Raw genomic sequence first — 576,326 nt, forward strand, 5'->3', positions numbered from 1 at the left:
ATCATTTGACAGCACTAATTAATAATAATAAAAATTGCAGACTATTAAGACAAAGTCCAATGCCAAACATCACTAATTAAAATTAAGAAGAAAAAATGTTCTTATGAAATGAAAACATTTTCAAAACCATAATTACTCTGGTTGAAATGATTAGTAGTCTAAGCTCAATGACAAACAGCACTTTACCGAAGTACTGTGGAAATCCTCCTCAAAGCAATTGACCTCATTGACAATGACCAGGAGTCTTACAACACTCGACAGAGCAGCTTAAAGGATGTTTGCCTTCACAAGTACAAAACATCTCAGGGGAATATGGATTTTGTCAAAATGATTGTGCATAATTGTCTCAGAAAGACTGAAATAGCTTGCTTATTCTCGGTTTTTCTACAGATTCCCAGGAGCAGGGCTGAAGTGTGGAGACAGAAATAGCAAACAGAACAAGCCACGTGTAGAATGAATCATCCTCTGCATTTATTATCTGCACACATACATGGCACGAAGAAATGTACCGAGTTAAAGTTTTACAGCCTATTTTTCTGTCATGATGTTTATCCCCGTTTACTCTCTATTAACTGATTTATATTATTAATACTACAGCTTGCCAAAGTGACCTTAGAATGAGCGCTCATGTGAACGATGGATATTTAATGATTTAAATACGTCATCTGGAAAAGCAATTTATTTAGATCTCATTATGTTCATTATATAACACATAGCAAATGTGTATCCTGTACAAACGGCAGTCGAAGATGAAATATATTTTAAATCTATACAATCTGATGTTTGTTGCTGTTCCTACATACTATATGTTGATGCATGCCACTAAGGGACTAGACTGCATGTGTTCAATTAATAAATAAAAAATTAAGATTATGAACTAATTTACCAACAGGTCAAATTCCACTGTATCAGACCACTAATTTTCAATGTAGATAGATGGTCTAACATCCTATATATATATATATATATATATATATATATATATATATATATATATATATATATATATATATATATATATATATATATAGGATGTTAGACCATCTATCTACATTGAAAATTAGTGGTCTGATACAGTGGAATTTGACCTCTTATTTACAGCATATTTTCTGGTTTTGTTGTGTTGCTTACTTGTAATGTATATATATATATATATATATATATATATATATATATATACATTACAAGTAAGCAACACAACAAAACCAGAAAATATGCTGTAAATAAGAGATCTATTCTGCATTGCTGGCAGTTTTATTGATTATCATGGAATAAATCTGAGTACGGACAGTCAACGAGCTCATGCTGTATGCAGACGCATGAAACTATGTAAACTAGCAATGACAGCATTCATTATAAAAGGATGGAAGAGTTCTTGTATTGTTATGTTGCTCACTTTCTGTATATAATTAATTTTAAATCTAAATAACACTGTTTTTCATGCTGCTATGAAGGCCAACGCGAAGTTGGTCATTTAGTCACTGTCTTGATTTATTAATATATAAAACAGGATAAAATCAAAAAACGATCTGCTTTGAAAGCGCAACCTACGTATGGAATATAGCCTGCAGAGTGCGCAAAATATTATTTTTTAATTTCGCAAAACGTCTGCAAACTCGCTTCATCCTTTCAGTCTCCACTGATTCAGTTTTTGGTTTCTTTGCAAGCATTGTTATGATAAGATGTACAAAGAAAATTCATAACGTACTTCATCTCCAGCACCTCCTCCAGGTGTCGCCTCCTCTCGGCCCTCAGTGTGGTCAGATGAGCTTCTTTCTCTGCCAGAGACTGTTGGGTGGATGACATCTTGGCCTTCATGGACTCCAGCTCCAGCTTCACTTTCTCCATTGCTCCCAGTAGCTCTTCCATCTTTTTAAGACATAAACAGAAAATAACTTATTCATTACTGTTTATTCTGTACTTCACAAAGTGACTAAATGTGTTGTAACATTTATCACTTTTCTGGGAATTTTTGCGGGTGAAATCCAGTAATTTAAATAGGAATCCACGTGATTGGGAATGTTGATTGAGTGTAAAAGATTTCTCCAACTCATATTTTGCATCATGTTCAAGGTTGTCACGCGAATTTGCCACGTTGACCAGCAAGCTGCTTGGTCTGAACTCGACTTTTGTGTAACCTGTGATTCATCGCTACACTACAGACTTAAAAATGTAAAGTTTCATAGAAGAATCGTTTTGGGTTTGCCACAGAAACCTTCTTGAACAGTTCTTAAAGGAACCATTTTTTTGTCTTAGTTTGAGGAACATTTTAGGTGTCTAAAGAACCTTTTTCCACCTTTTGTGCAATTGAAAGATTCAATGGATGTTAAAAGTTCTTCATGGAACTATAGATTCCAATAAAGAACCTTTATTTTTCAGAGTGTATTAACAATGGGCGAAATTTTCACTAATGTGACTGCACCTTAACTAACACATTATGATCAGTTATGCAAAAAACATTAAAGGGGTCATGAACTTAGAAATCAAAATTCCCTTGATCTTTTGATATATAAGAGGTAATTGTGCTATAAAAAAATCCCGTAAGTTTCAGAACTCAAAACTTTTTTGTTAGTCTAAAAACAGGTTATATTGAAGGCAGTCTGCCAAAATGACAGGTTGTGGAAATGTGCCACTTTATGACGTAATAGTGTGGCTAAACACCACCTCCGCAGAAGAAGATCAACGCCTGCTTCTACACCACTGCCTGTTTAGCCCCGCCCACCAATTTGCGTATAGTAGGTAAATAACAAGAGTGGCAAATGCAGGTCTACGCAGAAACCAAACAATAAACTTCATTTGATTAACTTTATTTTTAATGAAGTGCCAGACAACTTTAGTAAGAACTCTGTCCTTTGTTCACTTCATTTTACTGCAGATTCGTTTACAAACAAGGCACAATTTGCGCAGGATTTTCAGAAAGATTGAAACTAAAAGACGATGTTGTGCCAACTATATTGGATCCGAGTGTGAGTAACTGTTTTTATTACATGGTCACTATTGCTTTGTCTGTTATTACAGATTGTTTAATATGTACAGAGTATTTATATATTTTTAACCTAATATTAATGAAGGCATTTACTTCCGAGTCTACAATCCGCCATGCCTTTTCAAATAGAGCGATCTAATGAGGGGGGTCAAAACAGGATAGAAAATAGCTTATTATTTCTAAACTATTTTTTGATGTAAAAATCTTGATAACATTATAAGTAGACCTCAAGAGAACAGTACAAAATAAAAAACAGGCAGTTCATGATCCCTTTAAACACTGAGTTTGCTTACTGCAGGTGCCATGATTCTAAAGTTTTGATAAGAAATCAGCTTATCTCTACTGAAAAATTCAGGCATAACTGGCTTCTGATGGTATTAAATGGTTTTATACAAGTAAAATACAAGTTTTTTGGCGGGGTTGCCCTGGTAAAATTCACATTCCTGGGGCTAAATATCACGTTATTGGGCTCGCTTCAACCGTGGTCATGAAAACAACCCGCGGCAACAGTGTTAATGTAGCCCAATTCCACAGGAAAACCACAGACTTGGCAACACTGCCTACCCCTTTTATTTTTCTAGTCTTGATATTTTTGAGTTTTGATTAGCATGCTAGCTCAGTGGTTCTCAACTTTTTTCAACTCAAAGGCCCTCCCATTGTCCACAACAATATTTGAGGACCCTATGGCTAGTTTTCTAGTTTCCTGCTATTAACTGGACTTCTACTTAAACTCCCCCCAAAATAATAAATTTACTTTTATTATTGTGACTTTTCTAGGTCTGGAAATCACACTTTAATCAAATTTGGCTTCATCATATTGCAGGTTTTTCAAGACTGGAAATCCTGGTTCTTTAAAGAAAAAATCTTGATTTTTAATTGTTTTGGTTTATTTTATTGCTTGTTTTATCTTATTTTAAATCAAATGAAGTCATCTTGGAAGTTTGCTGAGGCCCCCTGGTTGAGAACCAGCATGCTGTGCTTTAGCTTTTAGACAGTTTTCACAGTAAACCACTCTCTAAGAAGTTGCGTCTTTAAATTCATCCCCTTAATCGCCACATAAACATAGAGACAGACATCTTTGACAACTGCATCACAACTCACTGTTATTTTGAGCATCTTGTCAAGAGCATTAGGGTGGCATATCATAGTTTTTGGAGATGCATCGAATAGTTTAGGAGTCACAAGTTGATTCTGAAATAGTAAGTCTTGTAGTATTGACCTGTTTCTCCTGGTGGGTTCGTGCGGCCTCCTCCTGCGCCAGCACCATCTCCCTCTCGGCAGTGATTTGAACGCTCTCTCTGAGAGCCTCCTCCAGCTCCTCGATGCGCTCTGCCTTCTGCCGCAGGGACTCCTGAGGTAGACGAGGCTCAGCTCATCATACGCACTCCAGCACAGTTTGACAATGTTTAAATATACAGCGGTCTGTCAAAACAGAGGAGCTTTTGACAAAGCTGTCATAACTATCTCTCTGTACGTCTCACCTGCTGTGGGCCATCGTTGACATTTCTGCCCTTCCCTGGCGGCTCCTTGTGTTTGCCAGAGGACTTCTTACTCTGCTCTTTCATTTGCCTGAAACATAAACATGAAGCACTTGTGAGAGGAACTCTCTGGGGTTTAATAGTAAAATAAAGAGTTTAAGAATTTTGGGGTGGAGGGGACTATTTAATAGCTGGAAAAAGAGCTGGTTTTATTATTGGTTAATAAATATCACTGAGCCTGATCACATAAATAGTAACTTCCAAAGCTGAAACAGCGATTATACAAAGGAACAAAATACATTCCCTTGCTTTTTTTTCACTTAAAACCCCATAAATCGATTGACAAAAGCAGTTTTCCGTGCGACATAGCGAAGGGCTTGTTTTTGTGTTTATTTTATTTGTTAATAGGCAAAACACTTTGACATCCATGAACTTTCAAGACAGTGTCAGGTGGGATTAGGGGTGGGACAATCTTATTCTAGAGAGCTTGTGATTGGACAAAATGGATGCACAATAATATTAGTTAAATAGACTTTTTTAAATTGACCTGATATCAGATAAATTATCAGATATGTAATTTTATTGTATTATATAATTATATACATTTCTAATATTAATTATGTTTTCATGCTCATTTTCCCTATTTTTACATTTAAACAACTTTTGCTGTCATCTAAAACTACTTTAAAGTTAATCTTTAAGAAACACTAATAATTTAGTAACACTGTTAAGTGTAATCTTGATTCCAATCTTAAAATGAATAGCAATTACTCATATTGTACATTATATTGTTGAGATGCCTAAATGTTTGAATTTTAATATTGGTGCATCCCCAGAAAAATTATCTACTTCAGGATGTGTCATTAATATTTTTGACCAGTTTACCTGGACTGTAAATTTTAAATGCACATCATTAAAAAGTTATTTTTGTCTTTTTAACTTTTCGGTCTTTTCAAAATTTAAGTATACACTAGTATAAAGCTACAAAACATTGATTTCATGGGGTCTTTAACAGATTTTTCTCTAGTTCTTGAGGACTCCATTTATGTGTGTGGAAGAACACATGTATTTACTAACCTGGAAGTCACGCTAGGCACACATTTCCAGGTGAAAAAGTGAAAAATAGGGAGACAAAAGCAGAAGTTCAAAGGCCACTCAGCATGAGAAAAAAACACGTGATCAGTGCTTCAACGCAAAATTCAAAGGGGAGGGAAAGAAGCCCATTCAAAAAATCAACCTCGTCAAATGCAGACACTGAAAACGTTTTGATGGCGATGCTTAAACACGGCAGCAAAAAAGGGATAAAGACGTAACACATTTGTACTGCTTCACCAATGCGACATATAATCATGTTTTTTTTTTTAAAAGAGGGGACACCAATCAAGCCGATCAGGGAAACAAACTGACCTTTCCAGCTCACTGATTTTTCTGTCTTTGTCATTCTTCTCGTTCTCCATCTGACGCAGGATGTCCAATAGACGATCAACTTCAGCCTGAGCTTTGGCGGAGTCTTCTCGGTGTCTGGCCACATCAGCTTCAAGTGAAGAAATCCTCTCAGATATCTCTGCGTTGGCCTGTGCATTGGTTGCGGTACTCTGGGCCTAATAGATCACCAAGATATAAATACATACACAAACTCACATTTATACAGCCATTCTTATGCTCCCATTTGTAGTTTATAATAGCTACATCCCAGTTTGCATACTTATACTATGCATTGGGTTCCCACATTTTTTGACCAATGAATTTATACAACCTTTCTTTAGAAATCATGGTAGATTGCTGGTTGGAATTCTATTTGTATATAAGATACCAATCTTTTGAATAAATACACTCCCGCTCACCTTCTTTAGTTGGTTCTCAAGTTTAATGCATTCCTCCCTCCTCTGCTCAAGGGCAATCTCTAGACTTTTCAGTTTGGAGTCTTTCTTCAAGCCAGATGAGGCCAGCGACGACGCATGCTCTTTGAGGTCCAGCAGAGAAGTCTGAAACCAAACTCAGCATTGAGGTCCCGGGTATAGAACCATCAAACACTTGTAGTATACATGTACCTTTAGAAGCTCATCACGGCTTATCTGTTTTGACAGGCACTCAACCAACCTGTCACATAGGATATCTACCTAAACACATGTTTCGAAGTTGACTATCTTATGTGAATGACTCCAAAGTATTTTATCTACATATTAGAGACATTTAGACCTTATTTTCGTAATAAATGTCAATTAATTTTCTTTATCAGTATTTTTTATTGTGTTCCAGTAAAAATCGAAATATCCTTAACTTAGCAGGGTTATTACTGTTAAAAGTTTTCTCAATTGAAATATTGAAATATAGATATTAGATGAACAATTTTAACGAGAATTGTTACCATTTCAGCTAACAGAAATAAGTTTCATTTGAAGCACTAAAATACTAATGGAAATAAACTAAACTAAAACAGAACTAAAATGAAAACTAAAATAAAAATAAATTGAACAAAATAAATAGTAATATTTGTATTAATATTAAAAATAATATATATATATTTTTAAATAAAATAAAATTGACAAAAGCACATAAAAAAACTACTAAAAATTTAACTAAAATCTAAAAAAAGCCAAAATGTTAAATAAATGTAATAAAAACTATAAATAAACTTAACACTCCAACATAAATGAACTTGAACTGCGAAATTGTGATAAGACTATCTTGAAAAAATCTGAATTTTATATATGTTTAATACTAAATATTTTATGATTTACTTGAGAGCAAAATTCCATAAGAACTTGTTTTCAGAGAATATATCTTGAATTGAGTTTATTTATTTCAAACTCATTGGCCAATAATATTTTCTTATTTTAAGCATAAACCTTACTATATTTTGTTAGATTTATGCTAAAAACTATTTGCAAAAATAAACCCAAGATATATTCTCTGTTAAGTTTTGATATAGTTAATTGCTGTAAAGTTTTATTATAGTAAATTGGTCTTGTTCTAATTTTTATATATATATATTTTTTTATATAAATTAATATTATTACCCAACAAAAGACAAAAATACAATGTTTTGTGTAGTGTATTTTGCACAGTTCATAGCTGCACGTTGTTCAACAGCTGAAAATGTTTTCATAATCTTATGTGTTTTTAATGGTGTTTCCACTCGTCTTTCAGGACTGTTTGGTGATCTCTAACCTCTCGGTCTGACAGGTCTCCCTGCAGCATGCTGACTTTCTCCTTTAACTCCCTCAGCTCTTTTTTACTGCTGTCCAGCTCCTCTGCCTTCTCTCGTTCCTCGCGGTCACGTTGCTCCTTCAGGCGCTCAATAATACGTTCCTGTTTACAAGGGGACACATTAACACGGTGCCAAAAAGAAAGCATATACAAGGAGCATGAAATGTTTATAACTAAGCACAGATGTTTCGACTCCAGTCTACGACCATGCTGATGCCATTTGGAAGAGCACCAGTGATTTGTCCTGTAGTCCGGTGGGTGTGTTATAGCGTCCTCTAGAGGTGACCCTCACCTTCTCAGCCAGGGAGTCCTCCAGTGTAGTGAGGGCCGTGTCTGTATTAGACGTGTCTGTCTGTAGGGACTTCACCCTCTCTCTAAGGCTGCTCAACTGCTTCTCTTTATCCCTCAGCTGCTCCTGCAGGTTTTCAATCTGAGACACAGGAGTTGATGTAAGATCGATGTGAATTGACATTTTTATAAACATCCAAACTGTTAATGTAGTGAATCTTCTTCAACATTTTCTAAGACTTTTAAAAATATTTCCTGCATTTGCAGGAAAAGCACAGCTTACCCCAAAGCATATAATAATAATGATTCAAAATACTGCATAATATAGATAAGTAATTAATTGCACTTCTATAGTCAACAAAAATATATATTTTTATACTTTGGCAATTCACCAATATGCCTGGAGTTTTAGACCTGGATCATTTTGACAAAATAAATTTTGGTCATACTGTACTTTATTTTAAGGTCCAATCCTCACTACTAACAAAACATTAACTATGACTAACAAAACATTAACTATTAACACTCGGGCCCTAAAGAAAGCAGGCCGGAAAATGGAGCGCAGCTGGAGAAAAACAAAATTAGAGGTATTTCGTATTGCTTGGCGGGAAAGTACCCTATCCTACAGAAAAGCATTAAAAAATGCTAGATCTGCTTACTTTACGTCTCTTTTAGAAGAAAACAAACACAACCCCAAGTATTTATTTAATACAGTGGCTAAATTAACAAAACATATAACATCAGCAGGTGCAGACATTAAGACCACAGGAACCCGATGAGTCCTTTGCACAATCTGATTCTGCTTTAGCCTAGATTTAAACTGCTGATTTTGTCTGGCCAGAGGAGAATGACACTATTTCGACAAAAATTCCCCTGTCTAAATACTGTAAAGCTGATATAAAGCCACCCAGCTTTATATCAAGCCGATGTAAAGCTGCTTTGACGCAATTTGCATTGTTAAAAGCGCTATACAATAATATTGACTTGACTATGACTTTTGCCTCAATAAACTCCTAATTTGCTGCTTATTAATAGTTAATATGGTCATGCAGAATATGTGCTTTATAAGTACTAATAAACAGCCAATATTTTAATAATAGGCATGCTAATAAGCAACTAGTTAATAGTGAGAATTGGTCCCTATACTTAAGTGTTACCTTATTATTTATTTTTATCATGTATTTATTTTGTTATTATGTTATTTTTGGATGTGCTCATATTAAAATCTACAATGGAAATCATTTGTTTCTGATAAAATATCATTAATCAATTTATAATAAACCCTAATATTATGTTTTTACAGTAACAATAACTGTAGTAACTGTGATATTTTGATAGAAATCTTTGTTAAATCTATGTATTGGCGAACATCCAGAGGTCATTTTACTCTTAATTTTGTTCTTTGTTAATGCTTAAAGTTATATAGGGAACATGTAAATGAATAAGCTGGGTAAGTCAGTTATTTATTTTGCTTTGTTTCATCATTAGCAGTAATAAAGTAGTAGTACCATTAAATACTATTAGTAGTAGTAGTAGTAGTATTGTATGTTATATTATTATTATTATTGTATTTTTATCATTTTTATTTTACCTTATTTTTTCTCTGTTTTATTAGAGTTTTATATTATTATTTTATTTTTATATTTATAAAAAAATTTTGGTCATTGTTCTGTTATCGTTAAATCTGTTTCAGATTTACATCTTTACCATTAGTTTAACAGTATTTATTACTCATACATTATTTTTTAATGTATGATTTAATGCATGACTATATAGTTTTTAAGAATAGTGAATTGGTAACTCATTTCTGACATGTGTATTAAGAGAATATTTTGTTTTGTTTGTAACAGTTTCCTGTAATGAAAAGTACAATTTAAAAAAATAAAAAGTAGCCTATGTATTTGCTGAAATCCAGTCCTCACTTTTTTCTGAAGTACGTTGACTTTACGCTCCTTGACCTCAAGCATGTCCTTCAGATCATGGATTTCTCCGTTGAGTGTGCTCTTTTCTTCAGACATTTCCTGGATTTGCTTACTCTTTTTGTTTAACATGGTCTCCTTCTCCTCCAGACGCAACCTCAGAGCATCCACCTGCAAAAAGAGTTGTATGCCATGCTCAGAGAATCTGCTGGTGTGATGGGTGAAGACCAATCACTGGCCTGATCTACTACCTCTGTCTGCAGAATAGCAGCACGTTGTTCTTTGGCAGTCAGAGACTCTTTAAGCACTTCAATATGCTGTTTACTGTCAGAGAACTGGTTAGTCAGGGTCTCCAGCTTGGTCTGCAAGCCAAGGAGTTGGGTGTCCTTCCTGGAAAGGTCTTGCTTAACTTGGTCCATCTGCATAACAGAATTATTCAAGGTTTGTTATTCATATGCGAGACTAATCTGGATGTGTTCTTCTAAAGCAGGCTGAGCAGTACCTTGTTCTTCATGAACTTGGTGTGGTTGCGGTAGACCTCCATCTGCTTGGCCTCCTCCTGCCGTTCCTCACAGCTAAGCATGCTACTGGAGCGAAGCATCATGACCTGGTCCTCCAGCTCTCTGAGGCCCCGCTCTAGAGAACTGATCTGAGAATCCTGAGAGATGCATCAAAAATATGATGTCATGATATTGTTGGTGTCTATTAACCAATACCAATGTGCTGAGTTTGAACATGCAATTTAATGCTATTTTTCTGTTGTGGCATTTTTGGTTGCCATGTACTTTCATTATATGAAACATGAACATCCTGCCTTAAAGGCACAGTTCATCCAAAAATAAAAATTCTGTTATCATTTACTCCCCTGGTAGCCATTGACTTTAATAGTATAAACAAAAGTACTATGGAACTCAATGGCTACCAGCAAATATTTTGTTACCAAAATTCATCAAAATATCTTCTTTCGTGTTCAACAGAAGAAATTCCTACAGGTTTGGAACAATTTTAGGGTGAGTAAACGATGACAGAATTTTAATTTTTGGGTGAACTAGCACTTTAATATCTTCAAAAGAAGAAAGAAATAATACAAGTCTGCAGTAACATTAAAGTGAGTAAATGATGATAGAATGTTTGTATGCTTAATTGTATTGAACTTGTATTGTGAACTGGAAGTATACTTCAAATCTTAAAAGTATATTTAAAAAAAACTGTACTGGCAGATAATTATCAATGAAACAAAAGACCACTTAAGTGTCACTTTCATGATGACTATTTTCCATAACTTTTATTATGTCATTTTTAAGTTTTAAAGTACATTTTAAATGTTTTAATAAAATTTTATCATGCTTTAAAAAACTAAAGTACTTTATTATGAGTACATAATGTAAAGTACTTGATTATAATCTTAACTATAATGTCATTTGTATTTAATTTTCAACTTTGCCATTGAAAATGTGTAATTACAAATATATTAAAATACACAATATACAAGTTCTAATAGAAACTACTATTTGTCAGTAAATTCGGCAGTACATTTTAACGATATTTCACTTTAACCATATTTGTAATTATGAAATTACAGATAAAGATGTACTTAATTCCTACCTAAGTGGGTAAAAAAAGCACTTTGAAGTTCAGCTAATTGGATTAATATAAATTTAAACGAATAAATTTTCACTTAAATGCAATTAACATGAAATTAACTGTCCGTTTAACAGTCAGTTTGCACTTAAATATCATGTAAAATATCAAACAGTATGAAATACTATTTGTAAATGCTTTTAATCCACTGATAGACAAAGCATTAATGTGGTTGCTGTCATCATATGTAAACAGCCACATTAATTAAAATCGGAGCTAAAGTCCTACCTTCATCTCAATTACAGTCTGAAGAGCTTTGGTTTTCGTAGTCTCTGGCGTCCCCTCGAGGCGGCGATGCAGCTCCTGGAATTAAAGACACATGGTTGGCACTTCCTTCACACCAGTGCCAGAAATAGAGCGCTCCAATATTTCATCATACCTTGAGGGTGAGCAGCGCTGTTTAGTTTTGGCCGAATTCTCTATCACATTGCAGGAGCTGTACTCTATTATAGGTACAAATAGGGTTTCCTGCTATCTAGTTCAATTAAGTATCCTACTTATTTTGCGCTTTGAGGAGAATAGCTGTGGTCATTATGCGATTGAATGTGGTATAATGGAGCATGAAGAGAGAATAGTCTTTCTGCTTTAATTCACTGCAGTTAGTTGATTGTATATGGCATTAAACTTTTTTTTAAATGTCTTATTTCTTTTTTTTAGCAAATGTTCAGTGAAAGGAGGTGCTTAACCTTCAGAAAATGTTGGTTGTCATCCTCAGGAAGTTGTACTAAATATTGAATGAGCTGTTGTATGTGCTATTCATTTTATGTTTGTCATATCAGTAAATGTTATTCTAACTGTATTGTCAAAATATATAAAAAAACTTATTTTCTAAAACAATAAATGAATAGAAAATACTACACTAGAGTGGGTATTGAATAATATATATATATATATATATATGAAAATATTTTATACTTTTTCTGACAATAACTTGGGTAACAGTTGAAAGGTTGAGCTTGATGAATGAAGACAAACACAATTTGTGTATAATCTAAGAAATAGACTATGTTGTCTATATGTTCATCTTAATATTGTAATTTTAAGGAATATGATTTTTTAAATGGGAAAAAAGCTAAATATTAAGATTTTGGTATTGTTTTTATTTATTTACTTGTTTTTATATAATTGAGATATATTTTACTTTTTAAAAATATTACCCTATTTATATTTATATATATTTTACCCTATTTGTATATTATGCTGTATGGAACTCTGTTTTTAGCATATTATATCATTTTCATATTTTTTTTATTTATATTTTGAGCAATCACATACCTCTCTCAAAGCCGCTAGCTCTTTATCACGCTGTTCTAAAAGGTTCTCCAGGTGGTGTGCGTGCATCTCGGCATCTGCGAGGCGACGTGTGCGCTCGTGATCCTCTTCACTGGCTTTAGTGGAGGGTCCCTTGCTGTGCAACATCTCCAGGAGCTTTTTGACTGACTCATCGCGAGCAATTAACGTCTGCCGCTGGGTCTCCAGGCGAACCTCCATCTCCTCCAGGGTACGGCGGAGCAAGAACACCTCTCGAGCCTGCCGCTCCTGCTCCTCACTGGGCTCACAGGCCAGCGGCTCCCCGGGTGGCTGGAGTAGCTGGTTCAAGTCGCGCTGGATACGCAGCTCGGCCTGCAGCGCCTGCACGGATGTCTGTAGGTGCTATGATGGATAGAAGAGAGTAATATGCAATATTTACCATTCTTTCAAAAAACTTTTAAAACAGTAGTTCATTATCCAGTGACAATGCCTGTTGGTAGATTTTGGAACAGATATAAGAGAGAGTTAACAGCCAAGATGTTTCCCATGATTTATCAGCTGTTTTCCTTTTATTTATAATGGCATCTCATGGAAAGCTTCTCTTTATTCATCAGTGAATACAGTTAAATCTACAGCATCATCGTGCATAGAAGCAGTAATACGAGTAAGTATTGAGAAGCGTTATGATGTAAACATCTCATTTGTAACTATGCGTGGTACTCTCGTGAATGCGTGACAGAGACTGACACGGAAGAATAGAAATTCAATATCAGACATCACTATTTCTCTAATGAACTCTCGTTAATTTGTCAAGGAAAGTTGAATTTCAGTGAACAGTTTAAATGTGAATTTATTTCTCACATAAAGCAATCATATGGCTTTAGAAGAAATATTTTCAAGATATACTTGGAATATTGTAATAATTTTGATGCTAAAAACCCTCAGTCTCATATTACTGACCATCTACCAGTCAACCAGTACAGTTCTTCAAACTTTTCCTTTTGCGTTGAGATTTCCAAGAACAAAAGTGAATAAATAATTGCCTCATTTTAATTTTGTGCCTGTAAGAAGTTGCTTATGTACAATCCATCACACACACTTGTCTTCAACACCAGTTGTAAAGTTGGCAAGAAGACTGAAATAAATGTGTGCTAAGGTTCAAACTTTCTTTACTCCAAATTCATCCATTCAGATGTGACTCCTATGCTGCAAACTTGATGGCAGCCAAAAGGCGACGGAACAACAGTAATTATACATTTTCTTAATCATACACACACATACACAACTGTGCCATAATTAATGGTGAGGTCTCATTAAGCCCAACAGGGACAAAACTACTTGCCAAGAATCTCCAAAAAACACATACAGAGTCCGAGCTCTCTGATGATTTGCGTGTTAATTTCAATCTCGAGCGAACGGTGTGAGGAGCGTGATAATGCTGATTATGCTTAGAATGAATAACCAAGCCGTCATTAGCTTAGTGCTGTATGCCCCTACGTCTGGAAATCTGTCATGACAGCCATGTTGCAATGAATCACAGTTTGAAGCTAATCATTCAAATAAAGGGAGTGTTTTAAACGCAGCATAGATGGAGGACTATGCCACTGTCACTGCCATCAAAACTCGTCTCAGTATCTCAACGTACATTTAAAAGAACCACTGAATATCAGAAAACAGACTTTCATCCTTAATTAGCTCATGTATTGCACATTGAACATATTGTGGCTTGCAGGAATTCAGGCAGTCAACTCAGCAGTGAGCCGCACGCAGCAGGACCAGGATGTCCATTTCAGGATTGGCCATTAGCATCACCTCACAGCGGAGGTAGACTTCTCCTTCTCGTCTGAAGATGAGCTGAATCTTTAATCACGCAATTCTCACTCCTATAAATCTATGAAAATGCATTGATGCAGTGAAAATGTGATGATTATATCATCTTTGTCTATAAATAGTTAGCTATACCCAACCTAAGATGGTTTGCAGGTTTTAGCTGGTTTAAGATGGCCTTGATGGTTAGTTCTACCTGACACATGCATTTCAGGATCGGAATTAAATACTATTGTATTGATTACTAAACACCATGCAGTATATACTGTATACTTTTTACTATTAAAACAAATAGTATTATCCATGACGGTAAGCATTATGTCAATAAATGAATGTCAAGTTGTCATCTCCAAATCTTGAATAATCAAAAAGATGATAAATATGTGTGATTTCACATTGTGTGTGTGTGTGTTTGTGTGTGTATATATATATATATATATATATATATAAGCTTTTATTTTTAGATTTTCGGTGTTCATTTTAAATTTAGTTTTTAACTTTAGTCATTTTATTATATGCTTTTGTCATTTTTGTTTATTTTTAGCATTTTTTATTTTTGTACAGTTTTATTTCAGTTTTAGTAATTTTACTACTTCAACACTTTATTTTAGTTTCTTACTAAGGCAACATTTATCATTTTCGTTTATGTTTTTTGTTTCATTTAAACAAAGTTTTCATTCAAGTGTAAATTTCTGATCTAATTTGTATATTTGTTTATACTAATGTGTATATTTTATTTCAGCTTTATTTTAATTACCAATTTTAAATAGTTTTAGTTGTTGTTAACACTAAGAATACTGTGGTTGTGTTGTATTAGCTATATTAGCATCCACACCAAAGCACAGTAATGATATGTTTATTATAAGCATGCACTGCAGTTTTATCATCTGCCGCTTTAAATGCTCAAGCTCTTTACTGTCAGATTCTGATTGGCTGTCAATTGATGTCAATATTTTGATCATTCACCATCTCGAAAAAAAATGTTCTGGAAGTGGTTTCAACGTTATCGTTCCTCTGTCTTGTTATCGTTATAGTGTGGACTTCCATATTCTTATACAATTAAAACAATTATAAAATGTATATTTACTCTCCTTAGTGTGAACAGGCCTTACACTTTAGAAGTACACTTTTATAGATATACAGTGCATTTCAGTACTTATCTAAGATCCTAATTTAAAACTAGATTGCTTTAAGCACACACTTTAATCCTAAATCCCACTGAAACCACAAAACAGCTCTCCGATCAGCAATAAACGTCCACTTATACTTAAAAACAAGCATATCCTGCCAGATGTACCCACCTGTGTCTCGTCTTGCACAGCGCGGTACTGCTCCTTCCACACTACTATTTTGGACGCCTCGTCTTTGCGCAGCGCACGTTCCTTCTTCAGCTCCGGGCTCCAGAAGCTTTTGATGGAGCTCATGGAAGAGCTGAGCTTGCTTTCCTTCACATCGATTTCCTTCCGAAGGAGCTCGTTCTCCCTCAGCACCTCCTTAAGCTGGGCTTGGAGCTCCATGATGGTGTTGTCCCTCGCCTGACGTAGTGAGTGAGGAACAGTTGACGCAGCGTGGATCTCCCCTCCAAAGCCCATAGAGTCGGTGGAAACCACCGGCACCATGGCCATGTCCGGTGTGCTGCCCGTAACCGTTGCCCGGACCCCATAAGGAATGCTGCCTCCAAAGCGTCCCGTTGCTACACCGCTTTTAGGGAGGTCAGAGGAGGTGCCGATTGCGACCTCGTTGTCGCTCATATACATCGGTCCTGACGTGGCGTAGGCAGCATTGAGAGATTGAATGTTCTCCATGGACAACGTCTTGCCTCCAGAGCCGCCCGGGCCTCCGCCACTGCCCCCCATGCTGTTGGTGCGACGGTGACCCATACGGGGTGACCGAGGCAGCCGTGGCGAGCGTCCAGAGTTGCCCTGGTTGTTTCTTCCCCCGCTGTGATTACTGTCCATTTTACTAACAGAGCGTGAACTTCCGTACATATTGGCAGGCTTAGAGTGCAAGCAAGAGAACCCACCGGAAATGTATTGTGAAGGAATGTGCTAATAAACAGGCCAGGTCATCTTCATCTCAAGTATTAGGAATGTGATCTGTCAAGCAAAGGCCGGTCTTCTGTCTCTTTCTGTCAAATGGAGCAACTATGGTGGCCTGTAAAATGAAATAAACCAAAACCCTCAAAACACACAAAATAATACTATACTCACATAAGAAATGACAAGAGAGTCTACACCATTTGGAGGCAAAAATGCTAAAGCCATTTAAATTTTGAGGTATTATTCAATTATTTTCAATTTATTATATCTAATGTTTGATATATTTCCATATGTATTTATCCTGGGCTTATCTAGGGATGGGTTTGGTACCTATACAAAACCCAAAATGACCTGTAAGCTGTCAGATAACTGTATTCTCTGTCTCAGATATGAGTTTTAAAGTTTTTTTTTTTAATTACAAAGACTAAATTCAGCTCTACAAAAGGTGAATGTGAAGACTAGAAATTTGTCCAAATCTACCAGGATGGTAGACTGTAGAGAACTGTATATTCAAATGTAGTGTTTATTGTGTTATGATATCTTGTGCATCATTTTCACCTACATTTGTATTTAATACTAATTTGATTTAGTAGGTATACTTACAGATCAGATATACTTGTTCATATTGAGACTTGCCATGCTTAAAAATGCCCTTAAAATGTACAAAACCAATTCCAGGCAGCAAGTAAAGTCAATATTTGACACAGGTTTCATCAAACAGCAGAGATTAAAAAAAAAGCTATATGTTCAGTCAGGAATGTTAAGCTTTTTTCCTCCACACCACGTCTACTAATACTATTGTTCATAATATTATTATACATATCTCAATAGAAATCTGGCTCGTGCTATAGACAATTACTCTCATACACAAAATAACTCACAAGCTAGATAATGTAATAAAGCTTCTCCCATTTACACACCGAATGACTGAATCGAAGGAAAGGTGGGATTTTATTGAAGGCTTACACTCCAAGGTTATCAAACATCTAATGTCAACGAAAAAGCTAACATTATTATGGGATACTCAGCTGATGATTTATAAAACAGCAGATATTCAGTGTTCATCGCTGTTGTATTTAGGTTAAAGGCTGTTAACAGCGCTGACAAACCAACCAGAAGCCACGTCAATAAGACTTACAAATGCGCAAAATCATAAACTACAATTCTTAGATCAGTACAATTTAGATTACGGATATATTAAACCTAATGTTCAGTAAAATTCAGCCCTGCAGTCGCTCAGCCACAATCCTGAGCATCCTCCCTCAATGTCCTTCCTCTCCACCATTGCATGGCTTAACACATTTGCCTCCTCTTTTGTTAGTAATAGCTGTCCAGCAAATGTGACAGGAAATAAGAGGCGCTATTTGAATATCAATATATGTAAATATTGAATAAACGTCTCATATACTATTTTAGCCTATTATAAACTACTATAGGGTTTTTTCCAAAAAAAAATTTACCTTGTAAGGCTGGTCTGTTTCATCCGATATGTAACGACCGTCTGTCCAATAGATGTCTGATAAAGAGGAAGCGGCCTGTTTTTTCTTTGTATTGCTTTATGATTTTATTATTTGCAGACACACACCAGCATCTTCCCAGAGCTGGAGGACTTCAGTGACGTAACGCCTACGCTGCGCGCGCTCACAACACTCGCCTCTGAAATGCCATGCAACGAAGGTCATTTTATTTAAAAAATTTAAAAAAATAAAATTATAATTTTATCTCACAAAAATTACGTTAAAATGGCGATAATCTTTATGTAGTATACATTTCAGAACTTACATTATTTAAATATTTTATAGGCTAACAAATATTTTCGATTTCTTGTATGTAATTCGTCCAAATTGGACAAAAATATGTATAGTTAATAAAATAAAAAAAAGCCATGATATGCCCTATACCCTTTAATATTATCTTTATTTGCATCTGTGTATAGTCATCCTGCCCCAAACCATGTCCCAGTCAGTTTATAGATAGAGAACAGAGATAAACGCCAGTTGGTGGGGTTTGATCCCTCTTAAAGGGACAGTTCACACAAAATGGATATTCTGTCATCATTAACTCAAGATTTTCTCTCTTCTTTGAAGCTTTGTGTTAGGTGTACTATTGCTTCCATGTGTTTAATTCAACCATGATATGCAAACCTACTTTAATCAAATCACAACTCACTTCCATGCCTAAAATAATGGACAATTTTATTATTTTACTAAACATATAGCCTAATATTTGTATATGTGTTTTATGTTTTGTTTCATATTTCATACATGAGGCTTTTATGGCTCATATAGGCTTAGTATTATGAGAATACTGAGGAGGAAAAAAACTCCACAATTTTATGACAAAATTATGATAGCTTATAATGTAAATCTATTATATTTGTATAATAGACAGACTGCTTACATAAAATGCATAATATCAGTTGCATAAAAATACCAATAATATGTCTTAGTATATTTACATGCTTAGTTTTATGATCAAAGCTCTGTAGTTTTTATTGTGGTGGCAAAACATATAATGCAATACAATACAATGATAACTGAGAAATGTATAATATTTGATACATACATTTTAACATGTTTTTCTAAAAACAATGGATCAAGTAAACCTGAATTGCTTCATGATATACTATTATGTATACAATTGCTTTAAGAATATATGATTATAATCTTATATATATATATATTACTAATAATCTTTCATTTAATAAGATAATAAAATATGATTTTTTTTTCTCTACCTTTTCTGCTACAAGTCTGTATATGTCCTTTATATTGTGTACCTTTGATATATTTGAAGGTTTGTTTTAATATTATACAGATTTGCACCAAAGAAAAAATTAATGAAAGAACTAAACCTGCTCTTTTTAGCAATTAGATTAGTTATGGTAAAATTCCAAAAGACCTCTTAAGAAATTATCATGACGTGTGCACTGAGAGTAGAAACAGTCATTCACTTTCATTTGATGAAAAAGGATGCAATGAAAGTGAATGGTGACTGAGGCTTGCATTCTGCCTGACTTCTCCTTTTGTGTTCCACTGAAGAAACAAAATAATGCAAGTTGAGTAAATAAATGTTCACAGAATTGTCATTTTTGAGTGAACTGTCCCTTTAAAACACGGTATGCATGCGATGGTTCAGCAGGCGGCGCTATTTTCTCACTGTAAAAGACATTACTAGGATAAAGACAAGTAGGGGGAGTGGACAGAGTCCGGGTTATTGTTTATCACGAAACCGGTTTGTTCATGTAGCATGCATTTATACGATGGCGAAAATGTTGGGAATCGATGGCATGCAGATTACGTAGCCTTGAACCCTGAGCGTGCAAATCGTCTACATCTGTTCGGGATCTTTCGCTGTCAACAATAGAGCCACAAAGCGCTCGGTAGCGCGCTGCAAAGCACCCAAAGCCAAGTTTCGTGTCGGCGTAAATGCATATAGTCTCGCAGCTTTACGAATATTGTTTTGCATCCTGTTGATGTAAATACTGCAACGTAAACTTGGACTGCATCGTTTGCACGCGCGACGTCATGCAGTAGATGAGTGTACAAGGAAGATGAATCGAGGTCAGTTGAAAGGGAATAACAAAGAGAACCTGCTCTGCAGTCTCGCGAGCAACCATTAGCGGAAGCGGCACGTTAGTGTTTGACATTCGAACTTTGTAGGATCGCGAGAGACGGTAACTGTTACAGAGGGGAGGCACAGTAACCGACGTTTAGCCATTTTGTCAGACTTTTACTGGATAAAAATTGCTTTAAGCGAGAGACGTTGAGCTTTTCATTTGCTTCGAGCCGGATAAACGTTATTTCAAATACTGAGCACGCGCGTTTGGGGAAATACCGGTTAAACCTGGAGTTGGCTGTTGGTTATTCACCGATAACTGAAGAAGATGAAGACGACGACACTTAACATTATGGTAAGTTTTTGTCTTAAATGTGGTGGCAAAATGGTCAGCAGTGAAACTAAACGAAGTCGTGACTATTATTTATTGATTTATTTATAAGTAGTTAACCTTGGTTCTAGCTCATTTATGGTTAACGCCAGATACAATAAGTGGAAAGATATTCACTTAAAGGGATAGTTCATCTAAAAATGTAATTGTTTACTCATTCATTTACACGTTATGTCGTCGTTGAAATCCCGTATGAATTAATTTCTTTGGGGAATACAAAAGAAAGAATTTCGAAATTTGCTGAATTATGATTATTGTGAATGGGGACGGAGTCTTTCAATCTTAAAAATTACGCAAGTCACCATAAAAGTATTAGCACTATAAAAACTAGTCCACATAACACTTGGGCTAATTTCCAGTTCTTCTAGATTCTTATAAGTTTAAGAAACTGACAATGACTTTTGATGAAAAAAAAAATGCAAGCTTGACATCTCAAATCATTTCTTCTCACTGTATGAGGGAAAAATCAATTCAGTATCTTACATTTTGTGTTTCTCGAAAGAAAGGAAAAATTATATTATTTAAAATGTTTTTGTTCCTTTTTATTATTTGAAACCATAGACTATTTTGTGTTCACACATGACAAGGACAAATCTAATTTACTAATCCCTCAACATATGTTCACTGTCCTGAACAAGTTAAGTTACTTCAAATTAAAAGCATAGATGTAGCGTAAATTACTTTTGTTGTTTGTTTAAATAGAATTATATATAGTTATGGAAATGTGCTATGTGGAATTTTTTTAAATTTGACTTGAGGGTTAAATGTGAAAAATCAGTGAGTTACTTCCTCCTACACTGTCTTTATCTAAAAGTTTCAGTATGACTGGTCTAATTTTAAAATAATAAGTGTCACATCTTGTCGTTTTAGTTAGTTAGAGTAAACTCTTTTTAACCCCATTTGAACGGGTTAATATTTGCCTGGTTGTGAAAAAGCCAATGCCTCTTGTATATGCAGCCATTTAAGTTGAGTGTAAATTTGTTAACTGTGGCTAACCACCTTGGTTAAATTATATTTTGTCTCTCTTTCAGTGAATCAGACGCAACTGTTAAACTTTGTGCTCTTGCACGACCTCGGAGTTGAAAGTGATTATTACATTTATCAGCAGGCTACTGCCCTGCCCCCTCAGGAGACCCCCTATGTGGATTGAATACACCTCGCAGTTTTACACAGGATGGATGAGCTGGATGTGAGGTCTCCTTTTTGTCATCATCATCATCAACAACAACAACGTATTTTGATCTGTGCATGGATCCTGCGTTACATTTATCACCAAGTACTTCCTGTGCTCCTCTCCAACACCTTAGTTTGCAAGAGTATTGACTTTATCTGAACTGCTGTTTTGAGAGGAGAGAGGTTTTGGCAAGGTTTTACTTGGTTTGAAGCAACCTCTTCTCGTTATCACACATTTATACAGCTTTTTTTTCATGCATGGATAGGATATAAGATTTGACCCGACTTCTCGCTCCTCTCAGTGGAGAAATGTCAGAAAATCTCAACGACAATATGGTCAAGTTCCTTTCCCCCCCTTCGAAGAGCATCAACGGCTCCAGCTCAGACACGCTGGTGGGCGAGCGTCTAGGTGTCGAAGTCCGCCGTCGCCACCACACCATGGAGCGAGAAATGCTGAAGGCAGAGCACCGTTTCTTCCGTCGCAGTGTCATCAACGACTCCAATGCTACGGCGCTGGAGCTACCCAGCAAGAATGCAATCCTAACCATCTCAACGGACTCCCACGCTCTTGTTTGTGAACCTCCTGCCTTGGAAACCAAAGATGCTTCAGTGGCCACACAATCTGAAGGGTTGGTTACACCAGAAAAGGAGGGTGACGTTGTCGAGACAGCCGTAGAGTCAACGCCGGTGTTGATTGTGAATACCACACGTCTTCTCTCTGTAGAAGCACCACGTTTGGTTGCAGAGTTGAAATCTGGAGATAATGTTAATGCAAAACGAGAGGATGAGAAAGAGGAGGATGAAGAAAGTAAAGACAAGGCACGAGCTAAGGCAGAATTACGGGATGCGAAGGCGGAGCTGGAAGACAATGAGGAAGTTGAGACAAACGCAGTCGGGACGTCGCCGGATGGCCGCTTCTTGAAGTTCGACATTGAGATTGGACGTGGCTCTTTTAAGACAGTCTACAAGGGTCTGGATACTGAAACCACAGTGGAGGTGGCATGGTGCGAGTTGCAGGTACATTTCTTGTATTTTTGTACCTTAAGTTTTCAGTTACATATTTCAGTCTTTGTCAATGCATTAGAGGCCAAGAACCAAACCAGCCAGTAACACAATATAAACGTTTATATAGACGAAATACTTTCAAGGCACTCACGTGGTAAGATAAAAAGCCTTTAATGTACCGGGCTTAAATCATTACAAAGTAAAAGTAGATCTACGCGTTTCGGCAAAAACAGCCTTCTGTGTCCTGAAGAAAGCCCGGTACATTAAAGGTTTTTTATATTACCATGTGAGTGCCTTGGAAGTATTTTGTCTATATAATTAGATTTTTACCTCCACCACATTCAATGAGCTCCAGTGGCTTTATAAAGACACCCGTGTAGCACTCTCTGCTTCTGTTTCATTATAAACTTTTATTTGAAGCAAAAAAGTATTTAAAAAATTGGACCAATAGAAAAAGGTACAAGAGTATGTAATTGACGAGTTCAATGAGGAATAGAACTACACAAATATTTTGATAGCATAGCAGGACTTGATTGCACCATTTGTGGTGCTTCATTCTGTACAGCATCATGGGTAATTTCATTTTTCACCGTTAAAATGAAAAGTTGAAATAATGAGAACAGAGGTCATTTAACAGACTAGGAACTGACAGTAGTTCTGTCTTTAAAGGTTTATGAGTTTAAATTAAATTTCCCTATGGAGAAGATAAATGGAGTTTTTGCTTCCGAAACCTGAGTGTTACGCTTTATGGGTAGGATGTCACAGCTTTTGACAGCTAGGATAACAAAGTGCAACACTTGACGATGTTGGCACTCTTGACGGTGGTAAATCACTATCTGATCTGTTCATTTGGGACTGAAGTATACGTTCTCATTCTCTGAAACCTACAACCCTGTCTCGAGGCCTTTATAGCACCTTTAAATGACAGTCTGATGAGTAGTCAGTTTGATTTTAACTTCAATGCCTCATCTACACCATGTGCCATCAGCTTATATTGTTCATGTTTCATTTTGCTGTATAATCTCTTTAGAAATAGGAAATACTTTTACTAGTCCTTTTTGTCACACCTCTGAAGCATCTCAATACACACATCTGACACTTAACACATCTGGCATTTGGCCTGTGTTTTTATAGCTGTTGTCATCTTTGGCCGTAGCCCCAGTATTGTAGTATCATCCTTAAATAGAAAATCCTCATTTCCTAATTCGATTATTCTAGACCACCAGGTGTGTATTGGAAGATGTGTGGCATATGTAGTAAATCATAGTGTTTATTTAAGGTGTACTTTGAGACAGTTTAATTGCAGTGGAAGCCTGTTTCCATGTCAGAGTAAAAAAAACTGTATTAAATTGCAATTTTAGACTTTACACGTTTTTACGTCATTTTTTGGAATTGCATTTATATCATGCAATTTTGAATTAACACTACAGTTTTAAAGTTAAGGGTTGGTAAAATTTTAAATGTTTTTTAAAACTGAAAAATCTTTGCTCACAAAGGCTGCTTTTACTTGTTAAAACCAGTAATATTTTGAAATATTATTACAATTTGAAGTAACTGTTTTCTGTTTATTTCTGTTTTCAAAATTTTCATCCGCTGCTACTCCAGTCTTCAGTGTCACACGATCAGAAATCATTCTAATATGCTGATTTGGTGCTCAAGAAACTTTTTATTATTATTATTATTAGTTTATTATAAGTTCAAACGAACAGCATTTATTTGAAATAGAAATCCTGTCTGTCACTTTAGAATTTAGTGCGTCCTTGCTGAATAAAAGTATTAATTTCTTTCAAAACAAATCTTGCTGGCCCCAAACTGTTGAGTAGTAGTGTATATTTCATAGTGTGACACTTTCATATTTTAAACATAATTTTTATTTTCTACGATTTTGTTTTATTTTGGAGACAGAACCAGTCTTCAGCCATTTAAATTTTTTTTCTCTTAATTATTCTATTTTTGATAATTAATGAACTGTGAGAAACATGGGCTTTTAAACATTTTGCACCCGTTCTAATTTTATTGGTTTATGATATGATAAAAGCATAAGTAATCTCTGTGAGGTGTGCTTGCATAGCAACAGCACCTCTGTCGGAAAATCACCAGCTCATAAGTTTTGTGGCTCACTTCTGAGAAGTCTGTTTGCATACAGAGACCTCCTCCTTTTTGTTTTCATCATGTAGAGGGAGTTTTTTTATGTACCAATGTGCCACATAGAGATGTGATTTCAAAAGTGGGTCAAGTTCAACCACCAAAGCAATTGTAATCTCCTGTGTGAAGTATGGTGAGCTGGTTTGCCAAGGCTTGACTCTGCTACTGCTGCTCTCCACCCCCTGCTGCCTCTTCTTTTGCAGAGCAATGACGAGGCAGCACCACGTGAGCTGCAGTTCTGCTCATGGCCCTCACGCATAGCCAGCTCATACACTGAGCTGAAACAAAAGCCTCTGTCGTTCTCTCTAGCTTTCGGCCTCTCTTTATCTTAATTTTTTTACATTTCATGTCTCGCTGTCTCTTTCTGTCTCCTGGCCTTTCTTGTGTGATACAACGGTATGTGTTATAAGCTGCAAGTTCACACTGCTGCAGAAAAGGGAAGGGCCTATGTATCTCCCCCACAAGGCCATCTGTCTCCAGAGTCTTATGTTAAACTCAGGGATATTCCCCTCCCACATTTCTCTCCTTTGCTTTCTCACATGCTAAACACATTTGAACAATATGTAGGTCACCAAAAAAAGAAAATGAAAATGGATCTCAGATGCTTCTCTTTTTTACAGAAGTTCCCTCTCGATGTACCACATTAAATACTCCAGTTATACGGTTTAGCCAGATAACTGAGTCATCATTGCGAGTGCATACCACTGACATTCAAGCAACTGCTTGAGTTTCATTCCAGTTGTCCTGCATTTGCCTTTCGCCCTGCATTTGATCCCTTTAACGGACCCCTGTAAATCCATTTAATCTTCTGCAGTAACCTTAAACTGTTTAAAGATTTATTTTCCCAGTTGACATGATTTGTACTGGGTACAATTGTGTATTTTTTAACTATTTAAAATTTTTTAATTTAAGTTAATTATTTTTTTAAATAAATTTATTTAAAAATGTATTAGATTTTTGCCTGCTGAAAGTTTCATTGTACTGTTAACACTTCCGGGGGCTTTGTGCTCCCATCAGAACTTCATGAGCTTTGCTTATAGTCTTCTTGAGAGATGGAAGTGCTGTAAGTGTTACAATCGCTTAAGTACAGCCATTAATTTACAGTAAATATATCTATAGTACCTTTCAAACGTTTGGGATCAGTAAGGGTTTATTTATTTTGTTTAGCAAGAATGCATAAATTATTTATTTGAAATAGTAAAAGTCTCTACTATTTCAAATAAATTCTGTTCTTTTTAACTTTATATTCATCAAATTAAAATTTCCACAACACAAATTATGCAGTGCAACTGTTTTCAACAGATAATAATAAGAATAAGAAGTTTCTTGAGCAGCAATTCGGCTTTTTCATCATAGGAATGAATTGCGTTTTAAAATATATTAAAATAGAAATTGTAATAATATTTCACAATAGTATTCTATTTTTGATCATATAAAGGCAGCATTGATGAGCATAAAACACTTCTTTCAAAAACATTTAAAAAAATCTTACCAAACTCTTGATCGGTAGTCTATGATTTAGATTTTTTAATTCCTTTAATGTAACATTATAGTCATTTTAAATCGGAAATTAGGCCACACGGATCCTAACAAAAAACATTCACAAAGCATGTGACCTCCATGTGTTCACTGATTAACATTACTGACTGATAGATGAGCGTATGAATGTCCAAACTAACTGTGCTGCCCCTTATAAGCGCCAAGACCTTTGCACTCTATCCCAACCTCCTAAACTTCATTTGTCAATTTTAAATGAATTGTTAAATGTATTTCCAGGTAATTTGTGTTTGAGATCCTCTCACTAATCCTAATTCCTTATCTCCCATCTGAAGTGGTATGTGCCCTCACACGTGAGGCGGATTCATGCCAGGAGGTTTATCCTCATACTGGAGTTCAGTGTGCGGGCCAACCCTCCTCTGGGGAAATACTCCCACGCTTCGCTGGTCTGGTCCCATAGGCCACAGAGTGCACCGCATAGTTGGAATTGTCAAAGAGGAAGGGAGAGAAAGTAGGTCTGTTGTAGGGTGGGGTGCAAAGCAGAGTCCCCCTTCCTCCAACCCACATCATTCAGCACTGAAACTGCTTTCTACAGAACTTCACTTCATTTCGGCATTGTGTTAATAGTGTTAATTGTACACATGTGAGCGGTAATAACAGAAGTTTTAACCCTAACTTAGTGTGAATGCCCATCCCTGCTGGGCTTGGCAAAGGCAAACTCACGGCTAAATGTTTCTCATTCCAGAGATGGCAGCTGACCGCACCAAATGTAGGTCAACTAAGAATTGCCAGTTGAAATGAGTGCATTTTTTAACTGTAGTCAGACACAGACTGCAAAACGGTCACACTGCTGGAATGGGCTTGAGCCAAGCACTTTAAGTTTCTTTGTAGATGATATTAGTGCTGCACCATCTACTTTGATTGCAAATTAGGTTTTTGCAAGCAGCAGTATTTCCCCCTTGATGAAACCACAATTCAGCACACTTTTTTTTTTTTTGTCATCATCAAAGAAGATAGTGTGCACACAGAGGTGTTGACACTATGAAAGCAGTTGAGTATTGAGGGTGTTTTGTAAGAAAGGTGACTATAAATTGAGTTAAAGCACTGCAGTTTTTATGTAGCATCTCCTTTTAAGTAATGAAGAAAAAAATGTACCTTCTCTTATCAGCCACTTTGACACTTATCATTTATAAGTTTAGAAGTTTTCTAAACAGGGCAAATTAAAAAATGGGTGAAATTTCACAAGCAAAATCCAGACATTTCAATAGGAATCTGGGATTTTCACGTAAGAGAGAAAAATTTCCTCATGCAACTTTCATTTACGCAAATTTGCCACTTTGACCAACAGAATGCTGCTTGTTTTGAAAAAGATTTCTGTGTGAGCTGTGGTTCTTTTTTTGCTGATGAAATTGTGACCATACCTTTATGCTTACAAATATATGAAATTCTTTTTCAGGATCGCAAGTTGTCCAAGTCAGAGCGGCAGCGTTTTAAAGAGGAAGCCGGAATGCTGAAGGGTCTTCAGCATCCCAACATAGTACGCTTCTATGACTCCTGGGAGTCATCCTTGAAAGGCAGGAAGTGTATTGTCCTGGTGACTGAACTTATGACATCTGGGACACTCAAGACGTAAGTGCTCTTATTTGTTCCTGTCAGGTTTTTTTTAAGCAGTCTTCGTCATCGAGGCCACCTGCTATGATTGACTTGTTTTCTGTGCCCTTGTAGGTATCTAAAACGGTTTAAGGAGATGAAGATCAAAGTCCTGCGCAGCTGGTGCCGGCAGATTCTGAAGGGGCTGCACTTTCTTCATACCAGGTCACCTCCCATCATCCACCGGGACCTCAAGTGTGACAACATCTTCATCACCGGACCTACCGGATCTGTCAAGATTGGAGACTTGGGCCTGGCTACCCTCAAGAGGGCCTCCTTTGCCAAGAGCGTCATAGGTACGGCTAAGTATTTGCAACTGCATTACCGCCTCTAAATCGAAATCCATTTGAATTGTCTGACTCAGATTTGTGGTTGGGGGGAAAGGCAAATCCTTCATTCCATGTTTCTTTTTCAAGTTTCTTTTCTTCTTCTGCTTCTTTTCAAAGCGTGTTTTAATGACAGTGGTGAGAAAGCAGACCACAGCGTTTCCCTGAGCGCTCGAACCGCAGCAAACCAGGGCTCCCGCTTTACGGGAAGATGTCTCTTGACACCCTCCTTTAGTTCAAACATAGTTTTTGTCTTCTCTTCTGCCACAATTTCAGGTACCCACAGACAGAGTAAGTAGTTGTGGAGCGGTTGTAGGTATTTTGTGACTCGTCTGCAGGGAAACCTGATCTGATCATGGGATAGAGCTAGAGCTAGAGCTGAGCCCTGGGTTGGCAGGTACCGTGAGTGATCTTTTGCTCTGGTTCGGAAATTTGTGGTCTGTTTCTTCAGTCAACCATGATTTAATGATGATGATGCTAATGAATCTGTTCATTTTTTCCTCCCACAAGGAAATGCTTGTTTTCTTTCAGTGTGTCAGTGTCTGGAGCTCAAAGCCTTAAACTCTCTGCTCATCTCCCTCATACTTTTAGCTTTAAGATCTTTGTGTTTTGTTTTGGAAGCGTTAGGCTCTAATTTCAGGTCTCCCCTTATTCTACTTTAAGGATTATTTAGTGTACTGCAGTACAGACAGTAAGTACGCAGAAATGAGCCTGGTAAGTCCACCAGTATTATGTGACACATATCAGTCTGAATCATTATCAATATGGGAAGTTTGTCCGTGTGAGACCTTTGTCAATGGGTAACTTGGTTACTAGTTCTCCTGGTGCACAGAACATCACTTTTCAGTAAGCTATGGAGTGTAACATGTTTGAATTGCTCAACCTTTTCTCTTCACAGGTTAACCCCAAAGGTAGGACTTTTTGAAAGGTTTGTTTTCCATTGCTAGTGTTTTGGTTTGGTCTTGTGATAAAAGCATCGGGCCCTCTGACCACGGACTTGTTTTAAACTTGCTATTTGGGCTAACAACAAATATGTTGATTTCTTAAATTCATTCTGTATTGTTTAAAGTCATGTGGTTAGTCCAGGCCTTCGAGTGAGTGCTGTGCACTAGTTTGGTTTTTCTCATACACAGTCCTGCCCTTGAAGGTCTTACATGGAGAAACTTGGGCTTCTTATCATTGCAGTCTAACTGAGGGCAGTTTCCCTTTCCTCTTTTTTTTTATTTTTTTACTTTCTATCCCCTTTTTGCTCTCCTTCCCTCTACCTCTCTCTTTTCTCGCAGGTTGTGCCCGAGCGGTCTTCAACGACAGCATCATCTTCCTCTCACCTCTTCACTGAGAGGGTGTAATAGGCTACTGAGAGAGTTCTGAACCATTCTTTTAATTTAAGGTACCCCTGAGTTCATGGCGCCTGAGATGTATGAGGAGAAGTATGACGAATCGGTGGATGTGTATGCCTTTGGGATGTGTATGCTGGAGATGGCTACTTCTGAGTATCCGTACTCCGAGTGTCAAAATGCAGCTCAGATCTATCGCAGAGTCACCAGCGTAAGTCCACACTTCACCGGCGGAGGAGAGTGTCCCCGCACACTCATCCTCTCCTTGTTTGCTGCACTATTTTAGTCTTTTTGCCCCCTGTGGGGGTGTTTCCTTTCTGCTTTTTTTCTCTCACAGTGGTAAGTTGTTTTTTTACCTCTACCAGTAAATGCTGAAGCCTCTAAGTCCATTCAGACTTGATTCAAAATGTAGTATTTTTGAGAAAATCTGGCCCCAAGTTAAAGCCATCTCCGTTTTCTACACCAGTGTTTTGATTGTTTCTTGTGCTTTTTACAGGGGGTGAAGCCTGGCAGTTTTGACAAAGTGGCTATTCCTGAAGTGAAGGAGATCATTGAGGGTTGTATACGTCAGAATAAAGATGAGAGGTGGGCTGACATTTACAGAGAATGAGAGTTCAGTTGTCGTATTGTCATAAGGTCTATTTTTCAACTGTTTTTCTGTCTTGTCCACTGGAAATTTGTGGTAAGGTATTTTCAGTGTTTCATTGGTTACATCACAGTTTAATATTGAACAGACTATACTTGCAGCTCATTTTCATTTGTGTCATATGAAATACAGTGTCTGATTTTATTGAGATCTATGTTATTACCACACAATTATTTAAAAATGTCTTTAATCCAGTTTTATCACATGTAAGGTCATAAAATATCTGCAATGTCTTTTTCTTAACCTGGCTTAAGCCAGCAATGCATGTGGTTATGTGCTTACATCAGAATGAGAGGAGAATGAGTTTGAACAAGTTTCCACTGACATTTTGGATGCTTTATTTAACATTTAACATGAAATACTCCCAAGTCAGATAAACAAATGATTGTTTTGATGTCACTACTGAGGAATAAACTGATTTTTCAAAACATTGGTATATTATCGGTTTGTATGTAAACCAGTAAAACAGACTCGCACTGTGTCCTAAGCAATAAAATAAGCAATTTGGGTGTCCACACAATCAATCAAATATCACAGCCAATCAGAAGCGTGCGTGGATGGGCTCTCTCTGGAAGAGCTCTGCACTCACAACAAAATGGATAATTTTATAATCTAATTCATAAATATTAAACCTTTTTAACATTATTAAATGTACATACAGAGTGACTGATACCTAATACCATCTTTGTTATAGAATACAGTGAGTTCAGTTTTAACGTACATCTTTACATTTATTTATTTTCAAGATCTGAGGTAAACCATCTGTTGTTGCTTTCAATATAGCTATAAATGCCACGCAATATGACATTCAAACTCACATTAGACACGTTTAACTTTGAATAAAGCACACAATCATTACCTGAGATTATTACGGTCAAATAGTTTGTATGTTGTTCCAGCTGCGACGTTGCGGAAATAGAAACCGTTTCTAAAATAGACGTTCTGCGTGTTGCCGTCGCAGTTAGTTAGGAAAAAACTCTAACATGGAAAAAATAGCCTTTGCCGTGTCGCTTGTAGTTAGTACACGGTGTCATTGTAAGAGTTAATTTGGGAGTTAAAAAACAGGAGTTGCAATAAGGTTAATTAATGTGATTATTAAACTTCAAGAAGAGTAGTACTAATGTAATGTAAGGCCTACGGTACTACATGAGTAGTACTTCACGTTTCAGAGTAAAAACACGGCACTTTTGTGCATTGCTTGCAGTTTCAGAGTGGGTCGCCATCAAAAAGTACTGCTCATTTATTCTGAACAGTTGACTGTTAATGGATAATGACAGTGTTTACTTTATGGTGTTTATATTATAATGTTCTAGATGATATAAGAGTGCACATTATATTTTCATATTTAATGACCTGCTGGAAGTAGTAAAGCTTCAAAATACAATTTCAAAAAATTTGACCTGGTGTATTTCGTGCTTGTTTATAATTAAATATAGGCAAACAATCGTATATCTGCTTGTTATTGGTATTTTGATTACACAATAAACTGTCTACTCTCGTCATTTCACAATAAGCTGTTTGGCATTTAATTGGAAGTAAACTCTTGTGGCTTCGCTTTGGGTTGCCCCATCACAGGAAGGAAAGACTTATTTATTATATTTAACACATTCAGTACATAGAGTCACAAGATGGGCACAATTCTGTTTATTTCTTGTCTTTAATCAATATATTGATATGTTCTTCTCAATTATTGGTACAGGTCTTTAAATTAAATTAACTTTCTTTTTCTATTTTTTTTTTTTTTTTTTTTTTAGGTATTGCATCAAGGACCTCCTAAGTCATGCATTTTTCCAGGAGGAGACTGGGGTTCGAGTAGAGCTAGCTGAGGAGGATGATGGAGAACTAGTTTCCATAAAGTTGTTGCTGCGCATTGAGGATGTAAAGAAACTGAAAGGGAAATACAAAGAGAATGAAGCCATTGAATTTTCCTTTGACTTGAATAAAGACGTCCCAGATGACGTTGCCCAAGAAATGGTAAAGATACTTGGATTTCTGTTCTGTTACCCAACTACAGATTCAAATCGGTTGATGTTTTGAATCTGTAATTGGTAAATTTTTTGGCCTTACATGTAATTAATACATATATAGTTATTCTGCAGTCTTTCAGTGCTTAAAAAAAACCTGAAAGTCTGCAGAATTCCCCCTTGGCCGCCTTATAATATTGACCTGTCATTGTTTTTGAAGTTAAATTCTGAGTAATCTTCTTCTTCTAGGTCGATTCTGGCTATGTTTGTGAGGGTGACCACAAGACCATTGCAAAGGCCATAAAGGACAGAGTGTCCCTGATCTCCCGTAAGAGAGAGCAGAGAAAACTTGTGAGAGAGGAACAAGAAAAGAGGAAGATGGTGCAGGAGAATGACCTCTCACATCTAGGACCGCATACCGACACCACAGCCAAGCCCCCTGGTCCCGCTCTGGCCTCGGTCATTATAGAGTCTGAAGAACATGAAGCAGACCATCACCAGCAACTGCAGCAGCCTGGGGCCTCTGCTTCCAGTTAGTGTTGCAAAATGAGTCGTTTTGCTCTAATAAAATAAAATAAAAAAAACAAGTGAAATGTATTTGTATGGGAAAACGCTCTGAAAGTCTTATTGTCTCACAGCTGTAGGTTTTGTGGACTCTCAAGGTTCAGCGTCTGTCCCTGAGACTCACCCTGCCCAGCCAGGCACATCTATCAGCACTGTACAGCCTGATCCACAGCACACCATGACCCATCCACAAAGCATGGCGAGTCATTTCCTTTGTGTTTTGTTACCTGTCCTGGTTTTCAGAGCTAGTCCTGGTTTTCAGAGCTAGTCATGTTAATCTGAAGAAAAAAACTTGTTTCTTTGCTTTCTCCACTAAATTGCTTCTCCTCAACAGTCACAGTACCCAGCGCAGGCCCCTATGCAGCAACCAAGCAGTACTTTGACCCCGGGTCCGACTGCCCAGACTGCAACTGCGGCCACACCCCAGGTACATTTCATGTGATCCATAACATGAAGACAAAAACATGTTGCTCTATATATCTGTTGTCTGTTAAACATACACCAGAGTCAAACATAAACAAGAGTATCCATGTACTCTCCTCTTAGGTGATGGGTCAGGCGGCCACTTTGCCCTCTGCTGTTCAACCTACCGTCCCCTTGCAGTACCATCAGCCACCTCAAGATGGCAGCGCTCCTCCTCCGAGCCCTCAAATCTTACAGGTACAGTATGAAAGGTGCCCTCTGGTGGCTGATCTTACATCTTCCATTGGCCTGCATGTTGCTTAATGAATGTTGTGTGTGCTTGCTTTGCACACAACATCCAACTTCTTGTTGGCTCATACATTAATGCTACTGTTCTTTGCTTCTCCATCCTTTTCTTGCATGCTGGCTGCTCTTACATGCTTGTCAGATATGGGCATGTCAACTCAGCCCTCCTGTTTTCTCACCACCTCCAAATGCTGAACAGCTCTATTTTCTATATCAGGCCTGTCAGGTACTAGTCGTGCCTAACACTGTGGTGTGTGAATTAGCAGTTCGTCAATGTGGGTTTTTAGTGCTGATAATAATATCTACAGTGCCAGTGACTGAAAAATGCTTTTACATATGTGTATTTAAAAAGTATATAGTTTTTACACAATATTTTCTGAATGTATTTATAATGCTAAACAAAAAAATTGACAAGTGTTGGTAGATGCTTAGTTTTCAGTGAATTTTGAGTAAATGTTGTGTAAAAACAAATAATTATTACTATTTAAAATAACACTTTTTCTTTTTCTTTTTTTTAAATTCCTGTGTTGTTCCTGTGATGGCGAAGCTGAATTTTCAGCTTCAGATTGCATCCACGTTGCATCAATTTAAAACAATGCCTTTTTTCTGGACAAAGAACTTCTCCTTGTGATTGTGTGCTATGGGTGATTTGGAGTTGAGTGGCATTCTAAAATTCTAAATCAATTCTCTATTACAGGCACCATTGACCGTGTCCCAACCACAGCCAATAGAGCAGTCACAACCTCAAACATCTCTGGTTCCAGCCTCCACAGAAAGGTAAAATATCTTTTTTTTAAATTCATGTTCATTAACATTGACATTCCAGTAGAGAGAAGTTTAACTACTGATGTTGCCCTCAGTGGTCACTCCGATGCTGCTTCAGGTCTGAGCGATGGGAACGAGGGCAGGCATGAGGGGCGCTCTACGAAACGACCCCAGAGCCGCTCTGTACGCAGCCGCTCACGCCACGAAAAGATGGCCAAGGCCAAGCTCAAGCTCAATGTACTGAATGTAAGTTATGCTCAAATCTAATTTGATTTGTTTTTAATCATTTGATTTGTTTTAATCACATAAAATTTTGGTGTATAGTGTACTATAATAAAAGTGTGAGCTTATTGACCTGTTTGTTTTTGTAGATTTCTAAAATTGGGGACAGAGTTGCAGAATGTCAGCTGGAAACCCATAACAGGAAAATGGTCACATTCAAATTTGATTTGGATGGAGATAATCCTGTAGAAATTGCTGAAATTATGGTACACCTTTCTCTTACTTTCACCTTTTTTCAGTGGACTGATTGCCAGAGACCTCTTCATTTGAAATTACAATGACATTTATTACAATTGTTTTTTTGTTTGTTTGTTTTCTGCATTTAGCATTTTATGCATTAACCTTTTTGATTCTCAGTATCCAGGATGTTTAACTTCTTTAAATATTTAATAAAATTTGATTGTAACTTCTGTGTGTGTAACTTCGTTTCAAGATCAAAAGTGATTTTATCTTGGAGAGCGAGCGGGAATCCTTCATAGAGCAGGTTCGAGATGTCATTCAGATGGCAGATCAGAAAGGAAAAGCTCAGAAAAATAGTCAGGTATGTTTGATTTTTCAGACCATAAGAACAAATATGAGAAATGATTTGAAGACTACAAATGAAATTTTCCTATTACTTCAGGTGAGCAGTAATTTGGGCCAGCAAGTACCTGAAATTTCAACATCCAGTGTGCCTGGTAAGTGTACTTTGTGGTGATGTTTTATCCACCACCATCTTGCAACCTGTCTCATTTGACATATTTCGCATTTTACAGGTGTGCCACCTAGCGTAGCAGCACAGGTTGTACATTCAGCAGGCCGGCGCTTCATAGTTAGCCCAGTGCCTGAAGCAAGACTTCGCGAGCCGTTTTTTGGACCTCCTTCTGCAAACACATCATTTGAAGACTCCACACCAGGTATGATTTACACATCCTCAATTAAAAGTGCTTAAACATGTATATCAAGTATTTATGATATTATGCTGTTTAATGTTTCATTTGTATCTGCCACGTAATAGCCGATGAAGCTGATATGACAATAAATTTAAATTCAGCCAACCAACCAACATTAAGAATGATTCCATGTATTCTCACTTCCAGCATCTGATCCCACACCAGCCAGCAGTGTTCAGCAGCAGGACCAAGCTAGCTGTGCACCTGGCTCAACCCAGATATCTGTGGTACCATCCACACCTGGAGGTCTTGCCCCAGATACTTCTCAATACCAGAGCCCTGATCCAGCAGCCACTGCAACTCTGACAGCAGTCACCACTCAAGTAACCACTCCTACACCATCTACCACTCAGCAAACCAGAACAGGGAGGACGTCTCCTTCTCCAGCCCCAACTGAATCACTAGTTCCACGTCGGCTGTCACTTCCCACCCCTTCCCAGATTCCTCAAAATGTTGTGGCTGAAAGCAATGGCTTGGATCAAGCTCAAGCCGGCATCCAGCAGGTGCAAGTCGTCCCTGTCCCGCAACTATCTGCGACAGGAGATGGTGAGAGTGATGTACAGGGGAAGCCGCCTGGAATTGAAGACATCCATGCTTTAGATCAGAAGCTGCGGTCCCTTTTCAAGGACTCTTCCCAGAGCTCCTCCAGCCAACCTGATGGATCTGGAGAGACGTCTACATCCTCTCCACCCAACACTATCAGCACTAACAATACTGGCTTTGTCTCCGGTGTGATGCCTTCCAGTTTGTCTCTCAGTTCCAGTGGGAACTTTGCACCTGGTGCTTTTGCCTCTATTGTGACACCCACAAGCTATGCCCAGACACCATCTGCAGATCCATCCCCACAAAGGCCACAGGTGGGGGAAGTTACCAACTTGCTGATTCAATGTCTATGTTGTTATTTAGATGACATGATGCTTAATTATTTTTGGTCTAAATTAATTTATTAAAATTGAATTTAATATTAAAATATTATTTTTTAAAAACTGAAATAAAATAAATGAAAATTAGAAATGCTGTCTTGGCTAGGGTTGGGAATCGAAAATCGATTCCGGTTAAGGTCAGGAATCGGATACTTGTTGTCAAATTTAAATTTCGATTCCGCCTATCGATTCCTATGCGCTTCTTTTTTTCTTCATCTGTGGGGACTGGACCCAGCGATCTGCCAGGACCTTGCTCCAAAGTTTGGCTACATTTGCGATCAAAAGCCAAAAAAGCTAATTATAATATCTGTGATAGCTAAACGTGTTGCAAGAGAGGTGTCACCACCAGCATGACAAAGCACATTAATTTAATAGATCGTTAAAGATCGCGAACACGATGCAAATACCAGCGTGATTCTATTCCTAAATTACAATGATTCATCTGTTTCATTCATCATCCTTTGTCGTATGCGATCACAATGTTGTGATCACTTGGTTCGTCTGTGCAGAGTACGATCACACCAGTAAGTGTGATTTGAACATTTAAATAAAGAGAGCAGCTGTCATCTGTCATGAATGAAAACACTTCACAGTCTTTTCATCCACACAGTATCATTATTTCTGTTACAAACATTAAAATCACAGAAGTACTGGGATAAAAGTTTATAGTTCAGATATAAACTGTGTGTACGATGTCTATGGTAGCGATTAAAATGGAGTAAATCACCTTTTGAAAGTAATTTTGACACTTCAAATGAAGATTTATCGATTACATAGTTACGCCAATAGGTGGCGAAAAGGGGCTGTTAAAATGTATTTGTCTTTGAATCATACAAGAGACTCGTTCAAGAACGCTGATTCAAACAGTAATGAAACAAGTACATCTTGAGTGAGTCATTGAATCATTCATTCATAAATTACATGTGATTTTGTTTAAAAGAGTACATTTTTTAAATCTTGGCATATGTATTTTTAACTAGATTTTTAATTCCTTTTCTTTACTGTAGACAGTCTTATTTGTCATTGACCTTTAAAAATGGTACATTGTATTTTACACTCATTCATGTTTATACACGCACTCTCTTTTACAGACCTCCATATCTGTAACTCAACCAGATGGACAGACCAGCGCTGAGGAGAAGGAGCCAACAACATCACCAACCGAGAAAGCTTTCAAACTTGGACGATTTCAGGTAGCTTTATATACTAATCAGTGTACACTAGGCCTCAGATTTTATGCCTGAAAGATTTGTACAGCAAGTTCATGTACATCCTCATTCTCCATTTCAGGTTTCTGTGGCCAATGATCAAGACCCAGGCACTGCTCAAGATCCAGCAGTCATAGTCTCATCTTCCTCCATCACCCCATCTTCAACAACAACATCATCGTCATCCTCTTCCTCATCATCACCATCATCTCTCTCTAGCCCTGAAAACACTGTTCATAAATCTCAGACCCCTCCCAGGGTCAGCCCTGAACCCGTCCCATCTACCACTACAGTCGGCCGCTTTCAGGTGACCTCCAGCACCGACATCAAAGTGGGCCGCTTCTTAGTGACTACAGCAGAAGGAATGAGCTCCTCCATAAGCTCTGCTGAGGGACCAGACTCTGCTAAAGAGTCTAAAATGACCCCTTCCAGCGTGTCCATCACCAATCACTACCTCAGCAGTGACAACGACTCGGAACCAGAAGATGAGGGGTTTAAACGAGAGATGAACAAGCTCAGGGAGAGGTACTTGTGTTTTCTGTGAGCTCATTCATGATAACTGTGTATCTTGTGATCAATAATTTAACTTTTTTGTTTTTTCAGACATATGGGTGAGATCCAGGCATTACAGAATAAACAGAAGAAGGAAATCGAGGAACTCTATACACGTCTGGGCAAAACGCCGGCCTCTGTGGTGATCCCTCCCACCGTGGCTATCGCAACAGGCAGAAGGAGACCCACTAAGGGCAAGGGGACCAGGTCAAGAAGCGGTAGCGGTACTGGCTCTTTTCAACAAGGTATCAGAGCTTAGTGATTTACATCCAACTGTAACATAAGCTTGTGAAAAAATGACATGAAAAATGTTGTTTGATTTTGTCTAGGGAACAAACAAGCTGTACAGAATGGAAGTTCAGTCAATCAGTCAGCCACTGGAAAGACTGAATCCATACCAGGCTCAAACATTCATGTGCAAGGTAGGACTTTCACCATTTTATTTAGATAATTTTTTCTTCTCAAAATGCTCACGTCTTTCTAATAGGTGAATATTAATTGTGGCATACAGGTACCACAAGTCCAGTGAGAGAAGAGAATGGACAGAGCCATGACCAGGACCAAGCACCTGCTGCTAATCTGCCACACAAGGGCACATTCACAGCTGACCTCCATCAGCTGGTTGATAACTGGGCCAGGGATGCCAAGAACAAGATGCCACAGGTCAAGAAAGGCTCCAAAAAGAATGCGCAAACCCATGATGTGCATTAACTCTTACTATGCCAGAAAAACTACACTTAATTTTCATTTAATACATTTAAAAAACCTTCCAAGATTGCACAGTTGTTTCCATCACCCTGTTTTAATACGCATTTTGAAGTATTGCATCAGAAACGTCAAATTTCGGAAGAAAGAATTCGCTAAAATTTTTTACACTCGCTTGAGGTGCTTTTTTGTCTTCTGCAAAAAAGGGTTAATGTAAATAATGGGAGATGGAAACGCATTTGTCGGATAAATTTCTCCGTGCGCATCAAAATTACACTTTGCGGAATGGGATGCATAACCTGACTAATCAGCGGACTGATCTTGTTGCACAGCAGCATTCTGTAATGCCCGAGCAGTCTTTCTGTATTATTGCCTCCCAGAACTGTCTTACACGACTGTTCCTGAACAGCAGGCATCCACGGAAACAATGACCGCATTCATTGCGTTTCGTCTGCTCGCTCTGAGGCGCAAGTCTTTTCTTCTCCCACTTTTCTTTGTGATATTTAGTGCCAGTTTATTAGGAAGTGACAATTTTGTCAGATTAAAATACTGCTTATATTTTTGCACACAAGTTAAATTGGCAACTAAAGATGGAATCCTGGCTAATGTGGTTTTAAAAACTTATTTTATCCCAATTTTTTTGTGTGTTGAGCATTTCTATGCTTATTAGAGTATCACACTGTTAGCTTAGTAGCATGCTAATGTCACACTTTATTGAAATCATCTGGAAGTCAAACCTCAGCAGGTTTTGGTACAGACTACAGAGCTTTAGTCTTTGACAAATCTACCAATGTTAAAGCTGGCATGAAATTAAAATTGTCATTTTTGTAAATGCTTATTATAGTTTGTATTGAGAATGGGGAAAAAAAAAAAAAGTGAAAAGTATTAACTCAATCTGGTGACCTGTGCCAGCCTTCTACAATCATTCAGTTTGTTTGAACCCTGCCCCTCCACTATCGACTTTAAGCTCAATTTTTAAGTGCAATGAATTAAACTAAGTCTCTGCCCTATACTATGCACTCAGATGTGTTGTCAGAAAAAAAAAAAGGTCTGTTGCTATTTCTGTTTCATTGCAACTTTAACAGTGGGCTTGCATAGTGATATACATATATAAGTAGCTCAGTGCATTATAGTGTTATTCAGCATGGTTGTAACATTATATATGAATAAATCTTGATTGGTCGATTAGTACTAATCAAAGCCAACTGTCTTCTTCCTCAGATGCCACGTAAATACTCTGCACCAGGTCAGCTTTGTTCCATGGGTGGTCACATGCCAGCCACCGTCAACCCTACAGCCGGGCGGAAGGGTTCACTGTGTGTGCCCAATCAGCAGTTTGGTTACACCTGCCCCACCTACAGCATGCCCCAGTGGGCTCAGACAAGCCCGCTGTCATCCACCGCTCCCCCCGCAGGACTACAACAGGGCTTCCTCGTACCCTCAGGAGCTCACCAGTCTGGAAACAGCTGCGGGTCAGCCAATCTACGCACCACTCAGGCGAGCTGAAACAGCTGGGTTGGTTCAAGGATGGGAAAAGCTGTGCTTCGTGGGGTTGAGATTATCGGACCTAGTCCTTTACATGGACGTGTTTTATACAACAGTTTACATTGGAAAGACTTTCAGGTCCATATAATGTGACTCGGGTTATTCGAATCTGCTATTTACAGACTGATAGATGAATGTGTACATTTGATAAAGAGGCACAGGAAGGGTTAAACTGGTTTTTGTCTTAAACATCAGATATATAGCCTTATAGTACAGATACCGTCCTTATTGTAATAGGCAGTGAAATACAGTGATGGTGTTGCAGTTTACCTACAGTAGAGTTAGTGAATGGATGGAAAAAGAAGACCACACCACCAACACAAGCCTGAATGAGTGTATCCTACATACAAGTCTAGATTGTTGGTAGACGGATAAAGAAGGTAGGAAGGAAGGAATGTTAGGAGTAACGGCATTTTAGAGACAAGTTTTGGGGAACTTCTGTCCTAATTTGCTTAAGTTGGACTTTGAAATGAAAGGAAGAGGATGTGCAATTGAGGGAGGTTTAAGCAGGGTTTTATAGCTCTTCATACTTGCACGTATTTCATAGCATTGTTAATTCGTGACTCTCTTTTTTATATCATTTATGATGAGCTTACAATAATACAGTGTATCTTATATAGACATTCACCACTATCCAAACCTTTGAATGTAAGTGGATAGAAGGCTTAATTTGGATGAGGGTGAGCATCCTGTTTGAAAGCACATTTCGTCATCCAATCACATGTTGCTTTCAATTTGAATTAAGCTAGCCTTAAACCACAGGATTATGTATTCCCCGTCTAACCATCAAAGCCCTTGCTGTAGTAAATGAAATACTTGATCTTTGTGGTGAAAAAGATTTAATATGGTGCATTTGACTGCAGCAACATAGAAGTACAGTATTAAACTACAGCACTTCATTACCAGTTTAAATCACTCCCCCAAACCATTTTTTCTATACCACAAATTGAGTGCCAATTGTTTGCGGAAGTGACATCCTGTCACCTCTAAAATGATCTGCTTGACTTCTCTAGAGAAGGTAAATGTTACTGCAATGCAGAAAACACAGCGTTTAAAGGTTTAACCGACCAGGGAGGGTTTATTTGTTACTTTTGATACTTGAGTTCACAGATTTGAATCCTTTGTAACTGACCAAAACCGCATTTAGACAGTTAAAACCGTTGAAATACCACTAATCACAGTCACACGATCCCGTCACATAACTGAAATTCTGAAAACTGCATGGTTTCACAATCCACAACTCACGTGTTCCCGTAGAAAACAGCATTAAATTTGTGGGGTCAAAAATTGCTGCTGATGTTTTCTTTCAAAAAGGTTTCCATCCAGGGTCCTTTTGGTGATTAACTATGGTTTTGCGTTAAAAACAAATATGTACATATATATATTCAAATGCTTAATAAAACATTTTGGATTTGTCCTCCCACTACATTGTACTTTTTCTTACAAGGTGTTTTTTAGAATTTTACCCACAGCTTTTCACATCCCCTGCCATCAGCTACCAATAAAAATAGTAAAATGTGGTAAAATAGCCCGGGAATACAGTTTCAATCCATTCCAGATTTTTATTCTCCAAACATCAGAAATAAAATTTTAAATAGTCCTATTTCTGTTTTACATTACAAATTAGGATGTTCCGTCCAAAAAGACAAACACAAACATTTATTAGCTTTTTATATTCACAAATTAGTATAAAAAAAATCTTAAAAATATTTTCTAAAAGAAAACTATAAATAGTTAATTTCATTACGTGTCCAGTCTTCGTTTCTTCATCATCTGGCCGTGTCTGTATGGGCTCTGTGGTCCACCTTCAACAGTTACATTTACAACATCGTTACCAGAGGTCCATATTTAAAAAGAAGCAAAAGTTATTTTCTCTTAATGAACAGGCAAAGTCAACAAGCACAGGCTTGTTACGAATTGTGGGCCACAGGCTGCCAGCTCTGAGAGTGTCAAGTCCCTGGCTATTTATATTAATGGGGACATGGGATGTTTACATGAGTGAAGAGGCAAAACCAGAACTGGGCATGTATATACTTGCCTAATTGCAAAGATTTTTTTTTTATATATATATATATATATATATGTATTTATTCTGCAAACATGTCAGACTGTACCTGCTCCTGCTGTAGTTCTCATGTCTGAGGATCTATACTGGCCATATCCTCCCTGGCCTTGAGGAACAGCATGGCCCTGAGGTTGAGCTGGTGGTCTCAGGTGCTGGTCTCTCTGCGGGGTCTTGCTGCGCGTCATCATCTTGTGCTGGCTCGGTGTCGTGGGACGGGGAGGTTCTGTGGAGCGGGTTCCATGATCGTCAAGCATATCGATGCCGTCCAGAGTGAAGTCCCATAATTCCGGATCATCTGAGAAGTGAGAAATGTTTAAATATTTCACCTTACAATCTAATAGCCTTTTCCTGTATTAAAACCTCAATCACCAAAAGTCTTTCCACCAGATTAGTGAGACCTATTGAATGGAGAATTTTTTTTAATTATGTCATTTAGTAATTCTTGTCATTTTAAAGACAAAATGAGAAATTCATAGACACTGGCCATGCTTTATGGAATCGCAATGAAAGAGGACTGGCGTTTAAGCTTAAAAATTTTTTTGAAATGACAGAATTTAAATTTTTTGCTATCCTAACAGCATCTAGATCCCAGTTTGAAAAGTCCTGCTTTAAATCGGCCAGTATTTACCATCACTGTCACTGCTGATCATTTATATGTTCCCAGTGCACATGTACCATGACCACACCTTTCTTTAAAATACTCCTTACCAGCCAGATACTCTTCCTGCTTAGTTGTCACCAGGTTACCGTTTGGTGTACTGTGGTTAACAGGACCTACAGCCTGTCCTAAAACGATAAACCCACCGATGGAGAGCATTTCACACCTGACACTCCTGCAGGCAAAGACTTAAATCTTTTATACTCATGGCTAAAACATGAACCCTTAAATTTTCCATCACACCTTGCTTAGACTGCAGCGGTAGCTGCTCAGCGGAAGCGTTGGACTGTAGCAGCTTCTTAGCCTCCATTTCCTGTCTGAACTTTTGCTGCAGCTGCTGCTGTCTCAGCTTCCTCTGCTGCTTGGAGTCCAGTAGAGGATCGGACGAGGACAGGTCAGCCATGTCAGCTGCTGACCTAAGAAGCAGATTTGTCATAAGTGCAGCTGGCTAGTGTTGTAGTTGAAGTTAGCACCAAATAAACTCACCTTGAGGTGTTGCTGGGCCTATTTTCAGAGTCCTGGTGAGCTGACGTGTTGCCAGAATGTGCTGCCGTGTTTGTCAATGAAGTCCTAGATCCAGCACCGCTCTCATGCCCTCCGCGTACAGGGTGACTTCCTATCCGCTCTGAGGGGATGTTGGCTGGTTCCGCTGGTTTGATAAATTCCCTGCTGTTGGCTCGGGCCAGGCTGTCAAACCTGGCCTTCTCCACGGACGGCTCGCTATCACTGCGTTTGATTTTGTCTGGGTCTAACATAGGAGGTGGCTGAGATAACAGAATGTACACCATATTTCAGGTACAGAAATTAAGAAAATGCATTTAAATAAGTCAGCGTATCAACAAATTTGGCCCAAATGTTGACAGGATTACTTCTTACCGGCTTTGGTATTTTATTGATGGCTATGAGATACTCCTTATTCAGAATACAATTTCCAAGTGCATTTCCAAAACACCTTATAAAATTGAAATAACAATTACATTAAAATTCAATAACAGTTATAAAAATTATAATGTATGGTCAGTCAATCATCGCAAAATTAATCTTGACAGGGTGATCAGTATCCTGATGTGAAGTAGAAAGGTCTTATTTTGCAGTAATTTTAATGGGATTTTGTGGTAATAACTAGCTGACTATATTTTATCCTACTTATATGGCTTCTTACCAAATAAATAAATCATTTTGATTTTAAATTATTATGTAAGAGAAAATATGTTGGATACATACATTTCAAATGTTTTGGGTCTCTTATACAGCAAAGACAGCAATATTTTTATATATTATTGCAAATTAAAATAAAGTTTCTACTTAATACATTTCAAAATATAATTTATTCCTGTGATGGCAAAGCTGAATCTTCAGCAGACATTACTCCAGTCTTTAGTGTCCGAGAAAAGAAAGCATTCCAATATGCTGCTCAAGCAGTGTTGCCAAGTCTGCAGTTTACCTGCGGAATTGGGCTACTTTAACAATTTTGCCACGGGTTGAAGCGACCCCAATAATGTGATATTTAGTCCCTGGAATGTGATTTTTACCGGGAAACCCCCTCGAAACGCCGTTAGGCTAGTTTTGAGTAGCAATTGGGTGGGTTTTGTTGTGAAAACCTAGCAACCCTCTGCTCAAGAAACATTTCATACTAGTATCAGTATTTATTGGAAATAGAAATGTTTTGTAACATTTTAAATGTTTCTACTGTCACTTTTGCTCAAATTAATGCATCCTTGCTAAATAGTAGTTTTATTTATTTTAATCTTACTAAATTTTACTAAAAACAAAAAACACTGACCATAGAATGCCACAACTGACCAATCAGAATCAAGCATACATAGCAGCAGAAATAATTACTTGAGTGCTCTTTTCAGTCCATCTGTGACGGCTTCTTTTCTTGCTTTTTCCAGTGACAGAGCTTTAGATTTGAGGCCTTCACTCACCCCATATCCTACATCCTCATGGTACGAGCCATCCTGTGGAAAAAACGCTGAAGAAATGGTATGCTCCTCACAATGCTGTGTCTGTCTTATCGAGAGCTCTTACCTTTAACTGAACCCTCACAAAGGCACTGACTCCAACATAAAACTTCCCATTGATCAGGTCCACAAAGTCTGTAACACAGATTGACCAGTCTTTTTAAAACTAAGTAACAAACCCTAAACTAATCCTGAAACCTGATGTGAATGCAGCATTAATGGGAATGTTTGAGAATGTGCCTTTTGTTATAAATATGGTGTCCTTACCAACATTTTGTTGAGAGATTGAGTGCGACCATCCATTATAACCAAACATTTCATTGGCCAGACTTATAACTTTGTGACCTTCAATATAGCACACCTGCAAAAAAACAAGACAAAGATCTAATAATATGAAAAAACAGCAAGATAATCAACTTTATATTAAATCAGCTAAAGGCTAAATATTGATAAGTGTACATTAAGTGCATTAATTCTCACTTTTTGCCCTCCTCCAGCCTGTCTGGAGCTGATATATTCAGGTCCGAGTTTCTGCCTCAGAGCATTCTGGACTGCCTGATACTCCTCTGCAGTGAATGCATACTACAACACACAATAAGCACTAAGAAATAACTCTGGAAATATTACTATATTAGTACATTATAAACCGTGTGTATCTGTAGCTATTAACATAATATCAAAATGACCAACACACACGTCCCCAAAACACATACCTGCCCAAAACACGTGCTGGCTGTAAGAGGTTTCCTCGCCTCTTGCCTCCCACTGCAGTTATCCATGTGTGTTTTCTGATCGCTTAGTCTCAAAAGCCGTCAATATTCTCTTTTAAACGATGATGCTTGATGTGTATAATGTCTGTGGAGATCGCTAAACTGTTACAACAGGAAGTCTGACACAACATTACGCGCTAACTTACGCCCATGGTGAGTTACCACCTACCCCGCTCTCTGTTGAGCAGACAAACGGAACAGGTGAGCGTTCAGTCAAGGTTACTATAGCAACGTTCTGATAAAAAAATCGAACGCAGAGCTGCAGAATTCTTAAAGAGCGTTTGTATATTCCCGCGTTAGAACGTTTACGCCGCCCCGCCCAATCACGCGTGCGTACTACGTCATAAAGACTGAGCTATACTGTGTGTGTGTGTAGAGTTAAGAATCTCCCTTTTTGTTCTTAAATATCCGTTTGTCCCAAATAAAAGATTGTTCTCTGCTTTCACCATCTCGACATAAAAATATACATTAACACTGAAAAAATCAACAGCTATGGAGGGCCAAATTACTCAAAATTTAATAATTAAATGTTGAAATACGTAAATAAATCGTTAAATACATAAATGCATAAATATTTATTTATTCATTCAATCATTCATTTTATGCATGTCTCGACCCGACAACCGTAACCCTGAAAGTGAAATGTGGAGGAAATTAATGAATGAATGAATATTTATGTATTTAATTATGTATTTAACGATTTATTTATATATTTTAACATTTATTTAATTATTTAATTTTGAGTAAATCCATAAACAGCAAGATAAAAGGCGGCATTTATTTGAAATCCAGCCTAATGATTAATATCAATTTATAAATGACTTTTACCTTTTAAAGTCGTCATGAAACAAATAAATGTATTTTTGTATAATAATAATCATCATAATAATAATAATAAAAATAATAATTGTTGTTCATTTATATTTTTAAATCACAAATTCTGCGACGAAGTGATTAATAGCATGACTAAAAAGCTCAATTTAATTTAAATCCAATTTATTTTAATTCTGCTCCGCCTCTTTAAGATAAAGCGCTGGTGTGCTAAATTGTATCCCTGTCACGGTCAACTCAACAAGGATTATCTAAATCTAAATTAGGGATCCAAAAAAAGATTGAAGCCCTGTTATTGGATTGAATATGGATTTCAATAGCCTATAGATAGCTTCCTGCTGAGCTTCAACATTGAGCTCATGAAGCGAAACGGAAACATCAGTTTCCTTACTAAATATTAGCATATCAAGCATGAATTTCATTTTTTGTCTCAAGCACATCTTGACCCTTCGCACAATGGCGCGCGTGCACGTGTTGGGGCGTGAACGCGCCACAGTCTGGACTGCAGTCTGGTCAGACAGTCTCAAATAGGAGGGGCGAGTATTGGGGATGCCACAGGAATGAGCCATTAACCCCGCACAGCCCACATCCGCATTTATGGATTAGTTTCTCCTGAAGTGTAAACCATCATATTTATTGTTTCCGTCATCACTGAAGTTACTTAAATATCCCCACTTTGCACGCGGAGCACATGACGGTGAGTGGAAACATTGTTACGATGCACTACTGTTTGTGTGGACTGTTAGAACAGGGAGTTTGATGTTAAACTACGTTTTCCCCCCTGGATGAATGGTGCATTGTTGCGCTGTTTGTAAATAACAAACGAGCCATGATCACCGTAAGGTACATTGAGTACCCAGTGCGTCAATCCCGCCATGAATAACTGAATAACAGCTAGTGATGGAACATGTAACCAATAGAAAATGATGCATTGAAACACGGCCAGCTGGGTTGTTTGATTCGTATCGAGTTTTAATAGAACAGTCACGCGAGAATGGGAAGTGATGCCCTTCTTCCCAAATAGCCTCTCCTCAGGTTTACCCAGACGTCGTCGTTTTACCTGTCTACACTTTGGAAAGGGAAATGGACTCGTGTCCTGGCACGTTCAGCGAACAAAGGGAAACTGGCATGATGCTTCAGGGAAAGTGGAACATAAAGCAAAGTCATATATTTAGGTCGAGGCTGTTGAGATGCGTTTGTGTTTTTTTTCAAAGAGCCCATAAAAAGCTCTCACTGCCGCGTGAGCAAATGATGACAGACTGATGCAAGACAAGTCTTTTGTTGTAGAAGCCTATTTCTTTTGCGAAGCTTCCCAGATGGTCCAGTAGTGGGCGCGGGATGAATTGTGTTGCTGAGGAACACATGGAGAATGAATAACGTAAACAAGCACATCGATCTTTGCTTTAACAGCAGCCGAAATGAATGAAATTTGTGAATCTTCGGCGGAGTAATGGTTTAAAAAAAGAGTTTTTACTGTAGTTCGCTTGTAACACGGCCTCATAATCGAGACTGTTTACCAAATGCTTGCATCAGGGAGTTGTGACATTTAAAGGGATAGTTCACTTAAAATTGAAAATTCTGTTGTCATTACACACCTTCATGTCGTTTCCAACCTGGGGTGTGTTTCCCAAAATCATCATTAGCTACCTATGGTGGTAAGATCCATTGAACTCTATTGGTAACCATAGTTGCTTTTGGGAAACGCACCCCTGTATGAAATAAAATTAGGTTGTTTGAAGTCCATGCTGGTCGTTCTTTTCTTTGCACTTACAATGAATGGAGACCGGATCTTCAAAATGAATTTGAGAACCGGATCAGTTCGATTTGAGAACAAATCATCTAGATGGATTAACCGATTCATGTAACGAAAATAAAGGATAGTTAAAGGGATACTTCACCCGAAAATGACACTTTTGTCATAATTTGCTCACCCTCAAGTTGTTCCAAATTTTGTAATAATTTCTTTCTGTATTTTGTAGAATGATATTTTGAGGAATGTTGTTAAACATTTGATGGTAGCCTTCACTTCCATATGATGGAAAAATACTATAGAAGTCAGTGGCTTCTGTCAGCAGAAGAGAAATTCAAACAACTTCAGCACAACTTGAGGGTGAGTAAATGATGACAGAACTTTCTTTTCTTTTTTTTGTGAACTGTCCCTTTAAAGGGATAGTTATAATTCTGTCATTAATTATTCACCCTTGTATGGTTCCAAACCCATAAGACCCCCATTTTTCTTTGGAACACACATGAAGATATTTTTGATGAAATCTGAGAGCTTTTCTGACCCTTAACCCAAATATCTTAATTTGTGTTCTAAAGATGAACAAAAGTCTTACGGGTTTGGAACAACGAGGGTGAGTAATTAATGCAGAATTTTCAGTTTTGGGTGAACTAATTCCTTAAAGATGCATTCATGAGTTATGCGGGAGTAGCCACCACAACACGCTCTCATTTTGTCTCTTTCTTCGTCCATTTGTGTTATCAGAAGGACCAGAGATGTTCTGAATGAAAGGAGGATCTGGTAGCCTTTCGATAACAATGCTGGAGAACTTGAGCAGAGCCCACATTGATCGACCCGTCCCTAGATCATCCACGTTCAGCTTCTCTGCCCTGTTTGCTCTGCCACACCACCTTCACATGGATGGGAGCAGTCATCCATTCAGGAGGTAAAACTGATGCTGTGAACAGAACTATTAACACACTCACATCCTGCTATACATACTCGTATCCTGTTATTTGTTTGTGGTGTCCTTTGTTTTCCTGTATACCCTAAATAAGCCATATTCCAAAGTTTTCTCACAATATGTGACATTCCTCAATTTACCACCTGCTGAGGTACTCACTTTGTGTATATCAGAATCAGAATTATGCGACAGGACAGGACACAGATTATAAAAAAAAATAATGTACAAATATACAAAATGGACAATGTGCAAATTAGCACAAACAATATACAAAATAGACAGTTTAGTACAGGTATGTTAGGTGCAAATTTGAAATGTAATAAGTGTGTGTTAAATAAAAAATAAAAAGTATGATAGTGTTGTGTGTTTCATGTTTATTGTTAAGAGTTCAAATGTTCATGAGATGGATTGCCTGAGGGAAGAAACTGTTCCTGTGTCTGGTCGTTCTGGTGCACAGAGCTCTGTAGCGTCGACCAGACGGCAACAGTTTAAAGAGGGAGTGTGCTGGGTGTGAGGGGTCCAGAGTGATTTTACCAGCCCTTTTGCTCACTCTGGATGAGTACATTTCTTGGAGACTGGGGAGGGTTGTACCAATGATTCGCTCAGCAGTCCGGACTACCCTCTGTAGTCTTCTGAGGTCAGATTTGGTAGCTGAGCTGAACCAGACAGTTATTGAAGTGCAGAGGATGGATTCAATGATGGCAGAGTAGAACTGTTTCAGCAGCTCCTGTGGCGGGTTGAACTTCCTCAGCTGGCGAAGGAAGTACAACCTCTACTGGGCCTTTTTGACAATAGAGTCAATGTGAATATCCCACTTCAGGTCCTGAGAGATGGTGCTGCCCAGGAATCTGAATGACTCCACTGCAGTCACAGTGCTGTTCATGATGGTGAGTGAGGGGAGTGCAAGGGGGTTTCTCCTGTAGTCCACGATCATCTCCACTCTTTTGAGCATGTTAAGCTCCAGGTTGTTAAGACTGCACCAGACAGCCAGCTCCTTAACCTCCTGTCTGTAAGCAGACTCGTCACCGTCCTGGATGAGGCCGATCAGTGTGGTGGTGTTGCAGGAGGTGCCAATAGTGTTTTTTCAAACCTGCAGTAGAACTCATTCAGATCGTCTCCCAGTTGTTGATTCTCCACAGTGCTGGGGGATGGTGTCTTGTAATTGGTGATGTCTTTCAGCCCTTTCCACACTGAATCTGTGTCACTGGAAGATAACTGGATCCTTAGCTTATTGGAATAATTCCTCTCTGCCACTCTGATCTCTTTTTCCAGTGTGTATTTGGCCTGTTTATACAAGATTGTGTCCCCATTCCTGTAAGCATCTTCTTTGGCCTGTCGGAGCTTTCTGAGTTTTGCAGTGAACCACGGTTTGTCGTTGTTGCAAGTTAGATGAGTCCTGGTAGGAATGCACATAACCTCACAGAAACTGATATATGATGTTACAATCTCTGTGAGCTCATCCAGATCATCAGCAGCTTCAAAAACACTCCAATCAGTAAGGTCAAAACATTATTATTTAGTATCAGTATGATGCCACAGGAGATTACTTGGTTCCAAGTATCAAAATGGGTTAATCAATGGTAATGTAAATTCAATGAGTGCAGACCAGACCAGTGGGAAATGGATCTAAATTTTCCAGACTAAAATCAATAGAGTACAGTCACCAGTGCAGCCTATACATGCATGAAAAATAATAGTTTGTAATATTTATTTTTGATACTTTTATAAAAGTTAAAAATAGAATGAATATTAAATTGTCACTCCCTTATACTGGGAGTGTGACAGAAAGTGTGTTTTTGTGTTGCATAACTATTAAACGAGATTGGTTTATCTTTGTGGGCGTGCGTGTGTGTTTGACAGAGAGAGAAACTAAAGAAAGGATGGAAACGTAATGTTAGGAGGAAGGAAATTGGTTTCTCAACAATAAAACTGTAGTTTCCTCCCCTTCTCGTCTCTAGCTGCATCTTTCCACCTCCTCCCCCTCTCTCACTTGTTGTTACTGTTCTGGACTAACTGAACCATGTTTTATCCCTCTGTTTGAACCATGAGGACTCTGTACCGGTTGAAGTTGGTAAGTTCTCCAAATCTGAGTCAGCTGGGGAAAAATGAAAAGGCTTCACTGGAGGAGAGAGGATCAGGCCCTAATGCCACATGGAACAGGTTAGTGTGGGTTTTGTGCGTAGCGCATGACAATAAGTGTCATAAACTGAGATGTAATTTCACGTCTGTGCGATTTATTGTAGCATTCACAACGCAGTTATAGCTGTATTCCAAAAGAAAGGACTGGCGGACAATGAACTCTATACACTTAATGAAGGCGTGAGGTGAGGAAAAACAGCATGGTATGTTTGTTTATTTTTATAAAAAAAATGGAGGGTAGGTGTGTGAATTATTAATTTCACTATGATGGTAACTGTTAGCAGTGTTTAAAATGTAAACGTTGGCAGCTGTGGAGGCTTCACATTATCAGCACAGAACAATTGTGAGAGGACGCAGAGCTTCAGTCCACTATTATGTAACTGTTATGAGAAAAAATGTGAAGCAATAACATCCCAGCTAAGAAAAACAAACCCACATCATATTTCACCCCAAAATCAAAAGAAAAAAATTATAAATTATTTTTAACATAAATAAAATTAAGTGTATTTTTTGTACCATTAAGATTATATTTTGTATTGTGATATTACATAATTTTTTGTCATAATTAAGCACATTTCCCCCTCATTCTCATTACTGTAATGCATCTGCATTATTTTACTGTTAAGTTTGGTTGTGAGTCTCAATATTTTCAGTGTTTGTCTCTATATGTTTCTTATTAAGATGCACTAATAAAAATCCTTCTGGACACAGTGAATAAAAAAACAATCAGCATAAAGTGAATATAGTAATGATAATAGTACTATTTTTATGTACAAATAATTGTATAATGTATAATTTCTTTTATTAGAGTTTGAGGGGGAAAAAGTGCAAAAATGTACAATTACATGCACTTTCATCCAAAATATATTATAATCAGTTGTATATCATTCAGTCCTTTGTGGTTGGTAAGATTCTTTTTTTATTTATTTTTTATAAAAATTTATACTTTTTTTCCACAAGGGTGCATTAAATTGATAAAAGCTGACAGGATAGACAATTATAATTACTTTTCAAATAATAATTTCATCAAAGAATCCTGAAAAACAATGTATCATGGGCTTCACAACAATGAATACATAAGCATATTAGAATGATTTCTGAAAGATCATGTAAGACTGGAGTAATGATGCTGAATTTTACAATATTGCCGTTTTTACTGTTGTTTTTTAAACATCAAATAAATGCAGTCTTGGTGAGCTTAAGATATTTATCAAAATCTTTATTTAAAAATCTTACCGAACCCAAACTTCTGAATGGTAGTGTATACTGTATTTAAATTGTATGTTACTGTATATATTGTTACAATTATTTATATATATATATAAATAAAATATGAACATGGTTTTGTCATTTAAGTCAAATTTCACCTATATATAGGTATAATGATTTCTCTTCTGAAACGTGTTTAAAATGTTTTAATATTTTATTTTATCAGGCAGCTATTGAAAACTGAGTTGGGCTCATTCTTTACAGAATACCTCCAGGTAAGATATTAAAAAAACAATTCCCCAGAGATGCGTTTGTTCTAATATGTACATTTAAAAAAACAAATACATTTCTTCCCTCTTTTCCTCATTCTCAGAATCAGCTTTTAATTAAAGGCATGGTCATTTTACGGGACAAAATAAGGTTTTATGAAGGTATACCCTCCCATTTTAAAGACAAAACACATTCCTAAAAACTATTTTTAATGTTAATGTCATTACACAGTATGTCACTTGTACACAAACAATACAAACAGTTTTTCTTCTGGCTGAAAATAGGTCAGAAGTTACTGGACTCTTTGGCTGAGACGTGGGACTTTTTCTTCTGTGATGTGCTCACCATGCTTCAAGCCATCTTCCACCCCATCCAGGTACAGTCTAGTCATCCTGTGTGAAATAATTGGTCAGACATCAGTTACAGCAGTTATGTGTGTTCATGGCATCTCAGGGGAAGGAGCCATCAGTGCGTCAGCTGGCCCTGCTGCACTTCCGAAACACCATCACCCTTAACATGAAGCTGGAGGAGGCTCTGTCCAGACCGCGAGCCCGCGTCCCTCCTTCCATCGTCCAGATGCTTTTGGTGTTACAGGTACACATCTTCTTAATCATGTGAAAGATCCAGCCATATTGTCATGAGCTGCACCCAGAGATTATAACATAGTGACTTAAAAAACGGGTCATTTGCGATGATTTCAGCAGTTGTGTCATATTGAGTGAGACATTAATCATAGGCCTTGTGCGTCTCAACTACAATGACTGTAATTAATATTTCAAAAGGGATAAAGTCAAAGTGAAGCTCATAAATATGTAATCTTCGCGTCTTACAGGGAGTTCATGAATCCAAAGGTGTGAGTGAAGAATACCTAAAGTTGGAGTCTCTTATTCAGAAGGTGGTGTCGCCGTACCTGGGCACGCAGGGACTGTGTTCACATGAGTGTGGCGCCTCTCAGTGCTCCTGTGTTATCGGTGAGAGAAGCAATAATCTGGCATTTTGAAAACCCAAAGTTTCAGATATCCAAAGAAGAGAACTTTAGGGTTAGTTCACACAAAATAAAAAGGCAGCTGAATACAGTTATAAACAGTAATATTGTGAAATATTAGTACACTTTAAAAATAACTGGTTTTTATTATAATATAATTTATTTCTGTGATGCAAAGCTGAATTTTCCGGTCTTCAGTGTCACATGATCCTTCAGAAATCATTCTAAAATGCTGATGTATTGCTCAAGAAACATTTATTATTATTATCATTGTTGAAAACAGTTGTGATGCTTTATATTTTTGAGGAACCCATGATCCATTTTTTTCAGGATTCTTTAATGAATAGAAAGTTCAAAATATTTGAAACCAAAATCTTATTTAACATTAAATGTATTTACATTTATGCGAGTTTACAGTAGTTACAAAAGTTAAATTGATAGCTTTTAAAGCATCAAAAAATGTTACTGACCCCAAACTTCTGAAAAGTACTATATATTTTATACATGTGATTTATAATATAATTTTCAGCAAAAAAGCTGGGAAGGACAGCAGTGAAAATGACCAACATTTGTATTTTAATAATGCAAAGAAATAAAACATTATTAAACTGTCCACCACTACTTTTCAGTGGTGGTCCTCATAATTTACACACACAAAATAATTCAGTAAAACATATACATTTATAATGTTTAGCCTGCATCATAGAAATACAGAAACAACTATATTTAAAAAATATTTAAAGATCAAAAATGAGTCTAAAAAAAGAGCTGTTTTTATGTATTAAGACACATTTATACTGTATGAGGAAAGAAAACACCACTATATTAATATTAGAATATTAATTAATATTATAATATGAATATAAAACACTATATTATAATATAAATAATATAGCATGTTATTTCCAAAATTAAATAACTGGCTACATTTAAAATAATATCTGGAAAACATTTATTTTGTGTGTTTTTTTTCTACATGTTGTTAATTTTAGCTGTATAAACCTAAAGAGACTGATTTTAATTATATTCTAATTGTTTTTAAATCTCTTTTCACCATCAATATAATTTAAAATGACAGTTGCAAGGAGAAACTTGATTAAAAATCCACAAATACAATTATATATCTCAAGAAATAACATATTTCACAAGGGAGGAGAGATAAACAGAAATAAATATTGTTTTTTACTCATTTAAAATTTGTTTATTACTGTTAAAAACTAAGGCTGTCAGCAGAATAAAAAAGCAGAATAAATCTATCAATATCAAATGTGTAAAAACAATACATTAAACTTGCATTTATTAAATGGATGAACTGTCCCTTTAAAAATCTTGCAAGGATGTTCTCCACCCATAAACATTTACTGCCTTGATCACTTGTGATTCAGCCACTGGTATCTATAAAGTTTGTCAGAACTGTACTACTACTGCTGTGTTCAATTAAAAAGCAGTATATCATTATTAATTTCTTAAATGTTTCCAGAGAGTCGTTTGCAGTATTGCTGGTCCAAGTCTGCAGACCTGCCCTCCAGTAATCCGGTAGTGCGCTCCAAGAGTTACAACATCCCCATGCTGACCCCCGTAGTCGAGTACGACTCTGAAGTGAGCTCTGTGGGCAGCGTCGGCATCCGCCGTCACTCTGCGTGTGACGTCACTTCCTGCATAGAGCCCCAGGGCTATTCGGCCCTGTCTGTGGGAATAGAGACCAGCTCGACCCCCAGGCTCTCACTCGATCAGGACCTCACCCTGTCCGGTGTGATGCGAGGGGCCACAGGACAGCCCGCTCTGATTTCTCCGCCCGTCTTCATCCACTCCTCTGCAGGGTGTCTGCATGCAGCAGATGCCCCGATGGCTTCATCCGAGGTGGACAAGGCGCTTTCGTCGCCCCCGAGCTGCTCCTCCAGTCCGGAGACTATTGTAATGCAGGGTCTGGACTCACTGGAATCGGATCCTGACGGAATCTTCATCGACTTTTCCCACTGCCGCTCCGATTCTTTCGGAACGAGCAGGAAAACTAGCTGATGGAATCAATTGCTGTGAAGAATCCATTTCAGATGTTTCAGATTATAAACTACCACTATTTTCTGTGAACTTGTGAAGTAGCTATGTATGTTGTGATTTTTAAAGCTGGAATTTCATTCCTGCTTTGCGCAAAAGCCAAGGCTGCTTTGTGGGAAAAATGGGAGCAGACTCAATTTAAAGTGATTGTTTTCATAATGTTCCAAACCTGTGGATGATTTTTTTTATTTTTCTAGTTATTCATAGACAATAGCTGTGGAATGTCTCAATTTTAATTAATACACATTTTACTATATATCATTTATAGAGGCTTATTTCCACAATGGAATAAAAAAAAATTAAAGAGTGCGGCTTTTTAACTCGCAATTTAGAGTTTATATCTCACAATTAAGACTTTTTTCTTTTTCTTAGAACTGCTAGATTGCAAGAAAATTACAAGAAAAAAGTCACAATTATGTTATGTTTTGTTTTTGGCCGAAACAAAAAAAGAATTGAAATCAAGTCAGAATTCAGAAAAAAAAGTCTGACGTCTAAGAAAAAAAAAACCCTTAAAACTCAAAATATTGAGGGGAACAAGTCATTTGCGAGATGTAAACTCGCAACTATGAGTTTATAGTTTGAAACTGTGAGACAAACTCGCAATTGTGAGGGGAAAAAAGTCCATGGCAGAAATAAACTTCCATACTCCTTTTGTTTAAAGTTGTAGTCACATTTACTGTTTGTCGAATTTTCGCTGGCAAAATCCAGTTATTTCAGTAGGAACTCACACAGTTGGGAGTTTCACGTGAGGGAGAAAGAATTCGCAATGCTTTCATGTTTTTCACATGGATTTGTCACGTCGACCATCAGAAAGCTGATTGGTTTATACGTTCTTTGTGTGAGGTGTGCTTCGTACATCAATACCCAGTCAACAATAGGCAACTGGCCTTTTTATTTGCTAAATTATGACTGCACCTTAAATGAGCTTCACGTATTGTAATGTGTTATGAGAGGACAGTATGCCTAAATGTAGAAATCTCTTCCGTTATTGTCACTCTTGATCACATGCACTATGTATTGTCATAGGGCTTTAAACGAACTACATTTAGTGCTTTTTAATCATTGTCAAGATAACCTGCACTCTTAATGGTATGAAAAGAAATTAGTCTCTTAATCTGTGAGAATAACAGTGATAGTACAGTGCAGAACATTGTTCGTCTTGAACACACTGTTTGGTTCTTAAGCTTGTTGCTTTTTTATGTGATGATAATGAGCTGCCTGGAAGTTAACAGGGTTTGCTAATTGAATGTGTTAACAAAAACTCCCTTTTAGTTAGTTGATAAAATACAGAAAGATAGTGTTAGATGAAACTGGACTGCAAAATGTTACTTTTTGATTATAAGAAGGTATTCATTAATTTAATAAGACTATTATCTGATTTCTTTAGAATTTCAGAGTTAATTTAATTGCTAATTACGCATAAGCATAATTGTATAAATGCCTATTCCAGATTATGAAATTGAAATGATGCGTAAAAGCCCCATTGTATAAAAAAATAAGGTACTTTAAAGAGTTTTTTTTTGTTTCTGTTTTCTATGTAAGCTTTTTGATTTAGGTTATAAGATAATGAATTTCTCTGTAGTTTTATAGATTTGAGATTGAGCATGCTTGCATAGATTTTTACACAAGCAACATTTTTTAGAAATGTAAAAAGTTTACAGTGGTACTTTAATACCTTGCACTGTCATTTCTGAAGTCTGTGCTTACTTTCATAATGAATTTGGAAAGTTACTTTAATACCCTAATATCATAAAGTTTACAAACAATGACTTGTAAGAAATATAAATTTACGACCAAAAACATCTGCCTTTTAAAAATAAAACGTGCCAAGACTTTTTTCAATGTAAGTGATTTTTAGTGTTGTTTAATTTACTTGTAAGAGCTAAATACATGATTCTATCTATCTCTCTCTCTCTCTCTCTCTCTCTCTCTATATATATATATATATATATATATATATATATATATATATATATATATAAATAATGGAAGATTTTTAGAAGTATCACGTACGAACGTATTTGCGTCATGACGTAGAGATTCACGTTTTGTGAACCAATTCTTTGAAACTGTTCAAAGGAACCGATTCGCGCAAATGAGTCGCACTTCCCATTACTAAAAGGGGGGGTTGTTGTTGTTTTTAAAACATACCATTTTAATTCACTTGAGCAAATGTAATACTTAAATGTTTTAAAAGAAAAATAATTAGCTTTGATATACATCTCAGACCTTTTTCACAAAACCATACGGCTTTTTTAATACAATAAAACAAGCCCGCTGAAGAGTTACCCTCCCTGTTTTGAATAGACGAAGACAAAGGCTACCGGAAACCGGATAGTTTTCGTCAAATGGCTGATTTGTATTCACGCGAAATCGTTTGTTTTCTCCAACCGTTTACGTTCAGTTTTTCAAAGTCTTTTCTGCGAGTTTTTACATGGATCTATATTTATGTTTCCTAAACATGCGGCGCGATCTGGAAATAGTCGCTACGAAGACCTGGCGGTGCAAATACAGCGAAGTAAATAAGCTGGTTATTCCACGCGAATGAATTCCAGACCGAGTTTTAAATGCAACAGAGCGCGTTGGGTTTTTATTTTTGTTGTTCGTTTACCTCCATTTCTCACGACATTTCTTTTACATGCGGTCCTCGCCGGCAGAAGACCAGACCTGACTAATAACTTCGCTAAGCTAACGAGCCGCTCTTAGAAATGGAGATCCACGTCTCGAGCCTCTTCCCGGAGATCTTAGCGATGATTTTCAACTACCTGGATGTCAAAGGCAAAGGCAGGGTCGCGCAAGTGTGCACGGCGTGGAGAGACGCCTCGTACCACAAATCCGTCTGGAGAGGAGTAGAAGCCAAACTCCACCTGAGAAGAGCAAACCCATCGCTGTTCCCCAGCCTCCAAACCAGAGGCATCAAGACAGTCCAGATCCTCAGCCTGAGGCGCAGCCTTAGCTACGTTATCCAGGGCATGCCCAACATCGAGAGCCTTAACTTGAGCGGATGCTACAACCTAACGGATAACGGCCTGGGACATGCGTTCGTGCAGGACATCCCGTCACTGAGGGTACTCAACCTGAGCCTGTGCAAACAGATCACCGATTCCAGTTTGGGCAGGATCGCGCAGTATCTCAAGAACCTAGAGCTGCTGGATCTCGGCGGGTGTAGTAATATCACAAACACGGGGTTGTTGCTTATCGCCTGGGGCCTTCATAATCTCAAAAGCCTGAATTTGAGAAGCTGCAGACACGTCTCGGACGTAGGCATCGGACACCTGGCCGGCATGACGCGCAGCGCCGCGGAGGGCTGCTTGAGTTTGGAGCACCTCACTTTGCAGGACTGTCAGAAACTGACCGATTTGTCGCTCAAGCACATTTCTAAGGGCCTAAACAAGCTGAAAGTCCTAAATCTGAGTTTTTGCGGTGGCATATCCGACGCTGGCATGATCCACCTGTCACACATGACCCAACTCTGGACTCTGAACTTGCGCTCGTGCGATAACATCAGCGATACAGGAATCATGCATCTCTCCATGGGCGCTTTGAGGCTGTATGGGCTGGATGTGTCGTTTTGCGACAAAGTGGGCGACCAGAGCCTGGCTTACATCGCGCAGGGCTTGTACCAGCTCAAGTCCCTGTCGCTTTGCTCGTGCCACATCAGCGACGACGGGATCAACCGGATGGTCCGGCAGATGCACGAGCTCAAGACGCTAAACATCGGCCAGTGCGTGCGGATCACGGACAAGGGCCTCGAGCTCATAGCGGATCACCTGACGCAGCTGACCGGGATAGACCTGTACGGCTGCACCAAAATAACGAAAAGAGGACTGGAGAGAATCACGCAGCTGCCCTGCCTTAAGGTGTTGAACTTGGGACTTTGGCAAATGACCGAGGTCAAGGGTTTAGGAGACGCGTCTGAGATCCTGCCCTGCTACACCTCGTAACTACCTCAGCGTCGCCAGCGATGTCTTGGTTTTTTTCTAGAGACGTGTATTATTTTCTGAAGACGTCGTGTACTTTTTTAAGCCTGTTCGGAAAAGAGGCTTGATGTAGTTCAAATTGAATCGGCAATAAAACACTGAACAGCCTTGCTAATGGTATAGTCTGACGGTTCCCTTTGAATGCCTTTGTGTTTTTCTGTACTTTGTTTTAGAGCTTCATATTGAGGTAAAATATATTTTATTCTCATTTCCACTGACAAACGCTTTTTGTCACTGCCTTTAAGTATTTATCCTGAAATACCAGCATTATACTGTAAATTGAAGAGGAAAAATGTTTAACACTTTTGAGTAGACCAGGATGGAAAACTTGCTTGTTGGTTTTATGTGATTCCTCTCTGGTAAAATGGAACATATGCAATTTAAACTTTGTTTAAAAAAAAAAGGCCAGTTGTCAAGATGTCTGTTTATTTTCATATGATAAATGATTAAAGCTAAAATTGTTTTTAACTAAGTTGTTTCATTCCTTATATATATATATTTATATTTAAATATTTTGTATTCTCCAGGTCAATACAACACTCTGTCTGAATTACATTTCTTTCCATAATTTTACAGTTTTTATTTTTTCCCACCACACATATGTGAATAAACACTTTAAAAAAAACCTAAATAACTAAACAGTGCATATGTATATATACATAAGATAACATGATAATCAAATGTGCTTTATGTACATTTAATTGGTGTGAAAGTGAAAATTATATTATTTTCATAATCCTATACATTCCAAGCTCACAATCAGAAAAAAAAAACTAAGTAAATAATTTTTTAAACATGCAGAATATTGCACCACTTAGAAATTGCAAATAATTATGTTTTATATATATGTATATAAATCACTGATTCTTGAGACATGGGACAAAACCAGCAATTGTAACTGCTAATAGGTTTAAAAATGAAAATATTTTAAATTGTAAATGTGATGGGGGGGATTAATGATAGAATGTATTTAACACAATTATCCCCTTCAATTTAATTTTAGCATTATTATATCAAATCTATGACACCTACTGTCTTCTCACTACATTTAAACTGTGTGTCCACAGAGAAGGGTTCAATCATTCATATGCTATAAAATGGATAAAAAAAAAGTTTTTTAATAATGAAAAAGAGCTTGTTTTATATATCTCATGTCAAAGCAAGGTTGATTTTTAATGATACATGCTTGTTTCATAAGGTTTCAAAGTTGTGTCCCCATTTTTTTGTCAGACGTTCATTAAAATGTAAAAAAAAAAAAATCAGGGTAGCCTATATCAGGGCTCTGGAAAGTTTCAAAGTTTAGAATATTTTAAATCCTGATGTTAATATTTCCTGTCACAACCATGATATGTCAACACCATCTTCCAATTTCTGAGGAAATTATTTGATAATTGTATTCTCCTGAAGCAGGTTCTATTAGCATAGCATCAACAGAGAAAACAAAAGGGCTACTACATGAGCTCCATTTGTTTTGTGAAAGAAATGCTAAATTTGTCACCACCGTAAGATTTTGATGTCTGATGATGGTGACATTCAACGTGAAGCCATCATATTTTTGTGGTTTCCAAGTCATTTTTGATTATATTAAATATAAAATAGTGTTTAACTTTTCTAATACTGTATAAATACTAAATATGTGACCTGACAGCGTATATTGCTTTTGTGGATTGATAACCATCACTTCTAGCAGAGTTAGGGTTGAGAGAACATAAGGCTAAGGGAACACATAACACTGGATAAAACGGTTCGTTTGTATTCTGATCATGTTTTTGGATCATTTGTTAAGATGTTTAAATGTGAATATTAAGATCCTGGTAAATGTAAATGGATAGAGGTAAACAACTAATTGTTTTATTTGTTCATATTACTGTTTTTAAAAGTTACCGTGTTAGCAGATGCACGGCAGACATACTGTTCTGAGATGAGAGAAAATAGACCATTTGTGTTCCAAATATATATCAAAATACTTAAATGTGAATCTTTTATAAACAATATCATATTCGCTGTTTGTTGTTTTTGTTTTAATACAGTAACTGATTTATTCAGTGTATTAGTTCAAAGGACTATTCAGGTTTCCGTCATCACCATCAGATTTGTCACCTCTGTCAGATGAATATTTTGATAATATTTCATTATGATACTTTATATTTGTTGAGGAATAGTTGGTCACGTGTGAAAGTGCAATCTGTCTGCTAACATGAGAATGTGTTTTGAAATGTCAACAACATCTTGATTGCTGTTAAAGATAAAGTTGAAATTATATTACACAGTCCAAGGTAAAAAGCACATTTTGATTAAAAAAAAAGAGAAACATTGGGAGGTTGCATCAAAGCACAACTCAGTAGATTAGTACACATACAAGGTTTTATTTTTTTAATTTTGCACCCTGTTTTGTCCCACTTCTCAAATATATAAATGTGTAATAATGAAACACCATTATTGGCTTAATTACTTGAATACTAGGAAAATGAAATTAAAGTCACATTGATAGAGATTACATGTGATTTTCTTACCAAATGCATGCGCTGTATAGGTCTCTTTGGTTAAAATATACAATAAAATCAGTAATATTGTGATATAATATTACAATTTAAAGTAACACTTTTTTATTTGAATAAAATAAAAAATTTAATTAATTTTTGTGATGTAAAGCTGAATTTTCAGCATCATTACTCCAGTCTTCAGTGTCACATGATCCTTCAGAAATCATTCAGATATGCAGGTTTGCTGATCAGTAAACATTTCTTATTATTAAAGCTGAAAACAGCTGTGCTTCTTAACATTTTTATGGAACTCTAGAACAGTAGTGTGATTTATACATGTTTTAGCAAGAAGCTTGGAAGGGCATCAATGAAAATTACCAATATTTGTATTTTAAGAATGCAAAGAAATAAAACGCAGCTGCTTTTCAGTAGTCCTCCTCATAATTTGGCTGCTGAAATATCATAAATGTTTCAACAGCCTGGTATTTTCAAACCTAGGAACGGATCCAAACTGCCAGCCTCGGATATCATCAGTGAAACTGTTTATAAGTGCATAGAGCTTTACCCCACAGTCTTAATGTTTTCTGGTGGCATGAATATTCCTGTATTTGCATGTCAGCAGCTGTTTGAAGGTGTTCTTGAAGGTGACATTGCACAGGGCATAGCAGGCTGGGTTCACCGTGCTGTTTATGTAGCAGAGCCAGTAGCCAAAGGTCCACATCGTGTTTGGAATACAGGCCGAGCAAAACGTGTTGATGAGCACCATGACATTGTAGGGCGTCCATGTGGCTGCAAACGCCACCAGAATGGCCATAATGGTCCTTGTGACTTTCTTCTCCCGCGATGATAAGCTCTTGCTCTTCTGATAGCGTGGCATGAGAATCTTTTGTGACACCAGACTCAGCCTTTCCTTCCCGTTGGTCATGTCCTGACCTCCGTTGTTGGGTTTATTGGTGTTTTGCATGTCCTTTTGGGATGTTGTTCTGAAGCAGGTAAATTTGACCCAACTTCCTGTGGCCAGCGGAGCTGATTGGTTCTGACGGCTTCTGATGTCACTGTTAGTGCTTATGGATACGGCCTCTTCATCCCTCTGATTGGAAGAAGCGAGCACACTTCCAGATAAAGAGTCATTCTCACTCTCACGCTCTTCTCCTGCAGGTGGGTACAGTGAGATCTTTGATGATTATGAGATTTAACTGTATTTGATTCTGCAAACTGTGAAAAGAACACAATACTGTATGTGGCCTGCTGCCAAGCTCCCAAAAGGACCATAAAAGTATCGTAAAAGTAGTTGTATGTCTTAGCAGATGTCTTTTCTCATATGGCTTCAGAAGACTATATAGAGCACTTAACACAGGTCCAAAGACACTAAAGTGGCTGTGAAACAACAAAAAGATGTTTGAAAAAATAATTGTTTTTAAATATTTTATCAATGATTTTTAACATATTTAGTGATTTTTATATTTTAACAATAAGATTTTTTAACAATAAAAATACACACACACACACACACATCTATAGACAGACAGACAGACATTTTTTTGTATTTTTTTATATTGCTATATACATTACTCATATTATTTTTAACAATTATTTAATTTAGTTTATTTTCAAACAAGACAACTTTAAAAATAATGCTTTTTGCATTTTAAATCTGTCTTTATACATGATTATATATATACCTGCCTTTATATTTTACAAGGGGAACATGGGATTGTTTATTTTTCATTCAATCATTCGTTTATATATTTATTTATCTAAGTAATTAATTTTTTTTTTCTTTCCTGCATCTGTACTGTATTTTCCATCAGTTTATTATATCTAAATACTTACTGCTGCTTTATTATTTTATTATTTTTACTGTACCTGACTTTTGTTACTAATTGTATCTGCTGTCATTGACTCTTTTCTCCAATGTATATTATAAAAATAATAAAGAAATAATAAAGAAAAAGAAAAAAGAGGGGGGGGGGTCATCATATTTGGGTGTCCTTTTCAAACATTTAATTGAATATTAATTACATATTATTCTAGTATCTATTTTGAATTAGTGTTCATTTTAATTTAGGTTTTAATATTTGTATGTGCTTTCAACTTTTTTTGTTTTTGTTGTTTGTTCTTTTAAAAATATTTCTGCTTAGTTTTAATTCATTTTTATTTAAGTTTTAGGAATTTCAGTACTTCAGTTTATTTTATTTCCGTTGCCAAAGCAACATTTCTAATTTTTGTGTAAGTTGATTCGGTTTTTCCTCTAATATTTATATTTTATTTTATTTCATATTTATTTCAATAATCACAAATGTTGTAATGAAATGTATTCATTTTTTTTTTATTAACTTTAGTTATCAATAACAACACTAATTGAAAAAGTTTGGAAATTTCTAGTATAGACTATTTTTATGCTACACTCTAAAACAAATTGGTGTTATATAGCACTAAAAGTGGTTCTTTGGCTCTTAGGGGAACCACTTGGTTCACATCTTGGTTCTTCAGTGGTTCTTCAGCGGTTCTTCATCGGTTCTTTGGTATAACTTTTCTTTGGTTCTTTTTTTTTACACTTTTGTCTTTTTTGGAGCTTGACAGTCCTTGGTCTTTGCATATACATTGTGTAAATCATTATAGAATTCTTCATTGAAGAAAAAAGGAATACAGGTTTGGAACAATGAGAATATTTGAACTTACTTACCTGTAGTGGCATCTGAAGCACTATGCTTGCGTAAGACCATTTCCTCCCCTGCTAGGATCGACTTCCTCTCCGTATTACTCCCAGTTGTGGGTCCAGCCAGGCCTCCATCATTACTGACTCTAGATACTCTCCGGTTGTCTCTGCTTCGGACGCGGCTGCGGCTGGCTTTGGAGATCTGCCAGTACAGTACAGTCATGGTGACGACCGGCAGGTAGAAGGCAGCAATGGCTGTGCCGAAGGTCACCACGGCATTGGAGAAAAACTGGATGTAGCACTCGCCCTCAGGAACCGTCCGACTGCCTGTAATGAACTGCCAGAACAGGATGGCTGGAGCCCAGAGAATGAACGACAGGATCCAAGCGGCAGCGATCATCATACCTGCCATCTTGTGGGTCCTTTTGACCGGGTAGCTGAGAGGTTTGGTGACGCAGAAATATCGGTCAAAGCTGATGATGAGGAGATTCATAACGGAGGCGTTGCTCACCACGTAGTCCAGAGCCAACCAGAGATCACACACCAAAGCTCCTAAAGGCCAGCGGCCAGTCACAATGTACACAGTGTACAGATTCATGGAGAAAACGCCGATGAACATGTCAGCACATGCTAGACTGAACAGGAAGTAGTTGTTGACCGTCTGGAGGTTCCTGTTGACCTTGATGGAGAGCATGACCAGCACGTTGCCGATAATGGTGATCAAGCTTAAAGTGCTCAGGCCAAGAATGATGAGAACGAGCTCGACAAGTGTGAATGGACTGCCTGGGGAAGAGTCGGTCTTGTTAGCATGGCTGGAGTTTGGAGAAAAAGTAAAGTTGGAAGTCTCCATCCTTCCTCATCACAGGACATGCACAACAGAGCCTAAGGGTTAAAAAAGAATATTGTTACTTACATTTACAGATGTTCTTACTTGGGTCAGTAAGCAACCGCATGGCCAAAAGCACCCTAGAAACTGCATAGCAATGGGATAAAGGCCATTTAGAGAACCATAGCAACAGGATAAAACTATTTAACTAACTCTAGCAACTGCATTAGCAACAGGATAAAACCATTCAGAACACTATAGCAACAGAATATTAAATGCAAAAAAGTTACATCTGGAAACAAATTGTTAGATCTTTTGACATTTTTGTGTCCAGGCCAAGGTTTTTATAGTTTTATTTTATTTCTGTTTATTTTTAGTTTGTCTTTGTCTTTTTCAATATATTTTGTATCAAAAGCTAAAACTACAAATTATTATTTTTTAAAACAAAATATTATAAAAATAAATAAATAAATATATATTTTTAAATTTACATATTTTTTATTATAGTTAGTTTTGAAGTCTTAAAATACTTTATATTTTGGTTTAAATTTTTCCAATATTATTTTTTTTCTAAAATATTTCTGTTTAGCTTTAAAATAATTTTATACTAGTTGGCAAGGCAACATTTCTAGTTTTTATATTTGTACATTTTTCTTCTAAGATTTATATTTTATTTCAGTTTTATTTCAATTAATGAAAAGTTTTTTTAATTCAATAATTTTTTTTTTTTATTAATCTTAGCTAACAATAACAACATTAAATAAACAAGTTTTCAGTTTGTCTTTTCAATTTTCAATATATTTTGTATCAAAAACTAATACTAAAACTTTATTTTGAAGAGTCATAAAATGCATTTGATTTTTGTTCCAGTTTTTTCAATTACATTATTTATATTTTGGTCAGTAAATAATTTTTTTAATCTAATTTTTATTTCATTCATTTCATTTGGTTAACAATGGTTTATATACTTTTGGGGGCGACTATATATTTATTGCATCTTTTAATACATTAAAAATACAATAAATTGTTCAGTGAACATCAATGCTTTCTTTAAAATGCACAAAACGCTGTTAAAAAGCCCACTCCTGTTTTTATTGTTCAGAATATTACAGCCCGTACCGTGTAGAGAGTGAACTAGCGTGCATGTGTGCGGATGGAGTCTGTTTGCCAAACATCGTTCTCAAACAGAGAGTACATCTGTATTGTTTTGTTGGGCTCTGTTCTGCCAGATTTCCATTAAGGCACAGGAGAAGAGCCTCATATTGATGGGAGTGATAATACCACAGGGAAAACATGACTAACTCTGATATTATCACACAGAGTTTAATGTAGCTGGATGAAGGAAAGGACTCTGATGATAGTATGTCTTATTTACTGTAGCCAGGACGGCCTTTGAGGAACAATAAGCTTATTATCTTTAGCAGGACAGCATGTACCGCACTTCATGCTTCAACTTGGATCAGCACCAAAAACTGCATTCTCAACAACCAGATTTCACAGGTTTTGATGAAAACATGTTAGCGTGTTAACAAACAGCCAAAACCAGTTGACTGGTTTTAGCCGGTTTAAGCTAGCGGTTTTAGCTGGTCTCCCAATCTGGATGAGCTGGGGTGTTGCTATGTGTTACTAAGTGTTTTAGAGGGTTGCTATGGTGTTGCTGGGTGTTCTGGGTGGTGTTTAGCATGCTACTATGTGGTTGCTAGGGTGTTGCTATGTGGTTGTAAAGATATTCCGTTTTTTTAGCATGTTACTATAGTGTATGGTTGCTGATGTGTTGATATGTGGTTGCTTAAGTGTTTAAGAGGGTTGCTAGGGTGTTCTGGTTGGTGTTTAGCATGTTACTAGTCTATGTGGTTTCTGGGGTGCTGCTTCTATTTTTTTAGCATGCTTTAGCAATTGTTTTTTTTTTTTGCATTATCTATTACTGCTAATTAAGCAGCTCTTCGTAAAATCACCTTGGGCGGAGCTATATGTGATTTAATATAATGCACACAAATGGTGTATGTTGTTCATATAGGTGAGCTCCTGAACAAATATGTACTCTGTTAATGAGAGTTTGGGTTGATTTTGAGTGACTGAGGTTTTGTTTTTACTACTGTGCTCAAAAGTGAATGGCCCTTGAATGGTTATCCTGTTTGTAAAGAGTAGATATAGTGGGATCTGGTCATCATCACTCTCGGGATAAAAAATAAAGCTGAGGATGTGTGCTGGTGCGTGTTTTATATTCTCTTTGAAGTATAAATGACATTATGAACTAATCTAATATGAATAATGTGAATATGGTGCAACATATTACTGAAGCTCTTGGTATTTGTCTGCTGTTTTAAGTGAGACTAATAATAGCACTAATGTGCTGTCACATTTGCTCACATCTCAGAGACCAGTTCTTGTTGGCAAAAACAATGAGGACAGAGAAAAATATCAAGATGGAAGGTATTAAAATGTTAAAACATAAATATTCATTTTTTATCTTAAGATTGTGCTGATTTCAGTCACCCGTCTTCACCCTCCTAGCTGGTGCCACAAGGTCTTGTTAGAAAGCCAGGGGCAATACAGCACAGCCATGTGGGAAATATCTCAGTGCTGTGACAAAGAACAGCAATCTTAGCACCGGTGATAAAATTTGTATCTTGGATTAGTTTGTGTGTGTATGTTTGTGTGTTTGGCGTCTGAAATTCTTTACAAATTTGTTTTATAGTGTAGGGCAGCACGGGGCTAGTTGTCACACTTGTTACTCTAGTGTCACATGGTAGGTTAGTTTTTGAAAATCACTTTCTGCATAGGCACATACTTCAACCATTATTGCGCAGGCAAAAAAATACAAATATAAAAAATACAGTACAAATACGTACATTTTTGTGACAACATGCCCCAATAGAGAACCTATATAGGGGTAAGTTGTCACAATTGAACTTGTTATAGACTTTTCAGCTAAATTTAAACAGTAAAACAATTATGAAATGCAAAAAAATTAATGAAATATCAACATTTTCACTGTTATTCTCAAAAAAAAATTGTTAAACAATATTATAGAGTTTTACGTAATTTTAAACAATAAAGCATTTATGAAGTGCAAAAAAGTAAAAGGTAACGCAAAAATATTACTTCAGCATACACGTTGTCATAAAACACATGGCAACATGTGACTTCATGTTGCACTCCTTTAACATTGCTTGTGTAAATCATAAAAAAACAACTCAGCAATAGTAAAAACAAATATCTAATACCTTATTTCTGCCGTCAGATGTCCTTCATCGTCCATTCATATCTTCTATGGGTGCATATGATTGTCAGTAGCATCCGTCTTGTGTGAGGATCAGGGTGAGCTGTCTGTCTGTTGTTCTCTGCAGTGACAGTCTGTAAATGAGCTCTATGAGTGTGTAAACGTGAGGGTGGGCTCTAAACATACCTACATGAGAGGCCAGTGAACTTAAGGAGCATGGTAGAGCTTAAACATGAACAGAACAAATGGCCCCATTTGACCCCAACATCTATCTATCTATCTGTCTGTCTGTCTATCTATCTATCTATCTGTCTGTTTATTTATTTATCTAACAACAGTAATAGGCTGGAGGGCATAGCAAATCCCTTCTTCCATAGACCTGCTCTTTTGGTGGTTTTCTACAGAATGATTTGGTTTCGGGCTGCTGTGAGCAGTTACAGCTGCCCGGTGGAAACATTTGCTGTCAGAACGTTCTGTCAAACATCTCATCACAAGTACCAAGAGACAAAACCCAGTCTCAGGTTCTGTTAATACTGTGCATTCCCCAGTGCCACCAGACCATAGGAAGACAACTACTGTCCTACTGACATTGTTGCTGAAATACTGCATGCTGGTTATACCACACTGACAAATGCTGAACTACTGTTTCTTTTTAAATGAAAAAAAATATTTTTGCTTTAAAAATATAATAATAATAATTAATAACCAATAAAGCTGTAAAATTGATCAAAGCTTTTTGTCTCTATTATTATCTCTATATTACCTCTATTAGTATTATACTACCTTGATTACATGTTCATCATATTAGAGAAGTATTCAGGTGATTGTGTGTATGAATAATTATGAATTATTTGTTTCTATGTTTTTTTTTTTCTTCTGTTTGATCTGTAAGCCATGCTGTTGCAGTGATCGGCCGCTTGGTGGTACTGCTGAGCAGGGAAACACTGAATACTCACTGTCTAGTCTGCCATATACAGTAGAATTCATCTCAATTCCTGTAAAATCTCTTTCCAAAGTTAGCTTTTTAAGAAATGAGAACAAAGGTAAATCAGCAAAATTTTTACAAAACGACCATGAAACTTGCATTAAGTGCATAAACGAATCATTAATTTAAATAAAACAGATTGCAAAGCAAACCCACCGCACCTTCAATGCAATCACAATCACAAACACTCACATACGCACACTTATCCCCTCAGGTCCCGTCTCAGCAGCGTCTCTACATTAAAGCAGCACAGCAAGCAATCAGTCTCCAAGCTTAACAAGTCTCACCACGCTGCAGAAACAACAATGATCCCTATTGCCTCTTCTCACCACTTTAGCATAAAGACGCATACGAGATTACTGCACCCTGCCATTTCCAGTGCAAAATATGTTATTAATTCAAATATACCTAGTTTATTATTTTTTAGTTCATTAAAAGACATGAAAATGCAAGCTTCTTTTGTTTTAACAATAAAATATTGAACAATACGGAGTGCTTAAGGGACATGGTGGTGGGAAAAATTCGGGGTGGGAGGAAAAAATATTTTCAAATGTTTTGCGTTCTTTAGCAAACCGTGCCTTGAACTAAGCACTGACGCATTTCTTTATTTGAGCCCAAGTTCAAAATAAAACTCTATGAACCGCTCCATTGTGAACATACAGAGCTGTATGAACCACTGCAAGCTGTAAAATAAACAGGAAGAGTTTGTCCGAACTCAACTGGTTTTGCCAGAGAACGCAAATCATTTGAAAAATATTTTTTCCTCCCACCCCGAATTTTGTTCCACTCACCCCGAATTTTTCCCACCACCATGTCCCATAAGGGCTCCGTAATAAAGGACTCTGTAGGCAACAAAATTATGGTTTGAGGAAAACTTTGAACTAATGCAAACACACCAATCCTAGTGCAAAATATGATGTCACTTTATTTAGGCCTATTTTTTCAAATTATAAAAAAAAACGTTTAAAAGGATTGTAGTAATAATACATTCATGTATTTTCATTATACCATTAATACATTCATATAAAAGTCATCTTACCCAGCTATATTAGTCTTTATGTTTTTAGATGAATAACCCTATAATATACATGTAAAGAATCAGTACAAAAAGCTAAATGATGACTTTTCCAGGGGACATCTTTCAGTTTTTCATGGTTGAGTTTTCCTAGAATTAAAACTAGTCTGTAATTCAATGTGTATTCTACAGTCACAACAATGAATGGCATTATAAATCAGTGTAATGAATGTTCAGTCGCTATGATTAGGCCTACTCTCATTTTAAATGGGTTGAATGCTCCCTTCCTTCCATTGTGGTTCTTTAGGAAAATACAGTAGTCACGGATATGTGGGGAAACTTTGCTCGTTGGTTTGCATGTTCATGACATTTGAAATTTAAATAGTATGTAAAATAATAAGGCTGGCTATATATTTCAAAAGCTTATCTATGAGCTCATCTTTTGATTTTTTTTTTGTATGGTTATGTGCCACCTATAAGAAAATCTAAATCTGAATCTGTTTGAATATGGTTAGACCTGTGACCCGACCGACCAGATGTGGCCTCATTTATCTCACCAAATGGAGCCATTTCCTCTATAAATTATTCATATTCACCCATATGCTGACACTAAAAAAAAAAAAAAGAAGAAAAACTTGTGAAACAATATGGTAGAATTGTTTGAAACACTATTGTGCGGATATTAATTAAAGGGAGATTTCATTGATAAATCCCTGATTTGTTAAATTCAATTGAAATTAGATCTAAAGTGCAGCTAAAACAGTTTGATTGGCATGAAGGAACAAGTCAGAAAAAGAAAGGAAAACATATAAATAATATATAACAAATAAACAATATATAATAATTAACATATAAGTATACAATAAACTATATATATTAATATATGTACTGTCAATAAATTAAAAATGATAAATAATATCTTAGTAATATTAAGTATTTCAAAGCATATTAAACTTATCAGACGTTTAATGAAATAATATATAATTATTAATATATAAATAATGAAAAAATTAAAACAAGTAAATAAAATAAAATATGATGTATTTTATTAAGTATTTTAACAATGTATATTATTTAAATAATTTAAAACATTAAGCTTTTCAGAAATGTCATTAATTATTATATAACTGTTAATGCCTAAATAATTTGAATAGAAACAGATGTATAATTAATAATATATAAATCGTGCAAATAAAATAAAAAATATTTAAATTTCATTAAATAATAAATAACTACTATTATACGTAATGCAAATAAATGTAAATAATCACAAATATACAAAATAAAATATTATGAAAATATTATGTATTCTGAAAGCGTATTAAGCTTTTCATAAATGTCATGAAAATTATTATTTATATCCGAATTTTTTTGGACAGTGAACACTGAAAGTCTGACTTCAGAGCAACCTGGGATCAATATGCGCGCACCCTCGCGTACACGCGTGTGCGCGGGAGCGTGCATTCCAGGCGCGCGGCCGAGGAGGGGGGTTTATGTATGAAAAGAAACAGGAAACTCCAGCTTTCTGTTCGCCAGTTTAACAGCAGTTTAACGTGAGACGGGACGTTAACGACTCAATTTTCACGTTATTTTTAATCAACCATGGCCATCAAGGCACTCGACTGATTACTGACACCCTCTGTTTTTATGTTTTTATATTTTGAGAAACTCCAGTGCTGGGAAAACTCGAGTTTGAAGAGACTGCGCTGAGAGAGAGAGAGAGAGAGAGTTGGGCGTGAGACGTCGGGGTGGCTCCCTCATTTAAACCACTTGTGCATGATATTTCTTTCTTCCTCGCATTTTTTTTTAGCTTCTTCGACTTCTTATATCGTTTGAAACTCCAGAAAGATGGGGTGCACCCTGAGCTCGGGCGACAAGAGCGCACAGGAGAGGAGTAAAATGATTGACAAAAACCTGCGCGATGATGGAGAGAAAGCGTCGCGAGAGGTCAAGCTGCTGCTGCTGGGTGAGTTAGCCGCTCCGCTAGTGAATGAATAAGCCCATTAAAGTTCACTTAACAGCAAATATAAGACCCTTCAGCACTGTATATACTATTTAAATAAGCCAGGAGTGGAAAATAAAGAAGTCAAGTGCATATTTATGGACGCTGGAAACTTTTCTTTCTGTAGTAATTTAGCTGGTGTCTCGGCTAGCATGTGAAGCTAAGCCACTCCGTTATATGACTCGAGTCACTTAACACTTAGTTTAGGTTTCTATAGAGTAGAAACGGAATTCTCGCGTAAATGATTTTATTTGCCTGTTTTCTGTCTTTTATTTTGGCTTTGACCTCTTCAAAGTACTGGTTTGCATATTCCCCGAGTGGCCAGTTAGACGCAAACGGCTCTCTGCTAATCCAGCCAACAAAAGACTAATTTCATCTAATTTAATCCGAACTGCCTGATTTGCTGAGATGATCTGATAGATTACCCTAAACCTCATCCAATTACGATAAATGATCTTGTGCATATGTTGGGTCCTGCTGAGTGCTTGGAGTAAACTGGAGAGGATGATGCTAGATGGGTTTAAAAAGTGGTCCTGGTGATTTTACAAATATCATGAGTCTGGAAAGTCTTAAACTTGAATGTGTGATTCATTTAATTTTTAACTTGTGTGGGTTTTCCAACACAGCATTTAAATAATCTAGAGTAAATATAAATATATATAAATAAATTTAATCAGGAGATATTGTTTTTATTTAATTACTTATTATTTATTTGCATTTAGACCATGGTTATCCCGTTTAGAATTGATTATAAATGAAAAAAAAAAGCTCCTTATAGATTTTGCTTTTGGCTATGATATTGTCATATGTGCAGTTTTACAATTTAATGCAGTTGCAGATTATATAAACAATGTCTGTTCAGTTTTTTTTCTTCTGTTACCATGAAGCAGTCGACTTGTTAATTCATTGTGATTTACATAGAGGCCACTTGTTTCTCAGTTTCCGATTCCTGTTTTGCATATGTTTCTTCTGTACTTTTCCAGTATTTGTGTGCAAGCATTTTTGGTCGACATTGAGTAATGAAGCCGAACAATTTATTCACTTGTAGCGATTGAAACATATGTTTGCTTTTCTTGATTCTCGATGGTGTGTGCAGCTTAAACATAACATTTGTTTTACAGAAATGTCACAAACTCCCTAAAGAGAAGCACTTGGTGCTGTTTACATGCAGTTTTATTCATTTCGGAGAGCTAGGTATGCCAGTTCCCTTGCAAACAATCATGGTCAACTTTTTGCTTTGTCCATTTTCCCGTTGGTCCCTCCTTTACTTTCTGTGTAAATTGTTAGAGGACATAAAACCTGCTCTTACGCCATCAAACTTTAGGGAATTGGTGTCTAATTATCTAGTTAACTGGATTCCCCCTATGTGCTGATTCATTATACGACCTCTGTGTGTTGCCTTTCTTGGGTTTGTTTGCTTTTTGGCATTGCGGATCAACAGCATATGTCGCTACGCCTGCTGTAAAACAGGCTGGAGTTCCTGTTTAGACTATAGAGGGGACAAATGGTGACTGCTAGGGTTGTTACTAAGAATAAATCCACTGCTGTGAAGAGAAAGTACCTTCATAGGTGGTTATTCAAAGAATGTTGTGTCGCAAAAGCCAATGAGCGTCACAAATGCATATCAAAATGTTGTAATTCCGTGAAGATGAGCATGTCTTTACGGTATAGAGTGTGTTGATCGTGCGTCTCAGGCAGTTGTTGTTGGTTGCCCAGGAACCAAAGAGCCAGTTCAAATTACAGCACCATAAACGCAGCCGCAGGAGACCAAACAAAAGGTAAAACCAGTGCTTTGGGAGTCAAGTTCAGGGGGTGGCATCGGAAACTTGGATTGACACATCTTAGAATAAAGCGAGCATCGATATAATTGCCAATGCTTATGATTAAGGATTTGAACCAACCCCTAACCCAAGCAACGCGTTTGGCCCACCATCTTAAACAATTGTCTAGCTTCAGTTTGAAAGGTTTCATTTCAAAAGGATCTATAAAGGTGTAGTAACATTTACCGTTGTTCTGCAAAATTTAGCGGGAAATATTGTGGGCATAATTTTAAAATATAATCTGTACAATTTGAAATTTAGCATAAGGGTGAAACATTTCGTGACGCACTATATTTCACGCAAATTCATCGCATTGACAAACAGATGCATTTATCGCCACACTTTTGACAGAGAACAATACATTTTTTGGCGGAAGTCCATTCTCAAAAGTCCATTCTCAGCTGTTAAAGTTGTAGACATTTGTGAAGTACAGCGCCACACAGTTGATGGTCAAGGTCACTAATTTGCATTAAAAACTCGAACCCAAAGTTAAATCTGTGGGGAGAAATTTGTGTGAGGTGAGGTTTCCAATTCAAATTACTGCATTTTGCCTGCAAAATTCTTTGAAATTTGACATTTTGAATCTTTGAAATTCTTTGTCAACTGGAACTATTGATTATCTTCTATGAACGCTTTGATATTTGTGACCCTGGACCACAAAACCAGTCTAAAGGCCTTTCCACACTGAGTGCGATGCGAAAAAGCGAGGCGAATCGCCTGCGAATGTTGCTTTCACACCGAGCGCGAAACGAATGTTTGCTAATTCACGCCTGCACGCTTGGTGGCGCCGACCAACAATGCACTTTTTCTTCATGTAGCGTATGCATCTCGTGCGGTTTACATCGTCTGCTGCTCAATATACAGCATTAAATTAAGATAAATAACTTTTCTTCATCAGAAACACAAAATATCCATAATGCCTACAAGAATACATCTGAAATAATTAGAGGTACAATTAGCATCAAGCTACCTTGAAAATGTATGTAATTAACGTTTTTGCTCAAAACCCACTTTAAATCATCATCGAGTGCTTGTAATAACTTGTAATAGTGATCTAAAATGGATTTTGATTCTATAATAGGCAGACATGCACTCTTTGCATGTTTATAATGGCTTGTCATGTGTCATAAACATACTTTATTGTTAAAATAAATATCACGAGCTGCGTAAAAACATATACAGAAAACCTATCTTCACAATTATAGGTATATTTGCTTTCATATTTCATGTGTAGAAAAATATTTCTCTCTATTTTTGTATACGGAAGGGCAAGAGATATGATTACATGATTGACAGGTCTAGAGTGAACGAGCTTTGACTCAAACACTCGCGCTCGTGGAAGAAAATGGACGGTGCTCTTCAGATCACATAATTCAGTGGAGAATTAATGTGTTATTCTGTATAAAGAACAGGTGAGAGTAGTCTGTTCTTAAATACCAACAAGAACTCAGCATTCACTCTCTTCTCTCTTGCGGAAAAAAGTCCTCTACTTCTGTGTTTTTATGCTCGTGCTCAATACAGTCTTTTAGCGCCACCGCGTCGACTTTTTGGGTAACAGCAGTTGCTCTGGTCATGTGATGTAATGCTCAAATCTTATTGGATGGCCTGTGTTTTCGCTTTGCGAAACTCAAAAGATTCGTCAGACTGGACGAAAAAAAAACATTCGCATTTTCGGTGCGCGAATGTTCACGGTCTGTGGAAGCATCCACAGGAAGCTGTTGTTTTATTCCAGCGTGTTATCGCGTACGAAATTCGTTTCGCTTTTTCGCGCTCAGTGTGGAAAGGCCTTTGTGTAAATTTTTAGAAATTGAGATTTATCATCATCTGAAAGTTGAATAAATAAACTTTCCATTGATGCATGGTTTGTTATGATAGGACAATATTTGGCCAAGATACAACTATTTGAAAATCTGGAATCTGAGGGTGCAAAAAAATCTAAATATTGAGAAAATCACCTTTAAAGTTGTCCAAATGAAGCTCTTAGCAATGCATATTACTAATCAGAAATGACGTTTTGATATATTTATGGTAAGAAATTTACAAAATATCTTCATGAAACATAATCTTTACTTAATATCCTAATGATTTTTGGCATAAAAGAAAAATTGATAATTTTGATCTATACAATATATTTTTGGCTATTGCTACAAATATACCCCAAGTACTTAAGACTGGTTTTGTGGTCCAGGGTCACATTTCTGGAAGCATTATGGTTTTTGTTGGACGATTAATAGTGTGGATGAACATTAGATCCCACAAGCCTTTCATCAAGTCATGTGGGAGTTTTGTGGGGATCTCTGGGGTAAATGCAGTGCTCTTGTGTTTGGTCTCCTCGCAGTAGGGTTTGAATCTGTGAGAGAGATGCTGATGTGGCCTAATTGCTGTGTTTGTGCTTTGGGACTGAGAGAAAGAGACGTCCTCCCTCGGGGATGTCCTCAACCACAACTGAGATGGTTAATTGAAACGTTTGCTCTGTGAACGGATGAACTAGTCTCACGGAAGGCGGAGAACTGTATGGGAGTACTGAGACTTTCCTGACTGTAGGTAAAGTAAAGACCAGTTAGCCTTTTTCTGAAATGGCAGAATTGTAATTGAAAACATTCAGGGGTTTTCAAACTTTTTTTTTTTTTTTTTTTTCATGCCAGGGACCCCCAATTTTTTGCTTTTAATATATATTAGTTTCTATATAAAAAAAGAAAAAATGTTAGAAATGTTGCAAAAGATTCAAAAAAGTATTAAGCAACACAATGGTTTTAAACTTTAATAATAATAAGAGTTTCTTGAGCATAGAATCAGCATATTAAAATAATTTCTGATGGATCATGTGACACTGAAGACTGGTGTATTGATGCTGAATATTCAGCTTTGCCAACACAGGAAAAATTATATTTTTAAATGTCTTGTAAAAGACAGTTATTTTTACATTTTAATAATGTAATATTACACAATTTACAATATTACTGTTTTTACTTGGGTCAGATGAATGCAGCCTAAGTGAGCACAAAATTTCTCAAGAACATAAAAATAAAAACATACCGTCCCCAAACTTTTGTGTATGATCTATATTGTATTTTTTTTTTAATTTATAATGTCTTAAATATATTAACCCATTTGACAACCTTAAATCATCTTTTTTTTTTCCTTTAATTTTTTGCATTCCCCCTTTGTGACCCTCTGGGGAGTCATTGGACCTCAGTTTGAAATCCCCCATTTGAAGTAACTGTTTCTAAAGATTTTGATTCTTATATTTGCTGTCTGTTGTCTGCAGTCCTGTGCTAACATACTCATCTAAACGTATAGCTAATGTTTATAAAAGCCTGTCTGTAATCCCATTACAGTGAGGTGACGTTTAATTAATCCATTAAGATTAACACCTACACACTTCCTCACATCACTGCTGACTGTTGAAGCCGGTTGCTCTTATTCCTCTTGTTAACATACAGTTAACTATCTATTACAACATAACTATCCACTTAATGAGGCTAAATAGTCTCAGTTTTGTAGATTGTTGGTTCGGGCCATTTCCCATGACATCAGTTTTCTCCCACTTGACTTTATTTTTATATCACTTGTTTGTCATCATATGAGTGGCAAGGATGCAACATGATGATATAATGTCAGGTTTGAAGTTGATAATGTCTTCTCCCCACCCAGTTATTACTTGTGGTGAAATCAAAGGAAACTCCCACTCAATCTGATACCAACAAATACTTTTGCTGAGCTGGCAGAAGCCACGAATGCTTGATCCTTCAGAGTCAAATCCTCATGGAATGTTTGGGTGTGTGTCCATCTGGCTAACACACTCTTTCTTTCTCTTGCAGGGGCTGGTGAATCTGGAAAGAGTACAATTGTTAAACAGATGAAGTAAGTTTCAACCCCTATTATGTCATCCTAGTTTCGTAATGTTTAGAAGTCACGCAGGATGTAAGCGATAGCAGTGTTTATTTAAATTACATGTGAATTATATAATCCTTCGATTATGGACATGGCTTATTAAGGGACTTCCCTCCATTTGTCAAGATTTTATAACTTTTGAGCATTTAAACATCCTCAGAGTCATTAGAATTAAGCAATAGGGCAGATGTAGTGATATCTTCACTTTTTTTTTTTGGGGCTCAGCATGATCTATATTTGCAATATACTTGCCAGGAACTATTAGCTTTATTACTTGAATTAATGCCATTGTCTTTTCTCCCACAGGATCATCCATGAAGCAGGCTACTCAGAGGAAGAGTGCAAACAGTACAGAGCCGTGGTCTACAGCAACACCATCCAGTCCATCATCGCCATCATAAGGGCCATGGGCCGCCTGAAGATTGACTTTGCGGATCCTGGGCGGGCTGTAAGTGCTGTTGTTTTAATGTAAAGTAGGGTCAAATGCAGGTCACTTATTTATATAATGCTAAAGTATCAAAGGAAATCAAGATGCATTCGATTGACTGTTTTGCAGGATGACGCAAGGCAGCTGTTTGCGCTGGCCAGCACTGCCGATGAGGGATACATGACGAGCGAGCTGTCAGGAATCATCCAGCGCCTGTGGAAGGATGATGGCGTTCAGACATGCTTTAGTCGCTCCAGAGAGTACCAGCTCAATGACTCTGCGTCATAGTGAGTGTCTTTTTAGCTTTTTTGGCTTTTTTTTTTCCCTGCACAGTCCGTTTCCCACATAATGACTTTTGCGCTCTCCATATAATCCAGGTTCATTTCCATTGTGGCTGCTGAACACGTCAATGGTTCGTGTACTGCGTGCAGACATTGCGTTTATATTGAGTTATTATTGACATTATTCCATCCATTATGGTCCATGATTCAAATATGCTTTATGCAAACTTTTCAAAAATGCAAATTTGTCCTGTGCTCTCCAAGCATGCTGTGAACCCTTACCTTTTGCATACAACCAAGATGAATAAGACGTATTCACAATAGACAATTTTATGACATAATAAAAATGAGATGTGTCTAGGAAATCAAATTTTACAATGAATATATGCTGCTTTTCAACAGTTTGGGGTCAGTAAGATTATTTAATGTTTTTGAAAGAAGTCTACATGGTAACACTTTACTTAAAGCTTTTATGCATTATAAAGGGTTATTAACAGGGGTGCACATAAGGTTTGGTCCTCGACTTGACTTGACATGGGCCACGGCATGTAGTGTGACCCATAAAATATAACTATAAAAAAATTAATAACAGTGATAATATTATTGCACTTTATTTAGTTTAAAAAAATATATATATATAATAATAATAAACTAAATAATCAAGTGTGATAATACCATTTTATTTAAAAATAAAAAGGGAGTATTATATACAAATACAATTACTTTATAGTAAACTTAAAAATAAAATGCAAAAATTTATATTTATTATTTGAATTAAAATTTTCATAATTTTCAAACGTAAAATCAGCGAGCTTTTATTTTGGCGGGTTGCTGGCAAGTAAGTAGCAAGTATTAGTAAGTTGAGCTTCTGGGTTAATAGCGCTGCTGATGGAAGAGCGTCAGTGAATGAAATGTCACAGTTTTTCTTTGAAAACGGCAGCGGCTAGCCTAGATTATGCTTTCAGTTTGAATAGAAATCTTATACAGTACAGTTCGTCGATCTAAAATTGCATTAACAGCTGTAATCTATGTCGGTACGCAAATGCGCTGTCAGAACTTATTTACACAGCACATATTTAATTTTGGTCGCGCATGCGGACCTGCAGACCACTTATGTGCACCCTGGTTATTAAAGGGTATAATGCCTTAATTCATAATATACTGTGTAATACATTATATCTTGCTTTAAATAATTATAATGCGTAGAGTAATAATGAGTTGATGTATAATAATTAACTGTGGTTAAAATTATTCATGAGATTGTACAGTGCATTATCCAATGTAATTTAGATGCTATTTATACTGTGAAAATAGCATGTTTTCATAGCGATAGATCCTATTTACACTGTTAAAATAGCAGGATTTTCTGGCAATTATCTGCACCTTATTGTTGTAGTACATTATAAAACACATGCAATAACAAAGTATTGAGTGCAAATCATAATTTTAATTCAGATCATTTAATAAATGCCACAATAAAGCCCTCCCTACATCTACCCTAAGCCTATCCGATGCTTTATTTTCGACCTTTCAATTATTTCCTTCATTGTTTTTATGAAAATAAATGCCTTTCTGACATATGAGATTTAAAAAAATGTTTGGCAAAAGGTGGATTTGATCTTGGATCGATCACATCAAAAAGACTCACGCATTACCATCTACACCACTGGAGATCTTGACAGTCGACTTTTGTAGTGTTAACTAGACCAATCACATGCTGCTTTCTATTTTAATATTTTAAAATGTAATTTGTTGCTGTGATGGCAAAGCTGAATTTTCAGCAGTCACTACTCCAGTCTTCAGTGTCACGATCCTTCAGAAATCATTCTAATATGCCGATTTGCTCAAGACATATTTCTATTTATTAATGTTGAACAGTTGTACTGCTTAATTTGTGAAAACTGATACATTTTTTTTCAGGATTCTTGGGTGAATAGAAAGTTCAAAAGAGCAGCATTTAATTGAAATAGAAATCTAATCTAATCTAATTAAAAGGGTTACTCATTAATCACCATGTCGTTCCAAACCCGTAAAAGCTTTGTTCGTCTTCGGAACACAACTTAATTTATTTTATATGAAAACCTGGAGGCTTGTGACTGTCCCATTGACTGCCAAGTAATTCTCACTGTCAAGGCACAGAAAAGTATGTAAAGCATCGTCAGGATAGTCCATCTGCCATCAGTGGTACAATCTGAATTTTTTGATGCGACGAGAATACTTTTTGTATGCAAAGAAAATGCCTTTAAGAAAGTTTTTCAAAATCTGTGTATTTCCCTCTCTAGCTACCTGAATGACCTAGACAGAATATCCAATTCTTCCTATGTCCCAACTCAGCAAGATGTCCTGAGGACCAGGGTGAAGACAACTGGTATTGTTGAGACCCACTTCACTTTCAAGGACCTTCACTTCAAGTGAGTATTGCCATCCACGGTTAAACCATTAAATCCATTTTTTGAGATGCGCAATACCTGAGAGTGTGAGTGTTTGATGTGTGCATGATTCATGTGCCCGCTTTGAGTCATCGGTTTATGCTCTATTTTTATCATAGTCTTTGTTGGATAAGCTTGTCTGATCAAAATCATACATAGATTAAACCAGTATTTACCAGAATTCCTTGTAAATGTCATTGCGTTCAGTGTGACTCTCCCAGTGTGCGTCTAACCACCCACATCTCCTGTACTTTCAGAATGTTTGATGTGGGCGGTCAGAGATCCGAGAGGAAGAAATGGATCCACTGTTTTGAGGGAGTGACCGCTATCATCTTCTGCGTGTCTCTCAGCGACTATGACCTCGTCCTGGCTGAAGATGAGGAAATGGTGAGTGCTCAAACAAGATCTCTTTTAGCGTCAGCATCACATGTATCATGAAACAGAAACTGCCTTTTAAAGTTCCTGCTTTATTTCTCATCTTTTAGAACCGAATGCATGAGAGTATGAAGCTGTTTGACAGCATCTGCAACAACAAGTGGTTCACGGATACTTCCATCATCCTGTTTCTCAACAAGAAGGATTTGTTTGACGACAAGATCAAAAGAAGCCCGCTTACTATTTGTTTCCCAGAGTATACTGGTATGAACAGCTTAAAATTCCTGATTCTTATTTATTTTAAGTGCTGTGAAAATGAATCTGCATTGTTAATCTTTTTAATCTTTTATTTAAAAAAATTACAAAAATCTAACCTTTCATTGGATAATAAGAATTTAAATGGGGGGAAATATCTTTATGAAATAAATGTTTTTCTCTACTACACATTGGCCACAATTAACGGCACCCTTTTTGAAACCTCAATTTGCCAGTTTAACAGCTCTAAATTTTATCCTATAATGCCTGATGAGGTTAGAGAACACCTGACAAGAGATCAGAGACCATTCCTTCATCCAGAATCACTCCAGATCCTTCAGATTCACAGCTCCATGTTGGGTTAGGGTTAGGTGCTTCTCTTCAGTTCACCTCACTCATTTTCTACAGGGTTCAGGTCAGAGGACTGGAATGGTCATAGCAGAAGCTTGGTTTTGTGATCAGTGACTCATTTTTGTGTTGTTTTTGAGGTTTGTGTTTGGATTATTGTCCGGTTGGAAGATCCAAACATGGCCCGTTATAAGATTTCTAACAGAGTCAGTCACTTATTGATTTTTTATCTGTTGGTATTTGATAGAATCCATGATGCCATGTGTCTAAACAAGATGTCCAGGACCTCCAGCAGAAATATAGGCCCACAACATCAAAAATACAGCAGTATATTTCATTGTACACATGGGGTACTTTTTATCCCTGTGTTCACTGTTTTTTGTTTCATCTTACCATAGAAGCCAGTCCCATTTGAAGTTCCAGTCGTGTCTGATAACTGAATATGCTGGAGTTTGTTTTTGGATGAGCTAGGAGAATTTTTCTTGAAACTCTCCCAAATAACATGTGGTGTTTTTTTTTTTTTCTGACCCCGACACAACTATTTTCTGCAATTCTCCAGCTGTGGTCCTTGGAGAGTCTTTAGCAACTCAAATTCTCCTCACCGTGCATTAGGACGATATAGACACACATCCTCTTTCAGGCAGTTTTGTAACATTTTATGTTGATTGGAAATTCTTAATTATTGCCCTGATGGTGGAAATGGGAATTTTCACTGCTCTAGCTCTTTTCTTAAAGTGAAGTGACATTCAGCCAAGTATGGTGACCCATACTCGGAATTCGTGCTCTGCATTTAACCCATCCATAGTGCACACACACAGCAGTGAACACACAGCAGTGAACACACACCCGGAGCAGTGGGCAGCCATTTATGCTGCGGCGCCCGGGGAGCAGTTGGGGGTTCTGTGCCTTGCTCAAGGGCACCTCAGTCGTGGTATTGAGGGTGGAGAGAGCGCTGGACATTCACTCCCCCCACCTACAATCCCTGCCGGCCGGAGACTCGAACCCGCAACCTTTGGATTACAAGTCCGACTCTCTATCCATTAGGCCACGACTTCCCCTTAAAGCCACTTCACTAATTTCTGAAGCTCAGTTATCTTTTGCTGCACATCAGAAATATATTCTTTGGTTTTTCTCATATTGATGGATGATTAGGCTTTTTTGATTAGGTGTTTGGGCTTTATATTTATGTTTCTGTGAAACAGGAATAAGACAATATTAACTTATTAACTTCTCATGTTAATAATCACCTTGGAGTGCTGAGAATTTTGAATATGAATGGGAATATACTTCAGAGATATTTTACTCATTAGAATTTCTAGGGGTGCCAAAAATTGTGTCCAAGGTGTATTTGAGAAAAACATTTGAACATAATGATATTTTTCCCCCATTTTAAATTCTTATTATCCAATGAAAGGTTACATTTTTGTGAATTCTTTTAATAAAAGATCAAAAGGAGTAACAATGCAGATTAATTTTAAGAACTATATAGACAAACCAAACCAATACTAAAAATGACAAGACAAAAATAGTTAAAAGCTTAAAATTTAAAATAAAATTTAATCTCAATGATGCTAAGATAATACAAATGCCTAGATGTATATATCAGTGTTATTTTAATATTGAGATATTATTAATATTTTGAATTAGTTTAATATAGAAAGAGTATAGACAGTAAAATATATTATAGAAAATGTAATGATAGTATTTTTTCCCTATAATATAATTGATATTATATATTAATATATGACTTAATATACTTTGTGTATTTCTCCATATTAATTATGTGAATCTCTCTACAAGGATCCAGCACGTATGAGGACGCGGCCGCTTACATTCAGTGTCAGTTTGAGGACCTGAATAAGAAGAAGGAAGCCAAAGAGATCTACTCCCACTTCACCTGCGCCACCGACACCAAGAACGTGCAGTTCGTCTTTGATGCAGTCACTGACGTCATCATCAAAAATAACCTTAAGGACTGTGGGCTCTTCTAAAACGAGCCAACTCGCTGGTGAGCAGCAGCACAACAGATTCATTTTCAATTCATTCATCGTCATGATTTTGGTAAAACTGTTTATTTATCCACTAAATGTTCCCTTTTACAGTGTGACTGCGAGTGGCCCGATGGGAAATCTTTGGGAGAACCAGAGCAGGAGGAAGGTCAACCATGAATCTGAATGTTGAATGCGTTAGTTAACTTTATATTTATGTTCTCCAAATATTTTAGTTTTTTTTTTTTTTTTTTTAGCGCATTTTAGAAAAAAAAAAAAAAAGAGCATTTTGTGTAAAATATTTGTACAACTGTAATTGTTGCTGGAGTTTTTCACAGATTTTAGACGTTGACTTTACAGGTCCTTTTATAAGGGTGTTTTTAATTCAATGGGATTTTGGGAACATCATTCTGTCGCTTTGTCTTTAAGGTCATGTGCCTTGCAGTTAATGTTGCAGTGCCCCCCCCTCCCACTTCAACTATGTTAAATAAGAGCCAGCTGATATGTATCCACACAATCTGTTCAATAGTAGTCTAGACTATGAAAGCAAGATATTTTTGAGACCAAACACCTGTGGGAGCTGTGAATTCAATGGGGAAAAATCCAAGCATGTCAGAATAGTTCTGAAAACCCGAGCGCAGCTGTCATTACCAGTGTGCGTGTTTTCAGATTTGCCTGTGATTGGAATGATGGAAAAACTGTGGTGAGCCTGAAATTTGCTGATGAATTAGTTTCTCTCCACCTGCAAATCATGAACTGTTTTAATGGAGAACTTGTCAAAAGGTCAACATTTTGAATTTTTTTTTATTATTATTATTGATCAAAGGGAACCATTTTTGAATCCATTAAAAGGGACCAAATAATTTCTCTTCAGAATTCCTGTAAAACTTTCCTTTTTGCACTAGGTTCATATACCCATGTTACATAACACATGATTTGACAACCTGTACAATGTAATGTCATAAAGAAGCCCTCAGTAGAAGTCTTTTCTGATATAAACATGATCAATTAAAATGGTTTTAAAATTCACATCCCTTTAATGTAGGTTCTCATTGGATGGGAACAAATGTTGACTAATATTCACTATTTTGCTAATAAAAATGCTGCTGAAATAACGGCATCCTGAAATAAGATTTTCAAGTGTTTTTTTCCCCACTTTTTGTGCAAATGGTCCATTCCGGAACATGTTCTTTAAATAGCAATCTTCAACCTCATATGCACACAAAAACCACATTTGAGAGTGTTTTTGCTTTAAATAGAGGTTTTTGAAGTGTATAAGATGTTCATAAATCAATATACCCCCACAGGAATATGCTGTAAGAGCTTTTGCTTCACTCAGCGTTGTTAAAAGCATGGAAGCACACTGCACTCTTGTGGCGATTACAGGACAAGGCAGAAACTTGTTTCCCATTGGCAGTTGTGTCATGTATAACATGCAGGCAAATTATTTGAATGAATTTAGGTTAAGCTTTAGGACTGATGGTAAATTGCTGCAAAGATTTATTTATTTACAGATAGAAATCTGTATACAGCAGGGTTATTTTAGTTAACTAAAACCATAAGTTAATTACTTGGAAATGTTTTGGGGGGGAAAAAACAAAAACAACCTCATTTAATCGAATTGCCGAGGCAACATTTCTTAATGTGTAATTTAATTGAACTTGAACTAACATATCTAAACCTGAAAAAAAAAACATAAAAAAATGACACAAACACAGCACAACAAAATATTGAAAAATTAAGCTACAAAAACTTTAAAATTAAAAACATATTAATGAAACTATATATAGTGTGACCACCCCACATATAGTTTGGGTCACAAATGTAATTATTTGTATATATTTCATTTTTATTTGTTTATTTCTATTTGTATGTATATTTAAGTTTTATTTAAATTACTTAAATGTATTATAACGAGTTTACACTGAACAGTTGAGCTGCATTTTCTGAATTCTGGGTGTCAGTTGAGAGAGTTGAGTTACTGTGACGACTGCAGCGCATCCTCAGACAACAAAGAGGACCGTGAAAGCAACCGCTAACTCTTGTCTCTCTCATTTACTACTAAGCTGATTACTGCTTACAGTCTTTCCGACTGCCCGGGACCTGTAACAGATTTTTGGGGGCTCGTCCGGGATCAGCGCTACTCTGAAGACACCTGGTCCAGTGATTTTGAACCGAGGGACAGCAAAGCACATTCCTCAGGAAGGGAGCAACGTGTGTGTGAGAGGCTAAGGGGAGCAGGTGACCAGCATCATCCTGACCAAGAGCATCACCACATAATCAGATCTACCTGAAAGTGCATCATGTCCGATGAAGAAAGAAAGGGACTTATCTGGAACATCAAGAAGACAGTCTACACTTTGAACACAGGTGAACTTTTCCAGTTGGCAAAAGACATTCACCCAGCACCAGATGCGGATGTTACACCATTAAAGGATGGTGACGAAGAGAGCTACATTAATTACATTGTCACTTACATGCATAGTTGTGAATTATCTAGGCTGCCTGACCAAGGGATAACTGTTAATGAATTTAAATGAATGCATTGATGAAATTGTAGAGCAACGTGCTATTAGGACTGAAAAGGTTACTCAGCCATCTATTGCACCTCATAACACAGACACATCAGAGGATGAGTACCAGAGAATGTTATCAAACTATGAGGAGTTAGGTAGAAAACGTTTAGCCAGTAGAACTAAACTTACCACACTACCTACATCCACAGTCATGTCACACACACATCTTCCAAACAATAATAATCCTGTATATTCCAGCATTCCAAGGCAGGAATTTAGTGACCACAGCACATCTCACTCTGACACCATGATCTCCATCAGAGACATTGCAATGTTGCAGCGTCGAGAATTCAAGATCCATGGGGGACAAATAGGAGACAGTGTCTCTGACATAAGATTCAGCAACCTGTGCAAGCAAATTGAAGGCATGAAGGAAGGCTACACTGAAAGCAAAATAATTTGAGGGGTGTTACGCATGATTAAACCTGGAAATTTTAAAGATATGTTAATAACCAAGGATGACATGACTGTTACAGAATTGAAGAGTTTTCTCCAGTCTCATCTAGGTGAAAGCAGCAGTAGTGAACTTTTCCAGGAACTCATGACTGCCAAGAAAACATGACCATGAGACACCACAGCAGTTCCTGTACCGCATGATCAGCCTAAAGCAGAAGATACTGTTCTGTTCTAGACAAGTGAATTCAGACATTAGATATGACGACCACACAGTTCAGAGTGTATTTATTCATACTGTTTCACAAGGCATTGGCCTAAAACACAGTGACATTCGGCAAGAGTTGAGACCTTTCCTCTTATATTCCAGTGTCTCTGATGAAACCCTGCTGAGACAAGTAATAAGAATTACAAGTGATGAAAGTGAGAGGCAACGCCGGCTGGGTCAGTCTACTCGCCATAAGGTGGTACATGCACACAGTGCACAGTTTGATTCTGACAGTGGGGCTAAAGAAATGGTGAGAGTGGATGAGACAACAAAAGATAAGACCATTCAGCAGCTGAGGGAACAAATAGACGCTTTAACTACTGCAGTGGACTCCTTGAAACAGTCTGGAATGCCAAAATTTCCTAACTCATTAATGCACGGGCTTACCTGGGCCCAAAAATGTGATGTGTAACATTAGATTAGATTTCTTGAATAACTTCCATAGCTTCATTAATTGTAATTAATACACTAAAGAATATGCAATGATTACACTTACATTTGATTATTACATTTCTGTATTATTCTTAAATGCCTCTGTAAATTATATGTAAAATGGAAAAAAGTAAAGGACTGTTAATTCCATTTTTTCACAGGCCTATTTTGTATTTGCTCTACTGTTTTTTAATTTGCATCTTTGTTTTTGTTTTTTTAAATAACAAAGGTAAAATAACAAAAAGAGCTTTATTTTGATGATTCATTAACTATGGTAATTAAATAATTGGAGGAAAAGATGCATTGTGATGCATCATGATCATAATCAAATCCTGAGGCAGCTGAAGATTCATATATGACCTGTTCTGGCAAAATGAGTCACAATGAGCAAATGTTTAAAAATAAGATATTTTTATTTTCACATTCTCTATTAAAAGACCTTCAAAATGATATATACTATACTATTAAGGTTCTGCAATATATAAATATAAATTTGTATCGTAAAAAGCGCTATACAAATAAACTTGAATTGAATTGAATTGAATATGATTTGTTGGAATCGAAAAATAACTGCGCTACAGCCGTTTGAAGTCGATGAAGTCAGCAAAGTAAATTCTGAGAAAAACAGTTCAAAGTTTTCTGAAGGTTCCAAAGCAAAATCCCCTACATATATTCCTCCAGTTCTTTTCTTAATGATCATTAATATATTAATAATCACAATAAAGCTATTTTTTATTTTATCTTTGTTATTATAAAATAAAATTTCTAAAAATAAAAGTAGAACCAATATAAGACATGCATTACTTTTATCATTTTATACCTAAATAAAGCAACAAGCATTTAAGTAAGAAAATCAAATAATCAAATCAAATGTAAAAACCACTTTTACAAATAAATTGATTATTAAAACTACAAAAGCAGTTCAATCAAGAGCAGCGAGCTTTCCTTTTATTGTTAGATTAACATTAATGAGACAGACTGGCTATATATTAAGACCTACTGTGCACGGATCTAATATAATGTTGCACATCAGATGTTTTCCCCAACAGTATGTCTGCGTGAATAGCCTACTTAAATACTATAATTCTGTGTAGGCCTACACAGTAGGCTATGTGTATGTTTATCGGGATCGCGCGCTGCCAGAAGCGCCATTATGCGCGCGATTCATAAATAAGTCAGTTGCAGCTCGAGAAGGGAGTAGAGAAAAAGGTAGGCTACTCCTCTCAGAAAATGTACAAATAAAGATAATTTTAGATGTTTAATTACTATTTGGAGCATTGGGATTGCTAGACGAGGGCTTAATTAACAAATTTTTGTGAAAACCTGACCAAAATTTTACCAAAATCAACATTTTTCACTTTTTTTTGTCTGTAGTTCAAAATTAGCCATAAGGGCTCAACAGTGTTTGAAATTTTTACTTGCCCTGCTACCAAAAATAAAATAGTTTTGTTATCATTGTACCAAATGTATAGATACCAGTTAAATTTTACAATTCTCGATTCCAACTGAAGACAAGTGAACAGTCAGTAAGAACAAATGTACAAATTATAAGCAATAGCACAAACAAACAGAAAAAAAAAAAAAAAAAAAAAAAATGTTTTGGAGTTTGTAGATGTTACAGAAACTGAATAACCAAATGTAAAATAATATTGCATAGCCTACTCGTGTATGGTTTTTGTTCTGTTCAAGCGCGGCTCTGTGTGCGCACAGAACATACTGAATGAACCTACCTTTCATGTCTTCTTGCCCTTTAATGCTTTAAACTCTCTTGAATGTTTAAGGCGAGACACTGCAGGTGAATAAGGTAAAAAAAAAAAAAACTAATAGTTATCACCTTACCTAGTTGATTGATTATTGATAATTGCAAACATTTTTTGTATTACAAGCTTTCTAAAATGTTAGGTTTAAATATGCAAATGAGGCATTATTTAATGAAATATGTGCTAATTTGCATACATTTATAGCACAAAAATCTAAACACTGGATGAAGTTGGTTTCAGAATTCTTATTTCATTTTATTGACATATTAGAGTCAAAAGTTTTTACAGAGGGAATTTAATCTCATTTTGTCACTCCATAATTCAGAAAATACTTAGAACAGACAGAAAACAATACATTTTCACAATTTTGGGGGGAATAAAATGTTGTAATCAAGCAAATTATACATAAACAAATCCCTCTGTAAAAACCTTCAGGATATAGACAGGAATAAAGATGTAAAGTTTGGTGTGTGCAAGTGCTACTGAAGTGGAGATATATGGCTCACTATAGGAGAGAAAACTCATTTTGAGAAAACGGCCTTTAAAAATATGTATTGTAATTTAAATCTATTGACACAAATAGATAAAGTGCTATAAAATAAACACTTAACAGTGTCTTTTGGATGTTTTCTTTCCACTCGTCTGAAAAGATACTCTATGAAAAACCAAAAAGCCCGAAAGTCCGCAAGGCTTAAAACTGGCACCAGGGTAAAATATGTCCGACTATGTGCATATGTGTAGTTCATGCAGTGATATTTGTGTATATTTTAAATACACCTTTATGTTTGTATGTTTTGTTAATGGCATTTATTACTTCAAAATTAAAGGCTGATAACTCGCGCTTTGATTATCAAGACTGAGTGAATGTAGTAGTTCTCATTGATGAAGGGCTCCTCAAGAAGTAAAGCCCAGGGGCTCCTTATGGTGTTAATGCGGCCCTGCTCGTGGCACGAGTATAGTGAGTCACAACCTCAAAGGCATCAGCAACCACCTCAACAGCCCACTTTTGACTTTCAGTATTTGACACCATTCCTACCATCTGCCACTGTACAATTCAGATGCTCAGGTGCAGTCTCAGACCCAGTATCCATCACAAAAAAATATAATGACCGTCGGTTACAGGGAATCACTCTGCATCCTGGAGATAGAGTGCTTGTCCAGAATATGATGAGAAAAGGTGGACCAGAAAAACTTAAGTCTTACTGGGAGAAACAAATATACGTCATTAAAGAACAACTAAATGACAGCCCAGTTTATAGAGTCAGTCCAGAAAATTATCCATCAAAAATCCAACAGAAAAGGGGAAGAACAGAATGACGAGAAAGACAAGGTCTAAAACAAAGAGAGACACTTCATTAAACAGTGATAAGACTGACTCTGAAGACGAAAATACATACTACTAGATAAGGATGCCAGAAAATACAGCGAAAAGAACTCAAAATCTACAACCTATGTGGTCAAAGGAGAGAAGGGAACGGGAAGAACTTACACTTCCGAGTCTCAGAGGACCTGTAAGAAGAAAGAGAGAAAGCAAGCAAAAAGAGCAACCAACAGAAACACAAGAAGGTGAAGACTACTTACCTGTAAATGAGGAGCCATTCATACAAGAGAGCATAGATGAGGAATACTTACCTGCAGAAACACAAGCCGATGAAGAATACTTACCTGTAGATGAGGAGGCATTCGTACCAGAGAGCATTCATGAAGACAGAGGCATTCCTGTTGTCCTAACTAACCCACACACAACTACACAAATTCCCCCTCAATAGAACCCAAAAGATCTACAAGACATCGAAGACCAGCACAGAGACTCACCTACTAACATTTGGTCAGCCATCATTACAGACACACACACATCAGTTAATATTTTAGGGTTTAATGGGACACAAGCCATGCCAGCAAGCAGCATACATATCCAACACCAACATACATACCATCATTCTACATACCTGCTCTTTTCATACCATACCAGACACTGACACCAATAAATTACCCAATATTTGTCTATTGAAAGATAAAAAGGAACCAACAAACTAATAGTGTTATTTAAACAATATTTGGAGGCATTAGCTTCTTTGTGGGGGAGAGTGTGACCACCCCACATATAGTTTGGGTCACAAATTAAATTATTTCTATATATTTCATTTTTATTTATGTTTATTTATATGTATATTTGTTTTATTTAAATTACTTAAATGTATTATAACGAGTTTACACTGAACAGTTGAGCTGCATTTTCTGAATTCTGGGTGTCAGTTGAGAGAGTTGAGTTACTGTGACGACGCATCCTCAGACAACATAGAGGACCGTGAAAGCAACCACTAACTCTTGTCTCTCTCATTTACTACTAAGCTGATTACTGCTTACAGTCTTTCTGACTGCCCGGGACCTGTAACAATAGTGTAGACGTTTTCTTTTATAATTTAATAGCATATGTAATTTTCTGTAATAATAAATATTTCTTCAGTTCTTACAGTCAAATACCCTTTCTTTGGAACCTTTTCCACTGTAAAGAACTTTTTGTGGAATAGAAAGTTTCCATGGATATTAAAGGTTCTTCATGTTACCATAGATGCCAATAAAGAACATAATTATCTATCTATACACACACACATACACACGAGTAATTCTCACCTTGTGCCTAATTTATATAATGGATGACTTCCTGTCTGAAAAGCTGGCTTAAATTGTATTAAATTAAATTCTTTGCACTAAATCTGCTTTCACGTTTTGTGACACACCCTCCAATAAAGTGTAATACCACACAGTACCGATCTCCAGCCTTCACCACAACTGATTTACAGCATGAGTTCATCCACATGTCCATGTGGCCCATGCAGATATTTTAGGGTAAGATTGGGATTTAAATGTAAGTGATTTGACTAATCTCTCAGACTCCTGGGGAGATCAAACGGACGGCTAATAAAGTGGGAGGAAAGAGATGGAGAACCTGATCAAAAGAATCCATACTTTACCACACCGGATCAGACAGCATCAGGGCTTTGTAACAGCTCTGTCTGTTTGATCAACCACATAACAGACGAGGAAATGACTGATCATTTAAAAGGCCTGTGTGACATTACAGATGACTGACTATTTTAGCAACTTTAATCCACTCTGTGTACTTAGATGGCAAATGGGTGTAATTAGTTTTTGCATGTTGCATGTGCCAAGTCACAATAGCTTTTAGGATCGATTTATGGGCATTTATATATTGCTGAATAACAAGTTGCCTTGTGTGGTTGTAATATTATTTAATGGATTCCAACTAATGATGTAAATTGAAAATGTACATTTTTATTGTAGCTCTTATATCCTGGCTGTAAAATATGTGCCCATAAAACTGCTATATATAAATCTAGCAATAAATATAGACCTTTTTATGGTTGGAAATAGAACAGCTGTGTAATCCTAATCCAGACAATATTCAACTGAACACATTATCCACTTTAATCTGCATATCATTTGCATGATCTAATTATAATAAATGGTCCTACATCTCATCTGATATAGCATACTTATTTATTCAATAACCATGAATATGCATCATACTAACACAAACTATGCTGAATTTGGGAGCTGAATATATGAGATTCATGGGATTGTGGGTTTAAGATAATTTCATTCCTTAATATAAGCCTCTTTATTACCGTACATACATTTACAGTAAATCCCCTCAGTCCCCCTAATACTGAATGAAACGTGCTTGCAACTTCTTCGCAAAGTTGTACATGCAAAAATAATGACAAAACAAGGTTTTCATTGTCGTTTCTGATTTTATAAAATAGTGTGAAAGACTCATATTCTCTATGAGTTTAAAATAAATTGTCTAAATTTTATTAAATAGTGCTAAATGTGCTTTGGATAGTTATGAATCGATCCTTTATATTATGAGAACTGGATCTTTAATCGGAAGAATGGGATACAAATTGAGAGTTGATTCCTCAATGGTCTGACATGTCCGGGCATGACATAAGATGGACTGTGTGCACTACCTTGGTTACACCTCACAGAAGAGAAGTAGTGGGTATTGATCCAAATAACTTGAATCCTTTAACATAAAAGATTCGTTCAGAGATTCATTCGGTGACTCTTCCTGTCAGTACACCAGTAGGTGGCGATCAGTGACAGTATGTAGGAGTATTACATGCGAGTGAGTCACTCAACAGATTTTGGTAAAAATACTTCATTTTATTTACTTTATTTATAATGATTTCGTTAAAACCGCAAATATCGTAGTGTTTTTATAGAAAATGTGAAGATATTGTCAATCATGCAACCAAACATAATCGTTTAATTAATATATTTTTAATTATAGTCACTAAACACGTTAAAAAAACATAGAAGAATAGACTTAGTTTGATGTTTTAATGGAAAATGTGAAGCTATTTATAACAAATAAAAGTAATTTCTAACATAAAAACACATCAACATGCTATTATTTCTTATGAATCGAGATATATCTGTCTTGAATTAAATCGGAATCGACTCGATCGATTATACAAACTGGGAAATCAAAAATCTTGAGATGAACAACATGATATTTTGTTTAAAAAAGTCACACATAGGATCAAATTATATTTGCACGTTTTCCTTATACATCTATATTTGTCTTGACTCGATCGATTCCATAAACTTGGAAATCAAAAATCTTCCAATCGAACAACATATCTTGTTTTTTTTAAGTCTCACATAGGATCAAATTATAGGCTACTTTGCACGTTTTTCTTATAAATCTATGTAGGCCTATTTGTCTTAAATCAAATCTAGGATTCGAATAAAAAAACTTGCAATGAACAACATTATATTTTGTAAACAAACAAACAAACAAACAAAAAGGGTCAAATTATACTTTGCACGTTTTTCTTATTAATCTATGTATTTGTCTTGAATCAAATGTCGGATTCGACTCGATCGATTCTATAATATCGATTCTATAAACTTGGGAATCGAAAACACCATAAACCTTCCGTTTGAGCCTGCTCTCACTGCGCACCTTCCTTCCCTTTTCCTCCAAGGCTCACTTTTACTTGAAGCCCGTTTTGAGGAATGCACGCTCGTCTTGCACTAGCATTCCTGCCTCCTCCTAGACATCACATCCGGGTCACTCGGCAGTCAGCGTGTAAGCGAGCGTGCTCCTCCATACAGTTGCGTACTGCTGCTGCAGCTCTCAGCGCAACTCCACTGCATGTAACATGGACACTACGAGCAGCGGCCAGCCGCGGAGGATCTGAGCGCGCCTCGGGACTCGCGATACGCCACACCGGGGCAGGGATGAGGTGCCATCCAGCAGCCGCACACTGGTAGGCGAGTCGTCAATTGTCAGCGATGTCAAAGAGTCTGAAGAAAAAGAACCACTGGACGAACAAAGTCCACGAAGCGGTGCTCACCAGGAATAAGGAGGGCGAGCTGGGGTTCGACTTGAAAGGGGGCGCCGAGAACGGCAATTTCCCTTATTTTGGGGAGGTGAAGCAGGGTAAGGTGGCCATCCAGAGCGGCAAGCTGTCCCAGGACGAGCTGCTCTTGGAGGTCAACGATACACCGGTGGCGGGGCTCACCATCAGGGATGTGCTGGCCGTGATCAAGCACTGCAAAGACCCGTTCCGGCTGAAGTGCGTTAAGCAAGGTGAGGATAAACATCAGCGCGTCGCCGTCTCTCTGTGTGAACGAAAGACCGAGAGAGAGAGCGACCCCTCCGCTGTCTGGGGCTGCTGTCTGCACATTATTCCCGCAGAAATCCTGTTTACACACAAAGGTGCATTTTAGATCCCACGCGAGATCGCTGTGGTTGCCGCGAACGTTCCATCGTCGCTCCCGGCAACAGAACTTACAAAATGTGGCGGATTGTCACAGAAACATGTCAATGAAATTTGAGCTTTGTTTGGATTCTAAGGACCGTGGTATCATGCGCGAGGGGGCGGGGGGTGTTCCGCCCCGTGTCGGAGATATTTTGGCCCGCGGGTCCGCCATGGGCGAACTGGGCGAATATTTGAAGGCAATTTCATTGATCTCGTAAATTGCACTGTGACTGTGGCAAGCCGCTTTAACATTGATTCCTTAGCACTAGTGGCTATTGTTACTAATATTTATGATAGTAGCTTATACATTAGCAGTACTTTACTAGTACTTGGTCTAGTAATCCAGTGTTTACTAGAATCATTTCATTTTCAGTAGCAACTATTTATTAGATACTGTTCCAGTAATAGCTCATATTTGTTCAGTTAGTCACTAATATTTACACATTCTAGTACTTTTGCTAGCAGACACAATCACTACAGTGATACTTAACTAGTCCACTGTCACTAATCATCAGCACTAACTAGTAGACATTAAGTTGCTTGTACTTAATTAGTAGCCTGTACATTAGCAGTACTTTACTAATGCTGATTTTTTTAAAATGACTAGTAAATAATCCAATGTTTATTAGTATCACAAGACATTCTAGTACATTTTTTTTGCTACTAGTCGCTATCACTATAGTGGCAATTAACTTGTCCACTGTCACTAATCCTTAGCACTAACTAGTAGACATTAAGTTTCTAGTATTTATATTAGTAGTATACATTCGCAGTATTTTACTAATGCCATTTTTTTTAATGACTAGTAAGTAAGCCAGTGTTTACTAGTATCACAAGACATTCTAGAACTTGTTGTTTTGCTACTAGTCGCTATCACTATAGTGACAATTAACTAGTCCATTTTCACTGGTAACACTTTTCAAATTTTTGTTGAGCTGTGGTTCAGAAATCAAATATTCACTTCTAACTAGTATGTACTCAATTTATTGAAACCTATTCTAGTTTTACTAACTATTCATTATTATCATCATCTTATTAAATCAAGTACTAGTACTAGTATAGCTATATAGTTACTGATGTATTCAAGTTTTCCTAATAATATTCAGGGTTATTATTGTTCATTTAAAAAAAATTGTTAATTGAAACAAAGCTGAAATAGAATAAAATATAAATATTCAATGAAAAACAAAAAATTGAAATGTTACCTAAATGAAATGTGTGTGTATATATATATATATATATATATATGCCTAATTTATTTATTTATTTATTTTACTGGAAATTACTAAAACTAAAACAGAAATAAAAGTAAATTAAAACTAAATAGTAGTATTACAAAAGGACAACATTTTTTTTTACTAAAGCACTTAATAAAATTTAAAAAATTTAAACTAAAATAAAAAAATTAAATCTAATTCAAAATATAAATATAAAATACTACTACTATAAGGCTAAGCAACTGAATAGACATTAGGATGTATTCTGGTTGTTACTAGTAACATTTTACAATCAGATTTTCATTAAACTACAAAGTAGTCATTCTGCCTGGCCATTACATATGACGAGCAAAAAACAACTGTAAATAGTAAGATTAGAAATGTTACTAACAATGGATATAAAGAACAGTGTCTCGTAAATATGTTCTAGTAAAGCTATATACTAAGTAACAGCTAGGATATTGGAAAAGATTAGGGATGTGCATTTCTTATATAATACATTTCTTATTTCGATCATCGATAGGTTTCAAAAACGATTAATCGAGTACTCTGAGGCGTGGGGGTTTTTGCCACGATCATCGTTTTCATGATCAATCATCGCTGTCACGGCCGAGTACTCGATCGCTGTTGCACATCCCTAGATGCTAGTGATTATTGGAATACATATCAGTAGTGTTCAGGAATGAATGTTAAAATGGCTTGCCATAATGTGGCAGCTCTTAAAAACAATGGGTTTCAGTGGTGAACAGGAGATGGGAAGTGCCCATGTGATTGGGAGGAGTGATGTTATCTCTCACACAGATGTTGACTTACAGCGATGGGATTTGAGGACACGCAGCTGTCTTCAGGTCTGCAGTGCTGAGTTTTCAATAATGCTTATAGTACATTTGCAGTGTTTTTCATCCTTGGTTGAAGCAAACTTCAGCCCCCGGGCCAGCGCTTTGGAAAACATCCCCAACTCCCAAGTGAAAGCAAAAATATCTTGATGCAAGCAATGGTTTTGTCTAGGGAGATGCAGATCAGTGGACTGACTGAGTAAATATTGACTGGCTGCTGAAGATCAGGGTTTGGGAAACTTGTCCGGTAGGCGTTTTATAGTGTACTTGTAGTGTAAAATGGTGTAGGAACATGGAGACTAGTGTAATAAATTAATTTTAATGATTGAAAGAGCAGGCCATTTGAATGCATGGATGGACTGCGGTTAGAAAGCACTTTTTCTAACAGTTGTGTAATTTGATTTTGTTACTAATGCAAAAACAGGTATTCTAAGAGATGCTTGACCCCCCCCCCCCCCCCCCCCCCCCCCAAAAAAAATAAAGTTGTCATCGTACAAATTATGGATTGGTGAGTAAATGATGTCGTTCCAAACCTGGAACAAAAAAGATGATATTTTGATGAATTTTTTAACAGTTTTTGTTTTTACAGTGAAAGTCAATAGGGTCCAAAACAACACTAACCCTCACTAACTTTTATTGTATAGGAAAAAACACTTAATATGTCTTTCAAAATATCATCTTTTGTGTTCTACAAAAGAAAGAAACTTGGAACGATTTTGGAATGGTGAGTAAATTATGTTGTTCCGAACCAGGAACAAAAAATAAGATATTTTGCACAAATTAAGTTTTTGTCCATACAGTGAAAGCCAATGGGGTCCAAAACAACATAGAAGCTCACTGACTATCATTGTATAGACAAAAAATACTGATATATTTTTCAAAATGCCTTCTTTTGTGTTCCACGAAAGAAAGAAAACTCCTAAAGGGTTGTAACATCATTGTACAAGTTTTGGATTGGTGAGTAAATGATGTGGTTCCAAACCTTGAACACAAAAGAAGATATTTTAAAGAAATTAACAGTTTTTGCCCATACATTGAACGTCAGTGGGCTCCGAAACAACACTGAACCTCATAGACTTTCATTGTATACACAAAAAAATGCTGATCAATTTTTTTTTAAAATGTCTCAAAATGGTTTGAAATGAATGAATGTTCATTTTTTTTGGAATCCCATGAAGTATAATAATTGACAATAATTTACATGAACAAATACAGTAGGTAATAGTTATTATATGCATGTGATACAGTAGGTAATGGTATTAGATGCATGTAGTCTACATCATAAGCTGTGAGATTTGATTGGCCAATGTTTGTTTTTAGTTTCAGCCCATCTTGCTTTGATGTGATGGAGGAGATGGTGTGTGTTGTATTGGTGTGTGTGTTGGTGCATGTCCAGGACTCACTCTTGTGGCTTGGTGGTAACAGGGACTTTGATGCCCGACTTGTCGCAATGACCCAGTTCTGACAGTTTTATAAATATCAAGCAAAGTAGTCAACTAGGCTGCCTTCATACAATCACATTTATGCGTAGCAGCACGTTTGATTTGGAATAATGCACATCTATTGGCGTCTTATTTTAGCAGTCGTCTTTCATGTTTTCATTTAATCTTCTGAGGCGGATATTTGGTTTAGTGTTCTCGTAATCCTGTGCCGCCACACTACTTTACTCTCAGTGTATTAACCAATCCGATGCTGCGACCTTCGGTTTTCTGAGACACATTTGATGCGTTGACGGTTTTTAAATATCAGCAATAAAATCTCATTATTTTTCAGTTTTGAAGTGCAATAATTGGTTATATAACATGCTCAGTTTGCACAAATCGATTTGCTAGCTGATTAACACGAACATGAGCAGATTTCTGCAGCCTGGGGGGGGGGGGGGGGGGGGGTTAACTTATTTTGCTTTGAAGTGTAATTTATCTGTGTGTGACAGTCATTATTCTGTCATAATGGTCGGCATTTTCCTTGGAGATGTGAGAGATTTGGTATTTCATCATTTTTAATAAGTCATTTTCTTTCATCTGTGTTTTTCATCATCGTCTCTCATCTCTTATGATCTCACTTTCCTTTACAGCTATAAAGAGTACACATATGAGTGGGGTAAGATGTGTCATCCCTTAATCTAGCAAACTGTGCATAATGTTTATTATATATTTACAATGAACCCATCACCTATTTTTACATTTTGAGTTTTCTTTTTATTTGACTTTTTAGGAATTTTCTGTTTTTTTTTTAAAATTCTGCTGTTTAGGTTTAATTTATTTTATTTCAGTTTTTGTTCAGTTTTAGTTTCTAGTAAGTAATCGTATTCCTTAAACTTCAGGGTATTGTAGTTAGAAAGGAGAATTTAAAATTTTCATTTAGAATTTAAAATGCAAAAATGCCCCAAAAAAAGATATATTTTTATAGTGATAATAATGTTGCCTAGAGCACAGTTTAGATAAAAAATAAAGAAAGAAAGAAGTGGCACATCTTACCCCAAACTCCTTTAAACTGCACATTTCATTGATAGAATTCAGTGCATTTTTATCTGCATCCGTTTAACCAGTTAATCTTTAACAACTAAACAATTTCTGTGAAAAGCACAAGGAAAACTTTGCCCACCTGCCTGTAGTTAAGCAACTGAACCCGCGTCTCACAGCCTCACATTTCTAGAGGCATTTGAAATTATTGTTATTTACTTGTTTATCTCTGTGTGCTCAAACAGCAGATGGCAGCTGTGAAGTGATTTTTTTCTAAAAATGGCCTATTGCATAAACTACTACTTGTTTAATTTGTTTTTTGGAGGTGAGAGCTCAGTTCATAATTACATTTTTGGCACTGCATGGCTGTGGAATGAAAATAAAGTTTTTTTTTTTTTATTGACAGTCCTCTCGTTTATGGAATTTATGAATATGTGCATAGTCAAATTCAATAGGTTACAAGACAATTACGAACCAAAGATCACTATTTACTTTCATTGTATGGAAAAGAGGAGCGTGACCATTCTGCTAAACATCTTCTTTTGTGTTCCACAGAAGAAAGAACAGCATGAGGATGAGTAAATGATGAAATAACTTCATTTTGTATGATCTATCCCTTTAATACAGTGAGCTGTTTTGATACATCTACCATTTGTCCTCCTCGTTGTAATAATAACGCTACATATTTATAAGATGCAGACTGTCTCTTGGCTGGTCGCAAATCTGGAAACAATTCCCTAAGAGAGCTGTGAATGCTTTTGCGCGTTATGCAATGTAACTTTCCAGCTATTTTGGCAATTTTGTCCAGACCTAAAGGTTGAAACGCGCCTTTCGGCTCCACATTCGATTAATCATGAAAACTGATTCAGCAGCGCAGAGCATTATATTCTGCAGGCTTCCACTCACTAAGCAAGTGGAGCACAAGTGCCACCTAATTTGTAAAGCAGATCCATCTGACATCCCTCTAGGCTGCTGTTTGGGATTATGATGGTTACCACAGTGACTGATTGCAATGAACCGGACAGAAATGCAAGATTCCCTTCAGACAGAATGATATACTTTAGGCTGATGTTGTGATTGCCATTTTGAAGTGAGTTTACCCTCGGCCAATCAGGGAGCAGAAACCTCTTTGATCCATTATTAAGTCACGACTACAAGCGCACGAGATGTCAAAGACAGCTGCCTTGAATGTTAACATAACAAACGCGGGCGCTGGAGACTGCGCAAGCAAGATTTCTGATTTTGTGAAACAGTTTCTCACTGCTTTTCACACTGGCTGGCTTACTTTGATTATCCGCATGAGAAAAACATATTTAGTAAATAATTAATTATGATGTGGGTTCTTATCCTTTAGATCTGTGCATAAAAACTCTTGGCCATCTGTCATAAAGTGAACGGTACTGCAGTTAATTTGGCCTCTGTGCTCTCTACACTGCAGGGACCCATGCATCTCATGCATCCTTAAATGCACGAGTCTTTCATTCGATATTCTTTCTTCTATTGTGTCCGTTACCTTGAGATGCACACATTATAGTCATGCACATGCAGGTTTGTTGCTCCAGTTTACAGTGCAGCCGAAAACCTTTTTTGCTTTTAATATTGTAACAAAAATGCTGATGCTACTTTGCAGCATACCATATACAGTAATTTGCTGTATAGTTTTAATTTCTTTTAAGTCGTCAAACAAAATTCTGATTTAATGCCAAGTTTTTAGAAAATCTTTGTACTTAGTGTTATTTTACTGTCATTGAGTTACTATTGTAGTGTTTTGTATTTATATATTTTATATTTTTATATTTTTGAGTGAATTATTTTTTGTCATTTGCATTTTTTTATGTTATTTTTTAGATATGTCTACATAGTCTTTATTAATTTTTTATTTAGTTTTAGCTATTTTAGTACATCAAGTTAAACTAAATGAGAAATGTTGCCATAGTGATTACCTAAAATAAAAAGTTTTTTTTTTTTTCAGTTGACTTATTTTTCATGGAATATTTATTTATTTATTAATTTATGTATTCATTCATCTATTCATTCATTCATTCATTTTAGTTTCAGTTTTAGTTATAGTTAACTAATAACCCTGGTATTCATACTGGATTCATGTGGTTTTGAAAAACGAACTATTATAATGTATAGTATAATAATAGTATAATAGTTTAGTTTACACTAGTTTTTAGTTTAATTTAACTCTATAGATGTCATGTGGTGTAACTGTCAGGTAAAAATAGCATATTTTCCTTATACAATCTTAATTATTATTTTCAAAAATGTTTTTTATGATGTTATTTTCAAACACATTTTATATATATATATATATATATATATATATATATATATCAATAAATTTGATAAAATAATGTTTTTTGGGAGTTGCACCACATTTAGTATTTTATCTAAACTAACCTTGCCACAGAAAGAGGTCAAAATGTTGGTTGAATTTTGCTTAATTGTTTTCTTTAACTATTAATAATCATTAAAACGGTTGCATTTACAAAATAAATTCCTTATGAATTTTAATTCAGAAATGATAAACATGCTCATTCATGCTGTGTCAAGTAATTTTATGAGTGAATTTAATTTATTAATTAATATTTTTTTGAATAAATTAATTGATCCAGGCAATGGTAATGTTTATATCAGCAAAAAGGGCTTTGATTCTGATACTTAAATAAAAATGAATAACAAATGAGATCTTCTGTTCTTTTAAGTGAAAAATATTCTTAGTCAGGGGAGTCCACGTAGTATGCAGACTCATGCTGTGTGTTTTATCACAGAATTAGCTTCGGGATCTAAAATACAGTGTCTGCAAAATAAATAAATGTCCACGGTCTACTAAAAATGCTAGACTTTTGAAATCAGCTTTAATTTCAGTACCATGTAGCGCTGTATAAAAGCGTATCACTGTAATTCATTGTGTATGAACTGTTTGCATTCGATGTTTGCTCTGCAGCCCACAGTTTCCGTATTTTTGCTGTGGAGAATATGAAGACGAGCAAAGTGTTTGTTTTGGGATTAGAGATGCATACGCAAATTAAAGAGGTGTCGCCTGCTCGCGTGGAATTACTCAACAGCGGGATACAAAACAAAACCCATGCTTTAAGAGCCTGGAGTCATAGAGGCTGCCAGAGAAAGGTATTTTTGTGCAGTAATCACTATGTGGCTGTAGGCTTTAATGCCTTGTTCAATGCCCCAGAGCGTGTGCTTTGTCACAGAGATCCAGAATTGATCCCCAGAGCGTATTTATTTACTTGAAATTCAAACTGTTGTTGTTTTTGTCTTTGGTTGAGTTGGACGGGATTGAGGTGGAAAATGCATTCAGTCAGGCTCGAGCAAAACAGGTCAGCTGATACTGTAATTACTAAAGGAATATACAATACATGTGTTTGTGATATAATGTTGAACACTACAAAAATGAATTTGAAAGTATTTCTTACAGTATTTTCTTACAGGCTACAGTGACGCGCTTATAATAGAAGTGAATGGGGCCAATCTGTAAACATTAAAATACTCTCTGTTTCAGTAGTACAACCACAAGATGTAAACATTGAGCGTTAACATGATTTAATGTGAAAAAAATCACTTACTGACCTTTTCTGTGTGAAAGTTTATCTAATTTTAGCAAGTCGTTGCTATGACAATGTAAAATGACTGCAAAAACTATGCTTTAAACAGCTTTACAAATAATACACAGAGAAAGTAACATGCTTTTATAAAATTATAAGCTTCATATTTAATTTTTTAAAATCTCCAAGATTGGCCCGTTTCACTTCAATTTTGCCTTTGTCCATGTGTGTTCTATTTTAATGTTGCTTATTATTTGTACAATTCAAATAATACACAATTTTTAGCTAATACATTAGTGTATTTGCTTTTATAGAACTGTACGCTTTACATTTATGCTTTTAAAATCTCTATAAATCGGTCCACTTTCATTGTAAGTGCCCCATTTTTGCCTTTTGTGCAGGTGTATCATGTTGTAGTATTATTGATTATTTTTTCCAATTTGCATACACTTTTTTTCCATAGAAGAATTAACGTAAGTGCTTTTATAGATTTATAAACTTCACATGCTTTTAAAAAACCTCTAAAACATTCACCATTTGTTCCATTGAAAGATAAACAGACAGACACATCACACAATACAGACATTAGTGAAACATGAGGTGAAGTACAACATAAACTGTGCAGCTTTCAGCTGGTGTGGAATAGATGCTTTGGGAGAAGAGAGAATCGTGTCAATGGCATGAAATTAGGCCAGTGGCATTGGCCATAGAGAAGATTATTTAATACTGCAAACACACATATTAAAGATGTTTTTCTAGGAAAAATAACAGTGACCTTCCTCCAGCAGATGGTGGGAGATCGCAGCACCCGTTGGGTGGGACGAGGTCCCAGGTGATTGTGTATAACAAAGATACATATTTGACATGATATCAACGCCTTTAAAATCTGGGCCTGATTTTGTGCATCTAGGACCAGTCATCTGAGCAATGCATGTTGAAGTGGTGAAATATTTCATACCAGACAAATCACACAAAAATTATTTAGAAATTTGCTTAGAAGTTTCATACAAATGGTTAGCGTTTTGTTCAAATCTCTAAACCAAAATTATGAGCAATAACAATCACCACTAATAATGCCATTTGAAAATGACTTGGTTGCCAGTTTTAGTTCCCTGTGCTTTTTTTTAAACCAGTTTCTCATTGTCGTCATTTTAGCAATGGAAACCTTGACGTGACGTGCAAAGATTCAGTTTCTATATTTAGGAGAAAGACCAACCTGAACTCCTCAGGATCCTTTGTGGAGTCAACAGAGAGGAAAAGGCTCATTCATTTTCAAAAAGACTAATTCTGACTGATCAAAGTCTTTGCCATTGATAGGGCATAGACATCATAGACATTTTCTCATCACTTTTACCTGAACACAGTGCAGGATGACATAAATGAAATCTTTATCTTTGTACCTCCTTGTTCAGTTTGTTGTCAGATGTTGGTTTATTCAGGGAGACCTTTTTGTTTAAATAACCAGTTGTGTTCTGGGCTACTAAACCTGAAGGTTGTTTGCTTGCCTTTGTCAAAAGAAAACACCTCAGAGTCTATATGATATTTTAAAGCCTTAATCTGTAGATTAGCTATGCTGTCATTTAACTCTTATTTACAATGAAAATTTTCTGAAAATGTACCCACCCTCAGGCCACCCAAAATGTACATGAGGTTGTTTCTTCATCTGAACTGATTTGGAGAAATGTAGCATTGCATCACTTGCTCACCAATGGATCCTCTGTGGTGAATGGGTGCCGTCAGAATGAGAGTCCAAACAGTTGATAAAAACATCACAATAATCCACATGAGTCCAATTGATTAATTAATGGCAATTAATTGTGAAAAGCTGCATGTTTTTAACAAACAAATTCATCATTATTTATTTTTAGCATATTTCTCTCCTGATTCAGAAAAGACTGGAGAAATGTTTCACTGGAGAAAGCAATATTATGGATAGAGGACTTGTATTTTTTTTATTGATTGTCTTATTGGTGAGTTTGTTTATTTTCACAAACATGCAAACTCATGGACTCAACTGGAGTGGATTATTGTGATGGTTTTTATCAGCTGTTGAACTCATTCTGACGGCACCCATTCACTACAGAGGATCCATTGGTGATCAAGTAATGCAAAATTTCTCCTAATCTGTTCTTATGAACAAACAAACTCCTGGATTGCCTGAGAGTGAGTACATTTTCATTTTTGAGGTAACTATTCCTTTAAAGTTTTTTTTTTTTTTTTTTACTCAGACAAAATAGTGTAGAATTTATTGGCTTGGGTATTATTATTATTTTTTGGTTCCAGCACTTTATACACTTCAAATTTCGCGTATATTACCATGTGTCTTAACAATTTTTCTGCCTTTGGGTTGTTATAGTTAGAGGTGTGAGTGGTTTTGTAATGTGAATCATCATCACAGGACAAACAAAGTGAGTCAGACGGAGATCTTCAGAACCATAATTAGCAGTTTTCTCTTTTCTTCATTTAACAAAGGGAAGAGATTGATAGCTCTGGCTCTGCGTTTTGGATTCGCGCCTAGTTGTTAATGTGAATTGTTTGAGTCAAAAAGACAAAAGGGTGTTGTGCCATATGTGTGAGTTCAAATGCAGATGTCTGGGTCATTTTTCTTCCTTTTGCTTATTGTAGGTTTTTCAAGCTACGTTGTGCTAAAGAGGTACATTGTGCTCCAATGTGCTTTGTGAACTCTTTTTTTTTATTTTATTTTTTTATGGTTCTGTCTCTTAGGATGGATTGAACCATTTTATTTGGCCTCTTTTATTGATATAGATAGTGGAGACAGCCAGATTCAAACCCAAATGAGCACCATGGCTTGATGTACCAGACTATTAGATCACAGCTCCAACAGTCCAGCTTTCTAAAATGAGCTGTAAGAAGTACAGTGATTGGATATCTCTGCCTTTGAAGAAAGAAACAAAGAGCTGAGCGAGAAATGTGTGTTGTTTGTGTCTACTCAAAGAAGATGCAGAATCTGACCTCTCGTAGGAGTCGGTGGTAGCGAATAGGAGATATTGATTGGCCGGCATCACTCGTGGTTTTCCTCTCTGTGTCCAGAGCTTTATCACGGCTCTCTGCTTTAGTCAGTTTGAGCCGAAGGGCTCTAGCACCAAACAACTTTCCACGGGAGGAAAACTTTCAGGCGATCGATACGCTGCTGAGCTGTCCTCAGCGAGGGCAGTGGTGTCAGCTGTGATTATGCTGTCAAAAGAAACTGCTGAAACTCATTGGAATGCTTTATTAACCTCCTCTCTAGTGAGAACAAGTCAATATGGTGACATATTCCCACCTTATCAGAGAGTATTAACCGTATCGTATGGAAGGTGTCATGGCTCAGACCTGTGGAAAACCTCTTTCTGCCTCAGAGTGAAAAATAAAGGTAATTGTGACTTTAAACCCTGTAATTGTGCCTTAATTTCTTGTAATTGTGATTATATCTTACAATGTGACTATCTCCCAACACAATCTCACAAGTCAGCTTTGCTTCTCGTAATTGTAACTTTGTATCTCTAAATGTGACATTATATTTCACTATTAAGCCTTTACATCTCACTGTGTGACTATATTGTGACTTTATATCTCAAAATATATCTTCTATCTCATAATTATTATGACTGATTTTCTTGTAATTATGATTTTATATGTCAAAATGTGATTTTATATTTTACAACATCTCACAATTATAACTTTGTAACTATATCTCAAAATGTAACTTTTTATCTCATAATTATACATATGCCCCATACTGGTGGTGACTGTCTCAAAATGTGACTTAGTTTCCCATAATTGTAAATCTTAGACTTTATATCTCGAAATGTGATTTCATAATGTGTTCTTACAATTGAGTGTCATATCTCACAACGTCATATTATAATTCATAATTATGATGCAGTTTCTCATAATTGTGACTTTATATCTCACAGTTGAGACTTTATAAATACGTGACTCATAACTATCTCATAATTCTGACTTTTTTTTTGTAATTGTGACCTTATATGTCCAAATGTGACAATATGACTATCTTTCATTGCGACTGTAAGACTTTCTTCTGTATCTCATAGCATTGTGTTATTGTGACTTTGAATTTCAAAATGTGACTCATAATGGATCTCATAATGAAGTCTTTTATATCTCACAGTTGAGATTTTAAATCTCATTGTTACTATCTCATATTTTTTTTTTTTTTTTTTTTTTATTGCGGCCTTATGTCTAAATTTGACTATACCTTGCATTGTGACTATAATGCTTTCTTCTTTATATCTCATAATTATTACTTAGTTATTGTGACTTTGAATTTCAAAATTTGACTATATCTCACAATGTAGTCTTTATATCTCATAGTTGAGACTCAATTTTGACATTGTTTTTTTTTGTAATTGCGACCTTTTGTCAAAATCTTGCATTATGACTATAAGATTTTCATCTGTATATCTCATAATTATGACTTAGTTATTGTGACTTTGTATTTCAAAATCTCACAATAGAGTCTTATACCTCAAAATATGGCTTTATATTTCAAAATGTGATATTTCACAATTGATTCTTTGTATCTTAAAAAGTGACCTTGTAGCTCACATATTATAAATGTGACTTAGTTTCTCATAATTTTTAAATTTTACATCACAATTACCTTCCTTTTTTATTTTTCTCTGAGGCAGAAACAAGCATCCATGCAGACTTCTTTAGGTTATAAATCAACCTGATTACACACAATCGCAATGTCCCATCCAGAACTGTACGTCTGGTCTCTGTGCCTCTGTGTTTATGTACGTGTGTGTCTTTGAATTTATTGACTGTTTAATCAACAAGCATCTGTCATCACTTGTGGAGAAGTGGCTGATAGATGACACAAAGAGGTGTCCTCTGGGATTGAGCGAAAGTGAGAGCGTGAGAAAGAGAGAGTGTTTTTAACAGCTGTCCGACTCACTCTCACCCTCACGTCATGCCTTTGCTCACCGTGTCATCTGTCGTGCTGACAAATGAAGCGACCGTGTTCTCTCATGAGTCAAAGGTTTGTCCTCCTCCACAAAATCTCAGCTGTGACCTCCGACTCTCTCCTTGTATTATTGACTGAGTCATGAAGTTGTATTCTCAGCAGATATGCCTCTTTTTTTTTTTCACAGGCTGAGCAACAAGATAAGTGATCTGAGATCAGTTGAAATGCCTCCTGTGCATTCCTCAACCGAATTTCAGCACTTAATAATTTTCTCCGCAGTCATTGCGTGCAGATGTTTCGCATACCAGCTTGGATGCTGTTGTTTTTCGTTCACCCACACGAAATTCATTTGTGAAGGGTTATATCAAGGTCACCGTGCCTCACCATAACTATGGGTTATTGTTACTCCTGTCTACTGTATAGTTTTCATCCTCATATCTAACTATATATCTATCTATCTAGATGGATAGGTAATGATTAAATATATATAATATATATAATTGTATAAAATAAATATATAAAGATTAAAATTATTTTCCTTAAAGCATGTGTTAGTTTTTATACAAAGTTATAACTAACCAGTTTTAGAGAAGTGCAATTGTTAGCACACTAACATAACACTAAGTAACTTTTAAATAGCCTATTAATTTCCAGCTGGACTTGGCAGGTCATTGTGCTCTCTGAATGCGCGCTACTACTTGCCGTAGTCACTCTTGACACTGATGTGTTCACAAGGTCAACAAGTTCACAGGATGCCATCTAGCAGGAAGCATCTGGTGTGAACAAGCTGGCCTTTTTGGTGGTGTGTCCAAAAGCATCTGTATCACGCACACTCACCCGGATCCATTGCAGTACTATTATTTGCAGTCAGGGGGCGATATTAGACTTCACTAACCACCCAGCAATTGAGAATACAGGCTTCATTGTGATAGGCTCTCGGCTGGCAGAACCTTTTTTCCCTCTCTCTGTTGTCTCCTGACTGTCGACGACTCCGTCTCTTCTCGTCCTCCTCCTCCTCCCGCGTTCCTTCTCTCCTCTGGATTAAATTAGCAAACGGAAGACTCCATCACTGCTGCATCCATTGATGTATAAAGGACTAGTTTAAAATAGGATTGAAAGCATAAAGGGGAATAGCTACAAGGATTTTGGAAGGGGTGAGTAGATCCAAGCCAGTGACCGAGGAGCGCATCATCTGGACCGCTGGAATTACAATTGGGATACAGCAGTTTTATGGGAAAGAGGGGGAGGAGAGAGCCATTATAATTATGGATGATGACAAGTGAGATATTTATTTAGGATTCCTGACCAAAGAAGTCTACTCGTGAGATTTTTCCTTTTGTCATTTCCTTGGAATAGTGTGACGGTATTCTGAAGTGTCCTTTCCGCCGCAACAGCTGTGCAAGCTTGATTGTTGCATTTTTTATTTTTTTTTAAACCTGAGCGTTTTCCTTTCAGAATGTCATGCAGAGATTTGACAATAGAAAATTTTGACAATGGTGATTCTTCTAGCTTTAAGAGAAAAGGATTTTGGTGATGTTAGAAAGGAAAACTGGTTTAGACACCTTCCATGAACGGATTTTGGAGTACCATGTTTTTGCCTTTGTTAACCGGTGACAATGAGATGTAATGTATTCTGAACTGGTGAAATGGTGTGCAGGTTTATGCCAGATGCTTTTATTCTCAAAGGATCTTCTCACACACTATGCTGGATTTTTGAATTTCCAAGCAGTGTATCCATGCTCGGCTGTGCCGAATGGTCAAGGTTATGATTGGAGAAGGAAAAATAAGGTAGAGCTGCTTAGCTCTCTTGAGGCAGAGTAGCGTGAGATGATTTGTCATTTTTCTGTCCTTTGTTCACATTAGAGAAAAGGTAGAAAGCACAAGTTCTCAAGATACCTTTTATTTTCAGCATTTGTCTTGGTGTCTCTCAGGGACTTCAAGATATTGTTAGGGAACCTTTGGAAGACTATCTGTCTGATAAATATAAGCCAGACAACACAGTCTGTTAAATGCACCAGTAAAGGGAATCTTTAGGGAATCGCATTGTATTTAAAATACAATTATTCATATTAAATTGAAATGAGCTCCAAATATCACCTGCTTGAATGTGACAACTTACAGCTTTTGAAAAGCTTATTCAGACTCAACAAATTGGACATGCTAATGCTAAGTAACACATGCTGTATAAGGGATTTCATGAAGTGCCTGAGAGGCTTGAAAACAAACATAATTTGTAAGGACCTAAGAGTGAACCTTGTGGAACTCCGCTTATTCAAACATACCATTATGCATTCAAACAACTTTGTCTAGTGTAGATGCATTATAAAAAAATATATATATATTTATACAGTGGTTGCCAAAATTATTAGAACACTAGTATTTTCACCGGCTAAATTGTTTTTTATTTTTCAGTTTATTTTGTATGTTTTGCTGTAATGTGTTAGTAGGAAATATCAGTTTACATTTCCAAACATTTGATTTGCCATTAATTGTAATAATTGAGTGAGATTTTTTGTTTGCACAAGGAGTCTGGCAACAGCCAGTGTTCCACACAGAGATCTGATCTCATCATCATCCAGTCTGTCTGGTATGACATGAAGAAACAGAACAAACTGAGACAGACTAAATCCAGAAGAACTGTGGCAACGTCTCCAAGATGCTTCAAGAAACCTACCTACAAAGCTACCTGAAAAACTAGGCACAAGTGCACCGAGGGCAAAAGCTGCTTTAAACGCAAAGGATGCTCACACCAAACGTTGAGTTAATTTAGTTAATAGAAGTTAATTGATAAAGAAAATCTATTTATGACATAATTTTTTTTGACAGCGTCCTCATTTTACAGCATTTTTACATAAGTGTAAAACTTTTAGCAGTGATGTAGCTTTGCAGGTAGGTTTCTTGCAGTATCTTGGAGACGTTGCCACAGTTCTTCTGGATTTAGTCTGTCTCAGTTTGTTCTGTTTCTTCATGTCATTCCAGACAGACTGGATGATGATCAGATCTCTGTGTGGAGCACTGGCTGTTGTCAGACTCCTTGTGCAAACAAAAATCTCACTTGATTATTACAATTAATGGCAAAATTAATGTTTGGAAATGTAGACTGATATTTCCAACTGACACACTACAGCAAAAGATAGAAATAATTGACTTACAACCATTTTTAGCTGGTGAAGATGGTCTTGTTCTAATAATTTTGGCCACCATAAATTAAGATTTATTTATTTATTTATTTATTGTTATTTATTATATGCTACCTAACCATACTCTACAAGGCTGTACACCCTGTCAGCAATTGACAAGAAAATATAATGAGGGGGAGCTACACACTTTAACTTCATTAAAAAATTGTGTAGGTGTCTCAGGTTATGCATTTACCAGTTAACTTACTTTATTTTATTTTTTTAAATTTACCCTTTTCAGGAGGTGTTGTGGATAAAGATCTCCGACATTATCTCAACCTACGGTTCCAGAAGGGTTCAGTGGACCACGAGCTTCAACAAATAATACGTGACAACCTCTACCTCCGGACTGTGCCGTGTGAGTAACATATACATTCATATAGTTTGGGTTTCTTAGCATTGGTCTTTTTCATATCCATAAGTATGGTGTACAAAATCCTGATGAGGAACTTCAAGAGGAACCTACAAAATGAGGAACTGGTTCCACATTGCCCTTACCAGGAGTGATGTAGTAACACTCACTTCTATGCAACAACTCTGAACATCTGAACAACTGGACATCTTTTTCATCTGACCACAACAATCGACAAGTAGAATGGCATTTTGCACAGTTGCTTCGCTCACTGTGAAATCTAATTGGTCCAGAATTATGCTCCTAATGACTGTACATTAACTATCATCTATGCATTTGTACATTTAGTGTGGACAGACACATTGCTTGTTGCATTGTGCCTAGTTAGGACAAAGGAAGTGTCCATTTTTGTTGTACTATTTTAGTATTTTTGGTAGTATTTTTCTAACAAAACATTCTCCTGGTCTTATTGTGTATATATTAATGGAACTTTTGTTTGTCATTTTGGAAAGAGAGTGAGGACGGGCTCTCCGAACCTGCCAGTAGATCTGTGAGGGAAGGTAGTTACAGCTAAAATGAGCCAACCTGTAATTATGTGGAAGTTGTTATTGTTGTGTGGGGGGTTATGGGAGAAACATGGAGACAAACCCTCCCTGATATGTCTGGGTACCATCTCAGTGTATGATGCAACCAGATAGAAAGAACTGATATGGCTTATTTTGGTTTAAAGCTATATGAATGGGTTTTTACTCCGTCAGATATAATAGGAAAAATAAAAATTTTGCGCAAAGCGTCAGCTTCCAGTTAGAGGTAAATGATAGGAATGTTAGCAGTGTTTCTAAATCATATGCAACAAATTTGACTTGTACCTCAGTTTGTAAAAACAAACATAAATGTGTTGACAGTAATGCACTGAGACCTCTGTGGAGAAAATGTACAGTGCTTACAGTGTTGATAAAAACTACATTTTTGTCAACACAGCAATCATAACTTGTATTTAGCCTAGATTATTTCTCTGAAGTCTCTCAGTAGTCCACACATTTTGACTAGATTGATGCTGTCAGTCCCAAATGCTTGACAGTTTAAAGGAATTGTGACATACAAGGTTGTGGTGCAATTTTGCCGGCTAGCTAGGTAGTGGTCGCTAATGTTAGCTTGCTGTCTAGCTAGCCACCTGCTTGATGTTAGTTATTATGGCTTGTTTTAGCGTTAGAATGTTATGGACAAAACTTTCTATCGATTACAATATTTGTTTTGTTTTCAGATTAATTTAAGATTCATATGAAGGAATTGAATAAGAAACATATTTTGATGAACCTTGACACTGACTTTACAAAAATGAACTATTAATAAGCAGCAAATTAGTAGTTTATTGAGGCAAAAGTCGTAGTTAATGATTTGTTAATAGCGAGAATGGACCTTAAAATAAAGTGTGACCAAATTAACCGTGGTTTCACTACAAATAAAACCAGAAAACCATGGTTACTATAGTTAAACCATGGTAACCACAAATTAACCATGGTTTTCTAACACTAACTATATGTTAACCATTGTACTGTATTTGTAGTGAAACTGTGGTTATATGGTAATCTATATTCCATAAAAACATGGTTGCTACCAATTTACCCATAATAAAACCTTGGAAATTTTCATAAGGGTGGAAAAGTTGACAGTAAATGCTTTGCTATTTTGGTTCACAGTTTGAACCTAATAGTTAAGATATTTAGTTTGTTTTGAGCCATATGGTAGCACTTATTAGCTAACATTGTCAAAACATTTGTTATAGTATTTATTAATATTTGTTGTAAAAATACAACTGCTAACTCATAGCCTAGGTTAAATAATATTAATATACACATCACTTGATTTCAATTATGTGACACACACACACACAACACATTAATGTGTAAAATATATATATAGACTTTAATATTCTGCGTAGACAGATCTATTAAACTAGTCTTTATTCCCTCGAAACAAAAACAACTGGTAAGAGCGATGCTTGGGACAACTCTGCATGTATACTCTCCTGGCCTGTTCACTTGTTCTTCCTTTCCTTTCCTCTCTCTCTCTCGCGCTCCCTCTCTTCCTCAGCCTAGGGTTTCCAAGGCAACCACCATTTCCTCTCCAGGCTTGCCTGCTGATGTTTCCCCCTCCCCCTCCATAGTGGTGCACAAACACATCACAATCACCAACCGGCTGGATGAAATGATGCCTTTCATTTATGCCTGTGCAGCGCAGTCATGAGCGTGTATTTCTGGAGCTATTTCTCCCATACTGAGAGTCATTAGTGTAACTGAACAGCTTGCTATGAGATGTTTCGGAGGCTGGATTGAAAGAGACAAGACAAGACAAAGCGATGTTAAGCTGTTCATTTGTCTCGTGAATGTTAAAGCAGAGGAGGAGAGCTAGAACATGACCTAGGTAACTGAATGTGATCATGCTGCTTTATTAAAAACATGCCAGATAGATTTTAATTATAGTTTAACAGTCCCACGGGGAAGAAGTAAGAGATGGGTGCTGTCGGGACATTATTACACTACATGGTGCTTTCCAATTGGTATAGATTTCTGTTCTCCTCCATTTTGGTGCAGAAAATTGTTCTTCACGGTTAGTTTTCCAGCTCTTTGGAAATCATTTGTTCTAAGTTTTATTTACTGACCTTAATTTTTCAATCTACGCAATGTCTTGCCATTGAACCGGATGTGCCGATGCCTGATTTTGGGATGCAGTGATGCATCAGTTTAGGCTTGTGTAGCTTGAAGCGTTTATGTTCACATTCAGAATCAAATCCTGCTGGTCATTGTCATCACATGAGGTGTAACTACAGACCGTTCGATATGTGATGTGTAACTTCACTCTCGGCTGGAGCGCACTGCAGTGACAGGGCTCATTTCACAAGTGTCTGCTGCACTGTCACTAGTTGCCACACACACACTTGGTAATTTCATAACTGGGTTTATGGAACAGTCTTTACCGTTTTCTATTCATGGAAAGTGTGCTTGTCTGTGTGAAATTATGTCGGCTTTTGTGGTTTTTTTATTTAGATTTTAGATTGTGCTGTTAGAAAATTAGAAAATTCTCTTGGGAAAGTGCAGATAAATCAGACAGTTTTTTAAAGATGCTGAAAACTATTGCTATAGAAAACAAACTTCGTGTGTGTGTACACACACACACACATGTACAGTATGTATACATATATTTTAACATGTATTTTATACATATTTTACAGTACATATACATTGACTTCAACTCACAACTATTTTAAATATACAGTTCTCAAAACTTATACGTATATGATTATATTGTTATATTAATGCATTATTTAAATATTTCCACATTTACTATATGATAATACTATTAATTTATATTATATATTTGTTAAAATATAAATGTATATAAAATAGTTATTATAATTGTATATTTGTTTATATTTGTTTTATTTTAAATGATATATTTGTTATATTAATGCATTATTTAAATATTTCAATTACATTGACATTCTCTGCAAATATTTAGGCGAACCTTTTTTATTTGAGCATGCATTTATTTATGTATATGTATATATTTTTAATGTGTATTAATTAACATCAGTTACATTAATGAATTACTTAAATTTGCACACAATTTATGTGATATATATATATATATATATATATATGTATGTATGTATTTGTGTATTATTAACTATATTTTTTATTTACAATATATGCTTTTTATAGTTTATTTTAAATCATACCACAATTATGAAATAAATATATTTAAATATATATATTTAGTAATAATATTGATATATAATCTTTGGCTCTTGAGCAATAAAAAACATAATTATGAATTGTAGGGCTGCCCCCTAATAGTTGACTAATCGTTAGTTGACCAGAAGAGGCTTGGTCGACCAAAATTTTATTAGTCGCAGAAAGAAAAAAACCTGCCACAGGCGAAGTCACGCAGTTCGTGATGGACGGCTAGACTATGGTAATACAGTACTTAGGCAGGACATCCAAACGCTTGCCTATCATTCGTCGACCTCAAATATGGCTTATCATCTGAAATATGTAAGTATTAGCAACTTCACATGGCCGCTCAATCTAATGTGAACCTAGAGAAATGTGTGCTGTTCAAGTGTCTGTGTGGAGTGTGGAAGCTGAACAGTAGCACTTCACTGCAGGACAGATGGAGGCGCCGGTGCGCTCACTTACTCATAAAATACTCCGTCGTTTTTGGTCATACAGATAAGAGTAATACAACTCTCAAATCTTTAAAGACTCTACGTTTATTTGTGTGCATTCACAATAACAACAAAACGTGCTTTAGTAAAATGAAAGCAAACAGGATGCGCTTTCTGCCGTCTCGGTTTCTGTGAACTTGAGCGTGGAACTCTGTGTATAGCTTTACCTTACAAACATTAAAAATATATCTATAGAGAGTAAAATGTCTACTTTCAAATGAACCAATTCAAATGGAAAACAAATTCTCAGATTATGTTACTCCGTATGTGTCAGGGATGATATAAAGGATCCACAGGCAAAGTCAGTCAGTATGAACAGTCTTTAATGAAAACACAAAATAAGGCAGTCGGTCGTACAATGACACCGAACTGGATGAAACACAAAACACAACTGAGGCTGGTCCGGTTCAGAGGATTCCCGGCTTGGAGAGAGCTCGTGGAGATGGGCTTATTGGAAGCAGCAACAGGACACTGAGAATACTTAGGCGAGCACAGCAACACTAGGCAAGACAAGACGTGGTTAGACCTCTGATGGTACTTTGACATGGAGAGCGAAACGATAGCATACGCATGACACACAATAATCCGACAGAGAACAGCAAGCACAGCCACTGGAAATAGAGTCACTGATTAGATCAGAGTGGGAACAGGTGTCACCGCAAAGCAGCACTTTGTGATGACAAACAGGTGAAGATGAGAGCTAGAGTGGGCATGGGTGTGTGTGTGTGTGTGTGTGTGTGTGTGTGAGAAATCCAGGGTGCGAGAGAGAGACAGAGAAGCAAACCCAGCCCATGACAGTATGATACAGGCGCATCACTGTGGAGATGACGAGTCCATGTCGCTGACTTCATCTCTTAAACCAAAAACAAAGAAAACACTAGTTTATCAAATTATTAAAATGTTAATGCAGTCTCTTTACTGTTTTACCTTGACACATTTATAATCATTACTTCAGCCCGTGCACTGTGGCAAGCTTTATGCGTGTGCTTGAGCGTTTATTAGGCAATGTAGGCAATTAAAGGTTCATTATAATGATTTAAATGTTTTATTAATAAACGTTCGATTAGGCGACTAATGCTTCAAATGAACGACTGCTAGTCGACCAGAAAAATCCTTAGTCGAGGGCAGCCCTAATGAACTGTACTGATATATATAGTTAAATATATATTTTTCTTTCAGTTTCTCTTTGAGGATATTAATTGATTGGACTGCCAAAAGTTAAGAAATTTTTAAGTAACTTAATAACCAAAATAACCACATTTATTTCTAAAACTGGAACAGGAAGACACTTGCATCATGAAGTCACGTGACAGCAGTGTGGCATCTTTTGGTTTCAAATGCTATTTTTATAGAACAGTAGCAGCTACAGTGTAAACTACACGCTGGCTTGTATATAGTTTTCACTCCCTTTTCCCTCTCTAATTTATGCCCTTTTGGATGAATCGAAATATATATCCATTTTAAGTACCAGTAAAATTGAAAACCCTTTTATTTGAGCTCAAGGGACTGCCGGTTTCATTTCTCACAACACCACTTCACTTGTAATTTCACACGACATATGACAATAGGCAACGAGCCCCCTCTCCACGCTCCGATTCTCTCGTTTTTAGCTGTTTCTCTTCCGCATCAGCTGTTATTTCCACCAACCAAACAGTGACAGTGCAAAATCATACTTTGGTCTCACTTGAGGCTGTGGCACTGTCGGATCACGTCCGTCACTTTGATGAGCGGACGACAGATTGCATCACGAAAGGGCCTGTCCTTCCGCAGGGCAGTCCGAGCTCTGTTAGACTTTCATATTCGTTCCTCGTATCTTCTACATCCAGCCAAATGCATTTGTCGCGTCCCGCTGGTAGCACGCACCCACTGCTTAGCAAGACCCTATTAGTATCTGTCAGCCATCAACCACTGATATATAATCATTTTAGACAGTTAGCTGTTTGTGAGGTGCATCGACGGAAGACGAACAGACATTTGTGTGACTGTAACAGAGGACACGAGTTATTTTGATGGTTTTGGAGCTGGTGATAAGATAATCTATTTCCTGTACATGTTTCTAAGGCTCTTTCATCATGGCTTTGTTTTCCAATACAATGAACTCTGTGGATTGTAGGTCAACTGTTGTATCGCAAAGCTTAAAGTTCAGCTTTCGACTTTGACTCTGTTTGCACTGACCTTTTCTTAAACCGCATTCTGTGTAATTCGTGCAAGAATTGCATATGGTTTAAGCACGTTATGATGAAGATTAATACCAAAATAGCCTTTTTAGGACCAATATCATACCGATAATTACATTTTTATATTTTAACATCCAACATTGAGTTTATAGAGCCCATTTTGTGTGTTTGTCTTGTGTGTGTGTGTATGTATGTGTTTTTTTATTTTTCAACATTAAAGATTAGCATTATTATTACTAAAATGTAATTATTCCAATATATTTGTAGCAATAGCCAACAATACATAGTATGGGTCAAAATGATAAAATTTTCTTTTTATGCCAAAATCATTAGGATATTAAGTAAAGATCATGTTCCATCAAGATATTTGGTAAATTTCCTACCATAAATATATCACAACTTTAATTTTTGTTTGGTAATATGCATTTCTAAGAACTTCATTTAAAGGTGACTCTCTCAATATTCTGATTTTTTTGCACCCTCAGATTTTCAAATAGTTGTATCTCAGTCAAATATTGTCCTATCATAACAAACCATTCATCAATGAAAAACTTATTTATTCAGCTTTCAGATGTATAAATGTATAAATCTCAATTTCAAGAAATTGACCCTTATGACTGTTTTTCTTTTGTCCAGGGTCACATACGTAGATTATGTATATTATATATCTATTGTATAAATTTTTTTGACCAATATCGTACTGAATTTTCGTTAAAACTAGTAGTTAAGAGGAAGGGATGATTGCGCTCTGCTGAGGTGTTTATACAGCGATCTGTCACGACACATCAAAGAGCGCCAAAACGGTATTTATTGTTCGAATATCCTGAAAAAATTGACATAATTTGACATTTTTCGGTACGAATAATACATATACTGTTACAACTCTAATATAGTTATTATCATTACACTGCAAAAATTAAAAGTCTGAAAAATTTCTGTAATGTGTGCATATCAACAGTTGTAAGCTACTTCACTTGCTGTTTGATGCTTTTCTTTAGTTAGTTGTAGGGTTGTTGCGGGACTCCTGATAAACAATGTATGAATGTCTCACTTTGAAAAATGGTTTGGCATTATGTATTCAGTTTTTACTTGAATGAATCTTTAAACAAATCATCACAGCTCATATAAAGTGAACGTTTTGATTGTAGTGCCTAGAAAGTGTTGACACTTTCAGAGTGTCTGTTCTTCAGGGGAGAGTTATGTAGCAGTGCAGAGGGTCATTATGCATGCTGTCAGGTGGACAAAATACAGGGCTGTAGATCCCACTGAGAGACACTTGAGACTGAAAATTGACATCTCCAGGACACCAATACAAACCTGTTGTATAATCAGCAATGGGAGGGAAATGGACAATTTCAAGCTGCATTTTGAGCTTATTTTTATGAAAGTCAAATTTTAATTGGTGAACTGGAGATGATATTGTGATCACTGTTACATCTGAAGGCACAGTTTCATGTGCTTGCACACACAGTTCATTGTGCAGACAACTCTAAACACGTATTCGCACCAGACCAGCGACTGAAGCGGTGAGGTGTGCTCTATCCAACCGTAAGCCTCCGATTTTTCCCTGCCTCTTCTAAGCTTCATAATATGAACAAGCAGGACGTCTGACTCATCCATTCCTGAATCATTGCCTCCATTTTTACTGTCTGAATAGTTTAAAATCATCTTTTAACCATCAGCTGGCCTCATTAAGACCGATTCTGCGCTCTCGCATAAGTGGACGTTTCCTGTGAACGTCAAAGGCAGATTTAAAGATGAGTGTGGTGAAAGAATGTCAAACGATCAATATTTTCATCCGAGACTGAAATGGCCCATCTGCTTAGAATTTCACAAAAGCTTTTGTTTGAGGTTGTTCTTCGCTTAATAAACCAAACCACACAAAACAGTAGCATTCTTTAGGCTACACGGTTCCAGATCATTGATTTGATTTCTTGAAAACAGTGTTTTGATGCGATAATTAGCCTGAGATGCAGATTGTTGAGATGTTCACAGAGAAAAGGAAGCATTTGTATGTTTTTTTCTAGTAAAGAAGACTGGAGTCAGTGTGAGTGAACAGGCTAGGCTATAAACAACATATGGCCGGTAGTTAAATCAAATGGCCTGTTCTTCTTTAAAATGTATTAGCATAGATTTAATCAAATAAATGTGTATATATGTGACCCTGGACCACAAAACCAGTCTTAAGTCGCTGGAGTATATTTGTAGTAATAGACAAACATAGATTGTATGGGTCAAAATTATCGATTTTTCTATTATGCCAAAAATCATTAAGATATTAAGTAAAGATCATGTTCCATGAATATATTTTGTAAATTTCCTACTGTAAATATATCAAAACTTCATTTCTGATTAGTAATATGCATTGCTAAGAACTTCATTTGGACAACTTTAAAGTCGATTTTCTCAATATTTAGATTTTTTTGCACCCTCAGATTCCAGATTTTCAAATAGTTGTATCTCGGCCAAATATTGTCCTATCATAACAAACCATGCATCAATGGAAAGAATGTCAATTTTGAAAAATTGACACTTAAGACTGGTTTTGTGCTCCAGGGTCACATATTATGCACATAAAAAAATTATTATATTATTAAATATATATATATATTACTCAGAATATTTATGTGTTTATTGAATTTATTCACAGTAATACACTTTTACATTTCATTTAAAAAAAATTAATTGCATGAATAGACTATGAGAAGAATATGGTCCATTTAAGTAGATTTATCACAAATATATTAAATTGTGAAAATGTAATTTATTTATTAACATGTAGTTAAATGTTTAACTACATAGTAAGAGATATTTCAAACGGTTTAATTCATGTTTTATTTGTTCATTTCGAAAGTTAATCACACTTTTTTTTTTTTTATTCAGGTTTAAAAAAGAACTTAATAACAATAAAATACATTTGTTTAATATTTTACTTATTTGGGATATTAAAAGTTATTTATTCACTATTTTTTAAGTTGCATAAATATTAACTACATATTAGACATATTACATACTATATTAGTTATCAATATTAATTGAATTAAAACCCAACTCGTGAGGAACATCTATAACAGCATCTGAGAGATCTTGTGTTGGTATGTCATATTGGTTATTTTGTTCGTTCCTGGGTTTATTTAATGTGCTCTACTAAAAAATGGATGACAGAGCATCACAAGCCTCTGCGTCTGCTGCTTGTTTCCTCAGATGGGCTTTGATGTGCTCATAGACTCCAGCTGTTTGATTGACAGTCTTGTTCGCACTTATAACTCTGGAAGAGTAATTGTAGCAATCGGAGTAACATTATTGCATGATGTCCTTTGATGTTTTAGGGAGTTGACCAGTCAAATAACTCATTATTCTTCGCTGTATATTGGAAAATGAAGACGGATGACAGTGCACTTAACTATGGAAAAACACTGAACTAGAGAATAAAACACGTTGGAAATGTACCATTAACCTGTTTATTAGCAGTATTTTGTAGTATTGTTTTTTATGAAGCAACTTGCAGTGCCAGTTGTTTGATAAATGACGTTTGACAATCCAGATTTACTGAGTTAGGCAGTTTATGACTATACTTTTGGGTTGGGTTTAATAAGGAATGCTATTTAAAATCACGTAGGATTTAATAAATTGAATAATTCAAACAAAAATTAAACTAAATAAATCAAAACCAGAGATTACTAGACATTGAGAACCGATTTGTTTTTAACCACATTGTAAAATGTGAATTAAGCAGTTGTAAAGTCTATAAATAAAACCTAGAAATTGATCAATTTAATAAATCAAACAAAAATGTAAGATAATAATCTTTGTCACAAATTAATAGACATGTAAAGCTGTTTGATTGTAACATTTTGTTAATGTTAAAAATAAAATAAATCAATAAATAATTTCTAATTTTACCGATAAATAAAGCATGAATTATGTAAATTAGTTTGTCATTTTTCATAAATATTCAGCTTTTTTTCTTGTTATTTAACGACATTTTAAAGCATGAATTTACTGTTTGTTAAATTAATAAATAAAACACAAATAGTTAAATAGTTAGAAATATATATAATATGTAAATATGTCTGTAAATGAAAAAATCTTTTTTAGTAAATAGAGCATAATATATTGAAAAAAGGCAGGCAAAATCTTTTAATATTTTTAAATCTCGCCTTAAAACTAATTTTTTTAGGGTAGAATTTACTTAAATTTTTATATTAATTTGATATGATTCATATTTTTAAGTGTTTTGAATGCACGTTTCCTTTTTTGCTTGTTTTTAATAATTTTTATATGGTGTATTTTGATGTTCATGTAAAGCGCTTTGAGAACTAACATTTTAAAGGGGCTATAGAAAATAAAGATTATTATTATTATTATTATTATTGTTGTTATATAAATGTCTATTAGTTTGTCAATTTTAATAAATTATTTTATTGTTACATAAAACGTTTGGGACACATTTCAAAATAAGTCAGGCAGTTTCAAATATGTCTATAAATTTGCCTATTTATTTACCTTTTATGTTTGAATTATTAAATGGATGACTTATGTCTTTGTTACGTTAAAGTGGCATTTCTAGACTTCCTCATATGCATTCGGTTCTATGCTGAATAATCATTTGAATGTCAATGTAATTTCTTTCATCATGTAAATCAAATTCCATGTTGCCCAGGTTTGTAATAATTCTTAAAGGAAACTCCAGAAAGACATTTTATATTTTACAGCTATTTTGAAAAGAATATAGAAGCCCAGAAATCAGTCATTAAAGAGTCAGTTGAAATGCCTGCTGCTGACTGCTGTAGCTACACTAAACCGGTTTAACGGAAACCCTCCCACTGCTCCTCTGGAGTTTGTTGAGAAAACCCCCCCCAAACAAACCCTGTTTGCCCACTTTGAGATCTCCCCCAGTTTGCAGAGATTCCAGCTTCCGGCGAAAGTCGATTACATAACATCCGTGCTGTTTACTGATGACTCACAGTAGAGGCACTGAGAGCGTTTGGAGCTGTCGTCACCGCTTCACTTCATACTTGCACGGGAAATCAGGGCAATAAAGCGTCCCGTTATGATGATGCGACATCCTAAATATCGAGAAGGAGCGACGTCGGAGTCTAAGCAAGCGATCTTCAAGGCAAAGTCTCAGCTTAGAGCTTGTCAGAGCCGAAGCGGCTTATGGCTGTGCTGGGTGACAGAATGAAAATCTTAAATGGCCTTTCAGTCCAGCAGGGGCTCTGACTCTCTCCCGACGTCACCCTGATGTATGAGTCTCCTCATCCTCCGTGGCAACCAGGCAGTGCACTCAGTTAGTGATGGGACTCTGTGATACAGCCAATAGACACTGGTGCTCGATCTGGTCAGCCGAGGCATAAATCAAAATGAAGGCATTGAGTTTGGGATTATTTATGCCTTTTTGAACGTATATGAGATGGAGACTATACATTCTTGTTTTGCACGAGAGGTGAAGGTTTTTTTTTGTTCTAGTTTGTCAGCTTACACACAATAGGGTGGCGTACGTTGATGCTCACAAATGCAAACCATTGTGATGATCTGAAAAAAATATTTTTTGTTTTCCAATAAAAATGTCTGAAAAAATGTCAGTTCATTTAAATTCCAAATTATTTTCATTTTTATGTGACAATAATTCATCAAATAAATCACAATTAACTATTAATTGTTTGTATTTATAGAGTATGCAAAATTATTTACATTTTACAACCGTAATATTGTGAAATATTATTAAAAAAAAATTGTGAGTTTTCTATTTTAATGTATTTTAAAATGTAATTTTTTTCCTGTGATGCAAAGCTGAATTTTCAGCATCATGTCACATAATCTTTTAGAAATCATTTTAATATGCTGATTTGCTGTGCAAAAACATTTTTTTAAATATTATTATTACTGATGAAAACAGTTGTGCTCTTTAATGTTTACATTTTCTGAGGAAACTATGATGCATTTTATTGATACAAAGTTCAAAAGAATAGCATTGAATTGAATTATATATCTTATATATTTGAATTAAATATTTTGTAAAGTTATCAATGTCTTTACTGCCACTTTTGATCATTAAATGTATCCATAAATATAGTTTGCATATTAGTAAGCTTTTCATTTAATTTTCATTTATATTTTTATTATATAATTATATTATTTATATAATAAAATATAATTGAAATGCAATGGAAATATTATATTGAAAATATATCGTAACTGTAGTATATTACTAGTGCACACACACACACACATATATATATTTATATAATAAATATAACATTTATTATACAATTACAGTACATATGGACCAGCCTTTTTATGTTTTAACACATGATCTTTCTATGTAATTGGTCTTCTTGTGATCTTGTTTGTTTTTCCTCACTATAGACCAAGACAAAAATACTGAATATGAATATATATATATATATATATATATATATATATATATATATATATATATATATATATTAGCCACAGTTAGTAGCTCACTGCCACGCCCCCTCAACGGCACCCCCCGCCCCCCTTGAAGGTCAAGTTCATTTTATTGAATTTTATTTTCTCTATAGCGCCAGATCACAACAGAAGCCATTTAAAGTTACCTTTCCTATAGAATAGGTCTATACCTTGTTCTTTTATTAAACAAACTAAATAGCCTTACGTTATTTGTCTTATTTACACGACGGCAGGTTATTTGTCTCTAACGTTGATCCAGGTTAGCTTTATTTTAGTATCATTGAGATACTATTATAGTTTTTATTTTTACATTTTGCATTTTCATCTCAATTTTAGTTTAAGTTTTAGTAATTTTGTTTTTGACATTTTTAATAGTTTAAATTTTTAATATACGTCTAGTTTTCATTCATTTTTATTTCAGTTTTAGTTATTTTAGTACAAAAAGTTAAACTACAATAAAATGAGAAATGTTTTCTTGACAACTAGCTCAAAATGTTTAGAAAAATTTAAAGATTTAAAAAAACTTTTTTTATTATTATTATTATTTTTTTAAAACATTTTTTTAAATGTATTATTTTATTTCCAGTAACAAATTATTAATTAATTTTATTATGGTTTTAATTTTTAATTTTAGTTAACTATAATAACACTGGTTAGGATCCTGGTTAGGATTGTGGTGTTGATTTCTGCTGAACAATCTTAATATATAGACATTTGATGAGCTTTTAAATTCATTTTAGATAAAACTGAATTGATATCAATTGATATCAACACTTTATGAGTCAGTATCTAAATGAATATGGAAATCAGTGTGGATACCCAGTGCTTCTCTTAGTGCCAAGTTATAATGCTTTTGGTCGCTACTTCATTAGGAGTTTTTTAGTCACTTGTAAGTTTCCTCCTTCAAGTGAAGGTTCACCTTATTTGCCTTGGTTTCTAAAGGCATTTGATGGCATTCAATCCATTACGGTTCACCTACGATGCGATGAATCACAGGTTTAATCACTCAGAAGCAGCATTTGAATGTATAGCCATGATTGAAGGGCCGTTTCCTGCATCGTGTTCAAAAGCGCAGTGCCTCGTGTTTGCTGCTAAATCCCCTGGGTCGTCCCTTATAGGCTCATTCACTCCAGTGCACCTGTATCTCACATATGCCTTCACCTCTACTCACCCTCTCAGAGCTGTTTACCTCCATTCAGACATTAGTGATTCAGCGCACAGAGAGGCACTGGGCTTCAAGGTTGGACTGACCGCAGATTAGAGGGAACACGATCCCCCAATCATGAGTGTCAGAGAGGCTGCAGGCCATTACAGGCAAATTTCAGGCCTTCAGCCCGGCACTCATCAACGCCTCAAGCGCTTCCACAGATGCTACACAAGGGTAGGGCCTCGGTGCGTCAGCCTTCATCCAGCTTGAAGATTTGTGCTGACTGGAAATACATTTCAACCCTAGATTCTTACATTAGTTTACCTGTGTCACCTTCTTTGACTTCTCAAAGAAGAACTTCTCAAACCACTGCTGTTTGGTGGGGCAGTGCTTTTTTATCTTTTGATGTTTGGTCTGTTGTTCATTCAAATTGGCTACTAACAGTTTTTTTTTTTTGCAAGAATGTTATAATTTAGTCCTGTCCCAAACTCAACTCAGTCTTACTGTCAGGCTGCTCTATAGATGCATTTTAGTGGTGCAGTTTAAAATGTTTGTGTATTTACACCGTGAATATTTCAATGTAAAAAAAAATCACACTGCATTTTGTCATTCAAAAATCAGTGATTAGTAATAACTTTTCAAATTCTGTTCCAAAATATTCAGGAATTTTGAGGTTTTTTTGAAGACATTATTATTCAACAGGTAATAGTAGTAAAATAATTGTTAATAATTAAATAACATATTAAAACATATAACACATAATAATTGGTATTAATTACTAATTAATACTAATTAATAATTAGTATTAATAATGAATAAGTATATAATTATAATGTATAATAAAATAATAATAATAATAATTAGCAATAATTAATAAAGTATATTAAATTAATTTAAATGTATATTTTAATAAATTATTAGTGAACCTATATAAATATAATAATATAAACTTAATAATAATAAATGTATATTAATATATAATAAATAGATATATATTATAGTATATTAATAGTAGTTAAAGTATTTATATAAAATTTAAAATAGCATTAAATATTTATATATATATATATATATATGAATGTATGTATATGTGTGTGTGTATGTACAGGTATATGTATGTTATTTGAGGAGATTACAAAGATTAAACAAGTGTTTTTTTAAAACTCTAAAGCATTAAATATAGAGTTATCTGCTTTTGCCAAAAAACGACTGTTGGAGTTATCTGCTTTTGCTATAAAACAAACTTTTAATATGTTTAGAAAAAACATACTTTCAATGAACTTTAATTTTGTAAATTGCCCGTATTTAAGTTATTATTACTTAATCAAAACAACCCAACTGCAGTTTGATTGATATTACTTGGAATGTGCAATAAAAAAAACTTAATTTCTGAAAAAAAATAAAATAAATGGAGTGGCTTTCTGCAAATGAACTCTTCATATGTATGTGTGTGTGTGTATATATATATATATATATATATATATATATATATATATATATATATATATATATAAAAACAAGTAATTGACTATTATAATTATAGAAAGATTATACAAATAATTATACATTTAAATTAATTAAAAACAAATAAGTTTCAATCTATTAGTGTACATTCTTCAAGCAAAAAGCAAAACTTTTTTCCCTGTTTATTTTCTGTTATTGTATTAAAAGCTGTTGCCACCTAGAAACACTCCTTTTCTCTAGAGAATGAACTATGGTGCATTTTTTCTGTTAATGGTGTATATAGATTTGGGAAAGAGTGTTTGTTTTGGGTTTATTCTGCTGCATCACAGATCCGTCTTCTTGGTGAATATGGTTTCTGCACGCTGTTGTTTATGTGAGGCTTGTCTGCATCTGTCTGGAGCATCAGTTGTCAAGGCTTTGTTTAGCAGGTGGGAATGTCACTCGCAATCCAAGTGATCCAAAGAGATGCTGCTGACGACTTTAAAGCAGATGATTTCTGAGGAGATGAATGGAGACAGCGAGAGAGGCTAAGAATGAGCTTCTGTGGCTCATAACTACGAAGTAAAGCCAGAGCAGAGGTGCCTTTTGTATCCTTGCGGTTGATTTGCCTTGACAGGGAACTGAAACAGGACGGCGGAGCCTCTGCAAGTGCGAAACAGTCGCACCTGAAAGATTGTTTCACACGGGAAGGTGAAGCTGATATAAGGAGGTAATCAAGCAGAGAAATGAAAACAGGTAAAGCTGGACGCAATTTTTTTCTCATCATTTCTCATAATCACATCAGCCATAATCGCATGAGATTGAACGGAGAGAGAAACTAAGCCAGTTTCTATTCCCTGTTATAATCAGATTTACCCCATGGATGTATTTAATCAGGTCTCTTCAGGAAGTCATCTGAACAGATGCATTAGCCAAAACAGATCAGCACCCACCTCAGGCTGATTATGTAATTTTTCTTCTGTATATTTTGTCATATAAAATGTTTTTACATTTTAAAGTTAAATTATTCTAATTCACTTTGAGAGTTCAAAATTGAGAGCTCCAACCCATGTTCATAACTAAGACACTTATGACAGTAGTAGTAGCCATATATTGTAAAACATTTGCATTTAAATTTAAATTAAAATTTCATAGGTATATTATTTTTGCTTTACACTACAGTAGGGAAATGACAATACTTCTTTCATAATTTCTACACTTGAAAGAGATATTTTTAATTTGGACCGCAGTAAGGTTACCCTTTTAAACCGCTAGCTGTCAGCAATTCATACTGCACTTTTTAATGTTTTTATTTTGACGGACACAAATTTTGTCACTGCTTTGGAGCACACTGATTATAGATAACCTTAAGATTAACATATTGATACTAACTAGGGATGCACGATATTGGAATTCTGCCGATATTCGATATGCCGATATTTTTCAACTCATTTTGGCCGATATCGATGCCGATACCGATATAATTCCTTTTGTTTGGAAACAACACCAAGTCTCTCCTGTGCAGAAATTATAAGCAAAATATTATTAATTTTGGTTAGTTTTTAACAAGAACTTATTTATTAGAATTAAATAAAAAATAATAAAGGTTTTTTAACAGTACATTGAAGCTTTGAAAATAAATATAAATCAACTATATCAATCGCTGCATTTTTTCCCCCAGAAAGATGCAGTGTTAACCCTAATATTTTATTTTAAGATTTAACATTTGTAGATGGTCTAAAACAAAAGAGTTGTAAAAATTCTTTTAAAAAATCTTTTAGAGCTCATGATTTGTTTAAAAAATAAAACGTTACACATTAATGAATAAATCAGTATATATAAAATTATTTAATTTACAAGTGTCATGTTTGTGATTTTTTTTTTTTTTTTTTTTCATGTAAGCTATAGCTTCTGACCATTAAATCAAAACATACTTATTTTATTACATCAATTACTGCTTTATTTAATCAGAAACACAGTCTAAATGTTATTTGTGTAGGCTATTTTACTTTTAATTTAATTAGAAGTAGGCCAACTGCACCCCTACTATTAAAACTACTTACCGAACGGGCATTAGGGCCTGGGGGAGGCTGTCACTGCTGCCCCTGCTTGTGCTATAACTGTTTACTCTATCCCACTCCGACAGTGAAGGCATTCTGTACATGCCTTCACACATTAAATGCAGCGATCCAAAACAGTCAATCTATTCATCATTCAGACAAAACTTTGCTTCAAGAATGAGCCACATTGCTGACGTGATCTAATCGCTAGCACACCCTGAGCACATGCGAGTTAACCCCTTCCCCTTATCGGCAAGACATATCGGCATAATTTTGCATGTCAGGCCGATGCCGATATTTACATTTAAAGTCATTATCGGCCGATTTCGATATCAGTCCGATAATATCGTGCATCCCAAATACTAACGCCCCAAAAATTTTGATTTTGTGTTTACGGGGACTTTAATCTTGCCATTAAATAAGTAATGTTTGCTTAATCTTTTCTGAATGTTGCTAATTGATAAGATTTGATTTAAATCACAAGATTTAATCTCCAAAAGAAAGAGATCCCACCCCAAATACTTAAGGAGAAAACTGTGCAGTATTTCCATCTGATTATTAAGATATAAATATTCATGACGCATATGAATCTCAGCAAAGCTTCTGTCTAATTTCCTCTGTGTCTTGTTTAGCCCTTTGTCAGCATACAGATGCAGGCATTTGAATTGCCTCCGTCAGCGCATTATGTTTCCCTGGACATGTACTGTAGAAGTGTGTTGTCAGAACACTGAAATCACTCCTCCATAGAGGCCTTTACATCTCTGAGATGATCCAAACAAATCTGTAGTGACACAGATGGATAAGTACATATGGGATGAATTTAGTAATGGTGGTGATTTAGGGCCAGCGCTGAAAAGGCGTGGACACAGTTATTTTAGCGCCTGACCTTATTGAATATGCATTTTTAGGAGTTTCTCTTTCAGACGCAAAATTAATGGGAGGAGAGTATTCAAATGAATCACGCGACGCGCTTTACTAACATTTGCACTCGTCACATTACTTGTATTTGTGCCATTATTTAACGCCCAAAAAAGCATGTCTTAAACTATTTTCGCTTGAAATGGCTGCAATTTGTTTCTAGCAGGAGGCACCGCAGAGATGAGAGAGTACGTAGTAGAAGGGAAAGGATTTTTTTCCCACACTAATTTATTTGGAATGCAAGAAGAACATGAAAATATTGTTTGCCAAGCCATGTTATTTTTAATTTGCTTCAGGAAATAGAAGGTTCTCCGGTTCTTTTAAACCTACTATGGCTTCTTTATTCTTTATTTGGGACTGCTCTAATTTGTGCTGCGCTTGGTATATTGCGTTAGTCGATATGTAAATTAGATGTTGCATCTGTGTTTTGCGCGTTGTTAGTAAAACACCCGCAGGAATTTCATCGGCACTCTTTTGGAACTGCGCTCTCGTACTAATTTGTCCTGTTTAGTAAAACTGGACCTTAATGTTAGAAAAAAATTCTAAATGATGTTTGCTGTCAGAATTTTTGTTACATGAACTAAACAGGTATGTTAGCTGTTAGCATTGAATGCTAAAAACAAAAGAAACTAAGATTCATCTGAAACAACTTGACTGTATCTCTATCTGGCTGGCTGGCTGGCTGGCTGGCTGGCTGGCTGGCTGTCTGTCTGTCTATCTATCTATCTATCTATCTATCTATCTATCTATCTATCTATCTATCTATCTATCTATCTGTCTATCTGTCTGTCTGTCTGTCTGTCTGTCTGTCTGTCTGTCTGTCTGTCTGTCTGTCTGTCTGTCTGTCTGTCTGTCTGTCTGTCTGTCTGTCTGTCTGTCTGTCTAGATGTCTGTCTGTCTGTCTGTCTAGATGTCTGGATGTCTATCTGTCTGTCTGTCTAGATGTCTGGATGTCTGTCTGTCTGGCTGGCTGGCTGGATGTCTATCTATCTGTCTGAAATTTCTCCATTTAAACATTTGTTATGTTCTCTATGTTCTATTGTGAATACAATATTGGCTCATGAAGAAGATCTCAAGAAGATATTTTGTGCATAACCTGTACAAAGCAACAGGCCTTCTTTGAACTGTCAATTATTCTAGCATGTTAATATTAGTGCAATACAAATAATAATTCAAAGTAAACATCTAACAGACACATACTGTAGCACTTTACTAAAAACAACCTTAGTAACCACATAGCAACACCCTGGAAACATTTACAACACCTCAGCACTGATGGCAAAGTTTTACATAGGGAAGCATTTCTACTATATTTAGGCTCATCGCTGGTCAAATGATGTTCAGGTGAATATCCTTGAATATTTAAATGTTCTAGACCACAATGTGCCAGTGCTGCCTGCATATTACATAAGTTGTGTGTGATGCACTCGTTTCTAATTCCCAGTCTCTCTCTCACTTAGTAAAAATATGAGCTTTGTCTTACTTTCATAATTCAGCAGTACCTTCACCTCTCAAAACAGCACATATGGTCTGTCATTTTAGCCCTAAAATGAAAATGGACTTTTCTTGTTCAAAGACTTCACACTAGTCCAGAAATAGACTCCAACCTTTGATTTCCAGATTCAAGGTAATGCATATCTGGCTTCGGAATCTGAAATGAGCTCCTTGACTTCATAGAGGAAAAGTGTTATTTAAGTGTGTCCTGAAAAACCACATAGATATAGGCAAAAGCTTTTATCAGCACTGGCTTGAAAGCTTTCCATATTATATAAGCAAATATGTAGAAGCTAAAAATCTGTTGGGATATCTGCTTTAGTTGGAGACGTGGCCCAGCGGGTACAGCATGTGCTGCTTGTGCGGGTGTTAGTTCAAATCCGCCTCGTGTCAGTTCCTGATCCTGAGTTGAGGTGTATCTTGTCTCCAAGCAGGTGTTTAGTGGGTTTAACTGGTTGGTCAGCTGGTCTGCCATCTTGACCAGCTGAAAATGTGTCCAGAAACTCCTTATAGTGCTCAAAATAAATGCTATAGCTTATTTGCTGTTAAAAAGTGTTTTATTTTGTTGAATGTGTCCATATTCTATTTATGACTGGGGATATTATGGAAATTATAATGAAAATGATGTCTGGGCATGTAGGAAGGTTGTCTCTGACAGTTTGATTCATTGTGATGGAGTCAGTTTAGAAATTGTACGGCAATAACAGCCAGAATGATGTCTGACTGGACTATTGTTGTTCCATATGTGAATGATAATGCTTTATCCACAGACAGTTCAGCTCCTGTATGACTGATTGAATCTCTGCTATTCTGTTATATTCATTGCTAGCAGCTCACTGATAGCTTTCTTAAAGAGACAGTTCACCCAAAAAATGAAAATTCTATCATTAATTACTAAGGCTGGGTAAAAAAATATTGATATCTCAATTTTAATCGATGCTCATTTTTATGATCTCCTCCACATTAATATACCAGCTTCAGCACAAAATAAACATGACTAAACATCCGTAAGTTAAAAGAAAGAGTACAACTTAGGGCTGTGCAATTAATCGAAATTCAGTTTCGATTTCGGCCTCCAAGGATTCTGAAAATACAGTAATCGAGATAAAACGATTATTGCGCCCCGTTCCGCCCCTTTCCAGCGGTGCTCTTTTGTTCCTCCATAAAAGCCCAATTTCACGTGCAAATCAGTAAAATCTTGTAATGGGACTTTTGCAAAATGGGATGTGCTTGATTTATTTCACTTGATTAGATTTATTTATGTTTTTAAAAGCGTGAAAGAGAACTTTCACTTCCTCGGGAAGATTAGGCTATACTGTGTGTGTGCACTCAGAGACAGAACACAACACGGACATTTAAATTTCATCTTTTAGTGCCTAAACGGTCAAAAACACAAAAATGTGTCAAAATTATATAAAAAATCATATCATATATTTTTATAAAAAAATATGTGCGTAACAGTAAACTGGATCCGTGCAGCTCTTAAAGTGACAGCGCGCTATTTTCCTGCTGCGACTGTGTGCTTAATATTAATCAAACAACAAAAGACAAATTAAAAATCACTCACTGCTCTTGACTGAAGGACTTTTGTAGCTTTAATAAGAAACGAAGGAAGTTTAATTCTTACAGTAAAGAAGTTTTATTTTACATTAGGTTATTTAATTTCTCTAGTAGGCTGTTAACTGAACAGCTACTTTAGACTTGCATTAAAAAAAACACAGTTTGAAAATCGTTTTTTATTCTATTATTCTATTGTATTTTTTTGCTTTTTTTATTACTGGCATTGTATTCCTTTGCTTTTTTTATTACTGGCAGTTTAATTATTTTCAATAATTTTTTCAACCTTCTTTGTTGTTGTTTAACTAATATTAGTTACTCTGGTATTCTGCTGTGGTATTGAGAATTGTGGCATTTCACTGGTCTCTAAAATGTAGATGTCATAGCAACCTTATTTACAGAAAATATAAATTTGATATATATCACTATCTTTAAATCAATTGTTCATATAAAGTTTTGGTCATATGGCCCACTAATAATCATTTTAAATAATCGTGATTACAATATTGACCAAAATAATCATGATTATGATTTTTGTCATAATCAAGGAGCCCTAGTACAACTTTACAATCCGTACCCTGTATCATGTAATCATTCAATCAGTGTTTCAGCCTATAATAATAATAATAATAATAATAATATTACAGCTTGTAAACAATTCATGTAACATCACATTTACCTCAGAAAGCGTATTCGGTGACCATAAACTCATTAGTCAGCCAGAAAAATAAACTGTAGAGAGGAGCATTTTGCTAAATATATGCACCATAAAACATTCGTTATAATTCAAGGCCCAGAAAGGTAGTAAGGACATCGATAAAATAGTCCATGTGACATCAGTGGTTCAACTCTTGAATGCATATCGAATACTGACACGGACGAGAAGAAACTGTTGAATAAAGTCGTTATTTTAGTTTTCTTAGCACAAAAAGTATTCTCGTAGCTTCATAAAATTAAGGTTTAACCACTGATGTCACATGGACTATTTTAACGATGTCCTTACTACCTTTCTGGGCCTTGAACGTGTCAGTTGCATTACTGTCTATGTAGGGTCAGAAAGCTCTCGGATTTCATCAAAAATATCTTAATTTGTGTTTCAAATATGAACCAAGGTCTTGGTGTTTGGAACGAAATAAGGGTGAGTAATTAATGACAGAATTTAAATTTTTATATATATATATATATATATATATATATATATATATATATATATATATATATAAATATATAAATATATAAAATTGTGTATATATATACAGAAACATACACACACACATATATATTTGATTCTGAATGTTTCTGATTTTCTCAGTGGCATTTCATATTCATTTTATGTCTCCTTGGTTGCATGCTCACTATTATTATTGATTAAGATCATTAGCCTCATCCGATGACCCATTCGTTACATCTGTGCTCGCTCTGCAAAGTCAAATCAAATCTCGCTATTAATTACCCACCTGATTAATCTTAAATTGCCCTTTGAATTGCCAGAATTAATAAGAATGCTAAATTAAATAAAAGTACCCTATAATTTCGAATGCACTGTCATTTTTCACAGAAACTTGAATTGACATATTGATTTAGTCAGCTTCATATTTTGATGGTTCACATGCTCAAGTATTTTCCCCTCAGCATTCAATAATAAATGTCTGTCTCACCTGATTATTGGCCATGATGGAATGTCATAAAAACAAACAGCGGGGATGGACTCTTTCTCTTGCTGGGAAGTTCACAAGCCAAAAGCTGGATGATTTTTTTTTTCCCAGACTAAAAGTTTTGAGAAATCAGAGACTATTTGGTTGAGAGTTCAAGGGACTGGATTATGATATCGTTGCTAAGTATGCGTCTTGCAAATCCCCAGTGCCTGATTTCTTAAGAAGGTTTGATTATCCTCAGAAGACTCAGCCTCAGTTAATGCATTAATTATGCACCCAATTTACATAAACAGTCAATATGGAACTTGGAAACAACACTTTGTGAGTTTTCAGGTACTTTATTGCTTAGTGTTTTTTTTAAGTGACCGTTTGTCCTTATTTGGTTTTCAGTGCTGCTCCAGAAAATACCAGACCATTTTTATTTATTCCTGTGATGCAAAGCTGAATTGTCAGCATCATTACTCCAGACTTCAGTTTCACATGATCCTTCAGAAATCAATATGATGATTTGGTGCTAAGGAAACTTTTTTTTTTTGTCTGCAGGCACAACGAGACAGCCCAAAGAGGGGGAGGTCCCAGGTGTGGACTACAACTTTGTGAGCGTTGAGCGGTTTATGGAATTAGAGAAAAGTGGGGCTTTGTTAGAAAGTGGAACATACGAAGGTAAGTGAATTCGGTTAAACCATCCACATCTCAATAAATCATTACCTCTCTAAATAAAGCTTATAAAACACCTGTTACATAATTGCGGCCAGGAATATGAATTTCTTTAAATTTGCTCGATGTTACAGCAAGAAGGAGCACGTATCTTTGACATTGAGCAAAGGTATTCAGAACTAGTGCAGTTTGGTCTCTTGAGAGCCGACACTGAGGTGTGTGGACTACTTTCAGACGCAGGTTTCTTTTCTCTTCATGAGGTGAGGAAGATCCTTCCCATAACCATTGACTATAGCCATTGAACTTTACATTATAATTAAGAGCTATCAATTTTAACATTTATTAGGCTTTAAAGATAACTTCTAATTTAAGTGAACTTGAAACACTTTTCACATAAATCCATTATAATAAATGTCATTCAGCAGAAATATACAGAAATTGAATAAAGTTTTCAAACACTAAATTCTAAACTAAATGCAAATGAATCCTTAAAACTATAAAAGTTATTGATTTCCTTTTTTCTTTTGTTCTTTAATGAACAGACATCGCAGCAGCTGGTTATTAGGTTATTTTGGCTGCTGTTTCTTTAAGAGCTGTCGCTGCTGAACGTGACGCGGATCTGATACGCATCGTGTTTTCTCTCAGATCTCTTTACCTTTTCTTACTCACTTCAGGTCGGACCCATTTCAGTCTCTTCTAATGAGCTGATGAGTTGAATCGAGTGTGTTAGGTGAGGGAGACAGTGCTAGGATGCTCCAGGACAGTTTTGAAAACCATTTCAGAGACGTGTTCTTAATGTAACTCATATATAACATATTACATGCATGCACAGTTTTATGGCAGCTTTAATCGCCTTTTTGGTAACTTCGTGACTTAACTGATCACGACATTGAATACTCGTAGTTTCTTTCACGATTTGATATGAAATGATACAGGCTATGCGCGCACCGGCACCTTTGTGCGTGTATTGAAGAGCACGCGCTGCGAGCAGAGTACAGTTTCCGTGCTCCTTTGACTCGCGCTTGATGCTGAAGTGAAGTTGAAGCGCGAGTCTGAAACGTCCCCTGTTTGATGTGCTCGTAAAGACGTTCTGCGATTGAATAAATGCACTTCTTGTCAATAAAAAAAGAGACAGAATTAGCATTTATGAGTGGGGTGGCCAACCCTAGGCCCTGCCCCTGCGTTAACAGCATTAAATAATTTTAACACGTTTAACTGAAAAAATGTATCGTCTGCGTTAACGCTCTAATTTTGACAGCACTAACATATATATTAGTGCTGTCAAAATTAACGCAGGGGCGGAGCCTAGGGTTGCCTTAATTCACTTAAATTGAAAAAAAAAATTTTTTATAAATTTTTTAATTTAAGTTGGTGCCAATTTATAACACTGTTGCACTATGGGTGTCCTGAGTTCGAATCCCAGCTCGTCGATCTCCTGACCCCGTCCCCCCCTCTTTCTCCCATTTCACTTTCTGCCAGTACTTACTTTCCTATCAAAATAAAGGCAAAAAGGCCAAAAATAAATCATAAAAAAATTAATTTATTAAAAAAATATATTTTTTTAAAGGTGGCAAAATTAACCTTTTAGCAGATGCCTTACTGCTCAAGTTGTTTTTTTTTAAAGAAACTAATACTTTTATTCAGTAAGGTTACATTAAATTAATCAAAAGTGACAATAAAGACACTAGTAATGTTAAAAAATATATCTAATTTTAACTAAGTGCTGTTTTTAAAACTTTATATTAATCAACCATTGCTGAAATAAATGTATCAAGGTTTTCACTAAAATATTAAAGGTCCCATGAAATCAAGTTTTTTGGGGTGTTAGTATCAATATGTTAGTCTTAAGCTTATCTATAAGGCAGCGTGCTCCAAAACTGACAAAATGCACATTTAGAAGATATAAGCATTCAAAGCTTGCAGTTCGTCACTTCCGCCAAAACCGATCAACGATTGTTTTGACGTCACATCGTACTTCATCTTCTCATCAAACTTTCTGTCCAATCTAATGCTCTCTAGAACGTGAAGCGCCCGCCCCCTACACTATAAATAGACGCTGAAGCCGTGGCTGCAATAGGTCACTTGTTCACAGAATTAGTATTTTCTGTACGGTGAATGGCACGTAGTGCACTATATAGGGGACAGGGAACGTTTCAGACAGTGTAAATATGCTTTCCATTGAGGAAAAAAAGAAGTCTGGTTTCGCGCTGTGTCACGCTAACCACCAGCACACACACACTCTGCTCTGGTCCAGAGACACCATAGCACGGAGCAGATCACATGCGCGAGTCTGATAAAAATGATAATTATATTTCATAATATTAAACCATAATATTAAACCAGTTTTTGCTGTATTTTCAATCAATTAAATGGTGCCTGGATGAGCAAACAAGTGTTTTTTTGTTTTGTTTTTTTTACATGAAATAAGACGAAAAATTGTGTATGTGAATATTTGTCCAATTAAATGCTCTCTAGAATGAGAATAAACCATCTGTCTCTGACTAATAGCTAGTGTGAAATCACGGTTCACGTCAGCACAGTAAAAACAGCTGTTTTTATTTTAAATAGAAGTCAGCACAGTATATAGGTACTGTATATTGATTTTATAGATTTCATGTGGTTTTGTTGAGATGAAGCTAGTCCACTCCCAGTCTATAATTCTGGGTCACCAGGGTGTAATTTAAATGAATCGATGAACTTCACCTCTTCTGTTTCCGTCCCCACAGACCAGCAAATGAATTCATAAAGCCGGTGCCGTAACCACACAGGAGCTCAGTTTTTAATCATTAAACAGATTTCCCTGAATACACATGATTTCTTTTGAATCTTGAATGAAACGATTGAGTCTCCAGTGAACGAGGGTGCCGTAACGGCAAACATCACACAGAAAAAAAATAGCTCCAGCGAAGTTATTGAAAAGTTACTTCAAGTCAGACTTCACCTTTTTGCGTGCCAAGTAGCTGTGAAAGTAATTTTTCCTAGTTTAAATTCCAAAATGTGTTGTTTCTAGATAACTTCTATGGCACGCCAAAGCCTCCTGCCGAACCCACGCCGATGCTGTTTAATGTGACGGACCAACTCTTGCCCGGTGCCCGACCCAGTGCAGAGGGAAAAAGGAAGAGGAATAAGTCCGTCAGCAACATGGAGAAGGACTGCATTGAGCCACCAGAAGAGGATGAGGAAGAGAGCCCCGTCGTCAATGGCAACGGCATCGCCATCACACCAGGTTACGACCTACCACTGTTACTGAGATTGAGTACTGTTACTGTTGAATACTGTTACTGCTACTGAGATTACTGACTTTAAACTGACCCGACTGAGTCAATTATGAATGTGGGCTTCACGGCCACTTCGACTCATTTCTAATGAAAGATGTTTCAGACCAGAGTCTGATGCTTTATTTAAACTTTTCAGTTGTTACGTAACTTCAAGATGAGGTTTTGAATCATACTGAGCTAAAGAGGCTCTTTTTAGTAAGGCTGGTAAGGCTTTAGTAAGAGTTAATTTTGACAGTAGCTATGTTTCCATCCAAAGATGTGAATTTAGCTTATGCGCAAAACTGGAATATCGCATAAAACACTACTGTCAAATAAGTCTCTCAGTCATAAGGTCATGCTCGACACTGATTCGTTTTGTTTTCTCTCACAGAATCAAGCGAACACGAGGACAAGAGCACCGACGCTTCTGGAGACATGCCTGTCCAGCCGTGCCCACCTGAGACCCCCACCCTCACCGCCACAGATGCCCCTGAGGAGGAAGGAGACGCCCCCAAGTCCCCACAGGACTCCCAGGAGAATGACGAACTGGGCCCTTTGCCAGATAACTGGGAGATGGCCTACACTGAGAAGGGAGAAGTTTACTTCATAGAGTGAGTGAAGTGCACTTCAAAGCACACTTTATAATGAAAGAGGTTTGAGCATATGGAGCGCTACCTGTTGCAGTGTCCTCTTTTACAGATCGTTACGGATAGCTGAATTATTTATGTGTGCCGTATCGAGCTCATTCAGTTCAGTTTACTTCATTTTGCATTATGGAAATTATTTGCTGGACTATTTATTATTACTAGAACATTTGAATTTGTATTGAAATTTTAAAATTTAGTTTTAAATAAAAATATTATTCACTATAAAACTGAATCTGCCAGAGTAGCTGAGGGAAGAGTGTTCTTAAGAGCAAGAGAGAGATGTTTGTCTCCCTCCCATCTGTCCTTCATGAGAAACGAGGGACTTATTAAATGTATTGATTGTCATTGTGTTAACTGGAAAAACCCCCAGCCACTGTGACTGAGGCATTCTGGGATATCTAGTCTAGAATGTTTTAAATTTCAAAGTTAGGCTTGTACCAACATTTGCCTGACATAACAAACATAGAGACTCTTTTGGTTCGTATCATGGTAGCTAAACTCTGTTAATTGTTGCAATATTTTTTCTTTTCAGTCACAATACCAAAACAACGTCATGGCTCGACCCTCGACTAGCGAAGAAAGCCAAGCCCCCAGAGGAGTGTGAGGAAGATGGTGAGTGTGTTAACACGTGTGTGAGTGTGTTGCTCTCTTTTCCGCTTGGAGAAATTTGATGTTGTGACCTCTACTTGTATTTTCCCTCCGGAGATGTACGCGAGAAAGATGTAACATGAAATCTGAGGGGGAGGTTTCCATTTTGTGGGTTTGTTCCTGATGTCAGAACACGATCAGTTTGTGCTCTGGTTTCATGAAACATTCAGAATGACAAACCATTAGATCATGATGTTTGCACACTATGTTTATGAATGACAGGTTTATTCAGCATTGATGCATACTTTTATCTGTTTATTCGTTCATTAGTTATTTTTTTGCTTGTTCAACTATTTGTCCATCCATCCATAAATCCACCAATTTTTTATAGCCATTAATTAATTAATTAATTTGTCTATTAAGCATCTATCCTCCATTCATTTGTTTGCTTGTTAGTTGATTCATCCATCCTTTAAATATCTATCATCAATTCTTTTGTTTGCTTGTTTAATCATTTGTTTAGTCATATAGCCATCCATCCTTCCATCCTCTATGTATTTGTTTTATTGATTCGCACATCCTAAAGTATATATCCTCCATCCGTTTTCTGTTCGATCATAAATGTATTCATATATTCATCTTTAAAGCAGTCACCCATCCTCCATTCCAGTCATTCATTAGTTTATTTGTTCAGACTTTCTCCATTGGTTTGTTCATTCATTCATTTATTCATCCATTAAGCCATCTGTTCTCTATTCATTCATTCATTTGCATATTGATTAATTTGTGTATTTATTCCTTTGTTCATCCATCCATTTTTTAGCTATCTACTATTCGTTCATTCTTTCGCTAATTGATTCATTTGTTAATTTGTTCGTTCATCCATCCATCCATCCATCTGTTCATTTGTTCATTCAGTCACAGATCCTTTGAAAATCTATCCTCATTCATTTCTTTGTTCATTCATTCATTAATTAATTCATTTATTCATTTGATAAGAAAGCTAATTATTAATTTCGTCATTCATCCTCCTTTCCATTCATTCAGTAGTTTTTGTTCATACCTGCATTCATACATCCATCCTTGTACCCTCCATGCATTCATTCATTCATTGTTCATTCATTCATCCATCTATGCTTCCATAAATCCATCCATCCATCCATTCATCTATAAAGCAGTCATTTATCCTCCATTCATTAGTTTATTTGTTTAGACTTTCTCCATTGGTTTGTTAGTTTAATTCATTCATCTATTAATCATCTGTCTTCTATTCAGGCATTTACATATTGATTCATTTGTTCATTTAACCATTTGTTTGTTAATCCATCCATCTTTTAGGCTATCTATTCTCTATTCATTCATTCGTTTGCTCATTTCATTATTTTGTTCATCCATCCATCCATCCATCCATCCATCCATCATCCATCCTCTGTTTGATTTGTTCATTCAGTCACTAATTGTTTGAGGATCATTCATTCATTCATTCATTCATTTGACCAGAAAGCTATTTATTCATTCCTTCCTTCATCCTCCTTTCTGTTGATTCATTATTTTTTTGTTCATACATTCATCCATAAACGATCTAACCTGCATTTTTCTACCTTACAGTGCTGGGAAAAGTGTTTTTTATTTTTTTGCATATTTGTCACACTTAAAAGATTCAGATCATCAAACAAATTTTAATATTACACAAAGATAACCCGAGTAAATACAAAATGCAGTTTTGAAATAATGAAAAGGAAAAATGCTGTCCAAACCTGGCTGGCCCTACGTGAAAAAGTAATTGCCCCCTAAATCTATTATCTGGTTGTGCCACCCTTTGCAGCAACAACTGCAATCAAGCGTTTGCAATAACTGGCAATGAGTCTCACATCGCTGTGGAGGAATTTTGGCCCACTCTTCTTTGCAGAATTGTTTTAATTCAGCCACATTGGAGGGTTTAAGCATGAATGGACAGTTTAAGGTCATGCCACAGCATCTCAATTGGATTTAAGTCGGGACTTTGACTTGGCCACTCCAAAACCTTCATTTTGTTTCCTTCATTCCTTCTGCATATCCCAAGTGTGCTTGAATTCATGGTTCCATCAATTATGGCAAGTCGTCCAGGTCCTGAAGCTGCAAAGACGCCCCAGGCCATCACACTACCACCACCATGTTTGACTGTTGGTATGATGTCCTTTATATGAAATGCTGTGTTGGTTTTACACGCCAGATGTAACGGGGCACACACCTTCCAAAAAGTTCAGCTTTTGTCTCATCATTCCACAGAATATTTGCCCAAAATCTTGGGCATAATCAAGATATTTTTTGGCAAATGTGAGCCAAAAGTGTTCTTTTTGGTCAGAAATGGTTTTTGCCTTGGAACTTTCCCATGGATGACGTTTTTGCCCAGTCTCTTTCTTATTGTTGAATCATGAACACTGACCTTAATTGAGGCAAGTGAGGCCTGCAGATGTTGTTCTGGGTTCTTTTATGACCTCCTGGATGAGTCGTCATTGCACTCTTGGAGTAATTTTGGTAGGCCGGCCACTCCTGGGAAGGTTCACCACTGTGGATAACGGCTCTGACCGTGGTTCGCTGGAGTCCCAAAGCCTTAGAAATGGCTTTATAACCCTTTCCAGACTGATACATGTCAATTATTTTGTTTCTCATCTGTTCTTGAATTTCTTTAGATCGTGGCATGATGTGTTGCTCTTTAAGCATGCTTCACTTTGTCAGACACGTTCTATTTAAGTGATTTCTTGATTCAACAGGTCTGGCAGTAATCAGGCTTGGGTTTGGATAATGAAATTTAACTCAGCTTTCTAAAATAATGTGGTTAATCACAGTTCTTTCATGATTTAACAGGAGGGGGCAATTAATTTTTCACGTAGGGCCAGGTAGGTTTGGACAGCTTTTTTCGCTTAATAAATGAAATCATTATTTAAAACTGCATTTTGTATTTACTTGCATTATCTTTGTGTAATATTCAAATTTGTTTGATGATATGAATCTTTTAACCGGGAAGGGGGCAAAACCCTTTTCACGGCACTGTACATGCATTCATTATTTGTTCATTCATCCATCCATCTATTTATGCTTCCATAAAGCCATCTATCCATTTTTACAGACGTTCATTCTTTTGTTCATTTATTTATTTCTTCATTCACACTTATATTACCTGTGCTCTAAAATCGGCGCACAAGTCAGCATCATATATTCATTAGCTTGCTCAAAACCTGTATTTTTTATGTTTTCTTCTCAGCCAGGCTGTTAAACATGCATGGTGTACCCAAATCTACCATCTTTGAAACCCTCTGTTGAATTAAAATGCAATTTAATGGGGCCAGAGAAATCAATATCTCTTTCCACAGGCCTTTTAATGCCTTTCTGTGACATGACTACTAATATCCCTCTCTGTAGTACAAAATAGATCTATTTTTTGGGCACGTCTGTGCAGCAACGTTAGATCATACACATAATCATGATTGATTTCCATTTATGTTCAATAAAAACCACTGCGAAGAAATCACATTGTGCATTGCAAATTTTATCCACTTCTGTCTTCAAAGTTCAGACATGTACATATGAATTTAATTCAGCTGTCTGTTAGCTTATGATCTTCATGGGGTGGCACAGATTCATCATAAATTCCCATCAAAGGTTAGATAAAAGATGATCTGTCTGTGTCTACCTAATTTTGCCTTCAAAATCAATGTTACTCACAATTCTTGGTGTAATTTAGAGGCGTGCCTGTTTAATTTAGCAACAATGGAATAATTTTTCAGCCCTGCTTGTTGATTTTGAGAGCAAAAATTTTCACATTTCATTTTCTTTTAAAGACGCATCCGGCACATATGCACACGCACGCTCATATTTACACTTGTGCATTCAATGCACTCAAATATACATAAGCCACTCAGTGAATGAAAGGGCCTGAAAAAGAGACTTCTCACATAGTTGCCATGGCAACTGCCGATGGATGACCATTGATTTAAGGAGGAAAGATATTTAAGGTGGTCTGGGTTAGATCATTGTCTTAAAACTATGAACGGTCCAAAAGGTCTTAAATAAATAAAAAACATAGAATTTTCTTTAAAATATGGATGTTTCAGAATTATTTTCTAAATATGCTACATTATTAATCTGTTAAGAATTATATTTATTTAAAAAAAATGGCTATATTGTGGGAATGATGAATAGGTGATATATTTTCAATATTATTATTTATATTGTATTATTAAAAAGCAAATAATTTTCTTAATGAGGTGCGTAAGTAATCTATTAAGCATTATAGAAACTAATCATATTTGTTACATTTGACTGAAAATATTTAACTTATTGGGATGCGGGGTTGCAAATGGTAGGAACGTTGAATAAGTAATATATTCTAACATTTTGATTATGATTTGTTGCTTATAATTTATTTATTAAAACAGCTGCCTTAGAGCATGACACCATATCCTTTTGTCCCTATTTGTTGTATTTATAAATAATTTCCAACATAATTTTTTACATTTCTAATTTGCAATAATGTGCAGGAATTTTAAGTAGGTGTTAATAAAAATAATGAATTTTAATTGGTTTTAAAACGTTGTTTTCCACCTCCCTCTAAGTTACAAATAGACATTACAAAGAGAAGTATTAAATATGTCCTATTATAAATAAGATTAAATATTTAACATTTGGCTCCGATTTCTTCCATACCAAGATATGAACTTTAAAAGAAAACTACAGTAACTCCAGCCAAGGTAATGCCACACTTCTCATTTTTTTTCTATTAAGAAAGTGTCGCCATCTGGTGTGTTACTCGTCTTTCTCTCTGAGTTAAAGCGGTGTATGTGACACACATAAGAGGCTCCTCGTGGATGACAGCCTGGGAAAGGTCTGTTCTTAGTGTAAACCCTAAATATGAGACTGGTTTTTATTGTGAGGAGAAGGGTCAAGCTTTAGCGGATGCGGTGTAGCCGGTTGCTGTTTGTGTGTGTAGGAGGGAATTGATTGCTGTAACCATCCTAGGGAGGTGCGAGAACCTTGTTGGTCGTCACACCTGCTCCTGCCTCCTCTGGCCCGGCGTTCTGTTCAGCACAGCATCCATTCACTCAACTAATGAATATCTGAACACAGCATGGCTTCTTTTGACACAGTATGAGTAAAAAACCTGCTTTGAGGGCATGTCTATAGACCCTCTTTATGTTTGTCAATGCAGAGGCTGTAGCATGACTTGTTTCCTTGTTTGTTTACTATTTTTTAAATGTGTGTTTTAGGAAAAATTTTACATTTAAGAAAAGTAGCATTACATTTTTCATTTTTCAATGGTTGCCAGGGCATTGTTTGGTGGTTGCTAGCTGGTTTCGAGGGTATTCTGAATGGTTGTAAGGTCATTTCAGGTGACTGTTAGCGTGCTTTTTGTGGTTGATGGGCCATTCTGTAGCTGTGTCTCATTTAGAAGGATACGTCCTCTGGAGGTCGAATCCTCTGTAGGTCGCATCCTCAAGATTCAAGATTTTTATTTGTCACATACACAATTATACAGAGTATAACCAGCAGTGAAATGTATGTCAGGTCCGCTCCAAGGACAGTGCAATTATAAAGTATACAAATATTAAGAAAAATAAAAGTAGAAAAAAATGAAATAAAATGAAGATAAAAAATATAAATATAAATGTGCAGGTCAGTATGTTGTTGACTTAGATAATAATAAGAGGAATGTGCAAAAAGTTGTACAGGGTATGTAAATAGCAGCAATATGAGGTAGAAAAAATTATGAATAGCTTATTGATATGGTGATATTTACATGGAGTCATGTGATGTGATGACACAGAGTTAGAGTTTAGGAGCCTGATGGCCTGGGGGAAGAAGCTCCTCCTAAGTCTCTCAGTTTTTGCCATCAGGCTACGGAAGCGCTTATCAGATGGAAGCAAAGTGAATAGAAGGTTACCAGGGTGATTAGAGTCCTTAATGATTTTAACAGCTCTACTTTTGCAGCGTTTGAGGTAGATGTCCTGCAGAGAGTGGAGAGCAGACCCTGAGATGCGCTCTGCTAAGTGCACAACTCTCTGTAGTGGTTTGGAGTCCTGATTGGAGCTGTTTCCATACCACACTGAGATGCACTGAGTCAATACACTTTCTATGGTCCCTGAATAGAAAGTTTTCTGGATTGCTGGTGAGACCCTGAATTTCCTCAGCTGTCGCAGATGGTACAGTCTTTGCCTGGCTTTCTTAACCTGTGTTTGGATGTGTGTAGTCCAAGTCAGGTTCTCTGAGATGTTTACACCGAGGTACTTGAAGCTACTCACCCTCTCCACAGCAGTCCTACTGATCATAAGAGGAGTGTAGGGCTGCTGCTGTCTCTTCCTAAAGTCCACGATCAGCTCTTTAGTTTTGCTCACATTCAGAGAGAGACAGTTGTCCTGGCACCATGATGTGAGTCTCTCTACCTCATCCAAGTATGCGGTCTCATCGTTGTTGGAGATGAGGCCCAGAACCACAGTATCATCAGCGAATTTGATAATAGATGTGGAGCTGTGAGAGGATACGCAGTCATGCGTGTAGAGAGAGTAGAGCAGGGGACTCAGGACACAGCCCTGTGGGGCTCCTATGAGGGTGATGGAGTTTGAGGTGAACTGGCCAACTTTCACCACTTGAGGTCTGCCGGTGAGGATACGTAAGGAATCGTAAGATCCTCCGTAGGGTCCTCTGTAGGATACGTAAGGAAGTGTCCTCAACCTAGAATTAAAAACGAGACGGCCTTCGTAGGACGGGAGGAAAAGGGAACAGGAAGTATCACGTTGATTTGGAAGTATCTCACACTACTTGAATGAAGGAAAATTATTTCTAAATTTGGAAAGTAATTTTTAAAAAAAATGCTTTTACTTGTTTTATTTTGCTCAATGTTTGAGGAGCTGCAGCGTACATACAACGGACATTGAGAAAAAAAGGAGGAGGATATTAAGAACAAAGTTTATCCGTTTTTACTGGAGGTACTTTAAGTTAAGTTGAAAACACCACCGCGCTTGTGTGTACATCTGCCGGCGCCGGCATTTTTCAAATGAATGACGGTTGTTTATGGCGACGCAAAGAATTGTGGGTTATCTGTAGCAGCGAAGGATACACCTGATGCATCCTCCGAATTCCTGTGAAAGAAGGTCGCATTCGTAGTGTCCTACTTGCTTTTCTGAAATGAGACAGCCTCGATGACGTATGCACCCTTCGAATGAGACCTCCGGAGGATGCATCCTTCTAAATGAGACACAGCTAATGAGTTTGCACTTCTAGGATATTGTTTGCTGGTTGCTAGGGAGTGCTGAGTAGTTGCTACGGCATTACAATAAGATTGCTAGGTGCTCTTACTTCTGTGGGGTTGCTAGGGAGTGCTGAGTGGTTGCTAGTGCTTGTTTATACTTCTGTAGGGTTGCTAGGGCATTATTTGGGGCTTGCTTCGGAGTTCCGAGTTAGGGTTAGGGCATTACAATAAGATTGCTAGGTGTTCTTACTTCTGCAGGGTTGCTACGGCATTGTTTGGGGGTTGGTTGGGAGTTCCGACTGAGTGATTGCTAGGGCATTATAAGAAGATTGCTAGGTGTTCTTACTTCTACGGGGTTACTAGGGCATTGTTTGGGGGTTGCTAGGAAGTTCTGAGTGATTGCTAGGGCATTACAATAAGATTGCTAGGTGTTCTTACTTCTGCAGGGTTGCTAGGGCATTGTTTGGGGGTTGCCAGGGGCTTCTGAGTGGTTGCCAGGACATTGGTTTGCTATGTGGTTTTTAGGAGATTCTGAATATTTATAAGGTCATTTTAGGTGATTGCTATTGTGTTCTGTGTGGCTGATAGGACATTCTATGAATTTGGTGGTTGTTAGGATGTTCAGAATGGTTGCTATGATGTTGCTAGATGGTTTCTAGGGTATTCTGAATGTGAGGTCATTTTAGATAATTGTTACGGGTTTCTTTATGGTAGATAGTAGAGATACACCGATCAACCGGCCAGGGATCGGAATTAGCCGGAATTTCCGCATGATCGGCCCGGACCGGTTACTACACTTACAGTGACTGAGAATGTATTTATGACGTGCCAGATGAGGCTCGTGCAGCCTGAGTGAGTGTGTGAGAGTCTCGTGCAGAAATCAAAACAAATGAGCGCAACAACACACAGAAAGTTATAGATGCATACTGCGTTAGTAAAAAAAATTAAACATTTTAGGTATGCAACATTGCATGACCAAAATGTTTCAACAAGAGTGCAATGTAATTTTATACAAAACTAGTTCAATAAAAGAGGTTAAAATTAAGTGACTTACATTTTAGACACAATATTGACTCTTTTTGCAAAATTTCGCTGATGAAAATAGTTCCAATCAAAGCCACAGCAGAACTGTTTTGTGTCTCCGAGCAACACAGCGGTTTCGTTACTGAATGAAGTGTCAATTATTCAGTAACCCATTCATAAAGACAGTAGTCACTTGCCTTGTTTCTGAAAAAATCAGCCAACAAATCTGTTGAAGGACTAAATGACTCACTCATTCAAGCAGTCATTTGCCGCCACCTACTGGTTTGGTTTCATATTTACAACTATTATTGCATTTTTCCCAGCATTTTTTATTTGCATGTTTAAAAAAAAAAATTAAAACATGAATCTTATAAAATTCTTTATGCATTCGAAAGTTTGCAGTGTAAATGTATTTGTGGCAGCTCAGCTTCATTAATAGTCTGTGTAAATACATCTAATGCTACTTAAGATGCAGCATCTGTGTTTCTTGCAGTGGAAAGATGGAGTTTGTTGATAATGATTTCATTTGAATGGTAACAGCTCTTTCTTATAATTCTAACTGAATTAAGAATTTGATGTGAAAGATGGTACATTAAATAAGATTTGTGAAAAAAAACGACAATTTCATGGCAAGCTCACACTGCACGATTTTAGCCTGTTTTTTCACTCGCCGACAGGTTTTGATAAATCGCCGAAAAATACCCGAAATTGGAGGCAAATCGGTGCTCGTTCACGCGAGTGACAATCACACAGTGTGAATTATCAAAGACGCGATCTGAGGGAATGAGTTCTGACTGGAAAATACATCGGCGATGACCTACAGGGTCAGCAAGCCTACAGCGACCTACAGACCAACAGCTTGATGTTTCAATACAGGGCAGCGGGATTTTTTTTTTTTTTTAAACAAAGCGATTAGCCATTTACAAACAACGTGCCTACATTTTTGCATTAGAATATACAGAACAGGTAGGCTACATGAAGATGAAGAAGTGGCTAGGGTTTTTCCTTTAAATAATATTCTTTTATAAAGGACGAAAGATTTATTGCATTTTTCTTTTTCATCACTTTGAGGGCTTTTATAGGCTATAAGAAATAAACTCATTATAAAATGCACAAAACGTTGGTTTCACTTTCAAGTAGGCTACTTAGATTTGTGTATATAAAATTTCCCAGTAGAAGTATGTTTGTTAACAAGTCATCTTTGTTAATTAGTGTGTGTTCAGGAAGGACTTATAGTTTGCAGACCAGACAGAGTTGTTGGCGATTCTTCCTATTGTAAAGTCATGCAGTGTGTAACCTCCTGTCGCCGATCCATCATGCAATGTGAATACAGCAGCGACTGAATGCTACCCCAGATAGTCCTGTTGTGTGAAAACAACGGTGATCCGATGACTTTGAAAATCGTGCAGTGTGAACTCGGCATAAGAAACATAGTGGGAAATGACATCTGTATTGTCATATACAGGAACACCTTTTCAGTTAATATTGTTATTTCTATTTCTATTGTTATGTCACAGAGCACTTTATTTTGAAAGCTGTTTAAGTGAGAGAACATGTAACATTGTCCAGATTGGGGGAATTGTAATGTATAATAATTTATTATGTAAATAATTTTTTTGCATTAAAAAAGTATAGATTTTTGTTTGTATATTCTGTCAATTATAGTTTTTAGAAAGAAAATCTGAATCGGCAAATATCGGTATCAGCAGGTCACACTTGCAAAAAAATCGGAATCGGCCAAGAAAGTTGCAGTCGGTGTATCTTTAGTAGATAGGACATTATATGAATTTGCACTCGCTAGGACATTGTTTGGTGGTTGCTAGTATGTTCTGTCTGGTTGCTAGGTTTCTAGGGTATTCTGATAGGTTTTAAGGTCATTTCAGTTGATTGCTACAGTGTTCTTTGTAGTTGATACTAGGACATTCTATGAGTTGTGATTGTTCTATGAGTTCTGTTCTGTTCCATTCTATGAGTTTGGTGGTTGTTAGAGTGTTTAGAGTGGCAGCTAGGATGTTGCTTGATGGTTTCTAGGGTATTCTGAATACTTGTGAGGTCATTTTAGATAATCGCTACACTGTTCTTTGTGGTTGATAGGACATTCTATGCACTTTCTACATTTATGCATTTAGCAGACGCTTTTATCCAAAGCGACTTACATTGCATTCAAGTTACAATTTTTTACATTTGATCAGCTCTTGAACCCATGATCTTGATCAGCTCTTGAATCGAACCCATGATTTTGACATTGCTAGCGCCATACTCTACTATTTGAGCTACAGGAAAGCTCTTTCAACAACTTCTGGGACGTTGTTTGCTGGTTGCTAGGCAGTTCTGAATAGTTGGTAGGGCATTACAAGAAAATTGCTAGGAGTATGTCTCAATCAGCTCCCGAGCTCGTGAATCAGTAGATCGTGTACACGAATTCGGTCACTGGTAAGTTCCCTGACTCACTGCACGTTGGGACAGTGATCACTCGAATTCCAGTGACATGATTACATACAGCGTCAACGGACAACATTATAGAACGTCACTGCTTGAATTAATAAACAACAGACAGGACTGATCTCTTTTTGATATTATTTCTTATTCTCTTAAAACACATCGTTCTGTTACATATTCTTACAACTTTTCAGCTGAATTTTAATTCTAATTAACTATTTGTTGAAATAGGCCTATACTAAAAAACGGTTTGTCTTTTCAAATCTTCTATCACGTGTCATTATATTTATTGAGTTCGCTCGTGTGGTTTATGTTTCATGCTTCAAAAATGTGACGTTATTTCTGTTAAGGGAGCATAGTGAGCACTGATGGATTCCAGTGCACTGGAACGATTTTGTGATTGAGACAGTCCTTAAAATGGCCGACTCTCTGATCAGTGCCCTGACTACTGAACAAGGGAGCTGATTGAGATGCACCCTAGGTATTCCTACTTTTGAGTAGTTGCTAGGGCATTGTTTGGGAGTTCTGAGGGTTTGTTAGGGCATTGTTTGGTGGTTATCAGGGAGTTCTGAAGGGTTGTTAGAGCATTGTTTTGGCGGTTCCTTGGGCATTGTTTTGTGGTTGCTAGGGTGTTTTGACTGGTTGCTAGGCGGTTTCTAGGGCATTCTGAGTAGTTGTAAGGGCATTTCGGGGATTGCTATATGAGATTGTTAGGATATTGCTAGAAGGTTGCTAGGTGTTGGGGTTAAAAATGATTGCTAGGTTGTTATGAGTGGTTTTTAGGTAGTTCCTCAAGCACTGTTTGGTGGTTTAGCTTTGCATTTGTGTGAGTGTGCATGTTTAGTGCGCACCGTTTATTCACATGCATAGATGAGTTCATCTGTACATATATGTACATGTTTTGAAGAACGCCAGCATATCCCACTGGCGATGTTTTTGATAATTACTGCGCTAGTTTGCGCATGTAGCCCATTTCTTCTTGATGTTTCAATAATGTAAATTTTGGCTGAAACAGCACACACAGGAAAAAGCAACTTGAATGCCACACATGATGACAGCCCTTTGTTGTCATGGTGATCTCGCCAGCCCTTTAATTTGTTTTGTGTCTCTCAGGCGGATTGAATTGCATGAAAGTATGTTGGCTGTAACCTTCAGGCTGCCAGACCTCCTCTCACTTACTGCTGTGTGTCCTAATTAAGCTTTGTTTTACACACTAACTGCCAGCATGAACGGCCGGCTGGATTGTTCGGGATATGGAGTCCAAATTCTGGCATGCGCAGGGAATGTGTTTTTAAAAGACGTCTAGACTGATTTGCACTGTGTATTATCACACACTGCAGACATCCCTGGGGTTATTGATTTACTGGACTGGGCTTAGTATAATGAAAACTGTGAGGAATGTTTTCATGACATGCATGCTTCGTGCCGTGCATTAAATAGCTCATTTTAAGCTTGTTGCTTCTGGTTTCATACATTCAGGTTCACCTTTCAACCGTTGTCGTAATCATTAATGAATATGAAATTATGGTACTACTTCACTTGAAGCCTGATTTAAAAAAATACAATATCAAGGCAAGGAAAATTTATGTAGCACGTTTAATAAACAATTCAAAATTCAAGTTGCTTTACATAAGCATGATAAAAAAAGTTTTAAATAATTTAATAGGCTATCACATGTTTATTTAGACTAAGCAAATAAAGAATATGAATAAAAAAGAATAAAAAAATATAATATATAAATATATAAATATCAAATATAAATATTGTTAAAAGAAATGAAGAAAATAATATATAGTTATATAACTATATTGTTGTTGTGTGTATATCTATCTATCTATCTATCTATCTATCTATCTATCTATCTATCTATTTCTCAATAATCTCATTGTTATTTTAGAATTATTTCTATATTATTATAGTATTACGATTTTTAATTACTATTTTTCGTATTTTAAAGTTTTATTTTTTGCAGTTTTAATTTTAATCTTAGATTACGTTTGAATGATTTGGTTATAGGCTTTTGTTGTTTTTATTAGTTTCATGTTTTTATTTTTATATTTTTTTTATAGTTTTATCATTTAAAATGTTTGTCTAATGTTCATTTAATTTTGTTTCAGTTTTAGTAACAGTAGTATGTTTTAATAATAGTAGTATTTTCACTTAAACTGGTTACCAAAAGCAACATTTCAAAATTTTTTGTGTATATTTAATTTATTTTGTTATATATATTTATATTTTATTTCAATTCCGTTGCTCAAATCTTTTAAAAATCTTTTAAGTATTTGATATTTCATATGTACAGTGCCGTGAAAAGGTTTTTGCCCCCTTCCTGTATTTTATTTATTTATTTTTTTTGCATATTTGTCACACTTAAAAGATTTAAAATCAATTGTAATATTACACAAAGATAATGCAAGTAAATACAAAATGCAGTTTTTAAATGATTTCATTTAAGGGAAAAAAGCTGTCCAAACTTACCTGGCCCAACGTGAAAAATGAATGGCCCCCTCCTGTTAAATCATGAAAGAACTGTGATTAACCACATTATTTTAGAAACCTGAGTTAAATTTTTACTAGCCAAACCTAAGACTGATTACTGTCAGACCTGTTGAATCAAGAAATCACTTAAATACACTGAACAAAATTATAAACGCAACACTTTTGTTTTTGCCCCCATTTTTCATGAGCTGAACTCAAAGATCTAAGACTTTTGCTATGCACACAAAAGGCCTATTTCTCTCAAATATTGTTCACAAATCTGTCTAAATCTGTGTTAGTGAGCACTTCTCCTTTGCCGAGATAATCCATCCACCTCACAGGTGTGGCATATTAAGATGCTGATTAGACAGCATGATTATTGCACAGGTGTGCCTTAGGCTGGCCACAATAAAAGGCCACTCTAAAATGTGCAGTTTTACTGTATTGGGGCGGGTCCGAAAACCAGTCAGTATCTGCCTCACGCAGTGCAACACAGCTTCTTCGCATAGAGTTGATCAGGTTGTTGATTGTGGCCTGTGGAATGTTGGTCCACTCCTCTTCAATGGCTGTGCGAAGCTGCTGGATATTGGCAGGAACTGGAACACGCTGTCGTATACGCCGATCCAGAGCATCCCAAACATGCTCAATTGGTGACATGTCCGGTGAGTATGCTGGCCATGCAAGAACTGGGAAGTTTTCAGCTTCCAGGAATTGTGTACAGATCCTTGCAACATGGGGCCGTGCATTATCATGCTGCAACATGAGGTGATGGTCGTGGATGAATGGCACAACAATGGGCCTCAGGATCTCGTCAATCTCAACACTGCATTTCATAAAAAGAAAATCATACCACACAGTCAAACATGGTGGTGGTAGTGTGATGGTCTGGGGCTGCTTTGCAGCTTCAGGACCTGGATGACTTGCCATAATTGATGGAACCATGAATTCTGCACTCTATCAGAAAATTCTGAAGGAGAATGTCTAGCCGTCAGTTCGTGACCTCAAGCTCAAGCACACTTGGGTTATGCAGCAGGACAATGATCCCAAACACACCAGCAAGTCCACCTCTGAATGGCTCAAGAAAAACAAAATGAAGGTTTTGAAATGGCCAAGTCAAAGTTCGGACTTAAATCCGATTGAGATGCTGTGGCATGACCTTAAACACTTCTTTCATGCTTGAAAACCCTCCAATGTGGCTGAATTTAAACAATTCTGCAAAGAAGAGTGGGCAAAAATTCCTCCACAGCGATGTGAGACTCATTGCCAGTTATCGCAAACGCTTGATTGCAGTTGTTGCTGCAAAGGGTGGCACAACCAGATATTAGATTTAGGGGGCAATTACTTTTTCACGTAGGGCCAGCCAGGTTTGGACAGCTTTTTTCCCTTAATAAATTAAATCATTATTTCAAAACTGCATTTTGTATTTACTCTGGTTATCTTTGTGTAATACTAAAATTAGTTTGATCTGAATCATTCGAGTGTGACAAATATGCAAAAAATGAAAAAAATTAATAAATAAATTACAGGAAGGGGGCAAAAACCTTTTCATACCACTGTATGTATTTAATATTTTAATATTTTTAGCATTTGATATTTTATACATATGTAGTGTATGTATACTTCATCAGTCAAGTATTATATACATGTGTGTATTGTTATTGTTTCTCTAAAACTAATTAAAATTTAAATGTATAAATATAACAAATGTACAGTTGAAGTCAAAACTTTCCATACACCTTTCAGAATCTGCAAAATGTTAATTATTTTACCAAAATAAGAGGGATCATGCAAAATACATGTTATTGTTCATTTAGTACTGACCTGAAAAAGATATTTCACATAAAATATGTTTACATATAGTCCACAAGAGAAAATAATAGTTGAATTTATAAAAATGTCCCCGTTCAAAAGTTTACATACACTTGATTCTTAATACTGTGTTGTTACCTGAACGATCCAAAGCTGTGTTTTTTTGTTTAGTGATAGTTGTTCATGAGTCCCTTGTTTATCCTGAACAGTTAAACTGCCTGCTGTTCTTCAGAAAAATCCTTCAGGTCCCACAAATTCTTTGGTTTTCCAGAATTTTTGTGTATTTGAACCCTTTCCAACAATGACTGTATGATTTTGAGATTCATCTTTCCACACTGAGGACAACTGAGGGACTCATATGCAACTATTACAGAAAGTTCAAACGCTCACTGATGCTCCAGAAGGAAAAGCCATGCATTAAGACCTTTTGAAATTTTTTTGAACAGAATGAAGATGAGTACAATTTTCTTGTTTTGCCTAAATATCATATTTTTTCATTTAGTACTGCCCTTCAGAAGCTACAGAAGATACTTACATGCTTTCCAGAAGACAAATTAAGTTAAATTTACCTTGATCTTCAAATTCCAAAAGTTTTTTACGCCTTTACGGTTCTTAATGCATGGCTTTTCCTTCTGGAGCATCAGTGAGCGTTTGAACTTTCTGTAATAGTTGCAAATGAGTCCCTCAGTTGTCCTCAGTGTGGAAAGATGAATCTCAAAATCATAATCAAAATCAAGGATTTTTCACGAGGATTTTTCAAGAACAGCAGGCAGTTTAACTGTTCAGGACAAACAAGGGACTCATGAACAACTATCACTAAACAAAAAAACACAGCTTTGGATCGTTCAGGTAACAACACAGTATTAAGAATCAAGTGTATGTAAACTTTTGAACGGGGTCATTTTTATAAATTCAACTATTATTTTCTCTTGTGGACTATATGTAAACATATTTTATGTGAAATATCTTATTCAGGTCAGTACTAAATAAACAATAACATGCATTTTGCATGATCCCTCTTATTTTGGTAAAATAATTAACATTTTGCAGATTCTGAAAGGTGTATGTAAAATTTTGACTTCAACTGTATGTATACACACACACACACATTTTAACTTTAATAGTTTTAAAACAAAACTATGCAAGGAAACGGGAAACAGAAAATAGAACCCAGACTACATTAAATGCAACGGGGATAAACAACATTTGCAACGAGGTGCCGACCATCTTTTTTTTTTTTTTTTTTTTTTTCTACAGAACTTCCATATGGCTGGGAGAAAATAGACGACCCTATTTATGGCAGTTACTATGTTGAGTAAGTTCTTCAGAATTCTTCTTTCAAATTTTAGTCGAATCTGACCCCGAATCATCCGTGTCATGCTCTTCAATAAGCGTGCCGAGGGAGGGAGGGTCCCAGCGTGATTTAAATATCTGCTCGTTCTGCCCCGCAGCCACATTAACAGAAGGACACAGTTTGAGAACCCCGTCCTAGAGGCCAAACGAAGGATGCAACAGCAACAACAAATGCAAAGTCAAGGTCTATCGGCGCTGCCATTGCCCACAATATATAGAGGTACTGCTTTTCTCTGTGGCCCATATATGCCATCTTCACCCAATTGGTTTTATTGGTGTTTCTCGGTTTCGGGTTGCTCAGGTGTGCCCTACTTTCACTTCCACTTTAGCTTGACCGAAGCACCAAAGACCATGCAGTAGAGATGGCTGTGCATTGTGCCGTGTATTCTTCTGATAGTTTATGTGTGTTTGTCTTCACAGAAAAGCCTCCATTCACGAGGGACGCCACACAACTCAAAGGGACGTTCCTCACCACGGTGCTACAGAAGAGCAACATGGGATTCGGCTTCACTATCATTGGTGGGGACGAGCCAGACGAGTTCCTACAGGTCAAGAGCGTCATACCTGAAGGACCTGCAGCCCAAGATGGCAAGATGGACACAGGTAAGGTCAAGGAAATCAGGACCTCAGGACATACTTTGTCTTCCTCAGTGTGTTATAATCTTGTGATAACCTTTATGCTTGTATTCTAGCAGAAGGGTGAATTGAGTTAATTTAATTTAAATGAATGTAATTGTTTTGATGTAAAGTTAATTTTCTTATTAAAATTACATTTCATATAATACACTTATCTATTTTTTATATTATAGTAATATTACAAATTATATTATTATGAGGAATATTATTAAATCATTTTACATCAAAAAATGCATATTAAAATATTATGTGCACACACACACACACGCATATATACACACGTGGTCAGAATTGTTGGTACCCTTGGTAAATATGATCAAAGAACGCTGCGAAAATAAATGTGCATTGTTAATCCTTTTGATCCTTTATTTTTTTACAAATTTACTAATTTGTTTACAAATTCCAAATTAATCACCCATCACAATGAGAAAAACCAAAGAATATATTTCTGATGTGCAGCAAAAGATAACTGAGCTTCACAAATTAAAAAGTGGCTTTAAGAAAAGAGCTAGAGAAGTGAAAATTCCCATTTCCACCATCAGGACAATAATTAAGAATTTCCAATCAACAGAAAATGTTATGAATCTGCCTGAAAGAGGACATGTGTCTATATCGTCCTAATGCATGGTGAGAAGGAGAGTTTGAGTGGCCAAAGACTCTTCAAGGATCACAGCTGGAGAATTGCTGAAAAAGGTTGAGTTTCGGGGTCAGAACACCTTAAAAAAAAAAAGATCAAACAGCACCTGCATAACCACATGTTGTTTGGGAGCGTTTCATTAAAAAAAATCAAGAAAAGAAAATGCTTTCACCAAAAAATAATCTCCAGCATATTCAGTGGTCAGACATGACTGGAACTTCAAACGGGACTGGCTTCTATGGTCAGATGTAACTAAAAAATTATCTTTTTAGCAGCAAACACTCAAGATGGGTTTGGTGAACACAGGGATAGTATTTTTAATGTTGTGGGCCTATATTTCTGCTGGAGGTCCTGGACATCTTGTTTAGACACATGGCATCACTGATTCTATCAAATACCAACAGATAAAAAAATCAAAAAGTGACTGACTCTGTTAGAAATCTTATAATGGGCCATGTTTGGATCTTCCAACTGGACAATAATCCAAAAACAAATCTTAAAAACAACACAAAAATGGGTCACTGAGCACAAAAGCAAGCTTCTGCTATGGCCATTTCAGTTCCCTGACCTGCACCCTGTAGAAAATGAGTGAGGAAGAGAATAAGCACCGTCATGGAGCTGTGAATCTGAAGGGTCTGGAGTGATTCTGGATGAAGCAATGGTCTCTGATCTCTTGTCAGGTGTTCTCTAACCTCATCAGGCATTATAGGTGAACTTCTATACTATTTTGGCAAATGGAGGTTTCAAAAAGTATTGAATAAAAGGGTACTGTTAATTGTGTCCAATGTGTACTAGTGAAAAACATTTAGGTAACACTTTATTTTAAGGTGTCCATAATACAGAGTAATTACCTAGTTAAGTACTTAGTAGTAGCCGTTGTACTTACATGCAATAAAATGTACTTACCATGTAACTAAGTTATGTAACAGCCTGTACTTACAGTTTGTAATTATATAGATGTAATAGGCAGCTACTGTTACACATATGTAACAGGTCGAGTCTGTTACACAGCAACTTGTGTAACCAAAAGATTGTTACATGTGTTGCAGACATTATACAACGTAATTACAAATGTAAGTACATAGACATAAGCTACTTAAAATAAAGTGTATCAAGATTGTACTTAAGTTTACTTCAAGTGTATCTATACTGTACACCTTGTCCATACATATTAATTATATATATATTTATCAGTAGTTTACATTCAAGTTACCTTAGTTTAATTTGTCCAAGCGACAAAATAAGAAAAAATATCAAAATAATTTCAGTGACACCTTCCTGTTTTATTACCAGTGATTATCACACCAACCATAGTTACTATTGCTAGGGAAAACAAACAATGCCTGCAGGCCTAATTGTCCAATTTCACCGGACTGTTTGGAATTACAAATTTAAAATGATGCCCCCTTTTAATACACAGACACTAATCGATATATATGCAGTGTTGAGCCGTGACCTCAGATCTCAGGAGAAAACCCTCAGCCTATGGGCTAGGAAACATCATTATCTCTGTAGCCACCGCTTGACAACAGTCCCTAATAGCTTGCACAGAGCTAGCGCAAGGTCACGCTTGTCGCAGTGTGTTTTTCTGTGATGAAAGAGCGTCTTTGAGTGAGTCAACACAGATGGACGCCGAAGGCTTATTTGCTGCTTTTTCATAAGTTCTCTATTCCCTTGTAGAGGAACTCTTAACCTAGTATGGGAAACTTGCGTCCTCGCTGCGACTCTACCTTTCTGGATGGCTTGTTCATTTCCTTGATCATGTGGTAACTTTAGAAGTGTATCACATTTGTGTGGTCTGAAGATGACATCACTTCCCAAGGCCCTCACAGATAATGATGCTGGCAGTGGCTTTATTTGCATATGCCTCCAGCTAGCGTTGCAATTTGGGCTTTGGTGGGATCTTGTGTGTTTTATCCGCTTTTGATGGGGGAATGGGGTACTTTTATGTAAGTCCTACTCTATTTCGCACACACATACACAGTTGGCTTGTTTCAATAGTTTCAACAGGCCTCAGGTTGCCTTTATTACTGAGACACCTCATTATCGTCCAGCTTTGCTGATAGCTCACTCGGTTGGTGTCTGCAACTCTCTGCACTTACACAATAAAACCTTATGTGTGGAGAGGACTTTAATCCGAAATTATATGATTTAGTAAACATTGGGTCAAAGAATATTTTATTAACCCTGATTATGTGTTTTTTAAGGGAAAGGAAAGTGGTGTGTGACCAAGTATGGTGACCCATACTCAGAATTTGTGTTCTGTATCTGAGCTGAGACTCGAACCCACAACCTTTGGGTTACAAGTCCAACTCTCTATCCACTAGGCCACGACTGCCCATGACATAAACATGACATAATAGCTGTGTTCCAACACCTAGTGAGCTGTCTTGCAGTCTACTGTCACATTAACAAAATTTTGGCAAAAATATTGCAGAAAAAAATAAGCTCCATTGGTTATTGTAAATGGTGTAATGATATATTTGAACAACTTACACAGAAGTTGCTTTAAGATAAAGGAGCTGTCAAAAAGTCAAATTTGTGTAAAAAATTTGAACCCATTGCTAAATCTTTTGCTGTTATGCAAAATTCCGGCTTGTGTGGATCCTTATTTAAATGACTGAGTTTTGCCAACGAAAATTCGTCCAAACTTTGAAGGCCTGTTGACACCAAGGTTAATACTTAAATATACCATTTTAAGGGGACAGTTCACACAAAAATTTAAATTCTGTCATTAATTGCTCACCCTCATGTCGTTCCAATATCTTTATCTTTACTACCTTTCTGGGCCTTGAATGTGTCAGTTGCATTGCTGTCTATGCAGGGTCCGAAAGCTCTTGGATTTCATCAAAAATATCTTAATTTGTGTTCTGAAGATGAACGAAGGTCTTACGGGTTTGGAACGACATGAGGGTGAGTAATTAATGACAGAATTTTCAATTAATTTCCATTTTTGGGTGAACTGTCCCTTTAATAATTGTTCTAGTTCTGTGAGAATAGCAAAGTCCACACCATTACTATTGTATAACGATAACATAAATAGAGATGCAAGATATTATTGGACTGATATCGGAAACGGACGATAATGGCTTTAAATGTAAATATCGGCATCACCCCGATATGAAAAAAAAAGTATGCCGATATGCCATGCCGATAAGAGGAATACGTTAACTCACATGTGCTCAGGGAGTGCTAGTGATTAGATCACATCAGCAGTGTGGCTCATACTTGAAGCAAAGTTTTGTCTGAATGATGATTGGATTCACTGTTTTGTATTGTTGCATTTAAATTGAGAATGCACATACAGAATGATGCTTCGGTGTGTGATAGAGTAAACAGTAATAGCAGTGCAGTGACAGCAGTGGCAGCCTCCCCCGGGTCCTAACGCCGCTTCGGTAAGGAGTTTTAATCTGTAGGGGGCACTGTTGGCCTACTTCTAATTAAATTAAAAATAAAATAGCCTACTCAAATAACATTTAGACTGTGTTTCTGATTAAATAGTCCTAAAATAATGAGTACCGGTACGTTTTGATTTAAATGTCAGAAGCTATAGCTTACATGAAAAAAAAAATCACAAACATGACACTTGTAAATTAAATTTTATATATACTGATTTATTCATTAATGTGTAATGCTTTATTTTTTAAACAAATCATAAGTTCTAAAATATTTTCAGAATTTTTACTTTTTTATAATTATTAAAATTATAATAAATCATTTTAATTTTAACTCTTTAGAGCATCTGCAAATGTTAAATCTTAAAACAAAATGTTAGGGTTAACAGTATCTTTCTGGGAAAAAAATGCAGCGATTGATATATAGTTTATTTATATTTATTTTCAAAGCTTCAATGTACTTTCAAAAAACCTTCATTATTGTTTATTTAATTCTCACAAATAAGTTCTTGGTAAAAACTAACCAAAATTAAAAATATTTTGCTTATCATTTCTGCACAGGAGAGACTTGGTGTTGTTTCCAAACAAAAGGAAATATATTGGTATCGGTATCGGCATCGGCCAAAATGAGTTGAAAAATATCTGCAAATCAGATATCGGCAAAAATCCAATTTCGTGCATCCCTAAACATAAATGAACAATCCTTTACGAAATTAACCATGGTTTTACTACACTAACCATAGTTTAACTATGGTATTTGTCATTAAACTGTGGTTATACAAATGGTACGTAATCAGTACGCCACTTTTAGTAAAACCCGTGATTAATTTTCGAAAGGGATACTGTTGGAATCATCAAAACAATATTTTTTCAGCTGATAAATAACAAAAACATTGAGTAGGAGACTCAACTTAAAGATGGATCCAATAGAATTTAACAGTAGCATGTTGCTAAACTAACAGAATGTACCTTAATTAGGAACAAATGCATTTAAACAGGATTTTCATACTTGCGGAAGTAATGACTGAAATGTAGCTTGACCAATAGCATGCAGGCATTGTACATAATGAACCAATCATGGTGTGCAAGAAGGCGGGAGAGCGATAAATATGAAGGTAGATCAGTAGCAAAACTCGAGAGCTTGTTGATCTAAATGTGAGAACTTGTCACATTAACATTCGTTAACAGCTGTGAGTGTAAATTTCAAGTTCTCACATTCAGATCAACAAGCTCTCGAGTTTTGCTACTGATCTACCTTCATAGATAACTGTCAAAATAATGTAAACATGCATACATACAGTGGAGAAAAAAATTATATGATCCCCTGCTGATTTTGTACGCTTGCCCACTGACAAAGAATTGATCAGTCTATAATTTTAATGGTAGGTTTATTTGAACAGAGAGACAGAATAACAAAAAAAAAAAATCCAGAAAAACGCATTTAAAAAAGTTATAAATTGATGTGCATTTTAATGAGTCAAATAAGTATTTGATCCCCTATCAATCAGCAATATTTCTGGCTCCCAGGTGTCTTTTATACAGGTAAGGAGCTGAGATTAGGAGCACTCTCTTAAAGGGATTACTCCTAATCTCAGTTTGTTTCCTGTATAAAATACAATCTGTCCACAGAAGCAATCAATCAACCAGATTCCAAACTCTCCACCATGGCCTAGACCAAAGAGCTGTCAAAGGATGTCAGGGACAAGATTGTAGACCTACACAAGGCTGGAATGGGCTACAAGACCATCGCCAAGCAGCTTGGTGAGAAAGTGACAACAGTTGGTGCGATTATTCGCAAATGGAAGAAGCACAAAATTACTATCAATCTCCCTCGGATTGGGGCTCCATGCAAGATCTCACCTCGTGGAGTTTCAGTGATTATGAAAACGGTGAGGAATCAGCCCAGAACTACACGGGAGGATCTTGTCAATGATCTCAAGGCAGCTGGGACCGTAGTCACCAAGAAAACAATTGGTAACACACTACGCCGTGAAGGACTGAAATCCTGCAGCGCCCGCAAGGTCCCCCTGCTCAAGAAAGCACATGTACAGGCCCGTCTGAAGTTTGCCAATGATTCAGAGGAGAACTGGGTGAAAGTGTTGTGGTCAGATGAGACCAAAATCCAGCTCTTTGGCATCAACTCAACTCGCCGTGTTTGGAGGAGGAGGAATGCTGCCTATGACCCGAAGAACTCCATCCCCAGCGTCAAGCATGGAGGTGGAAACAATATGCTTTGGGGGTGTTTTTCTGCAAAGGGGACAGGACAACTGCACCACATCAAAGGGACGATGGACGGAGACATGTACCGTCAGGGGCAGGACAATGAAGCCACCCAGGGCATTGAAAATGGGTCATGGATGGGTATTCCAGCATGACAATGACCCAAAACATACGGCCAAGGCAACAAAGGAGCAGCTCAAGAAGAAGCACATTAAGGTCCTGGAGTGGCCTAGCCAGACTCCAGACCTTAATCCCATAGAAAATCTGTGGAGGGAGCTGAAGGTTCGAGCTGCCAAACGTCAGCCTCTAAACCTTAATGACTTGGAGAGGATCTGCAAAGAGGAGTGGGACAAAATCCCTCATGAGATGTGTGCAAACCTGGTGGCCAACTACAAGAAACGTATGACCTCTGTGATTGTCAACAAGGGTTTTGCCACCAAGTACTAAGTCAAGTTTTGCGAAGAGTGAAATAATTATTTGACTCATTAAAATGCAAATCAATTTATGACTTTTTTTTTTAAATGCATTTTTCTGGATTTTTTTGTTGTTAATCTGTCTCTCACTGTTAAAATAAACCTACCAATTATAGACTGATCATTTCTTTGTCAGTGGGCAAACGTACAAAATCAGCAGGGGATCAAATCATTTTTTCCCCCACTGTATAATGTATGTGGTCTGCAGAGATTATGTCAATAGCAAAACAAAACTAAAACCAGACATTTTAGGCAATTTAGAAATCCTAGCCAGGACATGTCTGTGAAAAAGAGGACTTGTGGTCATCCTAGCATAAAGTTACAGTAAAATGTAATGAGCCGATATCCTTAATATTTAAGCCAATTTCAGGATATACGCTGTCTGAGCGAGTGGTAGATATGAAAGTGATGACATATTGCACTTGGGAGCATGGCGCTTCATATTTTGTTTAGTTCTCTCATTTTTTTTAAATTATTTCTTCATCAGGTGATGTGATCGTCTACATCAATGACATCTGTGTTTTGGGCACCACCCATGCCGATGTGGTGAAACTTTTCCAGTCCGTCCCCATTGGCCAGAGTGTCACCCTGGTGCTATGTCGAGGTTACCCTCTCCCTTATGATCCTGAAGACCCCTCTGCTAGTTCCTCTATGCCCCCTTTGGGCCTAGTGGATCACTCATTGCTGCTCAATGGAAGGAACAACTATGAAAATTACATGGAGTACATGTCTTTGACTGGACGCTTAGTACCCGAGCACAGCGAGGGCCTTACCCCGCATCCCCATCCTGGAGACACACACCTGGACGGCTCTCAGCCTCCATCCCTGACCACACCAGGACCCCCACCCGATGACAGCGTCTCCATGGCGTCCTCCTCAGGCGCAACCACCGGCGCTCAAGTGGCCCCTGAACTTCTGAGTCTCACTATAACCAAAGGCACAGAGGGTTTCGGGTTCACCATTGCCGACAGTCCCACAGGGCAAAGAGTCAAACAGGTGCACTGATATCCTTCTTGAACAAACGTTTTAATATCGGGGGTCTCAAATCTATCTGTCAATATGTCGTTCTGTCTGTTGTTCTGTCTGTCTGTCTTTCCATCTTTCCACCTATCATTCTATCTATCTGTCTGTCTATCTGTCAGTCTGTCTCTGTCTGTCTGTCTGTCTATCTATCTATCGTCCGTTCTATAGTTCTATCGTTCTATCTATCTGTCTCTTTATCTGTCAGACTGTCTCTGTCTGTCTGTCTGTCTGTCTATCTATCGTCCGTTCTATAGTTCTATCGTTCTATCTATCTGTCTCTCTGTCTATCTGTCAGTCTGTCTCTGTCTGTCTGTCTGTCTCTCTGTCTGTCTGTTTGTCTGTCTAAATATGTTATTTGTTGTTATTTTAGAAAACAAATTATATATGATTTTCTTTGGAAAATTATCAGTTATATATATTTATATATATCAAGCACGATATGTGTGATAATTGTTTCTATACGTTTGGATCAGGTTCTGGAGCCGCAGGGTTGTCCGGGGTTATGTGAAGGAGATTTGATGGTGGAGATTAATCAGAAGGGTCTCCAGGGACTCAACCACACTCAGGTGGTGCAGCTGCTCAAGGACTGTCCAGTGGGAACGGAGGCTACGCTTGTCATTCAGAGAGGAGCAGCAGCAGGTGCGCACATTTCCACCCTTCATTTTTAAAGTTCATCAGAAACGTGCTGAAGGTTGCCTGAAGTCTACGTCAGACCTTGGCAAAGTACAGTGTTCACTGAAAATTTAAATTTCTGCCAGTATCTACTCACCCTGTTTGTCTTTTTTTCTGTTGAACACAAAAGGAGACATTTTGAGGAATGAATACACTGCACTTTTTCAATACAACGATCGCATATAGCAACCAAGGGCTGTCCAAAGCTCCAAAACCTGCATGTTCCAAGGTTTCAGAAGCCATGACAGCTTTGTGTTAGAAACAAACCAAAATTTAAGTCTTTTTTTTTTTTTTTTTAATAAAAGTTACAAAATACTTTCTTTTAAATTAGTACATTTGCCTCAAGTTGGGCATAAACACTGATGATAATTATCTTAAGATCGCAGAATTTAATTTTTGGGTGAAATTTTACTTTAAAGTTTTGGTTGAAATGTTGAAAGTAACTTTGTACGCTTCAGTGCTTCAGTTTTTAGTTTTTTTCTAAGCGCTCTGAACTTGCCTTAAGCTTTGATTCAGCAAGATTTTGAAATAGAGGAGAGAAACATTCCTATTATAGACTCCTAAATGTGCTTTGCCTCACAAACTAACCAGTACATCTCAATTTCTCAGACTCGAGCTGTTTTCTTTCAGAATAACTGAAGCTGATGAGCTGTTTTTGGGCAATTTTAGCAAAGCCTTCGCAAGATTGCACACTGTATCATCTCTTGGCAAGAGCTGGTGACAGTTATTAGCATATTCAGACCGGAGCCAAGCTAATCTACTAATTCCATGCGAGTCCACTTATCGGAGTGCTTACTTTCATTAAAATGTCCATGCAGAGCGTAATGTTTTATCACTCTCCTTAATTAGGATATTCTTAGAATGAAAATGATTGAGGCAATTAATAGAAACTATCTTGAAGAAGACCACAGTCTCTCCATGTGTACAGCAAACCTGATATGTGTTCTTAAGACGCTTGTCTGTTCCTCTAAACCACTATCAATCAAGTAATTACGTCCATGCTTCCTGCCAATTACGCCGTGCGTCTCTTCTCACCTTCTCTGCGTGTTTCATGACTATATCGAAGGCTATGGTCTTAAAGGACCTCTCAGCAACCACTCCAAGGCCTCTTGTAAGGGAGCGAGAGACGGTCTCGTCTGACTCACTGGCTAAGTGTGAGACCATTCAGTTTCCTGCCGGCGTTCTGCCAAGAGCCCGGTCAGCACCGGCCATGTTCACAGCTCTTTTCCCCAGTTCTCTAATTAAAGCACGACTCCCACACTGAGCTGTGGAGATAAACAGGCAGACGAATCAGAACGCAGAGTGGCTCGAGGGGGGCGGGGCGTTTGGCAAACAGGCCAATCAGAGCATGTTGCTTCCCAGCAGGTATCACTGAGGGAATACTCTGAAATAGATGCTGATTGAGGCGATGTAATTTATTCTTGGTGACGTGAAGAGTTTATATTATCATAATTTACATAAATTTACATGAATATATCTATTTAAAGCAGCGGGATGAATGGGCAGATAAATGTCAAGACAAGCATAATTTCACACTAGAACAAGGGAGAATTCTGAATTCAAAGACGGTAAATAGACAGTCTTTCTTTTGTGCTGTCCGCACAAACTTGCAGTGTAAGTAGAGCCAGTTATATATTTAAGATTAATAATTTTGGTTCCATCCAAAAAACAAACAAACTCTGGAACAGGATGCTGTGAAGTGGAATAGTAGACAATCTGACAATGACAATATGTATAAAATTATATTTTTCTTTAATATTTTTATTTATTAGTGTTTAATTAGGACAAGGGATGGATGAAATTGCTAAATAAATCTCAATATTTTGTCATTAAGTATATATCTTGATATGTCATAATCTAATATATAATATTATATCATAATATACAGGTGTTGGTCATAAAATTAGAATATCATGAAAAAGTTGATTTATTTCAGTAATACCATTCAAAGTGTCAAACTTGTATATTAGATTCATTCATTACACACAGACTGATATATTTAAAATGTTTATTTCCTTTAATTTTGATGATTATAACTGACAACTAATGAAAGTCCCAAATTCAGTATCTCAGAAAATTAGAATATTGTGAAAATGTTCAATATTGAAAACCCCTGGTGCCACACTCTAATCAGCTAATTAACTCAAACACCTGCAAAAGCCTTTAAATGGTCTCTCAGTCTAGTTCTGTAGGCTACACAATCATGGGGAAGACTGCTGACTTGACAGTTGTCCAAAAGACGACCATTGACACCTTGCACAAGGAGGGCAAGACAGAAAAGGTCATTGCTAAAGAGGCTGGCTGTTCACAGAGCTCTGTGTCCAAGCACATTAATAGAGGAGAAGGGAAGGACAAGATGTGGTAGAAAAAAGTGTACAAGCAATAGGGATAACCGCACCCTGGAGAGGATTGTGAAACAAAACCCATTCAAAAATGTGGGGGCGATTCACAAAGAGTGGACTGCAGCTGGAGTCAGTGCTTCAAGAAGCACCACGCACAGACATATGCAAGACATGGGTTTCAGCTGTCGCATTCCTTGTGTCAAGCCATTCTTTAACAAGAGACAGCGTCAGAAGCGTCTTGACTGGACTGCTGCTGAGTGGTCCAAAGTTATGTTCTCTGATGAAAGTAAATTTTGCATTTCCTTTGGAAATCAAGGTCCCAGAGTCTGGAGGAAGAGAGGAGAGGCACATAATCCACGTTGCTTGAGGTCCAGTGTAAAGTTTCCACAGTCATTGATGGTTTGGGGTGCCATGTCATCTGCTGGTGTTGGTCCATTGTGTTTTCTGAGGTCCAAGGTCAACGCAGCCGTCTACCAGGAAGTTTTAGAGCACTTCATGCTTCCTGCTGCTGACCAACTTTATGGAGATGCAGATTTCATTTTCCAACAGGACTTGGCACCTGCACACACTGCCAAAGCTACCAGTACCTGGTTTAAGGACCATGGTCTCCCTGTTCTTGATTGGCCAGCAAACTCGCCTGACCTTAACCCCATAGAAAACCTATGGGGTATTGTGAAGAGGAAGATGCAATACACCAGACCCAACAATTCAGAAGAGCTTAAGGCCACTATCAGAGCAACATGGGCTCTCATAACACCTGAGCAGTGCCACAGACTGATCGACTCCATGCCACGCCGCATTGCTGCAGTAATCCAGGCCAAAGGAGCCCCAACTAAATATTGAGTGCTGTACATGCTCATACTTTTCATGTTCATACTTTTCAGTTGGCCAACATTTCTAAAAATTATTTTTTTTGCATTGGTCTTGATTGATATTCAAATTTTCTGAGATACTGAATTTGGGACTTTCATTAGTTGTCAGTTATAATCATCAAAATGAAAGGAAATAAACATTTGAAATATATCAGTCTGTGTGTAATGAATGCATCTAATATACAAGTTTCACTTTTTGAATGGTATTACTGAAATAAATCAACTTTTTCATGATATTCTAATTTTATGACCAGCACCTGTATCTCATAAATATCATATTTTTTATAAAGGTATTACTTGACTACATTTTTTTTTTTTTTTTAATCAGAGCACTGTTGTTATTGGAAACTGAAACTATTAAAATTATTTTTAAGTTAATTGAAATAAAGCTGATATAAAACCAAAAAAATAATTTGTGTTGAAATTACTAAACCTGAAATAAACAAATTAAAACTAAATAAAAACATAAACTAATTACAATGGCAAAATCTCATAACAAAATTACTAAAAGTGAAATATATTAATAAATATTATAAAAGTATATAAATAATACTAAAATACCACTGAATCAAAGGGACCATTATTTTAATTAGCAGTTGTTGCGTATTCAAAAATGCTAAAAGTAAAAAAATCGAATTGAAAATTAGCCAAGGCTTGTTTTCCACACTATTCATCACTAAATGAACAAAATAAAAATATATTTATTTAATCTGCTTTTATTTATTCGCACCATTACTACATAACATACAAAAAAAATAAATAGCAATATATACCTACATGTAATCCTGCCAGCAAAATCATAATGAATATATACTGCAAATATTCAGTATATCTCCTAGACCTACTTAGGACGAGTTATTGGATTGCATTTGCACCCATGTGCATAAATGCAACTTTTGCAATAATTTCACTACATTTATTTCTGTTGGAATCAGAAATGATATCATTTGGCAACAGACTGCCAAGGGAGGTAAATGCAATAAGAAATGTATTTCTTATCTCCAAATTTGCCCAGAGTACTAAAAGAATCATTAAGGAACCAGAATTGTCCTTACGATTCCCATTTCTCTACTTTATTAACACAGCAGTCTGAGCACGAATCCACTGTCCGTCTCCCTCTCTGCACTTCTTTTATGAGGATTATTGACATCTCAGGTAGAACTGGACAGGCAGGTGTGAGGTGATAACTATACTCCTCTGACTCCCTGTACTGTCGGAAATATCATCAGGGCCGTGGCATTTCAGCAGTGCAGACAACTCTCTTACATCCTCTTGGCTCTATTTCATCTGGGTCTCGGAGAACTCAGAGCTGACAGTCACCCCGAATCCCTCATGATTCCATCTGACTCACCTTTCAGACTTCACCAGAGAGACGCACGACATGAATGTAACTCAAGGGCGCATGAGGCCACTGACAGAACGTGGCATTCAACTTTGAAGTTTGACTTTTTTGAAGGTTATTTCAGTGTTTAAGTCTGAATGCGGCAAACAAGAAATAAGAGAACAAATCCTTGAAGCCTTGAACACAAGCTAGATCAAAGTTATCTGCTTTTTCTTGTCCATATGGCTTCTTTTGTGATGCATTGGGGGAGGAGGCCTTGTGGAGTGGCACGACTGTGCACGTTTGCCCGAGGCTTTATGTTTAGCCCTTCGCTGCCAAGTCGTGTCCTGGTCATATAGCGTTTGATGTAATCCTGTTAGTTTAAGTAGGCAGAAAAATGCCTTGCTCCACTACAAATGCTCACATACACACATCCAGACGTTCACATGCGTGCACATTTTCATGCAAACAGAAGCACAAAGACTCGCAATATAGGCTGTGCAATTGAAATATACAGGTACGAGTCTAAGAAATGAAAAGTCATAACTCATTATTCTCATAGCACCTCTGGCCATGGTTTAATCGCATTGCAGATGAATCTTAAACAACCTTCTTCATATCACAGACAGTCACATCACAAATGCACATCATGCATTTTATTATATGGGGAACTCAGAATAAAACAGTATTGTGGTAGTTCTTTGCATATAGTAAAAAGTGAAATGTGTGGTTGTAACTAGAGTTATTTCTACCCAGTCTGACCATTAAAATGGATTTTTGATAGTGTAAATAATGTAGTCAGTAAGATACTTTATTAATAATGTCATAATATTTTTCATTAATTGTTTTTATTTGAAAAAAAAAGTTGATTTAGATGTAATTTGGGTAATTTATACATTATTATTAATATAAACACACTATTCTATATCAGTTTTTCTGACCCCATTGGTACTTTTTAATAAAACAAGAAAAACAACATGTCAGTGGAGTCTGAAAAATAAACGTAATATCTAATGCAAATGTTTATCTCAAGAAAAAGTATACAGTATGTCTATAAGTAATGTATCTTGCTATAATGAGATTTCTCATGTATTTATTAGAATCAGAAAATATCACTAATAAAAATTAATTTTTATTATGACAGAAACACTAAGAATTTTTTTTTGTAGTGCTGTACATAATATATGATATAGCGTGAGTCACATATAAAATGTGCTGTTATAATAAGGGTAAAAATGCTCATTTCCATTTATTTTTCTTGTAAGTGATCATAATTTCTTGTAGGTGGGGGGAGTGAATGTCCAGCGCTCTCTCTCCACCCTCCATACCACGACTGAGGTGCCCTTGAGCAAGGCACCGAACCCCCAACTGCTCCCCGGGCGCCGCAGCATAAATGGCTGCCCACTGCTCCGGGTGTATGTTCACGGTGTGTGTGTGTTCACTGCTGTGTGTGTGCACATTGGATGGGTTAAATGCAGAGCACGAATTCCGAGTATGGGTCACCATACTTGGCTGAATGTCACTTCACTACTTAATCCTAAATTTTCTTCCTAATTTCTGATTATCCTAATACTAATACTTAGACATTTTACCACAGATATGTGTCCGATACGAATGAGGCCAGTAATGCTGAGTGATATACAGTGATATAGATTCAACACATATGCCAAAAGCATTTCTGCATATTTCAGAATCATTCAGAACTGACTGGAAGTCCAAAATCTAGTTTAGTGTCTTGTCTCGTTTACGGTACCAAATACTGTTTGGCAGGCTCAATTTTAGTCTTTTTATTTAAGATGAGTTTGGCATCTGCTCAAAGCTAATGATGTAATTACCTTGCAAATTAATGCAATAAACTTTCCTCAACGCCTACAGGACAACAAAGTGAAGAGAAAAATGGTTGAAAATGATGTGACAATTATGAAAAATTACTCCTTAGATCTAATGATATTAATCATTCTCTCTTTCTTTCCCTGTCAGGCCTCTACACACCCTGGGATCCCACAAAACAGGTAAATGATTTGAAATATTTGCTTTCTCAAACTACAATTTGTTTTTGCATGTTCTTAAACTGATCTTGACACCTTCTGTAAATTCAAAGGGTCTTGAAGTAAGGATTCAATACAGATTCGACCACATGACATTTGGTTCCATTAACAGTTCTCGCAAGTGCTTTCTTCCACCGGTATGGATGGAACGCCATAAATATGCAGACATTTTACAAGGTGGCAATTTTGAATTAATTTGTATTATGTAATTTTGTATGGACACAACATATAAATTAGCCAATTCACCAAACCTAAAATTGGCATGAGAGTGTGTTATCTAAGCAATGTTTTAGTGAATCAAATAGATGCAGTGCAACCAGTGTAGCCCGAACCTTGAAGGAATGACTCTTATGAGCTGATTCATTTTAATGGATCAAATACATACAGCACAACCAGAGTTGTCTGATTTCAGACCATATGACTCTTCTAAGCCAACCGACAAATAAGATTTTTTAAATAATTTTTAATAAATCAAACACATACCGCAGAACCAGAGTTGTCCAATTTCCGAACAAATTACTCTTAGTCGGTTCGTTGTAGTGAATCAAACACTGTGGTCTGATTCCTGAATGAATGATTCTAACATTCTTTTTTAGTAGTTCTGTCGAACGATTAATGGCGATTAATCGCATCCAAAATAAAAGTTTTTATTTACATAATATATCTGTGTGTATTATGTACAGTATATTTATTATGTGTAATTAGATACACACACACACACACACACACACACACACACACACACACACACACACACACACGCACATACAGGTTATACTTTGAAAATATTTACATGTATATATTTATATTCATATAATTTATATTATATATAAATATATTTAATATATAAAAGTAACATATTTTTCTTAAATATATACAAACCGAATTCTGGTAATGTTGGGATGTTTTTTAATTTGAATAAAATGAAAACTAAAAGACTTTCTAATCACATGAGCTAATATTTTATTCACAGTAGAACATAGAGGACATAACAAATGTTTAAACAGAGAAATTTTACACTTTTATCCACTAAATGAGCTCATTTCAAATTTGATGCCTGCTACAGGTCACAAAAAAGTTGGCACTGGGGCAGCAAAGGGTTCAGCTGGGAGAACATCTAGCAACTAATTAAGTTAATTGGCATCAAGTCTGTAACATGATTAGCTATTTAAGGGACATCTTAAAGAGGCAGAGTCTCTAAGAAGTAAAGATGGGAAGACGCTCTCCAATCTGTGAAAGAGTGCGTAAAAAAAAAATTGTGGAATACTTTAAAAACAACGTTCCTCAATGTCAAATTGCAAAGGCTTTGCAAATCTCATAATCTACAGTGCATAACATCATCAAAAATTCAGAGAAACTGGAGAAATCTGTGCGTAAGGGACAAGGCCGAAAATCTTTGTTGGATGCCCGTGGACTTCGGGCTCTCAGACGACACTGCATTACTCATTGGCATGATTCTGTCATTGACATTACTAAATGGGCCCAGAAATACTTCCAGAAACCACTGTCGGTAAACACAATCCGCCGTGCCATCTGCAGATGCCAACTAAAGGTCTATCATGCAAAAAGGAAGCCATATGTGAACATGGCCCAGAAGCAGCGTCGTGTCCTGTGGGCCAAGGCTCATTTAAAATTGACTGTTTCAAAGTGGAGAAGTGTTCTACGGTCAGACGAGTCCAAATTTGACTTTCTTGTTGGAAATCACGGACGCCGTGTCCTCCGGGCTAAAGAGGAGGGTGACCTTCCAGCATGTTATCAGCATTCAGTTCAAAAGCCAGGAGCTCTGATGGTATGGGGGTGCATAAGTGCATACGGAATGGGCAGCTTGTATGTTTTGGAAGGCACTATGAATGCTGAAAGATAAATAAAAGTTTTAGAGCAACATATGCTCCCCTCCAGACGATGTGTATTTCAGCAGGACAATGCAAAACCACACACTGCAGCTATTACAACAGCATGGCTTCGTAGTAGAAGAGTTCGGGTGCTGAATTGGCCTGCCTGCAGTACAGATCTTTCACCTGTAGAGAACATTTAGCGCATCATTGAAAAAAAAAAAAAACCTGATGACCATGAACTCTTCAGCAGCTGGAAACCTATATCTGGCAAGAATGGGACCAAATTCCAACACCAAAACTCCAGAAACCCATAACCTCGATACCCAGACGTCTTCAAACTGTTTTGAAAAGAAGAGGAGAATGCTACAACATGCTAAACATGCCCCCATCCCAACTATTTTGAGACCTGTATCGGGCATCAAATTTGAAATGAGCTCATTTTGTGCATAAAATTGTAAAATTTCTCAGTTTAAACATTTGTCATGTTATCTATGTTTTATTGTGAATAAAATATTGGCTCATGTGATTTGAAATTCTTTTAGGTTTCATTTTATTCAAATTTAAAAAACGTCCCAACATCTCTGGAATTCGGGTTGCACATGCATGTGTGTGTATTTATATATACATAATAAAAATACACAGAGTACACACATATACTATGTAACCAAAACTTTTATTTTGGATTCGAATTATCGCGATTAATCGTTTGACAGCACTATTTTTAGTGACTCAAAAACATGTATTCCCAAACAAATGATTCAAACAAGTCTGTTCTTTTAAGTGAATCTAACAAATATAGCTTTTAACTAGGTGTTCATATGACAAAGTGTAAAGATGCATATTAAGGGTTTTGTTAGTAGTATTTAATGAAAATGATTGAAATGTATGACCACTTTTTTTTTTAAGTTATAAATGTTCTCATACACATATGTACAAGTGTATACTGTTGCCTTTAAAATGATTTTTCCAATATTTGCTATGTAATACAGCGCAAATTGATTGTGATCAGTTGTGATTCAGCTTCAGCGTTTGCTGGAGAAATGATCAAGTCATGTTTTTCATGAAACGTAAGAGGATTTCAGCACCTGCACACCTCCGGCTAGCTGCTGACCTTTAGCAGTGATCTTAGACCAGCGCCTGATGGCCGAAATCCCTCGGCAGCTCAGAGCAATTACAGCATCAATCGCCGATCGCTCATAAAGAAACCGCAGCCACGAGTTCTCAGTCTCAGCACGTGTTCAGCGGCGCGCTGGATAACACTCTCATGAAACCCGACATGGAAATGTCCCGGGTGACAGATGCATTAACGCAGTCGCCATGGGTGGCATGCTTAATCAGTATGCCTCTTGTGCTGCTGCATTAGCAAACAAAAAGCTTTAACTGACAGCAAAGTGTGCCTCTTTAATATGTGTGTTTGTGAAGGTGGAGCACGCTTGAATGTGTTTATCATGAAGAGAAATTATTCCAAGCAAAGATTATGCAGGTGATACTCAATTGATATTCCTCCTCCTCGGTCCCTGAGACCCGCAGACTCAATCATGCTGCCGTGTGATTTATAGCTCTGGCCGACTTAAAAACAAAACTCCTCGTTTCTGAAAATGGATTCATTTTAAGTTTTAAATATTAAAGAGAGGTTTCACACAAAAATTAAAATTCTGTCATTATTTACTCACCCTCATGTCACTCCAAATCTGTCGGATTTGTTTTTTCACTGGCTATTTATTTTACAAAAGAAACCACTTTCACATGATACAAACCCTTTTAGAAGGGTTCAAAATTATGGCAAGTAATGGTTATTATCCATATATCCATAATATTTATCCATAATATTTCAAATAGTGTTATTTCATTATCATTGACATTTTACAGTTTTTATTAAAAGTTTGAATCAGTTTTAATTTTTTTTTACTAATTTTGTCTGTCATTTTTTAGCAGTTTTTGTTTTTTGTAGTGTCTACATTGTTTTTTCTTTTTCTTTCAGTTTATTTTAGTACATTAAGTTCAACTAAATTAAAATGAAAAAGTGTTTTCTTTGCATATAGCTAAATTAAAATATGTATATATTGTATTTTATTTCGAGTAACAATTTTTTTGTGGTTTTAAATGTAGTTTTAGTTTATTAGTGATTAGTTTAGTTTAGCTAGTTTAACTAATAAATAACTTTAAAATATTTCAGCTTATATTTATATTTACTTATATATATATATATATATATATATTTATATATATATATAAAAATTCACAAACTTCTAACCTTTCATTGAAGTAAAACAATTGAAATTGGGGAGGAAATCTCATGATGAAATAAATGTTTTTCTCAGATGAATATTGGCCACAATTATTGGCACCCCTAGAAATTCTTATGAGTAAAATATCTCTGAAGTATATTCCCATTCATATTCCCATTTGTTTTAGCACACCAGGGTGACTAGGAGCATGAAATTGTCCAGCCATGACTTCCTGTTCCACAGGATTATAAATATGAGGAACACAAAGGCCAAATTCCCTTAATCATCCATCACAATGAGTAAAACCTGAGAATATAGTTCTGACGTGCAGAGCAAGATTGTTGAGCTTCACAAAATAGAAAGTGATATAAATATATATACATTGAACAAAATTATAAATGCAACACTTTTGTTTTTGCCCCCATTTTTCATGAGCTGAACTCAAAGATCTATGACTTTTTCTATGTACACAAAAGGCCTATTTCTCTCAAATATTGTTCCCAAATCTGTCTAAATCTGTGTTAGTGAGCACTTCTCCTTTGCCGAGATAATCCATCCACCTCACAGGTGTGGCATATCAACATGCTGATTAGACAGCATGATTATTGTGCCTTAGGCTGGCCACAATAAAAGGCCACTCTAAAATTTGCAGTTTTACTGTATTGGGGGGTCCGAAAACCAGTCAGTATCTGGTGTGACCACCATTTGCCTCACGCAGTGCAACACATCTCCTTCGCATAGAGTTAATCAGGTTGTCCACTCCTCTTCAATGGCTGTGCGAAGTTGCTGGATATTGGCAGGAACTGGAACATGCTGTCGCATACGCCGATCCAGAGCATCCCAAACATGCTCAATGGGTGACATGTCCGGTGAGTATGCTGGCCATGCAAGAACTGGGATGTTTTCAGCTTCCAGGAATTGTGTACAGATCCTTGCAACATGGGGCCGTGCATTATCATGCTGCAACATGAGGTGATGGTCGTGGATGAATGGCACAACAATGGGCCTCAGGATCTTGTCACGGTATCTCTGTGCATTCAAAATGCCATCAATAAAATGCACCTGTGTTCGTTGTCCATAACCCATACCATAAACCCACCGCCACCATGGGCCACTCGATCCACAATGTTGACATCAGCAAACCACTCACCCACACGACGCCATACACGCTGTCTGCCATCTGCCCTGTACAGTGAAAACCGGGATTCATCTGTGAAGAGAACACCTCTCCAAAGTGCCAGACGCCATCGAATGTGAGCATTTGCCCACTCAAGTCGGTTACGACGACGAACTGCAGTCAGGTCGAGACCCCGATGAGGACGACGAGCATGCAGATGAGCTTCCCTAAGACGGTTTCTGACAGAAGAAATTCTTTGGTTATTCAAACCGATTGTTGCAGCAGCTCTCCGGATGGCTGGTCTCAGACGATCTTGGAGGTGAAGATGCTGGACGTGGAGGTCTTGGGCTGGTGTGGTTACACATGGTCTGCGGTTGTGAGGCCGGTTGGAAATACTGCCAAATTCTCTGAAACGCCTTTGGAGACGGCTTATGGTAGAGAAATTAACATTCAATTCACAGGCAACAGCTCTGGTAGACATTCCTGCAGTCAGCATGCCAATTGCACGCTCCCTCAAAACTTGCGGCATCTGTGGCATTGTGCTGTGTGATAAAACTGCACATTTTAGAGTGGCCTTTTATTGTGGCCAGCCTAATGGTGCGTTCGCACCAGACGTCAATGAAGCCTTAAGCGCGAGTGATTTACATGTTAAGTCAATACAAAGACGCGAATAGACATCCTGCGGCGCGATTTGCGCGAATGACGCAGCGCGAATTGAGCGTTTCGGGCGTTTGACGCTCGTGTATATATATGTATATACAGTATATTAGGGGTGGCATGGTACATGTATTTCTACCGAACCATCACGGTACGGGCATCTCGGTTCGGTGCACGAGGCCTTACAACGAATACAGGCAATTTACCCTCAATCCAGAAGGGGGTGCCCGCAGCAATGCAACGCTATTTGATAACCCCCAGACGAAGAACAGCGAATGCCATGAGTTGCGCACTTGAAAACACAGCCCACTAAACAGTGACCATGTGCTGAAATATATATAATGTAATATAATATTTAGTATTACTACTGTACTACTCTGTTCAAAATAAAGAAACCGAGCATAGTAGATTTGTTGTTTTTTTCCTGTTGTACCAAAATTGTATTGAACTGTGACCCCCGAACCAAGGTACGTACCAAACCATGACATCTGTGTACCGTGCCACCCCTAATATATATATATATATATATATATATATATATACATACAGTCATGGCCAAAAATATTGGCACCCTTGCAATTCTGTCAGAAAATGCAACACTTCTCTCAGAAAATTGTTCCAATTGCAAATGTTTTGGTATTCACATGCTTATTGTTTTATTTGTACTACAACAACACAAAAAATAAAACAGAGAAGAAAAGTCAAAATTGATACAATTTCACACAGAACTCAAAAATGTACTAGACAAAATTATTGGCACCTTGTCAAAATTTTAAGAAATAATTGCTTTACAAGCATGTGATGCTCCTGTAATTTGTATTTAGACACACCTGTGGCAAGTAACAGGTGTGGGCAATAAAGTAATCACACTTGCAACCAGTTAAAATGGAGAAAAGTTGACTCAACCTTTGTTTTGTGTGTCACACTGAGCATGGAGAAAAGAAAGAAGTGTAAAGAGTTGTCTGTGGATTTGAGAGAAAAAATAGTGGAAAAACATGGACAATCTCAAGGCTATAAGTCCATCTCCAGAGATCTTAATGTTCCTGTGTCCACTGTGCGTAATATCATCAAGAGGTTTACAGCCCATGGCACTGTAGCTAATCTCCCTGGACGTGGACGGAAGAGCAAAATTAATGAAAAATTACAACAAAGGATTGTTTGAATGGTGGATAAAAAACCCCGATTAACTTCTAAACAAATTCAAGCTGATCTGCAGACACCGGGTACAACAGTGTCAGCTCGCACTATCTGTCGCCATCTGAATGAAAAGGGACGCTATGGTAGGAGACCCAGGAGGACACCACTGCTGACACAAAGGCATAAAAAAGCAAGACTGGAGTTTGCCAAATTTTATGTGACAACTACAATCCTTCTGGGAGAACTACTGTGGACAGATGAGACAAAAGTAGAGCTTTTTGGTAAAGGACATCATGGCACTGTTTACAGAAAAAGAAATGAGGCCTTCAAAGAAAAGAACACAGTCCCTACAGTCAAACATGGTGGAGGTTCAAATATGTTTTGTGGTTGTGGCTTCTGGCACTGTATGAACGGTATCATGAAATCTGATGACTACCAAAGAATTTTGGGGCGCAACGTAGTGGCCAGTCTCAGAAAGCTGCGTCTCTACCAGAGGTCATGGGTCTTCCAGCAGGACAATTACCCCGAAACACACTTCAAAAAGCACTCAGAAATGGTAACAAACAAGGCGCTGGAGAGCTCTGAAATGGCCAGCAATGAGTCCAGATCTGAATCCCATAGAACACCTGTGGAGAGATCTCAAAACAGCAGTTGGGAGAAGGCATCTTTCAAATCTGAATGACCTGGAGCAGTTTGCAAAAGAAGAGTGGTCCAAAATTCCAGTAGAGAGGTGTAAAGGCCAATTCACACCGCACAGACAAACGCCAACAAACTCCAACAAACAAGTTGGCCGTTGGATTTAGAATCTGATGAAAAAAAACTCATGTTCACACTGCACCAACAGACACCGACCAACTCTCACTGACTGGGGAGAAAATGGATGATCCTATATCTATAAGCATGTTCAGTCGGGTGAAAACAAACTCCAACCAACGCCAACAGGGGTAACACACTGATCCAACAAACTCCAACAGACTAGTTTGTTGGAGTTTGTTGGCGTTTGTCTGTGCGGTGTGAATTGGCCTTAAGAAACTCATTCATGCTTACAGGAAGCGATTGATTTCAGTTATTTTTTCCAAAGGGAGTGTTACCAAATATTAAGTTAAGAGTGCCAATAATTTTGTCCAGTGCATTTTTTGGGTTCTGTGTGGAATTGTATCAAATTTGACTGTTTTTCTGTTTTTTTGTGTTGTTCCAATGCAAAAAACAAAAAAACAAAACATGTGAGTACCAAAACATTTGCAACTGCAACAGTTTTCTGAGAGAAGGGTTGCATTTTCTGACAGAATTGCAAGTGTGCCGATATTTCTGGCCAATCAAAAACAAGTATTCTAACAAGCCATTTAGTAAAAGACGATATTTAGCAGAATATCCCAGGCTGTTTTTGTCACTATCCCACAACAAATGAATGCTCCACAGTGTTTTTAGTCCACTTGTGTAATCTTCCTTAGTTTTACATATCTTAATTGCATTGCAGACCCACAAATGGTGTTTGGGAAACTTAATGGACTAGGTTAAGTTTCTCCGAAGCCTTGTAAAGTAATGCAACATTTAATTTAGCACATTTAGGTATTTCTAGAACTGGCCGTGATATCTAATTTCATGTGAGTTCACTTTCATCCCGGTGTGAGATACATCATTTTCAGGAAGCCGTCCAGTGCTGCTGGATTCAGGGCTCTTAACGGAATTGGCAGGTTAAGCGGAGAGAGCTGCAGGTGAAATGAACAGCTCAGAGGAAATAGGATCCATTAACCCCCGGGGCACATGACTGTAGCACAGATACTTTGCTTCACACTTTAGTCCCTCACTTAGGGCTTAATTCATCTCCCCCACTGAACCTCCAGAGAGCGATTGGACTTCTAAACTCTCTCCTCGCAGAAAGAGAACAGGAGTAATGACAGGGGTCACCTTTATGATACGCCAGATGTTCTCCTCTTGAACTTTTAAAGGATCTACATGAGAGATTTGCACTTCGTTTTGGTGCATGTATATATATTATCCACTCAAACCAGTCCATATCTGTGTTGGCCATACAGTGGGACCCTCAAGGAAGCCCCCAGACCAGCTTGTCGGCTGCTTTGCTCCCCCATGGTGCCCCACATCCCGGCCAGACGCTCCATCGCTCCTCTGTTCCGGACACAGAGCCCTTCCACCTGGGCAAGCCGGACCCCTACGACCTCTATGAGAAGTCACGTGCCATTTATGAAAGCAGACGTAAGTCAAAGATTTTGGTCCCTTTCTAGTTATTTATAACTGACTTTATAAAATATTTCAGCTCAGTTGTGTGTGTATGTATATATACATACAGTATATATATTAGTGCTGGGCAATGATTAAAATTTTTCATCCCGATTAATCGCATGATTTTTTTTTTTTTATGAAAATGGCTGTGAAAATACCCCTACAAGATATTTTAAAACCATTATTGTGTTAAAAAAAAATGATATTAGATATTACAAAAAGTAACTTTAGAAAGAAATGTTTTATTTGATTCAACATAATTATTATTATTTAATTTTTTTTAAACATAAACGTTTAGGCTACAGTGGCATAACAATCTATGGAGCATAAAAGAAGATTATTTGAGAAACATCTCAGTATTTTTGTTTATACAGTGAAAGTCATTGGTAACCAAATTAGCTTGGTTACCAACATTCTTTTTCTTCTGCTTACCAACATTCTTCATTATTTTCTTTTATGTTCCATAAAAGAAAGCAAGTGATACAGGTTTGAAACGACATGAGGGTGAGTAACTGATGACAGAATTTCTTTTTGGATGAACTATCACTTTATTATTTTTATTTATTTTATTTTTGAATTGTGAATAGTGAATTGATACTATAAATAAAAAACTGAAATTGCCAGCTGGTGGCGGTAAATGTCTTTATGAGTAAGTCATTGAGTCATTCATTCATTCGATTCGTTCAAACTGCTGATTTATTCAAGAATCAAGTAAATGGCTCTCTTTATGAATGGGCCATTGAATCATTGGTTTACACAAATCATTCAAAACATGCATTCATTCAGAAACGAAACACCGCTTGCTCGGAGATGCACAACAGTTCAGGGGGGTGTTCCAGAAAGCAGGTTATGTGAAATACCTGGGTATGTTAAGGGTAAGTGGATAAACTCAGCTTTCGGTTCCAAAAACGGAGGCAACTTTTAGGATGTGTAAGTAGCCATATTAACTTATTCTCTGAACATAACCTGTTTCGGAGTGACCTACTGACGAGACTCCAGTGGGTGTGACAGATTGCACATAATATTAAATATTATTGTATATTGTATTGCAATATATAATAGTTATCTGTATAAATTAAAAAACTCTATAACAATGTAATGTTCATTACATTATATTATATTATATTTATTATATTTTATTATCATTTCACACATCATGGATCTGCATGTTCTATAATATATTTCTATAATAAAAATACATATCTGATATGACTTATTATATAATTAGCATAAAATGAACAATATACTTATTTTTCTCAAGGATTAAAGATTAAACGAAAAAAGAAAGGAAAAATGATTGCACAACCTAAAATGTCGATATGCACTAAGTATGCAAATGGCCTGTGAGCAGAAGAAGTAGTAGTATACCGTGCTTTTCCTTAGCGTCCGTTTCCATAGTGAATCTTCGATTCCTCACTCTGTTGAGTACTTTGATGTCATACAATAATCAATCAGAGCAGCGCAAACAACCAACACCTGGTTATTTTAGGCAATTTAGAAATCCTGTGCAGAACGTGTCCCCAGGAAGTGGCAAATCTGGTCACCTTAAGGTATATAAAATAAATATATTAAGGTGCCACTTCCCGGGGACAAATGAACATAAATGTATTAAAATAAACAACCAAACAAAACAAAAAAAAAACAATACTGAAGTACTATTATCACTGGGTTCCCACAGTCATGGAAATACTGAAAATAAAGCTGGAATTTTGGGGGGAAAATGGGAAAGGGGAAACTGAAATTAATTAAATTAGAAAAAGAAATTAATTACATTTACATTTAGTCATTTGGCAGACACTTTTATCCAAAGCGACTTACAATTGGGGAATACAAGAAGCGATTCATCTTGAAGAGGCAATCAGACAGAGGAAGTGCTTGTAACACCAAGTCTCAGTCATTGTTCAAATAAGTAAAAGCTAGCAAGGGAAGGAGAGAAAGATAGAGGGAAATATTAATTTTTTTTTTTTGAGTTTAGGATTAAGTCAAGTAGTGTCGAAAGAGATGAGTTTTCAGTTGTTGCTTGAAGATTGCCAGGGATCCGGCGTTCCGGATAGGGGTGGGAAGATTATTCCACCAGCCAGGAATGGTGAACGAGAATGTCCTGGAGAGTGATTTTGAGCCTCTCTGTGATGGTACCACAAGGCGTCGCTCACTAGCAGATCTCAAACTTCTGGAGGGGATGTAGGTTCGTAATAGTGAGTGGAAGTAGGAGGGTGCAGAGCCTGTGGTAGATCTGTATGCAAGCATCAGTGTCTTGAACTTGATGCGAGCTGCCACTGGTAGCCAGTGCAAGGAGATGAAGAGAGGTGTAACATGGGCTCTTTTGGGCTCGTTGAAGACCAGTCGTGCCGCTGCATTCTGAATCATTTGTAGAGGTTTGATTGTGTTTGATGGCAGTCCAGCCAGAAGAGCATTGCAGTAGTCCAGCTTGGAAACGACAAGGGCCTGGACAAGAAGTTGTGCAGCATGCTCTGTCAGAAAGGGACTGATCTTTCTGATGTTGTGTAGTGCAAACCTGCAGGATCGAGCAGTCTTTGCAATGTGCTCTTTGAAGGTCAGCTGGTCATCAAAGATTACACCAAGATTTCTGACCGAAGTTGATGGGGTAATCATTGATGAGCCTAACTGAATCGTGAAGTCATGCTGTAGAGTCGGAATGGCAGGGAAGACAAGAAGCTCCGTCTTTGCCAGGTTGAGCTGTAGGTGATGTTCTTTCATCCATGCCGAGATGTCCGCCAGGCAGCCTGAGATCCGTGCAGCTACCGTTTGGTCATCTGGTTGAAAAGAGAGATGTGTGTCATCGGCGTAGCAGTGATAGGAGAAGCCATGTGCATGTATGATGGGACCCAGTGATGCAGTGTATGGGGAGAAGAGGAGGGGTCTAAGATTTAATTATCTTAAATCCAGTTTCACAAAGTGAGTCTTTAGCGAAAAAGTCTGAATAAAATTATGTTTTACAAAAGTAATCCAATTATCACAAACAACAACTAGACTGGTCATGGAAAAGTCATAGAAATAAATATAGAATGAATTATAAAGGAAATAAATATATTGTAATCCAGTATAAATGATATTTTTTTCAAATTATATTAATCCCAATTAGAAAGCAAAATGTGTATAATTTTCATGAAAATAATGTCACAACCAGAAAAAATAGGCCTCATTTTCTTCAGTCCAATAAAAATATATTTATAATTTATTTTTTAATTTATTTAATTTATTTCCTTTCAGTTTGAGGTGAAATATGAGCCTCTAAAATTATTGACAGGTTTCTTGTGACTCCTCCACATATGAGCCTAAATAAACCATAAAGCCACTTGAAAATACAAATTATTTTTGAATAATTTAATTGTTTGAAGCTCTCGTTTCTCGTTCACACAGAGCCAGTCCCTCCTCGAACACTGACAGACTCTACAGGCAAGTAGAGGAATGTGCTGCTTTCCCTTTCTTTATGTCACAGAGCACATATGCTGTTAGTCACATTTCAATAGCTAATTTATGTAACCCATGTGACTTCAGTGCTCTATATTTAGCCCTCTGTCTACCACTATACTCTTATTCTCCAATATACCAGAAGGTTCAGCACTCCAGTTTGTGAGGTGACCTACATAACGTGTGGCATTCTCTGATCCTTCAGCTTGTGTTCAGGTTTAGGAACGGTTTGAAGAAGTTCTGCTCAAACATGATCAGTTCTTACATTTTATAGGATCTCAAAGGGGATTTTAATGTGTTGCTGTGTGGTTGTTAGGTGGTTAAATATCCCTAACCACCAGGGAAGCAGCATGATTTAATCACTCTTGAGTTTAGTGTGTGTGATCTAAACTGTGAATCTTGTTCCTCAGGTGTGGAGTATCAGGAAGTGGAAGTGCACCTGCTGCGTGAGAAGACCGGCTTCGGCTTTAGGATCCTGGGTGGAGACGAGGCGGTGCAGGCTGTGAGTCCGGAGGCCCGTGACAAGGCTCGTATGGGGCAGGATAAACAGATACTGGTTCATATCTGTACAGCTCCATGAGCAGCAGATGGAAACAGCTGAAAAAAATAATTTCCTGCTTCCTTCAGCTACTTATACAACATTACCATAGCAAAGCCATGTTTTGTTTTGGGCATGTACCATGATAATATGGTATATGAGTGTAGTGGTTATTATAGTTTTGAAAATTTAAGTAGGGATTATTAGAGCTGGGATTTATGATGATGAGTGACACAGACTCCCGTTTAAAAGTTTGTGGTCAGTAAGATTTTTTTATGTTTTAAGTTTCTTATGATTACCAAAGCAACTTTTATTTTATCAAAACACAGTGAAAAGTAATATTGGCCAACATTATTAGAATTTAAAACAACTGTTTGTGTTTTCATACATTTGATAATGTAATTTATTCCTGTGATGCAAAGCTGAATTTTCAGCATCATTACTCCAGTAAATAATTATAATATTATGCTTATAATGTTTTTGTGAAAACTTTTTAAATAGGATAAAAAGTATGTTTTTTATTAATATATAAATAACCATTTTAAAACAATTACTGACCCAATAAGTGCAGGCTGTTTTTGCTCATATGTCAGACTTATTATGTGTCTGATTACATTACATTATTTTTTGAGATACATTTGTGACCATGAAGCTTCAAAATAATTTTTTAAAGTATACACTTTACTGCATGATTATATATATATATATATATATATATAATTTAAGGGGTTCAATTTACAGCAAAATTAATTATATTGTGAGACGTTTCAATAAATTAAAATGACTCATACTGTGATATTTTTATTATAATGCCCAGTCCAATTTTTTATTTTATTTTTTTATTATTGAATTTTAGTTTTATTTCAGTTCAGTGTAGTTTTCATCCCTTTAATTCCATTACAAATTGTTCCATCTGCCTGTAATGAGACATGTTTTACATGTCAATCAAACAGCTGCTTTTTTATTGGATTGCTGTTGTTGTTGTTGTATATTTGTTGATTTAATTTTTTCATGTTTTTATTTGACAATACATTGCTAGTCTTAAATCAGGGTTGAGAAATAATTAAAATATATAAAGAATTTACTCCAGATAAAATAATTTTTGCTTGCATTTTATAACATTGCTTTATTCTTTTGCACTTAATTTTTTATTTGTGTTTTAATTAAGATATTTATTGCTTATTTTCTTCTTTATAATAGTTATGGTTAACAATAACACTAATCTTGTTCCATACCATGGTACTGTATATGTGACCCTGGACCACAAAACCAGTCTTAAGTCGCTGGGGTATATTTGTAGCAATAGCCAAAAATACATTGTATGGGTCAAAATGATTGATTTTTTGATGCCAAAAATCATTAGGATATTAAGTAAAGATCTTGTTCCATGAAGATATTTTGTACATTTCTTACCATAAATATAACAAAACCTAATTTTTGATTAGTAATATGCATTGCTAAGAACTTCATTTGGACAATTTTAAAGATGATTTTCTCAGTATTTAGATTTTTTTGCACCCTCAGATTCCAGATTTTCAAATAGTTGTATCTCAGAAAAATATTGTCCTATCCTAACAAACCATTCATCAATGGAAAGCTTATTTATTCAGCTTTCAGATGATGTATAAATCTAAATTTCGGAAAATTGACACTTAAGACTGGTTTTGTGGACCAGGGTCACATATATCAAGCAGACTATCAAATATTATCTGATACCATAAATATCTGCTTAATTTTACAGATTTTGTGCAGAGTTGTGGCTTTTAAAAGCCTCCAAACTGAATTGTCATGGATTTTCTTAGATTTCAAATGACTGTGTATTTACAATCGTCTTTTAGCTAGTTGTCTTTGGTAATTTAATTTGATTTCTTAAATAAATACTTTCTGTCAGGCTAGATATGTATAATCCCATCAGCTTGTCAAGAATATTGCTGTTTTAACATGTAAACCCGCTGACAATATTATTATGAGACTGTGCATGTCGGTTCACATTAACATGATGACTGATTTTTCCTCACAGATTGTGATCGGAGCAATCATAGAGAACAGCCCTGCGGAGCGCGACGGCAGACTACGTCCGGGAGATGAGCTGGTCTCGGTTGACAGGATGCTCGTGGCAGGGAGACCACACCGCTACGTCATCGACCTGATGCACGCGGCGGCACGAAACGGACAGGTCACCCTGACCGTCAGGAGGAGAGTTCTGCCGCAGCAGGGTGAGCAAAACTCTCCTCAAACAAACCAACTAAAGCAGCAACTTTATCCTCAAAACTAGTCATTTACTGCACTGTCAGGGTTTATAAAACAGCAAATTCCATAACCTAGGTATTTAGGAGGTGTAGCAAGCAATTGTTTTTTAGTTTCTTGAACCCTATAAAGCCTACTGTATCATATTTCATGTGAAAATGATCAATATGATAAAATCTCGTCTGATTGATAGTTTATACTTTTGTAGCAAGCAAAAGTCCTTTTAGTGTAATTGTAAAAATGTCCACCTTCAGATCTTGGCTTGATGTGTTTTCTTGCTGTGAAATCTATACTGATTTTTAAAAAGTAAATGAAGCAATAACTTTCATGTTGCATTAATATTTCAAGATTAACATTTACTCAACTTCAGCAATTCAGGTTTACTTGATTATCATTTTTCCACAATTGTTTTTTGAAAAATCATGTGTCAAATACGATATATCAGACATTTGAGGAATGTTTATTTGCTCATCTCGTATTGCTTTGCATTATATGCAAAACTAAACATTTAAATATCTTACTAAGACATTTTTGGGAGTTATAAAGTGAAAACTGATATTTAGATGCATTTCTTTGTAGTCTATACCTTTAAAAAATGTATTTACATTAAAAACTATCAGAATTTCATCTTACTTTTGGCCATATAAATATCAGCAATATTTTCGATCAATTTGGGCCTCTGAATAAAACTAATACTAATAAAAACTAATGTAGACTTGTCAGATTTAAAAAAGGTTTAAAAAAGGCTCCATAAAACAACAACAAAACCGATTTTTCTGACTATTATTTAATTTGCCTGGAATTGCATTATCAAGAAGTCAAAGCGCAGTAATTGGTGGCAATTATCTCTGGAGTCACACTGCTGTGGTTGTGTGTTCGCATTGACTGAGATTGTGTTTGCTGCCACCTGCAGGCCAGCCATGTGAGGAAAACGGCGCAGCAGCCAATCAAAGCAGTTCTCCCCGGGGTCATGCTGTGTGCCCGGTCAACTTGCCCCCCACCACTGATGTAGTTATCCACCGTAAGGAAAGCGAAGGCTTTGGCTTTGTCATCATCAGCTCCCTCAACCGTCCAGAGACCACAAACACAATAAGTAAGTCCTCCTTTCACACAGCTGTTTATCTGATGCTCTGGTGAACACTAATGCATTCTTTTACACATGGTCACATGTTTATTAAGACAGACTCTTTATTATATTACAGTAAAGTTCAGTTTGTAGTGCAGATGTATTGAAAACATGGGATCAGGCCCATTATGTGTCCAAGAACACAATCCACAAAGTTAAAGCGGAGAACATTTGGGTAAATCTCACAAAACCTGTAAATATAAATAAACAAACAAGCGATCTATCTCAGCCCAAATTTACAAAGAAATGGGTTTTTTTGTGCATATAACCTATTGCAGTACCATTAGAGATTAGTATTAAGAATACTTATTATAGTCAATTATATAATTTATAAATAAATACTTTTCAAATATTATTATAGTATTTATTATTATTATTATATAGTAATGAAGCCTATTTTAGTACCACTGCGATTAATAATTGAGAATATTTTAATAGTACATACATTATACAGTGGGGCAAATAAGTATTTGATACACTGCCGATTTTTCAAGTTTTCCTACTTACAAAGAATGGAGAGATCTGTAATTTTCATCGTAGGTACACCTCAACTGTGAGAGAAAATCACATTATATGATTTTTGAATAATTAATTTCCATTTTATTGCATGAAATTACTATTTGATCACCTACCAACCAGCAATAATTCTGGCTCTCACAGGCCTGTTAGTTTGTCTTTAAGAAGCCCCCCTATCCTCCACTCATTACTTGTATTAATTGCACCTGTTTGAACTCGTTACCTGTATAAAAGACTTGTGGAGTATCAATGATCCTGAGAAAGGTGAGGTATCAGCCTAGAACTACACGGGAGGACCTGGTCAATGACCTGAAGAGAGCTGGGACCACAGCGGTTACCATTGGTAACACACTACACCTTCATGGATTAAAATTAAGGTCCCCCTGCTCAAGCCAGCACATGTCCAGGCCCGTCTGAAGTTTGCCAGAGACCATCTGGATGATCCAGATGAGGCATGGGAGAAGGTTATGTGGTCAGATGAGACCAAAATAGTACTTTTTGGTATAAACTCCACTCGCCGTGTTTGGAGGAAGAAGAAGGATGAGTACAATCCCAAGAACACCATCCCAACCGTGAAGCATGGGGGTGGAAACATCATGCTTTGGGGGTGCTTTTCTGCAAAGGGGACAGGACGACTGCACCGTATTGAGGGGAGGATGGATGGGGCCATGTATCGCGAGATTTTGGGCAACAACCTCCTTCCCTCAGTAAGAGCATTGAAGATGGGTCGTGGCTGGGTCTTCCAGTATGACAATGACCCCAAACACACAGCAAGGGCAACTAAGGAGTGGCTCCGTATGAAGCATTTCAAGGTCCTGGAGTGGCCTAGCCAGTCTCCAGACCTGAGCCCAATAGAAAATCTATGGAGGGAGCTGAAACTCTGTGTTGCCCAGCGACAGCCCCAAAACCTGAAAGATCTGGAGAAGACCTGTATGGAGGAGTGGGCCGAAATCCCTGCTGCGGTGTGTGCAAACCTGGCCAAGAACTACAGGAAACATCTGACCTCTGACCAAATATTAAGTTCTATTTTTCTATTGTATCAAATACTTATTTCATGCAATAAAATGGAAATTAATTACAATTTCAAAAATCATGCAATGTGATTTTCTGGATTTTTTTTTATATTCTGTCTCTCACAGTTGAGGTGTACCTACGATGAAAATTACAGATCTCTCCATTCTTTGTAAGTGGGAAAACTTGAAATATCGACAGTGTATCAAATACTTATTTGCCCCACTGTACATATAAATATATATTCTAATGATAAATGTTTTTGTCTTTATTACAACACAAATGAAGCCTATTTTAATGCCATTAATATTACTATTGAGAATATTTATATTAATTTATATAAATTATAAGTATAAATATAAAATACATTTATAATAAAGTTTTAAAGAGATGTATTATAACAAATGGAGCCTATTAAGATTACTATTGAGAATATTGAGAACATTTATAATAGTAATGTAAATTAATTATAAACATCAAATAAATGTATGATAATGTTAATAAATAATGTTTACCTTATATTCATTTAATATTACTATTTTTATTATTATATTTGTTTTAATTATTGGGGGGGGGTTCATTATGTAAAAATAATGAACAGTACTAAAACAGACTTAATTTTCTTTATAGAAAATATTTTTTCTATTTTTATGGTCTGTTTGTATTGGAGGGACAAATTACATTTCTTATTATATATATTTTTAAAAACTACAATATGACCAAAATATTTTCAATAAAATTCTCACAGTATTTACATTCATATGTTTTGTAGCTGTGCCACATAAGATCGGCCGTATCATCGAGGGCAGTCCGGCTGATCGCTGTGGGAAGCTGAAGGTTGGTGATCGTATTATGGCTGTCAACTGTCAGTCTATCATCAACATGCCTCACGCTGACATTGTCAAGCTGATCAAAGACGCTGGACTCACTGTCACCTTGCACATCATCCCTGAAGAAGGTATGATCAGAATATGTTGCAACAAAGAAAGATTTCTGTCTTCTTCCTTTGTAAACACAACCATTTTTTGCCCTAGATGTAAACGGTGCTCATTCGGCCCCAACATCAGAGAAGCAGAGTCCCATGGTGGCCCAGAAGCACAGCCCTCAGACTCAGTCCAGCCCAGCAGCCCAGCAGAGCCCCACCGTGGCTCATCCCAGCCCACCAGCCCCCCACCCCAGCCCGGCCACCACGCAGCCCAGCCCCCTGCTGATGGAGCCGGGCCCTGGAGCTCCGCACAGCAGCCCACCAGTGACTCAAAGCAGTCTGCCTGTGAGTCAGGCTGACCTGGAGGCCATGCAGTCGGGCTCAGCGGTGACTCAGGCTGCTGCTGTTATGGATCCGGGCATACCGGGAGTTCAGCCCACCTCCATCGGATCAGTGCCAGTCCCACCACAGCTGTACCTCCATGACACCAGGTACTGTTTGTCCGGAAATCTATCTATATATCTATCTATCTATTAGGGCTGCCCTCGACTAAGGATTTTTCTGGTCGACTAGTAGTTGTTCATCTGAAGCATTAGTAGACATTTTATTAATAAAACAATTAAATCATTATAATGAGCATTTAATTGCCTACATTGCCTAATAAATGCTCAAGCACACGCATAAAGCTTGCCACAGCCCACTGGCTGAAGTAATGATTAGGAATGTCAGTGAAAAACAGTAAGGAGACTGTATTAACATTTTAATAATTTGATAAACTAGTGCTTTCTTTGTTTTCAGCATAAGTCAAGAGATGAATTGGCGACACTGACTCGTCATCTCCGCAGTATGTGGACGCGTTTGTATGCATGTTTCATATGGATTACCTAATCTGAGAACATTAGTTTTCCATTTGAATTGGTTCATTTGAAAGTAGAAATTTCACTCTCTATAAATATAATTTTAATGTCTGTAAGGCAAAGATATACACGGAGGTTCGCGCTTGAGTTCACAAACCGAGACGGCAGAAAGCGCATCCTGTTTGCTTTCATCATTTTACAAAAGCGCGTTTTGTTGTTATTGTGAATGCACACAAATAAACGTAGAGTCTTTAAAGATTTGAGAGTTGTATTACTCTTATCTGTATGACCAAAAACGACGGAGTATTTTATGAGTAAGTGAGCGCACCGGCGCCTCCATCTGTCCTGCAGTGAAGTGCTACTGTTCAGCTTCCACACTCCACACAGACACTTGAACAGCACACATTTCTCTAGGTTCACATTAGATTGAGCGGCCATGTAAAGTTGCTAATACTTACAAATTTCAGATGATAAGCCATATTTGTGGTCGATGGATGTCCTTCCTGAGTACTGTATTACCACACAGACTGGTCTGTCCGTTACGGACTGCGTGACTTCGCCTGTGGATTTTTTTTTCTGTGACTAAGCGACTAATAAACTTTTGGTCGATCAAGCCTCTTCTGGTTGACTAACGATTAGTCGACTATTAGGGGGCAGCCCTACTATCTATCTATCTATCTATCTATCTATCTATCTATCTATCTATCTATCTATCTATCTATCTATCTATCGTTCTATCGTTCTATCGTTCTATCGTTCTATCGTTCTATCTATCGTTATATTGTCCATTCTCTATCATTTTGGCATGACATTATTTTTATTACAATTAAGCACTTCATATTGCATTTTATGCATTATAGCATTATTTTTGATCACCATTAAGCACATTTTACCCAAAATAATTACATTATTACTGTATTAAGTCTTTTATTGTAATTTTGAAAATGTTAGCTCTACTGAAAATTGTCATGTATTACAATAAAAATTACTGCAATACATTGATTACAAAAATAAAATAAAATAAGCATACTGTCATGAGGTATATGTCGTTTACAATTCAAATAATAGCTCATTTTGTTTTTCATTATGGTAATGACTTTTTCACTGATACAAAAAAAAGTACTTGTACTATGTGAAATATATATTATACATTTATCAAGTATTTTAAATTAATAAAAAATATTTAATTAATTGAATAATTATTTTAATTATTAAATTAAAATACTATAATAAAGTATAATATATCATTTCAAATTTTTCCTTTTGATGTTTGAGTTGAAATCTGAGTCATGATTGTTTTTGACATTCTTCGTGACCCACCCAAATCCCTTCATTTTGTTTCCTGTGTTGTTCCATGTGTCCACGTCTGTTTAAAGGCTTCTCTCAGGTAGTCTTTGGGCTCAACCAAACTGCTCTCACATCATGCTTCGAGCGTCTGTTGTCTTTCTCTCGCACTAGCCCGAGTAACATCACTTAACACTTCATGATAAATTATTTACCTCCTCGATAATACATGCTTCTCCTCTCAGGCAGGGCAACATTTTTTTCCCAGGGTTGGCTCAAGACTGCTCTGATTTATGCATCGTGAAAGATGGGAACTGAGACTTGATAAATATGGCCCATGAGCAAAGCCCTGGTCACATGGTCAGAGAGGGAAAAAAGGGTCACTGTTAGACATTAAGCAAACAACATGTGTTGTTTTTATCGTGCATTGGACGGAATGGTATTTAAACCAACATTCACAGAGAGTTTAGGTGGTTTAAACTTGAATTTTGTGGGAAATGTGTAGATGATGTTAATCAGCCTGTTGACTTGTGGGACAGGATTGCTTAATTTGGTCTTGTTGGTGTCTATAGGTCGGAGGTTAAAGCCAGGCAGGATGTTAAACCTGATATCTGCCAAGCTGCATATACAGACTACAGACAGCCTCCGGTGGACTACAGACATCCTCCTGTAGCAGACTACAGACAGCCGCCCACCATGGAGTACAGACACCCACCTGCTCTCATAGACTACAGACAGCACTCCATCGCCGATTACAGACCACAGGTCTAACTGTACATTTTATTACGCTAAAATATTACTTGACATCCAGAATATGATACAATTACTGTATTTACAATTACAGCTGGAAAATCAATAAAATCACCATGTTTTTCCTGTGCAGTGAAATCACCTGTTATAACACAATTTGTTTTTGTATATAAAATATAGAGCATTTGTATTTGTCCTGTACACTGAATAAAAAAAATAAAGTAAATAAATAAATAACACATTAAAATGCAGTTTGATCTCATCAACATTGGTGTTAAGTATATAAATTAATATTAATAGTACATTTAAATTGAAGATAAAAGCTAAATAAAAGTCAAATGTGGGGGTTGTCTTGAAAAGCGGCGTGCCACACTTTGATTTTTTTAATTATTTTAATTTAAATGTATTTTTCCAGGACTATGACTATTTCACTGTGGAACTGGAGAAAAGTGTGAAGGGATTTGGCTTTAGTATCCGCGGAGGACGGGAATACAAGATGGACCTGTTTGTGCTGAGACTGGCTGAGGATGGACCTGCGATCCGCAACGGCAGAATGAGGGTGAGAAAAATCTTCAGACTGTTAGATGGAAAAGACTTTTGATAATTGCACTTTTACAAATGAGAGTCTCACTCAAACTGTTAAAATCTATTTAGAAAGTTTCACCCTGTGAAAAAAATAATTTTTTTTATGTGAAAGTTCATTTGACTTGCAGCATATACAGTTCAACCTTTCAAAAGTTTGGGGTCAGTATAAAGTGGGCGATAAATCGGTAAACACAATTAACTGGTAGAAATGTGTCAACTGATAGAGATTTTTGACTATCGTCTCTATAGTGGTTACATGCTCTCATGCTTTGTATCACAGTAATAAATTACATTTTAAAATATTTTATAGTAGAAAACAGTTACTTAGAATTCTAATAATATTTCACAATATTTCTGTATTTTTGATCAAATGCAGCCATGGTGAGCAAACTTTTGAAAAGTTATGTCTTTGTATTTATTACTTAACTCTAATTGGTCAATTATCATAAAATATAAAGCCTTCAAGGTGATACAACATCCTGATGTAAAATATTCCCCTAATTCCTCATGTTTGCAGGTTGGAGATCAGATTATTGAAATTAATGGTGAGAGTACGAGAGACATGAGTCACACTCGTGCCATCGAGCTCATCAAGGCCGGCGGTCGTCGAGTACGTCTGCTGTTGAAAAGGGGCATGGGACAGGTGCCGGAATATGGTGGGTACCGCAACACACAAAGCCAAAATACACCATTTTAATATTTTAAAAGTTGTTCAGTTTAAAAGAAATGTAGGTTTTTGCAGCCATTAGCAACTTTTCAGATGAACATAGAATTGATAATTGTGTTTTAAAACTAAAAACCTGCTGATTTGGGTTGAAGTAATGGAGTGAATGTTCATAAATGGGCTTATTGGAGTGCACCGGGGAACAATAGCTCAAACGGGATACCGGTGGTCTTGACAGTTTGTTTGCGCTGAAAGCTTTCTGTTAAAAGCTTAAAAGCCTTTGATGACTCACTATATCAATTAAGCCTTTCAGTGAACTCTCATTTAGTGACGAAACATCTTGTAGCCTGTAACTAGTGTACTATTAACTCCTCTCCTCTATCAGCTGCTCTGTTTTTTCTAACGCTAATCTGCAATGCTATAGTTCAGTCTTTTACTTCCTGTCCTGTAGGAATGGTACCTACCAACCTTACCATGTGCATGAAAAGCGACACTCTAGCTTCACCCTATTTCTTCATTATGGGACACTCTAAAGACACGGTTCGTGGCATCCTGCATGCCTTTCTTTTATGTCTGTAGATTTTCTCTCTGCTTTTGTTTTGGTTTGCATTTGGTACACTAGCATACGTCGCATGTCTCTGTATCTTTTAAATGTGATTGGTTGCACAGTGTATTTGTGTGTAGTTTTGGTGTCACTGTGCATGTGCTCATGACAGTGTTGGGAAGCCACACTGAGACTGATTGAAGCAGTAACGTGGTTAATACAAAAATCAAGCTACCTGTTACTAACAAACTGTAGCTAACTACATTGAATTTTCTTAATAAATGACTAGAAATGAAATCAATGCAGGATCTCAATCGATACTTCACAAAGCCCCGCCTTAAAATGGTAAATTACCAATCATACTTCAGCAATTGTTGCCATAAGTTTGGGATGTTGTCTAGTGTAATTGTCTGGAGGCTCTGTGTGTTGAGTATTAAATGCAATTTTATGGAAATTATCCAAAAATATGCAAAAAAAATATGGGGGAGGAAATTAGCAAAGGGTCAATTTGGGTGCGAGCATTCAACTTGAACAGATAAATTTACATTAATTACAGTTAATACAACTAGAAGCACTGAAACATTTTATAATATATATATATATAACATTATATAACATTATATAACAATATATATTCAGATTTATTTTAATTCATTGCTCATTCAAAGAGACTTTAAGTAGAAATGTTTATAGATGTACATAAAATTATATGTATAATTGTTTTCACAAATACATTTACAGATTTACAATTCTACTTTTATATTTAGGATCTATAAATACATTGTATAATTCCATATGATTATTTTAATTACTTCATATAATTATTTCCTGTTTGGCCCTCAAAATACATGTTTATTATTTAAATATATTTTATTATATCAAGTATATTTTTACGTAATATCAATTATATATGTAATATAATTTGTATAATACATAATACATATATTATTGTATAATACATATATATATATATATATATATATATATATATATATATATATATATATATATATATATATTTAATGTACATTCATACAATGTAATAAGTACAAAACAGTCAAATAATTTGTGAAATACTGTCTTCTTTACTATCGAAAATGTCACAAAGTGACTAATTTAATTGATAAATAATTAATTTAAATGATACACACGTATAATTATGGATATTCATATAGACAATTATAACTTTGTTTAGGATTTATAAATATATTTTCAGATATAATTACTATATTTATTATTTTACTTAATATAATTATTTCCTTTCATATATATATATATATATATAGATATAGATATAGATATAGATAGATAGGTAGATAGGTAGATAGATAGATATAGATATATAAGTATATATTTATATATATATGTGTGTGTGTGTGTGTGTGTGTGTGTGTGTGTGTGTGTTTGTGTTTATTTATATAAATGTTTATTATAGAAAGTCTATTTTTTCATGATATCAATTTCAGGTATATAAATCTAGTAAGTCAAAAAAACATATTTTGTGAAATACTGTGTTCATTGCTATGTAAAATAGCACAAAGTGACTCATAGTTAATTTACATAAACTGATTCACTAAAATGAATCAGACTTCCTGAAATAACAGATGAGGAAGAGTAGAATAATGTTACCTTTTACCCTAAAATAACTCATTACTGAAAATGCTACAAAAGAGTTCTTTGCTCCCCAACACTGTATGATTGTGTTGTGTCCACTGGCAGTAACCTTGTTGTGCAGTCGGGTGTAACGGGTGATTCACAGGTTCTTTCTGTTTCCTGGTAGACATTGCCACCTCCCGGAGTGCTGTCTCTCCAGCCGCCCCTGCCTTGTCGGAAGTAGTCTCACCCCCCTAACGTGACACTCGCCCTTCGCCGTCACCCGTCATCTCATCCAGCCTCAAACCCTGGACTTTCAGTGGCATTCTGTGACAGTCTGGACCAATCACAGCGCCCCTGGTGGTCAGTTTTGTGGGGCTTCGCCCGCAGAACGAAGGGTGGCAGGTCCACCTGTAAGAGCTGTGTTTTGAACAGCCTAAAAAATGGAGGAGATGGATCATAAAAGTCGAAATTACTAAGAACAGATGGAGACACATCAACCTCAAATAGACTGTCGCATCCAACTTGCTTTTCATATAGTCTCTGATCCAAGTTTGTTTTTAATTTTTCCGGACGATCCAGATGAACGGCAGCCAAAGACGCGCGGCTCACCCTCTCGCTGTTTAATTCTGAACCCAGAGCGGAAACTTCTCACAGCGGAATGAGCCGAACTTTCAACGCCTCGTTCTTCCGTCCGGTGGACCAGCGCGCTCTTGATTTGTTTATCATGTAGAGGTTGTTTATTTTTTGTATAATTTCAAGATGTTCATACCAAACCCCTAGTGATACCGGGGGTCAAGTATCGCAAATATATGTGTAGCATGAAAAGAGATTTCTGAAGAAACACACACTCTTCGTTGAGAACTTCAACGTTTCAGTATTGCGTTTCATTATATGTCTGATGGGAAAAAGTCACCATAGACATTGTGAAACACTGACAGTAAATATAAAGGGAGACCGCCATGATGGAGATACAAGGGTATCACGCCGACCCATTTGGCCTGAATTATAGGAGGTAAATGCGTATCATTCGCCAAATCTGCCGTATGGACGTATCCCTTTAGATCCCAAGTTGATATGTTACATTAGTATGGTTTAGTTGATGAATTCCACACCCAGCCAAACGTTTGGTTACATCGCGAACTGAACCGAAGAAGGACCGCGGATGTTTTTCGAAGCCTCAGTGTGTCATTGGCCCATCTTACACCTCACAAGCTTCATTCCCATGTCTCTGATGGCTCCGTAGTTCAAGTAAGCTAATTAGCGGAGCTAATTAAAAAAATATGTTTTTTCAGGACAGTTTGGTCTGAGACCAGGATGCATGTAGTCTTTCACCGTGTCCTAACCAAGTGCGACATGACAAATTTGCCTGTTAGCTCTGAACGTGAAAACGCTGCATTATGCAACAAAATCACATCCACTCAGTACTTATTTGATGTGTAATACACAGCAACATGTTTTGGACCAATAAGACAATGGTGGGTGGGGCTACATTCAGATAAAATTGGGATTTCAACCATTACTGTAACTATGGGCGGGGCTACAAAAATTGGGATTTTGACCAATACTATAACTATGCTTTATATATTGGTTATGTAAGTTTGTGTTTTAATTGTGATATTTAAAATGCTAATTTCCTCTGTTTTTATATTTATATTACATTTGCAGTCTTCTAAAAATTCAAATTTAATAACACTGTTAAATGTAATCTTTAGCAAGTCTCACAATGAATATTAATTTTTCATACTGTACATTATAATGTTCTGATGCCCAAATTCACTTGTAACATTTAAAATGTTTTTTTTAGTGTTTTATTCATATTTATCTAGAAAAAAATGGTATGGAACTTTAATATTACCATTTATCAATTATCGCCCATAACATGAAAACAATTATTGGCGTATCAGTATCAGTCAGAACTTTACATCATTGTCACTTGGCTTACCATTTCATCATGCCACACTTGGTTAAAACACGGTTAAGGTTCAGCTGGGAGCAAAGACAAGGAAAAATGATGTTTTTAAATGATGGGGGCATGAGCAGGGTCTCTCTAGCATGAATGGGTGGGACCCAGTTGTATGGGGCAGAGTGCCTTACTGGCAGGACAAAGAGCAGTATGAAATATGCATTTTACATAAAAAAATAGAAATATCTTAAGAGCTGAGTTTTTGTTTTCACCTTTGATTCAACGGTGACAAACATTGCCAATTTTTTTCTGATGTTGTGAAAATGTTTCATTAGTAAAAACTGTATAAAGATCAAAACTTTTGATCTGGCACATGTGGACAACAGTAGGATAAATATTATCAAGATCTTGTTTGTTACGGCAAACAATGTTTTATCTGAAACTGTCATTTTGACCTTTTCAGACAGTGTTAATGGGTTTCATACGGTGATAGTGATCAACAGAAACATTTACAGTGATTGAATCTGTGGCAGGAGGGTTTGATGCCATGCAGTGTTTTGCCTCTTTTTGTATTCATTTAATTGTGAAATTGTCTTATGCTGCTCTGCACCTGTCATTCTGATCACAGGCTGATAAATGTGCCAATTCAGCTGTTCTTGAGGTATGTGGAATGTAATTCCAGAGCAGTTTTGTGAACCACAGAATATCCTGAAACTGCGTTGGGAGCTGCATTGAAAAAGTTGCATATCAAAACAAGCTTATCACATTCCTTCTTAACACTGCAAAAAAAAAAAAAAAGTATTATGTCTTGTTTTCCTGTAAAAATTAAACATTCTTAAAACAAGGTAAAAAAATTTGGAAAAGCAATTAAATGGATTTGACAAAACACCAAACATTTCTAAGTATTTTACATTTAAATAAATGTAGTTGCTTTATTAATTACCAAAATGTATTGTTTAAAACTTAGTTAAACTGAAATATTTAAATTAAATATTAAAATTATTTTTTTATAATTATTTATACTTATTATTATAGCTATTAATTTGAAATAAATGTACTTTATTTCAAATAGCTATAATAATACGTATCTTTAATCATATTTCTTTTTCTTGTTTTAAGCATAAACCATAATTATGCTTTAAATAATAAAAAAAGAAATTGCTGATGGTGTAAGAAGAATAAACTCAATTCGACATATATTATCAAGTAAATTTATCTTATTTTAAGGATATTTAGATATTTTTGCTGAAAAACTAGAAATAAGTTTTTTTTTTTTTTGCAGTTGAAACAAGATAGTGTATATTAGTAATGTGTGCCACAATAAAACGCTTCCTGTTCATATCTCCCTGATGGTTTTGTAGCTAGCACATAATATTTGTAGTCTCCATTGATTGCAGTGTGCTAGATTAAACTGCTGTTTACATGGAGAGACAGACAGCGAGAAACGGTGAAGGAAAATGTGGATGCATTTATTGCACCGCTCAAAGCTTTTACTGTTTGAAGCTGTATCCTGCCTGCTGTGAAAATAAGACAAAGAAAAAAAACAAAAACATTTTATATTATTGAGGAAAATATTGAATCTGTTAAAGATGGCACGTGCTGGGGCCCATTCAGATCAATATTACTGTCTAGTGTTAGATGTGTATTTACCTTGTACAGCTGTACTCCTATAAATATGGTTTAATGTATTATTGATAGTTTCAAAGACTAAGTGATCAAATATTTTTATGAAATGCAACAGTACGGATATAATAAATTTTGCTAAAATCTTGTTTACCTGTATGATATTCTGATATACTGTTAAATAAACTCTTGACAAGGTCTAAAGTTCATTTTATAGCTCTCATTATACGTATGTCTGGTTCTCGGAGTATGACCATTTATTCATTGTACTAGATAGATATTTCATGTCACATTGGGGCAAGTTGTCACACAAAAAGTATACAGTTTAATTTTTTAGTCTTTTATTTGAAGCTGAGACTTTAAAATACGTACTGGACTGAAATGTGACAACTAGCCCCGGTCTCCTCTTCGTGTTGTTCTCCAGACCACAAAAGGTGGCGCAGTATATTACATTAAATATGAAAAACATTCAATGAAGAGGCTAAAAAGAATATTCTTTCAAAATCAAACAAACCCTAAACTACATAATAATGTCTGAAAAGCATAGAAACCTTCCTCCCTGGATGGTGAAATCTGAAGTTCAAAGCAGTAAAGACAATGAAGCTGTGAAGAAAACGCGTGGCGAAACTACAGAAAGGATAGCAAAGAAGCGACTCGAAAGGTAACGTAGAGACTGTGTTAAGAGCAAGCATTTATTAATAACGTTAAAGTATTGTTTTTATGAGTAAGTTTATACCCAGCATTGTCGTTCTCAGTGTCGTCACGTATTGGATGAGAGGGAGCTCGTGGAAACGATGATAAAGTAAACGGATTTCCATTATCATAAATCGCTTGTCGTGTTTTTAAACTGTTATTAATGCCACATGATATAGACTTATTGATCTTTCTCATGAATCGTAGGCATGTGCTAAAGATGCAACGCAAGTCCCAGAGGAGGTCAGGATCATTCCGGAGACAGATGAAGACCTGTCAGACTCAGATGTGCAGGACAGGACATGTGTTTCAGACATTGCAGAGACTGAGCCGTATGGAAACTGCATACTTTTTTGATCAGGTTGATGCCTGAACAAAGATGATTTCTGATTTGTTTTGAAAACCAGCTGCTCTAGTAATTGTCATTTGCACACTTGCACTTTCTTGAGTCCTTTGAGTAAGAAGGCATCAACAAAAAACAAATGAGAATGTCCAGTGACATAAGAATAGATTGCATATTTATTCATTTTAATTAAAAAAAGTGATTGGTACTTCAAGATGCATCTAATGTAAGAGTTTACAGTGATTACACACTGTCAAATATGGAGTCAAGATTTTATTTTGCTGCTCGGGAGACAAGAACAGACACATGGCGATGCTTTAAAAACAGATCAGAGGTGTGCAGGTGCATACAAAACTCTTTTTATTTGGACTCTCAAGAGACACACTAAATAATAGGCAACTAAAACATCCTGAACCTGGAGAGCTTCATGTTAAAAATCATAAACAAAATACACCAACAGGATACCTAACTAATTTGTCTTGACTTTAAAATTATTTTTTTCCAATTTAACCATTACTGGGACTTTATTTTAGAACTAGAAAAAGCTTTGGCACAAGAAAATATGCATCAGAGTGATCCATAATCTTGCAAAAGAATTAATATTCAATATGCTTTTAACAAATAATTTCACACTACTTCCCTTATAATTCAGTCATTCAACCAAATACAATCTTGATTGCATTAATGAACCCTCAGATGTCATTCATCAATAATATAAAACATGATCTCTTAAAATGCGCATGGATGCTAAACAATCAGTCCATCCTGAGGTGGAGACCTTGGCACTGGTTGGGCATGTTCACACCAAAAATTCCAACCAGATCCTAATACTGACGTGATAGTTCATGTCTGAAAGGTTCTTGATGCTACTACATCTTTTAAGGTTGTATTAAAGTCATTTTAACTAAAACTAAATTGTCTGATATTCAGATTTAGACCTGCGCTTTTTAAAAGGGAGTATTCATCCAATCAAAGACAATCAAGCTATAATTAAAATACCTGCTTTTAGAAAAATAAAAGATGTCTTTATGAGTACAATAAGCTTTTACGTGAGAATCTTTTTCTATAACGACTGAAAATTTAAAAATAATTTAAATTCACCAAAAGCATTTTTGCACCAAACAAGACCTTCTGGGGATATACAGTCTACTCATTTATGAATTTCTGCCTGTGTAATAGTTATTGTGTCAGTGCTTACGGATCTTTACAGTACCACAAATGACAACCAACCTCAATGTCATGTATTAACAGAATCCTGAAACTTAGTTGTGATTCAGATTGAAATGTGACTGAAATGAGCTTTAAATGTTGTAAGAAGGAGAGCCCAGCTAGTGTTCAGCATTCTCAGTAAGAAGAGGTGTCATGCTGTTCACATGGCCATCAAAAACGCTCATCTAAAGACAAGAAACAACAACGGTATCAGTGCTCAACTCCAAAACAATTAAAAAAGCGACACACAAAAAACAACTACTACTACTTACACTCTTCGGCTTATAAACCCCCAGTTTAAAACGACAGCAGATCACGTCTACGCAGAAGCCAACAAGACTGTGCAACATGCCTGCAGAAAAAAATCACAATCGATCATTTCAAATTAGATTTTTTGTTGTTGTTAGCAAATATTCTCTCTATTTACCAGTTGTTGAGAAAATGCCTCCTATGATGCCACAGAGCCGCACGAGGAACTGCCACAAGGGCATGTGCTGCTCAGTCACCTTCACCATCAGCGAGCTGATGTCATACTTCATAAAGATCCCAGAAACCCCATGACTCCCCGCTGCGTGGTTTATCACTCGCTCCTAAAGCAAAGATGGCATCAGTGATCAACCTTGGGCAGTCAGGCATACACAATGTACTTTACAAAGATAACTTTTTAAAATGTAACTTTGTAAAATGTAGCAAATTGTGTAAGTTTTAAAAATCACTTTCAATTAAACAACAGATGGTTATGAATATATATTTAAAGCTGTATGTACCCGCTCAGTGACTGAATACTGGTGTGTGTCCGCTGACACCTTGTACGTCTGCAGTTTTGTGGGCACAATGGTAATGAAGTACTGGAACATTTGATTATCTAGCAAAAAGGGGGGGTGGGGGGGAAGGAAAACATTTTTTCGCAGGCTTGTCAGAAATTGAATTTTTTTTATGCTGATGTAATAATTTGTAAGAGGGAAAAATTATACTGAATAAGGAAAATGCCAAAATGGTCTAAGACCAATAATTTACAAAAATAATAAAACATTTAAATATTATAATTTTTATGTATTATTTATATATTTTTGTACATTTAAATTTTATTACCAGCATGAATGAAAATGTAAGCTGATAATATAATATTAGAAAAATACTTTCAGACTTAAGTTCTAACTGTATAATTTAATACAGTTTTAATTATAATATTTTTTGGTTATGTATTATTTATATATTCTTATATATATTGTATTAACATTATAAATATATACTTACGGTGATAATTTGCAATTAAAAAAATAATTGATTATTGACGAAAACTGAATTAGAGAAATGCAAAAATGCTCTCAAACTTCTGGATCTTTGTGAATTATTGTGTGTGTGTGTGCATGTGAAAATTTTATTTGAATTAGAAAAATGCACAACACACACACTTATTTCCTTAAATATTGTTTGTAAATGTTTCGATTACTTACGATCTGCGGACACTTTTTCCGTGCCATCCAGTGGATTTAATATGCCAGGTATATCCTCTCCAAAAGACAGATGGTCTATCCGATGGGAGAAGTTGTATGCTGCAACAAAACAGTCCTTATTAGCAAACTGACCTGTTGGATATAAAATTTAAGGCACCATTTGCTTTTTTAGTGGAACAGATGTTAACTTCTGGTCTGGATTCAAAAGCACTAGATACATTTTGCATAGACTGAGCCATTCAGATAATATCTATAGATTCAAAACACATTTTTCTAGAACATTGCTTAATTAGGTCTGAAGAAGCTCTTCAGCTTACTCTCATGGCTGACCAGGGCCGCTAGATGAGCATGGCCTCGAGGGTGTAGGATGGCCCTGAAATGAACATGAAATAAGAAAATTCTGAGAAAATATAAAGACGATCGCAAGTCAAACAGACTTCCCAACTGACACATATTTGAACTCTAAAGTAGGTTTGCAGTACATAATAGCAACTTTTAATGGAGTGGATACAAAAACAAGATGAAAGGAGACATACTTGCCAACAGTGATGTGGAAATTTCCTGCTACTTTGTTGACATAAAGGTATCCGTGTATCCGGCAGGCGTTTAGAGGCTGAGTGGGATCATCTTCCCTACAGAGTGAATGGAAAACAACATACTCCATTAGAAATGACTGTGCTATATTTGAGCGACTCTTGTTGGACACGTGGCGTAATACCTTCCCGTACAGGTGTCATGTGTTCTGACCTTGGTGGGAGAGCAGTGGGGGCACCTTTCATGACGTTCTTAAACAAAACATCCTGGAGTGAATGTTCCTCACGCAGACGGTTCTGAATGAGCAAAAGTGTCCTGAGGGGCACAAAACCGTGATATATATATATATATATAAAATGACATTAAAATTGTGTCTCAATGTCACAGGTGAAATGTAACCGCTATAAACAAAGGAAATGTAATTTACCTGTGCCAGAGCCTCTGCTGAGGAGAAAGTTCAAAAACAACCTGCCAAAGAGTTTTAAAATATGTTATGACACCACTTTAGCAAGATATCAGCAAATAAGTAACATTCAGTTACTCACAGGTTCATACTGCAGGCCATCAGATGCCACCATCGTCTCAGCTAGATCCAACACATCTGCTCCAACAACTGAAAAAATAAATAAATATACAAATTATTTGATGCTTTAAGTCATTCAACGTATTACTATAGTAAGATATACTTACATTGGCACCTCATGGCAACTGTGATATCAATATTAATTCGTAGTTTGCTACAAGATGAAAGAATAAAAACAATGTTAGTACATCAAATCCTGTAATATTAACAAAATACAATGTACTGTTACATTAACATAACAGTAAAGAGTCACCTAGTAAAATCCTTATCCACTTCATACTCATACTTCATCCATGTGTCTTGATACACAAAGAACTCAAAGAAGGCCAAGAGCGCCATGGCCGTGAAGGCCAACACTGACACTGAGGAAGAAATAATTTGTGTTGGTTTTATGGTTTTTTAATTCAGTATCACAGCTGTAATATTTGAGAAGAGACAGAAAGGAAAATGTTAAGTATTATCTATAGATAGGATATGTACGGTCAAACCAAAAATTATTCAGACACCAGATATAATTTTAGATTTTTTTTAATAGTGGGTGCAGCACACTATAGTTAATTTACGTAGGTTAGGATAGCAAAAAGTAAACTGTGACCATATTATACCCAAAACATTTTCATACAGTGACTACCAGTAAAATTGATAAAAAATTTGGGACCAAAATTATTCAGACACTTTGACCTGACCATGTTTGCTTAAGTGTTTTTACTTTAATTGCTAATGTGACCTATTTACTCCAAAGACTGAACAGAATTAAGCGTTGCTTGGTAATTGGTATTATCTAATTGTGTACTTAAATTAAACATCTGACAGCTCTTCAACCTAATTCATCACATACCTTTCTATCAGTTAACTGCCATGATCAAGATGAATTTGCTCTGACACAGTATAACTCTGAGTTCTTGTCATACTTTATTACCATTTTCTAAACTATAGCGAACAAGCTGTAATAATGTGAGAAATGTTGGTGTCTGAATAAATTTAGGTTTGACTGTATATGTGTGTGCGTGTGTAAATATTTTCATAAAATAACACTTAAAATATATATCTGAAAACACTTTTTAGTTGCCAATTAAAAAATAACTGATGTACTAAAATAACTAAAAGAGGTTATTTTTATTAACTATACATATATATAATCTGTCTATCAAATCTCAGCTCATCTCACCTGTTCCTCCACTGGCTGTTGTCTCCACATAGCTCTCAGGAACCTTGGGAAAAGTATCCAACTCCTTCACAAAGTTCAGGGCTTTCTTTTTGTTCAACCTCCTCATCGTCTCAGCAGTTGGCTGTTATCTTCCTCATGAATTTAGGCTGCGATTCATCATTTATGTCAATTGGTATATCAATGTGAGTTGCACAGCATAATATACATTTGTGAGCAGTAGTTCAACTTTCTATGTTATTAGCCCAATGCTAAATATGCGAAAGGTTTAACCACATATAAGTTAGGACGTAGACCAATTTTGATTTTAAACAGCTTTTAAAGAGTATTTCTAACAGTTGGTCTGTGAATGCTCAGGTATCTCAGTTGTCTATGGTTACTGTTAGCCACTGCTAGCCGTGCTCTTGTCTGGCTTGCCATTTTACTTGCTTCGTTTTCTACCTACCTTGAAATGCTATTTTAAACGGCACATTATAGTTCCTGCAATTTTCAAATGTATAATCTCCTTTTACTATGAACGTTTAATGAAATAACGGACAGAGATGTAGAGGACGCGGAAGAGAGGGACGCTGATGTGTATGGTCGCACGCTTCCGGTCTGGTGGATTATGGGATATGTAGTCAAAAATATGGGAGAAAATGAATAGCGACTAGTTTACTACTGCTCATACTATTTCTCTCATTTCTTTACGTTTTAGAAATAGCAAAGGTTTAGAGCACAAAATAATCAAAATCCAAGCAAACAGAGTTTCACACTCACATTGTGCACTGTGAGAAAGCTCATATTTAATGACATACTTTTCTGAATCTAGAAATAATACTGAATAGTGTGGTTTTGAACATGAAAATATCACAACACAAGGTAAACATGTCTGTTTTAAATGTATCTTTAAAAACTTTTTTTGTTTAATCTGCAAAAAGTAATATTCAAAATCAAAATTAAAATAACATTTAACAACAGTAGCATTAAAACCATTTTCGCATAGTAAACCTTAAGCTGTAAGCTTGCATCGCCCCACTTTTAAGTGGCATCTGTATGCAGAAAATACAATATTATACGCATGAATCTAAATGTCAGCTGAATCCGGCCCCTCGTCCCGTAACACTGGCTGTTCGTGGCTGTCAGAGGTTGGTGTGCCGGTGTTTTCTTGAGAGGGGTCTTCAGAGCAGCAGCTAATTGTGGACGATATCACATCAGGGCTTGTGTCACATGACTCTGTGCTCTGTTCGGACGTTGCAGTGGTAGTGATGGTGGTGGCCACGCTGGGAGGAATGGGGTCAAAGTCATCATCGTCATCCTCCAGGTTGGAACATTCATTTATGTCTGTTACAAAGGAAGACACAATATTTTAGAAAATGTATATTATACCCGACCATTCAAAAGTTTCACATGATCATTCTAGTATGCCGTTAAAAATGTCTTATTAATATCAATGTTGAAAACAGTTGTGCTGCTTAATATTTTTGTGGAAACTGATACATTTTTCCAGGAGTCTTTGATGAATAGAAAGTTCAAAAGAACAGCATTTATTTGTTTTATTTTATTATTAATGTCTACTTTTTAATACATCCTAGATGAATAAGTATTAATGAAGTTTTAATTTATAAAAATCTTAGTGACCCCCAAACTGTTGAACTGTAGTGTATATTAGTGGTTTTATATTGGATATTAAATTGTGGATGCTCATTTTTTGTGTCATTTTGATTGTTTGTATCATCATTTAGCAGAAACTAAAAAGGATAATGCTAGATTTTTTTTTTTTAAACTTAAGATTTAACAATATTGTGTTTAGTCTTTCCTAGATGTCACTATATGGTTTTAACATGTACAAAAATGTGATTTTAATTTTTGTGTTTTACTTATTTATTTTGCCAAAACTGTAGTTTAATCACATCCCAGCACAAAATACTGCATTATAACTTACTGCTGAAGGCCTCTGGATATTGTTTCGCAACCTTGCCTTTTAAAGTCCTGTGGAAACACAAATTATATTATGCATAGGCAATAACTAATATTACACTATATATTGTAATATTGGGCTTAATTTTTCATTAATATGAAAAATATTATTTGTTTGCATTTTCAAACTTGCATTACAATCCAGCTCGAGTGTGTTAATTGTATCATTCACTTGCTTGTAATGGAGGGAGAAATGTTCATGTCAGATCTTAAGTCTCCCACTTCATCATAATTAATGTCTTAAGTTGTGAATACAAACCTTATTCGTCTGAAAATACTGTCCAAGTCTTTCTTCATCTCTATTAAAGTACGGGTGTGCATTAGAAAGTGTTCATTCATCTGTTGTAAGCGCACATTGGACAGCCCGTTGAAGTTGATCAGCATCTCATTGGTCTTCTCAAACCGGTCCAACCTTGAATACATGCAGCAATATCAGCTTGAACGCATAATAAACAACATTATGCTGTTTAGGAGGCAGGTCACTATAGGGAAACTCACATGTGTCTCTGAGCTTGAATGATGGCGTTCACGTCTTCAGAGTTCACCATACTGAGCATCCTATTACAGAATATCCCCGATGCTGTGTGCTCCATGATTAAGCTTTTTATAAGACACATGATATTACCCTTAATAATAATTCAAATCAACAATGAACTGTTAGATGCAAGTATAGTCGCTTACGTGGTCAAATATTCACTGACTTGTTTGCGTCTGGCTTGGTTTTATTTCAAGAACGTCTTCATCAGATGCTATATTTGTAAAACGATCAAATAATTTACCGCATCGAGAAGCAGGCAGACATTTTTGTTGTGATGTTGTCATATGATCACATGACAGTGGCGGGAGGCGGGATCACGGAGATTTTGTAAGCGTTGATTGGCTCTCCAGAAAAAGGGGTGTGATTAATTTTAATAATAATACATTTTATTTTATATTTAATATTAAAGAATGAATAATAATGAGTCGAATAATGAATAACGCATGAATAATTTTTCACCATTTTTAAATTTGATTTATTTTGTAATTATTATTTTTTTTGTTACATAAAACAATTAGATATGTCACATGAGGATAAATAGTTAATCTACTGTATATTTGATGCAAATATTGTGTATTTTTATTATTTAATATGAAATAATAATTATAATTTAAAAATATTAATAATTAACATTTTATTTTAAATAATTATTGATAATGACCATTGCGGGTAAAATAATGTGTCACATGAAGAGGTTAAATAGTTTTGAAATGTAATATTAAAAAATATTTTTTCTGGCACCATAATAAAGCACACTGCAATATCTCTTCAAATCAAATCTTGAATAAGAGTCTCTGGCTCGAGGGGCCTGGTTGTGTCGAGTCCTGCTTCACCTTTGTTCAACCAAACACTGTGCTAGTGCTGGTTGTCACCAATCAGACAGCCCTAAAGGCATCTCAGGTTCTGCTGGAGCTTGTGGAAAATGTCACGGTGAATGGGCTTTGCATGATTTGTTTCTACCAGACATGTGCAAGTTCCTCTTCTGCCTTTGACCTTAACAGATAACACTAACTTCTCATAATGTCATGCATAACTGACGAAAAGATGGTTGGTTTCTGATTCAAAGGCCTATCTGAGAATATGAGAACACCCCTGCAATCCCCACCCCAGTGTGTTTATTGTGTTACATTGCTATTTTAGTATTTGATGTTGGCTTTATGTTATAATATTAACACTCATATGTGTCCCTGGACCACAAAACCAGTCATAAGGGTCAATTTTTTTTAAATTGAGATTTATACATCATCTGAAAGCCGAATAAATAAGCTTTCCGTTGATGTATGGTTTGTTAGGATCGGACAATATTTGGCCAAGATATAATTATAAAAAAAATCTAGAATCTGAAGGTGCAAAAAAAAATCGAAATATTGAGAAAATTGCATTTAAAGTTGTCCAAATTAAGTCCTTAGCAATGTATATTACATTTTATATTATATATATTATTAATGTATGTTATATTATAGTTTTTATATATTTACGGTAGGAAATTGACAAAAATATCTTCATGGAACATGATCTTTACTTAATATCCTAATGATAATTGGCATAAAAGAAAAGTTGATATTTTTGACCCATACAATGAATTGTTGGCTATTGCTACAAATACACCCCAGCGACTTAAGACTGGTTTTGTGGTCCAGGGTCACATATATATGCAGATTAAATGTAAACAAAAGCTCCTGGTAGTGAATATTGGATAATTGAATAATACTATTATTTACTTGTACATTATAAATGTTATTATTAAAAACAATATTTTTGATGATTTAATAATAAATTAATATTAAATCTATAAAATATTACAGTTATATAATATTGATTGCGATTAAAAATATTGTAATTATATAAAATAATATACATTATAAAAATATTAATGAAAATATAAAAATATGCATTAATATTAATAATTGCTTAATTGAAGATTTTTAAGTGTACACCACTGCCTGCAACTCAATGTACTTCCGCGGAAATCCAGTAAGTGGCAGTAAACAGATTCAAAACTGACACTCGCTCAGTGAATCATAATAGAAGAAGTCTTTCACGCATTCGAGCTCTTCAGAAGAGTTAATCAAAAATATATTTCAGTATACCAGTTATTTGTATTATTTAACGGGTTTATATTTGACAACAGGTGAGGAACTAATTTTACTAGTTTTATTTGACCGACGACGAAAAAAGTAGGTTATAAAGCCATTGCGTCTTGTACATCGAGCTGGCTAACATTAGCATCTTCCCATCTAACGTTCAATACTCGATTAATCTCGCCATAATTTCCCACATATTAATGTTTTCCCTCACAAATAACTTTTTAAAGTTATGTTTCAATACAAAAGTGCCATAAAGAATACAAAACGTCTTGTTAATCTCATTTCAGCTGGTCAGAATGGCAGCAGACTGGATTGGCTGTCTTGTTTCAATCCACTGTGGACCAACTTTGGGAGTGTATCAAGGAGAAGTATCTTCAGTAGATCAGACCAGCCAGACCATCTCTCTCAGATATCCCTTCCACAATGGAGTCAAGTGCACTGTGCCTGAGGTCACCTTCAGGTAAATAATAAAATGAAGATCCTAAAAGGGTCAGTGTTTATCATTGTAGTATCTGTTTTTGATCCTTAATGAATGATTTTAAGACAGACCATCTCGTCTCATTGGTCATGTTCTATGTTGTTGTTGTATAAAGTCCACTTATGTACTCTAAAGTCAAAATATTATGTTGTTAAACAGTCTTGATACAACAATATAATACCGCATACTCAGAATTTGGATACCAAATACTATTGTTTACTATATTATAACAATCTTCTTTTCTAATACACAGTGCTATGGACATTAAAGATCTCAAAATCCTGGAGATCCGTAATAGCTCGACTGAAATCCCAAAGCAGAATGGTCCAGACATCAACTCCACATTGACTCCGCATGGTGGACGCAAGGATAAGGATGGTGGCGCCTCAGTCAATAGCACTCCTGTGATGGTACCTAATAAAACTGAACCCAAAACGCAGGAAGGAGGGGTGTCTCCGGTGCCACATTACTCAAAAAGTTACGGTGAACGTCATATGGACATGGCTGTCCAAAGTAAAGGCTTTAGACGAAGACACAACTCTTGTGAGTCTCCTGTGTCATTAGATATTGAACCTAATCTTTCAGATTTTAACTTTTGTATATAGATTTTTCTGTATATATTATTATTTAGGTGTATTAGGGCTGATTTTTTAAAAGGTTTGCTGTGCTTGTTTGTTGAGTTGTGCAATTTGGCTCAAATGTGGTTATTAAATATAAATTTGATTACTAATTGATAGTAAAAAATAATAATGCTTATTATTTTCATTATTACTTAATAAGAAAAAAAGTTACTAAATATGTTTTATTAATGTTAAATGTTAAAATAATCCACTGTAAAGATTTTTTTTTTTTTTAAATAAAATCATTTCATTTTACATGGTTTAGTTAAATAAATGCTTTATTAGTGCTTTATTGGTTAACCATCAAAGAAACACGTAAATATTATTAATATTAATTAATTAAAAATATATATTAAATTTAAATATTAATTTGTTTTACAGTGTTTAGTTTATAGTAGTATTGCAATCTTATTTTGTGTAATTTTTCTGTTTCATAATACTCACAATAAAATCATGATTATTATTATATTATATTATATAAACGGCAGGAATGTGGCCCATGAAAAGTGGAAAGAGATTTTAACTAATGCCCTTATTAACTGTTTGTAGGGTCGTCTAGTTGCAGAGGTCCAAATCAGGCCACACCCAAAAAGAATGGGTTGAAGAACGGAGGTCATATGAAGAACAAAGACGATGACTGTTTTGGAGATGGTATGGACTATGTTCCCGATGAAGACTTTGATTTTGAGGGGAACCTGGCGCTGTTCGACAAGGCTGCAGTGTTCTCGCAGATCGATTCGTCAGAACGCCGAGGCAATGGTGTGAGATCTCGAGGAACACCTGGAGAGCAAACGCCATCACGATACCGGCATGACGAGAACATCCTAGAGGCCAAACCCGTCGTCTACAGACAGATCATGGTTCCACAGAATGGAACAAAAGAATATAGCACTGGTAAGAATCTGACCTCATGATCTTTTTAATAATTTCTCTAATTTTGCCTTAATTTATGCTGTTTCTCCCAGACTCAGGGCTGGTGGTACCCAGCATCACTTTCGAGTTGCACAAGCGTATATTAGCTGCGGCAGAAAGTCATGGTCTCTCTCTGGAGCGCAGGCTTGAGATGACGGGCGTATGTGCAAGTCAGATGGCCCTTACGCTACTTGGAGGCCCGAACAGGTTTGTGGGGCTTTAACAGAAATTGCATTATCAAAAATATCTTCAATATCACGTCTGGTTGCCATTGGTCTGGTTCTTCTCGTAGACTTACCCCAAAGAATGTACATCAGCGGCCCACGGTGGCCCTGCTGTGTGGACCACATGTTCAGGGCGCTCAGGGCATCAGCTGTGGTCGTCACTTGGCCAACCATGAAGTGGAGGTCATCCTTTTCCTGCCAAACTTCGTCAAGATGTTGGAGGCCATCACCAGCGAACTTGCACTTTTTGGGAAGACAGGAGGCAAACTGGTTTCTAATGTGAAAGGTGTGACACTATTGCATCTACATTTAATAATCATTCATGATACAATGGTATGCGTTTTTACATTTATTAACAATTACAACAATTAGGGGTGGGCGATTTACCAGTAGACACGATTAACCAGTAGAGATTTTGGACTATCGCCTCTATCACGGTTACACACTCACGTGACGTTGCTGTGATACGTGGTCACAAAAACGTATCGTTTGCACGCATTTTAAGCATTACAGTTTAAAAACAAGTGATTGTAAGCCATTAAAAGCAATCAGCAGTGAACGAGAACTCATTTCGCTATATGCATGCTGTCTGAGAGACTGTCTCTGAGCGCTGTCGAAGAGGAGCGCGCACGTGAATACGATTCTCATAGAGCACTGGAGTATTGAACGGAGTAATTTTTGCCATTTTATAGGCCTTAAATGGTTAAATACGTACACTTGTATGTGCCAAAATGCCTGTCTTTGCAAAAATCCCCGTAAACACAGTAATTTAGGTTTTAAGTGAAAACAAACAGCTTAGAAAGAAAACACATGTGAAACAGTATATTGGATTCGGGCTAAATCACTGTTGTAACTTTAATAAGAAGAAATTAGGGCTGCCCTCGACTAAAGATTTTTCTGGTCGACTAGTAGTCGTTCATTTTAAGCATTAGTCGACTAATCGCACATTTATTAATAAACTATTTAAATCATTATAAATAGCCTACAGTACAGAGGCTGCATTAATATTTTAATAATGTATTGATACATTAAGTTCAAGTTAACAGAGACTGAGATGGCAGAAAGCACATCCTGATTGCTTTCATTATTTTACAAAAGTGCAATGTTTTGTTGTTATTTGTGAGTGCACAGAAAAAAACGAGTCTTTACATATTTGAAAGATGAGGGAGTGTTTTAGGAGTAAGTGAGCTGCTGTCCTGCAGTGAGCGTGCTACTCTTCACACTCCGCACAGACTAGGGCTGTGCAATTAATCGAATGAGATAGTCATGCACATCTCGTCAGTAAAGCCAGTACTGTGGTTTGTAGTAAATCTCCATCACGTAGTATCACGTTCATTATCACAGGCGAATCGTCTACCATTATGAGCACGATATTGTGTAGCTTGTCAGTGAACTACGGCTCTGTGTAGTAAATACTGCTCCATCTGAAAGCATGTGATGGAGATTTACTACTAATCACAGAACCGGCTTTACTGACGAGATGCGCATGACTATCGCATTCGATTAATTGCACAGCCCTAGCACAGACACTTGAACAGCGCATATTTCTGTAGATTAACATTAGATTGAGCGGCCATGTACTACTAATACTTACATATTTCAGATGATAAGTCATATGTGACCCTGGACCACAAAACCATAAGGGTAAATTTTTCAAAATTGAGATTTATACATCATCTGAATAAATAAGCTTTCCATTGATGTATGGTTTGTTAGGATCAGACAATATTTGTCTGAGATACAACTATTTGAAAATCTGGAATCTGAGGGTGCAGAAAAATCTAAATATTGAGAAAATCACCTTTAAAGTTGTCCAAATTAAGTTCTTAGCAATGCATATTACTAATCAGAAATGAAGTTTTGATATATTTACTGTAGGAAATTTACAAAATATCTTCATGGAACATGATCCTTACTTAATATCCTAATGATTTTTGGCATAAAAGAAAAATCAATCGTTTTGACCCATACAATGTATTTTTGGCTATTGCTACAAATATACCCCAGTGACTTAAGACTGGTTTTGTGGTCCAGGGTCACATATTTGAGATCGATGAATGATAGGCGAGCGTTTAGATGTCCTGCCCGATGTACTGTATTACCACATAGACCAGCTGTTAACGATTTGTCCTTCACGGACTGCGTGAATTAGGTTGTGGATTGTTTTATTTCTGCGACTAAGCGACTAAAAATATTTTGGTCGACCAAGCCTCTTCTTGTTGACTAACGGTTAGTTGACTGTTAGGGGGCAGCCCTGGAAGAAATATATATTTAATTTACACAGTGAAGAATATGCAGTGTTTTTGTACATTTGATTACTTTATACTATGTATGTAGCAGTTCTTATTTATTTGTTTTACTGTAGTTTTTTTTTGTCCTATTGCTTGTAATTAGTTTCTTATTCCCATTTAATCACTGACTGTTTACCTGTCTTCAGGGCAAATATTTTTTTATTTTATTTTTTTTATATTGACGCTGGTGACAGGAATTATGAAATTTCTTTGGTATTAAAAATTTTGATATCATAAAGACCTTATTTAAAGCAAAAAGAACTATATTGTGAATGTGATATGTGTCGTGACAAGGTTTTGGTCATGTCTCCCACCCCCAAATAACTGATAATTTCATTAAAATATCAGATTTTTTTTTTTTTATCATTATTGGTTAATATTGTAGATATAGCCTATACACACTGTTGTTCAAAAGTTTGTGTTTGAGAGTTTTTTTGTTTTTGAAAAAAGTCTGCTATACTCACCAAGGCTACAGTAAAAACAGTAATATTGGGACATTTTATTACAGTTCAAACTAAGTAACAGTTTTCTGTTTTGATCTATATCATTATTATTTTTTTCTTCTGTGATGGTACAGCTGAATTTTCAGCTTCATTACTCCAGTCTTCAGTGTCACATTTGATGCTGAAGAAACATTATTATTATCAGCGTTGAAAATAAATATATATATTTTTTGGGAAATTAACTTTTTACGATTCTTGGAATATAAAATTCAACAGAACAGAATTTGTATAAAAAGTTGTTGTTTGTAACAATGTTAAAATTTTTACTGTCACTTTTGATCAATTTAATGCATCTCAGCTGAATATAAATATTTAATTCAAAAGTTAATCTTTAAAAATGTAATCTTTAGTGTAATCTTGCGATGCCCAAATTATCTATAAAATTTATTGATTTTAAATGCTAGTGTTATTTTTTATTATTTAGACAAAATGGTATAACATTTTAAAATTGTTTATTTAACAGTTATCAGCTATAAAATGAAAATCTTATCCCATTATCCAGAATTTGAATATTGCACACCTCTAATCAGCCTGACCACTTGTGATTGGATCACCAGGTGTAATCCAGTTGATCCTCCCCCAAAAGATCTGTTTCCATCAACACAAATTTTGATGACAAAAAAACCTTTAGCATGGTTTCTGTATGTCACATATCTTCCTAACACACCCACCTGAATGCTTAGTTTAGATGGGCTTCGAAAGTCTTGGAAACTTCCAGTCTGAATTGCAAAATGATGTTTAACTTTGCACCCACCCACCCTCCTTACGTAATATAACAGAACACTTCTGAAAGCCAGTGGAGGTGTATGATACATAAATGGCTTCTGTGTTAAAAATTAAACTGCATTAGTCTTATCCACAAAATGTAATTTCACCCTCAGACTTGCCTGAGACGCCAGTTGACCTGGTCATAAACTGTCTGGATTCGCATGAAAATGGATTCTTGAGGGAGCAGCCCTGGTACAAGGCCGCCGCTGACTGGGCCAATCAGAACCGAGCCCCGGTACTGAGCATCGACCCTCCAGTAAGTGGACAGGCACATGCCGTGGAAGCAAAATGGTCACTTTCCCTGGGCCTCCCGCTGCCTCTATCCGAGGGCGCCGGCCGAGTATACCTGTGTGACATCGGCATTCCCCGACAGGTGTTCCAGGAAGTGGGGATCAAATACCACTCCCCCTTCGGATGTAAATTCGTCATCCCGCTGCACTCCAAATAAGCCGTTGACTTTCACGGTCAAGGCTCACTGAACCTGCCTTAAAGATTTTAAGAATGAACGGATCTCAGTTTGAATGTTGCAGCAGAACTGGAACTTCTCAGTCTATATTTTTCTCAAGTTCTTCTATACTTCTGTGATGGTTCCCCTCAAAGGGAAGTGACGGAAACGATACCAGCTCTTGTGACAAACCTGATATGTTAAAAGCAGAACCAATATCGGTGTACTCGCCATCTGATGCATTCTAACAGTCTTACAATAATCTTTCAAACAGCCGTTTTAATACACAAGGCTGATTTTTATTTTTATTTTTTAGGATGAGACCATTTTCATAAACCGTTAAATGTGCAGTTATGCCACAAAAACCGCAACTGGCTAGCACTTAATGTAACTTAATTGGTCTTATGGCATTTTTGAATCTTATTTTGTTGTCTCAAATCAATTTTAGTTAATAATCGCATATGCTGACTTGAATTTTTCCCATAGAAAATGTGCATTAGATGGGGGTTTCGCCCCTTTTTTCCCTCTTTTTGTGCCGGATTGATCAAAGTTAGTGTTAAGGCACTGAGATTATGGCAGTTTATTGCATGCAAAATTTCTTACAAAGCATTATTTGCTTTGTTGACCAAGCCCAGTGTGCTGTAAATATGACCGATTGACTGGGATCTTATCAGTGATAAATTGGTGCACACTTGAATGGTAAGATAAGTGTACTAAAAAAACTATTTTGTGATATTGGTTGCCATTGGACCAATACTGACCATTTTAAGCAGTTGTTGGCCAGTTTTCTTACGCAAAAATTAATTGCTGTGCTTTACCTCATTTCCATTAGTTTCAGTTCTCGGTGTTCAAATATAAGCAGCTTATGAAATCCTGTTTAAATGGGTTTCATATTGAGCATGGCTTGTTTGGTTAGATCAAACAAGGATCTTTTATTAAGAAAGATGCTCCATGTGTTGCAATAAACCTGCTTGCTGAAATCGATTCATGATTTTATTACAGGTTGTATTATTATGCGCACAAACCCATTACAAAGCAAAAAGTCAGTGTGTGTTGCACACTCAGTTCTTTTGGGTTATGAATGAGTTTTTCAAAAGCACTGGTAAGGACAGTTGAAATATTAGTTTGAATCGGCAGATTACCGTATACCTTCAGTTACAATGAGAGGCACTTATGACTGGCAAATCCTCTATAGAAGATCCATATGCAACAATAATGAACTTGATAAATTGTTACAAAACTGATACCAGGAAATAATGTACTGCTTTCATCAAACTAATTTACTTTTTTACTAAATGTTTTTTTCATTTAAGCTTTATTGTGACGTCCTCTGAATGTGACTAGAAAATATTTTGTTCTTTTTATCTCAAATTTAATTTAGAAGATTTTTTTTCTAGTGTTTTATCTGTTTTCTGTTCATAAGCCACATTCTTGATTTAAGCGCTTTTTTTTTTCTTTGCTTTTTTTAAGCTATGTACAATCTAGGGGTGACCTCACTAAAGTTGACCGCCCCAGATTTTTCTTGTCACAAGTGTTTAGAAACCAACAGACTTTACACATCACATTTTCTCAGTCATGGGGAAATTATAAAATGTGAATTTAGATTTTTTTTCTTTTTACTGTTGATGTTTGTGTCTGTAAGGTCATTGGTGAAGCCTCTGAAGAGCCATTTGGCTCCTTAAAATTTGATTTTTGAGCTTAAAAACAAAGATTGAATGAGAGGCAGTTATTAAAAGCATTAATAAGTTGATGCTAATGAGATTGCACTCACAGAATAGCAAAGGTCCATCTTATAGTGCATAAATACAGATAGGAGAACGTCAAATCCAGCACTAAAAGAGCTTAAAAATGGTGCCAAAATCACTTGCTGGTTTTTGCAACTTGTTACTTGAGATTAAAAATATAACTGCTGTATTTTTTTTCCATTTGGTTTGCAAAAAACAAAACGCATTGGTTCTAATTGATAACAGCCTACAGAGCCTAGTCGTAATATTCAGTTGAATATTGTTTGATATTTGAGCACTATATGTGCTTACAAGTATGGTAAAATGCAGTTTGATATAAATCATTCCTCTGTAGGAGTTTGCTTCTAAAATCTGACCAAACTCTTTTTGAGCATCCTAAAAAAAAGTGAAAACGTTTTGTTGTTATCTGGTGACGTTCATTTGTGTGGCTCCCCCACGGTGACGTCATCAAACATGCCTCTGAAGGTTTGAGGGGGTTTTTTGTTCAGTATCAAAAGTTGAAAGCTACTTTTTGGTTTCTTTCCACAGGTTTCCATTCTTATGCCTTTTCTTCACAAAAGCATGAGATAAAGGTTGTTTGCATTGCGTCATTTTATCATTTATTTCTGCACCTGTTGTATAAGGCAAAATACGATTCTATACTGGTTTAGACAGCAACATTGTTACCATTAATTGTGAATTAGTGACCTCTGTTCGGCATAGTTCTGATATCGCTGGAAACCTTACATGCTTAACATCGTCCACTTTGAAGCGTAAGGACGGAATAAATAAAAAGAATGGAAATATAACTTTATGACTGTTGTTGGTTTATTTGCTGTCAATTGAATCTCTTTCCACTTTACAAAATTCCATTTTGTTATTATTTATTATTATTATTTAGTCATTTAGCAGACGCTTTTATCCAAAGTGACTAACAAATGAGAACAGACACAATCAATTGTAGTATTACAACAACTACAAACAGATCCAAAACTAAAAGCTAAAACTTTATAAATACATACACATTTTTAAAATAAATTAAATAAAAATGACAAATGCATACAACAAAATTTCAAAACTTAACATTTAAATGAAAAACAAAAAATAAAGCTAAAAACATATATGTATATGTACAACCACACACACATACATACATACATACATATATATATATATATATATATATATATACACACATTTATAAATTCAATATATATCATTTCATTTCCATTTAGTTTGTTGAAGTATTTAAAACCTAAACTTAATAAAATACCTATACAGACATAATGAATTCAGACATTATTTAACTAAAATTAAAATAGATAACAAATACAAATCACGACAGTATAGTTTATAAGTAATCCTAAGAAATAAAACAACCAAACACACACGCTAAAAACAACAACTTACACATAGTAAGAAATGGCTATAAAAACTGAAACAGAAGTGAAACAAGTAGTAGGAAAGAGGAGAAATATATATATATTTTTTTTTTATTATTTATTTAATGTGTGAATGTTTTTATCGTTGCAATTCCCTTTACAAGCGCGTGCTGTCGCTCCTGTCTCCAAATGCGAAATTACGAATCATACCACGGAAAAGGCTGCTCATAAATATTGATTACGTTGCTTGGTAACCCTCCAGAAGCGTCCATTTACGCAATCTCATTAATATTAACGAGACGTCATTATAACATCAGTCATTGGCCAGCAACCTACCAACGTATTGCGTTCAACAAATCACATCTCGTCACCTTATTAATATTCATAAGCTAAGCCTTCGCCGTAGTAGAAGTAATAAATTCGCGCACCGGTGAGACGCATGCGCACTACGCACTGGGATGTCTGAAGAAGTGCGTTTCCTTTTCAAGGGCCTGTATATGTGTGTGAGAGAGTGTGTGTGTGTGTAAAAGACAGCTGTAGCTCCTGGGTGTGCTGCGCTTCCGTAACGCTTAAAAACTGCTCACTTCAGGCGGCTTACCATTTAGCGACTTCTCCGGTCTGTGAAACGCTGCAACAGTAACGTTAGTGTTTTTAAGCCGAACCGTTTGTTTTCTCACGCGCGTTGTGTTTTTAAAATTGAAGCGCGTTCGGTCGCCGCTGTCTTAACGGTTTTTGGGGCTATATTTGTCCGCACGGACGAGCCGATCATCTTTTGTCTGCTTTGATGTTAGAGGAAAGCTCTCCGGAAGGTCTATTTTGCTGAATGTGTGAATGACCACTTGCACATCTTCTGTTGATACAATCTAGTGGGTTTGACCCACACATGGACTAAGTGGACAAGCCTAAAACATCTCAACTTTAAGATATTTGGACACCAAGGGCTGATCATCTACAGGACACATAGGTACTGTTATGTCATATGTATTATTATGCCAATATTATAGCTTGTTCTTAACCACCCATTTGCTTCTTTCATCCTTCTGCATGTCTAATGGGCGCATTGTGTTTTTGAATCTGAATGCGATGGTCTGCTTCCCAGCTGTCCAAATAAGAGCCACTTGAGGCTCCTGCATGAGACAAAACGTGTCTTTGGAGGTCCATCTTGATTTGTTAATCATCTTGAAGCATGTGTGCAAGATGCATTGAAAAATGCATTGGATGGTGCGTAATGGACTAGTCCCAGTTTGAGATGTACGGTCTCATTGCCAGTCCTGATTGGATCAGCAGTGCTGTTCTCCATCAGCATCATTCTGGGACTGTTATATTGGCATGGATTCGTGAGTGTTTATTAACAACATCTGAATGTGGGACTGGTCTGTAAATAACTGAAATGGGGTTTTTGGGACACCTGGGTAGCATTAAATTGTACACTTATTTACTACTAAACACATACAGCTCAGTCACTTGTAACCAAACCTAGAATGATTACATGATATTTGAAGGAGAAAAAATCCCATATTGAAAGGGCAGTTATTCAAATCACAGTAGAAAGGCCTCAGTGTTTTTTTCTTTCTTTTTCTTAGCCTTCATTAATATTAATGAGATGGATTTAGAAAGGTTGAAATCCAAAGGTCACTTCCTCCTGCTAAAGTGCAGATTTTAGAGGACCAGTTCCCCAAATTGTTACTGTCATGTTTCAAACTTGACTTTTTTATAGTTTTATTTCTTTTTTAAGAATATCCAGACCACTCTTGTTTTTCACATAATGCAAATGAATGTGGACTGTCATGCTTATGACAGTAAAAATGTCATAAAAATAGTTAATTATATCCAGTGCGCAATATTACAATGCTTGCAAGTAAAGCTCTGAAATGGGCCAAAAAAAAAATAATTACTTTTATTCTACAAAAATGGTATGAAGGGGTGTTGGTAATTGAATGTCTATTTACCCAGGTTATTATACACTATATATAATTACTTATTATGCAGATACGTAAATAAACATGAACTCAAATGATATATATATATAATTATTAAAAAAGTGTTTTATTTCAGTTTCATGTGCTAAGGCAATATTTCTAATTTTTATTTAGTTTACTTGTGTATTAAATTTAAAAAAAATTCTAAATCAAATACATTTAACTTGATATACTAAAATAAACTAAAACTTAAAATTAATAAAACCTAGGCTATAGAATCATAAATTATATAGACATATTTAAAAATGACAAAACCACACAAATGTATAAATAAATATTCAAACGAAAATGGAAAATATTAATAAAAACTGTAACAGTATCTCGGTTATACTAAAATAACACCGCTTTTTAATAATGTTGGATTTTTTTAATAGTCATTAGATCTGAAAGCTTCAGAGCATGGGAAGATTTTCAGTAAATAATGACTTATATTTCAGCATGTTTCTACCACAAAAATTCTTAAGAGTTGGAATATAGTGCAAAAGTCATGACTCTTTTATGTTACTTCTATGGTGCTTTTGGGGCTTCCCAGTTCCCAAATAAATTTTTAAAAAATGTCTTTTTTTCCCCCGTCCACTAAAAAAGTGAAGTACAGCTTTGGAACGACGCAAGATTTGAATAAATTATGACAGAATTTGTCATTTTGATTTTGATAAAACTGTTAACTGAACAGCTATTCTAGAATATCTCCTTTGTCATCATTATATGTGTATCTATGTATATTTTATGCCATTTCTGCCTTAATTGATTCATTCTTTGTTGCTTAAAATTGTATCAACTGTCCTTGTCGTCGCACATATGGCTGTTAAAAGCGGAGCCCCTCTTTTGAAGAGCATCAAAACAGCACTTCCTGTTCAGTTCCTTTAATTCACACCTGCAAGAGCTCCTCTGTTGGGCTTCATTGCATTTTGAAGTGTCTGTGAGAATTAATGTCTTTCTGTATTTCTACTTGGCTCTGTCATTTGCAATGGGATTTCCCCTGCTACTAAACTGTTGAGCTTTTCTTTTTTGTGGTGTGACTGCTCATTTTGCCAACAGTAGTCAGTTTTACCAACATATGCTATTTCCTTATTCTCATATACTGCTCAGTTTAATAACAACACTTCCTTACAGGGCCTGACACATGATACTGATACCGCTCATTACTGTCAAATCTCTTTGCAGTGTTATTTTGCCATTCAAAACAAGGGGACAGATACTGTCCAGCTGAAAAATTGCAATAAATGTTGTGTTATGTTATTCTTAAGTCTTCTGGTAGAGGATCAGACTTAAACTGAAGTGGTTCTAGTTGCATGTTTGATTGTAGAGCTCTTGTCTTATTTATGTTGGTCGTCTCTTTGCCTCCCTACTGTCACAGTGGCTTGTCGGTAGATGACAGAGCAGTGTAATTAAGCATCAAAGGGAGCTGGAGGAGCAGCTCTGCCCAGAGGGGAGAGCGTTTGCAGGGTCAGGCTGGTGTGAGACGCCCCCTGCCATGACACTGGCTAGTGTGGAGCTTAAAAAGCCTTGTGGTAACAGAACCGAAGGAAATAACTGGGAGTAATTATGAAGGCTAATGCTCAATTTGACCCTCATTTACTGGGGTTGGTTTAGCCTTGTATTTGCATTTTTTTTTTTTTAAAGGATGTTCAATCGAATCTTGTGTGTCTGTCTGTCTGTCCATCTTCACTTGTCACTTGTACTGTGTGTGTTTATATGCAGTGTATATATACAGTAAAAAGATTAAATAGCCATTAGAGTGTTATAATCTCACTTTTCTTAGTTCACATAATAGTTTAAGAAAATTAAAACAAAATATATTCAACCATATTCTATCATATTTAATATTTAAAAATGAAAATGGTTATTTTGTCAGCCCAACACTGCATTTCCCTGTGGCTTTTGTGGGAACGCTTTGTCTTCACTGTGGAATTTTGTGCATGAATATTAATGACATGCATGAGGAATTTATTGGTGATGAAGTATGAAGGGCCTCCCATAACATCACAATATCACGTGCAACTGAGAACTATTACTAAAATACATGTTGAACAGTTTAATGACATTTGTTATTGCAATTAAGTATTAATAGTGTGTAACATGCTCTAAAATTAAGGTAGATAAGTAGACCTATTTATAACTTAAAGGCCACATGATTCAAAACTAACATATACAGACCTATTAATAATATAATTTTAAATTGAATGTGTTTTGATTTTTGAATCATGGGGCACCTGGACCATAATTTTATTTTATTTATTTATTTTTTATATTAATGTTTTTGAAAGGTCTTTTAGGCTTACCATGACTGCATTTATTTGATCACAAGTACAAAAACACCAAAACAATGGGAAACAGTTATGGGAGCAGAACACCTGAGGTCACAATCTCTCAACCTGTTGGATCTTGCCCCAGTGCACTGATTGTAAAAGTTTCACAAGAAATTCACATACCATAATGCTTCTTTTCACTTTAGTCTTCACCTTCTCATTCACATTCAGCAGCAAAAGGCCAATAATTACCTTTACAAAAAGTACAATAGTGGTTCAGTAACTGTTTCAGATTGTATCACCATGATTATCATATTCATGCAGCTATAATTCTTTTCATGCCAAAAAAAAAATGGTACTTACCATGCGTTTTCTCATTATTTTGGAAATATCAGAAGGATTAGGATTTATTTGTCTATCTAACTAATATCTGTGCTAGACTCGCATACTGTAACTACAATATCATATCCATGTCATAACTACAGACTAAAGCAGTTTGTTCAGCAAAGCCTTTCCGAATAAACTTCAAGAGCAGTAACGCTTGAAAACGAATATATATACGCCTGATATTGAGCATTTCCCTCTGAAATGTTCATAGTTCCACCCTGACACATTAGCACTTCATAACTGATTTAAAAATAGAGAGCATATCTCAGCGGCCCTCCTGAAACACACTGACTGTACTCATTAAATTAACATGCTGAAAGATGCCCCATTTGTGGCAGAAAGGGAGAATTGAAGAGCATCCAAATGTTAGGGTCGTACGCTGACCCATAGTAGTATTTTGTAAGCATCCTAATAGGTCAGATGTTTTGTTAAGAGGATGTGAAGTAGATGGATTTAGGGGATGAAAGGCTGTGAGGCTGGAATCCGCTCTATCTCCGAGCACATCACGTCTCTGTTCTCTCTCATTGAAGCTGGTTTCCTGGTTCCTCGTGTGGCCTGAAGGCAACTGTCATGCCTCCCCTACTGAGTCTCACTGCTGCTCTCACACGTGCTTCACTTTGAACATGACGGCATAAATCACAGTCTGTGACGTTTTGTTCAAGTTCAAGTTCGTTTTATTTGTATAGCGCATTTACAACAGCCACCAGGCTGACCAAAGTGCTTTACAGATTATACCACATACACAGAAAACCACTGCAAATGCACACTCACCTCTACACTTAAGCCTAACGTGAGGGACTACCAACAAAGTCTGGTCACAGGATCATAGGCTTCTGGACGGAGTGTAGAAATGAAGAAGTTCAGAGAGGTAGACAGGGGCTAGGTTGTGCAGGGATTTATGTACAAAGAGGAGAATTTTAAAGTCTTCTCTGACAAACCGGCAACCAGTGTAAGGATTTAAGAACTGGGGTGATGTGTTCATGTTTACGACACTTTAAAAGAAGTCTGGCCGCAGCATTTTGAACAAGCTGAAGATGTGCAATTTGACACTTAGATATACCGCAGTATAAAGAACTGCAGTAATCTAGACGAGATGTAACAAAAGCATGAACAGCCATTTCTAGAGTTTTAGGAGTGAGAAAATATTTAATTTTGGACAGTAAGCGAAGCTGATAAAAACGGGATCCGATAACAGAAGAGATATGTTTATCAAATTTTAAATGCTGGTCAACAAGAACTCCTAGGTTCCGAACCCATGAGGATCTAAAAACGGATAAACTTTCTAACTCAGGGCTTATACACTGAGAGTTCTCATTGGGACCGAAAACAATTACCTCGGTTTTGCCTTCATTTAGTAAGAGGAAATTTTGGGCTAGCCGTGATTTAACCTCCTCTACACATTGCAGAAGAGAAGTAATCGCAGTAGAATTGTTTCTTTTGATTGGTAAATAGATCTGAGTATCATCTGCGTAGAAATGAAAAGACACGCCATGTTTACATAGAATAGAGCCCAGAAGTAGCATGTAGAGAGAAAATAGAGAGGGAGCTAAAATAGAGCCTTGTGGGAGGCCACAGGTCAGAGATGCTGGGGAAGAGGTAAAATTACCCAGCTTCTCTAAAAACTTTCTGTCAGACAGCTATGACTGAAACCATTTCAGGACGTTAGCTTTTAGACCTACCCAAGACTCCAATCTAGATAATGGTGAGGAGTGGTCTACGGTATCAAAAGCGGCCGATAAATCTAGAAGAATAAGAACCAAAGAGTCTCCGGAATCAGTAGAGAGGTAAATATCATTTAACACTCTCAACAGGGCGGAAATATCTCAAGAAGCTTTCACAGAGAGCAGCAGGCAAAGTGTTAACGGAAGGATTAGGAACAGATTGAATGATTGAAAACAAAACCTTAGGTTTAGAGTGATTAGTTTCAATTAAATTAGAAAAATATGCAGCTTTCGCAGGCTTAGCTGAACAGTGTGGCCAAACTCAGTGCTCTCCTCACTGCAACACTCCACCGATGTTTGTCCTTCTGTAGGTTTCTCCTATCTCGACATATGACCATGAAGCTCAAATAGAGTGACCATCAGCTTCTTGGTCACCATTCTAACCAAAGCCCTTCTCCATCAATTGCTCAGTTTGGCCTGGAGGCCAGCTGTAGGAAGAGTCCTTTTTCCAAATGTCTTCCATTATGGATAATGGAGGCTACATGCTTCTGTGACCCTTCAATGAAGCAGAATTTTTTTTCTGAACTCTTCCACAGATGTGTGGTTTGATGCAATCCTTTTTTTTTTAATTTAAAAAAAAAAAAAATTGTTTAATCTCAGGGCTTGGTCTTTGCTCTAATATGCTGTTAGACGTTTTAATAAGACGTGTACCTTTCCAAATCATACCCATTCAATTGAATTTGCCACCGGTTACCTTCACTCAAAGTGTGGTAATATTTACAAGCAATATACTCCTGAGCTAAATTTAAACTGTCCCAAATAAGGGTATGAATACTTATGCAATGGAATCGTTTACGTTTTTTATCTTTAATAAATTTGCAAAGATGTTAAAAAACCTGTTATTTGCTTTGTCATTATGGTGTGTGGTGTAGATCGATGTGGGGGAAAAGTCATTTAAAGCAGTTTAACATAAGGCTTCAACATAAAACGTGAAATAAATGAAGGGGTTTCAATACTTTCGCAAGGTACTGTATATGTGTGTGTATATATATATATATATATATATATATATATATATATAGATAGATAGATAGATAGATAGATAGATAGATATATATATAGATATATATAGAATCAAGATTCTTGAGTGTTGTCCTTAAAACCAAAATCGAATCATTTGACCCAGCCTTGATAGAACTGGGTTGGAGCGTCCAGTTCTGGCATACAAAGACACTTTTATCGAAGTCTTTGAATAAAAGGAAAGGCTTTGGTTCTACATAATACCCTCTGGAAACTTCCGCAGTCCCTGTCATCTTCGAGCCACCAGAGTTGCCTGGATTCAGTGCCAGTGAGCTGACCACTGGCCTCCAGAAGTCTGCTGCAAGTCTGCAGATACTCAAGGAATGAAAAGTCCTCTTGTGTGAGGCGTAGCCCAGCCGATGCAGTCCTTAAACAATGATATCATTTGTAACAAGGGATTTGCCAAGGCACACCCCGAAATTGTTGCTGATCACAGAAAAGCCTCATTGATTTTGATTGGTGAATGCATTCTTCTTTGAATGTCAGCCTCTTGTTTTCTAAATGAGCCGTTTTTGTGGTTGGATGTTGCTTAGATTTGGCAGTATCCTGCTTTTTTGATGTGCCACACATTTTATTTGTCGGTGTGCACCATCTTTAGGTGTTTTCACATGATTGCATCATTTGTTTCCCTCTGTTACGGTTGTTTAGGCTGAGCTTAAACTCAATAACACCATCTGGACGATTTCCACAGCTTAGTGTCAGTGCGACAGTCAAATTATTTAATGCAAGTCGGAAATGTTACTTCACATTTTTTCACAGGGCCTGTTTACAGGGTTAGCATATGATTTCTATTTATGTTTCTAGGTGGTTGCTAGGGTGTTATGGGAAGATTCTTTGATGGGATTTTTTTCCAGTTGTACAGTTTCAGAGGTCTGCATCAAAGTTTATTGCATGAAGTTAGAGGGATTGTTCAAATCTCTACTGCAAGTATATGTGACAGAAGATTTATGTGATGATGAGTAATAATAATGTATGCCTTAGTAAACAACACTTATAAAGTGTCTTAAGCACAGGTAGCTTCAAGTGGCAAACAAGTGGATTATGAGTGTGATATTAATAGCTCATTGCTTTACTTGGCAAGTGCGGTGAAGAGAGGCGGTTACTTAAATTGAAACAAAATGTCTTCCTGACACTTTTTGCAGACCACTTGTGGGATTATTTTATTGCACCATCATTTAACTAATTTTTTTTATCTTAGTTTTTTTTATTATTATTATTCCTTTGTTTGTCTTGTTTTAGTTGTTTTTTTATTTATTTAGTTTGTCTTGTTTTTTAATTTTGTTTAGTTTTTAATTTTGGTTTGTGGTTTATTTTTAGTTTTCATTTTGTTTAGTTTATTTTTGTTTAGTGGTTTTGTTTGTATTTTGTTTTGTCTTGCTTTTTAGTTTTCATTTTGTCTTGTTTTGTGGTTTGTTTTTATTTTTGTTTTGTTTTGTGTTTTTAGTAGGGGGTTTTTTGTGTGTGTTTTCTTAAAGCACAACACTCAATTTTATACAATATTTAACTTGCTCCATGTCTCTCATTAAGGGGTTCTTGGCCTAAAAAACACTGATCTACTATGATACAAACAAAATGGTTTCATTCTGCCCTGAAAAATGAGTGCTTTAATTCCTTGTACCTGTACTCAGGCATTTTGAAAAATAGCAAATTCGGACATATTTGAAATGGCAAGCTACTACAACGACAATTAGTTTCCTGTCTTTAGATGATTCATGCTATTCCTATGTTTGGGGAGTATAAAATTAGGTAGTCCGAGCAGCAGGGGAAGACTGTGTTTTTAAAGGGAAGTTTGTTATATCCTCACTGTAAGGGGTTCTGTGGATTAAGCCGATGTTGGTGCACTTTTTGCCGTCTACTGCTCTAGCCAGCACCCTTCAACCCATAGTGCTCATCACCCACCAATGCCTGCGTGCCAATACAGGAAGACCGTTTTCGTCTCGGCAGCTCAAACAGGAAGTGATTTCATGTTGTGGAGCTTGCTGCAGCTTTCAAGCCAGAGCTACTTTGCATTGAACAGATTGGCAGTCAGCGTTGGTTGACATATTAATGAGGTCAAGGCGCTCAGTGTCATATCATATGTAGTTCACAAGCACACCGCATGCACCGTGCTTCTTGTGAAAATATGGTGGGAGGATTGAACCGGTGTGAATTTCACTGTTACACACAAAGAATGATAGAAAACTCTTGCAAATAGCTGCAAAAGGTATCAAAACCAACGTGCACCACTTTTGAAGTGAACAAAACAGAGCTCATTTACTTTCTTAATGAGCATTCCTGTTTATATTGTGCATGAATTAATGGCACTGACGAAGAGAAATCAAGGCCCTCATCTTATTTTTGTTGAAATGCATCACATTACGAAACAAAATAGGTTGCGAATGCAGTTTCATGTTGACTTTTAAAGCTCTTTTTCTGTTTAAGAATAGATAGGCTAACTTGTTAGATTTCCGCCTACAAATAACTGCTCAGTTGCGGCTACGTTTTCTGTTATGTTGTTCACTTCTAATGTAGAGCAGAAATGTTTCAGGTAAATTTGGTTTCTGCTTCAAGGTGCAGTTTAAATCCCATAAGAAATCGCCCCTATCTGCCTGCTAATTTGTTCCCATGAGAGTGTTACGTGAGGATGGCAGACTTGCAGGTATCATTTGTTTTAAGTTTAAGTTCAAGTTCAGTTCAGAAGTTTCTTCTCCCTACAAAACTTGTCATAGTGGAAAGAGAGCAATAATAACTTCACGTTGCTCAACACCACGAAAGTGAAAAGTTTTTGTTGGTTTTTTTTACTTCTCGTTTCTGCTTTCTGGAGTTCTCAATTCTCAAGCTGTGGTGTGAGTTCATTTTTTCCATAGTAATATATTTTTATTTGTGGAACAGCACAGTTTTATTTAACCTCATGTTAACATGAGGAGACCAAATCTTACAGCCAGATCTTTGAGTAAACAGCACTAGATCTAATCTTGTAGCCACTTGGACCAGAAGAATCAGACGGACATGTAAAAATCTGACTGACTAGCATACTTCTCTGAAATCTGTAGTCTAGCATGAAAAAAAAAAAAAAAAATGTATTTAATTTCACATATTTAAGTATAAATAAGGGCAACAGTCTCCAAAAATGGATTTACAAAAACCCTAAAAATGTGTTTGTGTACATATATATTTATTCTCAAAACAAGAAGTGAACTAATCTGTGATTATGGCCTATATAGAGTTACTAAAAGATGTCAATCGTTGGCCATATATGTTCATCAGTATATTTAGGTTTTGTTAGAGGCTTTTCCAAATGTAAAGTGTTTGTTTTAAGGCTGGCGTGATGCCCTCTGCTAACACTGAATATTTAACAGGCTTTTTGCAAGCCTGCTTGCTGCTCAGCCTTTCTTCCTGTCTAAGGCATCGGAAAATCTACAGCCGCCACTTCCCCTTTGAAAGTGTGTGTGCTTGAACTCTATTTGCTGGTAAACAGTGTTTGCTGACATGCTTGGTTCGTCTAATTTTGAGTCATTGCTTAAGTTCATTTTCTGTATCTGTATTACTTGTAAATACTTTTCAGGATTTAGCATTGAAGCGCATGCTCAGTGTTTTTAATGTTATTTGAGTGTTTGATTTAAATAGTATTGTTATTTTAATTTAAAGTGCATCCAATAATGACTTTTTTTTTTTTTAATTCACAGATCTTTGGCCAGTACTGGCTGCAGCTGTACGCCTCAGGCTCAGCTCTGATGTTACCAGCTGAAACGGGTCGACTGTGAGAGGACGATTTCCCTCAGCTATGTCTACCTTTGAGGTAACACAAACCTTGAAATGTTGCCATTAGGATATAATGTGAATTATGACTATTTCATTTATACATCATCCTGTTTTAGGGCTGTGCGATATGACGATATATATCGGATGGACGAAATAAAAAGTCTATCGTTTCATATTATGCTCTATCTTTTATTTCATGGTGTCGCAAAATACATTGTTTACGTTAATACTTTTTCATCATTTGGATGACTGCGATCTTTACACGCCATCACGGGGCGTGAAGGGGAGACAGAACCAGGTGGAGAACAACCAGAACAAAACGAGGAGCTCGTTCCTTTGTGTGGCATGTGAGAGGAGCGCACTTTTTTGCCGCTTTATTGGCTTTGAATGATTACATAAACACACTTATATGCGTCAATCCCCATCTTTGCAAGTATCCTCATAAACACAGTGATTTAGGTCTTAAGAGAGAGCAAACAGCTGAAAAAGAAAACGCGTATGTAACAGTATATTGGATCCGGGCTTCAGTCTTAAAGGGGAAGCTGTCTAAAAATTCATCCTGTCTGCTGTTCATATTAATCAAACAGTGCAGAAAATCTCTCACTGCTCTTGACTAAATCACTTTTGTAACTTGAAATTAAAAATAATAATGATGTATTTATATATACATGTCTATACTTAATACACATGCTAATTATAGCTAGATAGATAGATAGATAGATATAATTAACAGTGAAGACTAATTAATTTACACAATGTATGTAGCATTTCTTATTTATTGTAGTTTTTTCTACTATTGCTTGCAATTAGTTTCTTATCCTTATTTCATCACTGTGTATTTATCTTCAGTGAGCTTGAGGGGTTTTTTTCGTCTCTTTTTAAGGCTTGTATTAGTTTATTGACATTGGTGGCAAGGATTGTGAAAATTCTATGGTATCAAAGATTTTAATATCATAAAAACCTTTTTTTTTTTTTTATAAATAGGGTAAATGTACCTATTAAGCTCACCAAAATCTACATTGAGACATTTTTAGTGCACAAGATATTGGTTTCAGTAAAAAAAAGTTATGTTAAAATAAAATATTAATCTCTCACACAAAAATATTGTTATTTTAAATGACAAAAGCATTTCAATTAAGATATACATCATTAAATTCAAAAAGTCTGGCTGTGCTTAGTGGGTACATTTGTGTACCCTTTAAGCACACCCCTGTTCCCATTAAGCTCACATCATGTTTTATTAAAGATTCTTGTTTATTTTAAGGAAAATGTTTAAAGAATAATTGTAAAAATATATATTTTTTGAAGGTACAAAGTCAATCACAAAAAAAAAACCGAACAGTAAAATCAAGAAAAAAGGCACTAAAGTCGATCAGTTATATATTCATAGTGAAGTGTCATCTAAGCACATTGCAACATCTAGACTAGTCCACCTTCATCTAAGTAACACGTTCAAAAATCAGATAAAACAAACCAATAAAACGTTTAATTCATGGTGATGAACACAGAAACTAGCCTCATTATGAAACCTCTTTTTAAATGGATGTAAACTTATCTATAATCTCTTATGGCTGGAATACACTACATGATTTTTGCCCTGATTTTCCACAGATTTACAGTCTGGAGAAGTTGATGCTAGTTGCCAAAGATCAGAGCCAGTCTGCAGATTTGAGTCGACAGAATCCATAGAAAATCAATTAACTTAAAGTGACAGCCATCAGTTAATATTTAAATCTGTTTATGAAGTATTTACATAGACGTTCAATGTGGAAGAGCTTAAAGAGAGCACACTGAGCTTAATTGGAGCAGCAAAATTTTTTAATAAATTTCATGTAATATTTATTAAAATAACAGGATTTTGCTAAATAAATAGTCTAGGTCATGTATTAAGTTCATACATATTTTAATATGAACAACTATTATTAACAATATCTATGAAATTATACTTTTTCTTATTGATGTCACTGAAGTTGTGTGATTGTCATAGTAGTGCACCCTTTAAGCTCACCTTAAAATAATATGAAATCTTTCAAAATTACAGCACTGTAAAACGACAGAACAGCAATAAACTCAGTTTATAATATTATGGATGTAAAAGTACAAGCCAGTAATGCCTGTGAGGTAATATATTAGCGTAGCACACGATCTTCTACAGCTAGTCAGCTAACTGTGTTCTGTAGCATCTGCGCTGTGCTGCTAAAACTATCTTTTGGATCTAATGTAATTAGTTCCCACATCCAAGTTCCAGGCTATAATATGTAAAAGTCTGAACATTAATCTCTCAATTTTACAATAAGTAGTGAAACTTACCCAAAATAAAGGCTTAAACATCTAAAAAACACACATTTAAGGGGCTCCTCTTTTGGTGAAAGCTTTTAGACCGCTTTCAAAATGGCCGCCAGACAGTGTGAACACATGGAGACTCAGTGTGCAATGATCTGATTGACTTCAAATTATAGGAGGTGTATAGTTGGTTAAGACATCAAGTAGGATAATAAATATTTTCTTTTTATAACATGAGCTTAATAGGTATGTTTACCCTAATTATATTGTGATATATATCGTTATTGTGATATAAAATTAGTCATATCATGATATAAGATTTTGGCCATATCGCCCACCTCTATCCTGTTTATACATCAACGGCTTTTTTCTTATATGCCCATTCCCCTCTCTAGACGATCTGGCCCCCGGGCACCGAGTGTGTAGCCAGGTACAACTTCTCTGGAACGACCGACCAGGACTTGCCTATGTGCAAAGGAGATGTCCTTACTATAATTGGAGTAACTAAGGTAAATTTCTGAAATGTTAGAATGACATATTTAGATTGTCATCATTTATACATCCTCACCCTCAAAATGATTCTTTTAATTTAAAAAATAAAACTTAATTTGAGAATTTTTGTACTCTAATTAAAAGTCTGTAGTCAGTAAGATTTTTTAAAATGTTTTTGAAAGAGTTCTCTGCTGACCAAGGCTGCAATTATTTGATAAAAAATACAGTAATATTGTAACACATTAATACAATTTAAAATGTGGTTAAATAAATTTTAACATTTTAAAATGTAATTTATTCCTGTGATGCAAAGCTAAATTTCAGCGGTATTACTCCAGTCTTCAGTGTCACATGACCCTACAGAAATCATTTTAATCATGATGATTTGGTGCTGGAGAAACATTATTATTATCAATGTTGGGAACAGTTATGCTTCGTAATATTTTTGTGGAAACTGTGATACTTTTTTTTTAGGATTCCTTGATTAAATAGAAAGAATTTTTGCAAACATTTATAAATGTATTTCCTATAAATTATTGATCAGTTTAATCCATCTTCTCTTTGAATACCGATCCCAGACTGTTCAATATTTGTAAAGATTTTAAAGGAAATGTTTTCCAACTAAGTATATTAGGCAGAGTATTTCCGCTACTTTTACCATACAATAATAGTGAATAGGAACTAGTAGCTGCCATGGTCCCAAAATGCAGCGTGAACATCCTGCTGAATATCTTGTTTTGTGGTTTCTGTAAGAAATTGTCATATAGGTGTGGAATGACATGAGCTTAAAAATAAAGGAAACTATTCATTTAAAATTGTTTGCGGGTGATTCCCTCCAGGATCCAAACTGGTACAAAGCGAAAAACGCAGCAGGACGAGAGGGCACCATACCAGCAAACTACGTTCAGAAGAGAGAGGGTGTGAAATCAGGTGGTAAACTGAGCCTTATGCCGTAAGTACATAGTTCAATTGCATGCATTTTTTATACATATAAAACACAGTTTGTCTTCACCGATCCTCACTTGAACTACGATAAGAGAGTGTTTGTGTACATTTCATACATACAAACATTAGCGAGCTATATTTAGCATGTATCACTGATATCATCACAGATCACCTACTACCGTATATATCTGTAATAATACACAAATGTCTTCCTGCTTTCCGGCCCACCACAATAACCCAAGGACTCCTTTGAATCGGCCAGCTGTTTAAAATAGAAGTAGAAATCAGAGAGTTATACAAATAGCAGGACTCAGACCAGTGGAAAAAGTCCATCTCTCAGCATCTGATATGCAAAGGCCAGAGACATGCATCACGATTAGGGTTCGGTTGTAAGAGAGCATGTGATATTCTTCAATTACTTGCTGCTTTTAGTAGGAACAATGGATATAATAGTGCTGACGTCTCAGTTTTATTTAGCGTGGCAATACAGTGTCAAGTGAATCCTTCAAACTTGATGTATGGGATCTGGATGTCTGCTTTTAGCCATGTGTAATGGAAGGTTTAGTTTTAGATGTGTTTGGCTTTAGCAGATTGTGACGGTAGCAGCCGTCTTGTGCACAACTTTGGTTTATTTTCAATTGTGTGTATGTATATGTGTGGGCAATTGGGAGATACAGATTGGATGTTTGTCATGCCAGGGAAGCCACAGAAGGGCCAGGCAAGGCCAGCGCTCCTTTTGGAAGCCTGTAATTTAGCTTCTTTTTCTCAGTCTTGTGCACAATATTATGTATCTGAATCAGTGTTTCTCACTAAATTGTCCCAATAGCTGGTCCTAAGTACATACTAAACAAAACAATACTATTCTATGTGACACATTTTAGTGTTTTTAAAGTCAAATGCCATGACAAGCAACACTGTTTTGGTGATCGAAAGTGTTCATGAGTTTTTGACTGATTCATGAAAAGAACCAGCTCATAAGAGTCATTATGAACCAGACTCTATTTATTGTTCTAAAATGCTTTTATCCAAAGCATCTTTCTAATGAGGAACATCACAAACAATCAGTCATCATTCGGTTAATTTATACTAAATACTTCTTTTTTTTTTTATACTAAATTTATACTTTTATACTAAAAACAATACTATAGTTGTAATGTATTAGGATTTTCTACAGAAAAATACTGTTTATATAAAAAATATTCAGAGTATCTGTAACTGCTTCATTAAAAAAATCTTAAAGCACTTGACTGATTCAAATTGATAACTTTCATGAGTCTGTTTGACTGATTCATTAAAAATACTGGCTCAGAGTCACTTGTACAGTGACTGAATTTATATTGTATTGGATTGAATTTATACAATTCACAATTCAGGTAAACTACAATTAGAAACAAAACAATACTATTTTCTGACACCTCTTAATGTTCATAACGTAAAAAATACCATTACAACAGCATTTTATTTATTTTTTTAGCATGATTCAAAGTGTTAACTCACAAGTTCACAAGTCTTTTTCCACTTAATTAATTTAAAGAAACCGCTAATAAGAGCCATACAATGACCTATTCATTAAAAGAACAGGATCTCAAGAGTCAATCGTGAGTCAATTGTGATCGGACTACATATTCATTTATATAGCAAACACTCTTATCCAAACATCACAAGCAATTTGTTTTAAATTGCCCCTATTATGCCATTTTTAAGGTTGCTAATATTGTTTTATGAGTGTCCTAAAACAGGTTTACATGCATCCAAGGTCAAAAACCACTTTAGTTTTCTCAAAAAATAGCTTTAAATTTACCTAATTTCTAAATGATTCCTAAACGAATCGTGTGAAACAGTTCAAAGAATCAGTCTCTCTAAACCCCTCCTTTTCGTGAGCCCTTGCTGCTGTGATTGGTCAGATGTGGCAGTCCTTTGTGATTGGTCTACCGCTTGCAGCACGAATGACAGCCCATGGGCGGACATTATGCAAATGTGTTACTACGTGACGTACAGCCGTAACAGAATAAGATTCGAATTCCTGACGACTCGTTTAGGCGATTGTGAGCGGACTCTTTTTTTGATAGACAATAACTTTTATATATTGTGCACTTTTGGCTTCACAACTTTGCAGAAAGTTTATGTTCACATACTGCTACATGACACTGCGTGCAAGGTAATATTCAAAAAGGCATAATAGGAGCACTTTAATAAAAAAAAAAAAGGATCTCTGGCCTTTTCATCTAATAATGAATCAACGTGTCAGACTGATTCAAAACTAAAACTTCAGGGTTCCTGAGTCTTTCTGACTGGTTCATTAGCTCATAGGAGTCATTTGTTAGTAAGTGTGTAATGCTTAAAGGTTTTATGCACTTTACACTTTATAAACTTCAACTGACTGAAAACTATGCTTCATCAGACCACAGCAAACTAATTTTACTCTATGGCTTGTAAATGATGAACAGAGCAAACACATGTCTTTTATCTGTGGTCACTCAGATGGTTCCATGGAAAGATCACACGCGAGCAGGCCGAGAGGCTGCTTTACCCCCCAGAGACAGGCCTCTTCCTGGTGCGTGAGAGCACCAACTACCCCGGCGATTACACCCTGTGTGTCAGCTGCGACGGCAAGGTGGAGCATTACCGCATCATCTACCACAACGGCAAACTGTCCATCGATGAGGAGGAGTACTTTGAAAACCTCATGCAGCTCATGGAGGTGAGGGTTACTGCTTATGACCTGGTTTAAGTTTAAGTTGTTGTTTTCATAGCTAACACCTCTATTTATGGTCTTATAGATGATTGATAAAATACTTCTATAGTCAGCACAAGCACACTCCAAAGTTAGCCCAGCGGGTTGTGAAACCAACAGTCTTATTCCTGTGAGTCCTCTCACCACCTCCGTCAACATTTTCAAATTGATCGCCACACACAGATACAAAAATAGCCCTAACAGGAAGTCAGTCCACATCAGACGCGCTGGCTACAGAGATGGGCCAAGCATTATGATAGACTCCAGGAAACAATTTTTTTACACGCACACCTTGTGCTTTGAGGTCAAAGGTTCAGTCCAGGCTTGCTGGAGGAAGTGACACTGCTAATCAAGAGCTGTGAAATGAAGGTGGTGTTTTATGGAAAGTATGTTCTGTGGGTGTTGTTCGGGAATGAAGGTTTTTTTCTAGTTGAATGTCACACTAACTCACAGAATGCCCCTTACATATTCATTTACTATTGAATTTACATGAAACGGCATACTTCAGAGAAAGCATTTATTTACATTTATTCAATTAGCAGACTCTTTTATCCAAAGTGACTTACAATTGAGGAATACAATAAGCAATTCATTATAAAGAGGCAAATAGACACAGGAAGTGCTTGCAATACAAAGTTTCAGGCATTGTTCAGAGTAAATGCCAGCTAGACAGGGAGAGGTTAAGGAAAGAAAGCAAAGTTTTTTTTGAAGATGAAGTCAAGCAAAATGAAATGGAAATTGTTATTGATTACATGTATTTTTTATATTGTAGAATTTTTATATATGTTTTAAATGTATAATTTGCTAAATATTGTATACTATAATTTTATATGTGACCACAAATCCAGTCTTAAGTAGCACGGGTATATTTGTAGCAATGGCCAAAAATACATTGTAAGGGTCAAAATGATCGATTTTTCTTTTATGCCAAAAATCATTAGTATATTAAATCTGCAGTCCATAAGTTTTGCCTCTTTGTCGCCATCTCTGTTTGAAAACCTGGAATTGCAGCTCTGTGTGGAATTATCTTCCATGCATGGGGTTGTGCTCTGGCACGGCTCCAGCGCGGATGAATCTAAGGTTTTGAGGAGTATGTGTGTCAGTCACCGCACCGTTGTGGATACTTAGGAATCACAGATTCCAAGATACTTCTTGGAATATATGACCTAAATAAGAATTTTCCCCGTATATTGTCATCTGAACAAGTAACAAGTCTGCCTCGTTTGTTCTGACCAACTGAGGAAAAAACCATTACCATAAATCACGCTACCAATGGTAATTAAATCTAACGATCGGTTAGCTCATATCACATCTAACCATGCAAATTATTATTATTGTCTTACTTTATTCTCAAATTATTAATATTAACAACCTCAGCATTGCGTGACTATGCATATAGTGTGTATTAGCATGTAGATTTCAGTTTCTGTACAGTCTAATCTAATTGTCATGCCATTCGAATTTCATATTAAGAAATTCTTTAAACCCAAAAAGCAAATTATGCTCCCTTCGAACTGGTGTTCTTTAAAATAGAAATCTTGTGTCAGAATCTATCTCTAATCAGAAGCACATTTAAAACTGGAATATAATTTAATTTCATTCACATGTGTTTCATAAACACATATTCCTTTCTGGATAACAATCTGACATCAAAATTATAAATTTAATTATTCTAGCTGCTGTGAGAAAAGGCTAAACGATCCGTCACCTGCAGGATCCTCACATGCGATAGCCTACTAGCCGGGACAACTTGACGTAATGATGCAGTGCCATGCTCGAATTTCCCGGGAAAACCTAACCGTACCACTCAAATTAGAAAACATTATTATAAGATAACTGTTGTGAATCGGGCTAAAGTAAGGTGATAGTTTTGAACACTGGATGGTTATGTACTTGCTCAAATATGGATTTCGTATCATTTTTAACCCAAAAAAGTTATGGACTGCAGCTTTAAGTAAAGATCATGTTCCATGAAGATATTTTGTAAATTTCCTACCTTAAATATATCAAAACTTAATTTTTGATTAGTAATATGCATTGCCAAGGACTTCATTTGGACAACTTTAAAAGCGTTTTTCTGAATATTCCGATTTTTTTTACCCTCAGATTCCAGATTTTCAAATAGTTGTATCTCGGCCAAATATTATCCTATCCTAACAATTTCCATACATAAATATATACATTTCATTTTGCTTTTTAAGTCTATTTTGCTTTAAGTATATTTTTATTGAATACAATTCATACAATTAATTTATCATTGTACTTACATGACACTGATTACAACATACTTTAGAGAAAGCAAAATTAATTTGTTTATATATATATATATATATACACACACACACACACACACACATACTGTATAACTAAATACCAATATTACTAATAATAATTATGAGAATAATTATCAGAAGTTAAAGTTAGGTTTTTGCGTAATATAATAATAAAGATAATAACAATAATGTCATTATGTATACTAAAGTAAAAGATAGTAGTAGCTTTTTATTTAATTTTTTCATTGATATGTTTATTATTGAAATGTTGTTGTTATATGCATGTGTTAATTTTATTTAATTTCTTTATTTTCTTAAATATGTGGGTAGATAGTATTTATAGAGTTGTAACTTTTTAGTTTTAGTTACTTTTTCTTATTTGTAAGTCGCTTTGGACAAAAGCGTCTGCTAAATGACAAAAGTAAAGTAAAAGTAAAAGTAAAGTATATACAGAAATTACTTTTACTTTTCTATAGCAATTTATATTTAATTTATTTTATTTTATACGCACTGTTTTAGCAATCTGCTTTAGTATAATAACATAAAAAGCTTTTTTGCAATTCAATTTTACGCCATATCAATGAGGTTTTAATACTTCAGAATACATTTATTAGCTGTCTTTTGTATTTTAGGAGGCGGATCATCATAAGAGGATCATCATATCTGGGGGTCCTTGATATGAGAAAGTTTAAAAACCCCTTTATAACATAATTAGTTATTCAAATATTCTTAGGCAAGCAAGCACCACTTAAATTTTCATGTGCAATCCACTTTGGCAGCCAACATACAAGCTTTTTATTGGCTGCCAGTGTTGCTATGTGATTGCTAAGGTGTTCTGAGTGGTTTTAGCGTGTTGCTGTGCAGATCATAGGGTGTTCTGGGTGGCTGTTACTGGCACAAATCAGAAGAGTCCATCCTTCATATTCTGGGCATTGCACACCTATTCTCAAACAGGCCTCATCATTTGAGGTGACATTCAAGCCTGTAGCCTGATGAGTGCACAGCTAATGAAAAGAGAGGCTTAAAAAGAACCGATTTACATAGATGTAGGATGTAAATGACTCATTTGTATAATTTTACATATCTTTTTTTTATTATTATTATTGTTCCACTGTCCATTGGCCTCATTAGAGACGGTCTGTGTGATTAACCAGTGATCCGCTCTAGGTTCTGCTCTGGTTATTTTCGATTGGGGTCTGGGTGACTTTAGTGGTCAGAGGCACTATGGGTTCCTCAAGTCTCTCCTCACCCTTTCTCTTACGGAATTCCACACATTCTTTAGTGTAATTTTGGCTACAGTCGCCCTCTCTCTCGCTTTCTCCCACCCTTATAGCCTCAGCTGAACAGTTGTGCTCTTTCCAAAGAAGTGGACGAGTCTTAAACAGTCTACAATAAGCCTTTATGTTCATAGTGATTAAACTACCGCAGATAATCTTCTTCCCACAATCCACTCCATAAAATTCATCAGAAAACCAGTGGAGAGATATTCAAAATAAAAGCTGCAAATTGATACTGTCCACTGTTGTCTGTAATGGCTCATGACACGTTAAATGAAACCAATTAAAAAAAATAAAAAATACATTTAGCAAGGATGCATTGAATTTATCAAAAGTGACAGTAAAGACATTTTATAAAGTTACAAAAGATTTCTATTGCAAATAAATACTCTTTTGAACTTTCTATCCATCAAACAATACTGAAAAAAATATCATGGTTTCCACAAATATATTAAGCAGTGCAGTTGTTTTCAATATTGATATGAAATGCTGCTTCAGCTTCAAAAACCCCATATTAGTATGATTTCTAAAGGATCATGTGACAATGACTGGAGTAATGATGCTGAAATGTTCAAATGTACAATATTACAGTTTTTACTGTATTTTTGGTCAAATAGATGACATATTTCATGAGAAGCATTAGAAAGATCTTACCGACCACAAACTTTGGAACATTACATAAAATGTTCAACAATATTGTTATTTATGATGGTTAGTAACTTTAGAAACTATTGTGTGTTACCAGGGAAATGATCAATACGTCCAAGAATTACTGCAGTTTTTGTTGGAGTGTAGACATGCAAATGTGTTGTTATTTTGAGCGCGCGTGTTACAGCGGCGCAGTTCCTGGAACGGTTGATAAGGAAGTGACAAAGAGGAAGCGAGCGCAGGTTCCAGATCATTTCAACAGCCCAATCGATCACGTTTCATTCATGCAACAATATTATGTCGTCGTCTGGCCTCACGGTTATAGCGTCCAGACATATAGAATCGCAAACACGTATTTCAGCACTGAAATGATAAGAATGCAGGCGCTTGTGTGGACTTGTTCATCTGAGGAGAGGAAGCGGAACCAATAAAACATACGTATACAACAGCGACCTCTGCTGGGCATCACAGTTTACTGCGTTGGATGTGCTTATTCTTAAAGGGATAGTTCACCCAAAAATGATTTTATCAAAAATATGTTAATTTGTGTCCGAATATGAACGAAGGTCATACGGGTTTGGAACGACATGAGGGTGACTAATTAATGACAGAATTTTCATTTTTGGGTGAACTAACCCTTTAAAACGTTTTTAAAGCTAACAATACATTGTATTTCATGAGTTATCGTCTATTTAAATGGCACGTTCAAGCCCCAGTTTACTTTTTACAGTCGTAAAGTGTCTTGATTTGCATAATTCAGTCAAATGTTAATTTGTTTGAATTTATTGTATCATGGTATTTACATTAACATTTTACCATGATACCTCCATGGTATATCGTTTGTAAATTAGCTTAATTAGTTTTTTTTTGTGTGTTTTAACAGCACTACACTAATGATGCAGATGGACTTTGTACCAGACTTATCAAACCTAAACTCATGGAGGGGACTGTGGCGGCCCAGGATGAGTTCTCAAGAAGTAAGATACTTACTGACTATACTCGCACATGAATTTGTTGATTTATAGAGAAGTAAAATGCTGCGTGGCTTCAGGGTTTGTTTTATGAAAGATATTTTAATAGAATAATTAATCTTTCTTTTCCACAGGTGGCTGGGCTCTGAATAGAAAAGAACTGAAGCTCATCCAGACTATTGGAAAGGGAGAGTTTGGAGGTGCAGATACTTTTTTTGTTGTTAAGAAATAACACCTATATCATTGAAACTAAATTAATTTGGTTCAGGCCCAGATTTTACATCGTTTAGCTTATAAAAATTAACACAAATATATTCATAGCATCATAAACTGCACAGGCAGCCATTAATTCATCAGAACTTGCAAGTGTTAGAAAAATCTGCTCTTTTTGGTTCTTAGATGTGATGGTCGGAGACTACAGAGACAAGAAAGTAGCGGTGAAGTGTATCAAACATGATGCTACAGCGCAGGCCTTCGTTGCAGAAGCTTCTGTCATGACGTACGCCCTCCCCGATTGACAGAGAATAAAAAATAATAAGGCTTTTATATTTATATATCAATATTCATGTTAATTGTTACAGGCAATTACGGCATAATAACTTGGTACAGATGCTGGGGGTGATCGTGGAAGAGAAGGGCAGCCTCTTCATTGTCACTGAGTATATGGCCAAGGTCAGTGAGTGACCCAAAGCTGTTGACATAGAGAATAACAGGATGTATACATTCAATCTAGTCTTTAAAGCATATAAATCATTATTTGAATGTCTTAATTTCTTTTTTCAGGGTAGCCTAGTGGACTATCTGCGCTCCAGAGGACGTAGTGTTATTGGTGGAGATCATTTGATCAATTTCTCAATGTGCGTTTCTTTTTTATCACATCTTTTATTGTATTTTTTTAACCTTGGCACTCATCCAGCTTTGTCTTGTTAGTAATGTTAGTCAAATGTTTTCTTCATTTATTTTCTTTCTTTATTATGTAGGGATGTCTGCAAGGCGATGGAATATCTTGAGGCCAATAACTTTGTGCACAGGGATCTGGCAGCTCGTAATGTTTTAGTGTCAGATGACAACATAGCAAAAGTCAGCGACTTTGGCCTCACCAAGGAAGCATCATCTACTCAAGATACAGCCAAACTGCCTGTTAAGTGGACTTCACCTGAGGCCTTAAGAGAAAAGGTATGTTTCCTGCTTTTGTTTTAATGTTTAGATACATTTTAAAATAGAGATATTTTTAAAACATCCTCTTATCATGTTTTATTTCTACCTGTCTGTCTGAAAAAGGCGTTTTCCACTAAGTCAGATGTATGGAGCTATGGCATCTTACTGTGGGAGATCTATTCCTTTGGTCGGGTACCTTATCCAAGAATTGTAAGTCACTTCAAAACATGACTATTATTATTTTTTAAATATTTTTTTATTTGTAGTTTTTCATAAACGCAATTATTCATTTGACCTAGTTTAAATTAAAACTACTAAAATAAATAAAATATTATAATCCGTACATTTTAATCCAAATTCTATACACCTCAAAACAGAAACATGACCGATAAAAAGTACATTTTTAATATTATTATTATAGTTTTATAAACAATTAAATTTACATTTAAATAAATACATTAAATTGGATGGTAATATAATGCATGCAAGCCACAAAAAAGAAGGAACATGGCCAATAAAAATACGGTAATAGGAAAGTAGTTTTTAAAATTATTATTATTATTATTATTATTATATAAGAACAATAATCTAATTTAAAGTAAAATAGCATATTAAAATCTATACTTTTTTATAACCTTAACCTTATACCAGAAACTTGACCAATAAGAAATACTTTTGTAATTATTATTTTAAATAATAAAAACAGTAGTAGTAGTAGTAATAATAATCTAATTTAAATTAAAATAACTAAAATAGGATATTAATACTCAAGTCACTTCAAAGCAGAAACATTACCAATAAAAATACATCTGTGATCATTTTGATATAATTTACAATTATTTTTTTTATTTGATATTATTATTATTATTATTACTACTACTATTACAGTTTTACTAGTAATCATCTCATTTAAATTAAAATAATCTAAAAAATATATAATAATTGGGATATTATAATTAATGCATTCTGTAATTTTTTTCTGTTAATTTAATTTAAAATATTTTTTTGTGTTTTGCACGATTCCTGCACAGCGAATTATGTCTGATTCCTACAATTTTAGTATCAAAACAAATTGTACCAGTAGAGGACACTGTTGTCTACCTCAGCATATTTTTGCTAAGTCGCGGTGTCCTTTCCTCTGTTCTTACAGCCTCTGAAGGAAGTTGTCCCGCGTGTGGAGAAGGGTTATAAAATGGACGCCCCAGACGGCTGCCCGGCGGTGGTGTATGACATCATGAAGCAGTGCTGGATTCTGGACCCTGTGGTGCGTCCCAGCTTCAGAGAACTGAGACAGAAACTTCAAGATATCATAGCCAATGAGCTGTACCGATAAAAGACAAAAACTAAAGGAAAAACACACGAGGAAGACCTTCACGGGACCATTCTCATACAGTCTGACCAAAATCTACCCTTAAAGCAGCGAACTTGAAGAAAAACATTAGCAGAATTTTCTTTTGCAAGTGCACTTTTTTTTTTCTACTTTGCATCGCTTTCATGGCTTGATTTTTTTCATTTTGGGGAGGCCGGCCTTCTCTACAACAACTCGCCTCTTTTTGATTTAGAAGATCTTCAGCCTCCTCTGATATGTCCTCATAAGCTCCCTTATTTTGGTTTTTTTGATTGGCATATAGGATTTTCTGCCTAAAAAATAGAGAAAATCAGCTAATATCATCAGACAATAAATATCATGAGACATGCTACATGACGGCACCCATAAGGCTGGTTGTCTGCAAAATCTTGTAACCAAGAACAATAATTGGCACTTAGGGAGACCGTATGCTCATCCCAAACAGTTTTCCGTTCCAGTAGCCAGTAGAGTATCTTTCTTCCATTTCACAGTGCCTTTATGCCAGAAGTCTGTCTCGCCCCAGAGCTTGTTTTATTTTTATTTTTTTAATACGCTGTTTAGAAGCGCTTGAATTTCCTGCTGTCTTGCCCATCTTTTCAAACATGCGTCAGTCTGAGCCTCAAAACCCAGAAAGGATGAATATAAACATTGTGGGCCTTTAAAAAGAGGTGTGGCTTGTGTGGAAGCTGGATTGCTTTAATTAAAAATAAAAAAATATAAAAATAATAAAACTGAGAAATTATACAAAAAGGCTTCAAATACAGATTTGAGAAATATCTGTGATGTATGTTGACTTTTGCGAAGGACTTAATTTTATCTTGGTACTTTTCATATTTTTTTCTTTGCTGCCTTATTTCAGAAAAAATCATTCCACCTGAACAGTTTAATAAAAACAAAAGATAAAGACCAAAAATAAAAAGGCTACCAAAAAGCTTTGAATGTGTTTGTGCGTTTAAATGTAACTCTACGGTCTTTTAACTTAAAGGTCAGTCAAGGAAACTGTAAATGCACCCAGAGAGGAAACACGTCATCTATACCAGCTTCTGCCCATTTAGCAGTGACCCAAACAGTCATGACATGTGACAGATTTTCATCATAAGGTTTGACACACGTATGTGCAATGGTAATAATAATCCCGATGCGCTTGGCATATGTGACATGTTTTGAAAATCGCGTCACATGCTCCTCCATCAGGATGTGATTGTTCTCTGGTCTATTTATAGGATGCTGTATTTCTGCTCGGTGCGTGTTTCTCGTCAGCAACATGATATCAAGAAGAGGAAGATTCATGAGCATGCAGCTAGAACGAAACCTGAACCACTGAACTGCTGCATTCGTGGTTTTCTGTGAAGGTGAATCTACCTTTGGTGAACAAAAGCACTGGAATGAAAGCATACCAACACAGAGAAATTTTTGCATTTCCATTTTTGATATACAAATATTTGAGGTCGCTTCTTATGGTGAGCTGCTACTACTTATAAATTATAATTCTGGAAAGATTTCATTTTTTTATTTGTACAATATTTGAAAACTTCTACTAGAATTTTTTTATTTTTTATTATTACAAGTGATCTCGTATAGGCCTATAGATTTGTCTATTTCTGATTTATTAATTTTATGACATGCAAATTTGTAATTAAAAAATAAAATAAAATTAAATATATAAATCTATTTAATATATAAACATTTTTCTTAAATATATACATGCGTGTGTGTATTTATTTATATATATATATATATATATATACACACACATAGCACACACGTAAACAAACTTTTTTTTTTTGTAACATTTCAAAAAGTGAAACTTTCATATATATTTTACATTCATAACATGTAAAGTAAGACATTTCAAAAGTTTGTTTTAATTTTGATGATTAGAGCTTATAGCTCATGAAAGTCAAAAATCAGTATCTCAAAATATTAGAATATTTACATTTCAATTTCAATAAATGACCATCCCTACAGTATAAATTCCGGGTATCTCTTGTTCTTTGAAACCACAATAATGGGGAACACTGCTGATTTGGCAATGATCCAGAAGACGAACATTGACACCCTCCACAAAGAGGGTAAGTCACAGAAGGTCATTACTAAAGGTGTGGCTGTTTACAGAGTGCTGTATCAAAGCATATTAAATGCAAAGTTGACTGGAAGAATTTGGGTAGGAAAAAGTGCACAAGCAACAGGGATGACCGCAAGCTTGAGAATACTGTCAAGCAAAGCTGATTCAAACACTTGGGAGAGTTTCTCAAGTAGTGGATTGAAGCCGGAGTCAGTGCATCAAGATCAAGAGTCACCACGCTCAGACGTCTTCAGGAAAAGGGCAACCAAGCCACTTCTGAACCAGGAACAACGTCAGAAGCATCTTACCTGGGCTGTGGAGAAAAAGAACTGGACTGTTGCTCAGTGGTCCAAAGTCCTCTTTTCAGATAAATGTAAATTTTGCATTTCATTTGGAAATCAGTGTTTGTAGTCTGGAGGAAGACTGGAGAGGCACAGAACCCCAGCTGCTTGAAGTCCAGTGTGAAGTTTCCACAGTCAGTGATGATTTGAGGTGCCAACATGCCTGACCTGAACCCATATGGAATCTATGGTATATTTTCAAGAGAAAGATGAGAAACAGTTGATCCAACAATACAGACGAGCTGAAGGCTCAATAGTGCCTCAGCAAAGCCACAGGCTGATCGCTTCCATGTCATTCCTCACTGATGCTGGAGTTTGTACTAAAGGAGCCCTGACAAAGTATTGAGTGCATAAATGAACATACTTCAAAGAACTTGAACTTTTCTGTTTTGCAAATCCTTTTTTTGATTGATCTTAGGAAATATTCTAATATTTTGAGATACTGGATTTTGACTTTTATGAGCTGTAAGCTCTAATCATCAAAATTAAAACAAACAAACTTTTGAAATGTCTTTGCATGTAATGAATCTAAAATATATATGAAAGTTTCACTTTTTGAAATGTTACAAATAAAATCAGTTTTTCACGATATTAAATTTTTTTTTAGATGTACCTGTGTATAATCAGCTTGGTTGTACAAGTTATTTTAAATAATATTGCATTAAACCAACTTAAGTTGAATTTCGTAGAACTTATAAAAACACTTATTTTGTTGAGAAGACTAATTGATCATATAATTTTTTACAGTGCATGCAAATATGCATATCTGCATGAGTGCATTTGGTAGATGAATATGCTTTTCAGTTAAGCTCCTGGACTCATTGCTTATTATAATAAGATGATGCTTAATTTGCATAGTTATAATATGATCATTTGTTGGTTTCATTTTTTTATTTTCTATTTATTTGAAAAGAAAAGGGAACTAAACCACCTGTAGCTCCTCCCCTTAAAAACCGAGATCCCTGAGATTCTTATTCAGACTTCAAGCACACAAGCTTCCCCGTTCAACAAGGAAGAATGAGGTAAGTCAGGGAGACGGGACTTCAGCTTTCCCCTCGGGCGTCCTGTGTGCTTCTCGCCAGAGCGCTTGACTGTGGATGTCACCATGCATGTGTCACGATTTGCTCTGTTTTGTGGCCTATTTGGAAGACATTGCCAAGGGACAGTAAGAATAGTTTAATTCAACTGCTTGGTTTAAAGGAAATGACTCTGACCTCACGTTATGAGGGAAAAACCGAAATGCGAACATCCATAGCTTCAAACCATCCAGCAGTCAATAGCAGCAATGATTGGTACGTTTCTTCAGTCTTTATCTCCGTGACACGCAGAGTTCATGTGTTTGCCTGAAGAGAGCAACATTGTGACATGCTAAGTTTGATTTTTTTTAAATACCAAAGTTCCTGTAGGTTCGGAAGCGTCCGCAGTGCTCGTCAGCCCCCATTTACATCTCTCCCGTGACATTTGGGCTCAGGCCCAGATCCGGCCTTCACCCACGCCCAGCCTAAGAGAGCTCAAGTGCCAGTGTGAATCCCAATCAACACTAGAAGTGGAGTCCTTGAGATGCTTTCGTTTCTGGCAGTCTCCTCTCATGTAAAACACATCTCTCTGCTGTTTGCATTTTGGCCAGAAAAGCACCTCATGAAGGGTACATGAGTACAGTGATTCAAAGTCCTGCTGAAAGGGGAAGTGTCTTTGTGTCGGGACAAACCTTCTCAATGTCCTGGCATTTATCTGAGGAATTACTGACCCTCATACAGTGCCCTCCAAAAGTATTGGAACAGTAAAGACAAAATTTATCTGTTGGCTGCGGAGTCAAGACATTTACAAATATGATTAAAAGATGAATATGAGACAAAACTACAGAATGTCACATTTTATTATTGGGTGATTCAACACATAGATGTTTTACCAGCTAAGAAGTTCAGCACTTTTAGAGTTTCATCCCTCTATCTGATGAGAGCATAAGTATTGGAACAGTTGCCTCACAGGTCTTTCTAAGTGATCAGCTGTGTCCTGTTGCATTAATTCTTCAGATATTAAAAGCAGGGAATGTGTCGTATCAGTTATATCCATTACTTCTGCATTCTGAATCTTGCATTCGATGATGACACACAAACCAGGATGAAGATGAGGGAGCTGACTTTGAGAGAAAGGCAAGTGATTTGGATGCTAAAAGAAAAGAGGAAATCAATTAGAGCTCTAGCAAAAACAAAAGTCATGGAGAAGAGTTTGGAAACCACCAGCGACCAACAACGACCTGATCGGCTGAGAAATCAACAGTAGTTGATGACAGACAAATCATAAAAGCTGTGAAAATGAACCCTAAAAGACGTGTCTGTAAAGTCACCAACAACTTCCAGAAAGCTGGGGTGATGCTCTGACAATCTACTGTCCTCAGGAGACTTTGACACAGAATTACAGATGCTACACAGCAAGATGCAAACCTCTGACCAGCACCAAAAATAGAGTTGTCAAAAAAGCACAAAGGTGAGCCAGAAGAGTTTTGGAACTGTGTTTATGGACCGATGAGACAAAGATGAACCTTTCTCTAAGTAATGGGAAAGGAAAAAAAGGGAACTGCAAATGATCCCAAGCATACAGCCTCATCTGTAAAGCATGGTGGAGGTGGTGTCGTGGCATGGGCATGCATGGCTGTCTCTGGAACAGGCCCTCTCAACTTTACTGATGACTTAATGTATGATGACAGTAGCAGAATGAATTTGGAAGGGTACAAAACCATCTTGCCTACCAATATTCAAGAAAATGCCACCAGATTCATTGGGAAGTGCTTCATATTGCATCAAGACAATGACCCAAAACACCCTGCCAGTTCAGTCAAGGAATTTATAAGGGCAAAGAAATGGAAAGTCTTAGATTGCCCACGTCAATCTCCAGATTTAAATCCGATTGAACATGAATATCACCAGCTGGAGAGGAGAGTAAAGGCAGAAACTCCCCAAAACAAACAACAATTGGGATTGGCTGCATTATAGGCTGGGAAAAGCATTTCAAAGGATGAGACCAAGAGTCTGGTGATGTCTATGGGTCACAGACTCACTGCTGTGATTGTGCGCAAGGGATCTGCAACTAAATAATAGCTTTTAATCTTTTATATCTGCCTTATGTTCAACTGTCCCAATACTTATGCTCACATCAATGAGTGGGATGAACTCTAAAAGTGCTGTTCTTTTTATTTGGTAAAACATGTATGTGTCTAAACAGCTAATAATAAAATGTGACATTCTGTAGTTTTGTCTCATATTCATCTTTTAATCATATTTGCAGATGTCTTGACTCCACAGGCAACAGAGCAATTTTGTCTTTACTGTCCCAATACTTATGGAGGGCACTGTATAAAACGTTTGGGAAAGTGCTGTTTGTATAGATGCTAAATGCAATTCATTATAGTCTCTTGTTCTTCACTGGACAAATGAGGACAAATCAGATTGCAGCTGGTCATGTTTAAAACATATATGATAATGCATTCAGTGTGGCGTCTCTGAATAAACTCTCATGTTATCAAAAATTTCCATCTGAAAGCAGTTGGATTCAGCAAGATGAATGTTCACAGCAAATGTAATTGTTAAAATTCCTCCAAATGGTACAAAGCGTTGACTTTGGGAAAGGTCATCATATCATCCAAAGAGGACATATTTATACATGTTTTATTTATGTTTGAAGAAAAGTGATTTGTCAATTTATATAAACAATATATAGATAACAATGAAAAATGAATATTTAAAAAGCTAAAGAAACTTGCTTGGGCCAAATTGATACAGAGCGTGTGTGTGTGTATATATATATATATACATATACGTATATATAACATTTTATTTAGCATGGTTAGAGGTCAAAACGAATATTTGTACTTACAAAATTGTAAAATATATAATTACATATTTATTAATATCATTATTATTTATGTTATCAGAAAAGCACAGTACACGCATATATTATGAAAACAAAAACTTTTATTTTGTATGCGATTAATCACGATTTGTCATTTGACAGCACTAATTATATTATATTATATATTTGTTGTATCATTCTTTATATTTGTATATTATTTATATTAATTGTATTCATACAATATCATATTTTATATTCATATATTATATAAAATGAAAATAAAACAAAAATATAAATGAATTATTATTATGTGTCATGTATTCACCTCCAACATCTTTAAATTATATTATATTTCATTAATTTCAAAGGATACAGGCAAGGAAAATAGACTTTTGTATATGATTTATTAACCCAATATAGCTACAGTTTAGCTAGTATGCTAGCTAACTGATACTAGTATATGCTAGGATCAGTAAGCATACAGTCATGGCCAAAAATATCGGCACCCTTGGTAAATGTGATCAAAGAAGGCTGTGAAAATTAATCTGCATTGTTAATCCTTTTGATCTTTTATTTAAAAAAACCCCACAAAAATCTAACCTTTCATTGGATAATAAGAATTTAAAATGGGGGAAATATCATTATAAAATAAATGTTTTTCTCTAATACACATTGGCCACAATTAACGGCACCCTTTTATTCAATACTTTTTGAAACCTCCATTTGTCAGTTTAACAGCTCTAAATTTTCTCCTATAATGCCTGATGAGGTTAGAGAACACCTGACAAGAGATCAGAGACCATTCCTTCATCCAGAATCACTCCAGATCCTTTAGATTCCCAGCTCTATGACGGTGCTTCTTCTCTTCAGTTCACTTCACTCATTTTCTACAGGGTTCAGGTCAGAGGACTGGAATGGCCATAGCAGAAGCTTGGTTTTGTGCTCATTGACCCATTTTTGTGTTGTTTTTGAGGTTTGTGTTTGGATTATTGTACAGTTGGAAGATCCAAACATGGCCCATTATAAGATTTCTAATAGAATCAGTCACTTATTGATTTTTTATCTGTTGGTATTTGATAGAATCCATGATGCCATGTGTCTGAACAAGATGTCCAGGACCTCCAGCAGAAATATAGGCCCACGAGATTGTTTTTGGATGAGTGAGGAGAATGTTTCTTGAAACCCTCCCAAACAACGTGGTGATGTAGGTGCTGTTTGACAATTTTGTTTTAAGGTTTTCTGACCCCGAGACTCAACTATTTTCTGCAATTCTCCAGCTGTGGTCCTTGGAGAGTCTTTAGCCACTCACTCTCCTTCTCACCGTGCATTAGGACGATATAGACACACGTCCTCTTCCAGGCAGTTTTGTTTCACTGCTCTAGCTCTTTTCTTAAAGCCACTTCACTAATTTGTGAAGCTCAATTATCTTTTGCTTCATATCAGAAATATATTCTTTGGTTTTTCTCATTGTGATGGATGATTAAGGGAATTTGGGCTTTGTTTTCCCTTCTATTTATATTTCTGTGAAACAGGAACCCATGGCTGGATCATTTCATGTTTATAATCACCCTGGAGTGCTCAAAATTGTGAATATGAATGGGAGTATACTTCAGAGATATTTTATAAAAATTTCCAGGGGTGCCAATAATTGTGTCCAACGTGAATTTGAGAAAAACATTTATTTCATAATGATATTTCCCCCCATTTTAAATCCTTATTATCCAATGAAAGGTTTGATTTTTGTGAATTTTTAAAATAAAAGATCAAAAGGATTAACAATGCAGATTAATTTTCACAGCCGCCTTTGATCATATTTACCAAGGGTGCCGTTATTTTGTATTATTATTATTATTATTTTATTTTTTTACAAATTGTCCTACAGATGTAAGACTGCACAGAGTCTTATTAGTATAGAAGTATGAATCACAGAGCCTAACACTGCATGTAATACAATTAATTGACACAAACTGAGGTGTTTCACTTGAGCAGTCTTGTGATTTGCTGGAGACAGGAGAGAAGTGACAGTGGTGGCTCATCATTACTCATACTGACTCATTAACAAGCCCACAGTCTCAAAAATACGCAAACTAAACCAATGAAGGGATTTTCTGTTCACGAATGTCTTCTAATAGTTCAAATCTAAAGACTTGATTGGAAGTAATCAATTTTGGTTTAGTGTCAGTATTTCTAAAAGTCATTTCATTTCTCAAAATACATCTGATATGGAAACATCTTATAACAAAACACATATAGATGATTTAATATATATAGTATTACCATGCTGTATATATGTCATATTTTATATTCATATTCCTTCAAGTGTACTGTTTACATACATCCCTGTGTTTTCTGGCACGACTGTATCTACATGAAATTGAGCCTCATAACAGTATTTCACTGCCCACTGAACCTGAACACTTGAAAACATAACTTAATCTTGGCAACATATGGTAAAAATATAGTGAATTAGAACACTAGGTATTGCACACTAAATATAGGTATTGCACACTATAAAAAGTAGCATAGCATTACTAGGCAGTGTGTGCCACAAATCCAGAACAAAGCTATTGTGCACTAAACAGTGTCCACATCTACAACAAAACACTATAGTGTGACCTAGACCATGTTACAGAATTTTATGAGAGATTAAAAACATCATATGTCTACATTTCTGTATTTATGTGCTACAATTATTATAGGATCTTGTGAAGTGGACTGGAAGCGGTTTATAGAATGTAGCCTACATACAATAATACTAGTCTATGTAGGCTATGTATAATATCTACAGCGTGCACTAAAAAGTATACGTTATATTGTTTTGTTTTTTTTGTTGTTGCTTAAATCAGAAGTCGCGCGTTACTTCATAAAGAGAGAGGGAGACAGAGAGAGAGAGAGAGAGAGAGAGAGAGAGCAAATTCCTCTGCTCCGCGTTGTACAGGTTATGAATATTTGGTGCTTAAACTTGAATTCAGCGGAAGAAAGAAAAACATCGACTTCAGTCTTTTTCTTCACAATAGTTGGACGAGACATTACTGAGCAAGAGTTTCTCAAGTGACTGACATCTTATCCACAAAGCAGGCACTTTAAATCTGTATTCTGCAGGAAAACTATGGCTTTTATGTTAAAACACATGGTAGGAGGGCAGCTGAAGGATCTTACCGGGGGTCTTGCAGAAGAAAAAGCAGAAGGAGAGAAGACAGAAGCTGGAGCGAAGGGAATGACACATGAAGAGTTCGAGCAATATCAACAACAGTTGGCGGAGGAGAAGTAAGATTCATCACATCTATATCATCCACTTTCTGTTTCACTGGCGGTTTGGTCATGACAAAATAATATGATTTGAAAATAATTTGATTTTTTGTTACAATTTTAATAAAATGCATTTTATTTCATTTGTATATATGCATAATTTCCCTCCATTATTACGTTTATAATAACCTATGAATATAAAGTATTTTTTTTTTTTTATTTTGAGACAATGACTTTGTTATATATTTTTTTCAACAACAAATTCCGTGTCACAAACAATAAATAAAGCACATGTTCCTTACATAGACATCCAGACACAGATGCATCTTAAATGAGAACCTGGATGGATGTCACAATAATAATTATTTTTAAACATTTTATATCACATTATAACATCCCTATCCCTCCTATTTGAATTTAACACACAAAATGCACAGTCACTTGTTCAAATGTAATACAAGGAGATGTAGAGAAGGTCAATGTTTATCTCCAGCTTACTGTATTTCTGTGGTTTAATCAATACTAAATGTCACCTTGCTCTCCAGATCCATGTTTCTCTGGTTTGGCATTGAGGACAGTGACTCCTCTGGAGAAATGCATATGCAGCTGTTTTTCTTCCTTTATGTGCAGTTTCATATGGTGTCGTATTACATTGTCCTAGACACACACAAAAAAAAGGTTAAAATGTACACTGAAGAAAATGTTACATTGGATCATGTCATAAAAATATATAATATATATAATATTTATTTATTTTTTTATATTTATACTATTTAAAAATATGATTAGCAAATTTTTTATAATTTTTTTTATTCAAAAATATATTAACAAAAAAAATTTTCAGTTTAACCGACTTTTATTTACCCACAAGGATGGAGCGGGATGCCAGCTTTGCCCAAAAGAAAGCTGAGCGAGCCACAGTCAGGAGCCACTTCAGGGAAAAATATCGCCTTCCAAAAGTAAACAACACTTGATAAAATGCACCCATTTTTATTTCATTATTAACATTATCCATTATAAAAAATGCCTCTAACATTAGCTTGCTCTATTCTTTTTCTATTCTATGTTTTCTTTGTATTATATAATTTATAAAAAACTCTGTTAGGCTTGTCATAGCACTTGCATATCATTGCTCTTTTGTTGATTTTGATTGTCCTCAAGTTGCTTTGGATAAAAGTGTCTGCTAAATTACTAAATGTAAATGTAACTACTATTTTTTATTAACAGAGTGAACTGGATGAAACTCAAATTCAGGCTGCGGCAGATGACGTGGAGTTGCCCACAGAGCTGGCTAAGATGATCGCAGAAGACAACCAGGAGGAGGAGCACAAGCAGTCCGTCCTGGGTCAGCTGACCAACATTCAGAACGTAGATATTGACCAGCTAAAAGAAAAGGCCCAGTCCGCCATCAAAGACCTTAAACAGTCTACTGAGAAGTGTGAAGTCATGTAATACACAGAGCTGGACTGCTGATCAAGGATCTGATGTTTCCTGATATAAAATATAGGGGATAAATCTGATCCATGAACAGCATTCCTATAATAAGATGAATCTCTGATTCATGAAAGACAAGCTCTTACCCAAAGCCAAGCAATCATATATGAATTTAAAGTGTGTTTGTTGATATTGCAAATAATGTTTGCTACACTGTATACATGTTACACTTTATCATAATTGTGGCTAAAGGCAATAATTATCAGTTAATTACTTTCTACTTGTTGTTCTTCAGTGTTTTTAGCCAGAAAATATTTCAAAATACAGTATTCCAGCTAAATGCTAATATGTATATTATGTATTAATACTAATATAATGTATAAAATACCAGATTGTTTAAATTATACATAACAATTTATGTATTTGCTCCTTTTTATGTACTCAGTATATTGATGTATGTATGTGCAGTGTTGATGTTTTTTATGAACACCAAATATAAACTTGTGAACAGTCATTGTTTATTGTCTATTTTTATTTAATGTCCGTCAGTGTTATTAATACACAAAACAAAATAAAAGTGAATTAAAATAAAATATTTAAAAAACTTAAAGTCATTATTATTCTTATTTATCTCAGCTAGTTGCCAATGCAACAGTTGTCATTTTCATTTATTTCATTTACGGTTTACCTGATGTACTAAAAGTGCACTAAAATTAATAATACCACATGACTAAAACACAACAGAATGACTAAAACTAGAATTACACAAATTAAACTGAAAGTTTGCTGATAGTTTAACTTGAATATGAATGGGAACCATTGTTAGAGGTCGATGTTGTCTAAGGTTCATTTCTGTAACGCAACGCTGGTGCATCAGGAAAAACATTCCGTCTCCATGTGTCAAAAGTAGTATATTTCACACGCAGGAGTACTTTCAAAATACACATTTCATAAAGTTAACGAAAACTGAGATGGATGGCGAAGCGGATCTCTTCTATCGTCAGATGCCCAAAGTGGTAGGAAAAACATTTTTAGATCCATTAATAAAACAGACGGTATTCTTTAATGAGCTCAATCCAGTGTATGTAAATAAATTAATTCAAGTAATTACACTAAATGAAATTAAATACGGTGTGTTTTTATCTTTCAGGAGTTACACGCACATCTTAATGGTTCTGTCAGTTTTGAAACGATGGAGACTCTTATAAAGCGCAAGCCGCATCTGAACATCGAGCACAGCATGACCGCTATCCGCCGCGGATCACTGGACGAGTGCGTGTCAAACACATCACACACACACACACACACACACACACACACACACACACACACACACACACACACACACACACACACACACACACACACAACAGCCCATGCACTCATAATAACCTTTAAAACAAGAAATAGACAAATCGTAGAAATCGTCTGCGTCCGAAATCGCCTATTCCCCGACTATGTACTTCTTATGAACAAGTACGTACTTAGTATGAAAGCATGAATGTAATCCAGACGTAATGCATCCGTGATTTTGTCATTTGTCTGTAAAAAGTTGAAAAACATTTGGGCAGTGACATGATTTGAGTTATTCTTGATTTTTTTTTCTGCATTAGTGATTAGTATATGTTTATGTAATTTTAAGTTATGTAATTAGTTATGTAATTTTGTTTTTCTGTAATATGTTTCTGAATGTAAAGTTTTTTTTTCCCATGTCATGTCCAATTATAAATCAAATCCAAGAAATCCGAGAAAGGGGTTAATAAAGATTAAATGTTAAGTATCTTCAACTAATGTGTTGCAGAAAGTACATTCATTATAAATGGATATATCCATGAATAATTGTGTTATTCCTTTATATTTTTAGAAATTAAATATTTAAAGTAATGTCCAGATGATGTGCCATGGTATATGGTGAGGTTTAAGCCTTTTTGTTATTTACATGGAGGATTGGATCCAACATTAAAGGAATTCCTTAAAAAAATATATTATTAAAATACTTATCAAAAAAGCAGAGATAATTTACCAAAAAGTGGGGATTTGTGACCTACTAGCGTCAGTTGCGTCACTTCACTACAAATCGTCCCCCTTGGCCTCATGTATGGTTGCCCAGTAGTACACACTGCACAACACAGAAAAATCTCCACAACTCAACGAAATCGCCACAACACAACGCATAGGACTCATTTCGCTGTGTTGTGCTAAGTTCGTTATGTTGGGACTTGTTTCCGTTGTGTTGTGCTAATTTTGTTGTGTTGTTCAGAATCTCACCAAAAGTAGTAAGTCATCCGGGTTCTATGTTATGAATACTATTAATTCAGACATACTACTCATTTCACATACTATTTTTTGCCCACTATATACTACAGAAGTACACATATTTTATTTTGTTGATTATAAATGAACTATTCCTAAGTGTATTTCTCCAACAGGTGTTTTCAAGTGTTTAAAGTGATTCATCAGCTAGTTGATTCAGAAGAGGACATACTAATGGTAATGGCTTACTCAGCGTTTTATTCTCTTGCAGCTTTAAGAATAAATTAAAAACAGAATTATGATTATCAAACAGGTTGCCAAAGCAGTCATTCAAGAGTTTGCGGCAGATGGTGTAAAATATTTGGAGTTGCGTAGCACGCCTCGAGAAGTGACTGAAACAGGTACTGGAAGGGATGTCAAACATTTATTAGCAGCTCATTTCTGCTTTTGTTGACATTTATTTTTGTCTCAAAAAGGTCTCACTAAACAAAGATACATTGAAACTGTGCTCAAAGCCATCCAGCAGTGTCAACAAGAGGAAGTTGACATTGATGTCAGGTAATTTTTTGGTAGGCCTATTTATTCTAGGTAACAACCTGTTTTTTTTAATGGTCACCTGCTGTATTTTTTAATGTTTGAACAGGTTTCTCGTAGCCGTGGACCGCAGACATGGGCCTGTGGTTGCCATGGAGACAGTGAAGCTGGCAGAGGACTTCCTGCTTTCCAGTGATGGAGTAGTAGTTGGACTTGACCTCAGTGGAGACCCAACAGTGAGTTCAGATTAACTCCAATTAACTTGATACTCGACTTGTTACTTCTAACTACACTGTCCATATCTTTGATCTTACAGGTCGGTCATGGAAAAGATTTGCTCTCCGCACTTGAAAAAGCCAAGAACTGTGGTCTGAAGCTGGCGCTACACCTCTCAGAGGTCAGAGCACATGGAAACTTATTTATGTTGGAATTATGTTTTGTAATGAACCTAGTGCTATCAAATCGATTAATTAAAAAAATAAAATATATACGTCTGTGTGTGTGGATTTATATATACATATAATATGCACAGTACACACATATGTATTATGTAAACACAAACTTTTATTTTGGATGCGATTAATCATGATTAATTGATTTGACAGCATACTTTTACGTGGTTTACGCAAGAGTTCATGTGTATTACAGGTTCCTTCTCAGAGCGATGAGTCTGAGTTGCTGTTGAACTTGCCTCCTGATAGAATCGGCCACGGAACCTTCCTACATCCTGAGGTCGGCGGCTCTGACAGTCTTGTGGAAAAAGTTTGCAAACAAAATATTCCTATCGGTTAGAGTTTTCCATTGTACTTCCAAAATTATATATACTTAAATGTTTATTTATTTTTTTAATACGTGTTCTATCATAATTCCAATATTACATACTTGAACTTTAAATAATTTCTTTTTGATATTTTACTATTTTATTTTTTATTTTACTTAAGTTTTTCCCTAGTTTTTCATTATATAGTTGTTTCCAATTGCATTTAGTTACATAGCTGAACTTTAAAGAATTGTTTTTATACCTAATGGACTGTTTCTTTTTTTATAATTTTTTATTTTATTTTATTTTAATTTTTTTTACTAGTTTTCCATTGTAAAAACATACTTGAACTTTTAAAAAATTATATATTTATGAATAAAATGTTTTATTTTATTTTATTAGCTAATAGTACTATTAACTAATAGCACTTAACTAATTAACTAATTTATTTTATTAACTGTCCTGTCATAATTCCAAAATTACATACTTGATCTTTAAATAAACTTTTTTTTTTTACTATTTTTATTTAAATGTAACCATTTTGAATTGCAGAGATGTGTCTGACCTCTAATGTCAAAGGTCAAACGGTGCCTTCATATGACAAGCATCACTTCCAGTACTGGTATAAGAGAGGTCATCCGTGTGTTCTCTGCGTGAGTTCTTTTTCCCACTCTCTTGCAGTTCATAGACACTTCATCCCTGTAAAGCCTGACATATGAAACAACAGTCTGAAATTTTTTTGAAATGCAATTTGATTCGCAATGGCCAAAAAGTGAAATTCTGTAAATCAGTAATATCTTTAAAACAGTATAACAGACTACTATAAAATGCATATAAAAATCACTCCATATCTCCCAATAACATTGATTATGTTAGTAATTTAAAGGCCTTAGAAATTTAGGCATTGTTGGTTTAATGTAAACTTTTTTTTTTTTTTTTTTTTTACGTGTTGAGTTAGAAAATAACAAGATGCCTATTCCTCCTCCTGTCCCGTCAGACGGATGATAAGGGTGTGTTCTGCACGGATCTCTCTCAGGAGTACCAGCTGGCCGCCTCCACCTTTGGTTTGACCCAGGAGGCCGTGTGGATGCTCTCACAGCAGGCCATTGGATACACTTTTGCCCCCGATCCAATCAAACAGAGGCTGGAGAACAAGTGGGCGGAGCTCAAACAGCAGATCCTCCAGTGAGAGGAATGGCAGCTGTAAAACTTCATCAACAGTCCTACCTCAGAGTTTGTCAAACAGTGGTTTTTCAAACACGAAAGCACATTGTTGCAGCTAATTATATCGGTTTCCTCCATTTCAAAGCACTGCATTAATATATGAACTAATACATACATGTTGTATGAAACACCTTGGACTGTTTAAATTAAATTGATTTTAATATTTATAATAGATTATCGAGGATTTCTTGAATATTGATATTGTTTATTAATACAACAGTATTAAATATAAGTTTATTAATTACACAACTGGTGTGAAAGGGATTTATTTCATTTACATTTTCAGCACAAACAGTTGTACTCATTAAGAAATACTCAATATTTGGCAAAAAAAGTTCTTAACATTATTATTTGCGTATTTTACAGTATCAAAACATTGATTTGACAAACACCGCAAGCGATCTGGATTCTGTCAGATTCTGTTTTTAACATGTTATTGTAGTTTTTTGCTCCAGTTATTGTGTTTTCCATCATTGTTTGAAATTTGAAATTTTCCATCAAACCCTAAAACGAAAAACAAAGAGTTCAATTTTACTGCATAAAAGGCACGTTGTTTGTTCCAGCTAATTTTGTAAGTTTCCTCTGTTTCAAAGCACTTAATTAATGTATATAAACTGTTATTGAAGGTCCTTGAATATTAATTTGGTTATTAATACAATTATATTACATATAAGTTTAATAATTACATAGCCAGTGATCTATTTAATATTCAATTTGTGAGAAAAATACAATTTGTGTGCTTTTAAACCGTCATTATAAAAAAAAAAACCCTGTCTTTTACTTTAACCAACGGAAAGGTTTTATCAGTAGAGGGCAGCAGTTCATTTTAAACGTTCTTGTTTTAACTGCAAAGCAAGAAAAGCTTAAATGATATTCCTCTCCTGGATAACGGTACACAGCTCAGATTGTCATGTTGATGCTTGATTAGATCATTAATGGCTCTGTATATCTGTCTTTATATAACCTCAAAGATCTCCTGCTCACTCTTGTGCCAGAGCTGAAAGTGTTTGTGAGAGCTTGGCATGCAGTTAACCTCTCCAGACCACAGTCATGAATCCTCTAACCCTGTTCTCCAACACACTGTGGTTTAGTCCTTGCTTTTATATTAGGCTTTTGAGGGGAATCTATAGGGATGAGGAAAGAATGGACCCCATTGCGCCCGGTTGGGCACCTCAGATGTAACACCTCAATTGATTTCTCCTGAGGTTTCCTTTAGGGGTCCTACATCTGAAATAGTATCTTTGTGTGTGTGTTTGTTTTATACAGGGTCAAATCAATGTCAAAATGCGTTTTCAGGTCTTTCTCTCGCTGGTGTTACATTACAGGAGAGTACATTACATTGCTAGTCATCACACCTTTTACCTCTGTCATTAACTGCTGAAAAGTTTTGGGTCAATAAGTATTTGATTTTTTTTATTAATACTTTTATCCAACAAAGATGCATTAAATTGATCAAAAGTGACAGTAAAGACATTTATGATATTACAAATATGCTATTTGAACTTTCATACCATTCACAAAATGTAATCAAGCACAGTTTTCACGAAAATATTAAGCAACAGAAAGTAACAATTATTCCGGAGAGTCACATCAGCATATCTGAATGATTTGTGAAGGATCATGTGACACTGAAAACTGGAGTAATGATGCTGAAAATTCAGTTTTGCCATCACAGGACTAAATTACATTTGAAAATATATTAAAATTGAAAACAGTTATTTTAAATTGTAATAAAATTCACAATATTACTATTTGTGCTGTATTTTTGGTCAAATAAATGCAGCCTTGGTGAGCATAAAAGACTTCTTTTTAAAAACAAAAACCCCAAGCTTTTGTTCCTCAAAGACTATTGAACATTTTCAGTATTATTGCCCACAGCTAGTCTGCAACTACTTTTGTGCTGTTTTTGCAATTGTATCTGTTTAAAGAGAGGACCTCCTATTGTACCTTTTAACGTCACGTTTCTCATTTATTCACTTGTAGCTTTGGGCCTCTCTGCCCAACGGATGTAAAGGGCAGAGGTCAACTCATTCAGTCAATGCACAACACAACTCGTATTGTCATCTTTGACCGTGACACCTGCACAAATGAGGTCACGTATTAGATTTTTGTTGTTCAGCACATTCGTCTGTGTCAGTCTGAACAACTCGAGGCAACATTTCATGCTTATTTAGTAGCTTCTTACTAATGTAATATGTTATTGCATATAACAATAAGACGGATGACATTCTTAATGAACTATTGACCTAATGGTGTTTACACCCTGCCTTTTAAATTGCAGTTTGCCGAGTTGCCCGTTTTTGTTGTTTACAGTGGAGTTTGAGTATTTTATTGTTTTTATAATATAGCAATAGCTTTGAATTCTTTGCAGAACCTCTGAGGTATCACATTGTTAGACGTGATAATTTCCTTTCTTGGCTAAAAACGGCCACATGACACTGGCAGCTGTCCAGTGAGATATTCCACAGAGGCATATCTTCTTCACAAGGCCTCTGTTATGCTGCTTCTGTTTGTAAAGCATATTTGACAAGCTGGTAATGATGCCAGACACATACAAACTACAAAGCTTGTCTTTCTGATGTCATCTCAACAATGCCCAGATGCATTTGCTGTGTTCGCAAGAGCTTTGGCTCTGTCTACAAAAGCAAAGAGTTTTTCATTGTTTGAAAGCAGCAGAGTGCTCAAGTTTTTCTGATTTTTGGAAGACATGAAACTGTGAGAATGCACTTATGCACAGAGCTATCCGAGAGCTTGCTCTATGATTAATATATTTTTGTTAATTTTTTAATTTATGCATCTAATGCATAAATAAAATAATCCTGACATCCAGATGCTATAGAGTTTAAATTGTTGATGTGTACACTTATCTCTTGTTTAAAAAAAAACAATTTTTTAATAAGATAAGTGCAGATCAGTTTATGATTGGTTGATTGTTTTCAGTTCACAATGTGGTGTTAAAGAAAACTACTACACAAATGGTGGTTTGATTGGACAGCATATTATTCATCTAATTAGCACAACATACCATCTGCGTATTCATAAATCACATACTGCATTCAATGTGTGGTTTTCCTGCTGGATTGGAAGATTATTATTGAAAAATTACATGTTGCAACTGCACCCACACTGTTCCTTCACTTCAGAGTTGCCCAGAGTGATTTGTTTTGAAACAACCTTGCAAAATGAGCAGCAAGCAGAGGTGTCTTGAGAACGCCTTGGCTGCCCTTTCAGGGTCCTTAAAGTCACTGTAGCATGTAATTGTGGCAGGAGTGCCAGCGAATTGGATGGTAGAATATATTGGTGCAAACTGGGTTTTCAACAGTAATAGATGCTTCTTAATAAAGACTGAGCAGTTTTGTGTTCAATAACAATCCGGTTTTCACCCTGGAAATTGACCCAGTGGTATGAGCATGTGAAAAATACTTGAATTGCTGGGGATTTTTTTTAAATTCACATATAGTATGTAAATGCATGGCCCAAATAATTTTGCGCTATTCCATATTTCTCTTTATTACAGAAACCGGGCTGTAATGATCTGATTGGCTCATCTGGATGAGTAGCATTTCAATATAAAGGTACCAAATAATCCACGTAAGCTTGTCAGAGTGTAACATTTCAGATTTGATCTGATGCTATATGAATCCATGTGAGCAGGGTGAATGACTTATCGATTGCTGCAATTATAAACTGTGATTATAGTGGACATGTCAAGTAATTTCTCTTGTAGTTTACATTAAAACACATAGTTTTTGTATTTTACACAAGCATCAGACTAGAAAGATCTTTTTAAGACATGTTATACACACATGCAGTATTTAAGAGAGCACTTCAAGAGTGAGACGGACAGTTAAAGATATGTGTTCACATTATTCACTGAAAATTCTCCATGAAGTCAAGATTCACTGTAACCAGATCACTGAGTCAGTGAGTTGAATTATTGAATGGATTATTCTTTTCAGTACAGCATTTGGTCTCCACATCAGATTTATTCACAAATTAGGTGATTGGTTAATGCCAATTTCTACATATACTAATTTTGCACATTACAAAATGCATTATGATTGCACCATGAACAATATAAATAGTATAAATAAATTAAATAATAAACATTTTTATTAAATATATTATTATATTTATTGCATTATCTATGTTAACGAATTAGGTGATTGGTTAATGCCAATTTCTACATATACTAATTTTGCACATTACAAAATGCATTATGATTGCACCATGAACAATATAAATAGTATAAATAAATTAAATAATAAACATTTTTATTAAATATATTATTATATTTATTGCATTATCTATGTTAACGTATAGGATGTATAGAACTTTATTGTGAAATATCACTACTACTGAAATTATAAAATAACATTACATAAATGCACTTTTTTCAGAGTTCCCTCGAAAATGTTTTTAGAGTTATTTGCCTTTCTTCCAGGATATAATATATTTGAATATATTAAAGCGGAAACCATCCTTTCTGTTGCCCAAAATAGCTGATCTTCCAGCAGCAAAACCCTGGAGTGTACTAGGAATTCATTCTCTCTGTAGAAAAGCGTGCAGCCCACGGCATCCTCATTACAGCAGACCTGAAGGTGAGCCTGAAAGGAGTCGTCTGTGTCATGTTTACAGAGTTTGAGCTGTTTGCTTTCTCTGATAGACTCTGGAGCTGAAGGCTACACTTTTGTGAGAGCAATTGTTACTCACGACCTTAATTAAAAAAAAAGAGAGAATGACGAAGGACAGATCTATATACCTATCGCTCTTTCATTCTATCTATCTATCTATCTATCTATCTATCTATCTATCTATCTATCTATCTATCTATCTATCTATCTATCTATCTATCTATCTATCTATCTATATATCTATCTATCTATCTATCTATCTATCTATCTATCTATCTATCTATCTATCTATCTATCTATCTATCTATCTATCTGTCTGTCTGTCTGTCTGTCTGTCTGTCTGTCTGTCTGTCTGTCTGTCTATCTATCTATCTATCTATCTATCTATCTATCGTTCTATCTATCTATTGTTCGTTCGTTCTACCGTTCTATTGTTCTGTTGATCTATCAGTGTATCGTTCTGTCTATTCTATCTTTCTATCATTAAGACGTATGTGTTTTTGAAGGGGGCTATTGATGAGCTGTCTGAAAGCAGTAAGATTTGTGGTCTTAGCTCACTGCTCTGCAAGCAAGCAAATGCCAGCCGAAACAATGACAGTGTCACCAAAGTTCTGCTGACGTCTTCCTGTCCCTGAAACTCCTGCCACCTGTCATCTAAAGATATGACGTGAGTGGCAGATTCCCACCAACTGGACACAAGCAGGTGACATCTTTCAATTATACAGGATTTACCATGGACCTGTTTACTGCCTGAGGTGACAGACATAGACTTAATGTGGTGACAGTGGATTCTTTATTCCAATTCTTAGTGCTATTTTTTATTTTACAGAAGGTAGGATTTGTTTCAGCCGGTAGCAAAATATACTTTCCAATCTCTACTCATTGTTTCATGCTCAGTTCAGTTTGGTTAAATCCACCAAATGGCCACATGGTTTCATGCCACACAATACAAACATGATGAGGTCTGCAGATTGTGCTGTGATTGACCTTTGCACCCTATTCAGTCTCTAATAAATTCATTACTGCCATAAAGGCCAAACAATTTATGACCTTGATCTAGAATACAGCCATCAGGGCCAATGTGTAGGCTAGAAAATATTGTTAAATATAAATATGTTGTATCAGCACATCAGAGTAATGCTGTTGCTTCTATTCCCTCAATGCTCAGTTCCATGTGGGACAGGTCAAAGGTCACAGGAGGTTGTTCATGTGAGTAACACAGGTGAAATAGTGCCTGATGAGGAATGCAGTATGAGTGTCCCAGTGATGTGGAAAACTGTGATGTATGTCCAGTTTTTATCTGAGTGGAGCAGTAAGTTTTTGAAAAAAATTGCAAGCACACACACAAACCTTGAGTCACTAATGTGGCGAGGGACTCAGTAGCCCCAAGAAATATATTACATTTCAGGGTAATTGCCAAATGCACAGCTGATAATGTTCTTTTCCCATGTCAGTAGTATTCTGATGATCGTCGCTCTGGTGTGGCAACCCAATGAGGAGTTTTTCTTCAGAGGGCTGAGAGACAGAGCGCCCACTAGAGTTGCGGAAATGTAACAGCAGCACCTGCAACTAACAAACTGAGTGATTCTCTGGACGGTGTCATCAGGTAGGACAGCCACAACACTTTTATTGATACAGTGAATGATTTAGCACATTTTATTGCTCTCTGTGGTGTGCTTTAAGGTTTATTGCAACAAAAAACATTGTAGTTTTGTTTCACATGACCATTTTTATACCCTCTAAACCTCCAAACAGGCTGCATTTGATAATGTACTTTTAAAACTTCTTTAAAGGGATTGTGCTTACTCAACCTCATGTCGTTCCAAACCCGTAAGACCTTCCTTCATCTTCAGACACAAATTAAGATATTTTTGATTAAATCTGAGAGCTGTCTGACCCTCCATAGACAGAATCGCAAATGATACGTTCAAGGCCCAGAAAGGTAGTAAGGATATTGTTAAAATAGTTAATGTGACATCAGTGGTTCAACCTTAATTTTATAAAGCAACGAGAATACTTTTTGTGATATTAATTTTTGGGTGAACTAGCTCTTTAAGCAAAACAATGACATTTGCTATATATGCTAACTTTTGTGTAAGATTATTAGACTATGTTTTACAAGACAAAACTATTTCAGTCTTTCTAATTTAAACTTTCATGTTTAATTCAATGTGCTACTTGCTCTTTCTTTTTAATTGATTGAAAATTTCTAGCTATTTCTGAGTGAAAATTGGTTCTACACACATTTTTTGTGTATAGGATGGGCAGTCATTTATTTACATGCTCTGTTCTGACATCATGAACATATTTTCTGAATCACATGATTTTGCAGCTTAATTTAATCTGTTTCATCAGCTGAACAATCAGTATGTTGTTAAACAATAGTACAGTTAAACTTCTATCCCTCACAGCATCATTTTCATCTCTGCCAGAAATTAAATATTGCACTGACCTGACTGAAGTCTATTGCACTGTAAAAAATAGTTCTCGAAGTAGTAAATAAAGATCATTGCAGTACATTTTATGAGAAAATACTGTTTCAGTTTTTCTATAAAACATCTCATTTAATTCAATGTATTACTTGCTATTTCCATGTAAATGTAAATTCCATGTATTCTATTTGCATGTAAATTTCCATTTTATTGCTGCTGTTGTTGTTTTTTATATATAATTTATTGTCTATTCTCTTCATTATTAGTGTTTCTATTACCTTAATTATATGTTGTCTGCACTATATTTGTACTTTCTGTACTGGAAGCTCCTACAACCAAGACAAATTCATTGTGTGTATGAACACACTTGGCAATAAAGCTCATTCTGATTCTGATTCTGAAATGTTTGTGAAATTTACTAGCAATTTCTTAGTGAAAACTGCTTCTACACCAGATTTTGGTCAGTGCAATTCAGGAAAAGTACATATAATTTCAAAGCTTTACAGATGCATATTTCTACATTACAATTAAGATTTATCAGTGGTGACTTTCTAAAAGTAATGTAAAGATGATACAAATCATGCAAATAGTTAACATCATGTAGGCCAATTTATTTAAGCAGAACCAATGAACACATTAAATTAACAATGATTACAATATGGTAAATTTGACAGTTTTGAATTCAGAGTTGGTGTCATCTGAAATCCTCGCAGGGGTTGATGTCATTTATTAGTTTTTTTGTTTGTTTGTTTTTTGGCTTTTTGCCTTGAATGGAGGGACTCGAGTTCTCATGAGCCAATAGCTCAATAATGTCCTGAGCATGTTCATAGTTCACCTCCCCTACAGATGTTCCTAATTAAGGCTAGAATACGCTACAACTTTTGTCCAAATTTTGCCCCAATTTACAATCTGAACTAGTCGATGCTAGCTGCTGACAGTCAGAGCCAGTCTGCAGATCTGAGTTGACAGATTACGTAGAAAATCACATATTGCATGATGGTCACAGACTCTGTTTTTTTAACTTCAGACAATGATTCCATCCAATCGTTAGATTTCAGCCACACCTCGTTCCGAGGTCACGAACCCGGGTCTCCGGCATGGGAGGCGGGCGCACTAACAAGGAGGCTAAAGACTGCAGCCACTAGCGTGCCTTTTGAGATCAGGGGAGTGAGGTTTACCTGCACAGCACCTACCCGCTGGTCTCCGTTAAACATGCACTGGATGGATGCACTGTGTCAGTGTTGTGTGGTGGTCCAGTGAGCCAGCAGAGGGCAGTCGTGTGAGCTGAGGCAGGGCTCACTGTACTGCCTCCAACCCAGTGTGCCTCAGAGAGCTGCCTCTGATGCTGGTACCTCCAAGCCTGTGGGCCAGGTGCTCTCACACTGACTAAAATCTGGCGAGGTTACATTTTCGTTTTCACTCTCCAATAAATCACCATTAATATTGACTTTCTGTGGGCTGACTCACTTTCTTCATCTAAATTTAGAAGACAGACGCAGCCATCTAAATCCGGTTAGAGGACAGAAAATGCCATCCTTTGAGAAAGAGCTATTCATTTTGGCTTTTGTGTTATAAATAAGTCTGTCCGAAGCACCTGGTGGAAGTTTTATCTTGTTTTAGAAGTTTAGTTTTCTGACACGTCTCCTGTGAGGGTCGGATTCGTGTCTGGGATTCATGTCTCGCCCTCTGAGATCAGCAGGTCACATGCAATAACAAAGTGTGATTTCCATAAATAGCCAACTCTCCTGAGTTTTGGATTATCTGATGCAGTTATTAACTACCCAATTAAAAGGTATGTGCATGATGTTCTTCAAAACATGTTTTTTACACACTTGAACAGCATCAGTCACTTCATTGTTTGTTTGTGCACTGCATTTCAGGCTTGAGGTTTGCTCATGCAATCATACAGGCGGGGCTGTAGGTGACATCATCATCTCTTTTATCCACAAACCTCATTATTGACAGAACAGCTATTTGATCTCCTGGTAAGAGCTCCATTAGTGAGCTAAAAGAAGCTTCTAGCACTACACATGAACTAATTATGTAGTGGTTGGAGATCCATCCAAGGAAGAAGTGCAGCAAATGATTGAGTCCAGGTGCAACTCAGTCATTGATAGATTTGCCACCCTAAAACTAGACAGAAAAATTGCATTAACAATGACATCATAAATCAGAGTAGATGTCAAAAGCTAATAATCTGAAATGTCAATAAGGACTCTTCAGTAATTGCGTTAAAGTCAATATGAGGCAGCATGCACAACTAGATGTACTGTAATGTATTTGCAAGTGAAAAGTAAGTTGTATCAAACAAAAATAAGACTTTTGCAAATCTTTTGTGTTACCCAAAAAAACTTTGCGTTTGCTTACAAAACTTTTGAGAACTTCTTATATGAAAACATTTGAGAACTTTTGAGAAGTTGCTCGGGTTTTGTGAGTGAAGGCAAAATTACTTGAGGGAATGCAAAACTTTTGCAAGAAAAAACCGGGAGCACTTTAGTACAGCGACCAATTCACAGTAAAGGGATAGTTCACCCAAAAATGAAAATTTGATGTTTATCTGCTTACCCCAAGGGCATCCAAGATGTAAGTGACTTTGTTTCTTCAGTAGAACACAAACGAAGATTTTTAACTCAAACCGTTGCAGTCTGTCAGTCATATAATGTCAGTCAATGGGACTCATGGCTTTGAGAGAAAGAAAACATACACAGACAAAACCAAATTAAACCTTTCGGCTCGTGACGATACATTGAGGTCTAAAGACACGAAACGATCGGTCTGTGCAAGAAACTGAACAGTATTCATATAGTTTTTTACCTCTGATCCGCAGCACGGTCTAACTGTCCTGAGCGCGTTCACAACAGCCGGCGCGTGAAGCGTCTTCTTCTTCTTGCTTTACGGCGGATTGCAGACTTATAAGTGCATTACTGCCACCTATCTCTCAAATGGACCATTGACACTCTATCTACAATCTCAATTAGGAGTGTCAATGGTCCATTTGAGAGATAGGTGGCGGTAATGCACTTATAAGTGCGCAATACGACAGGAACATGCATTGAAGTTATACTTCACCCAACAATGAAAATTCTGTCATCAGTTACTCATCCTCATGTCAATCCAAAACCTGTATGACTTTGATGAAACCTTATGTGTCTGTCCCTCCACTGAAAGTCCAAGCAACCAAAACTTACAAGATCCAAAAAGGCCATAAAGGCGTTGTAAAATGAATCCATTTGAGACAAGCGGTATAATTTAAATCTTGTTAATAGATATGAATGATGAACAGATTTAATTTAGGCTTTTATTTACATCTAAACAATGATCGACAAACATACATAGAGCACATCACATATCTAACAATAGTTAGGTCTGTTGGACTGTGCCATAGAGTTTCATGCCAGAAATTTGTATTTTTATGGTTTGGAATGACAGGAAGGAGAGTGATGTTATTCCTTCAAGGAAGTAAATAGAGTCAGTTTTAGTTTAAATGGAGATGTGTTGCTATTATATTTTTTTGTTCTATGGATATTTAAACTGTTGCAATAACTGCAGTTATTATTAACTGCTTTTCAGATGTTTTAGTAACTTTAAGTAAAACACAATTAGACGGTTATACCTGCTGAGATATCATCTCGGACAACTACGTCAATGGTTACGCTCGAGTAAAGGACCTTGAAGAAAATGTCCCATATTGCCTTTCATTTTGGACTGGAGAAGAGATTTCAGGGCTGTGGGGATTGAGCAACAAGAAGACCTGAATCATAAGATCAATATTCTTTTGTCTATTTCTGCAGTGAATAAAAAACAATTGGTGATCTTGTGGGCAGCGAGGTGAAATGTATTGCTGTAAGGAAAAGCGAGCACTACCTCATGGTGACAGTGAAGAAATGAAATGATGTAAACTCTCAGTAATTTATAAAGCAATCAATATGTGCCTTCAGGACAGAGTAGCACAACAGCCTCTGGTACATCATTTAATCCATTTGGCGGTAAAAGTCTATTGTTTTGGAGTTGCTGAAGTCGATAATTAATATCTGAAGTCGATCAAATAATGTCATAAATAAAATTTGATCGACAAGAGAAAGGTTAATCCGCATTGAGTTACAGACTTAAATAAATTGTTCATGCAACCAAAAAAAAAAAAAACACTTTTGAATGGGTTGCTATGTATTCCATATACCTTGGTAAATAGGGCAGTGCTGCACAATGATATCATTCTCAGTTTCATAAATTCACAATGTTCCTTTAATCTCTGTCAGTCCCCAGAGTCTGAATTTATTTATGGACTGTATATTTATTTATAGACTCCTGTCCAGCCTCACCCAGTAAACAAGCATAGAAGAGTGTATTTGGATGACATAACAGTGTTATTTTAGTGTCACTGAGATACTATTATAGATTTTGTTAATATTTTGAAATATTAAATCGCTTTAATTTTAGTTAAAGATTTTGCATTTTTGTATGTCATGTTTATGTTCATGTTTTTAAATTTGTCTATATAGTTATATAGTTTTTATTACTTCTTATTTATCAGTGTTAGCTTATATGCCATGAAACATGTCCATAATTGTAATTAATTAATTTATTTATTTATTTTTAAATAGTGTAGCTGGATACAAGATGGTTGAAATTGTAACTAATTACAGGTAATGCATTGTAATATTAATAATCTGAATATTTATATAATTAAATCATTATTCACATATTATTAATGTACATTCAAATAGTTGTTTTAATGAAACTTTGATGTTTATATTTGAATATATTTAAGATGACGTGCTATACAGTACTTCATATTGAATTGGTCATGCAAAACCATTTTAGCTAAAAATGAAATAGAAAAATATAAATTAAATGCAAAATGATAAAATACTCTGATCAAGCTCGGGCCTTTAAAATTGATTAATTTATTTGTAATATTAAATTATACATTTCTAAATATTTGAAATAACTTTAATAATGTGATTAATATGACTGGATTGATTAGGCTATATGATAACTTTATTATGTATGCCAAGAAAATTAAGAAGATGGAAAGTAATATTCAAACAACATTCATAATTAAATAAATAAACAAATAAATATTTTGAAACTTTTGTAAATTAGAGAAAATGATATTTTGACATTTTAGAAGGGTGCATGGCAAAAACAGTGAAATGTTAAAATTGTGATAAAAGAAAACTAAAATGATTTTCATTCTTAAAAGTGTGTGTGTGTGAGTTTAATGTTTTATCCAGTTTATTAAAACATGCATAATGGGGACATGAAAGAATAAGCAATGTCCCATGTTATGAAAGTTACTTTAGGCTACCCAATTGAGAGATATATGACCTCGCTAAATTAGAGCGACCCTGCCTTTGAATGCCAATTCAATTCATTCAACTTTGATGGGTTATAACAGAAGCTGTTGCTTGGCAATATCAGCAGCAGCATCGGTGTCCCTAGAGAGCGCGCGAGAATAGAAGCACAGGATGCGCACGCCCAACACACACGAGTGCCGCGCGAGCGGTTCACATCTCTCCAAAGAACCGCTGCCAGCCGCTTTAAAGTTACACTCCGGCCGCAGATAGGCGTTTTATCGCGGGCTACGATTTATTTATGTGCCATGCTTCAGTTACTAACTCGCTACTGAAATTTGAACCGTTGAATTCAGTCAGCCCAAACGAAGCGGAGCGCCTACAGCGACACATTTGAGCCTTATGAAGATTGTTGAGGTAAGTGTTGCGTGTGCTAACGGTTTTTTTCGTGTTTATTCCTACAGGAAAGAGTAGAAATAGATCCTCCAGGCCAGAAATTTGAGCTTCAAAGAGGTAAGAAAGTACAAATGTCTGAGTCTGGACTACGGTGCTGAGGAGAAGTGAGTGAGGAGAAGTGGAAACGCAGTCAGTATCGGTAGTTTGGGTGGCAATTACTTATATTGTTTGACTGTAGGGCAGTAATGTTGTTTCATTCAATGGGTTGTTCGAGTGGAAATGATGAATGCCACTTTAATGAGTTGAGCAAGTCGGCTTTCTAAGCATCTGTTGGACTGAATTCTGACTCAGCCCGTTCTTCTAACCGTTAGACAAGTCAGTGGTTTTAAATGATGCTTGTGTATTTATTTTCAATTGGATTAAAGGGATAGTTTGCCTAAATATTAAAAATCTGTCTCCGTTAAAACTGTACATGACTTCCGTTTGCATTTGAAGCATCAGTTATTCACATTTCATCTTTTTCCTCCATAAAATGAAAGTGAATGGTGACTGCAAAGAAAATCTTTGAGAATGACAGAGTTGTCATTTTTGGGTGGACTGTCCCTTTAAGAGAATTTCGTTCTTATTCCAACATGCATTTCAATTAACTTTTGAAAGTTCTGTTGAAAAAAACCTCAATTTTTTATTGCCTGTCACATTTGGAAACAAGCGCCATGTGTGCCGTTCTGTCTGTCCAACAGATGCCACATCCATCACTCATGATATAACTCACACCTTTTCAGAGGTGTGCTTCACTGTCTCATACAGATGGCTTTTGAGGCAGAAAGAGACATTCCCCTTTTTCATTTCGTGTAGGACTCTGAAAGGGAAGATTTAAGAGATCTTCACTCTGATTCCATTGAATTATTTCTCAGCAGGCTATAAATAGGATGGTGACATGTCCCCACCAGCTTCTAGTTAAGAAATAGATGTGCTTAGAGGACAAGACCTTCTAGCACATGTTCTGTGTGGTTTCCAAAACGATAAACGAAGTAGTGGTTGATATTGAAACAATTTGACCTGGCACTTTGTATCATGTCTATGTGCATTGTGTCATAAATCACTCTGAAAAGCTTTCATAAAAATAATTAGATTAAATTAAATTATTGCTGAATTTTTAAATGCGTTTTTATTTTATTTACCCTTATTTATTTTCTTAAAAATAAATAAAATAAAATATAATTGGAAAAATAGTAAATGGGACCATATATTTCAGGATATAAAAGCATAAATGTGAAGCTTATTGTAAAAATATATTTTTTTGAAGTTGTAAGTAAAAAGATTATTGGACTATGTTTTACAAATAATTAAATGTGTTACTTGTTTGTATTTATTTTTAAAATTTATTAGCAATTTCTTGTTGAAATTGGTTTAAAAGTAAACCCTACACCATTTTTATGTAGTTTTATAAAACACTTAAAAACACATTCTACTTTGTTCTTTTGTACATACTGTTCTTTTCTGTTTGTTTTCCATCATACTGTATTCTTTATTATTTTTGCAATAAAAAAATAAAATAAAAAAAAATTCTAAATTTGAGCTGGAAATTTGTTTAAACCATTTTATAGGCATTTTAGGGCTAAAGCATTACAGTGCCATGGCAATAAAGTTGAACAATTGAATATGACTTCACACAAATGTTAGTAAGGAATTGACCGTTCGCAAAGAGCGTGATTGACAGGCGATCCAATCAGAACGCAGAGATTATGTGCCGCCGCTGCTATCCGCCATCTTGCCCGATAGCTACGGCCTGTCTCCATAGAAATACATGTTAAAACCATAGAGTTAAAACGGGGTAAAAAAGATTGACTGAATTGAAACTTTTTCAATATAACTAAATGAAAAAATGTGCGGAGGGTTAAGCTGTGCTGTTGTTGGCTGCCACGGTAACGGCAATAAGCTATGGTATTTCTTTAAAGTACTTGTTTTGCATACCAGAAAACCTGTCATGTCCGGTATGCATTGCTTGCAGTGCTAAAGTTAAATGCTGAGTGTTAAATAATATAATAATATGTTAAAACATATGCTCTTATTCTTACTTTTACTTTACTTACTTTACTTTTGTCATTTAGCAGACGCTTTTGTCCAAAGCGACTTACAAATAAGAAAAAGTAACTAAAACTAAAAAGTTACAACTCTATAAATACTATCTACCCACATTCTGTGGACAAAATTCCGTGAACTTCGCCCCGAATAGGAGCTTTATATACACATGCGCTCATCTGTTTACGATGCAGTTAACCTCGCATTGCTTCATCTTCCCACTCATTAAACTATGACAGGTCCTTTACTGTAAAAAGACCGTTACTGCGACACTCTAAAGCAGGGGGGCCCAAACTCGGTCCTGGAGGGCCGGTGTCCTGCAAAGTTTAGATCCAACCCCAATTAGACACACCTGAAGCAGCTAATCAAGCTCTTATTAAGCATACTACAAACTTCCATGCAGGTGTGTTGAGGCAAGTTGGAGCTAAACTCTGCAGGACACCGGCCCTCCAGGACCGAGTTTGGGCACCCCCGCTCTAAAGTGATGAAACTATGACGTTATGTATTTTTTAAAACCATTTTTATAGGTTTCACGTTATATTGTTCGCTCTGAAAATATGTAAATGCGCATGCCCAGCATCTGCAGCTGTATCCCTTCTAGCCTTATCCACAAATCAGACAGGAGAGCAGATTAACTTCGGTGGACTTAAACTTGAAAAATGGTGTGTTCCGCGGTTGAAATAAAACACTTTCTGATGTTTATTCATGTTCATTTCGTGAATACAGTGATCTGTCACACATTGAAGAGCCACAAAACGGTATTTATTATTTGAATTTCTTTTAAAATGACTCAATTTAAAAGCTGAGGGTCCTGAGACCTTGTTTCATATCAGAAGTAACCTGCTCTGTCTCCTCTATCGGTGTTTTGTCAGTTTCCTCTTTGCTCTGCGATGTATTTTTTTGTGTGAGAGCGGCATTGTTTGTCGGTCATGGCAACAGTAACTAAGGGTGGGCGGGTTTTGCGAACGGTTAATTGTATTGCATTACTGTTAGCACATATTTTGTGTAGTGTCTATACTATTGAAACGGTGAGTATTTTACTATTATGCATTGGCTCCATTTACTTTAATTGCTGTCGATTAAGCTTAATTTGTACTGAACCCAAAATATTTCTTTAAAGTCACTTTATATGGCACATCCAAATGTATGTCTCTTTTAACAATTTCAAAATAAATTTAAATTTAATCTTTAATCTGGGTCATCAACTATTCACCCAGCAAGTGAATTAGGAATGTCAGAGATCTTCTTTCCCCCACAAGGGGATTGATTTGATTGGCTGCCCAACATTTGGTCATTATTGGATCACTTTGTCTAGTAACAGTTTCTTCTGTATTTCACCCTGGTCTACACAGATGGTTATATTTACTTTCTCTGCCATAGAAATTGCCTATATTATAGCATCCTGAATTCTGTGGAAATAATACTTGTGGGACAACTCATGCATTTTTTAGCATTATACTAATGGATGTTTGCTGTTTGCGGAGGCCGCAGAGAGTCGTAACATTTTAAAACAACCACTTTAGAACAGAAATCACTTTGGTTTTTTGTTTTGGCTGTACACTCGGTGCGTTTAAGATGACGGGATCCTAGTTGTTTTCCATCATTGTAAATATGTTTGTGATGCATACTTTTTGAATTGTCATTATCTTTTGCTGCTTAGTGTTTATTTGTAGACCAAACGTATTAACAACCATAGTAGTCATCTGGCATGTTATTTTAATCTGATGTTGACTTAGGTTCAATTTGGTGTCGTTGCCATTGTTTATTATAACAAATGAGCTGCACAATTAATTTGAATAAGTCCAAAATTGGAAATTTTTCCTCTTTTTTTTTTACAGTGAAATATTACTTAAAGTAATATTAATATTCATTATTCTATTTTTATTTGAGAATTAATTAATTAATTTTATTTTAATAATAATAATAATAATAAATGTTATTATTATTACCTATTATTATTATTATTATTTGATATACACATTGATGTATAATCACAAAATTTTGGCCAAATTGTGCAGCCCAAACACAACAAACCTAAATTTCTAAAATCAGTAATAATCAATAAAATTTAAACCTGAATTTTGTTTTTATCAGAAAAATCACAATTAGATTTTTCCCCAAATCGTGCAGCGCTTCTACAGACTTAAGTCTGTTACGTTTTGTTCATCTGTAACTATGGAGGTTATAAATTGTTATTAAAACCTCAAAGGGGTCTATGGACTGGTGCACGTTATTGACTTCTGTAGTGCTACAGTAATTGAATGACTTCACAGACATTTCTTTCTATGATGCATGTTGTATTCAAAAGTGGACTAGTAACTCAACAATATAATATCAATTTATTTTCTCAGAGCACTGCAGTAATTACTAAGACAGCAGTTCAGTCCTGCTTGACGGAGTACCGCTTTAATGTTTTGTAATAGCTGCAGAGAATCCAAACTGGAATTACACACACACATTCCCACACTGACACAAGTCTTCATCAGTGCTTCAGCCCCACACACCTCGCACCCACACAGTATTCCTCTGTGAGCCTCATGACAGACTCTGCTGTCTGAATGTCAAGGACAAAACCAGAAAGCTCCGAGAGAAGGTAAAAAGACAAGTTCTCACTCTTTATGATTAGTCAGGCCCTGAGAGGATGAGGGGTTTGACATTCAAAAGATCTGCTCGTCACACTGTCTGAATGGAATATAGGCTGATGACATAGGCAATACAGGGTAAAGCTTTAAAGACTGCTATGTGTAGATCTTCCAATGCATATCTTATATTTTATTCTTAAATAATTCATTTAAACATGGTCTCCATGAGCAGGGTATAAAATTGGGCCTGATATATGTGTGTGTGTGTGTGTGTGTGTGAGAGAGTGTGTGGGTGAGAATGGTTTACAGGGCTCGCAAAATTTCTAAATCTCTGGTAGCCCTTCGGGCAGGTACTCTTCAGATTTTGGTAGCCCGAAAATTAATTTAACTAGCCCAAATAAAATAAATACCATAAATGTCAATCAAAAACATTTTCAATACACAAATGTCAAGGAAAGAGTTTTATTTTACTATTTACAAGGTATCTGCAGAATTCTTAAAAATCTATTTAAGGCAATTTGAAAAATGTTGAAATCTTTTGGGCGGACATTTCGGGCCCCTGAGCAAAAGCAGTCTTTATACCAGACCTGTACAGCATGCACACAAAAAAGTGTGTAACTTTTAACTTTAATGTGCTATTTATATTTGATTTGACCCTTGATGTAACTAAATGATGTACATTTTAGGTTACCTGAGAAAACATTTTTTCTGTACAATACACTGCAGTTCAAAAGTTTGGATCAATAAATTTTTTTAAAGAAGTTTCTTATGCTCATCAAGGCATAAAAAATACTGAATATCATTTCACAAATTAATATTGTGAAATATTATTGCAATTTAAAATAAATGTTTTCTATTTTAATATACTTTAAAATGTAATTAATTCCTGTGAAGCAAAGCAGTATTTTCAGAGTCACATGATCCTTTAGAAATCATTCTAATATGCTGATTTTTAATCAATGTTGGAAACAGTTGTACTGCTTTTTTTTTATATACTGTATTTTTTGGGACCTGTGATATTTTTAAAATACAAAAAGTTAAAAAGAACAGTGTTTAGTCAAAATAGAGATTTTGTGTTACAAAACAAACTATTCAAAGTTTTGGGCTCAGAATTTTTTTCTTTCTCTTTTAAAGATACTTTAAAAAAGTTTAAAGAAAGTTAAATAAACTTTATTCAGCAAGGATGTGTTAAATGGATAAAATTGATAGTAAAGACTTCTATTGTTAGAAAATATTTATATTTTGAATAAATGCTGTTCTTTTAAACTTTTTATTAATCAAAGAATCAAAGAAAAAAGAAATGCAGGTTCCAAAAAGCAGCACAACAGTTTCAACACTGATAATAAATCAGCATATTGGAATGATTTCTGAAGGATCATGGGACACTGAAGACTGGAGTAATGATGCTGAAAATTCAGCTTTGATCACAGGAATAAATACTATTTTAAAGTATAGGTATTAAAATAGGAAACCGATATTAGAAATTGCAATAATATTTCACTATATCACTGTTTTTTTCTGTATTTTTGAAATAAATACAGCCTTGATGAGCAAGATACTCAAAGTCAAAAACCTGATAAATAATTGACCTTGTTTTTGAGTATATAATATAGGCCTAACATAATATATTATCAAAACCAACTATTTAAACTGATAGAATAGAATAGAATAGAATAGAATAGAATAGAATAGAATAGAATACAAACTGAAGCAAAACTTAAGCTGAGATCTGTAAGTTAAATATGAAAAAACGTGAACATATGAATTCTTCTATAGCTGTCTAAACATCGTTATGAAGTACAGTTTGTGCAATACTCTTGTGTGTGACTGTACATGTCTTTGTTACCGTTCTTTGCCCATCCTCCGCTATTTCCAGCACTTAATCAAGCCACTCTTCTTTAATACATGAGCACGTTTTATTTCACATGTCATTGTGTTTGCGTTGTCTCTCGTGTTGAGCGCACCATTGAAGTATTGAGTTTCTACAGCGACTCATTTGGTGCATATCGTTCTCTTTCTATGAAACCGGTTCTAACTCTGTCGTGACATCAGCTCTATAGCAGTTTGCCCGAGCATTGCTTTTATTTCCCTTTTACTGGCGGCATTCAATCAAATGGCTTCCCAACTAATTTTTGTGTGCGCGAGGCCCCTTAGTTACTGTTGCTCACTTGAACAAACAAACAGAGTTGTTCTCGGTCTTACAAGGACAGCTGTCAGTTTGGAAATCTTGTCCCAAAAAGATACATTTTGGACACAGAAGGACCACCTCTAATCGAGGAATGCTGCTTGGGCACTTTTCCATTGAGAATGGGTAACAAATTTCTATCTGGATACTTTAAATCGGTTGTGTGCCCTGTGTCTCACCTGTCTCGTTGACAGCAACATTGCTCAAAAACTTGCCCCGTGTATCATCAGGCTTTTGGTCGTCATGATCGCAGATGACAACATCCAGGATCAACACTGTTCCTGTAACGCTGGGTAAGATTAAATTAATTTATGTTTAACTAGTTTAATATGGAGAGGCACTTAAATGTAGACCTTCGTTTCTGTGTTTTTGACCTGTACATGACGTGAGAACAGTTAGCTATTTAGGTTTGTATGTTAGCATGGACTCACTAACTTTAGCGTTAGCTAGTTTTAGCCAGAGATCCCTTGCTGAAGCACAAGATGACATTAACGTTCTGCTTGAGCAGATGAATTAAATTCCAAATTCCATTGCATATCCTCTCATGATGTTTTACAAGTCCCCCAAGCTCATCGTTTTGCCATTTTTGTAGCATATACACAATTACACCGATGAGAGCTTCAGATCTTCCAATGTTTTTCTATGGCGCTGAAACCTAAAGATGCCTGATTTCCGGTCCCCATGCAACTCAACTGCCACTGGATCATCTGCATTTGAGGGGAGGGGGTTGATAGCTCAATTGTTGATAAGGTCAAAAACTCTGTGATGGGACAAACCAAAATCCCCATTTTAGGTAGGAATGTTTTTTGTGTTTAGTCAAGTTAAGTCAATTTTATTTTTAGAAAACAGCTTGAAACAATGAGATGTTAATAAAACTGGATACTTTTCATGCAAGCTTAATTTTTTGTTAGATAACAGTCCTTCACACAAAGAAATGTGTTACTTGTGTCTCTAATGCATTAATAAAGTCATAGGACATCAAAGTGTGCGTCATTAGTGGAATGCACCTAAAATAGACTTCCTGCCATTTAGAACCATACATTCAGACGGCTGCATATAGCAGTACTCACATTGCTTTTGCTAATTAATGAAGCAACTGAAGATCAAGCATAATGTAATGTGTTTTTCACTGTCATAGCAACCCACATAAAGGATAAATACAAAACCCTGTCCTACCTACCACAGCAAAATGTGTTAATGCGTTAATCCACAAATTGCACTCCTTTTGTTTATTTAAAATTTGCTTTCATTTGTAAAATTATTTCAGCTCAGTTTTTCCTTTCTCACTAGTTATTAAGGTTTAGATTAGGGTGAGTAACCTAACTTAGACCAGCAGTTATAGCAATATTCATGGTCAGGGGACAGTGAGCTTTGACCAGCATTAAGGAGAGGGAAAGATGTGAAAAGTCTGGGGCTGTTGTTTAAAGATCATCCCGAGTAAACATCTGTCTTTTGGAGAAGCGTGCCACTGCACAGTAATATTAGTGTGTAATTTATTTCCCTCCAGGGGTAGAGCACCTCATGTGTAAGGGAGGTCAACATATGGTGCTGAGCTGTGTGTGTGTGTGCATCGGTGTGTGTAAGAGGGAAAGAACTCGAGTTGTTAAAACACAGTCGGTATTACGTTGTGAGCAAGCAGAGTGTATTTCGCGTGTGTATCGGATGAGTGCACGAGCGTGTGTTCGCCCCAGTGCAGTGACTGATGTAATTTACACTGTCGCAATATGAGGCCGGTCACAACATGACAGGGGAGAGAGGGAGAGCAAGGCATAGTGATGACTGACCTGTCAGCACTGATCAATTTGTGTGTCATGTGTAGCTTGGTAAGAGACCTGTGAGCAGGACATGTATTTGGATCAACATCAAACAAACATGGTAACTATCAAAGGAATATTTCACACATAAATGAAAATTTGCTGAAGATTTACTCAGGCTCAGTCAGCCAAAATGTAGATGAGTTTCTTCATTAGAACAGATTTGTAGAAATTTTGCATTATATCACTTGCTCACCAGTGGATCCTCTGCAGTGAATGGGTGCCGTCAGAATGAGTTGAAACAGCTAATAAAAACATCACAATAATCCTCATGAATCCAGTCCATCAATTAACATCTTGTGTGGTGAAAAGCTGCATGTCTATAATGAACAAATCCATCAGGATGTTACTAACTTTAAACCATTGCTTGTACTTAAAATATGAGTCTTCTATCCTTAATATTTGTCTCTAGTGAAAAGTTTACTGAATCAGGAGAGAAATATTCACAGATTAAGAACAATTTACAAGTGATAAAACCATCCAAACCTGTTGCAAACAAATATGTTGGTGGATTTTGATACGAGTGGACAACAGGGGATGGCTTTTTTCACTGGAGGAAGCATTATTATGAATTATATGGACTTCTGTGTATTTTAGCCAGAAGCGACATTTCAAAGTTGAAATGTTTTAATGATGGATTTGTTTCTTACAATCATGCAGATTTTCACTTCACAGGACATTAATTGTTGGACTGGATTTGTGTAATTTACTTGTGGATTATTGTGATGTTTTTATCAGCTGTTTGGAATCTCATTCTGACGGCACCCATTCACTGCAGAGGATCCATTGGTGAACAAGTGATGTAATGCTAAATTTCTCCACATCTGTTCCAATGAAGAAACCATTTCTTTAACCACCCGTATATTTAGAGGGATATGATAACTAAAACCATGATTTTGTTCTAGGACCAACAAGAATGTGAAAATGTCCTGCTTGAAAAAATCACAATAAGGTCAATGGAAGGATAAAAGTACCTGAGTGAGAGCAGTTGCAGACAGTAGCATCTGGAGACTCGCATGGGGCCGGTTACTATGGCAGTGAGTCTCTTAGGACATTAGGGAATATATACTCAGCAGGTTGCATCTTAGTCGAATTAGATGCCAGACTTAATTTGATTCAAATGGAAAAAGGACTGTTAAAGATTTATAGTTTCATTCAAACATTTTATTAAGGATATGATATATGTAGCCTTCAAATGGAGTCAGAATTATCATATTTGCGAGAAATTGTATATATTTATTAATTGCAATTTCAGATGATGCCCAAATCGCCTGTGTCTGTGTGAAGCAGGGCAACAAACAAGTCTGTGGTAAATGTTAATGAATCATTTTGAAATGTATTGTCATTTTCTGTGTTCGATTTAAATAATGCTAATGCCTTTATGTACACATGAACTTATGGACAACAATTGGAACATTTCTTTATGCAAAAAATAAATAAATAAAAAATGCCATGCATAAATGATAGAATTAAAAATGATATAAAAGTAAACATAAAAAACATAAAAATGTAGAAGAATTCCATATATATGTATATTTTTTCAGAAATGCATGACATTTTGTAATAATGAATTACTGAATAATGAATGCTCGAGGTTCCCACATAATACATAATTTGTATTGGTGATTCACACCACACAGCACTCTAATCACTGATGAAAGCTCGTCTGTACCTCATGACAAGGCGTTTTGTTATAAACAGATCACCCTAAATCCCAGTTTAATAATCACGTGGTGCAAGTAATTAGTGATGGATGACAGCTATGGATTATAAGATATAGCCTACAATGAACTGTCTGCAAATACAGTGCCAATGTGTTTGATATATGAAACCAAAATAGGTTGGCATAGACTTTAGAGACGCGATGATATGAGAAAGAAATTGAGGAGATTTTTGAGATTCACGCTCTTTTTTACAGATTATTCAGTATATCCATGTGGCAGGCGGCTGATGGATGAGGGTTCTGTGTACACATAGGACCAGGTTTAACCTCCCTCTCTGTCCTTCCTTGGATCCCCAAGTAATCACGGCCCTTCCTTCATCATGTTCTAGCAGCAGTTTACTTAAAGGTGCCATAGAATGCATTGATACAGTATTTTAAATTGTTCTCTGATATCTACACAGATGGTATGTGGCTTAGGTAAGGGCAAAAAATCTCCAGAAACGATTTTACATGTCCATTTACAACCCTAGGATTTCTCCCTAGAATGAAACGGTCTGTTATTGGCTTATTTGGCAGGGTCATGAATAATAATGAGCTCTGCTCTGATTGGCTGTTTCACAGTGCTGCTCAATGTTGAGCTCTGCTCTGATTGGCTGTTTCACAGTACGGCTCATCAGCAAGAAGGAAGCACAGGGAGGAAAATATATATTTAAATACTTTCGGGTAATAATACTGTATATAAAACGCGGGCATCAGGGAGCCGTTATTAATATGCGAGGCATTGAAACTGCTTTTGAATGATCCATCGATCGCGTTATAGTTCACTTTCAAGAGACGCGATCACACAAACTATGTTTACATTATGGAGCAACAGTACTTACCACACATTTCACAAGATCAGATGCTTGTCAGTGGTGCTCAGGATCTGTAAGTCATTCGCCATCATCCTCATCTCTCCTTACTGAGAGTGAAATCTTATGTACTGTAACAGGCTACCGCTAGCAAGGAGCTAACCATGTCCCTTTAGTGGCTCGCGTTATTTGCTTTCCGTGCCTTTCTGAATACAGACACCAACCCATCCCTGCACTTCACACCCCCTGCACGGCCTGGAACATAACATTTATTTTGTTATTTTCGCTGTTGTCCGCGCTTGTTTATTTACAATACCTGCAGAGCTTCTGATGGTTCGGCCGGCTTAGAACAAGGGTGGGTTTATGCAAATGTTGGGGGCGTAGTGATCCCGACTGTTGCGTCACAGTCGGTGTTATGTTCTGATTCGCCTGTTTTTCAGTGGTCTTTTTTAATCACGAGATTTACATATGAAGGAGGAAACTATGGTGTTTGAGGCTCACTGTATGTCAATTCCATGTACAGAACTGTTATTATTTAAATATGCCAGGGTAAAGACAGTTTTTCATTCTATGGCACCTTTAATGAAAAAATGCTGTGATCTGTAAATGAAAAGGCTTTGGCTGGTCTCTAATCATTAATCCACACAGGTTAATATCACACATGCCTGGGAATCAATACGGTTCTTCCCAAGCAGAGGAAGATTGGACAAAATATTTTATTCAGGATTTTTATTTTTTATTTGTATTTTTTACTGAATATCCAGAATATAGTGATTCCCAGCCTTTTTTTTTGATATATTACATAACCCCATAGTTCACTAGCAACACTTTTATCATTTATCCTAATCAAATTTTTAAAGTGTGGCTCAGCTGTCCATATACTTGTCATCCACACAAATAGGTATCTTTTTCTGCTTAAAAAGTGACTTAAAATATTAATTACAAAAAGTAATTGTTATTGTTGTTAAATAGAATTGGTATAATTTGCTTATTTATTATATTTTATAAAATAATACAGTCAATAAATGTTAATATATGTATGTTTAATAACAACAATAATAATGATGATTATAAAAATAAATATGACATACGGTAAGCTTTTAGGGTCATCAAAATATTAAAATATGAACAGATATATAAACAATAAATATATAAAATATTAATAAGAACAGTAACAACAGCCATAATAATTATTAACATAGTTAATTAATAAATTATTATTATTTATTATTAATTATATATCTGTTTATTAGTTTTATATTAAAGTCGTTATTTCTTTTTTTATAGGTTTAATATTCCGTGGTGTACACATATACCGCTGGTTGGGAATCACTATCCTAAAACCTTGTATGATTGGAAAGCATGAGCCGTGAGTCATGCATGCCGCAGTATTTTTATTCAGTGTGAGAGAATCACGATAATGAGACATCTTTCATTCACTCCAGTAATACCTAAGGAAGTGGGCTGGAGAATATTTCAAGGATAAGCTATCTTCTCCTTTGATGTAACGTGTAGAAGATAAATGCGCAAGTGGGCATGAAAGCAGATTTTTGATAGTCAAGTTAATAATGCAAAGGAGTCCCATATCTCATTTATATAAAGATCAATTGATTTCTGTCTGTGCGGCAAGAGTGATTTATTTCACCATTTCGATATGATTATGGAGGAAAAGTTATTGTAAAATCAAGTCATTTGGGTAAGCGTACTGTGGAGATTCTTCGCTTTTCATTTACATTCACATTACATTTCAGTAGAAAAGGGTGGGCTTTTTCTAATAAGTGAAGTGACATACTGCCAAGTATAGTGACCCATACTCGGAATTCGTGCTCTGCATTTAACCCATCCAACGTGCACACACACAGCAGTGAACACACACACACCGTGAACACACACCCGGAGCAGTGGGCAGCCATTTATGCTGTGGGCCCGGGGAGCAGTTGGGGGTTCTGTGCCTTGCTCAATGGCACCAGTCGTGGTATTCACTCCCCCCACCTACAATCCCTGCCAGCCCGAGACTCGAACTCGCAACCTTTTGGATTACGAGTCCGACTCTCTAACCATTAGGCCACGACTTCCCCCACGACTAATAAGACTCAATCGTTGTAAAATTCTCTGATTCAGTTTTTTTTTTTTTTTAGCAGATCTGCAATTGTTATGATTCAGATTGTACATTTAGCCATGCTTGTTGATGTTCAAGTTCAAGTAAAAAACCTAAATGCTCAGTAGATACCATAATCCATTTATCCAAAGGTTTTGATGTCACTGGGTCCTCCACAGCTTTCAGAAGGCTTAAGAAACAATTTTTGATGATCAGTAATTATATTGTTTAATTATAGATTTTAATTAGGGATGCACGATATTGGATTTTTGCCAATATCCGATGTGACGATATTTTCCAAACCACTTACTGATACCGATATATTTCCTTTTTGTTTAGAAACAATACCAAGTCTCTCCTGTGCAGAAATTATAAGCAAAATATTTGTAATTTTGGTTAGTTTTTAACAAGAACTTATTTGTTAGAATGAAATAAACCATAATGAAGGTTTTTTGACAGCACATTGAAGCTTTGAAAATAACTATAAATAAACTATATCAATCGCTGCATTTTCCCCCCCAGAAAGATACTGTGTTAACCCTAACATTTTATTTTATTTATAAGATTTAACATTTGTAGATGGTCTATACCAAAAGAGTTGTAAAAATTCTGAAAATCTTATAGAGCTTATGATTTGTTTAAAAATTAAAACATATTACATATTAATGAATAAATCAGTATACACTCACCGGCCACTTCATTAGGTACACCTGTTAAATTGCTTGGTAACACAAATTGCTAATCGGCCAATCACATGGCAGCAACTCAATGCATTTAGGCATCTAGACGTGGTGAAGATGACTTGCTGAAGTTCAAACCGAGCATCAGAATGGGGAAGAAAGGGAATTAACGTGACTTTGAACGTGGAACGGTTGTTGGTGCCAGACGGGCTGGTCTGAGTATTTCAAAAACTGCTGATCTACTGGGATTTTCACGCACATCTCTAGGGTTTACAGAGAATTGTCCGAAAAACAATTCCATTGTTATCCAGTGAGCGGCAGTTGTGTGGACGAAAATGCCTTGTTGATGTCAGAGGTCAGAGGAGATTGGGCAGACTGGTTAGAGATGATAGAAAGGCAACAGTAACTCAAATAACCACTCGTTACAACCAAGGTATGCAGAATACCATCTCTGAACGCACAACACGTCGAACCCTGAAGTAGATGGGCTATAGCAGCAGAAGACCACACTGGGTGCAGCTCCTGTCAGCTACGAACAGGAAATGGAGGCTACAATTCGCACAGGCTCACCAAAATTGGACAATAGAAGATTGGAAAATTGCCTCATTGCCTGATGAGTCTCGATTTCTGCTGCAACATTCAGATGGTAGGGTCAGAATTTGGAGTAAAGAACCTTGTCTCAACGGTTCAGGCTGGTGGTGTAATGGTGTGGGAGATATTTTCTTGGCACACATTGGTCCCCTTAGTACCAATTGAGCAATCCAATAGAGCACCTTTGGGATGTGGTGGAACGGGAGATTCGCATCATGGATGTGCAGCCGACAAATCTGCAGCAACTGTGTGATGCTATCATGTCAATATGGACCAAAATCTCTGAGGAATGTTTCCAACACCTTGTTGAATCTATGACACGAAGAATTAAGGCAGTTCTGAAAGCAAAAGGGGGTCCAACCCGGTACTAGCAAGGTGTACCTAATAAAGTGGCCAGTGAGTGTATATAAAATTTATTTAATTTACAAGTATCATGTTTGTGATTTTTATTTTTTTTTTTTTCCTTCCAAGCTATAGTGTCTGACCATTAAATCAAAACATACCCATTATTTTATGACATCAATTACTACTTTATTTAATCAGAAACACAGTCTAAATGTTACTTGTGTAAGCTATTTTACTTTTAATTTAATTAGAAGTAGGCCAACAGCACCACCTAAGGATTAAAACTCCTTACTGAACGGGCGTTAGGACCTGGGGGAAGCTGTCGCTGCACGTGCTATTACCGTTTACTCTATCACACACCGAACGCATCATTCTGTATGTGCTTTCACAGATTAAATGCAGCAATCCAAAAGAGTGAATCTAATCATCATTCAGACAAAACTTTGCTTCAAGAATGAGCCACACTGCTGATGTGATCTAATCACTAGCACACCCTGAGCACATGTGAGCTAATGTAATCCTCTTATCGGGCCAATGCCGATATTTACATTTAAAGCCATTATCGGCCAATTCCGATACCAGTCCGATAATATTGTGCATCCCTAGTTTTAATTACATATAGAAAAACTTGATTTGACAACTTGAATTGAATTTATTAATCATATAATTTATCACAGATAGCAAATTTTGTTTAGTCTCTCTGTGGTTATTTAAATTACTGGACAAATCCCAGTCATGCAGTGCCAGTCCTCTGAACAAAACTACCTGAGCACAGAGAATCATCAAATGACTTTTACCTCGGAAAGGGAATTATTATTCAAAAAAGCTTATGGAGATAAATGCTGCTTTTTTAATAAGATTACACAGATTATGTTGACAAATCAATGCAATATGGTTGCTGTGTTTGAATGTTTTAAACTGGATCAATGTTTTTAATCATTTCTAATTTCAGAGTACTGATTCAACAGGGTAATAATTGCAAAAGTGAGTTATAATATTCAGAGTAATGATGAATGTGTGTTCGGCAAGGAAGGACGTGGAGTGGGAGTGGGGGAGAGAGACGGTGGGGAGCTTACAGGGGTATTGATTTGCGAGTATGTCCTCCATCTGTCACTGTAATGAATGTTAATGTGACACTACACAGCATACAGAAGCTTGGATTGGATTAAACTACACCAGTAGTTTAAGAGTCAATGCTCTTTTTAACTTACCTTTACCAGGAACTAATCTTTTGCAGAACTCAATTTTCTGTCCGTATTACATCTACACAACCTTGCATCTTTTGTAATTAACAGCTGTCCAGACAAGTGAGACAAATTTGATGTTGTCTGTTAAGGTAAATACACAGATTTAATTTATGATGGGTAATTGCGCACATCTGGTCTTGTGGTTACAACTTCCAAATTTCCATCAAACTGCAATCAAACATGATTGAAACCAGCCACTGTGCTGTACCTGAATTACTATACACAGTTATTAGCATTATCATATGACTTCAGATAATGACAGAACAATCCAAATGGACCCTATTTACTCTTTATACATGTTCCTGGTCTAATTGCATAATAGGTGCATGTTAAGAGAAATGTTTGATTTTTGATCTTTCATCAAAATATAATAACTTGCTCTGCCTCTGAAATGACTTTTCTTTTTCACTCACTTTACTTAACCCTTAATTTTAGACTGAAAAAAAAAAAGTTTCAAATTTTTAAAAATCGCTACTTCATCAGAATGGTACAAAACTTGGTGACTTTTGTGGCAGCTGCTATGTGACCACAAAAAAAATTGTGGACTTGATTCGAAAAAGCTAAATGGCCATAAAAAAATAGTCACACTTGTGTTGTTCACGGTCAAAAATGACCGCCATTGGAAATGAATGGGAAATACGCAAAAATACGAAAATTCTGAGAATTGTTTGTGTACAATCTACAAATCATTCACGATGCAGTGTACAGTAAAAGAGACTCTAAAATATCAAGAGTGCAAAATAGACACACTCTGCCCACCCCCCAAAGACACACATACACTCACCTAAAGGATTATTAGGAACACCTGTTCAATTTCTCATTAATGCAATTATCTAATCAACCAATCACATGGCAGTTGCTTCAATGCATTTAGGGGTGTGGTCCTGGTCAAGACAATCTCCTGAACTCCAAACTGAATGTCAGAATGGGAAGGAAAGGTGATTTAAGCAATTTTGAGCGTGGCATGGTTGTTGGTGCCAGACGGGCCGGTCTGAGTATTTCACAATCTGCTCAGTTACTGGGATTTTCACACACAACCATTTCTAGGGTTTACAAAGAATGGTGTGAAAAGGGAAAAACATCCAGTATGCGAGAGTCCTGTGGGCGAAAATGCCTTGTTGATGCTAGAGGTCAGAGGAGAATGGGCCGACTGATTCAAGCTGATAGAAGAGCAACTTTGACTGAAATAACCACTCGTTACAACCGAGGTATGCAGCAAAGCATTTGTGAAGCCACAACACGCACAACCTTGAGGCGGATGGGCTACAACAGCAGAAGACCCCACCGGGTACCACTCATCTCCACTACAAATAGGAAAAAGAGGCTACAATTTGCACGAGCTCACCAAAATTGGACGGTTGAAGACTGGAAAAATGTTGCCTGGTCTGATGAGTCTCGATTTCTGTTGAGACATTCAGATGGTAGAGTCAGAATTTGGCGTAAACAGAATGAGAACATGGATCTATCATGCCTTGTTACCACTGTGCAGGCTGGTGGTGGTGGTGTAATGGTGTGGGGGATGTTTTCTTGGCACACTTTAGGCCCCTTAGTGCCAATTGGGCATTGTTTAAGTGCCACGGCCTACCTGAGCATTGTTTCTGACCATGTCCATCCCTTTATGACCACCATGTACCCATCCTCTGATGGCTACTTCCAGCAGGATAATGCACCATGTCACAAAGCTCGAATCATTTCAAATTGGTTTCTTGAACATGACAATGAGTTCACTGTACTAAAATGGCCCCCACAGTCACCAGCTCTCAACCCAATAGAGCATCTTTGGGATGTGGTGGAACGGGAGCTTCGTGCCCTGGATGTGCATCCCACAAATCTCCATCAACTGCAAGATGCTATCCTATCAATATGGGCCAACATTTCTAAAGAATGCTTTCAGTACCTTGTTGAATCAATGCCACGTAGAATTAAGGCAGTTCTGAAGGCAAAAGGGGGTCAAACACAGTATTAGTATGGTGTTCCTAATAATCCTTTAGGTGAGTGTATATGAACTAGTGTGACTGTAACAAAAAGCATGTTTCTGCATATGCATGAAATAAAATCAATAATTCGGCCAATAATGCAGTCAAACACAGACAACAAGGAAAGGGTTACACATTAAAACATCAAACAGACACAAACATTCACAGATACACACACACACACAACCCTCTATTACACACAGAAATGTGAAAATGCAACTTAATAAAAATAAGTCTTTATGCCTAAAAATCACTAGAGCGTTTATAAGCCTTTTATATAGGAATCTAGTGGCTAAACCATGGAATTGCAGATGTTTTTCTGTTTTTACCAGATGGCACTAATCTTACTTAAAAAAATTCATTTTAAAGGCATTGTCTCTATTTTAACATGAAATACTGCCATAATTGAAAAGTAATATCAAAATCTTTTTTTTTTTTTTTTTTTTTCAATGGGAATATATTTATCATAATTATTACATAAATATTAATTAGTACCATGAAATTCTCTCAAAATACAAAAGAAAAAATATTATGGAACAAAAATATATTACATTGATTTTACTGAAAATGAAAAAAGTTACATTTCGGGTGTTTGTTCAGTTTTGACCACAAACAACACAAGTGTGAGCCCCAAATGAACAAAACCAGAGGATTAAGGCGATTTCAAACTTTCTGATGTGGTGAACACCCCAAAATGATCCCTCTATAATAAAAAATATACTTATGTATAAAATATAATTTGGAAAAATATTTAGTTTCTATTGATGTTGTTGTTGTTTTTTTTCATTGCTACTTTAAATTTGAGCTCAAAGTAATTGTGATTAATCTCTGATAGATTAACCAATTTTTAGAAGGCAAAAAAAATCTAATTAGATTATTTTTAGTATTTTATTTTATTTTACTTTTCTCTGAACCCTCAACTGAGCTTGAAACCCCTTCTTTTTTGGTCAAATGGTAATTAGAATAAAACTTCTTTAGAGTGACTAATTCAAAGAATAACTTTAAAATGATCCAACCATCTAATTTCCATATTTCACATGAAAATTAGAGTCTGACTAATGGGCAAATACAACAGTTGCATCAACAGTGATCTTGCTTAATAAAAGCAATAATTATAAAAACTGTCAAAGTGGAAAAATGTAGGCCTTTTGACCTGGGTTTGAATTAGAAGTATAATCACAAGTGGATGTCAAATCTAAGATCTTAAAAGGCAGGGTAGCATCTGGTGAGAGAGCTGCTTTCATTAGAAGAAAATCCTCTGGCTCTAGTGAGGAGAGCAGCTCTAGATTACATCCACAGGTTTCCTTGTGCTACTCAAGACCTTTTTAAATCCAGCTATCATACAGGTCATGGATCAGCAATATCCTGGGACTGGGGTAATGGGGGAAGTGGGGCAATCCAGGGAAAAGCAATCAAGCCCAGATAAAAGGAAAGGGGGCGTCAATGAAGGAGCAGGTGCACGCGGGGTTTTTTTACTCAAAGATGTTGTTAAAGAAGTCTAACCCCCATCACCTCAGCCGTGATTGCCTGCAAAGATGCGATTGTACACATCAAGCTGCAATTTTGGTGTTTTGATGTGGGAAGATGATAAGGCCAGTTTCCATCTGGCAAAGGCTTGGTGTTCGGTTTTACAGTGGAAAATGTGGCACTTACATTTAAGTGCTGAATGGAAAATGCTTTGAAGCAAATGAAAATGACTTTGCAAAGCAAATGAAGCTACATTTTTACAATGCTACAAATAATTTCTGTAATTGCTTGGCTTTGATTTATTCTGATGACATGGGACCAGTTAAAATTTTTGTCCCATTTCAGAGGGCCTCACTTACATACATATGCATATATATATATAGACATGTCCCATGTTTGACCTCCTGTAGTTCACTTCAGTCATTTTCTTAAGGTTAAGCACTTCCTTATGCTATTTGTCAAAAAAGGTCCTATTTTGCAGTCTATTTGCACAAAAATGCCATTTAATGTTGTTATGCACAGTCCTATTAATAATGTTAAAAGCAAATTAATTCACATCAGTCTATAATTTCTTCCTCAGTGCACCAGATTTGTTTGGTGTTAAGCTCTGCGAGGCACATTCTATGATGAATGTTTGTAATAAGAATGTATGTTTGTGTGGGTCGGTTGAGTCAGGCAGTCTAATCTCACAGAGTGTAGAGGATACACGTGGAACAGGCAGGGCAAGATGTTTCGTGTAGGCTTCAGGTCCCTATAGGCTCGGAGAACATGATTCCTTATGCTGCTCTCACCTGCTGAGAGCAGCAAACCTGGCACACACTCGACACACAACTGTGCCTCCCTTTCTCTCTTTCTTATTCTCTGCCTGCATTCGCTCTTGTGGGAAATGGGACCCTGCAGTCAGCAGAATATTCATCAGATAAATCTGCGAAAACACAACACGCTATTTATATAAATGCATGCACAGTGTGGTATACGACATACAGAAATAAAAATTCACAAATGCAGACGGTCCATTGTCCTTTTCAATTTTTAAGTGACTGAAACTAATAAAAGTTTTCAATAGTTCCCAACAGCAGAATTAACTAGATTTTTTTTTTTCATTTTCTGAGAAAATGTGAGTCCTGCTTGCGCATACAAAACTCGCCACTGTAGTTTTCTGGGTGTTGCAAGTTGTTCAAAAAGTACCCTAAAAATTCTAGTTCCTGACCCTAAGCTTGCTGTCTAGCTCGTCTTGCAGAAATAAAGCAGTAAAGACTTTCTCGGTTGCTAAGGTACTGTGTTTTTTTCTGTGTTTGTGTGTGTGTGGATGTGTAGGTCCCACCGTCAGGGCCGTGCGTCACAGGCCGTGATGTGGGTAGAGTGTAAGGTGCTGGAGGCCAGTTGTGGAGGCAGAAGGAGGTCCCTGCGATCAACGGTCATGAGACTCCCCTGCTTCTTTTGGTTCCTGCTGCTGTTAGGCGCTGGAGGTCTTCTTCTGCTGCACCTACAGGACCTCACAGAGACACTCCAGCAACAAAACCAAGGTCTGTCTAACATGTGACTCATTTTTGAAGAAAGTGTTCACACTGTAAAAATGATTGTCAAAATATGTTTCATGTGATCATGCCTCAAAATTAAGTGCTTTTATGAATGTAAAAATAGTTATATGAACAAATGAACAAAGTTCAACAGAGATAAATCAGAGGAATCCAATAACTACATTTTAATTTTGATTTATCTAAATTAAAATATTTATTGTGATTAATTGGAGGAATCTCATAACACTTGTGGTAAATAAATTTATCCAACACAACCAAAACATAATAGACATGTGACAAATAATAAAAAAAAATACTACATGTAGAAATCTTTTAAAAATCAGAATATTAAATCATCTCCTTGAAGCTAAAAGTTAATATGGATTAATAAGTTATCCTTTATAGGATATAAGGCATGGTGAAATCCCAGTGTACACCACAGTTGTGTTCTGCAAGAGCTAATGCTGTGTTTGATTACTGCCATTTTTCGGTTTATTTGAAGTGCTAGCATGTGGTGAAGTGGGCTTTAAAACTCACTGTGTCTTCCCTGCAGAGCCATCAAAAGCTGCTAATATTGTCTGTTTCCATCTAGCTACAGAGGACAATTGTTAGCTGAGCGCGGAAGCTCATGAGAATGATATTATACTGATTGCGAAAGACGCGGGGGAGATATTGGGAAATGTGGGTCAATGAAAAACTACAGAAGGTCTTAAAGGAAATTTGCCTGTCAACCTCGCTGCTGATTTGTTGATGCAGTATTTAACCTTTTCATTTTAAATCAAATTGATTTGCTGAGAAACGATTTTAAATTGAGTTTATGACGACGCATGCATTCTTTTTATTGTAGTAACTCCCACAGGGACACAGTCAAGTTCAATTTTAATAGAAAAAAATCATTTTAATACATATAAACCGTCTTTTACAGTAAACTGTTCATGAGTTGTGTTTCCTGACATAGCATTCCCCACACATCCTAAGTAAATGAACATTTACATGAGCCTCGAGCTTAAATGCTTGACAAGACACACACAATTTACATAGAACTTCCCTAAATGCATTACATTTGAGATGTTTGTTGCCAAAAAAGTAGAGCACTTTAGCGCATTAGAATCTAATTAGGGAATGACTAACCTGAGATGATTGAATCTTACGTTACTATTGACTGAGGGATTGTGTAAGCAGTCATTGGTGGGGAAGCTAAATAACAGTTCAATAGTGCCCTGGAAAGGGAGTCTATTCAGTTTCATCTCTCCTGCGCTGATTGATCTGTCTCTCCATACCCTCTGATCCTATCCGCCCAGTCAATGACAGCTGTCTCTGTGGACCATGAATCATTGGCAGCGAAACTGTGGTTCAAACTAAGTTTTGGCACAGAGGTATTTCGTCTGTTGAGGGCTTGTGGGGTTTTTCCATTTTATTTTTTTTTTTTGAACAATTTTTTATTGACAATTATTATTAAAACATACAAAAGGAACATAAAAGAAATTAAAATAACATCAAGCATACTTCAGAGTGTATCATAGATTATACAGATAGCATAAATATAACCATAGAGAACCTTAAAAAGCTATAAAACCGTCAAACCATCCTGAAGTAATACTAGAGGAAAAAAAAAAAAAAAAAAAAAAAAAAAAAAATTATAAAACCCACCAAGCCAAAGCCCAAGACCAGCGTATGGGTTTTTCCATTTTATAAGAGAATAATTTTTTTTATATATCTGCTAAACTTAGCTATATATGTTAAAAATGATATTGGGGTCAAGCAGATACTTTAGCAAAATACAATATAAAATAAATGTATATTACTGAACTCTTTTCCCGCCAAACACTGAATTTTCTGGGTTTCCACATTCTCACTGTTATACGCTAGGGAGTGCTATTAAGCATCTCCTGAACGAGTCCCAAAAACACAGACGAGGAAGACACAGAAACTGATGCAAAAACGAGCGATCTCATTTGTAATCAGATGCATATGAAAAATAATGCGATCATCAACAATATACAGCATGTAAATGAAAACTGCCAAATGTTACCGAGTGAAGTGGCAAAGGACTGTGCAAGCTTTGAGGGTGCTGATGGAAGCGATCTACTGCAATGCTTTGATCATTGTACTGAATATGATGCATTATTTGATAAAAATGCTCAAAATGTTGCTTTTTTTATGAAACTTACCTACATTCAAGTGTTGATAAAAATAATGCTTGAAGATAGAATAAAACTTTTGGCTCTGTTCTTTATTTTGATGTATTGCATGTTCACATATGCATACAACAAAATATTCTGGGGGTCATGAAATTTTGATGAAAATTATCAAAAATGCTGGCGGTGACTGGCATTTTTCAGATAATATAGAGTCATATTATTAATAAACTTTAAAGTTTACTTCTAATTCAAACCCAGGTCAAAAGGCCTACATTTTTTCCACTTTGACAGTTTTTATAGTTATTGCTTTTATTAAATGATTAATTAATTAAATTATTAATTAAAAAAAGTTTTCATAAACTATTTTTAACCATATTGAAATGTGTTTTTGGAAAATAAATTAATACTTTTATTTAGCTAGGATGCACTGAATTGATCAAAAATGACAGTAAAGACATTTATGATGTGATTATGATTTATGACAAAATAATTGTACTTTCTGTTCATCAGAGAATCCTGAAAAATACTTAATTGTATAAATACTCACTTATTCACTTTCATTTGCCATTGCACTAAAGAAATTAATTAATAAAATATTATCTACAATTCTATTGTAAGGTAGTGTAACTTTTGCCAAAAAGAAACATTTTAAATTGAGATATATTTGTGTACTTATTTGCATTTAGTAATTTTTGTATTTTTCAAATTTTCAGCAGACTCCCCAGTAGCCCTCTGGGGTTTGCAAACCCCTGGTTCCTGCAGTCTATTCTCAGTGTAATCTGATTTTAACTTTAGTCTTGCAGAACTAGTTTTGATGATTGGCTCTTTGTAAACATAACTTGGTCTCCTGGTAGATTTATAAAATCTAAGGGGTTAAATTTTGGTGGGCATTAGCATTAGCATTAGCATGACCCCATTAGTCCCCTCTGCTACTGTAGAAACTGTTTAAATACACTGTAAAAAATTCAAAATTTGCCCAACTCAAAATTTTCTAGTGACTGGTAACATTTAACATTTTCCATTGGCCCAATTTTTAAACATTGAAATTTGGCAAATTGATTTTTTTCACTTATGGCAACAGTCAGTTGACATTGGCTCAATGAGAAATAATGTGTTGAGCCAAATGGAAAAACATTAAATCTACCAAAGCATGTTATTGGCCCAATTGAATATTTTAAATAGTACCAGTATACTTTTTTGGTTTTGCCTAATTTAAAAATGTCCATTGGCCAATTTATATAGCTAAAGCAACTTTACTGAATGGCTTATTCCCCATTGTCCCAAATGAAAAAAAATAAAAATAAATGCATTACATGATACTAAACACTGCCACATTTTAATACTTTTAATTAAATCTACAACACAATATTGTGCAAAATACCTTAAAATGACAAACATATTAACATTTAACACAATATAGCCATACATAAAATCATACATTAATTCTTACAAGATAAACAAAGATTAAGAATTGCATCTTATAAATTAAAACGCTTACAAACATGTGCAAAAACACCATAAAAGGTAATTTGTCTGGGGTTACTTCAACCAGCAGTTAGTGCAACGTCACCTGAGCTCATGAAACCGCATCTTAACTGTTTAAACACATGTACATTCACATAAAAAAAACACACACACCAAATTTACATAATGGCGTGGTTATTTCACCCAGTTTAGAGTAATTTTACAAATTCTACCACTCTCACAATTTACACATATTAACTAACATTCTCACTTTAAGCTCATGAAACCACATCTTACTTCACATATTAAACATGTTTTTACAAATGTTTACAGAGATGCAAAAAACAAAAACAAAGAAAAATGAGCTCTTGAAACTGCATCCAACACTTTACAAAAGTGAAAAAAGGTAATCTTAACTCACAAAGTTTGAACTAATTAAAATATTAAACATGTAAACATTTATAAATGTAAGGTACAAAAACACACGGGGCTCATATTTGAGCTCATGAAACGGCATCTTAACAGTTTAAATATTAAACATCAAATACACTTATGCATTTTTAAGTGTCAAAACAGCATAAATTTAAGTTAACTGGGGAGGTAACGTCATCTATTCTTCAGTGTAATTTCACTTGAATTGAACCATTCTCAGAAGCAGTACTTTTAGCTTGTAAAACTGCATCTTACACTACCAAAAAAAAAGTACTTTGAGCTTACTTCTCCCCTAAGGGTTTCATCACCTAGATTCCCAATAATTTGGACCTAAGAGCTTGAACTTTTTTGCTGCACTCAGTGCCAAGGTTTAAAAACACCTTCTGAATCAACTCAAAATTGTATTTTAAGTCCTTGTTGTACTTCATATTGAATGCATACACCAATCCAAAGAGTACAATGAATGCCTTTACAAAGTCTCCCAAGTTGTCAAATACCACCTCCTCTTCCAGCACAACGGAGACATCCTGAGTACTTGACTGGGCTCTTGAGGTGGGCTCTTCCATCTTCATTTCAGTTGTGTGGTTCTCCAATGGCTCTGTACTCTGTATAAAAACAACAACAACATAGCAATGTCAATATTAAGTCGTAAATTACCTGTATTCGAGTTATCGGATTTGCAAATTAACTCTTCATTTCAAAAAGACCTTTTAAAATAGCATTTCTTCAATCTATGTGGGAATGTGGGTACTTCAAAATTAAGCCACATAGATTTTCAGGTCTAAACAGTATTTTGAAACTGTTAAAACCATACATATATATATAGACGCCCCATTGGACCGCTCCAAGCACGTAGATGGATGCCATATATATAAATATATAATCTGTGTATGTGCTACGATGTAACGGTCATATTCAGAAAGCAATGAAACCGAAACCAAATTGCGTTGTTATCCTATATACAGTTGTGCTCAAATTTACACACCCCTTGCAGAATATGCTAAATGTTAATAATTTTGACAAAATAAAAGGGATCATAGAAATTGAATGTTATTGTTTATTTAATGCTGTCCCGAATAAGCTATTTCACATGACAGATGTTTCTATATACTCCACAAAACAAAATAATAAATTAATTCATAAAAAGTACCCTTTTAAAAAGTTTACATACCCTTGAATCTTAATAATCTGTGTTGTTTGCTGTATGATCCACGACTGTTGTTCTGTTTTGTGATGGTTGTTCACAAGTTCCTCATTGGTCCTGAGCAGTTCAACTGCTGTTCTTCAGAAAAATCCTCCAGCTCCTGCACATTATTTGGTTTTTCCGGTGTCTTCTGCATATTTGAACCCTTTCCAACAGGGATTGTACAATTTTGAGATCCATCTTTTCACATTGAAGATAATTGAGGGACTCATAGACAGCAATTACAAAAGGTGTAAACATTTACTGATGCTCCAGAAGGCAACACAATGCATTAAGAGCTGGGTAGTGTAAAATTTTGAACAGGATGATGTGTTAATTTTTCTTATTTTGTCTAAAGATCATATTTTTTTCATTTGGTACTGCACTGAAGAAGTTACATAAATAATTAAACGTTACTCAGAAGATGAAATAAGTACAATTTACCCTGATCATCCAATTCAAAAAATTTACACCCCCCCTTCTTGAGCATCAGTGAATGTTTTCACCTTATATAATAGTTATGTATGAGTCCCCTAGTTGTCATCAGTGTAAAAAGACGGATCTCAAAATCATACAGTCACTGTTGAAAAGGATTCAAATATAAAAAAGGAGCTGGAGGATTTTTCTGAAGAACAACAGGCAGTTGAACTGCTTGGGATCAATGAGGGACTAATGAACAACTATCACAAAATATAAAACAGTCGCAAATAATCCAGGAAACAACAGATTATTAAGATTCAAGGGTATGTAAACTTTTGAACTGGGACTTTTTTCATAAATTCAGTTATTACTTTGTCTTGTGGAAAATATATAAACATCTGTTATGTGAAATAGCTTATTCGTGACAGTATTAATTAACGGAGTGTCTATTTACACTAAGTGCAAATAGCCCATCTTGTTGGCAAAGGCTATTTACACTAACTCCGCCCACTAACGTGTGATTGCGTTAGTCAACATTAAGAAAAGAAGCTAGCTCAATATCAGTTTCAGTGGCGTAGATGGTAAGGCGCATGCTTTTTGACGTGAGCGACCCGAGTTCGAGCCCACTTTTTGCCAAACATTTTTTTCTCCCTTTTCAAATCTCATATCGCATCAGAAAGTCATTTATGTTCAATAAAAATGAAGGAAATAATCAAAAAATTGAAAATAAAGTATCAGGTAGGTGTAGGGAGTGCTTTATTGTCCCAATAAGGTGGCATCCATTTAATAAATTTGAATTAAAATTATAATTTACACTCAGTATGTTATTATTGCGTACTGTTTTATAATGTACTACAATACTGAGGTGCAGATAATTACCACTATTTGCAATAAGTAGTATAAATAGCACAAAATCTTGCTATTTTAACAGTGTAAATAGAATCTATTGCTATTTGCACTTGGTGTAAATAGCATCTGTCACTAAAAAAATATGCTATTTGCACTTGGTGTAAATAGCGTCTAATTGCTATTTACACCGAGTGTAAATAGCATCTATCGCTATTTACACTTAGTGTAAATAGCCGCTGCCATTAATTAAACAATAACATGCAAATTTTCTTCATCTCTCTTATTTTCGCTCAAAGTTTATAAATGTACATGCCCCTTGCAGAATATGCAAAATGTTAATAACTTTATCAAGTTATTAACATTTTGCATATTCTGCAAGGGGCATGTATAAACTTTGAGCGCCAATTTCAAAGGCTCAGCAGACCAGCAATGTGTCTAGGCTAATCACATTTACAAGCTAATAGTATTTGACACTAATGTAGAATAAACATATATTCAATAAGAATTCGTTAATACTCACTGTTCAAGTCGTAACGTTACGTTAGTGTTCTTCACTAAATGGTGCCTCGCGTGTTCATGCAGGCCTAGCAATGGTGGGTTCACTGAGGGGAAAAACATTTATATTTATAGCAGAAACGTATTCATTGTGTCTTATACATTTAATATCGTTATTATAAAGTGACATAAAATAATTTAGTTAAATAAATAGTAACTTTAAGTAAACGAGGGATCAGCATGGGCTAAATTGAGTTATAAACGCCAACACGACACCAGTAAGTTAATTTAAAGATGTGAATTCACTGTTACATTATTCTGCGAAATAAACACCAGTAAAGGCGTGAATTCACACTTAATCTGCAAAAAATACAATGTAATACACGTAAAATGTACTGCTACCGTGTCCTCAAGTATAAACCTGGATAATTCGGAAAACTACTTGTCTGAGGCGGTAATGTAATGCCCATGTTTTACGTTTTTTTGTCGAAATTACTGACAGTTGCACTCTATTTAACCTAAAGAGGACTTAATAAATACAGTTCAGTACTCACCGTAACTTTATAGATGAAAATCCGTCTGGAAATGATGTTTCGTTTCGTCGCTGCTAAGCATCTCTCGCTCTCCCGCACACAGGAATTTTAATCCAGTACGATTCTCTCATGCGCATGCGCACACTCGTTTTTGCTGCAAGGCTTGTTGGGCCAAAACAGATTTTTCACTTATGCTTGATAAATTGGCTGAAAACAATTTAATATGTTCGGTAAATATATATTTTTAACTTTAACTTCAGACCTTCAGCTAAAATTAGCACAATGTATTTTTTTGTTTTGGGGTAATTTTTGGGAAGCAATTTGTTGAGCCAATGTTTATTTGTCAATTTCCCCAATTTTTGTAAATGTAAATTTTTTACAGTGTACACTGTCTGGACCCAAAAAGCACATTCCGACATTCACAGCCATTCAAAAGACGCAGTGGATGGACTGTCTGTGACTCTTATTAACTTTCATATGACTCTCCAGTCCTACTGTATAACACTAGCATTTATTTCAGAGCAGTTACAGTCAGTGGTTATCATACACTCGCCAGTACAATGATCGATTGTTTTCATTCAGATACATCAGCAGCGATGCATTACACAACACTTTCAGCAATGAGACGGTTGGTGAAAAAACTAGTGGAGAATTTTGAGTGTTGGAATATGGGCCAACAGAACTCGGAAAGAAATGTGACAGGCCCTGGAGAGGGCATATCTCTGTTCATTAAGACTGTCTTCTTGAGCATGAAAGAGAATGAATTACATAAGAATTCGGTCTTAATCATCCACTTACAGCTTTCAACACTTGTTTAATTTGATGTCTTGCTAAAAGGATCTAAGGATTGTTTCCTTAGACTTTGTTGATGTGTTTAACGAAATGTAGAGAAATTATAATGCACCATGTGTATTCTTACCTAGATGGGGACATGGTGTTTTATGCAGAGAGGAAGCAAACTGACATTTCCTAAACCCAGACATTTAATACTGTGCTTTAGGAAGTCCAGTCTGAACCTTTTAGCCCTATTCACAATTATCAGGTGTACCATGATGGACACTCCATTATGAAGTAATTACAACAGAGTTACAGTGATACCGTTGCAAAGTGCCTGAGCAAGAGTTCTCAGATACCAAAAAAAAGGGATGTGATCGGTCACAGGTCAATCAATTGTATTGCTTTCAGACGGTCTATTGCAGTCAATGGGATTATAAAGAACTACATCATAGCACATGCATTTCCGACCGTTCCCCCCCACCTAATTTGATTGCCGTTGAGCTCACTTTGCACACCACTTAAACAAGATCAATACTCGTTTAGAGCCCTGCTAGATTTACAAGGCAATTTGGAGCAATTATTCAAGTCAACTTTAATCCCACCTCTGCAGAACAATAACAAACTCCACTTCCCATTTAGGGTGTCATTATTGTCAATAATTTGATGAGTGCTTAACCTTTGACACATAAGCATCAGCCTGAAGAGTGTCATAAGTGAATACCTAATATGTTAGTGAGACACATACAAAAACATTGCATCATGTATTGCATACAAGTTTCTATAAATATTTCCATAATATAAAGTTTTTTCATATTATAAAGATTGAATACTTCTATTCAGCAAGGATGCACTAAATTGATAAAAGTAACAGACAGTTGTATGATGCATTTAAAATCTATTTAAAATAAATGCCGTTGAACTTTATATTCATCAAAGATGAAAAAATACTTTTTGTTTTTGATAATACTTACATTTAGAAATACTTTTATTCAGCAAGGAATCAAGGATTGTTCAAAACTGACTGTAAAGACGTTTATTTAATTTTTTTTGTTTGCCATCACAGAAATATATTATTTTGGAAAATATATTCAAATAGAATACAATATTTAATTTTTTTTTGTTTTTTGCAAAATTACTGCTTTACTATATTTTTGATCCAATAAGTGCACACCACTATATAAATAAAGGTGATTTATTTTTATCATTTATTTAAATATTTTATTTATATTAATATATACATATATACAGTATATTTATAAATATTCAAATTAATTATTTATAAAAAATGCTATTAACAGTGTGTTGTTTGACTTGCCTCATGTAGCTCCAAACCTTTGAATTTCTTTGTGAAAAAGGAGATATAATGTTGTCTTCAAGTCCTTTAACTTATGAGTTTAGAAAAAATTATGACATGATGTGAAGTTTTTGATACTTGCTAAACTAAATGAGTTTCACTTAGTTTCTTTCATGGTTCTATAATTAATAAGCCTCAGCTCAGGAGGTCAGGATTATTAGAAATGTTTCTCAGTGGAAAATCACATGTCATTCCTTTCATAAATGCACTCATTCCAATGCGACCTGGCAATATCTGAGGAAACAAACTTTTGTTTAAAGCTATACATGTTTGAAACAACATGAGGGTTAGTAAAGGATGACAGAATTTTAATTTTTGGCTGAACTATCCCTTTCAGCCAAGATGAAACTGTGAGACATATCATGTGACTTGATAGCATTTTCATCCTTTCTACTTCAGATGTGTGAGGCTGTAGATTACATTCTTTCCCCAAGGTTCAAAACTCAGAGAGGTGAGAGGTGTGTTAAAATCTCCAGCATCCCAGATCAACACACAAACATGTCTCTGCATGGGAAGGTCTCACCGGAGCATCTTAGTTTAATTAGAGTTCACGCAGAGTGGACTACTCCACAGTCAGGTTTCAGAGGAGTCTGCGGCCTGAGAATATGAATACATACTTGCATTAGGCTGCTCCGGTGCTTTGAAGCAACTGTCTCTCAGATCTACACATGGCTCACATCCTCACAATTCTGATAACATTACGTAATTATATCTAGATAAACCTGATTATGAGATTCCAAATCCAATTATGTGTGTATATTTTGTGTGTGTAGAGTTAATTCAGTGTAAGAGAGTGGTAATTGTGAAAGAAAGCTTTATTAGGAGCTGCAACTTAATTTATTTGAAAGGGTTACTCCACCCCAAAATGAAAATTTTGTCATTAATCACTTACCCCCATGTCATTCCAAACCCGTTATTCAACAATTCATCTCATCCGCGTCACCGCAGCGCCATTTTGGAGAATATACGCTGGACGCAAGCTGCGTACGCTGCTCTGTGTTAGCTGCGCCACAGGTGCAAATTGTTGAATATAGTCAGAATTTTTATTTTCTTTGCATACAAAAAGTATTCTTGTTGCTTCATAAAATTCAGATTGAACCACTGATGGAAGATGGACTATTTTGACGATGTCTGTCATACTTTTCTGGGCGGACAGTGTTATTTATTTGGCAGTCAATGGGACAGTCACAAGCCTCCCGGTTTTCATCCAAAATATCTTAAATTGTGTTCCGAAGACGAACAAAGCTTTTACGGGTTTGGATCACATGGGGGTAAGTGATTATGACAAAATTTTCATTTTGGGGTGGAGTAACCCTTTAAATCAAATTCGGTAGTGGAAAATTTATCAATTTATCATTCATGTTTTTGTGACAGATGAGAGACTTACTTGATTCTGCGATTGACACAGAGACCTGTGCTGTTTGTCACTAATATGAAACAAAAAGGTTTTTAGGATATTACTGTTACTATTATTATGAAAAAATAAATATTAAACTAATACATAATATATTTAATATATATTATATTTATTATATATATATATATATATATATATATATATATATATATATATATATATATATATATATATATATATTAGTGTTGTCAAATGATTAATCACTATTAATCACATCCAAAATAAAAGTTTTTGTTTACATAATATATGTATGTGTACTGTTTATTTATTATGTATATATAAATACACACATATAATATATATATATATATATATATATATATATATATATATATATATATATATATTGAAAATATTTACATGTATAACGTTACATGTGTGATATATTTCATATATAAACGTAACATATTTTTCTTTAATATACATGCATGTGTGTGTATTTATATATACATAATAAATCGTTTAGCTGTCCATCGTGTTCGATTATGACGCTTGCTCCAGGGATGGGGGTGGCTTCAGCGATGTTGCCGCTGGTGCCACTTCACGTGGGCGTCGAGTCCGATCCTTGAGCCACACACTCTTCCACAGATGGAGCAAGGGAAACCAGATACCAGGGGGGTACCAGCCGCCCACTGGTGTCTCTTGATGCGTCTCTCGGATCGTCGTTCTTGGTTGGTTTGGTGTATTTGAGAGACTGCAGTGGCACAGGTGACCTGCCAGGCTGACCTGTCAAGTGCCAGAGAGTCGAGCTGCGTAAGGGGAATGTTCGCTCTTCTGTAGGCAGCGGATATGGAAGGCCTCTAGGTTGGTGATGTGCTGGCGTTATGGGGTCCATGACTCAGCCCCATAAAGCAGAGTGGAGAGACATACCGCGTTGTAAACAGCGACCTTGGTACTGACCTTCAGGTTACGGTTTTCAAAAACCCTGCTGCGTAGGCGTCCAAAAGATGATGAGGCTTTATTTATCCAGGTGTGTATTTCTGTGTCAAAGGAGCAGCATGAGGACAAAGTGGAGCCGGGGTAGGTGAAGTGGTCCGCTCTTTTAAGTGGAACACCATTTATATGAAAACTGGGGGGTGTGGGGGGGGCGGGGGTGGAGAGAAGGGACATGACCTTGGTTTTTTGAGTGTTAACCTGTAGGCCAAAAGATTGATACAGACTGGATATTGTATTAAGGGCGTGCTGCATAGAATCCGGGCTGTAGGCTAAGACGGCACAGTCATCCGCATACTGAAGCTCACAGATTTGGCTGGTCTTTGTCTTTGTGCGGGCCTGGAGTCGATGGATGTTGAAGAGGCTACCGTCAAGTCGGTATTCCACATGGATACCGTCTTCATGCCCCATGACATGATGGAAGAGGCAGGTGATGGCAGAGAGGAGGATGTTAAAGAGCACCAGAGCCAAGACACAGCCTTGCTTCACCCCAACGTTTACCTTGAAAGACTCAGACTGGAGTTCTCCCATGAGCACTCTGGCTTGCATCCCATCACGCAGCTGCTGTAGGATGCTGAGAAACTTGCATGGTACTTCCATCCAAGAGGTATTTCCAGAGCAGCTCATGGTTGATGGTGTCAAAAGCCTTACTAAGGTCGATGAAGACTACGTAAAGGTCTTTGTGCTGTTCTCGGCTCTTCTCCAGCAGCTGTCTCAAGACAAAAACCATGTCTGTCGTGGATCTGGACTTCCGGAAGCCACACTGAGTTTCCGGAAGCACACAGCTTCTGAGATGTGCTCAACCAATCTGCTGAGCATGATCTTGGCCAGGAGTTTCCCTGCGATGGAGAGGAGAGATATCCCGCGGCTGTTACCGCAGACTGCTCTGTCTCCTTTCTGCTTGTAGATAACCACGATGTTAGCATCCTTCCAGTCCTGTTGGAAGGTCCCATGTTCCCTAATGTTTTGGATCAGGAGGTGCAGACGGCGCGTGAGGATGTATCCTCCGTGTTTGAAAACCTCTGCAGGGATTCTGTCAGGTCCAGCGTATTTGTTGTTCTTCAGCCCTGCAATGGGTTGCCGGAGTTCAGAGTAAAGTGGTGGGGTGTCCAAGTGCATGATTGGTGGCAGGTCTGGCAGATTATCAAGGATATGTGGGTCAGCAGGGTTGGTGTGGTTGAAGAGACTCTCGAAATGATTTGCCCAACGGGCAAGAATCTTGTGGCGGTCCTTGAGGAGCGTGGACCCGTCAGCTGATCGGATTAATATTTTGATATAATATTAAATGATATACACACACAACTTAAAACTAGTACATTTTCTCAGTTCCCTCGTATTTGTCAGATGTGGAGAAATGTTAGTTTTGGCATTTGTTAGCTCATTCACCATGGGGATCTGTGGGTCTTTTTTTGGCCGAATAGCCAAACTAGTTGCATCTGTCTCCAAACAGTTTTTTTTTTCACTTCACAAACTGCAAACAATGCTTTCATTGTCTCCAGAGGTGAAGCACTTTTTTCAAGGAGATCTCAAATTTGTACTTGGCTTGTATTTATTAATTTCTCAACAAAATATCTGCAATCTCAAATCAGCATAAAACCAGCTCAATGCAACTCTCCTACATACAGCCACTGCCTCTCACATGTCCTTTTAACCTCAAGAAAAGACTCATTGATGAAGAAATTAGGAAAAGCACAAACCATGGCAATGGAAGCAAAGAAAGACTGTTAATGGTTTTGTGAAGCGTTCTGTCAAACCCACTCAAAGCAGTGGGCATGGAGGCCGTCACATTTAAAATATGTTTTTCTGTGTCGAATATACGCAGCTATTTAACATTCTGTCATACTGCTCGGTAAGTTTGTTTAGGCATATGACACGAAGGTCAATTAGTATCGCATTCACTGTGCAATTACGGTTCTTGCTGGTTGGTAATTTTTAAAAGTGCACATACTGTGCTTCTTGTCCATTTGAACTACGTGACACCTATAACAATGTATGATGGGAGTGATATTATGTTCATATAGCACTGAATTAACCCTTGTGCATCAATAAAAAAAAGTTACACTTAGGTCCATGTCAAAAAAAGGGTCATAAAAATTGGAAGCTTGGGAGCCCAGAGTTAAGTTTGGTCTCATTTTAAAGAAGACCCATGGCAGATTATCATTGAAGTAAAAAAAGTTAAATAAATTAAACCAAAAAAAGTTATAGAAGTTTAAGTTTATGAAAATGCTTTATGAACAATATTTTATATAAAATATATATTTTATGTTACATTTGAACTCTAAACCTGCTAGAAAATCAAAGCCATAAATCTAAACAAGTTGTGTTCCAAATTTGAGGTTGATATCTCAAAAAATGAGCTCTCAGCAAGATTTTGTTTGGACGCAGTACCAAAATGTTCCCCATTAGATGCCAGCAAAACCCTGCTGGTGCACACAGTGCTTGGATTTGTGATTTACAGTAGAGTTTTTCTTTCTCAAATATTACAAGCACACACACACAATATTTTTTATGACACACATACAAACCACACTTTGACATCTATACCAACACACCTACACAATTATAGCTGCATTATTTATCCAATTGGCTCTATAATACGCAGAAGCAGAAAACAGGAATAAAGCGAGTATTTGCTTTATAGACCCTTTATAGAACAAACCTGAAAAAATGGCACCATCTGGTAAAAAATAGTAAAAAATTTAATTTTGAAGCCTTGCCAACAGAATGAAAGCCTATTAACAAAAATTGCATAATTTTACAGTTAAACGGCACTGCGATTAAAAATAGCAGTTTCAATGGGGACATTTTTGTCTTAAAGGTCCTGAGTGTAACAATTTTGTGTACCTAGTGTAAAATAGATTTATTAAAGGAAATGAGGGTGGAATATTAAAATTCCAATAAAAATACACAACTGAGCCAAAATTTATGCAGTTAGCATTAACACAGGCAAAATTATCAAAAAAACAAACAAAACTAAAATGGACAAAAATGTCCATAAGGGTGCACAAAGGTTAATGGATATGAATTACCAGACAGCTTTGATTAAGGCCAATGCGCTTTTACCCAGCCTCATTCTTCACCTTGCTTCATGCATAAATTGCAGCATTAAATCAAATGGGTTCGATGCTCTACTTCATGCTGCAAAAAACAATGCAATTTCAATCTCTTTATTTATAGAAATCCTGATATTCGACACCCTCCTGTGGCCCAGTGAGGGTGCTGTGCTGTGTAGGTGCAGCGGTTTGTGGCCGGGGTATTTATAGATGAAAGATGACAGAGACTCGCGCACTTTCTATCGGCCGGGCATGACTTGTGGTATCTGAACACAAGGCTATTGCTTTCCTTTGAGAGGGGGCAAAACTTTCTCGGCCACTAGTATTTGATCCCTGTTCAAACGCACAGTATCTGCTCCTCCTTGCACCCGATGTAGAGTCCTGTGAAAGCAGAGCGTCTTGACACAATTAGGCCACTGGCTGCTGTCCATACAGCAGGTGTTTCCTTAATTAAGATGAGAAATGAGGGAGTACACAGCATACATACGTCATTATCCAGCTTATGACTTACTTTATCTCCATTTAAGGTACCCAGATTTTAGTTATGTTTTGTTATATTTTTAGCCATAATGGAGTGGCTTCACAAATAATTGCATTACACTATGCATAAGCTTGTGTGTATATAATGCTTGTATATATATGAAGAGTTTGGTTCCAAAACGCTATAAATCCATTTTGATTAATTTGAGTAAAAATGTGTTTTCTTTACCAAGAAAGTGGCAAGATGAAAACCACTATTTTCCGTTTCAAACTTTCACATAGCATCTTTAGGTTATAATAACATAAAAAATTCAAATCCAGGTTTTGAGTTTCAAAGATTTTTATAGATTTTAGAAACTTACCCAAAATAAAGGCTTAAACATAAAAAAACACATTTAAGGAGCTCCTCTTTTGGTGAATGTTTTTAGACCGCTTTCAAAATGGCCGCCAGACAGTGTGAACATGTGGAGTCTCAGCGTGCAATGATCTGATTGACTTCAAATTATAGGAAGTATATAATAACAAAAATATCAATTGGTTAAGACATCAAGTAGGATAATAAATAGTTTTTTATTTTTATAATCCTATCTCAAAAATGGAAGTGTGCTTAATGAGTACGTTTACCCTAACTATATTTCAAAGAAATACTGTTAATTCTTGGAAATAAATCATGGTCTTCACAAAAAAATATTAAGCAGCACAACTGTTTTCATTGATAATAATTTAATTATATTTTCTTTGATGATAATAATAATATTTTTGAGCAGCAAATTAGAATGATTTCTGCAGATCATGTACTGGAGTAATAATACATTTACATTTATTCATTTAGCTGACGCTTTTATCCAAAGCGACTTACAATTGCTATATATGACAGAGGTCGCACGCCTCTGGAGCAACTAGGGGTTAAGTGTCTTGCTCAGGGACACATTGGTGTCTCACAGTGGATTCGAACCCGGGTCTCTCACATCAAAGGCATGTGTCTTATCCACTGCGCCATCACCACCCACATAAATAAATATTATACAATATTATTGTTTCTACTGCATTTTTAATCAATTAAATGCAGCTTTGGTGAGCATAAGAGACTATAATTGACTAACTTGCATTTTAGACACAATATTGTTGTTGATTTGTCTGTTATTCAACACACAGTAGTGACGTTTGAATCAGCATTTTAAACTAATTGGTTTGATTAACTGTTTAATCACTCGCTCACAAAGACAGTCACTTGTATCATTCCTGAAGGAATCAGTGTTTCTGAACAAAGTGATTGTGTGATTGACTCCGTTACTCACTTGTAAGGACAATCACTTGTTTCTATTCTGATTGAACAAGCATTTTTAAATGAATCGGTTGAGTGAATGATTAATTTACTCACCAATAAAGACTTGTCGCCAACTATTGGTATAACAAAGTAACTGCAGACGTTTTTTTTTATTTTTTTATTAAATTAATTACTACTATTGCAATATTAAAATGACTGTTTCTATGAGTCTCACCAAATAAGAATATAAATGCTTGTGGGTATTTATCACTTTTAAGACATTTGTTTTGATAGAAATGACAGTCTCTGGCAGTGTAATTTTGAGCTTAGTGCTTCTTCATTATGATTTTGCCTAAATTAACTCACGGCTATCCTCCAAGGCATGAAATATGCTGATGCTGTAGAAGTGCATCTCAGGCATGTGGATGAAGCATTTATTCATGGTAGGAGAAGCTTCAGGCTTCTATATTAGAGACTAGCTGCATTGCATGTAAATATCGGTGTCAGATAATGAACAAAACACCTGTGTTGACAGTATCTTCTCCCGCAATAACTTTCCCATAAGCTTTACCAGACAAAATAACAATCTCTGCAAGGCTTTGATTAATTCAAACCTCCAGGCCATGTGTGAAGTGATAGGGTTGTCTAGCATAAGGTGATTATGTGTTCATCTGAAATGCAGCATCAAAACAACAGGTTATTTCAAATGATGCCAAAATTAACACAAAGACATTATTCAGAATGAACGAGCTACATATTTTAAAGGAATCATTCATCCAAAAAATGAAAATTCTGTCATCATTTATTCACACTTGTGTAGTTCCAAACCTGTATGACTTTCTTCTTCAGTAGAACACAAAAGGAGGAATTTGCCAATTTACTAATAACAACAAACAAAGCTTTCAAGCTTCAAACAGAATGCAAATGCACCATAAAAGTATCTTAAAAGTAGTCCATACGAAATCATACAGTAAATTTGTGTAAGAAACAGACTTATATTTTTGTGAATAATCACACATAAGTCTTTTATTCACACTACACTACACAAATCCTTCAATAAAGGAAGGAGAATGGTTCATTGGGTTAACGGGGTCAGGGAGATCATAATGGACAGGAGGAAGGTGCTCAGCTGTAAGTCTTTTATCTGATCTGTCTTGGGGATTCTGCGTCATCAGAACAGGAAGCATCGCTCAACACGTAGTTCAGGCAGAGTTCAGGGGCATGGGCATTTTTCTCCCAGAGATGGCCTCTATGTGAACTCTAAATTAGCTCTTTGATCTTTGAAGGCAGCAGAACTCGGTATTAGCAAAGGATCAAACATGTATTAATTTTGTTCAACGTATGTTTCAAGTTTTCTATACATTTATAGACATTTTATGAACAGGCTGTGATATACAATTTATTAACTTTTTTGCCACACTGTAAAAAAAAAAAAAAGGTTGGGTGAACTTAAAAGTTTAAGGCAACCAGCTTCAGCAGATTTTTGAGTTTTCTCAACTTTTTGTTGTATAAACTGAAAACAACAATTTGAGAAAACTCAAAAATCTGCTGAAGCTAGTTGCCTTAAACTTTTAAGTTTTCTCAACTTTTGATTTTTTACACTGCACAGTTGTGCCAAAATTTGCTTGAAGCATTTCAGTACAAAAACCTGTACCTTATTGACTGATTCCACAAACCAGTTTGAACATTTTTAACTGTTTTTAAATTAAGTAATTGTTGCTTTTCTCAGAGAAAATACACCCAGTTATTAACTCTCTGTTGTCATTTTAGATGAAAAATAAATGGTTTTCATTTTTAGAAATATTAACTTTATCGTAATTGCTTGTTTTTTTAAACTTTTGCAGCACTTGCTATGTGAACAAAAAACTTAAATACTACATTAATTGAAAAATAGTAGCCTACAGTATCTCACAGAAGTGAGTACACCCCTCACATTTTTGTAAATATTTTATTTAATCTTTTCATGTGACAACACTGAAGAAATGACACTTTGCTACTATATAAAGCTTGTGTAACAGTGTAAATTTGATGTCCCCTCAAAATAACTCAACACAGCCATTAATGTCTAAACCGCTGGCCACAAAAGTTAGTACACCCCTAAGTGAAAATGTCCAAATTGGGCCCAAAGTGTCAATATTTTGTGTGGCCACCATTATTTTCCAGCACTGCCTTAACCCTCTTGGGCATGGAGTTCACCAGAGCTTCACATGTTTCCACTGGAGTCCTCTTCCACTCCTCCATGACAACATCACGGAGCTGGTGGATGATAGAGACCTTGCGCTCCTCCACCTTCCATTTGAGGATGCCCCACAGATGCTCAATAGGGTTTAGGTCTGGAGACATGCTTGGCCAGTCCATCACCTTTACCCTCAGCTTCTTTAACAAGGCAGTGGTCGTCTTGGAGGTGTGTTTGGGGTTGTTATCATGTTGGAATACTGCCCTGCGGTCCAGTCTCTGCTTCAGTATGTCACAGTACATGTTGGCACTCATGGCTCCCTGAACTGTAACTCCCCCAGTGCCGGCAGCACTCATGCAGCCTCAGACCATGACACTCCCACCACCATGCTTGACTGTAGCCAAGACACACTTGTCTTTGTACTCCTCACCTGGTTGCTGCCACACACGCTCGACACCATCTGAACCAAATAAGTTTATCTTGGTCTCATCAGACCACAGGACATGGTTCCAGTAATCCATGTCATTAGTTTGTTTGTCTTCAGCAAACTGTTTGTGGGCTTTCTTGTGCATCATCTTTAGAAGAGGCTTCCTTCTGGGACAACAGCCATGCAGACCAATTTGATGCAGTGTGCGGCGTATGGTCTGAGCACTGACAGGCTGACCATCCACCCCTTCAACCTCTGCAGCAATGCTGGCAGCACTCATACGTCTATTTCCCAAACACAATCTCTGGAAATGATGCTGAGCACGTGCACTCAACTTCTTTGGTCGACCAAGGCGAGGCCTGTTCTGAGTGGAACCTGTCCTGTTAAACCGCTGTATGGTCTTGGCCACCGTGCTGCAGCTCAGTTTCAGGGTCTTGGCAATCTTCTTATAGCCTACACCATCTTTATGTAGAGCAACAATTCTTTTTTTCAGATCCTCAGAGAGTTCTTTGCCATGAGGTGACATGTTGAACTTCCAGTGACCACTATGAGAGAGTGAGAGCGATAACACCAAATTTAACACACCTGCTCCCCATTCACACCTGAGACCTTGTAACACTAACGATTCACATGACACCAGGGAGATAAAATGGTTCATTGGGCCCAATTTGGACATTTTCGCTTAGGGGTGTACTCACTTTTGTGGCCAGCGGTTTAGACATTAATGGCTGTGTGTTGAGTTATTTTGAGGGGACAGCAAATTTACACTGTTACACAAGCTGTACACTCACTACTTTACTTTGTAGCAAAGTGTCATTTCTTCAGTGTTGCCACATGAACAGATATAATAAAATATTTACAAAAATGTGAGGGGTGTACTCACTTCTGTGAGATACTGTATATAATGTGTTTTTTTATAAATATTTTATATAGAAATAAATGGCCCTTAATTTAGATATGAATATTGTTTAGTAACACAAATGCCCTCAAAATAACAAATAATAAAGAAAAAACATTATTGAAATGAGAGATGCATTCATTTAATAAAAATAAAATTATTATAGGATTAATATTTCCGGTCAGTTTTGACCATGAACAACACGAGTGTGACTCCTAACAATACCAGAGGGTTAATATTAATATTAATGTCAAGATTAATATTGATATCATTAATAACAAGTATTACTATTGTTGTTTTTACTATTATTATTATTATTTATGGGTATGTTTTCACTGAAAAGGAGGGTAATGGTACTTTAGTGAATCAGTGCTAAAACAGTGCACAGCATGTGCAATAATGTGAGAAATTGGTAGATTTTCCCGCTGTCAGTGTATGATCTTTGGTTTTATGTCACTGACAACTCTTTGAAAATTCAACATGTATTCTAAATGTGTGAAATCCTGTCATATTGTCCCCTACCGTTAATTAATTTGTTGCATGCAGAGTCGCTTAAGACTCAGCAGCAAGAAATAAATGTCAGCTAAATGTCATATTTTAAATTACTGTGGATAAATGGATCCAGCAGAAGAGTGTTGCAGTCAATGATTTCACTAATTAAATTGAAGAAGAAAAAAGATATGGATGCTCTCATTTGATGGTAAACACGTGACCACTACATATTTTTCCCCCCACATCATTATTGAGGCTTATGACTCCCTAAAGACTATAATCTTTCAAATAAGACAGTAAACTTTCAAATAGTCGTGACAATTTGGTGTCATTTCTCACTAACTAATGGTCGTTACTCTAATTAGATGAAAGCAGTATCCCTGCGCATCACTTGTCTTGTCTCACTAAATGAAGGGAAATTATTTTAAGAAGAAAGCAAAGGACTGTCATATCTTCCTGAAAGATTTTTGAAGATAGCACTAAATGGCTGTCTTTTCCACTTTAAACTCTTAAAATAGCTCTGAAAGGTTATGATTTTTTTATTTATTTATGCCAGATTCATTGGAGCTATAAATCAATGGCCTGGTCTGAATTTCATTGTTAGCCCAGATAGAATTTCATTTCAGCGACAGTACAAAGACTCATAAATGTGATGTATCTCAACCTTTTATTCTGTAATCATGCCATTTTATAGATATGCATTACAGTAAAAAGATTCATAAAGCAGTCAACTCTCTTTGTCTCCTTAACTGCATTACAACATAGTCGCATTTCACACTTTTGCCAATATCTCAGCCTTTTTTATTTAAAGAAAATAACCCCTTATGCACTGCAAATAGAATTTTAATAATTAGTACAAACAAATTTGATTTATGTTTTAGAAAAATGTCTAATTATCCTTAAAACAACTAATTTAGCTTGTCTATAATATTAAAGGGTTAGTTAACCCAAAAATGAAAATGAGCCTGTGTTTCACTCAACCTCAAAGTTAGGTGTATATGACTTTCTTCTTTCAGAGGAATCTAATCGGATTTATATTAAAAATTGTCCTGGCCCCTCCAAGCCTTACAATGGGGTAAGCGGGTGTAATCACTTTTTTCTTACTTCCGCTGGCTATCTTACGTGGAAGCTGTCCAGGCGGATGACGTAGAATGTAGGCGTTGCGTGATTAGTGACGAACGCTGTTTATTACGTTTGAAATATGGATATTTATCTTACAAAAACACATGGATTCGCTACAGGAGGCCTTTCTGAAAGAAGAAAGTCATATACACCTAGTATGCTATGAGGTTGAGTAAAACATAGACTAATTTTCATTTTTGGGTGAACTAACCCTTTAAGGCTGTTTTGGGGTCAATCCTGAAAGAAATGTATCAGTTTCCTCAAAATCATTAAGCAGCACAACTGTTTTCAACATTTATAATAGTAAGAAATGTTTCTTGAACAGCAAATCAGAATTAGAATGATTTCTGAAGGATCATGTGAAACTGAAGACTGGAGTAAAGATGCTGAAAATTCAGCTTTGCATTACAGGAATAAATTACATTTTTATATATTAAAGACAAGATTTCACAATATTACAGTTTTACTGTATTTTTGTTAAAATAAATGCAGCCTTGATGAGCGTGATAGACTAATTTAGAAAATACTAAATCTCGTTTTAAATTATATGTAAAATAAATAAGGTATGCTTAAAAGAAGAAATGTTGCCATTGGGGTAACTTAAAGGGGACCTATTATGAAAAAATCACTTTTATAAGGTGTTTGAACACAGTTGTGTGGCCGCGGTGTGTGAAAACAACCAGCCTAAAATGTTAAAAATCCACCAACTCATTTTTTTATAAAACCAATAAATCATAAACAGTCTCTCCAAACGAGCAGATTGAGATTCTCCCCAGAAGTGGGACTTATAAAGTTTGTGCTAGCATAAGACCAGCTATGTTGTTATTTTTATCCCGCCATTCTTCCTGTCTGTGTAATTCATAAACTTGAATTTATTATGCACAGTATAATCAGATGACTGACTTTGAAACCAAGTAGTTTTCTGTAAAGATAACAGGCTTTAGATAACATTAATAGTAGAATGTTAATTTGCAAAGTGAAGTGAGTGAGTGAGTGAAGTGACATACTGCCAAGTATGGTGACCCATACTCGGAATTCGTGCTCTGCATTTAACCCATCCAACGTGCACACACACAGTAGTGAACACACACACACACACACACACACACCGTGAACACACACCCGAAGCAGTGGGCAGCCATTTATGCTGCGGCGCCCGGGGAGCAGTTGGGGGTTTTGTGCCTTGCTCAAGGGCACCTCAGTCGTGGTATTGAGGGTGGAAAGAGCGCTGGACATTCACTCCCCCCACCTACAATCCCTGCCGGCCCGAGACTCGATCCCGCAACCTTTGGATTACGAGTCCGACTCTCTAACCATTAGGCCACGACTTCCCTTAAAGGCTAGTACTGCTAATGCCAGAGCTGGAGCTCTTGAAGCTCCGCCCTCTTCTCTGGGAGCAACAGCTCACTCTCATTTAAAGCAACACACTCAAAACAGCGCGTTTTGGCTCACACCCTAAAAGTGGCAATTTTAACAAGAATTTATCTGTGGGGTATATTGAGTTAAGTCCTCACATATACGCTCTGGGGACATCAGAGACTTATTTTACATCTTGTAAAAAGGGGCATAATAGGTCTCCTTTAAATATATATTCTTACCCTGTATATTTTAAATCTTTAAAAGATTTGTGACCCTGGACCAAAAAAACAGTCATAAGTAGCACAGGTTTGTAGTAACAGCCAACAATACATTGTATGGGTCAAAATTATAGATTTTTACTTCTGACAAAAATCATTAGGATATTAAGTAAAGATCTTGTTCCATGAAGATATTTTTTAAATTTCCTACCGTAAATATATAAAAACCTAATTTTTGATTAGTAATATGCATTGCTAAAAACTTCATTTGGACAATTTTAAAGGCAATGTTCTCAATATTTAGATTTTTTTTTTTTTTGCACCCTCAGATTCCAGATTTTCAAATAGTAATCCTAACAAACCATACATCAATTTCAGATGAAGTACAAATCTCAATTTCAAAAAATGTACCCTTATGACTGGTTTTGTGGTCCATGGGGTCACATTTATGATTTAATCTTTATACTTAAAAGAAGACATTTTGACAATGTGATAAGAAAAATACTTGATGCAAAGGAATATTCTACAAACAAGAATATATCCTGTGCAGTTTTGCTTCTCAAGTAAATATATCTTGTTTTAAGGTTGTTTAGTTTTGGTCCAGTTAGTTTTTACATGAAAATACAGAAAATACAGATTTTTTTTTATCAAGTGGGAAAGGAATAATGCGTCTTTTTGTCGCATGGAAACATATATTAAACAGAGGCTGCTGTGTTGCAGGTGTTCAGTTTCCTACAGTGTACGTATGTGTGATCATTTTATCTCTGTCTGTCGTATGTGTGATCATTTTATCTCTGTCTGTCCATGTGCATATATTTGTGTTTGTCCATGCGCAAGTGCATTTGTGTTTGTGTCTCCGCGTGTGTGAGTCTATCCCCCTGTGTGTAGAGCCATACAGTCCATCTCCCTACGAGAAGTTTGTGGACTGAAGCTGTTTACAGATTCCTAGCAGACGGTGGTGTGATGTACAGCAATGAGGCGTCGCCGGGTAAAATTGATAAATGGATATGGGTGGGTGACCATAATGGCAACAGTAAGAAATTGGATACTTGGCATTTCCAGATTTAATTTACTGTAGGCCCAGTGTTAGAGTGGTGTGCCACAACCCACTTTCTCGTGACAAGCACTTAATTATTTTCACCCATCCAAGTGTAGACCCTGTTTCAGCCGTGGCTAGGAAAACAGCTGCCCCACAATGGAGCTGGAGATTGCTGGGATAGATGAATATCACTGCTTGTTTCAGACAACGAGAGAGGTGAAAAACAATCATGCTTCTGATGATGCAACTGCCAAAATCATTAAAGAACAAGAAGCATGATTTTAAAAACTTTCCGTCTGTCTAAATTATATTTTATTTTAAATTTAGATTTTTATTTTTTTTTGTTCTTTCAAAGATTACTGCATGATGTCTCAGGATTTCATAATATTGAATATGTAATAATGTGATGTAACAATCAAATTGTTCTCTGCTGGCGCTGCGGCTATTTTATGCATGATTCGTCCTTTCGGTCCCCTTGAGTCCAGCAGGATGTGTTCAGCCTTCCCCCATTCTCTTTTCTCTCTATCCCCTTATTGGGAATTCATTGTCGTTCATTCCCTCAGGATTTCTAATCCTTGTGTGGGCAGCATGTGCTCTGAATTTCAGCTGAGTTCTGCTCAAGGCCTCGGGTTACAGAGGCGACAGTCAGAGGTCAAGCCATTTCTGAAATCGGTGGCATCCTCATTTCATTTCCAATCAGAGTGACCAGTGCGTCAGTTCAACAAAAGTCAGGTTCAGAGGACTTCATCCTGTCTTACGATACCACATGACAACTTCAAATAACGGCCAGTAGTCAACTGTAGCCTGAACTGTTTGAATGGGTGCCGTCAGAATGAGAGTCCAAACAGCTGATAAAAACATCACAATAATCCACAAGTAATCCACACGACTCTAGTCAATCAGTTAACATCTTGCAAAGTGATACTCTTCATGTTGTTAGAAAGAAGTCCATCATTAAGACATTTTCAACTTTAAACTGTCACTTCTGGCCAATAATACCAATAACTCCAGTGAAAATTCCATCTCCTGTTCATCAAAATCCATCAACATATTTGTTTGGAACTGTTTTGGACTGTTTTCACTTTGTAAACAGTGCTTGATATGTGCATATTTCTTTCCCGATTCAGACAAAATGACTTTTTCACTAGAGAAAGCAATATTGTTGATAGATGACTTGTATTTTAGCCGGAAACAACCGTTTGAAGTTAAAAATAAACATTTGCATCTTGGCTGGCCTGAAGGTAAGCTCTGTTTCAGCAAATTTTAATTTTTTGGGTGAACTGTTCGTTTAAAAATGTGTTACGAACACTTCTAATGATGTAGAAAATAATAATCTGTCATAACTCAGATAATGGATGTGATTTGTTTTTAAAAGTCTCTTAAATTAGTGTTAAATAATACAATAGTTTTTTGAAAACTTGAATAAATGTGAATATAAATTTGTACGCAACAGTGTACCTTCTATTCTGCGAAAAACTATTTGCCCCCATCTGAATTTATGCATTTGTGCACTATTTTTTAACATCAAATTTGGTCAGGTATCTTTTTGTTTGTTTGTTTGTTTTATGTTGAATTTGGTAGTATATTAATACAATCTAGTCATAAAATAGCCACAAAATTGAGGTGCTTCTTTCATTGCTTTTCAGTTATCAAAAAGGTCTCAATTATGCAAAAGGTGTGAGTGGGGCACTGGGTGTTATATAACTTTCTTTAATAAATTAATGAAGGATGTGTCATGATGCATCACTTTTATGTATTTATAGGCTTTGTGTGAAGATCTGCCAACATTCAGTGTGAAAATAGGCAAAAGAACAAAAAATCAGATGGATGAAAACTCACTGTTATCATTTTGATACCTTTTGGGTGATGATCTTCATGTTGTTTAGATATTTTCTATAGCATATCTAACTATCATAGCCTATATTGCACAACATCCAGCGTAACATGTATTAATCTATGTATATGTGTGAAGTAAAATTATGTATAGTAGCCTATAGACTTGTGCAAAAAATAGGATCTTTTAACGATCAGTTAAGTCTGTGATTTAAATCTGTTCTGTTAGTTATATGCTATATTTACAGCTTGAACACACCCTGACATTGACTTTACTGAAACTCTAAAAATTAGGTTAATTTAATCATTTAAAATGGGCTGCTCATCCTTAAAATACTCTCGTTTAACACACAAATCATTTTTACTAATATCATAAACTCACACTCCAAGCCGAAGGCCGAATACACACACATGCACATGTACAGCGGGGGTGTTTTATGAGACGGTGTCATAGGACTGATGTTTGATTTATGAAGAGTGTCTCTGTGAGGACAACAGTAGGCAGATCATTAGTGTTGGGTTACGACTTCATCTCTCTCACTTTTCTACAATACTGATGATGTTTGACAACCAGCGTCTCTCTTTCTGTTTGAAATATTTAATATTTATCTGAAGATGCAGATTATTCCCAATTATTATGGCTTTCTGGCTATGATTTCTTAGATCACTTCCTGTTTTGCCTGGAAATCTTTTCTTTTTTTTTTTACATGAATAAAGGGGAGATCTTTAAGACCTGCAGCTGCACATTTTGATGTTTAGGAAGGATGTTTAGGCAGACATTTTTCATATTTCCAGTTAGTACATATCATGAGGGCTTCGAAATGATAAAGATACATAAAGTGTTGCCTTAAACCAAATTATATATGACCGGTCAGCAGTTGGTAGCAGTGTTGTCAGCAAAGTTCTGCTTAAATGCACAGATTGAATTGCGCCCCGCTGAATAGGTCTGTTACAGCCGAACTAAGGGCTTCATTTACTGCATAAAGATTTCACTCTATTGCATCTCTTCCCAGTGACTATTCAATTTTTTTTTGTGTGCCATAATCTAATACCCCATTTGGATCAATCTTGCAAGGTCTTAATTAACTGTAAAAACCATAAATGAATAAGGACCCAAGTTGGATTAACCTTGTACTGAACCGGTTTTAGATGCTGAATCAGTCTTCTATTGAAAAACTTGCAAATGTAAAACTATTATATTAGGTCTGTCAGCTGATTAGTAATCAAATTAATCATGTATGTTAATATTTTCTGGTTTAAAAAACCCCAGATGAAGATATTTTAAGACAATATATTATGTAATAGATGAGTAAAGCATTGAAAAAAATAAACAAATGATCAATATTGTTTGATTTATTAATATATTGTCCTGCGGTCCACAGCAATACATTTTGCTGTGTAGAATTTGAATGCTTATTTTTAGTAACAACCCTAAATTAACATGTTAAATATAAAAAAAATTATATTTCTTCGCTCATTGATGCTTATTTTTTTGCAGCATTAAGGTAGTATTCAAAGGACAGTAGCAGATGCTATTGTTTGTTTTTCAGATAAGTTTGCTTGACAGGAGATTTTTCAGGTCTACATTATTTTGGTCTTATGTTTTGGGAAAACAAGAACTTTGGACCCTTGATATTCAGCTCGCTGTGATTCACAGCAAACATCCTCGGCAGACCTCGCTACACAATAATCCTTGTGTCTCTGCATGCAGCAATATCCTGTGCAATATCATTACAAGAGAGAGAAGGAAGTTGCTTAAGATTTCATTTTACTGCTATGACATTTATTGGGAAGGCAAAGGATTTTGGCTTTAATATAGAATAGCTTTGCAATGCTGCAGCCCAGATTTCACTGTTTCCTTATGAAACGCCTCAAGGTCCGTGGAAACCAGCCCCTTTCTCAGCCAGAGAAATGTTCATTTCTCTCACCCTGGTCAAGAGTAGTCTTCGGTCTCATCTAATTTGTGGCTCGATGTGGATTTCAATCATGGAATAATCCATTTTCATTACTTATTAAAATTGATCCATGCAAACAAAAGGTGGTACGGAGATGTCGTCCTCTGGGAACAATTGTAGCTCTCAAGACACATAAAATCAAAAGCTAGGGGTTATATGTGGCGGAGGATGTGTATTGGATTTAAAAGGACTCGGTTATGATCGTACATACTGACCATCCAGTTTCCAAATGAAAAAAATCAACCATTTGCCTAAATGTTAAAAAAAACATTTTTTTTTTTTTTTTTACTGGTTCCATGTTTCATTTTTGTGTTATTTGGCACATTTTTCTCATACAGTACAACACCTTTTTTTGTTGGAGAGGTGGATTTATTTTGTACACAGATCTTGGTCAGGATCATGGTCTGTATGGTGGTCTTGGAGGTCTCGACTCCAGCAGAATTCGTGTTGTGTTTCAGTGTGCCGACTGGCTCCTCCTTCATGTGACTCCACTGTGAATTATACATGCTGTATGTGTTCTGGATGCAGATAACAAATTAATGGCAGTCACCAGGAGAACGTATACAATAGAATATGAGGGGAAAGCAGTTTTATATCTAGTGGCCTCATTAGTGTAAATAAAAATGGAGTATTTTATGGAAAAAGTAATAAGAGTAAGGATATGGCCTATAACCCTACAGCTGTTGTTCGTAAAAAAAATTTGAGTGTAAATAATGCACAGCCTGTTAAATAAAATATTGCAGCGAGTGAGCTTCTCACTGTATAGTCAACCTGTGGGAAGAAACAAGAAGACAAAATGGTCAGGAAAGGTCATGGGGAGGGCTGAAGGTGATAAAACAGTGTTGGTGAGAACTGCAAGTTGAGTCAGAGACAGATTTAATGTCATGAAGGATACAGTAAACTTTCAGCCTTTTCAGCCTGTTAAGGATTCGAAAACCACAGGTTTGCCACGTTTTTTACTGGCATCCCTGTAGCTTCCGAAAAAGTAGCTCACTCTGAAAATTTAAATTCTACTCCAAACTTGTATGATTTGTTTTTGTTAGGATTGTTAAAAATTTACATGCATTAAAATTTCTCGATTTAGTTGATCTATATACTTTACAGTTAATGTACAAAGTTTATAATAATTTACTTCCAAATTGTATTCAGAGGTTGTTCAAAATAAGAAAAAGTCAGTATAATTTAATAGGATTGTATAATTCCCAAGAAGCATTTCTTAATATTATCAATGGATTATTTAATGAATAGAAAGTTCAAAAGAACAGCTTTTATTGGAAATAGAAATCTTTTATAACATTATAGATATCTTTACTGTCACTTTTAATCAATTTAATGCATCCTTGCTGAATATATTGATGTATTAAGTTCTTTAAAAAATTCTTACTGACCCAAAACTTTTGAACAATAGTGCATATGTATCAAATTGAGAGTTTGAGATTCAAAATCAAATCAGGAAATTTGACATGCACCCCTTAATATTATAAATGTCCAGAAAATATGTAAAGTACACATTAGCTTTAAATGGGCTGAAAGACAGTACCAATGTCAAGACAAACTCCCAGCGCTCAGGTCTAGGGGTTGTGTAAGACAGTAGCTGACAGCACGAGGTGAAAGAAGGTGGGACATGAATGTTAATCAAGCTAATGAAGTTCTGGAGAGAGTGCAGGCTCATGCAGAGAGAGCCAGATATCACACACACACACAGCAGCTAACAACAGACGGCTGTGCCACCAGGGGGCCCGCTGGTACACAACAGGAGTAAACAAGTAAACAGCTTACAATAAATGAGTCTCTTTACACATTTCCAAAATGTCTGGGTTAGTCAAGGACAACAGCTTTGATGAAAAGAGTGCATATATTGAAAAAGGAGGCTATTTGTAAATATACGTGCAAGAGTGTGCGTGTGTGTCACTGTGGGACGATAATTGGATATAGAGTCGGCAGCGTGTTCGTCAGACAGCAGAAGGACACTTGACTGGAAATGGGCCGGATTTGAGCAGGAAATGGCCAGACACAAATTGCAAACTACATTCTTAACAACCATATCCATCAGGTCATCCATCCTTATAGCCATCTAACCGTTCCTCTGTCCAATCAATCACGAAATCTATCACCCCATCACTCATTAAATCCCTCCATTTTACTGCGATTTGCTCATTTTCCCTCCCTCTCACGCAGTTCATTCATTCGCCCCTTCTTGATGGTGGCAGCGAGAGGTGTTTACTCTTCCTGTGACTGCCAGATATAAATATTGATGTGTGGATGGTCCGATTGAATGTCACGGTCCGTTCAGATAGTGAGAGAAAGAGAGAGAGACATCTTTTATGCACTTTAGAGTTCCATAAACGATCAACTTGAAGTGTCCATTCTAGACACTCGCCTGAAGATTTTTCAGACAGACATCCATGACACTTCATATTAACAAAGAAACTCATGGAAGTATTAAAGTGATAGTTCACCCAAAAATTAAAATTCTGTCATTAATTACTCACCCTCATGTCTTTCTAAACCCATAAGTCCTTCGTTCATCTTCTGAACACAAATTAAGATATTTTTGATGAAATCTGAGAGCTTTCTCACCCTCCATAGACAGAAAAGCAACTGGCAGATTCAAGGCCCAGAAAAGTAGTAAAAACATAGATAAAATAGTCCATGTGACATCAGTGGTTCAACCGTAATTTTGTGAAGCTACGAGAATACGCAAAGAAAACTCTCGAAAACAAAGAAAACTCTTGCGTTCATGAGAGTGCCACGATGCATATGTGAACGTGCGTTGAAGACTGACACAGAAGAAAATTAATTGTTGAATAAATTTTGCGCACAAAAAGTATTCCCGTAGCTACATAAAATTACGGATGAACCAATGATGTCACATGGACTATTTTTGTCTATGCAGTGTCAGAAAGCTCTTGGATTTCATCAAAAATATCTTAATTTGTGCTCAGAAGATGAAGGAATGTTTTACGGGTTTGGAACGACAAGAGGGTGAGCAATTAATGACAGAATTTTCATTTTTGGGTGAACTATCCCTTTAAGCATTTTCTTTATTTTCCATTATAACTTTAATAACTTTTTTTTTAATCATTTAAAATTTGTTTAAAATCTGTCTGGAAAGATATAAACACTGCTGTATAGTTTGGAGTCTGTACATTTTTTTTAATTTTTTTTAAAGGAATCAATACAAAAGTGACAGAAAAGACTTCTACATTGTTACAAAATAAACTTAAATAAATGCTGTGCTTTTTAACATTCTATTCATCAAAGAATCCTGAAAAAAAGAAAGTATAACATTTTCCATAAAAATGTTAAGCAGAACAATATTTTTAACATTGATAATAATAAGAAAGGTTTCTTGAGCAGCAAATCATCATATTAAAATGATTTCTGAGGGATCTTGTGACACTAATGACTGAAGACTTTCCATGAATACATTTAAAACACTTATTTTAAATTGTAATAACATTAAAGTATTACTGTTACTGTTACTATTTTTTATCTGCATTTTTTATCAAATAAATGCAGCCTTGGTGAACATAAAAGTCTTTATAAAATATGAAGCATTTAAAAAACTTACTGACCCCAAACTATTCAATATACTTTATGTGCTTCACAAAAATAAAATATTCACATTTCTGCTTTGAATGACATTCTGATTTAAATTTATTAATGAAAACACATTTTGTGAGGCACAAGTCAAAGTATTTTTATTTGTTAAAGAACATAAATATTGAAATAGACAGTATCACGTTTTGAACTTGCAATGTTAAAGGTGATATCTTTTTATTTATTACTAACTTTTTTTTAAATTCATATTCCTGCAGCCAGGAAACAAACACTTCCAAAGCAAGGTGAAAGTCTTCAACTCATTTTTGAGTTTTAAAGCTATTTGAAAGACACAGAGACACACTTATACGCCCACTCTCTGTCTCTGTCAAATACATCTTAACATGCATACGGACACATACCTGCAGCCTTTTTTAATTCTTATAAACACATCTTGCCTTGATACCCGATATAAGCTGTTTTCTTGCTACATCTTTGCTTATATATACAAACTGAGCAACCCATATGGGCTATTTCAAGGTGAATTTCGCTCTAAAGCACCCATTGGCTTACCATTATTTATGGTAATACACTAAAGTCTTCCTGATTTAGGTGTTGCTGGAGTCTAACAAGGTTAGACAGGCATACAAATCAGTTGTGTGAAAATGATGGGAGATTTTCACAGTGCATTAAGTCTTATGAAGAGGACTAATATTAGGAAGCTACGTATATTAGGTCACCACTGCTCACACATACTGTACAGTGTGCAAGTGAAGAAGTTGACAGCTGTGTACTGTACTGCTAAATTTAGCCTCACTATTGTCTCAGTGGTTGGACACATGATACCTCGCTGCCCTCCAACTGCTAAACAACAGTCCAGTGTATTAGTGTCTAGAAAGTAAAGCCCAAAACACACTGCACGATTTTAGCAGTCCTATAAGATCACTGCATGTCACAATGTGCGACATGGATCTAATAAACTGGGCCACGACGTGTGTGTAGACGGTACGATGACTCGTACGATACGACGCACATTACTATAGAAGAATAAAATGTCATCAGCATGCACTGGTGCTAAACAAAAAGAGCATGAAAAATCATAATTTAGCAGTTGTATTTTTTATGTTTGCTGAAAAAAGTGGAAGCGGCAAAAGAGGAAGCATAACTTGAGGTAAGCAGTTTTGTGTTTCAGCGCCATGTCGCGTCGCGTTTCATGTTGCATTTTTATTGGTTGTTCAGTAAACGTGGATAGTAGCAGCAAACACACTGTGCGATGATCGGCCATCTTTGAACCTCTCTCACTGTAGAACACAGGACCACCGATTAGGAGCCACGAGCACAGAAATCGCCACGATTGTTTCACGATGCCAATCTTTCGTCTGGGAAAGCTGAAAATCGTGCAATGTGTTTAGGGCTTAAGGTATATAATGATAAAGTATCAGTAGTGGTGGTCACACATTGTTTGCGGTTTTATTTTGTGGACTGTTTACTTGCAGGGACTAACTGGACCATGCTAACTAGCCTTGACCCTGCTATTTGAGCACAACCCGCGCTTCTCTGTCGCTGTCAAATAAGTAACATCTCATCCTGCCAGTGACTGTTGCCATGTTTATGACATATTGATTTGATTTTGTGGAAAGCTGCACTGTGGTAAACAAAGAGCTCCTGCATTAGATGTGACAGGAACTCTACTTGCTTTTTGTTCTCTGCCTCTTCAGATGTCTGTTGTATAACTTTAAATGTATACAGCTGCACTCAAGCATCAGTGAAGGAGTATCTTAATGCATATCAATTGCATGTGGCATAAAAGAACCCAACAAGAGGGTATTTTGTTTCATACAATGGTTAGCTTCTTCTAGTGTTGGGATATGTTACCTTTATAAGTAATGTTATATTATTGCACTTCTTCGCATTATTTTACATTTTACGAAAAATTATGAGTTCTTATTGTTAATTAACTATTAAAAAGTGTTTTAATTCATTCAAAATTAAGGTGAAATATAAAAAATATATAAAAAATTACTAAAGCACCTAACAAAATCACTAAAATTAACTAAAATTAAAATAAAAACTTAATATATATAAATATAAATAAAACAAATAACACATGCTATAGTATTATACAGCTAATACTAAACACTGGTTTTGCATTACATTTGCATTGAACATTTGTGAATACATTGTTCTAATATAGTTAACATACTAGCTCTTTTGTAAGACTACATTATTACTTTGTCAGATGACTATTTTTATGATTTGTTTTGTTCTAAAAAATCTTCCTTGAAATTTAAATAAATACATTTTAATAACTGGCAGTTGTGGTTGCCAGAATTTTACTGTAAAAAAATATGGTAACAACATTTTTACATATTTAACCTAAATTTACATTTAAAAACAGTATTTAATTAACTGAAATAATGTTAATATACCAACTTATTGAAGTACTGAAATCTGCTTGTAATACTCTGATAGCCACCAAAGGTAGGTGGTGATGATAAAGTCACGTGATGAATCACAGCTCATCACAAGCAGCTTTTCTACAAGCTGAGAAGGAACATTTCTAACATATAAAGGAGGTGCACATGTGTCATTCACACAAACAGTAAACACCATCATGGTAACATGCATATAATTACTTTTTACTTACTTTTGTCATTTAGCAGACGCTAGAGTCGATGGTCTTTACACTCTTTACTTTTTTACTTTTGTCATTTAGCAGACGCTTTTGTCCAAAGCGACTTACAAATAAGAAAAAGTAACTAAAACTAAAAAGTTACAACTCTATAAATACTATCTACCCACATATTTAAGAAAATAAAGAAATTAAATCAAATTAACACATGCATATAACAACAACATTTCAATAATAAACATATCAATGAAAAAATTAAATAAAAAGCTACTACTATCCCTTGCCGGTGTCCCTGCCCGGTGGAGTCGCACGGTAGAGTCGATGGTCTTTACACTCTTTGGTCTTCACACTAAGAGGGCTTCACACGACGACTGCCGCGACCGCTGCCGCGGTATAATAACCTTTATCATACCAATCTAACAAATTATCATTTCAATTCAGCTGGACCCACTTTCCTGTTTATCAACTACAAATGGCCAAGCAAGTGCACACACTGACAAGATACACGATACAGTACGAGACCAAACGCGATTTCAGCAACTCTCATCCTAGTAAACAAAATAAGCGTTTCCTAGCAACGGCAAATGCGCTAAACACTGAGACAAGTAAATACACTTACGAGCTGATATAATAATATATAATAATAATGCAATAAACATTATTTTAACAAAATTAGATGTAACATACAACCCTAATGAACACAACTGATAAGAAAAACTAAAATTATTTCAACGAAAAAACATAAAATGTGAAATGTAATGCAGGGAATTGTAGGAATGTCAATTCATGTTTTTTCACTGTAAATTTCTACATTCTTTTTCACTTTCAAAAACTGTATATTACCATACAATTACATGTAATGTCCAATACAGTTTTTCACCGTATAGTTTTTTATAGTAGGGAACTTACCGTTAACCAATTAATAGATTTTTACTGTAGCATTTTTACAGTCTTTTGCCATTAAAATCACAGTCTCCAAAAAGTAATTTGTTTGAATTATAAGTAGCATGTTACAATGGCCCTCAACGCTCTTTCTTCAGTTTCTTTGATAAAAATATAACTTCGGTAAGGACATGTGTGCACTAGAGTGTTCTAGAAGATCAGATGGTGGTGGGACCAGTGAGAGTCCCTCGTTCCGTGTTCCTGCTCTCTTCCCGGGATTTGAGTTATTCATAAGCTGTGAAGTCATCGGGAGCGAGGCTGTCTGCAGTGCTCCATTACTGCCAGCTCCCACCGTGCAGCAGCGTCGCTCTCCTGCTTCGCCTCATGTCATTTAGGTCGGCCGTCTCTGATGAGACTCTGATCTAATAGACCTGAGTGATCTGCCGGTGGTAGCAGGAGGGAGACGCACAGCGGCAAAGACATTAGCTGTTTACAGGGATTGTCTGTTATCTTTCACACAATCTCTCCTGCCTTTGCCTTTCCTCCCTGTCTTGCCTCTTCCCACTCAAGTGAGAGATCTTCCAGACCCACAGAGCATGAGAGAATTGCTTGCAGTTGGGTCAATGCGCAAATCTGTGCATCCGTGCAAGCACATACTATCTTTTCATCTTATCTTTCATTCTGTGTTGCTTGATATTCATTTTATAACTTTACAATAGAACTTTGAGACCTCTGAATTGTAGCCGTTTCATTTGTAAGTGCTCAGTATTGAGGAATGATAAGCTGTGCCACTTTTTACTTGAGTTAAATGAGATGTCTGCAATCAACAGAAATTCCAAACATCTATTAAACAGGGCTTTAGAAATATGACTTTTCAAAGAATTCATCATTGGGAAGTCTTAATACAATTTACATTTCAATTAAAAATAACTAATTTAATTAATGAATGCACAAACCTGTTTTGATCACTTTTTGTTGCACATTATTTGCATTTTCATAAACCACACCACTGGCACAACTTACCCCGATCCACATCATTTTGGGAAAAATGGTTCATTTAATAATTCATGACAGATTTTTAGCCAAATAATTTACATGGGTTTATACATGGGTGATTCACCATATTTTTAGACTTGAATAATATTTTATTTTTATCTGCAGTGGGGAAAATGCACTTTGACATGCGAAAAACAGCATAAAACTATTCTTATGTGAATCTCTCAATTATAAGCATGAATAGGTTCATTTGTTACATGACACAAATTATGCACAGTTTGCTAGATTCAAGGGGCAACAGTATGAGGTGATCCTTATGCTTGTATACACTAAGGTACCACAGCACACAGTATTGCCGCTAGATTAAGTATAATGCATTATGACACACATTGTGCTGGATAAAACAGGCTCGCCAGCAGGATTCTATGAATTTATAAATAAAAGAGAAGAAACACCATGAATATTTTGCAAATTCTCTTTGAAATTCATACTCTCAGATATCTATGGGAAACTACAACCTACAGTATACAGCGTCCTCATTACTTTCATACTGGGAACTTCCACATCAGATTAGATGTAGCTTTATGCACCAGTGCAGTGAACTGTATTGTTTTCCAGAACTTTGTGAAGACAGGTTTTTATCTGTTATAATTCCATACACTAAACAGATTTTATTAGCATTCGTTATACATTAAAATATAGGGAAATATATGATGGCTTTTGATGAATCAGTCAAAAACTTAGCAACCCATTTTACTTCTGTAATATCTTAGATTTCTAAGTGCAAATGAATATCAAACAGGAGAAATGCAGGTCAGGACCTGATTTTAGCCATGAGAAATGGATCGATTTTTAATTACATTTTCAATATTAAAGTCAATAAACAGACTAATGTTACTAACAATTATGGGTTGCAAATCAGACGTGTGCAGGAAACACCGACGTGAACAAACTGCACATGAACGCACACAAAAAAGACTGCATGGATTTTCCATTATTGAAATTGGAAAATTTTATTTTTTTTGGTCATGTGACCAATATGTGACAGATTTAGTTGCAGTCTGGATCCCTGAAATACCGTGAACTGAAAAGTTTCAGAGAAAGAAAAAAAGTGAGGTTCTCGCAGAATGTTTTTTTTTTTTTTTATGTGCTAAATGACATTTTTTGGTTCTTTGCGACAACATGCACCAATGAATCATTCACAATAGGAAATGCTTTACAGAAGTAACTCTTACACTCTTACAAATAAAGTTTCATTATTGGCATTTATGGTTCCATGAAGAAGCTTTAACATCCACAACATTTCCATTGCACAAAAGTTTCTTTATAGTGGGAAAAGGTTCTTCAGATTATTGAAATATTCTTCCTGCTTAGAAAAAATGGTTCTCTTCAGTTTTGATTTAATGTACGAACAGATTACAGTAGAAAAAGCCTCCTTGGGAGAAAAAAATAAATAAATAAAAAATCAGGCATCTCCCCAACCTCTTCTCCTGGCCTGTAAATAACCTGCTCTAGCTCTCAAACCCGTGTCAGAGCAGTGACTGCAATGAATCCATCAACCAAAAGTGTCATGGCTTTGGCATCTAATCGATGCTAGTCTCTGCCCTTCCATAGGTCAGAGTCAAAGAATTGAGATGTCTCTGCCAGAGCTGCAGAGTCTCTGATTCAGTATGACTCAGGCCATCATTCTGTTTAGTTCCCAATTAAGAAGAATAGACTTCGGACTTTAGATTTTTCCCATGGTGAATACTAACGAATATGTTTCTGAATATCTTTGGACACACACTTCTGTTCATACACAATAACCTTTGATGTCAAGATGATGTTTGTCAGGCTGCTGGGAGACCATCTGGAGCTGCTGCAAGCAATGGCACATAAATATTAGCAGTCGACCACAGGAGTCAACCTCTCTCCATCCACCCGCCCTTTCTCTTCACTCCGTCTATGTAAGAGGTGGAAAACACGAGCAAGGACACTACTTCACTAAGCCATATGCTTCTTTATTTCAGCACATTAGGGCAGACTGAGGCTTTCAGTATAACTTCTCGTTGGTTGCGTTTTGAATGTAAGCAGCTCAGTGAAATTTCCTGAACCCAGAAGTTCACTTTCATGGTACACTGGTTGTAAAAATGTAAAAGACTGAAATGTCATCCTAATGTTCCCTCTCTTTCTTTTCCCTCAGGTGCAAAGGTCATATTCCACCAAGTACAGGCCATACGAAAGGTAAGCCTATTCTTCTGAATGATCACAAGGTTTTACATAAGTGCTTCATGGCATGTGCTACGGCTGCTGGAATTACTGTGCACTGGCACCACTTGGTGGCTGCCACTGGAGTGACAAGACTTTATAAAAAAAACAACCACCTTATAGAACCCATGAAATAGTTATTTCATGTGTTGACATTTTCTTTTTAAACATTTTAGCCCTGTGGGCTTTTAGAAACTAAACTCTTAAAATACACTTCAAAATCCATACAAAATCTCACTTAATTATTTAATTTAGAATTATTTGCTTATTTAATTTGTCTGCTAACAATATCCAGCAGAGCATACTGAAACAGAGTCATATAAATTCCCACCACATATCAAATTATGTTTTTTATTTGACAGAACATTGTGTGGAAATGATATTCCTAACTTTGGAAAAAATACTTAATTGTAATTGTAATGGTAGATAGGTAATGCCTTACTAATTTCATCAGCTAGTATTTATGTTTCATAAACACACAAATCATTTTTATTTTCTTTTTGCAAACAACCTCGGGACAGTTGTAATCTTTACACAATAAATATTAAATGCTTTATCATTGTTTCTCACATTGTTTAGATTATTATATTTTTATGATGGCTTTTTATAGTTTAAGATTGAATATCTGGGTCTGGGACAAAACAAAAATCTATTTGAAAAGAGTGAATGAATGATTGAATAAATCCAAGTTACTTTGAATAAAATTCAACCCATTACATAAATACCCCTGTGAAAAAGTAGTAAACTTTAGCATATTTTTAATAAGAGTACTTATTAAATGAATAAATTAATACGTTAAAACAAAATATTTAGGTGCAAACTTTTTGAATGCTTAATTGTGTTAATTGCAGTTAATATTGATAAATGAAAATACAGTTTACATTTATGTTTTATGCAATAAGATAAACTTTAGAGTTCTTTAGAGCATTTATTTTTCTTTAAATCATGGAAAAGCTTATTAGACAAATTGATTTAAATTGTTCTTTAAAGTAAAACTTTTCATTCGGCATTACAAAGTGTACTTTTTAAAAGTGCACTTAAGTGTGTTAAGAAACAAGTAAATTTAAGTGTCCTTTTATTTAATTAATATTACTTTTTTTTTTTTTTATACACTTTTAGGATTTTAAGTAAACTACACTCTAAAAAAATGTTGGGTTAAAAACAACCCAACTTGGGTTATTTGACAACCATCGCTGGGTAAATATTGGACAGAACATGCTGGGTTATTTTGACCCAGCTGGTGGGGTTAAATGTTTTTACTCAACATGGTGGGTTGTTTTATTTAAGTCAACTATTGTTTAAAAATGATTATATTACTGGCTTAAAATGGGCTGGAAATTAAAAATCACACACAGAATTACTAGAGGCAACAGCAATAATCAAAAGATAAACATTTATTATTATGCAAGAAGAACACCCATGGGAAAAATATAAGACAAATTTGATTTATTTGCACTCAAAATGCTGGGTTAAATACAACCCCGCGCTGGATAAAATATGGACAAACCCAGTGATTGGGTTGTTTTGACCCAGCGGTTGGGTTACTGCCCAGAAGGTTGGGTTGAACACTTAACTCAACTGTTGGTTGAAAACAACCCAATCGCTGGGTTGGTCTATATTTTGACCTATTTTAACATGCATTTCAGAAATAACAATGTAACATTTAAAAGCAGCATTTTAATTGTGCTCCAATTGTGCTCCAAAACAGTGACAATATTCACATTTAGAAGATATAAGCATTCAAAGCTTGCAGTTCGTCACTTCCGCCAAATGGATCGACGATTTTTTTGACGTCACATCGTACTTCAGCTTCTCATCAAATCTTCTGACCAATCAAATGCTCTCTAGAATCCGAAGCGCCCGCCCCCTACACTATAAATAGATGCTGAAGCTGCGGCTGAGATCGGTCAATTGTTCACAGTGTAGTATTTCCTGTACAGTGAATGGCACTTAGTGCACAATGTAGGCGATAGGGAACCATTCAGACAGTGTAAATATGCTTTCGATTGGGGCAAATGAGGTCTGGTTTCAGGCTGTGTCACACGAACCGCAGCAGCGCACAGTCTGATCCGGACTTTGGCTCCAGTTCAGAGACACGATTGCATGGAGCGGATCATATGCCCATAGGCTTTCCTGTAGCTCAAATAGTAGAGCATGGCGCTAGCAACGCTAAGGTCATGGGTTTGATTCCCAGGGAAAGCAAGAGCTGATAAAAAATGTAAAAAAAAAACTGTAACTTGAATGCAATGTAAGTCGCTTTTGGATAAAAGCGTCTGCTAAATGCATAAATGTAAATGCGCGAGTAGGCATAAACACTTTTTAAACTACACAGCCTCTGCATGATTATGGTTGTCAAATTAGACTATGATTAGACTATGGCTGTCAAATGCGGCTTTACCGAGCTCAAGTACGGCTCTGGCCTGAGCAGATATAAACAAAATGCTATTGGCTATTTTAAAAGGGGGGCGGGGCTGCTCGATATGTCCCGCCCTGTCTTCCTGTTTCAGTTAAAATTACGTCACCACATAGAAAACGCTGCGTTTCAAAGCACTTCAGGGGACCTTTAAAGTTTATTCAACCGTTCTCTGTAATCACTTTTCACCAAAATAGTGGTACTAGTGGGCAGTGGCCTCACATTTCACTCGTAGCTGAAAGATGCCACGACTGATTTCATAACCTGCCCATTAAAAAACAGTACTGAGATTAGAGAACATATTTAAACATCAAATTAAATTAAATTCTGTATTTACAGTATGTCAAATAAAATCAGTTAATGTTAAGCAAGGCAAAAGGCGTTTCCATCATGTGAAATGATCCGACATCTCATCCTTATGTTGTGTTGCGTAAAATAATATAATTTACATCACAGTAAAGACGTTAATGAACTAAAATGTATACAAACCTTTATTTCGCTGAAGAAGTGCACCAAATCGGTGACGGCGGTGCTGAGAACCGCTCTCTCCTGTAGAGGACTCAAAAAGCCCGCGATCTGACTGTTACTCAGCAGCTGGGTTGTTTAGTTGAAGACAGGCTCAAGCCTGTGGTTGGGTAGGAAAAATATCCCAGCATTAAAAATGACACAGCAGCTTAGTTACAGAAAAACTACCCAGCACCTGGGTAAAAATATTAAAATAACCCAATAAAATGACCCAACAGGCTGAATCCAGGATCTGGGTTAAAAAAAATAACCCAGCATTTTTTAGAGTGCATAAAAACTGCCCAGCACCTGGGTAAAAATATTTAAAAAACTCAATAAAATGACCCAACAGGCTGAATCCAGCATTTGGGTTAAAAAAAATAACCCAGCATTTTTTACTAGTGCACATTTAATACAATTGAACACACTTCTTTTTCACAAGGGTGTGCCTACGTTTGAAGAAACACTATTATTGTTGCTGACAGTACTTTATTCTCTAAATTACAGGAACCGTGTCCTTATTGTCCTAATAATGACAGACAGTCTGATCCAACAGAAGACAACTTTCCTAGACCTGCACAACCAGTGCAGCTTCCAGTCTTCCCATGGGTCCAGCGTTCCTCTCTAATCAACCCCAAAGACATCACTGCTGCCCATGTCACAAAGAGCCACCGTAAACTCCTCCTTAAGAGCGGCCCGCTTGTCCAGCAGCTTAATGCTGACCCTTCTGGCCAGATCAAGGAGAACCCAGAGCGAATGACTCAGGTGCAGCTGTCCCGTCAGAGGCTGATGAGGGAGGTCTGTGCCAAATACACAAGCGGAACAACCAAACAGACTATAACCCGAATGCACGTGTCCCGTATCTTTGTGGAGGACAAGCACAAACTCCTCTACTGTGAGGTGCCAAAGGCGGGCTGCTCCAACTGGAAGAGGGTGCTCATGGTGCTTCAAGGTCTCGCTTCTTCCACTGGAGAGATCCAACATGACGAGGTGCATTATGGGAATCATCTCATGCGTCTAGACTCGTTCGATCAAAAGGGCATCATTCGTCGTCTGAAGACCTACACCAAAGTCCTCTTCCTGAGGGAACCTTTCGAAAGGCTAGTGTCTGCTTTTCGGGACAAGTTCGAAAGTCCAAACTCATACTACCACCCAGTGTTCGGGAAGCCCATCATATCGAAATACCGCAGTAATGCGACGCAGTACGCCTTGCGCACGGGAGCGGGCGTGACCTTCAAGGAGTTCATCCAGTATCTGTTAGATGTGCATCGGCCGGTTGGCATGGACATCCACTGGGAGCCCGTAGGACATCTTTGCAGTCCCTGCTTGCTGGACTATGATTTCATTGGGAAATTTGAGACTCTAGAGGAAGAAGCCAATTTCCTTTTGAGAAGTATCGGAGCTCCTAACAATTTAACATTCCCTAGTTTTAAAGACAGGAACCCTAATGCAGAAAGGACATCTTTGGATATCACAAGGAGATATTTTGCACAACTAAATGTGACGGAGAGACAAAGGGTGTATGACTTTTACTACATGGACTATCTGATGTTCAACTATTCTAAACCGTTTAAAGATTTATACTGAGGATTTTACAGTAGTCTAATGAACTTTCTGTTGGCCCGATGTTCACATTTTGTCCTAGTGAGGTTATTTTATTACTGTCTAATGTCATTGTTTATTTGATAGCACATTTCAATGTGAAATATTACTCACATTCTGTACTTATCTCTGCAGGCTGGTCCTTGCATATATCTTGTTATTTACAAAACATATTCAATTATATTCAGTAAGAAACCTCTTAATGGGATAATCTGCCCAAAAAATAAAAACTGGACATAATTTACTCACTCATTCAAACCTGTGTGAACAAATTATTTCGAAGAATGTTTCAGCTGTTTTTGTAAAAACAATGAAAGCCAACAGGTTCCAAAACAATGGTGGACAAAAACAAACATTTTTCAGAATATCTTCTTCTGTGAAGGTGAGTAAATGATGTCAGAATTTTCATTTTTGGGTGAACTGTCCCTTTTGTTGTGTGTGATTTGTTTTCTCAGACTGCCTAGAATGAATAGACTGTACTAAGAGTGTCTAAAAGTTATCATAATGTTATTTATATTAGTGTTGAAGGAAAGAGTTGCTGGATTTAGTGTGGTACATCTGGTAATGGTAAAATCTGATTTTTTTTGTGAATGTATAAAAAGCTATTTGTCTACAGTGTGTCATGTATTAGAGCATGACCTGCTACACCTTTGCCTTACTTTCACATTTCTCATATTATGATGTTTTCTGTATATTAATAAATGTAAGCACAATATTTTAATGTTAGTTAGATGACATCTCTGTGCGATTTATTGTTATAATGATGTTGTATCAAAATTCCAGTCATTTCCAGGCCTCAGTAACTAGAGATGTACAGTAACCTAATCACATCCTCACATCTTTCACCCTTTGTTTGAAGGTTAGTATCATATTTTTGATTGTTATCCATTTTTCACTGTGGAAGTAAGATATTTCCTGTGAATCTGCAAGACTTTTGATTCATTAGCCGCTAATGATAAGCAACCAGAAGAATAACAAAGTAATGTATCATGTTACTACAGGGCGCTCAGGAATGCTTACTTCTGATTGTAATTTATTGTATTATAATAATGAAACCGACGCTACTTTCACGACTTAGGCTATCACTCCACAGACTCGCGCTCTCTTGTTTCATACAAACTCAACTGGTATGATCTTGCACTTATCAACTGTAGTGAAACTTACCTTAGAGGACGTACGTATTAATATTACTGTAATATTGTAGCAGTGTTCGTCTTGTTTCAAGGATGATTGTTGTGTAATGGATTATAATTTGTTTTCTATCGGACGCATCAAGGTATGTACAATTAAGATTATTAAATTAATTATTTCAAATCTGTGTACACACACACACACACAGAGGCTATATAGTGTTATAATTTTTCTAATACTTCACCCCAGTTTTGAAAACAAAAGCAGCAACCCCCCTCTTGCAGTAGTCAAAACTGGTGTTGATCTTTACATCTTGTCCTCACACTCCAATAAGTCCTCTGCCGCTTGGAGCAACTGGGCTTTTTTAACTCCACCCCCTCGTTACCCCCTCCTTATCTCACAGGGCCTGGGGCTTTGACATCCTGTTCTCTCTCACAATCTACAGACTCAAAGAGCACATCAAATCAGCTACCATTTGTCACGTGGAAGACAGAACAAAGAAAATCCTAATTTTTCTTTCTTCAGCACCAAAATCATATTTAAAAAGGAGGGAGGTAAGAGAAAAATTAGTCTCTCCGTATGATTGGGTTTTGGAATGGAAGGAGCTGGAGGCAAGAGAATAAGCTCTGAACAAACTTTTACAAATTAAGTTATTACAAAAAGACTGGAAAATCTAATTACCAAAAGAAGTGTAGACAAAATGCAACAGCATCAAAAATGCTGGAAGTTGTTTCAGGTGAGATGTTTGACCTAGCACCTCACGTCCAGCAGATGGCGCTGTGGTCCAATGAGGAACACCGGCATCATTTGAAAACAACTTCCAAAAGGGAATATGTAGATGTATTTATGCATTTTATGAATGTTGCACAGGTATTACAGCTGTGGCAAAACAGTGGCTCGTGCCTCCAAATGTGTAATAATTTATCATACTAGAAATACATATACATAAAAAATAAGTGGCTACATAATTTAAATAATATAATTTAAATTTTAACACTATAATTTAAATACTATTAGTGGTTATGAATTAACAATGTTAATATTAATGTTAATAAAGTCATACGGACCACTGAGACGAAATGAGTTCGTGTGAATTGTGAAAGTTTTAGATTTAGCTGCTAATGATTAGCAGGCTGCTTTTGTTTTTCTGACTTCAGGCTGTTTTATTTGACTCGCTTGAATATAAGCTGAACTGTAAGACCAGGGATAGTAAGTGTTACTCAGATATAGGCTATAGTTTTGTTGCCATGATGCACATCATTGGGATAACCATTACTCCCCTCATCTCTCTGGAAATTAAGGAAATGAAGTGCAGGCGCTCGAGGCAACATTCTTAGCTATTTAAATCTTTAAATTTACATCTTCCTCCAGCGTCAAGTAATTGAACTAACTCCGGGCTTGTTCCTTTAATTGAACAAAAATATCTAGTCTTCCTGCTGCTCGTCTGATGTGGGAAACTAATTTCAGCCAAAGGCGAGAAAAATTCGGTTGTTAAGTCCAAATAGTTTGCAACATATTCCTGTATACAAACAGATTTGCTTTGCTGTGTTTTCACTCGAGAATGTGGGCTATTATAACATTAGCTGTGTGCCAAAAGATTACTGAAGGTAATTGGAAAATAATTTTTAAAATTCAAATTTGTGACAAGAAAAGGGTTCTATCATGTTTCCCCCTTTGCACAACTAAAAACGGAACTGAAATTTATTGCTAGGCCTAATTGCTTATTTACAGAAATCTTAATTCATAATTTGTTCTCTGTTTGTAGGTTATTTGAATTCCCAACAAACTGCGTTTTAAAAACACTTTAAGGTCATGAGATGTGTTTTGTAATGTTTCATTTAAATGTACACATTAATATACCCAAAGGGTCTGGTATGTTTTATTTTCATCATAAACATTTGTTGTATTGACATCTGATGTTTGTTTGAGACCGCTACTAAAACAGTATTTTATCTGGCGTTTTCGTGCTGCGTTCCCTAAGGAAACGTTTTGGTTATGTTGCAAAAGCGCGTTTAGTTTGGTCACTGGTTGGCGCCAGATGTCAAGGTACAGAACATTTTAAGCAGGATACAGTATCCTTTTTGCAAAAATGTTTTCAGCACAATGAGCCTGTCTTCCACCTGAAAGCTGTGTGCCATCAAAGCATCTCTATCTAGCCGCGCGCAAAAAAATGAAACGGCGCGTTTGGCTCGAGGCGCTTGTGTGGGCGCAATGCATATCATATACGTCCTTTATAGTTTTCATGGCCAGCAGAACATTATTAGAACGCTGAGAGAAACATATTAAATCAAATTAAGAAGATAAATTATTTTAAGCCTGTAAAGAAATGCCTGGAAAAGAAACATAAATCAAAATGACTGGAAAAAATAAACAGAATTCATAAATCATAATACAGTGTATGCCGTTTAAAACAAAAGATTGTTTCTGTTTTGGTCGGTGAAGGTTAATCAAAGACATGCACACAGGTAACCTAGTAAACCGTTATCCTGGCGCATGCATATATCTTTGTTCAGACGCGGCAAGTAGATGAATAAATGACGATGCGTTTAAAACACATATAGCTATACGCGTACTTCCAAATGTGAATAGCAAGATCAAATGTTGTTCTTGTAACTCGCCCCAGCTCAGGCAGGGTTGAGCTAATTGTAGCCTAATCCTGCCCCGGGGCGTTTGGAGAGCCTTGAGCAAGAATTCTTGTTCAGCTGTCCTCTGTTATTCGGGCTGGAACGCTGTGCCTTCGACGCACTCTCACGCTTCAACAAAAAAGAGCAAGAAAGGAAAAAAAGCGAGACTAAGACACGCCACGATCGATCTCATGTTTTAAAGAGGGCTGAAGATACATTTACAGCTATGTCTTCCAAGGTAAGGACGCAGCCTTGACTGACTCCCCTTGTAGCTTTTGTGGAAAGTGTCTGTAGCAGTCTATGGTCTGTGTTTTAAGCGAGTTTTTAAAGCCACAGCGACCTATATAGCGCTGCGTTTGCACCGGCGTTAGATTTCGCTGGATTCTGTACCAAGAGCTCTTGGAGTGCCGAGAAAACATTACGAAAAAGTTCTTTCTAAAGGACGAGCAACCTTCATCAGAGACAGTCTGCTAGAATCCTCCTCAGATTGCGTCGGACATCCTAAAATGTTTGAAACGGTACGGTGGATTCTGTCAAATTCTCGAATGTTTCTCGAGTGCATCTTTGCGTTCGTTCTCAGTGTGTCGTGCTCTTGCAGTTTTAGATCAGGGAGGGCTGATTTGAGTATACTATGAGAGGTCAGAGCACTACTGTATGCCCATTGCGCACAGGAAGTGCGGTACAGAGAGTTGTAGGGCTATTTTACGCACTCCGGGTATCTGGCGCAGTTTTTGACATCACAAACTATTATTTCTGACTTTGATGATATCTAATTTTTCACTCACACTCTTAACGTTTGCTTTCTACCTAGTGTGTGTTTAGCTTAAATATGAAGAGTTCAGATGCAAAAACCTCTAAATGCCGTCTAAAATGTTCTTCTAAAATGAGCATTTATATCAGGCTCTTATATTTGTGTTCAGTTATTTCACTTTAATTGCACAAGACCTATACATTACCATCAGAGTAAAATTACTGAACCTAATCATAATATATATATATGAAATTTACGAACGTTACAGTTAAGGGCAATTTCGAGACTGACATCACTAAAACTAATGATAACTTGAAATGACTAATTGAGTGAGATGTTGATTCATACCGCTTTGACGGATTCAGTGTTCATTCAGAGAAGATTCTGTCAGACTGATTCTAAGTTATGATTCTTTTAGAGTGATTCATTAAAAGAACCGGCTCGTACGAGTCACTTGTTCGTTGTGGGACTACTGGTATAGTTGAATGTTTGCTTTTCGGATTTTACAAGAAATGTATGATTTATTTGCATTATTTGGCGGTACTGGTGTTATAATTTCATCAAACGCAAACACTCACAATTCTGAAAAAAAAATAATATATATATATATATTAGCCATGGCGCTGTAGTCACTGACAGATTTTTTTAATATTGTGAAAAGTGGGGTAGAAATCCAGTGTGTGTGTGTGTGTGTGTGCGTGTAATATTTCAGTTGTTTGTCTTTTATAGAAAAATAACATTTTAAAACTTTACTATAGCTGACCAATTTCATTTTAAACAAAAGGCTAAACACAAGATACATCATCCGATACAGGACTATGTAAGTCTCTGATGTACACCATGGGCACACATTGCTCCAGGCATTGTGCCTCTGGAAATGGGACTTTAACCATCTGTTTAGATGTAATTGTTCGTTACTCCAAACAAAGGTCATATGCCACAGTAGCAGTCAAGCATCATGGTCCCTATGGTTTTAATGTAGAGCTGTAATTACTCAGGAGAGGACAATGACTTCAGATCTCTTAATGTTGCATGATTTCGAATCTTTTGCACTAACTGAAACTTTATGACGCAGCATCATTTAGATTTTTATATTTGACCTTGTGGGAGTTCAAGTTTTATTTACCCTCATTTTTGGCTTCAATTCAAAATGTTGATTCATTTGCTCTCAGAAACTTTTAAAGAACTCAAAAGCTGTTAGTGAAGAGGTGTTTTGCGTCTCACACATTCGCCCAATATCTTTAATTAGGAGTTTACACTTTTTCCCTCTCTTTCCCTGGAGGTAGACACCTACAGTACTAGGATCCATCCCTCTCTCTCTCTCGCTCTCCTTCTCCCTCTCTCCCTTTCGTGCTTGCTAATAAGCATCACTCCATTTCTCCCCTCCGGTTCTATGAAAAAAGGAGGGGAAAAAAACGGCAGGCAAATTTTCTTAATTAGACTTGTGGTACTAATTCTTAAGGTAAAAACACAATTTAAGGGAAGAAGTAAAAGTGATCTCCCGTGTGCTTGCAGGCCAGAATCGCACCTTAGATCTCGGAGATTGAAGGGGAAAGGGGAACCAGGAGCTGTTTATTTGATACTGTGCTGTTTGTACAGGAGGGAAGGAGCATGTCTCGGCTGTCTTTGACCCGGTCCCCAGTGTCTCCTCTGGCCACTCAGGGAATCCCACTGCCGGCTCAGCTGACTAAATTGAACGCTCCAGTCCACATTGACGTAGGCGGGCACATGTACACCAGCAGTCTGGCCACCCTCACCAAATACCCAGACTCCAGGTAAGACCTGTTGTGATTTGATGCTGACCTTTTTGGGGTGTTTATGATGTAAAACTGTGTCATTGTCATGTTTAGCTGTCGTGAGAAGTTATGTTGTAGTTCTGTGGTCCAACTTCATTTTTGCTTTTGTAACCTAAATTTCCTCAATTTAGCAGTGCATTTATGTGTAAATAGAGCGATGCATTAAAATGCTCAACTTTTAAATGACTTAAAAGCCACTTGTAGAGTCATGCAATTCCTACCTGATGCATCCATCCCAACTGTAATCTACGGAGGTTTGCGGATAAAGTGAGGTAAAGGGACACCACCTGTTAGAGACGTTTGTGTGTGTGTATAAGATGGGAAAAGAGTGTGAGAGCTTTGCCACATCTGTTCAGGTTAACAGAGAGCGTGGCTCGCTCTGATTTATTAATGGATATGGAGCGAGAGAGCAATGGGAAGGAGGGAGGAGAGGAAAATGGGGGGAGGGTGAAAAGCAGGCAGCATTTTAATTGCTTTTTGGAAAAAAAAAAAGAGAGGCTGAGATGAAAAACTAAGATTGCCTAAAGCTATATGGTGAAATTCTAACTGGGGGAACGGCAAGACCATATGAGAAAAGGACCACCCGAGGCACAAAAGGGGGAATTGGTTTTCTTATTAAGTGTTTTGCATCGGTTTCCAGAATGAGGGAGAGAAAGAAAGAACGGAAGAATGAAATAGGATGAGAGAATGAAATAAGAACATTTTGAAAAGATAAAGTCGATTCATCCGAAGAACAGAAATAGCGTACAACATAATTCCAAACGCTTGACCCCATTCCAGCAATTAAATCAGGTTAAATAATCAACTTGTATGTTTGCCGTTAAACTTATTTCAAATGTAATGTGAAGTGAAAGCAGTTTTTTTGAGAATAACTTTTACATTATTACATGATAAGAGCAAAACCATTCTTAATGTAGTGTAGTGCTTGCATAAAACTTTAAAACAAAATACTTCTTTAAATTGAAAACCACTGATTTATTTTTTTTCCCCCTTCAGAATCAGTCGCCTGTTCAACGGCACAGAACCGATTGTTTTGGACAGTCTGAAGCAGCATTATTTTATCGACAGGGATGGAGAGATATTCCGCTATATCCTGAGCTACCTGAGAACCAGCAAACTGCTTCTTCCTGACGACTTCAAGGTAACGTTCACATACCCAGTGTCTCTTCAGCAGGTCAAAACTTTCATTTAGTTCCTCTTTTAGCATCACGTTAATAGCCTTGAGCTGAAACACGTAAGAAGGACTCAGAACTGCACGGCAGTTTTATTCAATTTCCATGTGTTTGGAACTATCTTAAGCTTTATGTCTCAAATATTCCTGGATGCTTGTTGAATACTACGATTATCAATTTCCAAGGTTTGTCATGTGCCTTTGCACCATTTTGAACAGATTTATGTATCCTTTTTTTGGGACATTGCTTGCACATTTTCTGCAGTCTTCACCAAAATTCATCTTGCGATAAAGCTTCACAAACCTGAGTGATTGGATTTTTGTTGTATGACTTTTTCCCTAACCTTTTTGCTGGAAAAGATGGCAGACAGGACGTAAGACATTTTGGCAAATCTTGGCGAAGTATATTTAGAGCAAAATAAAATAAAATAAATAGCAATATAAATTTATAGCTAAATAAAATAAAATATGTAATAAAATAAAAATAGAATAGAAAAATTCAGGCTCAAAATAGTGTGAAGTACAATTTCTGATTTCAAACATACTTCTTGGTCTTGGTCATTCCTTTGCATATTGTTAGAAAACTTTCCAACTTGGCCTGCGGATGCCAAGCATATTTATAGCAAGACAAAATAAAGTAACATAGAAATAGAAACTAAATTCTGAGGTTTAATTTCACAAACATTGGCTTAATTGAAAACTATTTGTTCTTCTAGAAGATTTTGCGCTTGAAAACCGTGCAGCGCATCCAGCTTCATTTGTCCATATGGATATGGCCTAAAGACTAAATTTGCTCTTCTGTGGGCCGTTGCTTTTACATTCTCTTTCCCAAAAAATGTATAGCAAAATAAAATAAAAAATAAAGTAAAAAACTGAATAACAAAGAACCCTAAAATCTAAGGTGAAGTTTAAAGTTGGACTCAAAATAGTGTGAAATGCAATTTCTGACTTCAAGCACACATATCTACGAGTCTTTTCTTCAATGCCAGTAGATAAATTGAAGTATTATGCCCGCCTCAGTCAAAAATCAGATAGGTAAAGGTATTTTTTTCAATGGGATTAATTAGAGTGAGACTAGTCATTTGTGCCTCAGGCTCGTGGCTAGCTTTCCTCCACTGTGGAGACCGTTTGATAACAGAACATAAAATATGTAACTGCACAGAGGCTCATCATTACATCCCATTATGCTTAGCTTTTCACACTTTTCGCCTATCAAACCTCACCGTGCCTTGACCTGCGAGAGCGGGAAAACTCTGAATAGTTTCAGATGAAGCTGTACATAAGCGAACGATGCATGTCGTCAGATGGAGCAGCACCTCCTGTGAGAGATGATGGGATACGTTTGGTCTCCTCCCAGATGTCTGTTACGTCTGTGAATTCATTAGACTCGACTTATTGGCTTAATTGACAACATTTTGTTCTTCTAGAAGAGTTTGCGCTTGAAAACCGTGCAGCGCATCCAGCTTCATTTGTCCATATGGATATGGCCTAAAGACTAAATTTGCTCTTCTGTGGGCCGTTGCTTTTACATTCTCTTTCCCAAAAGTGAGTCACAGAAGAAGCCCTGTAAAAACATACCCAGCCTTCGCTGCAGACCTGGGAAAGAAGCGCAGCTTGTTTTTCTTTGAATTAGCAAGAGCCCGAAGGCCTAAAGTCTCTGTATCCATGTTGTCAGCACCAGTATGGGCTAAAGAAAGGAACATAGGGAATAAAGAGGGAGAGAAAGAAGAGAGGCTGAGGGAGGGGTGTGGGTAAGAAAACAACTCCTTTTCTTGTGGTAATTGTAAAAGAGCGTTGTGTCTAAGATGGTCGGTGCTATTGTTCTCCGTGGCGTAGCCTGCAGTGGAATGAGTAGTCTTACAGGGTGGGGATGAAGAGCCAGCAGGGTCGAGATCATAGCTATCTCTCACGGCCACTGAGGAAATAGGCCACCAGGCGCAGAACCCAAGAATGCTATCAGAGTTTCGAGCAGAAATGGCTTTCAGGCCACATGTTTGGGGTCTGAGAGACCCCAAGGCCCTTTTAATATCTCCGAAAACATTAACATTAAACACTTCATGACTTTTCCTAATCTAATGAAAACTGGCAAAATTTGAACTTGATAACATCCATCAAACGTCCTCACTGTTTGGGGTCTCAAGACCCCAGGTATATTTGACAATTTCAAACATTTTCTGATTTTTTTTTTCCTTGAAAATGTTTGCTTTAATAAGATCAAACTATATACTACTATTAATATTATATAAGGAGCTTTAATTGGGCTTTAAATAGGTCAAAGGAACTTATTAAAAGAGTTTATTTATTATTTGTATTTACAATCTTCATCATTTTCATCCCAACACTAACATTTTTAAATAATGTGTTACATATTATGATTTTTTTGTTGTTGTCATATTTAATAGTTGTTTTAAACATGTCATTTTTAGTTTTAGTTATTTTAGTACCTCAAGATAAAGTAAACAAAAATGAGAAACATTGCCTTGGCAACTAACTAAACATTTTATTATTTTTAAGTATCTACAGAACATCAGGTTTCATATTTAGATGTTTTTCTTCAAATCAAACTTGTAGTATTGGTAAAAATGAAGATAAGAAAAGCTTAAATTGCTAAATAAAATCTGTGTTCATGCAGTATTGCACAAGTAATGCAGCTAACTTTGGTTTATCATTCATTTTCCTCAATATATGCCTATACCACCATGTTTACAAGGAAAAATTTTAATATTTGAATTTTTGCAGTGTTTGTAATGGCAGGACTGAGGCATGTTGCCATCTGGTTTAGTGGTGAATGAAAGGCGAGTGTAAGTGGGGTAAATGTGCTGGAGGGTGAAGGACGCCTCAGGCAGAGGCAGCAATCTGTGCTGTCCGAACATAGAGTCTGTGAGTGAGGGGAGAGCCGGGGGGCTTAACCCCCACCGCTCGCCCTGTCCTGGCTAAAGATGGGTCAGATAGGCACAATTGCTCCATGTGTTCTGGGTTCATGCTCAATGCTAAACAACATGTGATTTGAAACATGCAATATTTAATCATTATGTGGTATTGAATTTCTTCATTTTTTTTCTGATATTATTAGTCCATCATGTTCTTCCTAGTGGAGAATTTAAATCTAAAATATCTTTATAGTGATGGAAAATAAGTCAGTAGTCAATTTTTGTTTGTTTCTGTTCTTACACTAGGTGGTTTGCTCACTTGGTTATTTCTTTGGTTAATGGGTTGTTTGTGCATTTGATTGTTTATTTGTATGGTCATTCTTTTGCTCACTTGATGGATTTTGTTTGCTCATTTGTTCTCTCACTTGGTGGATTTTGCTCATTCATTCTTTCACTTGGTGGATTTTGCTCATTCATTCTTTCACTTGGTGGATTTTGTTTGCTCATTCGTTCTCTCATTTTGTGGATTTTGTTTGCTCATTCATTCTCTCCCTTGGTGGTGTTTGCTCATTCGTTCTCTCACTTCGTGTTTGCTCACGTGGTGGTTTGTTTGTTTGCTCATCCATTAACTCACTTAGTGGTTTGTTTGTTTGCTCATCCATTAACTCACTTAGTGGTTTGTTTGTTTGCTCATTCGTTCTCTCACTCAGTGGTTTGTTTGTTTGCTCATTCGTTCTCTCACTCAGTGGTTTGTTTGTTTGCTCATCCATTAACTCACTTAGTGGTTTGTTTGTTTGCTCATTCGTTCTCTCACTCAGTGGTTTGTTTGTTTGCTCATTCGTTCTCTCACTTAGTGGTTTGTTTGTTTGCTCATTCGTTCTCTCACTCAGTGGTTTGTTTGTTTGCTCATTCGTTCTCTCACTCAGTGGTTTGTTTGTTTGCTCATTCGTTCTCTCACTCAGTGGTTTGTTTGTTTGCTCATTCGTTCTCTCACTCAGTGGTTTGTTTGTTTGCTCATTCGTTCTCTCACTCAGTGGTTTGTTTGTTTGCTCATTCGTTCTCTCACTTAGTGGTTTGTTTGTTTGCTCATTCGTTCTCTCACTTAGTGGTTTGTTTGTTTGCTCATTCGTTCTCTCACTCAGTGGTTTGTTTGTTTGCTCATTCGTTCTCTCACTTAGTGGTTTGTTTGTTTGCTCATTCGTTCTCTCACTTAGTGGTTTGTTTGTTTGCTCATCCATTAACTCACTTAGTGGTTTGTTTGTTTGCTCATTCGTTCTCTCACTTAGTGGTTTGTTTGTTTGCTCATTCGTTCTCTCACTTAGTGGTTTGTTTGTTTGCTCATCCATTAACTCACTTAGTGGTTTGTTTGTTTGCTCATCCATTAACTCACTTAGTGGTTTGTTTGTTTGCTCATTCGTTCTCTCACTCAGTGGTTTGTTTGTTTGCTCATTCGTTCTCTCACTTAGTGGTTTGTTTGTTTGCTCATTCGTTCTCTCACTTAGTGGTTTGTTTGTTTGCTCATTCGTTCTCTCACTTAGTGGTTTGTTTGTTTGCTCATTTGTTTACTCACTTAGTGGTTTGTTTGTTTGCTCATTTGTTTACTCACTTAGTGGTTTGTTTGTTTGCTCATTCGTTCTCTCACTCAGTGGTTTGTTTGTTTGCTCATTCGTTCTCTCACTCAGTGGTTTGTTTGTTTGCTCATTCATTCTCTCACTTAGTGGTTTGTTTGTTTGCTCATTCGTTCTCTCACTTAGTGGTTTGTTTGTTTGCTCATTCGTTCTCTCACTCAGTGGTTTGTTTGTTTGCTCATCCATTAACTCACTTAGTGGTTTGTTTGTTTGCTCATTTGTTTACTCACTTGGTGGTTTATGTCATTGTTCATTCATTTGCTCAGTGGGTTGTTTTTCAGTCAGTTGTTTGAGCATTTTTGGTCTGTTTTTTCATTCATTCACTCAATAGCTGGTTAATTTTCCCTGTTTGTTCAGTCATTACTTTGTACATTTGTTTGTTTTCTTATTTTTTCACCCACTTGTTTGTTAATTTGCTCAGCGCGTTGTTTTGTTTGCTCATTCATTAATGTGTTTGTGTATTGTTTTGTCCGCTCATTCAATCATTTGCTGGATGGATTATTTGTTTGTTTCTTTCTTTCCGTGCATACATTCACTTCCATGTGTTGTTCCCGCAGGAATTCCAGCTGCTGTACGAGGAGGCTCGGTATTACCAGCTGTTGCCCATGGTGAAAGAGCTGGAGCGCTGGAAACAGGACCGGGAGCAGCGGCGGGCGTCTCAGCCCTGTGAGTGCCTGGTGGTGCGGGTGACCCCTGACCTGGGCGAGAGGATTGCCATCAGTGGGGACAAGGCTCTCATAGAGGAAATTTTCCCAGAGACAGGGGACGTCATGTGCAATTCAGTCAACGCCGGCTGGAACCAGGATCCAACCCACGTTATTCGCTTTCCACTGAATGGCTACTGCAGGCTCAACTCTGTGCAGGTACAGCATTGTCAATGAGCAATACTTAAACAGTATTTGATGGTCATCACTGACTAATACACTACTGCTCAGAAACTGGGGGTCAGTAACATTTTTTAATGTTTTTGAAAAGTCTCTTATGCTCACCATAGCTGCATTTATTTGATCAAAAATACACTAAAACACAGCAGTAAAATATTATTACAAATTAAAACAACTGTTTTCTAGTTGATTATATTTTAAAATGTAGTTTACTCCTGAGATGGCAAAGCCTTTCAGCAGCCATTACTCCAGTCTTCAGTGTCACGTGATCCTTCAGAAATCATTCTAATATGCTGAATTGTTGCTCAAAAAACATTTTATCATCATCAGTGTTGAAAACAGTTGGGCTGCTTCACATTTTTGTGAAAACTGATAGATTTTTTTTTTTCAAGATTTTTGATAAATAGAACGTTTAAAAGGACAACATTTATTTGAAATATAAATATTTTGTAAAATAATAAATGTCTTTACTGTCACTCATGATGAAGTTAATGTATCCATGCTGAATAAATATATTAGTTCTTTCAAATAAACAAAAAATCTTAATGACCCAAACTTTTGTTTTGTAACGGCAGTATACTTGCGATTAATTAATGTCACAATGAAAAAAAATAATATTTTTTTCACTACAACGCACGAGTTGGAAATGCTGGCTTGAACCTGGAATGCAACATCACAATCCCCAAAAATGGTCAAAAAAATAAAATTAATAATTAAATGTAAATATTGAAATTAAATAAAAAAATAAATAAATAATACTGTCATCACTTTTAATGAGTCTATTAGAGCATTTGCAGAACTTGAAAGTTTTGACTTGGACTTTAGTTGATGGCTGGGATATTGAGCGTGCTGTGCTGATGTGTTTCGGAAGCAGTTTGACTGCTGCCTGCCAACCAGAAGAGATGTGCGAGGGTGCAAGATGTAGTAGGCAGGTGTGGATGAAGGTGTGGCTCCACAGCTGCAGAGGTGCAGTTATGCCCCATGTGACCTTCTCACATACTCCACGATTTGGCTGTTTGAAAGGTGCTAAAACAAACACACATCCCGGCGTGCACACGGACACATGTTTTATAATGTCCGATACCTTGAATCCTGGAGGCGATGCTAATGTGGGGAATATGCAGTCATGAAACCGAGAGGAGAAGAGAGGGAAATGATATGCATAATTTATTTTTAACTCGTCCTTAAGACAAATCTCTCCGTTTGAAAAAGTGCTCCAACATTTCTGTGCCTGAAGCGTTTTAAACACACATGCTACATTTTTAATACTGTACTTTGGTTTCTTTGAACAACCTAAACTGGTTTACGCTACTTTTTTACACATGCCTAATTGACTTACTGTATAACTAATTAGTGTGTCTGATAACACTTATTTTTTTGCGCACTTAACTGACTGAATTTTAAGTGAGTCTTTGTCACACATCTCGGGTGTTCGCAAAAACCCACCTATGAAATATGAGAAGATAGATCAGAGAGGAATGACAGAGGGGAGAGATATGGAAAAAGACAGAGTGAGAGAGCCAGTTTGTTGCCAAGAAATTGTAGCCGTTTACTGTAAGAAAGTTAGTAAGTGATGCAACCATCAACGCAGTGAGTGTAATGTCAAAATCATAAGCCTTCAGATATCGATGCCTGAATACTTGAGAGGCTTGTGACACTATATGTTTATTCTGTCTTTAGTAAGAGCTCTAGATTCGGATGTATTAAACGAATGGATTAAATACAAATTAAAGGTATATTTCACCCAGATTTCATTCTGAAGAATACAAAAGAAGAAGATACTGTTTTTGATCATACAATGAAAGTCAATGGACACTGAACTCATTAAATGATCAGCAAATACGGAGGCATTTTTCAAAATCATCTTTTCTTCATGAGGGCGAGTAAATCATGATACAGATTTAATTTTTCGATGGACTATCCCTTTGAGACACATTTTCCAAATTCATTGGAAAAAGTTTGAAAATCACACAAAAAGAAGGAACTTCAAAGTCAAACGATTTGTGTATTAAAACTTGCTTCTGTAACACTGATGCAACCGAAACCTTACACGAGCCTTAATGTCGATATATGTTCTTGAAAAGGTGCTTCAAAACGCAATCTTTCTTTGTGCACGGTAGGCCCTTGAATCATCTGCTGATGTCTTTCATACCTCATCTGTGCGTAAGTCATAAGAAGCGTTCATTTCCTCTACAAGTTTCTCCACAGCCTCAACTTCCAAAGTGAGGATAAGGGTGGACATTTTTTCTCAGGCCCTGTGCAGTTCAACTGATTCCTTCGTCTTCTCTTTTTTTTTTTTTTTTTGCAGAGGGACTTTTATCTGGCTCTGTAGCCCAGAGCCAGAACTTTCATTTTCATGTGAAGCACACTTGAAAGAAGTGCAAGAGTAAGTGAATACTCAAGGCTGCATGTATTGAATTTCAAAAAAATCTACAAGCACTCCAACAGATAAAACATTTCGTTGGCTTTTTGCGGCGGCAGGAATGACAGCGACAGCGGCCGCCCAGAGACGGCTCTCGGTGAGGGATCTCTGACAGTAGCCAAGATTGTGTGTATTGGGTTTGTAATGAAAGAGCTGGGCGGCTTCAGTGTGGGCTGTCAGTGGGGGAGCCTATTCTCATTTGACTCCGCATCAAACCCCTGTAAACAGCCCAGGGGATGTCTGCTCGCTCCTCCTCATCCCGGGTGGATGGTCTGGAGTGAGAAATGTCTGAGGGTAATGCAAGCGTGAAGTTGTTGATAGCACTGTTACTGAGATTGCACATTTTAAATGCGTCTTGATGCAACTATGTGAAGTGCTGATAGAGTGGCATAAATAGGAGTTTACTTCCAAAAAACTCATTTCTCATATTCAATGGAGAACTTGAACTCTAAATACAGACAAAAATTTCTGTGGTTTCTTTTAGGTCTTAGAGAGAGTGTTGCAAGGTGTCGTCTTAGTGCAATTATCTGAAGTACTGATGGAGTAGCATGAATGAGAGTTTATTTTATGGAAACGTCATCTTAAAATCTCTAAATAAAACTACCCTGGTTTCTCTTAGGTCCTGGACAAATGGTGCCAGAAAGGGTTGCCATCTTGATGCAATTATGTGAAGCATAAATTGTTTACTCCAAAAACTCATACTGAGTTTCTCAAATTGAACAAAGAACTTCTCAAGATACTAACAGAGAAGCTCCGGAAAGTTTCAACATGGCATTTGTCTTGATGCAACTATATGAAGCACTGATAGAGAGGCATAAATAGTTTGCTTTGGAAAAACTTTATCTCAGAATATTGATAATTCTCCCTGGTTTCTTCCAGGTCCTGTATAGACTGTTGCAGAGGGGTTCAGTCTGGTGCCGTCTTGATGCATTTATGCAAAGTGCTGATACCTTTGCATGAATAGGAGATTACTTGATTTCATTTATGGAAAACATCTCAAAACAATAAAAAAAACTCCACTGGTTTCTCTTTAGGTCCTGGAGAGATGGTTCCAGAATGGGTTGCTATCTTGATGCAATTATGCAAAGAGTTGCAAATTATTTACTCAAATAACTCAAAAGTTTCTCAGATTTAACAAAGAACTTTTCTAAATAATAAAAATGTCCCTGGTTTCTCCTGGGTCCTGGAGTAACAGTTCCATAAAGTTTCAAAATGGAATTTGTCTCGATGCAACTATGAAGCTCTGATAGAGTGGCGAAAAATTCCCTTGGTTTCTGTTAGGTCCTAGAGAGACTGTTGCAGAAGGTTTCGTCTTGATGCAATTATGTGAAGCGCTGATACGAGAAGCTGTCCAGCTAGGTCCTGTAGAGACTGATTGCAAAGGGTTTCAGTCTGGAGCCATCTTGATACATTTATGTGAAGTGATGATACCTTTCTATAAACATGAGTTTAGTTCATTTATTTTTTTGGGAAACTTCATCTCAAAATACCACTGGTTTAGTTTAGATCCTGAAGAGACTTTTTCTAAAAGGGTTCAGCATTGCACCTTTGATTTGTTTTATAAGAGAGCATACATTTTCAAAACTTACTGTCCCTGGTTTTTCCTTGGTCCTGTAGGGTTTGGTATGGTGGTGTCTTGTCTCAATTAGGTGTAGTACTGATACAGAGGTTCTCATATTGTATGGAAAACTTCTCAAAATACTCAAAAATGGTCCTGTTTCTCTTAGGTCCCGGAGAGACTGTTGGTATATAAATTCATATAGTTGAAGTACAGAGTTTCTCATATTATAGCAATATACTAATAATGTGCTTGGTTTCTCTTAGGTTCTGGAGAGACTGTTCCAGAAAGGCTTCAGCATGGTGGCGTCGTGCGGCGGGGGTGTGGACTCCTCCCAGTTCAGCGAATACATCCTGAGTCGGGAAGACAGACGGTGTCAGACTAGCCACACGCCCATCAGGATAAAACAGGAGCCTCTGGACTAGCCGACTCTTGTGCCAACCACAAACACCTCAGTCTGCTTTCGAAAGAATAAAAATGCCAGCGAACAAATAGAAGACTTAATTTGCAAGAGGAGTTTGTTTCATCTCTTTGGACTCCAAGAGGACTCAAATCTTAGTAAATGTATTTCATCTACGACCCCAAATCTGCTCCAAAATATGCTTTATAAACCCAAGCGAGTCACAAGATGGCTTTTCATCTGCTGACCTCTAGTTGAACTTTTTAGCTGTTACTTTGGATCCAGTCATGAAAAATTCATTCATAGGTCTGTATTTCCACAGTACAGATCCATATAGGTTTGCCATTGTATGTGCATAAAAGAGCGAAAAGAGGAACTCTACAAGGAAGTTGCATTCATGGCGAGCGCACCTTCCGGCTAGAACACTTTCAAATGATGCAGCAGTCTGGTCTACAAGCTCCCGGGTGAAATTAACCACAAAATACAAAGTCTGTCCCTCTGATCCATTTTTAATCTAGATATCTAATGTTCTCATTTTCCAGTCTCATCTATGTAAATCAGTTCTTTTATGACCTACAGGTTTATTGCTGTTGTCTCACTACATGAAGGATACGAGAGCAGTTCTCAGAAGTCATTTGGTTGTAAGTGTGGCCTGGATTCGGCCGCATAGACGCTTTGACTTAAGGCTACGTGGCGGTTAAAGCGGACGGTCTGGTAATGCATTCAGTGTTAGGCAGAGAGGCTTTTTGTTTGAGCATGTCTAAAGGGAAACCTGGACTCATGTGGGCGAGCTTTTCTGATGGCATCACCAAATCCTCTACTTTTTTTCAGGTGCCCGTTTTCTTCAAAACTAACCCTGAACTAGTCGCTAGGTCATTATACATAATTGCTTTGAGCAAACAGTTAAAAAGTAAAGATCTTTTGTAGTTACAGTGTCTAAAACAGCAGCTTGTTTAATGAAGGCACCTTTTGGAAAAATTTGTTTAGTCAGATTGTTAATGAATACAGCACTTTCAGGGGGCGATACTCGGACCGTTTGAGAAGAGGGGAATTACTGTGCCCCTTAAGGCCTAGAGACGGAGTGGCTACGTGTCAGACTTCTCTCCAGGAGTTAAGGTCACTTTCCCACAATCCCTTTTACTCACTCTCCCTTAGCAAAACAGCGCAATCAGAGCCACTCGGAGAGAGACTGAGGGAGAATAAACTTGAAAGGTTAACTTGGTGGCTGGTAAATAGACTGAATTGCATAATGTGTTGTAAAAAGGCACATTTAATAAGAGTTCTTTGCCTCGCAATTTCAAAAGGAAGGGTCACTGAAATGTCACAGATATGTTGTTATGCTAAGTGTTGTCTTAACTGGCCAGCGTTTCTTTTCATATTTTCTTGATTTGTTGAACATAAAGGCTCACGGACGCTTTGCAGGCCCCCCTGAATGCAACTTATCTCGCTGCTGCGCAACTGCCATTTGGTTTTCGATTTCAAGGACAAGAACATTAAAAATATGATTATCAGAGAAGCTGCGTCGTGCATAAATCTTAATTTAAATACTGCTCTAAATGGATGTTGTGTCAAGATGTATATTGCAGTATGGTCCAAATGTATATTATTTAAATAAAACATTTTTTTTAATGGATTATTATTGATATGAATCATAGTGGTATGTCAGGCATGTGTTTATTTGAATTGTCACATTCTTTTTGTAATCGGTGTTGATAAACTTTTAATAAATTGTTGGAGTTCTTTCCCTATTTTAAACCACTGGTAGCATGCATGTGAATGTGTCAGAAAAACTTGAGATACAAATGACAGTGAACGTAGTCAGGGGTAGTCAAAAACCTCACTATGAAATGGAAGATCTTTTCATATTGTGATGTACATTCGAGTGAATATTCAGAAGAGAAAAAAAAAAAAACGTATTTTGGGGACTTGGTCCTATCAGTTAGTTGTTGATTGGATGGAGGCACATCTGAACTTGCAGTGCATTTTAAGAAAAAGGGGCGGAGTTTCAGCAGACTAAATGATTGGAGAAGTATGGCACGTATCAGAAGAGCGAAGTCTGTCGATTAAACTTTTGTTCATCCAAAAATGAAAATTCTGTCATTAACTACTCAGCCTCATGTTGTTCCAAACCCGTAAGACCTTCGTTCATCTTCAGAACACAAATTAAGATACATTTAATGGGTCAGAAAGCTCTCGGATTTCATCAAAATATCTTAATTTGTGTTCCAAAGATAAACAAAGGTCTTACGGGTTTGTAACGACATGAGGCTGAGTAATTAATGACAGAATTTTCATTTTGGGGTGAACTATCCGTTTAAAGTAACATAAGATTGACATTTTCAACTACAATAATATTCAACTACAAAAAAAATTGTGGCAGAACTTTACGTTTTTAATCAGAAATTTACTGAATTATGAAATGTGGGCGGTAAATACCAGAATAGAGCCTCACCTGATGAACAGGAAAAAAAAAATATGTTTGACATATTAAATGTAAAGCAACATTAAAGAAAGTCTTGGCAGAATTATAATTAGGAACTTTATTCTTTTACAAAAGTACAAATTTAATAGAGATGAGCACTTTTTTTCCAAACCAACCAAACATTCAAAAATTGTTAAATTTAGCAAAAATAGAAATTCTAATAGATATGTTTTTTTAGACAAAAGACAATCCCTTGATCAACAATACTGTTTGTCCACACGCCAGCACAAACAATATGGATTAAAACCAATCTGAGAGATGGAAAAAGATTTTGCCTCAGATCTCAAAGGACTCATTGCACACGACATGAACGCTGACTGTCTCCCAACATACATCTGTACAGCTCCAAAATGTCAAATGTTGAACACGTCATTTCCTCTCCTACTGCATGTCATAAAGGGCAATATACAAATATTCAGTACTTGAGACACAAAATAATGCCCAATGACAGATACCAAATTTATAGTGAACTTGATTTCAAACACAAAAGTACATGATCCAAAATGCGACATTAGTATTTTAAAATCATTACTGCAGTCTGTCGAAGTCACCTCATTTTGAACGTATTTTTAAAAAATGGTCAAATGAACAATACATACAACCTACCATTTCTGCACAAATAAGTTACGAGAGATCCTGCTCTAGAATCGTTGGTGAAGCGATGCATATTAGTATTAGCATATTAGATAATTCCATGCCGTGAATTTGATTAAAAACAAAGCTGCCCCAGGAGGGGCCACGTAAGGCACCATTTCACAGTATACTTGCAGACACTAGTGAAACCGTACACACCTATAACCCCACACTGAGTATGCGAGACAAAAACTGTCACTGAATTTCAAAAGACCATCCAATAGGATGAAAGACAGTCAGTGTTTTACAACACAGAGTTTCTTCATTTTGCATAAATCAGTAACAAAAAAACAAAAAAAATGAAAACATCCACACGGATCCTCAGAGACTTAAAGATGCGCTACTTATAAGTTACTAAAAATACTCCTGACTCGTTAGACCTCTAAATCCAGGAACTTTGCATTCACATTTCCAGTGTCTCTATTACAAATGAGGCTTTCGGTTAAAACAAGTCCAGCCGCTATTTATATAAAACAAATCTCAATCTCTATCCTGAAACATAAAACCAGTCTGTGTTCAAGTTAATGAATAAAAAGATCAGCATTGCTCAAACGATGGCTCATTAATCCAAAACAAAGGGGAAATAAAACCATAAAAGGGTGACCCAAAGGGGGAAAAAAATTACATGGTGTCCACAGCCGCCGCCGGTTTTTCCATAACCTTCTCATCTCCAGATTGCGTACGTTTGGAAGATTTACAGCAACGTGCTCGTTATGACACAAAGAGTACATGCCACAGATGAGTCTGAAGGCACAGACTGGAGATGAATGCGGAGGAGGAGAGGAAGACTTGAACATATTACTGAGAGTCAAGCAGGTGGAGTACCATTAGCGTGGATGATCTCATCCATCTCACTGGATCAGTGCTACTTCAGAAGGGCCTTGTAGAGCAGCATGGACCTGGCTGTGGTTCGCTCCTGCTCCAAGCAGAAGATCAAGTCCCTGAGGTTGACCCGGGTAATGCGCTGACGGGTCTGCCGGACTGAGGATGCGGAGGATGAGGTAGAACCGGTCGCTGATCCGGAGGAGCCCGCAGGAAACTGAAAGGGAATAAGGAAAAAATTGATTAGGTCATATATATATATATATATATACACATTTTATTCAATTTAAAACAGTATAAAAGTATGGAAGCTGTTTCCGCCACTAAAAAATTTTTTATTCAGACTTGTCATCTCGCAATTCTGACTTTTTATCTCAAGTTAATCATTTCTCTTTTTCCTCTCAGAACTGGACTTTAGAACTCGCAAGCAATTGCAAGTTTATATAATGCAATTCTGAGGGAAAAAAAAAAAAGTCAGAATGGACAGTTTATATGTCCCAATTCTGACTATTACTCGCAATTGCAAGTTTATAACAATTCTGAGGGGGAAAAAAAGGCAGAATTGCCAGTTTATCTCACAATTCTGACTTTATTACTCGCAATTGCGAGTTTATGTGTCACAATTGTAATAAAGTCAGAATTGTGAGATAAAATGTCGCAATTACCTTTTTTCTATTTATTTAGTGGCATAAACAGGCTTCCATAGTAAATAAATTAAATGAAATAAAAATATATATACAACTTTAATTCTCAGATTCAATTAGGTTGTGTTAAATTTAAAATTGTAACGATTTATTATTATTGTTATTATTATTATTATTTTCAAACTTAGAATTAGGTCAGATTTTTGTGTGTAAATTTAAAATAGTAAAAAGGCTAATTTTTTGACAAAAATTAAGATTAGTTCACATGGTTTTAGCTTCATTTAAAAGTAAAAAATTCAAATCACCCAAAATTAAAGCAAGTCTTTGTGCTAATTAAATCTGAGACAAACCCTTGCTTTGATTCCATAATGCAAGCATTTTAGCAATAAAGACCTAGCAGTCGTCAAAGATCCTCTGGTTTTGTGCTTTTGTGTGTTTGTCAGCACACCTGCACAACATGTGATCATCTGTTCTCAGCTGGAGGCTAGAGAACCACACCTCACTCCCCGGGCAGCAGACTTTTGATCTCAACTACAGTATCTCAAAGCACTTCATCTTCAGACTCCACTCAACAAATGAGTGCGAAAGAGTGAGATCAAACCGAAAATCTTTATAAAACAATAAAGACCATTAAAATAAAACCTATGCTTAGTCAAGACAAGAAAACGAGGGGTTGAGCCGTTGCTACATTAAGATTATTTACACAGTCCACCTCGAGGGAAAAGACCTTCCATCTAATTTCCAGGAGGAGGGAGGAAGATGGCACGTGTATTGTATTCATCAGCCGTACAGGGGGTCTATAGCGTGACATCGGTAGCTGGAATGAGGTTAGGGTCTTCAGCCTTCACTGAATACTAAGTATACGTGAGAAGGTGCAAGACAGCCTCCGGGCACAAAACACACACCACACCCTACAGAAACAACCTGCAGCTTTGTGGGATCTATATCACCATCATACATGCTCTTACACACCCTGAATGATTCCCACTCTCTCACACACACCCAGGGCTGGCAAAGCTCACAACATGTTTACGCGGGCAGGTAGGTGCGCGGTCTTGTACGTTGTTAATGTTAGGTCATTATTTGAAAATTGTCAGGAGCACTTTAAGAGAAGAATGAAATGCAAAACTGAAATTAGAGATTAATGCCAAAATTTTCACTTATGGCCACACCCAGAAGAGACCGTTCCAGGAAGTTTAGTGCAAGTGATCAAGTGATTGTAAGCCTCTGGTTACATAGGTGCACACACTTAAATAAACCTGAAATCAATGCCGAGCACTGGATGCCATATCTGTGTGCGGAGTCGAAAACATCCGATGCAATGCCACGCAATAGTCAACAAACACCAAATCAACAAACACTTCTTAAAAACAGACCCACTGCATTTAGCGATTTCAAATAAATGGGTCAATGACATAATGTAATTAATATGCAATGTCTTGAATACACCTCTTCTACAATGAACATGATTTTAAAATCTTAATTAAAATTAATTTGATATTTTTTGGACATGGATAAATAAAGTCTGGGTGGTAAAAAGGCCCTGATTTTACAATAAAGAAAAAAGACATTCAAAATTAAATTTGTGAAAGATAAAGCTACATGTAGTGCAACCAACCAATGTTGTTGTTGTTAACTAAAACTATTAAAAAAATTAGATGAAAGTTAGTTGGCAAGGAAACATCTCATTTTTGTTTTCAAGTACTAAAATCACTAAAACAAAAAAATTAAGAAAATCCAAAAAAATTATTTAATCAAAAAAAAAAAGGTACATTAACTAAAATCAACTGAAAATATAAAAAATCATGACATTTGCAAAACATAAAAAAAAAAATTATATTGTACTTTTTACATGACGGTTACACCACATGACATTGTGAATCATTAAATTGAAACTATAATGAATACAGAGCACATTTCTAAGAACTTGCAACCTGCTTTAACAACTACATTATGAAGTTCTTATTTTGTTTTTTTATCATGGACTCTTATTTATCACTGACCCATAATAAAATAACAAAAAGCAAAACAGACATTATCAGTAAAATAATTTAAAATAAAATTTCCAATATGTAACCACCTAAACTCTAGCCTTCAGTAAAAGACTGTTGTACTTGTTCAACTCGACATTGCAGTACAGGAAGACAGCGTTTCACAGTTAGCTTGTGTGGGTGAACACGCTCAGGGCATTTTGCCACTATCCTAGTGGTGCGTTAGAGATGGAGCTTGTTAAGCCTGCATAAATGTGTAAAGATATGGATGAATATATTACAAATGTGAGCATTAACGTGCCCCAGGCGCTGAGAGAAAAGTATTTTTTTTTTTTAAACCACATTAACTGTGGAGTGGAATGTGTAGGGCGCACAAGCTATCTTTTCAAGTGTCATCAGGGTTAAAGTGTGTTGCAAACCCTTGAGTTGTGTCTGTGTGTGTTCACTGTGTGTAGGACAGTAAACACCTCCAGAGGAACTGATACCAAACCCTGAAGAGATGAGGCAGCTTACACTTGTAGGTTTCTGAAAGCCATAAATTGAGCAGAATGGCATGAAACGTATCCTTCAACCAAACGTAAAGGACTTAAAATCTTCAAAACAAGCAGCGTTGCTCCAAAGCTACCCTAGAATTGAGAAGCCCTTCAACTCAAAGTGACCAAACCACCACAGAGAAAACCCTCTCCAGACAAAATGGAGGGGGGAAAAAACATTATTACTCCACCTTATTCCTCCAAACGACTGTGAGCACTTCTGGCCTCTAAAGGTTAGAGAATGCCTGAGGGTGCTGTGTGTCTCCAGCGTTTGGGGAAATGACTCGCCTTGCCTCTGCACGAACACAGCCCAGTCTCTGCAGAACTGCCGCCCAGGGCTACGCAACCCTGCTCTACTTCACTTTAACCCTATACTAGCCAGCTTTTTGATGGCGGCCTTTTACTTTGATCCAGGACCATCTAACCTTGTGCAATTATAAAACTATGAGAGACATGGCTGGGTTTCAAAACAGGCCTCTTCAACCACAACATCTTCATGGTTCCTCAAAGTAGATCAAAAGTTAGGGTTGCATATGCTGTTAAAAATAAAATTCTTAATTGCCATTGATGGTTTCATGAAGAACTTTTAACATTTCCATGGTTCTTTAGAGTGAATAAAGGTTCTTTAGGTAATGAAAATGCTCTTTTAAGAACCGTTCACTGAAAGATTCTTTGGGGAACCCAAAATAGATATTTTATCCTATTGCTGCAAAAAGTGTAAGTTGGTGCTACGAAAGCTACTGTCTAAAATGACAGCACAAGAGTATAAGACTGTGGTCATTTTTCCAGCCCATTTACGACACTATCCCAGTTTGTGGTTCGGTATGTATTAACCATGGATTAAATCTGTAAACTAGTTGACACTACGCATAATTAAAAAAATCTTGCTTTGGGGAAGGGGATTTTCTAATTAGAGAAATAGCGGCAAAGCTGCAGTTCCTTTGCCTCCAGTAAAGTTGAGGAGCTGAGGGGCAGAGCTGGGATAAAATCCAGGCCTGCGGCCCCAACAAAAACACGAGGCTTTGTGGTGTTCCATCATTACCTCCCCACATAATTAACTACAGACACAACAAAATGTAGCATAATGTATGCATGCTAGCCCAACTGATGAAGATACTACCACAAACCCTTAATCATCCCTGAACCCAAAATGCCAGCAAATAATTTTCAAACGGGTCGTTTCTTCAACCTTCAGTAAAAGAATCAAATTGATAGCTTCAATCACTGATGAATCTAAAAAGCAGATAAAACTAGACGCTGTGAAGACAACTTATATTCTGGGTGGTTGCTATGACCTTTCTTGTGTATTTTGAATGGTTTTACCATGTTGCTATGAAGTTTCTATGATGTTCTGGATGTGGTATGGTTGCTAAAAGCATCCAAATAACCACAGAAATACCTTAGAAACTACATAACTAAATGCTAAAATTACCCAGAATACTCCTAACAATCATATAAAACATGTTAGGTGTTCTAGGTGATTTTTACCAAGTTATTTGTTTGCTAGTGTAAATTTCTGGGTGTACTTGAAGGTAGCTTACCACATTTTCAATTAAAAGAACCCATTCATTGGCATTTATCAATGCAAGTTCTCAAACTTGCCACAATCATTGCTAATAACCATCGAATATATGACGAATGCCAATTCAATCAGCCTCAAAAACCACTGGGAAAATCTTGAAAACAATGCAAAAGTGCAGCATGTGTGCCAAACACTTGGGTCAGAGGATGTCAGAAGATGCCAGATACTGGGATTCATCTGGGCTGTGGGAGTTGACATCTCCAGACCTCTCCAACTCTTTTTTTTTTTCAGGATTAAGCACAATTTAAGTGTCTAATTTGACACCTTGGCAACGCAAGTCTGTCGAATTTGTGTGGTAAATATCCACGCTGCAGGTTCACAACTATTCTGCACACGTTTTAGGAACAGCATATCCCTTTCTTGCCCTCTTTCACTCTCTCAGCACAAAGAACTGGGATGCTTCAGGCAGCACTTGCGGGAGAACCAACATTCTGCCTACATCTGCCTGCAATTCAAACAGCTCTCCCACATTGTGTTGCCTGTACAAAAGAAACAGCACTTGTCAACAGCTTACATGGCTACAAGGTACACATTAAGCTTGAGGGCAATGCTATACAAACACACGAAGTAGCTCAACAAAGATTGTACTACGATGGTCTTTAAAACACTCTTAGTTCAGAGTACAAAAAATGTTCCATTTAAAGTGGACAGGGTGGGGAATGTCTGCACTATTGCAGAGTTTGTGTCTTGTATAACTCTCAAAATAAGTTGATATGACACGTTGTTTATCATTGGAATGGATTTAATATACATAATGTTGCCGTTACGTTACGAAAAGCAAAAAGCATGCCTACTGTGTTGCAATCCAGAATAAACACAATGTATAAATGGCAATAGTACGAGCTGTAATGGTAGCTGAACAGCTTGAGGGAATCAGGAGGGTAAGCCGAGATGGTGCCAATACCCCTCTGGCTTCTACATACACAGAGGGTCATTGCGGTAATATGAAACAGATTATTTACACAACCAACCAGAGATCTCTGGGAGTGGGGGAAAAAGAAAAACGTAAACTTACAAAAAGAAAAAGTAAACGCAGGAAATCCAAGACCACAATGTATATAATCATTAAAATCCACAGCTGTTTCTATTCTTTAAGCTATCAACAGATCTGCACTCTTTCTCCTTAAATGGAATTTAATACAAATATAAATAGCATATGAAGAAATTTACAACCATAAAGTACAAATAAATAATAATCAACACTCACAGTTGTGCTACATAGTGTACAACCCTGATGTAAGCAACTGTGGAAATCCCAACAGTAAATGTAAAATAATAATTAGTATTTTTACTTTTTTTAAGAATCATTTTATTTTTATTCTAACATCAAGTAACGAACGCTATTGAATCCTTGGATAAGACCGAGTGATTTGCGACTGTGTTCTGGTTAATAAACTCCAGTAAGATTTACATTTTAGGTTTAGATGCTAATGCTTAAAACACAGATAGAGATCAGCCTGTGTGACTTATGCGAGGTTGTAACTTGTTCCAACTGATGAAATGGAGTGCGAATAAACTAAATGCAAGGAAGGACACGGAGAAACGGGAAGGAAAGCGATAGAGAGAGAGAGAACGAGAGAGAGAGAGAAAGGAGAGAAGTGGTAGAGTACGACTTGAATTTAATATTTCATGATTGCCTGAAGGATTTTTCACAGATCAATGTGACTCTGTACCCAAGCCAGTGTCAGCCAGAGAGCGTCAGGAGAAAGCAAAAGAGCAAGAGAGAGAGAGAAAGAGAAAACAGCTGAAAGTATGAGATATATGGAGTAAAAGACAAAGAAAAGAGTTAAAGAAGGACAAGCATAAAAAATTTACGAAAAAAAAAAAAACGCGAGCAAGAAAGTGACAGTGAAAGAAATATTTGGCTCATCGGTTCAGGAGACTGTTAGTCTTCTAAACACCAGTGTGTGTTTGCTCCATGAGAGATACACCCTCCACTGCCTCCGTGCCCACGGGCTTCGCCAGAGGCACACATTACCTCCGTTAATGGGTTTCCATTTGAGCAGCAGAAAGGAAGCCAATAACCTATCCACACTAATGGATTAGTCTACATGTAGGCAACCTCTGCAGGTAATCTTGGACCAACTGTTTCCTTTCTTCACAAAACAAACAGAAGAAACAAAGGATGTCACCATATGTGAGAACAAAAGTGAAATTATTGAGGTAGAAACAGCTACATCAGGCCAATGCATCCAAAAGAGCCTCCTTGTTCTGACTGGCGTCACTCAAGCCAACTTTCTCAAAACTCTTGCAGTTGGAGGGAACTTGGTGAGTGTTGTCCTTCCACGGCCATCATGAACTAATAAACTTACCATTTTAATTAGCGAAGATTAACAAGGGAGGTAATTAATTTCTGAGATGGGCATCTTAAAAGCGCCAAAGGCTTGACTTTGTTGACGGAGCCGAATGCTATTTCATTGATGTGGGCAAAATAGAGGGGCATCATTATAAGCTAGCGAAAAGCATGCACTTGCATTCTAAAAGAGTCGATGGCTGGAAACGTTCCTCTTTGAGGGCTATTGTGATGTTTTTATTGGAACAATGTAGAGCACCTTATTTGTCTCGCCAAACACCCCACAGAATCTTCATTAGCTGTTGACAGGTACATAAAGACGAAAGGGTGCTATGCTAACAGTGTCTATGCAAACAAGACAACAACAAAGAAATTGGCATGTCTCAGGCAAGCTGAACATGAACAGGTCATGAAAACTGAAACATAAGGTAGGGCTGCCATTCGGTAAGTGCAAAAGTACAACAAAAGATGCTTAAACTGGAGCAAGAACAACACACAAACCCCAGAGCAATGGGGGGAAAAATACATTCTGACGAGTCGTGTTTCTTCTCTTCTCTTTTTTCCTTCTCCAGACAGGTATACAGTTAGATGTTACGTTTGAAGCCAAGATAAGGTCAAATGCATTTAGAGTCTGCCGAAGTTGCCAATCTGAGCATCATCGAACCATGTGAAGTTCAAGCACAAAGTAGAAACAGCAAATTCCATCTCCTTCATCCTTCAAGGCACTTTTCCTCATGGAGAATGATGCAATATTCCACTCCTCACACTTCAAGAGTTTTCTAACAGTATTCCAAGAAAAACTGAAAATATTCTGGAGGCCCTGCTCTTCATCATAGCTACATACTGCAAGGGATTTTCCATTTTGTCAACTCCCCGTACAATCTACAGTAAGTCCATCGAGTGTTCTTTGACTTCAAAGCTTTCTATTATGTGTTGTGGGTCAAAACTGATTGATGATGTGCATAAAAGTTAGTATTACATTTATTTACCGCAATGAAATATTGCAAAGAAATATTTACTGGTAATAAAATCACTATAAATTGCATAATACAATAAGAATATCATTGCAATATCTGGCTCCAATAAAGGATAATATTTCTGACATATCTTCAGTTGAATTTTACCTGAAAACAACAAGCCCGTAAATAGCCCTCCAACTTAGAATCCTTTTCAGTCTGATACTAGGATTTATCTGGGTCGAACAAATAAACCCAATTTGACCTTCCTTAATATATTGGATGAAAAAATGCCTGTCAAAGCAGTTGATCAATATAAAATTAAGGAAAACAGAACACATCATCACTCTTACAAAGCCACTAACCACTAACAAAGACCTTCCTCTTCTTGCAATGGTAGCCTGAGGTCAGAAAGAGGCAATTTTTGGCATTACGTTATTCCACGCAACCCCTACAAACTGATAACAGACTCTTCATGCTCCTTCTTATCATGTCGAAACACATGCAGATAACCCACAGATAGCACACATAGGACTCATCACATCACCGCGCATAAAAAAAATACTGGAGCTCCAATCAACCGGCAAAATCTGCCACAGGAAACAAGAGAATCTGTGTGAATTTTATATTAATGATATAACGTTAGCAAACCACAAAGATAAAGCACGATGTGTAGGACAAGGTGAAGGCATGTAGAGACTGAAAAAGGGAGCCTATTGGGAACAGACATCTAAAGCAATAAGACATATTAGATTTATATTAATAAAATTACATTCTGAAAAATTACTTAACCGAATAGAGCAAGAGTGCAAAAAAGATGAGAACAAATACTTCCAGCACATAACTTAATTTTCAGTCTTTTTCCTGAAAAAACAAACAAACTATTGTATGGCTTAAGATGACTTAAAATAAGTTGAACAGTGCCAGTCCCTGTTATGAAAAAGAACTCTTGACATTCTGCAAATAGGGATGCACTGATATTAAAATTCTGTCAATACCAATAAGCCAATATTAAAATTCTAGTACTTCTAGTATTGACAAAAAAAAATAAAAAATCTAAAATCAATTGTTTTGAATACGATAAGTGACTTCAGAATATTTTTTTGATTTGCTCAAGTATTACAACATACATCTGAGCAAAAACTTAGGGACGGGGACATGGTTCTATCAAACAGTTGTAGAACTGGAGGACGCTGATCTGAAGGAGAGTTAGATGCAGTTGATTGTAAAAAAAAGGGTTGAGTTTAAGCAGACGAAATGACTGGAGAAGTTCGGCATTAGCCACCAAAGAGGATTTTCTTCTCTAGTTTCACCAAAAGATTGAGTTATGATATTTCGATTTAGATAAAACAAGATCATTTCAAAAATAGACCAGGTAAAACTTAATTTCATGCCAGCAGGTGTGTGTTAGATGACAGCAAAGGTAACCTAATAGTAAAAATTAAGAAAATAGGCTAAAATAATGAAATATCCGACAATATCAGTCGATAAGTATTGATCTACTGTGTGTCCCTATCTGCAATTTGTCATATAGGTTTAGAACAACATGAAGGTGAGTAAATGACGACAGGGTGTTCATTTTTAGGTGAATGGCCCCTTTAACGATACATACTGAACAAGAACACACTCTCAGTTCAATGACTGGTAATGTTTAAACTCCATGCCATTGCTGCAAAAGCTGAGCTTTGGTAGTGCTCATTACTGGCTACACATTTCAATCTGCCTTTGGTATTCCATATCTGGCCCCACGTCCCCCTCCCTCCCCCATTCAGTCTCTGCCCTCTGGCCGATCTGGCAGAGGGGGAGATTTTAATTGTGGCTATAGAACTCTGCACGGTTCTTTGCCTGTGAGCGAGCCCTCACTTCAGTGAGTGAGAGCTTGCTTTAGTGATATTGGGTCCAGTCCATCCCTTCAGGCTGCTTTTAATGGCCCTCTCCTCTCTTTCATAGCCGGGGCTGAGATTGTTTTCCATGTGATGCCTGTTAATTCTGCTGCAAGGAAGGGCAACCGTATATCCATCCTTCTTTTTTTGTACGAGAGATACATTTCTTCTTGCTTTCCGTCTCCATTTTTCCTTCTCACAATAGTCGCTTTTCTCGACTTCAGCTGAAAGTTAAGGCCAACATGTTACACTTACGGAATGTAAGTGGACCGAGAAGGTGCTTGTGGTTTGGTTGGCGTCAAGAATCACTATAATTCGGGGGTCAGATTTTGAAGCCCAAAAAAGTGCATCCATCCATCATAAGTACTCCACACAGCTCCAGGGGATTAATAAAGGCCTTCTGAAGCTAAGTGATGTGTTGGAAATATGGAAAATATCCATATTTTTAAAAATTAATAAACCATAATCTCTACCTTTTGTATGAGGTAGGCATAGCGTAAATTCCAGTGAGAATATGCTAGTCTCTGAAGAACCAAGTTTACAGCAAAGGAAAACCATGAGAAGAAGTGAATTGTTTTCGCTATACTATACATTTTATTAGCCTTAAACTGACAGCACAACAGTTATGCCGCTTCAGAAGGCCTTTATTAATCACCCAGAGCCATGTGGACTACTTTATGATGGATGGATGGCTGCACTTTTTTGGGCTTAAAAAATCTTGACCCCCATTGGTAGATCTATCATCTAGGACATTTGTTAATATAACTCTGATTGCATTTGTCTCAAAGAAGAAAGTCATATACACCTAGGATGGCTTGAGGGTGAGTAAATCAAGGTGTAATTTTCATTTCTGTGTGAACTATCCCTTTAAGCTTTGCCGTCTGCCACTTTAAATGCTCTTTTCAGAGCAGGATGAGTTCTGATTGGCTGTCAATGTTTTTATCATTCATCAGGTAGAAAAAAATTCCAATGATATTGTGCCATTATAGTTGTAGTGTGGACTCTATTCTTTTAAATTTAGAACCCATCCTTACTGTGAACAGGCCTTAACACTCACTTTTCTCAACTCAAGCTAAAACAAAGTCGACATGCTACAGGCCAAGAAGACTCATGGTTCATTGGCGTCAAGAATCATTGCGATCTTCAAGAACTATAACAGTAATAATACAAGAAGTGCACCAGACCCAATCTGAAAACATCTTCTCTTCCTCTTTTTCCACATGGATTGTTTCTCAATCCATTGTCCTCTCCGTTCCCCTGGCCTCAGGACTGGGATGAACATGTTAATATGGGCAGCCCATGTTAGGACAGCTCAACTCTGAACCCTCATGTGTGATCTGCCTGCAGGCTCAGTCTGGTATGCAGGCCCACAGGAACTCAGCGGCCTTTATTACAGCGTGCCCTACAACTCGCCCTTCAGAAACGTCCTCATCACCTGCCCTTGTGACTAATCTACCCTCGAGCGGTCCTGCAGGGCTGCCCTCTGGCCTAATCGCTTCATCAACCCAAAGACAGACGGAATAGCAATCAAACAACAAACCGCCCCAAGGGCATCGAGGCCAGACAAAGAGCAAGCAGAAAACGCCACCCTTTCCTCAACCATTGCAAACAAGAACTTGAGCATTTTATCCCAATGACGATCCCTGCAGAATGACACCGCAGGAAGCTTCTATTTAGAAGCAAACGGGGAGCAAGGACGAGGTATTTTGCTGTCAGGACGCGGGGGTGGGGGAAGAATGAGTGGAGCCATTATGACATGGCTGCCTCCCGCTTCGGGCCATGCTGCCCTTCAGGCACATTGCTGTGGAGATGAAATCTCTGACTGGACCCTTCAGAGCAGGCCCAGCCACGGACCCTTGGGCGAGGACCGACCCCTTTAGAAAAGTCATATTCACTTTGCTCCACATCGAGGGGGTGTGTGCGGGCTTCTGCGCACGAGTTGGGAGGGGGCACCGCCAAGGGCAACGTTGAGTTGGATGTGAAAGACAGAAATGATGGGCTGAAAATGAAGAGAGAAGACGTCTCTTTGCCTACATTCTAGATGTGTGAGATGCAAATGCTTCTACCCGTGATGCCAAAAATTCTACGAAAGCATCAGGTTTGCTGAACTGTTTTGGTTATGTTTTATGTGGGTGGATGAAGGTAATCCATAGTGAAAGAGGTGGGCAGTGCATTCATAGAGCAGAAATAATGCTTTTATTTGGTTATTTATGCTCTCCATAAAGGGACATTTAGTGCCCTTCACAGCAGCAGATTGCTGCAATGCAAGTAAAGAGAAGATCTAAGCCATGTGGCGGGTCATTACAACACCGCTCCTACTGTTATTGCTGATAGTGGTAATGATCGTTTATGTGTGATATCGTCTGACACGTCTCTTATTGATAATATGCCATGGGCAGCAGCATGTGAAGACAGTATTTACACAGAACTGAAATGACACTGGCTTGATTTACTAAATTAGCAGAAATAAGCTTTGCTCAAGCAAAAGATTTAGTGAGCATGTGAGTGGTTGGGGCATTTGTTATGGCCATACATTTTCATCTTATTACCATGAGCTTAGAAGAAATAAGGTTATAGGTAGGAACACGTTGCCAAATTAATTTGTGTTTGTAAAAAAAGAAGAAAAAAAAAGAAAACCATATTTAATAGCTGAATTCCAGATGAAAAAACTAATGATAAAAGACTAATCATAAATCCTGACAAGAAATATCCATCAATTAGGAACTTAAAGCAAACAAATCAGGGAAAATTACAGAACAAAAATCAGGACCATTCCCATGAAGCACTGTAAATGATAAAATATAATTCTTCTTACACTGCTGTCAAGCTTTTTATATTTTATAAACTTATTTAGGGTCAGAACATTTTTAAATGTTTTTGAAACAAGTCTCTTGTGCTCACCAAGGCAGCATTATTTTTTATGAAAACACCGTAAAAACAGTAATATTGTGAAATAATATCACAATATAACCTAACACACAAAATGCTTATTTGGTGGTCAAGAAAATGTTATCATCATCAATATCGTTGGTTATCATTTTGTGGAAACGATATTTTAAACATATTTTAGATCACTTAATCCTACCCAATACCTAAACATAAGTACCTTACTAACTATTAATAAACAGCAAATTGGAAGTTTGAAGCAAACGTTGAAGCTAATAGTTAATAGTGAGACTTGGTCCCCAAATAAAAATTTCTAGTAAACTTTGTTACCCTTACTTTCAAAAAAATAAATGCATCCTTGCAGAATAAAAGTATTTCTTTAAAAAAAAAAAAAAAAAAAAAAACTGAAGCCATATATATTATATAATACCATTAGTTTTACCATAGTTTTTGACAACATTTGAAGTTCTTTGTAATTTATTCTCACACAAAAGTACAAAATCTTGCAGTCTTTATTCCATTTCATGTTTCTATTTTATGTTTATAATGTGAACCATCTTAGATCTGGTTAATTTGGTTTATGGCTTTGAACTCTTTATCAAAGAATGAAGAAGAAAATATTAAGGCAATCAAGGCCACTAAAAACTGGACGGTCACTGCTGCACTATTTTAAACTTATGAAGCAAAAGCTTAATCTTGCCAATGACAATTTTGTATCCTTAAGATTTGCTTTTGTATTAAATTTGTTGAATATTTCCTGGATTTGAAAAATCCGTTTCTTGAGACTTTGTGAAGGAAACATCTTAAACTACAGGAGCTGACATGCTTTAATCTACTTGGCGTTGGCCCACATGAACCTTAGTATGGAGGTCCATATAAATAAGGACCCGGGGGTCTTACCTCTGCACCTGCCGAGGCCCCAGGAGAGTCAAGCTTGCGTTTCTTGCGGGGTCCGATGGCGGCAAGGGCTGTGAGGTTGGCATCCCGCTGTCTCATCTGGGCGAGTTCCTGCTGCTGCATCTGAATGGCAAGAACATACAATCAATATTAACTGCATGAACGCTATATCAAAGCCATTCATGCGAAACAGACCATTTATACATTGTGTAGGTCTGTGAATAACAAGTTCCCAAATAAGCATTACTGTACATCACATTCCCTTACTTGAATTATCATTTTCAAATATTTGTATGCCGTGTATTTTACATTCATTCCAAACTGCCCCGAAGAGCTCTATAGAGCAAATGAAGCTCTGAACATCACGCACAGCTTCAATGCAGCAAATAACTCAGAGCTTTCGCCGTATCTGGGTGCTTAATTCAATTTCTTTCCACGAGGGAACGAGGGAGAAAGTGAGTGAGTGTTTGAGAATGAGAGAGCGAGTGATTTTCAAAAAGCACAGCCCGCAGGTAAAGTCATCTCACCCTAGCAGGCAGTGACAGAGCCAGCCACGCCGGGAGGGTTGGATGAGGAGGGGGCTGCGCGTCCTCTGTTCCCCTGCTCGGAGTGAGCGCTGCCGGGCACAAAATGCAGAGAGAGTCCTCACCTCTCCTCACCCTGACACTCACACCACTGTGGCCATGAACTCACAAAAAAACACTAGCAGCAAGAATGGCTTTGTGTGTCATCAACGGCCCAATAAGAAAGTGCGTTCATCGAGCCGCAGTGGCCGCTGGAGTTAAGAAGTGAAGTGGGGGAAATGTGGGAACAAAGTATTTGAGGTGGGATACAGGACAGATGACGTTCCAAAAAGAAATTCCCAGCCAGGAGGACCTGGAAACAGTTTAATTTTGCTACAACAATCTAAAATATTAGGGCCGTCAAAAAATAACTAATTGTGATCATTCTTTATTTATATATATATATATATATATATATATATATATTTTTTTTTTTTTTTTTTTTTTTTTTTTTTTTTGACACTTTACTATTCTAACATGACAATGCCAAAGGCAAGGTTGATAAGGTCAGTATGGAAGAACTTGACTGGTCTGCAGAAAGCAATGTCCTAATCCCAGCTGAACACCTCTGGTGTGACTTTAAATGGAGTCAAAAACTCATCACCAAACACCAATGACTGTTGCTACAAAATTAGAAGCACACAATTCCCTAAAATATCATTATATGCTTAAACTTTAAGATTTGTACTCATGGAAATGACTAAAGTAGTCAAACCTATTAATAATAAAGGGGATTCCCAATACTTTTGTCCATATAGACAATGAATATAAATGCGTGTGTGTGTTGTGGTCAGAATTACTGGCATTCTTGGTAAATATGATCAAAGGAGGCTCTGAAAAGAAACCTGCATTATTAATCCTTTTGATCTTTTATAAAAAAATAAAATAAAATCACAAAAATCTAACCTTTCATTGAACTAAAACAATTGAAAATGGGGGAAAATCTCATTATGAAATAAATGTTTTTCTCAAATACACGTTGGACACAATTATTGGTACCCCAAGAAATTCGTATGATTAAAATATCTCTGAAGTATATTCCCATTCATATTCACAATTTTGAGCACTCCAGGGTGATTATGAACATGAAATTATCCAGCCATGGCTTCCTGTTTCACAGAAATATAAATAGGAGGGAAAACAAAGCCCAAATTCCCTTAATCATCCATCACAATGAGAAAAACCAAAGAATATATTTCTGATGTGCAGCAAAAGATAATTGAGCTTCACAAATTAGTGAAGTGGCTTTAAGAAAAGAGCTACAGCAGTGAAAATTCACATTTCCACCATCAGGGCAATAATTAAGAATTTCTAAACTTACGAATAATTAAGAGTTACGAAACTGCCTGGAAGAGGACGTGTCTATATCGTCCTAATGTACGGTGAGAAGGAGAGTTTGAGTGGCTAAAGACTCTCCAAGCACCACAGCTGGAGAATTGCAGAAAATAGTTGAGTCTCGGGGTCAGAAAACCTTAAAACAAAAACAAAATTGTCAAACAGCACCTAGATCACCACATGTTGTTTGGGAGGGTTTCAAGAAAAATTCTCCTAGCTCATCCAAAAACAAACTCCAGCATATTCAGTTATCAGACACGACTGGAACTTCAAATGGGACTGGCTTCTATGGTCAGATGAAACTAAAAAAATTTGCTTTTTAGCAGCAAACACTCAAGATGGGTTTGGTGAACACAGGGATAAAAAGTACCCCATGTGTACAATGAAATATACTGCTGTATTTTTGGTGTCGTGAGCCTATATTTCTCCTGGAGGTCCTGGACATCTTGTTTAGACACATGGCATCATGGATTCTATCAAATAGCAACAGATAAAAAAAAAAGATTAAGTGATTGACTGTTAGAAATCTTATAACGGGCCATGTTTGGATCTTCCAACCAGATAATAATCCAAACACAAACCTCAAAAACAACACAAAAATGGGTCACTGAGCACAAAACCAAGCTTCTGCTATGGCCATTCCAGTCCTCTGACCTGAACCCTGTAGAAAATGAGTGAAGTGAACTGAAGAGAAGAAGCACCGTCATAGAGCTGGGAATCTAAAGGATCTGGAGTGATTCTGGATGAAGGAATGGTCTCTGATCTCTTGTCAGGTGTTCTCTAATCTCATCAGGTATTATAGGAGAAAATTTAGAGCTGTTAAACTGGCAAATGGAGGTTTCAAAAAGTATTGAATAAAAGGGTGCCGTTAATTGTGGCCAACGTGTATTAGAGAAAAACATTTCATAATGATATTTCCCCCATTTTAAATTCTTATTATCCAATGAAAGGTTAGATTTGTTCATTTAATAAAAGATCAAAAGGATTAAACAATGCAGATTCATTTTCACAGCCTTCTTTGATCATATTTACCAAGGGTGCTAATAATTCTGACCACGACCGATAAACGGCACTTAAAAAAAAAAAAAAAAGATGTACATTATTGTCCACATATAACGTGATCTGAACCCTAAAACATTGTCAAAAAAGCCAGTATTTTCCACTTTCAAGGCATCTCGAGTTCACGCTTTACTGCAGAAGCCGACAAGCACCCTTGTTGTTTTTGAACAGAAGCCAATAAGTCTATTTTAGCGAATCAGCACGCTGTATTCAGGTCAGGTGGCAAGGCAACTTTCACTTTGAAAAGAAGTGCTAGCTGAGAGGAGTTTCGTCAAAGCGGAGTAAAAGTGATCGAGGATGGATAATTTAGACGAACTTGATGAACCTGTGATAACTTCTTCAGGGCGAAAAAGGAAAATAAAAGCTGAATCGTTTTCATAGATCCTTGCAAAAGCAGCGCGTTACAATGGTGAGGGAAAAGCTCCCCGAGTTATCTGCTTTTGCTAAAACAAACTTTTAATATGTAAAAAAACTTTCAATGAACTTTAATTTTGTAAATTACCTCTATTTAAGTTATTACTTAAGACAAACCCAATTGCAGTTTGATTTATATTACCTGGAATAAAAAAAAATAAAAAGGAGTTATCGGTTTTTGCAAATGAACATACACACACACACAGTACCATTTAAAAAAAATTAAACGTATGATAGCATTTCTATATTTTATAGCAATTTTTTTATAAATTGTGCATATTATATATTAAAATATTAAATCATGATTAAACAGACCTTTGTCACCTACAGATTTGTTTAAAACTTTAATTATATTAATAATAGTGTTTAATGATATCTAGTATATTGTGATCTAATATGAACAAACTTCAGTTTTTTTGTTGACTGATAAAGGGATATTTGAGTCTTACAGATGGATCTATGGGGGAACACAAGACAAAAACGATTGTAACACCGTTTTCCTTTTGCAAGAATGACGTAAATCAGTCGCAGAGTAAAATATTTCCATTGTGTATGTAGATTACTTTTAATTGACTGAATTTGTCACTTGTGCTGCTAGAAACAATTTGTCCAAATAATTGCGCCGCCCGCCCCTCCTTTCACAAATGCAAATTAAATAACAATGAAGAGGGGGAAATTGACAAACCGCTAATTCAAGGCAACGTTTACATGCTAATTAAGTAAGGGTTATGCTAATCGGAAGGGAAGTCGTGCACATTGCATGCACACGCATGGATGCCCCGGAGAGAGCGAGCTGACACGTAAACACGGCCAGCGCCACCGCTGCATGTCAGTGATCTGGTGCACTGAACTTTCACCTGACCCTGACAGCTACGGTGAATTCGCCCAAGGGCACATAAAAGAGACGACGGTAGGGTGTTCGTGAATCTATTTGAAGTAATGCGAGGGAAGGAGGTCCTGTACGGACACAATGCAGCGACTCGCGGTGTTCAATTGAAGGTTCTAGAGGGACAGTGACTGTTTGGTGTCACGACTGATCTTCTCTCACCGCCTACAGCTAGAGCGCTGACTTGCGTTCATATTCGATTATTTGATGAGGAGTGAAAGAGGAACCTAGTAACGCCATCTGTAATCCAGAGCTCTGTAGCTCCACATAATCACTGTTTAATGACTGACCTCAATCACAAAACCAGCTGCTCAACTTTAACACGGTTCTTCACACTGTGAATACCGACTGGAGAACCTCCACTTGCTTCCTTAAAATCAGAATAGTGCAACACTACGGCTGTGTTCAGAATGGAATAGTAGCATACAACTTCCTGCACAGTACATACTGTAAACCAGTATGTATTCAATATAGTGTGCAATAACAATGAATGCTTTTCATTTCTTTCACACGACCTCACAAATCTGCATGTTAAATTAACAATCCAGTAATCACCTCTGAAATGAAAGCTGAAGTATGCAATTTTTTGATAATAAAAAATTATGTTTTCTTAACCATTTGTGCAAGTTAAAGCAGGACTTTTTTGGATGACCAATGGTAGACAGCGTTTCAAAATGCTGAACTATATTAGTCATAACAAATTACACACTTGACCTTAAAATGCATTGTTCTTTTTTTTTTTTTTTTTAAATAACATCGTATCATAATTAAAATCATAATTATAATCATCTTGAGACTTCATATAGATTCCAAAGCAGCAACAAATGACTAGTAGCAACGTCCAGAATGCACTGCTCTTACTTAAGATTCGAGTGAAACTTCAAGTTGTTAATCTATATGGAATCTATATACAGCCATTATATTATATTAATAGATGTATATAATCTGTTTACACATTTTTAGAATAAAATATACACACACACTACCTTTCAGAAGTTTGGCATCAGCACTTTTTCCTTCAAGTCTTATGCATACCAAGACAGCTTTTAGTAAAAACATTCATATTAATATTGTGGAAAAAAAAAATTATATATAAAGATAGATAAATAGAGAAATATATTTAACAATAATTTAAAAGAATTTATGTCTATTTTAATGTTTTAAAATATTGTAATTTATTCCAGTGATGCAAAGCTGAATTTCAGCATCATTATTCCAGTTTTTTGTGTCACATGATCCTTCAGAAATCATTCTAATGATTTTCTGTTCAAGAAACATTAAAAATATTAAATATTATCAACACTGTAAATGTTTTTTTTTTAAGTCTTTGCACTGATCCAAAACATTTGAACAGAAACTTAATATATATAATAAAATAAAATAAAAAAGATTTTGTATATTACGGTGATGTTGATTTGCTCAAATGGTTTGAAAGTTGAGTTTAGAAAGTACTAGTTTTGTCGAAATGTCATTTTCTCTCAATTGCCTACCTGTCTATTTGTGAGACAGAGAGACAGGAGGCGGCAAAGAAAGAAATGCTTGTAGTCTATAATCATTTACAAAGGTCAGGCACAAGAGAGAAAGGCAGAGACAGTGAGCCTGCCAGCGCTGCTCTCCATCTCTATTGATTCTTATCTGCAGTCCAGCCCACCAGAATGACTCGCCTGAGAGAAACACCTTAAAACCGCAAAGGTTGATGCAGAGTGTAGCGGTTCAATTAGGGGTGCTGGATAAAGTCAAGGACGTGAGAAAACACGAAACACGATTGTTGATTCCTGATCCTAATTCTAGAGCGATTCTGGGAGTCTTTGATATGCTGAATATCAGCTGCTGAGCTCTTTCTGCGAGTGAGTGGCAGTTTTGAGCTCTGGGGTGTTCTGAGGATCTATCACCTTCCAGAACTCCTTATTAACAAGGTGAAGCACGAGGCGTAAACCCTTGATAATGAGCCAATGTAACAATCCAAGAAAACAAGACAGCAGAGCAAGTTTCCAAAAACTGTTTTCACATCCCACTAGCATCAGAATATGTGTACAGCACGTGCAGTTATGAAAATCTTGGGCGCTAAATGAAGATGTTGATTGGTTTGTTTTGTTGACTGAATCAAACAATCTGTATGGTTAAAATACAATAAAAAATAACACCTTCACGAGTGTTTAACACTTTACAATTCTAAAAAAACACTTTAGCTATATAAATAAAAGTGATTATTGAAAACATTAAACAAAAGCTTAGCATAACTTGTAAATACACTTTTGAAGAATGTTCAATAAAAAAAAAAAAAAATTCTGACATATATGCATGTGTGTGTGCGCGCATGCTTGTTACATTATATCTGTATAATTTTTATCTATCTATCTCTATATCTCTATATCTATCTATATATCTATCTCTATCATATATATATATATATATATATATATATATATATATATATATATATATATATATATATATATATATATATATATATATATATATACACACACACACACACATACACACACACATACACATACGATATTGGATTTTTGCCGATATTTTTCATCTAATTTTGGCCGATACCGATATTTCCCCTTTCGTTTGGAAACAACACCAAGTCTCTCCTGTGCAGAAAGTATTAGCAAAATATTTTTAATTTTGGTTAGTTTTTAACAAGAACTTATTTATTAGAATTAAATAAAAAATAATGAAGTTTTTTTGACAGTACATTGAAGCTTTGAAAATAACTATAAATAAACAATATCAATTGCTGCATTTTCCCCCCCAGAAAAATGCAGTGTTAACCCTAACATTTTATTTTAAGATTTAACATTTGTAGATGTTAAACAAAAGAGTTGTAAAAATTCAGAAAATCTTATAGAGCTCAAGATGTGGTTAAAAAATAAAACGTATGACCCTGGACCACAAAACCAGTCGCTGGGGTATATTTGTAGCAATAGCCAAAAATACATTGTATGGGGCAAAATTATCGATTTTTCTTTTATGCCAAAAATCATTAGGATATTAAGTAAAGATCATATTCCATGAAGATATTTTGTAAATTTCTTACCATAAATATCAAAAGTTCAGTTTTGATTAGTAATATGCATTGCCAAGAACTTCATTTGGATAGCTTTGAAGGCGATTTTCTCAATATTTAGATTTTTTTGTACCCTCAAGATTCCAGATTTTCAAATAGTTGTATCTCGGCCAAATATTGTCCTGTCATAACAAACAATGCATCAAAGGAAAGCTTATTTATTTAGCTTTCAGATTATGTATAAATCTCAATTTTGACAAATTTACACTTAAGACTGGTTTTGAGGTCCAGGGTCACATATTACACATTAATGAATAAATCAGTATATATAAAATTATTTAATTTACAAGTGTCATGTTTGTGATTTTTATTTTTAAATTTAAGCTATAGCTTCTGACCATTAAATCAAAACATGCTCATTATTTTATGACATCAATTACTGCTTTATTTAATCAGAAGCAGTCTAAATGTTATTTGTGTAGGCTATTTTACTTTTAATTTAATAAGAGGTAGGCCAACAGCGCCCCCTACAGATTAATCTCATTACAGGATTAATCCCTACAGATTAATACCCATTCCTTTTATCGGCAAGACATATCGGCATAATTTTTCATATCAGGCCGATGCCGATATTTACATTATCGGCCTATTCCGATATCAGTCCGATAATATCGTGCATCCCTAATATATATTATATGAAGAGTTTTTGTAAAAACGGACAACTCCAAAAATCGTGTATTTTATTATGTTGTGTTTTATTGTGTTAATTAGTTAGTATTTTTTTTTACCTTATCAAAATAACCCAATATCAAAGTCTGATCATGTTTGTGGAAGTGAATTATGTCACGAACAAAGGAGATTACTGAGGAGCGAGGATTACTGTAACGACACCCCTAACATATATAGTTATATATGTAAGTATTTTTTGACACACATACACTAATATAGATTACAAAATTATAAATACTTACATATGTCAAAGTATATTTACTTTGACATATGTAATAATATTATTTTAATAAAATATTTACAAAAAAAAAGTATATTTACTTTTTTTTGCATTTAATATTTTAATTTGTAGAATGTTTAATGAAAAATTTAAATACTGTCATATATAATCCAAAAATATAGATATAGACAGTGCTGCTTGAAAGTTTGTGAATCCTTTAGAATCTTCTATATTTCTGCATAAATATGACCCAAAACATCATCAGATTTTCATATTAATTCCTGAAAGTAGACAGAGAACTGAATCAAACAAGTGAGAGAAAAATATTTTGTAATTTATTTATTGAGAGAAATTATCCAGTGTAACATATCTGTGCATTGTAAAAGTATGTGAATCTTTGCTTTCAGTATCTCGTGTGACCCCCTTTGACTGCAGTAACTGAAGGTAAAGTTTCTTGTAAATGCTGATCAGTCCTGCACAATAACATATAGGAGTTTTAGCCCATTCTTTAGTGCAGAACCACTTAAACTCTATGATGTTGGTGGGTTTCCTCCTATGAACTGCTTGCTTGGGTCCTTCCACAACATTTTAACTGGATTAAGGTCTGGACTTTGACTCAGCCAATCCAAAACATTAACTTTGTTCTTCTTTAAGAACAAGAATGACTTGCATGCTTGGGGTTGTCGTCTTGCTGCATGACCCATGTTCTTTTGAGACTCTGCTCTTAAACAGATGTCCTGACATTTTCCTTTAGAATTTGCTGGTATAATTCAGAAGTCATTGTTCCATCAATGATGGCAGGCTGTCCTGGCCAAGATGCAGCAAAACAGGCCCAAGCCATGATACTAACACCACCATGTTTCACATATGGGATAAGATTCTTAAGCTGGAGTTCAGTGTTAAAAAGTGTTATACTCTGGAGTTAAGTGTTCTTTTTTCTGAACATAATGGCTTCTCATTTAAACCAATAACTTCTATTTTGGTTTCATCCATCTATTAAACCTTTCTCCAATAGTCCTCTGGTTTGTCCACATGATCTTTAGCAAGCAATTTTCTTTTCGGAGAACAGTGGCTTTCTTGCAACTCTGCCATGCACACCATGGTTGCTCAGTGTTCTCCTGATGGTGGGCTCATGAACACTAACATTAGCCAATGTGAGAAAGGCCTTTAGTTGCTTAGAAGTTATCCTGGGAACTTTTGCAACCTTGCAGACTATTACACGTTCTGCTTTGGAGTGATCTTTGTACGTCGACCACTTCTTGGGAAGGTAACAGTGATCTTGAATTTCCTCCATTTGTACACAAACTGTCTGATTGTGGATTTGTGGAGTCCAAACTCTTTAGACAAGGTTTTGCAACCTTTTCTAGCCTGATGAGCAACATCAACTCTTTTTCCAAGGTCCTCAGTAATCTCCTTTGTTCGTGACATGATTCACTTCCACAAACATGATCAGACTTCGATAGATCCCTGTTCTTTGATTAACAGGTTACATACTGACATTTGATAGTCATTGCACTGACTGAAAACACCTTCCTGTCAGAATGACGTAGCTCTGTACAGACCGCTCCCATGATAGTTGATTGACAAGACCGTCTTACCTTAGACCCGCACTGAGTGAGCTGAGAGCTGTCCGCCATTGTGTCAGCTCCGGTGCAGGGGAAGACAAGATGTCTCCAATTAAGCGATTGAAGTGTTTAGTTGTTGGATGTAATAATGAATATAGCAGTCATCATTTAATCCGGACATCTGAGCCGATGAAGTCGCAGAGGATTAACGTTACTTTCGCTTTGAAGTGAATGCGCCGATCCTCAATCTACATAAATGCATCTATGTTCGCCCGAATCATTCGTGATACAGGTTTATCTACAGAAGAAGTATAAGGGTTTTTTATGAATCTTTGCAAATTATGACCTTTCCTAATAATGAGCTTGTAAGCCAGTTTTGCGGCTGAATTCAGTTTGCTCCATAGATATATTTATACCTAGATTCCTCATTATCGACTGTTTCTATGGGTGGCGATATGCAGTCCATCTGCCATGTTTGGAACGGTCTGCGAATCTTTGAGTGCATTGACTGTGTGCGTCTACAACAGCAAGTTATATGCTTGTATATCTTTGAATATTTATTGATTATTATGGTGAATGTGAGATGGCTGACGCGTCAACGTATCTGAAGCGGTCGAATAGGGAATCTACACATCTATGATCTGCTCGTCACTCCACAGAAGAGAGGGGTGGGGTCAGCAGAGCTCTCTAGGATTTAATGAAACATGGACTAGATCAGCACGCTGAAGACAGAGCTGATTTTGACAGGTTTATAAAGGTGTTTACACTACCATTGAGAATTAACCAAAGTATGTTATAAACTTTTCATTAAGACCCTAAAGAATCATTTCAACTTGTGTAAAATGGGCATCCGATAACCCCTTTAACTACTAATCCAAGAGATTCACAAACTTTTGCCACTCACAGATATGCAATATTGGATCATTTTCCTGAATAAATAAATGGACAAAGAAAATATTTTTGTCTCATTTGTTTGATTGGGTTCTCAGTCTACTTTCAGGACTCGAAAATATGATTATGTTATGAGTCATATTTATGCAGAAAATTCTAAAGGGTTCACAGCACTATACTTTCCAGCAGCACTATGTATGTATGTATGTATGTATGTATGTATGTATGTGTATATATATATATATATATATATATATATGTGTATATATATATATATATATATATATATATATATATATATATATATATATATATATATATATATATATATATATATATATATATATATATATATAAAAAAAAATAAGGGGTGTAACGGTACACGTATTCGTACCGAACCATTTCAATACGGGTCTTTCGGTTCGGTACGCAGTTTTTTGTCTTTCTTCAGAAAATTGAAATAATAAATGGCGTTTTGACAGTCTTTGATGTGGCATGACAGATCGCTGTATAAACACCTTGGAGAGCCGCTTCTGGGACGGTTCAGAAACGTGCTGGTATAAACCCAACACAAGCACTGACTAAAGCGGCCGAGATCAGCTCCAGTTCTCGTGTCTGAGCCGTAACGCGCCGCAGACTTGTGAAGAGCAGAGCGCGAGTGAACAACCTGATCATTCCTTCCTCTGTACTACTAGTTTTAATGCGAATAAACATGACTGGACTTCTCATGCCACATGTAATCGCTCAATCAGTGTATCAACCGCGGAAATACAAAAAATACAACAAAACAGCGTGGAAATAAAACGTCACGTAGCATTTCATTTACCTCAGCAAGTCATCAGTGTCCACAGGTCGTTAAGTTCACTAGAGAAATTAAGTCTAGAGAGGAGCAGTTCACGAAATATTATACCATATACTCACTATATTTTACTAAACCTGTTAATCTTAATGTATGTTTAAATTAATCTGTTATGAAACATGCTATGACAGCCAGTGTGTAATTGAATATATTTTAACAAATAGCCTAGAAATTAGTTTAACAAAAAAAAACAAAAAACACTAGGTTTTTTTTTCTACATTCTATCTACTATATTCTATTTTAAAAAAAATAAAAACTTGCTATGTGTACAGTGTTAGGCTAACCGAGATTTGTCATAACACTTGCATGTTGTTGCTCTTTTGTTGGTTTGACTGCTTCCACTGTCCTCATTTGCACGTCGCTTTGGATAAGAGCGTCTGATAAACGACTAAATGTAAATGTCGAAATTTTATTATTTATAAGTTAATTTAAAAACTTTGAGCAATTTACATGTTTGCATACAATTTTTTTTTTTTTTTTTTTTTTTAAAGTCGAGTTGATCATCTATTTAAAAATAAATAGTAATTAAATTTAAGTTTGGGTTAAGATGTTAGGCCTAATTGTGACCTTATGTAAAAGGGCTCCCTACTGTTAAGCATAAACTGAGGTAGATTTTTATCACTAAGAAAATTTAAACTATAACTGAATGCATTTAAAGAGCAACTTATACAAAAAAAAAAAAATAATAATTTCCCCCTGCTGTACCAAAATCATACCGAACCATGACGTTAAAACAAAGGTACATACAAAACATTCATATCTGCGTACCGTTACATATACATACACATACACACGTATATATATATAAAATTTTACTGGGCTGCCTGGGGAAAATAAAAAACTACTGCTAGCTTAACTGGAAAAAAAGATCTAAAAATGAAAAAAATGAATCCCTAAAAATCTCCTATATAAAAAAGGACATAACCCTTTTGACATGTCCCACTGCAACTTCTTGTTTCAGCAAGGTAAGAAATCAGAGACAGAGGTTCAGAGTCAGCTGTCTAGGCTTTAAGACAGGTCTTCAACAAAGAGCAACAGCTGCCATTTTGCTTTGAGGTGAACCATTTTAAATAAATAAATAGAACGGTGTTGTTCAGCGTTTCTCTTTACTAGTCTAGTTAGCTATACTGTGATCTGCAAAAAAGGAGATGCAGCAAGACCAAAGAAGCTTCAAGAAGTGCTTCTTTCTTTCTCCATAACGATATGCCCTCAGGTAAGAAAAACAACAGTGCTGAAACAAACAATATATCCACAGCAACAGAGAGACAGTGGGCTCTGCGGCTCTAGATTTGAATAAAACATGCTTCGAATGATCACTGGGGTTCAGAAAAGATCCTCTTTGACGGATGAGATCTAACAGTGGTTGTCAATACAAACAGAGACATATGGTGACATAGCGACATATGGTGTGTAAACTGCTTATTTACAGAACGGAGGGGAAATGACAACAGAGGCATGTGTTGTTTTTTTTCCTTTCTAAAAATGGGCCAATTTCTGTATCCAAAATTGTAAGTTTCTGTTTGGCATTCAATGAAAATTACAGCCTCAAAGCTGTTCAGTGCGCTAATGAGGAAAACTTGAAATAATGCACATGTATAATAATTTTTGATACTTGTAGTGCTTTAGTATCTTGTTTGAAGATTGACAGCACCAGTCCCGATTCATTCTTCCTGAATAGAAAACAGCAACTATTCTTCAAAATACCTCCTTTGCTTCCACGGAATGAGGTAATTTTGCTTTCATTGCCATTAAACCTGATGAAAAATCTCTAGTGCTCAGGCATGTCATGCTCCCCCACAAGTCAAAGATTAGCGCATATTAGACTCATGATGGCAGAAGGGCGGTGTGACATCGGAGCAAAATGATGACACCCCCCCCCACATGCGGTAATAAACTTGTTAGGAAACGTATGAGACCATTTGCCTCAATGTCAGACTAAATGATGTCAAAGTCATAGCAATGGCATAATCATGAAAAATGTATGTCGAGCACTTTTATTAGTACTATTAAATAGTCTTCCATAAAGCTCACCTCTTTAGCTTTCTGTTTAAGCCGAGCCTGTTCAGGATCCTCTTGCCTCGAGCGACTCTGAAAGCAAAGAGAAACATTAGAACTAAAATAGACCGGTTTAAATTAGATCCAGGATTTAGATGAATAAAATTAGAGCAGAAATATCCGTTCAGAAAACAAATCAAAAAGTAACAAACACAAAGAAACAGTTCATCCAAAAATTAATATACTGTCCTTATTTACTCATATGCCATTCCAAACTGATTTGATGTTATTTTTGCTGTAAATATTCTTCAAATTTGTGTTTCACAGGAAAAATGTCAATACAAATATGAAACAACACCATTACTAAAGAATAACGACCAAAAATTCCATCCTTTTACCTAAACTTTTGCTGTACATGAAGAAAACATTAAGGGCCTGTGACAATAATTCTACCATGATGATAAACGAAAAAGTAAATGGGTCAAGTCTATTCCCAAACAGTATTTATATGAGATCGGCAACAGAAAACATAAGAACAATTATCTTCTGGCTGACATCTCAATTAGTCGACTGCTTTAATTAGAATAGGGACGGCGGTGCACTGGGAGTCACTCTGGAGCGGGACATCGTCGGCGTCATCATCAGCTTTTGTTGTTTAAGTCAACTAATTACCTCTGCTTTCATGTTGCCATGTCCTATTCCTGTGGGGAACTGTCACACCCCCACCGTATCTTAAAGAGTGAAACTTCAAGAGAGAACAATGCATGCTGGGAAGTTGCTACTAGCCGTTTGTTGCTGCTTTGGAATGTATTTGCAGTCTCAAGTGCCACCGTCACAAATGAAATAGTTAGGAACTGATATGAGAGTAATATGTAATTCCGTTTCTGAACAGATTTAGGATTTAATTGGTTTTGGTTAACTTAAATCTGAGAAAAAAAAAAACCCTGAATGTTCTGGTTTCAATGCAAGTATCATCCCACAAAATTCTGTACATTAAGTATCAGCTGATACTTACAATTTTGATTTGAATTGAATGGTCTCGACCAATTTTGGATATTAATTATTTAGGATATTGTTTATTCTCAGTTCCTCCTTCATATTTTTACATTTAGATGTAGTCTAGATCAGGGTTCCTCAAATCTTTCCCTGGAGGGCCAATCTGCTGCAGCGTTTAGCTCCAACCCTGATCAAATTTTCTAATGATCTTGAAGACTCTGATTAGCATGCTCAGATGTGTTTGATTAGGGTTAGAGCTAAACTCTGCAGGAGTGGGCCAAATTTGAGGATGCCTGGTCTAGATCAGGGGTCTTCAAACCTGTCCCTGGAGGCACCCCTGCCCTGCACCTTTTGCATGTCTCCCTCATCTAACACACATGATTCAAATCATCCGCTCATTAGTAGAAACTGCAAGACCTGCCCTGTGTTCCATTCGGAAGGGCTCATCCCTATGCCCTAATCCCTTCAAAGGGTTTACCCTCCGGAGTGAGAGCTTCGAAGGGTTGAAGGGTATAGGGGAAGTTAACAACTGTTTCTTGAAATGCCCTTCTGTGTCATTATACGGAGGCAGCGTCATCATGCAACGAGTCAATGCAAAGGATCATGGGAGCCTGAAGTGTCCATCAGTTGTATCCATCGAAATCCTTCATTCCGAAGGGCCCTTTGAAGTGGTTAATTTTGAGCACTATGGTTTGGAATGACGCTTCAATATGGCGGCCATGATTGTTTTCAATCTGAAGTGCCCTTCGGAGGCCGATATATCCTGTTTGGAACGCACCGCTGATTTGGGTGTGTCTAAGATGATACAAGACATACAAATGTGCAGGGCAGGGGTGCCTCCAGGACAGGTTTGAAAACCACTGATCTAGATCATCATCTTACACCCCCTGAAGTTGATGTAATAATTTCTGATTAACTAACATCACTGTAAAATGTAATCTTTACATAAATCTCGAAATTAATATACATTTTTGATACTGTACTATAATGTTGCAATGTCTCACCTTTAGCATGCAGAACAATTGATCTTAATATCTGACAGTTATCGGTTATTTGCCATAACATGAAAATAATTATTGGCTTATATAAACCAGAATTTTAATTTCAAGTAATATGTACTTCCTTAACAGACTAAGAGAGATGGGATTTGTTCAATAGAAATTGTATTGGCAGTATGTGTGATATAGTTGATTACCACAGAAAATGACTTTGAATTCCCCCCAAAAATTGACTTAACATTTATTATAAGCTGATATTAGTTTTTTATTTATTTGTATTGGGTATTTAATAATTCATGCTAATTTTCTTTGTTAACATGTGATTATCTTTTTATAATCTATTGCTTTTATCCTCCAAGTGAATTTATTTTATTTTTTTTCCTCGAATAGCGATTTTTCATACTGTACTTTATAAAGTTGCGATACCTAAATTCACGTGTAGCATCTAAAATGACTAAGTTTAGTTTTTTTGTATATATATATATATATATATATATATATATATATATAGTGTAGATTTTATTTCCAGCTTTTTTTGTTTTTAAATAATTTAAATACTACAGAATTTTGCTATCATCCATTTATCAGTTATATAATGTGAAAATAAATACTAGCTTATCTGTATCAGCCAGAATTGTAATATTGGTGCATCCTAACATCTAAAATATTCAAATGTAGTATCAAAAACCACCCACCTGTCCATCCCTGCCAATATCGCTTGAAACCCAGAAAATTCCTTCTAAACCTCATGTCTACCTATATAGCAGTTTTAAAAAAAGCCAAGTAGTCTTCTTGATTAATTTAGAAGCAGCATTCTCTTGATTGGTGCCAAAAAGGTAGTGATGCCTTAAGGTTCATCCATTCCATATAACATGATCCCCCCCCCAACAAACTCTGTGAGTGAGATGGTGTCACTTCCTTAGAAAGAAAGCAACTTCAAGGCAAATTTAAAACATCCTCTCTAGCTCCCTAACAGAAGACTCATTCCCTTTCCACTGATGTACTCCAGTCCAGGCAACAGTACAATCAAATCAACTCGAGACTGGATAAATCCCTCTGGCTTTGCCATTACTGCAATTTGCTACAGTATGAAGCAGACCAAGTGCAATCTTGTATCTTAATAACACTGCCTTTTCTCTCCGAGGCTTAAAAGCACAACCGGTTTCTTTTAAACAGTGGCCAACACGTGCGGGAAAAGCCAGCGTTCACTAGCAAGGCGCTGATGGGCAGACTGGCGCCAACGGCCACTCCCGCATCACTCAAACCTACTTTTGCGGCTTTCATTAGCAGCTCCCGTTCTTCGTCATCTTTCCTCTGCTTCTCAATCTTCTCCAGCTGCTCAAAGAATTTCAGCTGGGTCCGCACATCTGACGCCTGCTCGTAGAGCTCCTCATCCTGGGAAAAAAAAAAAAAAAAACTCCTCATCAACAAGTTCATCACCTTTACATTGTTATAAGAGTGAACTAACTTTTTCTCCAGCTCGCCTAAAGTTTCACTTTTCCCTTTCGTGCGTAAATGAAAGTGAAGTTAGTAGGTCACCCAGAGCTAATGGGATAATTGTGCGTTTCGTAGTGTTTCTGCGAGGCAACCCCCGATTCTTTTTCCAGCGATGGTTGTTCTAGCATTGCAGGTAAAAAAGCTGCGTGAGCGCAACGGAGGACCAAAGCCAAGCAACGCACACACACACACACGCACACACAGGAACCCACACATTTTCATGCACTTCTGAGGCTATAGCCTATTAGCAGCAGGAACGGCACTGCTCTTCTCATCTCTTCTCGCGCGCTTTCTTTTGCGCTGAGGCTGCGCCTCACTCGCAGGGCCAACTTTTCCAGTCTCCATTCAAGTTCGGCTTGTTTTTCCGCTGATGTCAACAGGCTGACTTCATAAAGCCGTGCCAGTTACTCGTTTTGAACAGTTTGTTTCAAAATCAGAATGGGACAAATCGCAACATGACACCGTATCCTCTTTGCGTCATTTTTTTTTTTTCTTAGTACAAAATGAAAGTCTAGATTTCCACATTTTTTTTTTTTTTTTTTTAACTCCAGCTCCATTACATTCAGTCTTCTATTATAACAAGTTGAACAAAACCAGGATCATTTAATATATGATAATTAAATAATGAATAATATAAAATCTGTCTTTCACTTACCAAACACAGGAAGCTTTCGTGCTCTACATTAACAATTACAGCCTGTTATGACCACTGACTAATCCCAATTTGGTTTCTGAATTATTTTAGGATTAATGCATCTCTTATGGTTTCCACAAAAATATTAAGCAGCACAACTATTTTGTTTGCTTCTTGAGTGCCAAATCATCATATGTGACCCTGGACCACAAAATCAGTCTTAAGTGTCAATTTTTCAAAATTGAGATTTATACATCATCTGAAAGCTGAATAAATAAGCTTTCCACTGATGTATGGTCAATCTGACAATATTTAGCCAAGCCTACAACTATTTGAAAATCTGGAATCTGAGGGTGCATAAAAATCGAAATATTGAGAAAAATCGCTTTTAAAGTTGTCCAAATGAAGTTCTTAGCAATGCATATTACTAACAAAAAAAGTTGATATATTTACAGTAAGAAATTTACAAAATATCTTCATGGAACATGATCTTTACTTAATATCCTAATGATTTTTGGCATAAAAGAAAAATCAAAAATATATGTATTTTTGGCTATTGCTACAAATATACTTAACTTAAGACTGGTTTTGTGGTTCAGGGTCACATATTAGAAAGATTTCTGAAGGATCATGTGACACTGAAGTCTGGATGACTTCTGAAAATTTTCAGGCTGCTGAAAATTTTGCTTTGTCTTTACAGAAATAAATTACATTTTAAAATATATTAATTTATTATTGATATTTCACAATTATTATTAAATTATTATTTAGAATTACTAATACATTTTTGTGTGTGTATATATATGAAGAGTTCCAGTGCAAAAGCCTCTAAAAGCCATCTTGGTCAAAAATTAGGTAACGATACTGAGTGAAGGCTCTCAACACATAGTATACAGTATGTTCATCAAGTACTTTCACTTCAAATGCGCAAAATCCCAGCCTCAACCCATTCAGAAGTACCAGTACTTACATAGAAACCTATACATAGTATAGCTTTCATTCTGTTGGCAACATTTATTTTTTTACCAGATGGTGCCATTTTTTCAGGTTTGGTCTATAAAGGGTCTATAAAGCAAATACTTGCTTTATTCCTGTTTTCTGCTTCTGCGTATTATAGAGCCAATTGGATAAATAATGCAGCTATAATTGTGTGGATGTTTTGGCATAGATGTCAGAGTGTGGTTTGTATGGGTGTCATAAAAAACTATTTTAGATATATCAACCTCAAATTTGGAACACAACTTATTTAGATTTATGGCTTTGATTTTCTAGCAGGTTTAGAGTTCAACATGTTTCATATATAAAATATTCATGAAATAAAATATAAAATATTGTTCATAAATCATTGTCAAACTTTTATTTCACTTTTTAAACTTTTTTTACGTCAACAATAATCTGCCATGGGTCTTCTTTAAAATGAGACCAAACTAAAGTCTGTGCTCCCAAGACCGTTTTTGGTCATGGACATTTTTGTTAACTTTTTTTATTGATGCACAAGGGTTAATAAATAAAATTCCTTCATTTCGGTCCAAGTTTTTTAAATCAACACCAAAGTACATCTATAATCATGTTTGAATAACTGATCAATTTTAAAAAAAAAAAGAGAAAAGATTTTTGCTTTGGAGTTATAGGAATTATAAGTAGTTAGTATGATGCTGCACAACAAAAGTCTTACCCTTATAAGTCTTACTAGTGTAGTTTACTAGTGTATCTTCCACGATCAAGACTCAGGTTAGGGATAACATTAACAGTTGCATTTTCAGCATGAAGGATGTATAATGAGAAATGTTCGGCGGGAAAAGTCAGTTTGTGGTTTCTCTTTGAAGTTCTGGAGTGAGGGCTCAAGTATTGGTTCTTACTTTGCAGGAGTCGACGCGGTGTTGCGCAACAGCCGAGACTTTCTCTAACATGGAGCGCAGCCTGGACTGAGTGGCGTGAGAAATGAGAGTGACCGTCTCCATTGACACCTCCGTCACGCCGAACTTCTTGGCTGAAACGATACAAAGTTTGGTGTTAAAAGTCGCTTGGGAAGGTAGAGGAAAAGTGAAGAGAAGTGATTCTTTGAGCCTGGAGCACCAAACCAATTAAAAGACAAGTATTATTGTTTTGCTTCTCAAACCTGCCTCATGATATGACCTAATTTAACTGGTAAACACTTCACTGCCACACTTTGCATCTGTCACACCCACACACTCACTTCCCATCATTCTCTCCACATCACATCCAGCAGGTGGCGCAACACCTCCTCCCCATTCCCTCCTCCAGCCATCAAGCTGAAATCAACACACACACACACACACACACACACACACACAGAACTCCCCTGGAGGAAGATTTACATTTTTAACACACTCCACCCCCCTGGCGACAGCATAACAACCACAGCCGGGTTCCATGTAATAGCACATATCCGCAGGCACTCATTGGTATGCACTGTGTGCTAAATCAAGCGCACGGGGGGAGAAAGAGTTTGCTTAAATACAATAATGGAGGGCGCTTTTTTTTTGGATGAGAGGGATTTCAAAGACCTGCCTCACGTATACATGTCTCCTGTTTCTTCGTGCTCTTTAAGACATCTTTAAATTGATTTATGCAAAGGTTAACTAATCATTATTAATGAGATGCTGGTGCAGAATGTTTGCAGATTGCTTGTATAGAATTTGGGTGTCTGGTCTTGATTCTGGACCCCATTTTGTGTTGATATGCACCTTTTCCTATTTACTAATGGAGAAAAGACAGCAGACTTCCACCAGCCTTTTTTTCCAAGGAATTATGGGAAATATTTAGCCTTCAAACCAAGTACACATCAGTAATATTGTGAAAATTCCACAAAAAGTTTAAAGGGATAGTTCACCCAAAAATGAAAGTTTGGTCATTAATTACAAACCCTCATGTCGTTCCAAACCTGTAAGAACTTCATTCCTCTTCAGAACAGAAAATAATATATTGACATCAATGCAACTGACACGTTCAAGGCCCAGAAAGGTAGTAAGAATATCGTTAAAATAGTCCATAAGACATCAGTGGTTAAACTCGTGAACGCGTGTCGAAGACTGACATGGAAGAGAAGAAATTGTTGAATTAATTAATTATATTTGTTTTCTTTCAAAAAGCATTCTCCTGGCTTCATAAAATTAAGGGGGAACAACTGATGTCACATGGACTCTTTAACGTGTCCGTTACGTTGTCGTCTCTTCAAGGTCACAAAGCTCTTGGATATCATCAAAAATATCTTAATTTGTCTTCCGAAGATGAACGAAGGTCTTACAGGTTTGGAACGAGATGAGGGCGAGTAATTAATGACAGAATTTTCATTTTTGGGTGAACTATCCCTTTAAGCAAAACAACGGTTTTAAACATTGATAATAAGAAACATTTCTTGAGCACCAAATCATTATATTAAAATCACTGACAGCTTAGCCATCAGAAGAATAAATTACATTTTAAAAATTTATCAAAATGAAAAAATTCCTCTGAAATTGTAAGATTATTTCACAAAATTCGTTTTTTTTTTTACTGCATTTTTTATTAAATCAATGCGGCCTTGGTAGGCATAACAAACTTCTTTGAAAATTTTTTTAAAAATCTTAATTATTTTAAACCAGTATTGTATAACATTCATGCTTGGCTTGTTAGTGTTGGCTGCCAAGCAAATGAGTGTTCTGGAATACCATAAGAATCACCTAGCAACTACCTAGAAGACCTCAGCATCCCCTTCAGCACCCCTAGCATGACTGTGACTTAGGGCAAGCGTGCTCACATTTTCTCTGAAATACAGCAAGTCCTATTTGTTTACATGTATCATCTATACGCATGTACATTCGAAGGCATCTAGTCGTTGAAATGTGCATTGTTTGTTTAGGCAGGGACATTCAGAGTGCATGCAAGTGACCTTGCCAGGGAAGAAGCCAGAGGCAACCTCACATTTCAGCACACACACAGCAAACTAACAGAGAGCCATCAGAAGACGCCAAGACGTCCTATAAAGTATTCATACGCAGCCCGAGGAGGCCTAAAGCTCGGACACAGGACATTCATTAGCCTGACTTAGCAAGTGCGTGACCAGTGGAAGTGCACAAGAAAGTGCCCTAGTCTTAGGCAGGAGATCAAGGAGAGAGGACTGGAACCAATCACTGAATCTCTGCTTTTTAAGTTTAGAGTAGGTCACTCTATATATAAAAATATTATAATAGTAAACACTAAAATAACAGTCAACTAGTCATAAAAAAAAATTTTAATGCCCAGAATACTTTGCCTACTTTGTTATTTTGTCCATGTATAAATATATAGGAATTAACAGCAATAGTAATATTAACAACAACATTGTTATTATATATTTTGATATACATTTTTGGCAAAAATACAATTTACATTAAGAAATATGAATCTAGCCTAATTATACAGTGCTTCTTTATGACTGATTACTCTAGGGTTTTAGGCTGCTGATTGGCAAGTGGCTTTTAAAGTCAAGTAGTACAAAGTATTAGTGTTCAGATCCCTTGTATACTTTATTCATATGCCTGACTGTAAATCTGGCCAAAAATATAATCTATACAGCTTTCTCTCTCTGTGGCGCTTAAATCAAGCAGCCGAATCATAAAGCTTAGAAAAGAGTGACACATCTTTCCTGTCTCATCGGGCCAGCTTTCATCAGCTTTTTGTTTAAATCCATTCATAATCCCACACTCATTTAAAGATCCGCCCTCAAACAACGTCAGTCAACATTGATACAGTAATTAGACAGAATATTAACTGCCCACACAGTGGAGGTACAGCCTAAACCTCTTTATGACTGTAAACCTGCCAGGAGAAACTGATCCTGACAAGCACATTGCCAGACTGCCGATGAGAGCATTGCAGCGGCGGGTTATTGCGTACCAGTCTCCAGGAGACGCTTGTGGAGCAGGCTGGCAGGAAGGAAGGCCTCGTCCTTACAGGAACGGATCTGGGTGCCCACCAGCTCCGAACCCGTGGCCAAGATACGGGCGTTCTCCTCATTTAGGTTTACACCAGCCATGGATGCCACGTCATTGATGTCATCATCATCCCTGCAGACACGAATGGAGGAGAGACATACACGTGTGTATTTGTGTGCAAGCGTAAAAAAAGAAAACAATCAGACCCCAAAAAAGCTTTATTTAGATTATCAGTTTTTGTGTTGTAATACTAAGAATATTATATTATAATACTAAATTTATTTACACAGGACTATAATTACGATGAGATTACTGTAAAAATAAATGCATATAAATACGCAGTACTAGAACTACTACTGTATATTTCATAATTATTTTCTCTTTAAAAACAAATATTGTCTACTATGTTTATAAGTGAAAAACTGTCAGTGTTTATTTATTAAAGAAAAGCTTAGTGGAGAATGGGTTTGATTCAGAAGTTATTTTAAATCTTTTTAAAAAGGATTCACCCCCCCCCCCCCCCCCCCCCCCCCATATTAATAAATAGTCATGAACATGACTTCATTCCATCACACCCATTCTCAAATTCTGCCATGAAACAACTAACAATTCTAGAGAAACGCTGCCTCCTACTGGACTCTTTGAAAACCAACCTGAAAGTCCCACCCCCAGGGTCATTCAGCTTCTGTTTCTGATTGGCTGAGGCTTGAACAGCCACACCCATGGGGCTCCTCACTTGCAAGGCTGTCCCAACAGCACCTGCAATAAAACTTGTAATTATACTGGGGAAAGTCCACTGGACTCTTGCATGAGAAAAGGAACACTTAAGCCTCAATAACTTTCCTTTAGTGGGTTTAAAATGGACTCCAAGCTCATTAAGTCTCTCAATAGCTTACCTTGAGCACGAACCGTCTGTGTAATCACCACCGGCATCCGTGTCGGAGTAACCTGAACCCCAGGCCTCTTAACAGCCTGAGGAGAACAAAACCACAGAGGATATGAAAATTCAAACTTATTTTTTTGCTACTGAAGTTTGAATTAGACACACTAATGTGTGTCTTACTGAGCCTAAGATCATAAAATTAATCTAATAACATGAGCTTGAGTAAACTTAATGGCCAAATAAACCGATGCATTAAAATAATCCCAATTTTCATGATCATTTCAGTGGCAGAATAATGTACATACCTTATGAATATTCAGACATAATATATTGACCAAGCCTACAATAGACCATAGGAAAGCAGGAGTACCATGGTGGTAGTGGAAGCCAGGGCAGCAGCCGGTCGGATGGTAGATATGGTGGTGGGCAGTGTGCTCGGCGCTGGAGCTTTAATGGTGTTCACTGTCAGTGGGGTGGGTGTAGCAGAGGTCTGAGATAGCTGAGTTAAAGACTGCTGGGAGTTCAGAAGAGTCAGACGCAGAGCAGGCAGGCTTTTCTGTACAAAGAGAATGGGAAACAGATTTCAGGTTAAAAAACATAAGCCTTGAAAGCCCACCCAAAAATAAAAATTCTGTCATCATTTGGTCACCCTCAGGTTGTCCAAATATGTATTATTTTATGTCTTCTGCTGAACACAAAAGTCGATATTTTGAAGAATGTTGATATCCAAACAGTTTTGGTCTCCATTGTATTTAAAAAATTTTTGTCCATCCAATGGAAGTCAATGGGAATTAAAACAATTAAAGTGCCCCTATAATGAATTTTTGAAAATGACCTTTCATGAACTGTGCAACAGCTCTAAATTAAAGAAAATATCCTGCAAAGTTTTAAATCTGAAAGTGCACCGTGTATAAAGTTGTCTCTCAAAAGAAAGAGTCGACTCTGAATTATTGAACAGTCATTTTTAAAACGAATCCCAAGCCGTTTCATGTTGACATCAACATGAAACATTAGCATATTGCTAATGTTAGCATATTGCCACTGTCCACGTTGGTCTGAATGAAAATGCAAATTCATTCTTTGCCACTAGGTGCTGCTTTTGAAGCAGTAAAATAGCTGTTTACCCAGTAACGCTGTACACAAAGCAGCACTGCACTCACAAACGCTGCTTTATCAGGCATTACAGGCATGATGGAATGAAAATGAGACCAATCGGTCCAATCACCGCAGATTAGCGACACGCAAAGGAGGGGTTTGGAAAAATGAAGCGTTGAGGCAATCGTTTGGGAGTCGTTGAGCAAGTAAGGTAAAAATAAATGCATTTTATAAGACAATGAAAGTGATTTTTTGACCTTGCATGCATGCCAACCTGCTGTTGGGGACTCCCAAAACCAAAATAAGAACCTTTCTTTACCCATAAGAGGTGCTGTACGTTAACTTTTTTTGCACATAGCACTGGTGCTACAGAAGTTGAAAGTTTTGTAGCACAGACCAAACAACTGTAGCACAAGTTAGGGTTGGGCGATATGGCAAAAATTTCTTATTCTTATTTTTTCAGGAATATCACAATTCATGATTTTATCGAGATTCTTTGTAATGTTGGTTTTACTATTTTGCAAGTTGCCTGAGCATTACAGCCAAACTAATTTCCCTATATTGTAAAAAAAAAAAGTAATAAAATAAAAGAATGGCAGACATTTAGGCCAAAGTGGGGGAAGAAAAAAAAAATCTGTCGTCATTATTTTATCTTTGTTATTAGAAGATAAGAAAAAATATATACATTACAAATACACATACTATACAAATAAACAAACAGTGCTTTATTTTTCAGGTGCAGTATTTAGCAGTAACATTCAAGAAATTGAATGAACAAATATTAAATAAAACACTATATACACTGTTTAGATCAATTATATATTTTTTTAAAGCAACTGTATTAAAGTTAATCAGTCATGAGCAGGGAGTGATTTTTCTCTGTTTTCTTGTTTCATTGACATTGAAAGAATAGTGCACCCAAAAATGAAAATTCTGTCATCTATCTGTCAATTCTGTCATAGTGTTTTATTTTTATACCATCATTTACTCAGTCTCAAGTTGTTTCAAACCTGAATTAGTTTCTTTCTTCTGTTGAACAAGTTATTTTGAAGAATGTGGGTAACCAAGCAGTTGCTGGTCCCCAGTGACTTACATAGTATTTTTTTCAGTGTGAACCAGCAACTGTTTGGTTACCCACATTCATCAAAATATCTTCTTTTGTGTTCAGCAAAAGAAAAATTAATACAGGTTTGGGACAACATGCGAGTGAGTAAATAGCCTAATGACAGACGTTTTATTTTTGATTGAACTATTCCTTTAATGTGAAAAGCAAAAAAGGCCTCTAGTCAGGGCTCTGAAGCGGTTCAAGGAACGAAAACGAAAACCGGAAACGAACAAAATTTTGACTGGAACAGAACCGGAAACAGAAGCAAAATCTAATTTTATAGTTCCGAACAGAATCGAAAAAAATTTGAATGGCCATTAACCGGTTAATAACATTATTTTATCGTTCCATTTATTATTTGAAATTTGCTGACGCAAATGATGTGATGCTGACGCATCCAGCGAGTGAAATGCCCGCCCGCGCTCAGCTATGAACTCTAGTCGCAATGGTAATGAATTCTGTTACCATCTATTTTAGGAGGTAGCAAAATCTGACACTGTAGCACAAATCGTCAGAACACCGGCGTTGACGACAGTGTAAGATGGATTCAACAGATCTTACGCACCTGCGGCGCTTCTGTGAACGGAGAAAACACAATAAAGCCATATTACATAAAAAGGAATATATATACCTATACACTAAATATATTTCACATAAATCATTGACAGATTAACAAAACGAAAGAAAAAAAATATGCAGAGTTAGGCCTACGATTCATTGTGACGAATTCCAACATTCTCGTTAAGGAAAACGAGACGGCAGAAAGTAGTTTTCTTTATTTTGCAAAAGCTTTACAGTTTTATCTGTTTTGCAATAGCTTGGCAGTTTTGAATGATGTCTTGCATCTGTATAACCAACCAGCGTTGGTATGGCCATATCGTGCTGGCACCTCACGCGCACAGACATATTTTTGCGACATTGCGGCCAGTTCATGATGTTTTACGTCGATGAAAGTAAAAGCCAATAAATTATATTTTAGTATACGTCGAGAATATGGAAACATTTGGATTCGTGCCGAGTGAGAGGTAGGCATCAGTTTCACCTTTGATTTGTTTTTGGATTGACGTTTTTATAACCTATAGGCTATATCCTTAAGTTTAGAGGATTTGTTGTGGAGATAAACTAATAACTGTGTTTATAATGTTTGCAAACATTTTTGATTTACCGGCATTTTAGCCTATATCATTTCTGAATAATAGCCAAATAAAATGAAACGCGGCTTAGCCTTTGTTTTTTTCCCCTCAAAACGCAATTTTATACAAGCAGCGTTTTATTTGTTTGTTTTTTACAATTTGCAGCAAACATTTTTAAATATCTTAAAGAAAAGACTTTAATGTCTTTAAAGCATTAATATATTTTTTTCTTTTGTTTAGTAGCCTACAATTTAAAAATCTAGAAAAGATGATGCTGTATTGGCTGTGACTAAGTGCAGCTGGTTAAGATACCATTCTCTTTCTGTATTTTTTTTTCTTTTTGTATAAAGAAAACACTGTACCTTATTATTATTATAGGCAAAGACAATTTTAAAAATAACGGTATTAACAGTTATTTTTTCTACTCGAACCGGTTTCAGAACGGTAATAATACAGAGGAACGCAGGAACGGAAACGTTAAAATATCGATTCTGCTCGGAGTGAACCGATTGACTTTTTTTTCGTTTTCAAGCCCTGCCTCTAACACAAGTTTGCTCTATTCTTTTATCTATTTTCATTTTATTTATTATATAATAAAAGGAAAAAACCTTGCTACGTGTACTGCATTAGGCTAACTGAGACTTGTCATAGCACTTGCGTATCATTGCTCTTTTGTTGGTTTTGATTGCTTCCATTGTCCTCATTTGTAAGTTGCGTCTGCTAAATGACTAAATGTTAATGTAATGTCAATGTAACTAGAAGCTAAAATTTGAAGACAAACTTTGATGTTGGCTTGGCAAAGCCCGCCTGTGCAGCTTTGTGGCAAAAGAGCCAGAGTACTTGCGTGTCCGGCATTCTTGACCTGCCCCGCTGCAAAAAAACCTACAGCAGTAATAGTTTTCTTAATATTTTTCTATGGACCCTTGCTATTTTCTATTCTAATAAAAAAAAAGCCTACTAGGCTATGACAACAGCTTGGATAGAGTTGGCCAGCTGTATGCGAAATAAGTAATGCCTTTTATTGTTTTCCCTGTTTGTTATTTCAAAGTCCTGTCTCCGAAGTTTTGTGGGCAACGACACAGATGGTAACTGAAACAAGGCAGTTTAACTCAAGGTGATCATTGGGGTCCAAGCACAATGGTTTGTGTAGATGATGTAATTACACAATGGACAGGTCTCTTTTCAAGTAAATTATGAGTCCTTATAAGAATACTATTATATGCACAATATGAAAATAGATACGTAATATAGTGTCCCTTCTTCAGTTGGACGTACATCAAGTTATGTGTGACAACTTCAGAAATATACGGTCAATATCATTAAAATAAGATTAAAAAAAGTAATGGTATGTAGGAGATTACAGTTTTTGCATACTTAACATATTGGGCATTATTAAAGTTTATGAAAATGTAATGAATTTATATGCATTTTTTTTTTTTGTCACTTAAATGAAAGATTTCAAAGTCTTTGAAGAGATCTTGAAGTATTTGCTATCCTGTGGCTCCCTAGTGTGGACAACATTAGCATTATGGCCTTCATTTCTGAACTTCATTCATTTCTGAACTGGAACTGAAATTAAGATGAAATGACCAATATTTTTTGAATGATTACAAATTTTTAATGATTAGTACTTATAATATAACATTGCAATTACTGCATAAAATGGCATATTATGTGACTTGTTAAATGGTTATTTAACAATTATAAGATATAAACAATATAATGATGAAAAAGTACAACAGTTATTGTCTTCATAATATTTTCAATAGACACTTGCTATTTTGTATAGTAATGAAGAGGGCTTTCATGACAACCAAAATGGTCATTACTAAAAATGAAACACTAATTTCATAATGTTTTCATTCATTTCAAAAACTAAACGTCAAGTACTTCAGGCATTTTAAGCAGTTTGTACGAACCCTGGTAATATTTGTTATAGACCGCTGTAACTGTCTATTCTAACAAAAGTTTATTATGAAAATAAAAGTGTAGATACCAGTTAAATTGTGAGATAAACAAATTGCAAACAATAGTATAAAAGAGCAGGTTTTAGGTAGGTGTTTAGATCGAGAAATGGAAACATTTCCATGAACCCTTGCTATTTCTATTCTAATAAAAAGCCTACTAGGCTATGACAACAGCTTCAACAGAGTTGGCTAGCTGGATGCGAAATAATCTATGCAAGTTTCGTGAAGTTAGAATAAAAACATAACGTGAAGCATAGAGCTGTTTTTTCCTTGCAGCGCCTCAGTGCACCTGTCCGGTATAATGTGTGACAGCTCTATGAACGAAATCTTCAGATCTGATCGACGGGATGTGGCAAATTTGCTCTTTTCAATCGGGAAAATTTTCTAAAAATAATGCTATGCAGTTTTTCAAGATCTACGCATGTTTTTTGAAGTAACGAGCTAAAACGGAACAGGACTGCAACCTCTTTTTTTTTGGCTTAGCTTCATGTCCTAATTCTGTTTTATAGCTCTATAAAAAAAAGTTTCGATATCATGCATTTTTAAATAATCGTGTCTGTGTTTGTCCAAGAGAAGTGAGGATGAATGCGGTCCGGAGCGTGAACGTCCGAGCTGCGCGTTGCTCTGCAGTTAGAGAAAGAAAATCTCACAAGCACCCATAAGCACTCATTTTATTATGTTCTTCTATATGTACTGTGTTCGATCGCTGGAATGCTTTGATTTATAAGGCTGTAAAACACATGGAAATTACATAGTTTGTTGTATGTATTTCTCCTTTCAAACGCGGAGGGCAGCTGCCGCGATTGCGACGTGCATGTCAGTAAAACATTAAAAAACAGCTCACATGCACTCAATTTAGCTTTGTACTATGTTCTTCTACATGTTTTATGATCAGTCGCTGGTGTGCTTTAACTTAAAAGGCTGAAACAAGTGCAAATAAACAAGTTTAAGAGGACGCTGCAGTGAGCTCGCGATGTCCGCGCTCCGGGAGCGGTCGACACAGACAGACTTCAGTTTCACACTAAAACAGCTCACAAACACATGCATTTAGCTCTTGTTGTGTTCTAATGGGTGGATTGCATGCAGTCACTGGAATATTTTTAATCTAAAAGGCTCCAAAACAACTGCAAATTCTGTAGTTTGTATAAGCATGTACGGACTGCACTCGCTGATCGGTGCGGTGAGAGCTCAACGCGCTGCAAATAGAAAAAAAAAAAAAAAAAAAAACACCTTTTCAAATTAAGAAAACAACTTCATCAATTTGGCAGCACTCATGCTGCAAATGCTCACAACACAACCAAACAAAGAAAATTCTATTTTAAAATTATTTATTTGGTTGTGTTGTGAGTATTTGCAGTGCGTTTCTTTATTTGGTTGTGTTGTGAGTATTTGCAGCACCTACTGTCAAACTGATGATGTTTTCTTGATTTGCTGGTGCTTTTTCTATTTGCATGTGTTTTCTGAAGTTGCAGCACGTTGAGCTCTCTCAGCCACCGTACATAACTGTGTTTATATGTAACCTTGTTTGTATTTGACAATAATTACACGCGAAATGAATCAGACGCAAATCAGTATTGAATTAATTAATGTTTAACCGGCAAGGCTTTAAAGCAGATCCAAATAATGCACGTTTGTGATTGCTAATAAGTGCAGTGTCCCGTGAGAGTAACTCTACCGCTGAGTTAACACTGAAGTGAATGTATGTCGCGTTGTACATTGATTCGGCGGCGTGCAGAACTGCAGTTGATAGAATGTGCGTTGTAGCGCGATAATCATAGACTGTAAAAAAAAATGGACGTAGTGTCCGTGACGTCACTCGTAGGTTTCTGAAGAGCGTTTTTGAAGCCTAAAGTGGGCGGAGCCGACCGCCGCCATCTTGGCAACGCGTCACTCCCGGATGATCCAAAATGGGCAATGAGGAGGGACGTGGGCAGAACTGAGGTGCCTGGTTGTCTGTATATAGTATGCTTTATTAATCATGTTCTCACTGAGTTTCGTCTTTTAAAAACAGTTTTAATCGGTTTTAATTCTTTAAACCACAGAGTTTGTATTATAGCCTAACAGTTTTCTATTGGAGGAAAACGCTTAACCAGTAACGTTAATTACAGGCCTAACGTTACAGCCAATCACAGTCTGTCGGATTCTGGAGTGTAGTTAAGTTTTAAATAAAATTATAAAGAATAAATAAATTAATAAATAAAATTACATTACAATATCACTCACCGGAAAAAATGGAGCCTAGACTTGGACGGTCTGTTAGTACAATTAACCGCACAACAAGCCATTTTATTAGATAATTTTAAGAAATAATAACGAAAAAAGCCATAGACTGTATAAAACAAAAGCAGAAACACGGCAGAGATGCCAAGTTCAGCGGCTGAGGTAACGTGACGGCTAACAGACAGCAGATAGAGACAGCAACGTCAATCAACCTGTCACTCAAGTGGCCACGCCCTTAATTATGCAGACGTTTAAGGCTTAATATAATTTAAATGGATGAGTTATAAAAAAATTCACCCCCCTCACAGTTGTCACGAAGGGCAAAATTAGCTATATAGACCAAAATAAATTTTTGTACCAGGCTGTAAACATGTTTTTTTCTACTGTAAAGTTGGGCATTTTAACATGGAGAGTCAATGTGATTGACTCCCTTTTGGAGCCAGCCTCCAGCGGCTAGTCGATGAATTGCAGTTTTAATCACTTCCGTGTTGGTTTCACTAGAGGGAGTGGGAGGTTGCCGCTTGGCGATAATACGATATTTCTTCAAAAGCAGATCGTGGAGACATTTTAATCGTCCACGATCAAATATTAACTTATCGCACACCCCTAACTACCAAGTCTAATCAATCTCACACACAAAGCAGCACAACGAAATCCCTTCACACTATTAAGCAGCTGTATTATGAACATGCAAAACTGTATCAACATATATATCGCACTGCACAGCCCTGCATAATAGGGGAACTTTAACTAACATTTTGAAAAATATCTTTTGTGTTCCACAAAAAGACAAAGTCACAGTTTTTAAACGACATGAGGGTGAATAACAGAATTTTCATTACGTTTCAACTCTCTTTAAGCTTCTGTAATTAAGAACAATGAGCACAACTGCTTTTTTGAGTCCTAACCTTCAAAAAAGGGATCAGGTACGGTTGAGGAGATGATTTCAACTCCGTCTGCAGGCGATTTGTAAACTCCTCAGGCTCGATTTTTGCATCCTTTGCAGATTTCAGAAGGAAAAATACACATCAGTAATGTAAAATTAACACGTGCTTTATGAAAAGATTATTTAATGTTATTTAAGTACAAGAATTTTCAATAACCAGTTCATGTTTAAAGAAAACAATTCAGAAATAAAACTTAAATATTCATGATTGTATGATGCATTAAACATTGTTGTGAATTTGGCAGATGTAAAAAAAAAAAAAAAAAAAATACATATAATCAACATTAAGTTACAGAGCTGGAGGTTTTTAAATAATTTATACAGTTTTTTTTCCCCCCCAACAAATACTTTGCTTCAAAGCTATGGAAATCAAGTGAGAAATTGAATTCATACCTTTACAGCAAATTATTTGAAGAAAACTAACAAAAAAAACAAAGTTGAATAAAAAGACAAAAATATATCTAAAAGCCAGTAAAAATGGCAGGACAAATAAAAAAACTATGCCAAATTTGCACAGTAAAGGTGGCACAGAAGTGCTTCTGCAGTGGCATATAATGCTGCTCAGAGGTGGCATAAATGCATGTACACACCAATTATAACTGTATACTTTGATTACAATTTAATCAATTGCAATTTACTCAATTTTGTCTTAAAAACAATTTACTCTGGAATTTTGAACAGGCACTTAACGTGGCTGTGTAGAAACACCTTTACTGCCCTGTCTGAGCCAGCAAAAAAACTTTATTTTTTTTAGTCCTGCAATTGCTGACATCTACAGTTTAGCATGAGAATATCACTTGAGGAAATTCTATCATTTTAACTGTCACTATGAACCACTATATCAAATCTTTCATTGACAATTAAACAATATTGAAGTGCCTCAATTATAACATTGCTGCTAGTGATGCAGACATAAAACACTTAACAGCTCAAACCTACCAGCAGATCCTGCACTAGTGCCTTCACATTCCGAGATGTTTCCGGCGAGGGGGAATTATGGGATGCCAGTTTGATGAGCGTTGCTAGGAAGTTCTTGCACTTCTTTACATTCTCTTGCATTTCCTAAAAGAAAAATGACAGTATTTTACAACAGATAATGAATTAGAACCCATGTCCACTAAAAGTAATTTACATTATGGACGAACACAGTATAGCACTACCTGAGAGAGGACAGGGGCTCTGTTAGCTGGGGCAGCAACAGAGGTGGCGATGGGACTCTGAGGGGTCACAGAGGGCTTGAGAACGGTCTGCGGCACAGGCTGCACACGGGCCCCTGCTGTAATGACTGTGGTGGTGGGCTTCTGAGCCGAGGTAATCGTTACCACTGCTGTTTTCTGCTACAAAAATAAAAGCCAAGTCAAGTTAAGAACCGTTTCAAGTTTTTTGTGCACCACGACAAAAAAAGTTTTGCCCAAGCTTTCAGCTTAAAATATTACAATAAACACCACATTTCGGAAACAGCAAATCCCCAAAAATTAAAATGTTATATCATTCCAAGCCCATATGTTGTCATTTTTTAAAGCAGAACAGACAAAACAATAATTTTTCAAGAATCTTCACATAGAAAAATTATATTTTTATTCAAATTCTTCTAAACTTTAAAAAGGACAAAAAAAGCTGAAAATACTTGATTTAAGTGCTAGTTACCAAATCTAAAGATATGTGATTGTCTTGCATGATTAACAGAAGCAAATCAAATAAGATATTTGGTTACAAGTCACTCGAGAAATAATGATGTTTGCTATTACTGTCATGCAAACTGCACCACATTTGATTTGACAGTAAAATCGGGATGAGATTGTCTGCAGATAAATCACTTACATTTCACCCTTTTCACCAAACAAACACTTTCAAACACTTCAAAAGTCAAATGAACTACATTAAAGGTGATTTAGAACACAAGAGAACCACTTCATTTCATGTGGAATACAAAAGTAGCTGTTATGCAGAGAGACCGTCTCAATCAGCATTCAATTTCACTGCATGGAAAAAAGATGCACTGAAAGTGTCAACAGAGATGGCCTTCCTTTATATAGTTATTATTCACTGCTAAAACACAGTATTATAATGCAACAAGAGTCTTAAATGCTTCCAGGTGACCTGTCTTGCTCATACCTGGGCAACAGGTGCAGTGACTCGGAAAGTGGTTCCAGCAATGGGTGCAGCAGGTCTCGGTGACAGGGTGCCTTTATTTTGGTTCTGAGCTTTGGCCTGGGCCAGGACCTGCTGAGGAACCAATGCCAGCTGACCGGCCTCCGTGCGTACCAGCACCATACCTCAAGAAGAACACAGAGAAAAATTAATTAACAAATCATATAGGCGTAATTAAAATAGCTGGGAAAAATAGTAACAATACTACTTCTATATTTACAATATTACTTTCATTATATACGCAAAAATATTCCTCAAAAATGTCGTCTTTACATTCGGAAACGAATGTAAAGTCATGACCTAAAGTCTGAACCTCAGAAGAACATTAAGGTTTTAATTTTTGGGTCAACTGTCCCATTAAACACCCTCTTTTTGGCATCTGGTCCCCTTATCGCTTCCCAAGCTTTTACCTTGAGGAATGGTGAATCCTGGCGGTAACTGAATGGTAGTTTGTTGCTGCGGTCTGACGATCAGCTGGGTCGTAGGAGCCCCTGGACGCAGCGGGGGCGCCGCAGTCGCCGTCCCTTGAACGGGCGCTCCAGGTCTCAACAGGGTCGTAGGTTGTCCTACGAGAGCAGTCGTTGCTGGCTTTGCAAGGGCTGAGGGCGTGCTTGCCACAGGAAGTGAGGTCACCACCGGGCTGGACGACACTATAATCTGAGCGGGTGTGCTGGGGTGCAACCCTACAGGAGTCCCGGGTAGCTGGTTCGGGACGATGGCTTTAATCTGGTTTTGAGGGTCAGATTTGGCCTCTGTGTTTGTGAACGGCACAAGACCGGAGCCCTGCACAGGCAATCCTGAGACTTTGGGGTCACCTCCGTTGTGTACGACACTTGTGATGGTGTTAGGAGGCCTGTGCAGTGCAATGGCGGGGTTTGCTTGACTATCTAGTGACACATTCGCATGTGGCAGTGTGCTGTTGGGCTGAGCTGACACAAAAGCAGTATTTGTACTAGCAGGAGCAGACATGTTGCTTTTATCATTACCTACACCTGAACCAATGTCAATACCGTTTACAGAAGCAGGAGCAGAAGCGATAACAGAAGAGTTTAACGTGCCACTGCTTCCGTTCACAGTCTGTATTCTGGCGGGAACCGACCGGACAGCAGACGCAATGTGATTTGTTTTGGGGTGAGAGTCTGTAGGTGCTGCGTCACTTGAACAAGTTGATGGATTTGATGAATGATATTGCACCCGGTTCGCGGCTGTAACCGAATTTGCAGAGGTGCTAGGCAGGCTCGCGGTGGACGGGACGGCGCCGGACGCCGGTATCCTGTCCGGACCGTTTTCTTGAGAGTTTCCCTCCTGGTTTCGCTCTGGCTGCCGCTGCAGCTCCAGTGTTGTCCCTACTTGGGCGGGCAGCAATTTCCCCAAATGTGGATTTAGCGCGTTTGAGGGTCTCCTGGTGTCGCCTTGAGGACCGACCGCCTTGTTTTGTCCACCCAACTGCGATTCTAACGAGCCTACGAGGTCACTGACGGCTTTTTCGTCCACTTCGGAGTAGAGCATATCTTCCAGTGGATCAGGGACACCCGCCATCTTTGAGAGACGCTTGAGAAATGCGCACGGCGCGTGCGTTGTTTTGCTGCTGAGGCATTGTGGGAAACGTAATGACATCATGGGCAAGATTTGCAGCTGTTGTTATAGGCCTGTCATATCAGGAATCAAATTTGGAAACTACTGCATTAATATTTAATATGACTTAATAAAAATAAATTACATTTTAATAATTAAAACATAATTTAATAAGTAAATGTAAATAAGTAGATATGTATTGAAATGAAAAATAAAATATATTTAAATGTTACAATTTGGGGATAATATTTGTAATATTGAAATATTACAAAGAAACTCATTTATAAATGTCTTCAAATGTTATATTGATAGATGCAGAGACATTCTTTGCAGTTGTCCTCATTTGGTCAGATTTCTGTTGTGTTTTATTAATGATCACATCATGCTCATCTTTTAAAATTTTAATGTCAAGTTTTCAATTATGTCATGTCTTATCATCAAGAACATGATTTAAATAATATGCTACTTCTAATAGCTAAAGTTAGCATACATAAATGTAAATATGGAGGGAAAAGCTTGTTTTTAAAGGCAGAAGTTCAACAATATCTAAAAACAATATTAAGAAAAATAAGAAAGCTGTATATGTGTTTTTTGGCTTTTTTAATATTCACATTTTTTACATTTACATTTTAACAATATTAAGAAAAATAAGAAAGCTGTATATGTGTTTGCCCCCCTTTTTTAACATTGTTTATCCTAATCCTAATTTTGGCTGTATTTATAAATCTTTAAACAGCAAACAAACCAAAAAAAAAGCAAAAGCCTGATTCTTGGCCTTCCGTACTTTTTAACTGAAATAGACTCACTTGTTAAATGTTTTTATTATACAAAAAACTAAGAAAATCATTATTTTCTTTCTTTCATTTATTTTTCTTGTTTATATACTAGGAACTATATACTTCATATATATATATATATATATATATATATATATACTTCAAAAATGAGAATTTGATGTTTATCTGCTTACCCCAAGGGCATCCAAGATGTAAGTGACTTTGTTTCTTCAGTAGAACACAAACGAAGATTTTTAACTCAAACCGTTGCAGTCTGTCAGTCATATAATGTCAGTCAATGGGACTCACGGCTTTGAGAGAAAGAAAACATACACAGACAAAACCAAATTAAACCTTGCGGCTCGTGACGATACATTGAGGTCTAAAGACACGAAACGATCGGTCTGTGCAAGAAACTGAACAGTATTTATATAGTTTTTTACCTCTGATCCGCCGCACGGATATCGTCACGAGCCGCAGGGTTTAATTTGGTTTTGTCTGTGTATGTTTTTTTTTTCTCAAAGCCATGAGTCCCATTGACTGCAACGGTTTGAGTTAAAAATCTTTGTTTGTGTTCTACTGAAGAAACAAAGTCACCTACATCTTGGATGCCCTTGGGGTAAGAAGATAAACATCAAAATCTCATTTTTGGGTGAACTATCCCTTTAAGAAAAGCTGTTCAATTAGTTTAGTTATTAATTATTTTAGTGTTATATATTTTCTTCTGCTCATTTCAAAGCATATTTTAACAAATCTACATGCATGTTTAACCTCCAGTTTAACCTCGCACATTTCAGAGTTGTGAAAAAAAAATCTAACAATTAATTTCTGGTTAAACCATATCCCTGAAAAGGTAGAATTGTGATGTTATAAATAGTTGTAAAACTTAATGTTCACAGTTATGTGGTTTTGAAATATGTTGTGCAAAGCAAATAAAATACGAAAACTGTATTTCTTCTGAAAAATATTTTTGTTTTATCTTCCCAGAAAAGTAATCATTTTGATATATGTTGTGGAAAAGCCAATAAACAGAAAAAAAATTTGCCAAAAAAAAAATTTCAATTGAGAAATAAATGCCCAATGTAACATATATGTAACATTACAGATCTTTCACAAGGAGGGGTTGTATTTCAAAAACAACTGCAGAAACATGCTATAAGTGGTCCATTTGGCTTATTGTATATGCCCCATAATTTTCCTATAAGGAGAAATTGGTCGGGGTCTTTAGGGTTAACGTGGCCATAACGAAAAACGACAGGTTTGTCTTGACTCTGTGTAAATAATAAAATAAATTAGAGTTTAGTTTGGAAAGCTGTGATTAGCTATATGTAATATGATTATTATTATTTTTTTCGCAATAGCGAGTTTCCGGGCGTCTGGTTCATGTGCAGATCACGTGGTGCAGAGCTGGACCAATAGAATTGCGAGTCGTGTTGTACGGCCCAAATATTAAAAACACCAGTGTCAGTTTTGGACATTTTTAACGGTGCTGTCAGCGAGCGTGAGTACAAGCGTTAAAATATGGTGAAATTTGCGTCGTATTATTATTTCTTTAAATTAATGTGGCATGTTTTAATAATGCGATATGTCTAAAGACTGTTGTTGATAATGCGATAAAGTTAGATGAAAATCAGGCATCATGTTAGCAAGCGGGCTAATCGAGTTCATCAGTCTTATGAAAGTTGGTTTCGAAAGGCGGATTGCCGGGTTTATTTATAATGTCTCATTCTTAATAAATGAAAAAATATAAAGAAAATACATTATATTGTCTAAGAAATCGCAAACATGTACAGAATATTGTACATACATTGGCATACGCAATATACTAAACAATATTATCATAAAAATAACAATTATGTTCTATTTAATGCACAATAAATAAATAGTTTTATTTTCTTTTGATTGAGACGTTTTTTAATTTTTTATAAATATTTAATATTTTTATTTTATAACAGCAAAGGGGGGCGTGGTGCATCATGAATTTGCATTTGTTCATTTTCTTCTGAAATATATATATATATATATATATATATATATATATATATATATATATATATATATATATATACAGATTCTTTCTAATATATTACAATTATTATTATTAAGAAGTGTAGATCTTATCTATGTATTAGTTTGTTGTTTAAACAAGCTTAACTCACAAAATCAGCTCTCTCTCTTCCATCCTCTTATCAAACAGCCAGAAGCATGGCCACGGCACAGTCAACACTGATGTTCACAGTGTGCATTTTGATGATAACAGAACTCATACTGACCAGAAAGGACTACTATGACATCCTCGGTGTGCCAAAAGATGCTTCCGAACGTCAGATCAAAAAAGCTTTTCACAAGCTTGCCATGAAATATCACCCCGACAAGAACAAGAGCCCCGATGCGGAAATCAAATTTCGAGAGATTGCAGAAGGTGGGTTATATACACTACCTGTCAAAAGTTTGTACTAATTAAAAATTGTTCATGTTTTTTAAGAAGTCACTTATGCTCACCATGGCAGTATTTACTTGATAAAAAAAGCTAGTATTATTTTCCATTTTATATATGAATTATTATTATTTTTTCTGAATTTTCAACACCATTACTCCAGTCTTCAGTGTCATATTATTCTTCAGAAATCATTCATATATGCTGGTTTGGTTTAAGTTATTATCAATTATTATTATCAATATTGAGAACAGTTTTTCTGCTTAATATTTTTGTGGAAACCATGCTAATTCTTTGGTGAATTGAAAAAAGTAAAAAAGAACAGCATTTAGATAGAAATGCGTTATAAATGTCTTTGCCATGACAGGAATAAATTATATTTCAAAATATATTAAAATAGAGAACAGTTGTTTAAAATTGTAATATGTAAATAACTTTATTTTTGTCCAAATAAATGCAGCTTTTAATCCAAACTTTTGTTGTTTAAAGCAAAAATTCCTCAAATATTTCACTCATTTTGATATGCATACATTTTTAACTTGTTCTGCAGCATACGAAACACTATCAGATGAGAAAAGAAGGCGGGAGTACGACCAATCAGGATACAACACATTCAGCAATGAAGACATGAACGGAGGAGGAGGGCAGCGTTTTCATCATTCCTTTGATTTTAACTTAGACGACATGTTCAGAGACTTTGACATCTATAACCAAAACAGGCACACTCGTCCAAAACGGCACTTTGACGAGCACTTCAGGGCCCACCAGCAAGCGCACAACCGCCATAAGAGACACTTTCAGGGTACTTTTGCTACCGGAGTCTTTGAGGACATGTTTGAAGACACGGAGAAGATGTTTACATTTGACCGACACATAAAAAGGACAGAGGGAACAGCCAAACAGCACTGCAGAACTGTGACCCAGCGAAGAGGAAACATGGTCACCACGTACACAGATTGCACCTCATCCTCCTGAACATCAGAGTGGACCATCACACTTTTATTTCATGCCTGATTTAGATGGAGTTATTAATTTGCTGCTGTGATAAGTGGGGTTGGATTTTACATGTGACTGATCTGTTATTTATGATGAGAATGGGTGCGTTTGGAGTTTTTATTGGTTTGATTGAGATTTATAATTGACACTATGTTGGATAGTGGCCTTTTAAAGGAATAGTACACCCCAAAATGAAAATTTGCTGAAAATGTGCTCACCTTCAGTCCATCTAAGATGTAGATGAGTTTGTTTCTTCATCGGAACAGATTTGGAGAGATTTAGCATTACATCACTGGCTCACCAATGGATCCTCTGCAGTGAATGGGTGCCGTCAGAACGAGAGTCTAAACAGCTGATAAAAACATCACAATAATCCACACGACTCCAGTCCATCAATTAATGTCTTGTGAAGCGAAAAGCTATGTGTTTGTAAGAAACAAATCCATCATTAATGTGTTTTACCTTTTAAACCACTGCTTCTGGCCAAAATAAGAGTAAATAATCCATAATAACGCTTCGTCCAGTGAAAAAGCCCATGCCCTGTTGACCTTTCACATCAAAATCCTATGGCATTTTTGTTTAGAACTTTATTGGACTGTTTTCTCTTGTAAACAGTGCTTGACCTTTGCATATTTCTCTCCTGATGCAGACAAGATGACTTTTTCACTGGAGAAAGCAATATTATAAACTCATATTTCGCTGGAACTAACAGTTGGAAGTTATAAATGTCTTATTGATGAATTTGTTTCTTACAAACATGCATCTTTTCATTTCATTAATTGTTGGACTGGAGTTGTTTTGTGGGTTAGTGATGTATTTATCAGCTTTTCATCTTTCGTTCTGACGGCACCCACTCATTGCAGAAAGATGTATTTTCAGCATATTTTCATTTTTGAGGTAACCATTCCTTTTAATAGACTGAGAGTCTACTTTTAGGCGTTTGAACAGTTTGTTATCATCCCTGCAGCTCTAAATTAAAAACTAAAATTGTTATTAATTTGTTAATAACAAACTACATTTGATGACCCTCTAATATTAGTGTGCATTTGTTTAAATTGCACTTTCTTGATCATATGAAGCAAGTCGTTGTACGCACAAAAAATGTTTTCATTTTAAGCTACTAAAATCCCCTACTATACTGAAAGAATAAATGTGCTGAAATCCTGAATCATAATTTGATGAAAGCATCAGACAGATCATTTAGTTCTATTCCATTATCTTCTCTTCTTACCAAGGTTGTATATTTTGTGTTGGTGCTGAACGCTCATGGTATGGATCTTTGGGATGCACATCTTCATGAACTGGTCTCTTATTTTTATGTGAGGCTAAACAAATGTTTGCTGCATTGCTGTGAATAATTTAGTTCATTATATTGAAATAGTTTCTTTCAAACTCACACTTGTTAGATAGAGAGGTGTCTTTCCCACTCATTGTGGTAGACTGAGTTTAATGTAATCAGATTGGAGCACTTTTATGACCTCATGTATTATAGTTTGCATGGCTGAGAGAAAGTAGGTCTCAATTTTTGTCATGGACATCGGGCACCCGGTTGGGTTTGTAAACAGCTTTTGTTTTAGGAAAGTACAAATCTAACATTGTTCTCTGAGCCAAATTGTATTTTGGCTGAACATTTTGTATGTTTGTAACAAAACATAAAAATTGAGATTGTCTTTATATGGCAGTGCTACCCCTTAAAAGAAAAAAGGCAAGGGGAATGTACCAACTTAGCATTTGCCTGACAATGTTTTTTCTTTTTGTAAATATGATGTATAACCCAGCTGTGTTCCTGTATGACTTCACCTGTGACCCGTTTTGTTGAATAATCCTGTGTGCAATATTTAAAGGCAGCTCTCATGTTGTTTTAACTGTTACGTGCTGACATAGTTGTTATGAAATGAGTCTCGGTAGACTTATCTGGCACTTTCTTTATTGTAATCCTATGGATGAAAAATAAATCTGAAATAGGTCATTTGAACCCCGATGTATGTATACTTGGGTTAACAATAAATAGTGTTGAAAACACTGTGTTTTCTGTATCATTTTCATATAAAACAAATATTTATTAATATAGGAGCATTTTTAGGACTCTCAGTAAACTTGAATTGACAACATGTTGATTGTAAAATACACATGTAGATGCTGAAATGGAATATAGAACAAGAAAAAGACATACAATTATATGTCAATATTTATATTTTATTTATTTTATATTTATCAAGTAACTAAATAATACTGAAGCATTTTGTAAAAATGTTTAATATATTTATATACATATATATATATAAAATATTTTTATTTAAACGTTAATCAACTTAAAGTTATTAAAAACATTTATCTTGGGGTGCATATATTTATTAAAAAAAAGTAATTTGTTCAGATAACCATATTAATAACACCACGTGTCTACATGTGCCAAATTTTATGTAATATTGCCACTCAGCGCTACGTTAACTTACCTCACCCAAAATGTTTTCCTAAAGCTCCAAAATATTTTTGTTGCACCCCATAGTTACGGTTGCCTTGCCTTGGTGCATTCACTCAGAATAATGCTTGGAAATGTAGTTTATTTCCAGAAAATTCAAAAGTGGGTCAACAGCTGTTGTCTCGTCTAAAACTACAAGTCCCATAATGCACCGGGGCTCAGTTTTTCCGCCGCCGGGTTGGTTCATGTTGCCACTGTGAGGGACATTGGATGACTTTGTGCCGTGTTTAGCCGGGGTATTCACCTTAGCTCATTGATTTTGACGGGAATAGATCGTCAACGCGATGGAGGCTCTTATTCCTGTCATTAACAAACTTCAGGATGTTTTTAACACAGTCGGGGCGGATATTATCCAGCTGCCTCAGATTGCAGTGGTGGGAACGCAGGTAACGTTAATGTTTTAGTTGCGATTTCCATTCAAATTGAAACAGGTTTATGGCAGTGTCTCAAAACCTAGTGAGGTACCTACCTAGACAGCATTTTAGGCCGCGAAAGTTCGGAATGGAATCTGAAGTTCGAGTGCGCCTGTGAAGCTCCCTAGCTAGGCAGTTCAATTGTTTTTAAACACAGCCTAGTATTAGCTACATTTATTTATTTACTGTTGCGATATTTTTAATACAATGTTACATATGGTAAGGTCAACGACAAATAAACGAATGTCGCATTAAATATACCGAAAATTAAGACAATAAAATCCAAATCTGCAGTGGGCTTTCAAATAATGCTATCAGCGCTGTCCAGCTAACTAGCGTGCTAACGCAAGTCCTCGCTTGTTTCCTCATTCCTATTTCAATAATTGACTTCACAGGCATATTATGTGAAAATTCATACTGTTAGGAATGTGTTTACGTTTAAACAGTATCAGCAATATCACAAAGTGAGTTTTAGGGTTGTGTTGAGCTCAAGAAGCTAACACAAGAAGAGATGCGCCACAGTCCGTCTGAACTTGACAGTTCTGGCAGCATGTTTGCACTGGACAGCTGCAGAGCTCACTGTACCATGTGTAGAGTAGAACTACGGTAAAAAAAGATTGTGGATCTTTTCCATCCTGACATTACACAAGATATCTGCATCACGTCGTTATGGAAGTATTGCATACTTGATAGTGTTGTAATATAGACCTTTAATGGAAGTAAACCAGAGGCTGACTCAAGAGGAGTTTCCTACTCTGCCACACACACTTAATGTACAATAAGTTTAAAGAGTCTTAAAGCAGGGACTTTTATTGACTTTTATTATATCCTTAAGAGGATATAGCTGTCTGGGTGCCCAAGAAAGTTTTCTTAACCCTGTAAAGTTAGACATATAAAATTAAAAATAAATAAAGTTTGCATGCGTTTAATTTTTTGTATCATATCGGGCTTTTATGGCTCATAAAGGAATATGAAGCTCACATTTGAGGAGGGGGAAAAAAAAACACTTCAATTTTATCCAGAGGCCCAAACTGAGCAAATATATTTATATTATTATTTATATAGCTAAAAAATAGTGGTAGCTTGTAATGAGATTATTTAAAACAGTATAACAGACCATTAAAATGCATAATAATATCAGTTGTCACTCTGTATCTCCCAGTAATATGTCTTAAGTAAGATGATATTTAAATGCTTGGTTTAATAATTAAAGCTGTAGTTTTTATTGTTGGGCAAAACATAATGCAATACAGTACAATGATGATTAAGGGATGAAAAGATAAACGTTTCTCAAGTTTTCTCAAAAATTACAATTACACTAAAAGGCTTTTTGCATTCTGAAAACTATAGACTATCAGTCAGATGGCAGAAGGATTGTAGTAGATTGTGTATAACAGGTTTTTCGACAGTTTTGGTCATGTCGATAATTTAGAGGCTTTAGAAGTTCAAATATGATGCAGTAGGGTTAAACTGTCAAAGCACTGGTTTGATCAACAAACTGAACTTTTAGTTACTTCAATCATATTTTTTTCTTAACTAGGCCTAAATGTTCAGAAATCCAGGTATATTTAGTCAGTACTGACTTGTTTGTTTTTGTGGTTCATCTCAATCACAGAGCAGCGGGAAGAGTTCAGTGCTGGAGAGTTTAGTTGGCAAAGACCTCCTGCCCCGCGGGACGGGCATCGTCACCCGCAGGCCTCTCATCCTCCAGCTGGTGAACGTAGACTCTGAGGACAGAAGAAAGACCGGCGAGGAGAACGGTATCTGCTTTTTTTCTATTTGTATGTCAGAAAAGCATGAATTAATGACCTGCAGTGTGGATTTAGGAAGTTTCTCAGTGCTGCTTTGTTTCTAATTTGGTTTCTCAATCAATGGTGATGCAGTGGTGTCAAGTGCTAAGTCAAAAGAGATAGGAAAAGGTAGTGATCACAATCTGTGTGCTTATTCCTGTGTGCTGTTTGTTTAAATGTGTGAACTTTAAAAAAACAAAGAATCTAGTTCATAAGAATCCATAGATGAAGCTTTTAGCTTGGGCGTCTCTGCATTTGTGTGGTTTTGGCTACTCTAGAGTCCTATAAAGACGGCATTGCTGCAGTCTAACCCTCTGTCATCTCTCTTTAAACACAGACCCCAATGTGTGGAAAAATGGGCGCCTTTACAAAGGTCTCCTTTTCCTTGTTTTTTGCCCTTTTGCTTGTGTTGAGCAGCTTTGTGTTTTTCCTCATCCTGCTCCCATTATTTGATTATAAGCTGTGGTTACGCTGCCAATGCAATGGCTTAGCTTAAACAACCCCAGACTGAAGAATTTAGCATACAATCCAGTTTCAGTTTCAAATTTGAAGTGGTGAGTATGAACGATTTGGGGCCTCTAAATGTCTGTTTACTTACTAATAACAGTCATCGGTTGCTATTTGAATGTCACCATGTAGGAAAGATTTAAAGGCTTTATTAGGACAGTGTGTGTTAGAATAAGCTAGGTTTGCTGTGCTACCCACAATGCACTACGCTTGGCCTTTGTTTTGTAGCAGTTTTTGTTTAATTTGCTGTACTGGTGCTTTTGAAAAATGTTGTTGTGGAACAAAAGCCTATCCTACTTAGCAGAGTAAACTCTCAGAAGAAAGTGAAAGTTTATATAGGTTATGTGACCCAGTATTGTGTCATTCATAATGTCATTGTCAATGTTGTTTCCCACAGGAGTGGATGGAGATGAGTGGGGGAAATTTCTACACACCAAAAACAAGGTATGGAAAGCAGTACAACAGATATTCAGACAAATAATTCTCAGCTTCATAACAAACGTGTGACCCTTTGGATATTTTAGGTGTCCATTGTGAACAATTTTATTAATTGCATGGATTATTTATATACAGTGCCCTCCAAAAGTATTGGGACAGTGAGGCCAATTCCTTTATTTTTGCTGTAGACTGTAAACATTTGGGTTTGACATCAAAAGATGAATATGAGATGAGAGATTAACATTACAGCTTTTATTTACAGGTATTTTCACCTGGATCTGATGCACAACTTAGAAGATAGCACCTTTTGTTTGAACCCACCCATTTTTCATGTTACCAAAAGTATTGGAACATGTGACTGACAGGTGTGTTTTGTTGCCCTGGTGTGTCCTATTAATTGATTATTCAAACAATAAATAGCACTGAATGTCTGCGCTCAGTTTCAGATCCGTGCAGACTACATTGATAGTTAGTTAGACGTGTAGCCAACATGAAAACCAGAGAGGTGTCTATGGGTGAAAAACAAGCAATTGTGAGAAGATGAAAAATCAATCAAACCATTGCACAAACACTGGCAATAGCAAGTACAACCATTTGGAATCTCCTGAGGAAGAAATAAACCACTGGTGTACTAAGTAACACACCTCAAACGGGAAGATCAAGGAAAACATCTGCAGTTGATGACAGAAACATTGTGACAGCTGTAAAGAAAGACCCTAAAACAACTGTTAGTGACATCAGCAACAACCTCCAGAGGGCAGGAGTGAAGGTATCACAATCTACTGTTCGCTGAAGACTTCATGAACAAAAGTACAGAGGCTACACCAGAAGATGCAAACCACTCATTAGCAAGAAGAATAGGAGACGAGCCTCAAATTCTGGGACAAGGTTTTATGGACTGATTTTATGGACCAAAGTGATGGAAAGGCTAAAGTTTGGAGAAATAAAGGATCTGCTCATGATCCCAAACATACAAGCTCATCTGAAACACAGTGTACACAGGTGTACATTATAGTACACATTACACAAGTAATGCAATGGCTTGGGCTTTCATCGCTTCTTCTGGGACAGGCTCATTAATCTTCATTAATGATGTAACACATGATGGCAGCAGCAAAATTAACTCAGAAGTCTACAGAAATATTTTGTCTGACAATTTACAGAAAGATGCAACCAAACTGATTGGGAGATCCTTCATCGTGCAGCAAGATAATGACCCAAAACATAGTGCCAAAACAACAAAGAAGTGGAGGTTTTAGACTGGCCAAGTCAATCTCCACACTTAAACCCTGTAGAGTATGCATTTTACCTGCTAAAGAAGAGACTGAAGGGAGTAACCCCCCAAAACTGAAGGAGGCTGCGGTGAAAGCCTGGAAAAGCATCACAAAAGAAGAACGCAAAAGTTTGGTGATGTCAATGGGTCACAGGCTTGATGCAGTTATTGAAAGCAAAGGATTTGCAACTAAATATTAAGTCTTTTTCACTTTAATCTATGTTAATTCTATCTGTTCCAATACTTTGGGTAACATGAAAAATGGGTGGGTTCAAACAAAAGGTACTATCTTCTAAGTTGTGTATCAGATCCAGATGAAAATACCTGTAAATAAAAGCTGAAATGTTAATCTCTCATCTCATATTCATATTTTGATGTCAAACCCAATTGTTTTCAGTCTACAGCAAAAATAAAGGAATTGGCCTTACTGTTCCAATACTTCTGGAGGGCATTGTATGTAAACATATTTTTTAGTGAAAAGTTTCCACCTAAATCACATATGCACATGAATTTGGTCTATTCCAATTCCATATAAGGGAATTTCACACAAACCTGCAGTCACTCTCAGCAAACATACAATGCTCTCTAAATATTTCAGCTATAAGAATATGTAGGAAGTTCCTCGAGCAATGTCAGGTGTGCTGTCCTCAAAACCAGTTCAAATTCAATAAACAGATTTTAAACTGATTACTGTACATACTGTATGTATATTTAAGATGTATATAAGGCCACTTAAAGCTTTATACTGTTTGCTTTGTATACAAGTGGTTTCAGTTGTTACTAAAAAATTTTGGTAAATTTCGAATCAATTTTAGTATCAAAGTTATTGATGAATCATGTTTTTAGAATTAATGTGTATTTAAGATTATGTATGTATGTATGTACGTACAGTATCTCACAGAAGTGAGTACACCTCACATTTTTGTAAATATTTTATTATATCTTTTCATGTGACAACACTGAAGAAATGACACTTTGCTACAATGTAAAGTAGTGAGTGTACAGCTTGTATAACAGTGTAAATTTGCTGTCGCCTCAAAATAACTCAACACACAGCCATTAATGTCTAAACCGCTGACCACAAAAGTGAGTACACCCTTAAGTGAAAATGTCCAAATTGGGCCCAATTATCAATTTTCTCTCCCCAGTGTCATGTGATTCGTTAGTGTTACAAGGTCTCAGGTGTGAATGGGGAGCAGGTGTATTAAATTTGGTGTTATCGCTCTCACTCTCTCATACTGGTCACTGGAAGTTCAACATGGCACCTCATGGCAAAGAACTCTCTGAGGATCTGAAAAAAAGAATTGTTGCTCTACGTAAAGATGGCGTAGGCTATAAGAAGACCCTAAAACTGAGCTGCAGCACGGTGGCCAAGACCATACAGCGGTTTAACAGGAGAGGTTCCACTCAGAACAGGCCTCGCCATGGTCGACCAAAGAAGTTGAGTGCACGTGCTCAGCGTCATTTCCAGAGGTTGTGTTTGGGAAATAGACGTATGAGTGCTGCCAGCATTGCTGCAGAGGTTGAAGGGGTGGGGGGTCAGCCTGTCAGTGTTCAGACCATACGCCTCACACTGCATCAAATTGGTCTGCATGGCTGTTATCCCAGAGGGAAGCCTCTTCTAAAGATGATGCACAAGAAAGCCTCCAAACAGTTTGCTGAAGACAAGCAGTCTAAGGACATGGATTACTGGAACCATGGCCTGTGGTCTGATGAGACCAAGATAAACTTATTTGGTTCAGATGTTGTCAAGCGTGTGTGGTGGCAACCAGGTGAGGAGTACAAAGACAAGTGTGTCTTGCCTACAGTCAAGCATGGTGGTGGGAGTGTCATGGTCTGCGGCTGCATGAGTGCTGCCGGCACTGGGGGAGTTACAGTTCAGGGAGCCATGAATGCCAACATGTACTGTGACATACTGAAGCAGAGACTGGACCGCAGGGCAGTATTCCAACATGATAACGACCCCAAACACACCTCCAAGACGACCACTGCCTTGTTAAAGAAGCTGAGGGTAAAGGTGATGGACTGGCCAAGCATGTCTCCAGACCTAAACCCTATTGAGCATCTGTGGGGCATCCTCAAATGGAAGGTGGAGGAGCGCAAGGTGTCTAACATCCACCAGCTCAGTGATGTCGTCATGGAGGAGTGGAAGAGGACTCCAGTGGAAACCTGTGAAGCTCTGGTGAACTCCATGCCCAAGAGGGTTAAGGCAGTGCTGGAAAATAATGGTGGCCACACAAAATATTGACACTTTGGGCCCAATTTGGACATTTTCACTTAGGGGTGTACTCACTTTTATGGCCAGTGGTTTAGACATTAATGGCTGTGTGTTGAGTTATTTTGAGGGGACAGCAAATTTACACTGTTATACAAGCTGTACACTCACTACTTTACATTGTAGCAAAGTGTCATTTCTTCAGTGTTGTCACATGAAAAGATATAATAAAATGTGAGGGGTATACTCACTTCTGTGAGATACAGTGTGTATGTGTGTGTGTGTGTGTATATATATATATATATATATATATATATATATATATATATATATATATATATATATATATATATATATATATATTTAATCTTAACATGTTTGTAAGGCCACCAAGAGCATGTGGTTTGTGTACATGTGGGTTCCTATGTTTTTTGGGGATTTTTGGTAACATATTTGATTACAAAAGTTATTGATGAATTATTGTGAAAGTGGTTATATAAAGATATCACAAACAATTAATGAATGAGACCCAGTGTCTCAAGACATGTTTAAAATGGAATCATCCAACTCTTTAAATATATCATACATCATATTTGAGTAAATCCAGGTGAAAAAGATGCTGTTACATCAAAGAGACACTTCACAGTATTGTTTTATTAAGCCATTCTGGCTGTCAGATACATTTATGTGCTACAAACAACAGTGCAGTGAGTTTGTTTGGTTTTATAGTTTGATGATAAGCAGATGAAGAAGAACAAGCCCTTTAATTCCTGTTGGTCCAAATGATCACAGGATATATTCTCAATGTGGTCTTGAGTGTAGATGCATGCTTTGTGTTCACCTCATGTAACATTAATGCCATTCCTTGGTGTGTTTTTCTCTTTAATTTTATGGAAGTTTTGAGTCTTTGTGAAGCGAGATATCATGATTGTTAATATTGAGTCTCTGCCTTTTAGATCTACACAGATTTTGATGAGATTAGACAGGAAATTGAAACTGAAACTGAAAGAATTTCTGGAAATAACAAGGTAAGGAAGAGTCATAGTTATATGAACTAAATCAGATGATGGTTTATTTTTTAAACCTGTATGTGGACTACCGTTTAAAAGTTTGGGGTCAGTAAGATTTTTTTTTTTACAATGATGCATTAAATTGATCAAAATCAAATGTAAAGATTTGATAGATTTCTGTTTAAAATAAATGCTGTTCCTTTCAACTTTTCAGAATCCAGAAAAAAATATATTACAGTTTCTACAAAAATATTAAGCAGCACAACTGTTTTTAACATTGATAATACTAAGATGGTGCAACAAATCTACATATTAGAATGATTTCTGAAAGATCATGTGACACTGAAGACTGGAGGAATGATGCTGAAAATTCAACATTACCATTACAGGAATAAATAAAAAAATTTAAATGAGTTCAAATGCAAAAGTAATTTGAAATTGTAATGATATGTTACAATATTAGTGTTTTTACTCTGTTTTTGATCAAATAAATGCAGCCCTAATGAACATAAGAGACTTATTTCGAAAACATGAAAATACCTTACCAACCCAAAACTTTTGAACTGTAGTGCAGTTTCTATTGACATCTGCAGTTTAACAAATACAGAATGTTGTGTCATTGTTTCACAGGGGATCAGTGATGAGCCAATTCACCTGAAAATCTTCTCACCACATGTTGTCAATCTCACGCTGGTGGATCTGCCTGGCATCACAAAGGTGTTTTATTCAGAAGCTTAGCTTGACCTGTTTAAATATTTCTTTTGTGGATTATTTTTTGATGCTGACACTGATATATTCATGTTCAGGTCCCGGTGGGAGACCAGCCTAAAGATATCGAGCTGCAGATCCGCGAGCTGATCTTAAAATACATCAGCAATCCCAATTGCATAATTTTAGCTGTCACTGCAGCGAACACTGACATGGCCACCTCTGAAGCTTTGAAAGTGGCTCGTGAGGTGGATCCAGACGGTCAGCATATTAACATTTAATTTGGTCTGCTTGTGCATTTTTTGCACACAATGTCTGTACCTTTCAGTTTGTGTGATGTGCTGTTTTTCCACATAGCTGTATGATGCAGATTTTTTTTTGTGACACAGCATTTGAATTTTTTTCTTTTCTGCTATTAGGTCGCAGAACGCTGGCTGTAGTGACTAAACTAGATTTGATGGATGCTGGTACGGATGCAATGGATGTTCTCATGGGCAGAGTCATTCCTGTCAAACTAGGACTGATTGGAGTGGTTAACAGGTACAAAAAAAGATAAATGTTTATTAATATGGCTGTTTTTTATTATATTAATAATTTTTAATAATATATATATATAGAGAGAGAGAGTATTAAATAATTATTTAATATATATTAGGGCTGTCAAAGTTAATGCAAATTCATTTTAATGGCACAAATTTTATTAACGCAGCGTGTATTTTCTGTTTGACATGTGGCCTAGCCCGTACTACTATAGTTGGAGAAATGGAAATGGATGGAGATGCTGACAGTGTTGTCAATTTAGCAACTTTTCAGACCACTTTAGCAACTTTTTTTTTTCAGAAAGCCCCTAGCGACCAATCTTTATAAGGTTTGCCCTAACCTTATTTAGTTTCTGAGACTCGCCGGAACTGCCACGTGAGTGCGAGGTCTTTTTTTCCCCGCTGCGCACAAACCTCTTTCTCTCTCTCTGTGCGTCTGCTCTGTTCAGCGAGCGGCTGAGAGGAACAGCGCTTTTCGTTAAAACAGATATCATGTTGCTTCTCTAATTTAACATGCAAGTACAGCCGAAATCACAGCACAGCTATTGTCTTTATCTTATGTATAGCCTATTTGATTTTATCAGACGATGGCTGGATTATAAATCAGGATTTTTGTGCAGATTAACATCTTGGAAGGGAGAGCTGATTATTTAGTCCTAATGGGTCACGTTTTAGTCACTATTTCATATTTATTCCATTGTCTGACAACAGAAATGGTAAAATATATCAATGAAAACAGTTTTATTGAGAATTTAGCTGCATCAAAATACAGTAGGCTTATGTGGCCACAGAGAGGCAAACAAATGTAATAATAAATAATAAATGTGCATTTTGCATGTTCGGAAGAAGTGAGCTGCCCTGTCCTGCGAAAATGTAAACAGGTTTGTGTAAGTAAATTGCTCCGTGCAAAGAAAGAAGTAATGGGAACCTTTAATACTTTTGTTTGAACCCACCCATTTTTCATGTTACCCAAAGTATTAACATGTAAGTCTTCTGCGAACAGTAGATTGTGATACCTTCACTCCTGCCCTCTGGAGGTTGTTGCTGATGTCACTAACAGTTGTTTTAGGGTCTTTCTTTACAGCTGTCACAATGTTTCTGTCATCAACTGCAGATGTTTTCCTTGATCTACCCGTTTGAGGTGTGTTACTTAGTACACCAGTGGTTTCTTTCTTCCTCAGGAGATTCCAAATGGTTGTACTTGCTATTGCCAGTGTTTGTGCAATGGTTTGATTGATTTTTCATCATCTTCTCTCAGCTTCACAATTGCTCATTTTTCACCCATAGACACCTCTCTGGTTTTCATGTTGGTTACACGTCTAACTAAATGCAGTCTGCACGGATCTGAAACTGAGCGCAGACATTGTGTATCAGATCCAGATGAAAATACCTGTAAATAAAAGCTGAAATGTTAATCTCTCATCTCATATTCATCTTTTGATGTCAAACCCAAATGTTTACAGTCTACAGCAAAAATAAAGGAATTGGCCTTACTGTTCCAATTTTTTTGGAGGGCACTGTATATATACAAAAGTTATAGTTTTTTTCTGAAAAAAAAAAAGACAAAATGTCTTCTTACAGGAGTCAGCTGGACATCAATAATAAGAAAATTGTGGCAGACTCCATCCGTGATGAGCATGCCTTCCTGCAGAAGAAATACCCCTCCCTTGCCAACAGAAACGGAACCAAGTATCTCGCCAGAACATTAAATAGGTGAGAGTTTAAGCTTGAAACATCACATTTCATTAATTTTACTGAGCATATCTGCTTTTTGAAGTATTCAAATCCTATATTTTTCCCACTAGGTTATTGATGCATCACATTAGGGACTGTCTGCCAGAGTTGAAGACACGTATCAATGTTTTAGCAGCTCAGTATCAGTCCCTGCTAAACAGCTACGGTGAGCCAGTGGAGGACATGAGTTCCACCCTGCTGCAGCTCATCACAAAGTTCGCCACTGAGTACTGCAACACTATTGAAGGAACGGCCAAATACATTGAGACCGCTGAACTGTTAGTTCCCCTTTTCTTCCACTCACTCAAATAAAGCTGTTTGATTTGCTGTATACTCTACCATTGAAAAGTTTGGGGTTGGTATGGTTTTTTTAATGTTTTTGAAATAAGCCTTAATGAGCCTAAGAGACTTATGTTTGATACAAAAACTGAATTATTATGAAATATTATTACATTTTAAAATATATGTTTTCTGTTTTACTATATTTCAAAATGTAATTTTGATAAGTTGATCAATTTAATGCATCCTTGTTGAAAGTATTTATTTCTTTCAAATAAAAAAATCTTGTTGACCCCAAACTAGGTGGTGTTAGTGCTAACCATAGTTGTTTGTTCTAATATTTTAGGTGTGGTGGGGCAAGAATTTGTTATATTTTTCATGAGACATTTGGTAGGACACTGGAGTCGGTCGATCCTCTTGGAGGACTTAAAACCATAGATGTCCTCACAGCTATTAGGAACGCTACGGTAGGTTTTGCAGTGAATATTTGACTCCTGCATCCTTTTTTATAATTTGAATTTAGTCCCGACTGTACTTGTATGGATATGAAATAGAGACTGCAGGCAGCTGTGCTCTGCATTGAGCTGCCATGTGCTGCAGGTTTCTATTTTAGCAAAACTTCTTTGAGGAACCTTTCATTATTAGAGTGATTTAAAGAGGCTCTTGTGTAACACTGTAGAGCTAGATAGTGTGAGGCATATATTTCTGTAGTTTGTAATGTAGATGTTGTGTTTCTACAGGGTCCCCGTCCTGCTCTGTTCGTGCCTGAGGTGTCGTTTGAGTTGCTGGTGAAGAGGCAGGTGAAGCGTCTGGAGGAGCCCAGTCTGCGCTGTGTGGAGCTGGTGCATGAAGAGATGCAGAGGATCATTCAGCACTGCAGCAACTACAGCACTCAGGTAGACTGATCAATTGTTGGTCTGCATATACATGTTGTTCTTTGCCTGTTGCATCATGTCTCATCCCCCCATCCCCCCCTGATTGGGCATCCCTGGGCTATAGCTTCTTATATTTTTTATTCTTGTTCTTTTCTAAATACTGTTAAATTGAAAGGATTTGTTGTAGAATGAGGGGGACTAAAATAGCCTAGCTATGTTTACGGTGTTTATTATAATGTTTGTAAACATTTCATGTCGGCATTAGGCCTATTTCTGAATGAAATAATAAAATGCAACATACTCGCGTATGTCGCATTTTATTATTTCATTCAGAAATAGGCATTTTTAGAAAAAAAAAAAAAAAAAACTTTTTATATGCGCAGCATATTTTAACCATGCAGCAAACATTTTAAAATATTTTGATAAATTAGGCCTACTGAAAAAAAATAAATGACTTTTTAAACCGTTTAACTGATTGTAATAATCGGTCAAAATTCTATACGGTCGGTTAACGGTTAACCGGTTAAAATGAACATCCCTACATCCAACACTCAAATATAATTGCTGATACTTAAAATGATTAGTTTATCAACATTTTTAAGTTATTGTTTTTATTTGTGTTTATTAGTTATTATATTGTATTTAATATTATTATAGTTTTATTAGCATTGTTTTATTTTGTCATTTTTATTGATTGATATACCGTTATATTCTTCTTACTACTATTATTATAGGTTGTTTTATCATCATCTTTTTTTTTGTGACTTTATATTAGTTATGCTAATAAATATATTATATTATTATATTATATTAATATATAATTTTTATATTATTCTGTATTATTAGTTTCACTAGTATTGTTTGATTTGTGTGTGTGTAGTTTAAGTGTTATTATTATTTTATAATTGTTTAATTATAAATATTTTAGTAATTATACTAAGCTGATTATGAAGCTAAAGAGTACAAAATTAAATGTTTATTGAACACATTTTTCTTGAACCTTCTCTTATCCAACATTTTCTTCATCCAACAGTCAAATATACTGCTGGTACTTAAATGATTAGATGGTTTTATCAGCATTATTTAAATATTTTGCAATTTTATTTTGTTTTTTCTTTCCTAGGAGTTGCTTAGGTTTCCAAAGCTCCACGATGCCATAGTAGAAGTGGTCACTTCTCTTCTCAGGAAGAGGCTACCAGTCACCAATGAGATGGTTTGTTTGTTTGTTTTTCTCTCATGCTTTTTATGTGCAAGTGTATCTTTTCTAAATGAGTGTTTACGCTGTGCTCCAGGTTCACAATCTTGTGGCGATTGAATTGGCTTATATCAACACCAAACACCCAGACTTTGCAGATGCCTGTGGGCTCATGAACAACAACATTGAGGTTTACAGATATTTTATTGATGATTTAATTTAGATTTCTGACTGAAATCCATTGATTAGAACATATTTCAGGGTGAAGTTTATTCTTTTTGTCTTCATAACAGGAGCAGAGGCGTAACCGAATGAGAGAGCTTCCCTCAGCGGTGCCCCGTGATAAGGTATGATGTTAAATCATCAGGGGATATACGCTTATTGTATATTTTTAACACAAAAACGTGACGGGCTGCTATTTGCAATGTTCTTTTTGTTCTCTTTTCCTCTCTAGAAATGAGTTTGTTTCATAAACCAAAGTCTCCAAAATTAGTTTAAAACCTGCTGCCTTCCTCTCTAGCTGACTAGTCTCTTCTCTTCCTGTCTCTCTTTGTAGTCCTTAAAAGGTCTTGGTGGGCAGTCAGTGTCGCCCACCGAGCAGCTGCCTGCTGAGGGCAATGGCCCTAAGGTGTGTGGCGCCCCCTATGTGTAGGGGCAAAGCATGGAGTTGATTTTCAACCCACTCAAACTGCTCCTCCTGACTGCATGGTCACCAGCCTCTAAACTGACAGCAGATCACGTTTTTGCTGTTCAGTTTTGATTCTACTCATCAGGAATGTGTTTAATCCGTGAATCATTCGTTTTTTTATTTAATATTCAAAGTAGAAAAATTAGAAAACGGCTCCTTTTTAAAGAGAAATTCAACTTAAATTTTCGTTATTCGTTCAGGGGTAGAAAAATGAATAAACAGCTTGAATATTCGATTTCTACACGTGGGCAGGAATTAAACTCCCCTTTCTGCTGATTGGTCAGCCGAAGATCAAAGCGTGCTGTCATCAGTTCTGCTGCAGTATCACGCAGCTGAATAATAGTCCTCAGGTGCTGCAGTTGTACGGCATTTATTGCAACTACATTTCACAGCAGCTTACGCCACGCACAAGTGCATATCCTTTTGCGATATGAATTATAATCATTATAAAACTCTAACATTAGGCTATTTAATATCTGTTGTCTATCGGTTGTCAATCAGAATGATAGTTTTTGCATGAACATTATAGGCCTATATATACCCAAGCCAATTTATTATTCTTTCCTTTTTGTCTTTGTGTTTAAAATATTTATTTTGAAACGAATTAATTAATTAAACAAACAGATTTATTGGGTGAGCAGGATGACAGCCGTCATATCATACCCGGCCTGCCATACCCAGCTGATGCAAAGAATAGAATTTATAGAAATTCTAGAATTTCAGAAGAAAGCCCTGTCTAGACTCTGCTCCGGTATGAGTTGTGTCGAGCTATTCATTTGTCTGTTTGTTTGATGAAAAAAGATGAAATGTAGCTGCGATGAGTGCATTACAGAGAAAGAGGTTTTCAGCATATGTGGACTTGCTTTGTCTTCATTTGCTTAGTTGCACTAACATAGTTTTACTGTTCACAGAAGCACTAAACTAAGCTTCTTGTGCTACAGCAGCTGAGGACTATTATTCTGCTGCGTGATACTGCAGAAGAACTGATGACGGTCACGGCACGGTTTGATCTTCGACTGACCAATCAGCAGAAAGGGGCATTTAATTCCCGCCCACACGTAGAAATCGAATATTCAATCTGTTTGTTCAAGCTGTTTATACCCTGAACCAAAAACGAAAATTTAAGCTGAATTCTCGTTCAAAGGAGCCGTTTTTTCATTTTCTACTTTCAATATTAAAAAAATAAAAAATGAATGAACGAATGAGACACGGATTGTGTTTGCTGAGTTGATATGAAGGTTGATTTTAAAGACCCTGGACAACTGCCGCTGTTTTTTGCCGTTGTATCTTTTCTTTTCAGTTTAAGGCCAAAATTGGTGTTTCATGTGTGAACCATTGTATGCAAACTAGTTTGAAGCCTAAAAACTAGTGGTCGACCGATATTGTTTTTTTGATTGCCGATATCTTGGAAAGCAGGGTGGCCGATGGCCATTATTTTAAGAAATTTTAAATCATTTGAAAATGGATTAAAAAAATAAATGTGTAAAATAAACAATTATACTTTAGATGACAAAGTATTGTTCACAAATAAATAAATATTTAATAAAAATATCATTAAAAAGGAAGTAAACACTGTAACCAAGAGGGCACTCAGTATTCTGGGATGTTTGTGTGCATTGGGAATCTTTTTTTTTTTTTTTCAAATAAAGCCAAGGTAACACTCATTTTACATACAGCACACAGTGAAAATGACATGAATATGGCAGTGGGCATAAGCTTAAAATGCAGCATAATTTGAAATCACGAGTTTAAAGTTTGTCGATCACGCGTCTCCAGTGAAGCTGAACTCTCTCCTCCTGTCCGCATTCAATTCACACGGACTGACCGTCACACAGAGAACATGCGATCATGCAAGATACAAATGCACACTTTATAAGATCTCACAGCTGGATTTGACTAAGTTTGCAAGGCTTGTGAAATTAAATGTTCATTAGTCATTCAAAGATTTGTTTAAATGATATAAATGCGCATTGGCTGAAGGCAAACGAGAAACTATTATAATGTTTGCCCCTTTCTATTACTAATAATGCAATTATTATAATAAAGCAATCATTATAATACTTTTTTGTATACCTTTTAATTCCTTTGTTTAACAGTTTAACAGATCTGATTATTAGACAGACTTCTATCCGTATTATACAGAACTGTTAATGATGACAGCGAACATGGGCTTGACAAGAGGGAGAATGTGAGCACTCTGTGCTCAGGCGCTGCCGTTCTCCGCGCCGTCAAAATAAAAGTCCCATTTCGAACGCATCGGCCAAACAGAAAACTTATCGGCCAATGCCGATATTTGAAAAATGCCAAATATCGGTCGATATATCGGCCTTGGCTATATATCGGTCGACCACTACTAAAAACAATATGTAAAACACCAATGGACTTCATTGGAAGGTGCATGAATCACTAGTGGGCGTTCAGTGTGGTGGCGTTCTTGTTTATGTGTGTCAGATGGCTGGAGGAGCTCAGGGGGAGCAGGATGAAGGAACGGGGACCTGGAGAGGCATGTTGAAGAAAGGAGACGAAGGCCAGGACGAATACAAGAATAAACCACAGAGCTCCATCCCCGCCAGCCCTCAGAATAGACATGCAGTGAACCTACTTGATGTGGTGAGTCCATAAAACACAAATACATTTGATTATGCCACAGAAATGACTTAAAACGAGTAAATAAACACTGAGAGCACAACAAGTGTTTGTGCTCTCTTTGAGAGGCATTTGCTAACACGGTCACAATGAATTAGTGTTGATTTGTTCTGATCTTTGGCCAGCCTGTGCCGGTCGCCCGGAAACTGTCTGCTCGTGAACAGAGGGACTGCGAGGTCATAGAGATGCTCATCAAGTCGTATTTCCTCATTGTCCGTAAAAACATCCAGGACAGGTAGATGCCATGTGAATTAGTTTCTGGTTTCATGTTTTAAGCAGGTGACTCATTCTGTTTCTCTGTCTCTGCAGTGTACCAAAGGCTGTGATGCACTTCCTGGTCAACCATGTGAAGGACAGCTTACAGAGCGAGTTAGTGGGGCAGCTGTATAAACCCGCCCTGCTGGACGACCTCCTCACAGAGTCAGAGGACATGGCCCAGCGCCGCAATGAGGCCGCAGATATGCTGAAGGTAACGGCAGCAATAATAATCTGAATAATTAATAATAATGTATATTAAAGTAAACATTTTTGTAATTATATTACTTTAAAATAAATATTTATTAATCTAACATGTTTCGTTACAATGTAGTCGTTACATGAATATTAATGATACTGCTAGTAATTTACTATTAAACAATATTAATGAAATAATAATTAACAATCTATAATTAGCAATAATAATGTATATTAATTAGCCTTTACATGAATATGAATTTAATAACGCTACAAATAATGCTTCATTATTTAAGATTAAATAGTAGTATTAAATAATTATATAATTAGTTATTTTGTATTAATATAAAATGTGTAGTGATGCAGAGTAGCCTTTACATTACATTAATATTATTAATTGTTAATAATAATTTATTATTATTTAATAGTGTGTATAAGTAAAATGAATAATAAAAATGCATATTAATGAGGCGTGCGCCGATCTGATATTCATTATTGATTTCGCTCCGATACTGGCATTTTCTGCCGGATCGGTGTATCGGTCAGGAGACTGTATTTCAAGTGTTCTGAAGACGTTACATAGTTTAATGTGAGGTACAGATGAATATTTAAGTCAAGTTCACGTAAAGTCTTCTCTCCGCTGTGGCTGTGTCATCCTCTATTTAGCGTGCCGCGTTCGCTTACTAGAGTCAAGACGGTGAAACTCTCTGCAAGATTATGAAATGTTCCTAATATTATACTTGATCTGTAAATAAAAGGACTTTATTTTCATGCTGTTTTCAAAATCGTGTTGGTGTCTGTTAGATCACAACACTGAACTAGAGAGCACTATGTTCTTAACGAGCACAGCAACTGAAATTGAAAACTGCTAAAAGAAAAGGCTCAATAAACTGTTGCACATATTTAATACACTGCATTAATATCTCTTCTTTGTGCTTTGAACCTTTCTATGTGGAGCTGTGACTGTTGCTTCAAGCGCATCATTCTGCGCACGGGATGTTTAGTTACTTGCATTAGTAATGCAGAGTATTCTTTGCATTAATATTATTTGTTAATCGTGAATATTATTTTATCATTATTATTATCATTAATTATATAATATTATATAATAGCATTACATTTTGTATTTACTATCATTACTTATTTTTTTAATCAATTAAAACAATTAATATGAATGTAGATATTAATATAATTTTATATTATTTGAAATTGTGTTGTTTCATCATATTATACGATAAGAAATGTTCAACTATTTTAAAACTTGTATCCTCTCTTCCCTTAGGCCTTGCAGAAAGCCAGTCATGTGATTGCCGAGATCCGAGAAACGCACCTGTGGTGAAGTCCTGCTGATGTACAGCCCCTTTCCCCTTCATTCGAACCCTGTGGTCTGCGTCAGCCGCATCTCTCTTCTGTCTGGATTTCACAGACAGCCAACTTGAAAAATGCACTGTGTCAGTTAGTGTGTATTGAATATAATTGTATGTACTCAACGGACTCTTCTTGAACTACACTGAGGGCAACACATATCACGTCACACCTGCACACCTTCCCATTCACTGATCTCTCTCATATATGTAAGCTACGCTGCAGATAATGTGTAGCCTGTTAAAGGACTCTGTGTCCCTGATCTAGCCTCAATTAAAGGTAGTGATTCAAACAAATCAAAGGGTTTGTCATGATGTTGTGGCTTCATTTACGACTATTGGTATGATTGGACATTTGCGAAGGTGCACTCAGTATTTTTATGTATTTCTGTTCGATATAGTGGTCAACTACAGGCAAAGTTTTGTTGTGGTTTTTTTTTTAAAGAATTTAGTGTGAAAATAATTACAGGGGCTACTGAGATAAAGTGAGAAGCATTTGACGGGTCATGTGATCTCAACTTGGTGGCCCATATATAAGGGTGACATGCTCAATGTAAATAAAACCACTTTCATTAGACTGTTGATAGTGAGTACACATGATTTGAAACAAGCAGCACTCATCTCTTTTGTGTAAATGTATAAAACTTTTTTAATAAAACCAAAATTACCTAGTGCACCTTTAATTTCATAGTGTTATTTGTTAATTTTTCCATTTTTGGTCATATAAAATTAATGGTGAGGAAAACTTTTGATTAATGTAGTTTAATTCAGTGTTGGTGTTTTTAATCTTCACATAACATTTCCACACATAACCATTCATTTTATGGTGTACTGCAACTTTATTTACTGTTACATATTAATACTACAATATGTTGCTGATATAATTTAATAATCACAGATGAAATATTTTCATTTGATTAAATAAACAAATTGAGTACACTGAATCAAACAGTAAGTGCTAATATTTATTCATGGCAAAAGTAAGCAAGAGACTGCAAAGCAAAAATGTACAGCCAGAGCATTTTTGTATGTTCTGAATAATGAGTTTTAAATATCTTCAAAGAAAACTAATACAGGAGGACAAATTCCTCTCATATGTGCTGTCAACATCTATCTCAGCCTTCCTCCCATCTTGCCTTTGCCGCGTCCCTTGGCACTAAGAGAGAAAAGCAAGAGGTTAAAATTAGTTTTTGGCCTTACATCTGAACATGGTTCAACACTCTAAGTGGTTAGTGAGATTTCAAGCTTGTGATTCATACCTCTGGTGATCCTGGACGCGGGCAAGGAGTTGAGTTATCTTTGAGAGACAGAAACGTGACAGCTAAGTGTTAACAGGATACAGTGATAATGAACACAACCTAATTACCTCAGACCAAACTCCAGCTGTTCAACGTGAACTGGATTTTGTTAAACTGTCGATGACTCAATAATTGGGTCTGGCAGAAACTCTGTAACGTCTCAAAAGCAACTTGAAACTAAGTAAAGGATGTTATCACTTACATCGTATTTCTGGCGTTTCAGTTTCTCGTTTAGATCATACTTTTCTGCTTCCAGCTGCATCAACCACTGCCACAACTCATTGGCTTTATCCCTGCAACCAGAGACACAAAAGGTAGGTTCACACAGAAACTATAATGGTGTCTACTGGTATATGTGATGGATTCTATTGGTGGGATGTTAAATCCTATTGGAAAAATGGCCAAAACACACTACAAAAAGGAATTTTGTAATGGTTTTACTGGAGACAGCTAATGGTTTATAATGGTATTTTAATGGAAACCATTGGAATTTCTGTGATGGTTTCTATTGGGCTTCTATTGTTTTGTTTTTTAGTAGGGTTTTATTTCATTTGATACTAGTTGTGTAGGTTCTATGCTGTAATAGTAAAAATGCGTTTCAAGACAACGCTTGTTCTTTACTATTAACTTTTTTTTAAACGCAAGAACAAGTGTGAATGGCCCAAACTATTAGAAATGATCTTAAATGTTTATTTGACTTGAGATTTTTACTGTAATAGTCACTAGGTCACTGATTGGTGGTAAAGGTCAACTATTAACCAGCACCAATAATGAGTATAAATAATATGTGCCAATAATATGCACATAAAAGCTTTTGTACTTGAGTTTGTCGTCACTCAGATGATCAATGCTCAGTGGTTTTCTGCGATCAGCCAGGATCTTCTTCTTTTTCTCCCTTTCGGTCTGTTTCTTGGCACCTTTGCGTCCTTCACCCTTTAGTTCAGCAATAATTATCATATTAATAAAAAATCTGCATAAAAATGATCATGTAACTTCAAATATTTAGACGTTTACAGTGTTTATATGTTGGTAAACACTGACCCTTTGCTGTATGCCACCATACTGATTGGTCATATTAGTGAGAGCTTTCTTCTTCTTGAAATCGTCATCCTGCTTCTTTCTCTGCTCTTCCTGCTCCTTCCTCTCTCTCTCTTCCTGTCAACAATTCAGATCGTAGGTTTCATCTCTGTTACGAGCCTGTAGTTCATCGTTTCACTTCAATGGCTGAGCAAAGAATCGGTTAAATTTAGATTGAAAGTTTTGTAGAAATTATCCAGTAGCAGGTAAAAATTTATTAGTTTGACTACAAGGAGAATTTTATTAACATCCTCAGCAAAGGTGATTTAAAGTTGTAAATTCAGGAGTAGTTTGGTGCCATTGGTGGAAAGGTGTTCCAGTAGGCAGCTAGTCTAGTTTAGCAGGTGTAGCAGAAGATGGCAGGTGTTGACAGTCAGAATGTGACAGGAACTCACGGCGAGTCTGGCCTGACGCTCTTTCTCTCTCTCTGCTCTCACTCGCTGCTGCTCGGCTCTCTCAGCTCGCCTCTTCTCCTGTTCAAACACATATTTACATACTTCTCATAAGTTTATGTACCTCTTGCAAGATCTGCAAGATGTTGATCTTGTTTAATTAAAACAAAAATTAGAATGCCTCTTTCATATTTAACAAAATAATAATAATAAAAAAGGATGTAAACCTATAAGAATTACTGTCTACAAAGAGCTGTACAAACATTTACATCAGCAATAAACAACATTTATGAGGAAGCACTCACAATTCTGTTGACCAGAGCAATGAGTTCCTCTTCATCTTTCTGTCTCTGGAGGAAATGAGCCTCTATAAGAGACTGTAGTTCTGTTAAATCCTTCTCCTGGCGCTTTTTTTGGATGTCCTGCCACACACACACACAAATGATACAGGTTACATGTGGTCTACAAATGAGAGAGGTGTGTGTTTAAAGATAAAAATCTCCTACTTACATCAAAATCTACTTTTTCTCCCTCTGGAATTTTTGGTGCTTGGATATTTGATAGATATCTGAATTAAAAAAATTGAGCCATTTAAAAAAAAAGTTTTATCTGCCTATATAATTATGTACAAGAGAACAATGGGACTTACTTTGGTTTGGACTTTGAGTCATCTACTGTAATTGGAGAAAGAGGTGTTTTTAACAGTAAGTGAATAGAGTAGTAACAATGTATTTTTAATTTTATTAAAATAATAAGAATAAGTATTGGCAATATCAAATTGGCAAATGCACTTTTCACAAATTTTGCTAAAATAAGATAGGATATATATTGTCTTTTTTGGTAATTATACCTGGTGCAGACAATACATGCCAATGTAAATGTATGTAAATAGCCACTGGCATTATAATAAATAACAAAAAAAATTATAATTATATTTAAATTAAATTATAATATTAAAATATACAATACCTTCCTCCCTTTTATAAATGAGATAAAACACAAACAAAGAGACACAAGATTTGTAAGTGAAAATATGATGCATCATAATAAATCATGCATAAATCATGCAAATAAATTGTAAAGTATTGCAAACTTTGGAGTAAAAGACTGTTACTCACTGAACTCCCTCATCCATCACATCTTCTATGTCAGACATGACTATAAACTATGTCAAAGAGTAAATACAGGATACATTACAAACATTGTTAAATGCAACACCAATACCAAAATACATTCTGTTCATTATTCCTACAAGGCAGGGATTTGGTAGGAATAGATAATTCTTACCTGGGTTGAGTGTGGATCTCGGAGATCTCAGGAGCCGCTCTCTTTTAGAGCGCAGTGATAGAGCAGCGGGCCTCAGTCTCAAGGCTAACATACTAACACACCACGTGATCACAATGGCCTCTCATTGGCGTGAGCTGAAAGCCTTCGTCTATTGTTAGACTGTCAGATGCATTTCAGTGAAGTTCTAAAACCAAACATTCTCTTTGACCTGCCTTGTTTTACCACCCCATGAAACCCAATCCATTCAAAGAAAGAAGCAGACAGCTTGTCTCAAATGACAATGAGTGCAGGAAACACACAGAGGCAATGTGTGCATTTATCACTACTTTACTGTGGAAGCTTGCTTGACAATACAACAATTGTACAGTTGCTGAGATTATCACTGATAGTTATAGTACTGTTATAGTAGGAAATACTTGATTGATATTTTGGAAGAGTTGAGCTATATTACTACCAAAATGATTTATAATGCTGTACCTGTAAGATTGTAAAGATGTAGTGTTTGTAGCATGACTTTGAGACTTCAAGTGCAGAGCATATGATTGAAAGTCATAAGGCAAAAGCAGTATTAGCAAAGCATGATCAAACACCTAAACCACAACATGTTATAAAGCATTACATCATGAGTGCAAAATCAACAGGTCATCTAAATCTCCATGCACATGAAACTTTAGAGGGAGAAAAGGAATTTTATTATATATATATATATATATTTTTTTATTTTTTAATAATGCCATAATCAAGGCTATAGATGGAGTCTAATTAAGTGTTGTTTGGCAAATATTCATGAGCAAAATCCAGCCATTTCATTACGAATCAGTGCAATCTGGAAGTTCGCTTAAGAGCGAAAGATTGACCCACACAGATTTCGCATTGGTTGCACAAACTTTACTTGGTTTGAAAGTGACTTCTGCATGAACCATGCTTCATACATGTTTACACTACTGACAAAGACAATTTTGTTAATGCGACTGCATCTGTTTTAATGGTTACTGGTAGCTGTAATTTTATTATAATTATTTATTATCATTTTATTTTCAGATGTAATAAAGTAAATTGTTTATATAATTCAATAAGAAAATGAGATAAAAAAAAAAGTTTTCATCATAGGGTTTCGGACAGTTGGGACAAAAAATAATGCTAAATGCAAATAATAAAATTCAGCTATATAATCATGCATAGGTATAAGGGCAAAATAAATAAGCGTATCAATGTTTAAAAGATAAGTGAAAACACTTTCCACTTAAACACTTGCGTCCAATCAAACTCTACAGTGTGTTTGTGTAAATCCACCTGTCACTTTTAATAATGTTTGATATTAAAGAATGAAATGAAAAATAATTACTCACCCTCATGTCGTTCCAGTGCCGTAAGACCTTCATTTTTGATGAAACCGAGAGCTTTCTGACCCTCCATAGACAGCAACGCAACCACCACGTTCAAGGCCCAGAAAGGTAGTAAGGATATCGTTAAAATAGTCCATGTGACATCAGTGGTTCAACTGTAATTTTATGAAGCTATGAGAATACTTTTTGTGAGCAAAGAAAACAAAAATAATGTCAGTCTTCGATGAGTGTTCCCAACAGTACCATGATGCATTCGTGTGCATTCCTCCCTTTGCAAACACCGCTGCACATCTGGGTTCTACGTCAGATTGCCGGCTCCTGCGTCAGCAGTGTCACATGTATGCGTCGTGGTAGTGTTGTGAGCATGCGTCGATGATTGACACGGAAGAGAAGATATTGTTGAATGAAGTCAATATTTTTGATTCTTTGTGCAAAAAAAGTATTCTCGTAGCTTCATAAAATTAAGGTTGAACCACTGATTTCTCATGGACTATTTTAATGATGTCCTTACTACCTTTCTGAGCCTTGAACGTGTCAGTTGCGTTGCTGTCTATGCAGGGTCAGAAAGCTCTCGGATTTCATCACAAATATCTTAATTTGTGTTCCGAAGATGAATGGATGTCTTACGGGTTTGGAACCACATGAGGGTGAGTAATCAATGACAGAATTTCATTTTGGGTGAAATACTTTAGTATGTATTATTTGGCTTGTGCAATTCATGGTAATTTTAATAAATTTAAATGTTTTAGTTTAAAGGCTTTTTTAAACTTACAGAATGTTTATTTTGTACTGTTAAGTTGTCGCTTAATTTCTAATGTAAGATCTGTGTCCTGAAGTTGCAAAATCATGCACATTTAATGGATGCATCTTCCACTTTGGCTGATCTGGAATCCGTCGGATGTCTTTATTTTCTTGTTCCTGAAAAACATCAGGGAATATGTTGTTAATGTGCTAATGAGTTATCAAAAGAGACAGTACGAGCGAGTTACATTTGCTCTACATACGTCATGTGTATAACTCAGCAGGCTTTTTCAACGCTTCCTCAAATACACAAAAGCAAATACATAAGCCGACCGCACCTGTTCCCAGTTAGAGAGTTAGCACGTTGGTGCCGTGACCCAGACGAATACACACGACTGACATGGTCAGAGGTCTCAAATTGTGCCACAAGTGCGACAAATACCTGGTACATTGTCATCTATGTCACTTTCAAGGACAAATTCAGCTGAAAGACCCGGAGAGGTAGCCGATACTAGCTTGTTTGCTAGCTTTTTTGCTGGTATCTTTGGTAATCTAATGGTTATAAACCATTAAAAGCAGATTCCTGTCAGGATTCATGTATTAGAGTTGGGTGTTAAGGAGGTTAATGTGATTATAATGTGATACTTTTATCCTTTCTGTAAATCTGAATATTAAACTGCTTTGCTGTGCGACATCATGCTAATCCAGTGATTCATGCCCATGCAGTGGCACAACAGAACAGCTGCAGCAGGGAAGGCCATGCATCACGACACAATGCTACATGGGAGGCGCTGGGTGAAACAAACACATTGTAATTATTCCTGACACGCCGGCGGTCCAATGCAGGAGAACAGGATCGAGGCTTTAAATATAGGGTGGTATGATATGTGAACGAGAGATTTACGATCTTGTGGCCAGTTAGGGTCATGACTTCAGACATTTGCTGTTGGCGCAATGTCAGTTTAAACACCTCCCACTGTTCCACCCTTTTTTAGGGAGCAAAGCTACTCATTGATTTCTTTTTTTTCCAATGAATGTCAATGAGGGCAAATGTTATTTTTCGGACCCCATTTGATTTTCATTATATGGACAAAAGCAGTTGAAACATTCTGCAAAATATCTTTTGTGTTCCACAGAAAAAAAGCAAAAACCCACAAAGGTCACTCACCATTTGTGACGAATTTACTCTTGGATGCGAACACCTGAAACAAAAAGCAACCCAATAAAGAGTGTGATTTGAAAAAGTTACAATTTTTCTATTTTATATGAATGTGAACTGTATGAAAAATGATTTTTTTTTTTAAGTATTCATGAAAGTCCACCCCTACACATAACCATCACTAGGGCATGAGCAGATCGTACAAAAATGCATGAATGAGATCATATGAATTATCTACCAATTCGTCAAAATGTAAAATAGTGCCAAGAGATTGTGTTGGTATTTTGGTACTATTAAAGGTACAACTGTTAATAATTTTTGGGGAGAAGTAATAATGAGAAACATTCTGGTAACAATATATGAGAAGGGGATGATGGGATGCCCCATTGTACATCAAACCATTGCCATCCAGTCATATACAGTATAAAATTAACCACTGAGATGATACAGACCCTTCCAGGTGAAAGGTCTTTTTGGAAAGAGGCCCATTTCTTGAATTCATAAGGACTGGGACCAAACTGTCACAAATATTCGGCCAACTAAAGACATGCTAGGCAATTGTAAAGTGGGTAGGTGAGCCAATAATTTGAGTAATATGAATAGCAAACCATAAAGTCAACGGGTATCAAACACCACTTAAGTTTTTCCTGTTACACCTCAAAATCTGTCTGTCTTTTCTGGGTCAATTAAAGGAAACAATCAATGAAGTAACTGACTTTAATGGACTTAAACATCATATGATGTTTCCACCTTACCTTGGCAGATGTGGAGCCCTTTGTTTCCCATGGGCCACGTGGTTTAGTGACCTCAGCTGGCTTTTGCTCCTTTCAAAACACAAAATTACACCACCCCGTTTAGATTTGCATACAGTATGTTAATGGATTTTGTATGAATGTTTTATGTTAAGTGTACCTTTCTAGAGGGGGATTGAATAGAAGCAGAGGAAAAACAGCAGACAGCAGCGTGACAGGAAAGGGAAAAGGAAAAGAAAAGGCCACAGCCAGAGGAGTGGGAAGAGATGGAGATAAAATCAGTAATGGAAAGATATAGGATCTTTTCAATAAAGTACTGAGACTGTTTCAGATGGCAATTCCGTTGTACAGAATGAATACTGTAAGCACGTACCATGGTTTTTACATGGTATTCCAAGGTACTTCAAACAATACAATAGTGTTACCATCAATGGTACCCAACTTATTTATTAGATAGAACTATAAACATACATTATATAAATATTTTTAAATGATCAATTCTCACTATTAACTAACTATTAACTATGACTTTTGCCTCAAGCTCCTAATTTGCTGCTTATTAGTACGAAGGTATTTTTATATATATATATATATTTTTTTTTTTTTAAATCCAATCCACAAATGTAATACATTGAAGAATCACTGGAGGGCCACCTTGTACCATGCAGAATATAAAAGTGTTCGGCTAAATTTACTTCTACTTGTGTGAAACTACACTTCACTGCTCATGTGAACGTTTTGAATTTTATAATAGAAAATGTAGACACATAAAGACCATTCTCCCTAATGTTCTGTGGTCTGTGAGCATAAAACACATTTAAACGGATACAAGTTCAAATAAAAAGTAAATCTAATTTATCTCAACTCTCATAAATAACTTTTAAATAAATCCCCTCTCAGACACAGTCAGTTTTTGTTACCGTATTCATTGCAAATTTTAGACTCTAACCACATCTATAAAAATAGGTAAAATCTCCACAGAGAGGGTTGTGAATAAGTCCACTGTAATCAATGTCTGATTCTTATATAGATACTGGAGTCTCCAGTTCACTTCTTAATGTATGTGTGTTACAGTATAAGTGACTCTGATCTTGAAGGCTGGTAAAATAAGCTTAAAATAAACATAAGAGCCGTGAGTGAACTATAGCTCAGGAGAGAATTGCCACATCAATTCAGAGTGAGTTTCAACACTTGACCTTTCACTGATTTCTACAAAAACATTATTTTTTGTTTTATGTCAAAGCATAAAAGGTTTCTAGGGCTGACAAGAACACTACTCCATTTAAAATCCATTAATTTTCAGTTCACAAGATCTCTGATATCTCACCAGCTTTTTTCCTTTTCCGTCAACAGGTGGCGTTAAACAACAATTAAGCTCCTCTCCAAATGAAGAGCATTTCCTATTTACTGCATTTCACTAAAGGCCCAGGTATATGGAACAAAATTAAACAAAACTTGGGAAAAAAATTTGAAAATGAAGCCTTGGCATTTTGGCAAGTAACTCAAATAAGTTTAAACTTAAGCATTAAAATGACTAAAAACTTAAATTGGTATAAAAATGAAATAAAACTATATACAGATATTTAAAACAAATAATAATAAAATAACAACATTTCTAAAACTTAAACTAAACGTAAAATGAAAATCTAAAAAAAAAAATTTCAGAATTTAAATAAATACTATAATATTATATAATTAATACTACAATAACACTGGCAGATAGATAGATGGATAGATGGCTAGATGGCTAGATGGATAGATGGATAGATAGCTAGTCAGACAAACAGATGTAGACAAAGTGACAGACTGACTGTTTTGGCAGGTGGTTTTTCTGGTTCAGGAGCTGGTTTGGGTTCAGCAGGCTTGGGCTCTGGAGTCTTGGTTTTCCAGCTGTTAATGCGACCCGCCACACCAATGTTCAGACCAGCTGTTTCCTGAGAGGACAGTTAGCAGGAATTCATACTTTAGTCAAATTAATACTGCTTCATCTGCTTATTTCAGTAATCATGTACTAAAACTCTCTTCTCTCGTCTCTTCTCTTGTACCTTGGTGACCGGTGGGGGGCTTGCTAGACTCGGGGTGGGATTGACCACATTCCCCTTCTCCCACATACTCTTGATGCTCCTCAGGCCTTCAGCCACAGGTACGTCCACAGGAGATTTGGTCACTTCTTTGGTCTGCTGAACAACAGATAGAGTCTCAAACTGAGTCATAAATGACAGCTGGCTGCTCTAGTGTTTACAATTCCTCACCTGAACAGCAGAAGTGTATTGCTCTAGTCTGTTTCCAATCTTGCAAACTAATGGAGTGTGTGACGTCTTCACCGGACTGGTGTAAATAATCAACAGTATCAACTCAGTATATACCAGGCCCCAGTACATGTTCGACTGTTGAGTAAACACACTTCTTACCTTTTTAGAGCAGATTTATTTAGAAATTCTGCTTTCTCTCCAATCTGTCACAGAATAGTATCACATAAAACTATTAATATAGTACTATGTTAAAAAAAACATGGTAATACAGTGCTTTTTTGTAAGAGTCAGAATAGATCATAGAGCCATTAACCTTTGCGGAGGCACCCTTCGGAGCGATGAATGGTGCTTTGCTCCCTTCTTTCAATTCCTCCTTTTGTTTTTTTTTCTCAGCTGCCTCTGCTCTCCTTCGCTCAATCTCTTCCTTCATCTTCCTCCTCTCTTCCTGTTCATTTTAGTGATGAGAAGAAGACGAGGGCAGCATACGTCTCACAAATAAAGTGAATGAGGGGCCGTTCACACAAAGTATGTTTGGTTTTCCACTGGACTACTTTTTCATTGTTTTTTTTTCATTAGACTGATGTCTTTGACCTTTGCACATGCAATGCTCTCATTTTGCACACAGCATGGTGCTCGAGAAATTCATAAATGTGAGTTTAGATGTGGTTTTACATTTCACTACTTTTCAATTGCTTTTCTACGTAAACTTGCGTTAGACAGACACTTTTAGTCATTGCTTGCATTGCACTCGTTTTGCACACAACTAAAAATATGGCCCTTAAATTAAAATAAGTTTTAGAAAACTTTTAGACTGCACTACTTTTATATTGTTTTTCAATGTAAATTTGAGTTAGATACGTTTTACGTTCCACTGCGTTTTTTTTCAATTGCTTTTCTGCGTAAACTTGTGTTAGACGGACACCTTTGTCCATTGCGCTTACATTCCTCTAGTTTTAAACATAACTAAAAATATGGCCCTCAAATTAAAAGAAGTTTTAGAAAATACATCAAGACATTGCGTTTTTTTCCAACTCCATTGCCCGCATCTCACGTTTAGTTTTTTTCTTTTTTTTACATAAAAAAATGTTGCGTGAATATCCCCTTAGTCTGCATAGATTTTAATTCTAGCATGCTTGATGCATTCCAATTTGCATATTAATTGTATAGGATATTATGCCAAAATGAGACTAGTGTCCCAAATCATTTTTGAGTTTTTAAATCAAGAATGTGTGTGTGTTTTAGGATATAGATGTGTCAAGAAAGTCACATCAAGTTGACTAAATACTGGCATACTGCATGTCTATATACTTAAAAGTACATACTTTTACCAGCACAGTACAGCTTAGTAAGCATAATTAGTATGCAAATTAGCATTCGCCCAACTTTCTTTTTATACCTCCTCTTTGGCTTTCTTTTCTGCCAACTGCTGTTTCTTCTGCTTCTCTTCCTCCTCTAGAATCTTCCTCCTTTCCTCTCTCTTCTTCTTCAGCTCCTCGAGCTCGGCCTCAGCAGTTTGCTGCTTCTGCTTCATCTTCTCCAACACCTCGCTGTCCGTCTCGTTCCGCCTGCGCTTCAGCTCCTGCAGCTTGCGTTCTGCCTCCAGCTTGGCGATGGGATCTTGCTTTTCTGTGTCAGGAGAACGCAAGCTGGTGGGACTAAAACGTGAAGAAAAAATGTCTTTATGTTCATTTTGGCTCTCGAAAAAATCTGGGAATGCAAATAGAGTAAATTATGAAATGACAAATGAGTCTTTGCCTTAGTGTCTTCTCTAGTTTCTTGGCTTTGGCGGTGCTGTCAGCTACATCTTGGGGCTTTGTTGACACTTTCAGCTTTGAATGGAGAAACAATGAATTTTTTACTCTCAGGTTGTGCTGTCATTCCATCAGTCATAAATGTTTTGGTAGAACTGTGATGGTATTTGGACATTAACTTACTTTGTCACGTAAAAAGGAAGGTTTTGGTTTTTCCTCTACAACCTAAAGAGATGAAACAGGCCTTTATTTCTATCATTAGTGTTAGCAAGTGATTTTTCTAATATAGAAATCAGTAGTTATAGCATGGAGAATTGACCACATCTCATGCAAATTACACAGCAAAAACAGAGCAACATCAGGCAGGGTCTTGACACAAATATTGTTTTCAGAACTGCATGTATAAAGCAAGTGATAAAAGCAAGTGATATGTGATCATAAATGGGTTAATCTCATGAAAACTTTTTTGGTGCATTGTGACATTCTTATTGCTGTAATAAGCAATAAAATCATTTTAATTGTATTACAGTAAAATAATGTAAAACAAAAATAAACTGGGATAAATAAAATACAACACATCACAGGTTTCATGAGATTGACACAAAAACTGTGTCCATCCAGTCAAACCAAAAAGTGCATTAAAAGCGTGGGCTGTGCATAAAGTACATCTGTGATTTCGATGCATCACTCAGGCTAAGAGGTGAATACCTCCTCCTTCTTTGACCTGACTTTTTCTTCTACTTTGACCTTCGTTTCTGCAGCTCCTTTCTTCCATTGAGGCTTTTCCTCAACCTCTTTCTTTGGAGCCACATGTTTCTCCTCAACCTTCTTCTTTGGCATTGATGGGTTTTTTTCAAGCTCCCTCTTCAGCTGTGGTTTCTCCTCTTCTTTCTTTGGGGTTTTGGCCTTCAAATCAACTTCCCTAATTGTTTTTTTGGGTGTTTCTTCAACAGGTACATGGGGTTTCTCTTGCTCCTTCATTAGTTTCTCATCTTCCTTCTTCACTGGTGCATCATCTTGAATTTGAACCTTCACCACAACAGGTTTTTCTTCAGGTTTCTTTACATGTTCTTCTTTTTCCACCCGCTTTTCCTCTTCAATCTGTGGTGTAGTTGGCTGCACTATGACTTCCACCTCTATTTGGTCCTCTTTTGTTGGTTCTTTTCCTGATATTTGACTTTTATCTTCAACCTCTTTCTTTTCTAAATCTGCACTGACTAAATCTGCATTTGTTTGTTCTTTAGACACTATATAAGTTTCTTCCTAAAAATATAACAAATAATTTAAAATATTTTCCAACTATAAATCAATTCAAAGGCAACTTTTGCATTAAAAACCCAAGCAAATCCTTAGAATCTCATACCTCATTCAGTGCAGCTGGTTCTATGGGTTTCTCCTCTGTGGATTTCTGTAACAAATGAAGTGTCAGAACAAACTAATATTGTAGAAACCACATGAAATGCGTTGTTAACATACTAAACTTTCATAATATGATGGAATGACAGCAAAAAATGTTGAGGAAATGACCTGTTCTCTGAGGTGGGACCTCTGTGGTCTATCTTCCTCTTCTGGATCATCAATCTTCTCAGGAGATTCTTTGGGTTCCTCTGCTGCTGTGACTGGCACTGGATCCTCCTTTTTGGTGATTGCCTCCTCAACATCAACGCTGCTTTCCTCTGTTTTTTCTTCCTCTTTTTTCTCTTCCCTTTCCGTCCAAGAGTTGGTCTCTGTTGAAGAAACACCATTTTGGGAGGACTCTTGTTCACCATTTCTACCACTTGGATCGTCCTCTGTGGTGGTGGAGACAGTTTCATCTGTGATAGTGGGATCAAGATCCTTCTGTCTCTCCAAAGCTTCCTTCATCCTTTTCTGTCTCCGTTCTTCTCTTTTGGCGATCCTCTCTAAGAGAGCCTGATCATCATCCTCAGCTGGTGCAGAACTAGTGATCAAGGAGTCATTAGTGAGTCAAGTATTTATGTTTTCAAAAGGTTTGGCATTTTGTTTCAGGCTTTGGTTAAGTTTAGTATTGGTAATTTTTTTTGTTTGTTTTTACACTTTCTTTTTTTTTTTTTGTTTAAAGGGAGAGTTCACCCAAAAATGAAAATTCTGTCATTAATTACTCACCCTCATGTGGTTCCAAACCCGTAAGACCTTTGTTCATCTTCTGAACACAAATTAAGATATTTTTGATGAAATTCAAGAGCTTTTTGACCCTGCATCAGAAAGCTCTTGGATTTCTTAGTTTGTGTTCCGAAGATGAACAAAGGTCTTATGGGTTTTGAACGATATGAGGGTAAGTAATTTATTTTCATTTTTAGGAGAACTATTCCTTTTAATTTCAGCATTTAAAAAAAAAACAACAACATTTATTTTAAATCAGAATTTTAGTAAAGAACCTTTTTGTTTGTAAAGAAACCTTACAAACAAATTCTTGTAAAGTTTTGTTAATAAATTCATATGTAGGCACAATTTATACTTGTTGACAAATCTAATTTCAAGCATTTATACGTAAAATCTTAGATAAAGTACTTATCATTTTAAAGATCATTAATAAGACAGCTTTTTTGTGCAAAATGCATGAGAAAACTGTTTTTGGATGGACCTACCTGTTAGTTTCTGTTGTAGTGTTATTTGACTCTTCATTCTTCACATTGCGCAGGCGTTCTTGACGGGCTCGTCTCTGGAGCTCCCGGGCCGCTTCCTCATCATCATCGTGAGAGTTCATCCTGTAGATGCGGTGGGACACAGGCATAGAAGTAAAGACTCATTCTTCAGTATGAATGCAGACAGACAATACTGACAGATATATGAATGCTTCTTGGCTCAGTGCTGAAAGAGATTGTGGGAAACACACTTCATAAACTTTACATCACCCCGAAGAGTCAATAATGATTATACGAGCAAACGTGAGCTTGAAAATCAATCTACACAGAGTCTACTAAAAATATAAACAGATTTTTAAACTTTAAAAAAATAAATTCCTCATATGTGCATAAATTTATGCACAAAATGTACTAGTCAACATTTATTTTTCTATTATTTACATTTCAATTCATACAATTATGAATACAATTGCAGTTATAATATTCATTATTTTATTTATTTATTTAAATTAAATGTTGGTTATGCTGAGAGTTGTTGTTTATTGCAAAATACAAAAGATATTCTTACAAAACATTTATTGCTGTCAAACGATTAATCACGATTAATCGCATCAAAAATAAAAGTTTTTCTTTACATAATATATGTATGTGTACTGTGTATATTTATTATGTATATATAAATACACACACATACAGTATATATTTTGAAAATATTTACATGTATATACATTTATATATTTATATTTTATATTTTATATAAATATATTTAATATGTGACCCTGGACCACAAAACCAGTCTTAAGTAGTATGGGTATATTTGTAGCAATAAGCCAAAAATTCATTGTATAGGTAAAAATTATACAATTTTATTTTATACCAAAAATCATTAGGATATTAATAAAGATTATGTTCCATGAAGATATGTTGTAAATTCCCTACCCTAAATATATCAAAACATAATTTTTTATTAGTAATGTACATTGCTAAGGGCTTCATTTGGACAACTTTAAAGGTGATTTTCTTAATATTTTGTTTTTTTGCACCCCCAGATTCCAGATTTTCAAATAGTTGTATCTCAGCCAAATATTGTCTCATGGAATGGAAAGCTTATTTATTGAGCTTTCAGATGATGTATGAATCTCAATTTAAAAAAATTGACCCTTATGACTTGTTTTGTGGTCCAGAGTCACACATATAAACATAACATCTTTTTCTTAAATATATATATACACATATACATACATGCATGTGTTTGTATTTATATATATACAAAATAAATAAACAGTGTACACACACATTTTATGTAAACAAAAACTTTTATTTTGGATGCGATTAATCACGATTAATCGTTTGACGGCATAAAAACTTTACAGTGGTACCATGGAACAATAATGGTATTAAATGGACATATCATGCTAGTAAATGTTTCTGTAATGTACAGTATACCCCTCACATTTCAGCAACAATTTTAGTATATCTTCTCAAGGGACAATACTGCACAAATGAAACTTGGATATATTTTAGAGTAGTCAATTTGCAACTTGTATAGCAGTAAAAATTTACTGTCCTCTAAAAATAACTCAACATATAGCCATTATTGACCAAATAACTGGCAACAAAAATGTGAACACCCTAAGTGAACATGTCAAAACTGTGTCCAAAGTGTCAGTATTTTGTAGGGGCACCGTTGTTATCTAGCACTGCCTTAATCATCCTGGGCATGGAATTCACCAGAGCTACACAGGCTGTTGCTGGGATCCTCTTGCACTCCTCTACAATGACATCACGGAGCTGTTGGATGTTAGACACATGGTGCTTCTCCACCTTCCACTTGAGAATGCCTCACATGTGCTCAGTAGGGTTCAGGTCTGGAGACATGCTTAGCCACTCCATCACCTTCACCTTCAGCTTCATCAGCAAGGCAGTTGTTATCTTGGCGGTGTGTTTGGGGTCGTTATTATGTTGGAAAACTGCCGTTCGGCCAAGTTTCTGAAGGGAGGGCATCATGTTCTGCTTCAGAATGTCACAGTACATGTTGGAATCCATGTTTCCCTCAACGAACCGCAGCTCCCCAGTACCAGCAGCACTCATGCAGCCCTGGACCATGTTGCTACCATGGTTCCAGTAATTCATGCTCTTGGACAGGTTGTCTTCAGCTAACTGTTTGCAGGCATTCTTGTGAGCCAGCTTTAGAAGGGGCTTCCTTCTGGGACGATGGCCATGACCAGCTGACCTTCCACTTCTGCAACCTCTAAAGCAATGCTGGCAGCACTCATACGTCTGTTTTTTGAAGCCAGCTTCTTCACCTGATGCACAGCACGAGGACTCAACTTCTTTTATCGACCCTTGCGAGGCCTGTTCCGAGTGGAACCAGTCTTGAAAAACCTCTGTATGACAGTGGCCACTGTACTGTAACTCTGTTTCAGGTTGTTACTGATCTTCTTATAGCCTAGGCCATCTTTGTGGAGAGCAACAATTCTAATTCTCAAATCTTCAGCGAGTTCTGTGCCATGAGGTGCTATGTTGAACATCTAGTGGTCAGTATGAGAGAATTGTACTCAAAGCACCAAATTTGAACTGCTCTAATGTGAGATACACAAATTTGTATAGTCCTGTCAAGCAGACAAAACCATGAACATGATGGATATTTGGCTTTGCATGGTTAAACGATGTATAGCTGTTATCACTTAGGGTGTACTCATTTTTGTTGCCAGCTTTTTTGACAATAATGGCTGTATGTTGAGTTATTTTCAGAGGACAGTAAATCTTTACTGCTATACAAGTTATACATTGACTAATCTAAAATATATCCAAGTTTCATTTCTATAGTATTGTCCCTTGAGAAGATATACTAAAATGGTTGCCGAAATGTGAGGGGTGTACTCACTTTTGTGAGATACTGTATAATATAATTTAAATGGTATAACCTTGGTATAAATATGGCAATACGATTCCAATAGCAATACTTTTCTGTTGACTGAATTAGACCTTGAGATTCATATAAACAGTTTCTTGTTTATTTATGCTTGCTTTGCCTGCTTGCTTAAGATACTGGTCAGACCCAAAAACCTCAACTGTAATGAAATCTTTGAGGCATGGAAGTATACATAGAAAGGTCTGGACTGCAATCTGAGGGGAAAGCCTTGTTAGCATCTTAGCGTCATGGTAAATTAGCAAGATTGTAAACTTGGATGCCAAATGTACTGTTTTCCCTCTGAATTGCCTCATTGTCAGGCTCAGATGTTCTCAAATTCTCCGTCTTGCTGTTGTAGTTGAGCGAGTCCGGCCTGGCTTGAGTTTGCCATGGCATGTTGGTGTTTATAAGGCAGTGAGAGCTCTTGAAATGGCCAATTGATGGAGGATGGGTTTTATTTTTTTTCCCCTTCTCCTCTTCACTTCCCTTCCCAATCATTTGCAGATGTTGTAGATGGTAGAGAGAAACCCATAACAGGGACCACAATTCTGTTTCTCCATCCCGAGACCAACAGCGGAAATCCGAAACAATCCGTTCCTCTCAGGGAGTTCCATATGAAAAAGGTCATCCAAAAAGACAGTCAGATGGAGCATCTGCGATTTTCCTGGAAGAATACAGTCTGTCTTCTGTAAGAAGTGTTGCTGGATGAATACAATAGCTTTCAGACCTCCAGTGCGCCAGATGAAATGCAAGGAGAGATGGAGGGAGAAAGCTCACACTCCTGACAGATACTGAAACATTATGGCTGAATCTTGGAATAAAAGCAGTAGTCAAAACATTCCAAAGTCTGTGGAGTTTCCTTAACCTGCTGCAGAGAGATTCAGCACATGACAGGCCAGATTCCCACTGTATTGAAGACCAGGGCTGCGTTGCGTTTCTCAAAAGCATTGTAAACCTGAGGGGATCGTAGAGACTGCTGGTGCCAATGGGTTCAAATCAAGTCAAGTCAAGTTGAGCTTTATTGTCATTCTGCTACATGTGTGGACATATAGTGGAGCAAAATGTCGTGTCTCGCAGTACCACGGTGCTACATACTAAACATAAGATAAACAATGCAAGTATAAGAAAAAAAAAAACAATAGAGCATCTGACTATAGACAAAAATAGACCATCTGACTATACATATACTATAAATACTATAACTACTATACCTAGTTGCCTAGAGATACACAAACTGAGACTGTACAAGAACTTTACATATATACTGTACATGAAATTGTGCAAAAAAAATAAAAATAAAAATAAATTAATTGTATATATATTTCGTACATTAAATTGTTGTGCAGATTAAAGAGAGATTTTGTGGGAAGCAGTGCATAGTGCAAAAAGATTTGTAGTGCAATGCTCAAGTAAACATTATTTTGTAGTGCAATGCTCAAGTAAACATTTTCTTATTGACTCTTTGTAGCAGGGAGTGTTCATAGAAAGTGTCTAGTGTGCATATAATGGGATGAGTGCGTTACTACAGGTGGTTTGTATAGCCCACTCACCTGTGTGTAGCACACTCAGAATTGCACTTAGGAAAAGTTGTCAACTGTAATGAGTTGGGTGGGTGGGGGGTCAGAGGGGGACAGGGAGATTGGAGTTAAGAGCTCCAGGATGGAGGGGAGAGGGACACCGATGATCTTTGCGGCAGTGTTCACTGTCAGTTGTAGGGTCTTGCGGTCAGCAGCACTACAGTTCCCATACCAAACAGGGATGCAGGTGGTCAGCACACTCTCAATGGTGCCCCTGTAGAAAGTGGTGAGGATGGGTGGCGGGAGACTTGCCCTTTTCAGCCGGCGGAGAAAGTGGAGGCGCTGTTGTCCCTTCTTGTTGAGTGACATGACGTTGGTGGTCCAGGTGAGATCCTCTGAGATGTTCACCCCCAGGAATTTAATGCTGCCGACCCTCTCCATGGTTGAGCCGTCAATGGTCAGTGGGGGGTGGTCAACAGAGTTTCTCCTGAAGTCCATCACAACCTCTTTTGTCTTACATTGAGAGACAGGTTGTTACCACGACACCATTTCGCCAGCTGTGCCACTTCCTCTCTGTGGAGCGTTTCATCGTTGTTGCTGATGAGGCCTACCACAGTTGTGTATCTCAGCAGCGTGAAGAGCAGCAGGCTGAGCACTCAGCCTTGTGGGGCACCTGTGCTCAGTGTGGTAGTGCAGGAGGAGTTGCGGCCGACACGGCTGACTGAGGTCTTGCAGTTAAAAAGTTCAGGATCCAATTACAGAGGGAGGTGTTAAGGCCCAGCAACTTTAGTTTGTGGATGAGCTGTTGTGGGATTATAGTGTTGAATGCTGAGTTGAAGTCGATGAACAGCATTCTTACATAAGATTCTTTCTGTTCCAGGTGAGTAAGAGCTAGGTGGAGAGTGGTGGATATTGCATGGAACGGTTTGGACGGTATGCAAACTGGAATGGGTCCGGTGTGTTTGGGACACTGGACTTGATGTGATGCATGACTAACCTCTCAAAGCACTTCATCATGATTGGGGTCAGTTTTGAGACACGTGGGGACGACTGCCTGGCTCAGCGAGGTGTTGAAGATGTCTGTTAGGACATCCATCAGCTGTGCAGCACAGTCTCTCAGTACACGTCCAGGTATGTTCTACAATCTACTTAGGTTTACAATGCTTTTGGAAAGCATTAGCTAGTCAAAAATACATAGCTGTCATGAATCTGGTGTATGAACTTCCGTTAACTCACCACCAGAGGTCACTCCCTCACCACATGGACTCTTGCACCACACTAACTGTTGCACGCCACCTCAGACTACAATTCCCATCATCCATTGCACTGACGACACACAGCTGATTGCACTGATCACACAGCTGATTGCACTGATCACATACCCTACATAAACCATGGACTTCCTCTTCCTCTCTGCCGAGTACTGTATTGCGTTTATCACTCCCCTAGTGTTAGCTACCTTACCGAGCCATTCTGTGTTTTTCTGTTTAGTTCCAGTATTGTTATGCATTTATAACTCTCCTAGTTTTAGCTGCGATACAGAACCCACTTTGTTTTCATAGTCTTGCCTTGTGTGTTTTTCTAGTGTTTTGATTCTTGCCCGCGTTTCCTGGATTTACCCCTTTGCCTTGCCGTTTGGACTCTATTTGAACCTCTCTTGGACTATTGCTCGTATACCTGGATTATCTCTCTGCCTTGCCCTGTTGGATATTGTTCGCCGATCGCCGACTCTCGCTAGCCCTAGGATTGCTCTGTGTCTTGCCCGTACCATATCTGTTTGCCGTTGTTTGACCCTGCCTGTTTATTGACTATGTTTATAAATAAAAGCTTGCACTTCGATCCGCACGTCTCACGTCTTGTTCGCCCCGTTACAGATGCTGTGCTAGTTTCATGTATTTCATATCACTCTGTGGGCTCTTTCTTTTCACGTAATGAAATAATTTCAGTTTAAATTAATATTTCTTTTCTATTTAGTTATAATGTATTCAGCCAGTCTGTCATGATAACTAAAACTCCTCCAGGGTGATAAGAGACCCCTACTTCTTGGTTATTTTGTTATTATAACAGGACATCATCCACTACATATATCTTCTTTTTTTTTAGGTGAATAGATGATTATGTATAATACACTGTATAAAAAAAAATCATAATTTTAAAGGTAAAGGAATGTAATGATAAACATAAAAAATCTAAACATCAAAAACAAAAATGAAAACATTAAAACATTTATTTTAATGTGCCATATTATTTGTAAAAAAAATATATTAAATTAATTAAAAAATTGTTTAAAATGTTTTAAAATATAAATTGCAATAAAATGTGTGGTGAAAATCTATATTACCCTCAACAAGACAATGCATGTACTTATACAATAAAGTATTTTTAAACATTTAAGTATAAAATACAAGTCATTTTATAATGCACTATGAAAGAAAACAGTACAAGAATGTTCCCAATGGTCCTTGCCTTGCTATAGAAAGGCCTTAAATTCATCATGTGACCTTCCCTCTCTTGCATCCTCTAAAATGCATGAGTTAAAGCCTAAATTACTGGTAAAGTGTTATGTCAATCAAAAAACTGTAATATTGAGAAATCCTTTTTGGGACCCTGAAGAGATAAATGAAGACTGAATCCATAATTCACATGCAAAGCCACATCATTTCTTTGACAATATAGTTGATACTTGAAAATGAAATTGGACAGAATTATAATGGCATCGTTCTGAAGTGGTAATATGCTGAAACTATTGAACAAGCAAACGCATTTAGAAAATATGCTGATGCACCTGGTGAGCTGTTTAATCAAGCACAAGGGATTTATGGGCGATGCCATGTTCACTTCCTTTGACATAAATAAGCGGGTTCTCTCCGTTGCTGTTTTGAACTGGAAACCATGACAGGCAGTTGGGATTCGGAGTTCAGATTCTTTAGCATCAATAATTTTCATAGAGAATATTTCTTTTCCAGATATGGTTCCAATAAAGTTTGTTTTCTCCACTACAAAGCCAATGGATGTGGTAGAAATGCCTTGAGGTTTCTTTCTTGAGACTCATCCATCTCAATAAAGTTTCTCTCTCGGTCATTCCAGCACATATGCACTGCAGTTTCTGAGACCAGACTGAAATATGACATTGTGCAGCAGAAGTGAAGGATTGGGAATAAGAGAAATATATATTTCCCGCACTCAGAGTTTAACATGCACACAATGGGAGAAAGTGTCAGAATTCATCATTTCTCCAGATAGAAGTTATTAAGTAATGCGCGATGGATTTGGCTTGAGAATTCGCTGGATTTGAAAGTGATTTTTATCAAAGGTTTGATTTCCTTTTCTGCTTTGATTGTTGCCGAAGCTTAAAAGTGGCTTACGTTTGTGTTTTTTGTTTTTTTAGTCAGTCCACTTTCTTTTAGTTGAGCTGAGAGCACTGGGTCAAAGATAAATAAGAGTATCTATGAAAATGAAACAATCTTTTTAAAATGTAGTTGCCAAGATTCTAAGAAATGTTCTCCTTATACTCTATGGTTTTATATCATTTTTAGAAATGTTTTTAAATATTAATATTTCATATTTAAATATTCAGTATTTGTCTAGGTTAAACGTATTTTTTAAAACATAAAAATATTAATTCATAAATATCATGAGGGAGGGTTTTGGGAGGTTGACACCACACAACATTTTACAACCTAAACTAACTTTGCCTTGTCATAATAATCAATCAAATTGTCGTAAAAATGTCATAAAAATCAGTAAAATATTCTGATGTTAAAAAAGGTCAAATCAAGTATCATTGAAATACTATTATAGTTTTTATTAATATAAGTTTTTATTTTTATATTTGCAGTTATTTTCATTTATTTAAAGTTTTAGTAATTTTGTTGTGTTTTTGTAATTTTTAGTAGTTATTGTTTTTTTTTTAATTATGTCTATATAGTTTTTATTAATTTTTATTTCAGGTTTAGTTTTTGTTATTTTACATGAAGTTAAACGAGATGAAAATGAAAAATGCTGCTTTGGCAAACTAGCTGAAATAATGAAAAGTTTATATATATATATATATATATATATATATATAACATTTCAGTTAAAATTTATAAAAATAGATTTTTTTATATTAAAAGATTATTCCAAACTAGTTATTAAGAATTTAATATAATTTGTTAATATAATTATTTTAATAAACATTTTATTTTATTTTATTTAGGACTGCTGTATCACTTGGTCTATATGACATTTGGAATGGACCTGGACAAAATAAATAAATCTTAAGTAAGAAATTCAAAACATGTTCATCAAGAAGTGGCATAATTTCTCAATGAAGTGTATTTGATGTATTTTTAATAAATTAATAGAAAGTGTTATCCTTCTTTTCTGAATTTTCATCACAAAGAATATTGTATAAAACTAAAAATATCCCTGAGGATAAACACTGTAATCTTCTAGACTCTAAATATTGCAACTGCAAAGACAGAAAAGCATGGAAAGTGTGAGGCTGATAGTGTATGTTATTGTTAGAGTATCTAACAAGCAAAAAAAACTGGAATGATGCAGATCTAACATCCGTAGCTTTTCCATGTACACCATACCGTCCATCAACACCACCACCACCTCCCACAAATACACAAACAATACAAAACTGATTGTGTGCATTCCAGCCTACGTGAAAATGTGATTATATGTGCTGACAGTCATGTGTAACACTATTATGTGCATTCATCTGTTCTCATTCCCTCATAAAGAGCAGTAAAGCATCTGTAATCTCCAGTAAACATCTGCGGATCAGTCCTTAAATGGAGCGCTGGACAGTGGGAGTAATAGAAGGATGGAGAAACTGCAGCTCTCTGTCTATGAGTGAGCCAAGTCATCCTGAACTATAAACACTTTGAACAAACCTGACCTGCCAAACCCACACTGCACATTACCCATGCTAATACACAGTTTTTATGTATTGCAACAATTAATATGAAGAGAATAAAGTTTTGCAAGCCTTTTACCATGACCATTTTAAATGTCCATATTTTTCTTAATACACAAGAATGTTAATGTTCGCTGCTGGGTAGCACTTGAAGCAGTTTTTGAAATAAAGACGGATTTCCACAGAAGGCTTGCGTCAAAACAGAAACACATGAATAAATCTAATCTGGTTTAAACAAACCCAGTGTAAACACAGAATAATTGACATTTAGTGTGTACAAAAGACCAATAATGCAATCGCATGCTATTTCTCTTTTCTTTATGATGACACTAAATATTTCTCCTTTAGTTAGCTCCATTGGATCCACTTATTACATTTTACAAATTATATTATATAAATAATATTTTTTTCCATAAAATTGAACCTGCTTTCAAGATATTTTTAAAGATAATCTGCATTGTATTTTCTTGTTTTTGCTTTTTTTTTTTTTTTTTTTTTAAGTATCCATTACTCTTAATGTTGATTCTCATTTGAAATTTACTATAACAAAAAAATTATTTTGTTATTGATATCAGCATAATTTAGACAGTACAACAAACTACCATGATTTAAAAATGATGTATGTCATTTAAATAAATCATTTAATGATTTATTTAAATTATACATATTTAATTACAGTAATACAGAGAATAATAATAATTTTGCATTAAAATAATGATAATTACAAAAAAGGCGTAATTGTCTTAAATATAATTTTTTATTTCTTTCTCGGTTTTACAGCAGTGTGATTATAGTTGTCTAAAACGGAAACAAAAATGAAAATTACTTTGAAATAAACATTTACTGAAATAAAATAAAATTTTCAAAACTTTTTTTCAAGTAGCTGCCAAGGCAACTTTTCTTATTTTAATTTAGTTTAACTTAATATATTAAAATAACTAAAACCCAAATTATTAAAATAAAACAAATGAAAAACAGAACATATAAAAATGTATTCAAAATATTAATTTTGATTATAAGAGTATTTAATTGATACTAAAATAACACCCTATTGCACTGAGATTTCAAGGTTTGAACATTAAATAAACTAAACCTAAATTATGCACATCCCATCTGCCAGTGTAACTATTCCTTGTCTGAAAGAAACTAAAATATATATCCAATGTGTGTCTGTCTAAAATCAGATATTATCTGGATTTACTCTACCAACCCGTCAACTGTAACAAAGCACTGTAAATGTAGACATTTACAAGCATGTCAACCTTTATAAGGAATAGAGAGGCGAGCAGAGGCACGGTTGTTTGGATGACGCAGACACAGGCCTCTCCAACTTGGCCAGACTATCATAGACAGTACTCCGGTGGCTTTAAATAGTATTAAACTCATCATCGGGATGACAGTGATCTGAGTGTTATTGCATCATCTAAAATGATGAATCCCATTTTTTAATGGAAGCAATTGAGAGCAAATTCAACATTTCAAAAAAAGAGGTAAATTAATGTGTTTGTGACTTACTTCTCTGCTTCCCGCTGCATCTCTTCTCGCTTTTGTCTCCGTAGCTCTCTGCGACGCTCAAAATCAAAGTCCTCATCCATGATTCACACAGAGCTCTTGGGGTACAAGCTGAAAGAGAGGAAGACAGTCAGACAGGGTGGTATTTATAAAGATTTGAACTGTCCTGATCACTTTAATTCAAAGTCAAGACGCTCCCTGTCAGCTGTTTGGCTTATAATTCACCAGGACCACAACATTCCAGTTTCTTGATCCATTTGCTTGGAACAACTACCAGGAAAGGCAAACTATTTAAACACATTTAACTTCACCACTGATCTTCTCTACTCATATTATTTTAAGTTTCAATATCCTCCTTAACTCTCAGCTCTTGCCATACAATGTTTGTTTAATGCATCATTTTAAGAATTTATATAAGCTATGTTCACATGTATCGTTTTAATTTTCCATCTTGAAGTATAGCATTTTCTGGTCTTCTATATCATTCAGATTAATCATTCTTTTGTGTTTTCTGCACTGTAAAAAAAAACGTTTCAAAAAGTTGTTTCAACTTGAAATAATTTGTTACCCCCGCTGACTTAAAATTTTTAGTTTAGTCAACTTCAAAAATGTTAAGATACTCAATGTTAATTTAAGGGACAACTGGAACATTTTAGTTTACTTAACTAAACATTTTAAATCAGCGGGGGTAACAAATTATTTCAAGCTGAAACAACAAATTATTTTTTTTTTTTTACAGTGATTACAGCAGTTAGCTACAGCCCCCAAATTCGGCATTCAAGGAGTGTAGATATTTGCCCCAAACACAATGAAATATTTTACTTTTGTAAAACTTTGCTTGTTTTACTCTGGCTGAGTCTGCGTGCTGCTTGATGACACAATATTTCATAAATAGGCTTCTTATCACTGTAAAAAGTTGACTTAACTTAAAAAAATTGAGGAAACCCATTTCCTTAAAATTATTAAGCAATTAGTAATAAAAAAAAAGTACAAGTTAAGTGAATTGTCAATTGTCACTTAAGTTTTTTTATTATTATTATTTACTTAATAATTTTAAGACAACGGGTTTCCTCAATTTTTTTAAGTTAAGTCAGCATCTCTTTTTACAGTGTGCTTGTATGCCCAACACCAAACAGAGCTAAGGAAATGGCAAAATTTGATTTAACCAGTGCTTGTTTGCTTACATTCTCTGAAATAATGAATAATGTAAACAAAGCCAAAAAATCGAATTGTGCTAGAAGGGTAAAGGATGTCATAAAAGAGGGTTTCCTGAACAACAAACCAAGACCCAAGAGCCTTAACTAATATTAAGGGGCAAACAACATCTAATTCCTGGAATTAAATAGGCTGTATCATAACTTGATAATTTTGTGTTTTATCACTAATATGATGGTTTCCCCAAACACACTCTGTCATTGGTTGGAATCTTATGAAGCCATTGGTTGAACCAGTGTTGATGTCGAAAACGCCAGTGTTTTAGGCGGGAATCATTAACCTACAAATTGGCAATGCTTAGTTAACTCTGTAATAATGAACTGGGATTGAATAAAGTAGTTTAAAATATTTAACAGAACATAGCAAAGAATGTGTCCCTGAAATATTAATCTTACAGTCCTGACTACTATTGATGTAGTAAATTCTGACCTACTTGGCATCATCGTCATCATCTGTGGAGGTAGGATGAATCCCTGACGAAGCAGTAATGAAGACCTTGTGCTTTTCCTGAAAAAATGCCCAGCTTTGTGATTTTGGAAAAATGTCTGTGGAACTGTAGGTCACCATGGCAAATTCTAGTAGGTGCAAAGCAGCCATGTGTCAGCCAAGCAGACGTCCTCATAAGGGTTTGTTTATGTGTGGCCATTAACACTGCTATCAACTGTCATTGCCACTCAAGTGCTTCTTACATAGTAATATTTTTTTGGAATGACTGTTACTATTTAGTGTTCCAAACTGCGACTAAAATGGTTACGAATGCGACAACAGATAAATTTCGCAACAGTTTTGTGACGTGAGTGTCTTCTGGTGGTTTCATTGGATTTCATAACGCTAAAGTGCACTGCAACGTTTTCTGTCTGAACGCGACAACGATGACACTGATTTGCGAAAATGACTCTTTTGAACCGGTTCTTTTTAATGACTTCAAATTCACGAAGGAACCTGAAACGCACGCGTGATTGATTAGCGGTTTGAATCGTTATGAAGAACTGTGATGAATGGTTCCTGAGACAAAAATTCAAATGAAACATTTATGAGCCAAACAACGTTTTTAGTTTTTGCCTTGAATGTGTGCTGTATGGACTAGTAACACTTAAGTTTTGAAGAAATAAGTTTTCATTTAAAATGTAATAATTAATTTAAAAAAAAATGGAAATATAACACATTTTAAATGAACGCATTAAAAGCCATGTTTATAATTTATGTTGGTTAAATAAAATAATAAATGAAATCATTTAAATTTGCATTTTCTATGGCAAAAAAAAAAAAAAAAAAAAAAAAAAAATTTATTTTCTTTGTCGTTTGGTCAAATACTTTTCTTTAGTTCACTCAAAAATGAAAATGTTGTAATCATTTACGTATATCAGTTGTAATATTTTCCCATACTATGGCAGGCAGTTGTACAGGTTTGGAATAACTTAAGGGTGAGTAAATGGTTTTTTTTAATTTTTGGTTGAACTTTCCCTTCAAAAAGTGTCTTTGGACAATTCAAAGTCAATATAAGATGGACTGTAGCTAATTGGAGAGTTTACACAGATTTAAATATGTCCATTTATATTCAATTAAAAATGATTTATTATTTTTTTGTTGTTATTATTTTATTGAACCATTGTTTTATAACATTGTTTAAAATGTATAACTTCTTGCTTCATTTTTATTTTTTAAGCATCAGTCCTAGACTAGAATTTTAATACAGTAGGGTTCTGAGAGCACTTTAACATCTGTGACAGATAACTTGGTTGGATAATTCTGTTAAAGATTTTATAGTCCGTCTCTCTGCAAGACACCAGCCTCCATTTTATATTATAATATCTTTGCATCGATATGGGAACAATTAGGTTGGTGGTTTCACAAAGCCTGTTCTGTGTTCTTCTCTCCATATCACATGTGTGGAGCGCTGGGCCAGACAGAAAGCGCCCAGCAGGCTAGAGGTGAGGGGACTTGTTGGACGGTTGCTTCCACTGGAGCTGCAGGCGTGTTTGGTTTGGCTCTCCTCCAGAGGCAGAGGAACAAGTCTCTTGCACCAGTCTAAAGCGTCTCCATATGTGCATAAACTGAAAAAAGTCCTGCAATGGTGACCTCATGTGAGGGCTTTCTGGGTGACAGACGCATAAGGCTTTCCTGAACCCTTTTAACTCCTGCCTACAACCTGTCACATCTGTCAGCAGAAGGCTGATGTGCTTTGACCACTGGGTTAATGTATTACAACCACACATAAGACAATATGTATGCAATTTCTTACATTTGCATTAGGTTTGATGTGAGAAAGTGTTGGTGACCCCACTAATGAATTAATCAGATTTCAGTGGAGCACTTTTCACTGCATTCATCAAATCAGTTTTTAACCCTTTTGCCAGTTTTACAAATGAAACTTTATTTGTATATGAAGTAATGGACAAGCATCAGTCCTGTTTTAGTAACCGTGATAGAACAGGCATTTATTAGTTAAAAATTAAATGGTCAAAATGTTAAGTCCATAATCTTTTATATATATAAAAAAAATCGTTAAATGTTGACTGAAGAAAATTTTAATAGTAATTTTTCTTACTGCGTATAAGAATTAAAAAAAGATTTAGATACCAAGCATAGCAATTAATTTTTTAATGTTATATTTCTTTAAATAAATTGCTGATAATTTCAGTTTTCTTAGCAAAAACATTAAATTTAAAGGAAATCAACAACTTCAGGAACAAATGAAGACATTGAAGAATTCAGGAATTTCCTCAATGCAAAATAGTTGTTAAAATAGAGGTTAATAAAACCAGACTAAGTGATCTGAAGAATTCAAAGGCATTTTCTTTTTCTGTTCCCATTTCCCTTGTTCATTAGAGAACGCTTTTGGGTAGTGGGCATGTTATACATTTCCCAGACTCCCTTTCGCTGTCCAGTCTTCCTACCACAAGTTATCATCGAGTCCACAAATCATTTCCACATGACGGAGACGGAGAACATATTCTAATTTATACATCTGTGACTGATTCCAGGTCCTGGGCAATGTGCCCTCTTCATGGTATTAATTTTTTTACGCAGAGAGTTTGAAAGCACTAGACTCCACTAGAATGACCAACATAATGCTTTTGCACTAAAGTACACAGATGGGAAAAAAGCTTGAAATGAAATGAATCTCATTAGAACATTTACAGTACAGACTGACAGATCAAGTCCAAATCTGTTAAAAATATTTATATAGTGTATCTTAAGCCCGTAATGGAATTTCTGTCAGGAAGTCAGCATTTCAGAGTTGTTGCTACCACCCAGGTAAGACTGGGTGAAGTCGTTTACAATGACATAACGAGCTGTCTAGTGGGTTTTCAATAAAGCTTTATTATGTGCGGACAGGACAAACGTGTGGAGCCAGAATACACATCAGGGTGCATCAACGTCCAAGCCAAAACCAACGAGAGCTGTGCAAGATGCTGAAACGATTTTCTAGTCACTGATAAAGTACCTGCTTTCCATTTGATTTATTCGCTTATTCAGACCTTTAGACACAGTGCATGAGAAAGGAGTATTACGTATAGCTATGCTATAGTTTCATCTCTCTTGCATCACTCTGTGGTCTTCTTCTTCTTCTGTGGTCTTCTTCTAATTTCACGTTTAACATTTTATGGTCATCAATATATTTGCTCACAGTCACAAGATATAACAACTTAAAGGGATAGTTCATCCAAAAATGAAAATTCTGTCATTAATTACTCACCCTCATGGTGTTCTAAAACCACATGACCTTCGTTCATCTTCTGAACACAAAAAATATATTTTTGATGAAATCTGAAAGCTTTCTGACCCTGCATAGACAGCAAGGCAACTACCACGTTCAAGAAAGTTAGTAAGGACATCATTAAAATAGTCCAAGTGACATCAGTGGTTCAACCTTAATTTTATGAAGCTACGAGAATACTTTTTGTGCTCAAAGAAAACAAAAATAATTATATTCAACAATTTCTTGTCTTCCGTGTCAGTCTTCGATGCACATTCATGAGAGTTTCATCAAAAATATCTTAATTTGTGTTCAGAAGATGAACAAAGGTCTTACAGGTTTGGAACCACATGAGGGTGAGTAATTAATGACAGAATTTTCATTTCTGGGTGAATTATCCATTTAACAAAAATTATGATTTTTTATACTTTTAGGGACCTTATTCCACCCTTGTTACACTTGTTGCTGGTCAAAAATGACCAGCCTACAAAACATTACTTATAAATTTCTATATTATTACTAAATATTGGATTTTTTCTTTCTATAAGATCAGGTTTTGTATTTATTCTTTAAACTGATAGGCCTCATTGATCTGAACTTGTGCACCTTAATTTTTGAGTGAACATTGCCAAAATTATGTCTCTCATAATGCTTTTCTATTACAAACAAACTAGCATAATGAGAGATCTACAGGAAATCTTTTTTTTTTTTTTTACTGGTTATTTTTGATCAGGAACACCAAATTTGGTGGATTTTTCGGCAAAACATAATTGTTAAGTAGCTATGTAAAGTAGGATAATGGACGTTGTTCATTTTTGGATAATTTGTTCATTTTAAATTTTTTGATTCCACATACCCACAAAATATATAAATGTCGCTAAATATTTTCATGTATAAAGACATATTGACACTCTGTCAAATAAAATACAATTATATAATATTAATATTTATTTTATTACTATGGGTGACACGGGTTCAAATCTGGAGTAATTTCCCACTCCCCCCACTCACTCTTCCTGTCAACACACAAGCAAAAAACTCACTGAAGTTAAACAATAAACCAGAACAAAGATCTTTTGCTCCTCTACAGCTTATTTGGACAACTTCTGAATTTATGAGGACAAGATGAAAGATTTAACTTATAACAGGGGCCTGTCATTTTATTAATCAAAACCATCAAAGACCGAGACAGCGACATGTTGTGTTTTTCCTCAACCGATCTTTTTGATGTGTAATTAGCATTAGTGCTGGCAATTACACCAAAACCTCAAATCACATCAAGAACAACATGCCCTTAGCAGTAGAAGCAGCTGTACATTGGCAGTGAATTCACTCCCCTGTTTCCGCCGCACCAATCTCCAGATGCACAGACCGGGGATCCCCAACCAGAGATGCACTGAATCAATGGCTCGTAAAATTCTGACCGATAAATATGTGAAGGCTTTTTGTGCCATGACGTGTAACAGTTGCTGCTCACTGGTGAGGCCTTGCATAACCAAACATGGATAAAGATGCTCACCCTGTGAAACTAACATGGGCTTCAGTTTAGAGTGCAAGACTTGGATCTCTAAACAAGTACTGTATACTACTGTGGGAGTTTCAATCGTTGTGTAACCGGCAGAGTAGTCTGTCTGGTTGAAGTTTGTCCCTCTGCAGCTACGGTACCCCTCTGATGTCACCCAGCTAGCTGGGAGTGGCTAAACAACTAATTGGCGTCTAGGCCAGTTCCTATAAAACAGTCTGCACTGTTGGGCTTAGAGAGATTCTCTGGTGTCCAGATACATTTTCAGCCTTGTTACTGCTGGGGTATGCGGTTTTCCTGTGCAACGAAGGTATGGTAAATGTTTATATGATAGCAAGCTGAGCACTTATAGTGAATCTAATATTGGGCTATTGGAAAATAGGTGTTTGACTGATTGCCAGACGCTTCCGGGTAATCGTGCGGTGTATTACTGAAGGTATTATTTGTGCATTTTACTGTCAATTATAATGTGGGTGTCATTGTTGGGGCATATGCATATTAACGAGCAAAGTTGCGTGCAGGTCTGGGGCAAAACGCAGTGGGCACGGAGAGGGACTTAAAGGAGCAGTGGGAAGGCCACTGACTACCCCACCGCCTCTCCTGTAACGTGGGCATTATTCTGCTGCAGCAATGGATGAAGTTGAACAGCTGAGAGAACAGATCCGTCAGCTGCAGGCAGACTATGGCCGCCTGCAGCAGCAGCAACCACCGCCACCCCAGTCGGACAATCCTACCAACCCTGTGTCTCATGAACGGTTGATTTATCTCCCTAGGGAACGGAAGTGTCCCGTATTTCGGGGTAGGGTGGGTATTGACATTGTTGAGTGGGTGGAAGAGGTGGAGGTTTGTGCGCGTTCTAGACATTTGGGTGCACTTGACAAAGCTTACCTTATGTTTGATCATCTGGATGGGGAGGCTAAAGATGAGATTCGTTATAGGCCAAGGGCAGATCGGGAAAACCCGGAAAGGATTGTAAATATTCTCAAAGAACTTTATGGGTGTTCCCAGTCTTATGTTGCCTTACAAGAAAGTTTCTTTTCTAGAAAACAATTAGACGGTGAATCTTTACAAGAATATTCACATGCTCTCTTTTCTTTGATGGATAAAGTGAAACAGGTCTCCCCCGACTCAGTACCCCAGTTTGACATGCTGCTCCGTGACCAGTTTGCAGAGCATGTTATTGACTCGGACCTCCGCAGGGAATTGAAGAGACTTGTCCGTCAGACCCCAGGGATGTCTATGCTGGAACTGCGTGCTGCCGCCATCCGGTGGGAGTGTGAGAGCAGGCCCAGTGACTTCAATAGGGGTAGGAGTCATTCAGTTCCCTCTCTTTGTGCTATGCAGTACTCCAAAACTCAACCAGGCAGAGCTTCATCGCCCGGTAGTATGGCAAGTTCAGAAATGGCAGAGTTGCGGTCTATGTTGCTGAAGCAACAAGAACAGATCAACCACTTAACTAGTGCCTTAACTACTTTACAAGGCGTAGCTCGCCCAGCCTATTCCAGTCGTCCCGCTCTAGTTAGTCGGCCGTCAACTGTTATTTGTAGGCGATGCTTAAAGCCTGGTCACTACGCTCGAGAGTGTAACAATGAGAGAGTAGTAGCTCCTAATATCCCTCAGGCCCAAGCTCAGGCTAATGTTGCCTCCGTTTCTCAGTCGGAAAACTAGCTCCCTTCAGCGTGCAGAGCCACACGCTGAGAGGGGATGGTAGTGGCTCTCAGAATCAGGACACTTTTAGTCACCCTGTAACCCCCCTTGTCGCTCAGTGCCCGAAGGTAGCTGTGAGAGTAGGTGGAGTAGTTGTCAGTTGTCTTTTAGACACAGGGTCTATGGTATCTACCTTGGTAGAGAGTTTCTTTGTGCAACATTTCAAGGATAAACTTCAACAGTGTAATTGGTTGCAGCTTCGGGCTGCAAATGGGTTAGATATACCCTATATAGGGTATGTTGAACTAACGGTTGAAGTATTAGGGAAGGTAATCCCCCAAAGAGGTTGGCTAGTGGTGAAAGATCCCCCAGGTCAGCTCGCCCCTCCACTCGTGCCAGGTGTGCTTGGGATGAATGTTATTCGAGAATGCTATGCCGAACTGTTTGGCCAACATGGTTCTTCTTTGTTTGATCTCCCACCGGTAGTTCATGCTTCACTCCCATGGCGGCACGCCTTGCAGCATTGTCATCGGGTCCAGCTCAGCTCTCTTCCACCCAAAACGGGTGTAGCTAAAGTTAGAGGGAGAAGGCGTATTTATATACCAGGAGGCACTGTAAAGTTGGTGGCAGCCACCTGCTCCACTCACTTTTGTGATGCTCCTGTTGTCCTGTTGGAACCGGCTAGTGGCTCTTTACCTAGTGGTCTCCTAGTTTCTCCTGCGCTAGTGCGCGTAGAACAAGGTACAGCTTTTATCCCTGTGGTCAATGTGGGGTTTACACGTGCTACATTATACCCCCGCCAGTCGTTAGGGTTGCTTGTTCACGCTACTGTTGAGGGCCTTCCTGTGGGCATTTCTGAAGACCAACCAGAAATAGAAGCTGTTGTGGCTAGCATGCAGGTTCCTAACGGGGACGTCAGGCCTAAGTCAGTGAGGGAGCAGATACAGGCCCTTGATTTGTCAGTGCTAGTGGAGGCTGAGCAAGAACAGATAAGGGCATTCTTGTTAAAACATGAGTCTGTGTTCTCGGCTTTTGAGGGTGACCTTGGCTGTACTAATCTTATATCTCATGATATACCTCTGCTAGACGACCAACCAGTTAGGCAACGTTACAGGCGTCTCCCCCCTTCTGATTATGATGCTGTTAAGGCCCATCTGCGACAGTTACTAGACAGCCAGGTCATACGGGAAAGTAGTAGCCCCTATGCCTCTCCCATTGTGATTGTGCGGAAGAAATGTGGCGGCCTACGTATGTGTGTTGATTACAGACAGCTCAACAGCAGGACCAGAAAGGATGCCTTCCCTCTCCCCCGCATTGAGGAGTCTTTGGATGCGCTATCGGGGGCTCAGTGGTTCTCCACGCTGGACCTGGCTAGCGGGTATAACCAGGTACCTGTGACCGAACAAGACCGTCCAAAGACTGCCTTTTGCACGCCTTTTGGGTTATTTGAATTTAACCGCATGGCCTTCGGGCTGTGTAACGCTCCAAGCACTTTTCAACGACTGATGGAGAGAATGTTTGGAGCGCAGCATTGCCAGTCCCTTTTACTATATCTGGACGATATAATTGTTTTTTCTTCTAGTGTTGAAGATCATATACACCGTCTGGAGCTGGTGTTGAGCCGTCTGCGGAAAGAAGGTCTGAAAGCAAAGCTGGAGAAATGCTGTTTTTTCCAGAAGGAAGTCCAGTATCTGGGCCACCTGGTCTCCCGTGAAGGTGTATCCACTGACCCAGCCAAGGTGTCCGCAGTGGCTAAGTGGCCCCGTCCCACTACTGTGTCCGAATTGAGGTCTTTCCTTGGTTTTGCGGGTTATTACAGGCGGTTTGTGGAGGGCTTCTCCAAGCTGGCAGCTCCTTTAAACCGCCTGGGGGCAGAGCTTGGCGGTACTAGGACCCGGAAGGGCCAAGGGCCACGGCTTGATGGAATGTGGACAGATGTCTGTGAGAACAGCTTCCAGGCCTTGAAGCAGAGGTTGGTGTGTGCCCCCACTTTGGCGTTTGCTGATTTTAATTTACCATTTATTCTGGAGGTGGATGCCAGCCATATTGGTCTCGGAGCAGTGCTCTCGCAGGAGCAGCAAGGAAAGATCCGGCCAATTGCCTATGCTAGTCGTAGTCTCAGTCCAGCAGAAAAGAACTACAGTTCGATGAAGCTGGAGTTCCTTGGAATGAAGTGGGCCATGACTGACAAGTTTCGGGAGTACCTATGGGGCCAACAATGCACTGTTTGGACGGATAATAATCCCCTGAGCCATCTGGGGACTGCCAAGCTGGGAGCGACTGAGCAGCGGTGGGAGGCCGAGCTTGCTGCTTTCAATTATACCATCCGTTATAGGCCGGGTCGTACTAACAGGAATGCAGATGCCCTCTCCCGACAACCTGCAGGATCACTGGGACCGACCACAGTGCCCTCCACACTAGGGACAGTCATACCAGTTTTTGTACAACAAACGACTAGATGTCAAGATCCATCACTGACAATCCAGATGGCGGTCTCGGCCTTCCCCTCCCGCACCCTTGAGGAGTTAAGAAGGCTACAAGTAGCGGACCCCACTATCGGGGCCTTCCTGCCGTTCTGGCTGGCACAGGGACCGCCCGATCCAACAGTGCGTAGGAAATTGCCAGGCTCTACCCGTGTGCTGTTGCAACAATGGGACCGTATTGTTCGAGCCGATGGACTGCTCTACCGCCGAATATTCCGTCCAGATGGGGGTGAAGAGGTGCGTCAGCTCTTGTTGCCTGCATGCCTAAAGGAGGAAGTCCTACAGCAGCTCCACAACGACCATGGCCACCAGGGGGTTGAACGTACCACAGAACTGATAAGATTGCGGTGCTATTGGCCAGGAATGGGGGAAGATATAAAGCAGTGGTGTCAGAACTGCGAACGGTGTACCCTCGCGAAGACTTCGCAACTTCGACCCCATGCACCTATGGGGCACCTCCTGGCATCTCGTCCAAACCAGATATTGGCGGTAGATTTCACCTTCCTTGAGCCTGCATTGGATGGTAGAGAGCAAGTGTTGATCATGACTGATGTTTTTACTAAATTCACACAGGCCGTGCCCACCAGGGACCAGAAGGCAACAACTGTGGCCAATGTGCTCATCCGGGAGTGGTTCTTTCGTTTTGGGGTCCCAGCTCGCCTGCACTCTGATCAGGGACGCAGCTTCGAGAATGCCATCATATACCAGTTGTGTTCCCTGTACGGGATCCAGAAGACCCGGACCACCCCATACCACCCTCAGGGCAACGGCCAGTGTGAGCGTTTCAACCGCACGATGCACGATCTGCTCCGTACTCTGCCCATGGATTTGAAGCGCCACTGGCCAGAGCACCTACCCCAATTAGTGTTTAGTTACAACACGGCTGTTCATCAGACAACTGGCGACTCACCGTATTACCTGATGTTCGGGCAAGACCCCCAGTTACCGGTGGACTTCCTGCTTGGCAGGGTACAAGAGCCTGGACACGGGCATATCTGTGAATGGGTCCGAGAGCACTAGCGGCACCGCATTGAAGCAGCAGCACCATTAAGAAGGCAGATTGCTCCTGCTGCTTTGCCTTGCCTAAATTAAGTTTTATATATATCTTTTCTTTTTATTGTGATTTATTTTGCCGTAGCTTCCGTCTAATGTTCTGTCTGACTGATGTGGTATTGGCTGTTCCAGTAGGGTATAGTGTTACATTCTCTTATCCACTTTGCTAGTAATAACCTTTTTGCCCTTTTTCTAGGGTATTAGAGTAGCTGCTCACAAGAGAGGTTCCTGGTTCCGTCCCCGTGCACTGTATCACGTATTGTAATGGTAAACTGCACTTCACAATATTGATTGAATCGTTGGGTTGTAGTGGTTGTGCCTGCGTGTTGGTGTGTGTGCGTGCGCGTGTAACTGCATGTGATCGTGGGTACCAGGTTCCAGAGCACGGGCGGTGAATGTCACGCTTATCCTGGACAGGTAACCTGCCTTGATTGTGAATCAGTATTTTTCAGTTAAATTGTTAATCGTATTGTTTCTTGTAACAGCCAATACCAGGTCTGGTCCCTCGCTTTAGTACTGTGTCTCTAGTATGACGGTGTGGCTCTTTTAATTATACCATTGTACAATAAAGTTTTGTTATTGTTTTTCTACGGAAAGCACGTCTCTGTCTAGTTCATCTTTGGTGTATTTCTGCGAACCTGCTTGCCTTAGATTGTGTATTTAGCAGTTAAGGTCCACAGTATATCCTGGTGTGAGAGGCACCAGGTGGCGTAGTCAAGAACCTTTAAACCTAGATCTGGTCAAAGTTCCCCTAGGGCCACAGTTGCAGTAATGTATAATTGCTAATATTATAGAGTAAGTTATGAAAATGCATGTTGCATCATGGTTTTAAATGAACAAAGTTACAAAAACACTTGGATAAGAATGCATAAGTGATTAGTCATGACTCTTGATGTCTTAAATAGGCCACATGCAGTAGTTTAGCCCTCTGTCACCCTTCAGTCTCTGTGTAATGCCTCTCATTTCTGTACTCCGGCTGTGAAGCATTGAGAATTTGGGGAAATGGGATTATTTACTGCAGCCCTGCAGGCACTGGAGTACAAACTGTCCTCAGAGTCTTAAACTGTAGTCTTGATCATCTAAATGAGTCATTCTCTCCCATTTCCTCCTGAATTAAGGGTAGCTGCCTGCTCCTGTGCCTCTTTCAGAACAGAAAACCTTCTGTTTCAGAATAACCCCATCATATGTCTTTGTCTAATGCTATGCCAAGGGCTACAACCTTTTAGCCACTAGAAACAGTCACAAACGTTATAGGTTTCATATAGTTTTATAATTATAGGATGTGGACACACTGTTTAAAAAGTTCAAATTTTAAAGTCCCCATGAAATCAAAATTGAAGTTGTATGGCTTTTAGTATGTATATGTTATGTGATCCAAAAACAATGGGGGAAAAAAAAAATCATATTTACAAGATATAAGCATTCAAAACTTACAGTCTCTAACTTCCGCTAATATGGATCAACGATTTTCATGACATCACCCAGCACTTCAGCTTCTCATCAAACTTTCTGTCCAATCAAATGCTCTCTAGAATCCAAAGCGTCCCACCCCTTAACACAATAAATAACACAATAAATTTAAAAAGGGGGCGGGACTGTCTTGCAATTACACTATGACCGTATCTCTTTTTTTACTCTCACTTCATTTTTACAGTGCAAGCAGAAGCACCATCTCCCTATTAAAACTCTTTGTCGTGCACATACTTTTGACATATGGTGAAGAAGGTGAAGTAAACTTTGAATTACTGCATTACTCTACATTCTTTAAAAATACTATTTAGGCTCCTTAAACTCTCACCAGCATTCAAAGAGGACATATTTGCACCAGACCCCCTCAAGCAGTGCGAGTCAAAAAATACTGGTTTGAATTATCATCAGTTCTGTGCTTCCTATGACCACAAACAATCGTTTCCAATATGTCATATTCAAGGAAATATTAAAGGAGCTTCAATGTTTAAATGCGCCATTGGACAGGTGGCCAACTGTGACCGAGAATGGAGAGCAATAATTTTCATTCTGTCTCTTTATTTAGCAATTTAGCTTTATTTAGCAAATCTCTGTCACTTTTAGCAATGTCCTCAATTTTCCAAGTATACAATATTTCCTCAGAGTTTACAAATAGTTTTGAAAGTGTGAAGGAGGTGGACTACAGGACACCAAGATGCTCAAAAAGGAACCTTAACTGCAGTTAAACACATTCCAAATCTCCAGGGCAGCAAGACATTGATCATGGCCAGACAGATCCACATGTATCAGGAAGGAGATGGTCTCATGCCTAGTGGCTTATACCATGTAAGGAAAAAGCCTGACTTGGCACGCGTGTGCTTCAGCGCTGAAGCTTTTCCACAGCTAGACGCCTGGATAACGTATGATAAACAGTATGTTGCGATGGAACACTTTCAAGGAATAAACCTCAAAACGGAATTTGGGATTTCGGCCTCGCAGCTGCAAACTTCTCCGTACATTTTTGATGGACCTACCCAAAGACAGTTCAGTTCTGTCTTACTGTGACCTCACTCCTTGGGAATGCTACATGTGCCAATTGTCCATCATCTTTGGTTAAGTGGTACTCCAGCTCCAATATATATAATTCCATCCCAAAAAATGTTTGCTGCATAATTCAAGGCAGCGCTATGGAAACTCGGTCTTCAAATTACCTGCTTTTCAACATCTGGCAGCAGTGAAGTGTGTATTAAATGAGCTGTCTAAGGGATTGTGTCTTGTTACATATTTAACTAAATGAATGTTGCTACAGGTCTAAATCCAAATCTTTTATCAAGCACAACTGAAATAACTATAGATTACTTTGAGGACATGGTCTGGTTCATATCCAATTCATTCAGAACCGATGTCAGGATTAAGCCAATTTAGAAATTTAATGAGTGATTGTGATTTTTAAATGTCTTTATATTAGTTTTGAATATTCAAACTGGAATTCTTGCCAACCAAATCCCCAGTTCGAATATCATAGAGTCTTTTTATGTTGTTGGATGATTCCTTTGAGCAAAATGAATCTATCTGGTCCTTGACGGTCCCCTGCTGACCCAGCTTCCATCCTTCTCTGATTTCCCCCCTGAGTCTGGGCACTAAGGGCAGCAGCATTCCCAAGCTCGATCCTATCCCACTCCGGAAGCACAGGGCAGTACTCCTAACATCCTGCCCGCAGCCTGTGCCAAGGCCCTGTTATCGCTGTACACTGAATTGCCTCCAGATTCTGTTCAGCTACACAAAACACACACACCACTCGGTGCTGCAGTGCATTCCACACACTGCTTCATCTCTCACCAGATCTGCACTCTGGGATAAAATACTGAGACTTTTTTTGTGTGTGTTTTATGTTATGTGATGATTAATGCTTTTGCAGTGACATTTTTTTGATCAAAATATATAATAATTTGTATAATATATAATAATAATAATAATAATAAAACATGTTTTAAAATAAATAGTTTGGTCTAAAATCTTCAAATACTTTTTGGCTAAATTTGTTATTGTTATTATTAATATTGTGTGTGTGTATAAGAAAATATTTGTAAATATTTATTATGAAAAACAGTTTTTTGGCCATTATTACTATCATCATTATTATTATCATTTTTATTATTAAATAATTATGATATATTTCTATATATAAACGTTATTATTATTTTGGCTTATTATTATTATTATTTATAAATATTTTGTTGAAGAAATTTATTTTTGACCATTATTATTATTAATATTTTTTAAATAATTTTCTTTTTTTTTCTTTAATGAAATATATTTGACTATTTTTAGTTAAAATAAATTAAGGATCTCAACCTTTATTACCAGTAACTTTAATGATTATTATTGGTAGTACTAGTAAAATAATTAAAACAGTTGTTTAAATATATTATGATTATTTTATTTTATATGTTACCTTTTACATTTTTGCTTGTCTTTTCTTATTTTATTTTTATTTTTTTAAAGTATAAAGGGTTGCTCAGTGGCAAGTTTAGTAGTGACAACTTACCCCATACAGCGTGACAACATGCCTCGCTATTGGCAAATGTGTGAATAGTTTCTATAAAAGCCTTATTCCAAGACTTTAATGCCTATACCGCACACTACTCCTGGAATATTCACAGTGAATTGTAAAGGACATCTAGCTCCCGCCTGCGAGCAGAGAGTATTTAGTGATGCAGGTGTAGCTACTGCTGGCCGTTACATGCGCACAGAAACTCATTGTAAAGATCCAAAAGGCTGCATGAGTTCATTCAGAAAACAACTAGTTGTTAGTGAATTTGTGGGAAACCCTCCAATTAACTTGGACGGTAATTTAAAAGCAAAGGAAGTATACAGATGTTCTTGACAAGTGACCAAGTGGCAGATGAAAACAGCATTTTCAACATGCAATTCATTTTTCCACCGCAAGAGTCTTGTGCTGCCAACAAATTTAATTTCAGTAAATTATGTTGCCATCAGCAGCATGTCTCTATATGCGATGAATTTGTGCACAAGAATAATTTTAAATAAAAGCATGTCTATTTCAAGTAAGGTTAATTTGAAGGACTATGCTTGTAACCCTTACCTGTAACGAGCTGGAGCGGGTTTCAGCGCGCTGTCCAGTTTTGAAGTGTGATCTTGCTGCTGAAAGGGCAATGCAGGAATTACACGAGTCGTGCTTCTACATTTTATAATATGTGCAGCGGTTCAAACTCCGCCTCTGCTGAGCTCCATCACTTCAAAGCAGTTGGCAGCAGTCTTCCAGCGCTTTCCTCCATCCATAAGTAGCCTAATAGATCTATGTCATATTCTACACTCCTATCTGATATCGCCCCTAGTCTCTACAACCGCTTTACTCTGATTTAAGTTTGTTTTGTTGTAGGCTATTTTGTGTCAGTGTTAATTTGTTTTCTTATGTTTGTTGTTTGTTTTGTTTTGCTTCGTTTTTGGATCAGTCCATTTTTTGTTTGTTTTGGGTCCGTGTATTTTTATAAGTGTACATGCTTTGTTGTTTTTGCAGCTCCATGCAGCTTATTGTTAAAAAAATATACTTTTGTGATTTTTGTTAACTAAACTGCAACAAATTGTCTGCTTTTTAGTTTGTAATGTTTGTTGTAAATGCGATACATTTTTCACATTTAGTTACACTGTCATAAAATATTGCCATGGTAAAAAGCTTCTGCCATAATCCCAGTAATTATTTAGTGATCACGTTTTACTGTTGTTTAGTATATTTGGGCAAATCCCAGTCATTTCTATAGGAATCCATGCAACTGCGCATTTTGAAAAAAGCAGTTTAACTTGAAAGTGACTTCTGTGCAAGTTGTTCTTAATATATTGCTTGCATTAGATGCCAGTGAAATTTCCTTAATGTGACTGCACCTGTCCTTCTAATGATATAAAAATAATATAATTATATTATAATAAAATCACAAAAATGGTATAACTTACATTTGGAATCTCCTTCCAAATGTCGGAGAAACTTTTTTAATTGCAATGAAGGTTACCTATATTAGTTAGCATTAACAATAACTGTACTAAATTTAATATTTTGGTTTGAAATATGGTATTTTGCAGCTTTGTAAATATGCTTGCATGGTTTAAAGTTATAGAGTACATAAGTTTGTCCTGGTTGAGCAACAGAGAACATCAATTAGGCTACTTTACAGCCACATTAAGAAAATAACAAGATGTTCCAGTAATGCCCCTGAACTATTGGTATGCTAACGTCCTACCCATAACCATTTTAAAAGAGAACGGTGTCAGACTGGCAGTGAAGACGAGGCTACATTGTGTCCAGGCCTTTCTGGTCTTCAGCCAAACTGAACAGTTCTCAAATTGGATCCTTGGCAGAGTGTCTACAGCCAGATTCCTGTGATGTTTTTCTACTGTTTCAAGACCATGTTTTAAAGTTAGGACTGTGAAATCCATGTTTCAGAACACAGTCCATGAAAAATATCAAGTGTAATCAGAAACGGCCTGTCCAGTCACGTCTTCATAGCATCAGCAAATAAACTCAATGAAAATCACATTATTTTTTAATAAGCTTTGAGGGAGATGGATGTGGCACATTTTCCCAAGAGCATATAATGTGTTAAAATGTATATTCTTCTAAGAGGATATTAAATACCATGAGAACATGTTTTAGTGCTTCTTTTCAAACATTCCAGCTCAACAAGCCAAATGTGAGCTATTAGGTGTAGCAAACATGTAGTCTGCCAAGTGCTACATCCTATTGAATAACCAAAATCAGTTTCCTTATGTCATTAGTGCTTTCTGTAAAAACAAACTTACCATCCACCGCCTTTATATTAAGATCAACATCTGTTCCTGGAGAAATGTAAAACACTGTAGCACCTCCTCCTGGGTGTTGTAGACTTTTTCACACACATCATTTAATACACATTAACACTTTTATATCTGTAATCTTTATTTTTATATATTATTCTTAAATGCTTCAGGGATGTGCTAAACCCAGCAGACCGGTGCTTCTGGTTAGGTGAGCTATAATGTGCCATAACCGGGGTCAAACATATAGACATGTAACAGTGAAAGCCACTATGGCCATTATAACAAAAACAACACACATACATATAACATTTCTCTACAGATACAGTACAGTGTTGAGCAAGATTAAATACACAAAAACAAACAGAGGTATTACAGAGCACAGACGTTTTAAACCACAACTATGTCTAGGTTTTACTCACCAGTAAGACTGGTTTGTCTTTACATTTTAATTGGTAAACATTAGTGGAGAAAAGAATGAGATACAAAAGAGCTAGTTTGTGGGTTGCGTTTGGCAGCGTATCATAAACTCATAACTTAGTCTTAACACATTATCTTAATATCTCTGTTAATAAATGTTAGATAAAAACAAAATGTCCCTTTAAAAAAAAAAGTTTTAAAATACTGTCTAAAATATGCTAACACAAAATATTTGAAATTATTTATAATTTTCCTTCAGATATCCAATGAAGTCTATAATTTGAATTTTAAATAGTAAGCTTAATAAACCTGATTTGTGGAATATAAATATGAATTCAATAAGATTAGATTTAATCTGTAGCTTGGCAGTCCAGACAGTAGTCCAGGCTTATCTATATACACTACAGTTCAAAGTTCAAGGTCAGTAAGATTTTAATTTATTTTTAAAGAAATTATTTAAAAAAATTAAGCAAGACTGGATTAAATTGATCAAAAGGGACTGTAAAGACTTTTACATTGTTACAAAAAACTCAAAAACTCAAATAAATGCTGTTCTTTTAAATTTCTGTTCATCAAAGAAAAAATGCATCATGATTTTCACAAAAATGTTAAGCAGAACAACTGCTTTCAACATGGATAATGTTTCTTAACAAATCAGATTATTATAATGATTTAGGAATCATCTGACAGAATTTACAGTTTAAAATATATTAAAACATTATTACTGTATTTTTGATCAAATAAATGCAGCCTTGGTGAGCTTAAGTGACTTTTTACTGACCCTAAACTCTTGTACAGTATACCATTTTTAAATACAGAAATGGTTAAAAGCATATGTTGACCTTTAATACAAAATCCTATTAGAACACAACTGATGGATCCTATTTTTTGCCCAAAGGAAGGCACCACTGTTTTTTTCGTGGCCACAAATCCATTGGAAAAATAAGCAAGAGCTAACAAAAAATAACAACACATTATTAAATGGTAATTTTAAATAATATTATATCAATATCTATTTCATTATTTGACCTCTTGCTATGACAAAATATATGTACCATGTGCATTTTGGATCAGTAACCAGTGCTTGAATTCAAAATATTGACTTGTATAACTCTTAATGATTCCTAAAATACCACTAAACCAGTCTACCTCAGACACACCCTACAGTATATGCCCAAACTATCTTTATCAGCTCATGACTGAAGCTACTGAGTGACTATTAATCTCTCTGTTTCAACTGTTCCTATCTGAATGATTCTGGCATTTTCATCAATAAAATCCTTATTTACTTTGTGCATTAGCCTTCCCTTGATCCTCCACCTTTTTGATGGCTGCCTGAATTTTGGCCTGGTCGCCCAGAAGCTGACGGGGCTTGACAGATCGAAGATCTTCATCCAGCTCCAGCAAGACTGGTACCCCTGTGGGCAGCGTTACATTCACAATGTCTGTTTCTGATATATCTGTTGGGAAAGACAGCAAAAGTGTGTAATTAGAATATTAAAATATTTAAGGTTTAAGTTTTAATACCAACTTCATTAGTATTACTTTCCACTCTCTATGCTTTATTACTGATGATATTTAAAGAGAAATATTACAATTTAAAATAACTGTTTACTATTTTAATACACATTTAAAATTGAACTTATTCCTGTAATGCAAAGCTAAATTTTCAGCACCATACATCAGTCTTCAGTGTCACATGATCCTTCAGAAATCATTCTAAAATGCTGATTTGTTGCTCAAGAAACATTCCTTATAAGTCTAAAAAGAACAGCATTAATCTTAAAATAGCAAACTTTTGCAACATTATACATGTCTTAACTGTCACTTTTACTGACCCCTTGTGATAACCTTCCAAGTGCTTTAAGGCCAAGAGTCATAGTCAATAGTATCCATGTCATTTTAACTCAGTGGCCTTTAGAAGCATTATATAACTTATTTTTACATGATGATGAGTAGTAAACGATGACAGAATTTAAAAACAAATGTGTTTCACCTTCCAAATGTTTAAGCAAAGCCCTGCAGCTGTTGCCATGTCCAGAGATGAGGACCGTTTGGCCACTCTTGATCACTGGCACAATAACATCATTCCAGTAAGGAAGAAGTCTATCCAACACTTCCTTTAGACTTTCCGTTTTGGGCAGTTCCTCTTTCGGAACATCACACGTACTGTATCGGCGGTCATTGTAAATTTCAGCGTAATAGGGATGTGACTCATCAATGGGGGGCGGCGTGATGTCATAGCTTCGCCTCCACAGTTTAACCTGTTCCTCGCCATGGTTCAACGCCATCTCGGCCCGATTGAGGCCAATCAGGGCACCGTAATGCCGCTCGTTTAACCTCCAGGATTTGGTGACTGGGACCCACTCTTGTCCCATGGCCTCCAGCACCAACCAGGCCGTCTGGATGGAGCGGCTCAGTATGGAGGTAAAAACCTGGTCGAATCGGTACCTCTGCTCTTTTAGGAGCCTGCCGCATTCTTGGGCTTCCACCACCCCGTTCTCGCTCAGTTTCTGGTCAACCCAGCTGCAGAAGCGGTTCTCCTTGTTCCAGGCCCCCTCCCCATGTCGGAGAAGGAAGAGTTTGTATTTGGACATTCAGAAGAAACTGTACAGAAGCCTGAAAGAGATGCATATGGAGATACACGCTATATAGCACCTTTTCGACTGCTCGATTGTCATATAATCAAAAATTCGAAACTTTATTACTGCCTACTTCCTATCTGCAAAATGCAACTAAATGGCATGAAGATATTAATAAATATATAAAAACAAACTGGAGATTAGAACTGAAAGGTTAAGGGTCATGAACTAAATGTCAATGCTAATTTAACAAATGGTCTGACCAGCTCTTATTTTCAAACTCTAAAATAGGAAAAAATATCGCATTCACAGTATGTAAATATTGAAGTGAATCTGAAAAGAAAAGAAGCGATGTATCAAACTACTGTATTGTTGTCTCGCAACAGTTCAGTAAGTTATATAACACAACTGAACTAGCCTGTTAGCATTCCTTAACGACATCCCACAGTGCACGCACAAAACATCCTTATCTGTATCGATTAATTATAAATCTAAATGAAGATGAAATGAGACATGCCCATTGAAAATGACTTTGAATTGTAATGTATTCACCTTCCGATTAGAAACCGCCCTGCTCAGGGTAGCTGCAGCTCCGCAACAGGAACTATCAGAGAGCTGCATCAACAAACACGAAACTGTTTGCTTGACTGACACTTCTTTCAGCCAATCAGCTACGTGTTCTCCATAAGTAGGCGTGTTTAAGAGTACAGTGGCGAATTGGAACTGCAGTGAGGTTGATAACATCAGTTCTATTTCTTTTTAGGTTAATAAATTGAGCTGTACTTCAATTTAATAAAGGAGTAGGATTACAGTAGGATTAGGATTGTAGTGGATTACAACCGTGTTCATCTAATTTAACAGGCAAGTTATTTAATTTAAAGTAGTTTTAATAGTTTTTTTTATCATTCTTTTCATGAGGGAAAGTGGTATTTGAACCCAAATAAAATCAATGCCAGCAAGAAACCTTGGAATTACTGGTGAAAACAGTGATAGCTTTATTGTTCCTCAATATTCACACAACTGATCACATATAAATATTATTACAATATAAGCATTATTATATAATGACAAAAGCAATTGTATAATCAAATATTAACAAATGTTTTATGTGTGTCATAAAGCACATAATAGTTTCCATATTTTAGCTGATAAATGTGGTTATAACAAAAGCACAGCTTTGTGAATTTCTTTTTCATTCATCCAGCTGTTTATGCAATAAAACAAATACATAACCACAAATAAATACCAGCTAAATGTGTGTATTTTTAAGCAGCTTTCACACTGGACTTCGTGAAAAAAATCGTTATGAAGTTGGTCCCGCAAACAACTTCTTCCTGCCCTCCATGCCAGACATAGCATCCACATTTTTACGCCAGTCGGTCACTTCTTCTTTCTGTGCAGATTACAAATAAATGCATATTTATTTAACACAGTCATGTTTTCTTGAGTCATAGAGAGCATATTAAAGGAACAGTTCACCCAAAAATGAAAGATTGCTGAAAATGAACCCAGCCTCAGGCCTTTTAAGAGTGTGTTTCTTCACTGGAACAGATTTGGAGAAATTTAGCATTACATCACTCGCTCACCAGCAGATCCTCTGCAGTGAATGGGTGCCGTCAGAATGCGAGCCCAAACAGCTGATTAAAACATCACAATAATCCAAATAAATGGTCGCTTCTGGACAAAATATGAGAATATGATATTTGATTATAACTGTTTTTGCTTGAAAATGGAGATGAAAAATGGAGATGAGATGACGTTTTCACTGGAGAAAGCAATATAACAGATAAAGGACTCATATTTTAGCTGGAAGCATGGTTTGAAGTTAAAAACATCTTAATGGTGAATTTGTTGATTACAAACAGGCAGCTTTTTGCTTCATGACAATAATAACAATGGTAACTGATGACTGGAATCGTGTGGAATATTGTGATGTTTTTATCAGCTGTTTGGACTCTCATTCTGACGGCACCCATTCACTGCAGAGGACCCATTGGTGAGCAAATGTTGTAATGCTAAATTCCTACAAATCTATACCAATGAAGAAACAAACTCATCTACATCTTAGATGGCCTTAGGGGTATAAATGAAGAAAATACATAGATTTTATTAAAATAAACAATTAACAACAAAACAAAAAATCTTCAAATATTATGTAATGAATTTAATATTGAAAAATTAAAGCACTGAATCCATAAAGTCTGGGTATGATATTGATGTCACAGTACTGAGATTACCTTTTCCTCTTCCTTCTTCACTGTCTTGAGGTTAGCTTTAAAGTCAATGGATTCCTTGTGTTTGGCACCTAGCAGAGCCCCCAGCATGGCATCAGCAGACACCCTCACTCTCTTCAGGGCAGGTCTCTTCATTTTCCCCTTCAGCTCAAAGATTTTGTGGCTTAAATCTGCAATCTATAGCAGAAGCATCAGTCAGGGCTATTAAAACAATGCATCAATAATGGCATTTTTAAAACAACAATATGTACCTCCTTTTCATTTTTGCCAACTTTAGATTCAATGTCATATCGTTCCTCATCGACAACATCAGTTTTTTGATGGAGTTCTTTGCACAGATTCTGTAAACAGAGAAATGGCATGTAAGAAAGAATAGTTTCAAAAGAATTCTGACAAAAGGCCAAAGAATAACAACCTGTAAGTCCTGTACAGACAGTCCAGACAGTTGGAGAGGAGAAACTCTCTCACTGAGTGTTCGCTCTCTGTCAATCGTTTTCTGTTCCTTTTCCTCTGCCAGCAGTGTGCTGGCCTTCTTCAGTATTTTGGTCTGCAATGCATTAAAGATACATTGCCATATAATATTAATATGTAAATCATGGTGAGTTGCTCATTACAAATGGTTAATAAAAAAAATTTCCTAAGTCAAGATCATTTCAGAAACAAAAAATAGAAACTAACCTTTAAGAATAACCGACGAGATGCGGAAATCTTGGGCTTTTTCTGAAGAAATGTGCCAATATCAAACAAACAATATTGTATCACAAATGCTGAAGTGTTCAATTTGATATGAAAATAGAAAATGTAATTATAAAGTAAGTGTCCAATATTATTAAATACAGTGTTGAAATGTAAGTTACTCACCGGACTGACACAGATAGGGCCAGAAATAAAATCACACATATTTAATATTAGATTTATAATATAGTAAATAATTTATTATTTCAATAATATTTATAAAAGTTTTGAAAATACTTACGCAGAATCAGACATTTTAGAGGCTTTGCTTTTTCCTGGAGGCTTACAAATGACAACATATTTCTTAAAATGTGTTTTTTTTTTTTTTTTTAAATACTGGACTAGACACAGAAGTGCTTAGTATAGTTATACAGTACAGATTTAATTTTAAGACATTTAATATTTTTAAATTCTTAATTCTTTGTAATGTCACTGAAGTGATGTAGGGGAAAAAGCAACACACAAAATCTATAATTACTATCTAATACACATGAATTGCTATCAGTTGTTATAACCTGAAGATCCTTACCTCTCAGATGATGGAAGTATGACTGTTTTGGCCACAGGGAAGAAACTCTGCAGATTTATAGATTCTGAAGCACGCGTGAGAGGCTCACTAAAATAGACTACTGTCCACACTATTATTACTGTCAAATGCTTCACATCCCAGGCTGCAGAGTGACAGAGCACCTGGTGCTCAAGTGTACTTTGTTTTCTAGACTAAGGGTGAGCACAACAATACAGCATTAATGAGGCTATATGTGAACACATTGTCTGATCTAATTTAATCTGAACTGGAATGAAGTTTCATGTATCATTGTTCTTTTGGTGGTTGTTTTTTATTGGATATACTGCATATCTTGGGGGGGGGGGGGGGGGGGGGGGCAATATCATTCTATTTAAAAATGACATTCAAAAAAATCTGAGAAGACATGTTGGAATATTATACTTTGGAATACAATAAGGGACCTTGAACATGAAGAAGTGATGACTGACATGCTCACATTGCTCAGTGTTTCTTCTTCTTCCTGATATGTTGTTGTAGGCTGCCATCGGTAGGGCAAAAGAAGAACTGCTGCTGTATTAAACGACTTTTAATTTGAAAAACTACATATTACAAGTGAGTAACAACATTTTAAAACTTGATTTACTGCTATCAGTCCACTCCGTATGTCAACATAATGTTCTTAGTGGTAACCTGGATGATCTACGACTGTTTTTTGTTTTGTGATAGTTGTTCATGAGCAGTGTTGGGGGTAACGCATTACAAGTAACGCGAGTTACGTAATAATATTACTTTTGTCAAGTAACTAGTAAAGTAACGCATTACTTTCTCAAAAAATTAATGCTAGTAACTTTTTTCCCATTGATTGACTGACAGTGCGCTGTCTGAACATGCTGTTACTGTAGTTCTGGACTAAATGTGAATGTGCATTAATTCATCCCACTCGCAAAAAACAGATTTAGTAGTCATGAAAATGACTTAAAACAGTGAAATGCAAACTCAGAATATGACGCAAACTTTCAATAATTAAATATGTTAAACAACACAAATGTATCTAATCCCATTTTATTAACCAATGTCGTTGCTGCTGACCTTTGATGATCCAGTTCAACCATACTAATAAGCAAAAATGACTTTAGATAAACTAACAATTGTGCTTCATTGTTTTTTTATTGCCGAAGAGTGTTGAACCTTCTTCTCCTGCGTTCTACTGTAATATTATATAATCTTACACCTTCTCCTCTTCTTCACTGTCTTCGAGACTGGAGTCTTCAGGTTAGCTTTGAAGTCAATGGACTGTGTGTGTTTTGAGCCAAGAAGGACACTTAATATTTGTTCAGCTGACTCTCTTCAGGTTAGGCCTCTTTAGCTTGCTCTTCATCTCATAGATCTTCTGATTCATTTCGTGTATCTTTATCAACACATTGCACTTCAACACAAAAGCTGCCAAGCCAACTGTTTGATTCAATGCTAACAGAACACAATAGCTTCATGAATGAGAACTGTTTACCAAACGCTGTTTGCCACTCTGTTTTCATACCTCTTTGTCATTTTTGGCCACCTTACTGCCAATGTCATAGCGTTCCTCATCAATCACGTCAATCTTCTGATGCAAATCCCTGATGACAGGGATGACAGAGTTTTCTTTTTTGGGGTAACGATTCCTTTAAGTTTTATAAAAGGAGTTCAACGATCCATTTAAATCATTTAATTGTACCTGTAATTCCTGGACTGACAGGCCGGAAAAATTGAGCGGAGGAACTCTCTCACTGAGCACTTGTTCCCTCTCCTTCTCTTTATCCTGCTTCTCTACTATCAGCATTTCCAGTGCTGTATTCAGCAGCCTTATCTTGAGGATGACAGGAGCATTGTTGTCATATCAAAGCAAAAAAGTTATTACCTTTGTTATCAAGAATCTCTACTTAAGCAGTGAAAAGTACCCTGCAAACTGTGTGTATAACTGCGGTCAGTAGCAAGCGGCTCTCACCTTAAAGCCCAGCCGAGGAACTGAAGTGATCTTGGGTTTTGGCTTTGGTTGAGGGCTTCAGTTGGAACATAGCTAGAAGAGAATGTTTATAGAGACATATCACATATGACAGCTATCAGAATTCATAAATAGCTGGTTATTACTGATGAAGATACTCACGCGTCAGACATCCTAGTTCTCAGTTATCTGTGAAATAAAGTAATTGTTTTAAAGTCATCTCTACTTAAATTAACAAATGGGAATAGTTAAGATAACAAATATTTGACTAATATCTTATGCAGTGCGATTTTAGTATTTATATACTTTTATAGTATTTGGTAGTATTTTGAATTATAACTTTTCTATTTTTATTTTCATTTTAATTTAGTTTATGTTCATGTTTAATTTATTTGTATTTCAGTTTTAGGTTTTGGTAATTTTAGTACTTTAAATTGAACTTTTATATTATTTCAATTAGTAGTCAAGGCAACAATTCTAATGTTTGTTCAAATTTTCATTATTTATTTCAGCTTTATTTTAATGAATGCACACTAATCCTGTGGTTGTCTAGTATGGTGGTATGACCTGACAAACACAATTAGGCTAAGGTTTTATTTTAAGTCACTTAAGAGAATGTTGGAACTAACTGATGTGGTATTGCAAGTCACATGACTTATGACTTAACAGATGCTTTAGACATTGTAAGTTGACTACCATAAGCAAACATATATACCCTAGTAAAAAAGTATTTAATACATTTATTTCATACTAAGTTTAAATCTATAAACATATTTACTGACATATCACTCGAGACTTACAGATAGAAAAATTATAATTGAACTTTATTTACTTGTGCACAATACACATTTCTTAATAGTAAGCCTAATATGTGTTTTAATGTCACTATTGATGAGGATTGTATGACCTTTGAATAATATCGGTCTTTAAATGCAAGATATTTAAAGTGTACCTGAAGTACTTGCAATAGCACAATCAAAAATACTTCAGTTGGACTTAAACACAATACACAATTAAAGTGCATTAAGTACACAATTAGTTGTTTCAATTTAGCAGACTTTACCAGTTTATACCAAAAGTACAATTTGAGGGTATTGTTATTAAGTATATAAATGGTAATTGGTAATCAGACCCTTTAATCTATCCATTTGACCTATAATCCTCGACACAGTGGTAAGAGTTCTGTGCATAGCGTCCGTGAGTTTTAGCATAGGTGAAAATCTTCCAGGATTGTCACCAATTTGAGAAACATCTGAATAGATAGCAATGCAACTATGCCCAATTTGTTACCAGTTTTATATAAATAATAAATAAATCCTTTACCATCAAAGCTAATCTATAACCCCTTCTAACAACTGAATAGTGATGCATTTGCAAATAACCAAACACATAGCTTTTAGCCTCTTATGACCACTGAAAGAGACATACCTGCTAGAAGAAGAAAAGACAGAAGTGCGAGAACTAGCTGACCGAGGAAAGAAGAAAATCCTTAGATTTATAGCACACATGGGAACGTCTCACTAAAATAGACCCCTGCCTGTGCCACTCAACTGACATTTACTGTTCACACAGTAAACTAGCGTAGTAAAACTTTCATTTGGACATACAGCTATGCAGTCTGGACCGGTTTGAATGCCTCTTTTTAGTGGCCAACCCGTATTGATGACCAGTTCAAAGGTCTAAAGTTGATGCTGGTCATAACAGAAATAAATTGAGTGGAAATGACTCAAATGACTTGTTGAGTCAATAAGAGTAAATAAGGCAAGCATTTTGCACTTATTAAGGTACAACTAACTTGTACTCAGAAATATTATCTATGAACAATGGGTAAGGATAAGATGTCAAGACAACAATAAAACAGAGAGGAAGTAGGAATAACAAATATCAAATAGTTTTTGGAATCTATGTTTATTCCAGTTTATTGCAATATGATGTTATGCTATGTTATCTCATGAACGTGATAATTTCCATGCACATTAACCGACCAATAGCTGGCAAGAGGTGATATGATATCAGTCATTTCTGAGGTTTAGAGGACAGCAAGCAGGTGGAAGCACTGTCTTAATGTAATGTGAGCTGCCCTCGTCACACCTCATTCTCACTGAGAGGGGACACTCCAAGAGATATGTAGTGAATTACCACTGCCATTTGTCCTGGATTTATTTTTAGGCATTATGGCCAGATGATTGGATACCAAATGCAAGAAGTCCTTGTCTTTAAATGGCTTTGTTCACTCTCAGAATAAAAGATACAAAAGTTGTCACTGAGGCGGTAGGTATGAATATGTACCTTTAAGGCTACAGTATGGACTCTTTTGGTACAAAGGTGTATCTTTTAAAAAGTTAGTGACAGCTTGAGTACCTGTTTTCTGAGAGCATTTGGTGTTCATATGAAAGTTGCAACGTAGTTTTTTTTTAATAATATTATGACAGTAATTATATTTTTCTGGATGGAAATATAATTATAGCGGACCATTAAAAGATACTTTTTTTGGGGGGATAAAATAAAAAATATCCTTAAATATGTTTATATTTGCAATTATATTCAAGCTATAGCATTTTTATTTGTGTGTGTATGTGTGTGTAATCCAGTTACAGTCTTCATCTGTCTTCTCTGTTGTGACGTTTATCCATGTGGAAAAATATAGGCCGGGACTGTTTTGTCCATCGGGAATTGATTGGATCATTTTTATCATTGTTGTTTGCTTATTGCTTCATAGTTTTCCACCACAAAATAAAAAGGTTGCAATTCTGATTTTATGGCTTTTTTCAGAATTGTGAGTTATAAAGATATAGACTATAAAAGATTGTAAAAAAATAAGTTATAGAAAAGAAAATGTCATAGAAATGCGTTTCATCTAACAAATCTTCCTTTTTTCCCTCAGAATTGCAAGATATAAACTCAGAATTGCGGAATAAAGACTAAAAAGACTAGATAAAAAAAAAGACTATATAAAATAAATAATAAAGTAATAAAGACTAAAAAGACTAAATAAAAAAAGTGCAAAAATAAGTTGTATAACAAAAAACGTCATAGATAAACATACATTTTTTGGGTGTATGTTTGGGTGTATGACAACATACATAATGGGTGGTGATGGCGCAGTGGATAAGACACATGCCTTTGGTGTGAGAGACCCGGGTTTGAATCCACTGTGAGACACCAATGTGTCCCTGAGCAAGACACTTAACCCCTAGTTGCTCCAGAGGCGTGCGACCTCTGTCATATATAGCAATTGTAAGTCGCTTTGCGTCAGGTAAATGTAAATTTTTAAAAAAACGTTTTACCCCTTAGAATTGCGAGATATAGACTCGCAATTCTTAGAAAAAAAAAGTCATAATTGTCAGATGCTATTTTTTATTCCATGATGAAAACAAACAAAACAGAATTGTGAGACGTAAATGCAGAATTCTCCGAAAAAAGTCAAAATTGCTAAATGCAAATTCAGATTTCAGAAACAAGGTCAGATGTAAACTCGCAATTAAAATTTTATAACTTGCAACAGTAAGAAAGAATCTGAGGAAAAAAGTCAGAATTGTAAGAAAAATAAAGTTGCAATTTTTTTATTCCATGGTGGAATCAAACAAAACAGAATTGTGACGTAAACACAGAATTCTCAGAAAAAAGGTCAAAGAAGTAAACTCACAGTTACAAGATTATAACTTGCAACAGTGAGAAATAATATCGCAATTCTGAGAAAAAAGTCTGAATTTTTTTATTTAAACACAATTTGGAGGAAAAATGGCAATTGTTGATTAGCTTGTATCAAGGTCTGTTAGTCTGACATTGCAGAAATTGGACTGGCACGATTTCAGTTGATCTACTGAGGAGTTTTGGGGATATTTTAATAATACAAATTAGCTAGTGATTTAGTTTGAAAAGCTTTTAAAGTGCATGTAAGTTCCACTAATTTACAAATATCGCTGATTGATGTTAGAACAACTGAAGGTATTCCTGGGAGACAGCAGTTGTCTTATGTCTGTTATGAAGTGAGGTCAAATAGATAAAAGTGCATGGCAAGGTCAGAGCCTTCAGGTCCTGCTACATTTAGGGCTGTTGTATCCAAACATTTCCAGAGGTCTTCTGATCTGAAGTCCTAAGCGTCAGTCCTTGTTGCAGGCTTTGATGTGCTTTTATTTTTAAGACAGAAAATGGGCTCAACATCACAGAAACCATCAAGTAGACATCGAGTAAGTTTTATATTATAACCATATATTAATATTAAACCATAATCCTAAGATATTATTAAAATATGTGTTATATGAACCTGCACTGATTTATATATTAATTTTAAGAAGCTTATTAATTCTGGTGTAGTTGTCACCTGAAAAAAAAAAAAAAAAAAATTCAGTGCTTAAAGTGTAGGTCAAATATTTGAAGTAAGACATTCTCAAACAAAAGATCATTGACAAACCAACCATAAAGTTTTTCAAATGTATCTTCTATTGTCCTGCATCAAACAGCTTCTTCCTGCCCTCCATTCCAGACATGGCCTCCACATTCTTACGCCAGTCAGTCACCTCTTCTTTCTGTGAGAGGAACAGGTGTAACAACAGGTATGTGTTAAAAGAGCTCAAAAATACATATGCATTACCACTCAGAATTGTATTTTTTCCCTTAAAATGTCACATGACTTACCTTCTCCTCTTCTTTCTTGACTGTCTTGAGGTTAGCTTTGAAATCCACAGACTCTTTGACCTTGGAGCCCAAAAGAGCACCAAGCATGGCATCGGCAGAGATCTTCACCCTCTTCAGTGCAGGTCTCTTCATTTTACCTCTAAGTTCGGTAATCTTGATGTTCAAATCTGCAATCTGAAGCAGACTCGTGCATTTATTATAGTGGATCAACATAAAGTGTATTTCCACTGAATCTAATAAGATAAAAGGTGGTGGTGTAGTACCTCTTTTTCATTTTTGGCCACCTTGACGGAGATGTCATACCTCTCTTCGTCTACAACATCAATCTTTTGATGGAGGTCTCTACAGAGAGCCTGAAAACAAAGTATTGTACCAAAAAAAAACGACCTTGGGAAATTACTGATGCAATTGTTAATGCTATTTTTAGCAGAGGAAATCCCTTAAACCACAATACTTTGCATTTTTTAACATGTATGTTCCCTACACATTGCACCAATTATTTAATAATAATCTTACAAATTTACTTTTTTTAAAATAAAAAACTTTTTTAATTAATAAATTAAAAAGTCATTTGCACCATCTTTATAATTATGATCTTAAAAATTAAATAAATATGAATACATAATTAAAAATACATTTAATACATATTTGTATTAATTAAAATGCTTAATTAATTAAGAGTATCATTTTTGAATTAGGTTTACCTGAAGCTCTTGAACAGACAGACCAGACAGTTGTAGAGGTGGCACTCTCTCACTCAAGGTGGTCTCTCTCTCCCTCTGCTTTTCTTCTTTTTCAGTCACAAGCATAGAAGTTGCCTTCTTCAGCAGCTTTGTCTGATGCAAAACATGTCAGAAGAAGGTATTATTAAATGCATAATCTTCAGAAATTCTATCTTCTATGTAAAACTAACAGAAGCAAATACCTTTAAGAACAACCTTCTGGATGCCGAAATCTTAGATTTGGGTCGCTGCAAGAATGAAGCAGAATTGGATTTTGTTGGGAAAAAAAAAGATTTTGCCATATGCAAAAAGTTAAAATATAATAAAATCCACTTACCTGTCTAAATTGGCAAATTTCAGTTTATGAAAAGAAATAACGGTAGGCATGTTTTAAACATGTACATTTACACCAAGATGTAGATATTAACAACTTAAAAGACCGAATACTTACGACATTGTGAGCTTTTAAGTACTTCCTTTTTATGAGTAATCTGGTGTCAATCACTAGTCAAAATCTGAAATATAAAGATTGGTGACTGATAAGCACAATTAGTATTACTAAAATTCACTTCATAAGCAGTATTTTGGGAGTACATGACACTTTAACATACACTTTTTAGCACCCATTCTCAACATCACACACAAATCCATTTCCGATGGATAAACCAGATTTAGAAAATGTCAGTTGTTTCTCCTTGACAGCAGTGAGATTAAATGAGGCCTTTATTATGCTTTGGCTTCAGAAGAGATCTCAACAATGTAACCAGCCATGTCTCAACAAAGCTTTTAAAGATTGAATTATCTGTGCTATGCTATGCATTAATTTGATGTCAGCAGTTATATCTCATGGGCAATTTTTAGAGCAATTAAATGCATTGGTTTTACAGTTAACCGTGCCAAATAGTGCAATAGTTCATACCTGTTCCTCCAAAGACCACTCCAAGGCAATGAGAGTGTGACAATGTCAGTGCACAAGAAAACCCAGGCAAATTGTATGGCCTCTTTGGCCTCCTCTGAGTGGCTCACTAAAATAGACTGAAGCCTTACACCCTGAGGCTCATTTTACTCAGCACCATCAAAACACAATTGCACACATTGTCCACTGCCAGTCACTCTTCATTTCCCATTGTTTGACCCTACAAGGCAGATAAGGCTTTTCTGAAGTTAGCCATAGCTGTATGACCTCTACTGTAAGTCTGAGAGTGATCACAGAGCCTAGTTAGCTTGAATAAAAGTTGAATAACTTCAGTCAGCAGTTTAATATGGAACAACATGAAGATATGAATCAGTGTATATGTTGTCTCTTCATGTTTTATACTCATACAATCTTGTTTACATTTCCAGAAGGTTTCCAATGGGTTTCCAAATAGTGTGAAATACAAATAAATGAGACCATTCCTGCATTTAATTTGAGTAAATATACACAAAGCATGTGGTAACTTAAAACCAGTTATGCACTTGCAAGGTATACAACCAAGTGTAGCAATGCATTTCAAGGACAGCGTTTGTTTTGCAAGGGAACTGCACAGTGACACAACGTGTTTCTTTGTCGCATGGAGTCATTTAATTTTGGAATGCCATTACATTGCAATTTTTACTTTCTGTAGCATAGAAAGTGTTACAATATCTGACATCATTTTATTCCTAAACATCATTATTTCACAACATTGTATTCAATTCATTTCCAGTCTGATTATAATTCTCATGCGTATTATTATTCATATTTAACATTTCATACACAAAATATCAAATTTGGTTTCAGACGCATTGAAACACATCATCTGTCCACAAATTGCAGCAAAGGACAACTGGTAAAGACAAACAAAGTGCTAAGATCACCTACTAAAAACACTTAAACCTATGCACATTATAAACAGTTTTTGTATGTTTAATTGACATTATTATCAAATTTGTACAGTTTGGATTTTCTGGCTTCCAACCATTTATGTTAGAAGCCTTCTCATCTCTTGTCACAGAGTCTGAGATGTAAAAAAACAATGTCAATCTTGAATTAACAAACTTGGTAGGTAAATGTTCTGGATGTCAAGTGACAAGTTTACTTTGTAACGCTTTTATTGTGCAGCATTAAACAGCTTCTTCCTGCCCTCCATTCCAGACATGGCCTCCACATTCTTACGCCAGTCAGTCACCTCTTCTTTCTATAAATGGGACAAATATAAATATAGGTTAAAATGAGATTTGATTTATTTAAATGATGAATAAATTTATGCCAAAAGACTAAATCATAGATGAAATGCATAACCTTCTCCTCTTCTTTCTTTACTGTCTTCAGGTTGGCTTTGAAATCTGCCTTTGATGACATTTTGGATTCAGTCAGTGCATCGAGCTTGGCATCGTTTGACTTCTTAACTCTCTTCAGTTTGGTTCGTTGCTTTGTACCCTTCATTTCCCAAATCTTCTGGGTCAAGGACTGGATCTGAAATGGACCACAATGATGGTAACTATTGAATCAATTGTTTTGATGTCAGTTTTGTATTTATTCATTTGAGAGCAGTGTTGTAAAAGTAATTACTGAAAAAAATCAGTAATTGAAATAAAGCTTAAATAAAATCAATATAAATATTAGATAAAAAAAAAAACTTAAACTTTAAAAACTTAAAAACCATAAAAACTTAAAGCTGCAGTCCATATGTTTTGCCTCTTTGTCGCCATCTCTGTTTGAAAACCTGGAATTGCAGCTCTGTGTGGAATTATCTTCCATGCGTGGGATGTGCTCTGGCACGGCTCCAGCGCGGATGAATCTAATGTTTTGAGGAGTATGTGTGTCAGTCTGTCAGTCACCGCATCGTTGTGGATACTTAGGAATCACATATTCTAGCCTACGTCTTGGAATATATGACCCAAATAAGAATTTTCACCTTATATTGTCATCTGAACAAGTAACAAGTCTGCCTCGTTTGTTCTGACCAACTGAGGAAAAAACCATTACAATAAATCGCGCTACCAATGGTAATTAAATCTAACGATCGGTTAGCTCATATCACATCTAACCGTGCAAATTATTATTATTGTTATACTTTATTCTCAAATTAATATTAACAACATCAGCATTGCGTGACTATGAGTATATTGTGTAGTGTGTAGATTTCCGTTTCTGTACAGTCTAATCTAATTGTCATGCCATTCGAATTTCATATTAAGAAATTCCTTTAACCCAAAAAGCAAATTATGCTCCCTTCGAACTTTGTCTTTGTCTTTAAAATACAAATCTTATGTAATCTCAGGCTATCTGTAATCAGAAGCACATTTTAAACTGGAATATAATTTAATTTCATTCACATGTGTTTCATAAACACATAATCCTTTCTGGATTACAATCCGCCATCAAAATGATAAATTTAATTATTCTAGCTGCTGTGAGAAAAGGCTATAAACGATCCGTCACCTGCAGGATCCTCACATGCGATAGCCTACTAGCTGGGACAACTTCTTTATGTTTACAGACGTAATGATGCAGTGCCATGCTCAAATTTCCCGCAAAAACCTACCCGTACCACTCAAATTAGAAAACATTATTATAAAATAACCATTGTGAATCGGGCTAAAGTAAGAAGATAGTTTTGAACACTGGCTGGTTATGTACTTGCAAAAATATTGATTTCGGATCATTTTTAACCTAAAAAAGTTATGGACTGCAGCTTTCAATTAGAACTGTTGCCTCCACAACTAACTGAAATAAATAATTAAAAGATTCAAAAAATAATAATAATAATAATAATAATAATTGGCAAAAGTACAAAAACTACAACTAACATCAACTAAAATTAAAATAATATAAAAAATATAAAAAAGTAAAAGCTCATTTAAAATATTCATAAATACTGTAAGAGTATATAAATAATACAAAAATATCTGTTTGATAGACACTGTGCAGGTACTTAATAATTTTCATGTTCCCTAGGATTCAAACCCAGAACCTTATCATTGTTGGTGTCACTACAACAGTGAGGTTATGGGTTCAAATCCCAGTTAGAATACTAACTTAATGACATGCTTTATTTACTAGAACAACATTTATTCATCAATAAACTACTACTTAATCTTTTGTTTGTCTTTGTAAAAGACAATGCTTTGATGGTCACAAAGCATCACAAAACCATTACCTCTTTTTCATTTTTAGCCACTTTCATTTCAAGATCGTATCGAACCTCATCAACAACATCAATCTTGCGGTGAAGCTCTTTGCAAAGTTCCTGAAAAAAAAAAACATTGAAGACATTCATGAATATACTGCATATTTATATCGGCATGTTGCTTGTGCAGAAATGTTTATTCAAGAAAATACCTGGAGCTCCTGTGCCGACAGACCAGATAGTTTGAGAGGAGGAACCCTCTCATTAAGAGCCTCATCTCGCTCTCTTTTATTCTGCTCTTTTTCAGCTGCCAGCATAGACGTGGCCTTCTTCAATAATTTGCTCTGCAACATAACAGCACTGATGTGACTATAAAGCTCCAGAAGATTAGCACATAGCGCAGCACACTGCTAAAACAGCCAGCCGTTTCGTCATGGATTCTAGTCTTGCCTTTCATTACATACATCACATTTGGGGGCAGTCATGGCCTAATGGATAGCGAGTTGGACTTGTAACCCAAAGGGCACGGGTACAAGTCTCAGGTCTGACAGGAATTGTCGGTGGTGGGAGTGAATAACCAACTCTCTCTCCACCTTCAATACTTCACCGAACCCCCTACTGTTCCCCAGGCCGCCGCAGCATTGGCTGCCCACTGCTCCAGGTGTGTGTGTGTGTGTGTGAGATCAAAATCCGAGTATGGGTCACTGCATTTATTTATTTTTTTTAAATGTATTCTTGTGATGCAAAACTGAATTTTCAGCGTTTTCATGATCCTTCAGAAATCATTCTAATATGCCGATTTGCTGAAACATATCTTGTTATGGTTGAAAACAGTTGTGCTGCTTAATATTTTTGCGAAAAACTAATATGAAATTTTTCATATGAAATTTAGATATTTGGTAATATTATAAATGTCTTTACTGTCACCTTTGATAAATTGAAAGCATCCTTGCTGAATAAAATTATTATGTTATTCATATTAATATGAATTAATTTCTTTAGAAAATAACTTATTAAACAGTGGATTTTATTAAAAAACAAACAGACAACTTACTTTTAAGAGCAGCCGCCTTGTGGCAGTATACTTAGATTTTTTCTGAAAAACAATACAAGTCATATTTAATCTCTGCAATTATTTTGGAATAATTTATGAATTACGGTATATCTTCCCAAAACTTACCGGTCTACAACGACGAAGCACAGAGCAACGCCATAAGAAAAAAAAAAGAAACACCAAAATACATTAACAAAAGAGATCAATAGATCCATGCTACAATTTTAATAATAATAAGGCTGTCAAAGTATACTCACCCTTCAGACATGGTTTTTTCTCTGTATAGACGCTGAAAAGGAAAATGTTTTATAGTTGTAAAATAATTTAAAAACACATATAAAGTGTTTATAAAGACATTACATATGTGATCACATATCTTGCATTAAATGGAAAAGGCAGTCCATGAATGTGATCCTAAATGTCTTTCAGGTGATGATATCATTCAGTGTGTATGAATCTGTGCGTCAGATTTGCGTTGCTAGGAAACATTCATACAGTCCACACATAGAACATAGTCTGGAAAGTTGACGAATGGCAAGTATTTGAAAGGCGGAGGAGTCACAATGTAGAGGAAAATTTCATTTGGGGCCCTCGTATCAAAGAAGACTGTTTATATAAAGCCCTGGTGCCAAGCACTCTATCCGTACCTATTCATTGCATTCGTGCCTATTGTGCTGATAAATCACATGCTTGTTAGTGTTCCCAGCCTGGCTAAATTTGAACATTGCTGCCATTCTTTCATATGGCCCAGTTTCAAGTTCTAGCCTTGAATTCCCTACACTCGACGCTAATGCTTTCATACGGATCCTGGCTAGAACTCAGGTTTTGGAAAAGATAGCTGTTATTTCGAACTAAATTGTCAGGATATTTTGAGTGTTTTGCTAAAAAGTAAAACAATGCACTGTTAAATTTTGTAATGCATTTTATTTCTAACCCCACCCCCAACATTAACTTCTTGGTAGCCAGAACTCAATTTTTGGAAAAGATAGCTTTTATGTGCAACTAAATTATCTGAGTATAATGAGGAAACATGTTAAATGATGTTCAAAGTTTTATGGTTTTGATTTCCAAAAAAGCAACATACAACTTGTGTATGGCTAACTCATACTTAAAAATTTAGTAATGCAAATTTAGTACGTTCAGAGTTCAGCCGCTTCAAGTTAAGAGGTGTTTTCATGTTCATTTTTCACCATAGCGAATTATACATCTTTTATTTTATTTTTTTACTTTTGAGTGCTTAAGTGCAAGATAAACCATCTGAGAACAGGTTTCATGGTCTAATTGGTTCTGCGAGCCAAATCTCTGGCTAAGTCAAGAACGTTGGATCTTGTATCCACACTTCTCCATGTCTAAGCTAGCCGTACAGTAACAGCTACAGTACAGTATTTCACAACATACATTCCTTAAAGTTGGCACAAGCGGCTTGTTACGGAAATATATGGCTCAGTGTTTGCTAATCCCTGCGGGGAGCCGCAGTCGTGACACGGGAGAATGTAGGATGTACATGCATGCATCAAACACACATCTATCCTCCTACAGTGAAGGTGTGAATATGATTATCTATGAATGTCCTGCCGTAAATTTACGAGCGATAAACAGACCATACAAAACAAATCCCCTCAAATGTTTAGCAATAAACCCAATATTCTTAAGTATTTATGACAACATGTATGGGTCCATTAAACTTGGTGTAAATATGCTGTGAATGCTTGCAGGACTTACCTTGAACTAGGAGGCGATCAGAGCAGGATGAGTTGTGTGGTGCCGTCGAAGAAGAATAAACGTTATATGCTTTTCGTGATGGATTTATGTGTTGAATCCTGCGTGTGAATGGCTCACTAAAATAGACCCCCGTTACATCCCTTGTACTCACGTGTGCAAATATCCGGCCAATTTGTTCCCCACCTTCTTCAATGGCAATTGCACAGAACGGGGTGTGTATGTCCTCCAGGACAGGGACATGCACATTTCCAAATGACACACACTAGTGCAGGGGTCATGCACTTAATTCTTTCTCTGTTGTACTAGGAGTAGCAACTTGCAATCAGGCTTATTATGGTTAACTTAAACTAAAACGATTCAAAATACATTTTTGTTTGTTTTGTTTAAGCTGAAAAAAATATTTGATTAAAAAACTTTTTTTAAAATGTTGCTTTGGCAACTTATTGAAATAAATGTAAGTTAATCCACTCCACTTATTAACTTGAAATACATATAAATGAAAAAATACAATAAACTAGAAATAAATACAAATTAAAAGTGAACTAAAACTGAAATAAAAACAAAATAAATGTTGATAGTTTTATTTAAAAAGAGCTCAAACTAATAAAAATGGCAAAAAGCACATATTTATTACAAAATTGCTAAAACTTAAAATAATATTAAAATGAAAATTGAAAAATAAATTCCTAAAACCTATAATAGTACATAAATAATACTAAAATAACGCTGCTAATGAACATTTTAAAGATTAATTTACAGATACATTCATTTTGACTTGTGTGATAAAACAAACACTTCTGCATTAGGATACAATTAAACTGATAACACTTTACAATAAGGTCATTTCATTGCACTGTAACTTTGTAAATTCATAAAATAACCTTATTTTGATGACATATATGATTTGTTTACTCCGCAATTGTAATAAAATGTTCTCCTCATAAATGCTAAAGTTAACTGGTCCTTTCATTAACCTGCATGCTTGTGTTTGAGGACCATAAAAACAGAGTTCTTCAAGGCTATAGAGCCCACATGTCGTGTAAATGGGGTGAGGGCAGACAGTAACTCATGTGTACTTGTTTAGAAGGGACTGACAGCACCGTTCTAAAAGTCTGAAGGTTTTAATTATAATTCAAATAAGGTCGATTAATTATAGTGCACTTAAATCTCATTCTAGGCCACAAAAAGCAACTTACGTGAACATAATGGCAAAACGCTCAATGATAATGTGATGTAGTATTTTTATGAGATTTGATTAAAGTGATGCTGACCTTTGTGTTTTGATATGTCATGTAGACCCAGCATGTGATTAATTACAGCTTCCAGTGATGAAACTGTGCCATGAGCTTTTACTGTGTGACAGAATGAGACGGGGGGTTTGCAAGCGCTTCTCAAATCCTCTGCTGACTGCTGGCATGTAGTGGTAGTTATCAATGTCAGCAGACCTTGTGAAGTCATTTTAGTGGAGGTTTGCTGTGTAATGAAAGTGTGATATGCAATGAAAACTACCATGATTCTGTTGGGTGTGTTTAAAGTCTCTGGCTGATGGTGTTACAATTTTGTATGAAAATAAATTTTACTAGAATGTAGGACACAACTGCTGTTTGAAGAGATATAGAAAGTAAATATATATTGCTCATATATTGATCCAAATTACGCTGTTAATTATTCTTTGAACTGACATGAGCCCTCTAGTGGTTATGAGGTTATTTTTATTTTGCCCGTATTTTGCCTTTTAGATGATTTGCTGGTCATTTGATGTTGTGAAAAATTATTTATTAGTCTTTATAGTTCTTTTATACTATCATTCAAAGGTTTTGTGTGTGTGTGTTTGAAAGAATGATGCTCTAATGCTCACCAAAGCTGCATTCATTTGATCAAAACTATACAGTTGAAGCAGTAATATTGTGAAATTATATTACAGTTTAACTGTTTTCTATTTTAATATATTTTAATATGCAAAGCTGAATTTTCATCAGCCATTACACTCTTAAAATGATTCAGAGACCTGTTACCACAACTTAAATAAATGCATGGTTGCAAGTAAAAATTTGTAATTTATTAATTTAATTAAACCTTTTAAGTTGCAAGCATTATTTTGTAGAGTTCAGGTGACATAATAATGTTGATCGTTACATCGTTACTTTTAAACTCAAATTAATACGTTAATTGAAAGTTGATTTGTTAACTTTGGAAACTGGGTAAAATTTCTAATTTCTAGTTCCCAGCATGCTTTGCATCTGACTTGATAAGGAGAGTAAATGTTGAAATGGGAAAGTGAAGGGAAAAACATGCTAGTCTTTAATGCTGTCATGTTAGACATTTAAAATAGTTTCTGTTGTGTTGAAGTCTTTGTGGTTATCATTATGCTGAAGAGTAAAAATGTGTGTTTATGTTACATATATATAATATTATGAATGGATTTGTTTAAATGTAAACTTTGCTTGTTAAAATAGTTTTCTGGTGAAGTATAACCTAAATTGATCTAGTCCTGTGTATCAGTGGTAGAAATTGAAACAAGTAGGTCAGCTTACATCTCAAAACCAAATCAGAACTCAGAACGAATCTCCAAGTCCTCAGATAAAGTCCTTATCTTGTGCTCTCCAGGCGTACATGCCAAGTGGAAGTCCATGTGCGGTGAGCACAAAGTGAGACTGAAGGAGGATGAACATTCACCCATAGGAGACATGCTCACGCCGGCTCTGAGCCTCATCATACCGGATTTTGTTCATGCTTCATCTTTCCACAAGTACATGGTGGCTTATTTTGAAGACGTGTGCAATGAGGATGACGTTCCAGCACCATTCAACGTTGTGGTGAAGTACAAACTCATGAAGCACTTTGAAGAACTTTACTTCTGGATACTAGACAAGGAAAAACATGAGCCGGGACGGATTAAGTGCATTGAAGGCATTAGGGAGAATGATTACTTCAACTGTCCATCAGGACGAGGACTTCGGGATGCTATTGAAGCTTTTAAAAATTACCAGCTGAACAATCCAAATTGGTTTGAAATGGAGCTTTTGGACACTGATGATGAAGAAGAAGAAGAAGAAGAAGAAGAAGAAACCATCTTGAGTCAACGTTTCCTATATACAGACATTAAATATAGCTCTGTGACTGAATGCAATCAGCTGTTTGAAGAGCATAAAGCTCATACATTTGTCGATATGATTAAGTATCAGAATGATGAACATGTTTTAAAGTTTTCCATCGCAGAGACAGCCATAATACTGAGCGAGAATTCTTCAGTTCTTACCACAGATGTGCATTACAGTGGCTCAGTACAGAGCAGCAATACAGCTATTGATGTAAAAGGTTTACCAGCAACTAAACCTGTGGCACAACGCTTACAGGCTCTGTGAAAATGTCTGATTTCTGCTTGACATCATCAGTCTACCGTACACTTCTATTCTGTTATATATAATAATTTTCTTTCTTCTTTATATTTTGTATTAATCTTTGTTGTTTCTATATAGTTATAAGTTCACTTCATTTAATTTGATTCTACACAATCATGCTAATTTGTTTACTTGCACAGTAAAAAAATTAAATGGCATCTTATAAACACAAAAAAACATGTTTATGCGAGATAACTCAATTTGCTGGCAACTTTATCAGATTATTTTGCTATGACAAGGCCAGCACATCATACAATAATTATTTTGGGAGCTTTTTCCTTATTCTCAAATGTATAGGCAAGATTTATATTTGTCTACTAAACTCATTTCAAGCAGTTAATTCAGTAAACTGAGTCCATATGAATGAAAGAGGCACTTTATTAAAAACAAACAAAAAATCTCTAGCCTATATTCGTAGATATTACTGGTATTGATATACCTTTATTCATTAAAATGCCCTTGTATATCCCCCATCTGACAGAAATTCTGAGTAAAAGGCGATTCTCAACTAGAACAAACAGACCCAACTGGATCAAAGTTCAATTTAGTGGAGTCCAGCCGAAAAGCAAATAGCTTAAGCCTTAAACTGAGAGTTTAATATCCAGAATAACAAAAATTGATTTATTTAAGGTGAGTCGTGACTTAAGTGACTACTAAAAGTGAGTAGCGCGTGAGAAGCGTTTTAATGAGCGAACGCAGCCTCGTTTCTCTCAGTCTTCATTGAACGCCTGAAGTCCTGAATTGTTTACTCGGACCCGTGTGTTGGTTTTATGTTTAGTGTATTTCTGTATTTCGTCTTTTGAAACGTGCAGGACTGTGACACTTGCTTATATCAGCACGTCACTTGTCTCAAACAAATAGAGCACGACAAATTGTTCCCTTTGAAGTTTGTGGAAACTCTCCAGCACACGGTGGCTTGATTGTATTTTACGTTGCGAGTTTCGCTGACCTGAACATCAAGTTCTGAAGATGTGGAGGCTGTCTGCGTTTCTTAGACGTTGCATTACAACTTCACCCAGCAGACATCGCAGAAAAGGTAAACTAGCACAAACCACAGGTCTAGATTCAGGCATTTGCATTCAGAGCAAACATGTCCCAATTTCATGTTCCTGTGCAATACATCTTCTAACTAATTGAATCACTGTAGATTATACACTGACTATTTCATCCATAATTGATTATTTCCTGTCAATGTTGTTGCAAACCTGTTTTCTTATCTTCAGTAAAACACAGAACAAAAAAGTATTTAGTAAGATGTCAAAGCTTTTACTTTCCATACAATTAAAGTAAATGGGGAACTTTGCTGTCAGGCTCCAAAATGGCCAAAAAACACCATAGACCAATCCATGTGACTTGTGCAATATTCCACTTAATGAGGAACAGACCAACAATTTTTTGAAAATTGTATTTGCTTTCTCTATATCATTTGTCAAACACTAGATATAAGAGAACCAATTCAAACGTGGCGATCATATCATGTCAGGTCACTAAATGTGGTACAGTTGTTTGAATACAGTGTTGTTTGGGTCAGCTATTCCATATTTCTCCTACAGACAGCCTGTTTATCATCCATCCTGATGTGAAAGAGGCTTTAGCGGATCACAGGCCAGTTGTGGCTTTGGAAAGCACTATTATCACACATGGAATGCCTTATCCTCACAATCTCAGGTAGAAAAATATGATAAATCTCTTACAGTGCTGTCAAATACTTATCATGTTGAACTTTTCCCTCAGGCCATTCTAAAGTCAGGATTGTCACATGACTTTTTATCTTAAAAACAGTACAGACTAATTCTGTTTTAAAGACTAAATGTTGAGAACTTTTAATCTGTACACTGATTCATATCTGAAGGATTCAGTATTTACCAATAGACTGCATTTCCTCTGTATTTCAGTACAGCAAAAGAAGTGGAGGCGATTGTGAGGGCTGAGGGTGCAATCCCTGCAACCATTGGGATTCTTGAGGGCAGCATTCATGTGGGCCTTTTTTCAGATGAACTGGACTTCCTGGCACAAAGCAAAACTGCACTAAAAGTGTCCAGAAGGGACTTACCTTATGTCATCAGCAAGGTCTGAAGCTGAAGTAATTTTTATTTGTAACTGTGATTATACATATTCATGTGAAATGTCTGTTTTTTAATCATTTAGGGTTTATCGGGTGGTACAACTGTCTCCGGCACAATTATTGTGGCTCACAGGGCTGGAATTCCTATCTTTGTAACTGGGGGCATTGGAGGAGTACATAGAGATGGAGAAAACTGCACGTTTATTTTCAAAATTGTTTTTATATCCATGTGAAATGTATACTGGCTTGTATTTAATGATCAATATATTATCTCTTGTAGCTCTGGATGTAAGTGCAGACCTCACTGAACTGGGTCGAACCCCTATTGCTGTTGTGTCTGCTGGGGTGAAATCCATCCTAGATATCGGACGCACTCTTGAGTTCTTGGTAAGATTTAAAGGAATAGTTCAAAGCCGTTTGAAGTTGCAATGACACTGCAGTTTGGACCTTCAACCCGTTGGTTCCCATTGAAGTCCATTATATTGAGAAAAATACTGGAACGTTTTCCTCAAAAACTTTAATTTTTTTTCGACTGAAGATAGAAAGACATAAACATCTTGGATGACATGGGGGTGAGTAAATTATCAGAACATTTTTATTCTGAAAGTGAACTAATCCTTTAAACCCAGTCACCATTTTGTAAGTTTGCTTGTGAACACAGACACTGGGTGAAATCGCAGTAAAATTGTGAAAACTTGTTTTGCAACTTTTGATGTAAAAGTTTTAGATTTAGATTACCGTTGCTGTCATCTAACACTCACTTATAGTTAAAGCTGCTGTCTGTAAGTTTTGCCTCTTTGTCGCCATCTCTGTCTGAAAACCTGGAATTGCAGCTCTGTGCGGAATTATCTTCCTTGTGTGGGATGTGCTCTGGCACGGCTCCAGCGCAGATGAATCTAATGTTTAGAGGGGAATGTGTTGCTGTCAGTCACCGCATCATTGTGGATGTTTACTGTACTTCACAGTGCAATCACAGATTCTAGCCTACATCTTGGAATATATGACCCAAATAAGAATTTTCACTGTATATTGTCATCTGAACAAGTAACAAGTCTGCCACTTTTGTTCTGACCAACTGAGGAAAAAAGCATTACAATAAATTGCGCTACCAATGGTAATTAAATCTAACGATCGGTTAGCTCATATCACATCTAACCATGCAAATTATTATTATTGTTATACTCTGTTCTTAAATTATTAATGTTAACATCAGCATTGCGTGACTATGAGTATAGTGTGTATTAGCGTTTCTGTACAGTCTAATCTAATTGTCATGCCATTCAAATTTATATTAAGAAATTATTTTAACCCAAAAAGCAAATTATGCTCCCTTCAAAATGGTTTTCTTTAAAATACAAATCTTGTGTAATAAGCCTATCTCTAATCAGAAGCACATTTAAAACTGGAATATAATTTAATTTCATTCACATGTTTTTCATAAACACATAATCCTTTCTGGATTACAATTCGCCATCAAAATGATACATTTAATTATTCTAGCTGCTGTGAGAAAAGGCTAAACGATCCGTCACCTGCAGGATCCTCACACCTAGTAGCCGGGACAACTTCTTTATGTTTACAGACGTGATGTAATGACGCAGTGCCATTGTTACAGCTCTGCCCGGGAGCACGAAGACACGGAGACCAGGAGACGAGGAATTCACAAACACGAGAATCTTTAATCCAACTAGGAGCATGGGAGGCACAGGAAACACATCACGGACAGGGATGACAATTCAACGACCGACAAAACTAACTGAAAGGACTGGGGCTTATAAACACAGGATAACGAGAGACCTAAGGAGACACACCTGGGATCAAATTAACAATCAACATGAGGGAGAAACTGGGTCACAGAACACATGGGGAGCAAAACACAACAAAAACAGGTCCAAGATCCTGACATATCGCCCCCCTCCCGGAAGGTGCGTCCTCGCACCATAGAAACATCCAAAGGGGAGGGGCGGGTGGGAACTTGGGAGGCGGCTCAGGAGGAGGGCGGATACCCGGGAGGGGGCCGGCAGACAGAGACCAAGGCGGTGACGAAGGAGGGAGGAGCCAGGGAAGAGACAGGAGAGACCCGGAGCAGGAGGCGCTCAGCTGGACCCAGGCCACAGCCGTGACGATGGCCCACGGTGGAGCCGACGGAGGGAGGAGCCATGGAGGAGGGATGGCCGCCGACTCCAGGGGGCCGACCAACGGCGGCGGAGCAGGTGGTGGAGGAGCCCGAGGCGGAGACGGAGAGCCAACGAGCCAGGGTGATGCCGAGGATCCGGGGGGACAGGGTGGAGCCGAGGGCTCTGGTGACCGAGGTGGAGGCGGAGACCCGGAGATCCGCGGCGGAGCCGGAGCGACTGAGGACCAAGGTGGAGCTGGAGGGAGGAAGGAGCCCAACGGAGCCGGTGGGACGGAGCGACGAGGCGCAGCCAGAGGAGAGGAGTCCAGAGGCGATGGCGGGTCGACGCCCGACCAAGGCGGAGCCGGAGGGACGAGGGAGCCCGGTGGAGCTGGTGGATCGAGGAGTGACGGTGGAGGCGAGGGAGCTAGGAGCCGAGGTGGAGCCACTGGGTCTACGGACCGAGGCAGAGTCCGGGCCTCGGAGGCTGGAGGCGGAGGTAAGGGATACTCCAGCCCCGGCAACGCTGGAGGATGGCAGACCCACGGGGCTCGCACCGTACCGATAGAGGGCTGAGGGCGAGCGGGGGGGCTGCCAGACGACAGCGGTGGAGGAGGCAGGAGTGGGTGGGAGGGTGGGGATCTTCGAGGAGCAGGCACTGGAGGGCACGTGCGTGGAGCCGGCACTGGAGGGCACGTGCGTGGAGCCGGCACTGGAGGGCACGTGCGTGGAGCCGGCACTGGAGGGCGCGGACACTTGGGGGCGCTCGGGAAGAGCTGAGCTGGACGGGACCAGTGGAGACGCAGGAGAGCTGGGCGGGACCAGCGGGAACTCAGGAGAGCTGGGCGGGACCAGCGGGAACTCAGGAGGCCTGGACGGAACCAGCGGGAACTCAGGAGGGCTGGGCGGAACCAGCGGGACTTCAGGACGGCTGGGCGGAGCCAGCGGGACTTCAGGACGGCTGGGCGGAACCAGCGGGACTTCAGGACGGCTGGGCGGAACCAGCGGGACTTCAGGACGGCTGGGCGAAACCAGCGGGACTTCAGGACGGCTGGGCGGAACCAGCGGGAACTCAGGAGGGCTGGACGGGACCCTCTTGCGAGGTGCAGGGATAGGAGGGCACAGACGAGGAGCAGGCACTGGATGGCACTGGCGAGGAGCTGGCACTGGATGGCACTGTCGAGGAGCTGGCACTGGAGGGACTGACATGCCCTCAAACTCAATCAAAATCCCTACCGGCACCTGTCTTTCCTTCCTCGGTGGTTCGGGGTGAACCGTTATAGGCGGCGGGATCCTCTTCAGCGCGGACGGCGCAACGTTCATCGCCCCTTGCGGCGGAATCCTCCTCGCCGCGGGCGGAACATTCATCGCCGTCTCAGGCGGGACGAATTTCTTTTGGGCGGTGGGTAAGGGCGAGCGGCGAATGGCGACCCGTTCTCCCCAAAACGGGTGGCCTGGGTAAGCCGCGACAGGCAGCCCAACAGCCCACGCAGAACGGGCAGGGGCGAGCCGCGAACGGCGGCGTGAACCCCCGCAAACGACGGGCACAAGCTCAAGCATCCTGAGCGGTGAACTCGTCTTCGGTATGAGGTCGGTCGTTCTGTTACAACTCTGCCCGGGAGCACGAAGACACGGAGACCAGGAGACGAGGAATTCACAAACACGAGAATCTTTAATCCAACTAGGAGCATGGGAGGCACAGGAAACACATCACGGACAGGGATGACAATTCAACGACCGACAAAACTAACTGAAAGGACTGGGGCTTATAAACACAGGATAACGAGAGACCTAAGGAGACACACCTGGGATCAAATTAACAATCAACATGAGGGAGAAACTGGGTCACAGAACACATGGGGAGCAAAACACAACAAAAACAGGTCCAAGATCCTGACAGCCATGCTCGAATTTCCCGGGAAAACCTACCCGTACCACTCAAATTAGAAAACATTATTATAAGATAACCGTTGTGAATCGGGCTAAAGTAAGGTGATAGTTTTGAACACTGGATGGTTATGTACTTGCTCAAATATTGGATCATTTTTAACCCAAAAAAGTTACGGACTGCAGCTTTAAGTTTAATAACACAATGTAATAACACTGTTAAATGAAAATTTTACAAAATGGAATAGTTTGCCCAAAAATGTCATCATTTACTCACCCTCACTAATTATTTATTATTCATGTTGTTCCAAACCTGTACGAATGTTGAACACAAAACAAGATATTTTGAATGTTGGTAACAACTGACTTCCATAGAATGTTTTCCATACCATAATTATAATACACAAATATTAATGCCCCTAGTAAATAGGGTCAGTTTTGATTATATATACATAAATGTCTCATTCATCTTTTAATCATATTTGTAAATGTCTTGACTCCACAGCCAACAGAGCAATTTTGTCTTTACTGTTCCAATACTTTTGGAGGGCACTGTATATATACTGCAAAGATAAGTGCTTTTATTTACAGGAAACTCAGGGTGTGTGTGTGGCCACGTATGGATATTCAAAGAGCTTCCCGGCTTTCTTCTCTCGGCAAAGTGGATTTACTTCTCCTTACCATGTCTCCGGTCCTCAAGAAGCAGCGGATCTAATTGGCAAGTCTTAGTGTTTAAGCTTTTACCACACATACATTTGAGTAAATGTCAATATTACACATTTACTGAATGCTGCAGGGATTCTAATTGAAAGAGCTAGTTGAAACAGAGATCATAGATAAAGTTCCTTAGACATAAACACATCCTGCTTAGTCATTTGTGAAGGGATCTTTAACTATCTCTTTCCTCAGCAGCAAGCACACTATCTCTGGGGCTGCAAAGTGGTCTTCTGTTGGCTGTTCCCATCCCTGAGGAACATGCAGCCACAGGACAACAGATAGAAGATACCATACAAACAGCTGTGACTGAGGCCAGGTAGAGAAAAATAGTGATTGGCCATACCATATGCCACATAGAATGATAAACACTTCTGATAAAAGCATTTTCTTTGTATATCTGAAGCTCAAAATGTGTCACAGGAAGAGATGTCACCCCTTTTATCCTTCAGCGAGTCAATGAGCTGACTAAAGGGAAGTCCTTGCAAGCCAGTATCCTTTTAAGACACAATAGATAGTTTGTCATGATAAGGCTTACTGCATACATATTCATATATATATATATATATATATATATATATATATATATATATATATATATATATATATATACTTATAATAACACTAACTTTTTATGTTCATTTTGATTTCATGTGTCTTTTTGTGGTATTTTCCGGAAGTTCATTCATTTTCAGATATAGCACTCATCCAAAACAATGCCAGGGTGGGCAGTCAGATTGCATGTGCACTTTCTAAACATAAAGAAAAAAGTGGAGGCAACTTCAGAGGTGATATTAAAACCCAAAAATCAAAGGACCAGAGAATAGACTCCAAAACTGTAAGTGGTACAGTAAAAAAAAAAGAAGGTTTCAAATATTTTTTTGCAAAATATAAAAAGCTCTTATGGAAAGACTACATTTTATTTTAAGTGTTTTCTATTGTTAACTAAAACTAATAAAAAAATAGTTTTTGTTAATTGAAATAAAGCTGAAATAAAATATTGATATTGGATTAGACCAAATTTTGCCTTGACAAGCAGCTGAAATATTTGTAAGTACTAAAACTACTACAACTATATTAAGAAATAATAAAAAACCAAAACCTAATAAAAATGACAAAGCACAATACATTAATTAAAACAATCTAATTTAAAATATAAATAAGTACTGTAATATTATATAAATAATGCTAAAATAACACTATTTATGTCCTTCAGGTTGTGATTGGTGGAATAAACGTTGATTTCATCGCTAAAGGAACAACAAAGAAATTGGTGGTAAGACTAATAAAACAAGCTAAAGGAGCTTAAGTAACTTTTTATGACATTATATTTTGTATTTTTATTATATTTTCAGTTTGGTCAGACAAATCCAGGAAGTGTCTGTCAGTCATTTGGAGGTGTAGGCAGGAATATTGCTGGTATGTAATGTGTCATTCATATTATTTTGAATGAATATGTACAATTCCCGGTTTTGATTTATTGCTTATATTTCATGTAGACTGTTTAAGCAGATTAGGGCACAAGCCACTCTTCATCTCTGCCATTGGCAAAGACTCTCAAAGCGATGCTGTGCTGAACTATTGTAAACACATGGTGAGCTATATTTAGCATTTTATTGCTCTTGTAGCCAAAAATTCATTGCAACTACAGCTTTTTGCTTTATACTCATCAGGATACAAGCGGAGTCGCCAGATTACAGGACCAAAGGACTGCGACCTATTGTGCTGTTATAACTGAGTCTGGAGAGCTTAGCCTGGGATTGGGCGACATGGACATCCATCAGCAAATACAAGAGCAATATGTACGAATATTCGAAAAGTATTCTACTGTTCAGTACTACATTAAATAAAAAAAGAGTCTCTTATACTCACCAAGGCTGAATTTATTTGCTCAAAAATATAGTAAAAGAGTGATATTGTGACATATTATTACAACTTTAAATGGCTGTGATGCAAAGCTGAATTTTCAGCATCATTACTCATCATTACAGATAATTGCCACTATTTGCAATAAGTAGTATAAATAGCAGATGAAAATCATGCTATTTTGACAGTGTAAATAGCATCTATCGCTATTTACACTTAGTGTAATTTACACTTAGTGCAAATAGCCGCTGCCTTAAATTACATGTAACAACTAGTTTGACAGCAGAAATCTTTTTTTTATCTTTACATTCAGGTATCTCAGTTTGAGGATCAGCTTGCATCAGCATCTCTTGTAGTTCTTGATGGCAACATTCCCATTTCAACCATCGATTACGTGTGCCATATCGCCAAGAAACATGCAGTCCCTGGTAAACCTCATTTATCTAATACTGCTTCAGATCGTCTGTTGAGGTCATAGATTCAAGTAAGTTGTTACGTGCATATTGCATGTCTTTTTCTTTTGCTGCAGTGTGGTTTGAGCCCACGGATGCAGATAAGGCCTGTAAGCCCTTCCTGTCAGAGAGCTGGAAAGCCCTATCTTACACCTCCCCCAATCTGGCTGAGCTCTGCACCATGAATCATACACTAGGTCTGCCTACTCCAACAGGTACCAGAGTTAAAAACCACCTTAAATATGTAAGTGTTCGATTGCTGGACAGGAAGTGGCAAGCTACTTGAATAATAATCAAAGTATAATTTTGTTTTAGAGTTGCCCAGATCACTTGAGGATGTCTTGGGCTGTGTACCGGCTCTCTCCCGCCCTCTGCTGGAGCATCTGAATTGTGTGGTGGTCACTTTAGGTGCGCTGGGTGTGATGGTGTGTGGAGAACATGATGCTGGGACTGTGAATTTGCAGCCGCAAAAGCGGGTATGATGGCCTTATTATAATGAATTATTATAATTAATCATAAAGTAGTAGTTCACCCAAAAATTAAAATTTGCTGAATATTTACTCGCCCTCTTCGGGTGATGAAGATGAGTTTCTTCATGGGAACAGATTTGGAGAAATTTAGCATTACATCACTTGCTCACAAATGGATCCTTTGCAGTGAATGGGTGCCGTCAGAATGAGAGTCCAAACAGCTGATAAAAACATCAAAATAATCCACAAGTAATCCACACGACTCCAGTCCATTATTTGATGTCTTCTAAAATGAAAAGCTGTGTGTTTTTAAGAAACAAATTCATCATTATGGCATTTTTAACTTCAAAGCTATTTCTATAATATTGCTCTCCAGTGAATAAGTGATCTTGTCTGAATCAGGAGAGAAATATGCAATGATCAAGCACCATTTACAAGCGAAAAAAGTTCTAAACAAATATGTTGGTGGATTTTTATGTGAGATGAAAAGAGAAGATGGACATTTCACTGTAGGAAGTGTTATTATAGATTATGGACTTGTATTTTGCAACGGTTAAGTTAAGATGGCTTAATGATGGTTTTGTTTCTTACAAACATGCAGCTTTTGCTTCACAAGACATTCACTGATGAACTGGAGTCATATGGATTACTTATGGATTATTGTGTTGTTTTTTTTTATCAGCTGTTTGGGCTCTCATTCTGACGGCACCCATTCACTTTGGATGGCCTGAGGGTACATTTTAATTTTTGGGTGATTTTATTACTTTGAGTAAATCTAAAGATCTTAGTTGTAACATTAAAATGCTGAACATTATTTATGCCTTTTATAGCAGAAGGGACAGCTGTGTGCTGTTCATTATTCTGCGCTGGCTGTGAGCTCTAAAGAAACAGTAAATGTGTCTGGAGCTGGTGACAGGTATGTTAACAAAAGTATTTAACATCATATAAAGCAAAAGCATGTCACATTAGACTCTCTTAATCTCATCTAGTTTTGCTGGAGCAATGATGGTGGGGATCTTACAAGGGTTGGACACTGACAGCTGTGTGCGTATGGGTCTCCTTGCCGCCCGCACATCCTTGCTGTCTCCACATCCAATAGATTCGTCTCTGACAGCAGATGCCATCCATCCGGAAAAGTCAAACTCACAACTGTGGTCAAAGCCTACATGTGTATGGATATAGGACTGAAATACAATCAAAAAGAAATTGGAGTCTTGCCAGCAGACATCTACAGTCGTGGTGCATCAGGCTGTACATATAGGTGGTATATTTGTAGGGTTTTACTACAAACAAACTCAAATATGGGTGCATACCAAGGAGTGTCTGCAGACTTCACATGTATTGTAATTCATTGAATTTAAGTACATTGATTTATTTTTTAAACGAATGGGTCTAAACCTCTGTCACACTGATCTTATCTGTAGTGGTGGACACCTTCAGAAACATGAAAATCCTACCTCATGAAACAACTGTTTAGGTGGGGGGAGTGAATGTCCAGCGCTCTCTCCACCCTCAATACCACGCCTGAGGTGCCCTTGAGCAAGGCATCGAACCCCCAACTGCTCCCCGGGCACCACAGCATAAATGGCTGTCCACTGCTCTGGGTGTGTGTTCACTGCTGTGTGTGCACTTAGGATGGGTTAAATGCTTTCACTTTCACGTCACTTTCACTTGTTTATAAATGACTTTTTTTTTATTACAAATTTTGAATTGTCAACTACAATCTTTTTACATTACATTTTGAATGTTAGAAATGAAAATAAAATACTTTTGTCATTTTAGAGTATTTTCAATTTTTCAATAATTTTAATGATTGTATAATTACTATGCATTTTTTTATTAGCTCATATTAACTGAGAGAGTACATAAAATGTTGCTATTAAAAAAGGTTACATTTAACATTACTATTTGAGTAAATGTCTTAAAAGAGGTGGTTATATAAACTCAAGTTAATGTTTTAACTGTAAAATCTTTTATCATTATTATACATGCAGTTTTTTATTATATTAACTGAGAGAATACATTCAGTTGTTCTATTAAAAAAAGTTACATTTAACATTACCATTTGGGTTGGGTGAATTTCAAATAAGTAAAATGTGAAAATCTAAAAGAAATTGTCTTATAAAACAAAGTTATTTAGTTAAATATTTCATTTGAATTTCTGCAACTGTTACAATAACAAAAGCAAATTATAAACTTCAAAAATGAAAATACTTACTTTTAACAATGTATTTTTCCTAAGTGCACCTAAATCTGACATGGTATCTATTTATATCGCCCCTCGTGGTGACTGTAGTACATTACTGATGTTAAAAATTATGATGACAAAGTAAACTACATCTCCCACAATGCATTGTGCCTCGCGGCTTGCGCAAACTCAGTGAGCGCTGACTGGTTAATGTATTCCCTCCTCATTTCAGTGTAAAATGGTGGTAAAAATCTGCTACCTAAATAAACATTAAAACTGAGTAGGAAAGCATCTAATCAATTTTGAACATCTGAGCTGTGGAGTAGTGCTCATTCCAGACTATCAGATAGGCACATCTGATCAGTTGAAAGGCAGAAACCCCCGCCTAAACTAGAGTGAATATCCCTTGGAGTGGAATCCCTGCAATACAGGACCAGCTAGTAGAAGTGAGTACCCTACAAAACAACTGCTTTAATTGCGATCAGTGCACATGATTATAACTACTACATCGGTATTAGGTATGTATATGTGTGTTGAAGCAGACTAACCCTATGGTTAAAGAATAAAACCTTCAGTTTAAGTGAAGGATGAAGTCAAAGGTGGACAGGCGGCGGTTCCTCCTCTAGTCGCCGGGCCGTTTAGTAGGAGAGTCGCAGGCTTTAGCTGTGTGTAGGCCGCAAAATAGAAACGTTCAGAAAACAATCGTTATCGACAGAATATATATGGAGAGAAAGTCGTTTTATTAGCTTTCAATCATTTCAATATATCCGTGCTTTTACGTTTGTGTGTTATTTGTTGTTGGAGGGTAAATGAAATGTTTTAGGCGTTGTGTTGTTGTGCCGCACGTCAGTTGAAGTCTGTCCCAGCTGTGGAGACACCTGACCGGCTTTCAGCGCGACTGACGCACCGCTAGACATATATGATGTGAGATGTCAATAACTGCGATTTCAATAATAATTCATAGACTTTAAAATAGGATTCAATGTGTTGTTTGTTTAATTAATGTCAATGTGAAGCTGAAACGGGCTCTACGAAGGTCTACGAATCAAACTGTTTTGATCAGATGCGAGAGATTGAAGTGTGAATGTTTAATGCATGCTTTCGCTGATATAATTTAATATATGCTTTTTATAATGCATATTTTGTGAGGAAAATATTAGCTACATCTTTTAAACATGCATTTGTTGTGATGCAAATGTCAGGGTTGGACAAAAGAGATAATGTCATTCGCAGTAGAATCAGAATCAGAATGAGCTTTATTGCTAAGGTATGTTTGCACATACGAGGAATTTGTTTTATTGACAGTAGCTCCACAGTGCGACAGAATGACAGCAACAGGACACATATAATAATAATGATGTACAAATATACAAAATGGACAATATGCAAAATAGCACAAACACAGTATACAAAATAGACAATTCAGTATGTACAGGTATGACCTCTGCTGGGCCTTTTTCACTATAGAGTAAGTGTGAATGTCCCACTTCAGGTCCTGAGAAATTGTAGTGCCCAGGAATCTGAATGACTCCACTGCAGTCACAGTGCTGTTCATGATGGTGAGTGGGGGGAGAGCAGGGGGGTTTCTCCTGAAGTCCACAATCCACAGTTTTGAGCATGTTGAGCTCCAGGTTGTTAAGACTGCACCAGACAGCCAGCTCCTTAACCTCCTGTCTGTAAGCAGACTCGTCACCATCCTGGATGAGGCCGATCAGTGTGGTGTCATCTGCAAACTTCAGGAGTTTGACAGAGGGGTCTTTAGATGTGCAGTCATTGGTGTACAGAGAGAAGAGCAGTGGGGAGAGAACACAGCCCTGAGGAGCTCCAGTGCTGATCATATGGGTGCTGGATGTGTATTTTCCCAGCCTCACTAGCTGCTGCCTGTCTGTCAGGAGGCTGTTGATCCACTGACAGACGGAGGTGGGCACAGAAAGCTGAGTTAGTTTGGGCAGGAGGAGGTCTGGAATGATAGTGTTAAAGGCCGAGCTGAAGTCCACAAACAGGATCCTCACATAAGTCCCTGGTCTGTCCCATGTTGACTGCATCATCCACAGACCTGTTTGCTCTGTAGGCAAACTGCAGGTGGTCCAGTAAGGGTCCAGTGATGTCCTTCAGATAAGCCAAAACCAGTTTTTCAAATGACTTCATGACCACAGATGTTAGAGCCACAGGTCTGTAGTCGGTAAATCTTGTTATCTTGGGTTTCTTTGGGACGGGGATGATGGGGGCCAGCTGGTCAGCACAGGATTTCAGACAGGCAGGTGTCACACCGTCTGGGCCTGGTGCCTTCCTTCTCTTGTTCTTTTTGAAGACCTGTCTCATGTCATCTTCTCTTATCTGCAGTGCAGGGGGTGGGGGGGTTGCAGGAAGTGTGAATGGTGTTTTTTCAAACCTGCAGTAGATATCATTCACATTGTCTGCCAGTTGTTCATTCTCCACAGTGCTGGAGTGGTGTCTTCTAATTGATGTCTTTCAGACCTTTCCACACTGAAGCTGTGTCACTGGAAGAGAATTGGATCCTTAACTTATCAGAATAATTCCTCTTTGCCCCTCTGATCTCCTTTTCCAGTGTGTATTTGGCCTGTTTATACAAGACTGTGTCCCCATTCCTGTAAGCATCTTCTTTGGCCTGACGGAGCTGTCTGAGTTTTACAGTGAACCACGGTTTGTCGTTGTTATAAGTTAGATGAGTCCTGGTAGGCATGCACATATCCTCACAGAAACTGAAATATGATGTTACAGTCTCTGTGAGCTCATCCAGATCATCAGCAGCTTCAAAAACACTCCAATCAGTAAGGTCGAGACAGGCTTGTAAAACCCACTCTGTCTCATTAGCCCATCTCTTTACAGTCCTTAATACAGGTTTAGCTGACTTCAGTTTCTGCCTGTAGGTCGGAATAAGATGAACCAAACAGCGATCAGAGAGTCCTAAAGCTGCCCGTGGAACAGAGTGATATGCATCCTTTATCGCTGTGTAACAGTGATCCAATATATTACTGTCTCTGGTGGGACATGTAACATGCTGTCTCTATTTTTGCAGTTCGCGGGAGAGATTCGCTTTATTAAAGTCCCCGAGAATAATGAAAACAGAGTCTGGATGGTGTTGTTCTGTGTCTGTGATCAGATCAGCGCGTTTCTGTAAAGCTGAGCTCACGTGCGCTTGTGGAGGAATGTAGACACTCACGAGAATGAACGAGCGGAATTTTACACTTTATAAAGCTTTAGTATTTTGTGCTAAATACAACATTAGCGCTGTATTGTGTGTAAAAATTGTTTATTTGAAATGTGAATATTGTAAATTAGGTATTCGTGTCTGTCTATAGACTGTGAATACCTGACTTTCAGTCATCTCTAATGTGACCCAGTGGTCCTATTCTGCAATCCCAATACATCAGCATGTTTATAGACAACTGGGCCAACTGATTGTAATGAGAGAAACATGAAAAGGCTTAATGTGCTTTGTGGTAGCTTGATGTTTTGGACTGCTATGAGCCCATGACAGCTGACTGTTAATTTGTCATGGCTATTCGCTTTGTTTTGATCTAACTCATTTTTCAATATGAATATTTAACAAGAGTATTTATGTACTAGAATAAAGTAGTGTCATCATCTACGATGCCACATTTAAATCAAATCTACTTGCCTTGACTTTGCCTCAGCCCTTCGGCCAACCTGCCAGAGACTCTCCTGAACTTGCCGTACGATAGGATGTCCCGCAGTCCCGAGCTGAAAGAAGACCCCATGGAGTGCCCACTGTGCATGGAACCGCTGGAAATTGACGATGTCAACTTCTTCCCCTGCACCTGCGGCTACCAAATCTGCCGCTTTTGCTGGCACCGCATCCGCACAGACGAGAACGGTCTCTGTCCTGCTTGCAGAAAGGTAAGATTCTGCTTGAAATTTGTATACAACTTCTGATGATTGTGATGGACTACTTGTTTTATATCTGTTTGTCCAAACGTCAACGTCGCTATTGGGACACCGTTACACTATATATAAGAAGCTGTCCTTGATGTGCACTTAATCAGGTAGTAGTTGATATCGATATGGCTGATAGTGATATCTGTTGTATCATGTTTATTAGTTTTTCTACTGATATTATATTAATCAGTAAAATTAAATCAATTTGAAATGATTTATTACCTATTAGATAATTATGCAAATAAATATGAAAGTATTAAACAGTCAATTTTTAGATTGAATTCAAGATTCAAGATTTTTTATTTGTCACATACACAATTATACAGAGTATAACCAGCAGTGAAATGTAAGTCAGGTCCGCTCCAAGGACAGTGCAATTATATAGAATACAAATATTAAGAAAAAGAAAAGTAGAAAAAAATTAAAGAATAAAATAAAAGATAAAAAATTTAAATATAAATGTGCAGGTCAGTATGTTGTTGACTTAAATAGTAATAAAGAGGAATGTGCAAAAAAGTTGTACACGGTATGTAAATAGCAGCAATATGAGGTAGAGAAAAATTATGAATAGCTTATTGATATGGTGATATTTACATGGAGTCATGTGATGTTATGACACAGAGTTAGAGTTTAGGAGCCTGATGACCTGGGGGAAGAAGCTCCTCCTAAGTCTCTCAGTTTTTGCCATCAGGCTACGGAAGCGCTTACCAGATGGAAGCAAAGTGAATAGTCGGTTACCAGGGTGATTAGAGTCCTTAATGATTTTGACAGCTCTATTTTTGCAGCATTTGAGGTAGATGTCCTGCAGAGAGTGGAGAGCAGACCCTGAGATGCGCTGAGCTTAGCGCACAACTCTCTGTAGTGCTTTGCAGTCCTGATTGGAGCTGTTTCCATACCACACTGAGTCAATACACTTTCTATGGTCCCTGAATAGAAAGTTTTCAGGATTGCTGGTGAGACCCTGAATTCCCTCAGCTGTCGCAGATGGTACAGTCTTTGCCTGGCTTTCTTAACCTGTGATTGGATGCGTGTAGTCCAAGTCAGGTTCTCGGAGATGTTTACACCGAGGTACTTGAAGCTACTCACCCTCTCCACAGCAGTCCTACTGATCATAAGAGGAGTGTAGGGCTGCTGCTCTCTCTTCCTAAAGTCCATGATCAGCTCTTTAGTTTTGCTCACATTCAGAGAGAGACAGTTGTCCTAGCACCATGATGCGAGTCTCTCTACCTCATCCAAGTATGCGGTCTCATCATTGTTGGAGATGAGGCCCAGAACCACAGTATCATCAGCGAATTTGATAATAGATGTGGAGCTGTGAGAGGACACGCAGTTATGCGTGTAGAGAGAGTAGAGCAGGGGACTCAGGACACAGCCCTGTGGGGCTCCTACGTTCAGGGTGATGGAGTTTGAGGTGAACTGGCCAACTTTCACCAGTTGAGGTCTGCCGGTGAGGAAGTCTTGAATCCAGTCACAGAGTGAGGAGTTTAGGCCGAGGTCTGTGAGTTTAGAAGCCAGCTTGATGGGGACTATAGTGTTGAAAGCTGAGCTATAGTCAATGAATAGCAGCCTTACATAATTCCCATTGTTGCTGTCCAAGTGTGTGAGGGAAGAGTGGAGGACGTGAGAGATGGCATCGTCAGTAGATCTATTGGCAAACTGAAGAGGGTCCAAAGTATCAGGGATGGAGGAGCAGATGTGGCTCTTTACAAGTCTCTCAAAAACCTTCATGACTATAGATGTGAGGGCAACTGGGCGATAATCATTCAGGCAACAGGGTTTATTGTTCTTTGGCACAGGGATAATGATGGATTTTTTGAATGAGGTGGGAACCACGGAGGTAGCAAGGGACTCATTAAAGATAGAAGTGAACAAACCAGCGAGCTGATCGGTGCAGGACCTCAGAACACGGCCGGTTATCCCATCAGGTCCGGCTGCTTTCCTGACGTTCACTTTCTTTAGCGCCCTCCGAACCTCATCCTCCGACACGGTGATTACAGGATCATCGCTGCTCTGCCTGCTGCTTCCTGACGTGCTAGACGGCAGAGACGCCGTTACAATCGAAGCAGCCGTAGAAGGTGTTTAACTCGTCGGCCAGCAACGGATCTGCTCTCACCTCTGCGGAGGATTTGTTTCCGAAGGCACAGATGGTCCTCAGTCCCTGCCACATCCGTCGAGAGTCATTGAGCTGGAAATGAGACTCAATTCTCTCTCTGTATCTGTGTTTAGCGGCTCTTACTGCGCGTCGAAGAGCATAGCACGATGCTTTGTACTCTCTCATATTCCCGGTCAGAAGAGCCTCGTTGTAAGCGGCAGCATGTGTGTTAACCGCAGCACGGATTGTTCTGTCCATCCACGGTTTCTGATTGGAGAATGTCCTTATCGTTATTGTTTCTGTAGCTTGCTCGGTTAGCGTGTTTAAGCTTAATGCTACATCCGTGAACTCGCTGACGTCAGAAGAACTCGCCCGGAACATGTCCCAGTCGACGTCATCAAGAGCCGCCTGCAGCATAGCCTCTAAGTGGGAGGAACAGCGCGTCACTACTCTCTGCACCGGAGGATCCTGAACGAGCCTTTGTTTGTATTCCGGTGTGAGGAAAATGGCGACATGGTCCGATTTGCCAAATATTCCTGGGATCACACCATTTCTTGTTAAATTCTTGTTAAATATTACAATATTAATAAATTTAATGTTAGATTTGAGAGAGAACTTTGTATTTTGGTATGAACATTTAAATATCATATGTGAAAAGGTTACTTCACCCAAACATGAAAATTTATTTACTCTCCCTCATGTTGTTCAAAACCCATAAGACTTTTTAATTTTTCATTTTATACAAAGTTTATTTTTATTTTTTTAAATGGATATTTCTTTTCAGTCTATTCCACCAAAACTTAGATGGTCCAAAAAGTTCATTTAAAACATTGTAAAACTAATCCATATGAACCAAGTGGTTTAATCCAAGTCTTCTGAGGGCATGATCAAATTGATGAACAGATTTAATCTTTGATCTATGCAGATCTCTTTATAAACTTTTTATTGCATCAAAGATTTAGTGGAATGGACTACATTCCACTAAATACAGTGTAGGAACAGCCATCTCGCAGGTTTCATTAAAAATATCTTCATTTGTGTTTCAAAGATGAACAAAAGTCTCATGAGTGTGAAACTGGTGAGTAACTGATAACAAAATTTTCATTTTTGGGTGAACTGTCCTGTTAAACAATTCTGCTACTGTGTTGGTTCGCCACTTAATGCCCAACACACAGTCAAACTCCTGAGGCAAAATAAGTTCAAAATCACCAATCTAGAAAGCTGGATGGTCAATATGTATTGTTAGTGTGAATGTATTGTTAAATATAAAAAGATATATTGTTATACACAAGCACAGTGGTCAAATACCATCTGATTAACCAGCCTTAATGTTCTCAAGCCTGATTATGCAACTGTGGCTAAAGTGTATTGCACCGCTTTCTTGGCAAACAGCACTTCCCAAGTGTAAACGCAATGTGGTTCATTTGACTCACTGTGATGGTGTCAGCCTGAAAACTTGACCTATTTTCAGAGTTCTTTGAGAACTGACACCCCTCAGATACAGATCAAATGAGGTAACTGGCTCTGTGTGTTCTGTAGCCTTATCCGGAGGATCCGGCAGTATACAAACCACTGTCACAAGAGGAGATCCAGAGGATAAAGAACGAGAAGAAGCAGAAGCAGAACGAAAAGAAGCAGAAGGTGACAGAGAACCGCAAGCACCTGGCCAGTGTCCGTGTGGTGCAGCGGAACCTCGTGTTTGTCGTGGGACTTTCTCAAAGACTCGCAGATGCAGAGGTAAATGCTTATGTTAAACAATGCCGTTGTCTTTTTTTTTTGTTTATTATATAACAGCTATAACAGGGCCACGACTGCCCCCTAATGCAATGCAAATGCAAAGCTGAATTTTCAGCAGCCGCTACTCCAGTTTTCAGTGTCACATGATCCTTCAGAAATCATTCTAATATGCTGATTTGGTCATCAAGAAACACTTCTGATTGTTGAAAACAGTTGTGCTGAATATTTTCATGCAAATTTTCACTGATAAATGGAAAGCTCAAAAGATCAGCGTTTATTTGAAAAAGAAATATTTTGTAATATAAATGCCATTTTAAATAGATTTAATGCATTCTTGCTGAATAAATTAATAATTAAAAAAAAAATACTGACCCCAACCTTTCAAACGGTAGTGTACAATTTAATAAATAAAAAGAATGAATTAAATTGGTAATTTATTTTTTAAATTTGTACTGATTACAAACGTTACAAACGGTAATTTATTTAATCTCAATGAATGTGTATTTAAATCTGATCATGTAAAATCCGCTGTACCCTTTGGCCATATCATATCTGTGAGAAATGTCACTTCCTGTAGGAGGTAAATGAGAATAGCTCAAAAAGAGTGTAAATCAGCGAGTCATTTACATTTTGCTGAACAAACAGAAATTTCCTCCCTCAGAGTCATTTCACAGATTGATTGTATGATAAGTGGGCATAATTCAGTGTAGTGTCTGTTTTGTGGTTCATGCAATAATTCACTGGAAGAATCACTCTCACTTTGATTACTTCTCAGGTACTAAAACGTCCGGAATATTTTGGAAAATTCGGCAAAATCCATAAAGTGGTCATCAATAACAGCACATCATATGCAGGTTCACAGGTAAGAAAAGCCACATGTGATCTTAGTTATGAAACATGATGCTCACGTGCTTCCTGTGTATTTAGCACCTGTGAAAAAGTCTTGAGTTGAATAAAGAAAACACACACAGATTTATTTTGACCTTTCGCTCCACAGGGTCCTAGTGCCAGTGCCTATGTAACTTACATTCGTTCAGAGGATGCCCTTAGAGCAATACAGTGTGTTAACAATGTCATAGTGGATGGTAGAACACTCAAGGTAGGTGCTAAACCATCACAATTTAAGCCATTTACAAAATTATCACACGTTAAGTATATTATGTCTGTGTTAAATGTTTATTGTGTATTCTGTCACTTTGAAGTTGTTTGTTTTTAAAATACTTGTCTGTCACTGTTTTGTCTCAAGGCTTCTTTAGGTACAACAAAGTACTGCAGTTATTTTCTCAAAAGCATGCAGTGTCCTAAACCGGACTGCATGTATTTACATGAACTAGGGGATGAAGCGGCTAGTTTTACAAAAGAAGAAATGCAGGTGAGCACAGTTGTTTACACTGCAGATCAATCAGTTCAGAAAAAAGCATTTAGAAACAAGGCATTTGTGCGGTCTTATATTGATATTGTTCGACTGCTGTGTTAATTGTTTTTAGGCTGGGAAACATCAAGAGTATGAACAAAAATTACTCCAAGACCTTTACAAAGCAAACCCCAACTTTTTACAAACCTCAACGTGTGGAGAGAAGTCCAAGAGCAAACCCAACTCCACTCAGAGGTGTTGTTTTTATCCTGAATTTCATTGCTGCACCTGCCCAGTCAGATGAACATATTCATATTTTTAATTAACATTGAATCTGGCTTATGGTTGCATTATACTCTATTATTAACTAAGTAATAATTAATTTTCATAAACAATAAAAAAATTATACATATTACCATTCAAAGGTTTGTGGTCGGTAAGATTTTTCAGATGTTTTTGAAAAACGTGTCTTATGCTTATCAAGGCGGCATTTATTTGATCAAAAACAATATTATTGTGAAATTACTATTTATTTATTTTTTTAATCTATTTTAAAATAATTTATCCCTTGTATTTATGTATTCAGCAGCCATTACTCCAGTCTTCAGCATCACATGATCTTGATTTTTTTTTATTATTTAGGATTCTTTGATGAATAAAAAGTTCAAAAGAACAATATTTATTTAAAATAGTTTTTTTAACATTAGAAATGTCTTTTACTGTTACTTTTGATCAATTTAATGCATCCTTGCTAAATAAAAACATTTATTTAATAAAAACTTACTGATTCCAATCTTTTGGATATTGTACATATTTAATTATTATATACAGTGCCCTCCATAAGTATTGGAACAATAAAGACAAAATTGCTCTGTTGGCTGTGAAGTCAAGACATTTGCAAATATGATTAAAAGATGAATATGAGACAAAACTACAGAATGTCACATTTTATTATTAGCCGTTTCAACACATACATGTTTTACCAAATAAAAAGAACAGCACTTTTAGAGTTCATCCCACTCATTGATGTGAGCATAAGTATTGGAACAGTTGAACATAAGGCAGATATAAAAGATTAAAAGCTATTATTTAGTTGCAAATCCCTTGCACACAATCACAGCAGTGACTCTGTGACCCATAGACATCACCAGACTCTTGCTCTCATCCTTTGAAGTGCTTTTCCCAGCGTTTAATGCAGCCAATCCCAATTGTTGTTTGTTTTGGGGAGTTTCTGCCTTTACTCTCCTCTCCAGCTGGTGATATTCATGTTCAATCGGATTTAAATCTGGAGATTGACTTGGGCAATCTAAGACTTTCCATTTCTTTGCCCTTATAAACTCCTAGACTGAACTGGCAGGGTGTTTTGGGTCATTGTCCTGATGCAATATGAAGCACTTCCCAATGAATCTGGTGGCATTTTCTTGAATATTGGTAGGCAAGATGGTTTTGTACCCTTCCAAATTCATTCTGCTACTGTCATCATACATTAAGTCATCAGTAAAGTTGAGAGGGCCTGTTCCAGAGACAGCCATGCATGCCCATGCCACGACACCACCTCCACCATGCTTTACAGATGAGGCTGTATGCTTGGGATCATTTGCAGTTCCCTTTGTTTCTCCACATTTTTGCTTTCCCATCACTTAGATAAAGGTTCATCTTTGTATCATCAGTCCATAAACACAGTTCCAAAACTCTTCTGGCTCACCTTTGTGCTTTTTTGACAACTCTATTTTTGGTGCTGGTCAGAGGTTTGCATCTTGCTGTGTAGCATCTGTAATTCTGTGTCAAAGTCTCCTGAGGAAAATTGTCAGAGCATCACCCCAGCTTTCTAGAAGTTGTTGGTGATTTTACAGACACGTCTTTTATGGTCCATTTTCACAGCTTTTATGATTTGTCTGTCATCAACTACTGTTGTTTTCTCAGCCGATCAGGTTGTTGTTGGTTGCTGGTGTCGCTGGTGGTTTCTGAACTCTTGATTTCTCCATGCCCATTGTTTTTGCTAGAGCTCTAACTGACTTCCTCTTTTCTTTTAGCATCCAAATCACTTGCCTTTCTCTCAAAGTCAGCTCCCTCGTCTTCATCCTGGTTTGTGTGTGTCATCATCGAATGCAAGATTCAGAATGCAGAAGTAATGGATATAACTGATACGACACATTCCCTGCTTTTAATATCTGAAGAATTAATGCAACAGGAAACAGCTGATCACTTAGAAAGACCTGTGAGGCAACTGTTACAATACTTATGCTCACATCAGATAGAGGGATGAAACTCTAAAAGTGCTGAACTTCTTAGCTGGTAAAACATCTATGTGTTGAATCGCCCAATAATAAAATGTGACATTGTGTAGTTTTGTCTCCTATTCATCTTTTAATCATATTTGTAAATGTCTTGACTCCACAGCCAACAGAGCAATTTTGTCTTCACTGTTCCAATACTTTTGGAGGGCACTGTAAGTGTTTCTTTTCTATGAGAAGTGTGATTTCCATTTTTAACTTTAACTTTTTTCCCCCAGACCTAATAGTACCAATAAAGAAGGATGGCCCTCATTACAGAATTATGGGAAAATGGTTAATGGTTTAACTACAGAGCATCGCAAGTCCCCTTCTCTTTTAGACTGCCTAACAGACTCAGACCACATGACTCCAGACGAACCAGACCCTGAACAGGGTACAGAACAGAACACAGGCCTTCCACCCTTCCCATCAGCCTTAGAACCTACCAGGTACTGTACTACAGAAGCCTGGCCAGTTGTTCTTTTGATATACAACAATATACGTTGCTTTTTATCAAGTGATTTTTCTTCCTGTGTGTTCTTGTGCATGCTTATCACATTGTGCTTCCATTTCAGTCCAATTGGCAAACCGTCAGAACCCATAAGTATAGGAAACGGGGAAAATATATCACAGGTAAGTGCTAAAAACTCTCCAAGAATCTCTAAGAATAGTTTTTGTGTCTTTTTTTTTTTTTTTTTTAATCCATCTGTCTGTATTTGGTTGGGCAGACATCCAGTAGCGATTCCCCATCTCCTCCACCTGGCCTTACTAAACCCAGCCTCGTTGTGCCCATCAGCATGGCCGAACTCTCAGCGCGCTCACCTTTCGAGGGGGCAGCAGCAGAGTCTCAGTCGCTTTTCTCAGACAACAGCAATTTCAGACATCCTAATCCCATCCCCAGCGGCCTGCCGCCTTTCTCCAGTTCACCACAGGGAGCCTCTGACTGGCCTATGACTCCAGAACCACAGAGCCTTTTCACCTCAGGTAGGCCCGTACAGTAAATGCAGTGTAGTGGACCAATAAGATTTCAGTATGGGCAGAGCTAAACCCACCAAACTCTCTTCCTTTTGCAGACACTATCCCAGTGTCGTCCTCCACTGATTGGCAGGCGGCCTTCGGTTTTGGCTCTTCGGCCAAGCAGCAGCAGCAGGACGATGACCTCGGCTTCGACCCGTTTGACGTCACACGGAAGGCCCTGGCCGACCTCATAGAGAAAGAGTTGTCAGTCCAGGAGCATTCCACCCTCTCTCCCAACCCCTCTTCCCACCAGACCAGCCTCCCTAACGGCCAACAGCGCCTTCCTCACCTCCAGCACAGAGGCCTCTATAACTCCTTCAGCCTGCCCCAACACATGACCGCACGCCACCCCTGGATGGGCCTTCCCACCCGCAATAACCTCACACACTTGAACCACACGGCCTCAGCTGCGCACAGCCATTTCTTAGACCTGAGCATGCCGGCCCAGCACCATAGCACCGGCCTTGGGGGGATTCCTATATCAGGTTAGGGGATGCATCTGTCTTGTGCGCTCCAGTTTTTTTTTGTGAAACACCTGTGTGTGTTAAAACACCTGGTCTAAGCAGGGCTACAGTTGTAGCCCACTGATCCAAATACAAACAAGTTGTTGAACTCATTCCCAGTACGTTTATTGTTGTTTTTTTGCACTGAGTTGCATTTTAATTGTAATTTTATTTTCCCTTGATGGCTAATTCAGCTTGTTTGTGCCTCTGAGCCCTTTATGAGAGTGAACTGTGATCATCTTCAGTGTTGTTATTAACTAAAACTATTCAAAACTATTTTCGGTAGCTTGAATAAAATGAAATATTACCAGTAAATAATATTACTGGTGTTCTTCTGTTTGTAAACCAAGCGAATTTTAATTATTGGGTGAACAATGCCTTTAAGGATGCTGCAAAGTTTCAATTCTCATGTTTCTCATTAAATTGTTGCTCTTTCAGAAAACAATGGTTCTGTGGAAAGCTTAAATGTGAAAGAGTGGCAGGACGGACTGCGAGCGCTCCTACCAAATATCAACATCAACTTCGGAGGCCTCCCGAACTCTACCTCTTCCTCCTCCTCTTCCTCCACTTCCAGTGTGAACCACATCGGGGTGCCGGTAGGCTCGACTGGAGTCTCGCACAGCCTCAGCTGGGACAGTACGGCCAGTTGGATGGACCCCGCCATCATCACAGGTGCGATTTGTGTTCCGTAAACTCCCTGGTTACAGATAAAACCTTCATCGCTAATAGTACTCATTTATGTCCCTTTTCAAACCCCAGGCATCCCAGCATCCACAGGCAACAGTTTGGACTGTCTCCAGGATGACAATCCACCACACTGGCTCAAGTCGCTGCAGGCACTCACAGAGATGGACGGACCGCCCATCTCCAGCGCACTCTCACAGCCCCCGCACACCGGCCTCCTGGACGCGGCCGCCCAACTGTCCTTACACAGAGCTGCCTGGGCCCCTTACCTCCCTCCTCCCACACTCACCCCAAATCAGTTCCACTCCCCACCTCCAGGTTTTCAAACAGCCTTCAGACCCCCAGCACAGACAGCCACAGACATCCTACAGAGTGCCGGTATTGACCGTCACTAAAGACAACCCTCTCTCAATTTAACTGCATCACAAATATGAAACTGCAAATATACCCCTTCCATTAATAACATAACATAAGCTCTTGTCTTTCTACCCTTTCCCTCTCCATCCCTTCCACATCAGGATTTGTTTGTCTGTTATCAGTTTTTTTTTAAGGCACACATATGATGAGCACCATCAGTGCAGGGTAATTATTGAGACAGACACTGAGAGTCCTAACACACATTCACACACGTTCACATATGATTCTGGGGGAAAATAAGTGTATGACACTGAAATGTGCAGAGGAAACCGTGAGCACTGATGTGTACATGTAACTAACAATGGCTAAACAGAATGTGCTTAAACGAATAACGTGTCTGATTGGCGTCACTCCTTCGTCCAAGGTACAGAATGTAATTTAATACTGTGAATCTTTAGACTTCCTGTACGTAAGGTCTCACCACCACTTGAAGGAAATGGATTATAATATGTTCTCAGCTTCTTACACGTTTAATGTTTACGAAGCCACAGGTGAGATGTTTGAGTGGATTAGTAGAATCCAAACCCTGGTCCTCATTAGAAGGGACTCCATTAATCACAGAGTAATACCTTCTCTAATCTTAGGCTGGGATCCATTTTGGATTTAAGGGTGGTGTGAGACCTGACATGCCACAACACAAAGTCTACAGTAACTTCATTCCCATGAAGAGAAGCGAGAAAGACCACTGTGGGAAGTGTTTATTGGCTTGCCTATAGAATAAGCCATTCATACAAGGTATGAATCTGGAATCGAGTCTGGAACCTTGGGAAGGATGGTAACAAAGGAGACGTATCAAGGCATAATTGCAGATAATATGAGTGTTGAAAGCATGAAGATGGGCACACACTAACATGCCACCATTCCAAGGCCTTCAAATTATTTCTACTCTCTTTCTTTCTCATCTGTGTGGCCATACTAAACAGTATTTATCAAATGCAATCACTCATTCTTTCAGGAAAAAATAAATCAATGTAGTCCAACATTTGGGTTTAACATGCTGCTGAGATCATTTAATACAAAATAAAGCGCTAAAAGAAAAGAATTGACCCCTTTTCTGCTGGTCTGGAACAGTGAAATCTTAAATAAAATTGAGTATTCATTGCCTCTGTTTGATTCTCTTTTTTTCTGACGATGTGTAGTTTGAGTAGAAGCAGTAGGGTTTTTTACATGAGGCATTTTATTGTCCAATGAAGAAATTATTGACATTGAAAACAACTACAGCACATAATGAAATTCATGGTAATTATACATCGGAATGGTCTTGGAAACTGTAAATTCATCTTGAAATTCAAACACGGTCTACTGAACACAAAGCCAAACACCAAGAACCGCTTCACCAAGGACATGCTGAACTCATGTCGGGATGAAAGCTTTTATACAACTGTACAAATGTGCTTTTATAACAGATTCTTCTTTTTGCACATCAATTAAGAGCCATGGCTTGCCACCTTCCAGCACAAAATGTCTTTCAACGGCCTCTCTGTTTTTAATACCCATGACGAAGTCTATGAACAGGTTTGTTGATGTCAATGTACAAATTGTCGTGTGAAGCTTTAGCACACCGTTCCGTTCTCCATGCGAGACTTGGGACAGGCGGTACGGGATGGTGGGGGTGGCTGAATCGATGGTGCCAGGGTGCAGAAGAACCCAGCTATGAGGGTCAGTCCTAGTCCTCCCCAGGCACTGAACATGGACCAGCCGTAACCATGGCTTATATCATCCGGAAGGCTGAAGAGATAACGTGGGTAGCGGGACAGTTCAAAGTTGATGCCGGCCACACATGTGCAGAGAGAGATGATGCAGAAGGTACCTGAGGTGGGACATGATACTAGATGTTTAGAGATCAGGCACCAAGCATTGTCCAATTAATTTTTAAGAGAACAAACATGGAGGAATTCACATACCTCCCATAAGGAAGAGTAGACCGGCAACGTAATGCATGAGGCCTTGTTCCCAGCAACAGCCCAAAATGCCAATGGTCCAGCCAAACAGAATGATGGATAGAGCCATGCCCATGAAGCCAGCTGTCATCCGACGCAAATCTGGAGAAACAAAAACAAACAAACTACTGGGGGTGTCCAATCTCGCTCCTGGAGGGCCACCTTCTTTCAGAGTAAAGCTCAAAACCAACTCAACTATATATCTCAACAAGACCAGATGAAACTTCTAAACTAAGCTAATAGATTGTGTAAAAAATTTAAAAGATTGGATGACCAATAATTTCCTCCTATTGAATTCAGATAAGACAGAGATATTACTTATTGGACCAAAAAACAGTACACAGAATCTCTTGGATAGACGGATGTACTGTTACGTCCTCTAAAATAAAAAATCTGGGTGTTATATTAGACAGCAACTTGTCCTTTGAAAATCATATTTCCCATGTTACAAAAACAGCATTCTTCCATCTTAGAAACATTGCCAAGCTTCGAAACATGCTATCTGTTTCTGATGCAGAAAAGCTAGCTCATGCATTCGTGACCTCTAGACTGGACTATTGTAATGCACTGCCAGGTGGTTGTCCTGCATCTTCAATAAACAAGCTACAGATAGTCCAAAATGCAGCGGCTAGAGTTCTTACCAGGTCAACAAAATATGATCATATTACCCCAATTTTACAGTCTCTGCACTGGCTACCTATTCAGTTCCGTATCATTTACAAAATATTATTACTTGCCTATAAGACCCTAAATGGTTTAGCTCCTGCGTACCTCGTCTTCTACCACGCTACAATCCAACCCGCTCCCTAAGGTCGCAAAACTCTGGACTCTTGGTAGTACCTAGGATAGCAAAGTCCACTAAAGGAGGTAGAGCTTTTTCACATTTGGCTCCCAAACTCTGGAATAGCCTTCCTGATAACGTTCGGGGTTCAGACACACTCTCTCTGTTTAAATCTATATTAAAGACACATCTCTTTAGCCAAGCATTCACATAATGCATCTTATAATCTTGTACTGCAGTTATATCTGATCAAATGTACATTATTATTATTCTTTAGCTTGGGTTGAACAAATCATTTTTGCTTAGATGGAACAGCAGCTACGCTAATTATGTCTCTATTTGTTTCTCTGTTTCTGCCACGGGATGTTAACAAGGAATGACAGAAGCTTCAGTCTGGATCCAACCCTTAAATGATCTGAGATGACCGAACACCTGAGAAAAGATAATGCCACCCCCTCAGAGGGCGTCAACACTCAGACAACATACAGATTTACCAAATTTTGCCATAAGTTAAATATATTAAGGTTCTGCAATATATAAATGTATTGTGGAAACTTAATTTCCTGTAGAGCTGCTTTGCAACTTGAACTTGAAACCAGCTTTAGCACACCTGCTTGCATTCTGACTAAACAGGAAGGTGGGAATTCTAGGAGAAGGATTTGATACCCTTGATTAAAACTCTTCCTTCTATATCAAATACACTCATATGCAGGGCCTTCATGTGCCCAAGACAAAATTTGTTAAGGGTAGGCAACCCTTATTGAGGTCCCATTAAGTACACCACACCATATTGGGAGGACCCCTTTGTAAGAAAGTCCAGGACATCACTGATGCAAACCGAAAAGTGTCCCACTTACGCAGGGCATGCCAATCATCTTGCTGGATAGTCTTGGTGATATTGTAGGAAAGATCCTTTCGTGTCACTGCAGAGGAGGAGTAATAGTACTTTATAAAGGAGCAACGCTCGATAGTTCCTGGAAAAACAAGAAAATCATCATTAGATCCAGGCCCAGTATGATAATTTAGATTTGTACACATGCCCAGCTTAAGTAAGGTAGGCTTGGACAGTTGGGTGGTAGTTGTCAAGCTCATAATTAGGTATACCAAGTCCCATGCGGAGCTGAGCCTTCTTGTGCATATGGATAAGTGTCACGTTTAGATGAGTAAATTACCCAGATGGTAGAGTGAGTATTGCTCATACAGTCCAAATGAGTGGTTCTCAATCCAAGTCCAAGAGTACCACCATGTTCAGATCTTGAAGCCTCTACTAACAAGCTGATGAAATATATCAAGCGTGTTAAGGTAGAATGCGCATTGCTCAGGTACTCCAGGACCAAGCTTGAGAACCACTAATCCAAAACACTACAATTCATAGAAAACGTTTATGAATGTTTAACCACTAAGATGCTCATGATGTCCAATATTGAGAAAGCTTCCAATAGGTTTTTTTGATTAAAATGAATTGGCACTTAAATTTGATGCATCGATGGGCCTTCTTATATACATTTAGTAGAGATGTCAAGCTTCTAGGTTTAAATGGCAGTTTCCAGGCTCTCATTATGGCAGCATCAACAAAACATTGCATCAATACAGCCAACACATACATATTCCTATAAGGCTCAGATGGATGCTTTTACCTTTTTGTATGAGCTCTTCGATGTCTGGGTCAAATCCTACCCTGTGGCATTTGCTCCACAGCCCCATGTTGGTTGAATTGCAGCGTCTGCTGCACTCATCCGCCGCGCTCATCGCGAACAGCTGACGCCGGTTTCTATTCAGCAGCAGTCGGTCTTCCCATCGGTCCAGGCTCGCTCGGCTGGCTCGCAGTGGAAGGCTGTGGTTGGGGATGTAAATGAAACCCGGATCGCTCCTGCGGTTCGAGAAGGTTCGGCAACGCTCCTTGTATCTCCTCGCGTCCGTTTCGTACCAGTGATCCGATGATATCGCGACTGTCAGGAAACACAAGGCGACGAGAGACAGACAGAGACCCGTGTACAGAAGCCACTTCCCCGTCGCCATCGTTCTGCCAGGCCGCCGATCAGCACCTCATGGTGGACAGCTCCTTCGACCGAGGCAGCAGATCAGTCCAGCTTGAGCATCTTTTTTCGTGTTAAAAAGGCAAAATGTTGAGGTTGTTGTAAACATGCCCTTTTAAATGAACGAGATTATGACAGAAATCCTCTAGCCTGTATTGGGAGCGGGTTCCGCTCTTCCTCTCTGAGCTGCTGCAGGCAGAGACGCATGACAATCACACACACAGGAACTAAAAACCATTTAAAAAATGGAGGGGGAATAATCAAACTCGTTCAAATAAATAACTGTAAATAAAGATTTCTATTTTTTTTTTTTTTTCATTTTAAGCATATTAAGCGGTTGGTTTAACCACATTTAGATATTCTGCTTCAGACTCTAAAGACACTTCTATAGTGTCGTTACTGTTATGTTTTATATTATTATTTTGTGGGGCCTGAGATTTATTTATTTTTTGATGAAGTGATGTTTAACCTTCAGACAGTGTTGATGGTCAAATGTTTTCTATAGGCAGTTGATCTAAATACAGTTTACAACTCTGATTATCCCTGAAAAAAAGAAAACATTTAACCCCTTAACAACTCCTTACCATATTTGTTATGCTTGTTAAACACTTATGCATAAAGTCATCAGTACAGGGTTAAACTATCCTTTGTCCAATTGTTAAACATTCTAACCAAAACAAGCCCCAAGACAGTCTGCAAGTCTTGTACAAGGTTAATGACAAGTCATAGGCAGGTTTTATAAAGGTAAGAGCAATACATTGAACGCAGCACAATGGCAATATGGTGTCAACATGTAAATGTCTTGTATTAGACATAGACTTGGCAACACTTCCAAATTTGAAAATACAACTTCCAACAGATTTCTCATACATACATAGGAAGTTGTATTTTCAAATTGGGAAGTGTTGCCAATGTACAGTGGTGTGAAAGTTTTTGCCCCCTTCCCATTTATTTTTTTTGCATATTTGTCACACCTGAATGATTCAGATCAAACTAATTTTAATATTACACAAAGATAACCCGAGTAAATACAAAATGCAGTTTTGAAATGATGATTTCATTTATTAAGGGAAAAACGCTGTCCAATCCTGCCTGGCCCTATGTGAAAAAAGTAATTGCCCCCTAAATCTAATATCTGGTTGTGCCACCTTTTGCAACAACTGCAATCAAGCGTTTGCAATAACTGGCAATGAGTCTTTCACATCGCTGTGGAGGAATTTTGTCCCACTCTTCTTTGCAGAATTGTTTTAATTCAGCCACATTGGAGGGTTTAAGCATTAAAGGACTGTTTAAGGTCATGCCACAGCATCTCAATTGGATTTAAGTCGGGACTTTGACTTGGACACTCCAAAACCTTCATTTTGTTTTTCTTGAGCCATTCAGAGCAGACTTGCTGGTGTGTTTAGGATCAATGTCCTGCTCATGAACACTGACCTTAATTGAGGCAAGTGAGGCCTGCAGTTCTTTAGATGTTGTTTTTTTTTTTTTATGACCTCCTGGATGAGTCGTCATTGCACTCTTGGAGTAATTTTGGTAGGCCGGCCACTCCTGGGAAGGTTCACCACTGTGGATAACGGCTCTGACCGTGGTTCGCTGGAGTCCCAAAGCCTTAGAAATGGCTTTATAACCCTTTCCAGACTGATACATGTCAATTATTTTGTTTCTCATCTGTTCTTGAATTTCTTTAGATCATGACGTGTTGCTCTTTAAGCATGCTTCACTTTGTCAGACAGGTTCTATTTAAGTGGTTTCTTGATTCAACAGGTCTGGCAGTAATCAGGCTTGGGTTTGGATAATGAAATTTAACTCAGCTGTCTAAAATAATGTGGTTAATCACAGTTCTTTCATGATTTAACAGGAGGGGGCCATTAATTGTTCACATAGAGCCAGGCAGGTTTGGACAGCTTTTTTCCCTTAATATATGAAATCATTTAAAAACTGCATTTTATATTTACTTGCATTATCTTTGTGTAATATTCAAATTTGTTTGATGATCTGAATCTTTTAAGTGTGACAAATATGCAAAAAATAAAAAAAACAGGAAGGGGCAAAAACCTTTCACGGCACTGTATGCTCACATCAGATAGGGGGATGAAACTCTAAAAGTGCTGATCTTAGTTGGTAAAACGTGTGTTGAAACATCCAACAATAAAATGTGGCATTCTGTAGTTTTGTTTCATATTCATCTTTTAATCATTTGCAGATTTCTTTACAGCAAGCAGCAATTTGGTCTTGCTGTCCCAATACTGAGAAAATAGCACTGCTACCAAACACTACTAGAATATGGAAGTAACTTTTGCTGTAATTAAAATGTTTAAGATCTTTAAATCAAGACATTTAGGATAACTGAGAAGTAATTGACACTAAAAGCAGTGTTTGAGAACATCAAAATGAAGCGAGTTTGATAAACCAAAAACAAATACCTACCAATGGGCTCAGAAAAATCCACTTAATTCAAAAGGGAAAAGTGGTGTTCATACCCCATTTACTGATGTTTAAAGACAAACACTTCATATCTTAAACTAGACTTTCAACTGAAGTTAGCTTGATGGAAGGAGGTTTACATATTTGTATTGAAAATCAAAATTACTGTTTTCAATGCATGTACTATTTAAATATCATGACGGAAGACTTTCTGCTCCAATTGTAGAAGTTTTTGCCCTTGGTTTGTGACAGGGCATAGTAAGACCCGCAGAAACCCTGCAAGAAGTGTTGCGTCCAAAATAAAGGTTTAATTTGTGCATAATGCATAAACTGTACCCGAGAGCTAAATTTGATGCTCCAGAAACATCAGAGGAGTCTGTCGTTCTTTCAGTAGTCAGCACAGAAGATTGTATGTGGATGCACAATTTCAGTTGTGTGCTTTGAGGTCGACTAGATTGGTTTTAATTTACACAGTGGTTTGAGAACTTAACCATGTTAAGCCCATATTTAATTAACACCACAACTTCAATTACTATAATGCATGGAAACATACATTTAATAGCCACTTTATACAAAATTCAAACTACACCTCTACATGCAACACAAAAATAGACACTTCCAGTAGTTCTTAAATGGATTTTTATTAAGAGTTAAAGTTTGTAGTTCTCCAGCGTTTATTTAAAAATAAGATGAAATAAGAGTCACTGCTTTTACAGGCTACTTGTAGAAGACCAAACGGGGGCGCCATCAGATGAACTGGTTTAGGCAGATTACAAGTGGAAAAACGAAGACCAAAAAAAAAAAAAAAAAAAAAAGACCCACACTTTACAATAGACCAAACACTACGGTCAGTAGAGACGACAAAATAAAAACACGCGCCAAGAATTAAATTAAATTATAGCCTACTCGCGCTAAGCATGATTCAATCACAGCACTTACACAAGATAGCTGTGCACATCATAAATCAAACGCCATTCTCGGAGGAACCAAATCCTGCAGTGAGTGTCTGAGCTCAGGCTTATTTGCAGGATCAGTGGAGAGGTCCGCAAAAGTTGGCCATGCTCAGTTTGCTCTGCTCGGCGTGCTGGACGCTCACAGACCCGACGCGTGTGCAGCAGAGGTGAACTCTTCGCGGCAGCCGCACTGTCCGCGGCACAAACACTCAAACCTGTGAGACCGAGTATCAGAGTACTCTATAGCTTTTTTAGACGCATCGGAACCGCGGAAAACTTCCTGTAATATACTGAAAGCTTAAGACGAAACAGTATACACACCGTACAGGAAGCCAGCAAGCGTTAGGGTTAGAAGAAGTACTCTGTACATTACTTCACGCGGCAAGGCTTTATATAGTGTTGATGATGTCACGACGAGGGACCCTCCCGCTGGCCTCTGATTGGCTGGTTCACCCGCCAAACTGCTGATCCAACTCAATCACGTGATAGGCACTAATTGCATTAATCAAATCAAATTAGGCATAAACAACAGACTGACATTATGGATATTGTCGTGGAAAGCCTAAAATATCCACATTCTTGATATTCTTGAAAGTTGAACCTGGCCCATTCATAATACAGATTAATTATTGAAGGAATTACTAATATTATTCTCAGATTTCTTAGATTATCAGATCGGAAAAAATTAGTTTTGACGTCATGGGTTCCCGCTTGAATTTATAATGTTTTTTTTCTTTTTTTTTAGAATGGAGGTATTTGATTTAGTAAAACAATTTTGTGGTTAACATTACTTGAAGATACGTTCATATTTGTCTACAACATAAAATAGTCTATTTTTGTAGTGACAATGCTGTGACGACATATTTTGTAGGACGACATTGATTCCCGTGACAAAAGACTAATAAGACTTTTTAAAATTATTATTATTATCATAGCAAAAAAGTAGGCCTAAATTCTGTGACCAGCAGGTTATGCTTTATTATTATTATTATTATTATTGTACTAGAAAGTACGTTCTGTGACCAGCATAAGTTTATGATTTTTACACGTTTTGTTCATCATGCTAGTATTCACAAATGTACACAAAACTTAATTTTGATACCATTGTCAAAAGTAACTTTTTCAAGACAAGAAATAGCTTTTAAAAATAATAAGGAGATTTGATGTATTTTATGACATAGAATAAAATATAACAATATCTTTAGCTTGTCTACAAGCCTTAGCCTATTTCAGACATTTAACCAAAAACCATATAGACAGAACCAGCTAAAATGCGTTTTGGGGTTTTGGCATAGGCCTACAAAAATAGGCCAATAGCGCTCTGTTAAAGACCGGTCAAGGTAAAGCCATACTTTTTGACAGTTAACATACCAATTGTTCAGCTGACAAAGCATCTTTACGGAAAAAAGACAAAAACTCCATAAAATAGTTTGAGTTGTGAGTTATGAAAATGTATCACCGTGTAAAGCCCATGCCTTGCAGTCTAACAGGATTGAAACACCAGGGTGAGTAAACAGGAACTTTTCAATTTGAGCAAACGATTCCTTTAATCGTTTACATTAAACGGTTACCTATGGCAGGAGAGTTTCTTGTTTCCACTAGATGGTAGTAGCTGCATATTCTCGTCCAGCTATCCTTCGTGTGAGGTATCATTACTGTATTGAAGAATGATATCCTCTCCTGTACTTGAGTGAAAGTGAGATGTCCAACCAGCTATAGACCACCACCAAAAATGCTGATATTTTTGCACAATAACTGTAAATAATAATTCTTTGCTGTATTAATACGCATTCACAGCTTTTCACAGCATAATGTGTCGCTGTCATTACAAACACACATGCAGTAGAGTGGTGAAGTTTGAATATTAAGATCAATATTTTGATATAATCTGATTTTAGCATATGATTTGCTCTTAGCTTTTATTCGGATGCTGAGGCGGCATTAATTGGTGGGAAGGTGAGCTGGGTATAATGCAGGCAGACAGCATATTCTGGGCCAGTGACAGTGAGTCAGCACCACAGTAGAGGGGGAGGCAGAAAGAGAGAGAGAGAGAAGGGGGGAGTAAAGTTCTCCATCGTTTACCAAAAGCTGCAACCGACAAAACACAAAAAGAAACATGCATATAACACAATTCATTTTTAAAGAGCAAGCAATAGTTTTTTTTCCTGTAGAAATAGTTGCAACTGCTGCAACTGATACACCTGGACACATTGCACCACACTGCAGTGAATCTCTTGTTGTTCAAGCTGATATTGAATATCCTTATGGACCTTATTACATTCATTGTTCGTTATGCATATCTTTATGACTGTCGCATTCATACTCCTTTGTATTTATTTGATGTTCTGATGCCAGGAATGGTTTCAGTGGCAGTGAGTGAGACATTCTTTGCAGCAGGCAGCTCTCCTGCATGAGTTTTTACCCCCCTCCACACACACACACACATACACACACACACTCACTCATTCACGCAGGCGCCCTAAACTGCTGAATTCTCTGCTTCATGGAAGACTGCAGAAGCCTGCTGGGAGCTGCTGAGCTTTTCTGACCTGACTGTCCTTGACTGCTCTTGAGAGAATGATGGAGAGAGAGAGTGGGAGAGGGAAAGAGAGCTCAGAAGCACTGGCACAAAACTCTCTGTTCTTCCTGCTTCACAAGAAAAAAAAAAAAAGAAAAAAAAAAGCATTTGGATCATTTGTCATTATCAAATTCTATCAAAGGAAACATACTCGGCCAGTGTGTTTCTGTGTAAAAATAATAAAATAATAATGTAATAAAATAATAATGTTAACAATACAATTTTGAGAAAAGAAGATAAAATGATGATTATGCATGAACTGCTGTCACATCTAAGTCAAGGACGTTTGGAAAGCATAAACCGTCAAATGAGCTGAAAGCTACAGCTGATGATGTGATACCTAAGAAGAGTGACTTTCATGCTTCCAACAATGTCACAAACTGAGCGTGTCGATCATGTGATCTGGGAGCAGTTACACTGAACCTGAGACGGAAGGAAATAAACTGACACGTTAACAGACAAAAGGCACAATAAAGATATCATAAGTATTTATTACTCATAAAAATTTAAAAATATGTTAGTGTCAAGTAAGTGCCAAATCTTAGACTTCTTTCTTAAATGATATTTAACATATGCATTTGGCAGATACTTTTATCCAATGCAACCTACATGGCATTCAAGACATACATTCACATATGATGTTTTTAATTCCATTGCTGTCTATGGAAGGGTCAGAGAGCTCCCAGAATGCATCAAAAATATCTTAATTTGTGTTCCGAAGATGAACGGAGGTCTTACGGGTTTGGAACCACATGAGATTAATGACAGAATTTTCATTTTGGGGTGGAGTAACCCCTTAAAGTTATGAATTAACTAACATTACCCAACAATGATAAATATATTTGTTAGTATTTTTAAATCTTTGTTAAAATTAATACAATTTTCACTGTTAGTTATTGTCAGTTCAGCTCCATGAAATAATATTAACAGATACAACTTTTGATTTTAATAATGTATTAGGAAATGTCGAAATTTACATTAATATTAATAAATGCTTTTAAAAAGTATTCATTGTCAGTTCGTGTTAACTAATGTAGTTAACAAATGGAACCATTTTGTAATGTATTGATTGATATTTTTGTAATAGAAAAAAAAATTGGATTTGCAGAAATAAAAGTATGAGGCTAAATTGATAATTGGTTGATTATATTGTAATTATCCACGCTATTTTTTTAATGTAAATTATATAGATATGTATTTAAAACAATATGGGTTAAAGAGTTGTGATGCTTTATCCTGTTAGAGAGTTGCACTTATGAACAAGAACTTGAATATGTTTTTGCCTATAAAAAATTACACAAATTGCATTACTATAGAAACGTCAATGCCAACTTTAGTCAGCTGCACAATATTTTGCTCTCCAAAAAGGTTAAATAGTATAAACACATGCATGTATCTCCAGCAGACATATAACAATGAATAGAGGACAGCAGAGCTCCTCTGTGCACGGACACTATCACATTACCAGCAAACAAACGATCCTCTCCAACAAGTCTGATGGAACTTAAATGATAGCGTGAGCTGTATATTGTGTATATATGGTGATGGATGATGACTCAAAGTCTCCTCCCGTCCTCAGTGCCGCAGGCTGACACAGCTGTAAGGAGAGATCTGTATTCTGGGAACAGTGAGGTCAACCAATGCTCAGCCACTGCAACTTATTAAAAGGCTAGATGTACTGACTGATAGACCGACAGAAGCATCGCATGCACTGTATAAGCACTTAATGTACTGTACATGCATGTGCTGATACAAGTATCGCATATGCATATGGACAGCATAAAACATGCAAATTGACAAAAAACACTTTTCCCCCTTATCTTTTCAATTTCAGTTCCCTAAACTATGAAACGCACACATGTTCAGAGCTATTACTGTACCTTTCCTTACTGCGCATCAACTTGGTTTGACAAAAAGCACTGTGCATAGTTTACATAAGATGGACGAATTGATGGACATGCCTTTAATTATTAAACACGGCTGACGGCAGCATTACAGAGATAATGCGAAAAGGAAGAAACCATAAAGTGAGCCAAAGGAAAGGCACAGACTGAATGAATGGATGGGTGGATGTATAGATTGATGCATGCATTAATATCTGCATTACGCAGTCTGATGCCAGCATCTGATTTCAGAGCAGCGCAGTCAGTGAGAAGGGAAAAGTGCTTTATCAGGTAATCAGAACACATGACACTTGCAGGAACAACAGTGCCATCTGCGGCTCTGACTGATGCAGCGTGATGTGCTTCAGAAGGTCGTCAATCATTCAAAGCTTCACCAAACAGATTTCAAAGACTTGCATTTGTCAAAATATTAATGCTGCATTCAAATACAGGAAAGGTCCTGCTTGATGACAGCGGGATACGCATGATTCATCTGTATTGAGCTGCGCTGGGTGAGTTTCCGTCTTTAAGGGAGTGACTAGCAGCACTGAACGTGCCAGAGGCCTGACTAAGGGAAATGCAAAGTCCCATTAGCCCTGACTTCCATCTGATTTATGAGTATTTACATCTCTCTCTCTCTCTCTCTCTCTCTCTCTCTCAGAATTAATTCAGAAGCAAATGTGATATATAATTTTTTAGTCTTTGGTATAGAGGAGACTGGGACTAGTTGGCACACTTTTTACTCCAGTGAATAGTTCTGAGGGTGTTTGTTTCTGAAAGACAGTTTCCATATAGGCACATACTTTCAAGTAAAAGTAATTGAACATTTCTACCCAATATTGGCAGGAAAACCTGCCATTAAATCCATAAGCTTTATCTTGATTTATATAATATAATATAATATAACAATTGTGTTTTGTCATTTAAAGAAAAAATATATTACATATATAATATATATGTACTTCATATGTAAAGTATATATATTTAGTGTATAGTGTAGCATATATACATACACATACACACACATACACACACACACACACACACACATATATATATATATATATATATATATATATACACATACACATATTCATTTGCCTTTTTATTATTAGAATTATCTATGTTGGCAACAATTGTGCTGCCAAATATTGTGCTTGGAACCTGTGATTTGTTTTTCAGAATTCTTTGACAGCACAAACTGTTTCCAGCAATGATAATAAATCAACATATTAGAATGATTTCTAAAGGATCGTGTGATACTGAAGACTGAGTAATGATGCAGAAAATTCAGCTTTAAACACAGGAATAAATTAGATTTTAATAGAATGTATTAAAATAGAAACGTTATTTTACACCGTAATAATATTTCATAATATTACTTTTTTTCCCCTGTATTTTTGATCAAATAAATGCAGCCTTGATAAGCATAAGAAACGTCTTTAAAAAACATAAAAAAAATCTTACTGATACCAAACTTTTGAATGGCAGTGTGTGTGTGTGTGTGTGTATATATATATAAATAAGTCTTTGAATGCCCTGCTGGGAAATTGCCCCAAAGTATTTACTCTCTAAATGATCCAAGGGCACTGACTTTTCACTCAAGCCAATAACTTTGTCTGACCCCAGATAACACATAACTTGGGGCCTCCATTTGGGCGGTCTGCTTTTGTGACTGAGAAATCCTCAATCAGTGCAACAGACGGCAGAGATTACGCCGACTGAAGCTGTTGTTAATTGCGAGGCAGAGTTTTCAGCTCCATCACGGCACAGCTGGAGGATCCATGTGAACGATTTTAACATCACAAGATAAAACTGTTTTATGACAGAAAACACATGCAGTTGACTCTCATCCTCAGCAGTAGGACGCATGTAGCCAGGCCAGGACAGGACAGGACAGAGACACGAGACACAGGAACCCAGAGCTCAGTGCTTGTGTGTGTCTGTGCCTGAGGAGCTGCACTGGGCCCGACGCCAGCTCACCCCACCCCAGCTCCAGCCTGCAGAGAACTGCTGCAGCTCCAGAAGGCAATGCAGAGGAGGAGAGAGAGCAAGGGTACTCCAAGCACAAGGCACTCCAATATCATGTTTTGAGCTCTCAAGGGAAAGCAAATGTGCCTGATGTGCGTGTATATAAAGGAAAGCGGGCAGTAGGTGGATTGAAAGCAGGAGATAGACATCTTGTTGACGATGTAAACTGCCCGTTCACATCCTTTTGTTTTCATGTTTGTTCAGTGTGTGCTGGATGACTATGGGCTTTTTGTTACAATAAAACATAACCACACTGATAGACCGTCCTCGTTATTTCTTAATTAAATCACTTTTTTGTCACCTTGCTGCAAGAGGTTTTTGATAAGTTTGAATGAAGGAAAAAGTGTCCAGTATTCAGCTCTGCACCGATATTCAGAGTCCTCCAACATGATTGTCACGTTCAACAAACAGTGTTCAAAATGGGGCCTGAAATTCAATATTAGGGCATTTTTTGTAACAATTAGACACTGCAAAAAAAGATTTTTCAAAGCTGTAAAGTTTTGAAGTTTACTGGAGAATGTTTTACATGGAAATACTATTTTATTCCTTCTACTTAATTTTTTAATTAATGTGTTAAATGCTGTTTGTTTGCCACTAATTATGAAATTTCCCAGCAATTTCTGAGTGAAAATTGTTTGTATTTTACCCCATACACTCTTAAAAGTAAAGTTGCTTCACGATGCCATAGAAGAACCGTTTTGTTTAAATGGTTCAATAAAGAACATTTAACATCTGAAGAAGCTTTCTGTTTCACAAAAGGTTCTTTGTGGTGAAAGAAGGTTCTTCAGATTATAAAAAGGTAAACAAGAGATGGTTCTTTAAAGAACCTTTGACTGAATGGTTCTTTGTGGAAACAAAAATGGTTCTTCCATTGCATCGCTTGAAGAACCTTTTGAAGCACCATTATTTTTAAGAGTGCTTGTGACCTTGGACAACAAAACCAGCCATAAGGGTAAATTTTTGGAAATTGAGGTTTCTGCATCATCTAAAAGCTGAATAAATAAGCTTTCGATTGGTGTATAGTTTGTTAGGATAGGACAATATTTGGCTGAGACTTATCTGGAATCTGAGGGTGCAAAAAAAAAAAATCTAAATATTGAGAAAATTGCCTTTAACGTTGTCCAAATGAAGTCCTTAGCAATGCATATCACTAATCAAAAATTAAGTTTTGATACATTTATGGTAGGAAATGTACAACATTTCTTCTTGGAACTGATCTTTACTTCATATCCTAATGATATTTGGCATAAAAGAAAAATTTATAATTTTGACCCATACAATGAATTGTTGGCTATTGCTACAAATATACCCGTGCTACTTATGTCTGGTTTTGTGGTCCAGGGTCACATATGGTACATATTTAGTACTTTAAAAGTACATATTAGTATCTTTTAAAAGGTTTTTTTTTTTTTTTTTTACCTCAGTGACAATTTTGTACTGTTTTACTCAGAGTGTAGAGTATTCATGAGCATTCAAAGCTGAACTATTTGAAATTGTACCACAGTCGCAGTCTTTAAAATCAGCACCATACACCCGACAGCTGATACTTAAAAATTTATTGATTTGGATGTATGATCAAATCATATTTGACATAAGAAACAAAAGAACCCTTGCATAGATCACAGACCATGCCTTTGTCAATGTATGACAAAATTAAAACACAGTAACACAATTTAGCATGACGAAGACAGAAAACGTACAGAAACATGTTAAGACAACATGAACAGTTTGACCAGATGTACATGGAACAAACATTAACATGGAGTCATCATCTGTCTAACATAAACATGTAGCTGAAATGGTCAGTGCGGAGTTTGGGTATCCTGCTTTCTTTCTTTCTTTATTTTTTTGGCAGAATTAAATTATTAACTTCCATGACATTATAATCCACTTGTATCATTCAGCATCCTGAAAGCAAACGGCAAAATCTCAAATGAAGCCAAAATAAATAAATAAACCGAATACAAATATCTGATCAGTGGAGTTTGACGGATTAAAGAATTTTTCCCAAACAAAAGGGAACAACGTTGGCGTATAAATAATGAAGATGGCTTTAGGAACAAATGACAGCAAGGGCTTAAAAAATGATGCAACCAGAATATAGTTGATCCTCAGTTTTGAAAGGCTAAGCTCATGCAGTCTTCCATACACCATGCAGATTTTTGCAATTGCTAGGTTGCTGTTGAGTTTTGGTTTGGTATGGCGGTATGGAGTTAAGGTTATTACAAAAAAGTACAATGTACAGTACATTTTCGATGCTAATGCCATTTCTTTTATTTATTTCATGATATCGATAATACAAGCTATAATCTTCCTATATATTTGTAATGGCTTGTCTTATGGACTCATTTGTGAGTCTACTGTAGTTTTATCAAGGGCATGGGTTCTTTAAAGCACAGTTAACTATAGTGCCACATGGACGCAACATGGTAATATATCTAGACGAGGCCACACAGGTGAAGAAAATAAATATGTCTGCAACATCCTTCAAAAGGCCACAACCTGGGAGCACAACTACGTTTTCTCATTTTTTGACAGCGTTCATATCGGGTTACTTAGTAATCGTTATGATGACACGTCAGTCACTTCTTTTCTTTTAGTTTTTTTTTCCACTACAGTGTATTTTATCTTTCATCCTTTCTTGAAATAAAGTTTGCGATGCCAATATATACACAGAAAAACAACCAAATAAGTATGTGTTATGTTATGGATTTACACCTCTACAGACTCAGCTGATAAAAGACCTACCTCTAAGCCATAATTGCTGTAAAATGTTGCTCATAAATGGTCCTCACCTCAGATCAGAGGCAAAATAAACTTCAACAGGGAAAGGAAGTAACACTTGTTAAGGGGACATTTTTGTTCTGTTACAGTCTCTCAACATAAAGTACATGAAATATAAATTTTGTCAACTAACACACTATCATTGGTGGAAATCATTTCTCTCTTGCATTATAGTATAGGTTTAAATCTCTATTCTTATCAAAAGTTTGCCACAGCCCTTGGTGAATATTAAAATAAGCATTCTAGACAGTCCTGTAACACACTTGATCCCTATTGCTATGATTTATGGTGTAGTTATTAAATATAGGATTATGCATAGCACCATAGGGTTTGATCACTGCGCGCACGCCCAGTAGAAACAGTTCGTCCTTATTTAACAATTGTTCCATATTAAATTAAGTTGCATGATTTTTATGTGTGTTAATTCTTTAATTCTAGATAAAAAGTATTTGTTTTGCTTGCTAAGTCCATTTTTTCTTCTTCTCTGAAGCAATGTTATGAATTATAAACAAAAAGCAGATTGATAAAACCCTGAATAGTTCTTCCTGATACAGAGGTAACTAAACCCATGTTAGTGTTATAGGAAACGGCCCGAGGTAAAATACTGCCGTTTGCCTTTGATTACAATCACACCTCACGGATCAATAAAGATCACATGATCAGGCAACTTGTTTACGAGCTGCTCTGGCAGACTTGCCTGTGTTTGTTAAATGAAATTACCCCAAACAGGCTAATTCAATCGCGGCTACTTTACAGTGTTTTTTAATTATCATGGAAAATGGAAATGAAAGATGTAGCTCTATGCACTGGAATGGCTCACATTAGCATGAACACAAGATTTCACATTAATGTTTAAGTCGTCAGTACACTCAATAAATCAATTAGGTCTGCATTAAAATTTGTTCTTTACAGTAACATTAAGTGGACATGTCTTTTAGACGACATACTTCAAAATGACAGATTTTTAAGGATGTAAACGGTTGTGTACCCTGTGCTATATGAAAACCTGTGCTGTTTTCTCTTTCCAGATCTCTCTCTGTGATAATAAAAGGACTGTGATAATAAACAGAACCAAAGTGAACGTTGATTGTGCTTAGCAAGGGAGCGTTTCAGATCCGAGGGTTCAGGGGCGGTTGCATTGTTGCGTTTGTTGTAAGTGCTTGAAAAAATGCTAATTCTGGGGTACTCTAAGTGTATTGTTTCTGATGTAGCATCACACTTCACAGGCTGTTATGTACTCTCGTGTTCTGCTCTGCAGTGAGCTGTGCGGCGACCTCACTGAGGTAGACTCTTTATTATGGCACAACAACATAATCAAAACCACAACGAAAGGCAGACCGAAAACTCTAAAAGGTTCCGTCGTGTGAAAGTCGTATGTCCAATTTCATATACAAGCTCAGCTGTCATATGAAAACACAGAAAAGGTTTGCGTTTGTGCCTGACAACCATGTGTCACGTTCAAAAGAACAACTATGAAAATGAAAAGCACTCTGTATACACTGTAATGACCAGCCTCAACATACATTATGACAGTTCTAGAGCAGATATTGTTCCCTTGCCCTGCCTAAAACTCCAGTTACTCAGAGGCACTTTCACCTGTCCGGTTGCTGAGAGGGTCAAAGGCACTAGCAACTAATATGTGTAATTCTGCCATGATTTCTTTTGCATCCTGCTAAGATAAATTTTTGATATCGTAAATCCTAAATTTGATCGCAAAATGGAAGCGTGAAGTATAGTTGCCCATAGTTTTCTTTTTTTTTCCTCGAGAGAGAATGCCCATGCACTGCACTATTTAAGTTATATTTTTTTTTTAACAGGTGCGCTTAGTATGAGTATATGCATTTGATAGTATCTTGATAGTTCTTTTTCTGTGTCTTTGACTACGTTTTAGATTGAAAAGTTTGCATCCCAGCATTGGGGCTTGCATATATATGTTTTGTCACATTTCAGAAAATGTCAAGGAATCGAAGTCCTTAGTTTCCCTGATTGTAACAACGACACCCTTATGAGGTATCTCAATTGCAACAAGCTGTATTATACCGATGTCATGCATTAAATATACTAGGATACACAGTACCTTAGTTGATTAGGCCATAATGCAGGTTCTTTTGACATGCTATGATATCATTAAGATTCTGTTTCCCGTAAGGTTAAACATTCAGTCTTTAAATACACCTAAATGATAAGCATCGCAAATCATGACACACTAGTGCACTTTTCATGGTGACAAATGAGAGGAGATCGATGGAGAGGGGAGCTGATGGAACCGAACGCAAAAGAAAAGCAAAACAGGAATGGATTTCCTATCATCATGAGGTAATGTCCGACGCATGCCAATATCAAAATGAGGATAATCAAAACATGCTAACTATGAGGCTCCTCATTCGGCATTGTGCTGTCTTATATCTAAAGGGCATGGCATTTAATCACTTGGTGATATCTAAATTACAGCATCTGCTGGAAAATAGCAGCAATGCGGATGTCCATGAGGCGATGACCTTGGCCTCCGTAGCATCCCAGCAGAAGATAAGTCTTGTTCATATAAGGTGCTTTGCTGGTCAGTTGGGAAGACCACCTACGGATGAGGCGTCCACCGAACACTGCACTTGGTCTTTTATGCGCGTTCCCGGATGCAGTGTGCAGCTTGTTGAAATGTAGTCTGCAGTCCATGCGTGATGTTTGAGTAATCCCGTCGTCGAGAGTCCTTCAATGCCTGTGGACGTTAGCTAGGTGCTCAAGGAGGCTTTTTTATCAGTCATCCTCTTTGGAAATGTATTTAGACTAAGTACATACCGAATCATCGGCCTCATTTGCTGCAGTTAAGTTCAATATGTTTTGGTGTAGTATTTTTCTTTCGCCTGCATTGTAGAGATATTTGCATTGCAAGGGCTCACGAGAGGAGGTAAAGTAAGCATTCATATGTACGTGACTGAATTTTCTACTGTGTCTCTAGACATCGGTTAGCAGCTTACTTTTGTTCACACAGTTCTGATTAGGGATAGTGCAGTTGCCAGTTCTGAGGTTGGCCTCTCTGAAGTTGTCGATGCTGTTGTTTATGTCTCCGTCTATCTCCATGTACTCAGACTTGCTGACGGTCGAGGAGCTGCGACGACTGGAGTTGGAATCAGAGGCGATGTTCGGGTTGCTCACGTTGAGGAGTTGGGCCTGCTCCTCTCCTTCGGTTTCTCTATGGTAGAAATAGTTGAAGTTGGACACGATGACAGGCACAGGTAGGGCGATGGTCAGCACGCCGGCAATGGCACACAGGGAACCTACAATCTTGCCCCCTATAGTCACTGGCACCATGTCCCCGTAGCCTACGGTGGTCATCGACACAACCGCCCACCAGAACGCATCTGGGATGCTGCTGAAGTAGGAATCTTTTTCCTCTGCCTCTGCGAAATACACAGCACTGGAGAACAATATGACACCAATGAAGAGGAAGAAAATTAGCAATCCAAGCTCTCGCATACTGGCTTTGAGGGTCTGTCCCAAAATCTGAAGGCCTTTGGAGTGCCTGGACAGCTTAAAGATCCTGAACACCCTGACCAGACGGATCACCCTGAGGATGGCCAGTGATGTTGCCTGCTCGCCCTTTCCTTCCTTCTCTCCATCTGGATCCTCTGCTAACTCTGTACCCAGTGTGATGAAGTAGGGGATGATGGCCACAATGTCTATGGTGTTCATCATGTTCTTAAAGAAGGCTGCTTTGCTTGGGCACGCAAAGAAGCGCACTATCAGTTCGAATGAGAACCAGATAATGCAGAGGGTCTCTATGATAAAGAAGGGATCGGTCAAGATGTTTGGTTTGATGTAGAAGGTGCTGTTGCCTATAATCACCTCCTTAGTTTCCCCTTTCAGTTCAGGTAAAGTCTCCAAACAGAAAATGACAATGGAAATTAAAATGACCATGACGGACACAATAGCTATTCCTCTGGCCGCCCCCGAGCTTTCAGGATGCTCGAACAGAAGCCACATTTGCCGCTGAAACTCACGCTCCGGTAAGGGCCGCTCTTCCTCGCGAATGAAGCCCTCATCTTCACGAAACTTCTCCATTGCCTCGACCCCAAGTTCATAGAACTTAATTTCTTCCGAGAACATATCCAACGGGACGTTTGCAGGCCTTCTCAGTCTCCCCCCAGACTGATAGTAGTAGAGGATGGCATCGAAGCTCGGACGATTTCTGTCGAAGAAGTACTCGTTTCTCAAGGGATCGAAATACCGCATTCGCTTCTTTGGGTTACCTAACAGAGTCTCTGGAAACTGGGCGAGAGTTTTGAGCTGGGTCTCGAAGCGAAGCCCTGCTATGTTGATGACCACCCGTTCACAGCATTCGTGATCATCGTGGTCAGGGGGGTACGTGTCCTGCGGATGCCCCGGCACGGCAGAGGTCTCGTCCATGTTGTCCCCAGCCATGACTGTCATCCTGCAGGTCAAAGTTGGAGCTCCGCAGGAGTTAATTTAATTGAGTAGACATCCAACTGCCCTCCCAAAGGCGTTGCTTTCCTTCCTTTTCTCCGTTTCCAGACCCTCAAATCTATCTCGAACCCGGGGTATAGGGTATAACTTGATCTTTCCTCAGTGTGGCCCCACTGCGGTTGTCACTGATTCGACCATCGCTCCTTTCCTCTGCATCCACTACGGCTGCCTCTGTCACCGAGACAGAGAAAAATGGATCGAACAGCGGCGATATTTGCTAGCTCAGCAAGTTCATACTAGGCTATTTATTTACTTGTGATCGTATGTATAAATCAGAGAAGTGCATATAGCCTTAAGGGCAAAATTCTGAATTATTATGCTAGTTCAGATTATTGAAAAGACTTGACAGGACAGTGCCACTTTTCCTCCATCACCACATAGGCTACATACATTCTCACTATATATTACTGAATTGCTTATAGCTAAGTTTGAGTAAGTATATAGACAGGAAAACATGAGAATGACTTTCACTTCAGGCTTATTCATGCAGTTTTAGTTCTCACCTCGCTACTGAAGGAATGCGTCTTCTGCCCGCAGTCTCCTGTCAGTAATGCACCCTCGATTCCCTTTTGTTGGAAAAAATACGCTTGTAAAGGCTCTTTGCATCTTCTCACAATCAAACTGTTCGGTTGCGGTCCATAAATGTCACATCCATAACGGAAATGATTCACGACATTCGCTAGCGATGCTATAATGAAAAAAATATATATGGCTTTGAGATGTATTACAAAGCTTCACATTCAATATAAACGTGTGCTAAAAGACAAGAAGCGGGAAAAAGGCTAAAAGAAAACATGAAGCCGCAACGTCCTCCCTCCACTCCTGCTCGTGCGGCGGCACCTTGGTGTAAATGGCTTATACTGCATGAGAAATTGTAATGCTGCAGCTCAGCTCAGGCGGGAGATACATTAAGGGGGCAAAAGCGAACCATACCATTTCCAGACATTACTGCATCAGCAAAATTTCCCTCTTACGAGTAGACAAGATGACGAGCGGTCTGTTTTATCTGGACACACTGACAGGAGGTATGGATGCGAAAGGCTTCTTAAAGGGGGGATCAATAAGGGGAGAGGGAATAATTCCTTAATCATGCCCAACATATTGTTGCACTGTATTGCACATGGGAGAACGCGGAGCGGGAGAGGGGGGTAGGACAGTATGGGGGAGGGGTTCGACGCAATGCAGACCGCGCGTGGCCACAAGTGCTTGTCCACGCAATGCGCGAGAGCATTTATGTGCCAACACTGGCGCAGTATCTGATTCGCCGAGCACTAATGCGCACAGATACTTTAACTGACCACACTAACCAATAACCACAATAAAAAGACGACTTCTCTAAAGTGCTCTTCTTTGTGGAATACTGCGACTTTTTTTCCACCCAAAAGAGTTGCAGAGCCGCACTGCTCCATGCGTGTTGTTTGAGTCTGGATCGTGCGGGGGTTGGAATATTTATAGAATACCGTGGGTGTATGGACTCGGACGGACGGAGATTTTTGCAGCACACTCGCTTAAAGTGCTTTCCAGCATACGCTGATTTTAAAGGCAGTTTGTTTTGATAATTCTCGCCTTGATTTTCCTTTAGAATTAAGCTACCTATATATATTTTTTTTCTTGAAACGTTTGAATGTTTGGATTTCAACATAATTTCTGTCATTTAAAATGGTGGAGAAATCACTATTAGACAGACATGGTATAATTCAATTATACAGACATGGTAATGATGTCCGACATAACAGAATGGAGATATTTTTTAATATACTGACATGTGCCAACTTATAGGCCTACATGTAATTCTTGCATTCACGTTACACAAAAATATGATTTATTTTCCACAAAAATATGATTTAATAATTCTAAAACACAGTGTAGCCATTAGGTGAACACTATTATTTTCCTTGCATCTTGAAATATTGTTTTCATAGAGTTTTAAGCAAAGTCCTCAGATATTGCTTTTGCAATGGGTTACTTACCCTTTACTGAACAAAACGTAGCATACATTAAAACACATTAAAAAGTCTAAATGGTTTACGTTGAGCTGACAATAATGTTTTAAGAAATACGATTTTTAATAACATTTAAATATTGATAATATTTGAAAACAATTTCTATGCTCTTGTTATATTCACATTTCAGAATTTTCACAATGTATTGTTTTATTTTTTTTTATTTTACAAAGTCATGATTTACTTTAAGCCCCAAGAAGCCTAACATAACTTAAAATATGTTCAAAATAAAAACGTTTAATAAACTTTGTAAGCTTAATGGATTTAATTAACATCATTGACCTATATATATTTCAATATGAAACAATCCAATATAATTCTGATGATGATGTAATAATACTTTCTTTGATTAAATGAACACTTTTTTAAAAATGTTTGTGGACGGTAATGTTTCCTCCAATTCACCAGTAGGTGGCGCACAAACATCATCAAACCGATGCAAACACCAGCAGAATGACTGATCTGTGCAATGTGCATGACACCCCCCCATTAGTGTCAGGAACGTGTAAAAGAACTGTGACTTCATTCAGTGAGGGAAAGCTTGAATAAAAACAAAAAACAAAAACAACCTAAAATAAATATGAGATATTGTATAAGATGACTAACATGAACTTAGCTAGTCTGCCTACACTAAACATACCAAGTTGAGTACTAATTTGTTTTAGACAAATCCTAAATATGTCCATCAGCCAAACAGAGTACAAGCAATACAGCTTTCATTACGAGGCTGTGTTAGAACAGCAGCTGGAGTGAGTGAGCTTTTAACTGCTAAATATCATGAATAAGAAATGGGCAGCCCTTTCCTCCCTTCACTTTTTACCGTTCAATGACCTCAGTACATGTACTTTCGGTGAGCAGTGATTCGTTCAATCAACATAAATGCATCAGTAGTCATTAATCAGAGCTGTCTGAAGTGTCATAGATCCCACCTGTAATACATTATTAATGGAGTAATTGTTCAGTTTTGTAAGCGTTTCATTGCTCTGTTTAAACTGACCATGACCATATTACTTGAATTGATACATCTTTATTTTTGGAGACAAAATATAATTGCATGCCTTAACCTTTTTTAAAAAGTACATCCACTAAGCACAATTTAGTTACATTTCAAGTGTCTGCTGGGTTATTGCTAGCCTAGTAAATGACGCAGGACATCAAATGAGCTTTTCCCCAGAGATATGTTTAGTCAGCAATATTATTACAGGTAACATGCAACAATGCCGTAGGTCATGCATCATCAGCATGTTAGTATTTTTGTAATAAATAATTACAAAAAACATATTTCACAGGATTATACTTTTGATCACTCAGTTATTTATTATTAGTCTGTAGTCCACAATGTAAAGTTTTACTTTAAAACCTTTAAAACTTAACTTATCAAGAGAAAAGATGCAAACAACATTTGATTATGAATGTGACAAAATATTTATTTATCAAAAATAAGTTAACAATTCATACCTCATTAACATGTAACAAAAATAGCTTGTCCACTTGGTCTGCAGCTGTCATGTGGGCACTTTAACTGGCCAAGATGTTTAGGTAACAGGCATACAGTGTCAGACCATTTAATTACATTTTATCCTGAGAAAAGGCAACATAGGCAAAGAACATCTCTTGCATGTTTAAAGCACATAGATTACACAAGGCAGAGATTGAGATATTTTAAAGAACAATAAGCTATCTCACAAGGCAAAGACATGAAAGCATAAATAAAGCTTAAAACATTTTTATAAATATGTAATTATTTCTAGATTACAAATATATTACAATATACAGTATTACAAATATCAGTAGTTTTAGGTACCATGAAAGTGGCTTGGCTTTTAGCTGTGTTCAATGGCATAGTAATTTACACTCTACGGCTAATCTACTCTGGGGTTATGTTCTGGGTTAGAGAGCTCAAACTGAAATTGGACCAATCAGATGTGAGCAAAATGACACATGTCTGACACAAAAAAGTAACTCCCCCAGTTTCTCTCGCTCCAAAATAAAGGTAACTATTAAAAAAAATTGTCTGGCCAAAACCAACAATTTTGTTATTTTATATGATTTATATAATTATATGATTTATATTATTATTATTTATCCATTACATACAAGCAATTTTAGTTGAACAGTTATTATAAACCATTTATTTTAAATATGTACAGATCGTCTGTAATATAGATAATGCTTTTAAAATGTTATATGCAGAAGCTAATTTTATTAGCCTCATGTAACATCCGTGCGGTTTTTAAATTTGCCTTCTGCATAATAAAATATTCACATATGCATTATACACATTAATGGGTAAATTGAAAATGTTAATTGTATCAGTTAATCTATTTGTTCCTTTCACCTCTTTCTCTGACGGACAGCTACTGACATAAATACACACATTTTGCATGTTTATGCAGGTAATTTGAACTTCTGTCTTCTTTATAGAGAAGAAATGTCATCATACAGCTGCTGCTTCCTGCAATTAGAAGTAACATCAATGTGGTGACAGATAATGAGACATGCAACTATCATCAGATGTGACATTTGTGTTCTCAAAAGAGTTTACTGCTAGGCTCAGGCATAATGCAGTTTAGAACTCTCTAAAGAACCCTAATCCCGCCGCAAGGGGGCTATCGATACCCATAATATTACGTTGTCCTTTTGAGTGACAAGTGAATAAATAATTTGCTACATAAACCTCTTCTCCTACTCTGTTCATGGTTGTAGCAATAGGCCTATTAACACATTTTGCGATTCTTAGGCCATTAATAAAAACCAAATGGATTTCTGTTGAAAATAAAATATTTAATTTTTATTTTGGTTTTAATTTTACAACTGCTGAAGTGTAGGCTTAGGTTCTGTCCCAAATTATAATTATATTATGCACTGTGTACTCAGCAGTCCAGTGTATAATTTCTATAAGGTTATAAGGTTATTTTGTCACCAACATTGGAGTCTGATAGCCCTTCCATTACGTAAGGAAATCTGTGACCGTTGAGTGTGCGAAGTGTCCAACACAGCCAAGGACCAAATTCTACTGGGGATCCTTTTTGTGAATCTAAACTGGAGAAGGCTTCTGCCTGACAAATTTTGTATCTCTAAAGTCTATTTTAAAATCCTTATAAAATGTATCCAGTTAATTCATTAGATTCTGAATATTCTGATATAGATGAGACATGTTCATTTTGTGGTGTGTAGAAGAAACAGCTGCCTACTTATTTTCTACTTGTAACAAAATGAATAAATTCTGGGCTGATTAAGTTTTCATTTTTCAGCCTATTGGAGTTCATTATTGCTCTGATTGTTTATCTCTTGAATGTTACCAACTATTGTATGCAAAATCTTTCATTCACAAAAAAGCGAAATGCATAAAGCACATGGCAATTCAATTATTTTTTTAACTGAATGTCTCATTGTATTGTTCTTTTGTATGGCCTAATAAAAATCTAAAACGTTCCCTTAAAGCCAATAGCAGGTAGCCTACAGATAATAATAATAATAATAATAATAACAATAAAGTGTCCAACATTCCAATTAAGTGCATCACTGGGTTATCTGAAGTGCATGTATCTAAACTAAATTTTCAGTGTGAACACACTGCTCCCACCACTATTTATATACTACAAAATGGAATAGAATAGTGTATAACCGGGACGCGCCTTTTGTGTTAGTAAACATTCTGAGATGACGTAAGGCTCAACGTGCTTATTCTGACGCTTTCAGTGTGGTGGTCGTTAATGGTTGCCAAGCAACGTAGAAGCTTGGCGCACTAATTTAGAATTCAACTGTGATGTCACATATCTACAACAGCTCTGAATAAGGTTCATCCTGCCATAATCTGTTGTAACTCTAGAAACAAGAAACCCAAAGTATTTAGACACCGAGACTAATACTCACATAGATGCGCGCGCTTTGATTGGCCTACAGCTCTTTTTGGTGTTCTTATACATCTGTGAGTTTGCCTGTATATTCCTCTGATGGACTGAAATTTAATACGCTTATTGAATTCCAGTCGTCTTCTGAATGCTCTGATTTCACGAGCGAGGGTTTACTGTCGCTTTTATTTCGGTCACATCCGACAGGCAACGGGCGCCCGCAAGTTACGTGCGTATATTCCACCTGCTCCTCCTCGGTGTGCTCTCGGTGATAGAAGTAATTAAAGTTCGACACGATTACTGGAACCGGCAGGGCGATTGTAAGAACTCCTGCAATGGCACACATTGATCCAACAATTTTGCCTCCTATCGTCACTGGGTACATGTCACCATATCCAACAGTAGTCATGGAAACAACCGCCCACCAGAACGCTTCTGGGATACTAGTAAAAGACGATTCCGGGTCGTCCACTTCGGCGAAGTACGCCGCACTGGAGAACAATATAATGCCGATGAGAAGGAAAAATATCAGTAGTCCAAGTTCTCGCATACTCGCTCGTAGGGTCTGACCGAGAATTTGGAGACCCTTGGAGTGCCGTGAGAGTTTGAAAATCCTGAAGACGCGCACCAAGCGGATAACTCTCAGAATGGCGAGAGACGTGGTCTGTTGTGAGTTTGACTGGACTTCGCTAAAGTCCAAACCCAAAGTGATGAAATATGGAAGAATAGCTACAATATCTATAACGTTCATGATGTCTTTGAAGAAGGCGGGCTTGCTCGGGCATGCAAGAAACCTTACAAACAGTTCGAAGGAAAACCAAACGACGCAGATGGTCTCCAGCAAGAAGAATGGATCCGTGAAAGTACCAGATCTTTTCCCACTCGTTCCGTTCGGCGCACGGTGGTTGTTGAACACCCGATCATCCTCTCTAAATTCCGGCAAAGTTTCTAAGCAGAAGATAATAATGGATATCAGGATGATCATTACAGATACTATAGCGATCATTTTGGCTGGACCAGAGCTGTCGGGATACTCAAACAGCAGCCAGATTTGACGCTTAAACCCACTGGACGGAACGGGACGTTCGTCTTCTTTTGACAAACCCTCGTCCTCTCGGAAACGGTCGATGACGTCATCGCCAATTTCGTAAAATTGAATTTCATCCATAAAGATCTCAACCGGCACGTTGATGGGTCTTCTTAGCCTCCCGCCTGATTGATAGTAATACAGGATGGCATCAAAACTGGGTCGGTTCCTGTCGAAGAAGAACTCGTTCCTCAACGGGTCGTAGAACCGCATCCTTTTGATTGGGTCTCCTAGTAACGTGTTGGGATATCTTGCGAGGGTTTTAAGTTGAGTTTCGAAACGCAGACCTGAAATGTTGATGGTGACTAGCTTGCAGCACTCTTGGTCAGGGGGCTCCACTTCACAGGCGTCCTGGAGGGGGGCAGTGTGGTCCACACTCTCATCGTGGTTCTCTCGGGACATCTTTGCCCCTCGAGAGTGCTGTCTCCTCGACTGTCCTCCACTCCACCAGTTTTTTGGATCCGAGAGCTCCAGCCTGACGGAGACAGAGCCCTAAAAGCTACTAAGCTGCCTTCTAAAACTTTTTAAAACTAGTTTATTAGTGTAATGAAGAAGCCATTCTGACAACATGCTCAGCCGAGAGCTCAAACAGATATAGTACCACACAGACTGCTTAAGACAGCAAAGGGTGGGCTGACTTTGATTGGCCCACCGAAGCAATGCGCGTCAGGGGTTTTGAACTTTAGTGGCATGAAGCTAGAACCTGTCATTTGAAGAAGACTTAAGAACTAGACGTTTTTTTGTTTATTGTATTTATCAAATGTTTTAATTACATATATATCCTACATAAGATACATAAAATAAAAGCCAACATATTTGTGAAATAATTGATATTGTTGCCGCTTTTTCGGGAATGACCCATTTGCTTATAATTCCAATAACTTTTTAAGTAGTTTGCGAATTCAGAAATGCTTCCAAATGTTTATTTCCCACATCCAAAAACTCTCGCAGTGTTGCTCCAGCCTGGGCCTCTTGAACTTGAAAACGCTGGCGTGACTGACACCTGAGCACCCGAGCAGGACGACTCCTTAAGAAGAGTCATTAGCAGGTTACATTGGCCGACTTTACAACTAATGCCATGAGGCCTCAAGCAGAAATGTGATGATGCCTCAGGTTCATTGGTGCTGATTGATATGGAGAAAGAGAGAGCGAGAATCACCACACCTCCGACACCTGTGTGCTGAAAGTTGTCTGGATCAACTGGCTTGGTAATGAGTCGTTCTTTTTGCTTGCTTACGACCGTGCCCATTTTGACAAGTGTATAGGGCCTGTTTAATAGGCCTACACCAAGGAATAATATAACTATAAATTTTTGTGAGAATTCTGTGAGAATAGGTAACAGCTATAACAATAACGACAAAGAGGAAAAATATCGTTTGAATCACTTTCAGAACGATTGCAGCTTATGAACGATAAAAAAAAAACATTTACAGCCAATTAGAATCCACATGATTTTACTCCCAGGGGCACGGAAATAAAAATCCCATATGTGGGACCATATTGCTCAAAAAGAGCTGGCATCGCGCGAACGTTAAGGTGCGTTGGTGCGGACGCTATATAGCTAGTTATAGTTATCGTCAGTGTTGAATGTATATGCATTACGAAGTAATTAATTACTGTAATTTAATTGAAAACGTAAAGTAAGAGATTACTCTTAATTGTTCTGTAGGCCTAATTTAATTACAGTTACTTCTGATGTAATATATATGTATATAGGCCTAGAACAATTCTCCAGAAAACATTAGTGGATTTAACATCAAAATTTAACGTTGTCTAATGATAAAAATGTATGTTTTTAAAGCTGCAGTCCGTAAGTTTTGCCTCTTCTCTGTTGAAAACCTGTATTGCAGCCAGGTGCGGAATTATCTTTATTACGTGGACTGTACTCTGGCACGGCTTCAGCTCGGATGAATCTAATATTTTGGGATGAATGTGTAGCTGTCAGTCACCACACCGGTGTGAATCAAACGCTTAGTAATCACAGATTCTATCCTACGTCTTGGAAGGATGACCCAAATCAGAATTTTCATCGTATATTGTCAAAGTAACAAGTCTGCCACGTTGATTCTGACCAACTGAGGAAAAAAACATTACAATTAATGATAAATTATTATTATTGTTATACTTTATTCTCAAATTAATATTAACAACATCAGCATTGCGTGACTATGCATATAGTGTATATTAGCGTGTAGATTTCAGTTTCTGTACAGTCTAATCTAATTGTCATGCCATTTGAATTTCATATTAAGAAAGTCTTTAAACCCAAAAAGCAAAACTATGCTCCCTTCGAACTGTTTGTCTTTAAAATACAAATCTTGTGTAATAAGCCTATCTCTAATCAGAAGCACATTTAAAACTGGAATATAATTTAATTTCATTCACACGTGTTTCATAAACATATAATCCTTTCTGGATCACACTCCGCCATCAAAATGATACATTTAATTATTGTAGCTGCTGTGAGAAAAGGCTATAAATGAGCTGCCACCTGCAGGATCCTCACATGCGATAGCCTACTAGCCGGGACAACTTCTTTATGTTTACAGACGCGACGTAATGATGCAGTGCCATGCTCGAATTTCCCGGGAAAACCTAACCGTACCACTCAAATTAGAAAACATTATTATAAACTAACCGTTGTGAATCGGGCTAAAGTAAGGCGATAGTTTTGAACACTGGATGGTTATGTACTTGATCAAATATTGATTTCGTATCATTTTTAACCCAAAAAAGTTACGGGCTGCAGCTTTAATGTTACCTTTTCATTTCAAATACTTTGGTCAGTTCAAGAATAATTTATGTAATTTTATATTATTTATTTGAAAGAATGAAAAGTTTCATGTCTATCCTCGGTCAAGGTTGATATAGGATTTAGTAATTACATTTTAGAGAATTAGTACAGTAATCTAATTACACTGTCAAGGATGAAATTATTAGCTAGTAGGCCTAATTACTTACTTTTTTTGAGCACTGGTCATCTTTTTTGGTGTGAATGCAACTTATATGCAAGGCTGATATGCAGGCTAGTACTGACACCAAAAAGTTTGAATACCAAAATGTTTCATTAGACTTGCAACTTATTTCAACAACAAAAGATAGAAAGTGTTTTTTCCTTCTCCCTTTTAAAGGGATTCTTAACTGCATTTATATGGTTAGATGTAATTTATGATTTCATGTAGAATTATATTTTTCCATCTTTCAGCCATTCTGTGAGACATAGCCTATATTGTTGGATACTATAACTTGCTTAGTAGCTGTATCTCTGTCTTTTTTTATTAATGAAGCTTACAACACTGTTACTTTCCGACATTAAAAATAACTGGATATAAACAGACATGATAAATCACTAAGGCACTTCCAAGAAATCAGTAACAGCAGATTGAGTAATGGAGATGGACATGATAAACAGGCAAATCCCTTGAGCCAGGGCAGAAAAGGCCAGGGATTCCCATGAGAGGAAAATGCTGACAGTAAGCAATATGCCACCTTAATAAATGGTACCAGCGCTGGCCATGTGGGTGAAGCACAGCCCAATGGGATATCATCATTCCGTTCACACCCAAACGTCAGCATGGAATTCTTGTAATGTTCAGATGCCGTCAGGCTCCTGAGGAATCTGGGCTAACGTTCCACCTTGTGTGTGATGGTGTAATGGTACATGCATGGAATTGAACATGTTTTCAGCTATGACAACCCTTAGGCCCTCAAATTTCAAAGATCTTAATATGGAGTTGAGACCTGTGGCGCTGATAATCTTCAATGAAAGTTACTCTCTGCTTCTGCGCAGTTGTGTGTATAATATTATAAGAGTCTTTCCCGTGGCTAAATAAAGCGCTGATGATTTTACCCGCTAGCATCTCCGTTCAGTTTATTGGCTCATATTACAAACTCATGTCTAACAGGCAGTTGAATACTTTCGCCATCCCCTGTGTGTGATAGTACCTTAAAAAACTCTTGTGTGTGTAATTGTGGGATGAATTCATACTAATTCACGTACTAAGTATGTTTTGGCACAGTTGATTTGCATGTGAGGTCACATTCCTTCTTAAAGGGATAGTTCAGCCTAAAATGATATCGTTTACTCAGCCTCATGTCATTGTGTGAATGTCCGGGCTGCCTTTTTTCTTGGACAGCCAAAGTGATTGAGAATTGGGCTATCAAATTACAAATATAACAAATAAGTTGTGTTGGTATTGTAAAATGAAACTAAAACTTTGAAATAAAGCTGGAATAAAATGAAACATAAATGTTAGATAAAAAACTTAAATGAACCTGACTGGAATAAAAAAAAGTTTAAGTACTAAAATGACTGAGACTGAAACTGAAATAAAATATAAATTAAAACTACACAGAAATAAGCACTAAAATAAACGTTTGTGTTTACGTGATGTGTGTGTATACTGTGAATACATGTCTATATTTAAGAAATTATTAAATACATGCATGTGTGTATATATATATATATATATATATATAGTACACACACATCAAGTAAACACAAACTTTTATTTTGGATGCGATTAATTGATTTGACAGCCTTAATAGAAATATCTAAGAAAAAAAGAACTATTACAAATTACAGAAATTAAAATAAAACTAAAATAAAAATAATTTATATATTAATAATTATAGTAATATATAACAATATAGTATAAATAAGCATAATTAAAGTAAGTTATATGACTTCAGGAATTAGAAATAGGTACACTAGTCATCTGAACTGTTTTTATTTATAGATGTATCATTTTATCATATCATTACCTATATTAATAGACAACAATAATAAATTGTAATATTTTATAATTGGTTTTTTAAATTACTGTTAAAAAAGTAAAATGACATTCATAAAAAAAATTTGACTAGAAAAAAATTGGGCTGGAACTTCAAGATTATTATTTGGACATTTAAGATTATTATTATTGATTTATAGTAACTATATAAGACCTTGCTACCAGTGAGCTAATGTGCTATAGCTAATATAGCAATGGCCTTCGAGCCACAGGTGACACAGGCTGATATATGGGCGATGGGTGATGATAGCTTCAGGTGACAGAAGGAAGACTGCAGAGAGATTTTCCTTTAAATGATCAGCCTTTTAAACATTTTTATCACATGTAAACATATTCTAACATGACCTAAATGGACCACAAGATTGTTTGCAGCAACATCTAATTACTACATTTAAGGTGAAAAATATTTTTGTCGAAACAAGCTAAGAAACACCTGCTACTGGAGCTCAGCAGGTTCGTAGTGTGAGACAGTGCTAAGTTGCTGCTGACTTCGACACCTTTAGCTGCCACAGATCAAGGCTTCCTCCATAGAAAGTGAATACGACTGCAAGGCACTGCGCCAGTTCTCGGGGTTTGATGGTCACCGGTTTTAGCAGGGTGTCAGTTGAGTTTGATGAGCATGTTTTTGCTGATAGGCGTCCATGGCATGAAGCAAGGGGGTGAAAGCTGAGATTGGAGATCCGGAAGGTTGGAAGGTATCTTCTGCATGCTCTGTTCCTCTCCTGACTCTTTCCGGATTATGATTACAGGCCTTGATTAAGACTTGCCCTTTTTAGTCACAGACACCGTCTGCTGTCAACCCGCGGTCGGCTCTGCTGGAAGGAAGCCTTGAAGTGTGTCCTGTGCAACATTTAAGCATTGGTTTTGGGTGTGAATGAACATCAAAGCAAATCTTCTTCAAGGTCATTTTAATGGAGGCTTACGTTCCTATCAATTCTGAGGCAAAAGCTTAATTTTGAGGCTAAATTTGGATTTTAAAGCGTTTTTTGTAACATAAAATTGGTATTTTCTTTTCTTTACCTCTACAAAAACATGATCCTTAAAAGGTACATTCAGTAAATTTTTTTGTTGCACTATGCTGTCGTCTTGGGCTTATAGTGACACCTAGTGGTGTGGATGAAGCATTATGAAAAACTTAAAAAAATGGATACATTTTAATGCATGTTCTGTCTAAATTTTTATGGGAAAAAGAATGCATATGAGTGATCAAAAAAAAAATTAAAGCTGCTTCATAAAAAAAAAAAAAAAAATTCCTTAGCAGCAAAACAACAAAGTGAAAGAAAAAAAAATAGACTAAGGTGGGAAGTTAGCCTACTTTAAGTATGTGAATGCTCTGTGCAAAATTCAGTGAAATTTTACACTGGTAAATATCATTCCTCGACAATTCTTAAATTGGAATGCCCATAAATCATGTAGTATGTGTAATCAACTGATACTGTAGCTGGTATGTTGACTTGCGCAATACAAGTGAACATTGTGTGTATCATGTCTCAATCGTCTCAGTAGACACAGATGTTTTACCCACAGATGCAGCTGAAACTGTATCCAGCCCCACGAGTATCCCTCTGGACTTCCAGGAACTACAGCTAGTATTAATAGCCCTCCAGCACTTTCTGAAGAACTGTGTGGAAAAAAACATGCCCTGGTACATGCAATTTAATCAATCAATAGTAAGTTTTAATGAGGAGGTATAAAATAATCGATCTATTAGCGGCGTGCTCCTTTGGCTGATTCAAGCATTTATCAAACAGGTAAGTGGTTAGAAAAGTTATTTTAGACTTTGTTTAGACTGACGGTAAATGGCTTGATTGTGACTAAAAACCCCTTTCCACTCAAATGGGTCTGCAATCTTCCTTCTAAAATAGTGCTCACATTAGCAGAATTTTAGAGAAAAAAGTCCAACTGTCAATAGTGCAGCAATGGACAAAGTATAGTTCACACGGATGTCACTTTCAGTCCAAGCAGTCAATGCTGCAATCTCTTGAACTAGTTGCAAAATCTGAATGAGTTACGAAATCTGCACGGGGGAATCCCTCACCTGCATGCAAAATTCCTAATTGCATGGATTCGTATTGTAATGAATGGATTTCAACGGTGCAAATTTGCTGAATGTTAAATGTTACTGCACCTTGCTTTAGATGCATTTTTAGTTGTTATATCAATACAAAAAAGTTGCATATTTGGACCAAACCAGCCCACAGGTTTCTGATATTAACAGAAAACTGTTTTTGACCACCTAAATTTAACTGTAGGCATTTAATGCAAGAAGGTGAACTTATTTTCCTGAATAAATTAAGGAATTGATCAGTTTAAATTGTCATTTTGTAAAAATTAGAGCACCCTTTAGTGTCAATTATCTTTGTACTTCCTCTATACTACTACGTGATCCAAGTTGTTTTATATTATCTATCTGAATAATTTACTTAAATCTCTAGCTTCCTTAAGCATGTACAGTAGTGATGACCCCCTACACATCATGTTTACCCTTTATAAAGCTACATGTGGAGCCCTCTACTGAAACATCACTCTCTGTGTGCACTGATATATTGGAACTTACATTTGTGTAAAATTAATATGCATTTATTTCAATGTATAACACTGTTTAGGTATGCCTACAAGTGGAAAAATAAAAAATAGAAAACGAGCAATAAAGGTTACAAAGAACTTAATTTATTTCTTCTCCAATGAAGACTATTCAGAGGAAAGCAGGAAAGAGTTTACCAGACATGTACATCCTGGGTAAATACAAATGTTCGATAAACAAACATCCAGTCACATTCAGCACATGAGATTCACTTGGAGTAATTGGACTCATTTTCGGTGGTTGTTCCTCTGCAAAGTCTATTAAACCCAGTCGTTGCGTGGCCATATCAAATGTGATTGTGACAACTGTGAGTTACGTCCAACTAAACAGGTAATTGATTGAAACTTAAAACGACTTGAATAGGGAAATACAGAGTGAAATAATACAACACCCCTCCATGCTATAGCCAACAACTTCCAGGGAACAATAATCATATTCTTTAATCTGGATGAAGAATGTTATAATGCAAAATAGAAGAATAAAATGTTTCAACAAGGCATTTAAAATCCATGATTTTTTTTAGCTTCTTCAACAATCACCACAGACAAAAAAGAAATTAAAAAAAAGGCTAGTTTTCATGCCCCCATTGGTCCAGGGATCAAAATAGCCTTTTGTGGAACACAAATGTATGTAAACAGAACTGTTCTGGGGCAGAAACAGAGCGCAAACAACAATACACATTTATTTGGCAAATGACAATCATTGGTGGTGACTTTTTCCACTTTAAGATTCAATAATTAATGGAATTTGTTTTTTAGAATTCAATGTAAAAAGGTGAAATTAATAAACCAAGGTGCACTATTTATGCGTTTCACAAATACATACTTCTGCACAGACAATATTAGCATCATATTTATTCTAACTAAATGGTCTTACACTATTTAAGTGGCTATATATTTCGAACTTTTATAAACTTGGTAAACAGCATCCAAGGAGTCCAGAGTCGAACCCTAACAGACACATACTGACTCAAAATGATAAAAATTAAAAATTAAATTGTCAAATTGCTCTAAAGAACAAAATAAAATAAGGCAGAATAAGGCAGGTGAGAAACAAGGCTCAAAACGGATAGACCAAATGAAAAAGCAACAGTGCAATTTAGCACAGCACATTTTGAAATGCATAAAAATGAGAAAAGCAAGAAAAGTGTTGGGGACCAATAAGCCAAAAAATCATGACGTACTGTACGACTCTCCTCTCTTAAGAAAGAAAAGCCCTGCTTTTATTCCAAAAGGAGCTATTGAAGGCTGCATAGTCAAAAGTGACAAAATAAAAATACTATGCATAAATTAGTAAAACTGTGTATTTGGAAGTAGAACTTATGTAGCATGTTAATTTTGGAGTTCCCCTACAGACACTTTTATAAAATAAAAAAAATCATACCATACTACATCCATTACAGAAATTAGTCTGTGGTTCTTTTTAAGTAATTACATCTTATTTTGGGGTACAATATTAGCAAATTAAGACTTTTTTCTAACCAGTGCCAACATATTAAAAAAGGCATTAAATACTTCAATAACCTCAGGGCTCAATGATGAGGAACCAGAGTATATTACCAAAACCAATTCATTCTGGTTTAGTTTGTACAGTCCTTTATTTGTGCACATTTGTTTTATGGGTAAACCTGGTGATATTTTTGTGCTTTTAAGTAAAAAAAAAAAATGATTAAATGACAATTCTGTCATTATTTATGCACCCTAATGTTATTCCAAACTAGTAGGAGTTTCTTAAGTTAATATTCTGTTTGACTTTCCTCTGCAGAATATAAATGATTTGAACCCCATTGACTTTCACTGAATGGACAAGAATTCTTTTTTTTTTTTGCATCCCACAGAAGGAAAAAAGTCATACTGGTTTGGAACAACATGAGTGTGAGTAAATGGTAACAGTATTTTCATTTCTGGGTCAACTATCCCCTAAACAATTGACTTCCATTGTAAGGAAAAGAGCAGCTTGGACATTCTGCCTAAATATCTCCTTTTGTGTTTTACGAGTTTAAAACAACATGAGGGAGAGTAAACAGCGAAAAAAAAAAATTTTTTTAAATGTGCACTACTCCTTTAAAATATGAGGTTGTTTCTAGTTAACACAAGTATCACAAATACTGAAGAGAAAATTGGCGCGCCCCAAGGAACAATGTGGCTGGCAGTTACGAGCTGCTTTGCGAATATGGATTTCAGTTGACGGTTAAGTCTGTTCCTTTTCCCCCTAAATCACATCTAAAAGCTCTCAGCAACACTAAGTGCAGTGTTTCTTTGTGCAAGGCCAGCGGTGATGCAATTAAGTGAAAATGGCGGTAAGTTCAGAGACGGTTATATGGTCTGACTACACAAGGATCACACAAAGCCCTCCAAGAGACACAAAGGAGTACCAGCTCCTGTTCTGACACACAAGTAAGAAGCACAACGAACCCCTAACCTTATAAAACAAGACCCATCCTGATAAACACTTGTGTAAGATTATAGTATGCTGTTTGAGAGAACATTATATAAAATACTCCTCCTAATACTCATGTAGAATCTAAAAGAGAATATGAAAAACAGTTTCTTTGCAGTTTCTCCGTCGTTTTGGGTTGGAGATGGGGTGGACAACTTCTGGAAGCCACGGTCTCCGTATAGGGGTTTAGGATAGTGCTACATTAAGATTAGGGCCGCCTTATGGACTACCTTATGTCATATGTTGATCCAGGTGAGACTATGTCTCTGGGTTTGTCACTGTCGTAGGTGCTGTGGAATTCATGATCTTCGTGTACTGAGTGTGAATGGCATCGAAGGCCTCGTCCCGATGAATCATGGCACCAAACACTAGAGGCTGTGGAAAAGACAAGTGACAAAATTCTTAGCTCGTGCTTTCACACTGGAGAATGTCTGACATCAGTATTGGGTTCACCTGGTTAGCCTGACTTGAAATCCAGAAAAATCGTTTTAAGCCGTCTTAAATGTGACAATTAACATCTTTGATTATGATATATTTGATATAACCAATGCTAATAATGCAGTTTCTCTTCAGTTATTTCAGTTAGTGTGCAAGCTAAAAAATTAGCCTACTTGCTTCGTCTTTATCTACAGTGGTGAACAGCTGCTGCTAGTCCTCACAGAGGGACTAGTGCTGATGACACAAATGTACCTTCATGTGGAGCCAATAATAAAATGTCCAAAGGAACCTGGCAGGAAGAGGGGGTGGAATTGAACTCTGGTTCACAGCAAGTGACAATGACCTTGAAAAAACTTAACCTAATATTAAGAGGCAGTTATATAATAAAAGTAAGAATACAGCAAAGGAAAAGTTACATGGGGAGATTTTCTATTTTAATTAATTAATTTAATAAAACCTGTGTGCAAAGATACTCAGTTTTTAGTTTTTGCAAAGAAAAGAGAGGTAAAGACTTTTACATCGTTACAAAAAAAAAAAAAAATCAATTTCAAATAATTGCTGCTCTTTAGAACTCTGTATTCATCAATTAATCCTAAAAGTATTAAGCACAACAGTTTTCAACATTGAAAATAAAAGTTTCTTGAGCAGCATATTAGAATGATTTCTGAAGGATCATGTGACACTGAAGACTGGAGTAATGATGCTGAAAATTCAGCATTGCCTTCAGAGATAATTTTTTTTTTTTTTAAACATTAAAATACAAGACAAATCATATTAATTTAATAATATTACTATTTTTCCTATATAGGCGACACACAGGTGGCCGAGCGGTTAAGGAAATGGACAGCTAATCCATTGTGCTCTCCACGCGTGGGTCCGAATTCCATCCTCGTTGATCGATGGGTATAGCGGTGCTATTAAGTTAGAGAGTTAATGATTAGAGAGTCGGACTCGTAATCCAAAGGTTGCGGGTTCGAGTCTCGGGCCGGCAGCAATTGTAGGTGGGGGGAGTGAATGTCCAGCGCTCTCTCCACCCTCAATACCACGACTGAGGTGCCCTTGAGCAAGGCACCGAACCCCCAACTGCTCCCCGGGTGCCGCAGCATAAATAGCTGCCCACTGCTCCGGGTGTGTGTTCACTGCTCTGTGTGTGCACTTAGGATGGGATGCAGAGCACTAATTCAGAGTATGGGTAACCATACTTGGCCACACACCGAGGGGTGAGAACCAGAAAGGCGTAACTGACATTTCACCAACTTTACAGGAGAGCCAAAACAAAAATTTTACCATAGTTTGATCTGACGGTGTACTGATTTAAATTGTTATAATAATAATAAAAAATTGTATACTCATGATGACAGTACTTTTGCCAGTATATATATCTATCTATCTTCATTTCACCAAAAATGTCATTTACGCCCTTCTGGTTCTCACCCCTCGATATACACTAAAAAATGCTGGTTTAAATACAACCCCGCGCTGGGTAAAATATGGACAAACCCAGCGATTGGGCTGTTTTGACCCAGCGGTTTGGTTACTGCCCAGAAGGTTGGGTTAAACATTTAACCCAACTGTTGGTTGAAAACAACCCAGCATGTGTTCTGTCCAATATTTACCCAGCATTTTTTAGAGTGTGTATATACACACACACACGCACATATACACACACACGCAGTACCTTTAACGTGGATGGCGTTGTAATTGAGATCCCCATCCCAGATCCAGGCAATACTGACAACACTTTGTACTGTTAACAAAAGTGGAGAAATACAGTAAGATACTAAACATTCAATAAAAATAAGTCAACGAACATCAATAAAAAAAATCTGTCAGACCTTCTGAATATCCGTGATGTCTTGGAGCTTGATGACTTTATTTTTCTTTGAGGATGTCGCCCGGGAGCTGGAGCTCTCAAAACACAGGTAACTAAAAACACAAAACACATACTTTTATCATAAGGCTGGCCTGACAAATTCTATACTGTAGGTATAAACATTTATACCTTTGTTTGGAGAAAACGTAATTTGTAAATATTGTTATTTAAAGTCCGGGTGAACCGGAAGTTGCTGCTGACTTTATTTGTGAAGTGACGTATTTCCAGCAGAAACTGAATATTGATTAGAGGGCAGGGTTTTATTTTAGCGCTCCTCCTCTCTGTCTCTCACTCATAGCAACCTGACAGTCGGAGGGGTGTTTAAGGATATTCTGCCCATGCCGTCAAACTTACGTCATCAAAAAAGGAACGCCATTCCAAAGCGGAAGTAAATGTTCCGATTTTGATTAAAAGATTACCAAGACAATTGTTTTTCAGCGGATTAACTTGCACGGATTAATTGTTAACATCAAGACTAGCAATGTGCGATAGTAAAGTAAATAAAGTCCATTGTGATTTCATGCCGACTTTAATGCAATGTTGCGGGTTCTGAAAAAGACCGAAAAACGATTCATTTGCAAAACAACAAACAAAAAAAACTGATATCTGAACATGCATACTTTTCTGTGGCGTAGAGGACACCATTGCGGATGTAGTCGGTTGGCATTTTTCTGTCCCTGTTGATCAAGCAACATCGCCATCCGTTCTCGCACACTGAATCAAATCACACATTGTTTTACAGTTAAACATCAGCATACACACATGAAAACAGTCATAGGCTAGTGCAATTTCTCTTCCCACCTGACAGGGGGCGCTCATTCTCTGACAAGTTGAAGACTTCATGAAAAGGCCCTCTTTTGGTGTTGTAGGCCCGTCCGCTTTCATCCTCACGGCCAATCCCGCATGACATCCCGGCTGACTGATTACCCCGCGCCACCACGGGCTGGATCTGCCGTGAGGAACAAGCAAAACGATTGATTTAGGAGCAGGACGTGCAAGTACAGCCCCAGAACTGCAAGGTTCCTGTGTGTTGGTGAAGGATCAATGCTATCCTTTGACGCTTAACCAGACAAAGAACAAAATTGATCCTCGATCAGCACTGAAGGGCCTCAACAGCAGCACCCATGTGGGGGAAGCTTGTCAATCGTTATTAAACCAGTGTATGTTATTGAGCCAAGCAGCAGCGGTGACCTAGCAGAGTGAATGATGGTCAGTGGCTCAGCTATATGTGGACTCCTGAGATCAGCTGGTGCCAGATTCAGTTCTCTGGGTTGGATGCCAAACAGTAGCGAGGGATGCCTGGAGGGGGCTGAGGACCAGTGCAAAGCTCAAAGCCAGAGTTAAACAGCCACTTACCATAGGTATTACCACTCACCAACACATTACCAAGATATTAGTTTATGTGTTAGAAGTTTGGGGCTGAACAAGACCGATGCCATTTCAGAGAGATTTATGGGCATTTCTTCAACTATGGGCACTTTTAGGTCGATTTTCCTCAAAATTAACAGAAGAACTTTGTTATATACAAAATAAAATTACTTTAAAAATTTTATTCGCATTAAAATCTAGAAACTTTGCAATGCTATCATGATTTATTTTTGCTATATTCTTATTTGCTTGTGAATAGATTGTTTTAAATTAAAAAATATAGTATTATATAAAAACATTAACAAAAATAATTCAAACAAACTAAATCTTAGCGTGACGAATAATAAAGATGAAATTATTTTTGTTGTTGGAATACATTGAAATATTTTAAATACAATTTAAAATGAAATTCTTTACATTATTATGATTACTGATAAAAATATACTGAAAAAAACTATTTTAACATCTATTTGTCCTACTAACACTAATACAAATACTACTACTACTATATACTAATAATATAAAGAACAAAATAAAGCCATTTTATATATCGATTATGTAAAAACTTGATAAAATCTCCTGTTGATCATGAAAAATTATATAAACTACTATTTCCTAAACGTACAAGTCAAGTGGCCACAGTTAAAGAAACACCCTTATATTTGCAGAAAACTATTCTTCATCGTGCATAGATTTAACTTGTCTGCAAATACAACATCTGTAAAAGAAATGCTGACTAACTCCGACACAACTTGACTAAAATGCAACTTATTCAAGGCCAGTGCTCAAACATGACAAAAACCTGGGTCCAACATTACTTAAATAACCATACTGAAAGTAAATGTATGCATATTTAACTTCTAATAAAATTCATCTGATCTCTACTTACTCTCTACAAGCTTAATTAAAAACGACACTGTGGCCACACCAGAAGAGCAAAGCTTTGAATTTCTAGCCACCTACACGAGACATTTATATAATCAAGTGGAAGAAAATCAGAAAGTTGTGTATGAAAACAGAGATGATTGTTTCCTTTTATTTCTCAACAAATGTCTCCATAAAGTTGCTAAAATAGGTATGTGAAAGCTCGACTTCTCTGATGTTGTCACTGCTTCAAAATACTATTAGGCCTATTATAATACACTATACTAGTATACTACAGCAGAGAAACTCTCAGATATAAACCCAGCATGTAACACACACACACACACACACACACAAAATATCTACACTATCTGTCTGATGACGATGGATCAAAAACATCTTGGTATTTTTCTTTACATTTTTGTTGACTTTTTGGACAAATTAGTGAGAAGATGCATTATGAAATCAACAGTTTTTGATCCAATTGCCAACAGATGTTTTCATTGTCATATTGCATATTCCTGACAACACACACACATATATATATATAAACACACATACGCAGGACCAGCCATTGGTGGCAAACACAGGCACTGTTATCAAACCAAAGGCCACACTAGATCCCTACCTTTTCAAACCCAGACAGCTGAGAGAGGAAAAATAACAGAATAAACATGTGACAGACCATCACACAAACCAGAATCCTACCATTAATTAACTTTATGCATCCTCTGTTGCCAGATTTAAAAAAAATAATAATCATGCAGACACCTTTATGTCTTGATCTGTCCTCCATTTTATTTATAATTTTTTTTGTTAGATTATTTCTTTTAAAATCTCATTTGGCATATTTAATTTATATTACTAGTACCAAGGTAAAACTCCTATTCTATATAAACTCTAATCCTATATAATATATAGTAACGTGTTACGGCATATTCTTCTTGCCATCTTGGCCAAGTCACTCTTGAACAGGAGTTGTATCTTAGTTAAATGAAGGCTACTAACTACAAGAGGAAGTCATTGCTCATTTTCAGTCATAACTGATGAGTTTCTCCTCACAAAGAGACAAAGAGGAATCAGGATTAATATTTTACAAGCTTTTCGAATGGGAACAATGACTGCACACGTGCACAGTTTCACTCACCCGTCTGCTCAGAGTGGCATTGTTACGCTCTTTGAGTTGTGGGTCTGTGGGTAAATTGGTCCATACAATGTAGGGCGTGTCATACTTGTCCCTCAGTTTGGGGCAGCTTTTGAAGATGAAGTCGATGATGAAGAATTTGATGCCAGCATAGACACCTAAAAATTTTGCATATAACAAGTGGAAATTCTAGACTTGAGCCCCCCCCAAAAAAAAACAACAAAACTGAAGTTGTAACACATCAAACTGAATTTCTCACCAATCATGAAGCCCATGAGTTTATATGGCAGCAAACAGGATGTGATGAAGGCCACCCACAAACCAACATACAGTTTCTGTGTAATTTCAGGCTGTACCCACATGAACAGACTGCAATGAAAACACATTCATATGTAACACGATCATAAAGACAGCACATATATGCATGTAAATATATATGCAATTAAACATTCTTTTAACAGTGCAGTACTATGCATAATTTATATGAATTATATATTATTTTAATTTATATTCATTACATATACATACAATCTATTTCATAATGGTACTAATTTTCACAATACTGCCCTACAAAGGCAAAAGACCTTAACTCGCTAGAGTGTGAAACTCAGAAAAATTACTTTAAAGTTTTTTACTTGTCCAGCCAAATTAATTATAGGTAGGACACTGGAAATTTGGCAATTCGATGTTTTAGTAATGAAAATGATCTTCATTAAAAAAAAAAACTAGATTTTTACCTCTATTTTGAAGTTAATGTACTCTGCCTTTGCATTATCTGCAAAAAGTGAGATGTCACACTAAGGCAAAAGGCAGTAACTTCCACATGATCAATATTGCATTGCTGATCACCATTTACAAAATAGTTATAGTAACACCTGTCTAAAATCTACTGATCATGGGCTATCTCATATTGGCCATTGCATATAGTAATGTGACTTATTTATGCATTTTTTTTTTGATTGTAACAAACAGCAAGCAGGCATGCTCAGAAATGCATGTGAATTAAACATCTCCGACAACGTTCAGCGCTATGGATTGATTGTATCGGGTTACAAGAAAAGGTAGGATATGGATTTAATTGCGAACTGTTAGGCTACTGATTTTATGATTGATCAGGCTACACGCAACGGCATTCAAGTACACACGCATCCAACTAGACGTGACAGCCTGGTGAATAATCTGCATTACAAAAAGGGAAAAAAGAATCTTTAAAGGTTATTCACAATTATGTATTGCTGCCAAGGTGTCTAGTCTTTACAGTGCTTTGTTATATGGAGCTGTTCGGTAGATGGCGATCTAATTCATTTGTCTACACTGAAATTAAAATGCGGCAGACTTTAATGGACAGTTAAAAAAAAAAAAAAAGGCATAACTCCAAGCCAGCACCGTAACTTCATTTTGACATGCGGCTAAACAATGGCAGAACGCCGTAACTCAATTTGAGCATTCCAAACAAAGCGAAAGAGCCGTTACTGGTATTATACGGTGTTCTACCTTGGTTTCTCCGGGGCTTTTCGAAGTTACGGTTGAGACGACCCATTATTTTCACGGAAAACCAATGAAATTGACTCAATCGAAGTTATGGTCTTTTGCCTTTGCACGGCAGAACAGTGAAAGTAAAACCTATATATTTTTACAAAAAAACCAACAAAAAAAAATCCTTAAAAAAATTCATCCAGTTAATTAATTCAGAAAAAGAAATGAAACTTGCTCTCATTTAATATTATTTTTTTATTTGAAACATAAAATAATGTAAAAATATAATAACAGAAAAATACTGTTAATACACGTTAAAGAGACTATTTGCAATGAATTAAAAAAATCAGCAAAAAAAGAAAAAAAAAAAAAAAAAAAAAAAGCAGAACCGAATGACGTCTCAAGTATTACACACTCATACCACCTGTTCCCACATTTCAATATCTAACATACTCACTTTTTAATCTTTTCCAATACGTCTGCCATCTTTCCAAATAGATTCTGTGAAAACACATCACTTGTGCGTCAACAACTTTATGTGTGAAGCAAAGCAAAAGGTGTCTGTACACTATTATCACAGCTAGAACAAGGCTACAAATCCCTTACCTGTGCTTTCTGTGCAACATCCAAGACCAACTGAAACTTCTCTGAGACTGTAAGTTCTTCCTTTGGAGGTTCCTAATAAAAACAACAAAGCATTAAGTTTTTTTTTTGTTTTTTTTCTCAAGAAATACTGTAACAAAATGATGATAAATGATTCAAAATGTGGCTTATATTTACCACTGGTTCGGAGACCTCAGGCACAATACTCCACTGTATCCTCCAACCTCTAAAAATACACACCAGTTTTAGTATGTATAATTCACAAACAATAAAGCAAAAATAAATAGTTTGAAGCCCATTTTTACATTATAAGATTTAATTGTAACAGGTTTTTTTTTATTCAATAGCAAAAAAACAAAAATCAACATCTCTTTTTAAATGACTTGTTAACTGCATTTAATAAATCATTTTAGGCTAAATAATAATTAAAGGGATATAAAATTATATATATATGCCATTCAACTAGCACATGGGTTTGTGAACTAGTTGTGAATTGAACCAGTGATAGATTATGTTGGACGTACTTTGCTATGAGGTAATTCAAGGACAACCGCAGAATGCCTAAAAATAGAAACATGGGAATAACCCAGCCATGCCAGGCAGCATTCATATAGATCTGTGGAAAAGATGAAAGGGAAGAAGACATTAAAATGAAGGATGGCATGTCAAGGCCATGTTAAAACCACGTCAGCCACCATACAGAAAAAAAAAAAAGTGGTGGCATTAGTCAACTACACTATTGTATTTTAAGATTAGCCAACTTTTATCACACTGACCTACTAAACATTAAATGGTGCAACTGGTCACGTTAAAGTTTTACTTTAACCCGAGGCAGGGCTTTTCTGTGACTGGTGATGTATACATAACAATGAGCTTGGCGACATGTTTTATTTGTTTTCATTATGGTAGTAAGAGAGACACTTTGGACCGGGTGGCTACATAAACATGATAAACAGTGATGAAGTGTTTGAGGGGTTTGTGTGGGTCGTGCTCACAATAAAGGCGATGGCTGACGTGTAGACAGAGTGCCAGCTGGATAAGGCAGAAAGGTTCCTCATGAAGTTAGTTACAGGCTTAGCACCCCGTTCTGAAAACACACACACAGACCAGAACACAATCAGTTTCATGAGGTGATGGAAACAGAGGCTAATTGGGAATTAAAATGGGGTTGTAATCAGTTAAAATATCTAGTGCTATGGCTTGGAGGGGATTTTCTGGGATGCGGAATGAAAACACTCACTGAGTCGTCTCATATTTTCAGTTAATCTGCAAAGAGGAGAAAAGAAAATTAATTATTTAATGAGATCCATTGGGAGGGTGAAATTATAAAGCCAGAAATAGCATGAAAATCGAGCTGGGTTGGGCTGACTACAGTAGAGGCTGAATGTCCTACACATCTCAACATTACAACACTTCTCTAAAATATACAATATAAAGGGGTAATATATAAAAAATGGGTTTTTATCACCCCAGCTTTAGAATGGCATCTGTGTCATTGCAATTATGCAGCACATTTTTATGGTTCCATGATATACATCTGAATATACTGGACAAAATATGTTAGTTTTCTTTTCA

At 36.7% G+C, this 576,326-nt stretch overlaps 33 protein-coding genes across 51 annotated transcripts in view; 16 read left to right on the forward strand and 17 right to left on the reverse strand.

Annotated features, from left to right (window-relative positions):
- Positions 1–16,588, reverse strand: part of erc1a (ELKS/RAB6-interacting/CAST family member 1a) — a gene marked incomplete at both ends in the record, with an annotated part of 18,561 nt that extends 1,973 nt beyond the window's left edge. The window contains 13 exons of the mRNA XM_079412373.1: positions 1,709–1,869; positions 4,206–4,337; positions 4,468–4,555; positions 5,872–6,065; positions 6,309–6,449; positions 7,636–7,776; positions 7,967–8,104; positions 9,885–10,052; positions 10,133–10,300; positions 10,384–10,539; positions 11,751–11,825; positions 12,798–13,175; positions 15,902–16,588. Of these exons, the coding sequence (XP_079268499.1) occupies positions 1,709–1,869; positions 4,206–4,337; positions 4,468–4,555; positions 5,872–6,065; positions 6,309–6,449; positions 7,636–7,776; positions 7,967–8,104; positions 9,885–10,052; positions 10,133–10,300; positions 10,384–10,539; positions 11,751–11,825; positions 12,798–13,175; positions 15,902–16,588 (2,627 nt within the window). The remainder of the gene's footprint in view (positions 1–1,708; positions 1,870–4,205; positions 4,338–4,467; positions 4,556–5,871; positions 6,066–6,308; positions 6,450–7,635; positions 7,777–7,966; positions 8,105–9,884; positions 10,053–10,132; positions 10,301–10,383; positions 10,540–11,750; positions 11,826–12,797; positions 13,176–15,901) is intronic.
- Positions 16,589–19,799: 3,211 nt separating this feature from the next.
- Positions 19,800–41,941, forward strand: LOC306866735 (serine/threonine-protein kinase WNK1-like). Of its 2 annotated transcripts, XM_079412041.1 has the most exons (25): positions 19,800–20,552; positions 21,620–22,778; positions 27,865–28,037; positions 28,134–28,354; positions 29,775–29,932; positions 30,218–30,306; positions 32,122–32,341; positions 32,581–32,863; positions 32,970–33,094; positions 33,230–33,322; positions 33,442–33,555; positions 33,746–33,829; positions 34,301–34,380; positions 34,464–34,614; positions 34,740–34,856; positions 35,084–35,191; positions 35,273–35,327; positions 35,406–35,546; positions 35,730–36,439; positions 37,597–37,698; positions 37,796–38,238; positions 38,317–38,510; positions 38,595–38,687; positions 38,777–38,928; positions 40,192–41,941. In XM_079412041.1, exons 2-25 carry the CDS (start codon positions 22,071–22,073, stop codon positions 40,474–40,476), a joined length of 4,899 nt encoding a protein of 1,632 aa, XP_079268167.1. In that variant the 5' UTR covers positions 19,800–20,552; positions 21,620–22,070; the 3' UTR covers positions 40,477–41,941. The 2 variants fall into 2 exon arrangements, with proteins under 2 accessions (XP_079268167.1, XP_079268168.1); XM_079412042.1 differs by lacking the exon at positions 33,746–33,829.
- On the reverse strand, positions 41,341–46,293 carry LOC306866736 (DNA repair protein RAD52 homolog). Its single transcript, XM_079412043.1, has 10 exons — positions 45,916–46,293; positions 45,683–45,784; positions 45,470–45,563; positions 45,270–45,337; positions 45,081–45,199; positions 44,115–44,190; positions 43,725–44,002; positions 43,482–43,654; positions 42,630–42,875; positions 41,341–42,320 (listed from the first exon to the last, which is right to left on the reverse strand). Exons 1-10 carry the CDS (start codon positions 45,979–45,981, stop codon positions 42,259–42,261), a joined length of 1,284 nt encoding a protein of 427 aa, XP_079268169.1. The 5' UTR covers positions 45,982–46,293; the 3' UTR covers positions 41,341–42,258.
- Positions 46,294–47,105: 812 nt separating this feature from the next.
- On the forward strand, positions 47,106–57,993 carry LOC306866491 (proline-rich protein 5-like). Its single transcript, XM_079411732.1, has 10 exons — positions 47,106–47,500; positions 49,292–49,472; positions 51,540–51,650; positions 51,734–51,814; positions 53,065–53,113; positions 53,212–53,269; positions 53,393–53,484; positions 53,562–53,702; positions 53,941–54,079; positions 55,574–57,993. The coding sequence occupies exons 2-10, from the start codon at positions 49,312–49,314 to the stop codon at positions 56,110–56,112; spliced, it is 1,371 nt and encodes a 456-aa protein (XP_079267858.1). The 5' UTR covers positions 47,106–47,500; positions 49,292–49,311; the 3' UTR covers positions 56,113–57,993.
- Positions 57,994–58,476: 483 nt separating this feature from the next.
- On the forward strand, positions 58,477–60,591 carry fbxl14a (F-box and leucine-rich repeat protein 14a). Its single transcript, XM_079411611.1, has one exon. The coding sequence runs from the start codon at positions 58,857–58,859 to the stop codon at positions 60,090–60,092; it is 1,236 nt and encodes a 411-aa protein (XP_079267737.1). The 5' UTR covers positions 58,477–58,856; the 3' UTR covers positions 60,093–60,591.
- Positions 60,592–63,185: 2,594 nt separating this feature from the next.
- chrm2b (cholinergic receptor, muscarinic 2b) lies at positions 63,186–66,120 on the reverse strand (the record flags this gene model as incomplete). The annotated part of the gene is made up of 2 exons (XM_079412469.1): positions 63,186–63,763; positions 65,298–66,120. 2 exons carry the CDS (start codon positions 66,118–66,120, stop codon positions 63,186–63,188), a joined length of 1,401 nt encoding a protein of 466 aa, XP_079268595.1.
- Positions 66,121–72,779: 6,659 nt separating this feature from the next.
- Positions 72,780–86,263, forward strand: LOC306866977 (guanine nucleotide-binding protein G(i) subunit alpha-1-like). The gene is made up of 9 exons (XM_079412440.1): positions 72,780–73,285; positions 78,963–79,005; positions 79,342–79,483; positions 79,592–79,749; positions 82,026–82,154; positions 82,430–82,559; positions 82,658–82,811; positions 84,951–85,158; positions 85,253–86,263. The coding sequence occupies exons 1-8, from the start codon at positions 73,168–73,170 to the stop codon at positions 85,139–85,141; spliced, it is 1,065 nt and encodes a 354-aa protein (XP_079268566.1). The 5' UTR covers positions 72,780–73,167; the 3' UTR covers positions 85,142–85,158; positions 85,253–86,263.
- Positions 86,264–95,778: 9,515 nt separating this feature from the next.
- magi2b (membrane associated guanylate kinase, WW and PDZ domain containing 2b) lies at positions 95,779–201,106 on the forward strand. The gene is made up of 24 exons (XM_079411625.1): positions 95,779–96,193; positions 112,797–112,913; positions 136,565–136,684; positions 139,689–139,904; positions 140,327–140,546; positions 141,115–141,194; positions 157,402–157,459; positions 157,596–157,717; positions 157,918–158,100; positions 165,346–165,854; positions 166,355–166,520; positions 173,069–173,100; positions 182,147–182,324; positions 185,733–185,768; positions 186,194–186,285; positions 188,342–188,537; positions 189,482–189,661; positions 191,994–192,179; positions 192,256–192,637; positions 194,860–195,052; positions 195,453–195,596; positions 196,140–196,278; positions 196,738–196,826; positions 198,611–201,106. Exons 1-24 carry the CDS (start codon positions 95,896–95,898, stop codon positions 198,665–198,667), a joined length of 3,993 nt encoding a protein of 1,330 aa, XP_079267751.1. The 5' UTR covers positions 95,779–95,895; the 3' UTR covers positions 198,668–201,106.
- A 2,041-nt stretch (positions 201,107–203,147) lies between these two features.
- On the reverse strand, positions 203,148–208,536 carry LOC306866861 (endoplasmic reticulum-Golgi intermediate compartment protein 2-like). 2 transcript variants are annotated; one of them, XM_079412259.1, is made up of 14 exons: positions 208,382–208,536; positions 207,940–208,085; positions 207,025–207,133; positions 206,879–206,925; positions 206,734–206,801; positions 206,616–206,656; positions 206,402–206,503; positions 206,191–206,286; positions 205,972–206,027; positions 205,655–205,753; positions 204,965–205,062; positions 204,625–204,787; positions 204,470–204,549; positions 203,148–204,382 (listed from the first exon to the last, which is right to left on the reverse strand). In XM_079412259.1, the coding sequence occupies exons 2-14, from the start codon at positions 208,043–208,045 to the stop codon at positions 204,317–204,319; spliced, it is 1,131 nt and encodes a 376-aa protein (XP_079268385.1). In that variant the 5' UTR covers positions 208,046–208,085; positions 208,382–208,536; the 3' UTR covers positions 203,148–204,316. The 2 variants fall into 2 exon arrangements, with proteins under 2 accessions (XP_079268385.1, XP_079268386.1); XM_079412260.1 differs by having other exon boundaries at positions 207,940–208,535.
- Positions 208,537–208,680: 144 nt separating this feature from the next.
- Positions 208,681–210,733, reverse strand: LOC306866329 (kxDL motif-containing protein 1-like). 5 transcript variants are annotated; one of them, XM_079411447.1, is made up of 5 exons: positions 210,577–210,733; positions 210,394–210,453; positions 210,155–210,307; positions 209,861–209,907; positions 208,681–209,259 (listed from the first exon to the last, which is right to left on the reverse strand). In XM_079411447.1, exons 2-5 carry the CDS (start codon positions 210,450–210,452, stop codon positions 209,003–209,005), a joined length of 516 nt encoding a protein of 171 aa, XP_079267573.1. In that variant the 5' UTR covers position 210,453; positions 210,577–210,733; the 3' UTR covers positions 208,681–209,002. The 5 variants fall into 5 exon arrangements, with proteins under 5 accessions (XP_079267573.1, XP_079267570.1, XP_079267572.1 ...); XM_079411444.1 differs by having other exon boundaries at positions 210,394–210,495; XM_079411446.1 differs by having other exon boundaries at positions 210,394–210,495; positions 210,597–210,719.
- A 1,702-nt stretch (positions 210,734–212,435) lies between these two features.
- Positions 212,436–221,298, forward strand: LOC306866277 (enhancer of mRNA-decapping protein 3-like). 2 transcript variants are annotated; one of them, XM_079411369.1, is made up of 7 exons: positions 212,436–212,564; positions 212,808–212,980; positions 213,252–213,541; positions 214,168–214,512; positions 214,584–214,737; positions 214,823–215,040; positions 218,430–221,298. In XM_079411369.1, exons 2-7 carry the CDS (start codon positions 212,817–212,819, stop codon positions 218,762–218,764), a joined length of 1,506 nt encoding a protein of 501 aa, XP_079267495.1. In that variant the 5' UTR covers positions 212,436–212,564; positions 212,808–212,816; the 3' UTR covers positions 218,765–221,298. The 2 variants fall into 2 exon arrangements, with proteins under 2 accessions (XP_079267495.1, XP_079267496.1); XM_079411370.1 differs by having other exon boundaries at positions 213,252–213,475.
- A 976-nt stretch (positions 221,299–222,274) lies between these two features.
- Positions 222,275–248,026, forward strand: LOC306866921 (tyrosine-protein kinase CSK-like). 2 transcript variants are annotated; one of them, XM_079412367.1, is made up of 13 exons: positions 222,275–222,831; positions 232,889–233,001; positions 235,643–235,756; positions 236,579–236,691; positions 239,166–239,385; positions 244,500–244,593; positions 244,722–244,787; positions 244,987–245,086; positions 245,169–245,259; positions 245,371–245,444; positions 245,568–245,763; positions 245,869–245,955; positions 246,896–248,026. In XM_079412367.1, exons 2-13 carry the CDS (start codon positions 232,987–232,989, stop codon positions 247,076–247,078), a joined length of 1,353 nt encoding a protein of 450 aa, XP_079268493.1. In that variant the 5' UTR covers positions 222,275–222,831; positions 232,889–232,986; the 3' UTR covers positions 247,079–248,026. The 2 variants fall into 2 exon arrangements, with proteins under 2 accessions (XP_079268493.1, XP_079268494.1); XM_079412368.1 differs by lacking the exon at positions 222,275–222,831 and adding an exon at positions 232,650–232,698.
- An 8,228-nt stretch (positions 248,027–256,254) lies between these two features.
- LOC306866465 (complexin-3-like) lies at positions 256,255–258,594 on the forward strand. Its single transcript, XM_079411694.1, has 3 exons — positions 256,255–256,615; positions 257,469–257,556; positions 257,825–258,594. The coding sequence occupies exons 1-3, from the start codon at positions 256,458–256,460 to the stop codon at positions 258,047–258,049; spliced, it is 471 nt and encodes a 156-aa protein (XP_079267820.1). The 5' UTR covers positions 256,255–256,457; the 3' UTR covers positions 258,050–258,594.
- Positions 258,595–258,891: 297 nt separating this feature from the next.
- LOC306866458 (N6-Methyl-AMP deaminase-like) lies at positions 258,892–263,430 on the forward strand. Its single transcript, XM_079411684.1, has 10 exons — positions 258,892–259,047; positions 259,182–259,303; positions 260,461–260,521; positions 260,598–260,685; positions 260,761–260,842; positions 260,928–261,054; positions 261,135–261,215; positions 261,467–261,605; positions 262,131–262,231; positions 262,576–263,430. The coding sequence occupies exons 1-10, from the start codon at positions 259,003–259,005 to the stop codon at positions 262,765–262,767; spliced, it is 1,038 nt and encodes a 345-aa protein (XP_079267810.1). The 5' UTR covers positions 258,892–259,002; the 3' UTR covers positions 262,768–263,430.
- Positions 263,431–275,319: 11,889 nt separating this feature from the next.
- LOC306866763 (carbohydrate sulfotransferase 8-like) lies at positions 275,320–340,518 on the forward strand. Its single transcript, XM_079412102.1, has 4 exons — positions 275,320–275,579; positions 296,457–296,665; positions 335,212–335,252; positions 338,701–340,518. Exons 2-4 carry the CDS (start codon positions 296,491–296,493, stop codon positions 339,778–339,780), a joined length of 1,296 nt encoding a protein of 431 aa, XP_079268228.1. The 5' UTR covers positions 275,320–275,579; positions 296,457–296,490; the 3' UTR covers positions 339,781–340,518.
- Positions 340,519–343,437: 2,919 nt separating this feature from the next.
- LOC306866421 (BTB/POZ domain-containing protein kctd15-like) lies at positions 343,438–358,787 on the forward strand. The gene is made up of 5 exons (XM_079411626.1): positions 343,438–343,788; positions 345,901–346,076; positions 347,094–347,238; positions 352,324–352,629; positions 356,897–358,787. The coding sequence occupies exons 1-5, from the start codon at positions 343,777–343,779 to the stop codon at positions 357,053–357,055; spliced, it is 798 nt and encodes a 265-aa protein (XP_079267752.1). The 5' UTR covers positions 343,438–343,776; the 3' UTR covers positions 357,056–358,787.
- Positions 358,788–359,549: 762 nt separating this feature from the next.
- On the reverse strand, positions 359,550–410,331 carry LOC306866751 (transcription initiation factor TFIID subunit 4-like; the record flags this gene model as incomplete). The annotated part of the gene is made up of 14 exons (XM_079412080.1): positions 359,550–361,184; positions 374,636–374,755; positions 388,207–388,263; positions 391,434–391,559; positions 394,155–394,285; positions 397,174–397,343; positions 397,865–397,970; positions 398,108–398,183; positions 398,465–398,650; positions 406,523–406,612; positions 407,500–407,622; positions 407,721–407,897; positions 408,676–408,836; positions 409,122–410,331. The coding sequence occupies 14 exons, from the start codon at positions 410,329–410,331 to the stop codon at positions 361,011–361,013; spliced, it is 2,907 nt and encodes a 968-aa protein (XP_079268206.1). The 3' UTR covers positions 359,550–361,010.
- Positions 410,332–412,526: 2,195 nt separating this feature from the next.
- Positions 412,527–416,511, forward strand: LOC306866789 (dnaJ homolog subfamily B member 9-like). The gene is made up of 3 exons (XM_079412146.1): positions 412,527–412,563; positions 413,260–413,484; positions 414,050–416,511. The coding sequence occupies exons 2-3, from the start codon at positions 413,268–413,270 to the stop codon at positions 414,472–414,474; spliced, it is 642 nt and encodes a 213-aa protein (XP_079268272.1). The 5' UTR covers positions 412,527–412,563; positions 413,260–413,267; the 3' UTR covers positions 414,475–416,511.
- A 616-nt stretch (positions 416,512–417,127) lies between these two features.
- LOC306866787 (dynamin-1-like protein) lies at positions 417,128–435,679 on the forward strand. 6 transcript variants are annotated; one of them, XM_079412138.1, is made up of 20 exons: positions 417,157–417,363; positions 419,006–419,150; positions 419,274–419,309; positions 419,518–419,553; positions 420,085–420,131; positions 424,570–424,641; positions 425,254–425,340; positions 425,430–425,592; positions 425,751–425,871; positions 427,452–427,583; positions 427,676–427,882; positions 428,230–428,350; positions 428,624–428,779; positions 429,882–429,971; positions 430,051–430,143; positions 430,247–430,300; positions 433,093–433,251; positions 433,413–433,522; positions 433,597–433,756; positions 435,023–435,679. In XM_079412138.1, the coding sequence occupies exons 1-20, from the start codon at positions 417,262–417,264 to the stop codon at positions 435,077–435,079; spliced, it is 2,148 nt and encodes a 715-aa protein (XP_079268264.1). In that variant the 5' UTR covers positions 417,157–417,261; the 3' UTR covers positions 435,080–435,679. The 6 variants fall into 6 exon arrangements, with proteins under 6 accessions (XP_079268269.1, XP_079268267.1, XP_079268265.1 ...); XM_079412142.1 differs by lacking the exon at positions 419,274–419,309 and adding an exon at positions 430,510–430,581; XM_079412143.1 differs by lacking the exons at positions 419,274–419,309; positions 419,518–419,553 and adding an exon at positions 430,510–430,581 and having other exon boundaries at positions 417,128–417,363.
- Positions 435,680–435,854: 175 nt separating this feature from the next.
- Positions 435,855–439,678, reverse strand: LOC306866285 (troponin T, cardiac muscle-like). The gene is made up of 10 exons (XM_079411377.1): positions 438,986–439,678; positions 438,521–438,545; positions 438,382–438,439; positions 438,177–438,293; positions 437,875–437,952; positions 437,444–437,557; positions 437,223–437,335; positions 436,605–436,695; positions 436,364–436,401; positions 435,855–436,260 (listed from the first exon to the last, which is right to left on the reverse strand). The coding sequence occupies exons 6-10, from the start codon at positions 437,474–437,476 to the stop codon at positions 436,215–436,217; spliced, it is 321 nt and encodes a 106-aa protein (XP_079267503.1). The 5' UTR covers positions 437,477–437,557; positions 437,875–437,952; positions 438,177–438,293; positions 438,382–438,439; positions 438,521–438,545; positions 438,986–439,678; the 3' UTR covers positions 435,855–436,214.
- Positions 439,679–439,884: 206 nt separating this feature from the next.
- On the reverse strand, positions 439,885–476,862 carry cald1b (caldesmon 1b). Its single transcript, XM_079411740.1, has 17 exons — positions 476,787–476,862; positions 462,259–462,336; positions 460,618–460,725; positions 449,766–449,885; positions 448,687–449,098; positions 448,523–448,567; positions 447,343–447,384; positions 447,164–447,237; positions 446,805–447,063; positions 445,722–445,853; positions 445,568–445,611; positions 445,409–445,484; positions 445,202–445,333; positions 444,968–445,090; positions 443,160–443,228; positions 442,414–442,447; positions 439,885–441,422 (listed from the first exon to the last, which is right to left on the reverse strand). The coding sequence occupies exons 3-17, from the start codon at positions 460,695–460,697 to the stop codon at positions 441,409–441,411; spliced, it is 1,656 nt and encodes a 551-aa protein (XP_079267866.1). The 5' UTR covers positions 460,698–460,725; positions 462,259–462,336; positions 476,787–476,862; the 3' UTR covers positions 439,885–441,408.
- Positions 447,853–448,410, reverse strand: LOC306866553 (uncharacterized protein; the record flags this gene model as incomplete). Its single annotated transcript, XM_079411815.1, has 1 exon — positions 447,853–448,410. A coding segment is annotated over one exon (558 nt), but the record flags the coding sequence as incomplete, so codon positions are not given.
- Positions 476,863–478,610: 1,748 nt separating the features above from the next.
- LOC306866551 (bisphosphoglycerate mutase-like) lies at positions 478,611–482,122 on the reverse strand. Its single transcript, XM_079411813.1, has 3 exons — positions 482,044–482,122; positions 480,906–481,528; positions 478,611–480,369 (listed from the first exon to the last, which is right to left on the reverse strand). The coding sequence occupies exons 2-3, from the start codon at positions 481,504–481,506 to the stop codon at positions 480,191–480,193; spliced, it is 780 nt and encodes a 259-aa protein (XP_079267939.1). The 5' UTR covers positions 481,507–481,528; positions 482,044–482,122; the 3' UTR covers positions 478,611–480,190.
- Positions 482,123–482,458: 336 nt separating this feature from the next.
- LOC306867000 (troponin I, slow skeletal muscle-like) lies at positions 482,459–487,122 on the reverse strand (the record flags this gene model as incomplete). Its single annotated transcript, XM_079412470.1, has 9 exons — positions 482,459–482,884; positions 483,729–483,902; positions 483,977–484,066; positions 484,141–484,272; positions 484,404–484,445; positions 486,311–486,376; positions 486,506–486,629; positions 486,953–487,024; positions 487,112–487,122. 9 exons carry the CDS (start codon positions 487,120–487,122, stop codon positions 482,795–482,797), a joined length of 801 nt encoding a protein of 266 aa, XP_079268596.1. The 3' UTR covers positions 482,459–482,794.
- A 3,170-nt stretch (positions 487,123–490,292) lies between these two features.
- LOC306867111 (troponin I, slow skeletal muscle-like) lies at positions 490,293–493,272 on the reverse strand. The gene is made up of 8 exons (XM_079412635.1): positions 493,229–493,272; positions 492,757–492,824; positions 492,513–492,557; positions 492,292–492,423; positions 491,851–491,940; positions 491,588–491,761; positions 491,368–491,478; positions 490,293–491,273 (listed from the first exon to the last, which is right to left on the reverse strand). Exons 4-7 carry the CDS (start codon positions 492,394–492,396, stop codon positions 491,392–491,394), a joined length of 456 nt encoding a protein of 151 aa, XP_079268761.1. The 5' UTR covers positions 492,397–492,423; positions 492,513–492,557; positions 492,757–492,824; positions 493,229–493,272; the 3' UTR covers positions 490,293–491,273; positions 491,368–491,391.
- Positions 493,273–493,857: 585 nt separating this feature from the next.
- Positions 493,858–499,290, reverse strand: LOC306867112 (troponin I, cardiac muscle-like). The gene is made up of 7 exons (XM_079412636.1): positions 499,180–499,290; positions 497,715–497,746; positions 497,458–497,499; positions 496,616–496,747; positions 496,434–496,523; positions 494,573–494,746; positions 493,858–494,468 (listed from the first exon to the last, which is right to left on the reverse strand). The coding sequence occupies exons 4-7, from the start codon at positions 496,718–496,720 to the stop codon at positions 494,382–494,384; spliced, it is 456 nt and encodes a 151-aa protein (XP_079268762.1). The 5' UTR covers positions 496,721–496,747; positions 497,458–497,499; positions 497,715–497,746; positions 499,180–499,290; the 3' UTR covers positions 493,858–494,381.
- A 921-nt stretch (positions 499,291–500,211) lies between these two features.
- Positions 500,212–502,544, forward strand: LOC306867001 (interleukin-17 receptor A-like; the record flags this gene model as incomplete). Its single annotated transcript, XM_079412471.1, has 2 exons — positions 500,212–500,227; positions 501,682–502,544. 2 exons carry the CDS (start codon positions 500,212–500,214, stop codon positions 502,542–502,544), a joined length of 879 nt encoding a protein of 292 aa, XP_079268597.1.
- A 569-nt stretch (positions 502,545–503,113) lies between these two features.
- LOC306866893 (uncharacterized protein) lies at positions 503,114–513,929 on the forward strand. Of its 2 annotated transcripts, none has more exons than XM_079412316.1 (18): positions 503,114–503,616; positions 504,134–504,248; positions 504,476–504,650; positions 504,729–504,840; positions 504,926–505,032; positions 509,240–509,370; positions 509,565–509,681; positions 509,769–509,854; positions 510,058–510,200; positions 510,579–510,638; positions 510,718–510,781; positions 510,862–510,956; positions 511,036–511,164; positions 511,542–511,656; positions 511,758–511,895; positions 511,996–512,156; positions 512,981–513,066; positions 513,140–513,929. In XM_079412316.1, the coding sequence occupies exons 1-18, from the start codon at positions 503,550–503,552 to the stop codon at positions 513,330–513,332; spliced, it is 2,094 nt and encodes a 697-aa protein (XP_079268442.1). In that variant the 5' UTR covers positions 503,114–503,549; the 3' UTR covers positions 513,333–513,929. The 2 variants fall into 2 exon arrangements, with proteins under 2 accessions (XP_079268442.1, XP_079268443.1); XM_079412317.1 differs by having other exon boundaries at positions 512,984–513,066; positions 513,140–513,920.
- Positions 513,930–514,512: 583 nt separating this feature from the next.
- LOC306867105 (CCR4-NOT transcription complex subunit 4-like) lies at positions 514,513–529,443 on the forward strand. Its single transcript, XM_079412625.1, has 13 exons — positions 514,513–514,784; positions 517,998–518,220; positions 521,891–522,088; positions 522,864–522,950; positions 523,086–523,187; positions 523,335–523,460; positions 523,576–523,697; positions 525,955–526,164; positions 526,291–526,348; positions 526,444–526,699; positions 526,789–527,217; positions 527,674–527,907; positions 527,995–529,443. The coding sequence occupies exons 2-13, from the start codon at positions 518,047–518,049 to the stop codon at positions 528,312–528,314; spliced, it is 2,316 nt and encodes a 771-aa protein (XP_079268751.1). The 5' UTR covers positions 514,513–514,784; positions 517,998–518,046; the 3' UTR covers positions 528,315–529,443.
- Positions 529,322–533,296, reverse strand: LOC306867108 (transmembrane protein 178B-like). The gene is made up of 4 exons (XM_079412629.1): positions 532,695–533,296; positions 531,915–532,031; positions 530,241–530,378; positions 529,322–530,146 (listed from the first exon to the last, which is right to left on the reverse strand). The coding sequence occupies exons 1-4, from the start codon at positions 533,074–533,076 to the stop codon at positions 529,890–529,892; spliced, it is 894 nt and encodes a 297-aa protein (XP_079268755.1). The 5' UTR covers positions 533,077–533,296; the 3' UTR covers positions 529,322–529,889.
- Positions 533,297–548,695: 15,399 nt separating this feature from the next.
- Positions 548,696–550,174, reverse strand: LOC306866982 (potassium voltage-gated channel subfamily A member 1-like; the record flags this gene model as incomplete). Its single annotated transcript, XM_079412447.1, has 1 exon — positions 548,696–550,174. The coding sequence occupies exon 1, from the start codon at positions 550,169–550,171 to the stop codon at positions 548,696–548,698; it is 1,476 nt and encodes a 491-aa protein (XP_079268573.1). The 5' UTR covers positions 550,172–550,174.
- Positions 550,175–556,149: 5,975 nt separating this feature from the next.
- On the reverse strand, positions 556,150–557,571 carry LOC306866291 (shaker-related potassium channel tsha2-like; the record flags this gene model as incomplete). Its single annotated transcript, XM_079411384.1, has 1 exon — positions 556,150–557,571. One exon carries the CDS (start codon positions 557,569–557,571, stop codon positions 556,150–556,152), a length of 1,422 nt encoding a protein of 473 aa, XP_079267510.1.
- A 7,040-nt stretch (positions 557,572–564,611) lies between these two features.
- LOC306866352 (GRAM domain-containing protein 4-like) overlaps positions 564,612–576,326 on the reverse strand; it is a 30,686-nt gene continuing 18,971 nt past the window's right edge. For 3 of the 5 annotated variants that reach the window (XM_079411508.1, XM_079411510.1, XM_079411506.1), the window contains 13 exons: positions 575,992–576,017; positions 575,747–575,838; positions 575,276–575,367; positions 574,929–574,977; positions 574,755–574,826; positions 574,606–574,649; positions 572,932–573,041; positions 572,676–572,830; positions 570,098–570,245; positions 569,917–570,010; positions 569,259–569,349; positions 569,102–569,170; positions 564,612–567,360 (listed from right to left, as the gene is read on the reverse strand). In XM_079411508.1, the coding sequence (XP_079267634.1) occupies positions 567,244–567,360; positions 569,102–569,170; positions 569,259–569,349; positions 569,917–570,010; positions 570,098–570,245; positions 572,676–572,830; positions 572,932–573,041; positions 574,606–574,649; positions 574,755–574,826; positions 574,929–574,977; positions 575,276–575,367; positions 575,747–575,838; positions 575,992–576,017 (1,159 nt within the window). In that variant the 3' untranslated portion in view covers positions 564,612–567,243. Of the gene's footprint in view, positions 567,361–569,101; positions 569,171–569,258; positions 569,350–569,916; positions 570,011–570,097; positions 570,246–572,663; positions 572,831–572,931; positions 573,042–574,605; positions 574,650–574,754; positions 574,827–574,928; positions 574,978–575,275; positions 575,368–575,746; positions 575,839–575,991; positions 576,018–576,326 lie in introns of all 5 variants that reach the window. The other 2 variants (XM_079411507.1, XM_079411509.1) reach the window with 1 other exon arrangement.

This window comes from Barbus barbus (assembly GCF_936440315.1).
Source record: "Barbus barbus genome assembly, chromosome: 48".
Taxonomy (NCBI): domain Eukaryota; kingdom Metazoa; phylum Chordata; class Actinopteri; order Cypriniformes; family Cyprinidae; genus Barbus; species Barbus barbus.

Coding starts and splice junctions, on each gene's coding strand:
- LOC306866787 (XM_079412142.1), top strand. CDS start 417,262: ATGGAGGCTCTTATTCCTGTCATTAACAAACTTCAGGATGTTTTTAAC. Junction 417,364..419,005: donor TTGCAGTGGTGGGAACGCAG/GTAACGTTAATG, acceptor TCTCAATCACAG/AGCAGCGGGAAGAGTTCAGT. Junction 427,584..427,675: donor CTCGCCAGAACATTAAATAG/GTGAGAGTTTAA, acceptor TTTTCCCACTAG/GTTATTGATGCATCACATTA.
- LOC306866277 (XM_079411369.1), top strand. CDS start 212,817: ATGGCAGCAGACTGGATTGGCTGTCTTGTTTCAATCCACTGTGGACCA. Junction 214,738..214,822: donor CTACTTGGAGGCCCGAACAG/GTTTGTGGGGCT, acceptor TTCTTCTCGTAG/ACTTACCCCAAAGAATGTAC. Junction 215,041..218,429: donor ACTGGTTTCTAATGTGAAAG/GTGTGACACTAT, acceptor TTTCACCCTCAG/ACTTGCCTGAGACGCCAGTT.
- LOC306866789 (XM_079412146.1), top strand. CDS start 413,268: ATGGCCACGGCACAGTCAACACTGATGTTCACAGTGTGCATTTTGATG. Junction 413,485..414,049: donor ATTTCGAGAGATTGCAGAAG/GTGGGTTATATA, acceptor CTTGTTCTGCAG/CATACGAAACACTATCAGAT.
- magi2b (XM_079411625.1), top strand. CDS start 95,896: ATGTCAAAGAGTCTGAAGAAAAAGAACCACTGGACGAACAAAGTCCAC. Junction 158,101..165,345: donor AGATGGCAAGATGGACACAG/GTAAGGTCAAGG, acceptor TTTCTTCATCAG/GTGATGTGATCGTCTACATC. Junction 195,053..195,452: donor TCGCCGATTACAGACCACAG/GTCTAACTGTAC, acceptor GTATTTTTCCAG/GACTATGACTATTTCACTGT.
- LOC306866421 (XM_079411626.1), top strand. Junction 346,077..347,093: donor ACCAAATACCCAGACTCCAG/GTAAGACCTGTT, acceptor TTCCCCCTTCAG/AATCAGTCGCCTGTTCAACG. Junction 352,630..356,896: donor GCAGGCTCAACTCTGTGCAG/GTACAGCATTGT, acceptor GGTTTCTCTTAG/GTTCTGGAGAGACTGTTCCA.
- LOC306866551 (XM_079411813.1), bottom strand. CDS start 481,506: ATGTCCAAATACAAACTCTTCCTTCTCCGACATGGGGAGGGGGCCTGG. Junction 480,370..480,905: donor TTTGCTTAAACATTTGGAAG/GTGAAACACATT, acceptor CTTTCCCAACAG/ATATATCAGAAACAGACATT.
- LOC306866458 (XM_079411684.1), top strand. CDS start 259,003: ATGGATGGCGAAGCGGATCTCTTCTATCGTCAGATGCCCAAAGTG. Junction 259,048..259,181: donor ATCGTCAGATGCCCAAAGTG/GTAGGAAAAACA, acceptor TTTATCTTTCAG/GAGTTACACGCACATCTTAA. Junction 259,304..260,460: donor CGCCGCGGATCACTGGACGA/GTGCGTGTCAAA, acceptor TTTCTCCAACAG/GTGTTTTCAAGTGTTTAAAG.
- LOC306866736 (XM_079412043.1), bottom strand. CDS start 45,981: ATGGATAACTGCAGTGGGAGGCAAGAGGCGAGGAAACCTCTTACAGCC. Junction 45,564..45,682: donor AGGCTGGAGGAGGGCAAAAA/GTGAGAATTAAT, acceptor GTTTTTTTGCAG/GTGTGCTATATTGAAGGTCA. Junction 44,191..45,080: donor GGACTGAAAAGAGCACTCAA/GTAATTATTTCT, acceptor CAATTTTATAAG/GTGTTTTGGAAATGCACTTG.
- LOC306867112 (XM_079412636.1), bottom strand. CDS start 496,720: ATGCTGGCAGCTGAAAAAGAGCAGAATAAAAGAGAGCGAGATGAGGCT. Junction 496,524..496,615: donor TGTCGGCACAGGAGCTCCAG/GTATTTTCTTGA, acceptor TTTTTTTTTCAG/GAACTTTGCAAAGAGCTTCA. Junction 494,747..496,433: donor TGGCTAAAAATGAAAAAGAG/GTAATGGTTTTG, acceptor GGTCCATTTCAG/ATCCAGTCCTTGACCCAGAA.
- fbxl14a (XM_079411611.1), top strand. CDS start 58,857: ATGGAGATCCACGTCTCGAGCCTCTTCCCGGAGATCTTAGCGATGATT.
- LOC306866921 (XM_079412367.1), top strand. Junction 245,260..245,370: donor TCACTGAGTATATGGCCAAG/GTCAGTGAGTGA, acceptor TTCTTTTTTCAG/GGTAGCCTAGTGGACTATCT. Junction 245,956..246,895: donor GGGTACCTTATCCAAGAATT/GTAAGTCACTTC, acceptor CTGTTCTTACAG/CCTCTGAAGGAAGTTGTCCC.
- LOC306866893 (XM_079412316.1), top strand. CDS start 503,550: ATGTGGAGGCTGTCTGCGTTTCTTAGACGTTGCATTACAACTTCACCC. Junction 505,033..509,239: donor GACGCACTCTTGAGTTCTTG/GTAAGATTTAAA, acceptor TTTTATTTACAG/GAAACTCAGGGTGTGTGTGT. Junction 511,896..511,995: donor AGGTCTGCCTACTCCAACAG/GTACCAGAGTTA, acceptor ATTTTGTTTTAG/AGTTGCCCAGATCACTTGAG.
- LOC306866763 (XM_079412102.1), top strand. CDS start 296,491: ATGTGGGTAGAGTGTAAGGTGCTGGAGGCCAGTTGTGGAGGCAGAAGG. Junction 296,666..335,211: donor ACTCCAGCAACAAAACCAAG/GTCTGTCTAACA, acceptor CTTTTCCCTCAG/GTGCAAAGGTCATATTCCAC. Junction 335,253..338,700: donor AAGTACAGGCCATACGAAAG/GTAAGCCTATTC, acceptor TCTAAATTACAG/GAACCGTGTCCTTATTGTCC.
- LOC306866285 (XM_079411377.1), bottom strand. CDS start 437,476: ATGACCAATCAGTATGGTGGCATACAGCAAAGG. Junction 436,696..437,222: donor CTGAGTGACGACAAACTCAA/GTACAAAAGCTT, acceptor CTCTGGTTGCAG/GGATAAAGCCAATGAGTTGT. Junction 436,261..436,363: donor CGCGTCCAGGATCACCAGAG/GTATGAATCACA, acceptor TTTCTCTCTTAG/TGCCAAGGGACGCGGCAAAG.
- LOC306866977 (XM_079412440.1), top strand. CDS start 73,168: ATGGGGTGCACCCTGAGCTCGGGCGACAAGAGCGCACAGGAGAGGAGT. Junction 82,560..82,657: donor TGGCTGAAGATGAGGAAATG/GTGAGTGCTCAA, acceptor CTCATCTTTTAG/AACCGAATGCATGAGAGTAT. Junction 82,812..84,950: donor TTGTTTCCCAGAGTATACTG/GTATGAACAGCT, acceptor TCTCTCTACAAG/GATCCAGCACGTATGAGGAC.
- LOC306866861 (XM_079412259.1), bottom strand. CDS start 208,045: ATGAGGAGGTTGAACAAAAAGAAAGCCCTGAACTTTGTGAAGGAGTTG. Junction 206,802..206,878: donor AGTTGCCATGAGGTGCCAAT/GTAAGTATATCT, acceptor TTATTTTTTCAG/TTGTTGGAGCAGATGTGTTG. Junction 205,063..205,654: donor GGAAAAAGTGTCCGCAGATC/GTAAGTAATCGA, acceptor CCTTTTTGCTAG/ATAATCAAATGTTCCAGTAC.
- cald1b (XM_079411740.1), bottom strand. CDS start 460,697: ATGGATGAGGACTTTGATTTTGAGCGTCGCAGAGAGCTACGGAGACAA. Junction 449,099..449,765: donor ACTACAACAGAAACTAACAG/GTAGGTCCATCC, acceptor CTTGATCACTAG/TTCTGCACCAGCTGAGGATG. Junction 445,612..445,721: donor CGAAGGGTGCCTCCGCAAAG/GTTAATGGCTCT, acceptor ATTCTGTGACAG/ATTGGAGAGAAAGCAGAATT.
- LOC306866329 (XM_079411445.1), bottom strand. CDS start 210,512: ATGTGTCTTATAAAAAGCTTAATCATGGAGCACACAGCATCGGGGATA. Junction 209,908..210,154: donor AGTATTTTCAGACGAATAAG/GTTTGTATTCAC, acceptor GTGTTTCCACAG/GACTTTAAAAGGCAAGGTTG. Junction 209,260..209,860: donor ATATCCAGAGGCCTTCAGCA/GTAAGTTATAAT, acceptor CCTTTGTAACAG/ACATAAATGAATGTTCCAAC.
- LOC306866735 (XM_079412041.1), top strand. CDS start 22,071: ATGTCAGAAAATCTCAACGACAATATGGTCAAGTTCCTTTCCCCCCCT. Junction 29,933..30,217: donor TCTATCGCAGAGTCACCAGC/GTAAGTCCACAC, acceptor TGCTTTTTACAG/GGGGTGAAGCCTGGCAGTTT. Junction 38,688..38,776: donor CTCAAACATTCATGTGCAAG/GTAGGACTTTCA, acceptor TGTGGCATACAG/GTACCACAAGTCCAGTGAGA.
- LOC306867108 (XM_079412629.1), bottom strand. CDS start 533,076: ATGGCGACGGGGAAGTGGCTTCTGTACACGGGTCTCTGTCTGTCTCTC. Junction 532,032..532,694: donor CGAAGAGCTCATACAAAAAG/GTAAAAGCATCC, acceptor TTGTTTTTCCAG/GAACTATCGAGCGTTGCTCC. Junction 530,379..531,914: donor AGATGATTGGCATGCCCTGC/GTAAGTGGGACA, acceptor TTGTTTCTCCAG/ATTTGCGTCGGATGACAGCT.
- LOC306866465 (XM_079411694.1), top strand. CDS start 256,458: ATGGCTTTTATGTTAAAACACATGGTAGGAGGGCAGCTGAAGGATCTT. Junction 256,616..257,468: donor CAACAGTTGGCGGAGGAGAA/GTAAGATTCATC, acceptor TTTACCCACAAG/GATGGAGCGGGATGCCAGCT. Junction 257,557..257,824: donor AAAAATATCGCCTTCCAAAA/GTAAACAACACT, acceptor TTTTATTAACAG/AGTGAACTGGATGAAACTCA.
- LOC306867105 (XM_079412625.1), top strand. CDS start 518,047: ATGTCCCGCAGTCCCGAGCTGAAAGAAGACCCCATGGAGTGCCCACTG. Junction 526,165..526,290: donor TCAGCCTTAGAACCTACCAG/GTACTGTACTAC, acceptor CTTCCATTTCAG/TCCAATTGGCAAACCGTCAG. Junction 527,218..527,673: donor TGGGGGGATTCCTATATCAG/GTTAGGGGATGC, acceptor TTGCTCTTTCAG/AAAACAATGGTTCTGTGGAA.
- LOC306866491 (XM_079411732.1), top strand. CDS start 49,312: ATGAAAGGAGGATCTGGTAGCCTTTCGATAACAATGCTGGAGAACTTG. Junction 51,815..53,064: donor ACACTTAATGAAGGCGTGAG/GTGAGGAAAAAC, acceptor TTATTTTATCAG/GCAGCTATTGAAAACTGAGT. Junction 53,703..53,940: donor AGATGCTTTTGGTGTTACAG/GTACACATCTTC, acceptor CGCGTCTTACAG/GGAGTTCATGAATCCAAAGG.
- LOC306867111 (XM_079412635.1), bottom strand. CDS start 492,396: ATGCTTGTGACTGAAAAAGAAGAAAAGCAGAGGGAGAGAGAGACCACC. Junction 491,941..492,291: donor TGTCTGTTCAAGAGCTTCAG/GTAAACCTAATT, acceptor CTTTGTTTTCAG/GCTCTCTGTAGAGACCTCCA. Junction 491,762..491,850: donor TGGCCAAAAATGAAAAAGAG/GTACTACACCAC, acceptor AGTCTGCTTCAG/ATTGCAGATTTGAACATCAA.